The sequence below is a fragment of the Neofelis nebulosa genome, chromosome 4, assembly GCF_028018385.1.
Source record: "Neofelis nebulosa isolate mNeoNeb1 chromosome 4, mNeoNeb1.pri, whole genome shotgun sequence".
NCBI lineage: Eukaryota > Metazoa > Chordata > Mammalia > Carnivora > Felidae > Neofelis > Neofelis nebulosa.
In genome coordinates, this window is record NC_080785.1 from 23,589,304 (window position 1) to 24,078,147 (window position 488,844).

General features: G+C 42.2%; 5 protein-coding genes, 2 long non-coding RNA genes, 1 other non-coding gene and 3 pseudogenes across 25 annotated transcripts; 3 read left to right on the top strand and 8 right to left on the bottom strand.

Moving 5' to 3' along the window:
- Positions 1 to 33,360: 33,360 nt before the first annotated feature.
- Positions 33,361 to 179,537, bottom strand: NRF1 (nuclear respiratory factor 1). 6 transcript variants are annotated; one of them, XM_058724304.1, is made up of 12 exons: positions 179,404 to 179,536; positions 128,768 to 128,999; positions 119,865 to 119,979; positions 117,713 to 117,839; positions 98,504 to 98,644; positions 82,674 to 82,832; positions 81,704 to 81,901; positions 80,995 to 81,096; positions 77,039 to 77,185; positions 74,483 to 74,640; positions 66,331 to 66,455; positions 33,361 to 35,392 (listed from the first exon to the last, which is right to left on the bottom strand). In XM_058724304.1, exons 2-12 carry the CDS (start codon positions 128,988 to 128,990, stop codon positions 35,229 to 35,231), a joined length of 1,659 nt encoding a protein of 552 aa, XP_058580287.1. In that variant the 5' UTR covers positions 128,991 to 128,999; positions 179,404 to 179,536; the 3' UTR covers positions 33,361 to 35,228. The 6 variants fall into 6 exon arrangements, with proteins under 6 accessions (XP_058580287.1, XP_058580286.1, XP_058580291.1 ...); XM_058724303.1 differs by having other exon boundaries at positions 77,027 to 77,185; XM_058724306.1 differs by lacking the exon at positions 33,361 to 35,392 and adding an exon at positions 50,951 to 51,021 and having other exon boundaries at positions 77,027 to 77,185.
- Positions 42,970 to 43,074, bottom strand: LOC131511259 (small nucleolar RNA U13). Its single transcript, XR_009261452.1, has one exon. It is a non-coding gene; the product is annotated as a small nucleolar RNA U13 (small nucleolar RNA).
- Positions 144,395 to 145,599, top strand: LOC131508997 (large ribosomal subunit protein uL30-like; annotated as a pseudogene).
- A 28,403-nt stretch (positions 179,538 to 207,940) lies between the features above and the next one.
- LOC131508527 (uncharacterized) lies at positions 207,941 to 212,925 on the bottom strand. The gene is made up of 4 exons (XM_058723545.1): positions 212,793 to 212,925; positions 209,715 to 210,063; positions 209,468 to 209,554; positions 207,941 to 208,877 (listed from the first exon to the last, which is right to left on the bottom strand). The coding sequence occupies exons 1-4, from the start codon at positions 212,923 to 212,925 to the stop codon at positions 208,673 to 208,675; spliced, it is 774 nt and encodes a 257-aa protein (XP_058579528.1). The 3' UTR covers positions 207,941 to 208,672.
- Positions 212,926 to 223,034: 10,109 nt separating this feature from the next.
- LOC131508383 (ubiquitin-like protein FUBI) lies at positions 223,035 to 223,430 on the top strand (annotated as a pseudogene).
- An 18,518-nt stretch (positions 223,431 to 241,948) lies between these two features.
- SMKR1 (small lysine rich protein 1) lies at positions 241,949 to 250,471 on the bottom strand. Of its 4 annotated transcripts, none has more exons than XM_058724311.1 (2): positions 249,408 to 249,778; positions 241,949 to 242,447 (listed from the first exon to the last, which is right to left on the bottom strand). In XM_058724311.1, the coding sequence occupies exons 1-2, from the start codon at positions 249,442 to 249,444 to the stop codon at positions 242,257 to 242,259; spliced, it is 228 nt and encodes a 75-aa protein (XP_058580294.1). In that variant the 5' UTR covers positions 249,445 to 249,778; the 3' UTR covers positions 241,949 to 242,256. The 4 variants fall into 4 exon arrangements, 3 of the variants coding, with proteins under 3 accessions (XP_058580294.1, XP_058580295.1, XP_058580293.1); XM_058724312.1 differs by having other exon boundaries at positions 241,949 to 242,451; positions 249,408 to 249,771; XR_009260249.1 differs by lacking the exon at positions 249,408 to 249,778 and adding an exon at positions 248,906 to 249,125 and having other exon boundaries at positions 242,337 to 242,451.
- A 7,627-nt stretch (positions 250,472 to 258,098) lies between these two features.
- On the bottom strand, positions 258,099 to 306,789 carry STRIP2 (striatin interacting protein 2). Of its 2 annotated transcripts, XM_058724314.1 has the most exons (21): positions 305,611 to 306,789; positions 299,581 to 299,650; positions 296,517 to 296,591; positions 295,392 to 295,526; positions 293,922 to 294,042; positions 293,087 to 293,155; positions 292,780 to 292,886; positions 291,243 to 291,370; positions 290,131 to 290,334; positions 288,594 to 288,829; positions 288,266 to 288,331; positions 287,500 to 287,563; positions 286,499 to 286,570; positions 283,564 to 283,638; positions 282,773 to 282,870; positions 282,171 to 282,297; positions 279,250 to 279,350; positions 276,216 to 276,282; positions 265,232 to 265,336; positions 263,942 to 264,146; positions 258,099 to 260,526 (listed from the first exon to the last, which is right to left on the bottom strand). In XM_058724314.1, exons 1-21 carry the CDS (start codon positions 305,737 to 305,739, stop codon positions 260,276 to 260,278), a joined length of 2,505 nt encoding a protein of 834 aa, XP_058580297.1. In that variant the 5' UTR covers positions 305,740 to 306,789; the 3' UTR covers positions 258,099 to 260,275. The 2 variants fall into 2 exon arrangements, with proteins under 2 accessions (XP_058580297.1, XP_058580296.1); XM_058724313.1 differs by lacking the exons at positions 288,266 to 288,331; positions 295,392 to 295,526; positions 296,517 to 296,591; positions 299,581 to 299,650; positions 305,611 to 306,789 and having other exon boundaries at positions 293,922 to 294,127.
- A 3,770-nt stretch (positions 306,790 to 310,559) lies between these two features.
- AHCYL2 (adenosylhomocysteinase like 2) lies at positions 310,560 to 481,516 on the bottom strand. 9 transcript variants are annotated; one of them, XM_058724320.1, is made up of 18 exons: positions 367,652 to 367,774; positions 367,304 to 367,385; positions 357,882 to 357,990; positions 349,354 to 349,497; positions 348,588 to 348,688; positions 340,891 to 340,993; positions 339,344 to 339,438; positions 336,190 to 336,296; positions 334,773 to 334,889; positions 331,516 to 331,579; positions 330,942 to 331,030; positions 327,976 to 328,046; positions 324,571 to 324,665; positions 317,666 to 317,764; positions 315,918 to 315,986; positions 315,736 to 315,814; positions 314,086 to 314,206; positions 310,560 to 313,668 (listed from the first exon to the last, which is right to left on the bottom strand). In XM_058724320.1, exons 2-18 carry the CDS (start codon positions 367,358 to 367,360, stop codon positions 313,662 to 313,664), a joined length of 1,527 nt encoding a protein of 508 aa, XP_058580303.1. In that variant the 5' UTR covers positions 367,361 to 367,385; positions 367,652 to 367,774; the 3' UTR covers positions 310,560 to 313,661. The 9 variants fall into 9 exon arrangements, with proteins under 9 accessions (XP_058580303.1, XP_058580301.1, XP_058580299.1 ...); XM_058724318.1 differs by having other exon boundaries at positions 357,882 to 357,993; XM_058724316.1 differs by lacking the exons at positions 367,304 to 367,385; positions 367,652 to 367,774 and adding an exon at positions 481,087 to 481,516 and having other exon boundaries at positions 357,882 to 357,993.
- LOC131509003 (uncharacterized) lies at positions 437,795 to 471,603 on the bottom strand. The gene is made up of 3 exons (XR_009260251.1): positions 470,755 to 471,603; positions 438,390 to 438,537; positions 437,795 to 438,254 (listed from the first exon to the last, which is right to left on the bottom strand). It is a non-coding gene; the product is annotated as an uncharacterized LOC131509003 (long non-coding RNA).
- Positions 453,138 to 469,288, top strand: LOC131509001 (uncharacterized). Its single transcript, XR_009260250.1, has 2 exons — positions 453,138 to 453,284; positions 469,003 to 469,288. It is a non-coding gene; the product is annotated as an uncharacterized LOC131509001 (long non-coding RNA).
- Positions 481,517 to 485,026: 3,510 nt separating the features above from the next.
- Positions 485,027 to 485,520, bottom strand: LOC131508528 (small nuclear ribonucleoprotein F-like; annotated as a pseudogene).
- Positions 485,521 to 488,844: the final 3,324 nt, after the last annotated feature.

Below are 488,844 nucleotides of genomic sequence, written 5' to 3' on the forward strand. Positions count from 1 at the left end.
CAGGCTTCAAATAAACAAGTGCCCAAATGAAATGTGGCTCAGTGGTTTTCAGGAAGCTGGACATTAGTGGAGTAGCATTACCGTCCCCACCATGCCCGCCAAGCGCCCCCCCCCCCCCCTGCCAAGAGAGAGTGGCAGGGAACCATGACACTGATACTCAGGCCTCCTGTGGCCTCAGCCAGCTGAAGTCACAGGCTGCCAAGGGCTGCTGAGTGTGGCCTGAGGCCTGCACTGGCTGAGATGCCTGGGGCTGACCCGTTTGATTTCAAAATGGTTAGCAAGTCTCCTGGGCTTTATACTTTGGAGCAGAGGGATGATCTCTGAGGTTGTGGCTGATGCTGGATTTGGAGATCTCGCTCTAGGGAAGATGACCGACATCTTACCTACCTTCACAGGCGTAGTCCGCCAGAAGGGGCCAAGGCCTGTCTGGAGCTCGGGATCTCAGGCTGCCCGCTGCCCACTGGAGGCCACAGGGCCCATTCAGGGAGGTCAGCACTCACTGTCCTCACATACGATAGAGGGTCAGCAGGACACTCAGACTCTGTTTGAGTCCTGGGTCCACCCCATCCTAGGCCAAATTATTAAAGCTAGTAAGCCTCAGTTTTCTCATCCATAAAGTGGGTATGATAATGATAGTCTCACACAGTTGCGGTGAGGAGTGTAAAACACCCACTCAATAAATGTAGCCTCCTTCCTCCCGAAACCGTGTTCATTCACAAATGCCATTCGTTTCGTTAGCAAACTCTAACAAGTGCCTACTATGTGCCAGAAAGGTACTGTTCACATCAGACCTCTTGGACAGAGGTGAGCGTCTGGGTCCACAGGTGGGAAACACACACAAGGACCCAAGGCATCTTGTGTCTGGATTTTCATGATGAGGACAGAAAATGCAACACACGTGGGCAGAGTCTTCAGCAGGAATATCCTGGTTTTCTAATCTCACGACCGAAGGCACCCTAAAGCAAGGTCTCCAGGGGTCTTCAGGCAAGGTCAAAGCCACCATGTTAAGAAAATAGTTCTTTTTCTTTAAAAAAAATTTTTTTTAATCTTGATTTTTGAGAGAGAGAGAGTTTGAGCAGGGGAGGGGCAGAGAGAGAGAGGGAGACACAGAATCCAAAGCAGGCTCCAGGCTCTGAGCTGTCAGCACAGAGCCCGACGCGGGGCCTGAAACCCGGAACTGTGGGATCATGACCTGAGCCGAAGTCGAACGCTTAACCAACTGAGCCACCCAGGCACCCCCCCCCTTTTTTTTTTAATCTTTATTTATTTTTGAGAGAGAGAGACAGAGTGTGAGCAGGGGAGGAACAGAGAGAGGGAGTCTTTTTCTTTTTTTAATGTTTATTTATTTTTGAGACACAGAGTGCAAGCAGGGAGGGACAGAGAGAGAGGGAGACACAGAATCGGAAGGAGGTTCCAGGCTCTGAGCTGTCAGCGCAGAGCCCAATTCGGGGCTTGAACCCACAGACCATGAGATCATGACCTGAGCCGAAGCCAGTCGCCCAACCGACTGAACCATCCAGGTGCCCCTGAGAAAATAGTTCTTTAAAGGTCGCTGAGGTCAAACTAGCTGGGACTGGCTGAGGCCTAGGGCAGGTGGCCCGGGTCAGCTCCTACTGTGGCCCCCCACAGGATTAAGCAGGACAGAGGGGAATCCTTGGATCTCAACACAAGTGGAGGGCAGATGAGCCTCGGCAGGACATACAGTGAAGCCAGAGAGCCAAGAAAGTCGGTAGGGTTCAAGTCTCGGCTCTGCCACTCATGAACTGTGGGGCTTGAACAAGTCACTCAGTCCCCAGAGCCTCAGTTTCCTCACTAGTGGAGTGGGGTTGTCCTGAGAACCCGGTGAGATGAAGTACGTGAGAACTTTTCGTCAGCTGCGAAGGGGTGTTATCACAGCTAGGAGCGAGCAAGACCAGGTCTGAGCCTTGATCCTGAGCGAACCTGGAAAATGCACACCCCCATCAAGCGTCAGATCTTCCTCCCTACACCACTGAGATCTGAGGGGGAAACGAAAGTGTTCGAGGAAGAACTCTAAACTGTGCTGTCTGTGGGCTTCAGTCAAGGCTGCTTGCTTCCTTGGCCCATCCTTGACCCAGGTGCCCCGGGCAGCCCTTCCTCCCGGCATCTCGCTCCGCCACATTTCCCCATGATGCTCCAGACTCAGGCCCTCCTCCCAGCCCCCCTCAAAACTTACCCATCCAGGGGCGCCTGGCTGGCTCGGTCGGTAGAGCAGGTGACTCTTGATCTCGGGGTTGTGAGTTCGAGCCCCGCGTTAGGCATGGAGCCTACTGAAAACAAAACAAAAAACGCAAAAAACTTACCCAGCCAGCACACAAGCACGTGAAAACAAGATTTAGCCTCGTCAGTCACCAAGAAAATGCCAACTAACCCCACGGGGAGATGTGCAGCATACCCTGTATAGAATGCTAAAATTAAAAAGGCTAAAAAGACGGGCATATCAAGTGTTGGCAGGGACGGGGAGCAACCAGATCTCTCATGTCTCTCATCAGACCAGGGAAATGAAAATCGGTGGTAGCACGTTGAAAGCTTCAAATTCCCCAGGTGGGGAGTATTTATCCCTCAGAAACCAGCCAATGCTACAGGTTCGGGCTTTCTCCCACCCCAGAGAGCTGGCTGTTAAACATTTAACCAGCACAGACTCTGATGGAAATACGTTCACAAAGAGACTTGCACGTGAACGTTCCTAGTAACTTTATCCACGATGGCGGAAAATTGGAAACAGCTCATGTGTCCATCAGCTGGGGGGCAGGGCGGGATGGGTAAACTGTGGTACATCCATACAATGAAACACAAGTCAGCAATAAGGAGTGAGCTAGCCAGACACGCAACTTGGATGAATCTCAAAGACATGGTGCGGAGTGAAAGCAGCCGGGTTCAAAAGGTTACACGCTACATGACTGCATTTATATGAAATTCTAGGGGCGTGGGTGGCTCAGTCAGTTAAGCGTCCTGCTCTTGGTTTCGGCTCAGATCATGACCTCACGATTCGTGAGTTCAAGCCCCTCGTCGGGCTCTGTGCTGATCTTTTCTCTCTCCCTCTCTCTCTCTGCCTCTCTCAGCCCCTCCCCTGCTTGCACTCTCTCTCGCAAAATAAACAAATTAATTAAAAAAAATAAATTCTAGAGAAGGCAAAACTATAGTGATAGAGAGCAGATCAGTGGTTGTCCGGGGCCAGAGGCGAGGTAGAGGGTACGGTGATGGAGAAGGGAGACTGGCCCGGAAGGAGCATGAGGAAAAGGTTAGGGGATGATAGAAATGTTCTATATCCTGATTGTGGTGATGGTCGCATGGGTGTATATGCTTGTCAAAGCCCATCTAATTACAGGCTTAAATTTGATTAATTTTATCAGATGCAAATTATATCTCAACACAACCATCCAAGCAAAACAAAACCAAAAACGCATCCATTCAGCATTGCACTCTCTTCGGTTTTGCTAATACATACGGGATCCTGGTGGACAGGCCCTTTGCACCGCCAAGATCCGGTCTTAGAAAATGCCTCCACCTGATGATTGACTGTAGGATAGACCAATGGGGAAGCGATTTGGAAGCAGGAGCTGCCACCTCAAGTTACACCTCTTCCAAGGAGGTGGGGCTGGCCGGGGTCAGGGTTTCTAGACTGGGCAGAAGCTTCTCTCCCACTCAGGGGCCATCTTTTCCACCTGCCCTCCGCCTGAAGAAGCTGGTGACCTATGGATGCCGATTGACAAAAACTTTGCCTTTTCCCGTGAAGGTGGGCGGAACTGAGGGGTCTGGGGTCACTGAAGCTTAGAGGAAAGAAGATGGGAGGGGGATGAGGGCAGGGAGGGGTCAGGACCATGTCACCATTCACCTGCGTGCTGGGAGGATTAGCACAGGGCAGGTAACAAGCAGCGGTTCTCTGTCGGTTCCAGACGACAGCCTGCGCCGGTAGCAGGAAAGATTTAGGTGGTGCATAATGATGAACTTCCCGAGAGCGCTCGTGAGAAGGTAGACATGTGTGTGCACACCCACGTAGGGGTGTGTGTGTGTGCGTGAGCGTGCGTATGTTGTAAAGTCAGAGCAGGGCAAGAGGGCACTTGGTATGTAGAATTCCTCTCTGGAGCACTTCAGGAATCGGAAAGACAAACACCACTCTGAAATGAGCCTGGTCCCTCTGGGCTGAGGACAGAGGGATGGACTCAGGGCCTTTCTCTAGGTACCTTGGAGGGCAATTAGCTGGCTGGTCCATCAGTAAGACCCCCAAACCAGAAGCTTGCGGAGGCAGATGGGTACTTACTTCCATGGCCCGACCCCCTCCCAGACGGCCCCGTGCACTCTCCTCCCATTAGGGCAGAAGAGAGCATCCATCACCAGCAGGGATGGTGATGTCACAGCTTCAGGCCTCCGAGTGCACAGGAAGACTGTTCCAACCCCTCTGAGGCGCTAAATCATTCATGGGGCAGAGAGCCCGGGTGGCAGGAGATTTACTGCCGAGGAATCACTTTAGGGACTCGTGGAAATCAATTCTTTAACGAGACCCCATCCGCTGGCAAGTGGCCTGAGGCTGAGGCTTGGGCATGTGATGGGGACCCAGTGATGGGGATCCAGTGAAGCGGGACCTGGTGGGGCAGCTTTCCAACTCCAAAACAGAGGATGGGAGGGAGCCCACAACCTGCAGCCAAGGAGAGATCCAAAGTGAAGGCAGATTCCCAGCACCCTGGGAGGGAGGGTTCCCGATAGCCAGCTCTGGCTCACCCACTCCTCCTGTCACTCCTGGGGGTTCCTGTGCCTGTACCCATAGGAGTTCTGCAGGTCAGTAAGAAAATGAGGAATGGTGTTGGGATGTGTTTGCTGAGTCTGTTGGCCCTGCAATCTTGGACCATCCCACCCCATCCAGTCTCTGCCGGAGGGGAAGTTTCAGGCCCAGCATTCACCCTCTTGTTTCAAAGAGAACGTGAACTCCTCAAAGGCCCAGTCTGTGTTATGATCCAGAGAATTCCAGAACTTGGTGATTCAGCTCCTGGGGTACCATGCGCCAGTTTAACCAGCAGGAGCAGGTGACATCAGAAGCATCCTGGGACTTCGGCCACCCCACGCAGCACAAAGCACACAGTGGGAGCCTCAGATCTCAGACAGTGGAGCTCTTCTGGTCCAAGCCCAGCCCAGCTCATCTGCCTCCATTGAAATGGCTACGGCACACTTCCTCCGTGTGTCTTGAACAAGAGAAATGAAGGGATGAAAGAAGAAAGGGAAGGCATTTCCAGACCAGCTTTGGAAAAGCAGACACAGCTCAGGTTTCTTCCTGGTTCTCTCACTCTACAGCTGAGGAAACTGAAATCTAGAGGCGGAACTGATGGTCCAAAGCCCATGTCCCTGAGATGGGACAATGAGGAGATGAAAGGTCCTCAGAAGTCATGCTGAGCAGTCTCTGCCTCCCTGGAGATGGCCTCCGTCATTGCGAAGAGGGGAAAAGTCGAGCAGGCAGCCACAACGGAGAGAAAGGTGCTGGCTGGTTCTGGCCCCCATTCTGCTGCCGAGCTCCTTTGCAAAATGGCTCTCGATGTGCTGCAGGGGGAATCCTGTGGGACCCTGATGGGACTGCACTCTGAACCCTTGCTCATTTATTCACTCAAACATGTATTTGCGGAGCACTTTCTGAGAGTCAGGCATGGGGATACAGCAGTGAACTAGACAGATGTAGCCCTTCCTTTCCTGGAGCTTGCATTTTGTGTTACCAGGATCGCGGTTAAAAGCCCGGGCAGGTGATCCCCCTCCGCCATCCAGGCCATCCCTCTCCAGCTCTCCAGGCTGCTCCCAGCACCCCCAACTCCTTGACAAAGGCCGAAGTCTGCTTCTTCAGAGGGACCTCACCACCTGCAGGGCAGTCCCTCCCTCAGCTGCCACCAGTCTCTGGAGGGGCCGTAGGAGCAGGTTCTTGGTGGAGCTTTGCAAAGAGCAGACCAAATTCACGGTGGGCCCAGTCCTCCCAACCCCCACCCAAACTTCTGGTTTTCCACCTCCCTTTGCGCCTCCACCAGTTCTCTACCCCCCCCCCCCCACCAGCTCCTGACCGGGGGTGGGGGGGGGTGGGGGGGGCGGGCGGTCCGTCAGCTTGTGGCCTGGGATGGAGGGAATCTTTCTTCTGGGCATCCCAGCATTTGCTTCTCACCTACTCCTCAGATTTGACCCTAGAAAATCTCAAGTCCCTGGAGCCCCCTCCCGCCTCTACTAGGCTAGAGGCGATGTTCGCTCAGGGGACTGGGTCAATTCTGAGACCTGGAGCTCCTAAGGGCCCTGCCCCAGGGGGTCCCTCAGCATTTCTTTCTTAATCACCAGTTCCAGTTCTCTCTGGACCCTCCCTACCCAATGGGGTGGAGAAAACTCCGGCTGGGGTCCAGAGAACAGGGCTCGTCCTGGCTCAGGCACGAATTCAGGGCCTAGCTGGGCTTCTGATCTCTCCTGTGAAATAATTAGGGGTTGGATCAGACATCCCCTGGAGCCCTGGGAGCGTCAAAGAGGAAGGGAGGCCAACCAAACATGCCCCAAGGCAGACAAGCAAGAGGAGACACTCGCGAAGACACGGAGACTGAGAGGAACCCGAGGCGAACCCGGGGCCAGCAGGATGCACGACGTCAAGGGGGCGTCAAGGCACCGTGGGGTGCTCACTGGGAGATGCCACCGGCTAGGAGCGAGGGAGAAGGGACACAACGCCCCCGAACAGAACGCATCTTCTGCTCTGCGGCCGCCTGCACGCAGGTAAAAAGACTGTTCTATGCCCATGCGGGAGCTGTGCGTCCTCATTCAACACAGGCTGCCGACTTGGATTTGCGTGGTGACTGCGGGGCTAAAAAGAACCGTCCCCTGGAGAAACGTTTTGCTGTTTCCAAAGTGCTTGCAAAAACATTTCGTTCCTTGATTCCCCAAACAGTCCTCTCTGACTTGGGTAAGCTCCCAATTTTCCAGTGAAGAAATGGAGGTTCGGAAACGTCAGGCAGGTGCCCAACAAATACGTGTTAGGTGATTAAAAATGCAGATTATTCTAATTTGAGACAAATCTTAACTCTCTAAAGCATCCCAAAACAAATAAAAGCGTTTGCCTGGTTGGGGGCTGAATTATTCAGCTAAATTCTGATTTGGACACAGAAAGTGAAAGACCCCTAACCATATCTGGTCACCCACCTCTGGATAATCTGCTGAAGGCTGCCAAACGCCTACCCCACCAACTGCAGGCACAATCTCTCCTTAGAACCTCCCGGCTTGGAGCCCTGGAGCCCTGAAGTCATTCCCAGGCCTTGGGGCTCGGACCAGGGCTCCATGCCCATGGGCGCCAGAAGGTGGGGGCTGCCTTGCTGGGGCCCTAAGTGGGGGTGAGGATAGTACGTTTCTAGCCCTGGAGGGAACCCCGGCTGAGCCCTGGTGGACAGTGCTTCTTTCCGGGGGCCATGGGCCCGTTTCCTGTCCCTGCCCTCCAGAACGAAGTGCGCGGGCGTTCTCCGTTTTCTTCTACGGAGGAAGAAGCGGAGGCTAGACTCAACTCCCACGCGCTGAGCACCCACCAGCCATCCTCTCCGATGACATCTCTGGGGTGGTGCCCAAGTCTCAGCTTTGGCCAGAGCCAAACTCAGCCGGAGTGTCACCTGGTGGGGGGAGGTAGGAGATAGAATGTTGCACAGACGCAGGGGCCACGGAAGCTTGCTTCCCTCCCGGATGGTCTTTGCACGGACCCAAGCCACCAGGAGCCGTGGGCCCTTGGCACCCCCCCCCCCCCAAACCACTGCCTTGCCCTTCACCACAGCACAAGATCTCTGGGTTAGCCTCTGGCTCACCCTCTCTGATTCGACTCCTTCAGGCTTCAGCGTCCGGAATCAGATTTTTTAAAAAAACAATTTATGCAGTTTCTTTTTTTAACTGAAAATTTAACACGCGCATATGGTAAATAAACGCATACACTTCAAACAGTCCAGAAAGACATACAGCAAAGAGAAATTCCCCTGCCCCCCAATTCTCCCACACGGAAGCCACCCCTGTTCGTGTCTTGGGTGGCCGGTGGGAGAAAACCTGACACCTAGATACTGCCCCCCCCCACTTATATTTTTACACAAACAGAAACCCGTGTGTCATTTGTGCTTTTCACCTAAGGGCCAGGACATTTCCCAGGACATATTACGGACCCTATATAATTTCCTCAGTGGTTTTAACAGCCGAGCAGATTCCTATGACAGGATCGCCTTTCATTTGTCTGTGCCTCTGTTTTTCTCGTTCTTTCCCTATCAACGATACCCTGCATTCGCGGCCCCCTGCACCTAAATCTCTGGGTGTCGGGACCCTTTGAAAATGGTACAGAGACAGCGCGCCGCTGAACAAAAACGCACAGACGCACACACGCACTGTTTCTCGAAAGATGGGGGATTCGTTGTTTTTCCGAACACACCTGCAAGGGTCGACCAACGCACATTTAGAGTCTAGAACAAAGGCCCGGGATCTGAGGGCCGGGCCTGGCCCAAGACAGAAAGTACTTCGGCTTCCCCCAGCGGACCGGAGCCCCAAGCACTAGGCGCCGGCGGGGCGTGGGGTGATAGTGGCGACAACTCGAGGGGCAGCACTAAGAATCCTGGATCCGTCCGCAGGGGACCGGCATTGGAAGGCTTCGCGCAGGCGGGCGTACACGGTCCGCGACGGTGATCGTTCGGGTTCCGTAGTTTGTATAGATCTACGGGCCACGAAGTACGTGCGTGCCCACAGGTGCATTTTCTTTATCCTCCTGAGAGGTGGGAGTCATTATACCCATTTTGCAAACGGGGAAACTGAGGCTCTGAGATTCTGAAGTGAATGGCTGGAGATCGCGCAATTGGTTAACTGGAGCGCGGGAGGACCCGAACCTGGGACGCCGTCTCACTAGGGAATGCTCGTTCACGCATACTGTGGACCTAGAGCCCGGGTCAGCGCGGGGTGCGGACCAATCTGAGCGAGGCGGCAGGCAGAACTGCAGCTGCCCGGGAGGGTCTAGGTGCGGGAAGGAGGCTGCATCCCAGACAGCCTGCCCCGCAGAGGGAGAAGGGAGGGGAGACTGAGAGTTGATGAGCTCTTCGCTCAACATCTTCAGCACAACGGGGACCGCCAAGGAGAGGGCGAGGTGAGGGAAGCAGAGTGGGCCAGCGGGCGGGAAAGGACTAAGTTGGCCAGAGACAGGCCAAAACACCAGGAGCAAGAAAGGACTGTGTCCAGGGACGAGGGAGGGGGGCCGTCTTCCAGGCTGGAGTAGCCCGGGTTTAGGGGTCCTTCCTAAGCCTGACCCCGAGCGTCGAGGAACCCAAACCTACGCGTCCTGGGCAGAGTGAGATGTTGGTGGAGAGGCGGAAAAGGTCCTCTCTAGAAGGAGGAGGATGCCGCCGCCGGGCAGACAGGCGTTCGACCTGCTGAGGGAGGGCACAGGGAACGTAGGACAGGGCAGCAAAGTGAGGACCCGAGGTCGTCCGGAGTCACCTCCTCCCCTGCCTGTGCCCCGGGGCCGAAAGGGATACACGGTATCGGGTCCCCGGGGGCCACCCCCTCACCGTCCGGGTCTGGCTCCAGTTACCGGCCTGTCCTGCTCCCTAAAATATGTATGAGGCCCCTGAGGGTGCAGTTTCACGCGCCCTCCCGGAGTGGGGTTGGGGGCCTTGGGGTGCGCGGGGACCCACGGGAGGAGAAAGCAACGTTGGCTCCTGAGGCCGGGGCCGTCTCAGTTTTCAGCAGCGCATTTAAGAAAAGGTGGAAACTGGATCCGTCTCGGCGGCGCCCCCGCCCCGCCAGCCCCGACCGCCGGACCGCGCTGCCGGGTGGCTCGCTTTGCGTTGAGCGGTGTCTGGTTCTCAACAGCAGGTGAATGGGCCCGGGCGGGGCGCGCCGGGCACGGGGGGCGGGGCGCGCGCTATAAAGAGGGCGCGACAGGCCGCGGGGGCCACTCGCAGCCGGCCTTGCCAGCCCTCTGGTTTTGCGGTTCCTGCCACACCGCGCCCCTACCACCCAGCATCCCATGGCTCTCGGGGAGCAGGTAGGGAGCGGCTGGGGGCAGAGCCAGGGAAGTTCAGGACGACCCGGCCAGGCAGGGGAATGCGTGCCGGCCGGGGAGGGGTTAACGTGGAACGACCCCCCCGCCCCTCCTTTGGCCCATTGGGCCCCGCGCTTTGCTCAAGATCTCCCCTGTCCGGGTCCTGGCTCACCACGCCTCATCCCGGGCTATTCTTTAAGAAGGACACCGAAGCCCCGCGACTCGCCCGGGCGGGCTGCCTCGGGTGGGGGGATCTGGCCTCTTCCCCTAGCTGAGACCAGCAGGGTTTGAGCAGGCCCCGCCCAGGAGTCGGACCTATTTAACGGTTTGTATCCGCACCTCAACTCTCGGCCCCTCCCTGCTGGGCAGGGCCTGGGGTAGTGGGGACTACGGACCCTGCCGCCGCGTCACCACTGCCTACTTTCTGCCTTCGCTGGATCCCAGAAGAGCGTGCTAACGGTCTTCAATTTTAATACAAGAGAGTTTTAGATTTGGTGGGGGGCATTGGCTAAGCACTCTCCTTTTTAGGGGCATCTCAGCCGCCAGACCTGCGAGGTTCAAAAGGGAAAATAGGAGCTAAAAGGGAGGAGGACGGATTAACGTTTTATTTTAATCTGGTTTTGAACTGTGGTTGCCGTCTGGGGAGGCCAGGAGGGGCTGGGACTGGGAAGGGCGCCCAAAGCAGAGGGAGAGGGCGGAGGCGCTGGGGTGCTGAGGATGCTGGGGAAGTAGGAAGAGGCCACCTCAACGCTAACAGCCTGGTTGTCTCCTAGCCCCTGCCCCGCCCCTCGGAATGCTCCGAATGGTATCGGAGCAAAGGACCGCAGAGAAGTATCTAATCAGCGTCTGCGCGCCAACCTAGGCCCGCCCCGCCCCCTCCCGGGGGAGCCACTGCAGCAGGAGAGGGGTTGGGGGAAGAAAGGGAGATGGGAACGGGTCTGGGGGCGTCTCCTCTCCCCCTCCCCCTTCCGGGACAGGCAGCCTTTGTTCCCGCGGCGCAGTGGCCAGACACCTGTGAGGCCGCAGAGCTGGGCAAGCGTAGGTGGGTGAGGAGGTAGAGGGGAGCCTCCTCGTCCCCGCTCCAGCCCTGCAGCCCTGGGTCCGGGTGGGCCCGCTGACACAGGTCAGACTTGCGCACCTTTCTGCCGGGGAGACTGCGGAGGTCCGTCCAGTGGCCCCACAGGGCGTCCCAGCTCCAAACGCACTTCCCCTCCCCCAGCACAGGGTCATATTTCCAAGCACGCTACTCTACACACACCTCGGCTAGCTCCGGGCTTAGAGGGCGGCGGGGTAGCAGGGCGTCGGGGCGCACCTTGGCCTGCGGCACCCTAGCCTGAGGGCAGGAGGCAGGGGTAGAAGGCGGGCGGCGAGACCCCTTGGGGCCAGCCCCGGCCGGGTTGGGCAAGCAGGCGGGGCTCCCAGAGTCTCCGCAGTCCCGGTCGGGCGTGCCCTGCGCTGTGCACCAACCCGAGCCACATTCAAGGTGAATCATCCCCGGCCCGCCCCCTGCCCCTCCCAGCCTCAGGGCACCTGAACCAATAGCGCAGCGCGGGGGGCGGGCGGGGCCCAGGGGGCGGTAAACCCTCCCAGAGTCATTATCTCTGCGCTCCCGTCGAGTCCCTACACCTCTGCGCCGGAGCCGGCGGGCCTCTCTCCCGCCGCACAATCCGGGGCGCCCGGCTCACCCTTTCCCTCGGCCTTCGGGGCCCCTGTGTCTCTCCTGCCCGGCCCCGCCTGCCGCGCGGAGGCGGCTCCTCCTCAGGTGGCAGGGCCGGGGCCTCCCCCAGCAGACCTGTCACCCGACACCCAGGAAGCGCGCGGCCCCATCCCGGCTCCTCTTTGTTCCCCCGCCGGACTCCGCGCTCGGGCGCCGCCTCCTCCCGCGTAGCGCTGTGGAGGTTAGGGGCGCCGCCCTCGGCCCGCCTGCGCCCCGGGTTCCGTCCATCTGGCCCGCTCCGAACCAGGGCCCTTTTTATCTTGTTTTTCCCATGTGGACTCCGCACGGAGCTGGAGCTGGGAGGCGGCGGTGCGCCCAGCCCGGAGCCGGCGCAGGTGAGTGTCCGGGGCGGGGCCGGGAAGGGCCAGCGCCCGCGAGGAAGAGAAGGTGGAGGCGGGCGCCCCGGGGCGAGCAGTCCTAGAACCCGGTTTGGGCGGGCGGCCGGCCTTCGGGGATGACGCTGCAGTGCGGCCTCCCTCCTCTCCCGCGCCTTCCGGCAGAGGTGCGCACGCGGTTCCGTGGTCCTGGGTCCCCCGGTGGAGTCGGCCTGTGCGCCCCCCCTCCCCCACACCCCGCTGCGACCCGGGCGCGCGGCGGCCGCGCGGTTTGGGTGCGGATTGTGTTTGGCGAGGTGCGTATCGGTGCTGGCCCAAGCACCTCCCTGGGCAACCGATCAGGGGTCGCGTCGGCGTTTCGCCGCCCTGGTGGGCTCAGGTGGAAACGCAGGGCTGGGAGGCAGGCGCCGATCTGGGCTGGGGGAGAGTTCCTGCTCCCAGAGCTAGTTTCTCCAGCCCCCTCTCCGGGCTTCTCGATGGGTCGTTACCATTTCTGTGGCCCCAGGACGGCCCCGCCCAGTCTCTAGGGGTACGTAGTCTCAGACCTCCAGCTCGCCTCTGCTTCGGGGCCACCCATCCTGGGAGCCTTGGAGCACGCGGCCGAGACACCCAGCCGCCCTGCGCCTATCCCCATATCCTTGTTAGAGCTCTCGAGCACCCGAGGCCCCAGAGCTCTGCCTCGGGGTCGGCAGCTGGACGCCGTGCCGGGTCCCTCACCCGTGCGCGCATCCTGGCAACTGGGCCGTGAGGGCGCCGCCTCGGAGTCAGGGGTCGCCCGGTTCCGCCGAGCCCTCTAAGCTCAGCCATTCGCTGTCCCTTCCCCCAGCCCTGGCATCCCTACCCTGTGTATAGACGTACCCGCTGGGGGCTGGGGGCGCTAATACAGGCTCAGAGCGATTAGGAGCCGGGAGCCGGCGGTGCCCTAATCAACCTCCCCACCCCCATTCGTTAGGTGAGGACGGAGCCTCCCTGCGTTCTGTCGGGGTTTCGTAAAGCTCTAGAGGATTAAAAGCCCGATTTTCCTCCTGGGGGCCAGGTGGCTGATGTCTGTGCTGTGCCCCTGGCCCTCTGGCGGGGTCACTGGGCTCAACCCGGTGTGCACCACCTCCGGCAGTGAGCCCAGCGGGCTCCGAGTCGTCCGGTCTCCGAGCAGAGATTGAGCCTTCCCCGAAATCTGTCCTGATCGTGGACCGAGCGCACCCAAAGGAACGTGGCCCCACATCTCAGCTGAGACAGGCCAGCGCGCCAGGAGGCTGTGGGTTCGGATCCCGGCTTCTGAGCTGCAGCCTAGCTGCCGATTTCTTTACCAATCATGGCTGCCCCTTCGTGTACTTGAGGCCTTGGCCCGCTCCTGGGGGAGTCGGGGAGCCTCTGGAATCGACCTTATGCAAAGGAGAAAGAATGCTGGGGTAACGAATGTGACAATTTCGTTTATTTCTTTACCCCTACTAGTCGGGTTAAACCGGCGCAGTGGCTCCTGGCGTGAGCTCGCACAGCTCCAGCCGCCCGCATTAAAAGTGGGAGCTCTGGCGACCGGGGTTGCAACGAAAGCAGCTTTGGGTCTCTTCCCTGGGCCCTCTGGGGAGACAGAAGGGCACGCACTGGGCCCTGGGCATGTCCGAGGGCCCCAGCCGTGCCCAGCCTCTAGCCTCTTGGGCCTGGGGGCATTCGTTGGAGACCAGAGGGACGAGGCCCCGGGCTGGCGGCGGGTGGTGCCCCTCGGATTCGCGACTCCGGAATCGTTTTGTACACGTCCAGTGCAGAGCTGTAGGGGGTCTTCTGATGGCCCAAGACCCACGATCTTGGAGTAGTCATGGCATTGTGTCCCAGTGACCCTCTCCTCCTGGGAGCTGTTAGAATTTGGAAGGGAGCCTGGGCCCTGCTCTGTACCCTGAGGAGGGAAACCTCTAGAGGAAGCAGGAACCAGGGAGGTGTCGGAAGATGGTCCTAGCTGAGTTCTGGAGGGTGGGGCTGACGGCGAGGTCAGCAGCGACCTTGTAGAGTGTATAGGGTACACACAGTGTGAGACCCTCAAGTATTCTGTGGACGCTTGGGGGGCTTTAATGTCAGCAGCCTTCCCACCTGGCCCACAGGTCAGGTCCCCATGAGGACACAGCAGCTCTGGAGCTCTTTTCTTTGTCAGTATCTCCCCATCTCCCCCTGGCCAGGGTGGGAGCAGGGACCCGCCTGCTGCCAGACCTGTGCCTTTGGATCTCAAGGTCAGGGCTGTGTCACGTTACCCACTTCTCCCCGCCGTGGCGGAGGATGTTGCTCTGAGGAGTCACCTTGAACTACAGGCCTCAGTGTTCCCTTTTGACCCTTCAAATGAGGCTTTTCGCTGCTTATACCCTCCCAGCTCCCCTTGGCCCTCATTTCAGGAGAGCAGGGAGACCGTGCTCCCTTAGGATCCGGGCCTGAGCCTGCCCCAGCGGAGAGCAGAGAGGTACCGCAGGGCTCTAGGGGTTGACCCCGGAGGCTGGGGCGGCGGGTATGGCGCCGCCCCAGCACTGCGGCACTGCCGCATTGGGCTTAGCAGGGGCGAGGCAGGCGCAGGGGAGGAGCCTGGCCCAGCTTTGCCACTCCAACTGGAAGCTGGAGGGGGATTTGGCCTTTAAGCTATTCTCTGCTTACAGAGACCCGAGTCAGCTGCAGAGATGAGGAAAACAGACCGAGTGTCTCCACGGATGCCACAATCTGGAGCCCGCACAACCCCCGAGGCCTGCCACCGCTGTCTTTACCTTTCATTTCCCGTACCAGGGCGAGCGAGCAGGGTCCCTAACTGCTGTCCTCTGCCTGCTCCTGGGTTGCCTGGTGCCAGGCTAGTCTCCCCCAACATCCGCCTCTCCCTGCCCCTCGCTCCCCAGAGAGAGAAAGAAAAAAGAATTTAGGGTTGTTTTAAGTACCCTGGGGTAAGGCTTCTGATGGTCTAGAGTGGTGGCCTCAGGAAAGAGTTCCCAGACCTTCCGCAAAGGTCGGCATCCCCTGCGGCAGAATTGCCAGGGTACCTTTTAAGATGCAGATTTCTGAGTGGCCCACTAATCTGCATTTCAGGGGCCCCTTGGGTGAGTCTGCCGGTTACACCCTGAGCTCTTTTGATAACTACCTCCACGTGACCCACAGTCGGCACCAACGTTCCCACCTGCCTCCCACCCCCTCCCCCAGGGTAGGAGAGATCGTGTCCCTTCTTTTCACTAGCTGAGTGCACCGGACATAGTGGGGGGGAAAAACTGGGGTGGAGTGCCAGGGAGTGACTTTCGAAGACCTCCATCCCAGCGAGCTGGAGACCAGAGGCCAGCAGTAGGCCTGTGCTGAAAAGCAGGGTGAGGAGTCCTGGGGGCCTGGGGGAAGGGGAGCGTTGAGCCGTGATTTGGGCTCCATCACTGGCGTCCCAGGGTCAGAGTGGATGAGGATTTAGTATAGGTGCTCAGAGGAGGCAGCGTGGCTCCTAGCAGCCCTGAGGTCGCTGGGAGAAGCATCACCAAGGGGTTTTGATAGTTTCTGGGCCAGGGGACTCCCTCTCTGGCCCTTCCAGGCTGCTTTGCTAGCCACTCTGCCCCCTGGTCCCTACTTGGGGCTGGAGCAGACTGAGACTGCCACTCTGCAGAGTCCCCAGCCCTCCTGCCTGGACGCCAGCTCCTCTGAGACTGACGCTTTCTCCCCTTCCCTCCTCTCCTTCCCCAGGGCGCCCGGCACCAGAGGCAGGAGCTGCCACGGTGACTTCTCTCGAGGCAGCCACTCTGGCAACCACTGATGCAACCTTCCCGGCCCCTCCCTCGCCTCCCTCACCTCTGCTTTCCTCTGCAGTCCCCTCCGTGCCAGCCAGAAGCTGCTCCCACTGCTGGAGAGCAGCTGTGCCTCCAGCTCCCTCCATGCTGCCCCCTTGGCCAACCGACTTCTGTCCACCTGCCCTCCCGTCCTGGCCACAGGCCGGCGGCAGAGGTGCCCAACCAGGGCAGTTCAGGATCTGGTCTGGTTTAGGATGGGAGTCCCCCCGGGGGGGAGTGGCAGGTTTGGTTTGTCCCCGGGGCTCTTTTTCTGCCACCGCGCGGGCTGGGGGCTGGAGGCTGGTGCAGACCAAGACATCTTGGGACAGGAGGGTTCTGTGCTCAGAGGTCAGGGGAGGCACTTTGGACGTCCCGCTGGCCACTGCCCCCTTGGGAACCTGGTGTGATGGGCAGAGAGGAGGATCTGGCCGGCTGTCTGCTATTCTGAACTGGATTTTCCTCCAGCCCCTACCTGAGCAAGGGTGGGCTGGGTGAGGGTGGAGGGACTGGGTGGGCGTTCAGGTTGAGACAAGGAAACAACCCCGAGGACGCGGACATCTCACCCCACCCTCTCCCAAGCTGTGAGTGTTGAGCCCTCCTCCACTGTCACTGCTTCCTCGGAAGGTCATTTGGGGCTAAGACAAGGCGTGTCAAGCTTGTGAAGGTGTGGGGTGAGGAGGGCTGCTGAGCCGTTGGTGGGAGGCTGGCCCTTCTGCCCAGGGTTGGGGGGGGCGGATCGGGGCGCGGGAGTCTCTCTGCAGGGTCAGCAGGCCGGAGAGCGCGACTCCTGTTCTGTGTATGGCACTGGTAGAATTCACTGTGAACAGTCTCGGTCAGTGAATTACCGAAGGGCCATAAACAGAGCAGAGACAGATCCGCGAGCGTCCCGGGAGCACTCTTCACCCCCTCGGGCCCCGCGGTGGGCCTGGACGTCGGAAACGGGTTGCTTTGGGGGGGGGGGGTGGTAGGTGCAGGGATGCCCCCTTCAGCGTGTCCCCACGGGGCCTGCACCACTTCCAGTCTGCTTGGCCGATTTTGGCACTAGCACATTTTTGCTTGTGTCTCTCCGCTCTGAGCAATCATGTGCAGTGCCAATATGGGAAAAGCGGGACGCCGCAGCCGCGTTCGCCTCCCCTGCGTCTTGTGTCCGGGGCCCCAGCGTCTCGTCGCCACTCCCTGGCCCATCTGGCTCAGCTGCTGCGAGAGCTGCAGCCCGGTGGGCAGCCAGATCGCCTTACACTGCCTCGGGCCACAGCAGAGCTGCAAGCCGGGCAATCCGAGCTGGGCCAGCAGATGGGGCCGCCTGCAGCAGTGGAGGGGGGGCGGTCACCATCTGTAGGGCCAGCCCGGGTGATGCCATGGATCGGGAAGGCCCAGCTCGGCTCCCAGCACACCCTTGGGGTGAGACCCTGGCTGGCAGCACAGGGCCTGGCCTTCTGCCGCAGGAACTGAGGGAGACAGCTCCTGGCAGTGGGGGCGTCCTCGAGGTCAGGCGCGGTGTTTCATGGGGGCCGTTCTCTGGGGACAGAGCCTGCCATGGAGTGGCACTGGGAACAGGGTGCTTGGTGGGCTTGGAGTTGGAATGTGCTGTTCAGGCCCTGCTCCTGGCAGGTTCTGGGGCAGGGGCCAGTGGTCTCCTTCACGTACCACACACCGGCATGTGACCCCCTGGGTCTACGGACTTGGGCTGTGGTCGTGGAACCTGCACGGGCCACATCACGTAATGTCATCTCCTCGGTTCCCCACCACGGCCCTGTGGGGTGTGGACATTTTTCAGTCATCTTCTAGATCTTTCTGAGAGGAACGGCCTGGCTCAAGAGGTCAGTCGATGAGGAGTCGGGCTAGGCCAGTGTTGCTTTTAAGTCACCAACCAGCCACAACTTGTGTGGGGTCAGCTTCATTGGTTTTGTGCTTTGGGCACTCCTGGCCCCCAGTGCTTGGAGGCGTCTCAGCTCTGAACCCACAGGCCTGGGTTCGGATGTTGCAGACAACCTATTGAGGTTGAGGGGCCTGGACACAGCCAGGCTGTCCCGGTGGGTGTGAGGCCCCAATGACCTGCGCGCTCAGCAAGAGGCCAGCCGGCTGGCCTGGGATACTGACCAGCTGGGGGCTGAAGTCATTGGCCCCAGTTCCTGATGGAGCTGTTTCTCCTTAGGGAGTGAGCCTCAGGCCTGGGGTGGGGAGGGAGGGTAATGTGTGGTTGAGACTGTCAGTTGGAGGATGGTGGGATTCAGGGAGCTACCAACCCCTCCTGCCTAGGGCCCTAAGGACGGACTGCCCTGGAGGAAGGAGTCAGGCCATTTCTCTATGTTGGTTCCCTGTGTGTCAAATAGGGAAGAGCTCCCTCATCAGGAGTCCCTCCTGGATGAGGTGACGGTGTCCCTGTGCAGAAGCTGTTTTAAGTGCTGCAGGGAAAGGAGGGATGCTAATTACTTGCTATTTATCCTAAGAAGGAGACTTCAGCCCCTGAAGCTTGGATCTCTCCTCTGATGGCCCATTCTCCCTACAGGGCCTGGCTCATCCGGTCTCTCTGCTCAGGCCCTCTCTCCTCAAGGCTAAAATGGCCGACCTGCCTGACAGCTTCCCTCCAGGGCTCCATGCCACAGATGAGAGGGGCAGAGAAGAAGGGTGTCCATCAGAGTGACCCCTGGGGGTGGGGTGGACACAAAGCCCAGCAAGGGGAGCTGGAAGGCCCCTGGGCATGATAGTTTCTAGAGCATCCCTGGAACTTGGGAAATGTCCGGCCACATTTCTGTACCTTCCTGCCTAGCCCTTCCAGCCTGAGAATCGAGCAGCTGCCCCTCACCCCCTGGGTGGTCTGCAGCTGGGCTCCATTCTTCCTGTGGCTTTGCTTCTGCATCTCAACACCTGCACAGGTGGGTGCCTTTGCTGAGCCCTGAGTCACAGGTGCCAGTCAGGGGGTGTAGAGGAGCCAGTTCTGTCCCTGCGGCCAGCCTCCATGCCTGGCTGTCTCTGGGGCCCAGCTCCAGTGCTCCAGGGGAAAGACCTCAGGCCCTGACTTAGTTTCACCTCGTAATTTAGACGGTCCCAGACCAGGCCCCAGCTCCTGGCCTGGGGGGTGAGTTCGCCCACAATAGCGACTCCGCCAGACTGGGACCCCTGTAGCCAGCTCTCCTCCCCAGGGGCCAATTTCCTGGCAGTTGGGGTGGGACGCCTTCCTTCCCCTCCTCCTACCCCTCCAGCCTTTGTTCCTCACCACCCTGTACCCTGGGCCTGAATCCTCCTTTGTGTCTCTCCGGGGAAATAAGCAGAAGGTTTTACCCACTCAACAGGCAGCTCGGTTATGGAGATGTTTGATCTATCCAATGCCCTGTGCCCCACAGGGATTCCTGTAGTCTGACTGAAGTCCCTCCCGCTGCAGCTGAAAGCATTTTCTTGTCAGAGTGGGAAGCACTTTGCTGATTTTTCGGTGCTTTTCAACAGCAGCCAGTCCAGGGTGTCCAGAGGCCTCCCCCATGCAGGGCCCCTGCTTGTCTCTGGTGCTTGGGGCTTCTGGAGATGGCAGCCCCTGGAGGGACTGTGAAGTGGATTTTCCAGACTCCCCACCCCTCCCCCTCTGCTCCATTTGCTTATTCAATCCCAGCCATTATCCCGGTCCCAGCCTCGGCTCCGCTCCTCGAAATGCGATCCAGCTCCATTGATCGAGGGCGGGGGCCAGCGAAGCCTGGCTGGTGCAGCGAGGAGGCTCCCTCCCCGAGGGGTCCATCCAGCCCAGTGCTCCAGCTACCGCAGGGGGTGGGGACAAGGGACCCGCCCTTCCCAGCTACGCTGCGCCGGCCGGCAGCTGGAGGAGCTTCCTGGCCTCGTCACTGGCCCCCCGGGGAAAACCCTGGGACCAAGAACCCAGTTCCTGCAGGTGTTCCCCAAACAGGCCCGCGCACCCCACAGTCTGTGAACCTTGCCCAGTTCTGTGAACCTTCAGCACCGAGCAGATTTCTCTCCGCGGAAGAGTCTCTCCCCACACGCGTGCCCGCCGGCGCTCCCCAGGGGCTGCAGCTGTCCCCCGCTCTACCCTGCGGGAGCCTGAGGGTGGCCTCGGCCTGCATCTTGGATCTTCTACTCCATCTTCCCAGGGGCCTCTCTCTACCCCAGAAGGAGCAGTGGCCACTCTCTCCTGGCAGCTGCTTTTCCAGCTTGGGCTTCTGGTTTGGAAAGGGGTCCTCTTGTGATTTGGTCTTACTGCCCAGGGGACTTGAGACAAACGGATCCTTCCAAGCCTTAAAGGGCTGGGACTGCTTGCTGGCTGAAGACTTGGGGTGACCTTAGGTGGTTTCAAACACCCCTTAGGAAAGGGCCTCAATGCACCTAGGGAATGTGGGGCACAGAAGTGCGCTCTCCTTGGGGTAAGTTTCCTGAGGCCTGGGGAGGCGGCGCTTTGGGGAATAAGATTGAGGCCAACCCCCCGGGGGTGTAGGCCTGGGCAGGTAGGGCATGAGTGTATATGGTGGGTTTCATGGTCAGGAGGATGCTGCGTGGATGGGATGTTCCACAGGTTTTGGCTTGGCTCATTTCTGCCACTGACTGGCCAAGGTGAGTGATGTCAGTGGGCCCACAGGCTGCTGGGCCTAGAGGAATGGCACTAGCCCAGGGGTCAGCCCACCATCCCCAGGGAAGAGACCACAGCAAGTGGTTTGCCTCTCCGGGGCTTGATACCCAAGAGTATCAGGTACAGAAACCGCCTTCCTCCCTGTGGGGTGGGCCAGGTGGTGAGAATGACTTGGGGGTCGTGTCTCCCTGGATCGAATGAGACAGTGACATGGAGTGCAGTGCTCGGTAGGCAGCAGAGCATTGCCCACTTGAGCTACCTCTCCCCTGGAGTCCTGGCAGAGGACTGTGGAGTGGAGGTGCCCTCTAGGGTTCCCCTGAGAGTGGGTGGGGACAGGCCCGGTCCTGAGCTGGGTCCCAGTAGCTGATAGCTGCTGCCCCTGCGTTCCCTCCCTCCCTGCCTGCACAGTCCCATTGCAGAGGTGCTGCCCCGGGGCAGCTGAGGAGCCAACCGGAAGGACAGAAGGACGTGACCTTGTTCTCTCGCGTCGGTGTGGGGGGGTGCCTCCCTCCACCGTTCTGGACCATGGACCATGCTAACTCTCCCGTCTCTTCTTCAGCATAGGCAGCGGCCTCTGCAGCCTCCTCAGCTCCCTGACCCGCCCGCCCCGCCGGGCCGCTGCCGCAGCTCGCCTCCCACCGTTTTTGGCAATGGTAGAACTCACACTGGTGAGGTAATGGGATCCGGTGGTTCTAGACTTGCCAACTATGGTGCGAGGGCTCAGCGGGCAACTCTGCAGCCAGCCTCCGATGGAGGGACCACGCCGCGCTGGACCTGCTGACCTCCAGGGGAGGAGGGAGGGACTCCGGGCCCCGGATGGGGGGTGCCCCCGGTGCCGGGCAGTGGCAGAGGGCGGGTGCAGCTGGAAGTGACACTCGGTGTTTCCCTGCATCCCCCTGAGGTCACAGGTCTCTGAGTCAGCTGGGAAGCTGTCCTCCGGCCTTTGGGGGTTTTACCAAGAGGGCTTGAGGTCCCGCCCAAAGTGAGGGTGTTGGGGGTGGGAGGAAGGAGGGAACATTTGGGGTTAGGTACCCTCACCCAGCTCTTCCATTCAGGGTGGGCTCTGAGACCTCGAGGGAGGGTCTCCTTCCCTTCCACACATCACTGAGAGCGGGATGAGGGCAGGCCGTCCGTCCTAGGGCATCTATGTCATGTTGTCAAAGCAGTGACAGATGGATGGGACAGAGACCCGGAGGTGTGATCAGGGGTCTGGTTAGGCCATTTCTATATATTCAGGGCTGGCTCCCTGGGGAGTGGGTGACCTGTGGCCTGGACCTCAGTGTCAGGCTGGTGTCTCAGAGCCTGGGGTGCAGCGGGGGCTCCAAGACAGGCCAGAGGGTCAGGGACCCAGCGTGGCTTGGGATGGGCGTGAGTGCGGTGGACAGACCTGGATCCCAGGACTAGGGCCCCATGGGGGGGGGGGGGGGAGGGGGAGGGGAAGAATGCATTCTGACCGGAGGTGAACAGTAGAAATAGAAATGCAAAGGCCTTTTCCCTGTTCCCCAGCCCTGCATTTCCTGGGAGACCCCCAACCCCTGCAAGTCTAGCCTTGTCCCCCTCACTTGCCTTCAGGGAGGAGAGTGGTACCAGCCATGGGCTGGTGGGTGGGCGGGGCCAGGCAGACCTCCCTTGGCTCACTCTGACTCCACAGAGCTGCAATGTTTTTTGGGAAGAGTTGGGCTGAACAAGGAAGATGGGGGTGTGAGGGAGGGGAAGCAGGCTGGTGGGGGTGCATGGCCATCTGAACCCATGGCTCTTGGAAAGAAAGAGACAGGAAGAAACACTGTCCTCTCACAGGCTGCAACTGAGTTTAAAAACCTGATACATTGTGTGCCAGACGTGAGGACGAGAGTTTGTCCTTGTTGCCAAGCATTTATTAAGCACCCAGCATACCAGGCGGTGCATTAGCACTGGGGCTGTGGCCAGAATGGGCAGTGGGAGGAAGGGTGCGAGGGGCACCTGAAAGGCCCCGGATCGGGGTGGGGGGGGGGTTGCTGGAGGAGCGAGACCTGGTACTAGGGGCGGAAGAGGAAGAAAGGAGTCTGAGAAAGTGCAGGTTTTGTATGGGGAAGCAGGCCCAGGGGGCAGTGGGAGCCTTGGAAGGCAGAGGGGGATGTGATCAGGTGAAATGAATGGAGGGATGGAGGCCCGGCGGGGGTGGGGGGGGGTGGGGTGGGCACGGGAAGGCCGGTGTCCACCAGCAGGCAGATCATGGGTAACTAACCGTCTGTGCAATCACAGCGCTCCGTGTGGCTGCTGAATGGTAACAGGTAAGCAACATCATTAGAATAAATTTATAGCCAAAGCCAGCGGAGGTGAGCAGAGCCGGTGGCCAGGGTGGGCCGACGTCCTCCATGACTCTCCTGCCTCGGGCTGGCTACTTTGGGTCTTGGACGTGCAGGCAGGAGTGAGATTATTCCTGGGCCTTCATGCGGAGGGGAATTAAAAGAAGAAATTGGGGGGCTTTGGACAGATTTAGTTGTGGTTAAAGCTACTGATCTTTCAGCACTTGCTGTGTGCAGTATTTTCATGATTTCAATTAATCCTCACAAGTGCGGGCCAGCCAGGGTTAGGACATGAAGCACCTTGACCTTGGTGAGAAGCAGAGAATTTGAGCCCTGGCCATCTGCCTCCATCCAGAGCTGTGAATCGCTGCTCTGAACCAGGGGGCAGGGAGCTGGCTGGGACACTGGCCTCCGTGGGGGTCCTGGTAGCCACCTCAGGGATTCTTGCCCCAGTCTGGGGGGGCCATGGTTGCTGAGGGAGGTGGAGGCAGAACCAGGGCCGGCAGGGAAGGCCCGGACACCACCACTGCTGGCTCCCTGCCGGGCTCCACGTTCTCTCCTGACTGTCCCCTGCACTAATCTGACCGTGACAAACCCTCCCTGCTCCACCACCACCAGGATAAAGCCAAGCCCCTTACCTGGTTTTTGGGACCCTGCCTACTAGGCAGTCTGCCCCCTTCTCACCCCCCCCCCCCCCCCCCGGGCTTCTCATGCTCTGCTAGGAGATTCCATCAATGTCCATGTCTAGCCACCTTCCCTTTGCCTCAGTGCTCAGGGCACAGCCTTCCCTGGGCCCGGCCCTGGCTGTCTCACTTGAAAGCATGTTGGTGGGTCTGTTTCCCCATCAGCTCAAAGCTGTTCGAGGGCCAGGCTCTCTCACTCATAGTTGTGCGCTTGGGACCACATAGTAGGTACCTGGCATGGGACTGGGAGGTCCTGGAATCCTGTAGGGATTGATTTCTGTGATCTTGGACACCTCTACCATTCCTGGTCACCTCCAGAGTCCCAGTTCCCCAGGAATGTAAAAGACCACCCCTCCCGCCCCCCCCCCCCCCCCCCCGCTGTCCCACCCCAAGGTCAAAGGGAGGTGTTGCCCCAGGGTCAGGGCCTGGCAGATGGCTATGGCCTGAGGACTTGAGGTGGCAGGGACCCCACCTCTTTTAGGTCTGGCAGCTTTCTGAGCACAGTGTCCATTGAAACCATGTGTGACCAGCCTTAATGCAGAGAGAAGTCAGGTGCCATGAGTTGACTGATAATCCTGTTGGGTGTTAATGGTGAAGGCCTGGGCTTGCTAGAGGCCCATGGGTTGATGTAGAGCTCAAGCGGGGCAGTGTGGACAGAAGGCAGGTGCAAGCAGTCAGATGGTGCGAGGTGCTGGGCCTGGAATCAGGAATGGCCCCCGGAGCAGCGGGAAGCCTGTGAGCTTTCAAGGCAGCACCTGCACTGAGCCTTAGAGAAGGTCTGGGGAGAGACGCAGGCAGCAGCAGCTCCTGGCGAAGGAACAAGCCAGAGCAGGAGTAGGGGAGATGGAGAAGCCTGGGAACCGCCCCCCAGTCTGTGTTCGGGCTGAAGGATGGCCGTGCCAAGGTAGGATCCTGTTCTCTCTGTGCCCATTTGCTGCCAGGATACAGCATGTGGCTGACACAACCAGGTCTGTACAGAACAGTGGTCTTGATGAGGTTTTGGGGTGATGGTGGTCGGGTTCTTGGGGTCTGGAGCCCATGGCCAAGAAAGAATTTCCGAAGACTTCTTCGGTGCAAAATGGTGATTTTGTTACAGCATGGGACAGGACCTGCGGGCAGGAAGAGCTGCGCTGGGGCTGTGAAGAGTGACTGCTTATATACTTTGGAACTGGGATAGGAATGTTATATACTCTGTATTTGCCTCAAGTACTAGTCAATGGGCTGCAGGTTATAAGGAAATTTAATTTTACCTGCCATTTCCGTCTTGCCTTTCCCTCACATCACTACAGAGGGGTGATGTTGGGGCTCGAGGAAACTGAGTCTACAGGTTACCGGAGATTCGGCTATTGATAAGATTGCCTTTTTCTTGTAATTCACTAAGACATTTGCAAACTGATGGAGGCTCACGTCCAGGATGACTGTGATCTCTATCAGTTAACCATTTGTTTTCTTTCCTTTCCCTTGTTCTTGGGCAGCCAGGAGTGCCTGAGGAATATCACACATACCCCACCTGTGGGGGTGGGGGGGTGCTGGCTCGTGCTTTGCCCTTAGCTTGCCTGATGGTCCCTCATCAGTCTCAGTGGAGTGGAGGGGGGTGAGTTTTGCCCCTCTGGGGAACATCTGGCAATGTCTGGAGACACCTGATTGTCATAACTGGAGGTGAGGGTTGCTACTGGTCTCCAGTAGGTGAGGGTCAGGGATGCTGTTGAAGAGCCTGCAATGCATAGGATGCCACAGAGTAATAGGCTCCAAATATCAATAGAGCAGAGGCCAAGAACACCCAGGGTAGAATAAGTTAGAAGCAAGTTGACATCTCAAGAGGTGAAAATCCTGTGCTTAGGTGAGGAAGAAACCTCAGTTGTACTAGGGTAAGAATGGAGGAGACCGGACTACTGAAATGAAGGCAGAAAGATCTGGTGACTTTGGTTGACCACACATTCACCTGAGATGGCATTGAGGGAGGGACAGCAGCGGGTCACGGGAGGTGAGTAGGCTGTGTCTGTACCTTGGTCAGGGTCTGGTACCCTCCTCAGAGGGTCTGCATCGGCGAGCTGGGACCAGTGACATTTCGGGTACCCACATGCTCTTCTGAGGATTACATAATTGCCTGTGGCTCAGTCAGCTAAGCATCCTGACTTCAGCTTGTCATGATTTTGGGGTTTGTGAGTTCAAGCCCCATGTCAGGCTCTGCTGACAGCTCAGAGCCTGGAACCTGCTTCAGATTCTGTGTTCTTCTCTCTCTCTCTGTCCCTCCCCTGCTCACCTCTGTCTCTTTCCCTCTCAAAAAAAAAAAAAAAAAAATAATAATAATAAAAAAATTAAAAAATAAGAGGTATTTTAAGAGTGCCTGGCTGGCTCAGTTGGAAGAACATACAACTCTTGATCTCGGGGTCGTGTGTTCAAGTCCCATATCGGCTGTAGAGATTACTAGAAAAAAAAAATAAAAAAAAGTTTTAAAATTCAGCTTTTTTGGTTTTCACTGGGAGGATCATTCAGGAAATCTGGTCCACTTTATATTTGGAAACAGCTGACCAATCTCCAGGAAAAATCGGAACTGGAGATTTTGGCTGTGAAAAGGTTTGGGTGGGAAAGTGAAGGCTGTTTTCAATTATTTGGAAGAAAGGGGACCTTCATAATTCTCTGTGACTTATGGCAGTGAGCAGGTTTTACAGAGGGGCAGATTGTCTCCCAGAACTTCCTTACTGGTCCGTCGGGCTGTGACTTAGGATGGGCAAGCTCCCCGTCCCTGGAGATGTTCCAGCAAAGGCGTTGGGGTGCTGGGGTGGGTGGCCGCCTCAGATGGGGGCTGGACCAGATGCTTTGTCGCTGTGTGAGACGTCGCTTTACGCTGAAGCTGCTTCCTTGCCCAAGTGCAGGTGGCTTACGTCTCCCTCAGCTCCTGGGCTGTGACCTAGGCCTTATTCAGCTCACGGGCGCACAGCTTTTGAAATGCACGTAAAGGCTGTTGCGAACAAACTGCAAATTAATTGAAGAACTTTGGATCCATAGGGGATGTGTCTTTTCTCAGCAGATACTGGAAAGCCAAAAACTGTAGTGGCACGGCTGGTGGGCAGTGCGGTTTTGTCGGTGGATCTGTCCCATGCAAGGTTCTCAAGGCTCTGCCATTAAGTGTTGGCTGAAGCCTGACTTGAACCTTTCAGGCCTCCCTGCTGCACTGGTTCCACTGGGGTTTCTCAGGGTGAGATGTCAGGTGGAAGAAGAGGCAGCAGGTCTAGGGGATAGTGATGGAGGCGGCAATGAAGGCTCCCTTTTCCCGGCCATGGCCCTTGCCTAGCCTATCAGCAGATACTTCTGGAGGGTCTCCTGTATGCGTCCTTCACCCCCAGCAGCACTGGAGGTCCCCAGCTTCTGGGAGCCAGTCTTCTGCCTCCTTAGCAATCCTGGGAAGGTGGCATGGGGGCCCGGCACCTTTAGGACCAGGAAAGCAAGGACAACTTCCTGACCCTCCCCTGTTCATGCTCTGTCTCTCTCTGTCTCAAAAATAAATAAATGTTAAAAAAAAAAAAAAAAGAGTTGGACACTCAATGGAACCACTCAAGTGCCCCGAACCCACGTTTCAAGTATCTTCTCTCTTTACAAAGGCAAAGGCATCTTGCCTTGGCGAGTTTGAACACAGTGTGGTTTTATTTTCCACACTCACTACCTTGACCATGTTCTGTTGACTCTCTCTTCTGGTTCCTTAATTACATATTGAGTGAATTCCGTAACTGTATAAACATGATTCATCATTAAATCCAGACTCCCTTGAAGCTTCAGTCTCAGACTCGAGTTCCACTCCACCTTCTTCCAAGCTCCGGGACCCACAGTGTTTGGCAGTATGGTCTGCTTTGTAGTCAGCTACCTACCCTCTGTCCTCTTGCTCCAGATCCTCCAAGATTGGGGAGGTGGGGGTGGATGGTGACGGGCAGGCAGGGAAGATGGAAAGGGAAGGCAGATATCATAATAGCAAAGCACTGTCCTCAAGGCCAATGACCTTAATGCTCCTCCCATTTCCTGCTGGTCTCCAAGGACTGGGAAAGGGCCATTTCAGACGGCTCATTGATTGATAACAGCTCCCCACACTTACCTCTTGCCTACCCTTTCCTTGGATAGTTAATGATCTCTGAATAGACACTTAACTGCCACGTTAGTTTAGATCCTCCCAAAATACCTTCAAAATTGAGGTGTTTTGAAGCAATGCTCAAGGTTTTAAAAGCCTAAGGAACTAATCAAAGCTATCGTTTGGGGTGGAAAAATGTAGCAGATGTTGAATGTAAAATAACTTGCGAGCTCCCTCAAACTTAAAAAAGGATTTAGTGCTTTGTTTCTGTTGAGTAACTGATGATTTGCTCCTTTCTTCTGGTAACAGGACTTCTTTGTCAAGAGCAGAGCTAAAGGGAGACTTCATCAAATCACCAACGTTGGCTCCACCTTGGCAAATGCGTGGCCTCCTTTTATTTGGTCTTGATTTCTCATTCCCATTTCCTCATTTCATCGCATGTATCTTTTATATATAACCTTCAAGTTCTTTTTTGGGGTAAGTGTTAAAAATAACCTTTTGGGGGGTGATGATGAAAGTGTTCTAAAATTAGATTATGTGATGGTCCCAAAACTTTGTAAACACACTAAAGATTGTTGAGCTGCTCAGCGCCCTCCCTCCCCCCGCCCCCTCCAGCCCAGGAAGGCTCCACGCCTAAGGCGGGATTGAACTCAGGACCTTGAGATCAAGACCTGAGCTGAGAGATCAAGAGTCTGATGCCCAACCTTCTGAGCCACCCAGGCACCCCAAGATGCTCATTTTAAAACGGATTACCTGACTGGCATGTAAATCATCTCAATAAAGTTATTTTTAACCACTGTGAGATTATTGGGATGGTGGGATTGTGCAGATGGGGCACAGTTACCCCAGTGACCTCCTAATTTACTGACTCCAGACATTCAAAGACCTAAGAGGGTTCTTTGGTAGAGGCAACGTGAGACAGCAGGGAAGCTATTAGGATCCCAGCTTCATTGTCCCCGGTTGTCACAGGTTGCGTGGAAATTATGGCAATCGACACTAGGTGGACCAGCATTCCACCAGCTTCTCTACCTGTGAAGTAGACCGCCCTCAATCTCACTGGCCATTGCTGATTGGCCCAGAGGCAGACACGTGACCTCAGTTGTCCGTGGTCTCCTGATACCAAGGCTCAGAGTTGGGCCAGGAGTTTGGATGACCTTTGACCTGGAAGACACAGATCCTTGGCTCCATTCGCAGCTCATCTTTACTCTGGCACCTCTGGGTTCTGCTGTTCACACTAGAAAGGTTTTGGTGCCCAGCGGGCGTCAGGCTCTTTCTGGCGTCATCTCATTCAGTCTGGGCAGATGGGCTGGGCCCTTGCCAGAGGTGTTGGGACCAGCGAGCACAGGAGGAAACTGAGGCCAGGACTCACAGCCTGGACCATCTCAGCTCCGTGCAGCTTATCTGTACTCGACTGAACTAATTCACTAGGAGAAGCAAGGGACGTCACCTGGGCCACTGCACCTTGTTAGTGATAGGGTCCCCTGAATTGTTCATTACCCACTGTTCGCACAGATGAGAAGACTGAGGGCTAGGGTAAAGAATCCTATTATGTGATGTCTTTCTTTTCTCTTGTGAATTAAAACCATATTTTTTGCCTCTCCCGCCAAAGTATCCCTTTATGGCTCTTTTCTGCAACAATTTTGGTAAATTCTGGCAAATTTCAGACTCAGATTAATTTATTTGGCTTAAATATTGTTCTCTATGAAAATAGTTCTGGCAAGGGGAATGCGTAGGCATAGATTATTTTCAGGTTTTATTTTTACCTTAAATTTTTTTTTAAGTAATCTCTACGCCTGATGTGGGGCTTGAACTCACAACCCCAAGGTCAAGAGTTGTATGCCGTATTGACTGAGCCAGCCAGGCACCCCTAAATTCTAAGGTTTTAAGAATTTAGATGGCAAGGCCAGGGCAGGAGGAGCTCAGAGTTCAGTGTGGGTAGGATCCCGGCCAAGAGTCCGAAGCCTGGGTGCAATGCTACACTCATGTGGTCCTGAGTCTCTCTATGCCTCTAGGCTTTAATCTTCATAGCCTAAATGAGGGGTGGTGGCTAGTGTCCTTTCCAGCTTTAAAATTCTCTTCCATGCGAGGCCACTGAGGAGCCAAAGACTGTATGGGGCTTCGGCCCAACTGACCACTTCACAATCCAACTACTTTGCCAAGGTTTAGCTTGGCCTCCTTGCTCAGAGCTCCTTGGGTTTTAACATCAACTGATCTCTCTCTAGCGTTTGGGCCCTGGGACGTTTCACGAAGACCATGTAACTTCTCATGCCCAAGAAGGTGTTCGGGCACCAGTGTCTTCACTACCCTTCATCCCTGGCAGGATCTCACAGGGCCAGATTCTTCTTGGGAATAGCGTCAACATTATTTTCACATCAAATTATTTAACAACGTTAACACTGGGTTTTCGCAGAAAGTATTTGTATGTAATGAGAATGTGTGGGAATGGATGTTTTAGGTTCCTTGAATTCTCTGATTAAGGAGCCACTGGAAACTAAGGTCACTTGTCTGATGAGATGTCGAGAGTCTGCTGTGTTCAAGTTCCTGTGTGTGTTCGCCTGTGTGAGTGCACGTGGTGAAAAGGTGCAGGGGCTGGGAGGCCGCTCCTCCAGTGTGACAAGCCCTGGACAGCCACCATGGCACAGTCAGAAAGCAGGGACCTCTGAGGCTGCATGTGGGCTAAGTTTAGGACTCACCTGCAGGTTTCTTTAAAAATGAGAATCCAGATGTGCAGCTGGTTTTCCGACACCTGCCCTCTGAATGGTTGGTACCAAGAGCGGAACTTCCAGAGACAGATTCCGGTTCACTGGTTCTGCAATTACTTTGTGAAGTTGCCATCTCAGTTCCCGCACCTATAAAATGAAATCTCACCTCCGTACAGGGTTGCGGAGAGGATTCGAAGTAAAGGTGGACAGCATTTTGCATAGTGTCCTGCTCAGAGCAGCCTTTTAGTTACTGCTAGTTAGAACACTAGTTTCTTAAAGGGTAGATAAATTCAGAAGAAATCTGAGTTCAGGCCCAATTAATTTAAGTTGTACCAACGATTGTAATTACAAGTGCCTTAGGGGTGCCTGGCTGGCTTAGTTGGTAGAGTGTGCGACTCTTGATCTCATTGTCATGAGTTCAACCCCACATTGGGCGTGGAGCCTACTTTAAAAAAAGATCATACTTTAATTACAAATGCCTTAAATTTGGGACGATAGTTTCTAGCCTTTTCTCCCAAATATTAAATAAGCTACCTTCAACTTAACCTCTGTACCTGCTTGCTCATCTGTAAAGTGGGGATAATAACAGTACTTTGTAAAGATTAAGGTAATCTATAGGTAAATCTCTAAAACAGAACAAGGCACATTGTAAGGGCTGTGCGTTAACTGTTATTATTGCTACCATATAAATACTCTTTAACTGCAGACAAGCCATAGTTCTCCTAAACAAGAGCTAGGAAAGCCTCTGGACAGGGCTGGTGACATGGGCTTGGGACACAGGCTTGTCCTTGCCTCCCAAGATGGCCCTGGGTAAGTCCTGGGTTCTCGGGGGGACCCTGGTTTCCCCCTCTGCAGATGGGTAATTTCCCTGTTCTGTAGAAATACACTCCCAAGACACCAGTAGTTGATAAATATTTGCTAATACCCCAGCAATTTTCAGAAGGGAGAAACTCAAATTCAGAATGAGTTGGGGACTTACTCAGGGGCCCAGCAGCACTGGCAATGGGATAGCAGGTGGGGAGAACCTACTCTGCCTCGCTATTTCAGAGTCTTGTCCTTAAGTCCTACCTGCCCCCCTGTGCTCCCTCCACCATCCCCAGCGGATCTTCTTCAAGAGTTGCCAACCAGGAGCAAACAGCAGAGGCCAGGTGGGAGTGCACTGAGGGGTGTCCTTGACTCTGGCATCTGAGGGTGAGCTGTGCTGAGGCCACAGGCTGGCTTGGGCTGATGACCTGACCCACAGCCCATCGAGGCAGGGATGAGAGAGGAAATGTGGGCTCTCTTTCCAATAATTAAGCTTCAGTTTTGGTGTGGACACCCCAAGGCCGGGTACCATCCAGCCACACCCACATAATGGGGGCATTAGGGAGGAGGGACGGGGACTGGCTGCAGGTAGGGAGGAGGGTGAGTGCAGGAGTAGGCCCTTTTCCACATGCGAAGCAGCTGAAGATGAGCCTGGCTTGGGTCTGAGTGAGGTCCAGGGTGCACTGGCAGCCTGAGCTTAGAGTGAGAGCCCCTTCTCTTCCCTGCCCTTCTGGTTCTCGGCTCACTCATCTGAGTTCAGAAAACTCCAGTGGTCACCAGCATCGCCAGTATCTTCTCAGATGTAGGATGTACAGTCAAGAATTCCTAGCCCAGTCTTAGTTTCTGTGAGCACCGGAGCTTTGCTACCTGGATGATAAGCTACTTTAGGCAGAGGACCCTCAAGGAGGTAAGAAGAGACAAGGGAACTTGTTCTGCTACAACACTCCATCCAGATGCCACCTTATCACCCTGGGCCGCAGCAATCCGTTCATACAAGATGTCTCCTCTCATCTTGTTTCCCATGGGCACCTGCCAAGGCTGTACTCATCTGGCACATGGCAGGGTTTCACCAAGTTAAACAAAACTGACACATGGGCCAGATCTGGTCTACGGGTGTTTGGGTTTTTTTTCCCCCTGCAGAATATGTGAAGGATTTTTGATTTGTTGACATCAGGAGATTCGTACACCAATCTGGATTCCCCATCGTCTCTGGAAAATTATGAAGATGGGGGCCTCTAGGGCCCATATTCCTTCCACTTGGTGGCAATCTCTGGGCACTCAGGAGAGGCTGCTCCCTTTAGACAGATTCTCTCCACTCTGCAGCACCTCCCCTCCCCAGCAGCTCCCACTTCACTTAGCAATTTTACCTACCTGGTCCCTGCAGCCGCCGCTGGTGGTAACTCAGGCAGCAATGAAAGCAAAGGTCTCTATCAGCTCCAAAGACAGTTTTCAACATATGCTTGTGGAAAAGGCAGCACCCGGGTCTTGCCAGGCAAACAGAACGCACTGTGCAGTAAGGCACCTCCAGAGAGATGCCGGCCCCATTAGGAGGTACTCTAGATAACCCGCTGTTCCTGGGTGGTCAATGGCAATGATGTTTGGTCGATTTGGCTGCAGTCAATCCTCTCTGTTCACCCTCTAGTGCAAGCAGCCAACAGTGTGTCATTTGTTCAGGAAGACGGAGAGGTGGCGCTGGTTTTACTGAGCCGCTGTCAGGCATCAAGGAAAACATCTTGTCTTCTCCATTCATCCATTTAAATCATTATCACGAAACTGACCTAAACATCCAGCAACCGGGAAGGGGGTGATGGCAACAGCAAGGAGGGCATCATTCTAGGCTGAGGCACAGAGTGGCCACAAACACAGAGGTTCAAAACCAACGGCCTAAAGCTGGGGCTGTGGGAGGAGGCACGGCTGGAAAGATGGCGGTCGCCACGTGAGCCGTGACAGAACCCAAGGAGCGAGGACCTAAGGAAACAATTAATGGCTTGAGGCCTCTGCTTCAAGAAGGATAATCCACTGCAATACTGAACAACACCCACATGGAGGGAACCCTGATGGACAGGCACCATCACGCATCCTGATTTTTAATGTGGAATGCAATTAACCCTTAAAGGACTCCAGAGTAGAGTTTTCAAACTATCTTTAGGGTTTTTCAAACTAGATCCCAAACCCCCTCCCTGCCCTGCACCCCCAGGACAGCAGTTTATAAAACGAACTCAGTGGAGCTGCTCTGGAGGCGGGCGCCGGCCAGGAGGCCCTGGCCCTGTCCTAGCACTCTCCTTGCAGGCCTCCACAGCGCCACAGAGCACCAGTCAAGGACCACCGAGCTTGAGTTACAAGCACCTTTTACAAAGCAGAACAGGCCACCCCAAAAGAGTTCTAAGAGGCCAAGTGCTCCTATAGAGATGAACATTCCACTTCCTGTTGCCACATTTTAAACTATTTATTGAATGAGGCAGTAATAGACAGAATGGGAAACAACACAGAATCCATGCTCTGCTACTTGGGTTTTGCTTTTCTTCTTCTTGGCAATTTCTCAAACTATTAGGAGGTTATTTCACCACAATGGAACACGGACTTTAAAGCCCCTGAACAGCTTCACAATGACGATAAAAAATAATAATTAAAAAAATAACAGTTGTAGAACTAGGACTGTTTATATGTAAATTTCCCTTCCCTCCCCCTATTACGTACAGAAAAAAACATACAAAGAACATTAGATAATTTTATATAAAACAAGCAAATACAAGAATCTGAAACTTTTCTCAAAGGCTGAGCAAGACGTGAAGAATCTTTTAATGTCGCATTAAAAAAAAACACATTTAAATACACGATCACACATGGGGGGCCCGGGAGGAGGGAGGAAGAGTTGTCCCTGTACTCAAGGAGCAGAGATTTGGCCTGTCGAGAAGTCAGGTGAATTTAGCCACTGGAGACTCAGGGCTTGCAGCTGAGAAATCACAGAATTTAACAGTTACAGAGAACACCCAGACCAGTCGGCACCTGTGAGGAGGAAGCTGTGGGGCCTGACCCACCAGGAGGAGCCTGGGAAAACTGCAGGGTCCCTTCTGAATCAGGGCCTGAGCCGGGGTGCAGGAAACATCCTAGGTCCCTTTCTCTTCTGAGGTCCCGCAGTAGGAAGAGCCAGGTGGCCCTGTCAGTTCCAGTCTCCTCTGTGAAGCTACAGAAACGTACTGGAAGGGAAAAAATTGCTCCCATCGGTGTGCTCTGGTCTTTGAAGATTTTTCTCTCCCTCCTTCCTTTCCCCTTCCAACCCCTCCCCTCCCCCTCCCACTCTCTCCCCTCCAAGCACACACCCATAGGCACGCCGGACGCGCACACGCTCCAAAAAACCCTTAATACTTCTGTTACCTTCAGTTCATATACATGACCAATTCAGGAGACCGACCTTAAAACCAGAGCAATATTTTAATAGTCATGAGATCAAGATGACTTCCTGGGAAGGGGAGGAGATGGGAGGCTGAGGAAAACCCTCTCGTCTCGGCCTGGAGCTTTAAGGACATTCACCTGCCTGTGGCAAGGTCAGCACCTGGGCCAGCCCGAGGAGCATCTCAGCTGCCAGACCACGAGGCCCTTGGACCTTGCAAACACAATTTCTGGACCCCACCCCATTCTGGAACCTCCTTCTTCAGGTGAGTCCAGCAGGGAGAGTTCTGGGTGGCCACTGGGAGGCAGCTTTGGTGAAGGGCATGGTCACCTCCGCCTGAGTTTGTCAGTAGCTCAACGCATGACCCTGGTATGAACAAAAACCGGGTGACTGTGTCTGGCCACGTACCCTACACCCACTAAACTGGGTGAATTATATTTTTCCACAGCTCACCTTGATTTCATATAGATAATTCCATGCGGGTTTCATATATATATATATATATATATATATATATATATATATCTACATACATACATATATATATACTTTATATATATGTAAATGTGTATATCCATATGTACACATATACATATATTCACACTCACACATACACACACATAAGTATACACACATGTTTCTGCAGAAAGAGGTCCTGCCACAATTTGGCTTTTTCGGGACAGTGAAACTGACAACACAGTATCTTATTCCACCAATCCCAGAAAATCAAGAGTGGTGCTTTAAAAAATGCAATTCCAAAACCCACTGCCTTTCTTCCTTTTTAAAAAAAAGGTTAACAAAACTTTTCTTCCAAAGTCGAGAGACTTAATTCCATTTGATTGCACCTCTGCAAACGTGTAAAAAATTTTGAAGTAGACTAGAAAACGACGCCATGGTATGGCCGCATGTCACTGTTCCAGCGTCACCACCTCCACAGCCTGGCCGTCCATGGTAACTGTGCTGTCCGATATCCTGGTGGTCACAGGGGCCATGGCCACCTGCACCGGCCCATTGCCCTGGGCGAGGCTGGTTACCACAGTCTGGTACATGCTCACAGGGATCTGGACCAGTCCTGGGGAGACAAAGGGGAGACTGTTGGTGGGGATCGGGCTCAGCTTCCCAGATGCCAGCTGGACAGGGCAGCCAACCCCAGCCCTTCAGGGCACCGCTGTCCAGCCTCTTGTAGTCGCACACCGACTGCACAGGCATAAATACATCCCTCTTCTTACCCATTTTAATTCTTTAAAATAGACTATCAGGAAAGGGAAGTTTGAAAAAAATTGTGGAAACATGCCCCAGGGCAGGGTCTCCCCAATCTGCCAGGAGATGACCCTGCCTGCCTCCACTGTTCGGAAGCCAGGCCGGTCAGGTGTGAACCCTCCTCCCCAGCCCTTCCCTGCTGACTGCCTCCTTCCTCTAGGAGAGGCTGCCATTAATTTCCTTTGATGTTCTGTTACTGACTTCTTAAATCGTCTGTCTGCCTATGCTCGAGTTTCTCTCAGCTTAAAAATATGTCTCCCTCACGCCTATCCTGTTTTCTGGCCACCGCCCCCTCCCTTCAGTGTTCACTTATTTGAAAAAAAAATGCTTAGGGCATGGTTTTCTTGATTTTAGAGCCACAGACCACTACAATTTTAAAATACAATTTTGGGGCAATTTGAAAAGACCCAACTGTCTCCTAATATCACTATCATTTCACAGTAGAAAGGAAGGTTTAACTACAAAGAAAGGAAGAAGCACGTGATCTCAGAAAACGGCAGTCCTTCATAAGAAAAGTTGATCTTTTTTTTTTTTTAATTTTTTTAATGTTTATTTATTATTGAGAGACAGAAAGACACAGAGTGTGAGCAGGGCAAGGGTAGAGAGAGGAGGAGACACAGAATCTGAAACAGGCTCCAGGCTCTGAGCTGTCAGCACAGAGCCCGATGCAGGGCTCAAACCCATGGACCGCGAGATCATGACCCGAGCCAAAGTCAGACACTTAACCTACTGAGCCACCCAGGTGCCCCGAAAAGTTGATCGTTTTATAGGACATATTTTTTTTAAAAAAAGGATCTCCAGTTAAATGAGGCAGAATTAATGTAGATATCAAGCTCCTCTTCCTCTTAAAATTAAATAATTAAGGGGAGGGGAAAGGACATAAACGAAGGATGTCAACATGTTTCCTGAAGATGAAAAGCACACGTAAAGTGGTTCTGACCTATCAGAGATGCGGAAGCAAGTCCCGTGTTCACGGAGGGCGTGGGACATGTAGCTCTCACTACCGTACCGAGAGACGAGGCTGAAAACGGGAATTGGCTAAAAGTGTGTATTCAACTTGACTGGATCAGTAGCTTCCACCAATTCCAACACCCAGACACCCAGACCTTTGTTGACAGGACATCTGAAGTTCTACCACTGTGTTGAGAAAGGGACCTGGAGAGGCCCGGGAAAAGACCACGGTGCTATCTGGCATGATATCTGTCGGTGGGGCAGTGGGGGGGGAAGACACTGAAAACACTCACCCCCATCCCCGGGCCTATAGACCACCTAGCTCTGCCCTGCTCTCCCCGAGGCGCTAGCTCATCAGGAACAGAGCTGCAGACAACGCCCAATGCTGGGGGCAGAGGAAAACAAAAGCCCCCAAACTCTAGTATCTTCAGAGAGAGAAGAGATTTGTAGCATAAAGATGGGATGCTTTTCTTAAAAAGGTGTATGAAAAAAAATTTAGGATGAAAAATCTAACAGATGAAATACATTCCAAAGAAAGCAGAAGATGAAGAAATCAAGGACATTTTTCACAAAGTAGAAAAGGTTAAAAGATGGGAAGGAGGAGAGAAAAATAGGAGGCCAAAGGAGTCCAACCTCTGATGAAACAGGTGCCAGAGGGTAAAAAAACCAGAAGGTGGGAAATATCAGATACATTGTAAATAAATTTCTAGAACTGAAAACCATGCATTTCAGATAGAAAGGGCCCACGAGATGCCCAGCAGAAAAGATGACAAAAGATCGAGACTCTAAGGAACACCTTTGCAAAATTTCAGAACATGAGGGATAAAGCAAGGACCCTGAAGAATTCCAGAACGGAAAAAAAAGTCCTACACAAGAAGCCAGGGGTCAGAATATTTGGGACTTGTCAAAAGCAAACCTGGAAGCTAGATGAAGCAAACGCCTTCAAGCGTCTGGGAGAAAATGCTTTCCAGGAGAACTGGGTTCCCCGCCCATGAAATGACACCCCTTTCGACAGGGTGTGTGGGCAGGAGAAAGACATCTTCAGACGTGTGGGGGGGTCTGGAAGCTGGTCACCCCTCCATGCTTTCTCGGGAGGCTCTGAAGGAGGTGCTGCACAGCAGTGAGAGAGAAAAACAGAGAATCCACTGCAAAGAGCTCTGGGGAAGGATGAGGGACCCAGGACCAGAGCTGTGCGGCATGCCTAGGAGGACAGACAGGCAGGACTGGCACCACCACATGGGGCCGAGGACTCAGAGGGGTCTTCCAGAAGGGGGTAGAACTGATGATTACTGCCTAAAAATCAGAAGGAATAAAGCAAGTAGTAACCGTAATAATATACTTGTCTTAGCAGTGAACAATTTTGATGTAGTTACGGTAATATAAACATACAAACTGGGTTACCAGGAAATTGCAATCATGTCTCAACTCAAGGACTAATGAGATGACTATTATTTAGAGCAGTAAAGACACCAGAAAGAACATGAAGGGTCGCCTCCAGGGGATAGTCTTTCTTTCTTTCTTTCTTTTTTTTAAGGCCTTTTAGTCCTTTTATTGACATTTAAAACTGTATCACTTTTTTGAAAATAAAAATTTTAAAAAGGGATGTTTTATCAGGATATTTTCTAATGCCAAAAAAAAAAACAAACCCCAAATAAAATGTTATTTTAACAATGTTAAGTTCTGTGTTCTAGAGGAAAATCTTGCCAGTTTAGACATCCGTATTTGATGATACAACATGAAACGGGCTTGATGTTTTGCTTGGTGACAGTCATTTTAGGAAATCTGGGCTCAGGCTGCTGTGCGTTAACAGGAATGGAGTTCACACAGAAGAGGCCAGCCTACCTTGCACTCTAGGCTGAAAGGAGAGCAGGCTGAGGGCCAGGCACTGACCCCAGAATGCTGTGGGGCTCAATTTCCCTCATCTAGACTTCGCATACAGCTCTTAAATGTGTCTAACCAGCCATCTGCAACAATGTGGATGGACCCAGAATGTACTGTGCTAAGAGAAATAAGTCAATCAGGGAAAGACAGATACCGTATGATTTCACCCACATGTGGAATTTAAGAAACACACCAGATGAATAAATGGGAAGAGGGGGGAAAGAGAAGAGGGGTTAACAAACCGCAAGAGACTTTTACTGACAGAGAACAAACTATGGGTTGATGGAGGGAGGTGGGCAGGGGGATGGGCTAGATGGGTGATGATGGGTACTAAGGAGGGCACTTGTGATGGGCACTGGGTGTTACATGTAATGATGAATCACTAAACTCTACTGCTGAAACCAATACTGTCCTGTAGACTAGCTAAATAAACGTTAAAAAAACACAAAAAACTGTCTCTACCCAGTCCTCTTTCAGTTCCCCCTCCCTGCCACCTGAGACAGCTTCCCATCCCACATCAATCCTCTATCTCAAACTCTTCCAACTCCACGTTCAAAAGGTTCCCAAAGCCTATTAAAAAAATGCTCCTGTTGGACATGGCATTCAAGACATCTCATGCTCTGCCCTGGCCTAGCTCTGCGGGCTCACGTTCTCAAACACAGGTACTCCGTGCTCGTACTCTCATCTCCTGACCCAGCGGCACGCTCCCTCCTCTAAGTCTTTGCTCAAGTTGTTCACCACTGGGAACTCCCTCACTCCCCACGCCTTCCCCTTTCAAAACCAGCTCAGTGGTCCCTCCTCTCGGAAGCTGGCCCCATCCCAGCCCCAGTCGATACTTGAGAGTGGCCTCCTCTGGATTCTCAGCAAGCACCAGGACAGTGGTGCGTATTCTGGCGTGGCCCGGTCAGTGCGCGTGGACAGACCTTGCTGTTTGACAGAGGGCTACTTCAAGGCCAGGGTTGGCTCTGGTTCATGTTCTGTTTCCCACAGTGTGAGGTACCAGATGTGCCAGAAGGGCAATAGGCCAAGGGAGTCTATTACTGGCCTCAGCAACGTGCAGCTGGGCCCTCTGCCCTGGCTTCTAGACTCCAGGCCTGGCCTGAGTATGTGTGAAGACCATACGGCCCCTTCCATCGCTCCAGTGTATTCACGATCGTCATCGCCTTCGTCCTCTCTTCTGGTCACAACGGGCAAAACTAATGAAGTGACCCCAAATGCGCACTGGCCAAGCCAGGACACCTGTGTCATCCTGCAAAGAAGCCACATGCTGGCAAACAGCAATTGAAACTAGAAGCAAAGATCAGTCTTATTTCTTTACTCTTGCTTCTGAGCTTGAGTCAGTTCCAAAAGCTGCAAACTTGGGGAACAAGTCGCACACTTTATAAACGCAGGGGTCACTTTGAGCAAGGAGACCTCCTCCCCGCGAACAATCATGCTGGGATCAGAAGGCGGGCGGTGGGGATTTCAAGAATTGTCAGTTAAATCTCTGATTTATGATATGTTTTTGTTTCCTAGGACGTGGATCCATGTCCCCACTGTCGTTAAAAGTTTTAGTATTGTGGGAGATTGGCTCCAGAATAAAATGGAAAAAGGTGCGAACGCAAAAATATGTATTCGCTGCCACTGTTCTAGCTAGAACAATCTTTTGAATGTAAATGGATCTTGTTGCCTTCTTTCACAATTCTTCACTGGCCCAAGGGACATGAGGTCCAAATCTCTTTGCAGGATTTAAACCCTTCACGTCAGCTCCTGTTGTTCCGTTCAGGCCGAGTGACCACGTATCCAGCCCTCCTCTCCCCCGGTACACTCCCATCAGGTGAACCACTTGACTGGGCCTCTACAACCTGCACACAAGCATGCCTTGTGCCTGCAATGATGGCCCTGGACTTGTTCCTTGAATGGGCTCCTATTCTTCCTTCCATGGCAGCCGGTCTCTCCTCCCTGGCCTTAGCCTCTCTCCTGAGGTCCTGAGCACTCTGTACAGGCCTCCGTGGAGGCAGCGCTTGTACTCAGGCACTGTGTGCATGTCTTCAAGAAGACGGTCAACTCTGTAAGGGACTCAGAGTCCTCAGCAATCAGCAGGGCCTCAATGAATGTTTTCTGCACTCACAGAGGAAACTTGCCTTCGAAGCTCGCGCAGGTGTCCCTCCCGGAGAAAGGGTGACTGGAGTGGCCCCGTCTTAGGGTGATTAGGAGGTTTTGGAGCCAGGAGCTCCCAGTCAACAGAACAGTAATGTAAACACGACTGCATTCAGGACTCATCCAAAGAAGGACTCATTTATAAAGATTCCGTCTTCTGTATTTCACCTCACAATCAGGGGAGGAATAAATCTGGCCTCTGCAACTGGGTGATGGAATGCCCCCCTCCACAAGGCTGTCTCGAGAGTGAATGACTGGGAACAGCAGCCACATACCTGAAAAGCTTTACAGAGGGCAGAATTTCATATGCAGGGTCATTCCATAACCCCAAATGCCTCGAAATCCCAATTCCATTATTTTCTACATGCGGTTCCACCTTAAATCAGTGCATTACCGTCCTACTGTGGGGATTTTAGAATTTCAGAATCTCTCTCTCTCACACACACAGCCATTTTGGCATGGGATTAGATTAAACCGTCTCAGCAGCTCTGACCCTTTCTGTCCACGGAAGGGGAAGGGGGAGGGGACTGGCGGCTTGCAGACCAGCATGAGCTAAGTCGGCCTCCTGCCCTTGGAGGAGAGATGATTAAATGCTGAGGCACAGTAATCAGGCTGGGATTGTCCCTGCATCTGCTCAGCCTGGCCCTGATTAGCCCTAATCTAGAAGGTGTATGTTAATCTTAGTTTATATTCTGGGTCATTTCGTTTGATTAAGCAACAGGAAGCCCTTCACATTCTGCTTTCGGAGTTTGAAGTTCTCCGTCTTGTTTGTCTGAGAGACCCTGTACAATCCTAGCAGTAAGCCTCTGGGCATCTGTTTGGCACTTTTCAAAGCCCTCTTACATCCAGTGTGGATCATCTGATCTCTGCTAAGACCCTAGAGATGCGGGCAGGGCAGGTGTGCCTCCCTCTTGCAAGAGGACAGGCAAGTTCCTTTGGCAGAAACACAAACTTATCCTAAGGGCACATACTGAAGATTTAGGGCCCCAGTCTCGAGTACCCCAATATTTCAAAGCCATAAGAAACCTTAGCATTCATGTGGATTAGTAAACCCCTTTCTTTTTCTTTAAACTCAAAAGGAAGCAGATACAAAGTTTATTAAAAAAAAAAAAGAAAGAAAGAAAGAAAGAAAGAAGAGAAAAGGAAACACAGAGCAGAGTGATTTTCTCCCAAGATGACAGAGTTTGGCGAAGCCAGGCGTCCAAGCTGTCGATCTGGGAGTCATTCTGTGGGCTCAGCCACCCTTACCATCGAATAGCAGGCCAGCAGGGCCCAGGGAGCCAGGGGACTTCCCTTTTTGGGCTCACTGCTGCCTCTCCCCTCAGGCTTCCAGGCTAGGTTTACAGAACTGGCCAAACTGGGAAGAGGCCAAAGGGGCCTCAGGAGCCACAGTCCCGGCATAAGGATTTCCTTGTCAAACAGCAATCAGACTAAAATCTCGGGAGGAGCTCTGGCTCCAGGACCACATCTCCCTGCAAAAGACAATGAGACCTAACCCTGCTCACCTCCCTCCTGCCTGGGTGTCCCGTACTTGAGCCCACGTGGTCAGACACACCCCACCCAGTCTTGCCCAACTGCACCCCTCCGGTTGCTTAGGCCAAAACTGCAGCCGCCTTTGACTTCACACACCATCAGCAAATCCTGTCAACTCGCCCTTCAAACGTAAACCCGGAATTCCACCACTTCTCTCTGCTGCCTCCCTGGACAAAGTCCTATCCTCTCTTGCCAGGACGACGTCTTATCTTCCTTCGTCATCGCCCTGCTCCAGCCGTTGTTCCACTGTAGCCAGAGGGACCTGCTAAAACTTTCACATGACACGACGGGTATCAGGACCGGCTCTGAAGGTTCAGATCCCTCGGCGAGGCCGCCTCTGACACAACTCACACACTTCCCACCTGACACCCTTCAAAGTCAGGTGACCTTCTGGGGGGAGGACATGCAGGGAGACTGACCAACAAGGCGGCCATGCTGCCACTCAGAGTGCTCCAAGGAGACCCCCGCACGGGGTCCATTCTTCAAGGGGCTTTCTCCTCTCATCAGGGCCATCATCTCTCAGAAGGTGATCATCTGGCTCTTAAGTTTCCCCTTTTCAGGAGAATCTCTATTTTAACAGACACTTAATTTCGAAAAACAGGTAACACACGGAGGGCATAGTAAAAAAGGTGCAAAAAGGGCACGGGGTTGAAAAGAGTCAATCTCCCTCCCAGAGGTAACTACTTGTGGCCAGTTTCTGGGCTCGTCCGTAGTCTACCCAAGACTGGGAGATGTGTATACGTGTGTCTGGGTATTTTCCCCAATCGAACACTGCATACGTTCATACTCTTCTGCACCTTGCTTTTTTGGAGATCTTTACTTACAACACAAAGAGAACGGCTGCAGAGTATTCCATTTGTATGAAGGTGCTTAATTTTTGTTTCACGTCAGACAGGTAAGCGTGCCGATGTCGCAACAAGGTTTGAGGGAGACACATGTCACACGACAGTGTGAACACCCGATCATCACACTCACGTACTACAAAAGGATCTGGAGGCGCTTGATTTTGATTCGCCAGTGCTCTAATGACGCATGTCTTGGCTTTCCAATCTTTTGCTATTGTGCTTAATGTAGTGCAATTTCTCACATATGCAAGGATAAATATCAAAGACCACGACTGCTTCAGAGGGTATTTATACTTCAAAATTTCATAGGTGCAGGGGCGCACGGGTGGCTCAGGCAGTTAAGCGTCCGACTTCGGCTCAGGTCATGATCTCGCAGCTCCTGAGTTCGGGCCCCGTGTCAAGCTCTGTGCTGGCAGCCCAGAGCCTGGAGCCTGCTTCAGATTCTGTCTCCCTCTCTCTCTGCCCCTTTCCCGCTTGCACTCTGTCTCTCTCTGTCTCTCTCTCTCTCTCTCTCTCTCTCTCTCTCAAATATAAATAAACATTACCAAAAAAAATTTCTTTTAATTTCATAGGTGTAGTAATGGGGGACTCTCAACTGTTCCACTCAGCCCAATTCCTTTCAAGACTCAAAATAATCTACCTCTAGTAGTGGGATTTAAGATTAAGGCATGATGGGTGACAGGGGAATACACTTTTGGACAGACATTTGTCTTTGAGCCTCTCAAATCATATTACATGGGTAGCAGCTAATGCTATCTAGTCATAAGTCTGGTCTGGTCTTGTCATCTATGTGATCATTTGCTCACGTTTAGGGGCTTGGCCCTATTTTCTGCAAAACAAGAGGCCTTGAGGTTTGTAGTGGTCTGTCTCTGATGGGGGAATGAGGGGAGGCTTTGTGGTAGACCATGGGCGCCAACGAGAGTAACTTTAAAGGTTAGGGTCATAGCCTTGCACACTCTGAATTTATCATTCATGAGCTGACCTACTCTATTCCTGACCTCTCCTGAAGTAATGAGTTCCATCACTTACCTACTGTATAATGGAACACACACACATGTGCACGTGTGTATGTGTATGTATGCAATTTATTTACTTAGGGGAATTCATTTACTTTTCTCAACACTAACTCTTTTGGTATTCTGTGATTTGAGGAATACATCTACGTATCACAGCTAAATCTTGAAATATTGTTTGGCAACGGCCATCCCAACTCCCCCCACTCCCCCAAAACATGCATGCACGCGTACGCACGCACAAAGGACTTTGATGGCTGTCTATTATGGGAAAAATAACAGCCAAAGAGCTACTAGTTTGAAGGATTACATCAGCCTTTCCCACAAATTACTCTACATTCTCTCTTCATTACAACCATACCTGTCCCCTTAGTGTACCCTAACCATCACATGTATTTGCTCAGACAGATCCCTCTACCTAGAATGGTCCCCTGCCACTGGTAAGTCCAATTCTTCCACCAATTTCCAAACATTTCATGGAGATACCACAGAGAGAATGGCCCGTCAGGTTCTTTCCTTCCTGTGATTTTATTCCCTCTACCATTTGGCACCGGCTCTGTGCCAACGTGTTTCCAAGTAGTTGTTGTTGTTCTCTGTATAATCTGCTGTCTTTAAAATACTGGGCAGCTTCAACACAGTAGATGCTTACTAATTAAATATGACTCCAGATCTCGTTCCTTGTGATTTTCAGGAACTTGGTTACATTCCTATCAGCCTTGGCCTCCACAGACTGAAGGCCTTGAAGCCTTTCACTCCATTCCCAAGTGCAGCAGGATTTTCACAACAAGACCCTTAAGGCAGCATAGCCAAATGCTGTATCAGTAGTTCCCGTGCATTCTGCGTGAGGGTCAAATAAGCTATTTTATTTCCTTGAAAGGCGTGCCAATCAGAAGGACTACATGTGACTCCTGGGTCTGCCATCGAATGGCTTGTGAACCTTGGTTGCTTCAAACGTAAAATGGCAGTTACTAATCTCACAGGGCTGTCGAGAACTAGATGTGCTGACTTCGGTGAAGTCTGGCACGGTGCCTGGCACATAGTAGGTGTACAATGAATGCCAGCTACTTTTTGACGATGACTTCGAATGAGGGGTCTGATGAAGTCTGGTGGCGTCACAGACGTTAGACTAAAGCTCTCAGCAAACAGAAAGGAAAGCAGAGACAGCACAGATCTCCTTTCGGCAGTGATGTGCTCCTGCCAGGAAGCACATCATTTGCCAAAGGCCTTCAAAGATGTAAAGATTAGAGATAAGAGCCATGAAATCAGGGCAGATGGACTGGCGGGCAGCTTCCCTTCCGAAATGTGGCGTCAGAACTGGCACTGGCGCCGAAATGTGGCGTCAGTCAGAACTGGCACTGGAACGGCACCCTGGCGTCTATGACATGGCTGGCGACTCAGCGCATCAGTGAAGAATAGTCCAGGCTAAACCACTGGTCAATAGCAAGAATGTTAAATACACGGTGAGGGACAGTACGATATGACGTCATCACTCTGATAAATGTGTAAAGCCCTCCACATAATAACAGCATGGGCTCAAGCCTAGCAGAGCACAGGGTCACAGGCCCGGCCCCGGTCACCCGGAACCAGACTGCCCTTCCCCCACCCCGCCCCAGCCCGACAAGATAGAGCAGGACAGACGGCCTGGGGAAGAATGGGCCTTTCATTTGCCCTCACAATCTGGGAAACCTCTGGGAATTGTTGTTTGCTGTAACTGAATCTTTCAGCCCAAAGGCCTTCCAAGTTGGTCATGGAAATATCTTTAGTTGGGAGACAAATATTGATGGTTGTCAGGGAGAAACTGAGAACTAAACAAATAAATTTATCAAACCAACACCTGTGGTGGAAGAGAAAGGATTCTTAAAACCCAAAGGAAAAATTTACAATGTAATGCTTTCTGTAGTTTATGGATGTGAAAGCTAGCTACAGGTACCAGGAAAATGCTGGCTTGAATGGGGATCCAGAAGACTGTGACTGGAAAAGCTAGGAATAGATAAGAAATAAAATCATAAATTATATTACCTAAGTAATACTCTGCAGTTTTTATTTTTTATAATTTTTTTTTTTAATGTTTTTATTTATTTTTGAGACAGAGAGAGACAGAGCATGAGTGGGGAAGGGGCAGAGAGAGAGGGAGACACAGAATCCGAAGCAGGCTCCGGGCTCTGAGCGGTCAGCCCAGAGCCCGACGCGGGGCTCGAACTCACAGACCGCGAGATCGTGACCTGAGCCGAAGTCGGATGCTTAACCGACTGAGCCACCCAGGCGCCCCTCTGCCGTTTTTAAAGAGCCATCGAGGGTTATCTCCAGGTGTCTCTAGGGGTGACAGGCAGGAGGGAAGTCCTTTAAAGTCTTATCTGCAGGCTTGAGAAAGAATTTACACCAGGGACTGAAGTCTAAGACAAGCCACTATTATACAAAGAAAAACAGGCATCGTGTGTACTGGTACAGCGATGGGAGAACGGGAAGGAAAGCAGGGAGAGAAGCTCGTCCAGCAGGCAGGCAGATACAGAAGCTGGGAATGACAAACAAGGACCAGAAAGAAAGAGGACAGTCTCAGGGCAAGAAAAGGAAGGTCATGAAAAGAATGCCAATAGCAAATGAAAAGGAGATCCAGGTAACCTTCCAGACACTGAGACAAGGAGGAAACAGAAAAAGTATTTCTCTCCCAATCATTCTGCTTCTGTTATATTGGCTGCTTCTGGGACATTTAATCTTCCTCTTCCGTGTTTTCTAAGTCCGTGGCTTTTGGGTGCATTTGAGGGATTTATGGATTAAAATATGTATTACACTTGGCGTGCTGAGTATTCTCGTGGAGCCAACAGCAGCCTCGCAGTGCCTTGGGGTAACAGGCACTTCTCGGCATACAAGGTTATCTCCCCTCTTGCTAGACAACGTGAACCCTCTCTTGGAAAAACCACTTTCTGCGATAACCTTCACAGCAGACTCTGTCCTTTGCCTAATTTTTCAGCCCACCGGGAAATTTCTCTTGCCCTCATCCCATAAGCCAAATGTTAAAAATAAATTCATTTTTACTTTGCTAGTGAGAGGTACAATTCTACAACTTCTGTTCGAAACTACTGGTGTCCAGGAATATTCATGAAGTCAGGGTGTTGTGCTTCAGAACCACTGTGGTGTATTATCCTGCAGGCTGAGCCCCCAGTGTGGGCTGAACAAGATGACTTCAAGGCCTGCTGGTCTGACCAACAGGGCTTTAAACTGAAAATGGCAGGAGAGAAAAGTATCCAGCTGAAGTTTGTGGGACACGTATGTGCTTATTAGGAGGACATCTGATCTGACCTTCCAGAGAAGGGAAAGAGATGCTCAGTAATATCCAGAAAAATCACTGGGAAGAAGGAGGACACTCAAGGTCCCCAAAATCTATATATATACCAATGGAAGGGTCTGAGCAATAAAGTGTTGATATATATATATATATATATTTTTTTTTTTTTTAAAGATTTTTAAAGATTTTAGGTAATATCTACACCCACCATGGGGCTCAAACTTACAACCCCGAGATCAAGAGTCAAATGCTCCACTGACTGAGCCAGCCAGGTGCCCCATGGTACCAAGATGATGGAAACCTCAGGGGAAAGTTATCACACGAAGGCTTTGCAACAGTCAGGGGTGGAAATGAATACAAGAGCCAATCAGGAGTTACCTAGAGTTGGGAACGGAGATTTATTTATTTTTCTGTTATTACTTTCAGTGTTTTCATTATGGAGAATTTCAAACCGGTACAAGAGGAGAGAGACTAGCACAAGGAACCCTCCCCCCACCACGTTCCAAATGTGCCCACTATCCAGCCCTCGCCTCTGCTAACTGAACACAGAAAGATTGAGGCAAAAAAGCTTCCAAAGATGTTCTACTATTTTTCAATCCCTCACTAAGCACAACCTGTAGAGTACCATTTAGAAAACAAACACTAGAACATTCTAAGAGCATATAAAGAGGAGAATTAAGTTGGCTTTAGGCAGTAAGACACCTGAAGACAGTACACTGGAAAGAAGAAATAAATAGTTACGGGGTTTGATAGTCAAAGGAAGAAATCTATCTCAATAAACTTCATCTTGTTCAACTATTTATCCTGCCTTTCCTATCTGGACTGTATTTAGCATAATCAGCTTGATGATGGGGACACGTTCTTTATAGAAGAATTCCAGCTTCTGCCAGAAGGCGGAAGGAATGACACTAGAGGAATCCCCAGGTTGCTTTCTCTGCACAAAACTGTCAGCGGCTAAGACCATTTGGTGGCTGGAGAACGGAGCGGTCCGCCATCCGTGCCGGGTGCCGTGCCTCTGGTACCTTACACTGAGGCTGCTGCCGTCTTTGCCCAAACATGAGCCCCCTGCGATGCTCGGTCAGCCTCTGCTTGCGATGGGCGGTGGGCCAGACAGAACTTTTAAAAAGCACTGAGCAAGATGCGCCTCCGGGATGCGGCGGGGAGGAGCGGCCACAGGACACGGTCTCCCCTGTATGCCCCGGTGCCCGGGGTACAAAGCCATCTCTGACAACCTCCCATGGAGGGCTCTACAATTCCTTTGGTAAACATGCCAGCACACGGAGTGCTAACGGTGCGCGTGTTTGTAAAAGCAGATCTTACAGTCGGCTCTTAGTTGAGCCGAAGGGAGGGTCAGCCGTCTCTCCCATAACCTGGAATTTATGATGTGCTTTTCTTGCAGCAGACTTACTTAGACTTACTTTCCTAATTATGTCTTCCTTAAGCTAATATGAAAACTAATTTGTGTTCCTTAAGTACCCAGCAGCTGGGTGGGGGGTGGAGGAGATGGTCCAGGCTTATGCTTGCTTGTTGAGAGAAACTGTCCAAGGATTTAAAATGTGTCACGAGTAATCTGCATGACAGATGATCTGTATGTGGCAACTGAGAGTTGACTATACTTACATTTATAAAACAAACGGGCTACTTCTGTCTCATAGGGCTGCTATGAGGATAAGGAACATTATATTTACATGATTTAAGGTCTCGAGAAAAAGGAGAATATCTAGATTTGAGGTAGTTTTGTTATTTCACATAGGTTTCCTCTCAGGAGTCAAAGCAACCATGCAGGGACTTCTAAGAGGCAGACAAATGAAGGAAGCAAGGTTAAAGACCCTGCTCTTGGTCCCCAGAGTTGCTGAAAACGGGAAGGTGCCACTAGCTCAACGGTCCACCCCAGTGTGTTGTCCACGCTTCACGTTGTAGACAAAATGAACAATTCACATACACACTCTTGGCCCTTGAGCACTCACGTGTGCCCTTGTTAGTCAGAAGCTCTGTTTAATGAGAAAACTCTCCAGGCAAACAGCAGGGCCGTGAAAGGTTTAGGAAGGGGAGACCAGGGAGTGGGTCAGCTGAAAGTGGACCTTCCTAAAATTAAAGTCCTTTCTGATAGGTATAATTCATTACTATTATTTTGGGTGTATGTGAGGGTGGAGAAAGGACGGGAGATTCTTGCAGGAAAACAATTTTTTAAGGTGAAAAGATATAAAGTAACGTGGCTGGAAGGAGCCGTTCCAAAAACATCCAGGCAAATTCTCTTTTCCCCCTCCAAACAAGGCTGACACAGGAAACTCCCAAGGCTTGCTAAAGCAGTCAAGACATTTCAAAAGGTTCAGACTAATCTCTAAAACCACGCTGTCCACCAGAACTCACCGTAGAGATGGCCATGTTCTGTTTGTGCACTGGCCAACACGGTGGCTAGAGAGCATGTGAAACGTAGCTGTAGCACTGAGGAATCCATCTTTACTTCGACTCTAATTAAAGTTTTAATAGCCAGAGTGCAGCTCTAAAACCTTTCCAGAGCTTCCAGTGAGCCAACTCCACGTTATAAACACGCTTCGATCGTACACACACCATAGAACATGATAAGAGTTGCCTTTGTTAAATGGAAACTCAATCTGAAACCGGATGCTCTGCGTTCACCTAAAATGTATTTTCCTGGCATTTCTCTTATTTAGACTGTAGGGTTTTCTCCTTTGCTGCTCTACCCCATCAACTTCTTTTAACACCTCCCACCCCCCAGGGCCCCTAGGTGAGAAACCTTATCAGCATTTGAGAACAATATAATATAGCTCTACGTGACAGTACTACAGGCAGTACGGAAAGCTTGGGCTGGGTAAAATCAGAGTTGCTGGACGCCTCTTTCATGCGCCAATCTGATAGCAGGGTTTTCGTAGTCTCACTCAGAGCACTGTCTCAGTTTCCATATTTAGAGCCCTTCAATGATTTTCAGATCCAATTGCTAGCTTTACAACGGAAAAGATGTGTTTACCAATTTCACTTCGAAAACCCCTTTTTGGCTCTGAAAATCTCTAAATTGGGGCCTTTCTAATAATGAAGATTTGGTGTCATTATAATGTCACAGGCAATTGTGCTGACCGAGCAAAACCAGTATGTCTCCTTGCGAGGCCTTTGCTCTCGGTCTGACCAACAGGAGGAGAAAAGAGGCTTTGTCAGGAGCAGATGTGCAGTGGGAGGCCCCGGGAAAGCAGATCTGCTGAATGGAGCAGGTGCCACTTGGACATTCACTTTACTGACTCCAACCACAACCTCCCCTTCATTTGATATCCTGCTCTTGGCAGGAGGATGGGGAGAGAGCGTCATTCAAAAAGAAGCATGTTTATCCTGTTCAGGTTACGGCTCTGCCAGGCTGCTGCTGCTGCTGGGTTCTGCACATTTGCTCTTTACTAAGCAAATGGTAGAGGTGGGAAGTGAATCCCTGTATTTATACAGGTAACCTGAGAGCCAGAGGGCCCCAAACCATACTGGCTGCGACGTACAAGCTATCAGAGTTAATAACAGTGCGCTGACATTCCTCCAACATCCTAATGGAAGCGTAAGTAAAAAAGGAAAGTCCAACTTAAAGACTTCATTCTATAGGAATTCTTCCTGTCACAATATTCTGGCTCTTGTAAAGTTGTCCAATATGGCTCTGGATTTGGTATGCCAAAAAAAAAAAAAAAAAAAAGATTTCCCTTTACAGAATATTACCTGCAATGACAGGCACCAAGATTCTGCTGGAATCATCTAAGACCAGAATCTGCCTTTCGAATACAAAGACTCAGAAAGATGTGGGGACCTAAAGGGAAGGAGAATGAGATAAGGAAACATGTAACTTGGCCCTCATAACACTGGGGACGGAGAGGTGACTGACTGGTCAAGTCCACCTGCCAGGTGGCAGGCCCCTTTCTGGGAATCTCTGCCCTGAAGCTCTGGTCGGAGTCCTCTGGTCAGAATACCCCGGCTCACCAAGTTCCCCAAGTGGAGAATACCTGACACAGTCAGACTGAGGGACAGACGAAGGTGTGCCAACCCGGTTGGATAATATGTGCTAATTCCCTCTGGGCCTCGAGGGGCCAACTCTGGAGGCATTCAGCTTTTAATATGGAAAGCGACTAAGAGCTACACGGGAAGGACGTGGCTCTGGCTCAGATGAATATTAAGAATAGAGAACAACGAGTAGAGGCGTGTCGTTTCATTGTACGCGCGCTTTCTTTCTGCAGTCTTCAAGTAGCAGAGCCTAGATGAGCAGTTCCTGGTGTAAGAATGATGAATTCCTGAGGCCACCCTAGTTTATAATGGTATAGGGGAGACGGCACATCCCCTCTGGACTTGCGGACTCCGCAAGGAGAAAGATGAATCTAAACACACACTGGCACTTTCACGAGACGGTCCTGCTCCTTCTGAAGGTATCCACAGGTTAGCATTTTTGTAGGGGACAAAGGCACCAAGACCCCTGACAACCAGCCCCTCCAGCTGTGGGGGCTGTTTCTGATGAGAGACAGGAAAGACCTGGTAATTCTGGAGACGTGAACCTCAGTTTTGTTTCCCTAGCACCCCTCAGGGACACAATATGCTTTCATTAGCAACAGGGGCTTTCGAAAGCTGGGATTCTGTGGGAGCACTACCTGCTCCCCCCAAATGGAGGCTCACCGGACCAGACCCTAAGAATGTGTCCTGGAAGAGCTCAGAGTGAATGTTCTCAAGATTAATCTCCTTCCCATTCGGTGTGAGTGCTTAATAATAATAATAATAATAATAATAATAATAATAATAATAAACAGCAGCAGCAATAGTAGCAGTGATAGTAGTTAAGTTATTGCATGCTTACAATGCTTCAGGCACTAAAAAGAGTGGGACTAAATATTCCTGGGTCGTCTGGGTGGCTCAGTAGGTTGAGCCTCCGACTTCAGCTCAGGTCATGATCTCACGGTCCATGAGTTCGAGCCCCGCGTCGGCTCTATGCTGGCAGCTCAGAGCCCGGAGCCTGCTTCGGATTCTGTGTCTCCCTCTCTTTCTGCCCCGCCCTTGCTTGCACTCTGTCTCTTTCTCTCTCTCAAAAATAAACACTAAAAAAAAAAAAAAAATTCTCTGCTGCCCCTAAAATTAGTGTGATTGACATATCCCCCTGGACGGGGAAGCATGGGGAGTCAGAAAACTGGCCATTTCCTTGTGACAGCTAATCTGGAAGGCATTTTGGATTTTAGGAAGTAACTGTGAAGGGAGTCAGGAAGGAGGACAAACTTCAATGCTAGAAAAGGGCTCGGAAGGAACATATCTGGGGCAGAAAACTGTAAACCCCTCTGGGTATTCTAGAAATGAAAGCCCCAGTATACACCTCTACGTTTCTATTTCAGAAGCAGCCATGTTTTCATTGTGAAATCCGTAATTCATCCAATAGTAATGGCTTCTTTCAGCCTTATGACCCACCAGCCTCTGGATATTTGATCCTTTCTGGGGTCACTATAATCATTAGTGCACCTCGCCTCAAGATGCCTGTAGCCAAGAAGAGAAATCTGCCTCTGGAAGGCATCTGGGTGGAAGTGTGTAAGTGGCCCGAGTTGTGCATAAAGAGACTAGGAAGCGGGTCTAGGTGTCTGCACTTCCTCTTGTCTCAGGTTTTCCTGCGAGGCTCTGTCCTTAGAAAAATAGGCCAGTTCTTCTTGCAACCCTCCTGCCCAGCTGTTCACCCGTTGTGGATTACTTCAGTCACATGGTAATGTTTTTTTTTTTTTTTTGGTTTTGTTTTCTTTTTTAAGCAAAGCCATGCTGTCTACGAGCTGAGAAGGTCACTGGGAGGCAGGCTCTGGAAGTACTGGTGCTATCCTTCCCGCGCAGAGGGGCACAGCTTGCCAGAAGGGCAGTCTTTTTGCTAGAGCCTTTAGATCAGCGCCATCCAATACACTTTACTGCAAAGATGGAAATGTTCGGTATCTGTGCAGTTCATTAGAGTAGCTACCACCTACCTGTGGCTATTTAAATTTAAACGTGACTGGGCGCCTGGGTGGTACAATTGGTGGAACATCTGACTCTTGCTTTTGGCTCAGGTCATGATCCCAGGGTCCTGGGATAGAGCCCAGCATCGGGCTCTGTGCTGAGTGTGGAGCCTGCTTGAGATTTTCTCCCTCTTTCCCTCTGCCGCTCTCCCCCACTCACGCTCTCTCTCAACTAAACAAATAAATATTTTTAAAAATGTGAATAAATTAGAGTAAAAAATCCAGTATCTCAGGCCACACATGGCTGTTGAGCACATGCAATGTGGCTAATGTGACCCAATAACTGAATTTTATTTTACTTAAATTAAAAAAAAAAAATTTTTTAATGTTTATTTATTTTTGAGAGAGAGAGAGAGAGAGAGAGAGAGAGAGAGCGTGAGCAGGGGAAGGGCAGAGAGAGAGGGAGACACAGAATCTGAAGCAGGCTCCAGGCTCTGAGCTGTCAGCACAGAGCCCGATGGGGGGCTCGAACTCACAAGCCAGGAGATCATGACCTGAGCCGAAGTCGGTCACTCAAGGCGCCCCTACATCTTGGGTTTTGATGCCATTTATTTTATTTGCCTCTGCTAAAATTTATCATGACACAAACTTAAAAAAAAAAAAGTCAATTTATTTAGAGAGAGAGAGAGAGTGCATGTCCCTGTGCCTGCAAGAGAGCAGGGGAGGGGCAGAGAGAGAGGGAGAGAGAATCCCAAGCAGGCTCCACGCTGTGAGCGCAAAGCCCAACGCAGCGCTCGATCTCATGAACCCTGAGATCATGACCTCAGGGGAGACCAAGAGTCAGATGCTTAACCGACTGAGCCACCCAGACACCCCATGACACTGACTTCTAAAGGGAGTAAAATATACCATACCCACTCCTTAAAACAATCCTGCAAAAGAGTGACCCATACAAAGGAACAGATGAATCAGATGAACAATAAAGACAATGATTTTCACCTGTTTTACATCTCCTTGACTTCTTTGCTTGCGTGGGTTGACAAGAGGGAGTGAAGAGGAAGGAAGGGGACCCACAGTGGCAGTAGAGGGTACTGCAGAGCTGGGTTTGGTTTCCAGTCTCACCGTTTAGTTGCTCAGTGACAGGTAAGGCCCAGCTTTAGCTGCGTCTGCAAAATAGGGCTCAGAAGCTCTGTTCTACCCACCTTCCTGGGGGAAGGTAGAATAATGCAGACGGTGCTTGTTTAGTCACTGGAAAGGGGGTTATGGTGACAGCAACAGTCATAGTAGTAAAAACAGAAAGGAAAGGGGCTCCTGAGTGGTTCAGCGAGTTAAGTGTCCGACTCTTGATTTCGGCTCAGGTCATGATCTCACGATTGGTGACTCTGAGCCTCACATTGGGCTCTGGGCTGACAGAGCAGAGCCTGCTTGGGATTCTCTCTCTCTCTCTCTCTCTCTCTCTCTCTCTCTCTCTGTCTCTCTCTCTCTCTCTCTCTCCCTCTCCCTCTCTCTCTTCCTCTCTCTCTGCCCCTCCCCTGCTTGCTCTCTCAAAATAAATAAAAAACAGAAAAGGAAAGAAAGAATAAAGAAAAGAAAATGATGAAGGGCCTAAACAATGATGGTCAATGCTTATAGTCAAAAGTCAAAAGCAGGGCAAAACTGAAAGTTATTTTCCTGGTATGACATCTACCAACATGTTTTCCAGGATGAAAACTATTCATTTTAAGACAAAAGCTGACTGAAATAGGGAAGCACTGTCTGCAAAGAAAGCATGGTGCCCAGAGGACACTGTGCAGCACCCGCTTCCCAGTCGGCCCAGAGCAAGCGGCTCACGTACTCACTCCTCACCCTGTTCTTTCTGAGCCACGGCTCAGAGCTCTCCTCATCTGACTCAGGCTTGGGAGTGTGCTCTACCTTCCCCTCCATTAAAAAAGACCTATGGTTCTGAAGGGATAGGAGCTGTAGGACAGATGAACTTTCATTTGCTTTTTCTGACGGAATAGGTAACACCTCAGCTTGGTCTGAGATCTTCCCTTCAGGTGTTCCTGTCAGTGGAGAAGAGAGCCATTTACTCCCCAGGAGGGGAGCCCCCAAACCCACAGCTGCTGTAGGCACTGCTCTGGGGCACTTTCAGGAGGGGAGGCTCACAGCTCATATAAAACTGTTTGTTCAGGGGCACCCGGGTGGCTCAGTCGGTTAAGCGTCCGACTCTTGGTTTTAGCTCAGGTCATGATCTCGCGGTATGTGAGGTCGAGCCCCGGATTGGGCTCTGTGCTGACAGCCCAGAGCCTGCTTGGGATTCTCTCTCTCTCCCTCTCTCTCTCTGCCCTTCCCCTGCTCGCACTCACACCTTCTCTCTTTCAAAAAATAAATAAGTAAACTTAAAAAAAAAACAACTTAAAACTATTTGCTCAGGGGCTCCCTGCTTTGAGTCCTGGGGGCGATGAGCTTATCATCTGTGGATTAAAGGTACAAATAATATAGTAGCAAAGAATGCAACAGCTCTTTTCAAAGCTACTATCATGCTTTACAGTGACTGAAAATGTACCTTTACAATAAACTTTATTTCATTTATTACACTAGAATAGCATATCAGCACCTTTTTGGAGGAGCAACATTGACATATTTCCTAAATTAATTTAATACTGATACCCACTGACTCTTCTGGGAACAAGTCCATATACTGATGTGTCCAGATAATGAGCACACAGAAAAAGGGAGAATGAGAGATGTATTTTACAGTTCATCAAGATGAGGACTGGCGTTTTAGCTCTTTTAAAGAAGAGCTGGAACAGAGGGACATGTACTCAGTAAAAATGGGTGACAGTGGTGGTAGAGAATAAGGAAGAAGTGAAAAAAGTCCCCCTTGATGATGGAGATTGAAGTACAATGCAGTCGTGAGATGTGAAGAGAGATTATGCCCTGAGAATGACGAAGGCCACAGCAACTACAGCTGGAAGAGAACGGCAGCCCTGCCTGAGAACAGTGATACAACCAGATCCAGGAGCTGTTCAACAATGTCACCTTCAGTCAAAGTTCCTTCAATTTCCTTTACTCAAGCCTATACAGAAAGAGCTTCTGGTCTCCGATTTCTTTGCAGCGTTTACCTCTGGAACATACAAATTCTTCAACTGCATCAGGTAAGCATTTGGATCTGTCCTAAAGACAGGAGGGCACAAGAATACCCTGTATTCTGAAGTATAACTGAACATATTCTGGGGAACGAAGGGGAGATGAAATGATGTGGACAGCTAGTAAGAGTTTTATGCTCACAGTGTACCTATGTGCCAAGCACTATGCTAAGCACTCTATAGGAATCATTCTGTTTAATGCTCACATCAAGCTCATAAGCATGGAACTGTCATTAGCCTAAGTTTATAGTGAAGGCTTAGGTTAATTTGCTTGCCCAAGATCACAGAGCTTGCTAGTGCAGCTTTTAGAATAAGCTAGGCCTGCAGACTCTCCCATCTCCCTTGCCCCTCTTACTCACAGCACTAGACCAAATATCCACAAAGTTCTATGGCCCCAGCCACCACTTTCTATGACAGAGGCTCTTAATCCTTGGGCGGGGGGCCGAGGAAGGGGGGATTCTCTAATTCATTTGCACATCTGACCAAAGTTATGGGTCCCAGAAAACTACAGAAAACGTGTATAGAGACATGGATGGAACTACAGTGTATTACGCTAAGAGAAATAAGTCAGTCCGAGAAAGACAGATTTCGTATGATTTCACTCATATGTGGAATTTGAGAAATAACAGATGAACGAACATAGGGGAAGGGAAGGAAAAAAATAGGATAAAGACAGAGAGGGAGGCAAACCATAAGAGACTCTTAAATACAGAGGACAAACTGGGCGTTGCTGGAGGGCAGGTGGGTGGGGGGATGGGGTAAATGGGTGATGGGCATTGAGGAGGGCACTTCTTGGGATGAGCACTGGGTGTCATACGTAAGAGATGAATCGCTGGGTGCTACTCCTGAAACCAAGACTGTGCTGTATGTTAACTAACTTGAATTTAAATTAAAAAATAATAAATAAAACATAGATAAAAGAAAAACAAAACTCGTACAGAATTTCTCAGGGTCCAAGACCCCAGGTTGAGGATGCCCTAACGTCCTCATAATGCACATAAGGGTTGGTTTCCACAGAGAATTAAAGCACACACGTTGCCTCCTGCAGATGTAGCCGCACTTACCTCTTTATAATCAATACAGAACACAACTTTGCGGCATCCTGTCTCACTTGGGAGGCCTTGTGGAATAGGAACGTGTGTTCCAATTTCTGATGCAAGGACCCCGCCCAGGAATCCCGCTCTCTCATCTGAACTTCATGTTTCTGTCCTCATATATCTACTCTTCTATCCCTCTTGCTAAAAAGGTCAATTTTTTTAAAAAAAGGTATTCCAATGAGCATAGCGGAGATTAAACGAAACTAGGGAAACACATTTTTACAAGTTTCTAACAGGGTCAAAGAAAAGTAGCAAGGTGGAAAGGTGAAGAAGACATATTCAGTGTGAAGGAGAAGACAGAATTTTGTTTCTAAAGGAATTCAAAAACTGATTTGGCTTGATTTGGCAGCTGATGTGGGTAGTGAAACGTGCACTTGTTTTACAGTGTAGCAAGACTGAGTGGGGCCTTGTAGTTGCAGGACATTTATGTTGATGAGTCTTAAGGGGGATCCCTGGCTGCAGGACTGCTGCCAGGGCCGGGTCAGAACAAAGAGGGACACGGGGCACCGCGAAGAAACGAGAAGGGCTGCTCTTTCTGTAAGTATAATGTTAATGCCTTGTAATCAGCTTTAATTTTGAAACAGACCTAGCCTTCTAGTCCACTTCTCTCCGTTGAGGGCGTGAGGCAAGTAGGCAGCCACAAGTCTCAGCCAGGACAGCACAGGCCACAGTGGATGGTCTCTGGGTGTCGGGCAAGGGAGAAAGATGCATTTTCCAAACTGTCTGGTGGAACCCAATCAAGGGCTGGAGGCAGAGCCAAAGGGAAGGCCCAGTGAGGAGCAGGGGAAGCAAACCGGCCACCAGCTAGCTCAGGGCAGAGATGCACATTCCCCCGAGCACTTTCTACCCCCTTGGTCTCTATCTCCCTAGAGGCAGGTGGGAATGTTGCAAGAGTGCTGGCATAAATCGAATGGCTGCAGGAGGGCTTGGACAGAAGCTTCTAAGGGGTGAGGAAACAACTCTTAAGCTGGGTTTACCTCTTTGGCAACATCATGTGCTTCTCCCGCAAACAATGTCCCCTGGTTCTAAATAGCAACCCCTCCCCCCGCCCCCAACTGAATGAAAATAAGAAAACATGTTCACTAATTGCAAGGTGATCTGCTCACTGGAAGTACTAAAATTTGATAGCTGACCACTGAATGGTTCTATAATTTCTGCAACTGGAGAAACACAGACCTATGGGCTCCCCCCGACTTAGCAAAGTGAGCTCTCACACATGTGGAGGGGAGGACCGCTGGACAGCGGAGCACTTGGCATCAGAAACCACCAGAGCATCCCTATCTCCGGGAACAGGCCGGGGCAGGCGGGCACTGTGGCCAAACCAGACAAAGGCAAGTAGCTTCTACCAGGGATGGGGAGAGAGGCCCGACATTCCCTAAAGTATTTGTTCAACACCGGGAGACAGTCATCACGCTGTATTTGTGGAGTCCAGGCAGAAGCTGGCTCACATCACAGGGAGGCAGCATAACTGAGCGGTGTGGAGACAAGCTGCCTGAATTCAAATTCCACTTCTGCCACTCTCTCTGTGCACGTGGCCAAGTCACTGAAACTTTCTGTGTCTCAGTTTCCCCATATGTTAAATGGGGACAATAGTGTTTACCTCAGAATAGGGTTATTCTGAGTTTTAAGTAAGTTCGTGCATGTGACACACTTAGCAGAAGACTTGCACATAGCAAGCACTTTATAAATGTTTATTAAATAAAGTTAATAAGACAATGGAATTGAGATACAGAATACAAGGTCGATAGTGGGAATGCAGATTCCTAGCTTGGAGTAGTCTGCAAGTGGGGTGTGCCCCACCCTCATCTTAGTACAAAAAATGAAATTGAAGAAGTTGGGGTAAAGGAGAGAAGTTACAATTTCAAAGTGCAAGAACTGAGCCTCTATACAACTCTGCATACACAGAATGGACAGCCACAATTTCTTAATCCAGAAAGACGCACCTGGTTTGGTCTTAAGAAAATAAGCACGACTACAGGGACAGTGTTTCCTGCAGCAACAATTAGTGTCTCATTCAATTCACTGGGGCAGTATTAAGAGCACTTGCTTCCCACTTCTGGTCCATCTCTGTGATAATGAATGCTCCCCACTTCCCCTGCCCTAGGGAAAGATGGGGCAGAAGGAGAGGAGAACACTTAGTTAAATTAAAAGAAAGCTTTAACACTGTATGTTAACTACACTGGAGTTAAAATTGAGCGGGGGGGGGGGGGGGAAGGCTTAATTCTTCTAGATGAATTTTAAAATTACTGTAAAGGTCATTCCCCTCACAAACCTTTTTGGAATTCTGATTGAATTTTTTTCAAATTTGGAGACGGGACTTTCACTGACAGCTAATAATAACAGCACGATAATAAAATACTACAATAGAAAGAACAAAATACATAGATGGATGGAAACAGAAGATTCCCCAATTTAAGAATTCTGCATATGGGGGCGCCTGGGTGGCTCAGTCAGTTAAGCATCCGACTCTTGATTTCAGCTCAGGTCATGATGTCACAGTTCGTGGGATCGAGCCCCATGTTGGGTTCTGCGCTGAGCATGGAGCCTGCTTGGGATTCTCTCTCTCTCTCTCTCTCTCTCTCTCTCTCTCTCTCTCTGTGTCCCTTCCCTGACTTGCTCTCTCAAAATAAATAAATAAACATTAAAAAAAAAGAATTCTGCATATGGATACCAATAGCATTTTTCATAGAACTAGGACAAATAATCCTACAATTTGTATGGAACCACAAAAGACCCCGAATAGCTAAAAAAAATCTTAAAAGAGAAAAACAAAGCTGGAGGTATCATAATTCCAGATTTCAAGTTATACTACAAAGCTATAATAATCAAAATGGTACGGTACTGGCATAAAAATAGACACACAGATCAATGGAATAGGATAGAAAGCCCAGAAACAAACCCACAATTATATGGTCAGTTAATCTTCGACTAAAGAGATAAGAATATAAAGACAGTCTGTTCAACAAATGGTGTTGGGAAAACTGGAGACAGCTACATGCAAAAAAATGAAACTGGACCACTTTCTTTCACCATACACAAAAATAAATTCAAAATGGATTAAACACCTTCCTGTGAGACCTTAACGATAAAAATTATAGAAATAAGGACAGGCAGGAATATCTCTGACATTGGTCGTAGCAGTATTTTTCTTTTTTTTTTAATAAAAAAATTTTTTTATGGCACAAAAACAGATACTCAGATCAATGGAACAGAATAGAGAACCCAGAAATGGACCCGCAAACGTATGGCCAACTAATCTTTGACAAAGCAGGAAAGAATATAGAATGGAATAAAGACAGTCTCTTCAGCAAATGGTGCTGGGAAAACTGGACAGCGACATGCAGAAAAATGAACCTGGGCCACTTTCTTCTACCATACACAAAAATAAACTCAAAATGGATGAAAGACTTAAATGTAAGACAGGAAGCCATCAAAATCCTTGAAGAGAAAGCAGGCAAAAACCTCTTTGACCTTGGCCGCAGCAACTTTTTACTCAACGCGTCTCCGGAGGCAAGGGAAACAAAAGCAAAAATGAACTATTGCATCAAAATAAAAAGCTTCTGAACGGTGAAGGAAACAATCAGCAAAATTAAAAGGCAGCTGACGGTATGGGAGAAGATATTTGCAAATGACATATCAGATAAAGGGTTAGTATCCAAAATCTATAAAGAACTTACCAAACTCAACGCCCCCAAAATAAATAATCCAGTGAAGAAACGGGCAAAAGACATGAATAAAAAAAATTTTTTAATGTTTATTTTAGGAGAGGGACAGAGTGTGAGTAGGAGAGGGACAGAGAGAGGGGAAGACACAGAATCCAAAGCAGGCTCCGGGCTTGAACTGTCAGCATAGAGTCTGACATGGGGCTCAAACCCACAAACTGTGAGGCCATGACCCGAACCAAAGTCAGATGCTCACCCAACTGAGCTGCCCAGGTGCCCCATCTGTAGCGGTATTTTTCTAGGTATGTCTCCTGAGGCAAGGGGAATAAAAGCAAAATAAACTACTGGCACTACATCATAATACAAAGCTTCTGCACAGCAAATGAAACAAAACTAAAAGACAACCTGCTAAACAGGAAGATATAAAAGTATGTAAAATATGCTTAACATCACTCATCATCCGGGAAATGCAAATCAAAACTCTAACGAGATACTACTTCACACCTGTCAGAATGGCTAAAATTAAAAGCGTAAGAAACAATAAGTGTTGACAAGGATGTGGAGAAAAAGGAACCCTCTTGCTGCTGGTGGGAATGCAAACTGGTGCAGCCACTGTGGAAAATAGTACGGAGGTTCCTCAAAAAGTTAAAAATGGAAATACTCTATGATCCAGTAATTGCATTACTGGGTATTTATCCAAAGAATACAAAAGCACTGATTCGAAAGGATATTTGCACCCCCATGTCTGGTTATTATTTATAATAATATATGGAAGCAGCCTAAGTATCCATCAATACATGAATGGATACAGAAGATGTGGTATATACACAACGGAATAATGTTCAGCCATAAAAAAGAATGAAATCTTGGGCCATCTGGGTGGCTCAATCTGTTAAGCGTCCGATTCTTGGTTTGGCTCAGATTGTCATATCACGGTTCAGTTTGTGCGATGGAGCCCCAGGTCAGGCTCTGTGCTGACAGTGCAGAGCTTGCTTGGGATTCTCTCTCTTTCACTGCTCCTCCCCTACTTGTGCGCATGCTCTCTCTCTCTCAAAATAAATAAATAGAACATTAAACAAAGAACGGAATCTTGCCATTTGCAACAACATGGATGGGTCTAGAGAGTGTAATACTAAGTGAAATAAGTCAGAAAGACAAATACCTTATGGTTTCACTTATATGTGGGATTTAATAAACAAAAGAAATAAATAAAGGGGGAATAAAGGAGAGACAAATGAAGAGGCTGCCCCCCCCCCCCGCTTTTTTTTAAAGATTCTCTTAGCTATAGAGAACAAACTGGTGGTTACCAGAGGGGAGGTGGGTCAGAGGATGGGAGAAGCAGGTAAGGGGATTACGAGTACACTTATCGTGATGAGCACTGAGTAATGTACAGAACCGTCGAATCACTCTATTGTCCACCTGAAACTAATATAACACTGTAAACTACACTGGAATTAAAATAAACTAAAAAAACCATTCTGCATGATAAAAATGGCGTTTCAAATCAGTTTAGAAAGGATGGATTTCAACCTTTTATGGAATAAATGGTGCTGGAATAGATTATATAGGGGAAAAAAATCAATTCAGATCCCTACCTAATGCCACATTCAAAATAAATTCCAGATTATTTCACAGTATTTAAAATAAAAAAATGAGACCATAGAAGAACTTCCATATAGATAAATATCTATATCTGATTTGGGGCCTATGCAAATGTAAAGGCAAAAGAGAAATAATTAAGGAAATAAAAATGAAAGTAACAGAAATAAAATAAAAATAAACTGAAAAAAAACCCCACCTATTTGCAACGTATACAATTAAAGGGGTTATACCTTTAATATAGGATACTTTCCCAGCAGCTCTGGTGAGAGTCTTAATGGGACAATAGTTGAAACAGATGATCCCCATTACCTTTATTGATTAACTATGAACTATCTGCTTAGTTCCCCCGCCCCCATCTAGCTTTGAGGAATAGAAGACGGCTGCATGAATATGCAGTAAGATCTCAGACATAACAGCACCTCAGAAGAGGTGCCCAGGTGCCAATATAATTCCTATTTTTAATTATTTTTGCTGAAATAGGAAGGCAGAAAAAAGATGCGGGAGATCTGGTTCCCGGAAGACTGCTATCCATGGGTGGAAGGTCAGGTGAGAGGTGGTTATCACTCAAAGAGCTCCTCAATCCCTGTGTGGGCCTGCCTTTAGAGATTGTACAACCTTTTATATTAAGATGTGGGGGGCTGGGGGAGGGCCAAGGAACCACTGTGAGAAAAAGAAAGGAAAAGAAAAGAGGTAAAGGAAGGCGCTCACGGAGAGGCCTTTTCCAGTCTTAGGCAATTCTATCTGCCCTTCAATGAAAAGAAAGCCGCCCGTGAAAAGCTTTACTTTGAACTAAACCGGGAGATTCCATGAGACCAAAAACCCATTTAGTGCTATAGAAAAAGGAGGAGCACAAAATAAAGTAATACTAGTGCTTGAGTAGTCAGTCCCCTTAGCGTTGGGGCAGGGTAGAGTCCAGAAAAAGGGAGAGGTCTGCAGGGTGCAAGGTCTCTGTCCGATCTGCCTTGGTGACCCAGAGATTAAACTTGTGCCACGCATGCATGGGTTATCTCTAACTCGCACACCACCGTCCTCCAGGGCACTGCTTCATATCCTTGTGCTGCCTGGCCATCTCTCACCAGTTACTGTACCCTATCAAGCTCCACACCCAATGGTTCCCCATCTCAGAAGACACAAAAACTCCTCTGCTTCAGGCACAAACAATACCCAGATTGCTCTTAGAAGAGCTGTCTGCTATGGTTTTATTTAAAACATGCTGTGGAATCTGGGATGTATTTCTTTCTCCCCGGCAGCGGTGTTTCCAAATAGCACACTCTTCTGCTACCATCTGGTTCTTCCTGATAATAAACTTTTCCCGATAATCAACTTGGTCTATCGGCTGACCCCATAAGGTTGCCATCACAGAAGTGACAAACTCTGGCAAGTCAACACGGTCTGAAAGAATAATGAAAAGAGAATCCCTAAAAGACCACCCAGAAACCAAATTGGCTAGTTACATGGGAAAAATTTGGTTCTAGTCCCACAGCAAATCCTGCAGCACTCTGGGTGAAATGTCAGAAGACAGAAGGAGCGTCAGAATTATTTGAATCATATCCAATATTAGAGTCATTTTCTGGATTCCCCAGGAAGAGATGAAATGATCGGCCTTTGCCTAAAATTGCTGGAGTAAGGCGCAACTCAATGGCCTGATTTGACACAGAAAAGCTGTGCCGAGAAAGTGCTAATTCCAACTCTCAAGTCTTAGTTCAGCACATGTCAGTGGTCACAAACTGGGGATGGTATTCTTTGGGAACCACTGGCTTTTAGGACGTAGACCAGAATTTTCTCTTATCGCCAACACACAGCCAAAGACATGAAATCAACACAACGGACTCACACAACCCTAAGGCTACGGAAAAGAGGCAGCTTCTAGGAATCAATACTGGGCGTGGCTCAGCTTTCCCCGCCCCCCCCACACTGCCGAATGGATCTATTTGGCCCGAGACCCACAGGGTCCAAATACTTACATATAAATTCATCTGAAAAGGTGAGGCTGAGAAGGAGCCAGAACGATAAAGCTGTCTGTTCTCCTTGCCCAGACAGGTCAAGACCATTAGAAAGGATAACAGTCTCCTATCAAATGCAGGCAGAGAAGGATCTGTAGTAGTTCCATTGTAAATAACAGCAATTTGCACTTCAGAAGAATGTCACATAGCCAGATGTCCTATCTGTTCAAGGTAAATTAGGACTCAGATGAGGAACAGTGTAAGGTAAGGAAGTAGGGGTAGGACTCTAGCTAAAGAGGGAGGTTTTCCTTACTTCTTCCTGTGGTCCATTTCATCCTGAACATACACGGCTGGAAGATGCCCTTTATCCTGCAGTGTTCTGGCTAAGATCAAGCCTATCCCTGTTAGGGTTAGTTCATGGAAGCCCTAGCCCTACAGAAAAAGCAGACTATAATTGTAGTTTTTTATTTTTTTGTTTGTTTGGTTTTTTTTAGGAAAATGATTCTCAGAAGCCACAGTGGCTCTTTACATTTCTTGTGTTAATTCTTCTTTGGGTGACAGACACAAACACATTCCTCTTCCCACTTCCAAAGGAGGACACAACTTGGGGTCTTTCTTCAAAGACTTTTCCAACTAACTCTATTCACTGATGAGGGACCTATCCTTTAAAAAGTTCCAGGCACTTTTCTTTCAGCTACTAACGTCAGTAAGGAACTTTCTCCCTAAATAAGAGTATGTTATTATTTATCCTCTTTTTAAGACAAAAGAAATCTCCGAAAACCATGAAGTACTTAGTTTGTTCTACTTAACCTAGTAGAGTAGTAGTAGTACCAGCAGTGCATGTATGTATGTATATGCATATGTACATATGTATATATACATACATATATATATATATATATATATATATATATATATACACACACACACATACATATATACACGTTTCATTTTAAAAATTCAATACATAATCAGCCAAATGGGGCTGGTCCTCCATTTTGACCCAGACTTCTGAGGCACTTCCCAGGGCAGCCCAAGTCTTGGTAACTGACTTCTGGAGCCTGCCGAAGTGGATCCAAAGAGCTGGGCTGGAGTTGTAAATTTTGCCACCATATTTCTATGAACTTTATCCCTTTTGTTTATTCAGGAAATCACCAATATCCAGGTCGTCAAAGAGCTGGGAAAGAAGGGAAGGGTGGGCGTGTGTAACTGGCTAAATCCAGAGGTCCTTGGTGAGGACACATTTAACAGGATGCAGACTCAGAGCACCAACCAGAAAAGTGCCCTTGTCACAGCTTGCTGGCTGATCTGTGTGAGACAGTGGTGCCTTTCTCAAGATGGAACGTTCTACCCTACCACAACGCACCCGCCCATGGGAGGATCTCTGCTATAGCAGAGGACATTGATCTACCCCATGGGAGAGTAAAGGACAAAATGTGGCCCGTGGCAAATTTTAAAGTACCTCTTGGTAAGTCCTGTCACAGCGAAACAGTTTTCAAATAAGCATTTCAGTTAGATATGCGTTATCATGGATTTTTTTTTCCCTCAGAAAACCCCAAGTCTCCTCCTAGTGAAAGGAATCAGAGGCTCCTAGAATTTTCCTAGGCATCAATTGCCTGTCAATAAAGAAAAACTCAAATCAAAGCTCAACCTCTTTCTGAAGGGTCTGCTGTCAGTCATGTCATGAAGGTTTAAGTGGAAACGGGGAAGACATTCCATAAAATATTTATGCTCTCTTACCATTAGCATCTTGGACTCCAGTAAGTGCTCCGACAGCTGCTGCGGTTTCCCCAGACAAGACGATCTGTCCCCCTCCTTGCAAGGTAGCCTCGGCCAGTGTGGCGACAGCATGGGCGGCGGCTTCGCTGTGGGCACAGGAACAGGAAAGGGGGACGTGTAAGTTGGATAAAGGTACAGCACTGCAGCAAGACAAACCATCCTTCCGACCCTTCCTTGGATCTCTCTACTGACTCCATGGGTATGAGCCGGTAGAGTCCACTGCTGCTGGGGAGAGCCAGGGGAATTTTTAAATGGTAACAGTAAGTAGCTAGAGAAACCCCAAGTCTTACAGATTTAAAGAGCTAATGTGAGATTTTCTTTAAATCTAGGAAATGGGTGTTTGAGGACAGAAGGCACTCACTGCCAGTGGAAGGTATGATCCACATTGACAGCGCGAAAGCCTTTCTGGTTGGTAATTACAAGGTTTTCTTGTTCTCTTTTCTCTTTATGGTAACACTAGGCAGATTACCTAAAACTGCCCTTTTGGGGACATTCACTTTCGAATGTCCCCTCTCTGTAAAGAGAGCTTTCATACTATTCTTCCTTTCTGATCTTGTCTCCAATAAACTTGCCTGCTGCTCAAAAAAGCCCAAACAGACAAAACAAAAACTACCCTTTTGTAGCCGAGGATGACAGGAGGAGTCAACAACGTGGACTGGCTATTCAATTAATATTAAATAGTAACAATGTGGTTTATATGCGCGACTTCAAGTACAAAGTGATGGCTAACACCCTAACATCCTGCAAAGTCTACGTTTTCTCTTTGCCTCACTGTACATGTGGGCAGTGCTAAATTAAGGCTTGAAATTTTAAATGATCACCATAAGCCCAAACTCCCAGCCTCTAGAAACACAAAGAAACAATAAAATCTCCCTTCCTTGCAAACACTTTGCAGAATAGATAGGTATTAACCATCTGTTTATAGTGAGCACTATTCTGGCAGTTTGTACCCTATTTTCCTTTCTTCTTGTGATATGCTGGTCCCAAATGCACAAACACCCATTTTTATTGATTCTATGATACCACAAACTAAAAATGCACCATTATTTTATGTGCCAGCAAGCAAGGAAAAAAAAAAAAAAAGCCTGACAAATGTAGTAGTGTGGTTTACCATTCAAATTTCAGAGATGTTAAAATGTGAAAGAAGCAGAAATTCAGCACCTCTCCTGGGAAAGTGTCAGCTCCCACTCTGCACAATTCCTGAAGGAGTATCAAACGTGGGCTCAGAGTGGAGGAGGTGGTGTCATTTAGTTTAGCGGGGGGCGGGGGGGGGGGGGGCGGCAAAGGCCTGGATTTGACACCAAATAAGCCAGATGAATAAGCTTTGCTCTGAGTTGCAGACTTTGCCTAACTCTGGCAGGCACACTTCGTGGTCACAAGCTGTAGGCGGGGTTGGGTAAGGGACTGTGGACTGGTTAGGGTAGACATGTCCTGACTATGGGCAAAGCAACATGTACCACACTCACTCATGTGTCACTTTCATTTAAGAAAGCCGGCAGACAAGTAAAGCAACTGACACTATCATTTCCCTGGGGGAATATAAGGATTCTAGGAAGCAGTCAAAGAAACCCAATGGATAGAAAAGTCTCATTAAATAGAATATTCCCACTCTCTTCCTAACTTGACTTAATTTTTATGTCTGTGTTCAAGCTATCTTTTTCTGATAATAAAATACATGCGGAAGGCTTGTAAAAATTTCATTAAGTATAAAAGAAACTTTAAAAATATCACAGACATAAGTTATTTCCTTCTAATCTTAAAAACAGCTTTAAACAGCTAATAATGAGGATTACACTTACTGCTACAGTTTTATAGCCTGCTTTTTTCACCTAACATTGTTTCCCCATGTAAACATTCCGACCTTTATTCAAAATAATAAATAAATTAAAATTGCTGATCCCCCTGCTTTTTTTCCTCGTCATTTATCTGTGGCAACTTTTAATTTCCAGGCTTCCTTTGACTTAGTTCAAGGTTATAGTTATATATTTCAAATTTATTTGCTTCCTTCATAAACATTATATATACTTACAATAGTTGTGAATAATATTTATATTATATATTTATTATATATTTTTATATATTTATGAATAATATAAATATATATATATATTTTTAAGTAATCTCTACACCCACTGTGGGGCTCGAACTCACAACCCCAAGATCAAGAGTCCCATGCTCCCCTGAGTCAGCCAGGCGCTCCCATTCATAAACATTTGGGGACTAACTGAGCCTGAGCAAAAAGCTCACCAGTCATGGAGTGCACGTGCAGTCCATAAAAATTACGATCACCCTCCACTCAGAGGCACACTTCTTGGTGATGTGATGTCCAAAGCCAGTCATTCCATGGTATCTATAACATGAATTTAGAACTAAAGGGGACCTTTGATCTGGAATTCCTACCAAGGCTATTCTTTACACTTTACATGGTAGACTTTAATTTCAAAGTCCTTCAAGAGTTTTTATTAGATATAGTAAAATGAGTGATGATTTAGTGTCTACATCCTTAATCTTTAATATTTTTCTAAGAAACTTATGTCAAATAACACTACCAGCCAAGTTTACAGTACCCAGGTGTCATTGATTAATGACAAAAATATTTCATACTCTGGCCTGAGACTTCCTAGAAAGCTGAAGAGTCTGTTCTTTCCAAAAAGCTGCAGCAGTGTGGTATTTGCAAGAAGGAAGCTGTATATGGAAATACTATCTTTGTTTACACGTTACCTCAGTGACTGTTCATTCCCCAGTTTTTTTTTAATTTTTTTTTTTTTCAACGTTTTTTATTTATTTTTGGGACAGAGAGAGACAGAGCATGAACGGGGGAGGGGCAGAGAGAGAGGGAGACACAGAATCAGAAACAGGCTCCAGGCTCCGAGCCATCAGCCCAGAGCCTGACGCGGGGCTCGAACTCACGGGCCGCGAGATCGTGACCTGGCTGAAGTCGGACGCTTAACCGACTGCGCCACCCAGGCGCCCCTCATTCCCCAGTTTTTATCACAATGTGTATAATTTTATTTCTGTGACCATCAAAGGTGACATCCTGCCAGTCTTGGAACCCCTGGACACGTGTTTTCGGTGTGGAATTTTACAGGCGATGAAGGGAGGGCAGCTACCCTGACGTGGATATGCACCTATACCCAATCACACCTATTTCATCATGCCCAAAGCTCTAAACATTTGAGGTCATTTTTTCTTTTTTTCTTTCTTTTCTTTTTAAAATTTTTTACGTTTATTTTTTGAGAGACACAGAGAGACAGAGCACAAGTTGGGGAGGGGCAGAGAGAGGAGACACAGAATCTAAAGCAGGCTCTGAGCTGTCAGCACAGAGCCTGACGCGGGGCTTGAACTCACAAACCGTAAGATCGTGACCTGAGCCGAAGTCAGATGCTTAACCGACTGAGCCACCCAGGTGCCCCGAGGTCATTTTCTTTAACATCTTTCTAAAATATGTTTGGTAGAAGAAAGGCTGTGAACGAGCACAACCCTAATGCAACCTGGGAGCAGCAGTCCAAGGGGGATGACAGGCCCATAGGCCAGTGAGGTCAGTTATTTCATTGGCTGCCAGAGGCCAGAGGCAAAGCAGCGAGGGAGGGATCTTTTCCATGGGGGCATAAAGACAACTGTGACTCCTGTGGTCAGCAGGCCTTCATTTCCAAATCTACTTTAAAACCGCTGACACGATTGGGGCGCCTGGGTGGCGCAGTCGGTTAAGCGTCCGACTTCAGCCAGGTCACGATCTCGCGGTCCGTGAGTTCGAGCCCCGCGTCAGGCTCTGGGCTGATGGCTCGGAGCCTGGAGCCTGTTTCCGATTCTGTGTCTCCCCCTCTCTCTGCCCCTCCCTCGTTCATGCTCTGTCTCTCTCTGCCCCAAAAATAAATAAAAAACGTTGAAAAAAAATTAAAAAAAAAAAAATAAATAAAACCGCTGACACGAGATTTCATGGAGAGAGGGCAAACTTACTGCTAGAAAAAGATGACTTTTACTTCTAAGATGAAGAGGGATGAAAAGGGCTTTAAGCTACCGCTTCACAAGTTTTTGACAAATATGTCTAATTTTAAGTCAATAGTACTTTCATTTAAAAAAAAACCAGTAAATTTTTCCTCAAAAATATGATTCACTTTTTTTTTTTGAACCCAGTGTCTTCACAGCAAAAGAAAAGCAACTCTAAGTTCCGGAACAAGAGGACTCAATGCGAGCCTTTGCTTTCCCATAGCGCCGAGTCACAGGAGACGGTAAAAATTGTCTTCGTGTCGACAGCACAGCGTCAATTTCTACTAGAGCAAATGTAGACTCAGTCTATAAATACTTATCATGTATCTGTATATGCAAGGGCTGTACTGACTTAAATTTACTTGTTTAAGAGGGAATATAATCCAGGACAGCTTAACCAACACACTGAAACATCAAATTAACCTTTTTATCGCAACAAATCACATGATGATTTCACTTCCTTTCCCCTCTGGTTGTTTGGCTGAATACTTTTTTTTTTTTCCAGCTGTAATGCTCTGCACTTCATTTGTTCATTTTGATTCTCTCCCCATCTCCTTTCTAAAGATGCTGATTTATATGTATTTTGAAAATAATTAAAAAATTAACTAGTTTCCAAATTTTTTAATGACCGTTTCTCCATACCTCTCTGGATTATTTATAATGCCAGGGTGGGCTGTTTGAGCCCGGGGCCCTTGTTCTGACTTGTTACACAAAACTCTTAAACAGCGTGGTCGAAAAACAGGTCTGTCCTGCATCTGTCCTTATCCCCATCTCCCCTCCAACAGGTGAAGGAGCTCCTCTGTCTTCTTATTCCACACCTGCCATGCTGTGCGGCTTCCCTCTCTCCCCTCACTCTGCGCCCACATCTGCCGCTTACGGCGCAGCGGAGGGCAGGTGATCAGTAAAGAACCATGCTTGTTCCAACCGCACCTGAAAGAGGCTAGAAGGAACCAGCGCTAAGAAATCACTTTGTTACCATGGGAACAAAGACTGGATTTCTCAGTGTAGTTCTAAGATAATTTCCAGCAACAAATTCTGTGGTGAGGCTGGGAGTATCATCTCATCCCACAAAGCAGCAAACACCAGGGGTGCGTGTCTTAAGTCCAAACTTCCTGCCACTGGCCAGTGGGTTACCTCTCTTGGAATCAGAAAGCCCCTAGTAGCCTGCTATAGTCTAGTCTTCGTTGCCAGGCTTGGTTTCTTCACCCTCAGCAGAGGCTGCCAAACACCATCCCCCAACACTCACTGGGTTCTGAACTGATTGCAAACAGATTTCAACATCTTTACTCCTCCTACGTGCCACAGTGAACCATGTTCTCCTTCCTTTGGAGTAAACACTATAGCCACCGCAGCTGCATCTGAGTTTGTTAACAAGCCCTCAGGGGAAACCATTACTCTCTTTGCCTTTAGAAATAAGCCCTGCTCCTTACACTAAAGGGAGCCAGAATGGGCCTCATATTTTCCACTATGTGTAGGGTTCCCAGGACACTCACACTTCACTGGAATATCCAAGGTGCTGGCTCAATGAAATTAAGTTTTGCTGGTCTTTAATGGTTAGGCTCCATGCCACAGTAAGGGGTTACCAGGCCAGAGGGAGGTTCCTACCCTGGCCATGGCTTTTTTAGGAAGTTTATTTGTGGTCCTTTCTCAAAGGAGTGGGGTTGGGCCAAAGCGTAAGGGGTCAAATAAGACTTTCAGGTTATTGAAAAGCCACATGGTTCAATGGGCTAAGAAAAAAAGTTTCAATCCCAGGTCACTTAGAGTACCCCTGGGTGAGTGCGTGCGTGCGTGCGTGCGTGTGTGTGTGTGAGCGCGCGCGCTCGTGCACTCCATACCTAATCAACCACCAAGTCTGGCCACACTCCCTTCAAACTCAGTCACTTTACCACCACTCTTACTACTTTAGTTTCCAAGTCTTTAACAAATCACACCTGGTCCGCCTCTTCCTAACTGACCTTCTATTGCTAATCTGTTCTCATTATAAGCGATTCTGAATACACAAAATTGAAAATACAACTTAAATGTTAACCCTCGGGTGCCTGGCTGGCTTAGTTGGTAGAGCATGTGACTCTTGGTCTTTGGGGTTGTGAGTTTGTGCCCCACGTTGGGTGTAGTGATTACTTTAAAATAAAACCTTAAAAAAATGAAAAATACATAACTGTAATTCCTGAAGTGCTAACTAGGGGCTGTGTACTTCGATGAGAGTTTTATTTACATCATCTCCGTGAAACTTTTTAAATTCCGTATGTTGAGAATTAGCCTTATAATGATGAGGAAACCAAGGCCTAGGGATTAAATTTCTCAAGATCAAATGGCTAGTAAGTGGCAGAGCTAGAATTCGAACCTGAATCTATGTGACCTCAGAACCTTCTTCTCAGCCCCCCATACTATACAGCCACACGGAAGTCATTTGCACGTCAGCTTATCGAGGCTTTCTAGTTATTTATCACAACGAATCTAAACTTCGGCTGACTTCTATTTTGGAGGAGGTGATCCCCTTCCTCTGAATTTCTGCAGTGCTCGCGGTGTGTACTACATGATTCAACAGTGCATTAAATTCTGAGGAATAGTGTTCACTAACTGTTTTACTTAAGTCAATTTCCCCAGTGTTAATAACATGACTTCTTTGAGGGCAGGCATGGTATCTTAGAGCGCTGTTTATTTACAACCTTACCTAGCAGAGTGTAGGCATGTCCTAAGAGTTCAGTGACTGTCTGAGACTAACAACAGCTGTGTACATAATGGTGGCAGCAGACCTACTGTATGCCAGGCACTGAGCTACGGATCTCGCACACACTGGCTTTCTCAGTTCTCACAACACCCCTACCCAACAGGGGTAGCTGCTGTTTTTATCCCCATTTTACAGAAGAGGAAAGCCTGGGCACTGAGTTCAAGTAAATTATCCAAGGTCAAACAGCTAAGTGGGTGATGGAGTTGTAGTTTAAACCCAGACTGTCTGGCTTCAAGGCCCACACTCTTAAATATTGGTTAAAATGCCTGGGTCCGCTGGAAAATAAAATTATGTCCGCAATGAAGAAGAAAAAGAATGACGTGGGGATGATCTTTTCTGCCAACAGAACCAACAGAAGGAAACCAAGCAGGGAACAATATAATTTAGTTTTGGAAACCTTCAATCACTGGAGTGTCCCATTCTGCAGCACCCTTCCTAAACATCCCTGAAAAGAAATATTTCAATGATTTTCCCCAGTAAGCCAAAACTGATTTCAGAAAGTCACTGATAAGGGAAACATTTCCGGGAAAGTCAGTAAAATCAGCTCTCAACATGGATTAAATGGATTAATGTCCCTAACAAAAAGTAGTTTCAGGGTGACTGGGTGGCTCAGTCAGTTAAGCATCCGACTTCGGCTCAGGTCCTGATCTCACGGTTCGTGGGTTCGAGCCCTGCGTCGGGCTCTGTGCTGAAAGCTCGGAGCCTGGAGCCTGCTTCGGATTCTGTGTCTCCTTCTCTCTGTCCCTCCCCCTCTCACTGTTTCTGTCTCTCAAAAATAAAGAAGTGTAGGGGCGCCTGGGTGGCTCAGTCGGTTAAGCGTCCAACTTCAGCTCAGGCCATGATCTCGTGGTTCGTGAGTTCGAGCCCCACGTCGGGCTCTGTGCTGACACCTCAGAGCCTGGAGCCTGCGTCTCCCTCTCTCTCTGCCCCTCCCCTTGCACTCTCTCTCTCTCTCAAAAATAAATAAATAAATAAATAGATAAATAAATGTAAAAAAAAAAAAAAAGGTGGTTTCTTTTGTAGAAGTGAAAGAATGACTAAAAGCAATTTGTTTTGTAGGGTAAATAGAAAATCAATCCTGAAGCTTCTTGCTTTATTATATCCTTTGGTCCCATTAAAAACACAAAGTCCTCAAACCTTGCGTTTTTTGGTCTGTTAAAGGGCACAGAATAGGAGAAAGGAAAAGGGATCACGGTCTCTTGACCAGCAGACTCGACGGAGCGCAGGAACGGGCTGGGAAAGGCTGGTTATAAGTCAAATGACGATACTCCGTGGGCTGAGAGGATTAAGCTCCAACTGCCAACTGTGACAAACTGAAGTGCAACATTTCTCTTTACAACCTACAGGCAGGGGCAGATCCACTATCCTCATCTAGTCCCCCACCCCTGCCTCCACCTGTTGAGTGCCATGGTGACTGTAGCTCCCTGTTGCATCTCCTGAGAAGCTGCCACTGCGGCCTCTGCCAGTGACGCCACGGCCTGGGTGGCCTCTGATGCTTGCGTCGTCTGGATGGTCATCTCACCTCCTTGTAACGTGGCCCAATTTTGTTCCACCTGAGGCAGAGAGGACACGACAGTAAAGAATCAAAGTCACAAAAGGCTTATGATACATTGCTATGTGCTCAGCCAAATACAGACACATTTTTAAATTAGCATGACCTACAATGTACAGAACAGGGTTTTTAGTATGCTATCTTTTGTGTATGAAAAGGGGGGTATTAGAATATATATTTGAATTTACTTATATTTGCATAAAGAAATTTTGGAAGGACACAAAAGAAACCATTGAAATTATTTTCCTTGGTGTGTGTGGGGGGAAGGGAGTTGTGGGAATAGGTTGGATAGGAGACAGAAAGCAAGATTTTCCAATGTATACTTTTAAAAATATCTGAGACATATCAATGTATTACCTATTCTCTTGAGTTCTTTTGGATAGATAATATATTGATATGGCTCAGATTGAAAATTGTGACTAAACCAAAAAATTGAAAAATTAGCACTTTTGAATAGACAGTAAATATAATTTTGAAAACATTCAAATGGTACCCAAGGGCATATAATGCCAGTACTCCAGACCTTGAGTACAGAGGTGACTACTGTTCCCTATTTCTTGTGTAGCTTTGCAGGGATAGTCTCTTTATATGCAAGCTTATTTACACACACACACTCACTATTTCCCCCTTTCTACTCCTTCCTAAAAAATATAAATGGCAGCATATTCTTTGTTATCTTTTTGTACCTTGCTGGTTTCGCCAACAACACATCTCTGAAATGATTCTATTTTGGAATGTATAAAACTGCTTCATTCATTCATGATTCATAACAATGGCTGCAAAGCATTGTATTGTAGAGGTACACCATGATTTATTTAACCAGCCATCTTTTAAAGGGCATTTAGGTAGTTTTTAGTCTATCTTTACATACTATGTTGTATATTTGGGGGGAGTCTATTTATAGAATGAATTTTTAGAAGTGGGATTGTATATCAGTTATGCTGTATTTTAATTTTTGATGGAAACTGCCAAATTCAGGAAACAATTTTTTTTTTTTTAATGTAGCAAAAACTGCTTGCCTTTTAGTCGGCGGGGAGGGGGGTAGAATTATGAAGAAACAAAATAAAACAAACAAAAAACTCTGGTGACAGGACAGATTAGATTTCAGGTGTGCAAGATTTAGCACGGGGGTTCTCAGCATCGGCACGATTAACATTTGAAGCCAGACAAGTCTTTGCTGTGGGGGGCTGTCCTGTGCCATGCAGGACGTTTAGCAGCATCCCTGGCTTCTACCTACTACCCTACCAGATGCTAACAGCACCCTCCTCGGTCATGAGAATCCAAAACATCTGCAGATATTATCAAATGTCCTGGGTGTGTGGCGGGGGTGGGGGGTGCCCTAATTGAGAACCACATTTAGAGGTTTCTCAGTCCTAGATACCCGTGTCTAGCTACTTCAGTCGGTTTTGCTCGGTAAGTGTTAGTTGATGAATTATTCCCCCTCAAAAACAAAAAGCGGCAGGGACAGCGTGAAAGCAATTTCTATTCGAAAATATGGAAGGTGGCAAATCAATCAGCTCAGGTACAATGTTTCTATGGACTCGGGTCTCAGGACATTAGCTCTGCTTACTGGAGCTCTTACTGTTCCTGATTCGTACCGCTTGGGCCCGGTGAGCGGAGACCTCGTGCCTCCTGCATGTTTACTGTGTCCCAAGCTTAGGAGAGGTAGAGATTTAAAATGCCTCCTGCTTCGGTTCTATGACCACACTTAGATTGTGATGGTGCTTCTCAGAATGCCTGTCAAAAGCCTCCCAGAAAATGGGACGCTCCTTTGAACTACCCTAGTTTTCGCCCTGAGTTTGTATAGGCAGTGGCTTGTGCCAGCAAAACTTCAGGGCCCGTCACTAAGAGGCAGAAACATCCTACTTCCTTCCCTTAGAGCTGCAAATTTGCCCACTTGGGAACTCACAAAACTCTTGCTTCCCGGGAGTTAGTATCTCTTTGATTTCATTACTCCAGTGAGTGTCAGTGTAAATAATGCCACTTTCAACGGCAAGCTACACCGCGAATCCACAGATGGTCTATGATCGCGCTCAAAACACCAGCCGAAGCCGGCCAGCCCTGTCACCTTTTGCCATTAAACAGTCTTCCTCTTTCCAGATCTGCCCGTCTAGATTTTTGCCCATCCCACTGCAGAGCTTGGCCTAGTGCAGCTCTCCCAAGACTCAGACTCCAATGGTAGCAATTTAATGTATACACATTTAGTTACAACTGTATTTGCAGTAAAAATGGTATTAGAAAGTTGCCATATACAGTATACTTTAAGGAAGTTAAATTATATGGCATGAAAGATTAATGGATGGTGGCAAAGGGTAGAGAGGAAGTAGGAAGAAGAAGCAGACGAAGAGATTTCTATTCAGAATAATGGCAGGTGATAAATAAATCACTTGGGTGTTAACATTTCTTTGGAATTTCCTATTCTTCAGCCTCAGTGCTTTAGTTGTATTTGCTTGAGCTCTTGTTGCTCTCCCTTTCCATCTGTTGGGAGCCACTGTGTGGTTATCTATGCCGGATGTCACCATGTCCCAGAGAAAGGGCCCCAAGCCCTAGGAGGGAAAGATATTCAGAGGATGTACAGTTAGCATCAATGCTTTTCTGAGAGACCCACTCCAACGAGGCCCTCCAAACTGTGGTTACTCTTATCCCTCTAGCTACAGTGAACCCCGAGGCCCTTCCACGCTTTCCCAGTGCAGTGCGCTGCATGCACTCCTTTTGATAGGAACACAACTCCCAGCTTTGCTTCCCGTTCACCCTTCTAGTCTGAACTCAGGTGAGCCCGAAGGAGCCCAGACAACTCCACTCCCCTATGGTCCAAGGCTCAGGACCTCTCCTCTGTGTTCCACAGCACCCCAGGCTTGCTTCTACTAAATTCTTACCTCATTGCCATTGTGCTTTGGTATGTTTTTCTCTACCACCTACCTGTGTGCTCCTGAAGAGCAAGAGCAGCCTTTAATTTCCTGTATCTACAGAATCTATAGTACCTGGCATAGGGCTCAGAAAGTATACTGAATGGCAGGATGGAGAACGTATTCCTTTATTCATGTTTTCCTACTTGTTCTTTAGCCTACCTGGATCTCAGTTAAACTGACATTCGTTAAAAAAACCATCTAAAGTAAATCGTGCTACTGTTATTGTTACGTGTTGATGGTTCAGTTTTAAATTCATGTCTCCGGGGTGTCTGGGTGGCTCAGTCGGTTAATCGTCCGACTCTTGATTTCAGCTCAGGTCATGATCTCATGGTTCGTGAGTTGGAGCCCCACATTGGGACTGTCTGGCATTATTCTCTCTCTCTCATCTCTCTCTGCCCCTACCCCACTTTGCACTCTCTCTCTCAAAATAAATAAACTTCAAAAAAAAACACAACACAACTTTAAAATTCATGTCTCCAATGTCTTTGTACTTTGGTTTCTTCTTCTTCTAACAGAACCACATGTACCATGATAATCGGATACCATTCTATTTCAAAAATTTGACTTTCCTGCCACTTAAATGCAATTAACATCACCACTACCAACTGGTGGTCTTATCACACAACAGAGTAAATTCTCAAACTCATGTGCATTTGCAAATATGCCATCAAAACTGAAATTGTATAAATACTTTGAAATCAACATAGTTTATTTCACAATATTTTGAAATTCTTTCCTTGTTCATTTCTAAATGTCTATGCAACTTGTTCTGTGTCCTTAATTAGTTTAAAGCCGCCTAAGGTGAGAGATTTTTTTGTTTCTTTGAAACTACAGTCAACCCTGGAACAACACAGGTTTGAACTCTCTGGGTCTGCTTATAAGTGGATTTGTTTTTCAATAAACACAGTAGTACAGTACTGTAAGCGTGTTTTCCTTATAATTTTCTTAATAACATTTTCTTTAGCTTGTTTTATTGTAAGAATACAGGATACAACACATGTAACATACAAAACACGTGCTAATTGATTGTTTATGTTATCAGTAAGGCTTCTGCTTGATCGTAGGCTATTAAATTTTGAAGGAGTCTAAGTTGTATGTGAATTTGACTGCACAGGGGGATCAGCGCCCTTATCTCTCATGCTGTTCAAGGGTCAACTGTACTTAGAATTATTGGGTAGTCTGAGCACACAGAGTACTCAAAAAGAGTACTCAAAAAGATTTGGGAGACCATATATTACCACAAGAGACAGGCCCCCAGTGGTCCTTCTAATCAATGTAACTAAAGGTAACTAACTGGATTTCGAAGGCAGTGTGGTCTAATGGTAAGAGCTCCCTCTCACAGGCAAGGTTAGGATAACAAAATGACCTAACAACTTCTAAAAGTGTAGGTATCGTTTATTTTTGTAGAGTACTTTCTATTCTTTGGGAGAAAAGATGCTACATAAAAGGCAGTAGGATGTTTTTACTGAGTCATCTGATGTAATGTTTCATTAACTTGATGTGGTCTTATCTGCCGTTAAGTAGTGAGGTATTTTGAGTAATTTCAGTTCTTACGGCTCACAACTGAGAGGCTAACAACCACGTCAACATCTAGGACAAATGAGAAGCCAAATAAATCACACTATAAAATGGAAAACATTTTGTCACTTTCTGAGATAACCTGTCCTTCTCCTCTTTGTTTTGTTTCATTGGAAGTGTGGGAGGAGTTACTTTTTTTTTTTTTTTAATCTGACTGAATTTGGGTGTGTACCAGCAGGCTATTTCTGTCATCCACCCACTTCTACAACAGATGACTTATAAATAATGTTAGTGTGCTGAAAAAGCCCTAGGTAAGTAACTGAGATTTTTTTTTTTATTCTTCATATTTTTCCGTGAACTTCTGAATGTGTTAATTACCACCATATATGTGAAGTTATTTAGTAAAATGGGCTCCAAAGAATTAGTCCCTAGAGAAGTGTTTAAGAAACACAAAGTCACTTTCTTTAAATAGTATCACGAAACATCCAGTAGGGAGGAGATATGGTTGATAACTTTGAATAAGTCAAAGAGTTAACAAATTCAGTAAATGCACCCACCACTGTCTTTTCTCTCTCTTTCACACGTCAAGGAGAGCCCTCCAGTTTTAGTGTTTGGGGACTGACGAGTTTTTCCCTCAGCTATTCCATACTCTTAACATGATGTTTATATGCTTCTAAAAGTAAATATCCTCTTGACTGTTACCTTTCTATACTGCAAAACCAAACGCTGGCTCCTGCCCCCAAACCTCAGACTCCCTAGCTGGAAACAATCTCTCCTGAAGGCATAGACCACTGTGCAGCATGTCCTACAGCATGGACCATGGTTCATTTCTGCAGACATTTCTCTCCCCCTCCAGACAGGAGCTTCTTGAGGAGCAGGGTTCCTGTGTAAATCAACTCCGCGCATCTAACACATCATTGCGTTATGGCAGGGGCTCACTTCATGCTGGCTGACCGGGTAGCCCGGTTGTTTCTCTTCATCCCCCTAGCCATGAGACTTTTATCAGTTCTCTCCCTTTCCTGAGTTGCACAAGTGAAAATGACTTTGTGGTGTTCTGAGTGGAAATGCGCCATGGTTTTGAAAAAGGGTACCTTTAGCTTTATTTCTAACACTGCTCTTTGACATTTGTTCGCTGTTTTTCCCACTTCACGGGTATACCACCCTGGTACCTTTAGGGGAAAAGCCTGCAGTGCCTTAACGAACCCTTTCCTGACCTTCACTGATGGCTCAGAGCTCAGAGCCTAGACAGCAGTTTCTAAACGTGTTACACAGCTCCGACACTTATTCTGTGACTTTGGGCAAGTCACCTAACCTCTACATGTTTGTTTTCTCATCTATAAAGTGAAGATGATAACAGAACCTATTCTTAATAGAGGGTTGAGTACTTAGTTTATCAAGTGCTCAGTTAAAGGTAGCTACCTTCAGGTTAACATCCCATGGTTACCTTGATTTCGGTAGAGGAGTATTTTCTCATAAGGTCTTTTCAAAGGCATATTTAAAATGTAATAACTGATGACTACTGATTTACAAACATATTTATCCCTTCAAAGAACTCTTTGGTCAGCTCTAGTTTTAACGATCCAATTGTTAAAAAATTAAGCCCAACGATTAAATTCTTTGGGATTCGCAGCATAAAAGTATGACACAGATAATCTCTTTTTGCTATGTGTTATACAAAAATGCTATGTTGCAAACGTAAAGTTGTAAGTTTCTGGCTGTTCTAAATCATAAAGATCTAGGACTTTCAATTATTATAATTCACATACACAGCATGAGATACTCTGCAAAACTGTCATGGTCTGATGTTTCAAAAGGTTTATGCTACAGATGTGTAAGCTGCCTGGTGTCGTTATCTTCTGGACCCTAACTACTCCCTCACCTACACATTTAAGTATTTAAGCAGCTGCAGAACAAATCCTCTTTCTTACCTCTCCATCAGCCACAGCAGAATAATTCACTTGGGCAACAGTGACTGTGGTTGGCAATTCTGAAGCATCAGCCAATGTGGCTACTGTTGCCCCTGTACCAACCTAAAAAATATGGAAAGTGAGACGTGTCAGTGGATGGATTCTTCTACCTTTCCTTTACTCAGAAGTCAAGATTCATTTAATCCACAATTCAGCACAGGTACTGGTTAATATGCTTCGTAATGTGAAATGAGTTTCTAAAGTCGTCTCAGACACTTACAGGAGTTCCAGAATTTTATTTCAACCAAATAAATCAATATTAGAAGCTATCATGTTTCGCCATCGGTGCCCAGTATCAGTCAACCAACTTTCTACTCTTATCCCAATCTGAATTTTTGACATTCCCTGTCTACTAACAAATTGTGTTTTACCTCAGAAGAGGTAATTTAGAAGGAATAGCTCCTAGCCCCTGACAGAATGAAAGCATAAAAAAGATGCCATTTTTATAGTGCTTTGTTCGAGACATGTCCAGAAAAGCTATCTTATAGCTCTGTAGTTAACAAATTGGGAACAATTTAAAATATTTTTTAAAAATAAATTTCAGATAGATCTTGAGGCGCTTTAAAAAGTTACATAAGGGTTTACATGAAGCAAACTTTCTCCAGTCTGAGGTGAGGTGCCCACGGGTCCACCTCAGAAACCACAGTTTCGTAACCATAGTTTTACTCACCTGGATAAGTGAGACAGTGCCGTCAGGGTTACTAAAGGTCTGGACTACGGTCTGTGATGGTACAAGATGGGCTATACTGTGTGTGGTTGTGGCCTGTGTTTGTGTTTGCTGATCTTCAAAAGCATACAAAAGGTCCTCCCGCCCATGCTGTTTATAACAGTTTTTAACTATGGTCCGTAGTGCCTGGGTCCATGAAACCTGTCACCAAAAGACCAGAAAAGCACATTTAAAAAGTCACACAGAATGTTGGTCATTCAGTCCCACTACGGAATAAGCAGCTGCTTATGCAACAAACCAAATCAAACCCATACAGAGTGAGCTCCCTCAGGCCGATTGTGGCACAAAGAAACTCGGCACTAAACGCCACAGATCTCCCACCGGTTTCCTTCCTGAGCAAAGTCCGGTTTAGGTTTTGGGTTTTATACGCCATCCTAACCTGAGGCCAACTCTTAAACTTCTCACAAAAGAAGCTTACTCTTTTGCCAAGAACTTTATGTTAAGATTCCCAATGAACTTCCAAGCTAAGAAACAAATATGCGGAAAAGGCACGGGATGACAATTAGTCGAGGCCACCTTTTTAAAAAGTGTCGTTATCAGCAGCCTCTACCAACTTCACATCTAATTCTATTATTTATATTTTTCAACGGTGGTTCTTGCTAACCAGCAATAAGGACATTTCTAAGTCTTTGAAGTAATTAATGCTTTTTCCTGAAGTTTCTTCCGTTTTTTCCAATCATCTCATAATATAAAAACTGCTCCAAAAGGCAACTAGGCAGAAGGAAGTGTAAATTCAGGGACCCATCCCACGTCCACAGTGATGATGTGATGAATGGGAAAGGCTGCAAATCAGAGAATATCAAACTTCTTTTGGGAGACAGGTTCAACTATCACACACATGTTTTTAGGCTTTTTAGCATAGTTGATTCAGAATGGAAAAACAACAGGCTACTCAGGTCTGAGAAACCCTCACCCTCTGCTTTTGCTCTTCTGTGCGGACGTCGCTCCGGACGTTTGCCCACGGGATATCTTCAGGCCACCAGATGGGCTTGCAGCTTTCTTTGCCCCAGCCTGGTTTTCCCCGACCTGTGGAGTACTTGAGCATCTCTGGAATAAATGCCCGAAGCTGGGCCTAGAAGACAAGAGTGTGGTCATCAGCAGTCATGAAGGACATCTGGGATGTCTTTGTATCTTTCACCAAATTCTAAGATAATAAAACAGAGAGCTTTCCTGGAGGGTCCCAGAGAATTCCAAGATGTGAATGATGAGAACCCATTGTTTTCCACAGGTTACCACAGCTCCATGGGTGACTGAGAATTATACACGTGTGTGTGTGTGTGTGTGTGTGTGTGTGTGTGTGTGTGTGTTGGTAAAGTATACATTAAGCTGTATTTCACAGCCCCTACTTGTCCTTAGAAGATGAATACCTGCCCTCAAGTTTGATTTCTCCCTAAGATACTACTGATGATATTTCCCTCATTTCCCTTCTACAGTTTTCCATGCATTCAAGGTGTCTAACAAAGTCAACATGTTTTCAGTATTGTTCTGGAGTTAGGAACCTGGCAATTAGATAAGGGAAATAAGAGGTGAGGAGCAGGTAGAATCATCATTATTTGTAGGTGATATGACTGTGCGTCTGGAAAACGCCAGAGAATCAAATGAAAAACTACCATAAACAGCAAGAGAATTCAGGAAGCTGGTTGTTTACAAACAGGAAAATAAATAGGCTCTACTTAAAAAGGGAAAATGACCCTAAAGCTTTTCCTGAAAATTTCTAGTATGCTAGGCCAATGTCTGTGAGTCTGACATACAAATAGAGTCAAGCAGGGGCGCCTGGGTGGCGCAGTCGGTTGGGCGTCCGACTTCAGCCAGGTCACGATCTCGCGGTCCGTGGGTTCGAGCCCCGCGTCAGGCTCTGGGCTGATGGCTCCGAGCCTGGAGCCTGTTTCCGATTCTGTGTCTCCCTCTCTCTCTGCCCCTCCCCCGTTCATGCTCTGTCTCTCTCTGTCCCAAAAATAAATAAATGTTGAAAAAAAAAAAAAATTCAAATAGAGTCAAGCATATGTCATCTTAAACACATTATGGACTTCATGCAGATTTATTTTACAAACTGAATCCAGACCAAGCAGGTGTTAAACCAGAGACAACGGCCATTCTTTATCTCCTGGCACAGTAACCATATTGAGTATATGTGGGAGGAGAAGGGGAGCCTACTTTGTGAACATTCTTAATTGTCTACAATGATTTTTGGCAAGAGAAGCAATTAATCAAATTATAACATCCCTCCCCAGACCTACTGCTTTCCTTTTAACCCCTGCAACACTTCAGAGATAAGCAGCATCCTTCAACTAAGGACACACTCACACTGCCTCTATACCTAAAGACCAAAAGGATAAGACAATTTCGGCAATGAGTCAGACCCAAGGACATGGGCTTGCAGGTGTAAAAGAGAGAGAAGGTGGGGGGGGTGGGAAACAGAAATGGAAATACTTAAGTATTAATGAGAGAATGAGTGCAACACCACTTTTATACTGAAGAGCCTATTTAAATATCAGGTGTTCTTATTTGAATAGTATTTTACCAGAAGATGATACCAATTCTTATATAATTATCATATCATATAATAATAGGGAATCATGCTTCCCTAATAAACAGAGCTCTGGTTGACGATATTTACATGGTCAATCCTTGTGCCCAGCCTGCCACTTCACCTCCCCGAGTCCGCCTCTCCCAGACAGTCTCCTGCCTACAGGATATGATATAATACACTCCATATATATTTGGCTCTGCGACATCAAGCAGCAGGCTAATAGAAATGTATCCGTTTGCAAACCCAGGCTATCAGCTGGCTCATGAGGTCATCTCTTCAGTTATTTTAAGAAAGTGCATCTCAAAGTCATTTTTCCCTTTATCTTAGTTTCCTGGGAGTGTGTCTTTTTCTAGCCTCAGACACACAGAGAAGGAAAAGGCTTAATCCTCACACACAATATTTGCGTTTCCTCATATAAAAAAAAGGGCTTTCGTCCGTCTCTTTTCTTCTAATCCCATGAACGAACATTCTCCAAAAGGAGAGTTCTTTATATCTGTACCTAGCAGAGGCTGGAGATAATGAAATAAGAAGGCTAAATACCTTTAAATTAACAAAAGACGACAGTGTTCAGAAAGAACTCGCTGTCAGAGTCTGCTCAAATCCCGCCTGGAACCTCACGCGTTCTCTAATTCTGACTTCCAGCTTCTGACGCCCCACCCATTCGCACCACAGTCTCCCACACTCCCCAGTCCTGGGTCACCCTGGCACATGGCTGTCTTGCATTTTGGCTCTCTCATATCAGGCTTTCCACTGGGTTTCAAGGACTCATAGGTTATGGGAAGTGGGGGCAGAGCACCAGCCTACTCGCTTCAAAGCCTCCTCTGCCCTCTCTCCAACCACCTATCGTCTTGAAGTCTTACTCTTGGCCAGGAGAACCCCACCTTCTTTCCCTAGACAGCCAAGTGCAAAATCTCGGTCAGCTTTACCTCTTTCCTTCAAACCCATCTAGCTACTCCGTGCAGGTTCAGCTCTTTCTTCTTTGAAGTGCCTGGGCTCTCCATCACTTCTTCTCTAGTCCCACCTTTGTCCCCACTTCCCAGCCCAAGGCTAGTGCATCCTTCCAGATGACCTTCTTGTGTAATTCCACATTCTCCCCTCTTCCCATCCCATGTATCCTTAACAGACAGGTTTCCCTAAATGCTGCGCAGCTCCAGTGCTCAAAAACTTTCAAATGGCCTCTCACTACTAGCAACTCAACTGGACTCCTCTGTCCAGCTTTGCCACCTGCCACAGCCTGGCCTCCCACCACACTCAGTTTCCGCTAATTGCCAACAAGCAGCCTTGGTCCTCATTAGGTGAGTCTCTGCACTGTCTTATAAACTGAACTCATTTCTGCTTCTATGCCTTCGGATTTGTTCCCCCCGTGGGAGCACCTTCTCAAGCTCAAGCTTCAAGCCGACACTTGTTCCCTATTGCCCAGCAAATCCCACATTCTTTGTGAAATAGATCTTGACTACTTCTTGAGTCAGTTTGTTCTCAATCACTCAATAAGAACACAAGCTCTAGACTCAGAGAGTTGGCTCGGAACACTAGCTCGCTCTCTGAATCTTAATTCCCTCAACTGCAAAGCAGTAATGATAATGGCAAGCATATAGGGTCAATTCAAAGGATCACATAGTGGGTATATATACATAGCTGCATTGAATGAATAGCAGTTTTACTATTATTACTTCAGTCATCAGCCCTCTTTTTTTTTTTTTAAGTTTATTTATTTAATATGAGAGAGAGATAGAGCCTTGGGAGAGAAAGGATCCCAACAGGCTCACTGTCAGCACAGAGCACGACGTGGGCGTTGAACCCACAGTGAGATCACTACCTGAGCCAAAACCAAGAGTCAGACATCCAACCGACTGAACCACCCAGGCACCCGCCTCTCCAAATTCAATGAAAAAAACCAATGTTCTGAAATGGTTTTCTAATACTAAATACAGTGATGTACGGAAAGATATTTATCCTTAGTTCTTCAAGGTGGGTATGGTGAAAAAATGCAGAAGAGGCAGAAGAATGAGTTTGTAAGTATCTGTGTAAATATGGTTGAAGAGGAGAAATAAAGAATGCTAGAATCAAAAAGCGACCATCTAGACCAATTCCATGCCTTCAGGAAGGGAGTTATTACTCACATGCCCCAATACATAGATAGTGCAGGTGATTTGTTCTGCGGGATCTTCAAGCATTTAAAAATTTTTTTTTCCTTTTTTAATGTTTATTTGTTTTTGAAAGACAGAGCACGAGCCAGGGAGGGCCAGAGAGAGAGGGAGAAACAGAATCTGAAACAGTCTCCAGGCTCTGAGCTGTCAGCACAGAGCCTGACGTGGGGCTCGAACTCACAAACCATGAGATCATGATCTGAGCTGAAGTCAGACGCTTACCTGACAGAGTCACCCAGGCGACCCTGAGCATTTTTTTTAAAGTGTACAAGCAGATTACTAATGGAAATTATTAGAAAATGGGACTCAGTGTAACCATAATTAGAAGAAAGAGAGAACAAGACCTAGGAAGCCTGTCAAAGATGTTCTATGTGTCAGAAACCTGGATAGGAAATGTTTCAAAGCCCTGGGAAGAAGAGAGTAGGAGAAACAAGCAACACGGTGGGGGGGGGGGGTGGGGGGGGTGGGGGAGGGGATGGTTACGCCCACAGGCCAAGACTTCCATTAAAAGTTAAAAAATGGGACCAGAGTGCAGTTTAACTGCTGGTGTACAAATTCTGATTCAGAGGCAGATTTTAGATTTTTATTAATTACCAACTGTATAAATTTGCCCACATATCAAAACAAGAGGTAAAAAGCACTTTGTACAGTAAAAGTTCACTTGTCAAGTCTGTACATTTGGGGGATGAAGACTGTTCTTTGCTTTTAAATGCACAGAAATAATGTGACTTCACTGAAAAAGGCAATTTTCCATCAGACTTTTTTTAAAGTTTATTTATTTATTTTGACAGAGAGAGCACACAAACTTGGGGCAGGGGCAGAGAGGGAGGGGGAGAGAGAGAATGCCTAGAGGGCTCTGCCCTGTCAGCACAGAGCCCAATGCAGGGCTAGAACTCATGAACCATGAGACCATGACTTGCGCTGAAATCAAGAGTCTGACTCCTAACTAAGACACCCAGGCGCCCCCATCAGGCTGTTTTTATAATGTCCCAAATAAACAGTGCTAAGGCTAAAGGGACTATCAATAAGAGAAAATGAACTGTTCAGTACAGAAAGAGTTAAATGATTTCTTTCCAGAATTCAGCACTGTGTTCTCATTACCAGTTGGATTAATTACTGGTCCTGGAGAGTTTTGGAAACCCAAGCTACTCAATGTGCTTGTTAAGGAAGGTTTGTCTTTAATCCCCAGGGGAGACAATCAATAGGCTCAGCAAAGGTAAAGCCTACCCTCCCAGGCTGTCCTTTAATTGGACAAGCTTTCCCAGCCTCCCATTCTGATTCAGGGTTCTAAATGGACTTAAAGTGCCTAGCTTGGTCAGTGAACCCACCCCAAACCAGCAAAGAGTGGAGAGTACCGCTCCTTCCAGGGCACATTCAGCAAAGAAAAAACATACCAAATTCCTGCCAGTGGCAGTCAAAAGTAAAGGTTATGTGGAAACCGCAGAGGGTTTTTAAAAAGATTCTCTAAAATTCTAAAAAGTTTAATCTATCCAAAATGAAATAATAATCCTTACTATGTTAGAAATTTTCCACTTATAAATCTGCCGTCCAGCAACCCATTACCCTTACACATTCCCAAATGCCTGTCTACTCTTTGCTCAGCTTGTACCTGAGTCTAGGATTTTTGAGGCTCCTGGTGTTTACTTTGATTCAGTTACCAAGAAAAGACCTCGCAAATTAAAATGTTTGCCAACTCCCCCTCTACGGAAAAGAGTATACATAATAAATTTCGAGATATGGCTGCTGAAATCCAACCGTGTTGGCAGGTGATGTTTTCTACAGCTTATAAGAAAACAGGGATGTGGCAGAGAAGGAAAACGGGAGAATTTTCAGACTGCGGCTTCATTATTTTAATTTAAAATCATGACCCTCCAGGTTGACAGACTCAATTATATTCAAGTGGATATTTAAAGGGCATTAGAAAGCAAAAGCAAAGATTTTTTTTGCTCACTATCTGGAATTATTTGTACCACTGACCTCTGTTCACAGAGACAGCGGAAGTGGCTTTCCTTGTTAGAAACGCCAGTCCTATATCCCTATTCCCTAGTAGCAGCAGCAGAAACAGTAGCTTCTTTTAATCTCATTTCTCCATAAAACACAGTCCCATAGAAACAGGGGAAGAACAAGTTGGAAGGAAGAAGAAGTTCAGAGAATACAAGTCAATGAAGACACTCATTTCAAGACTCTTCTCTCAGGCCAACCCTTCTGCTCTGTCTCCACATCCCATCAACCTACCAAACTGTCTCCCTCACATTCATCAAAATGTTCTTAAAATTCTACCTTCTCTTTGAAAGAGTCTCAGATTGGTCCGTTTCTGCTACCTCATCCCAGCTGTACTCTTTTGTACAAAAAAACTGAAATAATGGTCCTTTTTTCCATCCACCTTCCCCAATCCAGTCACCTGTCAGAAGCAGAACATCCTTCCTTATAGGCCAATCTATACATTTACATGAATATATGATGGAAGAGCACAGTTTTATGTGATGAAATAAAACACAAACAGTACCATATTGTACATAGTTTATTACAACTCACTTTTCCCCCTCAACATGCTGTCACAGAGATCTTCTCATGGCAGTGCAACTAGAATAATCTCACTTTTAAAAAGTAGTTGCCTAGCGTCCACGATATAGACTTTGCCCTTTTATTTAACCATTCTCCTGCTGATGAACATTTAGGTTATTTACGGGCCTTGTAAAATGTTTCTTTGTGCACATGTGTATTTCTCTAGTAGCAAAGTGAAATTGCTACTTAGATGGTACATGCATTTAACATTTTAATAGACACTGCCAAACTGTCCTCCAAAAAGTTGGCCAATCCCGCTCTCATCAACAGTACACAACAATACCCATTTTTTCACACCATCCTTCACATTTATTACCGAGCTTTCTTATTTTGACTCATCGAATGTGGGGGAAATGGTAATCATTTTAATTTTCATTACTAGTGAGGTTGAGAATCTTTTCATACGTTCACTGATTATCTTTTCTTTTGTGAACTGTTTAGGATGCTTTGCTTATTTTTCAAATCATCTCTTTCTTATTAATCTGAAGGAAATATTAATCTGTTCTGGATATTAATACTTTGCCATATAATTTGCAAATATTTTTCGCTAGTCTAGTTGTATCCTGCATATGGAATTTATATGCCTACTCCCTTTTATTAGTATTCCTAATTATACCACTATTCTTTTACTCTACTCAAAATATGCTATGTTCTACTTAAGAATGCAATCTATCTATAGATATATAGATATATATCTATAGATAGAGATAGATATGTATTTTTTTTGGGGGGGTAATGTTTATTTATCTTTTGGGATAGAGTCAGAGTGAGAACAGGGGAGGAACAGAGAAAGAGGGAGACAGAGAACCTGAAGCAGGCTCCAGGCTGAGCTGTCAGCACAGAGCCCAACACGGGGTTCGAACCCATGAACCACGAGATCATGACCTGAGCCAAAGTCAAACGCTTAACCGACTGAGCTACCCAGGTGCCCCCAAAATTCAATATTTTTGCTACCAATAATTTTGTCATTCTCTTAATTTCATCCTGCCTACCTAACATTTACCAAATGTGTAGTGGCATCGTATACATAAACATTTTTTGATAATTTAGTAGGAAAAGCCTACTCTGCATATAGGTTTTGACATTACAGGAAGGAGAAGCAGTTTGCAAATTATCTACAACAGTGGTTCTCAACGTTGGCTGCACAGTGGAATCGCCTTTAAACACTATATATGCCTGGATCTCACCCCCAAAGATTCTGATTTAATTGGTCTGGAGTATGGCCTAGGTACTAGGATTATAAGTTCTCTGGATGATTCTACTATGTGGTCAAGTTTAAAGACCACTTTACTAAAATAATCCTTTTTGTCAGAAAATATACATAACAAAATTTATCATTTAAATATGTACAATTCAGGGGCATTAAGTACATTCAGAATGCTGTATTATTTGCGGAACTTATTCATCATCCCAAACAGAAACTCTGCATGCATTAAGCACTAACTCCCCAGCCTCTTGATTCTACTTTCTGTCTCTACGAATTTGCCCATTCTAGGTAAGTCATATAAGTGGAATCAACATAGTATTTGTCTTTTGTGTCTGGCTTATTTCACATAGCATAATGTTTCCATTCTTTGGGCAGGAGAGACCAAACCTATGCTTTTTCAAAACAATACTCAAAAAACCTAAACGAATGAATATTTCCTAGGTAAAGCATGTCAAACCCTGTGAATAACTTCTTCCTAATGAAGCAGTCACTAGGCTGAATGTTTCTGAAGGCTTTTCCTGAAAACTGGTGAAGAATTACTATCCCGTTGCATCATCACTCCAAGGGAATATTAAAGCAACACAGACTGCCCCAGTGAGAGTAAGAGGAGGACAGTAAGTTCAAGTGAGGAAAGGGAAGGGACAAGGGAAAAAGCAGTGGGGTTTTTAAAGCGGAATTATTATACAATATTTATGTTAGTTTCAGGTGTACAACATATTGGTTTGACAATTCTATACACTACGCAATGCTCACCAAAATTACTGCAGTCACCATCTGTTACCATATGATGTTACTGCAACATTATTGACTACATTCCCTATGCCATTTCATCTCCATGACTTATTTTATAGTTAGAAGTTTGTACCTCCTGATGCCTTGTAGCTATTTGCCCATCCCCCTACTCACCTCCCCTCTGGCAACCACCAGTTTGTTCTCCGTATTTAAGAGTCTGTTTGTTTTGTTTTTTTAGATTCCGCATATAAGTGAAATCATAGGGTATTTTTCTTTTCTCAGTCTGACTTATTTCACTTAGCGTAATACCCTGTAGGTGCATCCATGTTGTTGCAAAAGGCAAGATCTCATTCTTTATTATGGCTGAGTAATATTCCATTGTACATATACGTCCTCTTCCTTATCCATTCATCTATGGATGGACACTTGGGCTGCTTCTGGCTATTGTAAATAATACTGCAATTAACATAGAGATGCATATATCTCTTTGAATGAATGTTTTTGTTTTCTTTGGGTAAATACCCAGTAGTGGAATTACTGGATCACATGATATTTCTATTTTTAATTTTTTGAGAAACTCCCATTGTTTTCCACACTGGCTGCAATGTACATTTCCACCAATAGTGCACAAGTGTTCTGTTTTCTCCACATTCCCACCAACACTTCTTATTTCTTGTCTTTTTGTTGATACTAGCTAGCCATTCTGAGAGGTATGAGGGGATATCTCATTGTGGTTTTGATTTGCATTTCCCTGATGATGAGTGATGTTGAGCATCTTTTCATGTGTCTGTTGGCCACTTATATGTCTTCTTTGGAAAAATGTCTATTTGGGTCCTGTGACCATTTTTTTTTTTTTAATTGGATTGTTTGAGTTTTTTGGTATTGAGTTGTGTAACTTCATTATGTATTTTAGATATTAACCCCTTAACACACACATCATTTGCAAATATCTTCTCACATTCAATAGGCTGCCTTTTTGTTTTGTTGATGATTTCCTTTGCTGGGCAAAGTACTTTTATTCCGGCATAGACCCAGTAGTTTATTTTTTCTTTGTTTTCCTTGCTTAAAAAGACATATACATAAATATGTTGCTAAGGTGATGTCCAAGAGATTACTGCCTATGTGTTCTTCTAAGAGTTTTCTGGTTTCAGGTCTCCCGTTTAGGTCTTTAATCCATTTTGAGTTTATTTTTGTGTAAGGGTGAAAGAAAGTAGTCCAGTTTCATTCTTTTGCATGTAGCTGTCCCATTTTCCCAGCACCATTTTTCCCATTTTATATTTTCCCCATTTTATATTCTTGCCTCTGTGGTCATAGATTAATTGACCATATAAAGGTGGATTTATCTCTGGGCTCTTTATTCTGTCTATTGATCTATGTACCTATTTTTGTGCCAGTACCATACTATTCTGATTACTACAGCTTTGTAGTATATCTTGAAATCTGGGATTGTGATACCTCTAGCTGTGTTCTTCTTTCTCAAGACTGCTTTGGCGATTTGGGGTCTTTTGTGGTGCTACAGAAATTTTAGGATTATTTGTTCTAATTTTGTGAAAAAAATGCTATTGGAATTTTGATAGGGATTACAGTGAATCTGTAGATTGCTTTGGGCAGTATGGATATTTTAACGTTATTAATTAATTCTTCTAATCCATGAGCATAGACTGTCTTTCCATTTGTTTGTGTCCTCTTCAGTTTCTTTCATCATCAGTGTTTTATACTTTTCAGAGTACACGTCTTTTACCTCCTTGGTTAGGTTTATTCCTAAGTAGTTTATTCTTTTTGGTGCAATTGTAAATGGAACTGTTTTCTTCATTTCTCTTTCTGCTACTTTGTTATTAGTGCACAGAAATGCAATAAATTTCTGTATATTAATTTTGTATCCTGCAACTTTACTGAATTCATCTATCAGTTCTAATAGTTTTTTGGTGGGGTATTTAGGGTTTCTATAGATAGTATCATGGCACCTGCAAATATTAACGGTTTTATACTTCTTCCTTACCAATTTGGATGCCTTTTATTTCTTTCTCTTGTCTGAGTGTTGTGGTTAAGACTTCCAGAGTTATGCTGAATAAAAGCAGCGAGAGTGGACATCCTTGTCTTCTTCCTGATCTTAGAGAAAAAGCGCTCAGTTTTTCCCCACTCAGTATAACGTTAGCTGTGGGTTTTTTATATATGGGCTTTATCATGTTGAGGTATGTTCCCTCTAAAACCACTTTGTTGAGAGTTTTTTATCATGAGTGGATGTTGAATTTTGTCAACTACATTTTCTGCATCTCATGAGATGACCATATGGTTTTTAACCTTTCTCTTGTTAATGTGATGTATCACACTGATTGAATGTCAATATTGAACCACTCTTGCATCCCCAGAATAAATAACATTTGATCATGGGAATGATTTTTTTTTTTTTTTTTTTTTTTTGTATTGTTGAATTCAAATTGCTAATATGTTGTTCAGGACTTTTGCACCTATGTCCATCAGAGCTACTGGCCTGTAGTTTTCTTTTTTGGGGTGTCTTTTTCTGGTTTTGATATCACAGCAACACTGGTCTCATAGAATTAATTTGAAAATTTCACTTCTCTTTTTTTGGAATAGTTTGAGAAGAATAGGTATTAACTCTTAGGTATTAACTCTTCTTTATTTTTTTATTTAAAAAATTTTATTTATTTTGAGAGAGAGACAGAGAGAGAGAGAGAGAGAGAGAGACTGACTAGGACAGGGGCAGAGAGACAGTGAGAGAGAATCCCAAGTGGGCTCTGCACTGTCAGTACAGAGCCCGATGCGGGGCTCAAACTCACGAACCCTGAGATCATGACCTGAGCTGAAGTTGGACGCTTAACTGACTGAGCCATTGAGGCAACCCTCTTCTTTAATTTTTTTTTAAATTTTGTTTTGAATGTTTATTCATTTTTGAGAGACAGAGAGTGACAGACCGTGAGTGGGGGAGGGGCAGAGAGAGAGGAAGACACTGTATCTGAAGCAGGCTCCAGGCTCTGAGGTGTCAGCACAGAGCCCAATGCAGGGATTGAACTCACAAACTGAGATCATGACCTGAGCCAGCCGACGCTTAACCGATAAGCCACCCAGGCGCCCCAAGAAATCCTTTTAAAACAGTAAATGTTCAGTGTAGATGAGCTGAAATACTCAACCTGAGTGATGATTACAATATAGTTTTATATAAAGAGAGACAGAGAAAGCACTGGCAATATGGACTCAACCATTCATTCCATTTCTGTTACTAGCTTGCTTCATAAATTGCTTCCTCTCTTTATGCCTCAATTTTTCAATATATTGTCACCCGTATTGTCCCACTTCATTGCTGAGCCAAATAAAAATTCCAGATTCACTAACTTTCTGTAGGTGAAAAATGGGTGAGAAATGGTATGTTCAGGTTATTCAAAAGTTAATATAGTTTGTATATAGTATTAATAATTGGTAATAATATCTTTGTGTGATGCTTTAGTTTTCAAACTACCTTCCCTATAATATTTTTTCTTCCTCTGACTCCATAAAGTAGGAGGGGATAGATAACTCTCACTTTCCAGATAATCACGGGTAGTATTTTGGTTCTACAGTAAACAGATTTATATCTCTCTAAAGTTTTATACACACACACACACACACACACACACACACACACACAGGCCAAGTTTTGTGTGCATGGTTAAACAAATGAAATTGATTAACTCAATTATACATTCCCTGAAAAAAAAAAAACTAGCCCTTCCCAAAGAAACATAAAATGAAGTGCTAAACAAAGTACTGAATAAAGCACTCAAAGTAGAGTACATAAGAAATGTTATTTTACAAGCAGTTAAGACAACTGGAACCCTCTATCCCACAGCAATAGAGAGCAAGCCAGCATTTTTAGTGTCTAATATTTCATAGGATAATAAACTTCTAGTCTCTTTTGGGAGCTGTTCTTCTTGCATGTAAACACTAAACATCACTACTATAATTTATTCAAGCACACTGTTCCCAGATTTTCCTATTATAAACAATGCCACAAACATACATCTTTGCTCACTGAGAGGGCATGACATACACGTGTTATGTCTTGATATGCACTACCAACCTGCTTTCTGGAAAGATCGTACCACTGCACATTTCTATTGACAGTGTGTTAAAATGCCCATATTCCCATTCCTTTTCCTTTGGAGGTTTGGCTTGAAATAACACCATGCTTTTCTGCCATTAATAGTGAAAAATCTTAGGATCGATTACAAAAATGGTAATTGGCTCACATTAAGAACAAGTATCTGAGAAAAATAATAATAATAAAAAAAAAGGTTCCAAGGAGAAAACCTGGGAACCAAATATTCAGAAATTCCCATTTAATCAGGAGCTGGAGTTTTCATTGCCCTGCTCACTTGTCACCATCTGTTTGTTTTGTTTTGTTATGTATTATTTTTTAGTCATGATCTGTGATGAGAAGAGAAAGAAAGGAATGTAGGATGATAAAGAAAATGCATGCCCCCAACAAAGTACCAGCTTCCCTTGGATCCATCATTACACAAAGCTCTCCTGAGTGTATATTTCACAAAAACAGAAAACAACACAGTTTCAAATGTTTTACCTCCAGCATGAAAATTAAACTGTTCGTTCTGACTTCTGAGGCCATCAGCCAAGTTTTGTAATTATCAGTGATATTACTGTTGATTGATATTAATCATTTAATATAATCAAAACCTCAGATTATTTCAATCTAACACATCAAATGTGACAAAGAAGAAAAAAATGCCCATCACAGGAGAGGACATAGTGCCTCACATACCTAACACAGTATTCTTTTTTTTAAAGTTTATTTATTTTGAGGGAGAGAACACATGCGTGCATGCAAGCGGGGCGGGCAGGGGGCGGGGCAGAGAGAGAAGGAGAGAATCCCAAGCAGGCTCTATGCTGTCAGGGCAGAGCCCGACGTGGGGCTCCATCTTACAAACCATGACACCAGGACCTGGGCCAAAATCAAGATTTGGACGCTTAACACACTGAGATACCCAGGTGCCTCCTGACATAGTATTCTTAAGCAGAAGCTTAGTCAGTTTTACATATACTTTATATCTGAGACACAGAGTAGATTCTTTTCTTTTTAATGTTTATTTATTTATTTTGAGAGAGAGAGCAAGCAGGGGAGGGTCAGAGAGAGGGGAGAGAGAGAAAATCCCCCCAAAGCTCTGCTCTGTCAGCAAAGAGCCTGACACAGGGCTTAATCTCACACTCTGTGAGATCATGGCCTGAGCCATTATCAAGAGTCAGATGCTTAACTGACTGAGCCACCCAGGTGCCCCCAGAGTAGACTCTTTATATCAATCAGGTAAAAAAAATTCACCTTATGTTTTCTTTCATTACTCAGAATGGTCCTAAGGACAAAATAGCAGGTATGAAGTGACAGGAAAAAAGTTTAGATAATGCTTTCCTTTTTGAACCATTATCTAGATAGTCTCCAAACGTCTGCAGAAAGACCTATGAATCCAAAAAGCAAAAGATCACAATTTAGCTTTACAAAATGTTGTACTGCTTTAGACTAAGTTGCAGGTTCAGACTCAGCAAGAAAAAAAGTGCCACCTCCCAAGTAGCAGCATCGATGTCTGCAGCCAGTGAACACCCCGCTCGGAAGACTTGCAGTCCGGGTACCTACCACATGGGATTCGTTTTACTCTGACCCTTAGGTCATTTACTGAACAGATACTATTATTTAGAATTTAGATGTTATCTAGCTGCTGCGAGCTGCAGTGGACAGCAGTAAAGGATAGAAAGTAAATCCCGGCTCTCAAATTCTAGCTGGAAAGACGGACTGCAGACAAATATAAATGCTGACGAATAAGAGAGCTCCAGGGTAATCAGTGTTACAAAGACATAAAATATGGGATGCATTAGGAAGTGACTTGGTAGCAAAGAGAAAGCTCCATTAGATGGCATAATCAAGAAAGGCTTGTTTCAGGAGGTGATGTCTGAGCCAGACTTTGAATAAGGTAAGGTTAAGCAGACAATGATGTGGGAAAACAGTGTTTCAGGCAGAGGAAACAGCAAAAGTGAAAGACTGGCCTGGAGCGTTTGAGAAAAAAAGGCCAGTGTGGCCAGAGCACAGTGACTGAGAGGGAAAATGAAGAATGAAGTTGGAAGAGGCTGGATTCTCAGATTATACAGGGCCTCAGAGGCCACAGCAGAGTCTGAATTTGATTCTAGGAATAGTGGGAAGCCATTAAGGAGCTTAAACAAGAGAGTGATGAGAGCCGATTTAAGTTTTTAAAAAAATCTCTGGTGGCTCTGTGAGGTACAGACGGCAGCCGAGCAGGAACAGCAACCAGGAGAGCGACAGAACTGATGAGCTGAAATAGTCTCCATGGGAGAGATACTCGGTTTGGGTGAGGGTGGTAATAGGAACGAAGAAGAACAGGCAGGTTTAGGGTACATCTCAGAGCTAAACTGACAAGACTTGCTAATGAATCCATGTTGCAAGCGAGGGCAAAGCAGGGAAACGAAGGGTTGCTCCTATGCCAGCACTTGAGCAACCAGACAGATGTTGCTGCTGTTAACTGATGGGGTCGGGGGGTGGCAGTGATAGGGGGAACTGAGGGTTGGGCGATGAAAGGTCCTGTCTGGGGCACACCGGGCACTGGAGATCAAACAGGGGTATAAGCCGGGCTATAAACAGCATACAGAGGAGACATAAAGCCCACAGGACAGAATGAGACCACTTGGAAAGAAACTAAAGATACGGACATGCCAATATCGATCAGGTGAGAACAGGAAGAAGAGTCAGCAGAAGAGCTGAGCGGGAGCACCGTGAGGTAGGAGGGTATTCAGGAGAGTATGGGGTCAGAAACAGAGAACATTTTCGGAAGGAAGGAATAATCAACTGTGTGAAATGTTGCTGGAAGACACTGAATAAGGAAAGAAAACTCACAAGTGGATTTAGCAAGAGAGGAGTATATTAATAAAGAAATACGGTGGGGTAATGTCACAAAAGGGCATTTGATCTTGATCAAGCTATCACTTTCAAAGCTAAGATATTTAAAACAGACCATCTCAGCAAAATTCCTGAAGTATGCTGATTTATCAGGCTAAGTCCATTTTGACTTCCCTTGTCAAAGAAAGAGGAGGGAACAATGACTCAGGAGGGTGTCCTTCTGAGTTTTCCATACTTATTTCCCAGAGAGGGGAGCCTTGGTGACAGCATGGCAGTATTCAGATTTACATGGAAAGAGGAGCAGCTCAGCCCCAAAGAATAACAGTTTGCCTGCTTGATGGTGATTCATCAAAGTCCTAACAGTCACCTGTCCAAACCAACTCCAAGCCAAGTTTCTTTATCTAATCTAGTGGCCCAAGTGAAAGAAAAGAGCTGTCAACCAAGGAGGAGACCACATCCGTGCTCTGTGGGTGGGAGCATTCTTCCAACACTACATTCTCTTCCCCAAGGCTGTCACCGCCTCACTGTCAGACTCCAGCCTGCGTCTCTCTCTGCTGGTGTCACCGAGCACAAAACTGAGAAATGAGATCTGAGGCCCGCCCACACCTGGGCCACTCGCCTTTCTGTCTCCTCCTCACGGCCCGCCCCTTACCTGGGTCATTTTGTCCACAGAGACTGGAATTCCGTCGATGGTGAGAGGGGGCAGCTCCGAGTTAACCTCCTGTGGTGCAGGGGCGTGTTCTGCCAGGGCAGACTCCAGGTCTTCCAGGATCATGCTCTTGTACTTACGCACCTGCAGGGAATTAAGGGCAGAAATAAACAAGATGCCCGACAGCCAGGGAGGGTTGGTGCCAAGCAACCGGAAGGTGGGTAGGGCCGCCCTCCTCAACCACAGCAGAGTCCTAAGCACAAACACTTCTACAACTAGCAGATAAAAATACCCGATGGCCCCGAAGACATCACACCGTACAGAGTTCAGTGAAAAGATGATGAAACTACAGGTAATAACAGCAGAAAGGAGCCAGTGGGAAGTTTTACAGAAACACTGCTTCTCAGTTAAAATCACGTTTTCTCCATCAACACTGGCACCATCACCTGTTGCAGATCTAACAGGAACGGAATTCTTTATTCTGTGTTGCCCAGGCCCTCTGATAAAACCTAGCTGTGGCAGTTCGTCACCAAAATCACTTCCAAGATCAGCAAGGACTTGCATCTCTAAAACTCTAAGCAACCTATCTGAAACTGCTACCTTCCTGCAAGGCCAGACTACCCAACAGGTGATTCAGTGCTTGAGAGGCTGAGCTGAAAGCGTCTGAGATAAAAACAAGAAGCATATACTGTAGTTGTATGTCAAAGGTGCCACTGTCACTATAAGGCTCAGGGCCAAAAGAGAGCCCTGCAGGTCATGCCTTCCTCGTTTCTGGTACTCCCTGGTGACAGAGGTCAACTTCAAATCCACGATGTCTCTGGAGCTCAGACATGTGGGTCTGAACCAGATGTCATTGTTCTGACTCCTTTCCTTCTACTACCAGTGAAAGGTCTCTCCAAAGACAGAGAACTTAACAGCAGCACATTTGTACATACACACATTCTTCCATGATGAGCACAAATAGTAGGCAGACACAGGACCCCACAACCACCAATAACGGGTGCATTCACTTACAAGGACACCGGGCGGGGGGGGATAAGGACACCTTCGTGGATAACACGAAAGCCAGGGAATTTTGGAAATGTGACAAGGTGAGGCAGGAAATTAACTTGTTCTCAGGGCTCACGCCATTATCTTAGGAAATAAGGGAAGAGAAAATGAGGTATCCCAGAAATTAGGATAATGTTTGAGTCCTGGGTTTTCTACTCCAGACTGGACTCTCAATCAGGACAAGTTTCCTTGTAAGTATCTCATTACGAGGGCGAAAAAAAAAGAAAGATTCTCACACTCCACCTCAAGCCTGTGGAAAACTAAAAATCATCGTTGGCTATGAAGTACAACTTTGGCAGTTATAGAACCTTCCAAATAGGTCAACAATGAAGGGGATGACAGAAAAATTGTATAAAGGCATAGAATCGTTATCATCCTAGAGATTCAGTTTTATCCTGGTTTCTAACAAAAAAATAAAGTTTGAAAAATCATTGCCAACACGTATTTATTATAACAAAAGCAGCTGGTGTTGCCATGCCCACTTAAGGATTTGTATGTTCTGCTTTCTAGGTTTCTGTATCTGATGTAGAGCGTTTACACTACCAGCCCACAGAAAAACTCAATCTTATTAGCCTAAGTTCTGGTCTTTGCACTTTAATGTATTAGGTTAAATCATTATATTAGTATGCAGGCCCATAGTAAGGATATATATAAATATATTTATTTATAAAAATAAATTTCACTGTGCTGGAAATACCTGGCATTCAAAGACAGGAAATCATTAGATTATTACTATTACATTATTAGCTAGTTTCAAACAATTTTGGTCATTTTTATGGGTCAGTAAAATTCTAGGAATTTATAACCAGGCATTTTGCTAAACTTATCAGTGCCATATAACTCCTTAAAAATATCTTGAGTATAAAAAAAAAAAAAAAAAAAAATTGTTGGTAGAGCATTCCTCCAAGTAATTTACAACAAAACTTCAGCTGTGACCACAGTATTTTCAAGGTTGCTCAGTAAAGTTTCCCAGAATTATCAAGCTAGTGCTTTAATTCTATCACCTCTGAAATGCATATTTTTTCATATTTAAATGTCCTCTGAAATTGGGATACCTCTTTTTTAAAATTGTTGAGATAGACAGACAGAGTGTGAGCAGGCAAGGGGCAGAAAGGGGGAGACAGAATCCGAAGCAGGCTCTAGGCTCTGAGCTGTCAACACAGAGCCTGACATGGGGCTTGAACCCATGAACCGCGAGATCATGACCTGAGCCCAAGTCGGACGCTTAATCAACTGAGCCGCCCAGGTGTGCCTGAAATTGGGATACATCTTAAAACTGCTGTGGATGAGGCAACCTGGGGCACAGTTGTCACTTCCTGCACATATGAACATGGCTGTTATCCCTGGGAGCAATGCAATCCCTTGCCTTTTCAATCAACAAACCATCGGGCAACATTTGAGAAAGAATGTGAGTCTTGGTTATAGTTGGATAATCTCCCCAGTGATATTTCTGGTAAGATCAAGAAGCCCCAGCATCAAACTTGTTGCAGCTTGGAGACAACAGCAGAGCACTTTCTTTTTCTTCCTTTTTTTTTTTTCAGAGCACTTTCTAAAGACATGCAGCACCACCCATATGCTCTTGATGACACCGAGGACAATATCACATGAAATGTCACAGCCAATGATGTCTTTGAAACAAGAAGTCATTCAGAAGCACTGAGCTGTGAAAGTGAGGACGTTTTAGGAGTATCAATTTATTTCACTTTCATTTTCCTTTTTATGTATTATATAAAAATGCAATGTGATTAAAATCTATGTCTAAATAAGCTTGAAAAAGTTCTTTCAATAAATATAAAATAAAAATTCTAAGTGATAAGCACTGTGCCAGAGTTTGTCAATGTTTTTTCTTTCTTCATGGTAAATAAATAAGGGTGCATCTTATAACTGCTGATGTCACAGATATGATGAAATAGAGGTTTGTTTTTCCAACTTCTATCCTCTATTTCAAAAACCATAGCTTAAGCCTTTATTACTTCATACCAATGTCACTGTCAACTAACTGGTTTTACAAAGTTAAAAACCACTTAAAAACAAAATCAGCTGGTCTGTCTACCAATCTCTCTTCCCCCAATTCATCCTATTGACCAATGACATTTAAAATATCTGAGCCCAGGGTGCCTGGCTGGCTCAGTTAGTAGAGCATGTGACTCTTGATCTCAGGGTTGTGAGTTCAAACTTATGTTGGGTATAGAGATTCCTTTAAAAAAAAAAAAGTATTAAAAAAAAAAATCTCAGCCCCTTTGGGACTATATGAAAATAAGTAAGTTTCTGAAACACTGAATACGATTTACTGATCACTTACCAGGTGCCAAGCACTGCATATATGGTCTCAATTAATCTTCACACAATTCAATAAGGAAAATTCTAGTATACCCATTGTACAGCTAAGAAAAACAAGACTTAATGAACTTAAGTAACTTCCCCAAATCATATAGTTAGTATAACAGTAATATAGGTATAAAACAAACTATTTTTTTTTAATTTTTTTTTTTAACGTTTATTTATTTTTCAGACAGAGAGAGACACAGCATGAACGGGGGAGGGGCAGAGAGAGAGGGAAACACAGAATCGGAAGCAGGCTCCAGGCTCTGAGCCATCAGCCCAGAGCCCGACACGGGGCTCGAACCCGCGGACCGCGAGATCGTGACCTGAGCCGAAGTCGGACGCTTAACCGACTGAGCCACCCAGGCGCCCCCCCAAACTAATTTTTATCTAGCTCCAAAGCCTGTACGCTCAGCCACTTAGCTATCATTTCTTTTTTTCTCAAAACCATCTCTACAGCTCCCCACTTCTCACAGGATGAAGGCCAAACTCTCAGTCCAGCATTTCAACCTTTCTGATCATTCCCTACTTTTCCACTGGGGCCACCAGATAACAGTTGTGCCTGCCCAGTTCTGTAGACTATGGGGACGGCACCCTCTTAGTTGGCCGGTTTCCTCACTAACTTTTGCATCTAGCAAGTTCTTTTCTACCTCTGGGTCTTTAATTCTGCTTCCTATCCAAACATTATCCATCTTTCAAGGCCCAACTCCATTTCCACTTCTTTTAAGAAAAATCCCCAAGTGTTCTACCCATAATTCTCTTACTCCTTTTTAAATTCCTACAAACTCAAATGGTCACTTAGATTGTTATATATACCATATACGACTAGTGTGTGACATCACTGAGCACAGGGACTGGGTCTTTTATTTAACATATATTATGAAACAGCTGACATAATCAGACATGTGCAGAAGATATATTAACAAACATTCTCATAACTGCCAGAGATGGAAAGCGTTTAGGGTGTTTACAAGAGCCATTACAGTTCTGGGCACAGAATGTGCTTGTTGAGGATTTAGGAACTGGCTGCTACAAACATATCAACAGGCCTTTAGTCTGGTTGAAAAAAACAGTCCCCGACAAAATACCATAGTTCTGTATACCTGAAGCTTTTCTGGAGAAAAGACAAGTCTTCAGGAAGGTCCCATGGAAGATTAAAAAAAATTTTTTTTTATCTATGAGCTCCTCTAAAATGAAAAATATATTGCCATCTCAGGTAAACAAAAAGATGCCCCAGTGCAGAGCTGCCCTCAGACCCGTGATCCTGACGCACACCTGGCGTGGAGCCAGGCCAGACTCTGGCCCATGAAGTTATGTTGGCTTCACCCTGTTCTCTCTCCAGCCCCAATGTTAGCCTCTTTCCTCCCCCGCCTCAGTCCAGATTCCTAATTTTCCTCTCGCCCCCGGATCCCTAGTTTTGGACCTTGAAACCTCAAAGGATTTGGATGGAATTCTTATCTCCTCCTACTTTGTACCTAACAGTGTTAGTTATTTGTTAAGTACGTAGATAAATGAAGATTTTTTACTTTACTATTTTTTTTTTTTTACTTTACTATTTTTAAACATTTTAATTCCAGTAAACATATAGCGTTATCCTAGTTTCAGGTGTACAATATAGTGATTCACCAATTCTATACATTACTCAGTGCTCATCATGGTAAGTGTACTCTTAATCCCCTTACCTGCTTCGCCCATCCACTCCACCCCCCCTCTGGTAATCATCCATTTGTTCTCTAAAGTTAAGAGTCTGCTTTTTGGTTTCTCTCTTTTTTTTCTTTGTTCATTTGTTTTGCTTCTTAAATTCCACATATGAGTGAAACTATAAGGTATTTTTACTTTACTATTTTTTAAATATGCTTCCACATTTCCTAACTCAAAGCTATTTTTAAAAACCTATACAAAAAAGTGGATGACTTAGAACAAGAAATCATGACCAACTCCAGGGCTCACCCATCTACTGGGAAAGAAGAATTAAAGACAGAAGAATGATTTCAAAGAAGCTGGTGACAACCCCAGAGCTACCTCTTGCCTCTGTGACTATGACTAATTTCTGTACCTGTGGAACTGGTTAGTCATATCCAGTGTGTCCCCATCTAACTGCTATGGATTATTTTTTTTTAAATTTTTTAAAATGTTTATAATGTTTATTTATTTTTGAAGGAAAGACAGTGTGGGCGGGGGGGTGGGGGTGGGGATGGGCAGAGAGAGAGAGGGAGACACAGAATCTGAAGCAGGCTCCAGGCTCTGAGCTGTCAGCACAGAGCCTGACGCGGGGCTCGAACCCACAAACCATGAGATCATGACCTGAGCCAAAGTCGAATGCTCAACTGACTGAGCCAGCCACCCAGGCACCCCACTGCTATGGATTATTAACTCTGAGAAAAGAGCTACATCTCCAGAGACTCTTGAAGTTCTTCTAAAAACAGATAGAAATTCTCTCTCTGTTCCTCACCAAAATATTTCTAGGCCTATTCCTACTACACCTGTAAAAGTATGGGATATGGCAGTAAGCCAAGAGAATGCCCTCAGGGCACGGCAACTTAAAAAATCTACCATTTGCCAATGCTTCTCATGCCAGCTCTCTCTAAACATATATGGGGGGTGATAATCAACTTTAGTTAATTTCTACTGCTCCCCAGTGAGGTAGGTATTATCTTACACATGAGGACACAGAGCAACATGTAGGAAAAATCCATGTGCGGAACTATACAAAAAAATCAAAGCTTAAAAACAGATTTCACAAATGTGGAGTTATAGTTATATATGCCCACTCTAGCTTAATACCAACCCATTGGCAAAACTGAATGAGCTCGTCTAAATGTTAATAATGCTATGTTTTACTATGGGAGCCACACCTTCACTTAAGAAGGATATCAAAAAGGGTCAAAACACTCAATGGAGCTGCTCTGGAGGTCTTTTAACTTGTTTTTTGTTTTAAAAAGCTGAGGCTTAAGAAGACAAAGGTTTTAAACTGCAGAGAACATTAGATCTGAAAGTCTAGATCCCAAGCGACGTAGAGAAGCCTTGAGCTTCTGGATAAGGAAATCTCGTTCTACATCATAGTCGAAGGCTCTTTCTGAGAGTTTAGCTGGTTTTATTTCACTATCCCACATTACAAGTATAGACATGGCATATGTGACTTCTGAACCCGGCAGCTCCCCCATCCAGCCAGCCATCAAACAAGTATTTATTATTCATCTCCTGTATGTGAGGCACTGTGCTAAGGAAGGGCTGTGGACAAAATGGAAAGCAAAATCAGTCACAGTGTCCCATTATTGTGTATATTCCTGTTTAGTGGAGAGGACAAACAAAAAATAATCACAAAAATAAATGTACAATTACAAGCCAGGACAAGTACTATAAAGAAGGACACAAGCTAACTTCGTAGTTCTTTACTTCCCAAGGTCTCAATTGAGATCCAACAGAGGATTAGAGCCTAGAAACCAAATCTGCATTGCTGAGTGCTGCCGAATGTTTAAGACGCTTTATTTCATGCAACAAATATTACCGAGCAGCTACCCGTGGCAGGGGGAACGTGCGGCACTGGGAGCACAATGGAGAACAAAGTAGATCTAGCCCCTCCTGTCTTGGGGCTCACAATCTAGCTGGGGACAGACAGTGATCAAATAATCACACAAATAAGAGTGCATCTGTAGTAAGTAGGCAGAGGTGCGGTGAGAGCCTTGGCTAGAATGAGGGGCTGTGACTTATGCAGGAGGTGAGAGAAGGCTTCGCAGAAGAAGTGTCGAATGAACTGAATTCTTAAGTGCAAGTCAGAGTTATAAGGTGAGGAAGGAGGTCAGAAAGAGAGCAAATTGGAGTTAAGAGCGTACACAAAAGCTCTGTGGAGGGATGACGCAGTTTGTGCAAAGGAGTGAGCGGACACTCTTGTGGCTGGAGTGGAGAGAAGCTGGGGAGGGGGGGAAGATATGGCTAGAGGTGGAGGAGAGTCACGCAAAGGCCTCCTGCGGAAAGGGAACTGGATGGACACCAGAGTTGGTAGCCAGGCTTGTGGCAATGGAAAGAGAGAAAACTGGGCAAATTTGAGAGCTATTTAGGAAATGGAGAACAAAATAATGGGTATGGGGAAGAGAGGAGAAAGGGAGGTGCCAGAAATGGCTCTATGTTTCTGCCTTGCATAACTGGATGAGGGACAGACAGACACTGAAATAGACATAAGAATTTTTTTTTTGGTGGAGAAGATTTAAGTTTATAGTTTTGCTCAAGTTGAAGTGCTATTAAGATATCTAGGAGGAGATTTTTCTCTTTCCTGTTCTATTTCAGTGACAATCTTTTGGGAAGTATTTTTGATAATGTCTGTTTTCTGTTATTTGTATCTTTAATGTATATAGAAATAACTTTTCTTTCTTTTTTAAAAACTGCATACAAACATATGGGCATATAGATGGAATTTCACTTTTTTTTTTAAAGATTTTTTTTTTTTTTTTAATTTTTAAAAATGTTTTTATTTATTTTTGAGACAAAGAGAGACAGAGCATGAGCAGGGGAAGGGCAGAGACAGAGGGAGACACAGAATCCAAAGCAGGCTCCAGGCTCTGAGCTGTCAGCACAGAGCCTGACGCGGGGCTCGAACTCACAGACCGTGAGATCATGACCTGAGCCAAAGTCGGACGCTTAACCGACTGAGCCACCCAGGCGTCCCTTTAAGATTTTGTTTTTAAGTAATCTCTACATGCAACGTGGGACTTGAACCCACAACCCTGAGATGAAGAGTCACATGCTCTACCTACTGAGCCAGCCAGGTGCCCCCAAAATTGCACTTCTATGTCCTACTATCTTTCACCCCATCACTCACTCACCCTCAAGGTGCCCTGATGGCCTCCCCTCTTGTTTCTGCGGGTGTGACCAAGAAGAGGGAAAGGAGGAGTGACTTCTGCTGTTCATTACCACCACCAGAAAAATGCTCTTTAAACTGTCTCCTTTCCTCCCCAGAAAGAAGCAGGTAGTAGCTACAGTGGGTATTTGCTTTAGAACAACCATCCTGACCTTTCTTTCACAGGACTGTGGAGAACTGAAAGGTAGCTCTGTTCCCTTTTAGAAGAAGAGGCAAGGACTAAGGAAATGAGATTAAATTTGAAACCCCATATTTAATGCCCTAGACAAACCTATGGAAAATGTAATACTCCATCACCTTGAACCCAAATCCCAACAGTGGCTCTATTATACAGAAGTTGGGGAATCTTAGGCAAATCACTTAGCCTCTCTGGTCTAGTATTCTCTTGCAAAATGAAAATAATAATGTCCCTACACCTCCAGGTTATTGCCAGAATTACTGAGACTATGTATACTTCAAAGTTTTTTTAATAGTTTTTATAAAAAATGATACAAATGTTAGTAACTTTACTAACCATATATTTGCTATACTATACAAATGCAGAGGTTCCATAAACATGTATAAAATGCAGATTTAATTTTAAAGTAGGACCAGACTCTTTGTATGGTTCCATAACCTGCTTTGTTCATTTAATACAACATCACCATTTGAAAATGTTAAGAAAAAGATCTATGTCATGATATTTAATGGCAGGAGAGCAGTCCTATCTCTGGATGGGCCATGAATTTAATCCCTTATCTTTAAACATTTAGGTTATTCTCAAATTTTAAAAAAATACTATAAAGAGTACAGTGGCTAATGTACATACATCTTTGCCCACTTAACCAATTATTTCCTTAAGATAAAATTTCAAAAGGAAGCTGGATTAAAAAGTGTACATTTGGGCACTTTTTATACCAGTTGCCAATCTGCCCTGTAGAAAATTACACAGTTTAAACTGTCTGTGGGGTGCCTGGGTGGCTCAGTCGGTTAAGCGTCCAACTTCAGCTCATGTCACGATCTCGCGGTCTGTGAGTTCGAGCCCCGCGTCGGGCTCTGGGCTGACGGCTCAGAGCCTGGAGCCTGCTTCAGATTCTGTGTCTCCCTCTCTCTCTGCCCCTCCCCCGTTCATGCTCTGTCTCTCTCTGTCTCAAAAATAAATAAACGTTAAAAAAAAAAATTAAAAAAAAATAAACTGTCTGAGATACCAACACTGCAAGATGTACATCTTTTTCACATTTGCCATTCCCAAGCCATGTAAAATGGCTTTCTGTTTTAATTCCCATTTCTTTGAAAATTTTGGGTTTGTTAGACATTTGTATTTCCTCCTTCTGTTTATGTTTTTTTTCTCTTTTGTCTTTGGGTGTTTGAAAATAGAATTTTAAATGAAAAATTTAAATATCCAGGAAGATGTAAAGAACAGTAAATAAGTGCTTCTACCCTCACCACCCAGATTCAATAATTGTCAATATTTTGGCATAATTATTTTTATCTTCCATCTGTACATATACATACACATGCAATGTTTCTGGGGCTAACCACTTAAAGTGTATTTTAAACACTTCTAAATACTTTAGCATGCATCCTGGAAATATAAGGGCATTTTCATACGTAACTATAATATAATGATCACATCCTACAGAAATAACAGAATTCCTTGATATCACCTAATAGATAATCCATATTCAAACCTCTTTGGGTCTTTGTCATTCATCTGTTCATATTTTTATTGGCTTTTGAGAGCTCTTTATATATTAAGAATATTAATCATTAGTTCACTACTTACTGTGTGATCTTGAACAAATTACTTAAGCTCTCAATCCTATATATAATAGGATTATTGTGATGATTAAGTAAAAATCATAAAGTACTCAGCAGAAAACAGGCATGTTAAAAATACTCAATAAATTATAATTGCTGTTATTAATTTGAAAACATTTTTTCCAGTTTGTTGTGAGCCATTTAATTTTATTTACAGTGCTTTGCTATACACCCCAATTGTAGGCAAGGAGGTAATATGGGCAGAACGCTGAAAAATATTTACAAAACATTTTAACATCAACTATTAAAGGCCTCGTAAAGTTTCCAATCCCCCCCCCTTTTTTTTTTTAACATTTATTTATTTATTTGAGACAGAGAGAGACAGAGCATGAATGGGGGAGGGTCAGAGAGAGATGGAGACACAGAATCCGAAGCAGGCTCCAGGCTCCGAGCTGTCAGCACAGAGCCCGACGCGGGGCTCGAACTCACGGACCGTGAGATCGTGACCTGAGCCGAAGTTGGACGCTCAACCGACTGAGCTACCCAGGCACCCCTCCAATCCCCTTTAAACAAGCTCTTAAAACAACAATCTTGAATCTGAAATCCATATTCCAAAACTGAACAGTCCTACTGAATTTTAATTTTCCTAGAGTTCTCAGCAGCTTCCAGCTAGAAAAGCAAAAAGGAAGATTAAGGATAGCTTCAGGCAGGACAAAATGCAAATATCAGTTTTAAAATTATTAAATGAGATTATACATACAAAGTGCTTATAACATACCTACAGTATAGTTATACCTACAGTATATATGCCACAGTAAGCACTCAATAAATGTTAGACATTATTATAAAATCTAAATCATGTCCTTAACTTTTATTAACAAGAGATTATGTGTAATACATTGCATACTGATTATGGTAAACAATGGCTCTAATTATTTAATACCACTTTCTATACCAGTGTATAGTAAGATTAAGGAATATCCTGCACCTTGCAAGTCAACAGAGGTCACCCAAAATAATCGGAGCATAGTGTTTCCTTTGAGGGATAGAGTTTAATTACTTTTTCAATTTTGTACATATTTATTGTTCTACTGAGGCTTAGGTATATTTTAGTGATTTTACTTTTTACTAACTTACCCACTTAGTTGAGATTTTTAATTTAGAAGAACAGAATTAATGCACAGAATTTCCTTACAATTTTCAATCTATTCGTATCTGCAGTTAAAACTCCTATCTAATTTCTAAGTCTATATATTTGCTTTCTTCTCCCTTTTCCTCAACTAGCATGCTAGAAATTTTTCTATTTCATTGGATTTTTCATAGTATCATTTCTGGAATGTAACAGTTCTACTTTTTCTGCTCACAGACTCGTTCATTTCTTCCACATGTTTATTCTATTTTTTTCTTAGACTCATGTTAATATTCCCTTTCCAGCTTCTCGAATTCAATAGTTTCTTTTCCATCTTTCTTGCGTATATAAAAAAATTAAGGCAGTGAATATTCCTTTGAGTACCAGTTCGAATCATATTTTTTAAGTTTTGCTTTACATTTTTTAAAGTTTATTTATTTTTGAGAGAGAGACTCCCAAGCAGGCTCCACACTGTTAGCACAGACAACTCGGGGCCCAATTCCACAAAATGTGGGATCATGACCTGAGCTGAAATCAAGAGGTGGACGCTTAACCCAATGAGCCACCCAGGTGCCACACCTCCCTAACCATTTTTTAAAAGTTTAAGAAGTATGCATGTATGTATGTACGAGCATTTTAAAATTTCCATGTAGCTAAAAAATTTTTCCTGTCCATCTTTTGATTTTAAGTTCAAAATTTCCTGTAATTTGGTCAAAAATATGGCCTATATAATTCCACTACTGGGTATTTACCCAAAGAAAATGAAAACACTAATTTGAAAAGATATATGTACCCTATAATGTTTATTGCAGCATTATTTACAATAGCCAAGATACAGAAGCAACCCAAGTGTCCATCCATAGACAGATGGATAAAAAAGAGGTGGTATATTAATGCAATATTTCTCAGCCATAAAAAAAGAATGAAATCTTACCATTTGCAACATGGATGTATGTAAAATGTAAAATGCTAAGTGAAGTAAGTCAGAGAGAAAGACAAATACCGTATGATTTCATTCACATGTGGAATTTAAGAAACAAAACAAACGAAAAAAACCAACAAACAAAAAAACAGACTCTTAAATACAGGGAACGAACTGTTGGCTGCCAGGGGTGAGGGATGAATAAAATAGATAAAAGGTATTCAAGAGTACACTTAGCTTGAGCACTGAGCAATTTACAGAATCACTGAACCACTGAATTGTGTACCCAAAACTAATATAATACTGTATGTTAATTATACTTCAGTTTTAAAAAAAGAGAGATTTGTAGTTCTGGATGAAAAACAAAATTAAAGTAGTTCCTTGAATAAAAAAACATTTGGCTTTTATAGTTTCTGCATTTTGTAATTTATTAAGATTTTTGTTGGGGCCTAATATATGGTCAATTCTTATAATTCATTCATGTTATTTTTCAAATATGGCATATTATATCCTTGTGTAGTAATAATACTAGCATACATGTCTTCTTTTTTTTAATGTTTTTTGAATGTTTATTTATTTTTGAGAGAGAGAAAGAGAGAGAGAGAGAGAGAGAGAGAGAGAGAGAGAGAGCGCGCGCGCGAGCGGGGGAGGGGCAGAGAGCGAGGGAAACACAGAATACAAAGCAGGCTCCAGGCTCTGAGCTGTCAGCACAGAGCCCAACGCGGGGCTCAAACTCACGAGCTGTGAGATCATGACCTGAGCCGAAGCTGGACACTCAACCGACTGAGCCACCCAGGCTCCCCTAGCATACATATCTTCTATATTAACCTTGTTTATTCTTTTATTCAGATTTCTATATTCTTATTTACAGTTTTCTTCCTTAACCTGACCAAGATTATTAAGGCCTCCTTAATCTGACCAAGATTATTAAGGCCTCCTGCCACTGTCATTTTTAAAAATTTTTCTTATATTTGTAATTTTTTGATCTGCACACTTTGCTTTAATGGTAGTTGAGGCATAAAAAGTTCAGTGTAAATTTATACTGTTTATCAATACCAAATTACCTCTGGTTCTCAGTTAATATTGTCTTGAGAATTTGGCTTTGTCTGATATTAATGCTGTAATCCACGATTTATTTTTGTAGGCATTTGTCTGACATGCCTTTGCCTATTATTTTACTTTTAACATTTTTAACAGCTTTATTGAGACTATAATTCATACACCTTACCTGCTAGTTTCGTATGACTGACACAGGTATTGCTAACTTAGTGGCTTAAAACAACAGAAATTCATTTTCTTAGTTTTTCACTGGGCTAAAATCAAGGTTATTGGCAAGCCTGGTCCTTTTGGAGGATCTAGGGGAAGTCCATTTCCTTGTCTTGTCTAGCTGCTCCTAGCCTGTATTCTTTGGCCCCTGACCCCTTCTCTTGCATCCAACCTTTTACTCCTACCAACACATCTTCTATTTCCTTATCAATCTCCCTTTGTCTCCCTCTTATAAAGACAGTGTGGTTAGGCTTAGGGCCTACCTGGATAATCCAGGGCAATCTCCCCCATCTCAAAATTGTTAACCTAATCACATCACAAAGTTCTTTTTGCCACACAAGGTAACACACCAAAGTTCCAGGGATTCAGACCTGGATATCCTTGGGGGTCACTATTCAGCCTATCAGACCATACAATTCACCATTTAAAGTGTACAATTCAACCTTTTTAAGTATATATGTAGGGTTGTGCAAGCATCATCATAATCTAATTTTAGAACACTTTGATTCCCTTTAAAATAAACTCCGTACTCATTGGCTGTCACTTTCCATTCCTCCCTCCCACCTCTCCAACCTGGCAACGACTAATCTACTTTCCGTCTCTACAGATTTGCCTGTTCTGGACACTGCATATACATGGAATCATACAACATGTGGTCTTTTGTGACTGGGCTCTTTAACTTGGTGCAATGTTTTCAAGGTTCATCCATGCTGTAGTTTTTATCAGTATTTCATTCCCTCTTACTGCTGAATAATAGTCCATATATGGATAATAACACATTTTATTTATCCGCTCATTAGCTGATGAACATTTCGGTTGTTCCCACTTTGTGGCTATTATGAATAATGCTGTTAAAAATATCATGTGTAAGTTTTATGTATAAGTCTTGCTGCTATGGACACTGTGTATAAGATTTGTTTTCAGTTCTCTTGGGTAAACCTAGGAGCAGAATTGCCAGGTCATGTGGTAACTCTACTTTTAATATTTTAAGAAACTGCCAAACTGCTTTCTGAAGCATCTGTATCATTTTATGCTCCCAGTAGCAATGTATGGAGGGTTCCAATTTCTGCATATTCTCAACAACACTTACTGGTGTCCATCTTTTTGATTATAATAATCCTGTCTAATTCTGGTTTTGGTTTTCATTTCCCTAATGACTATTCATCATTAGTGCTCATATACTTGCTGGCCACTTCTCTATCTCTATATATATTTGGAGAAATAGGTATTCAGATTTGTTGCCATTCTTAAAAAACTTTTAGTGTAGTTGAAAACAATTTACATGAGTTTCAGCTATTACAACACAGTGACTTGACAACTCTATGCATTATGCTATGCTCGTAAGTGTAGCTATTGTCACCATACAATGCTATTATGATACCACTGAGTATATACCCTATACTGTACCTTTCATCCCCAGGACTTATTCATTCCATAATGGGAAACTTGTACCTCCCGCTCCCCTCTACCCATCTGCCCCCCTTTACCTGCCTGCCCATCCCCACCACTCCCCTCTGGCAATCACCAATTTGTTCTCTATTTATGAGTCTGTTTCTGATTGGTTTGGTTTGTTTTTCAGATTCCACATATAACCGAAATCATATGATACTTGTCTTTCTCTGTCTGACTCATTTCACTTAGCGTAATACCCTCTAGAGTACATATTTGTTGTCACAAATGGCAAGATTTCATTCTTTTTTACGGCTGAGTAATATTCCATTGTAGACATATACTACCTCTTCTTTATCCATTCATCAATGGATGGACACTTAGGTTGCTCCCACATCTTGGCAACTGTAAATGATGCTGCAGTAAACATAGGGGTGCATATATCTTTTTGAATTAGTGTTTTTATGTTCTTCTGTAAATACCCAGTAGTAGAATTACTGGATTGTATGGTATTTCTTTTTCTCTTTTTTTAATTTTATTTATTTTGACAGACAGAGAGAGTGAGAGGTTTGGGGGCAGAGAGAGAGAGATAGAGAGAGAGAAAGAATCCCAGCAGGCTCCATACTGCCGGCACAGAGCCCAATGGTGGGGCTCAAACCCACAAACAGCAAATTCATGGCCTGAGCTGAAACCAAGAGTCCGAAAGTTAACGGAGTGAGCCACCCAGGTGCCCCTGGTTATTTCTTCTCAAAAAAAAAAAAAAAAAAGAAAAAATTTAAGTTTTATTTATTTTTGAGAGACAGAGAGAGAGAGAGAGAGAGAGAGAGAGAGAGAGAGAATAAGTGGGGGACAGGCAGAGAGAGGGAGAGAATCCCAAGCAGGCTCCACACTGCCAGGGCAGAGCTCGAACCCATGAACCACGAGATCATGAACTGAGTCAAAGTTGGACACTCAACTAACTGAGCCACCCAGGTGCCCCTCTAATTTTAATTTTTTAAGAAACCTCCATACTGCTTTCCACAGTGGCTGCACCAAAGTACATTTCTACCAACAGTGCACAAGTGGTGTTTCCTCTACATCCCCACCAACACTTGTTACTTCTTGTTGTTTTGGTACTGGCCATTCTGACAGGTGTGATGTGACATCTCACTACAGTTTTGATTTGCATTTCCCTGATGATGAATGAGGTTGAGCATCTTCTAATGTATCTGTTGGCTACCTGTAGGTATTCTTTGGAAAAATGTCTACTCAGGTCCTCTGCTCCTTTTTTAATTGGATTGTTTGGTTTTTTGGTGTTGAGCTATGTAACTTCTTAATGTATTTTGGATATTAACTCCTTAACAGATATATCATTTACAAGTATCCTCTCACATCGGGGCACCTGGGTGGCTCAGTCAGTTGGACATCTGACTTTGGCTCAGGTCATGATCTTGTCATTTGTGAGTTTGAACCTTGCACTGGGCTCTGTGCTGGCAGCTCAGAGCCTGGAGCCTGCTTAGGATTCTGTGTTTCCCTCTCTCTCTCTGCCCCTCCTCTGCTCATGCTCTGTCTCTCTCTCTCTCAAAAACAAAATAAACGTTTAGAGCAACGTCTTAAAAAAAAACAACAACAAGTATCCTCTCACATTCAGCAGATGGCCTTTTCATTATGTTGATGGCTTCCTTTGTTGTACAAAAAGCTTATTTTGGTGTAGTCCTAATAATTTATTTTTGCTCATTTGCCTTGCCTGAGGAGACACATCCATAAATATCTTGATGAGGCCAACGTACAAGAAATTACTGCCCATGTTTTCTTCTAAGAGTTTTATAGTTTTAGGTCTCACATTAGGTTTTTAATCCATTTTGAGTTTATTTTTGTGAATGATGTAAGAAATGGTCGAGTTTCACTCTTCTGCATGTAGCTGTCTAGTGTTCCCAGCACCATTTTTTGAAGAGACTTTCTTTCCTTCATTGTATATTCTTGCCTCCATGGTCATAGATTAATTGACCATATAACAGTGGATTCATTTCTGGGCTTTCTATTCCATTCCGTTGATCTATGTGTCTATTTTTTGTGCCAGTACCATACTGTTTTGATTATTAAAGCTTTGTAATATATTGTGAAATCTGGGATTGTGATACCTCCAGCTGTGTTCTTCTTTCTCAAGACTGTGTTGGCTACTCGAGGTCTTTTGTGGATCCATACAAATTTCAGGATTATTTGTTCTGCTTCTATGAAAAATGCTATTGGTATTTTGATTGGGATTGCACTGAATCTGTAGATTACTTTGGGTAGTATGCATATTTTAACAATATTAATTCTTCCAATCCATGAGCAAAAAATATCTTTCTTTTTGTTTGTGTTGTCATCAATTTCCTTCATCATTGTTGTATATTTTTCAGAGTACTGGTCTTCCACCTCCTTGGTTAAGTTTATTCCTAAGTATTTTATTCTTTTTAGGTGCAATTGTAAATAGAATTATTTTCTTCATTTCTGTTTCTGCTACTTTGTTATTAGTGTATGAAGTACATCAAATTTGTGTGTATAATTTTATATCCTGCAACAATTCATTTATGCATTCTAACAGATTTTTGGTGGAGTCTATAGGGTATTCTAAATATAGTATAATGTCATCTGCAAATAGTGACAGATTGTTTGCCATTTTAGAATTGGGCTGTCTTTTTATTGTTGAATTCTGAAAGTTCTTTATATATTCTGGATTCAAGTTATTTGTCAGATACATAATTTGCAAATATTTTCTCCCATTCTGTGGATTGTCTTTTCACTTTCTTAATGGTATCATTTACAGCCACTCTGGACATTTGTGGTCAATGTAAGTATGTCACATAAATTAAATACAGTTGGGTTTTGGTTTAGATTATTGTTGTTCCATCTGAAAGAAAATCTTTGTCTTTCTCAAAGGAGTTAATTTATTTATATTTATGATTTATAACAGAATTAATTGATCTCACTTAAATTACTTTGTTCTATATATTGTGTTTTTTTAATTCCTTTTACATGGACTTTTTTTTTTCTCTTTAGTGTTCTGAAGACATATGTTGCTTCCATTTCTACTAGTATTTATTCTTTAGCTTGTATTTATCAAATGGCAGTCAGTGAAAAAATAGCTACTGCTTTTTATCTCAGTCTAGTTTATCATACAATAGTTTGCTTCTGTTTCATAGAGTCTATACCTTTTTGTACTCTATGGAAGACTCCAACAATTTCCCAAAAACTTCTTTTTGATTTTTTTTTTTTAAAGATTTTAAGTAATCTCTACACCCAACATGGGGCTCAACTTACAATCCTGAGGTCAAGAGTCATACACGCTCAACTTACTGAGCCAGCCAGGCACCCCTCTTTTCAGTGAGTAATTTTCAGAGGTATTTTTCTGAGTCTTCTAGAGGAGTCTTTTTCATAGGTCACATTACTATTAGTAGTAGTAAAATTATTTTAAATTTTTAACACCGAAGAAAAGAAGACATGCCCAGATTTCATGTTTGTGAACATCATGACACTAATGAGTGCTTCTCAGGTGCCATTTTGAGGTAGAAGCCTTCCACCATACTCTTCTAAGGAAAGGTCCTAATATGCATCCCATTCTAGGGCCTCAGGAATTTTTGGCAAAACACAAAAATGTTGAAAAGGAACCATGACATTTGTATGTGAAAGAAAAACCAATAAACAAAATTTCACTAATCAGTCATAAATTCCTAAAATATCTATATTTTATATGGGAGAAATCTAACGAATGTCTCTTTAGCTAATAAATGTTATCCTAATAAAAACAAAATATAATTTAAATCTGGACAGACCATTATTCTAAGTTATTTTGGCCAGAGAAAAAGCAGTTCACATAGCATAAGTATGCAAGGGTAAAATACTATCTTTATCAACTTAGCTATGGATAGTTAGGCAATCAAAATATTCAACTCTATTTCTAAACTGAAGCAGAGTGCTAAATCGATTTCTTTGAAGAAATGCAAGAGATTTAAATAGACAACTCAAATACGGACAACCAGTAAAGTGCTTCCTGAGGTTTGTCTCATGAAATTTGTATTGTGGAATTATTTCCCACTTTGTTTCTGACGTAAATCAGTAACTTTCTTACAAAACCTGCATGGGTTTCTTAACAAACATAATACCACTTTCCCCCCTTGCGTCTGATAGATAGCAATGTATCTATCAGATAGGATATCTAATAGGGTAGAATATGTGGTTACAATAAGTAGAAACAGAAATAAAGGCTCCTGGCTGATTCAGCTGGTGGAATATGTGACTCTTAATCTTGAGGTTGTGAGTTCAAGCCCTGTGTTGGGTACAGAGATTACTTTAAAAGAAAAAAATTAAAAAAAAAAAAAAAAAAAAAAGAAAGAAAGAAACAGAAATAATCCTTTTTATTTTGATCTACATAAAGTAGCTTGAAAATGGGTCCCACTCCCACCCCTGGATGAGGGGAGGATAGGAGTAATAGCTATTGTACTAGACAGAGGACCAAAAGAATGAACAACAACCCACAGAAAGCAAAGAGTATCTGAGAACACAGCTGAGTCTTCTTACCACATTCTCCAAAGGTGCTGCACCAAACACTTTAAAGACAGGGTTGGGTTTGGAGGGTGAGATACAGAGGACAATAGCTTGCTGTCCCACTCGAGTTGTATATTCATCCAACGTGGCTCGGAGTTTCCTGAATCAGAGAATGAAAAAAGAATAAAAACAGTTAAAGGAAATTATGGTGACACAGAAACAAAACTTACTTTGACAATGTATTCTGATTAGATACAGGTGTTTTGTTTTGTTTTGTTTTATGTGAAATGTGAAAAGGGGAGCGTGAGGTTGGATAGCTCATTCATTTAAAATATGTGCATACCTCTGTCCTAAAGACCAATGACTAGCCCACTGATATACGGGTTGGCCACAAGTTTGCTTCAGGATACAGACGTGACACAATGTTGAACATGGAGAGTATAATTCTTCCGGAACCACCAAAGGGGTTTTCTCTTACTGCTACTTATAATAATAAAGATTACTGCTGAGAGGTATTCTTGTAGACTTTATCATATCATCTCCACGCTTAATGAAACTCACAAACTGTGAGACGTAAGCCAAAGTCAGTCACTTAACCAACTGAGCCACCCAGGCACCCTGCTCTATTAGTTTTAAGACACTATAATTTCTGTCCTGGATCACTACAATAACCTCCTAATTACTCACCCTGCTTCCTTTCTTATACACCCAAATTCTATTCTCAACATGGCAGCCCAAGGGATCCTTTTAAAATATACATTAGGGGGCGTCTGGGTGACTCAGTTAAGTGTCCTATTCTTGATTTTGGCTCAGGTCATGATCTCGCAGTTTATGAGATCGACCGCCCTGTCAGGCTCTGCGCTGACAGCTCAGAGCCTGTTTGGGATTCTCTCTCTCTTCCTGCACCCCTCTGCCACTCCCCCTCCCCATACTCTCTTTCCCCCTCTCCTTCTGCCCTTCCCCCACTAGCACTCTCTCTCTCTCTCCCTCTCTCTCTCTCTCAAAATAAATAAATATTAAAAAAATATATATATAAATCAGACCATATCACTGCTTTGGTCAAAAGCCTTCACTGACTTCTTGGGGCACCTGGGTGGCTCAGTCAGTTAGGCATCTGACTTGATTTTGCCTCAGGCCACGATCTCAGTTTGTGAGTTCGAGCCCCACACTGGGCTCCGTATTGACAGTATGGAGCTTGCTTAGAATTCTCTCTCTTTCCCTCTTTCTCTGCCTCTCCCCCCACCCCCCAAAATAAAGAAATAAACTTAAAAAAAAAAAAAAGCTTTCATTGACTGCCCATCTTACTCAGAACAAGAGTCAAAGCCCTTATACTGGACCAAAGACCCCATGACATGGCTCTCTACTACTTTTTTTTTTTTTTTTTTTTAAGAGACATAGAGTGAGGGTGAGTGGGGGAGGCAGGGGGAAAGAAAATCTTAAGCAGACTCCAAACCCAGCATGGGAGCCAATACAGAGCTCGATCTCACGACCCAGAGATCATGACCTGAGCTGAAATCCAGAGTCAGACACTCAACCAACTGAGCCACCCAGGTGCCCTCTATCATATATACTACTACTCTGACTCAATCTCCTCTCATTCTCTCCCTGACTGTTCCCCAAACATGACAACCATGTTCCATCCTACTTCAGAAACTTTGTTCTTGCTATTCCCTCTGTCTGAAAAGCTCTTTCCCTAGACATCAACAACGCCCTTGCACTTACTTCAGATCTCTGTTCAAAGTTTGCCTGTCAAAGAAGACTTCCCAGACTATCCCTGTAAAATAAACCACTCTATATCCCCAAGCCCCAACCTTTCTATTTTCCTTACTCCACTTTATTTTTTCCCAAAGTATCTACCTTCATTTGACATTTTTCTCCCCCCCCCAGAATAAGAGCTCTTTAAGGGAATCTGTTGTGTTCACTGTTCTATTCCCAAGGCCTAGAACAATGTCTGGCACAGAGCCGGCATAAAAATTTTCTCTGAATGAACTGAAGTGATATTATACATCTGTTCATCATTTCTAGTTTCATTTATTTAATTCCATAGGAGTACTCTGAAGTCTAACTCTGCCATCAAGGGATCTAACTCGGTATCCTCAATGCACCAAATAACATATGTTCTAACTGTCATCCGCACCATGAAGCGTTTGAGGAACAGCAACGATATGGATAAGGGAGCCCTCACCGAAGCAAACGTGTTTGCTGTCTCTTCCGGATAGATGGATTAGACTCAAACACATGAGGCCGTTTCCGTTTCTTTCCTGTTGCCACAGCAGCAGCAGCAGCCATTCCCACGGGACCTGAAATAACAACGTATGCGCGACATCAGGCAAAGCCTGTGAACTATACAAGACAGAAAACAGAGGTACAGAAAAGGCAGCACTTATCTAATACCTTCTCAATACAGAATGTTCCTGATATGATCAACATACTTCATTATTGTGCAACATGAGTCATATTTTCATTTACCAATAAAACAATGAATCTAAAAAAGTGATGGACTTAAACACCTCCCGACCATGCACTAGCTAAATTTTACATCATGTTTTGGTTGCCAGCATGCCCATACTGTTGAGGCAATATTCTCAGAGGTGCCAGATGAAACTGCAGCATTGAGAGGAAGAGCTTGCCAAAAGAAAACAAAGTCACAGATTTCAAATCTCACTTCCATCCCTGTGCCCCTCTTTCCATTACCCCAAGTTAAAGAAGTCAGAGACAATCATTCATACTTGGATCTCAAACAGTAACAACACCTGTAAGAGGAATATCTGGAAGAAAATTATCTTAATTGGATATTCTTTCCTTACATATCTGAGAAATTGTGCCTAAAATGGAGTTGTTGATCACAAAAAACCTGATGCTGGCAGGAAAGAGATGACAACCATGCCACTCTTAAGGAAAGCATGTTAATAAAAGTTGGTCTGGCTTGCCCTGAGATTAAAATGAAGCATAGGCCCTAAGGAATTTTTGGAGTCTCTGATCCATGGGACCTCAATATATCAAGGACATTCCATTTTTTTTTCTTTTTTTAAGCAGATGATCCACTTTTATCTTTTTTTGTAAACCCTATAAAAAGCTAAAATGAAAATTACATTTACTCACATTTATACTGGCATATGTGTTATATTATGTTCTAAGTGGCTCAATTAAAATAAGCCTCCCTGGGGGTGCCTGGGTGGCTGTTAGTTAAGCATCTGACTTCAGCTCAGGTCATGATCTCACGGTTCATGAGCCTGAGCACTGCGTCAGGCTCTGTGCGACAGCTCAGAGCCTGGAGCCTGCTTCAGATTCTGTGTCTCCCTCTCTCTCTGCCCCTCCCCTCCTCACATTCTGTCTGTCTGTCCTTCTCTCAAAAATAAACATTAAAAAATATTTAAATAAGCCTCCCTGAAAATCTAGACAAATCTCTCTACATGTTATTTAGTAGTATAATCAGTCTGACTTAAATAAATTCCTCTAAAGAGCCCCAGAGCAAGTCAAAAAATAAATTCATCCTTTTTACCTTCTTTTCCAACATAAACAGCTGATAGATGAAAAAATATTACTGATGCATTTATCCAGCATTTTATTTTTTTTAATTGAGATAAGAACACTGAACATGAGACCTACCATATTAACTTTTTAAAAATTTTATCTTCATTTATTCCTTCTCTGATGCTCTTCCTTTTTTTAATTTTATTTTTTTAATCTACCATATTAAAATTTTAAGTGTATAAGATAGGCACTATTTTGTACGCCAGATTTCTAGAATTTATTCATCCTGCATAATTGAAACTTTACACCTGTTGAAGAACAACTCTTCATTTCCACACCCCCGTCCCTGGCAACTACCATTGTACCCGTTCCTGCAAGTTTGACTAATACCTCATATAAGTGAAATCACGCAGGATCTGTTCTTCTGTAACTGGCTTATCTCACTCAGCATAATGCCCTCAAGGTTCACCCATGTTGTTGCCATATGGCAGGATTTCCTTCCTTTTAACGGTTGGATAATATTCCATTCTATACAGGAGCTCCTGGGTGGTTCAGTCGGTTAAGCGTAAGTCTTGATTTTGGCTCAGGTTATGATCTTACAGTTCATGAGACCAAGCCCCCTGTCGGTTGTGCTCTGACAGCACGGAACCTGCTTGGGATATTCTCTCTCTCTCTCCCTCTCCCTTCTTCCCTCCCTCCCTCCCTCCCTCACCTGTTTGCACACACACTCTCTCTTTCAAAATTAAAAAAAATTAAAAAAAAAAAACATTTAAAAAGATATCCCCTTCCAGATATACACATTTTCTTTAGCCATTCATCTATCAGTGAACATCTGAACTGCTTCCACAACTTAGCTATTGTGAATAATGAACATGGGAATGCAAATAACTCTACGAGGTCCTAATTTCAATTCTTCCAAATAGATATCCAGAGGTGGAATTGCTGGATCATAGGATAGTTCTATTTTTAATTTTTTGCAGAAACTTCATACTGTTTTCCACAGAGGCTGTACCATTTTACATTCCCACCAACAGCATACAAGGTTCCAATTTCTCCATATCCTTGCTAATATTTATCTTTTTTTTTTTTTTTTTTTAATGCTTATTTATGACAGCACAAGAGGGAGAGGGGCAGAGAGAGAGAGAGAGAATCTGTGTTGACAGCACAGAGCCCAATGGGGGACTTAATCTCATGAACCATGAGATCATGTCCTGAGCCAAAATCAAGAGTCAAATGCTTAACTGACTGAGCCACCCAGGCCCACCCCCCCACCCCGCCTTTTTTTATAAGAGTCATCCTTACAGGTGTTAGGTAATATCTCATGTGGTTTCAATTTGCATCTCCTTGATGATTAGTAATGTTGAGCATCTTTTCATGGGCCTGTTGACCATTTGTACATCTTCTTTAGAGAGATGTCTATTTCAGTCCTTTGTCCATTTAAAAAAAATTTTTTTTAACGTTTTATTATTGAGAGACAGAGAGACACAGAGCGTGAACAGGGGAGGGGTAGAGAGAGGGGGAGACACAGAATCTGAAGTAGGCTCCAGGCTCAGAGCTGTCAGCCCAGAGCCCAACACGGGGCTCAAACTCACAAACTGTAAGATCATGACCTGAGCTGAAGTTGGTTGTTTAACCAACTGAGCCACCCAGGCACCCCTGTCCATTTTTTAATCAGGTTGTTTGTTTTTATTCTATTGAGTTGTAGGAGTCCAACATTTTATTACTAAAACTTTCAAATACAGAGCAAAGTTGAAAGATTTTTATAGCAAATATTCATATATCTTCCACTTACACTCTACTATTAATATTTTACTATCTGCATCTATCCATCTTTTTTTTTTTTAAGTTTTTTAAAGACTGTTTTATTTTTAAGTAATCTCTACACCCAACATGGGGCTTGAACTCACAAGCCTCCAGATCAAGAGTTGCATGCTGTACTGACTGAGCATGAGACAGCCAGGTGCCCCCATCCATCTCTCTACCCATATCATTTTTTAAATTCTGATGCATGTATGGTTCTCCTAAGTATTCAGTAGGAAAATCATGGGCTAGAGTTCTATATTTGTTTATAATTTTTTCTTTTGAGGTAAAATTTACATATACTGCAATGTAAAAATCTTAAGTGTAACTTCAATCAATTCTGAAAAATGTACACACCTATGATAACTAATCTATCAAGATATATAATACCACTGCTACACAAAATTCGCTTATGTCCCCTCCCAGTCAGTTCCTATCCAATCTCCCAAAAAGTACCTACAATTCTGATTTTTATCATCCTATATTAATTCTGCCTATTCTAGAACTTCAAATAAATAGAAATCATACAGAATATACTTTTTTGTGTAAGGTTTCTTTCACTTAGAATAATGTCTTTGAGGTTCATCCACACTGTTATATGTATTAGTAGTTTGTTCCTTTTTATTGATGAGTAATATTCCATAGTATGAATAAGTCATAGTTAATCCATTACCCTACTGATAGACACCCAGGGAATTTCAAGTTTTAGGCTATTAAGAATAAAGATGCTTAATTAATTTATGAATTCAATACAATTCAAATAAAAGTCCCAGTATGGGTTTTTGTGGAAATTGATAAATTGATCTTAAAATTTAAATGGAAATGCAAAAGGCCAAGAACGGCCAGAATAACTGTGAAGAATTTTAAGAATTTTAAAAGGTGCACTCCTATCAAATATCAGTAGTTACTATAAAGTAGTTACTATAAAGCAATAGTCATTAAGACAGTGTAGAACTGCCTGAAGGCTAGACAAATAAACCAATGCAACTTAATGAAGAGTTCACACACATCTTGTGTCAGAAGACCAAAGTGGGAAAAGGATGAATTATTAAAAATATGGTACTGGGGTGTACCTGCGTGGCTCAGTCGGTTAAGCGTCTGACTTCAGCTCAGGTCATGATCTCGTGGTTCATGGGCTCGAGCCCTGCACCGGGCTCTGTGCTGACAGCTCAGAGCCTGGCACCTGCTGCGGATTCTGTGTCTCCCTCTCTCTGCTCCTCCCCTGCTAACACACTGTCCCTCTCTCAAAAATAAATAAACATTTTAAAAGATTTAAAAAAAAAAAAAAAAAGGGTACTGGGACAGGGGTGCCTGGATGGCTCAGTCAGTTGAATGTCTCTTGATTTTGGCTCAGGTCATGATCTCATGGTTCATGGTTTCAAGCCCTGCATCAGGCTCTGTGCTGACAGTTCTGAGCTTGGATACTGCTTCACATTCTGTGTCTACCCGTCTCTCTGCCCCTCCCCGTCTTGTGTGTGTGCACGTGCGTGCTCTCTCTCACCCCCCTCAAAAATAAATAAACATCAGGAAAAAATTTTTAAAAACCCAACATAGTAAAAATCTTCATAACTTCTACAATACACTGTTGTAGAGCATTTATAAACTCAGGGTTAAGAATTCCTTAAATAAGACTCCAAAAGGATAAGCTGATAAATTTCACAATAATATAAATTAAAACCTTTATGGACAAAAAGAAATAATAAAAACTTAGGGAAAGGAGTGGTCAACAAATCGGGAGAAGATAATAAATGCAATGCATATTATCAAGAGAAGAACAGTATTAAATTTATGTCAATAACTCTTACAAATCAATAAGAAAAAAAAACGATAACCCAAATGGATAAAGGCATAAATAGGAAATGTGCAGAAGAAGAAAAGTGAATAGTCAAAAAAGATCTGAAATGGTGCTCTATCTTGTCTTTCTGCACTGTCTGGAGCCTCTTGCTCAGACACAAGTAAATTCAACCAACAGCGAGATATTTCATATTCGTCCAACTGGCAAAACCAAAAAACGATTGGCAATACCAAATCTGGTATGGATTGGAAGCAAAAGGCACATTGTTTGTGGGAATGTAAGTTCACACAACGATCCGGAAAGACATTTGGAACATTTAGTAAAGTTGAAAACGTGCCCATCTTTGCCCTCTAATTCTCCTCTTGGGTATACCCTTTAGCATTGTTTTCAAACTGCAGGTTTCTGTTCTTTGGTGGTTCATGAGTAATTTCGTTTTGTTTTTTTTTTTGTATTTTGTGTTTTTTTAAATAAAATGGAATGAAGTGAAAGATTCTAGAACATATCAGAGAGCATGTCACTTGCAGAGGGGTGTTACTCCATGAGAAACTTACTCAGTTATATGTGCATTCATTTCTCCTAGATCACAATGTAAAATGTATCACTGTGGGAACTGTCAAGAGTTTGAAAACCAATGCCAAAAGAAACTCTCACAATTTGTACAAGAAAACACAAAATAATTTTCATTTGCAGCTATTGTAATAGCAAAAACTTATACAACCTAAATGCTATAATGATATATGACGTATTTAGATGATGAATGGAATACCAAATAACAGTTAAAATAAAACTGCCACATTATCAATATGAATAAAATCTCAAAAAAAAAACTGAATAAACAATGTTACACAGAGAGAGGATTAGAAATGATATCACTTAGGGGCGCCTGGGTGGCTCAGTCGGTTAAGCGGCCGACTTCAGCTCAGGTCATGATCTCACGGTCCGTGAGTTCGAGCCCCGCGTCGGGCTCTGTGCTGACAGCTCAGAGCCTGGAGCCTGTTTCAGATTCTGTGTCTCCCTCTCTCTCTGCCCCTCCCATGTTCATGCTCTGTCTCTCCCTGTCTCAAAAATAAATAAAACGTTAAAAAAAAAAAAAAATTAAAAAAAAAAAAAGAAATGATATCATTTATATAAAATTTAACACATGTCAAACCAGGTTCAGTATTATTTATTGATACATAGGTGTACAGCAGAAGTATAAAAGAAATGCATGAGAATCAGAAAGATCAAATTTAGAATAGCGGTTACCTCAGTGGAGGGAGAGAAAAGAATAGGATTAGAAAAGCAGCAACCTGCTTCCCTTCCCTCTCTGTTCACCTTACTTCATTATTTCCTCCAGAGTCCTCAGTGCTTTTTATTTTACTTTATTATTTGTACCCTTCTCTCCACCACTGGTCTGTAAGCTACTGTAAGAGCAAGCTCCTGCCTGTCTTGTTTGTAGCAGCTATACATAGTGACAGAGAGTATACAGTAATTCCTCAATAACTGCTGAATGGTTAAATGGTATATCATCTCTACTAGCTAGGCCTCAGTTTCCACATTTGCCACATGAAAGTGTTAGATTAGACTCCTTTCCTAATTTTAACACTATGACAATTCAGCACATACAGTAATGTAGCAAAACTCTGTCTCAAAAGCATCTTCCTTCCTAGGGAAGAAGTTGACCTGGATTCATTATGTTAGGATGCCCTCTTCTGGGAAGTATAAAAATTTCAAAAATATATTTTGCAAACATTTCATGTGTTCTTGCCACTAAGTTTTATTTTAAAGTCACAATTCCAGAAATACACAGTGGATAATAACTGATGGTAATTAGATCGTTTTTCATTACACTTGTCTTCTTCTCTTTAAACATAGCAAATACTAAAAAGATGAAATATGTTGGCTATTCCCGATAATTGATTTACTGTTCAGCTTTCCCTAAATATCTTATAAGATCAATGTTCTTTATACAGTATCAAACCAGGCATGGCTTACATGGAGTCTTCCACATAGTGCTTAACATACAATGTAAATAGCAAAGAGAATGGTACAAAATATAGCCCAGCTTTAAGTCATTTAGTGGCCCAGAACATCTCAAAACCTTAAATTGGATTAAGATAATCCAGGATTTCTAGTGTCCTCAGGCATCTGGCAGAAGCAAAGAAAAATCCTCTCTAGAGGACAATAATATTATTCTAGACCCCAAATTATTTCTAAAAGTAAATTTACAAACACACCATCCGGCATTGATTTAAATATAACCAATACATAAAGAGAAAAACTAATGTAAACAAGAAATAGCACTAACAGCATATAACAGAAAAAGACTCACGGGCACTTCAGAGAGTAGAATTACCAAATATACTATAAAATCATGATGCTTTCACAGAGAATAAAAAAACTTTTTTTTCTACTACAACTAGAAACTATAATAGTACAACTTTGGGGAGAAAAAAACCTACTAGAAATTCTAAAACAAGAAAAAAAACTATATTACTAAAATTAGCTTTCTCAGTGATCTCAGTGGACAGATTTAAAAGCACCTTAGACACAGTTGAAGAGAAAAATTAATAAACTGGAAGAGAGTTTGAAGAAACCCAGTCCAGAGACTGAAGCATAAAGAGACAAAATGATAGTAATACAGAATAGAAGGTGAGAGACATAAAGGACTCGATGAGAAAAACTAACATATTTAATTGGAGTCATAGAAGGAAGAGATGGAATGGAGCAAAGGCAAAACTTGAAGCAAACTCTATAGTGACTAAGATTTTCTGGAACTGATGAAAGACATCAATACACAGATTCAAGATGTTCAAAGAATCCTAAACAATTAAATGAGAAGTCCAGAGCCAGATATAGCACAAAAACTGAACACAGGAAAACCAAAACAAAACAAAACAAAACAAAAGACAGAGAAGATCTTAAGAACAGTTGGAGGTGGGGTCTGTGTGGGAGATAACCTTCAAAGGAGCAGCTGTTAGAATAAAGGAGTTGAATTCCAAAAAGCAAGGATGGAAGCCAGGACAGTGGAAAGAGTTTCTTAAATATGGGGGGGGGGGGGGGGGGGGGGAAAGTACCAACCTAGAATTCTATACCCAGTAAGAACATCCTTCAAGACTGAAGGTTAAATAAGAACATTCTCAGACAAATAAAAACTGAGAGGGGCGCCTGGGTGGCTCAGTTGTTTAGGCATCCGGCTTCGGCTCAGGTCATGATCTCACGGTCCATGAGTTCGAGCCCCATGTCGGGCTCTGTGCTGACAGCTCAGAGCCAGAAGCCTGCTTCAGATTCTGTGTTTCCCTCTCTCTCTGTCCCTCCCCCACTCATAGTCTATCTCTGTCTCTCTCTCAAATAAATAAAACCTTAAAAATTTTTTAAAAACGAACACTAACAATGGATAAAACAAAAAATAATGTCTTGTATGGCTTAAAATATACAAAGAATCAATACACAGAACAATAAGAGCATATAGGTCAGGATCAGGGGAATAAAATCCGAGTGTTCCAAGAAAATTGCATTATCCCTAAGAGGACAAAAGTACCAGTTACAGAAGACTTCGAAATAAGTTAAAGATGTATTATAATTTCTAGGGGCACCACTCATCATAAAAATATGTATAACTTCCAAACTGACAAGAAAAAAAATTAAAAATTTTCCAGTCCCTCCAAAACATGAAGGAAATATAAACAAAGAATAAGTGGGATGAAGAGAAAGCATACAATAAACATGGTAAATTTAAATCGAAATATACCAGTGACTACATTCAATGTAAATGGACTAAGTGCTTTAGTTAAAAAGTCAAAAGATTGCTGGAATGGATGAAAAAACAAAAACAGTCATATCGTTAATAGTATATGATTCTAAAGCTTCAGTGTCAGTATAACACAAGCACAAGTTGTAAATGCAAGGTTTAAAAAAAAAAATCATGAAGGTATGATATGGAGATGTATGTGAGAGTGCCTGCATCCTAGGCCCTTTCAGATATGCACAATACCAGAGGTAAGCGAAAAATAAAGAGCATCTGATCCAAACAACATTACCTGCAGCAGCCAGATGAGCGGTGACCTCATCAGCCGCTGTGGAGTTGAGTATGTCTGAATCATCGTAAGAGGTGTCCTCAGGAGAAGAAGGAGAGTCTTCATCAGCACTCAGCATACTGTGCTCAGTGTAGGTGGCCACATGGACCTGCTGTACTTGTTGGGCAACTGCATGGGCTTCTATGGTAGCCATGTGTTCAGTTTGGGTCACTCCGTGTTCCTCCATGAAGATTTACTGTCAGAAGAAAAGGCAAAGAACAGAATTCAGTGTGTAATATAACACAATGCTTATACTAAGCAATATTTTCCTCAAGAGCAGAGGAAGGCTACAATTTCACTACATACCTCACCACACCAAGTCATAGGAAATGGAAAGCACCATTCAAATATGACCTAAAGAATGGTAGAATGTTTCCCTGATGTAAAACCATTCTGATAGAAATTCACTGTGCTAATTTTATCCCTCAGGTCACAAAACCGTAAGTACTCTTGATATCACATATAATAATAAAAAGATACTTTAAAGAACAATAAAAAGATACTTTAAAGATCTTGATGACTCGCATTTGAAATTGTAGACATAAAAACACTTAGTAAGTGGGGCATGTGGGTGGCTCATTTGGTGAAGCATCCAACTGTTGATTTCAGCTCAGGTCATCATCTCATGGTTTGGTTTGTGGGATCAAGCCCCGTGTCGGGCTTGTGCTGATAACATGGCACCTGCTTGGGATTCTCTCTCCTTCTCTCTCTGCCTCTCCCCCATTTGCGTGTGCGCGCATGCGCACTCTCTCTCGTTCTCTCTCTCAAAATAAACTTAAAAAAAAAACCAGGAAGTAAATGAATACTTAACATTTTCTTTGTATTTCAGACAAATGGAAGTTAAGCTTTATTTTTCCCAAAAATAAATCACTTAAAATGGTCTTTCTGCTTATAAAACTGTGCTTCTTATAAACCTTGATATGATAAAGTAATTTTTTAAGTTTATTTATTTTGAGAGAGAGAGAGAGAGAGAGAGAGAGAGAGAGACAGAGCAGGGGAGGGGCAGAGAGGGAGAGAGAGAGAATCTCAAGCAGGCTCTGCACTATCAGCACAGGGCCTGACATGAAGCTTTATCTCACGAACTGTGAGATCATGACCTGAGCTAAAATCAAGAGTCCAACACTCAACCGACTCAGCCACCCAGGTTCCCCATGATGCAGTAATCTATAAAGTAGTAACATAAAGGTTTGTACTTCTATGGCAATTTTAATCTGTCCCCTCTTCCCCCTCAACTTACAGAAGTGCGTTATCCTTAAAAATTTTTTTGAAGCAAACATACATATGTTCATATACAAAAGTCAATTGCTTTCCTATATACCAATAAACAAATAGAATTTGAATTTAAAACACGTTGCCATTTACATTAGCAGGCGAACAAAAAACCAAAAAAACCAATAAACAAAAACCAGAATACTTAGGTATATATCTAACAAAATATGGGCACAATCTATTTGAGGAAAACTACAAACTCTGATGAAGGAAATCAAAGAAGAACTAAATAATAGAAACAGATTCCATGTTCATGGATAGGAAGATTCAATACTGTCAAGATGTCCTAAATCGACCCATGGATTCAATGCAATCCCAACTGGAATCCCAGCAAGTTATTTTATGAATATCAAAACTGACTCTCAAGTTCATGTGGAAAGGTAAAAGACCCAGAATAGCAAACATGACACTGAAGAAGAACAAAGCTGGAAGACTGATACTACTCTGTTTCAAGACTTATTAAAGCTACAGTAATCAAAGCAATATGGAATTAGTGAAAGAACAAACAAATCAATGGAACAGAATAGAGAGACCAGAAATAGATCCCTATAAATACAGTCAACTGATCTTTGACAAACAAGCAAAGGCAATACAACGGAGCCAAAAGAGTCTCCTCGACAAATGGTGCTAGAACAACTGGGCATCACATGTCAAAAGTGACTCTCCACAGACTTTACACCCGTCCAAAAATTAACTCAAAATGGATCATAGACCTAAATTAACATGGAAGACTATAAGACTCCTAGAAAATAACATAGGAGAGAAGTTAAGTGACCTTTGCTATGGTGATGACTTTTTACAGACAACATCAAATGCTTGATCCATGAAAGAAATAATTGACAAGCTGGACATCATTAAAAATTTCTGCTCTATGAAAAGTACTTTCTATGAAGATAATGAGAACACGAGTCACAGACTAGGAGAATATATCTGTAAAAGTCATTGGATAAAGGACTATTTTCCAAAACATACAAAGAACTCTTAAAACTAAACCATAAGAAAATGAACCACCTGATTAAAAAATGGTGAAAGACCTGAACAGACACCTCACCAAAAAGTTATACAGATGGCAGATTAAGCATGTGAAAAGATGTCCGATCATGTCATTAGGGAATTGTAAATGAAAACAGTGAGATAATAATATACATCTACTGGAATGGCTAAAATCCAAAACACCAATACTACCAAATGCTGGTTAGGATGTGAAGCAACAGCAATTCTTATTTATTAATGGGGGGAATGCAAAATGGTATAGACACTTTGGGAGATCGTTTGGAAGTTTATAACAAAACTAAATATATTCTTAACACACAATCCAGTAATTGTGGTCTTTGGTATTTACCAAAGAAGTTACAAACTTCTGTCCACAAAAAAAAAAAAACCTGTTAAGAGATGTTTACAGCATATTCATAATTGTTATACCTGGGAAGTAACTGAAATATCCTTCAGTAGGTGGATATCCATTCAACAGAATGAATAAATCAACTGTGGAACATCCAGATAATGGAATATTGTTCAGCATTACAAAGACATGAGCTATTAAGCTATGAAAAGACATGGAGGAACCTTAAATGCATAGCTAAGTGAAAGAAGTCAATGTTAAAAGGCTACATATTGTATGACTACAACTATATGAAAGGTCTGGAAAAGGCAAAACTATGGAGACAGTGAAAGAATCGGCAGTGGTTGCCAGGGATGAGGGGGAAGAAAGAATCAAAAGGCGGAGCACAAATTCTGTAGGGTAGTAAAACTACTGCGTATGATACTATAAATGGTAGAAAATGTGTCATTATGCATTTATCAAACCCATAGAACGAAAACACAAACAGTAAGCCATAATGTGAATTATGGGATGATAATGGTGTGGCAGTGTAGGCTGACCTATTAGAACAAGTGCACCACTCTGGTATGGAGGATGTTGGTACTGGGGGAGGCTGTGCCAGGGTGGGGGTGAGGGGGGTACATGGGGAAACTATGCTCTCCCCTCTATGTGTCAATTATACCTCAAGAAAGGTTAAAAAAGAAAAGAAGTTCTGACACATGCTACCACACAGATGAACTTGAAGACACGCTAAGGGAAATAAGCCAGTCCAAAAGGACAAATCCTGTATGATGGATTCCACTTACATGAGGTCTCTGAAGCAGTCAAATTCATAGACAGAGAGCAGAAGGGTGGTTGCAAGCGGTTGAGAGGGGAGGGAAAACAGAGGGACGGCCTCACAGGACAGAGTTTCAGTTTTGCAAGATGAAAAGAGTTCTGGAGGTTACACAGCAATATAAACGTACTTGACACTACTGAACCGTATACTACGAAGTGGTTAAGGTGGTGGGTATATTTTATGTTATGTAGATTTTTCCACAATTAAAAAAAAAAAAATCATCCCTGACATCAGTGTAACTACTGTGTGAAGGATAAATGAATGACATCATAGAGCAGAACAATAAAACTAGCCGTTATTATCTTAAAAAAAAAAAAAACTTTGCATATTGTTTGATTTAAAAAAAAAAAAAAAAGAATACAGGGGCACCTCAGTGGCTCAGTTGGTGAAGTGTCCAACTCTTGGTTTCAGTTCAGGTCATGATCTCATGGTTTGTGGGATCAAGCCCTGCGTCGGGCTCTGCACTGACAGCATGGAACCTGCTTGGGATTCTCTCTCCCCCTCTCTCTGCCCCCCCACCCCGCTCATACTGTCTCTCTCTCAAAATAAAGAAATAAACTTAAAAAAAATATTTAAAAAGAGTACAATACTCTGAAATAAGTCAAAGACAAATGCTATGATTTCACTCATATGTGGAATTTAAGAAACAAAACAAGCGAACAAAGAAAAAAAGAGACAAACCAAGAAACAGACTCTTAACTATAGAGAACAAACAGATGGTTACCAGAAGGCAGGGGGATGGGGGGAATACATGAAGGGAATTAAGAGTCACTGAGTGATGTATGGAATTGTGAAATCACTATATTGTACACCTGAAACTAATATAACACTGCATGTTAACTATACTGGAATTAAAATTTAAAAATAATTTTAATAAAAAAAATTCTTAAAGGTAAAATTTCTCAGTCAAGAGTATATATATTTTAAATTTTGATGCTTACTGACAAGCTGAGTGTTTAATCTCTACTTGTATAACCCACCCAGCCACCCACCCCCAATCTGGAATTCAACCAGCATGCAATAGAATAAATACAGCACTGCATGTCTAGAGTTTACCAGTAAAAAAAAGAAAGGCAGCCAGACAGCTATAACCCTTATGGCTATAAGTAAGAAGAATATACTTATCTATTCAAGTAAAATTCTTCTATCATTTTTATTCTACTCTATTGTAAAACTCTCCTTTTCCTTCTTTGAAGACTTCTGAGATCCTTGGTTTCTCTGAGTGATTGCTTTCTTTCTTTTCCCTAGAGGCCTACCCCTACCCTTACCCCTTCAGAGAGCTTTCTTAAGCCCCATCTTGTTATGTCTTCGTTCTTCAGGTCAACTGGTTCCATGTAGATGATGACCAGATCTTCGCCTTTCAGAGAGGCTCTTGATTTCTGTTTAATATTCTTGTGTTGTGTCCAAAAAAAATTTTTTTTGCTCTAACTTTTTAATACCTTCTGTCACTCTCACACCACTATACATATAACAACTCATCCTTCTAACTCTGATTCCTAACTTTAGGACTATTCAATTATCTCAAGGAGTATTCTCTATTTCAAAATAAAATTCACTTTAATTACAAAATAAAACAACCACATGATGTCTCAAATCTACAAAGGTCAGGAATCACTGATTATCATTTGACACCCCCCCCCCCCCCCCCCGCTTTCCACACGTTCTTTCTGCTTGAGGTCATCTCCCCAGCCCTGTATCTCTGTGTGGCATAATGCTTTCATGATTGTTTCTTCAAATGGAGCTTTGGAAGATACCTGGTAAAATAGCATGTATTTAATAAGAGAAAAAAAAAATTTTTTTTAAAAAGGTAAAATGTTAACATTTGGGAAATGTGGGTAATGAGAGATCTTTATACTATTTTTGCAACTTTTCTAAAAATCTAAAATTATGTTGAAATAATTTTTTTCTTTTCTTCCTCTTCTCCTCCTCCTCCTCCTCCCCCTCCTCCTCCTCCTACTTTTCCTTCTTCTTCTTCTTTTCTTCTTGTTTAAAGAAAGCTATCTAGGGGCGCCTGGGTGGCTCGGTCAGTTAAGCGTCCGACTTCGGCTCAGGTCATGATCTCACGGTCCGTGAGTTCGAGCCCCGCGTCGGGCTCTGTGCTGACAGCTCAGAGCCTGGAGCCTGTTTCGGATTCTGTGTCTCCCTCTGTCTCTGCCCCTCCCCTGTTCATGCTCTGTCTCTCTCTGTCTCAAAAATAAATAAACGTTAAAAAAAAAAAAAATTAAAAAAAAAAAGAAAGCTATCTAGTAAGGTTTCTTCCATATCCTAAGTTTGGTGCATTTCAGAATATTCAAGGGACTATATCCTATCTCCCAGATTTGCACATATCCAAAATGCAATTTGGACACACTATTTAAGTTGCACAATTAAACACAATATACGAGAGGAAAACACCATGAAAATACTGTTTTTCCATCCATTTCACTGTTCTAGAGTGAGAGACAAACTACGTAGGTCATTTTTAAATTCTGGGTTCTTCAAAATTGTTTTTAAATGATTTGGGATTAGATGGCAATCTAACTGCCTTTCAAAGGGATTTGTCCACCATGCACTTGGTGTAATGGATTTCCATTCTTTCCTGCAGAATGCGGTCCGCGGCATAAATCAATACGGCAGTCTGTTTCACAGGCCTGTCACTTGTGCCCAGTGCCTCATCACTTTCCACCTCTCTCCCCATCCCACCCTGCAGCCTCTCTAACCATTTCTTTCAGCACTCTGTAAAAAGCAAAGGCAAAGGTATTTCAGACTTCTCTGAACCAGAGAGGGATACTTGTAAATGATGCTTTCGATGTTTTCATAAAATAACACATAAAATAGGATGTTTAAAGCCAGATATGACTGGCGCGCGCACGCGCGCACACACACACAGACACACACAGACGCACACACACACACACACACACACTGCTGGAGGTCATCATTTCTAGTAAACCATTTTAACTTTCATCCATGCGGAGTCAGATTCTGCAGACAGCAAAACTGATAGGAAATGCTAATAAATGAAAACAGATAGTAAGAATGTTTAAAAACAGCACAGACTATTTATTATCAGATTGTCCAGGACGCTTGGGATAAGTTACTTAACCCGTAAGCCTCAATTTCAACATTTGTTTTTAAGTGAAAAGAAAACGATAGTACCTGTCCTCAAAGCATATGAGGTTAAACGATATCATCCAGATAAAGTGAAAAACACAATGCTCAGGCACATAAATGCTCAATATTAATTATGATGATGACATCAGAATTCCTCATACCCTTTATGGTCATACCCTTCTTGACTCAATACCTGACTAGTCTTGCAAGGACTGGGCCTCAATTTCTTTATCTTTACATGAGACATCCAGCTCTGAGAATATGGTTTTCTTGTGTGCAAGATTTTGAGTCGGGCATCTAAAAAGCCCTTCCTTATTATACTAACTCTGGCAACTGAGATACTGTCCTCCTAGACATAAGGAAACAGTAGAGAACCCACAACTCCAGCCTAATTGTATGAGAGTGCACAAAATGGAGAGCTAGTAGATGAACCTACAGTGACTCCTCCAAACAGATGTGAGAAGCAAGGTGAAAGCAACTTGTCACTCTAGATACCGCATCCAAATGAAGGTACATGTGGGGCCAGTGATGTTCAGCAGATTAGTCAACACTCCACTCAAGAAAGTCATTCCCCAAAACAATAACATTGCATTTAATAAGTTTACTAAAACCTCTTTCTTTCTTAGCTGGATCATCATGGGGTTGGGAAGGAGTGGTCTGGTACAGAGGAGTTCCTGCTCTTGCCATTCTGGGCCAGGAAGGGCGAGACTGAAAGGTAATGAAAAAGGCCCAGAAAAACGGATTTGCCTGTCTCCAAGCACCCTGGTAGTTGAAGTCAGTAACGCCTAGGAAGCTACCAGAATTTGGATGACACGTCCAACAGAGTTCAATTTAATCTAATCCACACACAATGGATAAGATTAAGTGTAGAATATTAAAAAAAATCAAAGTATAAAGAGCAGGCCAGGAAATCCAATCGAGGTATAACTTAATGTAAAGGAAACCGCTCGGCTAATCAATAGCATTATCATATCAAAAGAAAAACTGCCAAGAACTGCCAAAGGGAAAGTCTCAGAGCCAGGCTGCGTCCACAGTCCAAACCAGGCAGAGTAAAACCAAGAGGTTCAACCTATATTCTCGGACATGTCCAGAATCTAAACTCCATAACTAGGATAGAAATTTCGCTCGACAGAAGAGCCTTTCTCAAGAAAGCCTAAAGTTAACAGTAGAATTTGATTCTTGGGGGAATGTAAAGTAATGGATCAAAATCTCAACACAGCAGGAAAAAAAAAAAACTGCACAAGAAAGTCAAGGTGAAAAGAGCAGCACGGGTAAAATGTAGCTTAATTCTGCGTAATAAGTGGAGCTTAAGACAAGAAGAATCCATTTGATCTTCCTAGGAATATTCTCTTTCAAAAAGCCCACTGGTGACACCGGACTTGAAAAAAATATCCTCCCACACCACTGTGCTCTCCAAAGAGGGAGAAAAAATGAAGCCACAGTCATGTAGGCAGTTGATTGTTTTCCATTTTCAGACTCCAACTATAGGTAAAAATGCAGAAAACTAAATATAGTACAAAATAGAATGGAAGGGTTATGAACCATGACCATGTAAAAGCACAGATAAAACTGAGAGAAATGAGGAAGAAGGGGTGGGGGAGTGGAGGAATGGCTAGGAGCACTGACATCCCATCTTCATGCAGTGAGGGAGTCAGGAGATGCTATTAAGAGCTAATGGAAGGGGCACCTCAGTGGCTCAGTTGGACTCTTGATTTCAACTCAGGTCATGATCCCAGGGTCGTGGGATCAAGCCCCCCATCAGGATCTGTGCTGAGTGTGGAGTCTGCTTAAGATTCTCTCTTTCTTTCTTTCCCTCTCTCTCTCTCTCTCGCTCTCTCTCTCTGTGCCTCCCCCCTATTCACACTCTCTATAAAAAAAAAAAAAAAAAAAAGAGGGGCGCCTGGGTGGTTCAGTCGGTTGAGCGTCCGACTTCGGCTCAGGTCATGATCTCACAGTTCGTAGGTTCGAGCCCCGCATCAGGCTCTGTGCTGACTGCTTGCTCAGAGCCTGGAGCCTGCTTCAGATTCTGTCTCTTTCCCTCTCTGTCCCTCCCTCGCTCACGCTTTGTCTCACTCTAGCTCTCAAAAAGAAAATAAATAAATAAAGGTAAAAAAAAAAAGAGCGAAAGGAAGAACTCAGTATGACGATGTAACCAACAAAACTAGAGGGGAGCACAGGGAACACTGAGGTAATCCTTATACAGAAGGAAATCAAAAATGCCCACATCTGATAAACCAAGAAGTGGTACTGACATATTATTTACAGTTACAGAGTGCTTATTGTTTGACAATATCATAAACAAAATTTAACTATTTTATATATTTTATAGAGATATAAAAATGGTCAATCATCTCTGAAAAGTAGGACTTTTCAGGGGGTAGGGAAGAGTGTGGCAAAGGCCATTGATTTTTATTATAAATCCTTCTACTTGATTTTTTATCATGAGTGTATACTTTGGCTTCTACCAAAATAAACTTTTAAAACAAATAACTAGAAGATAGCCTTCCAAACTGAGCCTTTTGAAATTTAAGTGACAGACTATAGCAAATTGTCACTAGAAAAATCAAATTCTTATCTTATGCTAAGAATCAAGAGAACAGCACAGATCAAGTTTAGAAATCATCTTGCCTTGCGTAAGAGTAACTTCTTAATTTGGAGCATCTGAAAGTAACAAAATTTTGTATGACTGCAATCACACAGTATTTTTCATTCTGATATGTTGACAAAATTTGTAGATATTCATTAATATTAACAACAGCCCAAGAATCCAGTTAATAATAGTGCTGTTATATAATATGTGAGAAAAAAAGCTCACTACACGACATCATCATGACTTACGGATGAGTATTCGCAGTATTGTCAAACTAATACTGTAAGCTCATTGAAGGCAGCACTTGGGTCCATCAAGTCTCTATGAATAGCAGCTGTCATCATTTGCTCTTTAATAAATGTTTGGGTATATAATTGGTTGCATATTTTAATTACTAAAGCAAAACCCAGGCATTACGGTTTCTGTAGTTTCCCCATAAGGCTGTGATGGCTATTCATCTCTTGTCTTTCGGTCCCAAGCCCTTCTATTGTGCTGAAGTGCTGTCTACCCAGCTTTGGGCTGGGTCAGCAGCCAACCTTTACCAGACTTGCCTGCCAGTTTCCTGTTAGGTTTTACCAAGGGGAAGCAAAAGTGTGGACTAGGAGGAGGGAGGGAGAGGGGATTTCCTTGTAGTTCTCATTCCTATCCACGTTGTTCCAGCAAAGAGGGCAGCTCCATCTCCCAGCTCCAGCTGCCCCTTCTTCCCTGGTGGGTGAGCACCAGCTGCCTGGCATCCCACTCAGAGATCCGGCTACCAGCTGTGTGGGGGCCCCTCTGAACTCCGAGAGTCTTCTCTTCTGTTCCTCCAGCCCTAGGGGTGGTGGCTGCCAGCCGTAGTTCTTAGTATCTGGATTACCTCGATGTCCACTTTTTGCCCCTTCAGTCTTCCAGCACCTAGGTAGCTAGCCCATTCCCAGAATTAAATGCCCTGAAATACCTCCTATGGTTTACTAGGCCTGGATTGATACAAAGGGAAGAAAATATGTACCCTCATCAGAAATAACTCATAGAGGGGCGCCTGGGTGGCGCAGTCGGTTAAGCGTCCGACTTCAGCCAGGTCACGATCTCGCGGTCCGTGAGTTCGAGCCCCGCGTCAGGCTCTGGGCTGATGGCTCGGAGCCTGGAGCCTGTTTCCGATTCTGTGTCTCCCTCTCTCTCTGCCCCTCCCCCGTTCATGCTCTGTCTCTCTCTGTCCCAAAAATAAATAAAAAATGTTGAAAAAAAAAAATTATAAAAAAAAAAAAGAAATAACTCATAGGGTGCTGGTAAGCAGCAAAACTTTATACTGACTTGTATAAGTCAATACAACAAAATGTATTGATATTTTATATTGTCAATAAAGTAGATTCTAAGGACATTTTCCGGTAAGATTGCCACTAGGGTTTGTTTCCACACATTGATGGAAGGTGAACTCAAATCTTGAGTCTGATGAATCATTAAAACAAGGCTAAGTTAGAGAGTATAATATGAGTCATGAAGAGAGAAATGTAACACTTAGAAGTTAAGAGGGTAACAGACAGAAAGGGAGGTGGGAGATATAAATATAACCCTGTATCTGTTTGAGTGTATCTTACTTACTCTTTTTTTTTTTTTTTTTAATTTTTAATAAGCTCTACACCCAACATGGGGCTTAAACTCAGGACCCCGAGATCAAGAGTTGCATGCTCTACCGTGTGAGCCAGCCGGATGCACCTATAAAAAGTCTAACATTCCAGACACCTCAAAATCAACATCACAGAAATACAATAAGTGTGTTTTTATGGAAATATTAGTGACAAACTATTATTCACAAAAATATTTGTCATATTATTCAATTAACAGACTAGTTTAGGTGTCTGGACCAATCAAAGAAAATGTGGCAGCGATGGCAGTTTTGACCTTCATCTACCACTCTAAGCTCTTGGCAGATGGCACAGATCCTGCACATCTATTGAAAATCAACAGTGGGTACTATCTATAATTTCCAGTGTGGCTTGCAGCAATTTAGAGTTGTTAGTTTTTCTTAGAATAGAACTGAACACAAAGTGTACAAGGGTGTACAAAGTCTCCTCTCCATTCCCCCTCATACCTGCTTAAAGGCTTAACCCCACTTCTATAGCGAGGTGGTTAAGAGTACAGAGTGTCGGGGCGCCTGGGTGGCGCAGTCGGTTACGCGTCCGACTTCAGCCAGGTCACGATCTCGCGGTCCGTGAGTTTGAGCCCCGCGTCAGGCTCTGGGCCGATGGCTCGGAGCCTGGAGCCTGTTTCCGATTCTGTGTCTCCCTCTCTCTCTGCCCCTCCCCTGTTCATGCTCTGTCTCTCTCTGTCCCAAAAATAAATTAAAAATGTTGAAAAAAAAAATTAAAAAAAAAAAAAAAAAAAAAAGAGTACAGAGTGTGAAGCTCAAGTATTATTGGATTCATGTCTTTGCCGTGCCATTCACTAGCACTTTAGACAAGTTCCACTTGACTTCTATGCCTTGGTTTCATCAGCTTTCTCAAATGGGGAGACTAACGGAACCTACTTAATAGAATTACTGAGGACCAAATAAGTTAATAGGTACAAGGGCTTAAAACGGGACATGGTATGTAACAAGTCCTATGTAAGTGTTACCTATTATTATTATCATTATTAATTCCACATAGAAATATAAGCAAAGCATAGAAATGCCAAAAGGAAAGTTACATGATTTATTGTTATATTGGGGGGAAAAAATGCTTATAGATCACAAACCAAAAGGTTTTGGCCAGGGGCACCTGGCTGGCTGTCAGTGGAACATGTGACTCTTGATCTCGGGGATGTGGGTTGGAGTCCCACACTGGGTGTAGAGATTACTTAAAAATAAAATCTTAGGAAAAAAAAAAAGTTTGGGGCTTATAAGGACCTCTACCCAGAAGTAGTTCTTGACATTTTTTGGATTATGAACCCTTCCGAGGATATGTGAAAGCTACAGACGTCCTCCCTATAAAAATGCATATATACACAGAATTTTCCAAAATATTTCAACATTCTTGGACTCAGATCACAGATTATTTCATGATAATGCATTTACACCAAAGCTGAAACACTAGAGGGTGCCACAACCAAAGAAAAATGTAAAGAAAGCACAGAGAATTTCAGATTGCTTAAAATTCTTCAACTGAAACAAACATCCTTCCACAGGAAAGAAGAATGGGGTGAATCTACTTCACCCAATGCTTTAAAATACATGAACTCTTCTACAGGATCTAGATGAGCACCATCCAACAGAAATTTCTGCGACGGAAATGTTCTGAATTTGCACTGTCCAAAACAGAAGCCGCTAACCACGTGTGGCTACTGACCACGTGAAAATGTGACAACGATGACTAAGGCATTAAAATTAAAATTGTATTTAGTTTTAATTGATTTTTAACTTCAAAACCACATGTGGCTGTGGCTACCACACTGAAGAGTGCAGCTCTACATTCTATTTTTAAGTTTTGAAATGACTTGCTTCTAATCACAGGCATTACACAGCATTGTTAAAGAACTTGAAGGGGGCATCCATGAACATCCAGATAGAGGACTCACAAAAAGTCAGAGGACCAAAGGAACACAGCTCTCGGCTGCCTTCACTCCAGATTCTTTCTTTATACTGCAATTTAATCTGCTAAAAATAAAGCTAATGCTGACCCACCTGTCAGAGAACAGTAGTCTATCCACATTGTAAAACATCTCACAGCTCACAACCCTGTGTCAATCACGGTGCCCTGAATGAAAAAGGTACCTAACTGAATGCTGATGACAATGATAAAAAGGATTAGAAAATGCATTTGCAACTATTCGGATGCTTATTAACAGCCACGAATATCAATAAAAAGCAGGTGAGTTTCTGAAGCTATCCCCGGATTAGAAACACGGTGGATAGGGAGTTGAGTATGCCCAGGCATTTGCTAACGGTCAGAAAGCAGCTGGCTCTTTTTTGCAGAAAAATCATTTGTCCACAGCTGCTCCCCAAATCACCAAAAATCAAATTAGCGGTTGTCATGTGAGAGCAAGATCAGAGGCTGCCTCAATTTCCATTAAGGAGAAATAACTTAAATTGCCAGAAGTCCCATCCCTCCATCTCAGACAAGCACAAAGGACACTTTTATTTCAGATCCTGCTTTCTGTGAAATATAGCATTGTTGCCTGGCGGCCTCTGTGCTGGGCCTCAGTCCTGCTGGATCTGCCTTTCCACAGCCGACATTCAGTTAAAGCGGTCTCTTAGAATTCTGGCGGACCGCTCAACGCATCATTTTTCTCTTGAGATAACTACGCTAACGCTGGTCTCTGGAGAAAATCATGAAGGAAGAAAGGTCAGTACTACAGATGGAGGGACCTGCAAGTCAGGCATTCTCTCACTCGTTTTACAAATATTCACTGAACTCTTATCACGTACTCCCAGATTATTTTAGCAACAGCAGTCCGAGGAAAACTATGGCTGGCAGCTCTTAACTTTTTATTTTTAGTTAAAAAAATGTATTGTTCTAGAAGCAACTGTTTGGGCAATTGAGAAACACAGGTGAGAGAAACAAAAAAGAAACAGGAATCACTACAACCTGCTGAGATGGCCCCGTTACCAAGTTACCAATTTGGTCTATGCTTCTAGCATCCCTCTTCCCCCTGCAGCAGCGAAGCTTCTTATACGGTTGCTTTTGTTTTCTTCCTTTTAAAAACAAAAGTGTGGCTACAGTGCATATCCTATTTTACTTAAGATTTTATTTTTAAGTAATCTCTACACTCAACGTGGGGTTTGAACTCACGACCCTGAGATTAAGGGTGGCACACTCCACCGACTGAGCCAGCCAGGCGTCCCAAGTGCACATACCGTTTCATAAATATTTTAAAATTTAATACATAATAAAATTGTTCATGTTATTAACATTTTCAGACCATTTTTTAACGTTTACAGAGCATTCCCCTGTAAAACTGTACACTGGGTATTTTACTAATTCCCTAAAGTCAATGATTTAGGTTGTTTCCAAGTTTTCACTATTATAAACAGCACTGTGATGACAATTCTGATATTCAATAAATATCTGTTCAATAAATAAGTAGACAAGTGATTTGCTGAGCTAAGTCTTTGCATATACCTGATTATGTCCTTAGTTTCTAAAGGACATGAAACTTTGTTTCATCATTATAATTCTGGACTTGCTATCATAGCAGGCATGGAAAGGTGATGCAGTAAAAACAGCAACCGAGACATAAAAGTAAGCGCATACCTGGCAGTGGATGGAGGACAGAATGAAAATACTAACCTTGACAATGAAAAATGGAGGTATGGCTCCCAGAAGGTAGAATATAGGAAGAGGGAAGTAAGTGCAGGGGTACTCACACCATCTTACAAAATGACAAGTTGAGACCATATTGAAAGTTGATGGATCAAAAAATAAAAATTTATCTCTTAAAAGTTTAAAGATAACTAATCAGAGTCTAAAAATAATATAAATATCAACTAACGGGAGATGGAGAGAGAAAGAGGCAGTAAAATTGAGTTAGTTCTTATTTTTCATATCAAAAAATCTACAAGATATTGTCTAAAGTTGATGACTAAGGAACAGAAGTTTATACATATTAATAAGCCTTATGAAAGTGACTCCAGGAGAAGCTATAAATAGAAATAGTGGGGGCACCTGGGTGCCTCAACCGGTTGGGCGTCCCACTTGGGCTCAGGTCATGATCTCATGGTTCATGAGTTCAAGCCCCACATCGGGCTGTCAGTACAGAGCCCACTTCAGATCCTCTGTCCCCTTTTCTCTCTGCCCATCCCTCGCTCGTGCGCTCTCTCAAAAATAAATAAATGTTAAAAAAAATTTTTTTTAAATAGAAATAGTGAAATGTTTTTTTAAATATTTATTTGTGAGAGAGAGAGAGAGAGAGAGAGAGAGAGAGACAGCATGCACGAGTGGGGTAAGGTGGGGGGGGGTGGAAACAGATGATATGAAGTGGGCTCTGTGCTGACAGAAGAGAGCCTGATGCAGGGCTCAAACTCACGAATGGTGACATCATGACCTGAGCTGAAGTCAGTCACTTACCTGACTGAGTCACCCAGGTGCCCCAGTGAAATAGTTTTTAAACATGGTCTTTAGATGGTAACGCTGGGGATGGGAAGAAAAGAGATGAGGCAGGAGACATGTTTTTTTCATCATAAGCTTCTCCCTCCTATTCGATTTTTTAACATCGAGAAGCTTATGATGAAAAAAACATGTCTCCTGCCTCACCTCTTTTCTTCCCATCCAGATGAAGGTTGGTTAAAGAAGCTGTAACTACTGGGGTGCCTGGGTGGCTCAGTTGGCTGAGTGTCCGACTCTGGATTTTGGCTCTGGTCATGATCTAATGGTTTGTGGGTTCAAGCCTCATATCGGGCTCCATGCTGGCAGTGCAGAAGCTGCTTGGGATTTTCTCTCTCCCCCTCTCTCTCTCTCTCTCTGACTCTCCCCCCTTTTTGCCCCCCACAACACGCTCATGCTCTCTCTCTCAAAATAAATAAACTTTAAAAAAATCTGTAGGGTAGCCACAGCTTTGGAAACATGGCAGAGCAAGAGCAAAGAAAAAAGATTCCTTTGGTTCCAGAAAATCTCCTGAAAAAGAGGAAGGTGTATCAGGCCCTTAAAGCCACTCAAGCGAAGCAGGCACTTTTGGACAAGAAGGAGCAGAAGAAAGGAAGAAAGGAAAAGAGGTCAAGTTTAAGCGACTGGAATGGTTCCTACATGATTCCTGGCGGCAGCAACGCGACAGGGTGCACCTCAGACGACTGGAAGTGAAACCTCACGGTTTGGAAGTGCCGGATAAACATTCCTTGGCCTTTGTTGTACGCATCCAAAGGATTAATGGGGTGAGTTCACTGGTGCAGAGGACCATTGCCAAGGCTTCGCCTGAAGAAGATTTTCAGTGGTGTCTTTTTCAGAGTGACCCCCCAGACCATAAAAACGCTGCGTATAGTGGAACCGTATGTGGCCTGGGGATTTCCAAATCTGAAGTCTGTCCGGGAACTCATCTTGAAACGTGGACAAGCCAAGGTCAAGAATAAAACCATCCCTTTGACAGACAACACAGTGATTGAGGAGCACCTGGGGAAGTACGGTGTTATTTGCTTGGAAGACCTCATTCATGAAATTGCCTTTCCGGGGAAGAATTTCCAGGCCATTTGTGACTTCTTACGTCCCTTCCATCTCTCAGTGGCCCGTCATGCTACCAAGAATAGAGTCGGCTTTCTCAAGGAGGTGGGCTTACCAGGCTATCGAGGCGAACGCATCAATCAGCTCATTCGGCAGCTGAATTAAACCCAGAATATCTGAAAGCACAGCACATTGGAGGTGTGTTTTGTCTTTTGGAATTGTTATCAGTATCTTCAAAGAAGATATTTTCTGCTATACCTTCAGAAACTAGAGGGGGGGGAGTCAAGGAAAAGATGATGACGTTCCTGGCAGGCACGTCTCATCACAGCCCAGTTCCAAGAAAAAATTCCAGTGTGTTTTCCACGTTGACTACACTGTCACCCCTTAAGTCAGCAGAGGACTCATGCCATGGAAGAGAGAATCCTGCTACATCACATCTTCCATTCTGGGGTTTGATGTTAGTAAACGAGTATCCAAGCATGAATACAAGACAGCAGTGGACCACGCTCAGGGACATACTTGAACCTGGGGGTTCTTGGGGCTTTGTTTTGGAAGGAATTTAAAATATAGTTACAAAGAAGAGCACAAAAAAAAAAAAATCTGTAACTATTCACTTTGACTCCCATTGACTATATCCTTCGATCCTTTTTATTTTTTTTGAGAGACAGCATGCGAGTGGGAGAGGGGCAGAGAGAAAGGGAGAGAAAGAGAATCTTAAGCAGGCTCCAAGATCAGCCTAGAGCCCAATGCGGGGCTCGATCCCACAACCCTGGAATCACGACCTGAGCCCAAATCAAGAGTCAGACGCTTAACTGACAGCCACCCAGGAACCCTCATATCCCTCTACCTTGATAGCTAGTCACACTCAACTGCCCACAGAGCTTTCCTTTAACCAGAGGCAAACTTAAAAATACTTAAGACCCTGAAGACCATCTAGTCTGATTTTTCTCATTTTACAGATTTAGTTGAGACCCAGAAAAGTTAAATGAATTACTCAAAGTCACATCTCTAGTTGGTGGCAAAACCAAAATTCAAACCCACATCTCTTGCCTTCCAATCAAGTGCTCCTTTCGTTCCATCAGAGACCTACCCTTTGTCCTGGAGTACAATCTATTATTGGCTTGGGCTCCTTAACTGCTAATCCCACACTACTATGTCTATATCTTCAAGCCAAAATGTGGCTTTTACTCAGGGTGCAGTGAATTTGTATCATAATAAATTTGTATTGTAAATATGCATGTTGGGAACACTTGGGTGGCTCAGTCAGTTAAGCATCAGACTTCAGCTCAGGTCATGATCTCTTGGTTCGTGAGTTCAAGCTCCACACCAGGCTCTCTGCTGTCAGCACAGAGCCCCCTTCGGATGCTCTGTCCCCTTTTCTCTGCCCTTCCCCACTCATTCTCTCTCTCTCTTTCTGAAAAATATATACACTTTAAAAAATTACAAATATGCATGCATATACTTTTTCAAAACTGCACCTGCAGTCACCCACTACAATGCCTCCTGATGCCCCCACCAGCCCTGCCTGAAAGGATACAGCTACTTTGAGGACTGGCCCCTAAAGCCAAGAGGCCTGACAGCACGCTTCCCAGCCGCAGGAGTAAATGCATGGTTTCCAAAGCTCCGTCTTTTGAAGCAATGTCTTCTGTGAGCACCAGGGTGGACAACTGATTTCATGTTTTTCTTCACCCAGATTAAATGATTTAGCTAACTATCCACTCTCACTTTTGGCAGATGGAAAGAGAACAAAACTGATTACAAATTTTGAGGAAAATGGAGAATTGTGCACATTATTTTTATGTTTGTGATGATTATGTCATTTTATAAAAATTGTTTTAAAATCAAATTTTAAATGGTACGAAAGTCCCTATTATTTATATAGATTATGGAAACATGGAAATAAAAAACATGTAAAAATGGAGACCAGACCAATCACTGGAAAGCGAGTATATGCACAGCAGTCAAGAGCTAATAACCAAAACGCCAGTATCTACTGTATTTTCCATAAATTGTACACAATTTTCGGATGGTGTATGCATTGTCTTACTAATTTAAAATAAGTAATACTGGATGGTTAAAGAATGGTTTGGGTGAACTGAGGCTAGGAGACAGTCAAGTCAGTCAGGTAAACTAATTCAGTGGTCCGTGAGGAAGCACTCACAGGCACCTGAGCTAAGACAATGGGGAGGCAAAACATGTCTTAACTATTTAGGTGGTGAAAATGGAAAGGACTTAGTCAACAACTGGCTGTGAAGAGTGAGAGCAAAGTAAGTCCAGTGTGATGCCCACATTTCTGGCAGGTTTAGTGAGTGGCTCATTAACCGAGGCAAGGAGAACAGAACTGCAGAGGAAGACAGTTCATGACAATATTCACATGAGCTCTCCGAACAGACACCCACAGCTGGAGCTGTGATGCAGGTCTAAGTTCGGGATTCACCAACAAGGAGATGGCAAAGAAAGCAGACAGCATGAATACAACTGACCAGGAAATGAATGTAATAGTTGTAAATATGTAAAGCTGGACAAAAAAAGAAGCAAGGAAACTTGGGGAATAATCAAAAGGTATATACAGGAGGAAAAAACAGTAACATACAAAGAAGAATGAGAGGGTTAGAAGAAAAAATGAGAATCAGAAGACAGTAGTGTCAGGGTAGCCAAATGAAGGGAGAAGTCAACAATACAGTGAAAGAAGAATTGAGATAACGACTTGCCAAGAGATTCAATACATTTCATTCATTCAACACATACATGATTATTACCTACTATGTTAAGCACTGATGCAGACAGAGGAGACAGCAATGACCAAAACAAATCCCTGCCTTCTTGGATTTTGCATCCTACCAGAGGGAGAGAAACAATCAACAAAAACTATGCACACACACACACACACACACACACACACACACACATATACATAAGTAAGTTAACAACAAAACTATATATATATATATATACACACAACATATATAAATATATATATAACATATAAACAACAATAACTATATGTTTATGCATATATACATAAATAAGTTAGTGTATATAAATTATATATATAATACATATATAACAAAAACTGTATATATACACATACATACGTATACATATACATAAATAAGTTAACCACCGGAGAGATTCGAGAATGTGCTCTATAAATTACTATGTAAGTATTCTTTCTTCATCCTCTTTTCTTTCTTTCCCTAAAAGCTGCCCTAGTGTAAACAGAAAGAAACCAGAACCTGGAGTCAGAAATGCTTGGTTTTGATTTCTAGTCGCATAACCTTGGGGGAAAAAAAATTGTAAAATTTCCACAACCTTCTGTTTTATCATCTGCAAAACTGAAAATGATAATGCCCACCTCATAGGGCAGTAATAGCTAACATTTATTGAGTCCTTATAACTATATGCTGGATGCTTTCCTAAGACTTTTACATATACAATCTCATATAATCCTCAACTCTATGAGGTATTGTTTACTATTATCCTCAATGACGTAAGATAAAATGAGGCACAAGAGGGTCAAGTTAATTGTTCTAGAGCAAACAGGGAGTAGCAGAAACAAAATTTAAATCTGGACAATATGCACACAGCTTTACAGTTTACAAAACGTGCTCACATCTCATTTTGTTTAAGTATTAGAAAAAATGAAATTGCTTTCTGTAGATCCAAAACAGTCAAATCAATTTCATATGGTTCAACCTTAACTATTATGCTATAGACACCTTAAAAATTGAAATATGAATTTTTTTAACTGTAAAGCACTATGGAAGGTATTATTTTAGGCAACAACAAATAGAACCACACTAAGAACTATTAATACAGGGTGCCTGGGTGGCTCAGTCAGTTAAGTGTCTGACTCTTGGTTTCAGCTCAGGTCATGATCTCACAGTTACTGAGTTCGAGCCCTGTGTCGGGCTCTGTACTGACAGTGCAGAGCTTGCTTGGGATTCTCTCTCTCTCTCCCTATCTCTCTCAAAAATAAAGAAATAAACTTTAAAAAAGAAAAAAGAACTATTAATACAACTGTGACACTGAAAGTAGTATGAAAGGGATCAGACTATATATACAGAAATCCACTCAAACTGCACATCAATAATCAAGAGTCAATAAAAAGTCCATTATATATATGTCCATTATAAATAACCCACGTTTCTATTTGCAGTCTTGGTATTTTGAGCATTAATATTCTGAAAGGTATGGAGAGAATCTCAAGCAGACATTATTTTCCCCCATGGCACTGATCACCATCTGATGTAATATTTTCTCAGCCCATTAGAAAGTAAGCTCACGAGGGCAAAGAGTTTTCTGTTTTACTCAGTGCTGTTCAGAAACTATTCAAAGCTCACAGTAATCACTCAAATTCATTTGCTGAAAAACTTGAGAAATTAGAATTTCCTAAATTACTTGGACAAGAATACAGGAAATACATTTTAAGACACAGATAAATAGTACTGAGATTTTGTGATGTAAACAATAACAAATAAAACCATCTTTCCCAATGGCATACGATAGTAAGTAACAGTTTCTACCCTTAAACATTTCAGAAAGTGTCAGACATCCAAATTTTGAATACTACCCATTCAGAAATAAAAATCCCCACATTTACTTTGTGAGTAATCCATCCATTAAAATAAACTGTATCTTGAATTACTTACAAAATTAAATTTAGGATTGCATATAATCAAAGTTACAAACAGTAGTAAGAAGGAAAAAATCATCTTAGAATCCTAGATTAGAAAAGGAAGTTAGAGAAAAGTAAAAAAGCACATATGTTTCAGGACTGAAATAAATGAAATTTAGAAAGTGGTTGAATATAAAATTTAAACGACTTCACTTAAAACTAGGAATAACATTTCCATTTTAGAATTTGTTTAACCTGTCCAAGATATCCCTAAGCTGATGGGAGGAGGGGGAATGCTACCCTAAGTTTCTAAAGGAACACAAGCTCTGTAAATAACACTTACGCTATATTCTCTATTCAAAAAAAAACAAAACAATTTTTTCCATGACTATCAAATGTTGCATCCATTTAGAATAAGTCTTTGAAGAGTTATAGAGCACTGTACGAAGAATAATCATCCTGTAAGAATAACATTTTTTTCACTACATTTCCCAATGTGATCTTTGGTAAAATTCTAAAAAACAGAAGGGGAAAAGGGACCATCAAATGTAATTTACCATATACATTTATGAGCAGCCACTTGGCCTTGGCCACAATAGATATCCTGCAGCTGGCTGTCAAACCACTAAAAGCTGCTTGTCACCCACCTTCCTAATCTCTTAGAACTAAGCTCACTAAGGTCAAAACAAGTCAACTGCCTTTCTCACCAGCAGTAATATACTGGAATAAAAGTGTCAAGTACAATTCTGACTGCCAAGACTTTGTTCTTAGGAACAGACTTGCAACTATTAAAGGCGACATTAAATTAGAGCTATTGTCTAAAAGAAAAGGACTATCTACATCTGTAGCTTAATTGGGATAATATTTCTGAGGTCTTGATCGGTAATCAGACCAGAGGAAAGAGAACCAACTGGGGGAAAAAAAAAAGCAACAAATATCACAACCCCCCAAAAAGAGTGAATAAAGAGTAGACTACTTAAAAAAAATTACTATGCCAGTAGCAATATGTAAGTACAACCAGGGTTATATTTTAGAACTGATTCCATGCGTTATACAACAAGGAATATTCACTCCAACCTAGTATAGGAGGAATACTACTGAAGTATTAATAAAGTGTGAGGCAGACGAATTTGTCCTGACATAGAAAATGTCCACAATATATGTATGAAATTAAAAAAAAAAAATAGATGATAAAAATCCGCTAGAATGAGTGTGGTCTCACTAAAAAAAAAAAAAGTATAGATATGGTTATGAGCAAGCAAATTAATCTAGAAAGATATACTGAAACTATTAAGAATGCTTCTGTGCAGAATGGAATTATGAAGACTATTTCTTTTATATAATTTTTTCCCTTTAAAACAATAAGTATGTAATTACTTTTATAATGGGGGTGGGGGTGGAGATTTCTAGGTCTAGGAAAGAAAAGACAAACACGGTAATAAGTCTCTCTCTCCCCCTTTACCAAAGGAAAAATCTGAGGATGGCCTCCAAGCTCATGAAGTCACAAAGACACAGTCTAGACTGTCAAAGCTGCATGAGGTTCTGTGGGAATTCTTTAAGCAGAATCCTACGTGGAACCTGAAAACATAGGATAACAGTAGAACTTCTCCTATTGAAGGAGCTGGGAAACACAGACAGCTATACACACTCACCCTCCTCATCTCCTGCAAGGCCTTCTGAGGCTCCTTAGGACCCCACAGAGCACAAGTGGAAACTCCCCGATTAATGCAAGTCTTCCATTGTGCAGTTGGGAAATTGACCCCAAGGATTAGTTTCCTGTTAAGGCCTCTGCCTTACAGACTGGCCCCAGGGTCATTTTATCTGCTAGTCATGACAGACATAGTCCCTGAGCCGTTATCTTTTTAAATACATACAGAATAGTTTACAGAAAGTGGAAAAGATAGATCCATTGGCTCCAAAATACCAAAAGAACACCGCAAAATAAAAATTAATGTATAAATGTCCAAAAAGGAAAAAGGAACATAACGGTTCTTGCTATGCAACATGATTCAAGACACAACTTAGTGGCTTTGCAACTGTGTTTTTCTACTGTCTGAGGGTCATGTTTAGCCATACATATCCATCAAAGTAATGGAAGCTGGAATCTGCCACTGAGATAAAGAAGTGGAAACAAGGCAGCAACAGGACAGTTTGAGACTAAAATGTCAGAAAAGGTACGTTGGTCAAGTAGGAAGGTCAAGTAGCAAGTCTAGTGATGCAAGAGATAGTGAAGTCCACCCTTGAAGGGTAAAATAGAATTCCATAGACTCTCAACAGCCTAAAAACAATAAACAAGGGGGTCCTGGGTGGCTCATTTGGTTAAGCGTCCGACTTCGGCTCAGGTCATGATCCCACGGTTGGTGGGTTTGAGCCCCATGTGGGGCACTGTGCTGAGCTCAGAGCCTGGAGCCTGCTTCAGATTCTGTCTCCATCTCTCTGCCTCTCTCCTGCTTGTGCGCTCTCTCTCTCTCTCAAATATAAAATAAAAAACAAAAAAAATAGATACCTTAAAAAGAAATAATAATAAACAAAATCTCACAGGAGGTATTTTAAGAGGGATAAACATACCATTCTGAACTTTGGTCTAAAAAAAATCATTGCAGGAAAACATAGGATGATAAAGACTTGTATCATTATCATACACACAAAAAAGTTCTGGGGTGCTGGGGCACCTGGGTGGTTGTGGTTAAGTGTCCAACTCAATCTTGGCTCAGGCATGATTTCACAGTTTGTGAGATCGAGCCCTGTGTTGGGCTCTGCACAGACAACATGGAGCCTGCTTGGGGCTCTCTCTCTCTCTCTCAAAACAAACAAACAAACAAACAAACTTAAAAAAAGATTCAAGGGTTTGGTTCACACTAAACTTAGTATGGAAATGAACATAGGACAAGTAACACATATAAATGTGGATAATCAAAGGTGGTTTCTGCATCAGCCTGACCACAAGTTAGTTAACATACAGTGTAGTGTTGGTTTCAGGAGTAGAATTTAGTGGTTCATCACTTACATGTAACACCCAGTGTTCATCCCAACAAGTGGGCACTCTACTTTTTAAAGATGTGGAAAAATCCAATATTTTAAGAAACAGTTGAAAAAAAAATAGAGATGTCTAAGTCTAGAGAAGAAAGGGCTTTAGGAAAATGACTTCCCAAATATTAAAGGGCTGCCATAAGGAAGAGGAATTATAAATGGGGTGTATGGCCCCAATAAGAAAAAACAGGCCAGAAGTTAGGGTAGGAAGGGCAGAATTCTGGTTAACAGATCGTTTATCTAACAGGGGTGTGAAGACAGTGAATTGTCAGAAAACAGAAGTTCTCCTGTCACTAGACACCTGCATGCAAAGCACACAAAACCACTTGGGGGCGCTGGAGAAGTGGGCTTGGGCACATCAAACTAGTATGCAGAAACTAAGGGAGCAAAAAACAGATTCTGCACCATGGGGTCCACCGTGGACTATTTCAGGGAGGCTGTCCCAGGCGAAATGGATACATACCCCAAATAAACTGTGATTCAGTCCTTGCTCTTCACTTATTGGGAGAATATAATTTCTTGATCTATAATTCTACTGTATTTGGGGGTGTGTACAAATGTACACACAAACAGAATCATGCACATAGTATAAAATTAGCTCTAACCAAAGGGTTAGTCTTCTCTGAGAACTGTAACAGTAGAAGCTGAAAGACTTTCCTAGAGAAATGTAGGAAAACACCAAAACTCTTCTGCTATCATAGTCTTAAAACATTTTATACAGTTTCCTTAGTAACAAATTGCAAAGGAAAGCAGGTTTTATTAACGCACTGCTTCCTTCATCTTTGAAGATTATGTAAAGTGAAACTGATAACGTAACAACACCTTTACTGAATGCTGTAATCTCAGTCACCCATAATATAGCCAAGAGAGCCTGGGAAAGGATTTTAGTTTTGACTTACTTTGCCTTTTTAATTTGTGTGCTATTCTAACAAGTGTAGCGCTGATTTCCCGGCCTAACACAGAGGTGGTAAAGCAAGGCAAAGAGGGTAAGAGCAAAAAACGAAAAGCAGACAAGAACAAAGTACCACGAGCTGGTGTGATGGAGGGACAGACGGCCCTAGAGACCTCACCTGCTTATAAGGGCATTATCCTATCACAGAACAAGCATTCTTCTACATATCTGAGTAATGTGTTTTTTCACAAAACATGAACAACCTAAAATACATATGGCAGTAACTCTGGAAGACAGTTTGACAGTTTATTACAAAACTAAACATACTCTTACTATGTGATCTAACGATTACACTTGTTGGTATTTAGCTAAATAAGTCGAAATCTTATGTATACGCAAACACTGGCACATTAATGTTTATAGTAGCTTTATTCATAACTGCCAAACCAGGATATCCTTCAATAGGTGAATTAATAAACAAATTGTGGTCCACCCAGAAAATGGGATGTTATTCAGCAGTAAAAAGAAATGAGCTATATCAAGCCATGAAACAACATGGAGGAACCTGAAGGGCACAATGCTAAGTGAAAGAAGCCAATCTGAAAATGCTACATACTGTAATAATTCCAACTATATGACATTCTGTAAAAGGCAAAACTAGGGAAACAGTAAAAAGATTAGGGTTGGGAAAAAGGGAAGGAAGGACCACAGGGGATTTGGGGGCACTGAAACCATTCTGTATGATACCATAATGGATGACACATCATAATACACTTGTCAAACTCTCAGGCTGTACAATGTAGTGAGTCCTAATGTAACCTATGGCCTTTTGTTAATATTGGTTCATCAACGGTAAGAAATTTACCACACTAAAGCAAGATGTTAATAGAAGGATGGGGTGGCGAGGGAGTATACAGGAACTTACTATACCTTCCGCTCCATTTTTCTACTAAAACTGCTCTAAAAAATGAAGTATATTAGTTTTTTAACTATATGTCAAAAATCAATGTTCCCATAAGAAATCAGGGTAAAGGTGGGGGACAGGAACTTTCAGGCACAGCCAGGAGTTCCTCTAATCCTAAATCACCATAGCCTAGAGTTACATATGCTGAATAGTAACATATATGTGATATTTATTTTCATGGTTTATATAGATTTATTCTTAAAATATGGTTTATATGTAAAATGTATACATAGCTTATAGTTTATAATAGTTATACAGTGCTAAATACATTTGAATGTATGGAGTGTATGGTGGTTAAGAAAGACTGAAGAAACCAGGGGGTGGGACAGCTTCATCTCATGAAGAGATGATGTTGCTTGTTACAGCTTTCCCAACACTGCTAATAAAGTTCAACTAAAAAGTGCACAAGAGTTCAAACAGAGGCACTGAGGCCAAAAGAAGTTCCAATACAGTTCAGTAATCAGTGCATTCCACAGTGAAATCGAGTTGCCAAGAAAAGATAAAATTATAAAAAGTACATAGAATTCTGGTTCAAACTGTACAGAAATACACATTGTAGGCGCTTTTTCTTTAAGACTTTTTTTTGGGACACCTGGCTGGCTCAGTCAGTACAGCATGCAACTCTAAATCTTAGGGTGCTGAGTTCAAGTGTTGGGCGTGGAGCCTACCTAAAAAAGGCTTGGTTTTTTTACTTAGTGTTTACTCTTGATGTTGTATGGGTTTAGACAAATGACATATCCATCACTATATGATACAGAGTATTTTCACTACGCTAAAAGTCTTCTGTGTTCTGCCTATTCATTCCCCCTATCTCCACCACTGATCTTTTTCTTTTCTCCATAGTTTTGCCTTTTCTAAAATCTCATATAGTTAGAATCATACAGCATGTAACCTTTCCAGATTGGCTTCTTCCACTTGGTAATATGCATTTAAGGTTCTTCCACGTCTTTTCATGGCTTGATGGTCATTTCTTTTGAGTGCTGAATAATATTCCAATGTATGGATGTACCAGGTATCAATTCTTTCTTTCACAGATCTTGCCTTTGGTGTTGTCCCTAAAAAGTCACCACCATACCCTTGATCATCTAGATTTTCTTTTTTTAATTTTTTAAGATGTTTACTCATTTTTGAGAGAGAGAGAGAGAGAGAGAGAGAGAGAGAGAGAGAGAGAATGAGTGAAAGACGGAGAGACAACGAGGGAGACACAAATCCGAAGCAGGCTCCAGGCTCTGAGCTGTCAGCACAGAACCCCACGTGGGGCTTGAACCCACAAACCGCGAGATCATGACCTGAGCTGAAGGCAGACACTTAACCGACTGACCCACCCAGGCACCCTGATCATCTAGATTTTCTATGTCATCTTCCAGGATTTTTGTAGTTTTATATTTTAAAACATTTAGGACTATGATCCACTTTGAGTTAATTTTAGGGAAGGGTGTAACGTCTGTGTTTAGATTCTTTTTTTTTTTTTTTAGATTCATTTTTTGGCATGTGGATATCCAATTGTTCTAGCACCATTTGTTGAAGAGGTTCTCTTTGCTCCATTGTAATGCCTTTGCTCCTCTGTCAAAGATCAGTTGACTATATATATGGGGAGCTATTTCTGGGCTGTCTATTCTGTTCCCTTGATTTGTCTGTCTATTCCTTCAATACCACACTGCCTTGATTACTATAGCTTTACAGTCAGTCCAGTAGTATCAGTCTTCCAACTTTGTTCTTCTCCTTCAATATTGTGTTACTTTTTTGGGGTCTTTTGCCTCTCCATATAAACTTTAGAATCAGTTTTTCAGTATCCATAAAATAACTTGCTAGGACTTTGACTGGGATTGCACTGAATCTATAGATCAAAAGGCGTTTTTATTAAAGCATGGTGACAGGACCTGTGCGATCAAGTTATGACATCCTGACAATATTGAGTCTTCCTATCCATGAACACGGAATCTATCTCTATTTATTTAGTTCTTCTTTGATTTCTTTCATCAGTTTTACAATTTTCCTCATATAGATTTTGTCCTTATTTTGTTATATGTATAACCAAGTATTTCATCTTTTTCATTTTTTAAAATAAAAAATGATTAAAACCAAAACAGTACTTATGTTTAAAGATAAGCATCACTTATCCAGTAAATTTGTTCAGTATAAAAATCTCTCATGTAAGTTTAAGAATACGTTTAAAGATAAGCATCACTTATCCGGTAAATTTGCTCAGTATAAAAATCTCTCATGTAAGTTTAAAATATGCTCACAGAGACAGAGTGAGCAGGGAGGGGAGGGGCTGCTCCCAGGGGAGGGAAGGAGGGAGGGAGGGAGGGAAGGAGGGAGGGAGGGAAGGAGGGAGGGAGGGAGGGAGGGAGAGAGAGAGAGAGAGAGAGAGAGAGAGAGAGAGAGAGAGAGAGAGAGAATCCCAAGCAGGCTCTGCACTATCAGTGGAGAGCCCGATGTGGGGCTAGAACCCATGAACCGTGAGATCATGACCTGAGCAGAAATGAAGAGTCAGACGCTTAACAACTGAGCCACCCGGGCGCTCCCAGATGTCTTTATACAGTGTTTCTATACTAAAAAATATGCCACAATATTTGGTATAAACAGTAAATTTACCAGGTATATGTCTAATATATAATGCTCATTCATTTTCTATTTCCAACAAAGAAGCAACTAAAATGGAGTTACAGCCTTTATGTGGCTGTTTTGCAATTCTGTGTAATCAATAAAACTGTATTACTTATGTATTAAAAGGTAACACAAAATACATAAACTTAATTAGGAAGGGGGAAAACAAAACAAAACACACCCAAATATTAACTGTGGCATCTCTGGATGGCAGGGCTACAAATATTTTCATTTTTGTACTTTATTTTCAAAATTCTCTATAAAGATCACATATTACTTTCACAACTCCATTAAATCAAATATTTACAGCATGTTAAATGAGCACACTATAACTACATAGATCAATAAAGATTAATTCCTTGTGTAAAATTTGAAAACATATAAACATTATGTCTTTTCCATTGATACAACACATAAAGGTTTTTAAAATGCGGGAGAATGATAAACACCAAATTCAGAATAATGGTCGAAGCTGGGAAGGACGGAGTCTAGGATGAAGGAGTGAGTGTCCAGGAGGCTTCAATAATACCTATGATACTTTATTTCTTAAGCTGGGTAGTAGTACATTGTATTCATTATATTGTTCTATATCCTTCTTTATGCCTGAAGTATTTCAAAATTCTTTTAAAGCAGCAGCTACACAAGTCACCCCAAAGCAGTATTTAACCCCGATCTCTTCAAACTACTTAAATGGAATATGATACTAGAGGATAAAAGAGAGAAATGTATCTTTTATAAGTGAGAACATTCTTGGGCAATTTTAAAGCAGAGGTTCTGAAAGTGGGTTTTCATGTGTATTTGTACAAGCAAATAAAAACTTGAAATCTATATTCCATAAAGTATCTGCAGCAAACATTCTAATCTGTACCTTGCACGTAGCTCAAAATTAAATCTGTCCCATGTAATATATAAATTATTTGGAGTATGGCCTCATTTTACATTTCCACTTGCAACCCCATTTTAAAGCAGACTTCTTCCTTTAGTCGGTTTAAAAACGGTAAACTTTAAAGATGTAAAAATAAGATTAATTTCTGAACTCGTATTTTCCATCTTGGTGGATTTAAAATGGGTTCTTCTTTTTTTTTAATCTTATTAATGTTTAATTTTTGAGAGCGAGCGAGAGAGAGACAGAGCGTTAGCAGGGAAGGGGCAGATAGAGAGGGAGACACAGAATCCGAAGCAGGATCCAGGCTCTGAGCTGTCAGCACAGAGCCCCATGCGGGCCCGAACTCGAGCTGTGAGCTCATGCCCTGAGCCTAAGTCGGCCGCCCAACCGACTGAGCCACTCAGGTGCCCCTAAAATGGATTCTAACCAGGACATGACATCTCCCACAAAAAGCGCCACAGAAGTGGCTCACATAGTAACACAACCCCTGTATTAGCTACATCCTCTCACATTTGTTACATAGCTATGATAATGACAAAAGTTTAGGTAATGGCCTATCCCACCCAAGTTTTTCCTAGTCTCCACTATAATTTGAATCAAGAACTTTCAAGGACAGAAGGTAAATTCACAAGATCTTTAAAGAAACTCCTTAAAGTAAATCCAGTAACTTTTAACGTGAAACCAAAAAGTGTACTAGTATGATTGTTAGAAATGCCTTCGCTTATCTCTTACAATCTCTGCTTGAGATAAAAGTCAAAGGTTTTAAAAAGTAAGGATGGGGGGTGGGTAGGGAAAGACCTGCAAGGTTTAAGAAGAACTAGTACTGTTCTTCCCCATTTCCACCTTCAATGTCACCGCCCATTCCTACAACCTAGCCCTAAACCAAAAATAGACTGTTACAAACAAATCACCAGATAACAAAAGGAGTACTATTTATTTAGCAAACTGAAATTATCAAAGTAGCAAGATGGATTGAGGCTTCCTTCTACACTAAAAGAAAAGGATACATCGTGCTGTTTTTAGAACCCAATTCTCTGCCCCAAACAAAAGGAGAAAACAATAGTCCATAATCACAATAGACTATTCATCAGACAGGCTCCCTTAAAGGGGGAAAAGGACTCAATTAAAACTACCTACCTGGATCTGCAGTTTGTACGAACACAAGACTTTTATTTACTATTCTTCATAAAAAGTGGCTTGTTTTTAACATTCACCTTCTGTAACCGTTTTTGAAAAGATTTTACTAGATCAAGCAGTGACCCATTGAAATTTAAATGACATGTTTGCTTTTCAGATCAAATCCATGGACTTGAGGATCCTTTCTTAGGCCACTACAAATTTAAGGACCCGACCCAAGAACTAGAGGACTCCTTAACAGAAGCCTAACAAGGCTGGAATTGTTGGCTCCGCAGGTACTTGCATGCGTGTATCCGCTCCCTGTGCTTCTCTGAAACCAAGTTAATCCTGATTTTAACATCACCTCACATCTAGTTCTTTATTTCATAATTTGTATTTACGAAATATATTATCATCAATACTTCATTTGACCGTCTTATCCTCAACAACTGTGGAAAAGCTGCTTATTCAAGACTACCTCCATTATTTTACTCACCAAGTTTTGTCCTGTTTAAATGTCATATCACATTCACTAAACAAATATCCTTTAAGCACCTGCTCTGTGTAAAACCCTGGAGCAGAAACTGAAGAAGGACATCTGAATAATTAGTTTAACCCTCAAATAGCTTATAGCAGTAGTTCTCAAAGTGAACCGTGGGACCCTAGGACCCCTGTGACTTTTTCAAGGGATCCAGGAGATCAAAACTATTTGTGTAGTAACTGTGATACTGTGATTTACAAGAAATATATATTTGGTCATCCAAATGGGGGATGACCATTATAGTTAACATACAGTGTTATATTAGTTTCAGGTGTACAATATAGTGATTCAACAATTCTATACTGAGTGCTCATCACAGCATCACAGTAAGTGATCCCTGTCACCTGTTCCATCCGCCACCCCCCCTCTATTAACCATCAGTTTGTTCTCTACAATTAAGAGTCTGTTTCTTGGTTTGTCTCTCTTTTTTTTTTTTCTTTGTTCATTTGTTTTGTTTCTTAAAGTTCACATGAGTGCAATCATTTGGTATTTGTCTTTCTCTGGTTGACTTATTTCACTTAGCATTATATTCTCTAGCTCTCCTCATGTTGTTGCAAATGGTAAGATTTCATTCTCTTTTACGGCTGGATAATATTCCATTGTGTGTATATACCACATCTTCTTTATCCATTTATCTACGGATGGACACTTGGGCTACCTCCATATCTTGGCTATTGCACATAATGCTTCAATAAACATAGGAATGCATGTATTTCTCTGAATTAGTGTTTCTGGGGGGCGCCTGGGTGGCTCAGATGGCTAAACGTGCGACTTTTTTGTTTTAAATTTTTTTTAATGTTTATTTTTGAGAGAGACAGAGACAGAATGTGAGTGGGTTAGGGGCAGAGGGAGAGGGAGACACAGAATCCGAAACAGGCTCCAGGCTCTGAGCTGTCAGCACAGAGCCCGACACGGGGCTGGAACTCCCGGACTGTGAGATCATGACCTGAGCTGAGTCAGATACCCAAGCGACTGAGCCACCCAGGCGCCCCTCTTGTGACTCTTGATTTTGGCTCAGGTCATGATCTCAGTCATGAGATCAAGCCCCAGGTAGGGCAGCGCTGTGCTAAGGGTGGAGTCTGCTTAAGGTTCTCTCCCCTCCTTCTTGTGCCCCTCCCCTAATGCTCTCCCTCAGGGGGAAAAAAAAACCCCAATTTGAATTAATGTGGGTTTTTTAAATGTTTATTTATTTATTTTTGAGAAAGAGAGCGCAAGCAGGGCAGGGACAGAGAGAGGGAGGACACAGAACCTGAAGCAGGCTTCAGGCTCCGAGCTAGCTGGCAGTTCAGAGCCAGACTGAGCCACCCAGGGGCCCCATAAATTAGTGTTTTTGTATTTTGGGGGTAAATGCCCAGTATTGTATTTTGATCTCTGTCCACAGTTCCTGCCTCACAGCTCCTAAAACCCTTATAATTTCTGGTGATAAGGTTGACCAACCAAACTATCTTTCTTTTGTTATGTTATTTAAGGTGACTTTGGGAGTCTACAAAAGGGCAGGGAAGAACTTTTGGCCCCACCCCCACCTCCAGGAAGGGGGAGAGGGGCTGAAGGTTTCATCAGCCAATAGCCAAAGACTCAGTCAATCATGACTACATAACAAAGCCTCCATAAAAACCCAAAGGACTGTGTCCAGAAAGAGTCTAGGTTGGTGAACATACAGAAATGCTGGGAGAGTCACAGGCCTGTAGAGGGCACGGAAATCCCGTGCCCTCTCCGCCCTCTTCCCATCCCTTGCCCGATGTCTCTCTTTACCTGGCTGTTGATTGATTTCCTTTGCTATATCCTTTAATAAACTGGTAAAAATAAATGTTTCCCTCAGTTCTGCGAGCCTCTCTAGCAAATGAGTAAAACCTCGTGGGAATGTCTGATTTACCGCCAGCCAGTTAGAAGTATAGGTACAAAATGGACTTGTGATTAGCATTCTGAGTGGGAGGGAGTCATTGCAACCTCCATCTGCAGCTAGTTGGTCAGAGGCACAGGTAACAGCCGGGGACTTGTGACTGGTGCCTGAAGTAGGGGGCCAGGGGGCAGTCTTACGGGATTGAGCCCTTAACCTGATGCTATCTCTGGGTCAATAGTGTCAGAATTGACTTGAATTCTTGGATACCCTGCTGGTGCCCAGGAATTGCTTGGTTGTATGTATATAGGAAACCACCTCTCCGAGACACACACACACACACACACACACACACACACACACACGCACATTAGAACTGGTCTCAGGGTGCCTGGGTGGTTCAGTCGGTTGAGCAGTTAAGCTTCTGACTTCAGCTCAGGTCATGATCTTGCAGTTTGTGAGTTTGAGCCCACATCGGGCTCTCTGCTGTCAGTGTGGAGCCCACTTCAGATCCTCTGTTACCCCGCCCCCCCTCAAAAATAAATGAAAACACTAAAAAACACACAATTGGTCTCCGAACAATTTAACAGCCAAGACATGTGCCTTTTTCACTGTGCTTATATTTGCACTAACGGTGCAAACGCAACGGTAGGGTAAACCTACTGCCACCTTAGCACCATATATACTGCGTCGTTATGTGCACATAGTAAAACAGTCCATTTTATTGAAGAACGTGTTGATGAAAGAGTAAAAACTATTAATTTTATTAAATCTTCACCCTTGAGTTCTTGTCTCTTGACTCTTCTGTATAACCAAATGGAAAGTATTCATAAAGCAATTCTGTGTTCAGAAGCGTGCTGTTTCAAAAGCAGACGTATCATGCTTTGAGCTGCAAACTCAATTAGCTATTTTTTCCCCCAAAACACCATTTTTATTTCACTTCAAAGAGCTTTACTTTACTTCACTTTACTATACTTCAAAGAGCAGCGAATACACAAACTATACGGTTATTCAGACCTGGAGAAAGGACAAATATTTTTTCAAAAATAACAAGTGAGCCTGTCACTTCAAGGAAAATAACTGACAGTATTTGTTGCCAATGATAAAATTGGGGGATTTCAAATGATAATTAGGATTTTGGAAAACTTGTATCTGCCACGGTGAGCCTGATAGCTTTCTCTTACTTTTAAAAAGCCTTTTTGGATAAGATCCGTGGTAGTGTTAATGAACATGATTTTCGTGTCAATAGTTGGAAGATACGCCTAACTCAGTAAACTGGTATTTTCCAAACTGACCAATGTATGATGTTATAAAATCATGCATGGGTTAAAAGATTCTTTCAAAGTGTATGAGAAGCCAATAGACTGGAGCCAAGCAAAGTACAATTATGGTTTCTGAATCTCCACGGCAACTCACCTTTAAGAAATTAATATGGCTGAGTTTTGGTGTAATATCAAAGAAGAGTATCCACAATCATCCTAAAAGGCTCTTAAAACGCTTTTCCCTTTTCCAACTACATATTTGGTATGAGATGGGATGTTTTCCGTATATTTCGACCAAAGCAACATACTCAGCAGACTGAATGCAAAAACAGATAGAATCCAGCTGTCCTCTGTCAAGCCAAACATTAAAAAGATTTCCACAAACTGTAAAACAATACTCATCATTAAATTTTTGTTTTGGAAAATACAGTTTTTTCTATAACATGTAGTGTGCACCATTATTTTCAAATTAATTAATAAACATTTAAAAATTGCTGTTTAAATTTCTTATACAGTAAATATCAAAAGTTATAACCCACATAAACCTCAGTAATTTTTCAGGATATAAAAAAAAGGGTCCTGAGACCAAAGATTAAGAACCAGTATAATAAGAGAAAAAAATAGAAAACACAAATCATAACCCAAGGTCAAGAGTGTGACCACCGTCACGGACCATCTGTTCTTGGGCATCCCAGCTCTTCCTAACTAGGCCTGTGCTACCTATCAGGCTCATGAAGTAATTTATTTGGCCCTGCTGTCAATATAATCAAAATGAGTAAGTCTTTAAGCAAGCATAAAAAGGGCTTAAGCAATACCAAGATAACATGTTAAACCAATCTGAAGTGATAGTTTTTTCTTTACTAGTTTTCTAAATAAATGGCCCGAATTAAATTGGTTTTATTTCTCTGGTATAAACTTAGCCTATAAAGAGAAGTCTTTCACAAAGGACTATATAATATACAACTCCACTGGAAATGCATCCCACACAATCAAATTAGTAATGGAAAGCCATGGAATTTGGTTCCCTGCCTCTCAACAATAGGGAAAAAAAACCCCTAGAAATCCTACACTGGTGCTGGGGATCAGGACACAAAAGATGTCATTCCAAAAAGGGGGTGGAAGGGAAGCACTTTCTAAAGGACCATATGCACATAAGCAATCATTTGTGTTTTTAAAAAGGGAGATACAAACATACTTTTTGCTTAGCCTACCTTAAAGGATACACAAGAAACTGGCAGTGGTGGTGATTTCTGGAGAGGGAGACTGGAAGAGAAACTCATTTTTTTCCACTGTATTCCTTTTATATTATTTGATCTTTTAGCCATGTGCATATAAAACTTATGCAAAATAAATATTTTTAATTTTTTAATGTTTATTCATTTTTGAGAGAGAGAGAGGAAGGAGAACACAAGTGGGGGAGGGGCAGAAAGAGAGAGGGAGACACAGAATCTGAAGCAAGCTCCAGCTCTGGCTGTCAGCAAAGAGCTTGATGTGGGGCTCAAACCCATGGACCACAAGATCATGACCTGAGCCGAGGTCAGACGCCCCAGGTGCCCCCAAAATAAATATTTTTAGAACATCACTTGTACATCATCCATTCCTCTAGTCTTTTATCTCAAATGCAAATTCCAAACACTACTAGTAGGTATGGAAATCATTAAATGCATATTTATTACATAAGCAGTGGACACACATTTCATATACCTGACAGAAGAATCAAAAGCAGCCTGTCCATCAACCAAGACCTGATTACAGAAGGAGCACCTAACAATGCTATCCACCTGCCCAGCGTTGATATAGTTGCTACTTCAACGGTAACTTTTTTCTTTTTTATATTCACTACAGCATTTGCTTTAAGAAATATTCTCGGAATACCACCAGAGTAGGTAAGTCTAAAGACTCCTTTAAACCACGCAGCAACATAAAATTCAGAATAGAGCTACTACTATGCACTAGGCACCATGACTTGATAACGTAACACTCGTAACACACAACATAACACGTAACAATGTACACCTGGGTCTAAAACCTAACTACACGCTTTGGATTTAATAGTTACACCAATAAAAAAAGATGGAGGTTTTAACCAATTTCCCGGTTCAACAAGCCAATCTTATGATGTGGCTACAATACACATATTCAAATGTGGGCTTATTAATCATAGTGGCTACACAGTGCCCAGAATACAAATACCCACTGTAGTTTGTACCTATCAGGCCAATCTCACAACTCGTGCTGGGTTCTAGGCCACACATAACATCTAGAGACCCTAACAAAGCACAGTAGGGTCAGAATAGTTTGATATGTGGAAGGCAACATTTAATGAGTTAGCTATCATGTGGAAAGTACTTCACATGAATTTTTTTTTAATGTTTATTTTTGAAAGAGTGCAAGTGGGGGAGGGGCAGAGAGAGACAGACAGACAGACAGAATCCGAAGGCTCCAGGCTCTGAGCTGTCAGCACAGAGACTGACACAGGGGCTCAAACTCATGAAACACAAAATCATGACCTGAGCTGAAGTTGGATGTTTAACCAACCATGCTATGCAGGTGCTCCCTTCACATGAATTTTTCTTAAATCTTCACATTACCAATGATACAGGCATTACTAACCCTGTCTTAAGATTACAGAGATTCAGACTCAGAAAGGGCAAGTAACATGCTCAAATTTGCACGCAACTTAGCATTAACAGGATTTAAACCCAGAGCCCCTGTAACAGATTGAATGGTGGCTCCCCAAAAGGTAAGTCCGCATCCTAATTCCTGGAACCTGCGAGTGTTACCTTATTCGGAAAAAAAAAAGGTCTTTCAGATATAACTAAACTAAGCATCTTGAGATGAGGAGATCACCCTGGATTACCCAGGTTGGTCCAAAATCTAATGACAAGTGCCCTTATAGGAGTGAGGCCAACAGAGATTATACAGAGAGTAGCTCACAGAGGCATATAGCCACAAGTCAAGGAAAGCTAGCAGTCACCAAAAGCATGAAGTGGTAAAGAAAAGATTCCTCCCTACAGCCTCCAGAGGGATTGTGGCCCTACAAACACCTGATTCCTGACTTCTGGGCTCCAGAACTATGAGAGAATTTCTGTTATTTTAAGGCACTTACTTTATGGTAATTTGTTATGGTAGCCCTAGGAAACAGCCCCTCAACTCTTTCCAGCATACCCCATTACCTTTCCAAGAAGGCTGAAGGTCCCAGGGACATTTAAACCAAGAGACAATTCAAAAGGGGCACCTGCTCAGTTGGTTAAGCATCTGACTCTTGATTTTGGCTCAGGTCATGATCTCACGGTTTTGTGGGATCCAGCCCCATGGCATCAGGCTCTGCACTGACAGTGCAGAGCCTGCTTGGGATTCTCTCTCCTGCTCTCTCTGCCCTTCCCCCCACTTGCATGTTCTCTCTCTCAAAAATAAACTTTTTTTTTTTTTTTTAAAGGCAACTCAGAGGACTTTATAAAGAAAATATAAAGTATTGATTTGGGAAGTCCTAGAGAACAAAAGGTAGGACCAGCAGGTAAAACTTACAGGGAGAAATTTCAGTTGAAATTAAGTTTTCTAATTTATGTCTTAAAGATTAAAAATTAAACAGCCTTTGTTAAGTAGTAAATTTCCTATCATTGGATGTGTTCAAGGAGAGACTGATGATCATGTAACTTTGGGGAAGGGGGTGGCTTAGATGACTTAGAATCTGGTTCCACCTGGCGTTCCCAGAAATTATAAAGTATTAGATGGCACCACAAAGTGTGGTAATAAGGTAAAATATTAAATGAATTTTGCAATGTTTCCACAATCATTCAAATAAATACTGACTGCTTGTTACATTGTCAGGCACTGTGGTTGATAATGGACACTATGTTTGTATCTATGATCATGAAGCTTTACAAGCCGGTGGGAAAGACAGACATGTATCGAGTAATATACAAACAAATGTAAAATGACATGTATAACACATATGGTAAAGTGCAAAAATGAGGGAGAGCTGAATAAAGTTCCTGAGGAAATTATGCTCGAGGATAGACCTCAAAGTCATAAAATGTATATGATTTTACTAAAAAGAGATGAAAGGGAAAAGCTTTCCAGACAGAAGGAACACCAGCAGAAAAGACCTTATAGTTAGGGGAGCATGACTGATACAAAATGAGTCCAAAAGTTACTAGGTACCACATAAAAGAGCTTTGTCTTCATCCTAAATTCAATGGGGGAAATGACCAGAGCTGTGTATTTAGAAAAGATCGATTCATTCTGGCTGCACTGAGGAGAATGGACTAGGGCTTAGCCAGAGTGGATGCAGGTAGACCAGTTGGAGGTTATTCCAACAGTCCAAGAAAGAAACCATAGCAACTCAGACATAAGTGGTAAAGGTGAAATGAAGAGGGCAAATTGAGTTTAGAGAGTTAAATAAACTTTCTAAAGGATTTGGTGGCACTGAAAGATGAAAGTTTCTAAGAAACCAGATGAAATGGTGGTACCATTCACTGAGGTGAGCCAGAGCTGAACAGGACCAAGTTTGATAAGGGAATTTCATTTTGAGAAGTGCTTCTGAAGCATCCAAGAAATGCCAACTGGACCATTGGATATAGGGTTCTGAAACTTCACTGTAGGCCGAATCTGAGTGTGCATATTTACATGGAACAACTGCACAGACTTTTATCATTAAGGGAAACCAGTTATTGTTACAAAGTAATCAATTCTCTTTAAAAAAATTTTAACATTTATTTATTTTTGAGAGAGAGAGAGAGAGAGAGAGAGAGAGCACGAGCGGGGGGGGGGGGGGGCAGAGAGAGGAGACACAGAATCTGAAGCAGGCTCCAAGGCTCTGAATTGTCAGTACTGAGCCCGACACAGGGCTCGAACCCACAAACTGTGAGATCATGACCCGAGCTGAAGTCAAACACTCAACTGACTGAGCCATCCAGGCACCCCAGTAATCATTATTCTTAAGATAATTTCAAAATCATGCTAACCTAAAAGACAAGAATCACTACTGTACTCAAAGCCCTAAATTACTACTAAACAAAGATTACCTATTTAAAGGGCACTGGATATTTGGATATATACCACTCTCTGGCTACAAAATGGATTTCTTCAGAATAAAGACAATTCATCTTGGTGGACTCTCAACTTAGAATTAGCTACTGTTCTCAAGTATTTTGGACACAAAAACTGAAAACAAGTTTAACAGGCAATAAGTTTGTACGTATTATTCTCAGATTTTCTACCTCTCGCTGTCTGGAAGACATTGATTTAAGCATCTTTTTTTTCAAAAAAAATTTTTTTGATGTTTATTTTTGAGAGAGTGTGAGGAGGGGAGAGGTAGAGCGAGAGGGAGACACAGAATCCCAAGTAGGCTCCAGGCTCTGAGCTGTCAGCACAGAGCCCAACATGGGGCTTGAACCCTCGAACCAGGAGATGATGACCTGAGCCAAAGTCGGACGCTTTAACCAGCTGAGCCACCCACGCGGCCCTGACTTAAGCATCTTAACTGTCAGGTATAGTTTTTCTCCTAAAAAAGATTCTAATCTTCAAAGTAAAAGGGAAGAGAATAAACAAACCAAACTTTTTTCTTCTGACACACACTTCCACAGGCTTTATACTATACTTGCTTGAAAAAGGACTAAATTGCTTTGGACATTAGTTGCCATAACTAAGGAACTATTTACCCTAGGTTTGTTTTCCATTTTGTATAAAATACAAAAAGCAAACCAACTACCAGAGGGATTAAAGACAGACCTAAATGAGAAGGCAGGAAAATTGGGTTATGTTACCAACTGCAAAGAGAATCCACTGTATAAAATCTTTAAGGAAGTTAACTTTGAGAAAAATCAAGTTATTTTACATAAAATTAGTATTATATATACCACGTACTTCACTGAGGGGAAGCACAAATGAGATTACGTAGCATTTTATATTTGTACACATATTTAATTTTATATGTACAAAATCTTTTGAAATCCCCATAATGCTTAAAAACCCAAGTATTAATACTTCTGTATTATACTACTGATGCTACTAATATCTAATTTGTTCTCAATAAGAACAGAAAAACTCAGAAGGTCCCAGGGTAAAATAAAAGAACCAATAATATATTGAGATGAACTTGCTCACTTCAGAAACTACCTTGCAAATAGACATCTTAGCTCAGGAAGTATGAGAGCAGGGTGGAGAAAAAACGAATTATTATGTGAATGAAATTGAGGTTAACCCAGGATTTAGCTTTCATTCTTCACTAAGTAAGCTTTCACAGGCAAGCCCTTTCGCCCTTACTCCAAGTTATCCTTACCTCAGCAAAACCACACAGAGCACGAAACAAACAGCAAGCATTTTCTGAACAAATTTGAATTTGGAGAGAAACTTTTAACTATCTTTAATATTTCATTAAAACAAACGGATTTACAACTGCTGCACTAAGAATATTTCAGGGCAAAGATAAACAGATGAATTAAATATCCTCAGACATTTTTGGTTCAAAACAATATGCAGGGTATAATTCCATTTATCATATACAGTATGTGCATGCACATACATATACCCCTAAAGGAATATCTAAAACTATTATTCATTATCTTTGTATCGTTGTACATTTTTGTAAATTTGTACAAATTTTTGTAAATTTGTATGTATATTTTAAATTTTCTTCTTTTTGCTTTCTTACAATGAACACATATACATACCTTTTTACTTTAAGAAAATACCAGATTTATTAACATGTCATAACACAGACTCAGAATTAATTTTAGAAGGAATTTTTATTCAGAAGAAATTTTAGATATCATTTCTATCCTCTTCATTTTTCAAGTGAGACAACAGGCCCAGTGAGGATAAATAACTTGCCTGCCCAAAATCTGACAGTGAGTCCTTAGGGCCGTAATTATATCATCCACGCTTGTGTGTGTGTGTGTGTCGGGCGGGGGGGGGGGCGAGGTTATAAAAGTTAACGCATTTTCACTAAAGATAGTTTGAAAGTTACAAGAAAAAAGATGAAAATCACCTATATGCTTATAAATCAAAGATAACCATTTAACTTGAAGGGTTTTTTGGGTTGTTTTCTTTGTTAAATTGCTCACTACAAAAATTATTTATTTTCAATATAGAAAAACTTTTAAAATATAGAACCAAAAATTAAGGAAGAAAAGACAAAAATTTTAACATTCCGTTATATAACTGGTGATGTCAGAATCATTACTTTCTTAGACTTAGTACCTGAAGCCAGTTTTGGATCAAAAGACTACTTCTGTGATGGCATTTTTATTTAGCAAGCCTTGGTTGGTTCTTTAATTGGTGGATTATTTTTATGTAGGGGCTAAGAATTTTATTTCATAATTGTTTAATAAAAGACAAAGGACTAGGGCACCTGGTGGCTCAGTCAGTTCAGCGTCTGACTTCGGCTAGGGTCATGATCTCACGGTTCATGAGTTCATGAGTTCGAGTCCCACCTGGGGCTCCCTGCTGTCAGCCTGTCAGCACAAAGCCTACTTCTACTTCGGATCCTCTGTCCCCCTCTTTCTGCCCCTCCCCCGCTTGTGCTCTCTCAAAAGCAAATAAACATTTTAAAAAAGTATGTTTCTAAACAACAACAAAAAAAGACAAAGGACCAAAACGCAGCGAACAAAGGATAAGATAAAATACTCCTTGGGGCGCCTGGGTGGCTCAGTCGGTTGAGCATCCAACTTCAGCTCAGGTCACGATCTCGCCATCCATGAGTTCGAACCCCGCGTCGGGCTCTGGGCTGACGGCTCAGAGCCTGGAGCCTGCTTCCGATTCTGTGTCTCCCTCTCTCTCTCTCTGACCTTTCCCCGCTCATGCTCTGTCTCTCTCTGTCTCAAAATAAATAAATGTTAAAAAAAAAAAATACTCCAATTCTATTTAGGAATCTTATCTGTAGGTTTAGTGACTGTAAAGATAATCCACATACACAAGCTAATTACAAGTTACAAGCACACATTTTCTATGCTTAAGATTACCCAAAATATTTATTCATTGCTTTCTTGCATTTACCAATACTTCTATAGGGTATTCTATAAAAAATTGCTGGCATTGGGTCGCTGGGTGGCTCAGTCAGTTAAGCGTCGCTCTTTGGCTTAGGTCCTGATCTCATGGTTCAGGAGTTCGAGCCCAGCATCTGACTCTCTGCTGTCAGCATGGAGCCTGCCTTAGATCCTCTGTCTCCCTCTCTCTGCCCCTACCCCAGGTGTGTGCACACAACTCTCTCTCTTAAAAATAAACAACTCTTTTAAAATAAATAAACGAGCACTTTAGAAAAACATTGCTGGCATTAATTATAGAAAACACGTGAGTTATGAACAAATATAAAAATAAGCTAATCAAACTAATAAGCTACTGAACTACCATCAACTCAATTTGCAAGACATCAAAAAAAACTATTTCACCTTTACCTTGTCCTTTTAAAATTCCTACCTTCTATACACTTTTTTAAATGTTTTTATTTATATATTTGAGAGACAGAGAGAGAGTGCAAGCAGGGGAGGGGCAGGGAGAGAGGGAGACAGAATCTGAAGCAGGCTCCAGGCTCTGAAATGTAGCACAGTGCCCAACGTCGGGCTCAAATCCACAAGCCCCGAGATCATGGCCTGAGCTGAAATTGGACGCTGAACCAACTGAGCCACCCAGGCGCCCCACCTTCTATATTGTTTATAAAGCACATAAATGTATTAGGACAAGAGCACAGGAACATCATTTATAAATAAATGTGATTCAGAATGTGTGCTCAAAATTTTACTTGTAAGGATGACAATCAAAAGTTGGAGATCACTGGGCCATGTGAGTGGCTGCCAGCTAAGCCTCTGACTCTTGATTTCAATTCAGGTCATGATCTCATGGTTCATGGAATCAAGCCCCAGGTCAGGCTCTGCACTATTAGATGGGATTCTCTCCCCATCTCTCTGCCACTCACTCATGTACACGTGCACATGCACGCACTCTCTCAAAATAAGTAAGTTGGAGATCACCCCGAACCTAGGGCCTAGCTAACAAAACTGTCTCCTAATATCAAAGATCCAAAAATTATAGAGGAAGAAAGTAAAAATGACCAGTTATCTAAAATTTTAGAATGAAATAATTTTGGAATAAATAAGATCTAATATGGAACATTATTAAAAATTTGCCTAAACTTCTGGGGCGCTGGGTGACTCAGTCGGTCAAGCATCCAACTTTGGCTCAGGTCATGATTGGTTTGTGAGATCGAGCCCACATGGGGCTCACTGCTGTCAGTGCAGAATTTGCTTCAGATCCTCTGTCCCCTTTTCTCTGCCCTTCCATAACTGTCATACTTCTGAAAGACCCTATAGGGGTCCAATGGTATTTTCATTTCATGGTCAGAAAAATTAAGCAAGGAGAGAATTTCTTGCCCCAAATGAGTGGACTGAAACATTTGTGCATTTTAGAAAATTTCCAAAGTACAAGCAACTCCCAACTTAAAAAATTTTTAGTGCAATCTATGAACCAGTTAGATTTCTTTCAAAACTTATTTTCTCTTTAGAATAGTAATTTGAGGGGAGCCTGGGTAGCTCAGTCGGTTGAGTGTCTGACTTCAGCTCAGGTCTTGATCTCACAGTTTGTGAGTTCAATGCCTGCATCGGGCTCTGTGCTGACAGCTCAGAGCCTGGAGCCTGCTTTGGATTGTCTCCCTCTCTCTCTGCCCCTCCCCCGCTCACACTCTGTCTCTCAAAAATGAATAAACATTAAAAAAATAAAAATTAAATAAATAAAATAAAAATAAAATAGTAACTTGATCTCTCACAAAGCACATTGTATATAGTGCATGAATAGATAGTCATATACTAGTGTGAATCCTGGAGTATAAAACAACAACAACAACAACAACAAAAAACCCAGAAAACAAAACAAAACCCCAAGGAATCCAGAAGACTTGGCAAGATTCTGAAACTGGTGAAGCTTTGCTTTGACATTCCTCCCACCTTCCTTCTGGTGCTCGTAGTCCCATCTCCTAGAGGTGCCTCAGATCTTCCCAAAGTTCCTCACTTGAGATACTCACTCAAAATTTCTTCCCCTTGGTCTGTCCCAGTCAATCCGGTTAACTGATTTCAGACAACTAACACAATAAATATCTGACTGAATTACCAATACTGAAAAGGCCTTTGACTTTTCTGTGTGTCAAGAATGCTTTGAGAATCTCAGAAAAGTTATGGACCCTCTCCCCAGAAAAATCACACACACATACAAAATTTTTCATACAATTTCAAGAGATCAGGGTTACATGGCCAAAATATATCCATGAGTCCCAGAACTATAAAACCCAGGTTAAAATACCTCTGCACTTCACATGTGAATATTATAAAACCTCAAAACTTTTCAAGAGGAATTTGTATTTTAAGAGACTATAAACTCAAACATACTATACTATACACTCAAATCTATAAACTCCATTATTTTTTTTAATGTTTATTTATGACAGAGACAGAGCATGAGGGGGGGGGAGGGGCAGAGAGAGAGGGAGACACAGAATCCGAAGCAGGCTCCAGGCTCCAAGCAGTCAGTCAGCACAGAGCCCACATGGGGCTCGAACTCACGAACCACGAGATCATGACCGGAGCCAAAGTCGATGCTTAACCAACTGAGCCACCCAGGCACCCCAAATCTATAAACTCTGTTAGAATTTAAGTTCCCTCCCAAAGCTTTTATACTGTAATTCCCGTAAGAGAAGGGGAAGAATAGGACCTATTTCTAAGCATGGGTCATCTATTAAATCGGGTTTTATAAGCCTTACCCCCTGTATTCAATAACGCTCCAGAAATCTATTGTGTTTAAACTATCATGATTCCTGGCAAAACAATACACATGCATACACACACACACACACACACACACACACACACACACACACACCCCTTTTATCTCTGAAAATTCCTTTTATCTCTGAATTGCCAAATCCAGTTTTCACCCTAATGAGCTCTCTGTAGTATTTCAGGTTGCTAAATTCCCCATTAAAATTCCCTTACCCTCTAGACTCAGCTTCTTCCACCCCATACTATTTATCTTACCTCTTTAGCCATTCTTTTTCAACTTCCTTCATAAGCCCCTCTTCTTCCACCTGACCTACAAATGTAGCTGCTTGGCAAGGTCGCCCTTAGTCTTTTCTTCAGTCCTGATTTTATACTCTTTGGCAATTTCTAGATGACATTATGCTAATGAATACAAATCTCATAATTGATCCCCACTTCCCTTTCTGCGCCAGCCCAAATCTGTCAATAGGGACCTATATGACATATCTCGATTCCCACATTGAGAACCATACCCTATTACCTTCTTCCTCAAATTCTGTTATTCCAATACATTCCCTATCTTAATTAAAGGCATCATCATTCATTAACGAACTCTAATCTTTGAACTCCCCCATGCTGTTCCCAATCAGGTCACAACAACCTCATCAGCTTCATTTCCCACTACTCCCTAAGTACAGAAAAGTCTACTGGCTATTTCTCAGACTATCAATGCCCTTCTCCTAGCCTCTTCTCCATCAGGCGAAACAGCGACTCACCTTTCCAAGCCCTACTTAAAGATCTCCTACATGAAGTCTTCCCTAACCTCACTTTCTACTTGCATCACTCACCCTCTCCCTCTATAAATCCCACACCAATTTTTCTTTACTTCTCAACATGCTATATGAATGGATAGTTGAGCCCTTATCTTCCTCCCCTAGTAGAAAAGGCCTGTGGTTTATATGTTACCGTAGCACTTAACACGTGCCTGGAATAAAGTAGGTCTTTAATCAATGTCTGGTGAATGAATGGCAAAACTCCAAAGTGAGGACATAGTTAAGGTTATTTCTCAATGGAGGGTATGCCCCCTTTTGAACATAAAACAATAATTAAGTCCCCTAGTCCCTCACTCCCCATTTCTAGTCTACTGCTTAGTTTTAAGCAAGGTTTCATGGGGACATTTCCTCACTTCCTCTTGTTCTTTGTAGGGTGAGCTGCCAGCCTAACCACATTAGCATTCAGGAGCAGCAACAAAACAGACTCTCCAAGTGCTAAAAAGCAAAGACTTTACAATTACCAATAGTAAAATACAAGCTCCTTTTTAAAAATAGTCTTAACGTTTATGCATACAAATCTCATTCTTCAAGATTCTGAAAAAGGTTTGGCATAGTTTATCCAACAGGCACCATTTAAGAGTTCTTAAGAAAATGTCCACTTGTCCAACTATCTCAACCAAAATTTACACATTTATAACCATAGAAATCAGCATGCATGAATTAACCTAAATAATATGCTTATATACAAAATACACTATAAATAGTAGTCTAAGTCACCAGATGACCCACACATAATTAGCTCTTTTAGCTTCTTTTAAAAATACATGTCCAGGGGCGCCTGGGTGGCGCAGTCGGTTAAGCGTCCGACTTCAGCCAGGTCACGATCTCGCGGTCCGTGAGTTCGAGCCCCGCGTCGGGCTCTGGGCTGATGGCTCGGAGCCTGGAGCCTGTTTCCGATTCTGTGTCTCCCTCCCTCTCTGCCCCTCCCCCGTTCATGCTCTCTCTCTGTCCCAAAAATAAATAAAAAATGTTGAAAAAAAAAAATTAAAAAAAAAAACCAAAACATGTCCAAAATTCCAGTGATCATCCCAATCTATAAGACTAGATTCTTTTATCAGTATCACCCTTTCTCCCTCTTCTCCCCACCAACTTTCACACACACACACACACACACACACACACACACACACACACACCCCTACCTCCCTTAACAGACCTGGTTTCCTCAAGAAATGATCTGATAGCTTAGGAGCAGTTTGATAAGGCAGGCTACATGGTCTGGCATTCTGGAGAAGATTCCATATGATACAATTATCTTCTAAGAGACTGCTGTTGGTGACAGAATACAGATTTGCCTCAAGAGATCACAAATGTGGTAGACCTGCCATAACTGTCCCCTACTTTTTTTGTTTTTTGTCTTTTAAAAATATACTAGAATCTCACTCTCAACTTGTATTTCTGTCTTTTCTTCAGTTCATATAAATGTTCACATTTTAGGCATACAGACCTGGTGAAAAGACAAAAAAAAAAAAAAAAAAAAAAAAGACATGGTGAAATGTGTTTGAAGCTTCAGTAACTAAACTGCACCAGGGTCAAAAACTTATTACCCTAATTCTGAACTGCACTTCAAAAAAAAAAAAAAAAAAAAGTATGCTCCAAAGCATATATAATCCACTTATTTTTCTTGAGCAGTCAAAAATTCTTTTCATTTTCCAAGTTTTGTCCATATTACATCGAAATAACTTCAGACAAAGCATTCTTGTTGCTCCAGGATTAAAACTTTCCAATAGCTCAATGTGGTTGTAATCTTCTGGAAACACCTGAAATTGATTTGTTTCACCTCCTTTTACTCTTTCTCTTCCAGCCTGTTCACCTTAGGAGAATATTGATGGACAAAAGTTCTAACTGAAAAGTCCAGAAAGTGGATAATCTATCCCCTAGCTAATAAGAAAGGAACTATGATACATAATACACAAAAATTGACATGTATCCAGAGCCTCAAAAACAAACAAACAAACAACCCACCCAATGACTGGACTTGGTCTAAATAAGCTTAACAAGTAGGTTTCTTTTTCATTGCTGTTTTACTGAGCATTTATGGAAAACTATATTTGGATAAGCTCAGGCTAGCTTTAACTCTCAAGAAAAACATGAAAAAACGGAGAGAAAAATCTTCTAATTTTTTTTTTTTTTTTTTAGAAAATAAAAGATTGGTATTTATTTTAAGGCTGCTTTTCCAAATACAATAAACACTATATACATACATAGATATACACACACACACACACACACACACACACACACATAATTATATAATTAATGAGCATCACACAGTCACAAACATCTAAATTCAAACATCACATTTCCTGGACTAATTACAACCCAAGAGGGTGCACTCAAATTCTTGAGGTTAGATAGACACTTCTGAGACTCAACAACCAGAGTTCCCACTTTAAACTTCCAGTTTTTCAGTGGCACTGAGTAGATGAACAAGCTCACTGCCACACAAAGCTGGGCTTGCCTAAAGAGGTCTGACAGGAGCTGAACACACGCAATAACTTCCTGTTCTCCAGAGGACTGGAGGGTGTGCTTCTACAGGCTGACAATTCATAGACCTTTCAAAACCCAAAAGTTAATATGTCTTTTCAAATACTTTTGAAAAAAAATTTTAATTCCAAAAATTACTGTTCATCATTATTATTCCCCAGTTATTTACTGAATATCATTATATAAGGAAAGAGGTATAAAAAAGTTAATCCCAGACCCCAAGGAGCCTAAATTTCCCTTAAAACAGTTACCCATTTGTGATTACTTCACATAAAATACTTCTCGAAGACCAACCCAGGGGTCTGGTTGAATTCACAGTACATAGGCAATGCAAATTCAGGTATTTAAATCATAGGGAGTTTGTCTTCAGCTCCCTAACAAAATTAGAGATGGATGTATACTTGCAATTCAATAAAAACAAGAAACCTATAATTTGGGGAATATACAAGAATTGGAAGGGAAACCTGAAATCCTTTCTGTATCTGGACAAGGTCTCTCATTATTTCCTGTTCTTATAGTTACTTCCTAAATCCAGAAGCTAAATTTCCTTAAAACCTGATAAGAAATCTATTTCCATGAAAACGCTTGGCTTAAGATTTTTTTTTTTCCTAAATAAGAAATATGACAGCTACTAAGCAAAAAGTCATTTTTTGTCATATATGTTGCATTGGGCGGGGGAGGGGAAAGGCACATAGGATGAAATCAAAGGATTTCAAACAAGGATGTGCCAAAAAATAATAAGCAGTATTAATCTCATTATATTTTTTGTCTTTGTCATGAACCCAATCAAAAGTCACATCTAACTCCTGTCAGAAAAAAATAAAAAGTCCCTTGACACAAACAATTTTGCACACAATTTAGGACCCAATATACTGCGCTACATGTGATAATTGTATGTTTCCTCTCCTGCTCATAAAACAAGGCAATTACACTCATGCGCAGATAGAACAGTCATATTTTCACTACCTTATGAGAAAACATGTCAAACTAATTTCAAACACAATTCTAGGGATTCGGGATACTACTACTGAATTTTAAAAACAAATCAAACAAAAAATCCCCAGCATCTCCAAGGCCCCTCCTCCCCTCTTTCCTTGAGTGAAAAACAGCCCAATAACTTACTGTTAAAAGCCATAGTAAAAGGATTTTTTTTTTTAAAGGCCTGGACCAAGATGAAATAGGAAAAGGATCACTGTGGGCACAGATGATGCCCTGGGGAAAAAGGTGAGATGCACATACCCATTCTCCTGTGAGCACTGTCCAAGCTGACAGGTTCACTCACACTGCCTTCGCTTTAGAAGTTTCCCGATACATTGTCTCTACACACTTAAGAAAATGTGAATTTTGCTCTGACCACAGAAAGAATTAAGCACAACTGACACCAGCTCTAAAGTAAGGAATTAATATATTCTAATCTAACGCTTAAGAAGGGACGGAGTTCAGGCAACAGCTCCTCCAACTGGCTGGAGCAGATTATCATTTGAAGCCCTAAAAATACTAAGATTTTTAAACAACTCCAAGTTCTGATGGGTACAGTCAGATGCACTATGAAACTTTGGGACCAGCGGCAACGACACAACAGGTGAGAGAGGCGGTGGACATCACTGCACAGTGAGGTGGACAACATGCAGGGGGCAAACCCTTGAGTTCCCCGAAAGGCTGGGGACATGAGATAATACCCATGCACCAGGCCAAGACCCCGTCTTTACAGTGGCAACAGTTCTGTTCCTTCCGAGGGTCGCGCCACTCCCCCTCTCCTCACCCAGGGGACCACCACCCCAGGCACAGGAAGAACCGAGGCCCCTCCGCGGGCAGCATCTCAGCTGGGGAAGAAAACACAATGTCGCTCCTTATTTCTGCGTACAAAAGGACTTTGCGCCCTCCTCCTCCAACTGCCGCCGCTGCTGCCCGGGCCGCCTCCTAACTTGCAAGAAGGTGGGCAACGCGCCATATTCCAGCGTCCCCCGGTCTACCTGGGTAACAAGCCCACGCCACCCCGGCGGGAGGGAAGCTTCGGAAGCCGCCCAAGAGCCAGCCTCCTCTCCCGCAGGAGACAGCAGCTCCCGCGCCCCGGCCCAGCCCGCCGCGCCGCCCGCAGACCAGCCCCGGGAAGGGCCGAGGGGGCGAGCGGGGAGCCGCGGCTCCGGTCCCGCGCAGCCCGCCCACCTCCCGCTCCCGGCGCGCTCTCCCGGGCCTCCCGCTCCCAAGCCCGCGGGAAGGCCGGGCCCGGGCCCCGGGTTCCACGGTGGAGAGGAGGCCGCGGCCCCTAGAGCCTCAGGCGGCGGGGGAGGCCGGAACCCTGGGGCTCTCGGGAGGGCAGCGCCTCCCTCCCGAGCCCGCCAGGACGCCTGGGGCCTAGTGCGGCCTGCGCATCCTCGGGGTGGCGGTTTGACTGGGCCGGGCCGGGGCCCCCCGCCCGAGGCGGGCCGAATCCGGCGGGGGCCCAGGCCCGGAGCCGGGGGCGGCAGGGTGCAGGCTGCGGGGCGGGCCGGCCGGCCGGCGGGCGGGCGGCGTGTTGCGGCTGCGCCGGGGCTGAAATAGCTGGAGATTGCGCGGTAGGGCACTCACCTCAGAGCGGCTGCGCTACCGTGGGCCTGCGCCGTGGAGACTGCGACCGCGCCGGCTCCTCGCAGCCTCCTGCCACCAGCGGCAATGGCGAGCGCTGCCGCCTCTGCCGCCGCCGCCGCCGCCGAGGAGGGGGAGGGGAGGGAGATGAGGCACGCACGCGACGCACGGGCTCGGCTTCCCCGCCCGGCGGCCGCCATGATGGGGAGGTCGGAGCTGCCTCTGCGGGGCTGGCCCGGAGGGGTTCTGAGCTAGGGTCCCTGCCGTTATCTTCGGCCTCCTCGAGTACGCATTTAGCTTCAAAGGATTGGATGGGGCCGGGACCACGGAGGCAACCGGATTAGTGGGACTCTCGGGAGAGTGGCGCAAGCAGCCCAAGATGGTTGCTAATCTGGAAATAGTAACATTTCTCGCCCCCCGGCCCCGAGAATTAGCACCTCCTGAATGAGCCTCGGCAATCGGTAACTAGCTTCCTCTGTTTCCCCAGCCTTGCCAGTCGGATCTACATCCTCTTATGGAATGACCTTTGTTTTCCGATTTCAAACCCTGCCCAAGTATTTAAAAGCAGAAAATTGTGTACAAAGCAATATATTAATTTATCCGCTCATTCACTCGTTTGGCGAACATTTCTAGAGGACCCTTTATGTGCCAGTTTTGCCCTGGGCACACTGGAGATGTAGACGAAGTCCTTGCCCTCAAGGGTTTTGTACGTTGAGTGCAAGCAAGAGGGACCCCCCACCCCAAGCAGGTGAGAAGTAAAGAGGAGTGGGTAGCAGAAAAACAATGTAAGAGACATAGGAGAGGTAGTTTGTGTTCTTGGTTTTTAAAAGTGTGATGAGGAAACTACATGCTTCAGAAGCACTAACAATGATTACTTAAATCCTAGGCCCCAAGTGGTGTCGCCACAATCTTGGCTTGTTAGCCCAGGAACCTGCATTTTTAAAAAACGCTCCTACTCACACGTCCTGATGATTCTCATGGACAGCATAATGTATGAAGCATTGCATTAAGATGCATGGTTAGTTCAGGCTATCTATCATCTCTAATCAAGACACTGCAAAAGACTTCATGATCTCCCTGCCACAGGAATTGCCCTCCCTAATCCATTCTCCACCCTACAGTTTGAATGGTCTTTCAAAAAAGTAAATCATGTCATTTCCCTGCTTAACAGGTTTAATAAGATCCCAGCGCACATAAGTTAAAGCCTAAAATTCTTTGAGCTGGCTTCAGAGCCCTCCATGACCTCACTCTTGCTGCCACCTTTGACCTCATCTGCCACAGACTTCTCCCTCAGACTGCGGCCAAATTGGGAAGCTCTCAAGTCATACAAGGCAGAAAGTTCTCCCGCCTCAGAATTTTTGCAAGGGTTGCTCTCTCTGCACAGAACTTGCTTCTCACTCTTTACTCCTTCTAGTCACCCGCTCAAACTTGAATAATTTCTGCCACTTCTTAAGGTCTCAACATTAATGCCATTTTTTTCTGCAAGAAGCGTTCTCCCGTCCCCGCAGTTGAGTGCTTTGACTCTTCCATCATCATACCCAGAAAATTCTGTGCTCACTTGTGCTTATTGAGCACCCACAATGTGTCAGGCCCTGTTTTTAGTCCTTTACACACATTATCTCCTTTCTCATTTAATTCCCAAGGAGGGTCCACAAGGCAGATATTACTGTTATTATTATCTCATTTTGCAGATAGAGAAACAAGGGCACGTAGAAATTACTTGCCCAAATCCAGACAGTAAGAGGTGGGGCCAGGTCTGAAAGCCATCAGCTTAACCTCAGAGTTATGCTCTTGACCATTACTGGGATTTTCGTGTTGCGGGTTGATACCCACTGATGAAGCACACAATTAACTTAGTGGGTAATGACCAAGATATCATAAAAGAAATAGAAAATATCAGAGAACACCAGACTTAGTAAGGCTCCAGTTTTGTGAAACTTTTATTTCAGATATATAAGTGTATGTACATAGGTGCGTGTATCTGTACTGAATCATGATATAAAACACATTTCGTACTAGGTTACAGCTACAAAAAGTTGGAAAGCACTGCATTACTCTTTCTCCACAGCACTTCTCAGACCATGAATTCTCTATAATCCAGAAGCTGCAGGAAGGCAGGGATTTCATCTTGTTCATGATTATATACCATGCAATGCCCAGCTCATAGTAGACCTTCAGTAAACATATAATAAGAGACCTATATGTCCACCCTCCTCAGAAATGCAAATTATTTTCTTAAGACAAATGAGCCTGTGTACCCCAGTTGCTCTGTCCAAAAGGCTTTTTATTCTGGATAACCAAAGATTCTAGAATCAGTCTTAGGAAAAAAGCAGAAAAATCTACCCTAAGAGATTAAAAGAATGGATTCCAGCGAAGTCACAATGATCAGCTTCAGCACAAGGAAGTCAAAAACTACAGATAGGATAATGTGGGAAGACAATTCTATAAGGTAAGATGTAGGTTGTAGCTGCATTAAGGAAGAGGGGATGACTTGGGGCACCTGGCTGGCTTAGTCAGTAGAGTATTTGCCTCTTGGTCTTGGGGTTGTGATTTTAAGCCCCATATAGAGCTTACTTGAAAGAAAAGAAAAAAGAAAAGAAAGAAAAAAAGAAAAGAAAGGAAGGAAAGAAGAAAGAAAAAGAGAAGGAAGGAAGAGAAAGAAAGAAAAAAAGGAAAGAAGGAAGGAAGGAAGGAAGGAAGGAAGGAAGGAAGGAAGGAAGGAAGGAAGGAAAGAAGGAAGAGGAGCACCTGGGTGGCTCAGTCAGTTGAGCATCCAATCCTTGATTTTGCCTCAGGTCATAATCCCAGCCAGTGTCGTGGGATCAAACTCCACGTTGGGCTCCCATCTGAGCATGGAACCTGCTTAAGATTTTCTTTCCCTCTGCCCTTCCCCCTGCTCATGTGCGCTCTTTCTCTCTCTCTCTCTCTCTCTCTCTCAGATTAAAAATAAAATGAAAGAAGGAAGGAAGGAAGGAAGGCTTAAAATGACTTAACTTTAGGGTCCAGAGCAAGGATAAAAAGAAGCCCAGACCCTTGAGAACTTATAGGGAGTTCCGCAGCCTGGATAATGAAGGAGATTCCTAGGTTGGCTTTGCTTTCAATAAGCTGCTGGTCATTTGACTGACTGATCACCCAGAAAAAATTAGAGTGTGTGCTAAGAACCAAATGAGTGGCCCTACTCGGGTAATCAGAATTGAAGTTATGTGGGGCATTTCACAGAGATATGTACCTTGATTTGGCCTTGAAGGGTGGGCAAGATTCTTATGGGCATAGAGCAGAAAGGTGAAGATACTTTAACCGGGTGGATTGTTGGGGGAGACTGAGCAATCGGCAGCGGTGGGAGTGTGTTTAGTAAGTAAAGCAGCGGGGCAGGTCTCGGAGCAGCCAGCATTCAGGCCTGTGTGAGCTGTTTTGCTCACTAGCGGGACAGACCCTCTACGCAACAATTGACAGGAGCTGATTTGCAGGAGGCTTTTAACTATAGAACAGAGTCTTCTAGTGTCACCTGTGTCCCTTGGGGTGGGGTGGGGTGGGGATGGGGTGATGGCAAGGGAGATAAAGATGAAGGAAAGTGGCTGAAGCAACTGTTTTCACAAGGGACTCTTCAGAACTCAGCGATAAGCTGTGTAGAGTCCCAAGAGGAGCAGCCTCTTCATTTCTACTCTGGAATGTGTGCAGCCCCAGCCCCATGAGGTTTAACGGGAACCTGGAACTATGTGAACGATTCACGGGAATGTTGCCTCTTTGGGACCATCAGGGGCTATCCCAGGCATGGTCTGTATTTCTGGAGGGCGCGGGCCCCAGCAGGCACACTCCCGTGCTTTCAGAAGCCATAGACCTCGACTGGGGAGGCATGTCACATCATGACATGGGTTCTGGAGTCAGATTCCGGGTGCAAAGCCTGGTCATACCACTTTCTACCTGTGAGACTGGCAAATCACTCAACATCTTAAGCCTCTATTTCTCTGCCCAAGACATGGAGGTTATGAGATATTAATAAAGGTACAGAACAGCCCCTGGACTCAGGAAGCACATTGTAAGCGCTGGGTATTATTAGCTCTTCCCAATTACCATTAATCACGTAAACTGCTTTGTACAAAATATGGGTTTTATAGATGGTGGCTGTTGTGATGGTGATGATGATGAATAAATGTTTGTGAGCACGTGTAACTGTCCCTGGGGACTCCCCCTAAAAGCTAGGGAGAGCATTCAAGGGATGCAAAGACAAGGGAATTGCGTATGGGAGTGGTGTGTTACAAGGTTAGAAATGTCAAGGTGAGTTTTTTTATAGCTAAGGGTCACTTGGGGGAGAGCAGATGGAAATGACTGTTTACTATTACTTTACTTAAATTAATATTTCTGTGTTAAGATAACAACTTTAAAATCTATTCTTTTTTAAGCCTTTAAGTTTAATTCACTAATCTCACCTATTTCAAAACCCAGGACATTTTAAGAGTCATTTTCAAAGGGATCTCCTCTCCCTGAATGCAGGGTCTGCTGATGATCCCCTATCATTTGTATTTCCTGCTTCAAACTTTCCCAAGTGTGTCTGTCCTGCATGTGAGACTTTGAACTGTGATTAGGAGCTTGTGTCATATAGACAAAAGTTCAGTAGGTTAAAACCTGGCCTCATTATCTTCCCTCAAAGCTGCTCGTCCTTCTGTGGTCCCTGTCTTAATTAACAGTGTCTTTTGGATAGAACATCTTCAAATCCTTTTTCTATGACTTCTCAGGTCAATTCAACACATATTTATTGGGCACTTCTATATACCAAATGCCATGGTGCTGGGGATACAGTAGGAAACATGGGCTTTGTCCTTCTTGAGAAGAGGCTGGTTAATGCTCCTTCAACTCAGCTAGAATACACTAAACTGCTTTAAACAGCTGCTTTACTCATAACGTTGTTAAATAACTGCTAAACATTTTAAACCACATTTATATATGTAATATATTTACTTTGCCTTTTAAACACTGTATTTAAATGCCTGACCTAACAGACAGAATGTCCTCATATAAATAATAATAACAACAACAGTAACTTCCTTATTGAGCATTCACTAAAAGTTAGGTACTATTCAAGCTCCTCTTTGAACTCATTAATTCCCTCCCAACAGTGTTGTGAAATAGGAGCTATTATTATATTCGTTTTACAGATAAGAAAACTCAAGCACAAGAAGTTTAAGTTACTTGCTCCTAATCAGATATCTAGCAAATAGCTATTAATCTAATAACTTTTTATACATCTAATATATTAAACTTTAAATATAGTAAATGTCAAACTTTTTTTTTTAAGTAGGTTCCATGTCATAAATAAATAAATAAATAAATAAAGTAGGCTCCATGCCCAACGTGGGACTTGAACTCAGGACCCTGAGGTTGAGAGTCACATGTAGCAGCTGAGTCAGCCAGGCCCCCAAACTTTCTCTCTTTTTTTTTTTTTCTCTTCAAACTCTTTTTTTTTTTTAATATTTATTTATTTATTTATTTATTTATTTATTTTGGTTTTATTTACATGCAAGTTAGTTAGCAATAATGCAATAATTGCAAATATATTGCAAATATATTGCAATAGTGCAATAATGATTTCAGGAATAGAATCCAGTGATTCATCCCCTACATATACCACCCAGTGCTCATCCCAGCAAGTGTCTTCCTTAACGCCCATTGCCCATTTAGCCCATCCTTCCTCCCACAACCCCTCCAGCAACCCTCAGTTTGTTCCCTGTATTTAAGAGTCTCTTCTGTTTTGTCCCCCTCCCTATTTTTATATTATTTGTTTCTCTTCCCTTATGTTCATCTGTTTTGTTTCTTAAATTCCACATATGAGTGAAGTCATAAGATATTTGTCTTTCTCTGATTAATTTCGCTTAGCATAATACCCTCTAGTTCCATCCATGTAGTTGCAAGTGGCAAGATTTCATTCTTTTGATTGCCAAGTAACACTCTATTGTATATATATACCACATCTTCTTTATCCATACATCTGTTGATGGACATTTGGGCTCTTTCCATGCTTTGGCTATTGTTGATTGCACTGCTATAAACATGGGGGTGCATGTGCCCCTTTGAAACAGCGCACCTGTATCCTTTGGATAAATACCTAGTGATGCAGTTGCTGGGTCATAGGGTAGTTCTATTTCTAATTTTTTGAGGAACCTCCACCAAACTCTCTTTCAATACTACTTGCAAACTAGTGAAAATCTCTAACACAAGTCTAAAATCAATTACTGAATTATATATTACACATTGGAATCACAAGGCTAATTTATCAGATTCTCTCATATAAAAAATTATCTCCATCTTACAAACATTGAACATACCAAATTACACAAAATATTAGAGTTAATACAAAAATATGAATACTATGGATTTATTTCATCATCTTCATATTTAATTCTGAACCTTCTTAGGATTAAATGTCATTTACCATTCCAAGCAAATTGAGGTTACTGCTTCAAGCCGATTGAACTTGCCCTTGCAGGAGAATGAGCATTCCTGTCTCTGTAGGCTGAGATTGCTTTTGAGCCAAGATGTATCAGAGAGATTCTTCTGCCATCACTGTGAACACACCAAGTCTCTTCAATATAGTCTATGTCAACAGGGTTCTCCTACACCCTACCCTACCCTACAGATTAGATTCCCTATGATGCCTAAGCTAGTTCTTTCAAGACCTATTGATTACGTTATGAGGTTTTTAGGTTAGGTTATTAGGTAGATAAAAATTCTGGTAACCACGAGTTTCCCTCTCTTGATTAGATCCAATTGATCTATTTATTGGGTGATTACATTTGGCATCCTTTTCTTACTCTTGGTCTGCCACAATCCCTAAGGTCATTCTAATGACCAAAAAAAAGTAGGTTGAGCCAGGCTGTAGAAGGTCCTAATGGCCTTCTTAGGATTTGGGTCTTCATTCAGGGCAACAGTGGGTTTTTGACAGTTTTGAGCTACACTTACAAGATCAGAAGAGTGTAGATTCATCAAGAATCCAAATATGAATTGAGCCACTGATCCCTAGAGGGCACTCAAGGCTCCCCACTTCTTCACCCTCTTTAGGGTGGAGTCAGGATGGTGAGCAAGAAATTTCACCCCACCCCAAACTCATACCCACATCCACAGAGGTAGAAAAACTTGCTGAAACTGGAGAATATGGCTTAAGATACATTTTCTAGGGGTAGAGCCTTTAAAAGGTAGGAGGTTCCACACAAGTAGGTATAATCTCCCTTCCATCATCAACACATCCTGCGTGGCAGCAGGGGTGTCCTTGTCCTACTTGGAGGCACCCAAGCCAGCATCCTCTCTTTTCACTTTCTATGAAGTTGCCACGCCCTGGGGCTGCAGCCCCACCTATGACAGCTTGGACAGCCCCAGCCTTTGGGCAAAAAAGCTTCAGATGTGTCTTTCTGTCCAATTTCTCTGGTGAGAGTGGCTTTTTGTGCCACTAGGAAGTAAACTTCTAAGCCTCATGTGTGGGCATTGAGTGGGGGAATAGACAGAGATGATCAGAGTCCAGCCTGAGTTTTCTCATTTCTGCATTGTGGTTTGATGCCAAATACCTGGCTAATCATAAAGTTCTCTTTTGTCATTGTTGTGTCATTGTTCCCTTTCCTTATATTTCCCCCAGGACCTCTTGGGAAGGGGAGATGGCTGGCGAAGACAGGGTTCAGCATTTCTAGATCTCCAACCAGATTATCTCCTCTATACCCTGTTAATAACAGTCCTTGAAAGATATTCTGAACTGCCTAACAGACCAGAATTAGGCTAGAAATGTTTAAATTTTTTTTTTAATGTTTTTTTATTTATTTTTGGGACAGAGAGAGACAGAGCATGAACGGGGGAGGGGCAGAGAGAGAGGGAGACACAGAATCGGAAACAGGCTCCAGGCTCCGAGCCATCGGCCCAGAGACTGACGCGGGGCTCGAACTCACGGACCGCGAGATCGTGACCTGGCTGAAGTCGGATGCTTAACCGACTGCGCCACCCAGGCGCCCCTAGGCTAGAAATGTTTAAAAGAAATGAAAAGAAAAACCAATGGGGGAAATAAAGGAAAATTCGCCACTGCTTGGTAACTAATGAGATACTGAGGAACTAGGAGGGCAAAGGTCAGAGGTAATTCCAAGGTTTTAAGAACCAAGTGATGGAAAGATGGTGGTATCATTGACAGTCATCTAAAGGGACAGCCAATTTAGATGGAAAGAGGATGTGTTTGGTTTCAGACAGATTGAGTGACGGGTAGCAACAGGGAAGCCATATGTTTTGGGAAGATGACTCTGGGCATAGGCAGCAGCGTGGAGTGGAGGTGGGGAAGGCTGAGGAAGAGCAGTCAGGCATAATGCAAACTGGTGGTTCCAGTAGCATAGAAAGGAGGGAAAGATTTGAGAGACATTGGGAAGAAAGCCTGATCAGGGCTTGGAGACTGATTAGATATTGAAGGTAATGGAACAAGTGAGTTATCCAGTAACTCCCTAATACTTACATAATAGCTTTAGACAGTTACTCTTTTTTAGTATCATCCACTCATTTATTTATTCAACAAATACCTTGTAACAGTCACCTTTGGGTGAGATTTCCCACCCAAGAGAGAGATTTCCCTTCTGTGGAAACTTCCCCCATTCACAGAAATGACCCCCAGAAGTCACAACTAGACTTAAAGACCCTCACCCACCATTGCTGAATGACCCAGGCATGCATTGACCCAAGCTATGCCACGTATATTCTCTGTTCTGGCAATTCAGCATGTTTAGCTAAGAGACACAGACAAATCATGCTGGAGTTGACTCACATTAATGGTGCCGTTAGAGAAAAGATTCATGAACACCACTCAGGTCCCCAAGGCTCCAATATCTCTCTAGTATCTTCTGGCCACAAATGATAAGTCTAGAAATAGGTACCTGACTCAAGTTGGGCTGATCAGATCCCTGCCTTGAGATTTCAAAATTGTAATTGAGATTTCTCTCTCCTCTCTCTCTCACCCCCTCCCTCTTCTTCCTTTGCAACTTTTTTAACTTTGGGAGTTGTAAGCAAAGGCCATTGTCCACCAAATGAACTAACTGGGAAGCAGAGACCATCCACCAGTAGTGAGAGAAGCAGACACAAGAGAGGATTTCCTAGGGTCCCCACAGTGCTCTAGCCCCTAGTCCTCTTCCTGATATTCACAGGATCCTGGCCCATGAGTTTCATAAGTTCCTGAATATACTATTAAATTGCCTTTTTTGCTTAAAGGACTTTGAGTAGAGTTTCTGATGGGTAAACACTTCCAACCTAAAGAGTTCTGATGAATGTACATCTGATGTGTATGAGGCTCTGGGCAAGGCATCAGGGATCCACTAGGGATCAGGCTTGGTTCTGTGCTCAAGTTGCTTAGAGTAGGGGGGAGAAGATAAATTCTGTTATCAATAACTACGATACAGGAAGAAGAGAAAATCCATCAAAAATGTACAAAGCAATCTCTTTGGGGACTTAGAGGAGGCCCAGTACTGCTAACCGTAGGGCTAGGCTAGAAAGAGGCAAGCAGGGAGTCACTGACTCTCAGGGTCATGTGAGGGCAGGGTCGGCACTTGCATGACCCTGAGAGTGATTACCGCCTTAAATTTTGCACCTTAGGCACCTTTCTTGGCTCATCACACTCCTGGCCCTGGCTAACAGTGAGTGTCAGAAGGACTTCATAGAAAAGTTAGTACCTGAGCTGAACCTAGGGAAGAAAGGAGTTGGACTTGGGGCAGGGTCATATAACTCAAGGTAAAGTAACATTATAAAAAAATACTCCCGTGAGAACACAAAAGGGTTGCTCTAGAATCCTCAGACTCTCAAGTATGACTTAAGTATACACAGCATGGAGGAGGAGGAGAGAGAAAAAGGAGGGATTCGGCGAGCAATGAGAAAATAGCGAAGACTGTTAAGCTAGGAAATGACATAATGAGAGCCCTACTTAAGAAGATTAATTGAACAGAATAGCATGAACTAAAAAGGAAGGGCTAAGGTCAGGACGAACAGAGGCTATTGTGTTAATCCAGGCAGAAGGGTGAAAGTCTAAACAAATTGGCACTGGGAATGGGGAGACTGTAGGAAAAACAATATACAATTAATATAACTTGGCAATTGATTTGATGCTGGAGACAAGGGAAGAGAGGAATTCGAAACACTGCTAAACTCTATGTGGCTGTAACGAAGGATGAAAAGCATTTGATGATGTCTAAAATACATACATGAAAAATGCAAGCAGAGCTGTGTATATGGTATGCTATTGTATTTTTTTAAACTTTTGCTGGTTTTTTGTTGTTGCTTGAGTATAACTGACATATCATTATATTAGTTTCAGGTATATAACGTAATGATTTGGTATTTGTATACATTATGAAATGGTCACCGCAAGAAGTCTAGTTACCATCTGTTACCATCCAAAAGTTAAAAAAAATTATTTTTCAGGGTGTCTGAGTGGCAGTTAGTTAAGTGTCCAACTCTTGAGTTCGGCTCAGGTCATGATCTTGAAGTCTGTGGGATTGAGCCCCACGTCGGGCTCTGTGCTGACAGCACGGAGCCTGCTTGGGATTCATTCTCTCTCTCTCTCTGTCTCTCTCTCTCTCTCTTTCTCTCTGTCTCTACCCTGCTTTGTCTCTTTCAAAAATAAATAAACAAACATTAAAAAAAAGTTTTTTTCTAGTGATGAGAACTTTTAAGATTTACTTTCTTGGCAACTTTCAAATATGCACTGCAATGTTATTGACTATAGTCACCATGCTGTACATTACATCCCTGTGACTTATTTGTTTTATAACTGGGAGATTGTACCTCTTGACCCCCTTCACCCATTTCACTCACCTCCCGACCCCTTCCCCTCATCATTTGTATTTTGAAAAGGGAAAGAATGTAAGTAAAGATATTTTTTACATATGCAAAATATAGGCATATATCTCTAAAGGAATACACACAAAACTTTGGCATTAGTGGCCTGTTGAGAAGGGAAATGGATGGTTGGGGTTCAGCAGTGGGAGAGTCTTTTCAATGTTCATCAATGAACCTTTTGAATTTTGAACCATTTGGATATATTACTTGGCGAAAACAATCCCTAAAATTGCTGAACAGAAATGCAAGCCCAAAGATAAGGCTGAAGTATGGAACTGGTGACAGCAGCTCCATTAACAAAAATAAAGACAAGAAGAGATGTTCATTGAGAAAAAAATGGTATGTTTCAATTATGACCTACTGAGACCGAGATGCCAGTTGTACAAACATCCAGTTGGAGGCATCCGGCTGGCAGTGGAGGAGGGGAGAACTAACCAACACAGGGTCATGAAAGACCTTTGCCAGAATAGTCACTGGAATGGAGCAAACAGAAACCAGAATTCACGGGGTGGCTGGCTGGTTCAGTCAGTAGAGTATGTGACTCTTGATCTCAGAGTTATAAATTCAAGCCCCGTGTTGGGTGTGAGAGATTATTTAAAAATAAACTCTTAAAAAAGAAAAAGAAAAAAGAAATCAGAATTCAAAGCGTAGCAGACTAAAGGGGAAATGGGAAAGGAGAGGTAACTGGAGTATGCTGTTCCTTTAAGAATGATGGATAAAAAGGAGTATTGGTGAGGTTGGGTTGTGGTAGCTGGAGAGAGCTAAAGTCAAGGTAGAATGAGGGAGAGTTGAACATATTTTTAGGTTTCTGGAAAGGATCCAGCAGAAAAAGGAAGTTTGAAAGTACAGGAAGAGGGAGGAATTGATGGAGCAAGGGCCCTAAGGAGGAGAGAAAGCACAAGTGTGGGATGACGCTGAAGGGAGGTGAGGCACCTCCACATTTAAGAGAAGCCAGAAGGAAAGAAGGAAGGACAGAAGGAAGGACAGGTGAGGATATAGATGTGATGTGAATGTTTGTAAGGGGTTCATGAGTGAGGATTCAAGCTGGTTAGTCCTTGTTTTCTCTGTGAGGCAGGGACTAAGTCATCTCTTGAAAATGGGACCCAACAGTCAATAGTCCAAAGGTGTGGAACAGGCCTTGCTTGGGGAGAAAGCACCACATGAGGGCAGACAAGAGGGCTGACCACTAGTGCTAACAGCCCAACTGAAATGAGGACCCACTCATGTGGTGGCACCGACCAACGTGGTTTACAAAGCACTTCCTGTGACTTTCCATAGCAGCCCATAGACACTCAGGTGGCCAATACATACTTTTGTTTGCTTCTTTGGGGCTTTCTCTTTTCTTGAGAGTCAACTTAGGTTTGTTTGTTTTTAACTGTGGTAAAATACATTATATTGGTTTGGTCAGGCTGCTATGACAAAACACCACTGACTTGGTAGCTAACACAACAGAACTTTATTTTCTCACAATTCTGTAGGTTAGAAGTGTGAGCTCAAGATGTCAGCAGGTTTGGTTTCTTCTGATGTCTCTCCTCCTTGGCTTGCAGAAGGCCACCTTCTTGATGTGTGTTCATATGGTCGTCTCTCTATGCATGCAACTGCCTGTCATATGTCTCTCTATGTGTCCAAATTTTCTCTTCTTATAAAGATACTGGTCATATTGGATGAGGGCCACCCTAACAACCCCATTTAACTTAATTACTTCTTAAAAGGCCTTATGTCCAAATACAGTCACAATTTGAGGTACTGGGAGTTAGGACTTCAACAAATGAATTTTGGGGAGATGGAATTCAACTCATAACATGTATATAATATAAAATTTATTATCTTAACCATTTTTAAATGTAGTTGTTTTGTTTACATATACATTATAGCTCATGAATCTTACTTGCTTTCTATAGTAAGAAGATATCTCAGGGCCAAATAACATCTTTCAGGCTCATTTTTGCTACATAATAACAATCAGCCATTCCTATAAAAATCTCAGGTTCCTATTAGAAAGTATTTAGGGACCACAATCTAGACACTAGGAGTGATCATTGCTACCGGGTTGTCATCTTCAATGGATAATGCTCTGAAATAAGTATTTTTTAAAAGAACAAAAAGGAGGTGGGGGGTACCTGGGTGGCGCCGTCAGTTAAGTATCGGCTTTGATTTAAGCTCAGGTCATGATCTCATGGTTCGTGAGACCAAACCCCACATCAGGCTCTGCCCTGACCACGTGGAGCCTGCTTGGAATCCTCTCTCTCCCTCTCTCTCTATCCCTCCCTCCCTCTCTTCCTCTCTCAAAATAAATAAACCTTAAAAAAAAAAACACACACACACACAAAGAACAAAAAGGGTTTACACTGATACTTCAAATTTAACCTTACAGTTGTTTACTTAACCTTATCAGCTTTGTACTTATATCACTTTTCTCTTCCACTGAAAAAAACTAGTTCCTAACAACAGTAAAACAATTACCTATTTGCTTTACCATAAAAGCAGAAATCCTAGGGAGTTAGGTCCCCAAGAATAACCCTCCATCGACGAATGGGTGGGAACTGGAGGATAACTACCCCAGCTTCCTCATTGCTTCTTTGGTACCACGTGAGGCGTGTTATACACTGTTTCCCAGAGTTCTGCAGTGGGGTCCCGCTTCGATGCCATGTCATTCAGGTAAAAGAGTTTCTTTTTTTTTTTTTTTTTTTTTCCTCACGTAAAAGAGTTTCAAAGTGATACCACCAACATTGCTCTTTATGGTGAGACTACTGAACAAAGGTTAAGATTTCTTTGCAGCTTTATATGTGTTTAAAAAAATATTCCTCCAAGGATGTGTAATCAAAATAGTATGATCTAAAGTGACTTGCAACAATTTTTTGTCTCTCTGTTGTGACACCAACTTGATATACATTTAGGCTCATTTATTCCTGCTGTGCTCAAAACTGGGTACTGGCCACCTGAGAGTCTGTGCATACTGCTGCGGAAAATAATGGGATCTTATTTGGTTTTATTTTTGACTACATAAAACATGTAAATGATTGCAAAGCTGAAAATATAGAACAAAATATATTCAGTCTTATTTTCAGCCTAGTGCCTTTCTCTCATCCTGGCCTGGATAATCATTTTATTAGTTTTTATTTCTCCTTCTGATAGTTCTTCTTGCAAAATAAGCACATATAAACATACACACAAACCTTTGTTTCAATACACATTTACATTTCTTGAACAGAGTGTAACATTTTAGAGTTAATGTTTAAGTAGTATATCATTTTTTATTCTTTTACTTTCAACCTGTCTCTTTATATTTAAAGTGTATTTCTTGTAGACAGCAAATACTTGGACTTTGCTTTTTGGTCCAGTCTGATGGTCTCTGCCTTTTAATTGAGGTATTTACACCATTTCCATTTAATGTAATTACCAATATGGTTGTTTTAAAATTTATCATCTTGTAAACTGTATATTATTTATTCCATCTGTTTCCTGCTCCATTTTGTTGTTTTTGTTGTTTTATTTTAGAGAGAGAGAGAGAGAGTGCAAGCAGGGGAGAGGGGCAGAGGGAGAGCAAGTGAGAGAGAGAGGGGGAGAGAGAGAAAGAGAATCCTAAGCAGGCACCATGCTCAGCCAAGCCTGACTCAATGCTCAATCTCACAATCCTGAGATCATGACCTGAGCTGAAGTCAAGAGTGGGATGCTTAACAAACTGAGCCACCCAGCCATCCCTTTCCTACTCTATTTTTGTATTTGCCCATCTTCTTTTGGATTGAGGATTTATTTTTCTTTTATGAGTCTACTTTAGCTCCACTATGCATTTATTAGTTTGACCTCTTTATTTTTTTAGTGGTTGTTCTAGATTTTACAAATATGCACCTTTAATTTAACACAGTCTACCTTTATTTGATGTTATATCACTTCATGTTTAATATAAGGACTCAACTACAATAAAAACCCATTTCTGGCTGCCTGTCCTTTCTGCTATTTTTGTCATAGGTTTCTCATCTATATATGTTATAAACATCACAGTAAATTATCCTATTTTCTTTAACAATGAACTATATTCATAATGAATTTTAAAATGAGAGGGAAACATATGAAAAGATGCTCAAAATCATTTGTTATTAGGGAAATGCAAATTAAAACAGTAATGAAATACCACTAGATACCTATTAGAATAGCTAAAATCCAAAAAAAAATGAACAATACCAGTTGCTGGTGAAGCTGTGGTAGGAAAACCTAAACTGATTGACAAAGTGCTGGAAGCTAAGTGTGGACAAATTTGGGAGTAAAACTCTAGGGGACCCAGTATTAGGGGACTGCCATATTTTTGTGCATTTTACCTCTGCCAGGTTCCCAAATAAGGAGAGGGGCACCTGGGTGGCTCACTTGATTAAGCATCCGACTTTGGCTCGGGTCATGATCTCACAATTTGTGAGTTCGAGCCCCACATCGGGCTCTGTGCTGATAGCTCAGAACCTGGAGTCTGCTTTGGATTCTGTGTTTCACTCTCTCCCTGCTCCTCACCCACTCATTCTCTCTCTCTCTCTCAAATAAACATTAAAAAAGAGAGAAAGAAAATAAGGAGAAAAATACCCTCATGTTTTTGGAGGGGTTGTTGGGAGGTAGAGTGCCATTTTGAAAAATGCCCAGAATATTCTCTTCTCCTCAAGAAAAATTATTTCACCAGAGCCTAACTGACCCAGGGGAAGGGAAATACCAAACCCTAGCCCCCTTCTAGCCATTCTGTCTCCCCTAAAGGGAGGCTGAAGAGATTGAGTAGCACGTGTAAAGGTCACAGCCCAGGAGTACAGGCTCACTAAAAGACCAAGATGTAGTCATAGGACTTTCTGATGTTCCCCTCCACACAACAGCCCAAGCATCAGAACCAGACCCAGATATGACAGCGATACTAGAATTATCAGACCGGAATTTAAAATAACTATGATTAATCTGCTAAGGACTCTCATGGAAAAAGTAGACAACATGTAAAAACAAGTAGCGTAAGCAGAGAGATGGAAATTCTAAGAAACAATCAAAAAGAAATGCTAGAAATCAAAAACACTGTAACAAAAATGAATGGCTTTGATAGCGTGGTAGATAGTAGACTGGACGCAGCTGTGGAAGGAATCAATGAGCTTGAAGATAAGTCAATAGAAATGTCCAAAACTTAAATGCAAAGAGAAAAGATACTGGGGGGGAAAAAAACCCAGAACAGAATATCCAAGAACTGTTGGGACCATTCCAAAGAGTGTAATGTACACATAGATGAAATACCAGAAGAAGGAAGAGAGAAAGGAAGAAATAGCTGAAGCAACAGTGGCAGAGAAGTCCTCAACATTACTAACAATGTATCCATCTTGGCTCTTTTGGCCCTGTTCCAATTAAGGACAGACCAGAAATCCTAGGGAGTTAGCTCCCCAAGAAAAGCCCTCCATCAGCGAATGGGTGGGAGCTGGAAGATAATTACCCCAACTTCCTCGCTCCTTGGTTGGGACCATGTGAGGCATATTCTACACTGTTTCCCAGAGTTCTCCAGTGGGGTCCAGCCTCCATGCCCACAGTAGGACCCTGCTCTATCATATACCTTCTGTTGCCTTCTTTCCCTTCCCTGTCTCACTTGCCCATTTCCGGCAGGGCTTCTTGGGATCACTTCCCAGATGGAAGGCTTGCACTCAAATCCTTGGCCACAAGATTGCTTTCAGGGGTAGAACCTAGTACATATAGGTATGTTCATTATGATGTATTACTTCCATAATAGAGGAAGACTTGAAAAAAGAATCACCCCATCTATAAAGTGTTTTCAAGCATGAGCCTAAAGACAACATTTTAGCCAGTGTATTATCTAAATAGCCAGTCATTTGATGTATTTGGAGGGCAGGGAACGGAGGAGTTACATGAGGGAGAGTTCTTTAAGTTGGATATTTGATATTATGGTGACCAGGCCGACTGTAATGCAGAAACAGGAAAACTTGTAATCTAGTTGTGGCCCCATTATCCATTGACCATGTGCCATGTTTTTTTGTTTTTTGTGTTTTTATGTGCCATGTTTTTTGGACCTAAAGAACAGAGAAATCAAGAGTATAAACTGCTTTGAGGTCTCTGGAATTCAAGATATATTGTTATGCTATTGTTTGAACAGCTAGGTGAAGTTTACTTTGTATTTTTACTTGACATATATTCACATTGCTAAGTATTTTAAAGATGGCCTTAAATACTGGGTAAATATTAGATTTTAATATATTTTTAAATTATAGAGAAAGTGACTAAAACTCTGAATGGGAAAAAATTATCTCACTAAATTTAAGACCATCTAAATGTTTGTGAAGGAAAATAGAAGAACACGTATTAAAATTATAAACTGATTTGTATTTAAATTGATAAGATAGGCTAGGGGTTTTGTTTCTGTTTTTCAAAATTTTGTTTGTATGATTACATTATTTTCATAACGAATACAATATTTGAGAAGAAAGTTTGCTTCTGCAAACAATACAAGATTTAATTAAAGAAGAGTTACTTTAATATTCATCTGTCTGCTTATTTAATTTGAAATTCCCACAATAGGAACAGAAGACTCAGGAAACACTTTGCAAAATGCTGTCAGCCACTGGGTTATTAAGCAGGATCTCCTCATAGATTTTTTTAAAGTTTATTTAGAGACAGAGAGAGAATGGGCAAGGGGTGGAAGAAGAGGAAGAAAGAATCCCACTGAGTGCAGAGCCCAACACAGGGCTTGAACCCATGAACTGTGAGATCATGACCTAAGTCAAAAACAAGAGTCAGATGCTTAACCAACTGAGCTATCAGGTGTCCCTCCTCATAGATTTTTTTAAATATTTAATTCTCTTGAAGTTTATATATTTAATTTGAGAGAGAGACAGAAACAACATGAGCAGGGGAGGGGCAGAGAAAGAGAGAGAGAGAGAGAGAGAGAGAGAGAGAGAGAGAATCCCAAGCAGGCTCCACACCACCAGCGAGGGGCCTGATGTGGGGCTCAAACCCACAAAACTGTGAGGTCATGACCTGAGCCAAAACTAAGAGTCGTACGCTTAACCGACTGAGCCACCCAGGCGCCCCACATAGATTTTTTTAAAGTATATTTTAATAAACTTTTATTTTATTTTTTAAAATTTTTATTTAGAGAGAGAGAGACAGAGTGCAAGCAGGGGAGGGGCAGAGAGAGAGGGAGACATAGAATCCGAAGCAGGCTCCAGGCTCTGAGCTGTCAGCACAGAGCCCAATGCGGGGCTCAAACTCATGAACCACAAGATCATGACCGGAGATAAAGTTGGATGCTTAACCAACTAAGCCACCCAGGCGCCCCTTAATAAACTTCTAAATGATGTATAATATAAAAGGGCAAAAGCTAGACATGCGGAGGTCAGTGAAATGTCAGTCAACTCACCTGTGTAACAGCCATCCTGTTGGAGAACTAGAACATCCCCAGCACCCCAGAATCCCCCATCGTGCCCCCTCCCAGTCATTACTACTCAGTCATCAGCCTGAGTGGGTGGCAACCATCAGCCTGACTTCTAACATCGTAGATTAGTTGTCTGTGTCTGAAGTTTATGTAAATGGAATTTACAGTATGAGTTCTTTTCTGTCCTGTTTCTTCAGCATATTTTGTGAGATTACCATGTCCTATGTATAAGTGTAGCTCCTTCTCACCGTTTATGACCATGCCACAATTTATTTTTTTTTTAATTTTTTTTTCAACGTTTTTAATTTATTTTTGGGACAGAGAGAGACAGAGCATGAACGGGGGAGGGGCAGAGAGAGAGGGAGACACAGAATCGGAAACAGGCTCCAGGCTCCGAGCCATCAGCCCAGAGCCTGACGCGGGGCTCGAACTCACAGACCGTGAGATCGTGACCTGGCTGAAGTCGGACGCTTAACCGACTGCGCCACCCAGGCGCCCCCACAATTTATTTATTGTACTGTTCTGGGTATTTGAGATGTTTCTGGTTTGGCATTATTATTAATGTTTGTACATTCTTGTGCACGTCTCTGGATGCACATGTACATAGGCAGTTCTATTAAGGAAATACCCAGGAGTGGAAGTTCTGGATCATCGGGTATGTGTTATGTTCAATGTTAGTAAATATTCTCAGTTTTCTAAGAAGGTTATACCAATTTCCACCCCACCAGCAGCGTGTGAAAGTCGTAGTCAATCCACATTCTTTGTCAGTACTTGGTATTTTCTGATTGTTGTCTTTCTGGTGGGTAGGTGTGGTATCTCGTGGTGATTTCAATTTGCATTTCCTTGTTGACAAAAGAGGTTAAGCACCTTCTTCCATCTTACTGACCATTTGTGTGACTTGTGAAATGTCTATTGAAGTGTTTTGCTCAGTCTTCTATTGAGCTGTACCTTTTTCTTATTGATTGGTAGGAGTTGTTTATATAACCTGGATGCGAGTCCTGTGTGGGTTATATATCGCACAAAAACCTTCTCCTACTCTGTGATTATCACTTCACTCTCTTCATGGTGAACTTTCATAAACACAATAAATTTTTTTCTTAATGGTTAGCGCTTTGTGTATCCTGTTTAAGAGATCTTTGCCTACCCTAAGATATTGAAGATAGTTTCCTATATTGTCTTCTTGAAACTGTATTATTTAAATTTTCACATTTAGATCTACTATGTACATGGAATATATGTTTGTATTATGATGTGAAGTAAAGGTCAAGCTGCTTTTTTTTTTTTAACATAAGGATATTCACTGGACTCAGCATCATTTATTGATGACTGTCCTTTCTGCACCATTCTGCTTTGCCAATACATAAAACAAGTGATTGTATATATGTGAGTCCGTTTCTGGATTTGGGCTCTATTCTGTGCCGGTAGACTTCACAGATTTTTTTAACTCATGAAAGACTTTCAGAAGGAGAAAGGAAAAGTTTAGGGGCATTCATTTTAAATGTATATAAATTGTAAAATTTATTACTATCATTTTATTTGTTTTAATTTCAAAGTTATTGGTTTTTCTCTTTAAAAACAAATATTCAAAAGTATCAGCCACTTTTTTTTTTTTTTTTTAGTTATATAGATTATTATAGATAAAGGGATGCTGAGGTCAAATCCAGCAAACTTCAAAATGATTCTTCACGGGGTGCTTTGTGCCAAATGTTTAAGGCACTAAGATTTGCATATAATCTTTTCTTTTCTTTTCTTTTCTTTTCTTTTCTTTTCTTTTCTTTTCTTTTCTTTTCTTTTCCTTTTTGAGAGAGAGCAGGAGCAGGAGCAGGGGAGGGGCGGGGCGGGGCGGGGAGAGAATCCCAAGCAGGGATCCCGCACTGTCAGTGAAAAGCCCTGGGCTGCATCTCACTAACTTCCAAACTGTGAGATCATGACCTGAGCCAAAATCAAGAGTCCGACACTTAACCAGGCACTCCTTGAGTATAATCTTTTAAAATTATTCCAATCAAGGTTAAAAATGTTTTCTTAGAAACGTATTTGTCTAGAAAGCATTTTATATACAAATAATTTTTAGATTCCAATAACAATAGCACACATTTCATAGTTTAAGTGCACTGGGATATGAAATGTGGAATTTAACTTTGGTATCTTTGTAGGGAAGTGTCAGCCGCTTTGTTTTGTTCTGTTTTGTTTGTTTCATACTAGTTTAGGGGTTCCATTTTCACTCTTCAATAGATTTTATGTATTTCTCATATGCTGCTTCACTCATTAATGCATCCAGTTCTGAAGCATTACTGAGTGTTCTCTTGATCAGCCAACCATTTTCATAACAAGATTTGTTGATAAGTCCTGGATTTTCTACAAGAGCTTCATTAATTTCAGTTACTTCTCCTGATAGAGAATAGAATTCACAAGCAGCCTTCACACTTTCCAAGCACCAAACTCATCTTGTTTGGTCAATTGTGTCCGAAGTTCAGGCAGACTGCAGTAAACAACATCTCCCAAAGCTTCCTGTGCAAAATTGCTGATTCCCACTGTTCCTATACCATTTTCTCTTGTCACCCGTTCATGTTTGTGAATTCACACACGCACAGCAGAGTGGAGCCCAGCAGAGCGTCCTAGACGGCCGCCCTGCTCAGCCTCCAGCCTCCACACCGCTTGTAGCGCCATTATTATTATTATTATTATTAATGTTTATTTATTTTTGAGAGAGAAAGTGCAAGGGGGGAGGGTCAGAGAGAGATGGGGACAAAGCATCCAAAACGGGCTCTGTGCTGACAGCAGCAAGCCTGATGCGGGGCTCAAGCTCACAAGCCTCAAGATCATGACCTGAGCCGAAGTCAGAGGCTTAACTGACTGAGCCACCCAGGCGCCCCCAATCTCTTAATTTTAAATGTCTGTTCAAGTTTTTGAGTATATAATACATATTTGTGGCTCAAACATTAAAATGTATATAAAGTTATACAGAGTAAAGTCTCTTTATATTTCTGTTGGCCCATTTAATTTCCATTTACCCTAAGAAGTAACTACTGCTATTAGTTTCTTATTTTTCTTTCAGATATTTTTAACGCATATATAAGTTACCAGGAAAATGTCTTTCTCACTTTTTTTTGCAATGATGGTATGCTCTATACACTCTTCTGCACCTTGCTTTTTTAGACTTAACAACAGATCTTAAATATTTTCCTCTAACAGTGTAAAAGAGAGATTCCCCAATCTTCAATATGGCTTCATAGTGTTTTAGTTTATACATATCAAATAGAATATATATACATATATATTTATGTATATGTATATATATTTATGTATATATTATGTAATATATACATGTATAATATATATAATATATAATATAATAAATATATGTATACATGTATATATATATATTTATACATATGATCATTTAATTGCCCTGGTGAGGGACATTTTGTTTGTTTTTAGTCTTTCGCTATTGTAAATAATATGACAAAAAGAAATCTTGTGTGAATGGTATTTGACCTGTGAGGGACTGTAATTGTGCGATAAATTTCCAGAAGTCAAAGTGTTCAGTCAAAGGGTCTCCTTGACCGACACTGACAAATTCCCTTAGAGGCCGAGGCTGTTCTGGTTTACATCCCCCACCACCAATGGCCGAAAGTGCCTCTTTCTCAAGAACTTTGCTGGCATTATCATAACCTCGTCATTCCCAGACAGGGCACACGGTCTTCCATCCCAGACCGTGCCGATTAATTCAGAGGAGAGATCACAAGCTGGGTCAAAGGAAAGCATCCATGGGCTTTTCGCTCAAGATAGCTGAAAGGAAGTCCTCTTTTCTCCGAGATTGTGAGGTGTAAGAATCAAATAAGCCTGGAGCGGCCTGGGGTAGCCTTCTGTGCCCCCAAGGGTAGGAGCTGCCTGGGAACCAGCCAATCCAGGGAAAAGCGGAGCCAAGAGAGGGAGAGTGATGTGAAGGAGCGCCCGAATCCAGGAGGCTGTGTGTGTCAACAATAACTTCATCAGGGGCGCCTGGGGGGCTCAGTCGGCTAAGGTCCGACTTCAACTCAGGTCATGATCTCACGGTTCATGAGTTCAGCCCCACTTTGGGCTCCTCGCTTACAGTGTGGAGCCTGCTTGGGAGTCTCTCTCTGCCCCTCCCCCACCCACTCCCTCTCTCAAAAGAATAAACAAATAAACTTAAAAAAAAAAAGAATAACTTCATCATTTGTTCCTTCTTTTTCTTTTTCTTGTTCCTCCTCCTCTTTTTTCCTCTTCTTCCACTTATTCTTTTTTTTTTTAACATTCGACAAGATTTAATACCCATTTATGATAAAAACTTAGTATAATAGGATTAGGCATGAACTTCCTCAAACTATTAAAAAAACCTATAGCTAACATAGTATTTTTTTTCAATATATGAAATTTATTGTCAAATTGGTTTCCATATAACACCCAGTGCTCATCCCAAAAGGTGCCCTCCTCAATACCCATCACCCACCCTCCCCTCCCTCCCACCCCCCATCAACCCTCAGTTTGTTCTCAGTTTTTAAGAGTCTCTTATGCTTTGGCTCTCTCCCACTCTAACCTCTTTTTTTTTTTTTTTTTTCCTTCCCCTCTCCCATGGGTTTCTGTTAAGTTTCTCAGGATCCACATAAGAGTGAAAACATACGGTATCTGTCTTTCTCTGTATGGCTTATTTCACTTAGCATCACACTCTCCAGTTCCATCCACGTTGCTACAAAGGGCCATATTTCGTTCTTTCTCATGGCCACATAGTACTCCATTGTGTATATAAACCACAATTTCTTTATCCATTCATCTGTTGATCGACATTTAGGCTCTTTCCATAATTTGGCTATTGTTGAGAGTGCTGCTATAAACCTTGGGGTACAAGTGCCCCTATGCATCAGTACTCCTGTATCCCTTGGGTAAATTCCTAGCAGTGCTATTGCTGGGTCATAAGGTAGGTCTATTTTTAATTTTCTGAGGAACCTCCACACTGTTTTCCAGAGCGGCTGCACCAATTTGCATTCCCACCAACAGTGCAAGAGGGTTCCCCTTTCTCCACATCCTCTCCAGCATCTATAGTCTCCTGATTTGTTCATTTTGGCCACTGACTGGCGTGAGGTGATATCTGAGTGTGGTTTTGATTTGTATTTCCCTGATGAGGAGCGACGTGGAGCATCTTTTCATGTGCCCGTTGGCCACCCGGATGTCTTCTTTAGAGAAGTGTCTATTCATGTTTTCTGCCCATTTCTTCACTGGGTTATTTGTTTTTCGGCTGTGGAGTTTGGTGAGCTCTTTATAGATTTTGGATACTAGCCCTTTGTCCGATATGTCATTCGCAAATATCTTTTCCCATTCTGTTGGTTGCCTTTTAGTTTTGGTTGTTTCCTTTGCTGTGCAGAAGCTTTTTATCTTCATAAGGTCCCAGTAATTCATTTTTGCTTTTAATTCCCTTGCCTTTGGGGATGTGTCGAGTAAGAGATTGCTACCGCTGAGGTCAGAGAGGTCTTTTCCTGCTTTCTCCTCTAGGGGTTTGATGGTTTCCTGTCTCACATTCAGGTCCTTTATCCATTTTGAGTTTATTTTTGTGAATGGTGTGAGAAAGTGGTCTAGTTTCAACCTTCTGCATGTTGTGTCCAGTTCTCCCAGCACCATTTGTTAAAGAGACTGTCTTTCTTCCATTGGATGTTCTTTCCTGCTTTGTCAAAGATGAGTTGGCCATATGTTTGTGGGTCTAGTTCTGGGGTTTCTATTCTATTCCATTGGTCTATGTGTCTGTTTTTGTGCCATTCTTCCACTTATTCTAATTTTAGGTTTTTTTCCTACAACTTGCAGTCTATAGAGACTCAACTAACACAACTCCCCACCTTCAAGTTCTCAAAATAATTTAACATTTTAGTTCACCGAATAAGATGCTCTATGTTTTACCTTCAGCGTCATTCACCTCTCATTCACTTGTGGTTTTCTGTTACATAATTCTCGTTTAATTAACGAGTCATCCAACATTGAACGTCACACCTGCAAGGCCCGCTGTAGGGACTGTGGGAGATACGGTCCCTTTCCTTTAGGTGCTAAAGCCTGGGGGGGAACCCGGCATTCACATTCATCAGGGAAACATGATTGGCACCATGGGGAAGATCACTAAATGCCTAACCTAGCGGACAGGAAGCCAGAGTGGAAAAGCCTCACTCTTCCCTGGGGTAGTTAGGAAAGAACTCATGTAGAAGAGACACGACTTTTGGGTTTTAGGGTTTTATTGTAGTGGATGGTACACTGACATGGTCCCACATTCAGAAGGCACATCATGTAATGTATGCTTGACAGCTTAACAACGCTGAAGTGCCCAGGTCAGTGGCACTGAGTCCATTCACATGTCGTGTTACCGTCACCACCGTCCAGACCCAGAACTCTTTTCATGTCGCGCGACTGAGACCGTCCCCTTTAAACGCGGACTCCTCCTCCCCACTGCCCCCAGGCCCTGGCGAGCACTGTTCCACTTTCTTTTTCTATGAATGTGACTGCCCTAAGTACCTCACGGACGTGGAATCACACAGTATTTGTCCTTTTGTGACTGGCTTCTTTTACTAAGCATAACATCCTTAGGTTCGTCTAAGTTGTAGCATGTGTCAGAACATGTTTTTTAGGCTGCACGATGTTCCATTGTGCGCGTATACCACACCTTGTTTATGTGTTCAGGTTTTTCAGAGTTCTTACTCTCCTGATGTCCCACTCCTTCATGATTTGTGCCCCCAAGCACCTTTCTAGAAGGTCAAGGCCTTACATGACTCTTCTTTATTGGGCAGAAGGACCTACTGGCGTGACTGTCTTTTCCCAGAGACAAGGAGCTGACCTCCAACACCTCCAGAGGCGAGAGGCCTCGTCTCTTAGTTAGCTTGGTTTCTTCAAAGAAACACTTCCTTTCAAAGCCCTTCAGGCTGTCAGTCCTCTCAGCCCAGATGTTGTCTGGGAACTGAGCTCCCAGTGCTGACCCGGAGCCCATTAGCATCCTGCCGAGTGGCTTCTGGCAAAGGCCTCCGAGTGGATTTTCTTCGGAGCCTTGGCAGGGAGCTTCCAGAAGTGCTGCCTGTTTTCACCCTGCCCCACTCATTGGGTGCTGAGGCATGTCGTTCTTCGGGGGGAGAGGGGCCCTCTCAGCTACATCCTTTCAGACGCTTCATCTCTCATTCACCTGGGACCTTTTGTGCCACCTGGGGCCTTTGCTCAGTCTTTCACAGGAAAAGATGGGGGGCCACTCAGTCTCCTTCAGTCTTTTTCCGTTGCTTTTTCACCTTCTTAAAAAAACAAACAGGGGCATCTGGGTGGCTCAGTCAGTTAAGAGTGTGACTTCGGCTGAGGTCATGGTCTCACAGTTTGTGAGCACGAGCCCTGCCTCGGGCTCACTGCTGTCAGACCAGAGCTGGCTTCTGATTCTCTGTCTCTCTCTCTCTCTCTCTCCCCCCCTCCCCACCGGTTCTCTGTCTCTCAAAATAAATAAACTTAGAAAACAGCGCAAAACAATCGTGCTGTCCGAGAACGCCCTTGTTCTTAGGAGATACACTTACGTGGTTCACGTGGCGAGCGCACTGGGACGCCGATGAGCTGCAGGCAAGCCCGTTCCTGGATATTTAGGGGTAAAGGAGTGCAGTGCCTCCATTTTACAAGTGATTCAGAAAAAAATGCGTCTACACAAACAGGCAAAGGAAAGGGGTGACAGGGGCGCCTAAGTGGCTCAGTCACTTAAGCATCTGACTCTTAATTTCAGCTCAGGTCATGATCTGGTGGTTCGTGAGTTGAAGCTCCACACCACTGTCAGCACATGGCCCGCTTGGGATTCTCTTTCTCCCTCTCTGCCCCTCCCTGGCTCTTGCTTAAAAAAAAAAAGGAAAGAAGAAAGAAAGAAAGAAAGAAAGAAAGAAAGAAAGAAAGAAAGAAAAAACAAATAGGGTAAGATGTAAGAATTGGTGATTCTGGTGCCGTGGGTTGAATGTTGTGTCCTCCGAAATTCACGGGTTGAAGCCCTAATCACCAGTGTGATGACAGTTGGAGGCAAGGCCTTTGGCAGGTGATGAGGGCCTCAGAATAACAGTAGGTGGAGCCCTTGTGAATGGGATTAGTGCCTTTAAAAAAGAGACACCAGAGAGCTCTGCCCCCCTCCACCATGTGAGCACACGGAGCGAACACAGTCATCTGTGAATGTGGAAGCGGGCTCTTGCCCGGCACGGAATCTGCTGTCGCCTTGATTTCAGGTTTCCCAGCCTCCAGAACTGGAAGAAATAAATTCCTGCTTTTATAAACCACTCGGTCTACGGTATTCTGTTATGGCAGCCCAGACAGACTAGGACAGAGGGGAATTCTCAACACAGCAGATTATCGGATATGTTTATATGAAAAATCGGATTGAAAGGCTGTTGGAGGGTATGTGCCAGAGAAAACAAAGTAAATGAAAAGCCAAGGTAGATATTAACTTGGGAGGTGGGGTGGGGACGAATTGGACAAACAGTGCAATTAAAGCCCAGTAAATCAATAGGCTCAGCATTCATTCACTGCAGGTGTTTACTGATAACCTTCTACACGCCAGGCATGTTCTTAAGCCCCGGGGGACACAGTGGTTAACAAAGTCCCTTCCGTCAATAAATATATAATCAATATTTACATCAATAAGTATATAATGTAATGTCAAAGGGTGTGTGTGTGTGTGTGTGTGTGCGCGCGCGCGTGGGATAAGTCTGTGAAGAAAAGTACAGCTGGGAAAATGGATGAAGAGGGGGAATGATTTTAGATAGGACAGTCTGGAAAGACTTCCCTAATCAGGTGATATTTGAGCAGATCCATGAAGGAAATAAGGAAGGATTTCAGGCAAACATCAGGGAGGAGAGTGTTCTGACAGCGGGAAGAACAGGTGTAAAGGCCCTGAGGTCACGGTACAGCCTGGCCACATGTTGGGGGAACCAGGGGAGGCCACTGGAGAGGCCCACAGCAGGCGGAAGAGGGAGCCCAGATCTTTAGGGTTTTACAGGACACGGCAAAGACCGGAACGATTCGTAATCGTAAGAAGTACACACTGGATGCTGATCTAACTAAAACCTGTGGTAAGAGGATGGAGGCAAAATGTTAAATCCTCATCTACCGTACCAGAAAGTCAACAGATAACAGGGGTAACAAGAAATCTGAGAATAAGCGTATTATTTGGAAGTGTGGAGATAAATACCAGAAGAAACAGCTAAAAGAGTGGACCATGGTTGCCTCTGGAAAGGAGCCCGGTTGAATGGCAAGAGCGTGGTGACGGAGGCCACTGTTGATTGTTACAAGCATTTTCGTATAATTTTTCAGGCCGTATGCCATATTGCACTGACAGAACCACAAACACAGAACAGGAAACAAAACCCACCAAAAAACCAAGGAGTGGCCTCCCATGTCCTAGTTTCATAGGCAACGGCAGGGATGACCTTCCGTTCTGCTGAAGGTCACCGTGATCGCCCCCCGCCCCCCCCCCACAGTGGCCTGGTTCGGCTGTTTGGAAAGACCCGGGGAAGGCTGCTCCCGCGTCCCCAGGGGGGCCAGCAGGCGTGTGCGGCAGATGTCTCGGGAAGGGCCCTCTGAGCCCTCCCAGCTGCTTGGACTCTTCCTCACGAGACAAGGCTTGTGCACAGAACCACCTCCGCTCAGTGATAAGCAGCAGCCACTGCGGCAGGCTGGGGCCTATGATAAGGGATGGACAAGGTTTGAGCCGAAAACCACACCGAACACGGCATTCTTGCTCTACTCCCCAACGCCGTGGGCCACGTTCAGCGGGAGAAGTTCCGGGAAAGAACCTCCATTCGCTGAGTGTTCGCTGTGCTTTAGTTTACGTGCTGAGGCTGTATATACGTGATTTCATCTAATCCTCACAAACAGCCCTGTGTGTTTAATGCCTCGAAGCCACACATTTAAAAATGGTTAAGATTGTAAATGCTATGTTACGTGTATTCTACCATAATTTTTGTCACTTAAAAAAATTTTTTTTAACGTTTACTTATTTATTTTTGTTTTTTTATTTTATTTTTATTTTTATTTTTATTTTTTTTTAAATTTTTTTTTTCAACATTTTTTATTTATTTTTGGGACAGAGAGAGACAGAGCATGAACGGGGGAGGGGCAGAGAGAGAGGGAGACACAGAATCGGAAACAGGCTCCAGGCTCTGAGCCATCGGCCCAGAGCCTGACGCGGGGCTCGAACTCACGGACCGCGAGATTGTGACCTGGCTGAAGTCGGACGCTTAACCGACTGCGCCACCCAGGCGCCCCTACTTATTTATTTTTGAGAAAGAGAGCAAGCACACAAGTGGAGGAGGGACAGAGAGAGAGAGGGGGAGACACAGAATCTGAAGCAGGTTCCAGGCTCCGAGCTGTCAGCTCAGAAGCCGGCTCTGCACCAACAGCAGTGAGCCCGATGCGGAGCTCGAACCCACGAACTGTGAGATCATAGGCCTGAACCAAAGTCGGATGCTTAACCAACTAAGCCACCCAAGTGCCCCTTTTTAAATTTATTTTTGAGAGCGAGAGAGAGAGAGAGAGAAAGCAAGCAGGGGAGGGGACAGAGAGACAGAGAGAGAGACAGAGAGCGAGAGAGAGGGAGGATCTGAAGCGGGCTTTGTACTGACAGCAGAGAGAGCCCGATGCGATGCGGGGCTTGAACGCACAAACTGTCAGATCATGACCTGAGCGGAAGTCTGACGCTCAACCAACTGAGCCACCCAGGCGCCCTCTACCATAATTTAAAAAGAACAGCAACAACCTTGTGGGGAAGGTATTGTTTTCCAGAAGAAGAAACGGAGGCTCAAGAAATTAAAAAACTTGTCCAGCTAGTAGGTGTGTGAGCCGTGTGCATCGGGCTTTGATGGCTTTCTGCCCTGTCGGGAGGGCTCAGTGATAAGGAAGAGAGTAAATGAAACGGAAAGAATGGGCTCCAGGGGGGAATCGGAGTCTTCCTTTAGGGCCTCACGGCTGTGCCCGCTACCAGCTTGGTGCCCCTCCCTGGCGCAGGGAGCAAACGCGGGAGTGAGGTGCACTGATGAACATTCCCTAGCTCAGCAGCTCCGGGAAAGGGGCTCCTGCCGGCTGCTCGTCCGTCACCCAGGAAGGCCACGTCGGGGACAGGCTGCGTATGTCTGCAGCAGGTGAACACAGAGCTCTGAGACTTCTTAGATACTCCACGGGAGGTTCCTTTCGCTCGATTTCAGGTTCTGAATTAGCTGAATTTTTACATGATGCAAATCTGATTCTTTCCCTGCAGGAGTCGGAGGAAATGACAAGTGCTTGGCAGAGGGCAAAGAGAGCATCAGCATATCGTTAAGACGCGGTTGGGAGAGCAGGGGTGCGGTGGGGCGAGGGGAGGGAGGCTTAAGAGGGCAGGTGAAGGGATGAAGGATAATTACAATAATAACACCATCCAACACTTCTGCAAAGCATGCTGTGCGGCAGGCACTGTTCTAAGCACTTTATGTGTATTCATTCATTTAATTCTCAAAACCGTGCTAGGACCTTAGTATCAGTTATCAGTTAGCTAGAGAGTACACAGTTTATAAAGCACTGAATGATCCTATATGCCAATTTCTACCTAACAAAAGTATTATTTATAATACACAAAACCTAGAAACTACCTAAATGTTCAACAACAGGGAATATTATAGCCATGGGATTTATGGAGACATAAGGCCATCACATTACCTCCCTTAATCTTTACGACAACCCTGTAAGAGAGGTGGGAACCCATTTTACAGGGATGGAGACTGAGGCTCAGAAGCCTAATAACGTTAGATTTGAAAGTCGACTTGAAACCCAGCCCCATCTAACTTTAGGACCCAGGCTCTTACCTACCATGTTATCCCGCCTCGAAGACCGGAAGATAAAAGGTACTGCGCAGAACTGCCATTCAGCAGGACGACAGTCACATAAAACCTGAGGCTGTGGGCAAATGCCAGTCATGACTACAGTATCTGAACCAGGTAAGGGGGTAACTTGAGTGAAATGAGTGAAGTCGTTCTAAGTAAGATCCCCACAGGAAGCCCGGGACAGGGCATCCTTTCCCCCACCTTCACTGGTAACAGCCCCGTTTGGCAGTCACCATGCCCTGTGCCGCTTTGAGCTCCTGGGCCTTTGCGTCCTGGGTTCCAAAGTGAGAGAGGTGGCAGAAAACGGTGCTTTTCTTTCTCGGGTTCCCCTGGGACCTGCTGACCCGCCTGGACGAACCGTCCGCTGAAGCCACCCCTGCTTGGAGCAGAAGAACCCGGCCGGGGTGTCTCTGAGGCCGGCGTTTCCGCCGCGTCCCACGGCCTCCGGGAGCCGGGACTCCACGCACACGGCCTCCTCTGTGCTGCAGACGCCTGTGTCCTTACGTGCACTGTCAAACGTCCAGGGGTCTCCGGCGAACCTCGGCTCCTTCGGCCGCCACGAAGCAGACCACGCCCCCAGAGCTGGTTAGCACTGCTGAGTTTGCAGCCGACCTCAGAGGGGAGGCGAGGAGGCCACACAGTGTCGTCACCTGTCGCAAGTCCTTTGCCCTTTCTCACCGGGGCTGGCTTCCTGCCACCGTTCTGGCTCCTCTCCATGTCTTTCGTGGGTCCCCTTGACCCTCCTCTCCTCACTGGTCTCCTGTCTACAGGAGCCAAGGCCGGAATTCCTTCCTCTGCTTCGTGCACAACAGCTCGCCCTCCCCGCCCCTCCCCTCCCTGCCAGTTCCACTCACAGGTCACACCGACCCCGGAGACTCGCCAAAGGTTTTCTCCTCAAAAGAAACTTCTTCCTTCCTTCCTTCCTTCCTTCCTTCCTTCCTTCCTTCCTTCCTTCCTTCCTTCCTTCCTTCCTCTTTCCTTTCTTCTTTCTTTCCTGCTTTCTTTCTTCCTTTTTTTAATATTCTTATTTATTTACCTGCTTGTTTGTTTGCTTTGAGAGAGAAAGGGCACACATGAGCAGGGCAGGAGCACAGAGAGAGGCAGAGACAATCTTAAGCAAGCTCCACGCTCAGCATGGACCTGGTGGGGCTCGATCCCACAGCAGTGAGATCCTGACCTGAACAAAAATCAAGAGTCGGATGCTTAACCAACTGAGCCACCCAGGCGCCCAACGCCTCCTTTCTTTTTCTTTCTTTCCTTTCTTTCTTTTAAATTTTTTTAAACGTTTATTTATTTATTTATTTATTTATTTTTCAACGTTTTTTATTTATTTTTGGGACAGAGAGAGACAGAGCATGAACGGGGGAGGGGCAGAGAGAGAGGGAGACACAGAATCGGAAACAGGCTCCAGGCTCCGAGCCATCAGCCCAGAGCCTGACGCGGGGCTGAACTCACGGACCGCGAGATCGTGACCTGGCTGAAGTCGGACGCTTAACCGACTGTGCCACCCAGGCGCCCCAACGTTTATTTATTTTTGAGAGAGAGAGAGCATGAGCAGGGCAAGGGCGGAGCGAGACACACACACAGAATCTGAAGCAGGCTATAGGCTCTGAGCCATCAGCACAGAGCCCAAAGCGGGGCTCGAACCCAGAGACCCCAAGATTATAACCTGAGCCGAAGGGGGACACTCAGCTGACTGAGCCACCCAGGAGCCTTCTGACACCTCCTTTCTTAAGAGGAATTCTAGTAACAACTGTTTAGGGGGGAAAAAACATTATTTTAAAAAAACTTCTACATTTCCATTCATCCGAGCTTACCCAGAAAACAGAGGTTTAATGGGACATTCTCTTAGAACGATGCCTGTAAAGAAGGAGGGAAGCAGGACTGAATAGAGGGAGATGTTAAGGTTCCGTGCAGTTGCAATGAGTCTTCACCTAATCCCACGGCAAGTTCTGGAGGTGCAACGGCCCTTGGAGTTACGCCATTGAGGCCAAAGGGGCCAGGCCTCTGTCCTCTGCTTTCCACACACACATTGACCGGTCGTGCACTGTATGGGAGACAGCACAGGCTCAGGACCAGCCGAGACAGGGACAGAGCAGGCCAACGCCCAGCGGCTGAGGGTATGAGTGCCTCCCTCCTCAAGGCGGGACGTGGATGGGGCACCGCAGCAGCCGCTGCAGTAATAATAATTTTATAGAAGGGTGAAACAATCTCAGTGCCTATCTATTGGGGATTTGATAAATAAACAAGGGAACATCTACACCAAAGAATACTATATAGTTGTTAAAACTTATTTGTTGGGGCACCCACATGGCTCAGTTGGTTGAGCGTCTCACTCCGGCTCCCGTCATGATCTTGCAGTTCACGAGATTGGGCCTGCATCGGGCTCTGTGCCGAAAGCTCAGAGCCCGGAGCCTGCTTTGGATTCTGTGTCTCCCTCTCTCTCTGCCCCTCCCCCACTTGCACTCTGTCTCTCTCTCTCAAAAATAAACATTAAGGAAAATTTCTTTAAATAAAAAAAACTTTAGTAACGTAGAGTGATAGGATATATTATTATTATTATTGTTATTATTATTATTATTTGGGGAGAAAGAGTGCGAGGGGGATAGAGGGGCAGAGGGAGAGAGAGAGAGAGAGAGAGAGAGAGAAAATGAATTTTAAGTAGGCTCATGCTCAATGAGGAACGCAATTCAGGGCTTGATCTCACGACCCCGGGATCATGACCGGAGCCGAAATCAAGAGTCTGACACTCAACTGACTGAGCTACCCAGACGCCCGTCAGGATATATTCTTAAGTGAAAAAAGTGAGTTGCAAAACAGTACTATCTCATGACTCCATTTTTATATTTAATAAATAAATAAATAGTCTAAAAGCATCGAGTCCAAACTTTTAATACTGACTACCTCTGGAGAGGTGATTATACAAAAAAAAAATTAATAAACATTACTTTCACTACGATAATCTTGAGAGTAAAACGTTTTAGGAAAAGATTTTCTTTTTAAGTCATCTCCACACCCAACGTGGGGCCTGAACTCACAACCGCGAGACCAAGAGTCCCATGCTCCACCCACTGAGCCAGCCGGGCGCCCCAGGGTGAAACTTTTCTGGAAAAAAAAAAAAAAAAGGCCGGAGCCAGTTGAAACCAGGTAGCTGTCGATGAAACGTCAGTCAAGGCAGTGACTGTTCTTGCCGACCTGAATTCCTCTCCCATCCGTTCTCTGGAAGAAATGGCATTTCTCTCCACTTCCTGCCTTAAATTGTGTGGCAGCCCGTGCAGCTGTTGAGCAGCTGTCGCGTCCCCTTCCCACACCGAGGTGGCTGCGAGCACCTCTGGAGGAGGCTGTTGGCTCCGTGTGGGCGTCGGAGGAACAGGAAGAGCTGGGGTTGCCCAAATTCCACAAAGCCCCAGCAGCACACCCCCGGGCTGCAGCTGTGGCCGGCATCCCTCGCTCAGGGTGGGAATTCTGGGCCGCTCCCTCCTCCCCTGTCCTCCTCCTTACCGTTGTCATCACAGTAACAGTTACCGCTAAGTCAGAGTTTACCCCCGGCCTCGCGACGTACCGGGCGCCTTAGATTCACGATCTCCTTTCCGCCTCCCAACAGTCTTATGCGGTTATATACGATTATCTCGGTTTACAGACAAGAAACTGAAGCCTTTGCCCAACCTGGTGAATATACTAAAGCCCGCTGAACTGTCCACCTTAAATGGGTGGCTTTTATGTCGCCTCAGTAAAACTGGTTTTAAAAAAGAGAAAACTAGGCACCCGGGTGGCTCAGTCGCTCAGTCGGTTAGGCGTCCGACTCTTGGGGTTTTGGCTCAGGTTGTGATCTCGCGGTTGGTTAGTTCGAGCCCCACGCTGGGCTCTGCGCTGACAGTTCGGCACCTGCTTGGGATTCTCTGTCTCCTTCTCGGTCTGCCCCCTCCCTCTTGCTCTCAAAAAAAAAAAAAAAAAATCAACATTAAATAAAAACAATAAAAAAGAGAAAAGTAAAGTCCACGTGGGTTAGATAACTTGCCCAAGAGCACAGAGGCATAAAGTGGCAGGACGTTGTTAGCAAGAAGGAAGCAGGCAACGGATGCCGTGCAGGGTCTCTTACACCAGACCCTCCCGACTGTCTCAGTCCACCAGTATCTCAGTCCGTGGAGGTGACGGGTCGGGAGTGGGCAAGCCATCTGGGCATTCACTTCTAGCTGTGAGCAGCAGCATCTGGGCTCCTCAGAGAGTGGCTCTAACAGGATGGGGTGGGGAGGGGCTGGTATGAGAGAGAGAAAAATGAGTGACATCTGTCACTGGACGCCCCATGCCGCAAATGCTCGAGGTGGAGCAAGGGCCGGAGGAACTCCTGGGTTTCTGTCTAGTGTCCCGGGAGCCCGGCGTTCAGCTAAGGCAGTGGAGAATGGATGGGGGGGGGGGGGGTGCCAGGAGAAGGCGGCCGATGGAGGGGCCGCATCAGGCTGGGTCCCAGCTCACTGTCCTCCCCCGTGCAGGCACCTCCCCACGTGCCCACAAAGTGGTATCCAAGCTAGGGGGCATGGGTGCTGCTCTAACGACACGTGCATGTTCTACTAACGAGACCATCAGCATTCTCTTGAAATAGTTGGTGTGAAAAAGTTTGATGGGTTTGAAATCCTTTGCCTTATCACAAGAAATTTCCATAAGAGCTGTTAAACTCTTTAAAGATAATTTCAACTGCTGCAAAAATTTGAAGGGCGATAAAAACACTTAAAATTTTTTTATCTCCTACTTGGGCAAAATTTCTCATTGGTGGTGATTACCAAGGACTTGAATAGATCATTATCTTAAAATCTCCATTGGCAATTATTTATTGCGAGGCATATAGAAAAGTTTTAAAAGGGGTGCCTGGCTGGCTCAGTCGGTGGAGCATATGACTCTTGATCTCAGAGTTGTGAGTTCTAGCCCCACGCTGGGTATAGATATCACTTAAAAATGCAATAAAATCTGGGGGCGCCTGGGTGGCTCAGGCGGTTAACTGTCCAACTTCAGCTCAGGTCGCGATCTCGCGGTTCATGGGTTTGAGCTCCATGTCGAGCTCTGTGCCGACAGCTCACAGCCTGGAGCCTGCTTCGGATTCTGTTTCCCTCTCTCTCTGCCCCAGCCGCCCCCTGACCTCTCCCTCTCAAATAAACATTTAAAAAAATAATAAAATCTTAAAAAAGAGGTTTAAAAGAATTATGCCTGTGCTATATTTATTACCCTCACTCCAGAGCAGTGCTGTGCAGTCGGGCGGCCACTGGCCACATGTGGCCACCGAGCCCTTGAACTGTGTGGCTGGTCCGAATGCAGGTGTGCTGTATTTCACTTACAAGAGAAAACACACACCAGACTTAGTAAGAAAACAGGAACGTAAAATAGCTCACTATCAATGTAATTATTTCATAAAATATCTCGTTATTTAATTTTTATAATATTGTGAATATATGAAGTTAAATATATTATAAAAATTTTTTTAAGTATGTTCATGGAAACAAGCTCGTTTCTCATTAAAACTTGAAAATATTTTATTTGGAAAATTTTATACAAATTCACTGTTTAACATGTTCTCTAATGACTTTATATTTTACTTTTATACTTCTTTAATATAAAGAAAACATAATTATTTTTTCCATCAAGCCCCACACAGATGTCCCCAAATCCCCTCCAGTTTACTTGAGCGTGCCGTAAATGTTTCCTGTGAGTGCGATGACGTGAAATCGTTTCAAAGAAGGTAGGACTGAGCATCTATATTGTTCAGAAAGATACTTTTGAGTATCTTTAAGGTTTGAGGGGCGCCTGGGTAGCTCAGTTGGTTACGCGTCCAGCTCTTGATTTTGGCTCAGGTCTTGGTTTCACGGTTCGTGAGTCTGAGCCCTGCACGGGGCTCTGTGCTGGCAACGCAGAGCCTGCTTGGGATGCTCTCTCTCTCTCCCTCTCTCTCTGCCCCTCCGTGCTCTCTCTCTCTCTCTCTCAAATAAACAAACTTAAAAAAAAAATTTTTTTTAACGTTTATTTATTTTTGAGACAGAGAGAGAGAGAGCATGAACGGGGGAGGGTCAGAGAGAGAGAGGGAGACACAGAATCGGAAACAGGCTCCAGGCTCTGAGCTGTCAGCACAGAGCCCGACACGGGGCTCGAACCCACGGACCTCGAGATCATGACCTGAGCCGAAGTCGGACGCTTAACCGACCGAGCCCCCCAGGCGCCCCTAAAAAATTAAAAAAAAAAAAAAGTTTGTAAAAGGCATTTTTGTGCATCTCTGCGCGCCAGATGCCGTGCTGGGTTCTGGGGATACACAGCTCCGCACCCTACATATGGTAGGGCGTACAATATATACAGCGACAATCGTGAGGGAAATCTTTGTGGTCCCACTAAGCAAAGAAACACCCGGCAAGGAGCTCCCACAACCTGCTCTGTTGGCTGCAGAATTCATGGACATCTTAGGCCCAGACCAGCCACTGAGCAGTGGGCCCCGAGACCTCAGTCTGAACAGACGGACAAGGGAAGGTGGGGCCCTTTGCATTTTTGAGCTTTACGTTTAAGCAGAGCCCCTAGCAGGGCTCCTTACTGCATGTTTCTGCTCCGTGAGGCTCTCTCTCTGTCCTCCCGTAAACTCCAGAAGCCCTGCCTCAGCTGTGGAGCATCTGTGTTCGGGTTTCTTATAATCCGTATGCCTGAGGCGAGGCATGTCCTGAAGTCAGAGGCCAGGCTACCCTGGTGCTTGTAAACTCGGTTATTTTTTACATGTGTGACTTTGGCAAACCATTTAGCTCTCGTTATGGGCGAGTATAATGCCAAGGCTGACTTTCTGTTTCCAACTTCACCCCACCCCCGGGTGGAATCCTGCATTCTCCATAATCGGCCTCTGCAATGCAGGAAGCCACCCCTGTCCTTCACTTGCATAATTTGAGATGCGAGCATTTTCTCGGCTCTTCCGAAGTGGAGCCCAGGACACTGTCCATCTGGAAAATCACCAGAGAGCACTGAAGGTGACGGATATCAACATTAGATCCAGACTATGGAATCACTTCCTGGAAATGCAAAGAAACAATACGGCATCTGTTCAGATGAATATTACTTTCTCAAATTCTGTATGGCCTTGGGCCTGCTCTGTGATGTAACTTTGTCATAACTTTCTCCATCTTTGCCCCCAAATACCCATGTAATTGTGCCTACAGCAACTGATATACAAATGAAGGTACTGGCGGGGCGCCTGGGTGGCTCAAACGGTTAAGTGTCTGACTCTTGATTTTGGCTCAGGTCATGATCTCACGGTGCGTAGGTTAGAGCTACCTGCTGGGCACGGAGGTTGCTTGGGATTCCGTCTCTCCCTCTCACTCTGCCCCTCCCCTGCTTGCATGCGCACGCACTCTTTCTCAAGAACTTAAAAAAAAAAAACCCAAAAACAAATGAAGGTATTGGCATACACATTTATCATAAAGACTACGTAAATGTATGGATGTAGTGGAATGGGTGTACTTAGCTATAAGAAGTGTTATCCATGTTTAAGAAGGAAGGAATAGACAGGGGAATGGCAAAGTAAATTCTAGCACTTCTATACGTGAACTGTTTGGGCAGCTTTCTTAAAATGCAGCAGTTCCCTGGGCACCAATGCTGTGACATGAAAAAGCTGGTTTGGGGCCATTAGTTAAAAAGCTGTTTTGTATGAGTGTACAAAAAGGTCTGCAAGGATGAAAACTAAACTGTTAAAAGTGGTTTACCTCTGAGGCATGGGGGGGAGGGAGAAAGGAGGAGGGAGGGGAAAGTTTTACCTTTTCCTTGCGATATTTCTGAATTGTTTTAATTCTTTACGGTGAGCGGGTATTACTTCTGTAATTAAAACAACTAATATGGAAAAAATGTTAATGTTTTCAACCAAGTTTTAATGATACGGGAAAATATTGTAACAAGTGAAAAAAATCGGAGCATGAAATTATGTATACGAGTATGATCTCAGCTGCAGAAAAATGCATTTAAACTCTAGAAAGGAAATCTATCAAAATGTTAATAGGGACTGCCTCTGGGTGGCAGGATTATAGGTGGATTTTTTTTTTTCTGCTTTACTTTTCTATACGTTCTAAATGTGCCTTATTATTTTTATAATTAGAAAAAAAATTAAGCAGGTCTGCCAAAGGTGCACGGCGGGTTGTAAAACACGAGCAGCTGCTGCCCATACTGGGTGGCATGGTCCAAGATTCCTGACCACCGAAGGAAAATGTCTTAACTGCCAGGGGACAGATGAGGAGCCAAGATGGGTTTTCTTCATTTTGACTTTCTGATTAAACTGCAGGAGGAAGGGGCACCTGGGTGGCTCAGCAGGTTAAGCATCTGACTCTTGATTTCAGCTCAGGTCATGATCTCGAGGTCCGTGAGTTTGAGCCCTGCATCGGGCTCGGTGTTGACAGTGCAGAGCCTACTTGGGATTCCCTCTCCCCCTCCCTCTCTGCCCCACCCCTGCCTGCATGTGTGCACACACACACACTCACACACTCTCTCTCTTTCTCAGAAATATAAAAGCAAACATTTGAAAAAAAAAAAAAAAAGAAATTGCAAGAGGAAAATGGAGAGGGAAATACCAAAGGAAGGGAGAGTCTCCTGGCAGAGAAGGTGAGACTTCTGAAGGTGAGGGCACTGGGCCCCCCATGGGAAGGTTTCCCAGCCTGAAGGTCAGTGATGGATTTTGCAGGAACTGGGGATCGCTGTGGCTTTATTTAATGGCATGTGCATGCCACAGTGACCGGGCGCAGAAGGTTGCTGTGGCCCAGCAGCACCACAGGGGATGGTTGGGGGGGGGGGGGGTGGGCGGGAAGTGGGCATCACACCGGAAGGACTTGTGTGGTTTCCGGACTGGCTGGGATGCTGCATGACACAGTGCAGAGGTTGGGGTCACAGTGTTGGTGGCTGCAGGGAAAGCAACTGTGTCACTTGACCCATATGACCCACTTCTTGAAGTATCCGAGACTTCCTGGGGTACTTCATGGACCAATCGTAATGGCAAGGTCTAGGACTCTGGAGGACAGTATCTTGAAAGCGTATCTCTTTTAAAAGTAATTCTTTTGGTAGAGAGCTCTTGTCTTTTGTGCCAGTCCCAGGCCGGTCAGTCATCCCTTTCTTGCTCTTCTCTTGCTCTGCCTCTGTGATACAGAAGGGCTGCTTCCTGAAGGCTATGTTTCCACGCCTCCCTTGCCTGCTGAATTCTGGCTCAGTGTGGCCAATGGGAGACACCGTTGAGAGGCTGGAAGACAGGAGGCTGGGAGAAGTTGAAGCATTTCTCCTCCTCCTGCCTCAGGTGACATCTCTGGCAGCAAATGAGCTTCCTCCCTCACGTCAGCTTCCCCCGGGTAATCTTGGGTTCCAGTAACCCCACCTCCTCTCCTTGTCCCCTTGAGGGTCGGGGCAGTCGTGCTTCCTGTTGCTGCTGACCTCCACTTGTTTGGCTTCCCATCTAACTCTTCTATCACATACGCAATCAGTCCCTTGCGTTCAATCCTCTCTACTCAAAGTACTGTAAGTGGTTTCTGTGTTCCTGGCTAAATCCTGAACTGATGCCTTCTTGGTCTAGGGCAGTCCCAGTAAAGAGAACCTCAAGATGGCAATATTGAAGAAGACTTATTCTGTGAGACTGGCTTACCCCCTCCCTTACTATGTCCCCCAGGAGTGCAGGTGCTTCTCAGCTGTTAGCTTGTATGCATATAACCTGGAGGTCTCATTCAAGTGCAGATTTGAATTCAGTAGTTGTGAGGCAGGGCCGGAGAACCTGTATTTCTAACGCGCTCCCACGTGGTGCCAATACTGCGCTGCAGACTTGACTGAGTAGCCAGGCACACGGCGTCTAGAACCGCGTTAAGGAGGGAAACGGCGCCCTGTGATAGCTCCGAGGCACTGGTCCTCCGCAGCACTACCACTAGGGGGCATGACACTTGGTGGAACTCTGTTAGAAGTAATATAATTCCACATTTGAATATACTGTCCCGACATACTCATCGAGTGCGAGGTGGAAGCCAGCTACCTGACAGCAGGTTGACTACATTCATGTAGCTGCAAGCGTCGGACTCCTTTCTTCTGACATCTAGATTTGTTGTGCCTGAGTATTTACTTATTGAAATAAGTTTTATTTTTTCTAAGTTACCTATGTCCCCTTTAGTACCGAGGACATAGTTAGATTTTTACCTCTGAATTTCATTTTCGGGGTAGTCAAAGGGATGTTACAAAATGTTTGGTTTACAAAGAGGCCTTGGGGTGGAAGAAGGTTGTGAGCCACTGGGTTAGAGGGTCTAGAAGAGGGTGGACACCACCCAGAAATCCTGGACCAGAAGCAGAAGTAGGCACTGATAAAAGACTCTGGGTTGTTCCCCTTGCGGTGGGGGGGGGGGGGGGGGGGGGGAGACTGGGGGACCGCGCACACTCTTGATTATACAAGCGGTAGCGTCATCGTGTCGGTGACAGCATTTTCATTTTCAAAGTGTAAGAAGAAGGAGAATTGTCTTTGTTGCTGCCAAGCAGCCGGAGACGTGGGCTGTGGCGGGCATCTGTCATTCCTCTCGGCCGCCCAGCTCCCGGATGGGGGCCATTCCTCGTCGCGTGTGTCCTCAACAGCAGGTAGAGCCTGCCTCCTACGACAGAAGCTAACCGCCCAGACACTCCCTCTGGGGCTCCCCTGCAACTGGATGTGGACTCCTGTCCTAGGCACACAGGCACAGATGCACCTGTCCCGGACTTTGAAGGAAGACACAGTGACTCTTCCCTGAGTCGGGAGGAAAGCCATTACTGGGGAGGTGATATTTAAGCTACGTTTCGAGGGATAAGTAGAATTCCAACAGGTTGGGAGGTTGGAGGAATGAGTAGGATAGGCGGATCAGAGGGTTGGGTGAGTGGGCAGGCATTCCAGCTATGGCAAAGGTGTACGTGTGAAGATATTTCAAAATAGATAAACTAGATAAAATGCCATTAATTTTACTCATGGAGCTTGGCACTGGAAAGAGGTCAGAAGAACGAGGTTCAAATATGGATCCCGCAGGGGTGCCCGGGTGGCTCAGTCGGCGAAGTGTCCAACTTTGGTTCAGATCATGATCTCGTGGTTCCTGAGTTGGAGCCCCAGGTCAAGCCCCGTGTTGGGCTCTGTGCTGTCAGCGTGGAGCCTGCTTGGGATCCTCTCTCTCCCTCTCTCTGTCCTTCCCCCACTCACACTTTCTCTCTTTCAAAATAAATAAATAAACTCAAAAAAAAAAATATATATATATATATGGATCCTGCCTTGTACGACCTTGGGCAAGTCCCCAACCCTCTGGGCTCAGTTCCTTTATCCAGAGAAAAGGTAATACCTACGATTACCACCGATTGCCATTCTCACACAGTTCTTTTTTTTTTTTTTTTTTTTTTAATGTTTTATTTATTTCTGAGACAGAGAGGGACAGAGCATGAACAGGGGAGGGGCAGAGAGAGAGGGAGACACAGAATCCGAAACAGGCTCCAGGCTCTGAGCTGTCAGCACAGAGCCTGATGCGGGGCTTGAACTCACAGACCACGAGATCATGACCCGAGCCGAAGTCGGACGCTCAACCGACTGAGCCACCCAGGCGCCCCTCTCACACAGTTCTTGTGTGAACATGAACATGAATGTAAACTGCTGTAAATGGGAAAGCCTAAACGAAAATTAATAATTATGAATAATGTGTGCATAATGAGAGTACAAGCCCAGGCTAAGAGAGGTTAGAGAAAACTCAAGGCTGAGGAGGAATCTGGGAGAGACCACTCTTCCTGAAGTGTGAGTTGGGTTGGGGATGAACAGACAGCAAGTAGCCAGGAAGCTTTCACACCTGGATAGCTGGCAGGTGTCAGAAGGAGCACAGATACTCAGAAAAGGAAGGACACTTGCTTTTCTCCTCTTCCGGGGGAAGGCTCGTCCCGTGTGTCCCAGAGGTTCTGGTCTGACGTGGCCAACTGCTGTGTGGGCGTTTCCAGTCTTTCCGCCACTCTTGGCTACAAATACCTCGTGTTATTTGCTTTCTCTGGTTGGCCAATGTCTTCGATCACGTTCTGGTTCTTAATTTTCACCCCAGAAAGTAACTCTAATTTCATTTTGGAGGAGCTCTGCCGACTCCCCCGTGTTGTCTCAGGTGGAGAACGTGAGGTATGGGAGTCAACAGCCAGTCAGCCTGGTGCAGGAGGGCACAGAGGCCATTGTGCCCAGAGGCTACTTGTCAGCCCTGTCCCTGTAAACAGCACAGGAGGGCTCCTCAGAGCCCTCAAGGTCAAGCCTCTACCCTCCTACTCAGATAGCACCTTCCTGTTTGCATTCCAAACCATCACTAAATCTTGATAAGGCAGGAGGCCTTTGGGAATTCACAAATTAAGGAGTCAAGGGTGTGATTATTTGGGAGCAACTCCAAAGTCCATGATGTCCAACCCTTTGGAATGGGATCACCACTCACCGTGTAGGGGTGTTGTCAGGGGTTTCCTAGAACGTTCTACAAAGCCCAGCAGGAGGTGAAACTGCACCGTGAGAGCAGATAACCTGCAGCCTGCCGCCCCTTCAGCACAGTGAATGCTGCTTTTAAAACCAGAGATTCCAGAGAGTCTACAAAAGCACCCCCTCTATGACAAGGATCCGTTCCCCACTCTGTAACTCTGCGAGGTCCCTCTCCTTTCCACCCCCGCCCCGTTCCGGTGCCCATCTCTGCAGCACCTCCTCCCGTTTCCTCCTGTCCAGGAGCACAGGCCGCCTCCTCGGATCCCAGAACACACCCCTGGCTGCATCCTGCTCAGACCTCCGGAGGGAGCCCCTCTGCCTGCCTCTCAAGGCCTCACCGCCAGGCCCGTAGCCCTTTTTCCACCCAACGGCCCCCCCCACCGCCCCGCTCCCCCCCGCCGCCCCTCCTCTTCCAGCCAAATTCATCTGTGCCATGACTCCACCATTGAAAAGGCTGAAAAGGTGCCCACGTCAAGTGCTCTGTCCAGTCAGTGTTGCCAGTATCCTGTGCATCATGTCGTCACTCTTACTGACCTTCCAAACTACACCTGGTCAGCTAAGGAAGACAAGGCCAGCAGGCACTGAGACTGAGCTGATGGTTCAGGTGGCATAAATGAAGTGTGCAGGGGGGAGGAGGCGGCAGGACAGGGGCTGCTGCCCCAGTGGCGCTGGGCTGGAAGGCAGGCCCTGACCCCCTAGGGCCTGGAGAGCTAGGGAGAAGCCCTGCCACTTTGAGAACCCAGAGCCTTGGTAGATTCCAGCAGGGGTTGCAGTGAGGGAAATGGAGGAAATGAGGTCAAGGTCCAGTCCTTGATCCCGTCCCGGGCCTGGCCTTGGGCTTTAGGGGAGGGGCGGAAGAGGCAGGAACTGGAGAAGAGGGGCTCTATCCTGGAAGAGGAGGGCAGGGAGAGCGCCAGGTAGGAGGCTAAGCCCAGAAGAGGATGTCTTCTTGCAAATGAACCCAGGATTTTGGTTTTTATCCAGGCCAACAGATCAGACGACTGCCACAGGAAAAATACTTTGTTACTCTCCTTCTTGACTCCATCTGGGTGGAAGCGGCGCTGGTGGTCACGGTTCAGTCACTGACATGCAGCTCTTTGTCCTCACCCCGAAGCTACACGCCCTTGGGTTGACCGGCCACGAGATGGGTGTCCAGATCAAGGCTCACGTGGCCTTGCTGGAGGGTGTCCCTCCAGAAGATCAAGTCGTGCTTCCAGCAGGCATGCTGCTAGAGGATGAGGCTGCCCTAGGTCAGTGTGGAGAGGAGGCTCTGAGCACCCCGGAAGTAGCTGGCCGCATGCGTGCAGGTTCCCTGGAGGCCATGGTTCCCTGGCCCGTGATGGGAAAGAAAGAAGCGGAGCCCCAACGCGGCCGAACAGGGGATAAAGAAGACAGGCCGAGCCAAGCGGCGGATGCAGTAAACCGGCACTTTGTCAGTGTTGTGCCCAACTTTGGCAAGACGGGTCCCAAAGCCAACTCTTAAATCCATCGTAATCCTGCCTTTCCCCTGCAAAGCCGCTTAGTCCAGGAAAACAAAAAACAGAAAACAAGAAACAAAACTCTTGTTGCTCACAGTTCCCAAGAGGAGGGGCACACCGCTGCTCGAGCCTCACTGGGAGCCACCAGCGTCAGGAATGAGGAGACAGCATGGGCCGGAGCCTTTATTGTGGCTTTTGCTGGAAGGATCGGACAAGGCAGGGTGTGTAGGCAAGCAAGGCAGGATGGGCTGGTTGGGGTAATTTCGGGGGGCTCTGGCTCCAGGGGCAGCCCCTAGTTGTCTGCTATCTGGCCCTGGGGCGATTTAGGGTAGGATAGTGTCCTGACTGTAGGAACCTGATAAAAGGAGGCAAATGTGGGGGAGAGGGGCGGATTGGTTGGTTTGCGTATCAAAGGTAGGCTCACAGGCGAGTTGTCTGCTATTTCTAAAAAGTAACCATGGGAGGGGCTGTCCCTCTCCGGGCCTGCAAGGCCCCAGAGATGCCAAAACATCACAAAATACAGAAAATAGAAAGCAGAATGTCAGAATGTGCCAGAGCATCAGTGAGCCTTTGAGATGGTGTATGTAACCTTGCTATGAACCCCACCCAGTGAGCTTGGGCACAAAAGAGCGATGTGAAAGCAGGAGGCTCCCAGGTGCCGGCAACAGCCCCCCTGGATGGTCCGCTGGCGGAATGGACCCTTCCACTCTCACTCACATGGGGTGGACTCAAGCTCTGGCTTTGGAGTCAGATCTAGTTGAGTACCGCCGTGTGACCAGGGGTAAGTTACTTCACCCTTCTGAGCCCAAGAGGATCGCTGGGAGAATTAAAGAAATGTGAGGACAGAAGCTTCTCTACTAGATCAGGCTCCTCGCTCTGAGTTGCACGACTCCTGCCTCAGAGATCTCTCTGTAATTGGCTAAAAAAAAATGCTGATTTCCTGGCTCCGCCCAGACCTTCATGTGAGCAGTGCCTGGGCCACACTCAGTAAATTGAGTAAAGAGAGCAAGACCAAGAGAAGTGGGGGGTGTTGGGGAGACAGTTTAACAGGGAGACACTGGGGCAGTGCTGAATCGCTCCAGGGAGGTGGAAGCCAAGGCCATTAACGCCATTAACGGGGGAAGCTGGCCAGGCTGGGTGGGCTGTCACCACTAGCGGCTGGCAGCAGGCAACCAGGGCCCTGGGACACAAATACCAGCCCCAGAGTGTGAGGAGCTCTTTCTGGTGCCACACCCAGGGCTGGCACCCCTTGGCCGGGTCCGCAGACCTGCTGCAGCCCCGGGACTGGAGTGGGAGGTGTGCAACTTCCCACGACAGCATCTTCAGTCAGCTCTCTGAGGCCCAGATGGAGAAATGAATTCACATCCTCAGAGGAAAGCAGAAGTGTCCTATCCTTTTCAAATTCCTAAGTAGTACCTGTACATTCCAAGCTCTTTGGAACGGACTCTTTGCTTATTTATTTTAAAATGGCGGGGTTTTTTTGTTTTTTTTTTTTTAAAGCAAGTCCATTTTTTCCTGGTCATCTCTGATCTGCAAATTCCGTGAAGGCTAAAAATCAAGAGTGCTTCTCTTGGAACATTCCTCAACCCTGTCCACTCCCAACACCACCACATCTTTGTACGACTTCTGATGGAGCAACGTTTTGCTGAGGTGATTTTTTCTCCCCCCCCCCCCCCCCGAGGTGATTTCACCGAACTCTGCAGGCTACCCCCGGCTATCCCCATCTTCTGGCCGGCGCTGGGGCTGTGAGTCCAGACCTCGGGTTCTAGGGCATCCCTGTTTTCTGAAATGCCTGACTCCTCTTACCCAGGCTTTCTTGAAGCAAGTGAGGTGAAATTAAGCCCTCCCACACTCCTTTCAAAATGTATACTCTAAGTTCCAGTTGTCGTAGTAACATCTTCATGCTGCCCTGCTGCCTCTTCTATATTTTGGTGCTGATGGACCATCAGTTACCATGAGAACGGGAGTGCCTCTGAACAGTGAATCTTGTGGAGCTTAGCTTTGTGTCTTGTGAAAAACAAAGCCCACGTCCACACGGACCGCCTTGACGGAGCCCCGACAGTTTAACCACAGAATGAGACCTGGGGACCACTAAGAGTTTCACTTGGCCTTCTGAATTTTATTTTGAAAAAAAGATGTAGTTTTTGAAAAGATTCAGTTGCTCTCTTGTCATTCTGAAGTGGGTAGATTAGTTTTAAAAGCACATGACTTCCTTCAGACTTGAAGACAGGTCCGTTCACTCCTGCCACGAAGCTGTAATCATTTCCTGAGCCATGCTTCGCTCCACTTCCCCAGCCGGACCCGCTAGTGACGGGGCAATGCCAACTGACCAGGGGTTCCCTGCTGTTTCGGAGCCACGGTCAATGCATTTATTCCCTTTCAAAGCTGAGTGTTTGAAAAATGTAAGCTCTCTGAGTTCAAGGACATAACACATGCTTCTTCAGAACTCTCTGCACAGTCCCTTGTGTTTTGTTTTTAATTCTAATGTTTATTTTTGAGAGAGAGAGACAGAGCACAAGCAGGGGAGGGGCAGAGAGGGGGACACAGAATCGGAAGCAGGCTCCAGGCTCCGAGCTGTCAGCACAGAGCCCGATGCGGGGCTTGAACCCACGAACCGCGAGATGATGACCTGAGCCGAAGTCGGACGCTTAACTGACTGAGCCACCCAGGCGCCCCTGCACAGTCCTTTTTGTTAATTGATTTGACTTTAAGCTTTCCATTCTGATGTACAGAATGAAGTGCTGGCTGAGAATTTAAAATAGTTAATTTCAGAAGATTTGTGTGTGGGAACAAACTTGAAGGCAGGAAGAAACCAGTCCCGCGGTCTGAATAGCAGGCTGCATCAAAAACACATCCCTTAAGGGGTGCCTGGGTGGCGCAGTCGGTTAAGCGTCCGACTTCAGCCAGGTCACGATCTCGCGGTCCGTGAGTTCAAGCCCCGCGTCAGGCTCTGGGCTGATGGCTCGGAGCCTGGAGCCTGTTTCCGATTCTGTGTCTCCCTCTCTCTCTGCCCCTCCCCCGTTCATGCTCTGTCTCTCTCTGTCCCAAAAATAAATAAAAAACGTTGAAAAAAAAATTCAAAAACACATCCCGTAATAAGTCCTATTGCCGTAACTACGTAACGTGTATTGTGTGTTTCCCAGGTTCTGGGCACTGGGCTGAACATGTGACGTGTCGTATCTCATTTCTATCTTCGCAATAGCCTGGGAAGTAAGTTCTGTTTTTAAGCTTTCGTTTTACAAATGAGGAAACTCGACCCAGAGTCACACACCTAACTGCCCGGTGGAGCTGGAATTTGATTACAGACATCTTGCTCCACATCCCATGCACTTGACCTCCAAGCTAAGTAAACCTACAGTTTACGATGACATCCTAAATCCAAGGCCAACTGGATGGGTTTTGAACATCTGTGCAAACGTGAGCAGCAGATGACAGCATGAAGACCGTGCTTTAACTGGTCATTCCCTGAATTCTGCCCTGCATTACTGCTCCACCATGCCTTCTCCAGCAGAAGCAAACCAGGCTCAAGTGCAAGTGTGAGGATCAAATCATTACAGTGGCCCTGCAAGTCAATTCCTGGTCCTCTGGAAAATAATGTGCCCCATTTTTGACCCAGTAATCCCACTCATGGGAATTTACTGCAAGGAAATTATTCAAAACAAAAGGCATTGTTTTGAATTATCTGTATACAAAAAGGCATTCATCCAGCATTATATATAACAGCAAAAAATGGAAGCAATATAAACATTCCACTATGATGGATCTTCAGGTAAATTACAGTACGTCAACTGAATAGAATACCACACAGCTATTAACAGACAGCTATGAAGACGATGAAACTACACATTAAAAAGATTATAATTCTGCAAACATCCAGTTCAACATCTAAAAATTGCCCTTCGCTAAGACTATGACAGTGCTTTAAAAAAAAAGTTTATAAGATGGCCAACAGACACATGAAAAGATGCTCAACATCACTAATCACCGGGGAAATGCAAGTCAAAAATATAATGAGATATCACCTCACACCAGTCAGAATGGCTAAAATAAGAATGACAAGCAAGAACAAGTGTTGGTGACGATGTGGAGAAAAAGGAACCCTCATGCACTGTTGGTGGGAGTGTAAATTGGTACAACCACTGTGGAAAACAGTATGGAAGTTCACCAAAAAATAAAAAATAGAAATCTCATATGATTTGGGGGGGGACCCGGGTGGCTCAGTCAGTTGAGCCTCTGACTATTGATTTCAATTCAGGTCATGATCCCAGAGTCATGGGATTGAGCTCTGCTGAGCATGGATCCTGCTGAAGATCCTCTCTTTCCCTCTGTCCCTCCTTCCCACATTGTGTGCATGCTCTAAAGAAAGAAAGAAAGGAAAGAAAGGAAAGAAAGGAAAGAAAGAAAGAAAGAAAGAAAGAAAGAAAGAAAGAGGAAGAAAGAAAAGAAAAAGAAAGAAATCCTATAAGATCTATAATTTCACTGTGGCTTTTTACCCAAAGAAAATGAAAATACTAATTTGAAAAGATACATGTACCCCTATGTTTACTGCAGCATTATTTACAATAGCCAAAGTATGGAAGCAATCTAGGTGTCAATCAATAGATGAATGGATAAGGAAACACACACACACACACACACACTAGAATATTATACAGGCATAAAAAAGGATGAAATTGTGACATCTGAGACAACATGGATGGACCTAGAAGGTATTATGTTGTTACGTGAAATAAGTCAGATTGAGAAAGACAAATACCATGATTCCACTCATAAGTGGAATAAAAAAAACTAAATGAATAAACAGATGAAAAGCAGAATTGGTCCTATAAATTCAGAGGACAAACTGATGGTTGCTAGATGTAAGGGGTGAGAGGGTTGAGCAAAATGGGTGAAGAGGAAAGGGAGATACAAGCCTCCAGTGATGGAATGAGTAAGTCATGGGGAAAAAAAGGCACAGTACAAGGAATACAGTCAACGGTACTGTAATAGTGATGTAATGAGACAGATGGTAGCTACCCTCGTGGTGAACACAGTATAATGTATAAACCTGTCAAATCAGTAAGTTGTACACCTGAAACTAATGCAGCACTGTGTATCAACTAAGATTTTAAAAAATTATAATATTAAGTAAAAAAAACAAATAAAGTGTATTTGTGTTATTACAAGAGTAAATATATAATGATACATTGACTGCGTTTGCAAAGAACCTGGAAAGACTGGAAAAAATATCCAAAATGAACAAGGGTCAAGTCTGATTCATCTCGATGTTGCCAACACCCAGATAGTGCCTAACACATAGGAGGTATTCAGTCAAGATTTTTGGATAAATTCTAAAATACGAAAAATAAAGTCACCTGGTATATTAGTATGGAAGAATCCAGATTTTTCCTTAATAATTAATTTAATGCTATTATAATAATGTTAATAACAATTTTTTAAAGGTGGGGTCCTAAATGTGTCTTCTGGATCTAGAGGTTGATCAGTGTATTAGTCTGCTTGGGCTGTTGTAACAAAATGAATGGCTTAAACAACAGCAATTTATTTCTCCTCGTTCTGAAGGCTGGGAAGCCCATGGTCAAGGTGCCAGCAAGATAGGTTTCATTCTGAAGCCAAAAGGCTTGGCTTTGTCTCCTTCTTGCCATGTGCTCACGTGAAGTCATCTTTGTGCATGTGCAGGGAGACAATGAGCTCTCTGATATCCCTTCTTATAAGGACACCAATCCCCTCTGACAAGGGCCTTACTTTCATGACCTCATCTAACCTTAATTACCTCCCAAAGGCCCCATCTGCAAATCTCATCACACTGGGAGTTAGGGCTTCAACATATGAATTCAGATGGGGAGGGGGATGACATCAAAATTCTGTCCATAACAAGCAGTTCTTGCCCATAAGCCTCCTGTACGTGATAGCAGTTGAAGACCATTCTGGGCTGGGCTGACCCCAGCAGTGGTGTTGGGGCTGGATAAGGCATTTTGATGTTCCTTGACCACCTTGGAGCCCACAAAGGGATGCGGTCAATATATAGGCTCTAGGAAGACAGTGGGAGACCCCAGTAGTGCCAATGAATGGAGGGATCTGGATAAGGAGCAAAGATCTGGGGCAATGGGTAGGACAGATGGACCTTGGTAAGCTCTGACTGGGCATGGTGTAAGTCAGACTGGTCATGGAGGGAAAGAGCAGTCAATAGGCCGCTTCATTTTGGCCAGAGATTGAAACTAGAAAAGGATTTTAAATTGATCCATCAATCACAGCAAAGCTGGGTAAAGGGATTCTTCATGCCAACACTGCTCCCATAGTAACTCCTTCCTCGTACATCCTGTGCAGCCCTCCTTTCACTGTCTCTCAAGGCTCCTATCCTTGGTAGGTTCTCACAGGGTGACTTCCACAGTGGGGATAGAGCTCAGCAGTCTTATAGAACAGAAGCCCATGGGCTGCACACAGCTGGGGGCAGACTCCCAAAGAAGTCCAGGCTGAAGGACACCTGGAGACAGAGAATGAGCCAAATGGCACTGGGTGATTCAACTCCCATTGCCAATGGGTAGACCCAGATGGGTGGACATTGTTGTTTTATAGCTCTCCCAGTGACCTATCTGTGTAAAATAGGACTACGGTCAGTATGATGGTGACTGGTGCCCCAGAAGCCAGAGTCTGAGGGTCACCCAGTGGCCAGGGGCCTGAAACTGATGAGCCGGCAGGCCTGAGTCTGCCCAGCCTCCAGATTCCTGCATGCTGTCCTTGTGCTGACCCTGCCATGAGCCTGACCTTTCACTCATGGCTTCTCTGTCTCATTTATCATTAAGCATTTTACATCCTCAAACAGGAGAGAAAACACAAGGCTGATATAACTGGGGAAGGCTGTTCACAGAGTAGCAGATCCAAGGTGCAAATTAGGAGGTAGGAAGTGCAGACTCTGAACCAGGGAATGTCAAGCAAGGCCAGGGATGAAGTGTTTTCTGTGGGAAGTAGGTGAAGGCAGGTGGAGGGTCAAGGGATGGGTGGTCCAGTGGGTGGTGGCAAGTGATGTGGTTTGGGGGCCTTGAGTTGAGTTGTGCAGGAGGCCAGAAAGAGCATCCGGGTTTCTCTGAGTCACAGGGAAAAGATGAACAATAAGGCTGCGTGCAGAGGGAGGGAGCCAGGTAAGGGAGGAGCCCTGGGGGGTGGGGATCACATCTGCTTCCCACCCCCCCACCACTGCTCCATTGCAGACAGAAAGTTTCTTGTGGGAAGTCTGTGCTGCATAAGCTGTCCCTTCCTTCCCACTTCTACAGGAGATCTAGAACAAAGAGCCTTGGTTGGGTTTGTGTTTTTTGTTTTTTTTAAACTTAAATTGTAATTAATATACAGTGCAATATTGGTTTCATGAGAATTCAGGGATTCATCACTTACAAACAGTGCTCATCATGACAAGTGTCCTCCCCTTAGTACCCATCACCCATCTAGCCCATCACCCACCCACCTCCCTCTGTCAACCCATGGTTTGTTCTCTATCACCAAGAGTCTCTTGCGGTTTGTTTCCCCCTTCCATATGTTCATCTGTTTTGTTTCTTAAATTCTACATATGAGTAAAATCATTTGGCTTTCTCTGGTTGACTTATTTTGCTTAGCATCATACAGTCTAGCTCCATCCATATCATTGAAAATGGCAAGATTTCATTCTTTTTGATAACTGAGTAATATTCCATTGTGTGTGTATGTTACATATATATGGCCACATCTTCTTTATACATTCATCAGTCAATGGACATCTGGGCTCTCTCTATAGTTTGCCTACTGTTGATAATGCTGCTATAAACATTGGGGTGTATGTACCCTTCAAATCTGTATTTTTGTGTCCTTTGGGTAAATACGCAAGAGCTGGATTGTAGGGTAGTTCTATTTTTAGTTTCTTGAGGAACCTCCATACTGGTCTCCAGAGTGGCTGCACCAGTTTGCATTCCCCCCAACAGTGCAAGAGGGTTCCCCTTTCTCTACATCCTTACCAAGACCTGTTGTTTCTTGTGTTGTTAATTTTAGCCATTCTGACAGGTGTGAGGTGGTATCTCATCATGGTTTTGATTTGTATTTCCCTGATGATGAGCGATGTTGGGCATCTTTTTATATGTCTGTTAGCCATCTGGATGTCTTCTTTGAAAAAGTGTCTATTCATGTCTTCTGCCCATTTCTTAAGTGGGTTGTTTTTTGGGTGTTGAGTTGATAAGTTCTTTACAGATTTTGGATGGTAAACTTTTATCAGATATGTCATTTGCGAATACCTTCTCCCATTCCGTAGTTGCCTTTAGCTTTGATTGTTTCCTTCACTGTGCAGAAGCTTTTTATCTTGATGAAGTCCTAACAGTTCATGTTTGCTTTCGTTTCCTTTGCCTTCGCAGATGTGTCTAGTAAGAAGTTGCTTCAGCCAAGGTCAAAGAGGTTACTGCCTGTGTTCTCCTCTAGGATTTTGATGGTTTCCTGTCTAACATTTAGGTCTTTCATACATTTTGAACTTATTTTTGTGTATGGTGTGAGAAAGCAGTCCAGTTTTCCCAATACCATTTGTCGAAGAGACAAGCTTTTCTCCATTGGATATTCTTTCCTGCTTTGTCAAAGATTAGTTGACTATATAGTTGTGGTATGTTTTCTAATTGTGGTAAAATATATGCAACAAAAAATTTATCACTTTAACCATTTCTAAGTATCCGGTTTAGTGGCATTAGGTGCATTCACAATGTACAACCTTCATCACTGTTCAAGAGAACATTTAAGAGAACTCATATAAGTGAACCATACGGTATTTGTCCTTTTGTATCTGGCTTAGTTCACTTAGTATAAGGTTTTCAGGGTTCATCCATGTCGTAGCATGTACCAGAATTTCCTTCTTTTTTCAGGCTGAATAATATTCCATCGTCTGTATAGACCGCATTTTGTTTATCCATTCACCTGCTGATGGACACCCGGGTTATTTCCACCTTTTGGCTGTTGTGAATAATGCTGCTATGAACATTGGTGTAGAAGTATTTGTTTGGCTCCCTGCTTTCAATTCTTTTGGGCATATACCATTAGTGGGATTGCTGGATCATACGGTAACTCTATGAGGAACTTTCTGAGGAACCACCAAACTATTTTCCACAATGGCCACACCAAGCCTTGAACTATTTAAATGAAGAATGAATCTATTCCACACTTGATCTTAGCCAAAAGGCCGAGAAGCGATAGGAATGAATCTATTCCAAAAGTCTCAGGTCAGTGTGGACCGGAAAGATGGTCTAAGAGTCCAGAGTTCGGGAGGCCAGAGCCTTGCTGGGATGTGAAATATGGATGCCCCATCCTAGCTACAGAAGAAATGACACACTGGAGGCATCCAGAATAGGGTGACCAAGATGAGTTATGTTAAGTAAAAAGTGGTAGAAGGGACTGGAGTGTTCGGCCTGGAGCAGAACAGGTGTCCTCTCCACAAAGAACTGTCTCTAGGAGTGTGTAAGGCTGTCAGGTAGCAGAGCGGATGGACCTTTCTGCAGCCATAGAGGTAGGAGGGGAGAGCCAGGTGAAATCCACCAGGGGACCACCTCTGGCTGAATGCTGCTTCGAGAGCAGCAGTGCCAGCCCCCCAACGCCCCTCTCCCAGGGCAGTGGCAGCAGGCTGTAGTCAGGGTTCCGGTGATGGGTCATTGCTAAGGCTCCATGACTTGGGGAGGCCACTGAAGAAGATAGCACAGAGCAGGAACTCAGGCTTCATGGTATTCTTTCATTGTTGATCTGTCTTGAACAAATGGGAAGGTTGAACTCAGGGGATTTCTTTTTTTTTTCTTTTTTTTTTTTTTTTTTGCAATTGACAAAATCTTAGGTTTTTCTTTTTACATAGGAAATCCGGAAGCAGGCAGTCTCAATACAAATAATGTAATTGCTGGATTATGAGCTTCATTTTGATAAATTTAAACATCGATCAAAATAAAATATTTAAGAACAGTCATCTTATTTGAATAGTCTCTCAAGAAGCTGGAGAAGAAAATGTGATCGGAGATAAGAAGAGTTTTGAAGCTTAAAACTCTGTTTTGCTCAGGTATCCTAACACCTGTGAACCCCTCTATGGGTGGCGCAATAAACAGAACACAAGAGCACAGATGCAGCATCTTGAGGATGCATTCCTTCTTGAATCGGACTCTCTGTACCACTTGTTTCTCAGCCTTAATTATTGTGTTTCCTTTTTGTTTTCTGGGTCTTTTTTATTACAAAGGTAATGCGTGCTTCAGATGGTCATTAGTGCTGCTCAGCAGATATTCCTGGTCCCCCCGGGGGGGCGGGGGGGGGGTGGGGATGGGGGTGGGGGGTGGGGGCATGTGTGGCATCGCATTTCCCCACTCCCTTAAAGTTAGGTGTGGCCATGTGACTTGTTTTGGCCAATAAAATGAGAGAAGTGATCTGTCACTTCCAGGTGGGAACTTTAAGAATCCATGTGCAATTTATACTGCTTTCTTTCCTTCTCTCTGCCTGGCAACCTGCAGTACTCCAAGTGGTGGCTGCTCTGTAAGCCTGGGTCCCTGAGTGAGGATGACCAGGGGCAGGACCCCAGTCCATGCTCAGTGGACATGGATCCCGAAGGAGAAATAAGCCTTTGGGTCAGCGCTCCATGAGCTGAAGCTTTAATAAGAAATAAACCTTTGTTGGGGCACCTGGCTGGCTCAGTTGGAAGAGCCTGTGACTCTTGATCTCAAGGTCATGAGTTTGAGCCCCACATTGGGTGTAAGAGATTACTTAAATAAATAAATAAATAAATAAATAAATAAATAAATAAATCTTTAGGGGTGCCTGGGTGGCTCAGCTCAGGTCATGATCTCACAGTTTGTGAGTTTGAGCCCCACGTCAGGCTGTGCACTGACAGTGCAGAGCCTGCTTGGGATTCTCAATCTTTCTCTCTGTTCCTTCCCATTTGTGGTCTCTCTCTCAAAATAAATAAATAAACTTTAAAAAATTAAAAAAAAAAATAAACCTTTGTTGGGATGCCTGGCTGGCTCAGTCAGAAGAGTGTGTGACTCTTGATCTCAGGGTTGTGAGTTTGAGCCCCATGTTAGGTGTAAGAGATTGCTTAAGTAAATAAATCTTTAAAAAAATTCAAAATGGAAACAAACCTTTGTTGTCTTAAGCCACAGAGATTTTGGGGTTGCTACTATAGCGTAAATAGCTTGTTAGAAAAATCCTTCGACAAATATTTATATGCCAGGGTGCTGGCAATGTGACAGGGCACAAGAAAGTCATCAACAAGGCGACAAACCCTGCTCTCACAGAGCTACATTCCAGCAGGGAAGATAACCATTAAACAATTAGCCACTTAATTGCAAAAGTATGGAAGATACAGAGCACTGGAGAGTGCATACAGCACATGACCTGCTTTGGCCCAGGGTCAGGGAGACTTCTCTTGGAAGATAGGAAGCTGGGGTCTAAAGGATGGCCGGGAGCTAGCCAGGGGACAGGGAGAATAGTGTCCCACACAGGGGAAACAATAGGAGCAAAATCTCTGAGGCAGAAGGGAGCTGGAGTGGCTGGAATGCCGAGAACAGGGCGCAGAAGTGCAGGGAGGCGGGAGGCAGGCAGCACCCTGGCCACCCAGCGCTGGTGGACCTCGGTGGGAAGTTTGGTCTCAGCCCAAGAGCAGTGGGTCCCCATGGGAATATTTGAGGCAGAGGAGTAACATGATCATATCGTATTTTTAGAGGGCAACAGCCAACACGGGATTTGTATGTGGTACAGAACGTCAAGTGAGGAGAAAATCAATCCGGAATTGGCTTTGACCAGCAAGACAAAACATGATGCAGCCCCCAAAGCCACCAGCAGGTGGCTCTGCCTGCACGTCTGCCCAGCCACCAGGAGTACCTGGCCACCAGTGTGACCCAGCTTCAAGCAGGGGCATCTCTGGGCTCTCACAGGAACTCAGGGACACGCGCTGCGTCTTCCTACCACCAGGGGGATATAAGGACGCATGGCTCCAGCCTGCGGGGCAGGGGGCAGACCCGGATTCTGACAGGAGGAGGACTGGGTTTGTGCACCAGCTGAAGCCCCCTTGTTCCTCCCTTCCACTTTCATCCTCATCCCCTATTATACAGAGGAGACTGACACAGGAGAACCCTTCATCCAACAGATCACGGTCCCTGTTCCCATTCTCTCACCCTCCCTGACACCTTTGCAGCATGTAGTCCCACAGACCACCCCCTTTTCTTTCAGGTTTCCTCACCTTTCTCCTCCTCCTTCTCTTCCTCCTCCTCCTCCTCCTCCTCTATCTGTGCCAGTCCCAGTGTGCCTGGGTGGCTCAGTGGGTTGAGTGTCCGAATTTGGCTCCGGTCATAATCTCATAGTTTGTGAGTTCAAGCCACGCATTGGGCTTACTACTGTGAGCGCAGAGCCTGCTTTGATCCTCTGTTCCCTTCTCTCTCTGCCCCTCCCCAGCTTGTTGCTCTCTCTCAAAAATAAATAAAACATTAAAAAAAATGTAATTCTATCTGTGACAGTCTCTCTTCTTCCTTCTGCCTCTATGAAAGGAGACTATCCCCAAGGCTCCTAACTCTGTACTTTCTTATTTCCACAACTGACCAGCCCTTGATTTCAACCATGAGCTTCCACTGGATACATCTAAACCTACACTCCTGGCCAACATTTCTCTTCTGAGCCCTAGTTCCAAATTCCCCAGTGCCTGCAGGACCTCTCCCTGGATTTTCCAAGGCCACCTCATGTCTCCCAGGGAGAAGGTCTGATTCACCAAGCTCATGGCTTACAGGCCGGTGCCCAAACCTGGTGCAATCGCCGAGGGTGAGGAGGGTGGGGGAGTGGAAAGGAGAGAGGTGGGCACAGCCAAGGTGGGGCGGCATGGGGATAACCTGGTGGGCAGGGAGGAGAGAAGCACAAAAGATGGAAAAGCACAGTCAGAGCCAGGAGAGACGGCATCAAAGAAGCCAAGAGAGGGAGTCTCAAGAAGAGGGGAATGGATGCAAGCATGGTGTTGGCTTCAGCAATTACCACATTCTATCCGTTCTAAGACATTTTTTTTTTCATATTTGGGCATAAATGTGTCCAATGTGTCATAAAGCTGATGGTATTTCATTGTTAATTGGTGACGGGCTTCCCCCCTTCCTTAGTGGTACATAAAATGATGGTATGGTTTGCAATCCATGGAATTTGAGCATTGATGGAACAACGGCACTTATCAAGCAATTTTACAGGAGTAATGGAGGCAGAAGTCTCAGTGTAGTAGGTTGAAAAGAGAGGACATCCCAAAAAAACAACTGGGTCTGGACTTTTCAAAAATGTCAACGTCATAAAAGACCAAAAAAAAAAAAAAAAAAAAAAGTGGGGAACTTTTTCAGATTAACAGAGACTACAGAGACACAACAACTACATTACCATGACAGAGATATTGCTGACCAAAAATCCATAAAGAATATTAGTGGGATAGTTAGAAAAAAAATGAATATAGGCTATAAAGGAATGTTGTATTGATGTAAGTTTCTTGACCATGATAATCTCATTGTGGTTATATACTGGAACATCCTTGTCCAAGGAGCTGAAGTACTTAGGAGGAAGAGTAATGATGTATGCAACTTACTTTGAAATGTTTCAGTGGACTTCAAGCTGTATTACAAAGCTGTAATCATCAAGACAGTATGGCTCTGGCACAAAAACAGACACTCAGATCAATGGAACAGAATAGAGAACCCAGAACCCAGAAATGGACCCACAAACGTATGGCCAATTCATCTTTGACAAAGCAGGAAAGAATATCCAATGGAATAAAGATGGTTTTTCAGCAAGTGGTGCTGGGAAAACTGGACAGCGAGAAAAATGAACCTGGACCACTTTCTCACACCATACACAAAAATAAACTCAAAATGGATGAAAGACCTAAACGCAAGACAGGAAGCCATCAAAATCCTGGAGGAGAAAGCAGGCAAAAACCTCTTTGATCTCGGCTGCAGCAACTTCTTACTCAACACGTCTCCGGAGGCAAGGGAAACAAAAGCGAAAATGAACTATTGGGACCTCATCAAAATAAAAAGCTTCTGCACAGCGAAGGAAACAATCAGCAAAACTAAAAGGCAACGGACAGAATGGGAGAAGATATTTGCAAATGACATATCAGATAAAGGATTAGTATCCAAAATCTATAAAGAACTTATCAAACTCAACACCCAAAAAACAAATAATCCAGTGAAGAAATGGGCAAAAGACATGAATAGACACTTCTCCAAAGAAGACATCCGGATGGCCAACCGGCACATGAAAAAATGCTCGACATCACTCATCATCAGGGAAATATAAATCAAAACCACAATAAGATACCACCTCACACCTGTCAGAATGGCTAACATGAACAACTCAGGCAACGACAGATATTGGCGAGGATGCAGAGAAAGAGGATCTCTTTTGCACTGCTGGTGGGAATGCAAACTGGTGCAGCTACTCTAGAAAACACTATGGAGGCTCCTCAAAAAATTAAAAATAGTTCTACCCTACGACCTAGCAATTGCACTACTAGGTATTTATCCAAGGGATACAGGGATGCTGTTTCTTTTTTTTTTTTTTTAATTATTATTTTTTTATTTTTTAATATATGAAATTTACTGTCAAATTGGTTTCCATACAACACCCAGTGCTCATCCCAAAAGGTGCCCTCCTCAATACCCATCACCCACCCTGCCCTCCCTCCCACCCCCCATCAACCCTCAGTTTGTTCTCAGTTTTTTAACAGTCTCTTATGCTTTGGCTCTTTCCCACTCTAACCTCTCTTTTTTTTTTTCCTTCCCCTCCCCCATGGGTTTCTGTTACGTTTCTCAGGATCCACCTAAGAGTGAAACCATATGGTATCTGTCTTTCTCTGTATGGCTTATTTCACTTAGCATCACACTCTCCAGTTCCATCCACGTTGCTACAAAGGGCCAGATTTCATTTTTTCTCATTGCCACGTAGTATTCCATTGTGTATATAAACCACAATTTCTTTATCCATTCATCAGTTGATGGACATTTAGGCTCTTTCCATAATTTGGCTATTGTTGAGAGTGCTGCTATAAACATTGGGGTACAAGTGCCCCTATGCATCAGTACTCCTGTAAGGGATGCTGTTTCAAAGGGGTACATGTACCCCCATGTTTATAGCAGCACTATCAACAATAGCCAAAGTATGGAAAGAGCCCAAATGTCCATCGATGGGTGAATGGATAAAGAAGATGTGGTATATATATAATGGAGTATTACTCGGCAATCACAAAGAATGAAATCTTGCCATTTGCAACTACGTGGATAGAACTGGAGGGTATTACGCTAAGTGAAATTAGTCAGTCAGAGAAAGACAAATATCATATGACTTCATTCATATGGGGACTTTAAGATACAAAACAGATGAACGTAAGGGAAGGGAAACAAAAATAATATAAAAACAGGGAGGGGGACAAAACAGAAGAGACTCTTAAATATGGAGAACAAACAGAGGGTTACTGGAGGGGTTGTGGGAGGGAGGATGGGCTAAATGGGTAAAGGGTCACTAAGGAATCTACTCCTTAAATCATTGCTGCACTACATGCTAACTAACTTGGATGTAAATTTAAAAAAATAAAAAAATAAAAAATAAATAAAATAGAAATGTTTCAGAAAAAAAGTGTGCATATATACATATTTATGTGTATGGAATATACATTTTAACATGTTGCCACATTTGCATAAATACACATATATGCATACATAACACATATACTTGTGTAATATACATATTATAGAGATCCACAAATTAATATTTTGCCCCATTTGCTCACTATGATTATATGTATATAGAAAAAATATACATACATATATGGGTGTTTACATGAATATACATATATTTGTATTATACATGTATATAACATATGCACATTTACATATGGGTACATGTATATACACAGTACGTGTGCATGTGCAAATATGACAAAATGTTAGTTCCTGAATCTCAATGGTTCTCAACTGGGAGCTATTTTGTGTCCCAAAGGATATTTGGTGATGTCTGAGATATTTTTGGTTGCCTCAGTTGAGGGGATGCTACCAGCATCCAGTGGGAGAGGTCAGGAATGAACATCCCACAATGCAGTGGACAGGTTCCCACAGTAACGAGTTATCCAGCCCCAAATGTTAATGGTGCCAAGACTGAGAATCCTGGTCTAGGTAAAGGGTCTGTGTGTTCATTGTACTTTCTTTCAACCTTTCTATAGGCTTGGGATTTTAAAAAATACAAAAATGGTGTTTAAAAAAAAGGTGAGAGGAAGAATGTGTGACAGAAAGGTGAGGAAGAAAAACGCAGAAGCAAATTCTTTCCAGGATCTTGTCTAAGAAGGGATGAATTACAGCCAGAAGGAAAGAAAGCACTCCTGTCAACCACGCTAATACCCACCCCCCATCCCATTAAGAGTCATCTTGGGTGTCCATGTTTAGTAATACCTGACCAATAATACCAGTCCTATCCCTCAGGCACAGCTGGTTGGACCAGTGGGAGGCCCCTGACCCCCCAAACAGCTCATCCACTGGCTGCTACGACAGCGCCTGGTCTACTGTAAGACCAGGTGGGTCCATCAGGGTCTGTCCTGTAAGACATAGAGAATGAAGCACGTAGGAAGCCGACGCTTGAAGGAAGCACAGTAAGAGACCACAAGCTACAACGGGACCCACAGGGGTCCCAACAAGCTGAAGTTGGGGAAAAGCAGAAACCTACAGGAAGCAGAACTCAGGAGGCAGAGATGGGTGGAGCGCAGAGGGAGGACACGGCATCAGCGGCCGGCCTGACCAGGTGGGCACATCATCAAAGGTGAACCAGAGACTAACTGCCCTCCTCGTGATGGAACCTGTGCATCAGCCTCCTTCACTAGGTGTCAACCGTGCCCGAGCCAATCAGATTAGTGCTTCCTCTAGTCCAACGCTTACTAGCCTTTCTGCTCATCATTTATCTCAAAAGAAAGCGTTTCCAATTCCAGATGATCTCCTTAGCCTTTCAATGTCTGCTACCTGGCATGTCTTTGTAGTCCCCTAAATGAGGTCATCTATGCTGGGGACAAGATCAGAAAAAAGCTCTGCAAGTGCCACCTCCCTGGCCTTCCAATAAACATACACTGCTCAGATACGAGCTCCTGAACCAAGCGAGGCAGAGCAGGGCTTTAGACATCCTACCAGCTTAAAGACGCAACTAGCCTTTTAGCACCTGGTTAGGCAGCCTTAACTAGAGCAGTGCTTCTCCAAGGCTGTGGTCCGGCAGCAGCACTACCGGGTGGGAGGGGGGGGAGGTTAGAGGGAATGCAAATTCCCGAACCCACCCTTCCGCGGAGCAAGGCCCAGGGGTCTGGACTCGGACATGTCCTCCAGGTGACCATGATGCACACGCTCAAGTTTGAGAAGGACTGAAACGGGGTTAGTGTGATCACAAACATAAACCACTTGGATCCATCCCAGCAGTGTCTAGGAGAGTGGGAAGGTGTTCCCTTTCCAAAGCCTGTCAACAGAGGACTGAGAGGCACCCCTTCAGGTGAACAGCAGCACCAACCTTCGCCCGAGCAAGCAAGGGCCCCTCTGACAACTAGCCAAGGTCCCACACAGAGTCGGCACATACGGGGCAGCTAGACCAGTGCCATTTCCAATAAACACACCCAACTTGTCTAGTGCAAGGTTTCACGTGATTTGCCTTTTTCTCTGATATTTATGAAATCCTGAGTCCTAGGTTGCAGCCTTCCTTAGCAAACTTTATGAGTCTTTGAGATCCTCACAAGGCAACCTGTGGAACCATTATAAGCAATTCAGATGAACTAGATCATCCCTGGACAGGTGCTGCCTTAGAGGAATCGGCTTCGGGCTCACAGCTGTGACTGGAGACCACAGTGCAGGTGTCAGCGTGGGGGGAAGTGACACGACCTGCCAGGAAGACAGAGCAGAAGCAGGGAAGGAATGCTAAGTGATGTGGGGATGGTGTTTATACTTAAAAATGCCTTTCCTTCCAAGTTGCAGATTTGGGGCTTTGGGGTCTTTTGGACTGAAGAGAAAGAACCGTAGTTTTATCTCTTAAGCGTCTCAGCACAGCCTGGGGAGGTCGTGGAATATCAGCAAAATGCCCATGGCAAGTTTCTAGCACCAATTCCATACTTAGGGTCAGCCAAGTTTAAAAGAAAGCCTGCAGAAAGTGGAAAGAAGATGTAAGTGTGGAGGAAACCCTGGTGAAGAGTCCAGTGAAACAGAAAGAAGGGAGAGATTTGCTCAGTCTCCCCACCCTGGAACACGCTCCTTTGAGTCATTTGTTTACATGTCCTAGCAAAGTCAGAGCAGGGGGGTGACAATCTTAGTCTCCACCGGTGTCCCTGGCTAATTAAAATCAGCCAAGAGTCAGATGGCTGAGAAGAAAATTATGGAAACGAAGTATTTATTATTTTTCCTGAAAAAGATGGGGAAAGAGTGCCCACGAGAGGGATGTTCATAAGCAAATCCTCTGCTTTTTGCCACGCCTTTTCTAAATAACAAACCCTGTTTGGCAAACAAAAACAATTCATGCGAGCCAGAACTGCCTTTTGAGAACAGGTTTAATTCTGACCCAGAATTACAATTTGAAAAATCCTATCAATTCCACCACGCAATTCCTGAGTAGGAACTACTCAGACTTTTTTCCCCCTTAACTTCTTCTGAAAAACCAAATTGGCTTACTGTAGCTGCATTTAGCTGGGAAGTAAAATGCACTTCTTTATCGTTAACTACCATAGAAAAAGCACACTTAGCTTGCGTCTCAAGTTGTCTTCGGTAAAGTCTATTTTGCTTGCAGTAGTTGTATTTTCCCGATTTCTCTTCCCCGAGTTCTGCTCTCTGTGGAACGCCATTAAGTCTTGTTTTTCCCCTTTGACTTGGGAGCACCGGGCCAACGGAAGCCTCGCAGGTGCAGGCAGTCGGCAACGTTGTGGGCGATGTAGTAGAGGTTCAGCATGGCAGCTGGGCTGAGAATGTCCACTTCCGGTTTCTTCTGTTTCTTCCCGCGAGATTTGTCCGGGCCTTTTCCTTGTTTCCCTTTACCTGGCTTTCAAAGACAAGTATATTCACAGGGCGTAAATTAGTTTTTATAACCTTGACATAATTTTCAACATTTCTTATTGAACTGAAAGGGGGGTGGGGAGGACTCATGAAAGGAAAAAACCGTAACAATAATAAAGACTTTTGCTGGGAGTGGGAGAAGTCACATGCAATCGAATTCAACAAGTGAAGCACCCGGATTAAAGAGAGACCCAACCCAATGTAACAAACAGGTGGCCCTTGTCTGCATTGATTTGAACAAATTCTAAAAAGACATTTTTAGGCAATCAGGGAAATTTGGTAATCTCAAGGAATTATTAATTCTGTTAGGTGTGATAATGGCTTCTATTGGGTCATGGAAGAAAATGTTTACACATTTCAGTGATGCACACTAAAATCTGTGGAAATGAAATGAAAGAAGGCCTCAGATGTGCTTTAAAATACTGCAGCTCCGGGGGCGCCCAGGTGGCTCAGTTAGTTAAGCATCCAGTTCTTGGTTTCGGCTCAGGTCATGATCTCATGGTTTCTGGGTTCGAGCCCTGTGTCAGGCTCTGTGCTGACAGTACACAGCCTGCTTGGATTCTGTCTCCCTCTCTCTCTGCCCTTCCCCTGCTTGCTCGCTCTCTCTCTCTCTCTCAAAAATAAATAAACATTAAAAAACAACTTTTTTAAAATAAAAATACTGCAGCTCCCCCTTGCACCCCACCCCACAGAAGGCCAGATGAAGCCAATGTGGCAAAATCCTGACAATTTTTGAGTCCGAGAAATGGATATGTGGGGAATCATTTTACTATTCTATTTTTGTGTATGCATACAATCTTTCGTGATAAAAATGTAATTAAAAGTATTAGCTAATCGGGACGCAAACACACATTTTGCTTGGCATTTCTTATGTTGTAGTCCCCACCTCATTAAGTAGTCGTGAGGGCGGAGACATGAATGTAAGGCGCTTAACGCAGTGTTTGACTTCAAGGAAACAATAAGTGATTGTTTCCATCACTTTATCACCACTAACCCCCTGAGCTGTATTTTGACGGAGAGAGAGATTATTTATGTCTTCAAAATGGAAAAGTGGAGGCTCAACAAGGCCACACTGCAAACCAGTGTCCAGCAGCCCAGCACCTGTGCTCTTGCCATGACTACACTGCCAGGCCGGTGTCTTTTGGGGAGAGGAATGGATCCCATCCTAATCTGGGAATAAACTGTCTGAAGTTTTGCTACAGCCACACAAAGCTGAGTTGACTCCTCATGTCCTATGACCCACCCATACATACAAGAACAGAAGGAAGTGTATTATTTAGAAAGTGACTCTTCTAGGCAAGGGAAGGGAGAGTGTAAGTTATCAAGAACATCCGCAAGGGCTAAATGTTTGTATAAAATAGATGTTATGTTGATAGCATCTCACTCTAAAAATGTCCCAGGCTAAACAAGGAGGAACACAGGCAATGTGTTAAAAAACACTAAAATACATTTTTGTTAAGTGAAATGGAATACACTCCTAGATAGAAAACCCAGGAATAAAGAAGTATCTTGCAAGACAGTGGCCTGACTTTCAGGTGGAAATCCAAATTAAAAAACAACAACAACAACAACAATATGAAAACCCATATGATAACAGTACCTCCTGGTAAAACATCCCCTGGGGGTGTAGGATGCACGTTGCTATAAGCTCCTAAAAATTCTGAGTCTTGGCTTTCTTTATGATTTTACACTTTTTTGCATGTCAACCATACGACTTACCTGGAATAACTGACAAAAAATGTGTTTTAATCTCTAAAGTGGTTTGATGACTAAAACTCGCACAAAGGTTTGATATGTTTATTCAAAGTTCTCATCTCTCTGTAGAAATTGGCTAACTGACTCTAAAATTCATATGGAAACGCAAAGGACTTTGAAAAAACAAAGCTGAAGGACTAATTCTACCTTGTTTCAAGAATTACTATAAAGCTACAGTATCCAGACAGTATGGGATTAGTGTCAAGATAGACACATAGATCAATGGAAAATAAAAAAGAGACCAAAAATAGGTCCACACATATATGAACAACTAGTTTTCAACAAAAGTGCGAAAGCAATTCAATAGGACAAGGACAATTGATGAGAGACAGATGCAGAAAAATGTTCTTTAGCCCAGAAGGCTGACCTATAGCCTGCATAGTTCTGATAAGGATCAAATACACACTGGTTGCTCTATTCTTTTTTTTTTTTTTTTAATGGTTGCTACATTTTTAAAGGGTCTCATGACTGCCTAGGAATCTCACCAAGAGTTAATATCAAGCTGAATAATGCACACAAGAGAAATCTTGCGAAAGTAGTTTTACACGTAGAATTTGAAGAAAACATTTATGACCTAATACTCTCTGCACATACCCTCCCGTTTGAGCACTAAGCATATAACCACCAACTTCATTCAGGAAAAGTGCAGCTCTTCCTGCCTAAGGGTCCTGTCCCATGCTACTTAAATAAACTTACTAAGTTGCACCTAAAATGTCTCAAGAATTCTTTCTTGACCGTTGTGCTCAATGATCCCACAACAATAATTTTTTCAACAAGTGGGGCTGGAACAATGAATATCCATTTGCAAAAAAAAAAAAAAAAAAAAAAAACCTTAATCCAATGTTTTTACCATATACAAAAATTAACTCAAAATGGCTCATACACTTAAAACCAAAAAGCAAAATGTCCTAGAAGAAAATACAGGGGAAAACCTTTACGACCTTTGGTTAGGCAAAAATTTCCTGGATATGACACCAAAGCACGATCCATAGAAGAACAAATTGATAGAGTCACCATCAAAATTAAAAACTTGTGTTCTTCAAAAGATATTAAGAAAATGAAAAGCTAAGCCACAGACTGGGAGAAAATATTTGCAAATCATGTATCTGATCAAGCCCTTACATCCAGAATAAAGGACTTGCGAAACACAGTAAAAAAAAAAACACAAATAAACAGCCCCAAAACATGGCCAACAGATCTGAACAGACACTTCCCCAAAGAAGATATACAAACGGCTGATAAACACACGAAAAGGTACTCAACACTAAGTCACTAGGGAAATGCAATTAACACCCCAATGAGATATCAGTACACGCTCATCCAGCCACGCTCATCCAGCCACGGATGGATGGAATGGATCCAGGCATTCCACTGCGAAGTATTTACCAAAAGAAATCAAAGTGCGTATCCATTCTAAGACTTGTACATGGAATGTACATAGTAACTTTATCTGTGATAGCTAAAAACTGAACACAGCTCAGAAGTCCATTAGTGAGTGAATGGATAAACAAACTGGGTATAACCATACACTGGAATACCACCCAGCAATAAAAAGGATTAACTATAGACGCATGCTACAACATGAGTGAATTTAAAAGGAATTGATTGGCTCAGTCGGTGGAGTGTTTGACTCTTGACCTCAGAGTTGTGGGTTCAAGCCCCACGTTGGGTATAGGTATTACTTAAAAAATAAAATCTTGGTGGGTGCCTGCGTGGCTCAGTTGGTTAAGTGTCCGACCTCAGCTCAAGGTCACGATCTCATGGTTTGTGAGTTCAAGCCCCGCACCAGGCTCTGTGCTGACAGCTCAGAGGCTGGAACCTGCTTTGGATTCTGTGTCTCCCTCTCTCTCTGCCCCTCCCCTGCTCATGCTCTCTCTCTCTCTCAAAAATAAATAAACATGAAAATTTTTTTTTAAAAATTGGGGGCGTCTGGGTGGCTCAATCAGTTGAGCATCCGAGTCTTGATTTTGGCTCAGGTCATAATCTCATGGTCGTGGGATTGAGCCCACCATAGGGCTCTGCACTGTCAGTGCTTGGGATTCTCTCTCTCTCCCTCTCTCTCTGCCCCTCTCTCGCTTTCTCTCTCAAAATAAATAAATAAACTTTTTCTTTTCTTTTTTTTTTTTTTTTAATGAGTAAAGGGCTGATTACAGAGGAGCACAAGGAGACTTTCGGGGGTGATCAACATGCTTGTCATCTTGATTGTGGTGATGGCTCAATGGGAGCAACAGATGCCAAACTGATCAAATTGTCCGTTAAAATATGTGCAATTCACTGTGCATCATTTATACCTTAGTAAATCTGTTAAGAAATTATTGTAAGCGAGTGAAAACTTTCAGTTTCTCAGCTGGTTGGGTTGGCTTAATACAACTCCATGGCCCTTGGTTGTTCCCAGTCGCAGAACACATAACTCGTGACTTGAAACTCTCCAAACTGCTTAACGAAGACCATCTGGCTCCAGCCACACTGGCCCTCCTTCTAGTTCCCTAACCTGCCCCGCTCCTCCCTGATCCCCCTGATCCCGCCCTGTTACTTCTCTTCGTGTGGGGCTCTGCTCAGATATCACCTCTCTAGAAAAACCTCTCAGATACTGTACCTATATTCTATCTATAACTAGGGTGACCATATAATTTCTTGCCCAAACCAAGAAACTTCAACAAACATAAACTGGGACTGTCCAAGGCAAGCAGGGAGGGGATACAGGTGGTTCCCAGCCTCCCCCTCAGCACTGTCACTTTCTAGCTCCCTACCCCAAGCACACTCCACTATGTCATAGGGCTATTTTGTTTATTTATTGTTTGTCTCCTAACCAGAGGTTTGTCTATGAGGTCACCACTTGAATTCCCAGGGCCTAGACCAATGTCTGGGACGAACAGATACTTGCCGAGTGAATAAATTGCAACTCAGATGTAATACAGTCCTAGGATTTAGAAAGCAAACGTAGATAGCTGCTTTTCTGAATTTTAAGAGGGGCTCCTTCGTTCATTCGACAAATATTTAACAAATATCTACTGAACACCAGGACCTGCAGTTCTGGGCTCCTGTCTTCATGAGGCTTACTCTCCAGTGAGGGAGAAATTACAAATACGTTCACTCCCTCTCCCGTGAAGGAGAGGCCAGGTTATCTGGCATTCCGATGACACAGGATGGGCAGGGTGTGACCCAATCTGGGACATGAAGGGTTCCTGAAGAGCCGCCTGTGGGCTGAGGGGCAGGGACTTCCCAAACAGCCTGTGCAAAGACTTTGAGGTTGGAGGGCACATGCCAAACTGAAGGGACCTCACAAAAAAGGTCAGTGTGGCTGGCCTATAAGCAACCATGATGGGGGGCGCCAAGTGAGAGGAATTTAGGCTGGAGAGGTAGGCAGTGTGCAACTCTGGCCTGCAGGCCTTTGAAGCTACAGTGTTTGACCTTTATCTGAGGAGCAATGGAAATCCATTAGCTTAAATGGCTTTATTGAACCGTTTTTGCTTCAGTTCCCTGGGCTCTGAAAGAAAATGACAATACCAACCATGCGAAGTAACCCGGGGGATGACACAGTTTAAATCAAAAGACATCTATTTAGGGGCGCCTGGGTGGCTCAGTCGGTTGAGCGTCCGACTTCGGCTCAGGTCATGATCTCACGGTTTGTGAGTTCGCACCCCGCGTCGGGCTCTGTGCTGGTGGCTCAGAGCCTGGAGCCTGCTTTCTGTGTCTCCCTTTCTCTCTGACACTTTCCCGCTCATGCTTTGTCTCTCTCTGTCTCTCAAAAATAAATAAACATTAAAAAAATTTTTTTTAAAGAAATTAATTTTAAAAAAGACATCTATTTAGTGCTTTTACGTGCAATGAAGTAGAAGGAACACAGATTTACCAAACACCTTTCTATACTACAGTCAAATGGGGGTGAGGACTGAGGCTTTCCAAGGTGAAATAGGTGAAGCTCTGTGAGGCATAGAGGGTCATAGATACTTAGGGGGCAATACGGCAGCAGGAGGGCCCATCTTGGAGAAAAGTAGATCTGTAGCTTGAGATGGGGCAGGAGGCTTCGAAAAGAATGTGGGTCTAGTGTGGAATGTGTTTTTTGTTTTGGTTAAAGCAAAGAATATGGGAAATAGAGCTCAAGAGGTTGAGGCCTTTTTACCCCGAACTCTGAGCAGTACTTAGTTGAGCAGACAGTAGAAATTCCTGAGGACGTAGTGTGGGGGTTACAAGGTCACAGCCATTCTGGGACCATCAACCTGGCATCCAAAAGAGATGGAGAGCCCTGGGACAGAGGTAGTGAACTGCTGCTGGAATCCAGGTAGGTGGTAAGGAGGGCAGGACTTGGCCAGTGGCAGAGAGGGTGGGAAGCAGGTCGAAATGACTGGATGAGGGCTGATGAACGGTAATGTTTAGGAGTTTGAGGCCAGGAGAATGAATATGCCATTGGAAAATGCAGAGAAGGTAGCGGTTAAAAAGGAGCTGGATTTTGAACACAGTTGGGAAATGCTCTCTGGTGGAGAGATCCAGTAGCAAGTGGGAAATAAGGTTTAACATTTCAGAGTGGTTTGGCTTAAGATGGAGCTCTGTGAGCCAACGACTTGGAGGGGAGATAGAAGTTTAAGGATGTTGCAAGCCTTCCCAGGCATAAAATGCAAGCATTTCCTCTGCTAAAGGTTTCCTCCAAAGTCTTTCCTCAAACTAGGGTTGGAAGAGAGACTCACTCCTTAGAGCCGGCAGTCTGGATCGCACCAGGGCTCATTCTCTACTTCTTAATCCGAAGAGAAGAATCCCGCAAGGGACCCCAGAAGGCAGCGGCAGCAGGAGGTAAGGGCATGGGCCAGTCGCTGTTGCCACGTACTGGCACCCTGGGGTTTCACAGCACTGCACCAGCCTCTCTTTATTGCCCACACATATGATTACGAAAGTGGCTCAACAGAACCAAAGAACGAAACCTCACAAAAAGAGGGCTCAGGCTGATTCTGCTTGGCTGTCCCCTGTGACGCGCGCAGACCACCTGGGGAACCCGTCTTTCCCATCATCCTTATACCCCAAGTGTTCAGATCACTAGGTTGGACACCACCCACAACGACAGGAGACGAAGGCGCCAATCTCGTGGCGCGGGTAACAAATCTTGCTAAAGCGTGCCTCGATGAGGCAGAACGGTATTAAACTAATCTGGCGAGAGCCTCGGTATCTCTTATACTTAAATAAGACGTGTATTACCATGGTAATTCCTCAGTTGAGCAGGTGAGTGTGGCATGGGTTCCCAATCCTGAAATAGAGAGCCCGGTTCTCCGCATCACTTGGAGGCGGCACCCCCGCTCCCATCGCTGCCGCACACCGGGCTGTCTCCGCACTCCACAGCGAACCTCCGCGGGTCCGGGGCCTTGCCACGCTTCTCAGGAGCCCCAGACGTTCAGGGGAGCCCAGCGGGGTCAGGGGGCAGCCAGCCACCCAGCTGCCGCCACGCGGAGCCTGGACACCCACCGCACGGAGGCCGCTGACCGCGCGACTCACGGCGAGCACGCCCCGCGGGCTGGGAGCACCGGGCTCACGGGCGCCTGCTGGCCGCGCGCACGAACACCCGGCGCGGCGCGCCGCGTGGGGCGGGGCGCTCAATGTTTACCTGTTGCCAGGACACCGGGGCCTGGCGCCCAGTCTTGGGGCCTCACCCGGCAGTCCTAGCGCGCAGGCGGGAGTGGGCGCCAGCTTTCCGGGGAGCGCGCGGCTGGCTGGGCCACTTCGCCTCGAGCGACGTTGACGACGGCTGCTAGTGCCCGGAAGCCCTGCCTCGCGCTGGGGGGCCTGACCCGGCAGGGCAGGGACGCGGGGCGGGTGTGGTTCTGGCCTTGGGGTGGGCCGATTCTTCTGTTTGAGCTTGGCCTTGGAGAAGTCCTCGAAGAATCCATGACCTGTTTTGGAAAATGAGATAAAGCCTTTGGAGGGTTGAAGTGAGAATAACATGGGGGGAATGTTCAAATAGAGCCTGGTACAGGTTCCAAGAGAGAAGAGGCCTGAAAAAAAAGGTTATTAGGCCCCAAATGGGAGTCAAGAAGGCTACAGTAGGTGCAGTTCCACTGCCAAACTTGTGAGTTCATCCCGATATACGTCTGTGTTCTCCACAGCGAGCAACCTTTCTTAGACTCATTTTTTTGTAAGCTGCAGCAGAAGTGAGAGACACTAATGGAAAAATTGTCATGATTCGGTAGGAAGTATTATCCCCTTCATTCTATCAACCGGGGCGACTTGTTCTCATTGACGTCTGAGCCTAAGTTAATTGTTGCTCCCCACTTCCCCTACTCCTGGTAAGTCTCCCCACTTGCTTCTGACATGTGCGTCATGCTCCTTGCTCATCCAGACCTCAGTCATCTCATGTCTATCTGCCTCTTGCTGCACTCCAAGTGTTGGCAGATTTCAAAGTCCAGTCCTTAGTTCTCTGCTGTTCCTCAGTGTCTCCTCACCTGATGGCTCACCTGATAATGTCAGTGACTACCTGCCTTGGAATGACACAGCCACCGTCTGAAAGAATGGCCTCCATCTGAGCTCCAGTCTTCAGGCCACACTATTCCCTGGATTTAGGGCATCTCTCCCTCTGTCAGCCTCTCCATTTCCATTGTCAGTGGCAACACTACTCTCCCAGTCTCTCGCCCTTTGTCATCACTAACTCCTGTCTCCAGTGAGGAGTCCAAGGCCTCAGCATCCTTTGTAAATTTCTTTTATGGATCCTCCCTTTCACATTTTTATCATTCTAAACTAGACCTTAAAGGACCTTCATCATTTCGTATTGCAAATAATAGCAGTGAAGGAGCACTGATGTCCAGTGCTGAGCACTTTGCACACATTATAGCATCATTACTTCACTACAACTAGTGTGATAGTTTCTGTTATGTTCTCCAGTTTGCATGAAGTCAGAGAGAGTAACTTATCCAAGTTCCCACAAGCAGAGTCAAAGCCACAGGGGCGCCTGGGTGGCGCAGTCGGTTAAGCGTCCGACTTCAGCCAGGTCACGATCTCGCGGTCCGTGAGTTCGAGCCCCGCGTCCGGCTCTGGGCTGATGGCTCGGAGCCTGGAGCCTGTTTCCGATTCTGTGTCTCCCTCTCTCTCTGCCGCTCCCCCGTTCATGCTCTGTCTCTCTCTGTCCCAAAAATAAATAAAAAACGTTGAAAAAAAAAAAAAAAGCCAGCAATGTCCGTCCGTCCAGCTGGTACATTAAACACTAAAATCATTCAGGAGGGCACCCCGGGCTTGAGGCCAAAAGATGTGGGTTCAAAACTTGGCCTCACTACTTATTAGTTCTGCAATTTTGAGCAACTCTCCGAGCTTCACTTTCTTGCTTTGGGTTGCTGTGAAGGCGGTATGATGGAATGAATGTGAAAAAGCTTTGTGAATTCAAAGTATCTCCAGTAAGCCTTGCTCTAAAGGACATAAATTTATTCCCAGGTTAGGGAAAATGGAATGGGGAGAGGCTGGTAAAAAGGTACAAACTTTCAGTTGTAAGATGAATGAGGTCTAGTGTATAATATGGTGACTACAGCCAATAATACTATATTGTATAATTGGAAATTGCTCAGAGTGGAACTTGAGTGTTCTCACACACACAAAAAGCGAGGTGATGAATGTGTTAACTCAGTTGTGGTAACCCTTTCACAATGTGTGTCAAATCATCACGTTGTACACTTTAAATATATTGCAGTTTTGTCAATTATACCCTAATAAAGCTGAAAAATAAAAAAGCATGCCAGTGGACAGGCAGGACATAAAATGAATGGTCTAGTGACAATCAGAACGACTTCAATGGCAGCACCATTTCCCATTGACCAAATGGGTGTTCAGCTTTTGCACCAGAGAAAGGCTTAGCACTGACCTGCAGGGAGGGGAGGAGGGCTGCTGAGGTGTGTGGCTGAAAGACTTTGTTATATAACACAGTGCAGGCTGCTCTTAGAATAAAAAAAGTCATTGACAACATATGCATTTTTCTTAAATACCAGTCCACTTAAGAATCATTTAATGATTAGGACTTAAGATAGATGTGTTTCTTCTGTAAGAACTGAACAAATCTTCCTGTGTAAATTGGAAGATGAGTTAAATTAAGATCACCATTCAAATTCACATTACAATAGCATTACTGAGGTATCTGGCTTGCTCAGGCAGAAGAACACGTGACTCTTGGGGTCGTGAGTTCGAGACCCTTATTGGGTCTAGACATTATTAAAAAAAAAAAAAACTTAAAAGAATAGCACTACCTCATTTTATCTGTTTATGAATATATATCCTTATGTCTTCTTTATAAATAGTAATACAAACTGTGCTGTTCTTTTAAAAAAAAATAACATTACCAGAATTGAAGCATGCATTCTTAGAACACCCAAACTTAGAATATTCTATCATTATCTTTCTTAGAAGTTGCATTTAAAAATTCCCATTTCCTACTTTCTACTCTAGTCCCTCCCTCTCTTCCTCCTTTCTTTTTATCTCATTAAGTTCAACAGTATAGCACTGCATTCACTTCATCCTTTATAGCCATAATATTGAAGAGGAAGTTACAGGAAAAAAAAAAATTCTTTGTAGGTAATTTCCTCTGGTCAGCCGCTAGGGTCCCAGCAGTGAGAACCTTGGGGTACAGTAAAGACCAGCTGGAGCGGATTCAGGAGACAAAATTATCTAGAGCAGGGGTCAGCAAACTCAGTAACTATTTTAGGCTTTACAGGCCTTCTGTCCTCTTTTGCAACTACTCTGCTGATGTAGAATGGAAGCATTTATAGACAACATGTAAACGAATGAGCATGGCTGTATTCCAATAAAACTATTATGGAAACTGAAATTCGAATTTCATAGAATTTTCATGTGTCATAAAATATTTTTCTCCTATGGATTTTTTTTCCCCCAACGATTTAAGAATGTAAAAACCATTCTTAGCTCATGGGCTGAATAAAATCTGTTAGTGGGCCAGATTTGGCCAATGGGCTATAGTTTGCTGATCCCTGATCTAGAGGATTAAAAGGCTATTAATTATTCTTACTGAGGGATTCTTTGATAGGGAGGGGAATGAGGAGCCCGACACGGGGCTCTATCTCACAACCCTGGGATCCTGACCTGAGCCAAAATCAAGACAATCAACTGAGCCACCTAGGCACCCTTAGCAAGCATTATTCTAAGCACTATATGCGCACTGACTTATTTAATCCTTACAATTCTAGAGGATAGGCAGTAGTATTATCCCTATTTTACAGATGGGGAATCTGAGGCAGAGAGAGATGAAATAACTTGTCACTCTTCACTCAGTTACTGGATGCAGAGCCTGTATATAATATCTCACCAAGTCAGGTTCAGCACCCTCAGTCTGAGCCATTATGCCGTATGGCCTTTCTGGGTAAAATATCTCACATCTTACCGTGAAGACATATTTTCACAGGCGTCCACATGGAGGATCTTTGTCCTGCCAACTCCATTAAGCATTTGAACAAAAAGTTACAGAATGTTCAAACTAATGTTTCCTTTTGGAGGCAAGGGGACAGATGGTATTGTCATATTTAGTAAGGAAGTCACTGTCACCAAAGGTGTTTGAGCAGAGATGGGATGACTTTTGTACTCTTGTAGTTCCTCAGAAAGACTTTGGTTATTTCCTGTAAAACATGTACAAGTAAAAATTTTAAATACTTGCTTTTTGAAATTTAAATCTGGCTAATTACTAAAGGAGCAAACAGCCTGAAAACCTCCCCATAGCCCACTCAGGCACAATCTCATTACATTTATAGGATCTGGGAGTCTGAATGGCCAGAGGAACTGCTGGTCAGAAATTATATTTCAAGTTGCTTTGAGCTATTGCTATGAGAACTGAGTAAATTTCCCTTAACCTCATCCCCCCCCACCACACACAAATATGGATGCATGTGTGTGTGCACACACACATACATTTACCCTTTCTTCTTAGCTGAAACATACTTTAAAAAGCAGTGTTAGGGAAGAATGATTTCATTATTAGATATATTGAAGTTACAGTAAGACAATATTCATAGGGAAATATAGGTCTCTGGAATAAATATGAGAGAAGCAAGTACAGAACAGAGTATGTTGTGCTCCCATGATCTAGAGGATTAAAACTGTTGTGGGGAAGAGACGGGTATTATCACGGGACTTTTCTGAAAGGATCAAAAATTGAAAAATAATATACTGATTACTTCTGGGAAATGAGGTAGGGATCTGGGGTGGGATGTTATATTTTTTCATTGTGTACTCTGAAAAATTACTTGACCCTTTTACATGTATCTTCTTAACAAAAACACCAATAAATACCTAAACGTATTCTTCAATTTTACACCTGCTTCCTCATGTCCTATCCTCTACCTAAGCTTGCAACTTTCTATACTTCAATCTTCTTTGACTACATCAATAGCTGTAAGCATTTTTCAAATAAAAATAATTTTCTTCAGGTCTTGCCTTACACCTCTAATAATGATAGAAAAGGAAGAGTAAACTAATCAATTTTGCTGCTACGTGTCTCATGAGTGTTAGTGGGTATAGGAGGTTGAATGGTGGCCTCCCAAAAGATATGTCTGTGTCCTTATCCTTGAAACCTCTGTGAATACTACCTTATAGTAAAAGAGTGAATATTACCTTATATGGCAAAGATGTAATGAAGGATGTTGAGAAAGGAAGCTTATCTTGGATTATCCTGACGGGCCTTAAATTTAGTCAGAGGTATCCTTGGAGGAGAGAGGCAGAGGGACTTTTGAGAAGGAAGAAGCAATGTGACCATGGAGGCAGAAACTGGAGTGACATGCCACAGGCCAGGGAATGCCTGGAGCTGTCAGAGACTAGAAGAGGCAAGGAAACAATAAGAGCCTTTGGAGGGAGGGAGTCCGGCTGACCCCCTGATTTCAGACTTCTGGCACACGGAACTGTCAGAGAATCAATTTCGTGTTTCACGCCCTGGAAACTTGTTACAGCAGCCCTAGGAAACTAACACACGGGAGAAGAAAAGTACAATTAATAGCTAGTGTTAGTTTGGATTCCACAGATGTATTCATGTTTCTTCTGGCTCATGTAATACCATAAGTTGATTGTATTGAGGTAGTTAATTCTGTTGTAGACATTTCAGTTATTACTACTGAAACCATGACGTAGTGAGATTCCTGTTTGTGAAAATATTAAGAGACTAGATAAATGTGAAATGCATAGGGGATACTAATCAAAATTCTTGCATTTGATGGACATTGTCCTAGATGATCTCTGATCCCTTTCAACTTAAGAATACATTTCCAGGGGCGCTTGGGTGGCTCAATCGGTTAAGCATCTGACTTCAGCTCAGGTTATCTCATGGTGCGTGAGTTCGAGTCCTGCAACGGGCTCTGTGCTGACAGTTCAGAGCATGGAACCTGCTTCGAATTCTGTGTTTCCCTCTCTCTCTGCCCCTCCTCTGCTCTCACTGTCTCTATCTCAAAAATAAATAAACATTGAAAAAAAAAAAGAATACATTTCCATAGAAAATTTTCCAAATATTGAGGCTTAACATTTTTTTTTTTTTTAAATTTTTTTTTTCAACGGTTTTTATTTATTTTTGGGACAGAGAGAGACAGAGCATGAACGGGGAAGGGGCAGAGAGAGAGGGAGACACACAGAATTGGAAACAGGCTCCAAGCTCCGAGCCATCAGCCCAGAGCCTGACGCGGGGCTCGAACTCACGGACCGCGAGATCGTGACCTGGCTGAAGTCGGACGCTTAACCGACTGCGCCACCCAGGCGCCCCAAGGCTTAACATTTTAAGGATAACATTAGAATAGTCAAACATTTAGAAAATGCATTCACTTGGAAAAGGTGTCTGGAGATATAAGGTACTCAGGACTTACCTTCTATCAACATTCCACACCAGGACTTCTGAAGGAATACAAGCCTACTGAAAACTCATTAGTTGGAAAAAACAAGTAAAATAAGGTAACTCCTATGTTTTCCCAAAATCACCAGTTAGGACTTCCCCATGCCAACATTTCCAAAAGTATTTGCATACTGCCACCATATAAATAGCTCATCGTTGAGTGGTGAGATTAGGGAGTTAATTTTCTTCACTATTACTATATTCTTTTTTTTTTTTTTTTTTTTTTTTTTTGGTTGACAGAAAATGGGAAAACAAGAGGTCCAAAGGCAGACAAAAAATTTCCTTTATGTACAGATAATAAAATCATGCTGTAGACATTTTTACTCTAAAATGTATTTTTGAGGTCTCTCATGTTAAAAAGCATCATATGAAATATGCATTATAAAATATGTATTAGTATTAAATACATGTAAGAAGAGTAGTAGCTGCTCTAAAACCTACTGGAATTTTCATACAAGTTGTTTATAAATTCTATAATATTTTGCAAAACATTTTTATTACACAAAACATTTTATCATACCATTACAGAAAAGTTTGGCTTGGAATTAAAGGTAGAGCAGATATTAATTGGCCATGCCCAGTGTTTCTGGAACAGTGACAGGACTTTCTTTGCCTCTGCAAATCACCCTAAACACACTTAGCACCTAGCTTCTCAGAGCGCCAAAGTGTTGCAAAATTCATACTTGACCTGGCCTGAATGTTAAGGTGGTTACTTATCTCATCAATAATAGCATTGAGGGGCACCTGGGTGGGCCAGCTGTTAAGCGTTCAACTCTTGGTTCAGCTCAGGTCATGATCTCATGGTTCATGGGTTCAAGCCATGCACTGCGTTCCACACTGACAGTGTAGAGCCAGGCTCTCTCTGCCCCTCCCCGACTTGTGCGCTTGTGCACGCGCTCTCCCTCTCTCAAAATAAATTTTAAAAAATTAATAGGATTGATGAGATCAAGGTCATGAGTCTGACTGTTGTATGAACGTCATTTTTGTTCCAGAACCATAGCTGCATTTTTAGTCTCAGCTAGTTTTATCGTAAATGTGGGTCATCTTAAGGCCTCGAGGAATTTAAACTCACCACAACTACATGTGGGAGAAACAGAAACCATCAAAACACTCATTTAGAGAACTGTCTTTATTTATTTTTTTTTTAATTTTTTTTCAACATTTTTTATTTTATTTTTGGGACAGAGAGAGACAGAGCATGAACGGGGGAGGGGCAGAGAGAGAGGGAGACACAGAATCGGAAACAGGCTCCAAGCCATCAGCCCAGAGCCTGACGCGGGGCTCGAACTCACGGACCGCGAGAACGTGACCTGGCTGAAGTCGGACGCTTAACCGACTGCGCCACCCAGGCGCCCCTAGAGAACTGTCTTTATATAACAAAGATTATTGGTAGGTGGAAGAACGGGGGGGAACTACGGACACAAAACGTTAAGAAAGTCACAACTGAAAATATCAGCATAAAGCACTGAAATGGGTGGTTTCAAATGCTCACTGGAACGCTGTTGAAATTCTCAAGAACCTCTAAGAAAGCCCTACCACCGATCTCAAGAGCCCACTGAGAAGCTGCTGTGACTATCTACCCATATGTCTGGTCGCAACTGCCTTCTTGTAGGTAGAATATACTTCTCTGGCCCAATGTTAGGCTTGTCCATGTGAATTGTTTTTTGCCAGTGGAATGTGAGCAACTTGACTTATGCCACATCCAAGCACAAGCTTTAGGCACCCTCCAGGTCCTTGCATAGTATGGTTTGGTGCTTGCTCCTGCCCTTTAGCATGAGAATAGTACTCCCAGGTAGGAGCTATTCCATGCCAGCTTCCTGCCAGGATGAGAAGAGTCTAGCAGAGCTGCAGCTGATCCCTAGACCCAGGAACAAGAAATAAGGGTCTGTCATAAGTCACTGAGATTTTGCAGTTGTTTGTATTAGTCTACCCCCAAGGAATACTACACAAGATTTTATATGTTCATCCTCTTTATGTATTATTCCTTTCATATATCCATTTAAGGTTCTTTTGTCTTGAAGAATTAAAGACCAATTTTTAACTCCAGTTCAATTTCTTTTTATTAAAGTGCTTTAGTAGATAAACAATGTTAACAACAATTAACACAACTTTACTGAAATACTCACAAATAAAAATCCTCTATAAATCACTCAAATAATGTTCTTCTAAGTAGTAACAGTAATCACCATTAGAGGCTAGTTAATCTGAATTTATTCCTAACCACACACAAGGGTTCTCAGATTAGAAGATTCAAATCAGTTTAACATATGGGGCTGGCTATCAATACCCTGAATGCTATCCCAGCAAGTCAGCGAAAAAAATGTTGTGATTGGAAACTAATCACTTTTCTTGGTGTCTCAGTTTCTCCATCTGCACTGAGAATTAATCTTCCCTTAGAGAAGATTTGTAAAAAAAAGTATGAAATGTTAAAGCTTAGCATACTTATATGCCTCAGAAAGCATTCATGTGCATATTTTTAAAAGGGCAACTTATTTGTTCTTGACACAAATTAAATACTATATGGCTTTAAGAGAAATAGATTGATGACTGCTCTTTCCTTGAAAATTGTCTTTTCAGTTGAACCACACTAAAATAGATTAATAAGGTTCATATATGATATGCTCAGTAAATTATTTTGATTGCAGTAAGGACAGCTGTCCTATTTAGGTAAACTTTACAAATTGTTTTAAGAAGTGTCATCCATTACTTAAACATTCTTCATGACCTTTCCATAAAAACAGAAAGCTGCTACCCTACAGCACAAAGAGGCGAAATCCAAGTTTTGGTTAGAATTCTGGTTTAGTTCCTTTGGATATCATTGGTAACTGTATCATGACTTCCAAATGAGACTGTGGTTGACAGAGTAAATAATCATATTTTTACTAGACCTCCGGTGCAATTTAAGTGGCCTGGTGCTATCATAAAAAAGATTCAGTAGTGTCTGTATCAGTAGGGAGGGCATTTAAAATAAAAAGCGTGAAAATATAGATAACATAACTGTGGGGACAGAAGAGAAATAAAATGATCCTGATTGAATCAGGAGCTTTTCTAAAAACCTTGTTTCTGTTGAGAAGTATGTGATTTTGCTGTAAAAGAAGTTTAAAGAGGTTGGTACATCAACCCCTATATTTTCAAAGAAATGTGCAATACTTTTAGATAGAAACAGTATTGCTAAATCTCCACATGACACTTTGGAACCACTAGCAGTAAAAAGGGAAAAAAATCATTAATCAACATAGGAGATGAAAAATGGTAAGCTGTGATGCTCTTGCTATTCTATTCAATTAAAAAATAAATCGATCACGAGCACAAATGGACATGCCATCTCAATAAATAAAACCTCCTGTAGTTACTTGTCATTTAAAAAGTGAATTGGATGAAAAGGATAATTTTCTACAGTGTACTCCATCATTTGAAGACTGAAGTAGTTTCAGAAAAACATGATACATCCTAAGAGGAGGCCTATTTCATATTGGCTGTGGCAGAGCACTCCATGCACTATACAGGAATACACAAAAAGATAATTTCCAGATTCAGCATAGATCTCTTTGGGAGTAGAGAAAAAACACTTTACACAATATGCCTTACTATAACATGCAGTACTTAGGTAATAGTAAATCATCGTCCTCCACAAAGAAGGTGCAGGTGCTCTAAAATCATCTTTGAGATAATAATTTTAGAAAGAGGTGTCAAAATTTTAAATTTAAAATACAGACTTAATTTCAAAGTTGGTTTTGCCAAACCTCTCATAAGTCCTTGGAATCCAGCGTGAGCAAGAAGGAAATGTTCTCCCTATTTCATGACTTGCACCTCCCATTACCTACGATGAATATCATGAGTCAAATACCATAATAAACTTATTCTCATTCTTGGGGCCAGCAAAGGCTAGGCTGGTTCTAGGCAACACTAAAGCAGGGAGCGGTCCCACAAAAGAGCCTGTCCAGCACTGATCCAGCAGATTTTCAAGGGTACCTGGGCACCCAACTCACCCCAGGGCAGGTTGACCAATTTGTTGTGACTCAGGATCCTACCCTTGCACTATCTCCAGGCCCAAAGCCCCTAGAATGGCCCTGCACTACACTGGATGTCCTTGGGCTAGGCCAGCTCTCCCCTAGACAAACACTCCCAGGGCTGGAAACAAAGGCCAAATGGGCAGGGTAGGCAGAGCACCATTTATTGGAGCCAACCCCCATCTATCATATGCTTTTTAAGAGCTCAGTCAGTGATTCTGGAGCAGCTCCTCCCAACAGATGGGCTGTGAAAACACCTCTCTCTCCAGCCAGAGCTCATATGAATAGTGGAAATCCTCAGGCAGATCCAACCTCTGCCCCAGCACACTCTGCAAGCAGTTATCCACAGGTGAAAATTCGGAGTCCTGGGGTTTGTCATACCGGCGGCTGTTAAAAGCCTCAATGTTGGCCCTCAAAGTGCATTCTTCTGCTTGGAAGTCCCATGGCCTGGCATCGATGTCTGCGTTGGGAAGAGAGGAAGAAAAACATGTATACAACTCAGGACACTGCTTCTCTTATCACAGAGCATGGTCTATGGAATAAGAACAATGAAACTGCTCAGAATTTCCTTTTTAGGGGGGGCAGGCATTATACAAAGTAAGTATATAACATTCTGCCACTTTGGTTTAAAAAATACTCTTGGGGGGGTGCCTGGGTGGTTCAGTCGGTTAAGCATCCAACTTCGGCTCAGGTCATGATCTCACGGTTTGTGGGTTCGAGCCCTGCACTGGCAGCTCAGAGCCTGGAGCCTGGTTGGGATTCTGTGTCTCCCTCTCTCTCTGCTCCTCCTCCACTCATGCTCTGTCTCTTTCTCTCAAAAATAAAATAAACATTAAAAAATTAAAATAAAATAAAATAAAATAAAATAAAAAATACTCTTGTACATGCAGAGACTATCTTTGGAAGGAGAGTCTAGAAACTGGTAACAGTGATTACCACTGTGAAGGAAATAAGGCCCCTGAGAGAGGTGGACTTTTTTTTAACTGTACTTCCTTTTCATTATTTTACTTTCTTATCAGTTATATGTATTATATTTTCCAAAATAGCAATTCAGTTCCTTTTACGGAGCTTTCCTAGGGGGATGAGAGTTTCCCATTTGAACGGAATCACCAGCTCTCAAGGAATGGAAAGAGGCAGGAAAGGGGTACAACAAGGAGAATCAGAATGGACCAATTATTGAAGACTTTACTGATTCCCTGCGACTTCTGCCAGCATATGATAAATGTATGTGCCAGCTTCTGTTAAAATTATGAGGTGAAAGCTTCCATGAAGATAAAAATAGAAAACAGATAATCTGCTATCTCTATTTATCCCACTCAGACACTTATTTCAGGGCTAGAGATACATCTTTTTCAGATCTCTTATGTCCCACATTCAATGGCTTATCTTTTTTCTTTTTTTTAAGATTTTATTTTTTAAGTAATCTCTAAACCCAATGTAGGGCTTGAACTTACACAACCTCAAGATCAAGAGTTGCACACTCTACTGACTGAGCCAGCCAGGCATCCCTTAATGGTTTATCTTTAAAGGAAGTACAGATTGGGTTTGGGCTCATGATGGCAGCAACAACAGACACGTCATTTGCAGGATAAAACATTTTCGTGTTTTAAAAATCTACAAAAATTTAAATAGTTAATTGTGTTTTATGTCTCATAGAAGTTGTATCCTGGCTTGTTATCCACTAATCATATATTTCCCTTAGTTCTCTGGGTTCTTTACTGCAGCATTCTCTAAAATTCAGACAGGTTACAAATCTCAGCAAATATAAGTCATAGTCATCTTACCAAAAACTCTTAAATACAGTTAGACAAATAATGGTCAAATCCCACTACAGCGAATGTCAATAGAATGAAAAAGCTCTCCAAAATAAATTCTTCCAAACTCTAGTCAATCTATCATATCTTGATAGTAAACCAGATGTTATACTGTCTCCTGACATGAGAGAATATGCAGTTCCCAATGTTACCTAGAATATATTATGGCTTAAAAGCTTTAAACTGAATGCATTGAAACTTCAGACCTAGCTTTCAGTTTACAGATGATACCAGAGACAGATAGATAAGGTAAATGATGACACAAAGAAGCAAGAAAAAAATCCAGAAGGTGGATATTCTGCAGGACAACTGGCCTAGTTCTTCAATTAGTCAGCATTATGGGAAAAAAAACCCGAAAACAAAACACGGCTAAATTTAACAAATAAAAAGGTAGAACAACCAGATGGAATTTGTGGCCCTGGGTTGAATTATAACTTGGAAAAAATAACTTTAAATAATATTTTGGGGCAAAGGAAGAATTCTGAAATTGGACTTACTGGATAAAATGAAAATATACTGATATGGAAAGATGTAGATAATGTTAACTGAAAAAAGATGATAAAACAGCATGTATAAATTGCTTTCACTTGAGTAAAATGTGTGTGTGTGTGTGTGTGTGTGTGTGTGTGTGTATGTAAAAAAAAAAAAAAAAAAAGACCTGGAAGAATATCTAATAAGATGTTAACAGTGTCAATCTTTGGGTGGTACAAATAGGGCATAAATATTGTGATATAGTAAAGTTTTCTGGCTTGTACTTTCAAACTGCTTTTTGTTATTTATGTATGTATGTATGTAATTTATTGTCAAATTGGTTTCCATACAACACCCAGTGCTCATCCCAACAGGTGCCCTCAATGCCCATCACCCACTTTCCCCTCTCCCCTACTCCCCATCAACCCTCAGTTTGATCTCAGTATTTAACAGTCTCTTATGTTTTGCCTCCTTCCCTCTCTGTAACTTTTCTAACCCCCTTCCCCTACCCCCTGGTCTTCTGTTGAGTTTCTCAGGATCCACATGAGTGAAAACATATGGTATCTGTCTTTCTCTGCCTGACTTATTTCACTTAGCATCACACTCTCCAGTTCCATCCACGTTGCTACAAATGGCTAGATTTCATTCTTTCTCATTGCCAAGTAGTATTCCATTGTATATATAAACCACATCGTCTTTATCCATTCGTCAGTTGATGGACATTTAGGCTCTTTCCATAATTTGGCTATTGTTGAAAGTACTGCTATAAACATTGGGGTACAAGTGCCCCTATGCATCAGCACTCCTGTACCCCTTGGGCAAATTCCTAGCAGTGCTATTACTGGGTCATAGGGTAGCTTTAATTTTTTGAGGAACCTCCACACTGTTTTCCAGAGCGGCTGCACCAGTTTGCATTCCCACCAACAGTGCAAGAGGGTTCCCATTTCTCCACATCCTCTCCAGCATCTATAGTCTCCTGATTTGTTCATTTAGCCACTCTGACCGGCGTGAGGTGGTATCTCAAGTGTGGTCAAACTGTTTTTTAAAAAAAGTTTATTTATTTAAGTACTCTCTACATCCAACATGGGGCTCACACCTACAACTCTGAAATCAAGAGTTGCATGCTCTCCCGACTAAGCCAGCCAGGTGTCACTCTAACTGCTTTTTAATAATAAAAGGTTATTTTAATTTTAGAAATCTTTTGGAGAAACCTGTCATTTAAAGGAATGTTTTAAAAAGGGGTAATTATCTCTTAATTTACTTGTTTCATAAGATGGAATTTTTTAAAGTAAACTCTACCCCCAACATGGGGCTTGAACTCATAACCCCAAGATCACTAGTTGCATGCTCCACTGACTGACCCAGCCAGACACCCCTATAATATGGATTTTTATAGTTAATATGGGACCAGGGTACATGCTATTTGGGGCAGTACCTTAAAGTTTGTTGTATCAGCCCCTGACTATAATCACATATTTTCTCATCCAAAATATGTAACAATTCATACCAAAAGAGTACAGATACACATTTGTTTAGTTTTGTTTAAACTCTGGGCAACTCCTGGAGGTCAAAAGCTCTAAGAATACTCACCATTCCCATAAGCCCAGTCATCATTCATGCGGTGGCGTACTTTCTGGTAGATGGCTGACATGGTTTTCATGTTGCTTTTTCTCCACTGGCGCCCCAAGTACTTGGTCTGTATTTTTAGCAGCTTCAGAACATAAAGTTGCAGCATGGCCTGTTTGACCTTGAGGGCCCGCTTTAAGATTGGAGCTGATTTGAATACCACCAGCATCTACCAATTTAAAGAAGGGTGGGAGTGAAGAGAGGCAGATAAGGATCTCAAGTTTCTTGGAACTCCAACTCACAGACAATCCTTTTTTTTTAATGTTTATTTTTGGGATGGAGAGAGAGAGACAGAGCATGAGTGGGGAAAGAGCAGAGAGGGAGACACAGAATCTGAAGCAGGCTCCAGGCTCTGAGCTGTCAGCACAGACCTTGATGTAGGACTCAAACCCATGAACTGCGAGATCATGCCCTGAGCCGAAGTCGGACATTTAGCCATCTGAGCCACCCAGGCGCCCCAACTCACAAATTAAGCCAAGCCTGCTGGCCTCAATACTCCAGGGAGCTTTTGGGAATCTATGGTCCAGGTTCTCTTTACATTTAGTCTTTAAGAATATAGAGGAATCACTCCATTTATATGTCACAATTCAAAGTTTCTAATATTCAAAGTACATGATATAAAGAGCAAAATAATTCTGTCAGCCACACGTCCCATTTCCACTGTTACAATTTCTCAAGAATCTTCTGGATACATAATTCTTTGTATACATATATTATTTTTATTAACAAAAACAACAGCTAGCTACATAACCTGTCATATTGTTCCATACCTTGCTTTTTAACAATATATCTTGAAAATTATTACACATCAGTATAGAATTGTCTCGTTCTTTTTTCCTGCCTCATTCTTTTTAATGGTTATATAATATTTTATTGTAAGGATGTACCAACATTATTTAACCAGTTTGGTCCTGTATTAATAAGCTTTAGGTCATTTCCAATCTTTCATAATTCATGCTGCAATGAATAATCTTAAGACTTGAATCATTTGGGATGTGTGATTATAATCCAAATAACAATGCTAACTTTCCAACCAGAGCTGCTCTGGGGGAGGGTCCATATTTAGCTCCTTATAAAGACATAGACTGGTGAATAATTATCTCATATAGAATAAGTGCCCAGAATTAGGAGGTGTTCACCTTATGTGGCATTTAGTGCCTATCTACAGATTTCACAAAGCAGGAAGTCCATAAATATTTACAATTTAAAAAATTCAGTCAGATAGACACCTCCATGATCTGAAGCCCCACTCACCATGGTTCTGGAATGCTTCCATTTGGTCAGTTTATTGAGCAGCCTCAGAAGGTTGATGCAGGAAAAGAGGTTCCTCCAGCAGAACTGGTTGTTGTCTCCAGCTTCCTGTAATAAGGCAGACCCCCCATTATGTCAACACCTACAAGGCTTTCATTCCCACAGAAACCTGGAAGTCACAGTTGGTCAGTTTAGGTGAGGCTTTCCTTATGAAATGCTACCTCCTCATCATTCTGCTCTTCACACACTAAGGCCTCAAAGCATGAAATACCCTTCATCTGAAAACACACGGCTGCCAATCCTGGAAGACTGTACCTAGAGCAAGAATTGGTTAGAAAGAGGATACATGAACATAGGAACTTCACTCAAGCAAGCCTTCTTGTGTAACTTTCTGTTTTAGAATCAGAAAAGAGATGATAGAATTTTACCTCCATATACTTTGCACTTATATAAGCTGTATTTGTAACTGCTAGGACTTATTCTGGTAGATTTCTTTCTCTCTTTCTCTTTTTTTAAGTAGGCTCTCTGCCCAACACGGGGTTAGAACTCATGACGCCAATATCAAGAGTCACATGCTCTATTAACTGAACCAGCCAGGTGCCCCTATTCTGGTAGATTTCAAACTATTTGTGGATGGATCTGATATTCATTATGATTGAATTTCTTTAATCACCCCACCCTCCTTTATCAAACCCCATTGCAGTAAATAGCTTGATTCTCCAGCACGGAAGCAAAAATGGCAGATGGTTAATTCTAACCAGGTGTTTCTCTTAACATGTTTATTGATAGCTTGTGAGCACCCAACCAGAGATAACAGATGGATGTCAGATTAGAAACAGGTATCTACTCACAGAAACATCTTTCAGGGACAAAAATAAGAGTGCTTCTGGATTTGGGGACTGTAAATATACTGGTGTCAGAAGTTATATAAATCAATGAGTATGCATGGTGGCCAAACTAACATCTTGGAAATTATTCATGTCTACGAATTGATAGGAGAAAGTAGGAGTAGGAGATGATGTGTAGAAGTGAGCTGTTGTCTGAAGAATGGAAAATTATCCTCTGCCGCTTTCCCAAATTAATCTGAAGCAAGCAAGACAGGCATACATCCAATGTGGAACAAACCTCCAGGAATTTTGAGAGTATTAGAATCTAATACTAGGTTCTAATAAATAAGACTAAGGGTCAAAAAGCTTCATAGAAACTTTTTAGAAATATTATTTAAAAATAATGTTCTCTTTTCTGTAGTAAATGTTCAATATTGTGTTTCGAACTAGTCCCTGGAGAACCATCTGTTTCCTTCTAAGAGAAACTTCTATGGGAGTTTCCATTCTAGTGCATCAGCTAGTCAGCTTGCCCAAAACAGATAGGTTCTACAGATGTTCCATCTTGTGTGGCTAACAGAGGAATGGACTCTTAAATGTTTATTTATTTATTTTTTTAAAGAACCAAGGGAAACAGAGAACATATGGGAGAGACTAAGTATATCTCCACTGTGAGCTTCCTTTATCTTGATTTCTAATATGCTAGCATAAAAAGCCTTGCATTCCTTAGCACCTCAAAATATAATATGGGGGGTGCTTGACTGGCTCAGTTGGTAGAGCATGTGACTCTTGATCTTGGGGTCTGAGTTCAAGTCGCACATTGGACATAGAGCTCATGTTAAAACAAAATAAAACAAAAGTATGGGAGTAGGGGAGTGGCCTCGTAGAAGCAGCATTGGAATAGACACACTAGGACACCTGGATTATGGCTTTGGCCTTGGCTGTATGACGGTAGATAAATCATTTCCCTGCTTCTTGTAAGAGGCTGAACTAGATCATCTTTAAGATTCTTTCACCTCTGGGGCGCCTGGGGGACTCAGTCGGTTAAGCATCCGACTTCGGCTCAGGTCATGATCACAGAGTTCGTGGTTCAAGCCCCGCATCAGGCTCTGTGCTGACAGCTCAGAGCCTGAAGCCTGCTTCAGATTTTGTGTCTCCCCCTCTCTCTGCCCCTCCCCTGCTCATGCTCTGTCTCTCAAGTAAATAAAAACATTAAAAAAAAAAAAAAAAAAGATTCTTTCACCTCTGATCATTCAATAACCCTGTGATTTACTCTTTCTCCACTTGGCTCAAAAGTGAAGTTTTAAATGAAAGTAAGCTGATCGTGGCTGCCTTTTCCTCAAAGCTCACTCTCAAGAGTCCCAGGAAAGACATCTCAGTTCCCTCCTGAAGATAGTCTCATCTGCCCAGGGCCTTGCTCTTTTCTTTCTGATAATACTTCCCCACTGACTAAAACTAGCCCCACTTCCTGCATCACCAGATGCTGCCTGAAGTGGGCACTGAAAGAACACATGCTAGTCAAAGGCTCTCTCAGGAGCCAAAGCATAAGAGACTGTTAAAAACTGAGAACAAACTGAGGGTTGATGGGGGGTGGGAGGGAGGGCAGGGTGGGGGATGGGTATTGAGGAGGGCACCTTTTGGGATGAGCACTGGGTGTTGTATGGAAACCAATTTGACAGTAAATTTCATATATTAAAAAATAAATTTAAAAAATAAATAAATAAATAAAATTTTATTGGGTAAGTAAAAAAAAAAAAAAGGCTCTCTCAGGACAGCCGCTCCCAGGCTTGGTGTCTGTTTGCAGCAGCAGGCTCTACATGAAGCCCTGCTCAAGCCTTCTGCCTTGTTCCAACCTAACAGGCAATAATTTTCCAGCAGACCTTTAGTTCCATGGGGTGTCTTTTCAGATTTGCCAGACGTGAGGGATTTTTTATTTACTTATGTTCACTCAAGGCAAATCACCTTCTTTCTCTTTTTTGGGGAGGGCAGGACTCAGCATATTGATTAAGATGTATACTTTTGTGGGGAGATATATATTGTGAACAGCAGCACTTGGTCATATTCTCTTGTTTCTGATACTTCACACTATCCAAAGCAAGACCTTAACTCACCTTCTACCAGCGAAAATTAAAAAAGAAAACATTTGCCCATGTTTCGGTAGCATAAGCATATGTTTACAGAAATAATTCCACTTAGAATTGTACCCAAAATAATAAAATGCCTAGGAATAAACCTAACCAAAGAAGTGAAAGACCCGTACTCTGAGAACTATAAAACACTGATGAAAGAAACTAAAGAGGACCAAAGAAATGGAAAGGCATTCCATGCTCATGGATTGAAAAAAAAAAAAGTATTAAAATGGGCATACTACCCAAAGCAATCTACAGATGTAATGCAATCCCCAACCAAATACCAACAGCATTTTTCACAGGACTAGAACAAACAATCCTAAAATTTGTATGGAACCGCAGAAGACCCTGAATAGCAAAGCAATCTTGAAAGAGAAAAAACTGGAGGTATCACAATTCCAGACTTCAAGTTATATTACAAAGTGGTAGTCATCAAAACAGTATGGTACTGGCACAAAAACACACAGATCAATAGAACAGAATAGAAAATCCAGAAATAAATCCACAATTAAATGGTCAATTAATTTTTTTTTTTTGGTCAATTAATTTTTGACAAAGGAGGAAAGAATATACATTGAGAAAAAGTTTCTTCAACAAATGGTGCTGGGAAAACTGGACAGCTACAGGCAAAAAAATAAAACTGGACCACTTTCTTTTACCATACAGAAAAATAGGCTCAAAATGGATAAAAGACCTACATGTGAGACCTGAAACCATAAGAATCCTAGAAAAGAGGACAGGCAGTAATTTCTCTGACATTGGCGGTAGCACTATTTTTCAAGATCTGTCTTCTGAGGCAAGAGCAACAGAAGCAAAAATAAACTAATGGGACTACATTAAAATAAAAAGCTTCTGCACAGCGAAGAAAACAATCAACAAAACTAAAAGGCAACCTATGGAATGGGAGAAGATATTTGCAAATGACGTATCTGATAAAGGGCTAGTACCCCAAATATAAAAAGAACTGATACAACTCAACCCCCAAAAGACAAATAATACAATTAAAAAATGGGCTAAAGACGTGAACAGACATTTCTCCAAAGAAGACATATAGCTGGCAACAGACACATGAAAAGATGCTCAATATCACTTATCATCAGGGAAATGTAAATCAAAACTAAAATGAGAGATCACCTCATACCTGTCAGAATGGCCAAAACAAAAAACATAAGAAACAACAAATGTTGGCAAGGATGTGTAGAAAAAGGAACTCTCTTACATTGTTGGTAAGAATGCAAACTGGTTCCTCAAAAAGTTAGAAACAGAACTACCCTATGATCCAGTAATCATACTATGTGGTATTTACCCCCAAAATACAAAAACACTAATTCAAAGGGATACATGCACCCCTATGTTTACTGAAGCATTACTTACAATAGCCAAGATATAGAAGCAGCACAAGTATCCATCCATAGATAAATGGATAAAGAAGATGGGGTGTATATATATATATACATATATATATGTGTGTGTATATATATAAATATATATATATATATTTATATATATACACACAATGGATTATTTTTCAGCCATAAAAAAGAATGAAATCTTGCCATTTGAAACAACATGGATGGAGTTAGACAGTATAATGCTAAGTGAAATAAATTAGAGAAAGACAAATACCATATGATTTCACTCACAAGTGGAATTTAAGAAACAAAATGAATGAGCAAAGGAAAAAAGAGAAAGACAAACTAAGAGACTCTTAATTATAGAGGACAAACTGAAAGTTACCAGAGGGGAGGTGGTGGGGGAAATGGGTGAAATAGATGATGGAGATTAAGAGTACACTTATCATGATTAACACTGAGTAATGCGTAGAATTACTAAATCACTATATTGTACACCTGAAATTAATGCAATACTGTATATTAATTACATTGGAATTAAAACCAAAAACAACTAAAAATTTTTATTTACATACACCTGAGGTCTAAAAATTCAGTTCAGGGATCACATCCTACCCTTTCATAGCATCTCTAAGGCACTACAAAGATTCTGTTCTCAAGATCCATCTTAGCCCAGCTGACTGAGCCAAGCCAAATAAAAACAGAGGCTTACGCCAGTTATGTGGATAATTAACTCAAAAGACTGCTGAAAGAACAGAGTGTTTCTTCCTTTTGTACTGAGGAAATCAAATTGGTTGGAATCTGAGCACTAAAAGAGACTCAGCTTTTAGACTTGGCTAAGTCTAGTCCAATTCTGTCATCCACAGAAGCAAAACCTGAGGCTCAGGGAAAGGAAGGGCTTGCTTAAGTTCACATAAGTGCCCCAACCAGAGCTTGAACCTCTATCTCCAGTAACTGATTGAATTATAACACTATTTACGGTTCATCTTTATTTACTGTTTTTTATTTACTGTTCATCTTCTGGTTGCCCTTCTGGAATCCTAGACACAGATGATCTCCTGAGAGAAAATTTGATTTGATCCCCTGCTTTCTCAGCTTCTTCAAAACCTAATGGTAAAGAAACTTTCTTAAGTCCTATTATAATCGTTATTTCAAACAAGCCTAATAGTTTCCAGAAACAACAACAACAGCAACAACAACAATAACGACAATAATTAGGTTTCCAGTTGTAAAGGGGAACATCTGACTGAGTTCGGTCAGTCTATGATCAGACTGAACCTTTGAAGTGCTGCTAGGGGCACCTGGCTGGCTCAGTCCAAAGAGCATGCAACTCTTGATCTCAGGGTTGTGAGTTCGAGCCCCATGTTGGGGGTAGAGATTACTTAAATAAATAAATAAATAAATAAATACTTAAAAAAAACAAAAACAAAAACAAAGAAGTACTGCTAAGTGTTAAATCTAATACATCACAAACCTTCTCAGCTTATTAAAGTCCCTAGTGATGATTCTTATTTTCAGATTGATAACCAGCTTTTCAGTGAAAATCAGAGTTTCTAATATTAACTTGGTTGTTATGTAATGACTCCATGGGAGTTTCATAGTCCAGGAAAAGTTTATGTTCACCTAATGGCCCAATCTCTCCCTTTTTACACATGGAACTTCTACAACCTACAACCTACTTGATCAAGGTAATTTAGAGCTGTAGTTCTGTCTGCCTTTTCTATATTACAAACTAGTCTATTTCTGTGCTTTGGGCTTCAGGTGTTCCACACCATGTCAGTCTTGCATTTATTTGAACCTATTTGAAAAAAAAAAAAAAAACATTTGCTAGGTTTTAACATTTAATTATTGTAAATTCACAATAATAACCATTTCTCGGGAAATGATTCTTTTATTCATTCCGTTATTGTGGTTCACACAACTGAAAATGAATTCATATTTCTAGCTTAGAATTTCTTCCCTCCCCCTCCCCCCCAAAAAAGGAATTTCTTTTCCCAATCACTATAGAAGAATTCCCTTATCATATGGATTTCTGACAGTTAAGGCACTGCTGGATTAAGGACCTAGATATCATAAAAGAGAGCTGTAATTCTTAAGTGGTATGAGTAAAAAAAGGAGGAAGGAGAAGAGAAAATGTCAAAATCATTTGGGGAGCTTTAGCAAAACAAACTATTATTTGCACCCTGGAGAGGGATCTGCACATTTGAATTTGAAAACTCATTCCATAGATTCTAATCTCATACCCATAACAGAAATGCTGTTTTAACAAGGAAAATGATAAAATGGTAAAAAAAACCATTTATCCATGGTTCTTCCTCTATCCTCTATATAAATATACCTCATAGAAAATTGGATATTTACCTTATGATGTGTTTGCATTATATCTAGAACAGAGAAACAATAATGCTAAAGGCAATTGTGGTTTTAAATAGTGATGGTCACAAATCATTGGTTAAATAATGTCTGAAATGAATGTTAGTGACCTTAATACTTGAACATGATTATATTCCAATAAGAAAATAAAAACTAAAAACACAACAACAAAAATCTTCTGGGATATCTGAAAATATCTGGATTAGGAAGTTATAAAAACAAAATTTAATAAGGATAGATGAAAGGATCAGGTGCATAAATTTAAGTGATATGAACATAATTTTATAGATCTTTCTGAATGTAAGTCAAACCCAAATTTGAGGAATTTGCAATGAACTACCTTTTAAAAATTAACTTAATAATTTTATTTACATATATCTAAAAGGAAATGCCAAATGTTTCTTTGCAAATGGCTAAGTCACGTAAATTCTGACCCACTATTTTGGCTCTGCCCGGACAATACTTCATCACTCTACCCATTTCCTCATCAGTCAAGGATGCGATTCGGCAAGATATTGAGAAACCTCTAGCTCTGATACTCAGAGATTCCACATATACCACTTTTTCTCATTCCTCCATCCTTAATCTATAGGCCTACCTGAACATCTACATTGTTCAAAATATGCCCTTCTTTGTATGTGATGCTGGTGTTATTAAATCCCTTTCTGTAGAAAAACAACAAGCATTTTGAACTGAGTTGGCTTGGCAGCAGTGACAATGGATTTACACAGAACTTGCCACATTTTTGGGGCCCAAATATCTGTCAAATAGGAGAGGAAAGGAGGAAGGGGTGTAATCTGTATGATTTCTCTTTAGGGCCAACAGACCACAAAGAAAGCTGACCTACAAACTTACCATCGTTTCAACATACTCTAAAGCAGTGATGTTTCTAAACTTTTTATTGCACATATCTCTCAGTAAATAATTTTTGTGTGCAATCCTAAATATACATGTTTACTTATAAGTTAGAAATACATTATTGTAATAACATTATGTATGTTCTAATATATACATAAATATGGAAAGAGATGTTAATACATAAAAGATCAATATATTCCATCCCCCAAAGCATCATCTTGCTCACTCTACTTTTTATTCCACTGCCCCAAATAACCATTCAGATGATGAGTATTCTACAATACTTGCTGAAGCCATATCACTGACTTTTCTAGCAACCTATCTTCCACACAATCATGCATTCATTACCCTTCTATGTTTGGAATTTATTTTTTTCCTACTTTAATGGATTGAATTTGAATATAGACATTTGGAGATCCAAAAATTGTAAGCCTTCCTATACCAGGTACGTAGGGAAACTTCTCAGTACATGGGTAAGGATGTCTTATTGTAGAGCTAAACAGGTTGACAAAATGGGAAGACGTTAGAAAGTGCCTTTAACTTTGACCTTATTTCATGTCCATTTAATGTGCAACTGGAGTTCTAGATGAAGTTGAACTCAGTTCGAATTCAGAGAACTGAGAAAATATGAACCAAGACTACCTCAGCTGAGTAATTCTATTTCTAGGAATCTATCTTAGATAATCAGAGACAAAGTCAAAGATTCATGTGTGAGGATGTTCATTTTGGAGTTACACAGAAAACCCCAACAGTAGTAGAAAACAATCAATTAAGAAAATTAAGAAGAGGAATATTGTGTGTAGCTATTAAAAATTATGTTCTTGGGCGCCTGGGCGGCTCAGCTGGTTGAGTGTCTGACTCTAGGTTTTGGCTCAGTCTCATGGTTTGTGGGTTTGAGCCCTACATCGGGCTCTATGCTTGCAGTGTGGAGTCTGCTTAGGATTCTCTCTCTTTCTCTGCCCCTCCCCAGCTTGCTCTTTCTCTCAAAGTAAAAAAATAAACTTAAAAAAAAATTATGTTCTCAAATATGTTTAAAGTCACATTGTGATTTAAATTTTATCATATAAATTGAAATATAACCCAAAGTCCTTATTCTTTTAAATAATGTGTGTGTATATATATGAATGAATATGTACATATATGGTGATTGCAGCAAAACGTTAACAGTACTTACATGTAGGCAGTGTAATTAAGGTATTTTTGTTTTCTTCCCATTATTTTTCCGTATTTAGCCCATTTTCTACAATGGTATATACTGATTTTATAACCAGGAAAAAAAATTGCAATATTATTTAAAGAAAATCCTACACATTTATAAAAACCCAGTTCATTTTCTGTTTACAATGAATTTATTGCGCCTGGAAAAGAGATAAATCTTACTCATATGAACATTAGTCTTTTCTGAGTACAGAAGCCATCAGTTTAGATAAACAAACCATGATGTTGAGGACCTACGTGGAGTAAACTTGCTAGTTACTTAAGCCCATGATTGGGCTCAGGGGGAGTACTAGTACCATGAATTCAAGGGAGAAAAATCTGTGGTTACCAAATGAAACCACCAGGTGCCACTGTTGCTTCACAGAAAGGAGAGGACTACCCAGCATGAACTGTTTTATTTAGAATAGATACGTGCTTTCACCTGCTCGTGGATAACAATAAAATCTTCTCAGAGGCATGACAATTATTTCAATAATTTTATGCTCATATCCTCAAAGATCCATCAAAAGATATTTGAAGGTAGAATTTCCATCAATTTTCTATATGTGGGATTGAGAAAAAAGAACATATTGCACTAAGAAATAGATTTCAGCCATTAAAAGCTGACTTTATGTTTTGAAATGCCCTACTAACAGTAGCACTTTAATGCTGTATACCACTGTTTTCTGTGGGAAAGTGCTTTCCTCATTCCAACTCTGAATGGTAGGGATGTAAGTCTCCACCCTGGCTCTGCTACTGTCAACTGTAAGCTTTTGGCAGTTAAATTCTCCATCTATAAAACAGTAATATCAAGCTTATACAGTTATTTTAAAGTTTATTTCTTTATTTTGAGAGAGCACGCGGAGTGCACACATGAGCGGAGGAGAGGAAGAGAGAGGAGAGAATCCCAAGCAGGCTCCGCACTGTCAGTGCAGAGCCTGACACAGGGCTTGAACTCACGAACTGTGAGATCATGACCTGAGCTGAAATCAAGAGTCGGATGCTCAACTGACTGAGCCATCTAGGCACCCCTTACAGTATTTTATAGACTGAATAACATCATGTGCATAAACAGGGTTGTTAGACAACTTATTACCTCTCTTTATAGCCATAAGAAGCTCCGAGCTTCCTTGGCTTCTGAGACCACATCTAAGTAAGACAGGAAATCTCTGCCCTGATGCTAAAAAGGGTGCTAGATTTAATATCTTAGGACACGGGTCATTTTCTAATTCAGGATCTGTCATCTATGAGGAGTGGACTATGATAAGTCACTTCATCCACTGGGCCTTCTGGTTTTTCATCTTTGACACAGGGGGTTGGGCTAAATGGCTCTCAGTTCCCCTCCAGTGAAGAATCCTATGGTTCTATAAAACCTGTACCACGAAGGTCTTATTCTATTTGTGTATAATATACTTCTCGGATATACCATGTTTTGCAGGTATTAAAGTTGGGGGACACGTGGGTGCTATCATCCAGTCATTCAGCATTTGAGCTCCTTCCATGTACCATAGTGCTACACTCTGGGGATATAAAAATGAAGATGATGCTCTTCATTCCTTCCTTGAAGGAAACTCTTCCTTCAAGGAGTTTTCAGTTAAATGGAGAAACAAATATAGATAACCAAGTAAATGCAACAGGGTGAGAGTGTGAACTCAGTATATCTTAGGGGGTATATCTACATGGCAGACAACTGATCTTCAATATGCTGTTGATTAATCCATTTCATGAAATTCAAAATAATGCTGAAGAACTTTCTGATTTGCTTAAAGTTGTTTCCAGGATGAAGAAATTTCTGGGTCAATCTTCTGTGGCTATTACCAACTTTTGGCTTAGAGGGACCTAAGCAAGGTACACTTCTACTTTTTACAATCTATATGAAAATGAAAAGTGAATAGCCTGTGACACAGCAGAAAGAAGACAGATCATTGTTTGGAATAGACCAGTAGAGATTGTCCTGTCATTTAGCACAGATGTTCACATTCAATTTCAGCCCCATTATCTTTCTAAATTCCCTCTCCTCCTTAGTGTTTGTCACTGACCCTTTTCTCTTCCCTGCAAATTATGATGCGCAGCTTTTCCCAATTTTGCTCAACTGGGTCAGCAGCTCTAAGCCCCCACTGCCTCTGTGCTCTTGCCAATATGCCTTTATTGATCTGAGACTCTCAAACCAGGGGCATGAGGAGGCTGAAGAAGAAATGGAAGAGTAAATACCAGCCTGGCAATTTCAAAAGCTACCAAATTCCCCTCTGCTTACCAGACTCTCTGTAGTAAGCTCCGGCAAATCCTGGATGGTACAGCAAGGGTAATCCAGGACTGAGATGCTGCAGGACACAGAGAAAGGGACAGGCTTTAGGGAAATAGCGATGGCAAAACATGGCAGTATCTGAAATGGCAGGAGTTATTTCTCTCCAGCAGGCCCCATCTATTTCCCAAAGCGCTTAGTGACCTCAGCTGAAACTGAGGGTTGTGGTGCCAGGAAACTCCAGCTCCAGTCTCCTCTCCTCAGTCATGAGAGGAACAAACAGAGTTCCTTCAGGCTGGCCCCTCATCTGGCAGATGCAAAAGAGACCAGCAAGAGAGCCTGTAAGATAGCCACCTTTCTCCTCCCTTCTTTAAAATGCATGGACAATTGTGTGCATTTGTGTTTTTGCATTTAAGTGTATGCTTGTGTGTATGTGTGAACTGCGTTCCCAGAGATGCTGCCCAACCTTCAAACTTGCTGCCCAATTACTAAGAATCTGTGGATGTGAGGATGAAATGAAGCTCTCTCCTGTGTCCTTTACCAAATGTTTCTGGAAGCCAGAAGCTCTGGGAAATAATCACAGAAGCCACTCCTGAAGGAAGCTTAAGACAGAGGCAGTTTCCTACAGCAGGGCCGATCTAGTAGTTCAAGAATGGCAATGGCATCTGTCCCCGAAACCCACAGTGGGGGACTGCAAGGGAGCTGGAGGCTCTGCAGTGAGCCCAGAGAAGCAGGCATGAGTAGGCAGGGGAAATGAGGCACTGCATGACGACAGAGACAGAATTACTCAAAATTACAGTTCTTGCTTTCCTTTTCTCCTTTCTTTGTTGGTACAATGCAGAATTTAGCTCATCTCTAATGCTTCCTCTGGTTCTGACATTCCGTAAGGTTTATAACCAATCCATCTGAACTAGTGCAGTTGGAAATGGATAAAGGATGTTGTCAAAGCAGGGGCTATAAAGAGGAGTATGGGGTTTCTTGGACCTGACCCTACATTTCAAAAGTCAAAACTCTATCCAAGCAGGGGTGCCTGGGTGGCTCAGTCGGTTAAGTGTCCGACTTCGGCTCAGGTCATGATCTCACGGCTCGTGAGTTCGAGCCCCACGTTGGGCTCTGTGCTGACAGCTTAGAGCCTGGAGCCTCCTTAGGATTCTGTGTCTCCCTCTCTCTCTGCCCCTTTCCTGCTGTGTCTCTTTCTCTCAAAATAAATAGATGTTGAAAAAACAAACAAACAAAAAAAACAAACCAAAACTCTATCCAAACAAAAAGCAACAATTTGTTTACCTAGAAATATTTACCTTTGTCCCAGAAACTCACAACGATAACCTAGGGGAACCAAGATAGAAGAAGAAAGGGCAGTGGAACAACCTCTAACGTTGTTCATCATTTCAATTCACTCTACTGGACTCTCCCAGGGTTGCCAGTTCTGTACTGCTCCATTAGGATAAACTTTCTTGGCTGGCGTTTCCACTTATCTACCCACCTCCCACAGACAAAGCCCCATGGCTATGTAGGTGCTGGCAACCAGGAAATGGGGGTGGGAAATCAAAGATGGATGTGTTGCAGTCTCAGTGAACGGAATTCTAGCCTAAGGGGGCCAAAAATAAAGTTACAAGTTTCTGGAATATCTATCTGGATTGTAAAAGCCATGATAAAACTATGCAATAAGGATGTAGGAGTGCTCCAAGTTTTCAGGGATCATGCAACAGTAAAGCTGACAGGTGATGCAAAAGAGGACCATCTTATCCAAGCCAATCTTAGTAAATGATGTAGGCTGGCACTACCACTCTTCCAATTCCAAATGGAACCCAATAGACACCTATCAGATTGTCTGCCCCTCCCGTCTATGCCCATGGTGCAGGGTAGGTATTTAGCTCCTGCACCCCAGCCATACTTGATTGATCCAAGGATGGATCTCCAACCCCGGAAATGTGGAACAGGACTCTTGTATGTTTCTCTTAATTAATGCTTATATAAAATCTCTATGATATAGTCAGAGGACGTATTATTTTCATCATAAGATGAAAGTACTGTGGCTCAAAAAAAAAAAATGTCCTTACTTAGATTACATAGCTAGCAAATGGCAGGTCTCATGACTCTGGGTTCCATGTGTATGTTTTATTTTAAACTACGTATATAAGTAGGCTGCCTCTCTATGGTGGATTTTCAGGCAGTACTGACAAGACTGGTGAGGCACCATCTCCTGGTGCTCTCCAGTCAACCCAAGTAATCACATCAGCCTTCTTACTTCTACTTTAGGAGCTCTGCCTCTGGTAAAAGCATTTCTGGTAAACTTTAATTAGCATGCTTCCAGCTCTTGTGGAAGTAGCAAACTAAAGAACAAGGATTTACTCTGTAACCCCCAAGTCCCCATTTGGCTGGAGGAGTGGAAAGCAATTTGTATTCATAGCGATTGTGACCAGAAAACAATTTTGTGTTTTGATCCTGCCTCTACTGCTTACTTAAGTGGTCTCACTAGCATGTTAATCTTGAGCAAGTCAATTAAGCTCTCTGAATTTGTTTCCTACTTGTTGAAATGCGAATAAAATTTGTAATATCTCTTAGCGCCGAGGAGATTAAATAAAATACCCTATATTTGTCTTATTACAAACTGATCTAAGTAAGGATCTATTATTTACCTTCAGTTACAAATTCGGTATAAGACTGTAATTTACAGAGAAGCATAATTGATCCAACTTATGATTTATACTAAAATCAGGGCTGGCCAAATAAGAAGTCTGTTTCACAAAAAAGTATCTTCTGGATCCTTCTGCCATAGGGCTAAAATTTCAGTGTTACAGTTTTATTTATTTGAATCATGACATTTTTCAGTTTTCAAAACTGTTAAAATACAGTTTGGCCTCTGTGAAGAGGCCAAACCACACACCCCATCATCAACTTACACTTTAAGGAAATTAAATTTAAGAGTGACAGCTCTAACATTGAAGGGACTAGGGACACAAGGAGAACTGAAAGGCTCAGAGATGTATATTTCTCAATCCATTCCAAAAAAGACCTTTGAAATAAATCTGTCCAGTGTCCATACCTGTTTTTGGCAGTGATGTAGGACAAGATATTTTGATTGAAGAACTTCAGGATCAAAGGAATGCAGTTGGCAAACACCAAATGTTGTGATACATATTCAAACTGAATTAAAAGATCCAAACAGAAAGGTTGCTTATTTGGGGGAGAATAGAAAGTGTGTATGAAAAAGATAGGCAAGGGGCGCCTGGGTGGCGCAGTCGGTTAAGCGTCCGACTTCAGCCAGGTCACGATCTCGCGGTCCGTGAGTTCGAGCCCCGCGTCAGGCTCTGGGCTGATGGCTCGGAGCCTGGAGCCTGTTTCCGATTCTGTGCCTCCCTCTCTCTCTGCCCCTCCCCCGTTCATGCTCTGTCTCTCTCTGTCCAAAAATAAAAAAAAAATTAAAAAAAAAAAATTAAAAAAAAAAAAAAAAAAAAAGATAGGCAAGTACAACTCTAATATCCATTCCTAAGAATATCCAGTGTCCACTTATGTTATCAGCCATCCTGAGAAATGGGAGAAGCATCATCAGCCAGCTCATCCTACATGGAGGACAATCTTCAGTGTGTGTACGTTGTTGCAAGAAGCTGACCAAAAGCACAAAACACAACCAAGCCAGAAAGAAAATCCCACTCCGGGTAAATAGAAGGAATCGCTGTGAAATTTGTTCCTAAGCTCAACAAGAAAGGAAGGCTCCCTGAGGGAGTTGTCTTCCATACCAAACCTCTGGCTCATAGTGTTTCCACAGTGATTGATATAGCAGAAACAGGTGTAGCTTACTCCCAGCAACTGCTGGCATCACTCAGTCGGGATGGATATGGCACACAGTAAGTAACCAAGTGAACCACTGGAATGAGGGCTCCAGCATGAGTCTATGTGGTTCACTGTATTATCCCTGTACTTACAATATCAGTATATTAACGAATGGATCAATAAAAGCCCTGCACTGAGAATAAGTCCAAGATCTCTTTGATGGCTAAGCACCCTAACATAGGGGTTCCATTTTGCTCGCTTGAATTTGGATGGGGTTTGTGTCTGGGAAAACCTAGTGGGCAGTGTCATGGAGTTGCATCACCTAGGTTTTGCCTGTGATACACTGAGGAGCATCAGATACAGTGTGCTCCAGATCCAGAACCCAGACTACTGGGACAGTACAGAAACTGTGTTGAAAAAGCAGAAAATTGTGGTGTTTTAAATCCCTTAGCTTTTCCTGGTCACCAAGAAGTAGCCATGGAAACAAACCAAGCTGCCCTCTGCCCCTGGGCGTGTGGTTAGAGGTGGGGAGTCAGCTTGGGCTGCCCATTTCTTTCTTCTGCTCAAATATTTTCTCCCCGGCAGCTGACCCAGGGTATTTTCCAAAGCTCCAGATGGAGCAGCCAATACATACCCACTATGAAGTTATGGAAAATGTTTTTCAGTTAGAGACGTATCTGTAGACTTGTTGGGATTCACTGACACTGACACACACTGGCAAGGCCCATCAAGCCACCCACCTGTCTGGCTGTTGATCCACATACTGCCCACCAAGAGAAGCAGACAGAAAAACATATCCACAGTTCTCTGTTCTTTCTACTAGGAACACCATCTCCCACCCACCCCTTCTCCTCCCAGCCCTGCTGTTGCTCAGCAAACATTGGCAGAAGAAGTGTGAGCACCCAGGACACCCGTAACACACCCAAAGATGTCTCTGGATGTACTAATGTGGAGAAATACCCTGATTATATAGTCAAACCTCAAGGACACAGAGCCTGCAGGAGCCTCTGTGTACTCCGAGAACCTGCTGTTCTAGCAACAAGCTTGGTTCTGACTTCTTAGGAGGACAATGGAGCAGAGACACTGAGCAGTCATGAGAAGTCTCCCTCTCCTCCCCATGTTCTCATCACAGAGACCATCCATTCTCTACTCCCAGGTTCCCCCATATCTTGGCAAAGCCCACAGTATCAAGTCCAAACTCCTTAGCATGGCAAACAATGCCTTCATGGGGAAAAGGCTTCTTAACCTTTCTTAGGAAAGGTTTCTTAGGAAATCTCGGTTTCTTTATCTATAAAACAGTGATAAAATAAGACCTACCTCATAGGGTTAAGAGAATTAAATGAGAACCCATAGGAACTTAATAGAGTGCCGGGCACATTAGAAGTACTCAATAACCGTGTGCTATCAACTGTGTGATCTGCTCCCTGCCATTGTCTCTAGCTTCATGTATCACCAGCCCTCCCCATCTCCCCCCACCCCAGGCAGAACTCCAGCAACATTTAATCAGTTTCCAAAGGTACTTTGCTCTCACTCTCTCTCCTCTGGACTTTTACAAATAAACATTTCTGCTTGAAAGGCTTCCCATCTTCCTTCCCTGACAACTCCCATATCTTGGCTAACATCTGTTTCTTTAGGACTCAGGTTAGAAGTCACCTCTTCCCCATCTCAGGTTGGATTACCAGCTAATACTTACCTGTATCCTGCACTTACCATTCCATAATTAGCTATTTATATATCCATACCTTGTACAAGACTTCAAAGCCCTTAAGAGCCAAAACTGTGCATTATTCAGAATTCTATCTCAAACGTTAGAAAAGTGCTTCACATATAGAAAGGTATGCTCAACATACTTTTTCCTTTTTTTTTTTTTTTTTTTTTAATGGAATGGTTGAATCCTGTCTTCTACTGCTTCAAAGCTGGCTGGGCACATTCCCAAGAAGCGAAGAATTCTTACCTACAACCCTTGGATAATATTCAAAGGACACAGATGTCTGCACCTCACATCCCACTTCAACCCCCCCCCTGCCCCAGCCCCATGCAAGCCTATGCAACAGGTATAGAGATTCCCTGAGGAAGACATAGAAAAGGCTGGAAGATGTTCAACTGGACTACAAAGGCCCCTGCATCCTCTCTTTGGGAAGCAGGGCCTGAGGGACACCTGAGACCTGTGGAGGAGCACTGCTAGCTGCTCACCTGGTAGATATGGTTCAGTTTGAAGTGTTTGAGGAGTAGCAGGAGCAGAGCAGAGATACTCTTTACGATGATCTCCTTGTGCCTGTTCACATCGATTCCCAACTTCATGCTCTGAAGAACAGTGATGCTATAATGAGGAGAGGAGGAGTCAGTGCAGAGAGTAGCCGTAGAGAGAGGCCTACAAGGACCCAGGTATTTGGGTCAGAGACAACATATACAAGAGAACCAGAACTTGGCAGATCTGAACTTCTATGCTAGGAAACCTCCAGAGCTACCCCTTACCAGCCTGTCTGGAGAAAAGCTCCTCTGCTCTCTTTGTTTTTCTCTTTCCTTTGGCAAGTTCAGCCCTTGACAAAGTTCAGCCCTTGTCTACCCATACACCTGCACAGTCAGTGTCTGGCACTGATGTGGCCCTGCAGACCCTCAATTCTGAGATAAAAAGAACCTAGCAGAGAGCACCAGTGGAAAGTGGTTACTGGTAAGGGAGGGGAGACATCTTTGGAGACAATCCCTACAAGGGTTATCAAGGTGGGGTGGGGGCTAGAGAGACACTGTAGACGAAACAGCTAGCATTCAGCAGCCAACCCAGTTGAAGCACTCACGGCATCTCCTCAGGCAGGACATCAGCCAGGATATTGATAGAGTCTGTCTTAGCCTTGGAGGTGGGGGCTGCGGCCAGTAGAATCTTAAGCAGAGCAATCTAGGAAGTAGAAAATGAGGAGATCCATCTCTGTCCATTCCATTCAACAGACTATTTTTCCATACCTCAACAGCCCTATGAGAAGTAAGGCTTCCTCTATGTCCATTCCTCAATGACCAAATCTTCTCAGCCTCCAGAAGGGCAAACAGGTGCCTAATCCTGAGAGGCCTGCCTATGAGGCTATGGACCCAGAAGGGAGCTTATAGGCTATTCTGCTTCCAGATTGTTCTTTCTAAAGAAGAGGATGGAAGGAAGAGAGTGAGGGGGCAATGTCTAGAAATAAGGTGAGAGGTATAAGCATGATCTCACCTCCTCTATCCCTTTCCTCCCTCTAACCCTGACCATCAACATCCTCACCACTCAGCCTGAGGCTATCCAGGACATGACAGACCATGGCAGACTTCAAAGGGTCGAGGATATTTACTTAGAAGGAGGGCCCCCAATGCATCCTGCATGGATCCCACCTTATTCTCCACTCCTCCCAAAGAAGAACTTGGGAGTAAAGCCAAGTCCTCCTTCCTCTTGGAGAAGCCCTGAGGAAAGCTCAGAATTCTCATGTGTTAGACAATGCCTTGCCTCAGGGTTGAATGCTCAGGAAATAAGCTCAAATGATGGATGGCTCAGCTTGAAATGGCTCTCAACTGTCTGTTCCTTGCAGCAGAGAAGGGCAGCTCAGCCCAGCAATCTCCTTACCATGTACTGGGGGAGGCTGTAGAGCATGCCTTGGTAGAGGATTTCACATGGTGTCTCTGGTACCACCTCTTCCCCCTATGGCAGGAAAACACACAGTTTGCCCAGGCCGTTTTCCAGTGGACCAAAGGCTATGTTTTCTTGGTTGTGAAGGGTGGCATGAAAAGAGCACTGAGCTGGGAGTCAGATCTAGGTTCTTATTCCAGCTGTGTTAATGACTCATTGTATCACTTTGGGTAAGCTACTTTTCCTTTTTGGGTCTTAGTTTCCTCTTCTTTAGGATCACTGGGCTGGTCTGATGTCCTCTGAGCGCTCTTCCGGCCCTGATAATCTGATTCTGGTTTTCCCATTATCTGGAATCAATCCAGAATTCTTCTTTCCACATCACATGTTAGATCAGGAATCAGACCACCTACCTAGGAATTGGCTCAGACCACTGCTTTGCTGGTCACACAGGAACTTAAGTCAGGGTGCATGAATGCCTGGGACACTAGAACAGATACCCCACACAGAAGCACTTCCTATGGTGTCAGTCTGAGGCCATCTAAGAGCTCTAGAATGCTCTTAAGTGAGAGGTAGGTAACTCAGTAGAGAAAGTTGATAAGGGAGTTGGGTAACCCATGGCCCAGAGAGGCGGGAAGGAGTATTAGCAGGGAAGCTTTTGGGTAGAAGCTATTTTCTTTCCTTCTCCAACAGCCCCTACTACATCCCTTCCTCCCTGATGACAAGGCCCTTATGCACAACTCTCTTTATCCTTTGATGACCCTATCTAAGCCTTTTATAAGAGTGGGAGGACAGGGGCCTCCAGTGCTCAAGGGGTTACTCAGGCCATTGTCCTCTTTGGCCAATGCAGTCCTTCCTCTCACAAGGTACCTCTATTCCAGGGCGAGGTTCACTGCCTTGAGGCACCTGAGGCACTGCCTGAGGTCCTCCCTGAGGCGGGGAGGGATAACCTGGCCCTTGCCATCCCGAATAACTCAGCTGCTGCTTAAATGGGCATTCAATAAACTCAGGCAATCCTCTAAGGTTGCCTTCCTGCTCTCCAAAAGATCTATGTCATACCTTCCCTTTTCCCTTGTCCTCAAACCAATCCCCTCACCCCACAACCCCTCAATAGTTGCTAACCTGGCCTCATACTTCATGGAGCAAAACAGAAGCAATCAGACAGGCACCCCTCATCTTCTCAACACCAAATCTACCAGGTTCTCTACCTTCCTTCTCGACATGAAGGATGAACCGCCTCTGCTCTATTAAAGGCCAACCCTCCACTTGTGCTGGGGATCTCTCACCCTTTTGCTCCGTCAAATACATCAGTTCTGCGATCGTCTCCTCTCTGCAAGATCATCTCTTTTAGGACATAAACATACTCTAGAATCTCCTGGCTATAAAACACCTTCCCTTGACCCCACATCCTCCTTCAGCTACCATCCCATTTCTATCCTCTTTATAATAAAACTATGTTGTCTGTGTTGACTGTCTACCTCCTTTCTTTACATTCCTTTTTTAACATACTCCAACCAGGCTACTAGCCCCACCTTTTCACTTGAGGTTGTTCTTAACAAGGTCACCAGTTATCTTCACGGTGTCCTCTCCAATGGGCACCTATAGTCTTATCCATTTATCAGCAGCATTTGACACAGCTGATCACTCCCTTCTAGAAAAAAATTTTCTTAGTTTTTATAGTATCACAATCTCCCACATTCTCTCCCACCTCTTACTGAGTGGGAGTGTTTCTCTTACTGTTCTTTTCTGGCTCCTTTCCTGATTCATCCTACCCTCAACATACTGATGTGCCCAGGGCTTTGTCCTGGGTTCCTTCCTCTATTTCCATTCCCTCCTTGGGTTATCTCAGCCAATTCTATGGTTTTAACACTGTCCAGTAAGTCAACAGCTCCCAAATTTATCTCTCTAAGCCAGTCCTCTCTCTTAGACCTCTAGATTTATACATTCAATTTGCATGACTGCTCATGTGCATGGCTGCCTAATGGATATCTAAAACTGAGTATGACCAAAATAGAACTCTTGATGAAACAGAACTCCCCATGTTGGCAAATGATTCTTATTCTTGATTCCTCCATGCCTTTCTAATCACATCCAACTGACCAGCAAGTTTTGTCAGCTACACCCCCAAAATAAAACCCAAATTTGTTCCACTTTTCCCTATTTCTGTAATTACTACCCCACTCCATATCACCATCATTTCTCACCTTGACTATTTTAAGAGCCCTCTAACTGATCACCCTGCTTCCACTCTTTTCTGGTCAAGTCTATACACAGGAGCCAATTGTTTTGAAAAGATAAATTAGATCATGCCACTCCCCTGCTTAAAATCTCCAAGGGCTTACTTCTGTTCGGTGAAACAACTTCACACTCCCTATCTTTGCTTAGGAGTCCTGTGTAAAGTAGCCCCAGGCCACTCCCTGACTTTGTCACACACAACCTCACCCCTCACCCCTGTGCTCTTGCCACAGACCTTCGTTCGCTACCCCTAATACTCCGAGCTTGCTCTCACTTTGTTAAGGCTGTATCCTCTGCTTAGAATTCTCTTTCCCCTGATGTTCCTATGGCCAACTCCTTCTTGTACCTCACATTTTAGCTTAGCTGTCGCCTTCTCAGAGGTCCACCTATCCTGACTGCCTAATTGAAAGTAGTCTACTGCATGACAGATGCCTCTACCATGTCATCCTATTTAAATTTTCTTCATTATCTTCCTTTCTCTGATAGTCTTCTTGTTTCCTTAATTACTTATTTTCTTTTTTCTCTAACTCGAATGTATCATGAAAGTAGGGACCTAAAACACACACACAAAAAAGTAGGGACCTTGCCTTGCATGGTACACACAGTAAGAGCCCAACAGTATGCACACATGTTCTGTGACAGCACTGCAGACAGATTTCCTCTTGCCCTCCGCCTCCTGTGTAGGACCCCCTTGACTCACCAAAGACATGGGGCACTTCTCCAGGTCCTCCTCATTCTTGATCTGAACATCTGCAATGGAGATGTACTTGTGCTGGGGAAGAAAAGACATCAATTAAGAGGCTGAGGCCACTAAAAAAATAAGATAGATAAATAAATAAATAAATAAACAAACAAAGGGTGGGGGACACCTGGCTGGCTCAGTCTGAACAGCGTGCAACTCTAGATCTTGGGGTTGTTGAGGTGCTGGGTGTAGAGATTACTTAAAAAAAAAGAAGAAAGATACTGAGGGCCTTGATCACATATGTACCAGCCTCTTGCTTAACTTCCTCAATGATAAGGAAATGTCCTGTATATGGGTTGTTACCCCAAATAGGACACGAACTCTTTGGAGGCAGGAGTCTTATTCACCTTTGTACCCTTAATAATTGAGCCAAGTGCTTCATATACAGTGTTTCTGTTTATTCTGTTTCAATATTTGTTGAAGAGCAGCAAATCCCTAAGTATTTACCTTCAACCAAGGGCAAGGGGAAGTAAAGAATACGCCCATGCCCCTGGACCACTGCCTGGTGAGTTTCGCTGCATGTGAGTATATGTGTGTGCATGTGTATGGAGTGATGATGATGGGGCAAGGGAGAATTTAAGGTCTGGGCAAGAGACGACCATTCTTACTCTTTGTGCTCGCATACACTTTGGATGCAGAGCAGACCGCTACTAATCCTGGGCCTTTGGACGTTAGTGGCCCTATAGGGACAAAGAAGTGAGAGGAAAGGAAGCAAGGGGCGGGAGGAGGAAAAAGCCATGAGAGGAAGAAAGGATAACTTTCCCCCTATCTGAATGTAGGAAAATGCTTAAGTAGGGAGAGGCCTAATTTTTTCCTCTTTGGCCAAAATGCCTGCAGGGGAAATATAGAATAATTGGCTCAGAATGTGTCTGGAAGAAGAGCCGATACTCAGGACTCGGGTAATCCAACTTGTTTTGATGGCTTCCTATCCCTGGAGACTGAGAGCCCACTCTGGTCACCTGCTTTAAAGTCTTCACACTCTCATGGATGGGCCTGGGTAATCCAACCAAGGTGTCTGTGTCCCTGTGAAATGAGAGATATACCAGATGATAAGCATCAAAAGTATACAGAACTACTGATATTCCCTAGAGTTACATGGACCATGCCACTTTCAACATGCTGTATTCTGGATCTTTCTCTATAAGCTTCCAGTACCCCCATTATTGCTATAAGACACAAAAAGAACAATGCCACACAGAAGTGCTTGTGAAAATTTGGATTTTTATATAGTTTTTTGGGGATTTACTTTGTCAGGGAGCAGTAGGTTCCCTAAAAGGGAATGTAGCCCAACTACAGTGAAACACTAGTAATAATACTTTCTCAGTTTTATAGGGGCCAGCCAGTGTGAGGAATTCATGAGGGAGGAGAAATGGGGAAAGACTGGGTCTGTTCTGACCATGTTGCTTGTTCAGAGAATTCTGGCCCATTAAAACAGGAAGGTTTCCTAGGGATCATCTAATCCAACACTCTCATGAGGACATTGAAGCCCAAGAGGCAATGACTTGTTAAGTCCTACACCTGGCTAAGAACATAAGAGTTCTTCTAAGAAACTAGAAGGAAAAAAATTCCATGGCACAAGCCCAAAGTAGGCACCAGGAGATGCCCATGACCCAGTAGCTCTAGGTTACACTATGACTACAGGGCAACATCTCTCATTTCAGCCACCCATTCCTCTGGCCCCCTAAAAACCACTCTATAGCCAGTTCTGACCATCTAGTCACTTACTGCCCCAGAGTGAATCCGATGAATTTGTTCCTGCTCATCTCCAAGAAGTGCTCAATGTCCTTCTGTCTGAGAGGACAGTGGAGAGGCAAACCCCAGAAAAGGAAAAAAAAAACAAAAACAAACCTTGAGAGACAGACCCTTTCTGGGCTACTAACCCGTCAATAGGATGACTAGAGCAGTGGGGGAAGATCGCCGCTAACAGAGAACACTTCAAACCTGGGAGTTCTGACTTCTAGCCAGGCTTGAGACTTGAATGCTAGACTACTGCACTCTGGGCCTTCAGTGATTCTAATCCCCAAACTCAGGGTCCTGGAGGTATCAAACCTACCTGACCTTTGGGGCCCAAGGTAGGCCCTTGGGAAAGGCCACCCGCTCAGCAGAAAGGGGTGCCTGTGAAGGTGGAGGTGGCACCAGGGGGTCTTGCTCTAGCAGGTCTAACTCTCCATCTAAGGTTCGTTCTCCATCACCAGCAGACTCCTCTTCCTCCTCTGTGGCTGGTTCCTCAGTCTTAAAGAGATCTCTTTCATTGTAGATGTCCAGGCTATCTTGCTTAGTGAGGAGTTGCTGGGCGGGGGTTGGGAGGATAGAGAGAAGGTATACAGAGACCTCACTCTGAGCATCCTTGTCTGAAGTCACCCTCTACCCACAGGCTGCTAGACTTCAGGATACGTGGAGTAACAACCCAGCTCTTCTGAGAATATCCCCTTCCCTACCTCAACCCTAGTATCCCCACCAGGCCCTATTCCAGGATAAGTACCTCTCAGGCAACCAAGCTGGGGAACAAAGCATAGATAATCCCAAAGTCAGTTACTTAGCTTTCAGAAAGCATGGATGCTTTTTTTCTCCCCCTCCCCCCAGCACTTTCCTTTCTAATTATGCTCTGCTTAGGTGAACATTCAATTAGTTTGCCTTCTGTGAGTATACACCAGCTGGCTGACTGAGGAAGAGGAGGACAGAGGCTTGCTGCTAGGCAGAGGGAAGCAAGTTTGGAATTTTAAATCTTGTTGCAGAAAGAAAAAAAGGTTGGACAGAAATAGGCCAAAAAGTTAACAGTGACTGCCTTTGGTTTGTTAAGCTTGTGGGTGATTTTCTTTTTTCCTCCCTTCTTCACATTTTTATATTTGTTCCAAATTTTGTACAATGAGTAAGCATTACTTTATAAAACAAAAAAAAATAAAGCCTAAAAAAAATCACATTATAGATTATGTCGACTAGACTACTGAACATGATTGTCTGGTCCTGTCACCTATTATTGGTGAGCTCAGGTATTTCAGGGAGGTGAGTTCATGGGTACATGGTCAAGTGTCAGTGCAACTTGTCATTCTGACCTTTCCAGGGATGCAGATTATAGCTAGAACACTAATCAATCACCTCCTAAATGTAAGCGTCTAGTTCCAGGGCCAGACAAGAGCATAGCTGGCTCAGAGTAAACCTTCTTGCTGTCAAGAAAATGATAAAGTGCCTCACCCTGGGCACATGGATTTGCTGGGAGCTCTGTTCAGGTGATCTGGGTCCCTACTCCAGGATTATACCCTAATTGTTGTCCAGAATGCTAGGGAACTCCAGGTACACTAGGTCTAGGCCAATGACTCTGTACCAAGACATGGATCTATGATGCGAGACCATAATGTCACATCATGATAGCCCAGGAACCTGCTGCAGCTGGGAGACAGAGGCTAAAGTACAGACTCCAAGGTTAGTCTCCAAGGTTAGACTCAATGTTAGTTTCAGGTTAGTCACAGGGCCAACCAGAGGCAGGATAAGCTGGGTCATTTACTGCCCATTCCTTCCACATCCAGAGTAGCTCAAAATCTTAATTTCTAGACAACTAGTATCACAGCACCACTGTCTGTTTTAGTTCATACCCTTCGAGAACCACGACGGCCTCGCAGCTTAGAGGGTGGTGGTGCCAGTTGAGACTCCCCCAGGTCGAGGGTATAAGAGGGCGGGGAGGCGGCACGCATGCTCTTCACCACCTGGATGCTATCTTCAGCCAGTGGAGGCAGCCCCAGTTCTGCCCGCTTCTGTGCTTTGAGAACCTGTAGATGCTCAAATCCACCGAGGGTAAACTAAGGTATAAACAGGAAAGGGCCAGAGGAAAGGAACAGAGGGAAGTCAGCAGGAGAAAAGTCAGGGAAGAACCACAATCTCCAGTCCCCTTAGACCCCTTCTGAATTAGGAAGTAATAAAACAGTAAGGGGCAAATGGAGTTACCATCCCCAGTCTTAGGAGCTCAGGGGTCAGGATGAAGCATTATTTATTTACTGACACTGACTCAGGGCTGGAAACATCACCAGAAATTAGGAAAAGGACTCCTAGGGCCTTCCACTGAAAAAAAAGGGGGGGGGGAGGGAGCAGGGAACTATGTTCCCTTTTTTAAAGGAGCACATCCAGATGCTATAAAGTCTCAGAGTCACTCAATTTTTTCTGCAGTCAAAAGGTAGTTCCCCCCTATGGAGCTTGCCCTGGAGGGTATGTTGTTCAACCAGTCCTGTGGAGTGGGTGCCAGAGATGAAGGATCAGATTTAATAATTAGCAACAAAGCTGTACCATACATTTATAAGGACTTCATTTTTTAAAAAACAAATCCTCTGTTTATCTGGATGGAAGGCAGGCACTAAGTCCCGCATTTTATAGCTAGAAAAATAGAGGCACAGACAGTTGCCCAAGGTTCCTCAGTATCAGCAGAGGCTAGATCTCCCAACTCTCAACCAGTGTTCTTTGCATTGAAATGTCAGCTCTATCATGGGAAGGTACAATGACACCCCAATTCATAGAGTGACATCTCCTGTCAGTCCAACAGAAATAGGTAACCTGCTCTGACACAGAGCATCTGATTCCCCTCCATTGGCTAACAGCTGCCTTATTCTGCCTAGCTCCAGCCTCCTGGGATCAGACTAGAAGAAACTGAGGTAGTGGCAGAGGGCACTGCTGGTTTGATGAGATGGGAGTGGGGGCAGGGGAATCAGTCACTCACCATGACTACCTTCCAGAGCAAAAGCAGGACCTTCTTTATGGGGAAGTGGGGAGCCAGGCCGCTGCAGAACTTGGTAACCATGGAGAAAAGCAGAAGGGCAAAAGGCTCCTCATTATGCATGGAGAAGCCTGGGGGAGAGGAGGGAGAAGAGTGAGGAAGTGAGGATGGGGTAGCTGTAACCCTGCTCCTGTGATCCTGAGTCTGGAAGCACAGAGGAAGGCTCTTAGCTCCCCCAAAGAATTCGAGTATTTGCTCCTTAGAAGGAGACTTACAGGGTTCCCAGAGGGAAGGGGCAAGGAGGAAGGCCATGGAGGTAAAATGGCTTAGCTCCCAAGCTTGGGGATAGATACCAAACTAGAAGTAATAGTAATATAAAGATGTTGTTTTCTGGTCAAAGAATTCAATGCGTTTCATGGATCACAACTCACTTTTCCACATCAGTGGAAATATTTATTTTATTTTATTTTATTTTATTTTATTTTATTTTATTTTATTTTATTTATTTATTCTATTCTATTCTATTCTATTCTATTCTATTCTATTCTATTCTATTTTATTTTATTTATTGAGAAAGAGAGCAAGTGACCAGGGGAGGGGCAGAGAGAGAGAGGGAGACAGAGGATTCAAAGCGGGCTCCTTGCTGAGAGTGGAGAGCTCGATATGGGGTTTGAACTCACAAACCATAAGATGATGACCCGAGCTGAAGTCAGATGCTTAACCAACGGAGCCACCCAGGTGTCCTTTAGTGAATATATTTTAAAAATCCTGCAGGCCTTCGTATCTTATCCCTGTCTGATGACATTACCAACTAACATTTTCAAGTTGATTCAACTTATTTTTTCATGTGAGATTGATGATGAAATGTGAGATGGATGGCTATCCCCATTTATAACCAAGGAAACCAAGGCACAGAAATGACACGTAATTGGTCCTAATTCATAGACACAAGGGCAGTCAAGCCAGGTCTTCATGCCTGCCACACAGTATCTCTGCCCTAAAAGAATGGATGCTAGGGACGCCTGGGTGGCTCAGTTGGTTAAGCATCCATCTCTTGATCTCAGTTCAAGTCTTGATCTCAGGGTTGTGAGTTCAAGCTCTGCGTTAGGCTCTGCTCCCTGTGAGGAGCCTACTTTAAAAAAAAAAAGAATAGGAGCAACAAATGGCTCAGTTGGTTAAGTGCCTGACTCTTGGTTTCAGCTCAGATCATGATCTTGGAGTTCATGAGATCAAACCCCACATTGGGCTCTGTGCTAACAGCGTGGATTCTCTCTCCCCCACTCTCTCTGCCCTTCCCCTGTGTGTACTCTCTCTTTCTCTCAAAATAAACATTTTTTAAAAAGTAAGAATAAAACAATGGATGCCAATTCTGAAAAAGGAAGGAAGGAAGAATGGGAGGCAGGGAGGGAGGGAGGGAGGAAGTGAGGAAGGAAGGAAGGCAGGCGGGCTGGCAGGAAGGGGAGCTTTCTGTTTCTACTATGCAGATGCCCCTCCACTACCAGCACCTCATCCCCTTCCTTCCTCAAATGCCACTTCTTACTCAATTCAGTGCGGAAGGTCTCTCGTGCTGTCCTCCACCGGCAGGAGTCTGTCTCTCGCTCCAGGCGGATATTTTCCACCAATAGGTACATGACACTCAGCAGCACCCTGGGGTTATAGAAGGGTTACAAAAGGTTCCCAAAGCAGCTCCTAACCTGTAGTCAGAGACCTCAGGGAGGATTCGTGTGGGAGCTCAACCCAGTGGAATTAGCAACTATTAGTAGTCTGGGTGTATCTGGGGAACTTGGGCAAAGGGTAACCCATTGCTGACCACCCCCTGTTCCAATCCCAGGGCCAGCTCCACTCACCTGAGCTCTGTGCTATCAGCAATGGAGATGGCTGGTTTCCGAAGAGCACTGCTACAGGCCTGGCTGTTGCTGCCGTGGGGAGGAGAGAGAGAAGCGGAACTCAGATATCCTCTTTACATCCTGCGTCCCCACTTATCATATACCCAAACCTGAGTACCTGCTATTCCCTGGCTATGTAGCTAAAAGAAACTGGTCTAAGGTAAATGAGCCCACAGAATTCCTCTGCCACCTCAGTAAATGCTTGCCTGTGGTAAAGATGGGCAAGGGCAAGGTCTGTGACAATCCCTCCTATAATCCACATTGTGCCTAGTACTGTGCTGGATACAAAGTAGATGCTAAGCAACCCTTTAAATTTGCCCTATTTAAACTCCTGGGTGATGGCCTTGAGATAAAATGAGGGATCACTATAGTGGCAGCAGCAACCAAGCCCACCTTTAGAGCTATGACCCACAAGGAAAGAACTGGGCACAGCAACAGAAATTGGTCCTGTTCCTCTTGGGTCATGTTCTCAGGTAAAACAGTCTCCTTCATGGATTCCACTTAGGCTGAGTTGAGAAGGTGTTTAGATACAAAGGGAACCCACCCAGGATAGGGCCCTGAAGCCCATGATTGAAGCTGTAAGTAGGGCAGAAGCTGTTGATGAGCCCAATCTCAGGGAGGAAGACAGCATATCAGAGAGCATGGCTGGAGAGGGGAACTATCAGTAAGCTTTGGACTGAAGTATGAATAGACCCTGCTCCCACAGAGGTCTCCATAGAGAGGGAATCAGCACAGGACATGAGGCACCCTTCAAGGAAGGGGGTTGTCTAGGCCAGCCCTCCCCTAGGCTTCTCACTCGATTTCCATGTGGAGTAGCTCCAGGAAGGCCGAGAAGGTCCCCATCTGATAGAGCAGGAAGCAGTTGTACCTGGACCAGTGTAGCACATCGACCTCTGAATCACATTCCCCAAAAGTGCCTAAAGGACCAGACAGTGCCATGGAATTGTACGTGAGAGTGGTATCCCAGTTCTTTCCACTCTTCCCCATGATCTTAAGACTATCTTTCAACACCTAGCCCGACAATTAGGCTGACAAAGGTAGGGCAAGGCCCTCCAGAACTTCCAGAGCCAGAACCTCCAGAACTTTGAATGAGCCAGTTTCAAAAGAGGAGGAGCAGTCTCCAGAGTCAGGTCCAATGTGCTTATCACTGGTCTGTCTTAAGTTTGAGTTCCCTGAGAAGCAGATCCAGAGAGAACGATTAAAAGGCAAGTAGTTTATTTGGGAGATGATCCTAGTTGAGAAGTGGGGAAATGAGATAGGGAAGAGAAGGCAGCCAAGAGCTGAAACCCAGGTTGGGGGAAGCTCTGGGAAACAGTATCTATTTTACACACCTCAGAATCCTCCCACCCAAGAAGAGTGAGGTAGTTGGGCTATTTACCCACTAACTCCTGTCAGTCAGTGATCAGTGCTACATGAATTCCCTAGCACTTTCTGGTTACCCCATATAGGCTGCAGACAAAGCTTTCAGGTAAAAAGTTGAAGGTACTGGCAGTTGGAAGTTGGCCAGAGCACCAGACCCAAGAGAGATGGTTAGGCACCGCTTTTTTTGCTACAGTCTTCCCTTCACCATTCTCTTCCCTCTCCATTTATTATTTTCTTTTATAGTTTTTAAAGTTCCCAGCTAGTTGGTTCTGCCAACAGTCCTCTTATTATGATCTCAGGGCTTATTTTTACTATTCCAGCTAGGCTATCGCATTTCTCTTTCCAACACCTGGCTAATAGGTCTCTTCTGAGAAGATTTCCTCAGTTAATCCCACCGAGTTCTGATCATCTCCCAATTACCCACTGTATCCACTCCTGCTGCTATGCTGGCTTGAACCTTCTAAATGCAAATAAGAATTAATGCAGAGCGTCCACCATCTGTGACTCTGAGGTACTCCACTGCCTCCCCTCAGTGGAAGCCTGTGCCACAGCTGATGAAAGAAGCCTCCATGCTCGGCTGGTGGTGCAACAACTCTAGCCACACTGATTCACTTGCTAAATCTCCACATGTGATCACAGCCCACATGAAGAAATAAACAACCCTATCAGAAATCTTGGCATGCCCGGTAAGATAAAGGCCAATTCCAAGGGATCCGGAATTGTACCCACCACCATCTCCTTAACCTCCTCATAAGCACCAGATCACTTCTAGCACTTGATAAGATCTGTCTTTGAGAGGCAGGGAACTTGCTTTTTCAGCCTGGCTTGCCTCATCCTAGTCCTGATAACAACATTTCTCTCCCTGGTTTTCAGCCATTTCAAGCTGGCAAAGGTGGTCACTTGCCTTGGGCCAGATAGAGAACAGCCCGGGCCACCTTCAGTCGCCGTTCCCTACTGACCACCTCCAGTCGGTCTAGGAGTCCCATCACATAGGCCTTCTGAGCATCTTCCTCCAATTCCAGCCACTCCTTGCCCTGCACTGGGGACAGAAAACCATACAGATCCAGTGTCAGCTCAGCTTCTGCTTCCCCTTCCTGGAAAGGCTCCTGATAGCATATCCATCTCTGATCCCAGCCCCCAACAAATTCTTCTCTTCAAAAGCTTTCCTTATTTAGCTGAGAAGATTCCACTAAGAGATTGGCAAAGTAAAGGACCCAAAAAGTTCTGGCTGAACCCACTCTGCAGCCTTATCTTCCTTCATATTCCCTCTATTCTCCACACACAGTCTATTCCATCCTATCTCTGCCTTTTCAAGGAATTCTCTCTCTCTCCCTACCTATCCAATTCCTATTCGTCATTACAGGTTCAATACTAAATTACCTCTTTTCCACTAATGCTCCAGCCAGCTCTGTCCCCCAAGAAACTTTTTACTTCTCTTATGATACTTACCATTTTTCCTCTTGGCCTCAGTTTTGTGATGTACACACCTCCACTCTGCCACTGGACTATAATCTCTTTGAAGCTACTGCAAATTCACCTTCACCCCTGCCCCCCGCATCTCCGGCACAAAAAAGTACTCACCACACATCTGTTGAATTGCAAATTGAATTCACTGACCAAGTAAGGAAATGGAGGTCTGAGAGGATTGCAGTGTGGGCACACGAAATATTATTAGATGTTATTAGGAGTGAGGCAGAGTTGGAGGCAGGGGTTGAATGTCAAGGTCAAGGACTACACTAGGCACAGGGTTTTACCAAGTAGCAGGGTACCTGCCCAGTCCCCATCCCTCGGCTCTCTGGGCCCTTTACATCAGTGAAAGGGACCCAGCTCAGCCTTCTCTTGCTTCCATCCATGGCCTCCCCAGTTGAGATATAGGAAACTCTGTGTCCCGTATGAAAGGAGGAATAGAGAAATTATATGGTTATGGAGAGGATGAAGAAGGGTCATACTTTGTTTTGGGCTTTTCTAGATCAGGCTGGGATATCATGGAGGGAAAACCAGGTTTCTATTAATAAGAATCTGGGATCACCTTGAGTCTTGAAATCTTCTTCAAAGCACCTCCTGTTAGTGGTAAATTCCAGGTTTTCAGTGTAGCTATATAATTCTGTGGCAGAAAAGATAGGACAGAGTCACAAACATTCGGCAGACCCTTATAAAAGGGGCCTGAGGTGGAGAGGGTGGCATGAAAGAGCTAAAGCTTCCAACACATTCCTGCGTCCAATTCAATCCAGAGCCAACTTCCTCCCTTTCGGAGCAGTTAAAAATAGCCACTTGTGTCCCTGGGTGATTAAACCATCAAACCTGTCCTCCTCCTGCCAGCTGGCTGCTATAGCAAAGAAGGCAGTCTTCAACACTTGGTGAGGGCCAGGAGGGTTGGAGCAGAGAGGGCTAAATGTCATCACTCCTGCTGCTTAGGGCTGCAGCCCCTTCTGCTTGTCAACCCAGACTGAGACTATCCCGTCTCTAGGGAAGAGAAGGGCAACACAGTGCCTGAAATTTAGAGGCAAGCTCCTTGCGCTATTCAAGGAGCCAGAGCAAAGGCTGGAGAGTATGTGTTAGATGGCCCTTTGGGGTTAAAGCCAGTTCATTCTCTCCCTACTGAGATTCCTCAAAGGGTACAGAAGTTTAGGTTCCTGCCCAAGGTCACGCAGGTAGAGACAGCATCGAACCACTTAGAAGTAGCTACAGTTGCCAAAGGGCTGCTTATGCCCAAGAAAATCTAACTTTATTAACAACAGCCTCTGAATACAAAATGCAGAGAGCTTGAGAAATAAAAATGCCGTCTCCTACACACACACTCCGGGACATTATACCGGTACCTTCATCTTACAGAGGATGAAGAATTGAGGCTGAGAAGTCAACAGGTGACAGAACAGATTTCCTCAAAATTCTGTGGCCTGAGATCCTTGCTGGAAATTTAACTAGGTCACAGATAATTCACAAAGAGAAATTCACGTATGTTCTCGGTCTACTGGTTGAGAAACACCTTATCTGGGAAGCAGGGCTTTTGAGTCCTGAGTTCCAGAATCCTGGACTGATCAGAAGCAAATTCCAGCCCTGACTCTGATATTCTTCAGTGCTCAGTGGGCAGTGGGCATAGATGTTTTTAAAGAGCGCAGCATAAACCCAGTCAGAAAAGGGAGCAAGGCTGTTAGGTACTAAGCTTTTTGTTTATTTTTAAATTTTAGATCGTGAACGTTCATATACAGATATAGAATACATACAAGATACCTTTGTGTCTTCTACCCAGATTAAACAAATGTTTATACCTGTCATATTTGCTTCCGACATCTAAAGCCCCCCTCTCCTCCCATTCTATCTTATTCCCCTCTCTAGAGATAACCATTTTAACGAAATTGGTATGTATGCTTCACATGCCTATTTTTCTACTTTTACTACACACATATATACCTGTAAACAACATGATATGTTCTGTTTTGAAAGTTTTTATCCAAACAGGGTATTATATGTATTATTTTTTTTTAAATCACTATTTAGTATATTTTTCAATAGTTTTTTACATGACAGTATGATGAACACATCTGTTTACTTAACTGACACTGTTCTCAATCAAGTGTGCAACTGGACTTCCCAGAAACATCTTTTAGGTTTGTGTGTTTAAGCTGTTTTCTGGATGCATGTGTAAGTTATTTTGTCACTGTTTCTTTCCCCACTCAACAATGTGCTTTTAATTTATTGATATTGATGGGGCGCCTGGGTGGCTCTGTCGGTTGAGCGTCTGACTTCGGCTCAGGTCATGATCTCACAGCTTGTGAGTTCGAGCCCCACGTTGGGCGCTGTGTTGACAGCTCAGAGCCTGGAGTCTGCTTCAGTATGTGTCTTCTCTCTCTCTGCCCCTCCCTTGCTCATGCTCTGTCTTTCTCTCTCTCAAGGATAAATAAAACATTAAAAATTTATTTAATTTATTGGTATCAAAACATATTGACATAGATCAACTATTTTAACATCTATGCAGCAACCTACTATATTGATATACTACAGTTCATCCATTCCCCTAAGTTGTTTTAAATGTCTTCACAATGGCTACAATAAACATCTTCCTATGTGTTTTCTTGTGCCCAAGTGTTCTTTAAAAGGTACATCTAGAATCACTGGGTCATAAGATGTGTGCATTTTCAACTTTGCTAGATGTGACCAAAGTGCTTTCCAATTTTATGCTCTGCTCTCTCATGCCAGTCAGTGTATACAAGTACTCATTTCTCTGCACCCTCGCCAACTTCAGGCTTTTAAGTTTTGCAATCTGATGAATGTGAAATATCTCATTATTTTAATTTGCTTTTCCTCATTTACTAATGTAGTTGAACATCTTTTCATATATTTATTGACCATATGGTTTTCTATTCTCTGAATTCCTATTCATATTCTTTGACTACTTGTCTTTTCCTCTCTTCCCTCTCGATACACACACATACACATGCATACATATATGAAATATATTTATTTATATATATTATTAGGAATGCTCATCCTTTGTCGGTTATTAAACTCAGCTATTTCTGTCACTCATCACAAAATTTATTCCCCGTGCTTATTCACAAGAACTTCTTTAAAATTGCTTGTCTCTTTTCTCTGAAAAAGCACGTCTCAAAGTGTCACTTCCATGTGACAGAATATTCAATTTTCACACCATCTCCACCCAAAGCTCGTTTATTAATAACTGGTATTAATAGCATGTGTAACGTGGAGGCTCTTAATGTGAGGGGATCACACTTAGCCTAAGCTAAAAATTCAGGCAGACAGAAAGGGAGAGGGTGGCAGAAAGAAGGGGGCACGCATGCAAAGATACGAGAAACAAGAGGAGTGGGGAAAAGACGGAAAGAAAAAGGATTTGAGAGTGCACCAAAAGAGAAAAAAGAAGGGTAAGCAGAAAAAGAGTGATAGAATGAAAGTGGAGAATACTGTAGCCAAAGGAGAAATCACAGGAAGAAATGTAAAAGCGAAGATATTTACTGCTGGAGGTTGGAGACAGACGGGCATGTGGAAAACAGATAAGCTGCCAGGAGAGATCACAGACCCAGGCCCTCTCCTCGTGGCCATCCGTCCCCTCTCCACAGCCCATCTCTACCTCGTACCTGACAACTCTGCTGCGTGCCCATCCGCATCTCCATACTCAAATTCCAGAGTGGGGCAGTCCACAGAGCCCTGTAATGGAGAAGTCTTTGCAGTAACTTGGGAAGAGAGATGAAAAAGGAAATTATACTCTCATTTAATCTTCTTCCTCTCCTGAAGTCCAACATCAGATCAGGGAGGCAGCGAGGAGAGTCCCTTCTGGGCCTCTAATCCAAGAAGTACCCTCCTCCAAGCCAAAATACTAGGCTCAGTGCAGGGCGGGGCTGAAGATTCCTACATAGAATCAGAAACTCTGAGTAAAGGGTTAGGATCGTGAACAGATATGAAAGCTATGAAATCTGTGCCTGTATCTGACCTACATAAACACAGAGCAGAAGAGCATCTAGCTGATCTCTAGAAAAATGAGATGGACAAAAACAAAAGAGGTGAGCTGGATTCTAATTTTAGCCCACTGTCATTAGCCCACTGTATGATTTTGGCAGATCTCGTTCTTTGGATCATAGTTCCTCATTTATAAAAGGAGGTCCCTCAGCTGTATGTTCCACAACTTCAGGATTTTCAAATAAGGTAGTATTTCTACTCCACGTTATATTAAAGCTAGATTTCATATGCTGCTGTACGTATAATGTTATAATCCTATATAAAAAATATTTTAATGTAATCCCATACCCTAACCTCTCTAAGCATTTTGGAGTATTTCCTACCAGTATACATTAATATATATAAGTTAAAATTTTTTGAATCTCAAAAAAAATATCATTTTGAATCTCATCCATCACATATGGCAATCTTAAACAAGTTACTTAATCTCCCTGTGCCTCAGCGTGGTATAAAAAATGTATTTGGTTTTTGCCCTCGGTTCCAGGCACAGAGCTCCTAAATCCTCCTAAAACCTCCTGATAGGAGTGTCTATAATTTAAAAGCCCCTGTCAACAATACTAAGAGTTTATGCGAGTGAGGTGATCGCTGGTGAGCCTTTCAGAGTTTCAAAGGAAGGACTGGCCCCATCTCCAGAGAGGGGAGGAGGCTGAAGATGAAGTTCAACTACCGACCAATGGTTTAATCAACCAACTGAGCCAGCCCCTATGCCAATGGTTTAAACAACCATGCCTAGGTAATGAAACCCCATGTAAAAGCCCTGAAACAATGGGGTTTGGGCACACCAAAGTGCTAGGAGGGTGATACCCAGAGGGCGTGGAAGCTCTGCACCATCCTACCCCCACATCTTGTCTTTGCCTCTCCTCATTCTTGAATTGCATCCTTTATATTAAAATTGTAATCATAAGCAGAGCAGTTTTTTTTTTTGTTTTTTTTTTAATTCTGTGAGTCATTGTTGCAAATTATGGAATCAGGAGATGGCAGCGGGTGGGTTGGGTGGGGGTGGTCATGGAACCTCTGAGTTTGCAGTTGGCCAGGTATAGTGCTTGTAGCCCGGGGGCCCCAGGTGTGGCTGGCATCTGAAGTAGGGACAGTCTTACGGAACCGAGCCTTTAACTTGTGAGGTTTGTGCTAACTACAGATAGTATCAGAACTGAACTGGTGTCAGGGAATTATTGGAAAATGACATGCTCAGTTTTCTCATCTGTAAAATGAGGATAATTCATAGGGTCATTGTAAGCACTAGATGAATTAATAGAGGAAAAAGCACTTAGCACACTACCTAGCACTTGATAGCACTATGTAGGTGGTTATACTACTTAGGATTTTATTTACTGTACTTACAATATTAATATTATATTATCAGGCATTTTTATATTACATATATAAATAATATATAATATATAATAATATAATATTATATTAATATTATATTAAAAGGCATTTTCTCATATTATGACTATCATTTTAAACAGCTAAGTGTACAGCAAAGTGGGCAGATAACTAACCAGTTTACTTAACCAGTTCTCTATTGTTTTGTTTTGTTTTTTAATTTTTTTTTTTAATGTTCATTTATTTTTGAGACAGAGACAGATAGAGCAAGAACAGGGGAGGGTCAGAGAGAGGGAGACACAGAATCTGAAGCAGGCTCCAGGCTCTGAGCTGTTACCACAGAGCCCGACACGGGGCTCGAACTCACAGACCATGAGATCATGACCTGAGCCGAAGTTGGAGGCTCAACCGACTGAGCCACCCAGGCGCCCCAACCAGTTCTCTATTGTTGATCATATAAGTTGTTTTTAATTTTTCTTTACTATAAACATAAAGTTGTAATACACCTATAAATTTTTTCATATTTAGGATCTTTCCTAAGGATAGATTCGTTTTTTGTTTTCCAAAACCACTTTATCAATTTACACTGCCAACAATGCAAATCATGTTTAAATCCATTATTGCAAATATTTCCAAATACTTCTGGGTTACAGAAACCAGTCAGAAAAAAAAAAAAGGTGGAGGGTGGGAATGACATTAGGTAGTTGAGGTTTTATTCTGATTAACAGAGACTTAAAAATCTTTTTAAAATATATATTTCAAAAAAGAACAGTTTAATATCCCAAAATGAGGACACAATTTTAGGATAAAAGAGTTATTAAAAGTAATGCTTTTCGAAGCTTTTTGCTTGTAAATCAAAGAATAAATAAATTTTACATGTTCCAACACACACACAAAACCAGAACAAAAGTTTTAAAAAATAATACCATTACTATGTGATTTAGATTTTATTATTCTATTTCTTTTAAAAAATGTTGGTCTCAACTCACAGTTTGAAAAATACTGTTTTAAATCGCATACATCCTGCGGTGGGGCCCAGGGCCAGCATCCCAATGACAAGATGTTGCATGTCCCCTGCTATGATGTGATAAGAAGGGCAGTCACCACTCTGGTCTTCCACCTGAAAGCCCAAAACCTTGCCTTATGTCAGACAGACTCTGGATGAGGTTCACTGAGAAATTCTCACAGCCCAGAGGAGGTTCAGAAGAACTGCTATGGGTGAGGCGGGGGCTGGCCAGGCCAGACCAGGCCTGAGAAGAACTCCCAAGGAACAGAGCCTTGCATGAGTCAATGGACCAGTGCTGCTTCCATGGTTTGGCTAAGGCACTGTGGAAACCTGAAAGGCTGGCATCAGGGGAAACTGAGCGAGGGGTACAGGAACCCTCTATACCACCTCTGCAACTTTTCTATAAACCTAAAATCCCTCCAAAGTAAAAAGTTTAGTCTCAATAAATACATAAATCACATACATCCTTATTTTATTTATTTATTTAGTAAGCTCTTCACCCAACATGTGGCTTAAACTCATGACTCTGAGATCAAGATTTGCATGTTCTACCAACAGAGCTTGCCAGATGCCCCAAATTGAACACACTCTTTAAATTTATTGCATTGAACTACATTTTATGAAAAACTTACTTCAATGCCCTGAATTTTCCTCCTCTTGCCACAAACCAGTAAAATTTTGTCAAGGAATTTGGGAACCAATTAAACCAGGGAATCTGGCTGAAAGAGGCCTGAGGTGACTCATTTGGTTAAGAGCTTTCTTTTTCTTTTAAATTTTTAAAAATGTTTATTTATTTACTTATTTATTTTGAGAGAGAGCTTGGGCACAGGTGGGGAGGGACAGAGAGAGAGGGAGAGGGGCAGAGAGAGGGACAGAATCCCAAGCAGGCTCCTTTCTGTCAGTGTAGAGGCTGGGCTCAATCTCTCAAACCATGAGATCATGACATGAGTGGATATCAAGAGTCAGACGCTTAACTGACTGAGCCACCCAGGCACCCCAAGAATCTTCTTATTAAGCAAACAATTATTCTCTAGCTTCCTATTTTCGTTGGGATGTTCATACACTAAACCGTTGGGAGAGGGTAGGTCAACCAGTGTCCCCTACAGGCACAGTGATGGATGGGGAGGCTCTCTTGAATTGTGCCAACAGTAATTCTCTTCCAGTAATCCTTTAGAAGCCCAAGGTGGTGGTTGGGGGGGGGGGGGGTGTGCGGATAATCCATCTCCCCCGAGGACTGTCTCTCACAGGAAAGCAAAAGGAGGGAAGGAAGGAAAGGCAGATAGTCATCTGAGTCTGGGAATGTACTGACAGGTAAAAAGCAGCTTTCCTGCTGCAGTGGAAGGTGGAGGAAAGCTAATCTTTCCAGCCAGCCTTTTGGCAGGCAATGAGCCCAGATGGAGAGGATCACTGCAGTTGTCCGTTTCCGTGCATAAAAAGTACAGCTGCAGACAACCAGGAGGTAAAACTGTGGGGCAGGTGGAAAGCTCTGAGTCTCTGGATACTGGACTCAGTGGCAAAAGGAAAGTACTATCAGAGTCCTTTCCCTGATGGGAGACTTGATAGGCAGGGAAAAGCCCTCCTACGTCAGGAGTTTTAATTCTCCCAAAGAACATATCGTTCTGAAACTGATTATTTTATTTACTTGCATATTGTCTCTCTACCCTGGCTAGAATGTTTGCGCCACAGAAAAAGACCTTGTCTTGTTCCCTATTGTATCCCTAGCACCTAAACAGTGCTGAGCATGTAGAAAGGACTCAATAATTTTTGAAACAATGAATGGCCCACCCTCTTCTCCCCCCCCCAAAAAAAAAAAACATTTAAGCGAAAACAATGTCGCCTTGGGGGAAGGAGGTACAGGGTGTTCTAAAAGGCCAGATTCATAGTGAGGCAGGGAGGGAGATGATGTGGACAGAACCCTCATCTAGCCAGACGCAGAGCTGAGAGCTCTGTCTCTGAAAGGGGGTGTGATTTTGGACTAGTCTTTTCATCTCCACTTCTCTCTTTTAAAAAATGGGAGGGATTCCTACTTTTCTGTATCAAAATGAAAAACCTACATGAAATCCCTCTGGAAACTGCGAGGTACTATTCAAATGGTAAACGGACTGGGACAAGAAAGACCTGGCTTCTAGTACCAGGTCTGGCCCTATGAGCTACTCTGTACTGACCAATTACATGGCCTGTGCCTGCACTGAATTAAACATCTGACATCCAATTATCTCATTTGACTTTATCTCAACCTTCTGAGGTAGGTGGCATTAACCTCATTTACAGAAGAAGGAACTGGAGCTCAGAGAGGCTTGGCAATTTGCCAAAAGTCACACAGAGAGTAAGTGATAGGGCTAGGATTCAAAACCTGGTCTAGATGACCCCAAAGCTCGGTGCTCCTGGCCACTATGCCAGATGCAGGATCTTGGGCAAGTGACTTCTGTCTCTTACTTCTGGAAGAGAAAGGGCTAAAGCAGATGATCTCTACAGTCCCTTTCACACCTGACGTTTTGGGGTCTATCCTCCTGATCCCCACTCAGATCCAATTCTACTCTTGGCTAGTTAATGGACACTGGCTGCATGAGGCAGTCGGAGACTAATAATTCACGCCTTTCATCCTCCCAGTTAGGATTCCTTTTCAGAAGACGAGGAGGTAACCCAAACATTCATATTCCTATCTGTGGGTTTGTATCCTGAGCAGTTCCATCCACTCCCTCCGGTACAGCCCCGGCCTGAAGCCTCTCGTTGACCCTTACGGGTAGGGGTCCTGATGTCCGTGGAAGGCACTCCCTAAACAGCCTGCCAACACACGGGGGAAGGGGCCGCGCAGAAGTCACTCGGCACATCTGGATCTGCTCGCTGGCCCAGGGGTGGGAGCTCGGCTGCCCCCCACGCCGGCCCGTCTCCACTGCGGCGGAGCTCTGGCCCCTCACCCCTTCAGGCCAGTCGCTGAACCTCTCCGTTCAGCGGAAAACCTTTAGATTTTCTTCCCGTAAATCTAAAACACGAATCCCCACTTCAAGGGGCTGCAGAGACTAAGTGCGATCAATATTTGAAAAGTATCAGGTATGGTCTTGATCGCGCTACATCTTCGCGTCCCCGGAGGAGAGGCCAGAAGGCTAAGAAGCCCCCGACCAGGAGACAGGCAGAGAGGGGTCAGGGGCTACACAGCCCAGGCTGCGGCAGACCCCGCAGACGCCCGCTCCGAGCGGCGGCCCCGAACGCGCCGGGGGCTCCGGAAGGGCAGGGGGACCGGGCCGAATCACCTCAGCCACGGCTTCCCGCCCGCGGGCGTCTCCCGGCCCCAAGTGAAGCTCTCCGGGCTCCTCACCTCCGACTCCCGCCGCTGGCTTCTGAACGCTTCCCGGCCCTTGGGTGCCGTCTGCTTCCCTTTGCCGCCGCCGTTGCCGTTGCCATTGGTGGACGCGCTTCCGGCCCCGGGCGCCGCGGGGTCCTCCATGCCACCCTACTCCGCGGCTACCTCAGCCCCTCCGCGATCTCTGCCCGGGGCGACCCCGCCGCCGCGCGCTGGGATCCAGGCTCCGCCCTCTCCGCAACTATTGGCTGCGGCCGCGCTCCGCAGCCCCGCCCCGCATCGCGATTGGTTGTTCGGCCGTTCCGAGCGGGACTCGGAGGAGGGGGGGCTCATTTACGGGACGTCCCCCCCTCCTATTTTTTTTAAGTCCTGCCGCGTTGCTGGTAGCTTTAGGCTCGGGGGTAGGCTCTCGGCATTACTTCCCGAATTCTGGGCCTAGAGGTTTGGCGGGTTATCTTTTTGCTTCTCGCTCAGCACTCACCCGCTCCCAAATAGCGACCTTTTCGGGGAGCTCTAGTCTCCGCCTCCTGCTCCACTGCAGTCTCGGTTTCCCCATTACCACAGATGTCCTATCCTAGCTCCCGCATGACGCCCCTAGTCCCGATTCAATCGCAGGGGAGGCATGGCACGGCCGGGTGGTCAGGGACACCGAAGGCAACGAGAGATTCGCCCTCTCAGATTTCTCGAGAACTTATCCCGCCTGGAGTGAGGGCTCGACTGGGAGATGGTGCGTGGAGGGGTGGGATGGGGCATTTTCACTTCAGTGAAATCGCTGGTGCCCTTCAGGGCTGCTTCTGGTCATCTGCCTTTCTCTTGTGAAGTAGGGCACCTTCCTCAAGTGTGAGCTAGGGAGAAACGTTGAATGGAGAGCAAACCCCCGTATGCTCCCTAGCACTTCCCTTCCTTCCTCTAAGATCCCTCCTGAGGGCTTGATACAAAGGAAGCTCTCTGGTCAGCCAATTATCTAAAACGCTGTTGACAGTAAATAGTCCCCAAAAAGCAGCCTGAGGGGAATGGGTGGGATCAAAAGGATGGGATTGAGGGAATTGTTGAACTGCCACTTTGTTCTAGGCCTTGCACTAGAAACTTTCCAGATATCTTATGCTACTTCTCTCTGACAGGTTGTTTCCACTAATCCTGTATTACTGTTGAGAAAACCAGGACTCAGAGATTACTCCTCGCAGTTCCCAAGGTGTTCCATCTTGTCTAAGTGTATTTGCTGTTCTTTCTGGAAAAAACTTTCTGCTCTTCTTCTTGGCTAGCTTCTATTGTCCCATAACGATTCTATCTCATTATTACCTCCTCTTCCAGAAAGCCATCCTTTTGACCGTTCTCAACCCGCTCCGGCTGGGTGGGTGTCATGCCAAGTCTGCTTGGATTCAAAACTCTTCTATTTTATTTCTTCTTAAAATTTTTTTATGTCTTTATTTTATTTTGAGAGAGAGACAGAGTGCGAGTGGGGGGAGGAGCAGAGAGAGAGGGAGACACAGAATCTGAAACAGGCTCCAGGCTCTGAGCTGTCAGCACAGAGCCAGACGGCGGGGCTCGAACTCACAAACTGTGAAGTCATGACCTGAGCCGAAGTCGAATGCTTAGCCAACTGAGCCACCCAGGCGCCCCTCTTATATTTTCTACTATATCCCCAAAGTAAGAGGCTCAAAGGAATGGCTGCTCCCCCTTCCTGTATCTTATGGACAGCTCTGTCCCTTTCTTAACCGTATGTCTCCCTCAGAATTTACTCTGCTAGTCAGTAGATGATGGATGAAGGCAGAGTTGAGAGCGAGAACTCCTTGGAGCTTTCTCAGTTACTTTCTCTCTTGTCCCCAACATCTCCTTACCGTACTCATGTACTGTACTTCCCTTTCCTCTCCCATTCCCACCAACGTGGATAGAAGTTTCTTGAGAGTAGGGCCAAGTTTTGTTCATTTTGTATACCTCATATATGTACGTTTAGCACAAGATTTCTGTAATAGGGACTGAAAAACTTGTGGTGGGGAGCTGTTCCATGCATTGTAGGATGTTTAGCAGAATCCCTGGCCTCTCCATAGTAGATGCCTGTAGTACCCTCCCCCAAGTTGTGACAACCAAAAGTGTCTCCAGATATGGCAAAAATGTTTCCTGAAGGGCAATATCTTCTGCAGTTGAGACCTACTGGCTTAACAGAATTGAAATGACCCGAATTTCCAAGAAAGTTCATGGCTCGAGGCCTCAACTATTTGATTTTGGAATTTTCTTTTTGGGTATAATTTGTTAAACTCTAAAAGAGTCACACTCTGCTTTAAAATTCACGGGGCGCCTGGGTGGCGCAGTCGGTTAAGCGTCCGACTTCAGCCAGGTCACGATCTCGCGGTCCGTGAGTTCGAGCCCCGCGTCAGGCTCTGGGCTGATGGCTCGGAGCCTGGAGCCTGTTTCTGATTCTGTGTCTCCCTCTCTCTCTGCCCCTCCCCCGTTCATGCTCTGTCTCTCTCTGTCCCAAAAATAAATAAAAAATGTTGAAAAAAAAAAAAAAAATTTAAAATTCACAACCCACGCCTAGCTCATCACTGCTGCAGTGTGGTAAAGCCGCCACTGCACAACCCATTAGGGTTTCTTAATAAAAGAATTAATTATTCTATCTTCCTACTCCCAATTCCTGTCCTCCTAAGCAGTCAGAGTTCTAGGATTGATAGGCCCAGAGCTTCATCGTCTCTTTTGTGAGCTTAGTCAATCATCAGGATCCCCAAACAGTCAGTGGTGGCCAGTTTTGAGGCTTTCTTCCTTTTCCAGTGTATACCTTGGGCGAAAGAACAAAGCCTCAAGCTGGCTTCAGTGGGGAGGACTGAGGATACCTCTCAAGTCCTCTCTGGCCTCTATGCAAAGCTAATTGCTAAGCCTAGAGCTCCATCTGGCTTCACTTTCAGAGAAGGGGTTTGAAAAACGGGTGTTATGGAGATTGCAAAGGATCAACACAAGAGACCTCAATCCATTATCTTCTCTACACCCTGTGGAATGGGAGATAGTGAAGATCGGACATCTGTCTGCTCATTATAGTCCCACTTTCAGAACTGGTCATAAGGAAGAAGGTATCTGGAAACAACTCCTGGAAGAAGTTGACAAGAAACCATGGATGAACTGAAAACTTTGAAATTATAGGCCATGGACTTGGTACACACTGAACTTCTTTTAGCTTATTTGTCAGCAAAGATGTGCTAGCCGTCAATACCATTGACCACAGAGGCATCCATACATACACCTGAGGGCTAATCAGTCAGGGGCTGGTCTACAAGTTTTTCTATCTTGCAGAGATGGCTCCCGTGCTGAATTATTTTTAAATCAACACTACCACTTTTCCTTGTCCCCAAACTCAGGCATTTGGGGGCTCCTGGCAGAGGTATAAATAGGTATAATTACAAGGACTGAACATATTCCTTTCCCCATGTAAGCATGGAGGTCAGATACTTGACTAAATAGACAGCACCTGTTATAGAACTTAAAAATAAGATGTAGAGGGGTGCCTGGGTGGCTCAGTCAGCTAAGCATCCGACTTCGGCTCAGGTCACAATCCCATGGTTCGTGGGTTCGAGCCCTGTGTCTGGCTCTGTGCTAACAGCTCAGAGCCTAGAGCCTGCTTTGGATTCTGTGTCCCTCTCTCTCTGGCCCTCCCCCTGCTCACGCTCTGTCTCTCTCTCAAAAATAAACAAACACTTAAAAAAACATAAGGTGCAGAAAGTCTTACAGCATCTAATTTTTTAGGGCATTGGGCAGCCGGAATGATGCGGTAGAAAAAAGACAGAATATCTTCCTCTCCCATCAATGCTGCACATGTAGGTGTAACGAGGCAACAGGGCATTTAGGACCCTTAGACTGAGATAAGAAACTGATGTTTGTGTAGCACGGTGTGTGCCAGATTTTTAAGCAGCATTTTAAAAATTAAATCAGATCTTTAAGTCCTTACCCCAGGAGATAAGCATTACCCATTTCAAAGGCAAGAAAACCAAGGCTCTGAGTCATTATATAATATTGGTCAAATTATACAACTTGTAAATGGAAGAGCTAGTCAAGTGAGCCTGACTTAAGAGGTCCAGTCTCTTTCCACAGGACCACAGGCTAGAGAAATTGCACAGCAGTGCATAGTCAGGGCTTACCCTGTGAGTCTGAAACTAAGACCCAGGCACCCATGCTCCCATCTTTCACAGAAGAGGAGCCAAGCCCTGCTGTAGGGGGGTGAAACCTGCCAGTGGCTCATAGGTTTCATTGCTGGCCCCTGCATTCTCCTTCGCAACTGGAGTGGCACCAGCTTTGAGCCATTACCAACTACCCAAACTGTTTTAGCCCTTAGTTTAGGTGAACACAAGTCAAAGTAGCAGGAGATTCTAAGAGGGAAGAAAACATCTTGCACACAGGAAGAACTAGTTTAATTTGTCAACTAAGAGAGGTGGCTATTAGAAAACTGGCTCAAAAATGGCCACTCTACTGGTAGTTGAGGAAGAAGAGGAAGTTGGATTCGCCCTTTAGTTTCTGATTTAGTCAGGCAAAAGCTGATCTGGAAACAAATCTCTGTCAGAGTAATTTATTTCTTCCCTTTGGTTGGATGTAGTCAAGTTCTGGGTGTCAGGACCCTTTAATCCCAAACCATGGATGCTGGCATCTTGTGTTGTCCAGCTAAGGGCAGAACACAGAGGGCTTGGGGGATCTAGAACCACCCTCTATTTTCTCTATACTTTTCAACTCCCGGGGGTGATGGTTCTGAGAAAGCAGGTTCTTTACACACATAGCAGGGGGTGGGTTGGGGGAAAGATATTAGTGGAATGGCCTACCATGGAATAAGGGACCCAAGGCTAAGGCCATTCAAATATGCTATTGGTAACCACTTCAACTTTTCACATCTTTGCCCTGCAGTAGGCTCTCCAGCCTGTTGCCAAGAAACATCACTCATCTCTTGAATTCCTAGTTCACAGAAGCAAGCAATACTCTCAAGATAAGAATCCATTTTAAGAATATTTTATTTATCTTTTGAGATTACATAGTCATTATTGCTGATCTAATACAATCACTTAGACATAAAGATTTCCAAGATCCTCTCAGAAACGGTGATCCTTAGAGGTTTTATTTCCTTTCAGTAAGATGACAATGAGAACTAGATGATTATATATATAATATATATATATATTATATATATATATATAGTTTAGTTTATTCTCTACATATAATTTGCTGGTGTTGCCTATTTTCTTTCCATAATTTCCTTTATTAAAAAAGCTTAATGCAACAATGCATTTTGATTTCTTTTTTTTTAAAACCATGACAAAGTTAATTTTGAGAAAACCACAGGAGCAGCAATTTCAGATCTGTTCAGAGAAAAGCCAAGCAGCAAAAAAGCTTTGCAGGAGTATGTGGCCATGGGGAGCCGTGCTCATACGGGAGGGTAGGTTGAGGAGGTAGGAGGGCAGACAGAAGGTAGACCAGATACCTTTTTTCTTTTTTTAACGAGGAAAACAAAAAACAAAAAACAAAAACCCTGAATTTCCATTAAGAAGGCAAATGAGACCTTGAAAACTAGCAGAAATTCATTGCAGAAAAAATGCTAAGTATCTCCACCAGCCAGGGCCATATACAAACAGATAATTCGTCTTCTTTCCTATGCTTCCAGATACCTGAATGCATCTAAGGTGAGAGCTTGAGGGAAGAAGACACATTTTGTTCTCTGATTCCAAGGGTAGAGGGAATAATGACCAAATTCCAACACTAAGGTAGAACCCAAATACTCAGGAGGCCTGGGCCTCCTTCTTCTTAATGGTTGATGACATGGGGTCCCTAGAGAGAAAGGAAAGGGGGTCATCTGAAACTCAGAGGCAAATATCTCACCATGGGCAGCAACGCTGGCAATCAAACTTAGAGGCCCAAAGGTGGCTCCTTTTTTATTTGCAATGGGTCTCTTCACTATAACAAGGCAGGGTGTGCTCTGTCAGGATCAGTACCTAAGTAATACTGCTCCCTAGAGAACTCGGCTTTACTGAGAAACAGCAAGTTATGGTTTTTGGCTTATGAACATAACAGGCTAGAGTCCAGATATCTACCTAATGGCATCTGCCCTTGGTAAAAGTTACAAAGACCTGTATCCAATTCACTAATACAAAAGAGATGCAATTAATACAAAACTCAGAACTGGGTAGGCAAAAGGAAGAACTGAGAGGTCTAGTAGAATTTTCAGCATTTACAATCTTCCTCATGAAAGAATATAGCCATATATGTGGCACTTTTCCGGTATGTGCTAAGACATAAAGCCTCTGAGGAACCAGACTCTCTAGGCTGAGACTGCATACTACTTAATGAAGCAAACAGCCATTTATCCAAAGGCCACCTCTCTACCTCCAAAAGGAAGGTCACTTCCAGACTAGCTCTGAAAGTATATATGAACGCCAGGGGAAGTTGAACAAAGTGGAGGTAGGTGAGGAGAATCAGGGTGGGAAGGTTATAGTGATCCTGGGTGGTCTGGTGGTGTTTCCTTGAGTTACCTTGGTCTTAAGACTATGAGGCAGACCAGGGTAGGAAAAAAGAAAGGGGGGGGGGGGGCGGGAAACAAACCAACAAACATGAGAGTGTTAAAGAAAGTTGTCGGGGGGGGGTGGGGAAGGGACTCATTTCATTCAAGATTTCTAGGGCCACTCCAGACTTTAACTCTCAGAACAAGTCTGGTCCCAGTGAAACCCTTAAGATCAACATGTCAGTCTCCAAAAGGTATCCAACTCTTACGTGGGACATAAAATTTCAGGCTGCTTGCATTACTAGTTTTTTGTAATGTTGGAGTTACTCAAGAAACTACCTCTGAATTATAGAGTCTCGAGATGGAAGAGGCAAGAACATAAAAAATATATCCCAGCAGAGAAGAAAAACCACAGACTAAATCGTAGAGACATCAGATCCCAGTTTCATCAATGGCAATGGCCAAAGAAATGAAATGTCTGATGAAGTTGAAACTAGTCAAACTAGCTTTAATCATTTGGACACAGTTTACAGTGTCACCTCTGTATAGCTTACCCAGTTTAGCTGCAGAGCCCTTCCCAGGAGACAAATAAATACATTCTGCTTCTTTAGAGTGACAAGCTGCGGGCGTGAGTGACCTGTCCCACTTCCAGAGCCCTACTCCCCCCAGATCCATTGGAAAGTTCATCTTTCCTTGCTCAGTTTCAAAAGCAGTTTTAGGCAGTAAGAGGAAATTTCAGGAAGCAGAGTTTCTCTCCTTTTCTGAGACAGTGCCAGTCTAGAGGGAACTTCCCGGGAAACTGTCCAGTTAAATGACAAGTAAAACTATGGGCCCCACTGGGGCTAGCCCCCACTTCCTGAGCAGGGGTTAGCTGGGTTAGAAAGATGGCAAGACAAATATCTGACAAACACCAGAGCTGCAGAGGAAATAATGGAGGCACATCCCTCTTGGACCCAGAAAGTGTTAAAATAGACATGACTATTCAAGGAAGAAAGGAGTCCTGGGTAAGGAAGAAGACTCCAAGTCAGCACAGGCATAGCTAAGTTTTTGGTGTAGCTTGCCAAAGCCATAACATATACTCCTTCCTTCCCAGTCATTCTATAAAGAAGGCAGTGATAGTGATGGTCAAGGCTGGGAACTTAGGCCATGTTGACTCGGTAGCTTCCAAAAGGCCTAACCTAGGGAAGGGCCAAAGCTGAGAAAGGCAGCTGCAGGAAATTTATTCTAAAAAACCCAGGGAACAAGGAGTCTGGAATCCCTGGACTAACTCCTGAACCTGGACAAGAGACATATGACCATTGCTGAGGATTCCAAGTCAACGGGGAATGATGCAAAAAATGCACTGGGAAGGATTACCCCATTTCTTTCCTTCCTCAGCCTGTCCCTTGTGGCTCTCACAGCCTTCCGGGCAGTAACCACACTTTGGGCCAAGGCAACAGGCACAGGATTCTAGGTTTTAATAAATAAATAACCTAACATATAGGGTGAGCACGGCGAGCAGCTGATTGGAGAAGCAGCTTGCTGGGTTCTTTCCTGTATAGGAGTGGAGAAAAGACTTGGAGTTCTATTCCTTAAAACTTCTTCTGGCTTGAATTACAGGAACTTAATACCTAGAGGGAGAAAGAAAGATGAGACTATGTTATCAGCTTATGTTATCAGCTTATGAGGATGCTGGGACATGAAGAGCCCACCTAAAGGTACAGCAGGTAGACAGGGACTTTTCTGGAGTGGATGGTGAGGGTAAATACTTGTGGTGCTTTTTCACATCAGTGAAAATGCCCAGTATTTCTCTATAAAGAGGTAAAAATAATCTTAAGATGAAATGGAGAAAGGCAAATTCAGAAAAGGGAACGCTATTTAATGTCTGGAGAAAGCCTCAAAGAGTCCTTTGGGGGTGGTACTGAGGGGGGAGTGGGTTTATTTTTCTGAGTTCATGTAAATGTAGTAAAAGTTGTAAAGACCAATTTCAGTGCAGAAAGCTCTTTACTACCCGGGTTTCCCTGTTTCCTGGGGGGGGCCCAAGGCACCTGTAGTAATTAGGCTTGAAAGGCCCATTCTTGTTGAGTCCCAGATACTTGGCCTGTTCATCTGTCAGCTCTGTCAGGTGGGCATCAAAGGTGGGCAGGTGTAGGCTGGCCACATACTCATCTGGAACAGACCACAGAAGCCCTGGTATAAACATTCATGCCTCTTGTCTGGCTGTGCTCGCCAGGCTAGGCCTTAAAAAGTTGGGAGACACCTTCTAATTCTCGGAGCTGAAAGAAAAATGCTCAACTTTGGCTCACCGGCCCAGAATTCTAAGGAGTGGTTGCTTGAGCTTCAAGCCCAGTGTTTTTCAAAACCGTAACACTTCTTTCTTACCAGCTGTTTCATCCTTGAATCTTTCCTTCTCCCCAGAAAGGTAAGGGAGACATGAAAGAAGCAATAGTTCTTAGGGTCTAAAAGAAAGGATGGGATAGCAAGGGAATAAAAGGTGGGAAACTCCAACTTTAGTTCTGCCTTAGACTCTGTACTTTGGGCGACTCAGAAAAACTAACACCCGAGGAAACTGGAAAGGAATGTCTAAGAATGATACTACACTGTTTGCTTTGCTTTTAGTATCCTTAGTTACGGGCTCTATCTATATTCTATTGCCTGAATACATATTATTCAGAATTTTGTGTCATTTTTCTAACTATTTGTTTGGTCTTCCTAACTTCATTATGTATTCAGCCAAAATATAGACTGTTGTATTTCTTTTTTTTTATTTTTTATTTTTTATTTATTTTTTTTTTTATTTATTTTTGGGACAGAGAGAGACAGAGCATGAACGGGGGAGGGGCAGAGAGAGAAGGAGACACAGAATCGGAAACAGGCTCCAGGCTCTGAGCCATCAGCCCAGAGCCCGACGCGGGGCTCGAACTCACGGACCGCGAGATCGTGACCTGGCTGAAGTCGGACGCTTAACCGACTGCGCCACCCAGGCGCCCCTAGACTGTTGTATTTCTTTTATATCCTTCCAAAGGATATATTAAAGGGAAAATATGTCAACTTCTAACAGTTGCCATGCATCAAGTGCTAAAGCAAAACAAAACCAGAAGCTGATTTATTCCCTGATCTTTGCCTCAGGAGTTTGTAAACACACTGTATCAGTTCAGGTGCTTGAGGCGGGTTCTTTAAATTTTCAAGAGTTTAATGTTTCCCTTATATGAAACACCCACATGACTAGTCTTAACAGGAGCTATTCAGTCTTTCCTTTGGCCCTGACAATGAGGCCAGAGTTAGAAGATGTAGTATGAAAAGTCTTCTCAGTCTGAGGAAAGTCTGGAAGGGGCTATGCAGCAGCCTAGAATTGGAATAAGTCAGATGTCACAAGGTGGAAGATGAGTCCTCTTTCTTAGGGGAAGATTTTTTTCTCCTTTGAGATTCTTGCATATAAGATACTTGAAGAGAAAAAAAATCCTTAAAATTCACAGGTAGGCAAACCAAATCATAGCAAAATGTAATGATAATGTAACCAAATCATAGCAAAATGTAAATCAATCAGTAATGAAACCTAGGAATCCTAGCTCCTACTTTAGAAGGCACAGATATCTTCCCCACCCCCTTTCCATAAGAAATTTAGTGCCCCAAACTTCATTTAGCCTCTCACTCTGAACTACTTGGGAACGGACAGGGATGGAAGAGCGCATGCTTACCCATTTTCTTGGGCAACAGGTAGACATCCTGCTTATAGCGACCCTCAGGAGCATTGTAAAGCTCTATCAAGGCAAGAGCCTAGAAAAGCAGAGAGATGGATGCTGATGTGCGGTATCAAGTGAAACCCTGATGGTCTTGATGACCCGTTCCAGCCCACTGCTTTCCGCTCTGATGGCCCTACCTGAGTAGTGGCGGTGATTGAGAGCACAAATGTAGGCACTGTGGAGCAGCTTAGGTTCAGCAGACGGCCCTGGAGAGAAGGGTTAAGACACAGATGAGTTAGGACAAAGTCTCTAGCCTTTGAGGAGCGAAGGACGCACTCAACTGCAATTTTCCAAATACTTCCAACTAACATGGCTGGACAAAAAGTAGGTGTTCGATAAATAGACATGAATTGGTCGACATTTAAGTGGAATTAAAAACTTCTGGAAAATTTGATGAAGGTAATGGATAAAAGATCTCTGGGATTATGTAAAAAGGAATAGAGATGGTCACGTGATACTGAGGCTTATGCCAAGGAAGGGTATGCTTCTCTTGAATTTCATACTTTCTGCAACAGAATATCCTCCTTCAGAGGCACTGGCATTCTTTTGAAAGACTGTTGTAAGCAAGGATGTAGTCAAGTCCAGGGGCAACCTCTCCAGGTTGTGAGGGGAGGTATCTTTGGACTTAGTAAGCTGTGATGATTTCTGTGCTTCTTCTGCAGTTTGGTTCTCCTGAATGCAAGGGTATTCTTGTATTTCTAGTGGATGATTCAGAGAATACAAGGGCTGGAGGCTACTGGAGATTGCTATCCTTTCCTATTTTGTTTCCTAGGAAGCGTGACCACCTTTTTTTTTTTGCTGAAACATAGTAGCCAAAAACCATGGTGCTTGCTTTTGTCACCAAAATCACTAGATGGGACCTCCCAGGGCAACTAGAAATAAGTCACCAGACAGCTGGCTGATATAAAAGCAATTAATGAATATTTAACAACCTGCTCATCCCTTCCCTGTACAAGCTCCTTTCTCGTGAAGGAGTAATCCGGTCCCTTTACAGATGCCCTAAAGTATGTGAGAAGGTGAGATAAGGTGGAAAAAGGTAAAGAGAACAGTAAGGGTACTCCAGCATAAATTTAAGGGTGCTTTTGTGAAGATAGCATATCTTTTACATCTTCATATTCAGTTTCCTTAATTTTAAAAAAAAGGAAGGAAAACTGACAGAAAATCAAACCTCAAGAAACATATTATTATCATTCTTGTTATTTTGGTATCTTTCTCTGAAGGAGAGAAACTGTCAAGGTAAGAACAGTGGCATCGATATTGCCGTCAGGAATCTAAGACTAGGGAAGAGGAGCTTTCAAGAAAGGCAAAGTAGCCAAACATTGACACGGAAGGTTAAGTGGGATGAAAGTGAAGAGTAAGTCTGAGCCAGAAGAAGTCAGGACAGGGAAATAGTAATCATACGACCAATAGACAGCTGGGTGCCTACTACACATCTGGTTCAACTCAGAGGAATGTCACTCAAAAACATGATCTAAACTCAAAGACTCTCCTAGAGCTTGCCTACAACAGTCTCAGGTACAGTCAGGAATATCTGCTTTGTGCTTACTGATTAAGCCATCCTGCAAATGACATTATCTCTTCGTAGGCATCGCTCAAAGTGGCATTGGCTCTATCTGCTAATTCTTCCACAGTAAGAGTCATTATCTGACTCTACCTGTAGATTGACACAGAGAGACAGGATAATTGCGGAAAAGTAAGGAACCAAAATAGTTTCTTAATTGCTGAATGAAAAGACCTTTCACAGTCAGATGTAAAATCCACTGGTAAAGTAGTTAAGCTTGTGCTCAAAAGGAGCTGGAAATGAGAGAACATGTGGAGGAGGGGACCTGGATATTGCAGTCTTTCCTGTCAGGGGTGAATTTCTCTTACCAGTCTTATGTCTTACCTCTGCCAGCAATACTATCCTCTTGCCATCAGGCCATATTACATGGTCAACTTGGGATCTCACTCGCTCCCAGGTCAGTTCTGGTGTCCGCAGACTCGCCTGGAACACACACAGCAAGTACATCATCGGCCACGACTTGCCCTACTTTATGGAAAGATGTTGAAGGGAGCCATTTCAAATAGCAAGTTGAAATGAGCAACCAACATGCCAGATGGAGAATACCTTTCCCAGGTTGGTTAGGACTGTTCCATTTCAAGGTATTTAATCTTAGGCCCAGCCAGGGAGGGATCACTCAGGATGTCATTCCACAACATATACTGTATGCCCACTCTCTGCTGAGCACAGTAAAAGGTGCTATGGGAAATACAAAAGAAACCAAAGACAAGGTTTCTGCCTTCAAAAAGCTCATACTTTAGGTGGGGACACAAAACGATGCATACGTGAGGAGGAAAAAGCCTCTAAAATTACTTATAAAGCAACATGCAAACAAGTGCAAATTGATACAAAGCAAACTGAATACACAAATGCTGAAGAGAAACAGAAAAAAGGAGGGTCGGAGCTAAGTGAGATTTGTTAGAGAAGGCTGGTTGTCCTAAATATAGCATGCTGGGGCCCGAGGTTCTGCCTTCACATCCTCATATCCCAGGTTCCACCTTCTCGATGATGGTGGTTCACCTTAAAGTTACAGAAGCTTTGTGACCTAAGTGCAAATGTGAGGTAGCCTTTAGAGAAATGCTTAATGGTAGAGTAAAGCTCCCAACAGCTCACCCTCCTTCCATTTCTGTATATTGTGTATTCGGAGAACAAGAGAAGAAATGTTAAGTTTATTAACAGCAGCAATCAAATAAATAACAGTCACAGGGTTTAGACTTAAGACAACAACTTCCTTCTTCCAATAGGCCATTCCTAAAATAGAAAGGGAGTCCATGTTCTAAAACCACCCTTTGGCTCAGCTGGTAAAATTAAGAAGATCTGCCAAACAGTAGTTTTCAGACAAACAGAGAAACACTTCAGTCATACAGTACTCATTTGCTGGGTACATTCTACATTCTAGGCGATGTAGTAAATGACACTATTATAGACAAGACTGTGGGCTCCTCTACTAGATTGTGAGCTATTTATGGACAGGGACTATATCATCTTTTAATTACCAATCTAGTGGAAAAGACAAACATAATTCTGTTTCAGTATATTCAGTACTGTATTAATGATCTAGACCATTTCTTTATTAGGTACATGGGGAACAAAATGTCTTGAAATACCAAGTTTCACAATTTGGTTCAACAGAAAGAGCAATTTGGTAGTAGCTAACAAAATTTTATATGTACCTAATCTCTGACCAATCAGTTTCACCTTTAGGGCTCTATAGAAACACTTGCTCAAGTTCATAAATATAAGTGCCAAGAATGTTCAATCCAGTATTATCTGTATTAGCAAAAAATTTAATTTAACAAAGGAATAGCTAAGTAAATCTGGATAATTTCATACAATGGAATATTATGCAAATATTATATAAAAAAGTAGATCTATATGTGTTAACATGAAAACCACTGATTATTGTTAAGTGACAACACAGAGTTGCAGAACAATATACTATAACCTCAATTTTGTAAATGTTTTACTTCTTAAACATATTTATGTTGCTTGAATTTTTAAAACAAGCAACTATTGGGGCACCTGGGTGGCTCAGTCAGTTAAGTGACTCAAGTCCAACTCTTGATTTTGGCTGAGGTCATGATCTTAGAGGCGTGAGATCAAGCCCTGCATCTGGCTCCATGCTGAGTGTGGAGTCTGCTTAAGATTTTCTGTCTCTGTCTCTGTCTCTCTCTGTCCCTCTCCCCAACTTATGCTCTCGCTCTCTCTCTCTCTCTCCTCTCTAAAATTAAAAAAAAGGAAGTATTACTTTACAGTTAGAATTAATTTTTTTAAATAAATAAACACTGCAAATAGAGTTAAAAAGAATTTAAGCAAACAGACCACTTTGGGAAGTTAAGGATATACAAATTAAATCCATTAGCCTTTAGAAATAACAACATAGAAGGCAAGAGACAAAAGATACTCCTTGGTAACACGGGCATTTTTTTGTTGAGATGTTGGAACTTTAAAGTATTTTAGGTTCTTAGTGTCTCACAGTCATAATTTTCCAGAGGACAAGCAATCTTGGATGGGCAGTAAAGAGGTGACACCATGATAAAAGGAGTCTCCTGTCCTAGGATATGATGGAATCAAGGAAGAGACACTTCTTATGAACATCATAAAATGATCAATGCTTTGTTGAGGCAGTGTGCTGGAGCACTGGAATGGCTATGGTGCAAGAAAAAGACCTGAGGGTCAGTTTAAAACAGGGTTCAAAGAGACACTGAGTTAAATGATCTCTAACACTGCCCGGGCAGCTCCAACAACCTAGTAAGTTTATCTGACAGTGACAGTCCTTGAAAGAAGGATTTCCTATGGCCAGCATAGTTATATACGAATTTCTCTTAAAGGCATCAAATTGTCTTTTCTGTTGATTTACAGTCATTTAGCAACCTACCAGGAAAAAGGTTCCTTACAGAGACTGTTCCCAAACAAGGTGTATATCTCACTGTGAATGACCATGCTTGCACAAACTGGTATTATGTGATTTTGGATAGTACACATCAATTTTTTTTAGGGAAACAACTGTGGTTCTAGTGCTGCAAAAATAGCAAGTCTCAGGTTCTAATTCTTTTGCTGGTGGAAACTTTTAAAGCATGTGTACATAATGGTTTAGCCACTTGAAGTGTGAAGGTTACAGTCATAAAGGCCATCTATGTGATGTATATGGGTAAGCAGATCTGTTTTCAAGAGAAAAGGAAACATATGAAAGAAAGACATGGCCAAAAGGCAGCTAGGAGCGCAATCCAGTCACAGGTTCCCTAAGTTTTCACAGCGTTAATATACAGGGAAAAAAATGCAGTTTTCTAAATGTCCAACTCTTTTGATGAGCTATTCCTTCCAAGAAACACAGCAGTCAACATCTCTAGGTTAGGTAAAACTATAAATTCCTACAAACAAAACAAAACAAAACACTTACATTTTTGATTGCTAAAAATATCTGGGTAAAATTTACCGAATCATTCTCCTTTGCAGTTTCACTGAGATTACTTATAGAGATTCTCCTCTTTTTTCCACTCTCTGCACCCGAGCCATTTAGCAAGTCCCACTGGTCCTATGTTCACAATATATTACCTTCATTGCTTACCCATGTCATCTGAGCTCCCACTTTCTCTCATAGCTGGAACTACTGAAAGAGCCTCTATTGTCCCTACCACTACTCAAGCTCCAGAAGTGTTTTCTTTAAAAATTTTTTTTTTACATTTATTTATTTTTGAGAGACAGAGAGAGACAGAGCGTGGGCAGGGGAGGGGCAGACAGAGAGGGAGACACAGAATCAGAAGCAGGCTCCAGGCTCCGAGCTGTCAGCACAGAGCCCAACGCAGGGCTCGAACCCACGAACTGTGAGATCATGACCTGAGCCGAAGTTGGATGCTTAACCGACTGAGCCATCCAGGCGCCCCAGAAGTGTTTTCTTTATACCACAGAGTATTCTGTTAAGTCACATTTTTTTCAGTTACCTGGTTAAAACTTTCCAATTGGAATGCTTCCACCCCCACCTTTTTTTTAAGTAATCTTTACGTCTAACATGGGGCTTGAACTCACAACCCCAAGATCAAGACTCACACGCTCTACTGACGGAGCCAGCTAGGTGCCGCTGGAATGGCTTCCAATGGCTTCCACTATACCCAGAATAAAATCTGAGGTCTTTATTGTGGCCTACAAAGGCCTACATAACCCACTGCCCTCCTTCAGCTGCCTCTTATTCTCATCCTTTGCCTATCCTGTTCCTGCCATGATGGCCTTTTTCCTGTTCTCCAAACATAAAGCACGTTTCTAACTCAGCATCTTTTTACTCACCATTCTCTCTGAATAGAATGTTCAGATACCTTGTTCCTTCCATTCATTCAGGTTTTTGTTCAAATGTTATCTCCTCAAAGAGACCTTCCTTGATCACCTTAACTAAAATAGCATCCTTAATGGCCTCACTTTGCTGTTTTTCTTCCATATGAGGCACTAACTGACAACACTGTCTATCTGTTGATTGTCTGTATCCCACACTAGAATATAAGTACCACGAGAGCAGGAATATTGTTCACTATTTCTTCAGCCAGTAAATACTCAACGCAGAGAAACTATTCAATTCATATTATTCAATACAAATTAAATTGTGAATGAACATTTTGATTTCGATTAGATGAGTTTGCCATTTCCTTAAATTTCATTTTATATGCCCAGGACACTACCATCAAAGGTTGAGTAATTTAACTTTTCCAAAGTCCTTCTGAGCCTGTCCCTTTCTGGACCATTCAGTTTAGTCATATACCTTCTGCTAAGAAGAGCACAAAGAGAATTGAGGCATGGCCCTTGGCTAGTGTCCGTGCCAGATATTAGAGGCTACCTAGCAATACATACAAAACTAGGTCCAGTATCAACACAGCAGCCAGGGTGAGCCTTTTTTAAAAGTCAGATTATTACAAATCCTATAATGGCACCCTATTTCCCTCAGAATATAATCAGGAGTTCTTACAATGGCCTGTAAGGCTCTGTAAGATCCGGCCCCTTCTTTCTGACCTCATCTACTTTTCCCTGCCCCGTGCTCATTTATCTCAACCACATTGGCCTCATTGTTGATCCTCAAACAGACTAGGCATATTCCTGCCTCAGGGCGTTTGCTCTGGCTGTTCTTAAAATGTTCTTCACCTAAAAGTCCACCTCGCTAATTCCTTCAAGTCTGCTCAAACATCACCTTTTTAATGAGGGTTATACCTTGATCCCACTCTTTAAAATTACAACCTGGCACTCCTGATTCCTCTTACTATACTCCACTTTTTCTTTTTTCCATGTGCTTTTGCCTTCTAACATACTACATGAACTATGTTTATTGTCTTTTTTATCCTTTAAAATGTAATAAGCTCTCTGAGGGCAAGAATCTTTGCCTGTTTTGTTCACTGACTCCAAGCATCTAGAATAGCACCTGGCATATAGCAATCACACAATAAATATTTATGACAGAAGGTAGAGTTTCTTGGCGTTTATCCTGCAAGATTACTTATGCCTGGATTGCCTTTAGAAGAGGGATTACCATCACAATTTGAAGTTAACCTAGAAATCATGAGGAGGTAATACTACATACAATGTACAGGAAAACAAAACAAAATAAAACAAAAACTGGACTAGAATAAAAAAAACCTGAAATTTGGGCTCCAATTTAATTTTTGAATCAATGTATATGACAACAATGGACTTAAGTTCTTAGTTTCCCAAATGAAAATCAGGGATTAGAATAATGCCTTGTGGGATTGTCAAGAGGATGAAATAAGATTAAGTAAAAATGTAAAAATTATATGATTGCATTTGGAATTGTTTTTATCTAAGCACTTGAATGTTTAAGAGAGAAAATTCCTTCCCCCTTCCCTTACTCAGAAGATTTCTTTTTAGAGTTCAGAGCATGACTACTTCCCTTAAGCCTTTTCCCATCTGTGGGCTCTATAAGCAGGTTAATCCAGAAAAGGACAATCATGTGCTAGACAATTTTAGAAATATTAATATCTTTGACTATTCAGTAAAAGGGAGTATGGCATATAAGTGAAACTTAACAAAAGAAAAAAACCCATTCAATATTTAAATTTCAATATTGAAAAAAGAAATGACTCTTTTGGGGCACCTGGGTGGCTCAGTCGGTTAAGCGTCCGACTTCAGCTCAGGTCATAATCTCACGGTTTGTGGGTTTGAGCCCCGCATCAGGCTCCGTACTGACAGCTCAGTGTGTCTTCCCTCTCTCTGCCCCTCTCCTGCTCATGCTCTGTCTCTGTCTCTCAATAATAAATAAACATTAAAAAAAAAAAAAAAAGAAAAGAAGAAATGACTCTTTTTTTTTTAAATTTTTTTTTTCAACGTTTTTTATTTATTTTTGGGACAGAGAGAGACATAGCATGAACGGGGGAGGGGCAGAGAGAGAGGGAGACACAGAATCGGAAACAGGCTCCAGGCTCTGAGCCATCAGCCCAGAGCCTGACGCGGGGCTCGAACTCACAGACCGCGAGATCGTGACCTGGCTGAAGTCGGACGCTTAACCGACTGCGCCACCCAGGCGCCCCAAGAAGAAATGACTCTTTATGAGCAAAATATCATGACGATAAAACAGAGTAATGGAGCCATGCCACTCAGAAACCTTAAGGGCAGAAATAGGCTTCAGTATTTCCAGCTATTTTTAATAACAGAAGAATAGAGCACAAGTTAAAAAGAGAAATCATTTAAAATAGATATTATCCAACAGGCTCTCAATATATCAACTGATCCTTACCTGGCAATGCTGGAGCTCAATCAGAGCAGCCCTCAGGGGAGATGAAAGCATGCTTTGCTTGAGCCATTTACCCAGAGAGAAATACAGTTGTGCCAGAAAAATGCCATAAAAATTTAAAACCAGAGTGAAAGTCACACTGAGAGATACTTTGGTAAGTCTGAAAAGAAATAAATAACACTTCTATTAACTATTACTTGGGCAACTTAGTAGGACCAAGTGTTATGTTGGATTGGATAATTTGAGGGTGAATATAATCAAATTAGAGAACCAAAATGGCTTACAGTGTAAGTAGGTATCAAGCTGGGGTGGAAGAAAATAATCATTTGAAATGATTGAGATGAAGAAGCTTTATAGTATCCACAAGCATAGGTCACAGGGCTAGTAAGTGAACAGACTGTGGACAGCTCTGCCAGGACAGTCATGTTTAGGATGGCTGGTGACTCTTCCCTTTCTTCTTCCTGTTTATGTTTCTTGGGAAGGAGAGGGAAAAAAAAGGCCTCAGTAATGAGTTACTTAATCTTACCACATCAATCTCTGTGTTGGAATGTCCCATGTTACAAACGATGCAGCTATTCTTCATACGGTCCAAGTGCTCTCTGGTTACCACATTCTTGTTACCTTAAAAACAGAAGAGAGATCCACACAAAAAGAAATAAAGTTGGACCCCTACCTCACACCATATGTGAAATTTCACCTGACCAAACACAACAGCTAAAACTATAAAACTCTTAGCAGGGAGCGCCTGGGTGGCTCAGTTGATTAAGCGTCTGACTCTTGATTTCATCTCAGGTCATGATCTCACAGTTTGTGAGACTGAGCCCCACATCAGGCTCTGCACCAATAGCACGGAGCTTGCCTGGGATTCTCTATCTCCCTCCCTGCCCTCCCCCTGCTGATACATGCGCGTGAGCTCTCTCTTCTCTCTCTCAAAATAAATACATAAACATTAAAAAAACTTTAGCAGAACATAAGAATACATCTTTGTGAACTTGGGTTAGGCAATGGTTTTCCTAGCTATAACCCCTAAAGCAGAGGCAACCAAAGAAAAAATAAACTTGTGCTGCAAACAACTCCACCAAGAAAATGAAAAGACAACCCATATATTGGGATATTTATTTACAAATAAATAAATGGAACAAAATATTTACAAATCATATAACTGATAAGAGATTTGTATCCAAAATTTATAAAGAACTCTTACAACTCCTTACTTAAAAGACAACCCAGTTTAAAAATGAGCAAAGGGAGGTGCCTGGGTGGCTCAGTCAGTTAAGCGTCCGACTGCTGATTTCTGCTCAGGTCATGATCTCACAGTGTGTGAGTTCAAGCCCTGCATTGGGCTCTGTGCTGACAGTCTGGAGCTTGCTTGGGATTTCTCTCTCCTCTCTCTGCCCCTCTCTGGCATGCTTTCTCTCTCTCTCAAAAAAAATTAAATAAATAAATTAATAAATAAAATGTAAAAAAATATTTTTAAATGAGCAAAGGACCAGAGTAGACGTTTCTCAAAAGCAGAAGTACAAAAGAAGATGTGTTAATGCATACATGAAAAGATGTTCAACATTGAGGCACCTGGGTGGCTCCGTCGGTTAGGTGTCCAACTTTGGCTCAGATCGTGATTTCACAGTTTGTGAGTTTGAGCCCCACGTTGGGCTCTGTGCTGACAGCTCAGAGCCTGAAGCCTGCTTCTACGTCTCCCTCTCTCTCTGCCCCTCCCTTGCTCATGCTCTGTCTCTCTCTCAAAAATAAATAAAACATAAAAAAAAAAAAAAAAAAAGATGTTCGACATTATTAGTCACTAGGAAAATGCAAGTCAAAACCACAATGAGGGGCTCCTAGCTGGTTCAGTCAGTGGAGCGTGTGACTCTTGATCTTGGGGTTGTGAGTTGGAGCCCCATATTGGGAGTAGAGATTACTTGGAAGTAAAAATCTTTAAAAACCAAAACCACAGCAAAACACCATTTCACACCTACTAGGATAGCTATAATAAAAACAACAGACAATAATAGCATTGGCAAGGATGTTGAGAAATTGTAACCCCCACACATTCTTGCTGGATTGTAAAATGGTGCTGTCTATTTGGAAAAGCTTGCAATTCCTCAAAATATTAAAAGTAGAGTTATCATACGTTCCAGCAATCCCAAGGTATATGTAGGCAGGTATATATATTCACAAGGATGGAAAACATGTTAACAGGAAAACACTATGCACAATGTTCATAATAGCAACATTATTCAAAATAGCTAAAAAGCGAAAACATCCCAAGTGTCCATCAACCAATAAATAAAGTGTGGTATATCCTTAAAATGAAATATAATTCAGCAAGAAAAAGGAAGGAAATATCAACACATATTACCATATGGATGAAACTTTAGAACACTATGCTAAGTGAAAAAAGCCAGTTACAAAAGACCACACACTGTAGGATTCTATGGATATGAAATGTCTAGAATAGCCAAATCTATAGAAACAGGGAAATTAGTGGTTGCTTAGGGCCGGGCAGAGGTAGAGGAAAGAATGAGCACTGACTGCTAATGGTGTGGAGTTTCTTTGTAGGGTGATGAAAAGTTTCTGGAATCAGATATTGTACAATTTCACTAAAAACCACTGAACTGTATACTTTAAAACTGTAAGCTGTATGGTATATGAATTATATCTCAATAAAAAAATTAGATTGTTGTGATGGTTGTATGACCCTGTGAATTTACTAGAGAATACTGAATTATACACTTTAAATGGATGAAATGTATGATATGTGAATCACATCTCAATAAAGCTATTAAAAAAAGACATGAGGGGATTGATATGAAGCAAGAACAGTTTCTTATGGTCCCTCTTCTCTGCCCCCATCTCACCCTGAGGGTACAAATATATTTTCATTCTTAAATATTCTGATTTTCCTCCTCTAAAATATAATTACAAATAAAAACCAATATTCTAGCAGTTTATGGTCCCATGATAAAGAGAAAGTAAGTATCCCAGTCCAAGGAAACTAGCCATTTCTGCATATTCCTCTCTAAAACTCCAATCTACCTCTTTGAGAATTAATACAACTGTCTTTCCTACTTTCTCTAACTGAATTTTGTTTTAGGACTGCTTTAATTATAGGGACTAGAGAGAAATACACATTACTTTTGAAGGTAAAATAAAAAATCAAATGTACAAATTTAAGATCCGGCTGCCCAAATAAAACTTATCTCTAGTCATCTCCTTGGTAGTTGAGGACGGATGGAGATATAGAACAGTTAAAAGGGATGGAGAGAAACCTTCTTCCAGGGATGACCTAGATGACCTATACTTTTGGTCAGAGCTCTAAAGAGGTAGGAAGAATGTGAAAGATTGACTCTACAGATAGACACCTGTATCTGGCTTTTATTTCTTTAATTATTATTTTTTAAATGTTTATTTGTTTATTTTGAGAGAGAGCAAGCGAGCAGGGGAGGTGCAGAGAGAGAGGGAGAGAAAGAATCCCAAGCAGGCTCCTTGCTGTCAGTGCAGAGCCCAACAAGAGGCTCGATCTCACGATGTGAGATCAAGACCTGAGCTGAAATCAAGAGTTGGACACTTAACTGACTGAGCCACCTAGATGCCCCTGTATCTGGCTTTTGTCTTTTTTATTTTTTAATTTTTTAAAAGGTTTTATTTATTTTTGAGAGAGAGAGAGAGACATATTACAAGTGGGGGAGGGGCAGAGAGAGGTAGACACAGAATCGGAAGCAGGCTCCAGGCTCTGAGCTGTCAGCACAGAGCACGACACGGGGCTTGAACTGCAAGATCATGACCTGAGCTGAAGTTGGACACTTAACCCCCTCTCCCTGTATCTGGCTTTTAGAGTTTAGTTTTATTCAGAACAGTTTCCAGTCATTTTTCACCTGTTCCATGAAAGCATTCCCAAATGCCAAAATGTATACTGTGTATGTCAAAATCATACCTGTACAGGTAATAACAATATCCACTTGTCGGATGACCTCGTTTAATTTCACCAGCCGAAATCCATCCATACTGTAAAAATAAAACGTGATCAATTAACCTAAAAATAGCAGTTGGGAAGCCTTTTGCCACAGAACTTCAAAAGCTGTTACTAAGTTCCTTTGGTACCCACACTGTCACTTCTTGATACAGTCAGATTATTCTTAGCAGTGAAAAATTCAAACCATCTCCTTTTTTCATACAGGACAAAATAAAGTTTCCTTTGTATCACTGCAACTTAATTCTTCCTGAAAATAAGGAGCCAGGGGTTACTGTGACTTTCTCCATCTGAATGTCTAGAAAGTACAATTTAGCCGCTGAATCTTTGAAACTACTCTCCCCAAGATCATCAACGATCTCCTGGATGCACACCCCCCACCCCCAAATCTTTAGACTCTTATATTACTTAATTTTCTTTGCTACATTAAACATTATTTACCTATTTTTAAAACTATACTCCTTGGAGTCCATGAAACTGTTCTTTCCTGGTTTTCCTTCTACCTTTCTGAATAGCCCTTTTCAATCTTAATCTTTAAATGTTGATACTCTGTAGAGTTCTGCCCTTGACTCTTTTCTCTATTCTCTCAGTATTTGTCCATACCCTTCCCTTGGCTGCAAATGATTCCTCTTGGTGGCTGATCTGCACAAATATATCTTTAGGTTAGATCTCTCTGAAGCTTCAGAGCCATGGATCAAATGACCTACTAGATAGCTTCTCCTGGATGTCCCATAAGAATCTCAAATTTATTGGGTTTGAAAAAACTCATTATCTTTTCTGTACTCTCAAAGTCTACTGTCTCTTTTTTTATTTTCTATCTTGATCTACAGCATTACTGTTCAGCCAACTGTATGAGCCAAATAAACTAGACTGTCCTAGCCTACTGCTTCTCCTGAATTGTTGTTTTCCCTTAATTCCTTATAATCTCTTGAATTGGTCCCTTCCTCTCCATATATGCTGGTCTTGCTTATGTTCAGGTCTTATTACTTCTCACCTGGATTCCTATAGTAGCTCCTGGCCTGACCTCATCATCTCTAGGTTTATGTCTCATTTATTTTGCAGAGTAATTTTCCTAAATGCAATTTAGATCATGTCACTTCCTTGCTTAAAATACTTCAGTGAGATTGCCTGTTCTCAGGATAACACCTAAAACTTATGCAGATATATGAGTATATTCACATATGATTCCTACCTCAGATATTACCACTTCTGCAATTTCCATCTCTTAAATATGCCCTGTTCTCTCCTTCCTCAGTGACTATGCTCCTTGTGACATGTTCCTTGTGTCTGGAATTTACTTCCAGACTAAGAAATCACTGACTCAACTTTCAAGACTCAGCTCTATTAACATCTCTTTCTACCCTGCCTATTTGTTACTTAGTTAGATATTTCTCTCTTGGCTCCTACAGAAGCACATGCCGTTTACCCCCATCATAGCACTTATTCCATTCACAGTGGTTATTTGCGTGCCTCTAAAAGCAGGGAACTTGCCTCTTTCACATATTCATCTTATTCACCCTAAGCACAGAGCACAGTACCTATTATACAGTAAGTGATCAGTTCATGTCTATAAGATAATTTGAATCAGTGTCTCAATCAATATGAAAACATGTTAATGAACCCTGGCTCAGAGAAGGCCGACAACTCTGTCGGGGAAATTTGTGGTTCATGGCTAGGATGTGTGAGGAGTAGAAAGAGAGGGGAAAATGGGTATAACAAAATCTTTATGTCATGCCTTATTCTATCCTGGGTGCCTTCCTCTGGAGGATTAATGGTAAAGATTGGGTGAGTTATGGAGGCGACAGACAATGGAGCTCTGTAGTAGTTTTCGGGGACAGTAGTATTTTCGTCCTGATGAGGATGGCAAGAGGCCATTTTAACAGTATCTACTATTTAGCAAGCATTTATTATGTGACAGCAGCTCAACACTCTATGGAATTATATATTTATTATATAATGTATAATCATATGTAATAATTATATAATTGTTTTACTGGACTTTCGCAACTCTTTGAGGTAGGTATCATTAGCCACATGTTATGGATGAGACAAGAACAATTTTTTAACCTTAGATTTTGCAATAATTTCAAACTTAAGAATTACAAGAATAGTACAAACTCCTATACTCCCTTCACTCAGAGACAACAGATTTTATTTGGATTTGTCTGATGTTTCCTCCTGATGAGATTCAGGTTATACATTTAGGGGAAGGATATCACAGAAGTGTTCTTTTCAGAACATAGTAAGTGTTCAACTTATTTCTTTTTTGATCATCCTTTTTTTCAAAGGAAGAAGAGCTGGGGTGCCTGTCTGGCTCAGTTGGTGGAGCATGCAACTCTTGCTCTGGGGTCATGAGTTCAAGTCCCATGCTGGGCATAGAGTTTACTTAAAAAAAAAAAAAAAAAAAAAAAAAAAAAGGAGACGGAGGCGCCTGGGTGGCTCAGTAGATTAAGCGTCCAACATCAGCTCAGGTCATGATCTCATGGTTCATGGCTTCAAGTCCCACGTCGGGCTCTGTGCTGACAATCCAGGGCATGGAGCTCAGATTCTGGGTCTCCCTCTCTCTCTGCTCCTCCCCACCATTCTTGTTCTCTCTCTCTCTCAAAAATAAAATAACCATTTTAAAAAAGGGAGAAGAATTATACATGGGTAAAGGAAGGAACTACTTGTTCTCTGGCTCAAGGCATCCCCTTATTATTTCCACAGGAATTCTAAATTTTAGCTTTTCTTATATAGTCTCTGCTGTCTCAGAGCAGAGCTCCTTGATCTTTGAAAGAGAGGAGCTCACATTTAACTGCAGCATCTCTCAGGATCTGGGCCCCTCTAAGATAAAATGTGGCATTAACCAGGCCATTCTTTGGTGACAGTTACAAGACCCCACATTAGATGGTGGCACAGAGAAAAAAGCAAGTTTCCTTTTGCATGCTTACCAGGCTTGAAGAGCACAGATGGGGTCAATCTCAGTTACATACACAATAGAGCCCATGGCTTTTAGAGCAGCACAGCACCCCTTCCCCACCTGAAGAGGGAAGAAAGGACACATAATAAGGAAAGTCAGTGAGAAAACAACATCTTGAAGCTTCTGGTAAACTGTACCTCATTTTCCACCCCCAGAAGGAATTTCACTGAATAGATTCATGTTTGGGGAAAAAATAAGAAAAAACAAACAAATGAATGCAGTTCATAAACAAACTCCTAGCCCCTGTTTAGCACATGCATGTACATAAGAACACCCACACTCACGATTTATAATCAAAACACAAGCTAAGAGAACATCACAAACAGTGCACTGGAATAAATCAGAAAATCAACTTAAGAAAAATGGCAAAAATGCAAAGGGAAAAAGAACGATTGTACTTTGACCAGAGGGCCTCTAAAGTTACATTTTTCCCACCTAGAGTGGTGAGTGAATGGATGTTTCTCACATCCATTAAATGAAAAAGTCTAGTATATTTCACCAAAATAACATTTTATACATCCAATAAGCGAAAGGTTAAGCTTTACCTCTCCATAGCCACAGACAACCACCTGCTTTCCACCAAACATCATGTCTGTTGTCCTTTTAAGTCTGGGGGAAGAAAAACCATTAAATCAGTAGAATCTCTCATTTCTCCTTTGAGATTAGATAGGGTCCCTCTGTTTTCATGTTTGTTTGTTCCATTTTGAAAGAAAGCCTGGTTTCTGTACTATCTAATGATTAAAAAGAAAGGTGGATAAAACAGGTACTCTCTTACTCCATGCTATCTGATCCATCTATATGTGAGGTTGTTTTTTTTTTTTTTAATTTTTTCCTCTTGTTTTGGGAGTGGTGCAGCAAGGAGGAAACTATAGATTACAAAGTAACTTTTAAACAAAAGGTTTACTTATTTATATAATTTATTTATATATATTTATTATACATTTATTATATAATTTTTGGAAATAAAAGATAGAAGAAAATAAAAATAACATTTTTTATTTAGGAGACAAAGTTCTAGCTTAATGGAAACATTGTTCTAGCTTATTGAACGTAAGAGATAATACTGATAAACGAGTGCTACATTTAGTAGTATCAGAATGGCCATGGGGCACCTGGGTGGCTCAGTCAGTTGAGCATCCAGCTCTTGATTTCGGCTCAGGTCAAGATCCCAGGTTGTGAGATTAAGCCCCTCGTCAGGTTCCACATTGAGCATGGAGCCTGCTTCAGATTCTCTCTCTGCCCCTCCCCCGCCCATTCATTTTCTGTCTCTCTCTTTCTCTCTGCCTCTCTCTCTGTCTCTCTCAAAATAAATAAATAAACTTAAAAAAAAAAAAAAAGAATGGCCAATAGGTCCCTCATTAATTCAACACAGAAGGTAATCAGCAACTAGATGGCGAAGAGCTTTGAACACACCAATACCAACTACATGAGAGAGTTTTCTGGGGCTGCTTCTTTCTCAAACATGTTCTACTTCTTTGTCTCTGATTCTCTATGAAGCTAGAATAGTGTCCATATTGGTTTTAGAGCCTCTTGGAAGAACTTGTAGGAGCAGTTTCTGGTTTCTCTTTAGATTCAGCTGGTCTCCTTTCTCTAGGAATCCCTCACTAGGCAGAAGAAAGTTTTCAACTAAAACCAGACTATTCTGAGATAGTTCCTACAAATATTTGTGACTCTTTCTATTCACTTATCTGTTTTCCTTTCCTGTAGACAACAGTCCATAAATGCCCTAAAGGCAGAGTAGGAATTCTGTCTTTTTAATGATTTGACAACTCCACTCCGTAGGAACTAGTACAACTCCACGAGCCACAGTAAAACTCAATAAATATAAAATATTATTCAGCCATAAAGAAGAATGCAATCTTACCATTTTCAACAATACCAATGGAGCTCAAGAGTATAGTGCTACGTGAAATAAGTCAGTCAGGAAAAGACAAATACCATATGATTTCACTTATATGTAGAATTTAAAAAACAAAACAAATGAGCAAAGGAAAAGAGAGAAGCCAAAACCAGACGTTACTTTGTTTTTTTAAAGAAACAGACTCTTAACTATAGAGAAGAAGCTGATCGCTACCAGAGGAGAGGTGGGTGGGAAGATAGGTGAAATAGGTGATGGGGATTAAGGACTGCACTTATTGCTGAATCACTATATTATACACCTGAAACTAATATAACAGTGTATGTTAATATTAGATAGTTAATTAAATTTAAAAAACATCAATTAGGTACAGAGGCAATTCTTGTTTAGTGAAGAGAGTAAGTCTGGCTGGGCTACTACCATAGTCAAAAGTCATGGTTTAGAAGAATGGTCCTGGAATGGCTATCACAGCAAAGAAAACCAACAGATCATATTTATGAGCTTCCTTTGCTTTACTCGCAAGCTTGTCTGCCTCTCTTCCCAAAGGAATATCAGGTGCAAAGCTATTCATACAAGCTATTAACACTTCTACGTAGCCAGAACAAGGGACAGTCTATAAACTGATAGATGGATTGATAATTTACTTAAATGTCCAGTCTATGTGATAATACTATTGACTCTATAGAAGTAATAATTACCAAGAAATTGAATTTGCATTGAATATCCCCCCCACCTCTCCCCAAAAAGATCTGAAAGCAAAAAGCTTCCCCTAAGATCAACTGAATCCTAAAACTTAATGTACAGTGTTCTAGAAAGAAGGGCAAGGGAACTAACATTGAACACCAGGTTCATAGCTTATCTCCTTTAATCCTCATAATAACTCTATGATGTAGATCTTACTGTCACCATTTTACAGATGAGGGACTAGGCACAGAGAGGTTAAATAACTAGTCCAAGACCTAAATGATAGAGCCAATAATCAAACCAAGCCAGTCCTTCTGGTTCTAATGCCGGTGGTGTTGCAAACTGCCTAGGGTCCCGGACTGGTTAGTAATGTGGCCCATAGGGCCTTTCTTAGCTTTTCCATTAACCTAAACATGATGGAAACCATTTGGCTTGGCAATATTCTAAACCAACTTAATAGTTTTACATAGGGAATTACTGAGTCTTCTGAACAAGGATGAAGGCGTATCTGGACACAAGTGTAGAAACAGAAACTAGGTATTGGAAGAACACAGTACAGTATCTGGAATATATCTAAGTAAATTTTGTCAGGTTTGCAGTCCTTATAGATTTGAAAAACTTGAAATGCTTCTGGGATGGACTCTTTGCTCAACACAATTTTTCAGATGGCCAGAGAATTATATGCTAGTTAGGGTTTACATTTTTTTTAAGTTTGTTTATTTTTGAGAGAGAGAAAGACAGACCATGAGCAGGGAAGGGGCAGAGAGAGAGGGAGACACAGAATCCGAAGCAGGCTCCAGGCTCTGAGCTGTCAGCACAGAGCCTCAGGCAGGACTTAACTCACGAGCCACGAGATCATGACCTGAGCTAAAGTCAGACCCTTAACCGCCTCAGCCACCCAGGTGCCCCATGCTAGTTGGAGTTTAAAAACTGGTAATGTGACCTAAAATAGGAACACTAGGAACCTTTTCCCAAATCATCAAAGATATTCAGCTCTTTAGGACTTTAGTTACTGTCTTGCGGGACTGATAGGGTCACAAACTTTGCACCAATAAATAGAGGCCAGTTTGACTTTTTAAGTACAATAGATGTGCTTGTAATGGGGATAGCAATGGTAGATCTGGGTTATAAAATATCAAGTATTAGATGGTGATAGATCCAGAGGTGCTACATGAATCATTTCCAGAAATAACCAAAACCAAAAAACTGAGAACCTCAATTCAACAACTCAAGTTCATTCCAAAGATAATAAAACATTACCCATCTAGAATGGATTCACGGCAACAGTAGAGGTTGTCAAATTTCTGTTTGGTGACAGAGTCATTGACATTCATGGCTGGAACACACAGCTTCCCGGCCTTAGATAGCTGGTACAGCCTGAGGATGAGGGACATCAAGAAGAACAACAAACAGTGAGATAATGCAATCTACTGCCAGTCTCGTAACAAATTACAGAAATATGTTGATTGGGTAGGCATCAGAGCATGAGGCACTAGCTTCATTCCATTAGGTGCACATAGAGAAATAAGACTACCTTTCTAGAGTCTGTACACAGCTTAGAAATAAAGATCTTAGTCACAAGGCATGTGAGGAAAATCTTTGACCCACCTCTAAATTTCAAGTATTAAAATGTAAAATTTTAAATCGCTTATTGGGGCACCTGGGTGGCTCAGTTGATTAAGCATCTGACTCTTGATTTTGGCTCAGGTCATGGCTCAGGTCATGATCTTCCGTTTCGTGAGATGGAGCCCGGCTTTGGGTTCTGCACTGAGCCTGCTTGGGATTCCCTCTCTCTGCCCCTCCCCTGCTCACGCTTGTACGCGTGCTGTCTCTCAAAATAAGGAAATAAACATTAAAAAAATATATTGCTTACTTTTACTTCCCCCTTTAAGTTATATAAAGAGTAACTTTAAGTACTGTTTAATCCCACTACTCTAATGCAACAATTTTAACTTTCAAATAGTCTCAATTTTATCATCTCAATACAAATATCTATAAATATGTATACCTATATATAAGTTTCATTTTAAGTTGTAGCAACTAAAAATTACAAACAGGTGTTTATTCAAAATTCATCCCTTTCTAAGAGCCTGAAGGTCTGGTATGTTAAAAAAGATCACAATATATTGAAGCAGAGACAGTCGCTTAATCAGAATTCACTTCCCTAAAACTTTCATTTCATACTTTCAGTTCTTGTTGAGTGAATAACAGTAAATGGAAACGGTTTCAATGTTACTCAGAAAATTACTGCTCATTTGAGAAACAGAACCCTAAATCCTTGTTCTCTAAGTCAAAATGTAAGCTCTATGAGGACCCAGGTTTTTGTCTATTTTGCCCACTGCTAGATCCCTAGCACAGTTCCTAGGGAAGTTCCTGGCTCGTTGTACAAGTTAAATCAACATCTATGGAAAAAACGAATTCATCTAAAAAGAACAAGCAGTCGTTGCATTACAATGACTAGAAAACATGAGGACCACACTTGTTGCCTTACCTGTCCCCCACTCCCAATTTTAGGTTTGTTATTTGCATTGTTAATTAAAAAAACAAGTGTTCAGACTCAGATCTCATCACCTCATAGCAGGTTCCAATTTTTAACATAATGTACTCTACAGGTGTGTGATTATCAGAGTATATACCTAGGCTGCATAAAACCAGGTATGCCCATGTCAAATCTTACCTGTGGACTCCAGTGACACTCTCCTCCACTATGCCCTTGATTTTTTTGAACATATTAGGATACTTCTTATAAATCCAGTGAGTAAGATCCCCTCCATCATCCAATATCTGCAATAATAAGCATCAACAATATCATTTATTTTGCTGAAGGCTCAGGGTTTCCGGTGTTGCTCTGGGTCTTTCATCCCAATTTCTGCCAATTTACAGATATTTCAAATTTCCCATAGGGTTATGCAAAGTAACTTAAAACCAATATAATGACCAGTCATTACCCTGAAGTAAAAGGCAATGAAGGGTAAAAGGTCACTGTAATTCTCGCAGCCAAATGACCTTCCCACACAATACATCTACTGTATCAAAATACACAGCAACGCAAGGAGGATTTTCTTATGAACTAAGAGCTGAAGTGGTTATCTAGACAACTAGTTCTTTTTTTTTTTTTAATTTTTTTTTTAACGTTTATTTATTTTTGAGACACGGAGAGACAGCATGAACGGGGGAGGGTCAGAGACAGACGGAGACACAGAATCCGAAACAGGCTCCAGGCTCTGAGCTGTCAGCACAGAGCCTGACGCGGGGCTCGAACTCACGGACCGCGAGATCATGACCTGAACCGAAGTCGGATGCTTAACCGACTGAACCACCCAGGTGCCCCAACAACTAGTTCTTAAATGCACTGTAGATATTTAGAAAGCCTGACCTTGATATCGGCATATTTCTACCAGTTACATTCAGGACTTCAATTACAGTCAGTCAAAGCTTAGTTTAAATAAAGCCAGATAATTAGTCTCCCTCCCAGAACAATGGCTTAGAAGACTGTATTCGTTAATCCTTCACTTCTCCCAAAGCATAGGCACTATCCTCCCCAAGATATCAGGCAGCACGGAAGGGTTTTGCCTAGCGAAACCTCACACTCTTTATAAACCAAATTAAAAATAACTTGGGAACTGTGCAGCATGTAGGTGTGCAAGCATGCCTCTGAACAGCTCATCCCCATTTCAGGTTGGGATTAAAGATAAACACAATGCCGTGCCCACTGGAGCTTTAATCGGCAGAGGAAAGTTTTTGAATTATAAATAAGCTAAAGAAAGACCAGCTTAGAACGCTCTTAGGCACTAGGCCGTGGCACTTCATTCAGCCCTTCACCGAGCTGTCAGATAAGGCTTAGCAGGACTTTCCAAATCGTTATCCCTGTGAAGTCCTCACAGAACTGCGTTGCCCCCTACTGGCATGCACCCATTGTGGAGTCTCATCAAATATCAACTCTACCACAAGTGCTCCCAGTGCCACCCTGGACTCCTGGGTACACCAATTCCCCCACCTCATGTCGAGCACCTAAGCTCTTTTTGTGCTTCTAGGCTTGCTCCCCATCTTGTTTCTCTGACTTAACTAAAGTTTGTTTGAGAGCAGGGATCCAAGGCAAGACTCTCATTAGAATACATTCGCTTCATTCTAAAAGTTAATGCTCCATTTTCTCCCAGTAGAAACCCTCAGAACAGGGTTTCAGACCCCTACCCACATAAAAGACCAGAGGCATAAAAGCCTGAGCAACTGGAAACTCTGTGTCTTAAGTCCCCCTATTCTGGTCCACTTTTCTTTTTTTTTTTTTAATTTTTTTTTTTCAACGTTTTTTTATTTATTTTTGGACAGAGAGAGACAGAGCATGAACGGGGGAGGGGCAGAGAGAGAGGGAGACACAGAATCGGAAACAGGCTCCAGGCTCCGAGCCATCCGCCCAGAGCCTGACGCGGGGCTCGAACTCACGGACCGCGAGATCGTGACCTGGCTGAAGTCGGACGCTTAACCGACTGCGCCACCCAGGCGCCCCGTGGTCCACTTTTCTTTTAACAGAGGGATCTAATACAGGCAGGTGGTTGCTATCCCTCAGATTTATTTAATGAAGGCAGCCCCTAATTCTCACCATGGTATTCTATTGCAGAAAATTCTTGCCACCAGAGAATCTTCCTGAGGTTGGAAAGCAAGTAAAAGTACTAGATCTCGATAGGATCCCTAGAGGAATGGGCTCTATTTGCTGGAGTGACAATGGTTTTTATCCTTGCTTAGTTTCTTCATCAGTTTTTCCAGCAGTTTGTCCTGGCCCTATAGTCTGTAAATGCTCTCTGGTTGCAATCCTGTGTCCTCCCTAAATTCTCCACTCTAAAATTAATGCTTTATTCCCCATAGAAACCCTCTGGCGTATCTCCTTTCGGTCTGTCAATCAAACTCCTTCCAGTCCCAGTTAACTCTGTGGGAATGAGCTGACTCATCTCACAGCTGATTCCTCCCTCCCTTTAAGCAGGCTATTAACCCAGCTTCCTCACACCAGCACACGGTGCCATGTAACCTGGATCCAGAATCCAGAAAGAGGATGCTCCTCTCCTTGAGCACCAAGTGAGGCCTGCTCTGCAATTCGCAAGCAATAGTTGGAGTAGAGCATCAAGGCTTCTTTTTCCAGTTGAGTCCCTAATTTCTCCTCTCTTTCATACACAGAAGTGCTTATGAAGTAGGAGTGCCTCGTATTTTGTGCAGCTTTTTGCTTCTCAGTGAAATCTAATGTGCTATAAGCCTTCAAGAACCTGATCTTTTCAAAAATGAAACACAGATAACATGAAGCGAAATAACCCCAAGCTTCTCTTTGCCTAGTCATCTTTCTTCAAGTACAGAATAAAGAGAAGAAATTTGAACTTGGGATCTCTTCAGGTTTACTATAAATTCAGCATGTAACTCTAGAGAAACGCTAAGCACCACAGGAGCTGTGTGTGTGTGTGTGTGTGTGTGTGTGTGTGTGTGTGTGTGTGCACATTTGGATTACTGTTGTTGGACGGGAGGTAAGCAGTAGAAGGGGATGGTAACTCATTAACCTTGCTTTTGAAACAGCCACGTGTGAACCCTGAGCAGTATTTTATTTTAATGTTGCTGATGAATATAAATGCTTCTAAGATCAGCACCAACAATTATAGCACTTTGAGGCTAAGTTCAATATTCTCGGGGTACCCTAAACATAAGCCCACAGTTGTGCTGGAAGCACAGGTACATCAGATAGAAAAGGAAGCATTTTCCTTCCTTCCTGTTGAGACACCCTCTCCCCTGCCAGGGCCCCCTACTCTGTCCCCACCAGATCCCTCAGGAATTGTGCTAGCAGAAATCTAACTCACCATGTTTGGCTGCCAACCCTCCACATTCACACATCTATCAATGCACCACCAAAAGTCATCTTCTGATTCTCCTTTCCAGGCAAAGACAGGAAATCCTGAGAAAGGGGAACAAAGAGAAACTATTAAAGCTTGAAAAAAGGGCTGCGTCTAAATTTTGACAACAAGATGTTGGTTTTCCCCATTTCCAAACTCTCTCATTCTGCTCTACTCCTTGGCTTGACTTTCTTCACTGATTAACATGGTCTTCAGCCCCTTCATCCACTCCTTTGTCTCTGGTGGTCATTTTGCTTTTAATATACAAAAGAGGACAAACAAGAGGGACAAGAGTATGATGGATGCCAAAAATATGACTTAAGGGAAAAAAGAAGAGACAAGAAGTAAGTACTTCTGGATCCAGTCAAACTGGAAGTCTCGCCATTTCCCAACCACACTTCGATCTTTCTTGCATCTAAACTTTAGTCATCCCGTCTTCTTCATCAGGAAAACCCTTACACTCTTCTCCGTCTGTTAAAATGTTGTCATAGCCCAGTTAAGTGTCATGTTTCTAACAAAGCCTGATTAACTCAGCTCCAAGTGATCCCTCATGGAATCTGAACTTTTACAAGCCACTTGCTTGTGCACTGAATGTAGATTTCTGATCTGTTGTGGCATTTACCATATATACCCTTGTATTATCATTACTTGTATATGTGTCTTTTCTTCTCAACCACAATATAAGATTCTTAGGGCAAAGACATAGTCTCATTTGTCCTTATATCTCTTAGAGTAGGTCATTAAGTATTTGTTGAAGAGAAAAAAAAGAATGCTTATGTACAAATCATTGGGCTATATACTTAATATCTCTGCACATTTATATACATATTTTGTACATTAGTAAAAATTGTATAAATGAATGAATATAAATGAAAGAACAAATGAAATACTAAAGTGCTAGCAGGAGAGACATGCATGCATTACAGAGCTCTCCCAGCATTTCTCAAGAGCTCTGAAGCCACAAGCATTTGGTACTCTGATCTGTGCTATGCTGTCACAGAGCGAAGGCAAGAAACTGGCAAAGTCCAAATTTCTCCATTTCTTTCGTCCTTCCTGTGTCAGGAGCCACTGTGATCAAATATTAATCTGCCAGGTCAAGTCCTTTTTACTGCTTCTGAAGCAGAAACACCAAACATTAAATCAGGGCAAACTGCTGAAAAAACCAGCAGGACCACAAAACTATGCCTGAAGCACTTTCTTTTCTAATCCATATTGCTTCAGACAACGAGTAGTGTTCACTAGTGTTCTAATATGAGCAAGTCAAGGCAAAGAATTAACTAATAAGGGAATATTAGACATAAGAAGATATTTGCCAACTGTAAAACAACAGAGTTACCTTCATCATATTTAACAAGAGAAGCCCAGGAGAGCAAACTTATCAAGAATAGGCATCCATTTCCCCCAAGACAGCAACTTTAATGTTTAACTTCCTTAAAGGTTTATATTGAACCCGTGGAACTTTTCAGAGACTTACTTTAGCCAAAGACACAGAATACAAGCAAAACCAATCTTACCACTTTCTGCTAGAGCAGCAGCCACTTCATTGAGAGTGGAATAGATGTTGCAGGCTGCCCATCGGCACTGTGCCCCCAGCGCACCCAGGGTTTCCATAAGCACCTGTATTAAAGAGAAAGCAGGGGATGAGCAAGGCTGGCCAAACTACTGGTCAGGGAAATTAAGTTTATATATCTGACATTGAGAAAATATATCAGGAAGAGCTAAGGCCAGTGATTTTCAAACTGTGCCTTACAGAAATCCTTCCGGGTTTTGAGTGGAGGGCAATGGTTGGGGTAGGCATGGGGGAAGGCTCCAGCTGAGCTCAATGCTCTTCTGCCTATTTAACATATTGGGCCTCCTTGTAAGACTTAATTAAACCAAGGATTTTAGAGCCAAAACATTTTTGAAAAACCACCAATTTTACAGTTCTGCTTCTCCGTAAGGAAGCTGCAAGAAAAGCTCCAATCCTAACAACAGCCAAGTAATCTATAAAACCTTAACTTTTCTTGAGCCCATCAAAGAGCTGAGGTTATAAAGCAACAAAGTGCACTGAACTCCAAAGTGACAAATCCGTTTAAGGAGACAGGGAACACACTGTTTCACCTCTGACAGAGCACGGGAGGAAGATGTGGGTGCCACACAGGAGGAGAAAAAAAAAAAAAAGCTAGAATTCAATGAATAGTAAAGGCTGAGTGTGGGAAAGTATGTCAGTTTGGAATTTCTAATAACCCTAGGCACAAGGAGATTTCACACTCACACACAAGCTCTTTTCCAGGGGCTTCCACCCAGCGCTCACAAGAAAGACTGGGGGGCAAGGACCTGATCAGCTGTGCTCAAAAACAGGCACTTTGCCACGCTCTTCTCTCATAGGAAGCAAAAGTCTTAAGCTAAAGGAAGAGGAGCAGAAATTATGCCTGCAATCAGGGACCAGACAAAGATCCACTGCTTCTGGGGAAGAGTGGAAGCAAAAACTCCCTGCTCCTTGGAGACAAGTAAGCCTTCTTGGGCCCAGGACCTTGCACTGACACAAAGTACAGGCATACCTCAGAGAAACTGCAGGTTCCAGACTACCACAATAAAGTGAATATCACAATAAAGCAAGTCAAATGAATGTTTTGGTTTCCCAGTGCATATAAAAGTTATGTTTACACTATACTGTAACCTACTGAGTGTGCGATAGCACACTGTACATACCTTAATTTAAAAAATACTTTGGGGTGCCTCAGTCATTTGGGTGTCCAACTTCGGCTCAGGTCATGATCTCACAGTTCGTGGGTTCGAGCCCCGCACTGGGCTCTGTGCTGACAGCTCAGAGCCTACAGCCTGCTTCAGATTCTGTCTCCCTCTCTCTCTGCCCCTCCCCAGCTTGCACTCTGTCTCTCTCTGTCTCTCAACAACAAATAAATGTTAAAAAAAAAAAAAGTTTTTTTAATGCCATTTTCTGTGAAGTGCAATAAAACAAGGTATGACTGTTAAAGATCTGCTACTTCTCCAGGAAAGGCAGGAAAATATCTCTTGCACAAGACCTATCACAGACACAAGGTAAAATCTGGCTGCTATGGGAAGAAGAGGCAGGAACAATGAAGAAGCCCCACCTCACAGAGACCTAAGACTGAGGCTGGACCAGGAGATGCGAGAACCCTACCTGCCCTCACCATGAGCCAAGCTCTAGGAAACAAAGAGCAGCAGCCTAGTGCAGCAGGTGGGGCATGTATCTGAAGAGGGAGATGACACCCCCTTTCCCCCACCCCTGTGGCAAGCATGTGTAGAAGCAACTGAAAGCTGAGACTGAAGCCAAAACACTGAGAAGAACCTTCCGTTAACCTCAAATCACAATGTAACAGCTGCCCACTACTGGAGCAATTTGAGGCCTATGGTGCAGGACAATAATTGAAATCCAACCAAGTTCATGACAATAACGGAAACTAACAAATTACCATTCAAGATAAAATTTCAAGACACACTGGCAGGGGTCAATTAAATGGGCATTAAGGAGGGCACTTTTCGGGATGAGCACTGGGTATCATATGTAAGAGATGAATCACTGGGTTCTACTTCTGAAGCCAAGACTACACTGTATGTTAACTGACTTGAAAACAAATTTAAAAAAAAATGTCAAGACACACAAAAAAGTGGAATCCTCCCCATTGTCAAGAAATACAATATTCAAGAGAACAAGCCTCTAAGATGAACTAAATGTTTAAATTAGCTATAATAAATAAAACTTTAAATTAGCTGTAATTAATATGTTTATATTAAGTGGTCTAGTGAAAAGATGGATGACATCCATGAACAGATAGGAAATTTCAGCAGAGAGATGGAAACAATAAAAATATGTCAAATAGAAATGTCAGAAAACATGTTAATAGGTATTAGAGATTACGGATTCTTTCATCAGGCTCATCATCAGACTAGGCATATCTGAGGATAGAATCAGTGAACTTGAAGACAGATCAATAAAAATCACCAAATTGAAATACAGAAAGAAAAAAGAGTAGGGAATAAAAATCAGAGCATCCAAGAACAGAGCATCCAAGATCTATGGGCCATTATCAAATGTCTAACATACATGTAACTGGAATAGTATGAGGAGAAGGAGAGAACAGGGCAAAAGAAATATATGAAGAGTTAGTGGGCAATTATTTTCCAAAATACGAAATGAAAGAAGATCCAGGAAAAATGATATTCCAATGGCAAAAAATACAATAGCATCCAGATCCTTTAAAAGGAACGAGGCCCCTTGGAGAAATGGCTGATTCCGGGGTTAGGGCAGAGAATGTACAAGATGAGCTTAGATAATCTTATACTAGAAGCAAGTAAGTGCTCAAAGAATGAGAAGGATATGTCAAAAGACAAAAAGCCACAGAAGCCAGACTGAAGGGACTCCACCAGGACGTTTGGAACAATTTAAGCATCATAATAAATAGTGATAGTAACGGATCATAATGCATTAAATAAAATAGGAAATAATGATTCATACAAATAAAAATAAGTAAATAAATGAATAAACTGAAAGCCTGATGAAGAATGGGATATCTACATAGTTTCATATTACTACCTCACAAAATACTTTTTAATTACAAAGAGGGAAAAATAACTTTTACAGTGGAAAAGTCTAGCAGACACTACCTCAAGCAAAGGATCAAAATGAACATCATCTTGACAAATGATAAATCAAATCTAAATCAATGTGCCACCTGATAGGATTCAATGAAAAAAATGGAACATCATTTCCTACCATAAATGCATATCCCGAATTTAACAATGAGAAAGTATCAGGAAAACTGGAATTGAGCACAATCTATAGAATAATTCATCCATAATTTTCAAAAGGGTCAAGGTCATGAAAGTCAAAGAAAGACTGATGAACTGTTCCAGACTAAAGGAGACTAAAAGGGGATGACGTTTAACGAGATGTGTAACTAGGGACTGGATCTTTGGGTTATAAAATATAATACTGGGACAACGAGTAAAATTCATACAAGGTCTGAGGATTAGATGGTAATATAAATCAATGTTAATTTCCTAATTTTGAATAGTTGTACTGGTCATATGAGAGAATGTCCTTGTATGTAGAAAATATACATTAAAGTATTTGTGGGTCAAGGAGCATAAGGTTGGCAACTTACTCTCAAATGGCTAAGAAAAAAAGTGACCTGTACTGTACTTACAACTTTATAAATCTGTGTTTATTTCAAATTAAAAACTATTTTTAAAAATTATTTTAAAAATTTATTCTGCCAATTTGATCCTGATTTACTTTTAACTTCAATATATAAGATAGACATAGGATTCTTTTAAAGAAAGTAGTATTCCCCCTACTGCTTTGATTATTAACTATTTTAACAAGAATAAAGCTTTGGTTAAAAAAACTTGTTTTTGGCGCCTGGGTGGCTCAATTGGTTAAGCATCAGACTCTTGGTTTTGGCTCAGATCATGATCTCACGGTTTCTGAGTTTGAGCCCTGCATTAAGCTCTGTGCCAACGGCGTGGAGCTTGCTTGGGAGTCCATCCCCCTCTCTTTCTCCGCCCCTTCCCTGCTTGCTCTCTACGTTTCTCTCTCTCAAAAATAAATAAACTTTGGGGAAAAAAAATCTTTTAAAAAACCTGTTTTAAAATTTCCTGACAGTAGTTAACTCTGAGTACTGGTACTTTTCATGTTGTAAAACTTGTATTTTCTCATATTTCAATGCTAAGTAAAAATTCTAATTATGGTTTAATTAAAAAAAACAAACTTGGGGCGCCTGGGTGGCTCAGTCGGTTAAGCGTCCGACTTTGGCTGAGGTCAAGATCTCACAGTCAGTGAGTTCCAGCCCCGTGTTGGGCTCTGTGCTGACAGCCCAGAGCCTGGAGCCTGCTTTGGATTCTGTGTGTCCCTCTCTCTCCGCTCCTCCCCAACTTGTGCATGTACGTGTGCTCGCTCTCTCTCTCAAAAATAAATGAACATTAAAAAACAATTTTTTAATAAATAAATTAAATTAAAAAAAAAAAATCATGCTGGGTGCCTGGGTGGCTCGGTCTGTTGAGTGTCTGACTTCAGCTCAGGTCATGATCTCACAGTCAAGTTTGAGTTCAAGCCCCATGTGTCTGGCTCTTTGCTGTCAGGGAGCAGCCTGCTTCAGATCCTCTGTCCCCCTCTCTCTCTGCACCTCGCCTGCTTATGCACTCTCTCTCTCTCTCTTTCTCTCTCTCAAAAATAAATAAATATCTAAAAAAAGAATTCTAAGTAAAGAGTGCTAGCTGTTAGGGCTCAAACAGGAGTGAAGGCAGGTAGGAGTGGAAGGAAGACAGAGCTTAGAAGCTGGCTTAACCTGACTTTCAATCATGACTGTTTAGAGAGAGTAGCAAAGGAATCTGGTTATTAGAAGGAACCAGGGAAACATGCCTAAAAAATATAAATAGATCCAAGTCTATTGGAAACATGGATAGGAAACCATTAACTAACTATGATAGTTATTTCTGGAACATGGGATCATAGGAGACTGTCTTTTTACGTTACAGAGTATGGTAATGTTTGAGCATTATAAAATGAACATTAACTCCTTTTGTAATCAGAAAAAGAAAACGGAGATTAAAAACAAAACAAGGTAAAAATTCCTTTGTTATTATTATTTATTTTTATTTTTATTTATTTGTTTTGAGGGAGAGAGTGTGCGAGCAAGGGAGGGGCAGAGAGAGAGGGAGACAGAGAATCCCAAGCAGGCTCCACACTGTCAGTGGAGAGCCCAACTCAGGCTTCGAACTCACAAACATGAGATCATGACCTGAGCCGAAATCAAGAGTCACATGCTTAACTGATGGAGCCACTCAGGCACCCCTGTGTGATTATCTGTTTAAAGGAAAAAGAAAAAAATGCGGGGAGGAAACTGTGAAATAATATTAAAACTGGTAAACTAATTTTGATTACTCCATTCAAGAGAAAGTAGAAGGGAGCCTTGAAAGGTGGTAATGTTTGGTGACCCAGGGGGTAAAAAAGAAACTAGATACAATTTAGCAACATGAGACAGTACAGAAGCACTTACTATTTTAAGCCACCACACTGAAGTCTCATGTCACTGACCAGGGAAGCCCAAAAAAGATTCCAAGAGTGTTTCTGCCTTGATTTATTAGTCTGTAGCTCCAAAAAGAGACAGCTTTTCAATTTGTTATATTAATTTGGGGTAATCAAGGTATTTTTTTCCTTAGAGAACATGTAATATGGAAAAGTCTCACGGTAAAGATCATAACAGTAGCTGCCTGGGTCTTAAGGACTCTCTTCTGTTCTTAATCAGGAATGTGGCCATATAAATAAGTGTTATGCTTCAGGAGACACTCTGTTGAAAGTCAATCTAACCATACAGATGACCTGAGTCTTATAAATCATATAAATGATTTCAGACCATTTCTCAATACACCAATTTCCTGTAGTGTTTTCATTACGGTTGGCAATTCAATCTCTTACGTCTTTGATGATGGCTCTGAGTCAGTGATTCTCAACAGAGGAGCTCTGGAAAACTGCGGGGGCATTTTTGATTGTCACAATAGTCGGGAGGGGAATGCTATTGGCATTGAGTGATCAGGACCAGAGATTCTGACATGTCGAAAGTGCAGGACAGTCTCTTACAACAAAAACCATGCCACATTTAGTGCAGTTTTCAAATGTTCCGATGAAAGTTCACAAGGGTGAGAAACCTATTTATAATGATCTAAGTTTAGAACCTTATTCCACCTTACACATTAACCAAAAATACTCTTGTAGTTTTAATACAAGATGGTAATAGCTTTCCCAGGAATGTAACACTCGTGTAAATTAAGAGCAAACACACACTTGTTATTGTTGCTGTTCAGAGATTTATAAAAAGTTTATAGTTTATTATAATATGGTTCAGCAAATCATACAATTTGGCAATGTCACTCTGATGCCTTAGAATCAGTAACACATTTCTATCTACATTTGTGGCATTCTCATTCCAATAATGCTATGAGGAAGTACAAATATCTGAGTATTCCACTATTCTTGTGCCCAAGCATTTACATACGGAAATACACATTATTTCTTTATAAATTACTTTTCCTCTATTCCTCCTTCATATTTCAGTTAAGATTTTATATTGATTTTTTTAAAATTATATGTACTGAGGTATGTTATGTTTGAATTTCATTTTAAGATAATACAGAGGCATTGCAAAAATATGTTTTGTAAAGAGGGGACACTGAATCTGATAGGGTTAAGAATCACTAGTCTAGGGGCGCCTGGGTGGCGCAGTCGGTTAAGCGTCCGACTTCAGCCAGGTCACGATCTCGCGGTCTGTGAGTTCGAGCCCCGCGTCAGGCTCTGGGCTGATGGCTCGGAGCCTGGAGCCTGTTTCCAATTCTGTGTGTCTCCCTCTCTCTCTGCCCCTTCCCCGTTCATGCTCTGTCTCTCTCTGTCCCAAAAATAAATAAAAACCGTTGAAAAAAAAAAATTTTAATAAAAAAAAAAAAAAAAAGAATCACTAGTCTAAATCAATCATGGTAACCCCAGTCCCCTTGCCAGGACTGGTGGGCCATGGGTATGTGACCCTGTTCTGTTCAATGACACATGACGGAATATCCTGGAAGACTTCTGGGAGAGATTTACTTGCTTTGGGGGGAGAAGAAGAAAGGGTCCTTCCTATTCTTCATGTCAGTCCGTGATGGCTTAAAGAGCTGTAATCAACTTGCTATGAGCCTGAGAATGAAGTAAGCAAGTGAAAAGGGAGCTCCAAGAAAATTACAGATAGATGAAACTGGAGCCTTGAGATCCTAAATTTGAAGTCCACCTTACCTCTGAACTCCTAGCTATGTAATATAGTCAGTTCCTTTAGGTATGAGTCAGGTTGAATCAGGTTCTTTTACTTGCAGCTGAAAGCAATCTAAGAGAGCTGCCTTATGGAAATGACATTGGAAGGTAAGACAAGGGGAAGCAGTGTAGCACAGAGAAAGCATAAACTTGGGAGTCAGATGAATTGAAGTTCAAACCTGGATTCTATGATTTTACTTGCTGTATAACCTCAGACGAATTACTTAAACACCCTGAGCCTTACTTTCCTCGTTTGCAAAGTAGAAACAAGAATACCTGCTTTACATGGCCATTACAAGGATTAATGACTTAATACTTGTTAAGCTCTTAACCTACCGCTTGGCATTTTGCAAGCACTCAATAGCTGGTGGCTATTATTAACTATTATTATGTGGAGAAAGAAAAAGGACTCACAGCAGTCTGAGCAGTGATGTGTGTGCAACCCACAATTTTGGCTCCAGCCAAAGGTTTTTCTCCTTGAGCTCTCTTCCTCAAAGCCATCAGTGCAGGCATTTCTGAAAAGGCACAATACATACACAGCGCTATTAGAGAGGAGGGAATGAGAGAGAAAGAATAAACAGAAGAACTTATTCTCTTAAAGTAAGATTCTTCCCCTGGTCAGGTTGTTAGATTGGGTTCCTTAAGGAATCAAGACATTGAATCTGATTTTTCTTTTATAATAGGCTTTCAGAGGCAAATTCTCCAGAGTTCTGACTCCCCATCTCCCAGTCTTACTCATCCATTCTCTCTGCCTTTTCCTGGTATAGGGGTTCCTTATAGACCTACCAGAGTACACTCCTTCCCCACAGTGTTCCCTAAGTTCAGATTTCTTTTAAGTATTGTTTAAAACCATTCCTTTTTTTTTTTTTTTTTTTTTAAGATTTATTTATTTACTTTGAGAGAGAGGGCAATTGGGGGAGGGTAAGAGAGAGAAAATCCCAAGCAGGCTCTGCACTGTCGGTGCGGAGCCTGACTCGGGGGCTCGAACTCACGAACTGTGAGATCATGACCTGAGTGGAAATCAAGAGTCAGACGCTTAACCAACTAAGCCACCCAGACACCCCTCTTTAAAACCACTCTTAAATTTCACAAGCAACTAGACCCCAGGACATGAAAAGGGATTAACACGGACAAAAAGACACGGGCAGCATGAAAAAGAACAGGTGCTGGCTTTCTTTACCTTGTTCAGCGATTTCAATTTCTCTTCGTCCAAACTCTGCCTGTTTGATGTTCTTGACACAGAAGTCACTGCTTCCCTTAGAGTTCTTTTGCTGCTTGTCCCTGGGAGATGTCTCATCATCAGAGCTATCTGTATATGAAGCCGCTGAAATGACAGATAAAAAGCCCTCAGGGAAACAAATGGCTTCCTCTGAAATTCTACACCGTGGGGTGAACTGAGGCTTCTCTAGTCATCCAGCACCATACAGATGTACACCTAAATGGTAGGCACCTAAATGGCACCATGGAGCTGGGTCCACCACCTCCTATGGAAAGTGCTATCCACAGGTCAGAAAGAGGAAGCTGAGAGAGGTTGTTAAAGACGTTCCCCTTGGATAGCATTAACTACCCAGGGCTAATGATCTTCAGAACATGAGGTCCTTGAATATGCAAAACGAGAGAGGTTACACCATGGTAGCAATAGGTTGAAGTTCTTAATGCAAGATCATGGTCATTAACCTATGGGTTTCTGGGATCCTAGCTGCCCTTTTTGTCTGCTGCTTAGATGCCTGATGTAATTTGTGTTTTAGTACAGTAATTGAACAGATAAGACCTAGAAAACAAGGAACCCATGGGAAAGTAATTAAGAACCACACAAAAAGTGTTTGTCTGACATAACAGAGCTTTCTTTTCAGAACTCGCTCTGATGAGGCTGAACTATGCCTGCAGACCCAATTAGATATTGACAATGAAGTATTCAGTGTGCTCTCCCTTCTTGCTGGCCTCAGTGGATCCCGCAGTAGGCATTTCAGGTTCCCAAAGAAGTGGATAAATCCTCTTTTGGTATACTAAAATGCTCTGATGATTAATCCATTTAGCAGTATACGCTAGAGGGTGGAAAGTCTAAGGCTTTTGATTGTGGCTAACAGGCAGCAGCTGCTGCTACTCACATGTTTAGCTGAGGTCTTTTCAGTTTTTAAACAAATCTGTAGTTGCTAATCATTTGCTAGATGATTTAATTTCATTCCATGACTTAGGTTTAAGTTTCTGAGGATAGTTTCTTCCTAAGTAGCCCTCAAGGTTTCTTGTGGTTGTCGTGGTGGTGTTTGTTTGTTTTAAATGTTTATTTGTTTTTGAGAGAGAGAGAGAGAGAGAGAGAGAGAGAGAGAGAGAGAGAGAGAGAGATGGAGGGGCAGAAAGTGTGGGAGACACAGAATCCGAAGCAGGCTCCAGGCTCTGAGCTGTCAGCACAGAGCTGACACAAAGTATGAGATCATGACCTCAGCCGAAGCCATAGGCTTAACCAACTGAGCCACCCAGATGCCCCTTGTGTTTTTTTGAGGGGGAGGGGAGGTTGGGGGATATAAAGCTCTATCTATAAAGCATTACATATCTCTCAATGGGATAAGAAGTATGTCCATCACTTGTAAGGGGAGAAAGCTGCAAATGCTCAGAGCTCCTAAGGTCTATGGTGCTCTGATGTACTTACATCCAGAGAATTATGGCATTTCTGGGATTTCTTAGCAAAGGATCTATACCTGGGAAGGCTGTAAAAGGCAAGTCTGACCTTGCCCAGCTAATCGGGCATGGCACGACAAGATGTTTGGGCAGCAGGGGCCTGAGTGTCTCTCTTGGAACTGGAAAACTGCCCTAGAGCAAAGTCCTAACACGAGGCAACAAGAATGAACATGGGCGCCAAGGGAGGTGAGGGAATTAGTAAATCCCCAAAGAGACTTTGTTCTTGAAAGGAACTAATCAGTATAAAAAGTCTGTGGTTCTCCCTCCTCGGGTGAGCAAGAGTTCAAAGTACCTTTGGCAACAGAGCCCAGAAACAGCTTCCTGGGCAGTCATCTGTTTCACTAGTCGATACTCCGAAATAGCTTATGTGTTAGAGGCTTAGGGGAGCCGTGCTTCTACCACCTGAGAGAGCAAAGGCAGTGGCCATCCCTAATCTCGATCATAATTTATAGTATAATCACTTTTGAAGAAAGTGTTGACATTCAGAATATCCTGAAATTTCAAATCCTTTGCCAAAGGCATGACGATTTCTATGTTCCTCAATGGCCATTTAAATATAGTGGTTACGTGTTCTGGGGTCAGACAGACTTTGAAGCCTCAGTCTCTGTTTCTGGGTATATAAAATAAAGGCGTCCCAGAACCTGATTAACAGAATTAATAGAATTAGTTAATAGATTAATAGAATTCATTCATGAATCCAATCATGCACACATTCAGTTGTTCATTCAACAAATTTTTATCACATTATCTACTATATCCCAGGCACAGTCTAATTCCTGGGTATATAGAACAAATATGGCTGTCTTCATCTTCATGGAGTTTTCAGTCTAATGGGTGAGTCAGACATGAAATGACTCATTTCAGAATTAATTAGAGTTTTTCTTTTCCTACGGTTGTAATATGTATTATGAAGCAGATTGTAAATTGGAAGACATGACTTGTCAGAGTCAAGTTGTTGAGAAGATTAAATGAGATAATGTAAGTAAAGTGCTAATGCAATGCTTGGTATAAATTAAATACTGAATAAATGATACCCGATATTAGTGTTGGCTTTTGCATATATTTTTAAGTCAATACCAGAAATAACATCTTTAAAGGTTCTTACTCAGCTTCAGGATTTTTAAGTTTTATTTATTCATTTTTGAGAGAGACAGAGAGTGAGCGGGCGAGGGGCAGAGAGAGAGAGAATCCCAAGCAGGCTCTGCACTGTCAGCACAGAGCCCGATGTGGGGCTCAAACTCACAAACCATGAGATCATGACCTGAGCTGAAACCAAGAGTTGGATGCTTAACCGACTAAGCCACCCAGGCGCCCCATCAGCTTCAGGATTTTGAATCGGAAAGGGATGACATACATACAATATTATTTATTGTTCCTTTTTTTTCTACCTCTGTCATCTACTAATCCAACCAAGCAGCAGGTGGCTGGCTGGCAATGATGAAAAAGGTTGAGACAGAGTCCTCACTCTACCCAGAATAGCATTCCTCTCCTTTGCCTCTCTAGATTCTAAGGATGAGTCAGGGTAAAAAACAAAATAAAACAAAACAAACAACAACAAAAATAAGCACCAAAATTTCCCCTTAGGAGAAGCGCTCCAATTTTTGGCTTGAGTTTGCCTTCTATCTCAAGAAGAAATTATTATGCCACCTCCCTATTCTAAAAAAAAAATTCCTCAAATACCGTATTTTATTTTCTTCACAGTAGTCAACTGGTTACAGTTAGCTCAATCAATGTTTTTATTTCAGCCACAATGGATTTGTTTTCAAAGAGTCCTTTATACAGACCTGTTATCAGGTGAGAACCAAAACTATCAGTTGTCTAGATGGTACTAATATGTGAATGCAAAATGGCTGACAGACCCAGATCAAGAGAGTATTACTTCTGCAAACACAGTGGAAAGATTATTCTGAACTAGCATGACATTTGTTTTTTGAATCCATACTTATTTCTGTCACTATATTTAAAGTAGCACAATCACTTTAATATTTGAGACAGTATTAAAGGTTTCTTCCCAGGAAAATTTAGAGAAAGCCAACACACATGTATACACATGCTTGCATAATTTGTAAAGTGTTTGTAATTGTCACACTCTGAAGACCAGAGCTATAATTCAATTAAAAATGAACAACTGATCATCAAGGCAATGATCAACTGAAGCACAGCCTAAGACCTTAGCTCTAGCTTTACCTCTAATTGGTTGTGACCAATTCTCAATTTATCCAACCGTAAAACAGGGAGTATAACAGATGTTCTCTCTCCCATACTCCCTCTTTCCCCTAACTACCACCAGAAAAACCTCATGAATAAATGAGAGTCAAAAAAGGGTTCAATTTCTACATAGAAAAGTTATAATAAAGTATAATATAACTTTACCACAGGGTGTTCTCTTGTTTCATGATAACCCAGAATCAAAACATAACTTGATGAATCACTAATCCATAATCTATCCCATAGAACATGCATACACATATGTTCTATGGCTCAAGCCTGATTAAGCCTTACCTCCTAGCAGCTGTGACATTGTAGGTTATTGCTAGAAGAAGCAGTCAGACTCCCGGATGAATTAGTCCTATTAGACTATTTTAAGTCAGACAATGCCTCTTAGGCCCAATCTATTCATTTGGTAATGGAAATAACAGTAGGGACCTGTGTGTCAATGTGCAGCAGATTTCACTGATGAATAACACTCTAGAAATATGTGAAAAGCTATGTTAGCAACCAAAATACAAACAAATAAACAAAACTTTGTTACTTGGAAAAATCTTAAAATGCTTTATAAGTGTTATAAGAACCAATTATGAACTAAGGGACTTCAGCTTTCCTTTCTTATCTTTAACCAACTAACTCCCTGTAAAGACAGCTTTTTCAGAAATAGATCACTGAGAACGGTTTGATTTTGAAGAAAAGCCTCGTCTATTCATCTGTTTTTATGAGGTTTTGTGCTTAGGGAAAGAGTTTCTAGACGTCTGTTACTTATGAACGCTTTCAGGAAAACGCAGGAATTTCAGGAATTGAAGTAGCCTTTTTCAACCTGGGTTCCACCAGAATTAAGCCCTAATGCATTGAAGCATCCATCAAATATATCAATTTACTTCTATCCATCTAGAAGTGTACTAGTTGTGAACCATCCTTTGATAGCTGAGAAAATAGTCTCTCCAGTCCTCTTCTGTGTTCTGTGATTCTGATGAGGAACCTTGGTTGAGAAAGGCTGGTAGAGGCTTCTAAATGAAAGCATGGCAAAACTTGGCACTAGGATCTTTAAGTAGGGAGAGTAGGCCATAGACTACCCAAGCCTCCAGGTAACTTCAGCAAAACAAGCACTCTGGATAGGAAGGTACATTTTTTCTGAAATGTCATAAGTCTTCTGGCTGTTCACATACAGAGTGTGGGTATATCAGACCCATATGGTATATCAGAGGGTATATGAGGGTATATCAGAGACCTCAACAAGAATATAAAGTATATGTCTGGGGACACCTTTCATCAGTATTTATTTATCAAACACCTCTTAGGTTAAACATTTCTAAATACTAGGAATAGAGCAGTATAAGACAAAAATCTCTACTTTTATGGATCTCATATTCAAGGAAGGAGAGAAAGACAATAATAAATTAGTAAAATACATAATAAATATATCAAATGCTGTGGAGAAAAATTAAGGAAGAAACTTTGATAGGAAATGTTGGGTGGGGTGTTTGTACAATTCTAAGAATAGCCAGAATAGGGCTCAATGAGAATGTGACGTTCAGTTAAGAACTGAAGGAGGTAGGATACCCAGCTAGGATATCTTAGAGCACCCCAGGCAAAGGAAATAGCAAGTGCAAAGAACTTAAAGCAGGGAAGTGCCTGGCATATTTCGAAATAACACAATAGTAGTAAGGAGCCACTAATATGGCTGGGGTGAAATGTATAGCTGGAAGAGGAGGGAGGTTTGGGAATCTAGCGATGTGACTAGAAATGTAATGGGAGGGTAGAGGGCTGTGTAGGCCATTGTAAGATCCTTTAGCCTTTACTCAGAGTGAGACTGGGAAGCCATTGGAGGGTTTAGAGCAGAGAATTGATATGACCTGACTTATTTATTTCCGGAGAATGAATCTGGCTCTAGTGCTGTGAATAAACTATATTCATAAGCGAGGCAAGATCAGAACTCAGGAGCTCAGTTTTCAAGACATGGGAGGCTTGAGATGCCTATAAAACATCAAGTGAAAGGACTGGGCAGGCAGTTGGATACATGGATCTAGCGTATAGGGGAGAGATTTGAAGTGGAGATAAAATCTGAGAATCAAATGTCAATACATAATATTTAAACCTATGAGACTGCATGAGCTCATGTGGGAGAGTATAAACAGAGAAGTGATCCAGAGACTGATCCTTGGGGCTCTCCAATGTTAATTTCTGTAGTCACTTCAATGATAATGTATGCTGAAAATGGTTCCAAGTTTTTATTGACATTCATTTGCATATCATCCTGTATCTGGAAAGCTGTGAGTCAATTTCATTATTCCTGGTTTTCGTTGATAGATTAGGAGCTTTTTCTGTAGCACCTCATATAATTTCTCATTGCCTCTGTTATGAACATCACAAACTACAAGAGTTTTCCAGGATCACACAAACAAATCACATAGGGATCAAAGCCTAGAAAATTGGTCTCTCCTAACTGCCAGTCGAGGACTTGCTAATTGTTCATGTGAAAAAACAAAAACAAAACGAGGTAACCGTGTGTCTGAAACAGCTGTAAAAGAAACAAGCATCATCTTCGGTTTCATTTTTAAAGCACCGAGTTTATGGAAATAACACTTCCTATAGATTGTTTCAGATCATACCTGGAATATTAAAGTCATAGGCATATTTTTAAAAGGATACTTCATCTGGAATATATCCAGATGAGGATAGCCACGACAATGGGATGCCCTGAAAAGGGTGACTTTTATTTCTATGTAAAATCATTAAATTCCAAGGATTATATAAGAGCTTATCAGAGCTAAATGACTAGATAAAGCAAGAATCACCCTATCATCTAAAATGCTCCCAAAGAAGCCAGATGGCCATTTGTCAGGGATACCATCAAGGTAATTCTAGCATCCAGTGGGAAGCTGAATAATTGATCTTAAGTTCTTTTCTTTTCTTTTTTTTTAAATTTTTTAAAATTTTTATTTATTTTTGAGAGAGAGAGAGAGCACTCAAGAGTGGGGGAGGGGTAAGGGGTGAGGGGGACAGAGAATCTGAAGCGGGCTCTGTGCTGACAGCAGAGAGTGCAATACGTAGCTCAAACCCACAAACTGTGAGATCATGACCTGAGCCAAAGGCAGACACTTAACTGACTGAGCCACCCAGGCACCCAATCTTAAATTATTTTATATCACCAGAACATTTTGACTCCATGCTCCTGAATTTAATATCTTTAAATGGATATATAAGGTCGGCTATTTTTGAGTAGTTCAACTTAAAAGTCCAAGTTTTCCAGAGTGACATCAGTCAGTATCACTCTCTAATGAGATATACTAGGCAACTATGTGTTCACTTAGAAACTGAGGAGATCAATCACACTTTCTAGGTAAGTATTTATTTTATAAGTACCCTCCTTACATATAGGGGTTCAGTAGAAAGGCAGGCATTGGTTTTCTCTGCAGGAACACAATTGGAAATGTGGATCTAGTGTATAGGGAGGAGACTGAGCTGGTGTTAAAGTTTAGTACAGTTATTATTTAGTATCCATCTTTAAACAATATGCACAAACTTACAGTCTAAAATTTTAACCACCATTTTATAATTCACATTTCACAATTATTTTGGTTTCCAGAGTTATATTTAAAAACATTTTTTTCGATGTTTTTTAATTTATTTTTGACAGAGAGACAGAGAGTGAACAGGGGAGGGGCAGAGAGAGACGGAAACACAATCTGAAGCAGGCTCCAGGCTCTGAGCTGTCAGCACAGAGCCCGATGTGGAGCTCGAACTCATGAACTGTGAGATCATGACCTGAGCCAAAGTTGGCTGCCCAACCAACTGAGCCACCTAGGCGCCCTGGTTTCCAGAGTTATATTAACTGGTTCATGAATTTTCAACACTGGCTATTTCAGCAGAATAAGATAGGTACACAATTCGGTATCTTTACACAAAAATCCATAGGGATTTACTTCATTCCACTACAGGGGGCAGAAGGGAATAAAAAGAGAAATGTAACAAGTGTAAATAACAATCTACCCAACCTAAAAGTTTCCCAAACAAGCTTTCTTCAACTTTACATAACAAATACTACTTTCCTATTTGTGTGAAGAACAAATAAAATTTCAGGTCATGATGAAAAATTTTTAAAGAATATTACTATTTATAATGTGAAGAGATAACTAGGGCAAACATTCAGCTTCCTACTATATTCCAACAGAAGAGCAAAATAAAATAGCTCCTTATTAGATCAGATACACACTAGGCATTGTTGCACAAATGGCCGATGCCTTCGAGGGGTCCTACGTGGTAATAACTCATCTGGCATTAAATGATATTACAGCTCCACAGCCCGTATATTTGAATTAATGCCACTGCAAAGGAAGGAAGGAGTGACAAGCAATATAATGGCATAGCTTAGAAGAGAAGACAAAGGGCTCACTGGAACTAGGGCTCACTTGAATGTTTTCATTGTTTCTTAGGGCAATTAAGGTTTCCCTCTTAATTTGCAAGTACTGGATGGAGGAATGGGGAACTCCTCTTATTTTCAAAGAACGGAAAAAAACATGTCTTTATACATGCTGTTCAGTGAAGGTCATCAATGAGTTACCTATGCTCACCCTCTGAAGAGATCAGAATTCAGTTTTGTTATTCACCCTCTTCTGCCATTGTTGGAAGAAGAGACCTCCATTAGGCTCCACCCTGAATCCTCAAGAGGAATCCCAAGATTCCATCCAGAACTTTGGTCTAAATTTTGACTGAGAGTCAAAGTGTTTATTCCAAAGCACAGGTTTGGATGGACAGGAGGGCCCATTGATCATACTTAATTAGCCTCCACGGGTGGGTCCATAGCAGCTCAGTACTCACCTGAGCTGTAGCTGTCAGTAGATGACTGAGAAATGGAACGAGACAGAGAGCGACGTCCAATTTTGGTGGGACGTTTGTTGAATTCTTGTTTCTGGTCAGCAAATTGGATCTGCTAAGAAAAAGAACTCTAGTTATATAAAAGAAAACAACCTTCATTTTGAGATAGCAGTTCAAGGCTTGCATTACAGGATCTTACCTTCCCTTGCAGTTGACCTGATTGTACCAACCCATTTTTGGAATGTTAAGATTTTTTGGACTGAATGATTTTTTCATTCTTTACCTACTATGTTTCTATCAAATTTAAATCTTTGATCAACTCTCTGGCCATATACCTTTAAAATAAAATTGTGACCAAAAATAAAAAAAGAGAGAGAGAGAATGGAATGTTCTGGTTAAAATAAATTTTTAGAAAGTTGAGTCATATTCCTTTCTATAGTTTCACTGAAAATTAAAGCTGGAAAGAATCTTTGAGACTATCTATCCTAATATTCATATATCTAGATGAGAAAACTGCAAAGTACAGAAAGGCAAAGTGACTTCAGATTTTAAGAGTCTCAGGAAATGGGATGGTATAATACAAAAAAAAAAAAAAAAAAAAAAGGCTCTCCACTAAGAACTTCTGAAGCTGCATTCAAATCCTGATTATACCAGTCATTAGCTATGTGATGTTGGTCAAGGTGTTTTGTGATACTCATTTTCTCATAAATACAGCAAAGACAAAAGTACTTACCTCACAAGGTTTAGAGAGGGTTAAATGAAACAATGCACATAAGCTGTTAAACACAGCAGTAGATTCAATAAATCCACCCCCTGACTTCTACCTCTGTAGTTCACTGTTCTTATAACTCTTACAGGTAGGCACTCTAGCTTTTTAAAAGCTTTCTAGAAATGTATTAATTAGCTCTTCAATTCTAATAAGTAAAGTAAACATTAATTTATTATTTTTAATGTTTGGTGTCATAGAATACCTACAAGCCACAGGATTGATCATCTATTCATTATAACATAACAGATGTAGAAGACAGGTAGATGACTGGACTGAATGTATATAGACAGCAATACTCTGGAGGTTGCATTTTGGACCAATACTGATGATTTTCTTACAATTTTATCCCTTTCGCCTACTGTTGGAGGTTCCAGCCGACACTTTATAACACTTTACAAATGAAAGTTCATATAGTTTATTCAATAAATAACTTTTCTTCTTTATCCTTAGTTGAATATTTGTATAATTACATGGATTATTCTGGATCCAAGGTGGCATAGAGGCAGGAAGGATCAACAATCTCACAACTACCTTTCATCATAAAAAGATGGTTCCCTGGGGCACCTGGAGAGTCCAACTCTTGGTTTCGGCTCAGTTTATGGTCTCACGGTTTGTGAGTTTGAGCTCCATGTCAGGTCGGTGCTGGCAGTGCGGAGCATGCTTGGGATTTTCTCTGTCTCCCTCTCTCTCTGCGCCTCCCCAGTTCTCTCCCTCTCCCTCAAGATAAATAAATAAACTTAAAAAAAAAAAAAAAAAAAAGATGGTTCCTTGACGGGCAGGACACAGACACAGCATACCAGAATGAAAGCAGTGACTGACAGCTAGTATTTCCTGCAGTTAGAGGCGACTATTGGGTTATCTGAATAGTGAGACAAGGACACTAATGCCAAACTGAATTAGCTTAGCATGCCTATTTTAGGGAAATTCATACCATTTTCATAGCTATACCAACAAATGAAGCTTGTGTTAGTACCTTAGAGTTTGCAAATTGTTTTTAGTAATAGGAAAATTCATTGGATCAGAAGCTCTTTGCAAGGTGAAAAATGGCAAAATTCATCATTTTGCTAAAGTAGCAATTTATCGCAAAAAGATAAAGTGCTCTTTGTATGCACTCCCATGGGATATACGTGAACTTCCCTGTACTCCTCCTAGTCCAGCACTTACCACACTGAATAGAACTATCTATCTGTATCCTGGAGGCTATAGATTTGTAGGCACAAATACCTGACACACGGTAGGTAATCACATGCTAAAACAATGAACCTGAAGTAGCCTATTCTAACTTCACTGTCTGTACTTGGTTGGATATTAAGTAAATGTAAGCCTAAGCCAAATCTAAAGGTAAAAGAATTTTTAGCACAAAAAAAAGCTGGGCAGGGGAAGGTGGGTGAAAAGATGGGGAGGGGGATAGCAGTCAGGCTGAAAACTCTGGCTTTCATTGCACCACCCTTGTTCAAGACTATGGTGTCATTTTTCTTTTTCTTTTCTTTTTTTTTTTTTCTCCCAGAGGCCCATCTAGGAAAAGGAGCAGTAATTGACTTTCCAGAGGCCAGGATGAGTCACTAACTTCAGCAGTGCCTCCTTTTAAGAAAGTAACAGATGAACCCTGTCTCAGATATGTTAACAACCCCCTCCCACCCACACACCACTAGAGGGGGACAGCCACTCTGCTTCTCTAGATTTGTAGGATCACGGGGGGGGGGGGGGGGGTGGGGGGGGGGTGGGGGGTGGGGGGGGGTGGGGGGTGGGGGGTGGGGGTGGGGTGGATGCACACCACGTTACCTCAATAACACTAAACCACGTAGCTATCTGGCTGCTCATCTTCTCAATCCAGTTTCCCTAAGCAGAGCTGTCTTCTCTATAGTCTTCTCCATTTACAGTAATTCTTCCCGCACCAAAGAAGGTCTTTTGGCACCAAAGAAGACTAGGCTATGCTGGCGTTCTCCACTCAGAAAGGGTCCTCAGTCTTGTTTACTCATTAGACACTGACCTCAATTTTAAGACAGAAGAATATTAGAAAGGGACTAACCACTTATACAGAATGAGATGTATTCTTTTCCCAAGAAATATATCTTTTTCTGACAACCAGAACACATGGCTTAAGTAGGTCATCCCCGGTGCCCCATTCTCGATTCTCCGTAAATGCCATTACATTCTTCACTCAACAGTTCACCTTGTGATACAGTAATCTACCCACCCCGGGTAGAGGACTCTGGTACCTTCTGAACCCCTAACTCTTCTACCTTGTCCGAAATCAGAGTCCTTTAAGGTAACCCTCCTTTTCAATTTCAGAGAGAACTGCCTAATTCCAATAAGCAAGGGAGGGAAAGAGTGTTGGGAGAGGAGCAGCTCACCTTATGCCAGAAGCAGGGATGAAAGCAGCAAAGGAAGGAAAAAGCAGCTGGCCTTTTACAATAATGGCTATGGCAGCAGCAAGCCTGCTAAATAGGAGCTTAGCCTCACCTGGGCTTTAATCCCAGAGTTGCCATTGACAATGTATTTCTTCTTGTTGCTCAGCATAGTGACATTACCAGCCCTACTGCCACCTCTCTGGTCCAGGGACCCTTGTGGGTAGGCCTTTAAACTTTCCTCATCAGCAATTCTGTTGGCTCTGGTTCCAACTAGCTTTTTTTTTGGGGGGGGGGGGGTACCCTTCCCTGGAATCCCTGAGGCAGCTCCAACAACCCCTCCAGCAGTAGAGCCCAATTTAATAAGGCATTTCTGTTAGTGGCTCATCAACCATTCCTAATTCTCGGAGCTGTTTTGCTTTTATTTTATTTTTCTCCTAAACACCTAATTACACGGATCCTCTGACCTCTAAACCTTAACAAGTCCCCTGACAAGGCCCAACTTGCATGCGCATAACAATAGCTTATTTATATAACCAGTGCACTTTTTTGCCTACTATAATTAACTTGCTAATTAGGTTCCTTTTTAACCTTACCTCCTCCTTTTCCATGTCAGATGATTTTGGTTAACCTAGTCTCATTAGAAAAAAATTAACCACAGAGCCACTAAAACAATGAGGGAATTTATTAAGAAGGTAAGGGAAGAAATGGGGCCAAATGCTGAGGCAGCCTCTACTCTACACCCGGTATCCTTGGGTTTGTCAGACTGAGGACACTGCTTTCAGCTATGACACCAAGGAAATCAACTTTCTCAGACCGTTGCTTTACTCTTAATTGTGCATCTTTTATACAGGTTTTGACATACGGTTTCTAGTCCCAACTCAAGATTGTTGCTGATTAGGTGGTGCTTTTTTCAGTTTTTCAAAAAACTGTGTGTTTCATGGGAAGTGTGACTACAAAGGAGAATTTCCTATTTCCTCAGAGTTCCCAGAATCACAGTGACCTTGTTACATACCAAATAAAGAGTCAAATGAAAGGGGCAAGAATCACACTATTTATTTGTTGATTTCTGAAAGGGACCCACTAAATAGGAAAGCCACATTCAACTGTATGTTACAGAGACGGGTGGGAATGTGATCTGAATTCTTCCTTAAAAACAGAGACTGCTTGTTGAGCACAAGAAAGAACGTAAAATGGTAGATTCTTTTTTTAGGATAATCTTTATTTTGAGAGAAAAGGTCTCTGGAAGGATGGAATAAAGAGAGAAGGGCATATATTTATTAAGTTCCTACAAAATGTACATAGCCCTGCGTATTTGTTACTTCTATCAAGCAGCATAAGAATCTTACAAAGTCGACATCATTATTCCCATTTGACAAATTAGGGAAGTGCAGCCCTGCGAGAACAAATGATCTGCTGGAGGTCTCACAGCAAGTCAGTGATGGGACTGGAACGGGAGCCTGTGTTTATGACAGAGCCAAAGTTCTTCCTACTACACCACACCTTATGATATTAATCAGAAGATCAAAACTTCCCCTGGTCCTAATCCTAGGTGTACTAGCTCCACCCCATTCCTCTTGATTTATCTTTAAATTTATTTTATTTCAAATGATGCTTTCAATTTACTTTCTTATTAGATTGGGTCTCAGAAATTATATCCCACATGATCTTGGGAGCTCTGATCAAACCACAGTTCTGAGATGGCTGATCATAGCCATTGAATATGAAATCTAACAGCCATTTAATTGACAACTTTGCCCACTGTTACTACCAAAAGTTGAAAGAGAAATTAACTGAACTCAAATATGATGTTCACCATCACCCATGACAATCCCGATCTCTCACTCATAATTTCAGCAGATAAGACAGACTAGTCTTTTTCTGCTTACATGATGAATCCCTAAACTTCTGCTCTCCTAGTACACTCTCAGCTGGTTCTGGATTTTCCTCACTCAGGTGAAAGGGAACTTGTTGGTCCATTGCTTAACTGACTAGACCTGAGCCAGAGGTAGCTGCAGATCTATACTAAATCCAACTAGAAGACATTTTAGGACACTATTACTGACAGGAAAAGCCTTACCACTTAATAAGTTTATCTAACAAAGTAGTTCTCAAACGTTAGGTGCATCACAATTACCCACAGGGCTTATTAAAGGGCACGGCTAAGCCCCATCCCCAGAGTTTCTGATTTAGTAAATCTGGGTGGGGCCAAAGATTCTGCATTTCCAGCAAGTTTCCAGGTGATTTAATGCTGCTGCTCTGGGACTACACTTCAAGAACCATTGCCCTAACACTTTCTCCAAGCATGAATAAAGCAGCCCTAATGTTCTTGACTTTCTCCCAGGCCAACCATTTTATTCTGTGACTAAACCATGGAGGCATATTCATAGGCATAAAAGAAAAGGTTACTTGAAAGGTCACAGAATAGTATGAGGTGATCCTTTCTTTATACCCAACACAGGATATAAAGAGAACTGGGTCTAATTCTGATTTTCACAATTTAAGGCTATTAAGAATAGATGGTTATTAATACATTAGGAAAAATAGGACTCATGGGGAAGACAGAAGATCTATTTACCCTAAAGAGGATCAGGCCAAGGGAAAACAATTCCTTTTCAAACACATAAGGCAGTATTACAAAGGATGATCATCAGTGGTTCTATCTCCATTTCTTACCCTTTCAGCACTTAACACTGGTGGCAATAATCCTCATTTGTAAAATGGGAACAATAATGTCTACTTTGCCTACATCAAATGTGCACTGAGGGAAAAAAAAAAAGTACATAAGAGGGTTTTGGAGACCACATGATGATACATAGGTACAAAATATTAGCATCTCTATTCTTTTAGGTCAAAAGCTCTTCACCTAGAGTCCATGGATGTCTAGACCACCACCCCCAACACACAATGCAAAATTTTGTGTGTGTGTGTGTATTTTCCTAGGGAGAGGGCCATAGTTTTCATCGGTTTCTCAAATGGATCTCTGCCTTTAAGTGTCAATCCTGACCCACAGTTATAGTCAAGCTACCTCTACGAACAGGTGCCTTAGAGGTTTTCGTTCCACTTCCAAGTACACATGGTTCAAGCATTCTTAGACACATCTCTCTCTTCCAAGCCAAATGAGCTGCCTGAACAGATTCTTCACCTATAACAGAGAATATTTCTAGCCCAAAGAAAATCGGGTAACCAGCTGGCTGGATACTCAAGAAAGTCAATCAGATTTCCCATGGAAAAGTACCAAGTACTACAGACAGTTTAGATGGGAGGAGGAAACATTAAAACGTAAAAACTTAACAAAAAGGTTACTGCTGATCTCCATACACATAAAAGGAGGTATTTCACCTACCAGCCGAGACCATAAAGATTTCTCAAGGGAAGTAAAAACATTAACAAGAGTCTTTAAAAGGATACGTTCCCCAACCTTCTAGCAGTAAAATTCCTGAACAAGGCTAAAAAATCTTTCACATGGAAGCAGCTGAGGAGCAAAGGCTCCAGAAGTTTTCCAGGGACTGATACAATGTTAACTTGAAGGTCTACCTCATCAATTATCAAGATGGGGGTTCTTCGAACTTCATCCTGGCTTATTTCCCTGCTGGGAGTCAGAGATGTGAGTACGGTCAGCGGCTGTGGTCTGAGTCCTGTTCTCTGAGGGGTATGCGAGTCCCTTATTGCTGGCGATCATTAATAAAGGAGGACACGTTATGATGCGCCTCCTCTGCTAAATTTTCCTCCTGAAAGAAGGTTTGAGAGCCTTGTAATGTTTCCTTTGGAGTCAAGGACGGTCTCAGTGGAAATTTCACTACATTAATATATAAACTGGAACATGAGTCAGACATTTGGTTAAAGCCTTCTTAAATTGAAACTTGGACCCAACATGGGAGATGGCTCCAGGGTTTGCTCTTGGGGATTAAAAAGCACTCTAATATTTCATAGGCAAGGTCTATAGGCAATATACACTAGAGGATGCTCAGTGGCTCACCTTGCTGGCTAAGTGGCTATCAGTGGCAGCCTAATGAAGTACTACTTCCAGACTAGGTCAGGAATTAATGACTTATGTGGTATCTGAAAGAAAGCCTCAAGAGGTTAATCTTTGGCAAGAAAAAGATAGATGAAAAACTGACAAGCCCCTCCTTACTCTTTCTTGCTGTTGTTAAAACATTTTTGCTGGTCAAAGGTATTTTCCTGGTTTTTGAGAGAGAAGGGCCAAGAAATGAGAAATGCTGTATTGAAAACAAAGCAGAGTTGTGCTTTATTAAAGAATGTCTTCTAAACGTTGGACAGCCCTTAAAGCAATAGTCACTAACTCTTTTAGAACAGTTTTCTTGTGGGGCGCCTGGGTGGCACAGTCGGTTAAGCGTCCGGCTTCAGCCAGGTCACGATCTCGTGGTCCGTGAGTTCGAGCCCCGCGTCAGGCTCTGGGCTGATGGCTCGGAGCCTGGAGCCTGTTTCCGATTCTGTGTCTCCCTCTCTCTCTGCCCCTCCCCCGTTCATGCTTTGTCTCTCTCTGTCCCAAAAATAAATAAAAAACGTTGAAAAAAAAATTTTTTTTTTTTAAAAAATAAAAAAAAAGAACAGTTTTCTTGTTCCCATAAATAAAAAGAGGTAAAGGTTTGGTAGGAGCTCCTTTGGAGAGGATGTACTGAGCAGATAAAAGAGTGAGGACTATTACGAGAATAAGAGTTATACGCTAACCCTCAATATAGTAACTGTAAAACATTTATTGATTCTGAGTTGATGCACTAATGTTTATCAAACTCTTCTGTAATATTCCTTTATAGAAGTACCAAAGTTTAATATCTTAATGTGGCCCTTCCCCAAAGAAAACCAAAATTCTTGCTCCACTTTCTTATTATTGGCAAGTGGCTGGAGATTCAAATACAAACTTAAAATCCAACTAGAATTGTTATGTGAATCCTTTCCATCAATGTTAAAACACTACATTATTTGATGTAAGCCTGTGAATGGGTAGGATTTCTTTCCGTTAAACATTCTAACACTGAGCACAAGGTTCTGAAACAACATTAAGAACAACAACAGCAAGGCGCGCCTGGGTGGCTTAGTCGGTTAAGTGTCCAACTCTTGATTTCAGCTCAGGTTCAATCTCATGGTTCGTGGGATAGAGCCCCGTGTTGGACTCTACACTGACAGTGCTGAGCCTGCTTGATATTCTCTCTCTCCCTCTCTCTCTGCCTCCCACCCTCAAAATAAATAAACTTAAAAACAAAAAAAAACAAACAAAAAAAAGAACCGCAACAGCACTAACCCCAACACAAAAAATAAACAAGAGTTGTGACAATGAGAGTTGAAATGCAGGCTCTCCAGGGCCTTTGTCAGGCTTACTATATACTCAGTCTCATTACTGATGGTTATTTCTTTAAGTCCATAATTCCATAAACACTGAAAAGAACTTAGGGTATGTTATATATATATTCTAACTAGTTTTCCATAGGGAAATTATATAGATAGATAGATGATATAGATATAGATATAGATATAGATATAGATATAGATATAGATATAGATATAGATATAGATATATAGATATAGATACAGATATAGATGTAGATATAAACAAACAGACTGCTGGTACAGACTGTAACAAATCAGGCCGAACCTAGAAGAGACCAGTTAGGAACATTAGGATGGTTGCTGTTTTTAAATCAAAAGTTGAAATTGGACCTAAAATCCTAGGTGTTATGTACTAGTTCTTATCAAAAAATAAGTCCTTATATTTAAATTACAGTAAGATTACCTATCGGGCAAATATGGCATTTTGAAGAACAGTACCAAGAGAGCTATAGTGACTGCCCTTCAGAAATATACATAGAAAGAGTGTTTGGGGAAATGTTTTGACTGGAGGGAAAAAATGGGCAGTTAGGGAAGAAATATCTTACATCTTTTCAGAGACTTGAGAGACCACCATTTCTACAAGTTCTGTTTTTCCCCCCTCACTATTCTTTTTCTCTACCCCCTTGAGAAATAAACTAAGCATTAGCTTGCACACAGAGTGCAAAGCACTCACAGGGCAACACAATCCATGCAGTATACCAGGAGCAGTAGCCCAGCACAGACAACCAGGCAGTAGCTGACTCTGGCCAGGCAGCTCCCAGACCCTTCCCAGTTTCACTTGCAATTAAGAAACAGCGGGGACCCAAGACACAGGAGCTAATCAGAAATTAGAGTAATAATTGCTCTCCCACCCACACATCTTGGTAGGGACTTGTCACAGGTGATCCTCGTCACTGGTCAGAAATGGTTGCCTCATTACCAAGAAACAGAAGGAAAAGCAAAGCGACCAAAGAACTCACCATCCACTCAGGCACGTGAAAAGCTGAGGTGCCCTCATTACCGTCCCACTTCTCCATAGTGCAGGCTTGGGTAATCTATGTCCTGAAGCAAAAGGGAAAGCTGGTTTGGAAATGCCAGGGTTTTTTGAGTGCCCCAAAGCAGAACCAAGCCTAGTGATTCAGAAATTCACAATATCTAGCAGAAGCTGCATCCTCTTTCAAAAGAGGCTTTCTATTCAAATTAAGATCATTAGTCAACTGCCTGACAAGTCCCTTACTGGCCCCCTTCAAACCTTCTGCTTTTGGTTCAAAGTCAGAGCTGATGCAAAATTCTGCACCCAGGCACTGAACTTCCCACAGGACACTCACTGTTTAATGCTACCCAAACACTCAACCCCCGCCTCCCCAGTGGACACTTTCCACGGCAAGAGTCAGGCTTCCTCTCTTTCCCTGTGTGTAAGGCACTTGTTAATTTTCTCCCGCCCCTGAGGACACGTCACTGGAGGTGCTGATACCAAGATCAATAAGGATCGAGGTCAAGAAGGCACTCCCATTTCTCAAGAGTTGCTTGATTTGGATCTGTAAACAGGCGTTTCCTTGAAATCAAGAGTTCCTTATGGCTTTCAAGTTTAAACAGCTATGCAGAACCTCCCCATCTGCTCACACCAGGGGTCTGGCACCAGACTCAGAAATATCTCAAGTTAAATTCTTATTGCAAGGGAGATTTGATTCGGATGGTGCCAGGGAAGATCTCTGACAAAATCAGAAACTAGGATCTCTGAAGAAAGTTCTGGGACCACAACTCCCTCTGCTGGCTCCCTATGCTATGTACATGAAGGTCCAAGGGCCTTCAGCTGCAGAGACAACACAGGCACCAATTGTAAATGAGCTGCTTACCTGAGGCTAGTCAGGAGCTACACGGTGTAGGTTTAGAGGGAGCCAAAGCTTCCAATCAAGACTAGTGCTGCCTCCAAGTTCCTATCTAAAGTGGGTTTTTACTCATCCATCTGGTTTTGGGAAGAGACAGGATGCCACCTTAAGGGACCTCAGAAGCTGCTCCCTCTTTAGGTTCCTCTACCAGCTCCCTCTTCTCTGCATACTTCAGAAGTTTGGAAATAAGACAAAATGAGAATAAAGGTGGCCTAACTTACCTGCTTTGCTCACTCCTAGGGTAGGTTACCCAGTAAGAGTACCAGAGATTTCAGGCACAAAGTAAGCCCAATGAGATATGCCTGCTTTGGTCCCCTTTATGGACCAGGGACTCTTTCAGTGTTAATTCCCATCATCCAGGATAATTTTTCTAGAGCTGATGGTTTTCATATTAAAATTAGTATTACTGGTTCATTGGCCCTTAGGACCTTCACCGGTTAAGAGAATGATCTTTTGGATGTGGAATGGAGAAGACGGTAATGTCTAGGGGAAGAGGTATTGTAAGATGCCAGCGAAGGCAGAACTCACATACTGACCGGGATGTGTACGCTAGAGAGAAAGGCAAGTGAAAAGAGAAGGGGACTGTTGGACCAGGTGAACGCAGAGGTGTCAAAGGATTAGCGATCACAGGGCAGGTAGAGATCAGATGCAACAAGAAGAGAGAACAGCAGCGGGGGAAGTAAAGGAAGCTGTGTAAAGGCCACAGAGGGAATATGGAGTGAAGCAATGAGTGATGCCACGACATAGAAGGTTGATGACATGCAGGAGCGACAGGCCCTCTGAGGTCAGGGTGTTGATTCTGATAAAGCCTTAGTTGTCAGCAACCTCCAGTCATTGTCGTCTGGTCTTCCTTTCAATCCAAACTTTTTAACAGAATGAGAAGTTACATTTGCTGCCTAAATTTCCGAGGGTATCTTTCATCTGTATTTTATTTATTTTTTTATAAATTTTTTTAAGTTTATTAATTTGAGAGAGAGAGAGAGAGAGATATCGAGCAGGGGAGGGGCAGAGAGACAGAGAAGGAAAGAGAGAATCCCAAGCAGGCTCCGCACTGTCAGTGCAGAGCCCAAGGTGGGGCCCAAACCCACAAACCATGAGATCATGACCTGAGCTGAAGTCGAGTCAGACGCGTAACCGATTGAGCCACTCTCATCTGTATTTCAGATGCAACACATCCCAAATCAAAATGATTGCTCCATTGTTCCTCCTCCCCTCAACCCTCCAAACGAGTTTCTTCTCACTTTTCCACCTCTATTACTTCAGTCAACCAAATAGAAACCTCAGTCATCTTTGATTTCTCCCCTTTTCCCTAGTCCCCAGAACAATCCATTGCCAATTCTTCCAAGCCTGTCCATCCCTATCCATTTTCCATCCCTATCCATCTGTCCATCCCTATCCATTTTCACTGCCTCCTAAAAACCCTCTATAAATCCTTTCCAGATGGTCTTCCGCTCCATATCCCTGTACATACGCCATCCCTACAAAAGCTGTGTTGCCCACTGTTTCCTGGATGTGAAGACCAGCACTACGAGTACTGGTTTGGGAATTAAACAGACCTGGTGAGAATACTGACTCTACCCCTTAGTTAGCCTCCCTCTCCCTCTTGTTTCCCAATCTGTATAGCGCAAATAATAATAATACCTCACACCATTGATGCAAGGATTTAAAAAGTGTGCATACGCTAAGTAATTAATAAACAGTAGCTCTTACTTATGTCATTATGATGAGGTCCTTTCCCACCTCATGCCTTTGCTCATGCCATTTTCTCAAATTGAAATGCATTCATTCTGCCTTCACTTCTATCACCCTCATAGGCAAATTCTTCAAGTTCTGCTCAAATGTTAGATCTGCCATGGAATCTAACCTAGAAAAAGCAATCTCCCTTTCCTCTAGTGTTGGGTCACATCACTGGTCACATCACTATTTTCAGCCTTCCTCACATTAAAGTTACTGTGTACGTGTGTTGTCCCTCATTAGAGTCCACGTTTTTCAAGGGCTTAGCCAGCTTCAATTTGCCCACAGTGTCTGGCATACATTAAGGGCTTAAGAAATGGTCAGATTTTATACACTGTATGTATACCTTACAGTACTCTGAGGGTAACCTGCATAATCAATGTGTTCAATATATTTTTAGAATATTACTTTATATTCACAGGGGCTTAGTTATACCACTGCCCACAGCTCTGACTTATTTGTGGTGAGTCCTTAATAGAGTTTTAATCCTTAATTATAATATTATCTCTGTAGGAGTATATAATCCACTTTCCATTGCTTGATCTGCATCAACCATAATCCATTATGATCTGCATCATAATGAAGCTTTTAGGAACAAATCAAGGCCAAAAGAGTAGAGCCCAACACTTAAAATATTTCAGTGATCAGGGGCACCTGGGTGGCTCAGTCGGTTAAGCCCTTGGCTCAGGTCATGATCTCACCGTTTGTGAGTTCGAGCCCCGCGTCAGGCTCTGTGCTGACAACTCAGAGCCTGGAACCTGCTTTGGATTCTGTGTCTCCCTCTCTCTCTCCCTCTCCCCCACTCGTACTGTCTCTCTTTCAAAAATAAACATTAAAAAATAAAACAAAATATTTCAGTGATCAGCAAATTACTAGACTATTGGTGGTCCTGTACATGTTTTCTACATAATCAGTTATTAAGCAAATGGAAGATGACTGCCCTCATGGTAGTGTTAAAACATGGAAGAAAATGTCTTTTAAGGAAGACAGGGGTTGGGGGGCACCTAGGTGGCTTAGTCAGTTGGGTGCCCGACCTCGGCTCAGGTCATGATCTTGCAGTTCGTGGGTTCAAGCTCCACATGGCGCTCTCTGCTGACAGCTAGGAGTCTGGAGCCTGCTTCAGATCCTGTGTCTCCCTCTCTCTCTGCCACTCCCTCACTCACACTCTCTCTCAAAAATAAATAAACATTAAAAAAATTATTTAAAAAAAAGGGTGGGAATAAAAGAATAAGCGCAAGTAAAATATATTGCTTTTGCAGGCTAAACTAAATGTTACTTTAGTTGCAACTTTTTTTTTAAAAGATTTATTTACGTACTCTCTACACCCAACGTGGGGCTCAAACTCACGACTCTGAGATCAAGAATCATGTGTTCCACCAAATGAGCCAGCCAGGAGCCCCAGCTGTGACTTTGTGTTTGTTTGTTTGTTTAGTGTAGGTTTTAACTAAAGTAGACTTCCTTTGTAAATTGTAGCCTTACTACACCTTTCTGCAAGGACTGTGAAACAAAAATAAAACAGTAGCTATTACTACATTTGGGAACTGAAGATCTGTTAACTGAGTAGGACTGTATAAGGCATGAGGTATAGGTGTAAATACTAGTTACAAAGTTGTTTACAATCGAGTTGCATTTTACCATTCTGTGCCTTAAGAGATACACCTATAGCAAGGGCTGGAGTAAGACCACTGCACATGATCATCTATAATAAGCACTCTTAACATTTAGGTGAGAAGTTTACAACTTCAAAAAAAAAAAAAAAAAAAAAAAAAAGTTAGACAAACTACATTTGTGCCTATGGCCTCCAAGCTTTACGAAAATGGACCAGGTGTATGAATAGCTCACAAGAATCTCATCTGCACTCCAGGAACAACTTGAAGTTTATGTGCCAGTTGTGCTCCTGCCAGGGGTGATTTGATAGCAGTACTGTTAATGGAGGTAAAGCCAGACGACTTGCCAGAGTGAGTATATGCCTGGCTACAGAAGGAAAAACAAGTTAATATTTCCAGGGGGTCAAAGTCAAACGGAACCACGCGGTGGTGAAGAAGTAACTACAACAGCAGAACAGTTTTAAACAAGAGGTGATAAACCTGGAACCTAGAAAGTCATAAGGCACGGGGCAAAGAATACAAGAACGTGACCCTGTCCTCTATTCCTGGCTGTGTCTAATAGTTTTATTGTGCGTTGGCAAGTTACCTAAGTACTCTCTTCTTCGGTTTCCTCATTATAAAATGAGGGAGGTGGGTAATAGTAGACTGTGGAAAGTTAGAACTGGTTCCTTCCAGTACTGACATTCAGTATTTCTAAGCTGTCTGTTTCTGAGGCTATAAGAAAAAGCAATAACTATTCCTTAGTCCCCTAAGTTACAGCTTATTGTAGAAGCTAAGATTCTTAACCTCCTGAGTTCAAAGTTCCATCTGGTCAGTCATGAGGCTGGCTGGAATTGCTAGGCCTCAGATCTCCCTTATCCCTTCAGACTTGAAATGCTAATGCTACCACAGCAGATGGAATTGCTAAATCCTCCCCCTACCCACGACCTAAATGGTAGGCACCCTACCTCTCAGTACCTTAAGACTCATATCCCACGGGTATTTTAGACTCCACATGGAGGCATCATCATTACTGGTAAAACTACAGGCTTAGCTCCATCACTTACTATCTGTGTGTGTCTTTACATAAGCAGTATAACTTTTTAAGTCCTTGCTTCCGCATCTGTAAAACAGGATAATAATGCCTTTCCTCACATGAGTGTTATCAAAATTAAGTAATACATAGAAATTCATAAAAAGTGCCAGGAAGCTATTTTGCCCAAAACTAGACATAGCAGAGCGGTACCAGACTGTCTGGTTTAAATCTTGATTCACACTGGGGCGCCTGGGTGGCTCAGTTGGTTAAGCCTCTGACTTCAGCTCACGTCCTGATCTCTCAGTTTGTGAGTTCGAGCCCCGCGTTGGGCTCTGTGCTGACAGCTCAGAGCCTGGAGCCTGCTTCGGATTCTGTGCCTCCCTTTCTCTCTGCCCCTCTCCTGCTCGTGCTCTGTCTCTCTCTCTGTCTCTCAAAAATAAACAAACGTTAAAAAAATGTTAAATCTTGATTCCCATTTACTGTGTAACCTTAAACAAATTACTTATCCTCCCTGTGTCTCAGTTTTCTCATCTGTAAAATGAGGACATTAAAAGTATCTACTTTATGGCACTGCTGAGAGGATCAAATCACACACACACACACACACACACACACACGCACCACTTAGAACAGTGCCTCAAACTTGTCAGTGATATTTCAAATTTACTATTATTACTAATATATATATATCCCCCAATACACCCAAATCCATCTTCTACTATACATGATGAATTCATTCAATCAAACCACAAATATTTACTGGGTGCCTATTATGTGTCAGCCAGCATAAAAAGACAGCCCCTGCTCTCAATGGTGCTGTCAGGAGAGACAAACAGGTAATTAAATAAATAATTACAACAAAAATATGAAAAATGACAAGGTAAGTACAGGGCTACGCAAGTATATGGCAAGGGTGGCAATCATGTATATTGGGAGTGAGAAGTTCCATTTAAGCTGAAAGGTAAAGGATGATTAGGGGGTACCTGGAGTGTATTTGGCAAGAAGGAATATTGAGAAGAGTATTCCAACAGAAAGAAGAAAGTACTCCATAATATCTCTTGCAATCTGCCCTTTCTTCTTCATACCAGCTGTGTAAAGCCTGACCATCATCACATCTATCTAAATCAGTGCTTAATAAACTTGAATATGCCTGGAGATCTTGTTGAAATGCTGACTTAGGTCCCAAGATTGTACTTTTTAAAAAAAATTTTTTAAGTTTATTCATTTTTGAGAGAGAGAGAGAGACAGAGCGTGAGCAGGGGAGAGGCAGACAGAGAGAGGGAGACACAGAATCCAAAGCAAGTTCCAGGCTCTGAGCTATCAGCACAGAGCCCAATGCAGGGCTCGAACTCATGAATCTCAAAATCAGGACCTGAGCCAAAGTTGGATGCTTAACCGAGTGAGCCACCCAGGCGCCCCCCAAGATTGTACTTTTTAAACAGCTCTCCAATGATGCCAGTACTGCTGGGACTACACTTTGACAAGGGCCTAGATAATTCCATCCCGATACAGCCTACCTCAATTTGTTAAATCGACTCATTTATATGTGATTATCAACAGCTCAATCAGGTTAAAATCTGATCACATCACTTATTTGTTCATAATGCCTCAATAGCTCCCCGTCTTTTTTTTTTTTTTTAACGTTTTATTTATTTTTGAGACAGAGAGAGACAGAGCATGAACGAGGGAGGGTCAGAGAGAGGGAGACACAGAATCTGAAACAGGCTCCAGGCTCTGAGCTGTCAGCACAGAGCCCGACGCGGGGCTCGAACTCACGGACAGCGAGATCATGACCTGAGCCGAAGTCGGCCGCCCAACCGACTGAGCCACCCAGGCATCCCTCCCCATTGTCTTTAAAATAAAACCCAAACTCCTTAGCATGACACACAAGACCCTGTACAACAATCTAAACTTGTGCATACCTCCCAAGCCTCAGCTCTCTGAATTCCCCCACATCCCCACTGTGAACACACACACACACACGCACGCACGCACGCACGCACGCACGCACACACACACACACACACACACATCTTTCAAATTTTAGCTTAGCTGTAACTTCTTTCAGTACACATTTCCAGCTCTTGGTCTAGGTTAAGAATCAATTCTGTGAGTTACTGACTAATCCCCCAGACAGACTGATCATTTGTCTATTTCCACATTAGAACTGCAAGCAATCTGAGGGCAGAGACTATGTGTCTTATTCCTGTATTCCAAGTACCCAGCACATAGTAAACAACCAATGAATATGTGCTGAATGAAAAAATGACTTGAAGAATAGCTAGGTCAGAGTAAAGCTCCAACTGAATAAAATACAGGATAAGCACCTGAAAGGTAAAAAGAAAGAAAAGGGGGGCGCCTGGGTGGCGCAGTTGGTTAAGCGTCCGACTTCAGCCAGGTCACGATCTCGCGGTCCGTGAGTTCGAGCCCCGCATCAGGCTCTGGGCTGATGGCTCGGAGCCTGGAGCCTGCTTCCGATTCTGTGTCTCCCTCTCTCCCTGCCCCTCCCCCGTTCATGCTCTGTCTCTCTCTGTCCCAAAAATAAATAAAAAACGTTGAAAAAAAAATTTTTTTAAAAAAAGAAAGAAAAGGGAATCAGGTATGACTAAGAACTGACAAAACTATAAATAGAAATATCACTATAACAAAATTCTGTACCTCCCTGTCACTGACTAATCCAATCACTGCTTCTTAGATAAACAATTAAGCAATACAGAGAGTACAGTACACTAAAGCAGGCACCATGCCACCTTCTCCACTCCCTGTTAAATCCTCTAGATTCTGGGAGTGGAATGTGGAATGTAAATCCTCAATTTCCCTGACACAGCTAATAGAGCTCCAGTCAGGTCGAAGTTCAGTTTGCCGCACAGTTAGCACCTCTAGCTAAAACCGTCCTCAAAGGGAGGTCAAGCTAAAACTTGAACGCAACCAGAATAAAAGTGAGAAGGAATTTATCACGGACTGGAGGGGGATGGGGCACAGGGGGATGGGAAGGGTATAGGGTAAAATACTGAAATATAACGCCATTAAATAAATGTAGAATGCAGACTTCTAACTACATTCTTTTAATTTTTAAATACATTTTTTATGGAAGCATAACTAACCTACAAAAAAATACACAAATCAAAAAGTTACAGTTCGATACAATTTCAAAAGCCAACACACCTATGTAGCCACTACCTAGATAAGAAAATAGAACATTACCAGCACCCAACAGCCTTCCCTCACGTTCCCTCTCAGTCGTTAGCCTCCTCCCTACCCTGATTCCTATCAACACCAATCAGTTTTGCCTATTTTTGTACCTGATACAAAGATCATCAAATATCATCATTTTCTGCTCAAAATGTTTCTAAGAGTTACCCAAGTCAGTCGCATTTAGCAGTAGCTCATTTATTTTTATTACCAGAAAGTATCCCATCACATGAATACCCATAATTTGTTGAATCCATTCTCCTGTTGAAGGTTGTTTTCAGTTTGAGTGCCATAAAAAATGATGTTGCTATGAACATTCTTGCAGATGTTGTAGGGTGCCCATACGAAGATATTTCTGGTTGGGTATTTATCTAGGAGTGTAATCGCTGGGTAAGAGGGTATGCGTATGTTCAGCTAGGTAGATGACATCAAACAAGTTTCCAAAATTTGTTTACTAATTTCCATTCTTACCAGCAGGAGAATAGTGTTCCAGTCGCTTCATACCCTTGCCAGTATTGTTGGTCTTTTTACATTTTAGGCATTCTATGTAAAGGTGGCACACTGTGATTTCAATCTGCATCTCACAGCCACCATTATCATCACCACTGAGCACAGTTTTGTTTTTTTTTTTTTTTTATGGCCTTTACTATGTTGAGGTACAACTCCTCTATGTCCACTTTGTTGAGAGTTTTTATCATGAATGGATGTTGAATTTTGTCACATGCTTTTTCTGCCTCTATTGAGATGATCGTATGATTTTTATCCTTCATTTTGTTAATACGGTGTACTACAGTGACTGAGTCGTGGATGTTGAACCATCCTTACATCTCTACGATACTTCCCACTTGATCATGATGTATGTTGTTAATGTAGTACGGAATTTGATTGGCTAATATTTCGTTGAGGATTTCCGAATCTGTGTTCATTATGAATAGCGGCCTGTAACGTTGTTTTTGTATGTGTGGCAAAATGTGCATAACATTTGTCATTTTACCCTTTTTAAAGTGTACAATTCAATGGCATTAAACACATTCACATTGTTATGCAACCATAGCCACCATTCATCCCCAGAACTTTTTCACTACCCCACACCCATTAAATAATAACTCCCCATTTCCTCCTTCCCCCAGCCCCTAGAAACCACCATTTTCTGTATCTTTGAATTTGATTATCATAGGTGTCTCATATAAGTAGAATCATAGAATTTTTGTCCTTTTGTATACTTCACTTAGTATAATGTTTTTAAGGTCCATCCATATTATAGCATGTGTAAGACTTTCACTCCTTTTTAGGGCCGAATAATAATATTCCATTGTATGTATATGCCACATTTTGTTTATCCATTTCCCATCCATTGATGGGCTTTTGGGTTGTGTCCACATTTTGGCTATTATAAATAGTGCTGCTATGAACACAGGTGTGCAAATACTTGTTCAAACCCCTACTTTCAGTTCTTTGGGGGTATACTGTTGGATCATATTATAATCATTTCTGTTTGGGGCACTTGAGTGGCTCAGTTGGTTAACGCTCTGACTTCAGTTTAGGTCATGATCTTGTGGTTCATGACTTCAAGCTTCACATCAGGCTCTCTGCTGTCAGCATAGAACCTGCTTTGGATCCTCTGTCCCCCTCTCTCTACCCCTTCTCTGCTCTCTCTCTCTCTCTCTCTCTCTCAGAAACAATAAAGAAAAGTGCCTGGGTGACCCAGTCAGTTAAGCATCCAACTCTTGATCTCTTCTCAGGTCACGATCTCACGGTTGTGGGATCAAGCCCTGCGTCAGGCTCTCTGCTGACAGCATGGAGCCTGCTTGGGATTCTCTCTCTCTGTCCCTCTGCCTCTTGCACTACCTCTCTCTCTCTCAAAACAAATGAATAAACATTTAAAAAGTAAGAATAAATAAACATGAAAAATACACGTATATTTATATTTCTGTTTATTATTTTGAGGAACCAAAAACCACACTGCGCTTTCTATACCAGCTGCACCATTTTCCATTCCCATCAGCAAGGCACAGGGTTCGAACTTGGAGAAACTGGAAATTTTGTGTACTGTCAAGCACATTTTTATCTACTTATTGGCCATTTGGATATTTTTTTATGTGGAGTGGCTTTTCAAATCTTTTTTCTGTTTTTCCACTGGGTTGTCAGTCTTTCCCTTGCTGATTTGTATGAGTTATTTATATAGTCTGGTTTTAGGTCTTTTGCAAACATTTCCCACTCTGTGGCTTGCTTTTCCTCTCTTACTGTTGTCTTTTTTTAAACTTTTCATTTTGAAATGATTTTAGACTTAGAACAATCAGCAAGAACAGTACAGAGAATTCCCATATACACTTCGCCCAAGTTCCTCTAACATAACATCTTGTAAAACCAGGGCAATTATAAAAAGTAAGAAATTAACACTGGTATGATACTATTAACTAAACCACAGACTTTATTTGGATTTCACAAGTTCGTCCATGAATGTCCTTTTTCAGTTGCAGGATCCAATCCAGGATCCCACACTGCATTTAGTTGTCATGTTTCCTTAGTCTCTTCCAATCTATGGTAGTTCCTCAGTTATTCCTTGTCTTTCATGACCCTGAAGATGGTACTTGACTGAATCCTGGAATAAAGCTATGCATTGACCAGATTTAAAAACACCATGAAACAAAACCCCTGTATATTATCTTTTCACCTATTTTGATTGCATTTTTTTAGCTCCCCGCTCAGTTTTATTGAGATGTAATTGATATAATATTGTATTATTATAAAGTGTCCAACACAATGATTTGACATATGTATAGGTTACAAAATGACTGTCAGAGTAAGTTTAGTTAACATCTATCACCTCAGGTGGTTACCGATATTTTTTCTTGTAATGTTATCTATTCATCTCTTTTGATTAATTTTTAGTAGAATGGAGATACCAATTTTATACATTAGTAAAGATACTAATGTTAAAGATCAGCTAACTTGATTTCCTTATTTTAGAGATAAAGAAGCAAAGATCTAGAAAAATTACCTACCCAAAGTCTTATTTTACTTGGCAGACAGCCTTCTTGTTTGTGACTTTTAATAGTTTTTCTAGTGCTTCAAATACCTTAACTGTTCAGAGACCATCTCTTCTTAATCAAAATGAACTAAGTATCTCTATTTCCATTAAGAGATCAACAGAGCCTAAACTTTCAGTTACAAATAAACAAGTCACGGGATGAAAAGTACAACATAGGGAATATAGTCAGTAATATTGTAATAACTTTGTATGGTGTCAGATGGTAACTACCACCAACACTTATCTTGGTAAACATTGCATAACGTATAAAATTGTCCAGCCATTATGTTGTACACTTGAACTTAACATTGTATGTCAACTATACTTCAGTTTAAAAAGAAAGAGAGAGGGGTACCTGGGTGTCTCAGTTGGTTAAGCATATGACTTCAGCTCAGGTCATGATCTCATGGTTTGTGAGTTCGAGCCCCACATCGGGCTCTCTGCTGTCAGCGCAGATCCTTCTCGGGATCCTCTGTCTCCCTCTCTCTCTCTGCCCCTCCCCCCACCTCTCAAAAAATAAATAAACATTAAAAAATTTTTTTTTTAAAAAGAGAGAGAGAAATCATCAGAGCCTAACCAGCTCCTGAATTTCTGGTCTGTTTTCTAATTTTTCAGGAACGAGAATGTATTGCTCTTATAAAAAGAGAAAAAGAAAAAGAAAAAAAAATGTATCATAGACAGAACAATGCCTCCCCATTCCCTGCCAAGATGTCCATGTTCTAATTTCCAGAGCCTGTGAATATACAGCAAAGGTAAGGCTGCAGATGGAATTAAGGGTGCTAGTTAGCTGACCTTGAGATGGGGAGATTATCTCAAATAATCCAAGTGGACCCAATATAATCAAAAGATTCCTTACAAGTAGAAGAGGGAGGCAACCAGAGACAGATTTGAAGATGTACACTGCTGGCTGTGAGGATGGGGGAAGGGGCCACAAGCCAAGGAATGCTGGCTGCTTCTAGAAGCTGGAAAAGGTAAGGAGATAGATTCTCCTCTCAAGCCTTCAGAAGGAATACAGCCCTACTGATACCTTCTGAAAAATTATTAAAGTATGATTGGCATACGCTATCAGTTTCAGGTGTATATCATAGTGACTCAATATTTTTATACATTACTAAATGATCCCATAATAAGTCTAGTTACCATCTATCACCATGTGAAGTTATTACAACGTTATTGACTATATTGCCTACATACTATACATTATATCCCCATGACTTACTTATTTTACAACTGTTTATTGTAAGAAGTTTGTACCTCTTAATCTGCTTCCCCTATTTCACCTGCCCAAACCCTTTCCCCTTCTGGTAACCAACAGTTTATTTCCTGTATCTAAGAGTCTGTTTCTGTTTCATTTTGTTTTGTTTGTTTTGTTTTTTAGATTCCACAAATCATATGGTATTTGTCTTACTCTGTCTATTTCACTTAGTATAACACCCTAGTCCATACATTGTGTCACAATGGCAGGATTTCATTCATTTTTATAGCTGAGTAAGATGCCTAACATATCGGTTTTAGTCCACTGAGACCCATTTTGGACTTCTGACCTCTCAAACTGTAAGTTAATACAATGGTATTGTTTAAAGCCATAGAAAATTAAACAAGAAGCCTCTGAGATTTTAAGGAGCAGGGGAGATTAGATGTTTGGTCTTAAATATCTCAATCATTTCCAGATAACTACTCATGCATACTCAGGTTTGGTTGGCAATATTTTCATAAATTTTTAAATTCTGCACTTTACAGTGACAAATATTTTTAAAGTGCTTGGGAATAAGACTGCATTTTTACCAAATTCTTACTTTGTATGATTAGAACACGGTCAATGAGAGTGGTGGGAGATGGAACTGGAAATGTAGTCAGGGACTGATCATGCAGGGTTTGCAGGCCACAGAAAGGTTTTAATTTTATTGTAATAATAATAGGAAGTGGGGTGCCTGGCTGGCTCAGTCAGTGGAGCAATCAGCTCTTGATCTCAGGGCTGTGAGTTTGAGCCCCATGTTGGGTGTAGAGATTGCCTAAAAATAAAATCTTTAAAAATAGGAAGCTGGTAAGGATTTTTGTTCTCAAAAGATCACCATGGCTGCTATAAGGATAAGAAACTGAATAAACATGAGTGGAAAGATTAGTTAGAAGGTCATTAAAATATGGAAATGCAAGCTGGTGCAGCCACTCTGGAAAACAGTATGGAGGTTCCTCAAAAAACTAAAAATAGAACTACCCTATGACCCAGCAATTGCACTACTAGGCATTTATCCACGGGATACAGGTGTGCTGTTTCAAAGGGACACATGCACCCCCATGTTTATAGCAGCACTATCAACAATAGCCAAAGTATGGAAACAGCCCAAACGTCCATCGATGGATGAATGGATAAAGAAAATGTGGTATGTATGTGTATATGTGTGTGTGTGTGTGTGTGTGTGTGCACAATGGAGTGCACACACAATGGAGTATTACTCGGCAATCAAAAAGAATGAAATCTTGCCATTTGCAACTACGTGGATAGAACTGGAGGGTATTATGCTAAGTGAAATGAGTCAGTCAGAGAAAGACAAAAATCATATGACTTCACTCATATGAGGACTTTAAGAGACAAAACAGATGAGCATAAGGGAAGGGAAACAAAAATAATATAAAAACAGGGAGGGGGACAAAACAGAAGAGACTCATAAATATGGAGAACAAACTGAGGGTTACTGGAGGGGTTGTGGGAGGGGGGATGGGCTAAATGGGTAAGGGGCACTAAGGAATCTACTCCTGAAATCATTGTTTCACTATATGCTAACTAATTTGGATGTAAATTTTAAAAAATAAAATAAAAAAAGAAGGTCATTAAAATATATGAGAGATGATGGTGGCTTAGATTAGATGAATGGTAGTGAATGGATCTGAGACATGTTGGTGGTTGATTCAACAGGACTTGAGAACAGACTGAATGTAAAGGATGAGGAAGATATCAAGAATGACCATCAGGTTTCTGGCTCAACCAACTGGTTAAATAGGGATGCTATTGATTAAAGTGGAGAAGAATGAGGGGAAATACTTATGAGAAGAATATCAAGACTTAATCTTGGTCAAGTTAAGTTTGAGATGTCTATGAGACAGACAAGTGGGATTGAAATAGCAATTGAATAGAGTCTGGAGCTCAGAGGAAAGTCTGGGTTGGAAGCATAAAATTGAGAGTTACTGATTTCTTCCATTTCTGTAATTTAAATTCCATGTACACACAAATATATAAAATGATGGGAATGCATAAAATTGCCTAGAGAGGGGGGAAAAGGCAAACAAACAAACAGGAGCCACATCTGAGCCCTGGTCCACCAGGGTAGAATAAGAAAAGCCAGCAGCTGAAATTTGAAAAGCAGTCACTAGAAAAGTAAGAGAAAAATCCAAAGAGAAATGGTGTCACTGAAATTAAGAAAAGGGATTATTTCAAAAAGGAAAGAGTGATCAGCTATTTCAAATACTGCTGGGAACTTTGGTAAGATGACACTGAAAACAGTTTTCAGGATTAGGCAGCCTGGAGGTTTCTGGTGATTTGGGGGAGTGACGGGGGGGGGGGGGGGGGGAGGAGGTGAAAGCAGGATTAGGGAAAATTGAAGAATGACCAGGAAGTTAAGTAGGAGAGGCGGTTTTAAACAGACAAGTATTTTGAAAAACTGAGCTGTGAAACAGAGCAGAGAGATGTGGAAATAACTAAAGGATTATAAGTCAAAGGAAGTGATTGATTTTGTGTGTGTATGAGTGTGTGTTGTGTGTTTGTGTGTGCACGCACATGCCTGTGCGCTTTTGTTTAACAAGATGGTTACTAGAGCTTGAGTGAACTCTGAAAGAAATGATCCAACAGAGGGGGAGGATGAAAATGAGTGTGTGTGTGTGTGTGTGTGTGTGTGTGTGTGTGTTCAGAAGTGTAAAAAAGGAAAGAGAGACAAATAAGGTTGCCAGATAAAATTCAGGATACCAGTTATATTTGAATTTCAAATAAACAATAAATAATTTTTCAACAAAAACGTGTCCTAAGTATTGCACAGCACATGCTTACACTAAAAATTATTTGTTGTTATCAGAATTTAAAATTTAACTGTGTGTTTTGTGTTGTTGTTGTTGTCAAATCTGACAATCTTATGGGTAAATTGAGAAAAAAAAGTCTCTGAGAAGAGAAGAAGACAGAATGGGAGCCAGGGCACAAGTGGAGAAACTGTTCTTAGGATAAGGAATACTTCTTTCTTTGTTACAGAAAGAGGGAATTCACATCTAAGGCCCCTCTAACAATGAATTATGACATAATAACATCAATTAAGGGGGTGGGGGAGAAGAGCTATAGGAGAATTGTGAAGCATTAAGAGATAACTGGTTTATAGTAACTTAAAAATAGACAACTAGTAGCCACAGAAAGTTTCTAAGTAGGGCAGTAATATCTCAGCAGAATCATATGATAAAAATATGCTTAGAGAAGATGCATTCAAGAGAGAATGTGGCTGAAAGAATTGAGGACAACTTTAAGGTCAACCCTGAAGACGGTTAAAGTCTGGATTTCTAGACTACAATTACATGAAAATGAAAGGACAAGTTTAAGAAAGTATATAAAAGAACTAGCTGGATCTAGACAATCTGACACAGAGTTGAAGGGAGGAAAGTTCATATTCTACACACACACACACACACACACACACACACACACACACACAGGCAGTCATTGCCAACACAGCACATGCAAATTCCATACATTCAACAACTTACATCATTACTGCTTTATGTCTGTGAAAATAACCACTATGATTATTTTTCCTACCTGGCACTTTGCTGCCAAAAAGTTCTAATTGCTTTACAAATTATTTTGCCTTTTTACCTTTCCTCATGAAAAGTCAAATAAGGAATATTCTAATGAGTTCCAAAGCAAATCAAACATGACCATGATTAGGAAGCAGATCTTTTTAGATCCAAGGACAGAGTATTATAATATTTAAGAGATTCCTAATAAGAAGCAAAAATTGTCCTAGACTCTTCTGAACATTAAAGAAAACCTATCGGGGTGCCTGGTGGCGCCCGACGTCGGCTCAGGTCATGATCTTGTGGCTCAAGATGGGTTCAAGCCCTCGCATCAGGCCCTGTGCTGACAGCTCAGAGCCTGGAGCCTGCTTCAGATTGTCTCCGTCTCTCTGCCTCTTCCCCACTTGTGCTCTGTCTCTCTTTCTGTCTCAAATATAAATATTAAAAAAAAGAGAGAGAGAGAACCTACTAAGTGGATTGCCTCCCAACCCCACTGCCATCCTCCATATAACAAATAACCCACTTTCTAGCAGCCAATTTTTGAAGTTGTACTGATGAATGAGTTAATGTCTATAAGGTACTTTAAAGTTTGGAGAAAAGAATATATAAAATATAGTAGATTCTCACTATTTGCAGTACTTCTGTTTTATAAAGTCACTGCAAACACTGAGGCAGCCAATGTTGAAGCATTGCTTTTATGGGAAATACAGGATTAGGCTCCTGTGAGCCTATGGTCATGACATTTTCATCAAATGATTAATAGGTAACCCTGTTTTGACTGTGCTTTTGTTTAAAGAAACCTTATAGAGGCACCTGCGTTGCTCAGTCGGTTACGTGTCCTACTTCAGCTCAGGTCATGATCTCACGGTTCATGAGTTCGAGCCCCGTGTTGGGCTCTGTGCTGGTGGTGTGGAACCTGGTTAGAATTCTCTCTCCCTCTCCCTCTCTCTCTCTGCCCTTGCCTCACTTTCTCTCTCTCTCTCTAATAAATAAACTAATTGATTAATAAAAAAAAGAAACCTTATATATTCTTGATTCATTAACACTGAACTCACAGCCAACAGCACTCCAACTCATGATTGCATGAAACTAACGTTGTTAGTTGTTAGATGTGCTTTCTCTACAAAGCACATCACAGCCTTTTTTGTACTTAAGAACACTAGATAGCACTTCACCAGTACATTTGGTGGACATTTTAAGCAGTGAAATTACCAAGAAAGAGCACAAAATTGAAAAACCACAGCACTAAGTAGACCATGAAAAGGACCCTTGGATCTGAGTACGAGAGCTTAAACAAGAAGGCAGGGCACTGCCTTGTGTGACTTCAGCTGGGAACATACATGTCAGGTGACTCAAATTTTTTTCCACTCTACACATGTCCATGAATAACCACTGAAAGGACCAACAGTATTGATTCTGGGGTTACAAATAAATTTTAGCAAGGGGGCAAGTTTGCAAATACAGGATCTGAGAATAATGGGGATCAACTGTGCTGTTGCCTTCACTTGCTCCAAATGATTCCAAGGCAAATTTGCTCTGATTTTACAAGTTATGAGTCGATTCTTGCCTCCAAATGCTTGCCCATAAATACTCATGAGGTCCATAAATCACCTTGATTTTGCTTCTAACTGTAATCCTCTACAAGATAAAGATACTCTAGTCAAAATCTTCTGTCAAATGTGGCAGTGACCGAGAAAGTAGAAGAGAATTCAATCTTCTTAAAGCAATGCGGACCTTGTAGTGTTAATAAGAGCCTATACCTGGTTGCAAGAGAAGGTTTTACACAATGAAGACTCACAAGGGGCCATATTCAGACATACAAGACTCTTGCTACCACACATTTATGCCCATGCCTGGGCTGTTCTGCTGCTAAAAACCACTCAGGCACACAGGTCAATAAAACCTGGTAATTCTGCCATGTCCCACTATTCAGCCCTTTCTTCACATCTCCATACCAGCTGTCAAATGTTCTCTACTCTTCTCAAATGTCCAATTATAACATCTATCCCTCACTCTCGGTACATTATTTATATTCCTGTTTCACAGGGAAAACTAAAACCACTAGATGGGGAAAATTTTTTTCAACTTCTTGACAACCTCACCCACATCTGTCTTTTCTTACCTCCCTCCTGTCTCACTGGAAAAGAATTCTCTCTTCCCATCTGTTATGAACTAAATTGTATCCCCCCAAATTCATATGTTGAAGCCCTAACTCCCACTGTGACTCTATGGAAATAAAGCCTTTAGGGAAGTAATTAAAGTTAAATGAGGTCACTAAAGGTGGAGTGTGAATCTCATGGAATCACTGTCCTTATAAGAAGAGGAAAAGACATCAGAGAGCACTCTCTCTCTGCAGCACACAGAGGAAAGGCAATGTGAGGACACAGGGAGAAGGCAGCTGTCTATAAACCAGAAAGAGAGGCTTTACCACAAACCAACCCTGACAGCCCCTTGATCTGGGATTTGTAGGCCCCAGAACCATGAGAAAATATATTTGTGTCGTGCAAGCCACCGAGTCTGTGGTATTTTGTTGTGGCAACCTGAACAGACTGATCTACCATCTAAATTTAATCTTTCGAACCAGTGCTCTGGTTCAAGTTCTCTCTCACCTCCTCAGGGCCTGTTCTCTATCAATCATCCCCTTTCATTCCTATTTCTTTGATCTTTCACCCTCTATGACTTCTTCTCATCAGCACAAAATATGTTTAGGTTTCTCCTATCCCAAAAAATAAATAAATCATCTCATTTTCTACCTTTCAGCTACTACTCTCTTACTTACCTCCAGAGCCAAACTCCTTGGCTTTCTAAGCTTACCACAGACCCAATTTACTTTCAGTTCACTCCTCAGTGCGCTAAAGTCTGGCTCCTGACAACCCACTAAGACTATTTGTGCTGAGGTCACGATGTCCTTGTTGCTAAATCTAATGGAGATTTCTCGGCTTATTTTACCTCTGGATGCTGTTAATACCTTTTCCTTGAAAGACTCTCTCCCCTTGGCTTTTGTGACATTATACTATTATACCCATCTTTGATCTCCTAGATATCTTCCTTTTCAGTTTCCTCTGTAGCTTTTTTATTCTTTCATGTTGGGCCCCCTAAATGTAGGAGTTCTTGAAGATACTAATCTCTGTTTCCTCTTCATTCAAAACATTCTCTTATCCATAGCCATGGCTTCATTTACAAATAATGTGCAGGCAACTTCCAAAAAATCTAACATCTCTCTGATCTTCAGTTCAAAATGGACAATGACCTACCCGATGGCTTTACTCTATGATGTTCCCATAGGCACAACATATCTACACTTACTCACTGACTTTTCCTAATAAGGGAGATGGACAAAAAATAAGTAAATGACTAGATGAAATAGTTACATTTATGGTAAATACTATCAAGGAAATGACCAAGAGGCTAAAGTATAAAAGGAAGAAACTACCTTTGATAGGATAATCAAGGAAAGTATTTTTGAGATGATAACACTTGAGCTAGCACCAGAAGAATGAGAGAAAGTTTACTATATGAAAGGAAAGAAATAGTAATTGCAAAGACTCCAATGTAAGAAAGACCTTGGCATGTTTAAGGGAATGTAAAGACAATTTGTAGCTCATTACTTCTATTATGCTCCTACTGTCTATCTTCAGTTATACTTGCTATAAATCTTGGTAACTTCATTATCATCCAATAAACTGTTTTTTTTTAAATCCCAAAGATTTCCTTGTGCTTATGTACCAACACAAATAGTAAGAAAATATTACTGACTTATTTCAAAATAATATTCAAAAAACTTTTTTCAACTTTTCTAAATTTGAAAATTTCATTTAAAACCATTACTATTTTATAATTTAATAATACTGTAAAATAAATGAAAATTTATTTATATTTTATATTTAAGGATGAATTGTTTGCTTTCAAAAAGGAAATTAGAAGACTCATATTTTCAACCCATCACCTATACTATACCATCTATAGTATAATATATAGTAATAATGTATCTTATTTTGTCTTATGAAACAGAATTTTTTTTTTACCGTGCCCTCTAGAGGATCTTGAGAAATTTAAACTTTGTAAAAAAACTTTAATTCCAGTATAGTTAACATACAGTATTATGTTAGTTTCAGGTGTACAATATAGTGATTCAACAACTCTACACATTATTCAGTGCTATTCATGGTAAATATACACAACAGAATATTTTTGAAGTATTATGGTGCCAGTTACACCATCATTTTGAAACTAATTATTTATAATTTAAAGAAAAAGGAATTGAATATTTTCAACAGACACAAGATGAATGCTTTAAAATGTTGCACATGAATACTGACCCAATATAAACATGAAATGACCCCCAAACACTACTTAGATGACAGTTATCCTGAGCTTTTCCAGAAAAACCACAGATGAGAAAGTGAACAGAACAGAAAGATAAACCTTTAGGACTAGAGGTAGAGTCTACTTAGGAATTATAAGTGTTGTTGAAATAATTAGTAGACAGTAAAGGGGCCTATTGTTCTAAAAATAGTAAGAATCTCCTTTAATTCCAATTCAGAAAGGTAACTGACAAGAAGAAAAAGAAAAAATTCCTTGTAACCCTTCTGTGTGAATTCCAAACCTACAGAGAAACAAGGCCACTGCAATGTGAAAGCCGAGAGATCCAATGGTTGAGATCTGATTCTGAGATCTTCTACTCTTCTTTTTTTTTTTTTTTTTTTTCCTATACTGTCTAGAAAACAATAGAAGGAATGGACATTCAGAAAAAGATCATCACAGGGCGCCTGGGTGGCTCAGTTGGTTAAGCGTCCGACTTCGGCTCAGGTCATGATCTCACAGTCTGTGGGTTCGAGCCCCGCATCGGGCTCTGTGCTGACAGCTCAGAGCCTGGAGCTGCTTCCGATTCTGTGTCTCCCTCTCTCTCTGCCCCTCCCCTGCTCATGCTCTGTCTCTCTCTGTCGCAAAAATAAATAAAAACATTATAAAAAAATAATTAAAAAAAAAAAGAAAAAGATCATCACTATGGGATCTATGCAAAGTAATCTTGGAAGAAAACTGGCTCTTAATTCTGATAATCAACATTCTATTCAATTCCTTACCTATTTGCTCCACATCTCAATGCAGAATCCAAGGAACTTAGTCTCTTTATAGGATACACTTTGACACACTCCTCCAATGAGGTCTTTCAATTGAAGAAACTGAATCCTACCTCTCTAAGTGCAACAGAGACTCCTTAAAGCAGTCACCAAAATTATCAAGTATGTTCTGATTGTGGGAGATAGCAGAAGAGATGAACTCTCAAACGAAGAGTGATTTGAAAGTCATCATTGTGCCACTACTAAGCACATGGCAAAAAGATAGCATGTCAATTACCAGGTACAACCTAGCTTTGGAAGCACTAGATTCTCTTCAGCAAAAGTTTTCATTGTCAATAATATTAAGAAATCTCTGAATTGACTAGAAATTTACAGATCATCTATTATGGCAACTAACAAATCCCTAGTGCTTACAATGAAGCTTGTTTCAAACTTATTATTTACTGAGAGAGTATAACAAAGAAGTGAACAGCACATAATCCTAAGGTGAATGTCTAGGGATGGTAGTACTGTGTGTATCAAATTAAAATATGAACAGATAAAGAATAATGTCTAGCTAGATTAAAAACAGTTAACCCAAGAGCTCACTCTTGTGGAGAAAGAAAGGAAAAGCAGAAGAGCTAAAGCTGGACACCAATAAATATGGAATCTATGTACAAACGAAATTTAGCAATTACCATTTTAAGGTAACCTGAAGGAAATGACCAAGAACACAAGCAAGATTGTAAGTGGGTGGAGTTGACGTATAAAAAGTGTTACAGTGCAAGGAGGTTACTTTCCAACATCTCAGCTCTTCAAGGCCTTCCCTGATTATCCTATCTGGCCCTGCCCCATCACTCTAAATCATTATCTTATTTTCTTTTCTTCAATTACTTACTACTATCTGAAATTACTTCTTTATTTTCTTTGTTCTCACCTTCTAGAATTTAAGTTTCAAGAAGGCAGGGACCTCATCTGTATTGTTCACCTACCATAATATCTGATACATACAGATACTCAATATATATTTGTTGAAAGTATACAACTGCCATGGAAGGCAGTTGCCATGGAAGGCTTAATAGTTCTGTAGCAAGAGAGATTACAATAACAACCAAAGAGCTGCAGGAACACTGCTCAACGCCTGCAGAATTTGGGAAGACTTCACTGGGAAAGAAGATTTGGGTCTTGAAGAAATAATAAGTTATACCTAATTCCTTAAGTCTCCAAAACTGTCATGGTGCTTGCTTCATATCTATCTCCATGCCTTTAAGAACAACATTAAGAAAAAAAGGACTACATTTATTGAATGCTTTCTATACTCCAAATACTATGTAGTTTTGGCATGTACTAATTCATTTAATCCTTACAATAACTTATGAGGTGGGTACTTTTATTACCACTTGGCAACTGAAAAAACTGAAGTATGAATAGGCTAAATAACTGGCGAGATCACAACTAGTAAGAGGCAGAACAAAGACGTGAATCTAGACACCTTTATACTCTTATCTGAAATGCTTGTATCCTCCCATACTTGTTGAATAAACTCTTACTAACCCTGAACTACCTTGTAGGTCAAGAATCCCATCCCCTATAAAGCCTTTTGAGGCAATACACAAAAGTAAACACAACTGACTACATATAAATGTGGGATAAATGATTCTGAGTAATTGGGTTGTGTAACAGTGTCATAATCAAAAGTACAACTGAATTAAAGTGTGCAGGCTAAAGTCAAACTAGGAGGGAATAATTCTAATTTATGAAAATCAGCCAGTAACAGATAATGATCAATAATGTCCCAGGCAATCTTATTAGCACAGAACTACAACTCTCAGGGTTATATCTACTTTTCTCCCTTACTCATAATATAAAGCAGAGAATAGTTCTTAAGAAGGAAGAGGCTCTACAGAGATGTCATCTCTGTCTCACAGAGCCGTAAGAGCATCTTCATGGCATTTCAGCTTGGGATCAGGCTTGCATGTGTTTTCACACATGTGAACACAAAACCTCCAATTTCACCCCTTGTTTCAGATTTCAGTCTCCACCTAAGGGTTATTCCTAGCATAAGGGATTTTCTTGGTTTATGACAATACTTTTAATTTTTAAAGTCCATACATAGGAAACCTGCATAGAATCATAACATTTTCAGGATGAAGGGTACCTGTGAGTTTATCCAAATCAACCATTTCATTTTATAGCTTAGATAGGGATCCACAGAATTTAAATTACTTACCCAAAACATGACATAATTAGAAAAGAGAGACATAAAAGACAGTTATGAGGAAAAAATACCAGCCATAGCCTCTTCCTAGTTACAAAGAGGAAACTATTTGACAGAGCCTTCTAGTAGAAAGAGACATGAAGTAACAAAATGGCTTAAACCAATGTGTCTTAACTTTTTTGGGCCACGAGACCCTCCTTAAAAAATCGGATGGAGGGGCTCCTGGGCGGCTCAAGTCCAACTTCAGTTCAGGACATGATCTCTCAGTTTGTAAGTTCAAGCCCCACATCGGGCTCTCTGCTATCAGCACAGCCTGCTTTGGATCCTCTGTCCCTTTCTGTCTCTGCCCCTTCCCCTGTTCCCACGCGGTCTCTCTCTCTCTGTCTCTCTGTCTCTCTGTCTCTCTCTCATACAATATGTATGAGATAAATACATATGTATATATATATATGAGATATATACATATGTATATATGTACTTATCTCATACAATATGTATGCAATAAATTACATACATGAATCATTCAATCCTCAGGACAATCTTATAAGATAGGTTTTAAGATCTGGATTGTTCGTTTGTTCTTAACTAGGTAGCAAAGGTTCATGGCACAAAGTCCAAGAGATATAAAGAGAATATTGTGAAAAGGAAGTCTCTCTACCCTTTCCTTCAGCACCTGCTTATCCTTGGGGAAATTCTCTTATTTGGGCATTCTGCCAGAGATATCTTTTGCATAAAAGCATACATGCACGCACGCACATATATGTATGGGGGGTATTCTTTGTTTTTCTATATAAACAACATATTATACATACAGCTCTACACCTTTTCCTTCTCTCAACATTATCTTGAAGATTGTTCCATATCAGTATGTATAGAGCTACCTCATTCTTTTTTAACTTCTGCATTATTCCATTTTATGGATATATCAATATTTATTTAAATCATTCCCCTACCAATGAATATTTAGATTATTCCCTATCTTTTACTATTTGTATATCACCACGATAAGGTTGTACTGATCATTCTTCTATATATGACATTTCAAACATGTGTGAGAACATCTATGGATGTCCAGAAGTGTAAGTTATTATGCTTCTTTGGGGAAAAAAATGACTTTTGTCATATCCACCCCCACATGTGCATACAACAAAAAATGACGTGAGAGTATCCACCAGTGAGAAGCTAACCAATTACTTCACCTTAGTTTAAAATTTTTTTTTATGTTTATTTATTTTTGAGAGAGAGAGAGAACGGAAGGTAGAGAGAGAGGGAGACACAGAATCCGAAACGGGCTCCAGGCTCTGAGCTGTCAGCACAGAGCCCGACGTAGGGCTCGAACTCATGAACCGCGAGATCATGACCTGAGCCGAGGTCAGACGCTTAACCGATTGAGCCACCCAGGCTCCCCATTTCACCTTAGTTTTATAGCCTCTTTTGTGTACATGGTTTTAACGCAATATCCCTTCCCCATCTTTTCAGAAATTGTTTTGGAACAACAGAGGATGGAGGCCCTGGTATTCAAAATAGATTAATGTACAAGGTATACCTTGTTTTACTCTTTGATTTATTGCCCTTGCCACACGTTGCATTTTTTACAGATTGAAGGCTTGTGGCAACCTTGTGGCTGCTTGTGGAACTTTGTGGCAACCAAGTCTATCAGTGTCATTTTCCCAGTAGCATTTGCTCACTTGTGTCTCTGTGTCATTCTGGTAATTCTTGCAATATTTCGAACCTTTTCATTATTATTATATTTGTTAATGGTGATCTGTGATCAGTGATATTTGATGTTATCATTGTAATTGTTTTGGGGTGCCAAGAACTACACCCATATGAGGTGGCGAACTTAATTGATAGATGTATGTGTTCAGACTGTTCCACTGACTGGCTATTCTTCTGTCTCTCTCCCTCTCCTTGGGCTTCCCTATTTCCCGAGACACAACAATATTGAGACTAAGCCAGTGAACAACCCTACAATGGCCTCTAAGTGTTCAAGTGAAAGGAAGAATGGCATGTCTGTCCCTTTAACTCAAAAGTTAGAAGTGATTAAGCTTAGTGAGGAAGGCATGTCCAAAGCTGAGATAGGGGAAAGCTAGTCCTCCTGTGCTGGTCAGCCAACTTGTCACTGCAAAGGAAAAGTTCTTAAAGGAAAGTAGAAGTGTTACCCCAGAGAGCACACAAATGATAAGAAAGCCAAAGAGCCTTATTGTTGATTCGGAGAAAGTGTTAGTGGTCTGGAGAGAATATCAAAGCAGCCACAATATTCCCTTAAGCCAAAACCCAATCCAGAGCAAGGCCCTAACTCTCTTCAATTCTATGAAGGCTGAGAGACTTAAGGAAGCTGCGGACGAAAAGTCTGAAGCTAGCAGAGGTTGGTTCATGAGGTTTAAGGAAAGAAGCTGTCTTGATAACATCCAAGTGCTGACATAGAAGCTACGAGTCATCCAGAAGATCTAGCTAAAATAATTAATGAAGGTGGCTGCACTAAACAGATTTTCAATGTAGACGAAACAAGCTTATATTGGAAAAAGATCCCATTGAGGACTTTCATAGCTAGAGAGAAGTCAATGCCTGGGCTTCAAAGCCTCAAAGGACAGGCTGACTCTCCTGTTAGGGAGGGATGCAGCTGGTGACTTTAAGCCGAAGCCAATGCTTATTTACCATCCTGAAAATCCTTAGGCCTTTAATGATGATACAACATCTACTCTGCCTGAGCTCTATAAATGAAACAAGAAAGCCTGGATGACAGCACATCTGTTTATAACATGGCTTACTGAACATTTTAAACCCACTGCTGAGATCTACCGCTTAGAAAAAAAGATTCATTTGAAAATATTATTGCTCACTGACAATGTATCTGGTCCCCCAAGAGCTCTGAAGGAGATGTACAATACGATTAAAGTTATTCTCATGTCTGGGGCGCCTGGGTGGCTCAGTTGTGTAAGTGTCTGACTTTAGCTCGGGTCATGATCTCACGGTCCGTGATTTTGAGCTCCACGTCAGGCTCAGAGCCTGGAACCTGCTTCAGATTCTGTGTCTCCTTCTCTCTCTGCCTCTCCCCCACTCGTGCTTTGTCTCTCTCTGTGCCAAAAATAAATAAAAACAGGGGCGCCTGGGTGGCTCAGTCGGTTAAGCGGCCGACTTCGGCTCAGGTCACGATCTCATGGTCCGTGGGTTCAAGCCCCGCGTCGGGCTCTGTGCTGACGGCTCAGAGCCTGGAGCCTGTTTCCGATTCTGTGTCTCCCTCTTTCTCTGACCCTCCCCTGTTCATGCTCTCTCTCTCTCTGTCTCAAAAATAAATAAATGTTAAAAAAAAAATTTTTTTTAATAAATAAAAACACTAAAAAAAAAATTTTTGAAGTTATTCTCATGTCTGCTAACACAATGTCCATTCTGCAGCCCATGTATCAAAGGGTAATTTTGACTTTCAATTATTATTACTCAAGAAATACATTTCAGGGGCACCTGGGTGGCTCAGTCGGTTGAGCGTCGGACTTCGGCTCAGGTCATGATCTCGCAGTTTGTGAGTTCGAGTCCCGCATCGGACTCTGTGCTAGCAAACAGCTCAGAGCCTGGAGGCTGCTTCGGATTCTACGTCTCCCTCTCTATCTCTCCCCCTCTTCTGCTCATGCTCTGTGTCTCTCTGTCTCTCAAAACTAAATAAATGTTTAAAAAAAATTTTTTTTTAAGGAAAAGAAATACATATAAGGCTAAAGCTGCCACAGATAGTGATTTCTCTGACGGATCTGGGCAAAGAAAAGTGAAAATCTTCTGGAAAGGATTCACCATTCCAGATGCCGTGAAAAGCATTCAGATTCATGAATGCTTCAGATTCATGAATACCAACATGAACAGGAGTTCGGAAGAAGTTGCTTCCAACCCTCATGAATGACCTTGAGGGGTTCAAGACTTCATCAGAGAAAGCAATTGCAGACGTGGTGGAAACAGCAAGAGAACTAGAAGTGGGGCCTGAAGATGTGACTACATTGCTGCAGTCTCATGATAAAAGTGGTTCCTTGAGATGGAATCTCCTCCTGATGGAGACGCTGTGAAGATTATTGAATTGACAACAAAGGATTTAGCATATTACGGAAGCTTAGTCGATAAAGCAGCCGCAGGGTTTGAAAGGATTGACTCCAATTCTGAAAGAAGTTCTACTGCGGATGCAATGCTATAAAACAGCATCACATGCTAGAGAAATCATTCGTGAAAGGGAGTCAGTCAATGCAGCAACTTCACTCTTGTGTTACTTTAAGAAATTCCCACAGCCACCCCAACCTTCAGCAACTGTCACGCTGTTCAGTCAGCAGCCATTACACTCCCCCGACCCTCAAAAAGATTATGACTTGCTCACAGCTCAGATGATGGTTAGCATTTTTTATTTATTTTTTAATTTTGTAATTTTTTTTTAACGTTTATTTATTTTTGAGGCAGAGAGAGACAGAGCATGAACGGGGGAGGGTCAGGGAGAGGGAGACACAGAATCTGAAACAGGCTCCAGGCTCTGAGCTGTCAGCACAGAGCCCGACGCGGGGCTCGAACTCACGGACCGCGAGATCATGTCCTGAGCCGAAGTCGGCCGCTTAACCGACTGAGCCACCCAGCCGCCCCTGGTTAGCAATTTTTAAAGCAGTAAGTTATTTTAAAATTAAGGTATGTACATTTTTTAGACATAGTGCTATTGGACACTTAATAAACTACAGTGTAGTGTAAGCATAACTTTTACAAGCACCAGGAAACCTAAAAATTCATTTGAATTCATACTGCGGTGGTCTGGAACCAAATCTGCAATATCTCTGAAATACGCCTTTGGTTGGTATCTACTTGAAGAGCTTTCAAGGTATAAAATAAATGGTACGTGGGTGTAAAAGCAAACAAGGTAGGAATACAACTAAAAGGAGATTCAAATATTCTTTAGCTTAGTGAAACAAATTTCTTTTAATTATTGGGTCTGGGTGTTTTCCCTTATCATTTCTCTTCCTGGTAATACAAAAATCCAGACATGCACATTATACATTCATTAGGATATAACTATATTTTTCCAAAGACTGTAATTGTTCACTATTACTATAAAAAAAAACCTTGATGGAGGTGAGGAAGGTGAGGAAGGGAAGCAAAACCTTCCCACTAAGCAGCAGCAAACAACTGAAAATAAAGGCCTATGAATTTTAAGAATATTAACTGAGTGATTGCGAGTTTGGATGAGTAATCCTGAGTTACTTAACCTGCCTCCATGCAGTTTGTTATTACAGCCTTTTTAAAAAAATAGACTTTATTTTTTAGAGCAGTTTTAAATACACAGCAAAATTGAGTAGAGCGTTGTCATATATCCCCTAGCCCAATACACATAGCTTCCGTCACTATGAACATCCTGCAGCAGAATGGTACATTTCTTAAAATGGATGGATCTACATCGACATCGACACGTCATTATCATCCAACATCCCTAGTGTGCATTACGGTTCATTCTTGGCTTTATGTATTCTATGGATTTGACAAATGTAGAACTTAATTACATGTATCCACCACGATTATACTAGCATACAGAGTAGTTTCACTGCCCTAAAAAATCCTCTGTGCTCTGCCTATTCATCTCCTCCACTCCCCCACCCGTGGCAACAACTGATCTTTTTACGGTCTCCATACTTTTGCCTTTTACAGATTGTTATACAGTTGGAACTACACAGTATGTAGCCTTTTCAGATTGGCTCCTTTCACTTCGTAATATGTATTTAAGGTTTTTCCACGTCTTTTCATGGCTTGATAGCTCATTTCTTCTAAATGATGAGTAATATTCCATTGACTAGATATACCATAGTTTATTCGTTCATTTACTGAAGGACCTCTTGGTTGCTTTCAAGTTTTGGCAATTATAGGTAAAGCTACTATAAACATCCATGTGCAGAAGTTTATGCTAACCTTGGTAAATATCAAGCAGTGCAATTGCTATTTGTGTGGAAAAAGTACACCGAGTTTTGTAATAAACTGTGAAACTGTCTTTCAAAATGGCTGTACCATTTTGCATTCCCACCAGCAATAAATGAGAGTTCCCGTTTCTCCACACTGTCACCAGTATTTGGTGTTGTCAGTGTTCCGGATTTTAGCCATTGTAGTAGGCGTGTAGGGGTATCTGGATGTATCAATTTGCATTTCCATGATGACATATAATGTGGGATATCTTGTATATGTTTATTTTCCATTTGCATATCTTCTCTGGTGAGGTGTCTGTTAAGGCCTTTGCCTATTTCTCAATCAAAATTGTTCATTTTATTGTTGAGTCTTAAGAGTTACTTATTTTTTTTTTAATTTTTTTTAACGTTTATTTATTTTTGAGACAGAGACAGAGCATGAACGGGGGAGGGTCAGAGAGAGAGGGAGACACAGAATCTGAAACAGGCTCCAGGCTCTGAGCTGTCAGCACAGAGCCCGACGCGGGGCTCGAACCCACGGACCGCGAGATCATGACCTGAGCCGAAGTCGGACGCTCAACCAACTGAGCCACCCAGGCGCCCCAAGAGTTACTTATTTTTTTAATTTATTTTTAATTTTTTTAATGTTTATTTATTTTTGAGAGAAAGAGACAGAGAGTGAGTGGGTGAGGGGCAGAGAGAGAGGGAAACACAGAACTGGAAGCAGGCTCCAGGCTCTGAGCTGTCAGCACAAAGCCCGACTTGGGCTCGAACTCACAAACCCTGAAATCATGACCCAAGCCTAAGTCGGATGCTTAATCTGACTGAGCCACATGGGCGCCCTAGAGTTCTCTGTTTATTTTGAATAATAGTCCTTTATCAGATATGTCTTTTGCAAGTATTTTCTCCCAGTCTGACTTGTCTTCTCACTCTCTTGATGAACTATTTTTAACAGATGAGAAACTGAGGTTCAGAAATTTACCTGCTCAAGGCATAGTAGGAAGTGGCAAAGCCAGGACTTAAAACCTTACGATTCTGCATTGTATTTACTAGGATTTATTTGGAAAAGAAGACAGAATACTAAAGGGAGAAAACAAAACAAAACACCACCAGCCACCACAACCATTCTGATTCTGAACAAAGGAAACTAAACAGCCTCCCCTTCTCTTATCCCACAAATTCCCTGTGATAATCTCTTACATCACCATGTTTCAATTTTCATTTCTGTGCTGATAACGCCTCTATCTCTATTTATAGCCTACATCCCTCAGATCTGTATATCTAAATGCTATTGGACATCTCCAGTTATACATCCCATGAGTTCCTCAAACACAGCCTTCCAAAACTGAACTCATCATATTACCCTCTAACCTGCTCCTGAATTCTCTCTCTCAACAAATGGGCCTCCATTTCAGAAACCTCAAAGTTACCCCAAGACCACACTTCTTCCTATCCTACCATTTCATTTGCAAAAGTAGCTCCAACTCAAAAAATTCTGTGTTCTCTGTCCATTCAGTGACTGCATCACTTTCTCACAGTTCATCAACCCCTTCCTAATTCCATTTCCCTCTTTTTTTTAGCCTCGATTTCTTGGTCCATCTTGAAAACGACTCCCAAATAATTTCACTCCATCTCTCCCTTCATCACTTTGCCAGGCAAAACCTCAATCCTGATGGCCCCTACCATCTATCTACTCCAGCTAAATTTTGCAAAAGAAAGAACCACATGACCACGCTAACTGGTTTCACTTTATTTTTATTTAATTTTTTTAATGTTTGTTTTTGAGAAAGAGAGACAGAATGTGAGTGGGGGAGGTGCAGAAAGAGAGGGAGACACAGAATCCAAAGCAGACTCCAGGCTCTGAGCTGTCAGCACAGAGCCTGACTCGGGTCTTGAACTCACTAGCTGTGAGATCATGACCTGAGCCAAAGTCAGATGCTTAATCAACTAAGCCACGCAGGTGCCCCATACCTGGTTTCACTTTAAATTCACGTTCCCAAACCTCAGATGAGCATCAATAGTGCCTCAGTCATCTTAAGTTTTAGTGGTAGATATTCCCTCCTCTGTCTCTCCCAGAAGAATTCTTTCACATCTGTGCCCTCAAACTTCTTCTACTGCAACCCCCTCCCCACCCCTTAAGTGATAGCCTGACCTTATAGAGAGAGAGAGAGAGAGAGAGAGAGAGAGAGAGAGAGAGAGAATAAATTTAAGAGAACAGTAAAACATCTGATACAAACTCTCACATTCCAACAACCAGGCCAACTTCATTTGCCCGAGCTTTTCCTTCTTCTGCCTCATCACTAAACTAAGTCTCACCTTGTGCTCTAGAGTCCATTCTTTCTCGTTCTTAAGGACCCGACTCTGCACATGATCTTATCTCTCCAACCCCATCACTCACCATTTACCCTCTTTGTCACAATAGTCCACTAAAAACCAATCTTCTTTTCCAGTTCAGGGTCTTTGCACATGCTGCCTATACCTTTTCTTTTCTTTTCTTTTTCTTTTCTTTCTCTTCCTTCCTTCCTCCCTTTCTCTTTCCTTCCTTCCTTTTTCTTTCTTTCTTTCTTTCTTTCTTTCTTTCTTTCTTTCTTTCTTTCTTTCTCTCTCTCTCTCTCTCTCTCTCTCTCTCTTTCTTTCTTTCTTTCTTTGCAGTTTTTGGTTAATTCAGCTCTTTGTCTATTTCCCTGCATAGTTTACTCCCCACCACTACCACAATGTCCCTCAGCAACCACTGATCTGCCTACCCTGTGTATAAAATTGCCTTTTATAGAATCTCATATAATGGAATCATAAAATATAGTCTTTCATGTCTAGCTTCTTTCACATAGGCATAACATTTTTGAGATTGATCCATATTGTTCCATGTGTAGTTCATTCTTTTTTTTTTTTTTTTAATTTTTTTTTCAACATTTTTAATTTATTTTTGGGACAGAGAGAGACAGAGCATGAACGGGGGAGGGGCAGAGAGAGAGGGAGACACAGAATCGGAAACAGGCTCCAGGCTCCGAGCCATCAGCCCAGAGCCTGACGCGGGGCTCGAACTCACGGACCGCGAGATCGTGACCTGGCTGAAGTCGGACGCTTAACCGACTGCGCCACCCAGGCGCCCCTCATTCTTTTTTTTTTTTATTGCTAAGGAGTATTCCCTTACATGGATGTACCATAATTTATTTACCCATTTCCCTGTTGATGCATACTTGGTGTTTTTCCAGTTTGGGGCCATTATGAGTTAAACTGTCATGAATATCAGTGTATAAGTCTTTGTGTGAACACAGGATTTCATTTTCTTGGGTAAAGACATGGAGTAGAACTGGAACTGCTGGGCCATTTGGTAAATTTATATTAAACTTACAAGAAAGTGGAAAACTGTTACCCATTGGTGATGTATGAGCATTCGAACTGGTCCATATCCACATCAATACACTAGGTATTGTCAGTCTTCCACATTTTAGCCATTCTAGTGGGTGTGCAGTATCTCACTGTGGTTTTAATTTGCAATTCCCTAATGATTCATGATGTTGAGTAATTTATGTGCTTATTAGCATTCATATAGCATCTACTGAGACATGTCTATTCAAATCACTTCTCCATTTTAAAAACAGGATTGTGTACCTTATGGAGTTGTAAGGGTTCTTTATCTATTTTAGGTACCAATCTTTTATCTGATAGATGTACTGTGAATGCTTTTCTCCCATTCTGTGGCTTGCCTTTTTATTTACTTAACTATGTCTTTTGAAAATAAGTTAATTTTGGAAAACTCTATCAAGATTTTTTCTCTTAGGATTTTTGTTTTAAGTACACCAATAAATTTTTGCCTATTCCAACGTCGTGAAGATTTTTCTCCTTTGTTTTCTCCTATTGTCCATGATTCGAGTTAACTGTTATACATGGAATTAGATAAAGGTAAAAGTTTCACTTTCCCCCAAAATAAGTACCTAATTGTTCCAGCACCACTTGTTAATAAAAGAATATCCTTTCCCCACTGAATTACTTTGGCTCCTTTGTCAAAACTCAATTCGTTTTATACGTGTAGGTCTATTTCTGGACTTTCTATTTTGTTCCAGTGACATACATATGCCTACCCTTTTCCTTTTAGGGTATCTTCTATGGAGTGAGCAGAGGGTGATAATTGGGGCCCAAAAAATTTCAAATTTTTTCTTATTTCTCTAAACTCTGTTTCTCCTTTTCCGCTTTAAGCATTTAGCACAAAATAGTCTTCAAAGTCAAAAGTGCTAGCACAAAAGGTACTCTAATTTTCCATATATGCCAACAACAGTGATCTCAAGAGGAAGATTTTACTCATACAACAATGCAGGACAAATAAGAAAAACATGAAAAGTTTTATTTCTAAATTCATAATCAACAGTGCACTAAAAACAAACAATATCCTAGTGCCCTCTAGTGGGGAGAAACTGTAGGGATATGTCAAATGAAACAGATGGGTTAATAAGACACCATTCAGAGGAATACTGAATACCAATAAATGTCTTTAATATTTTCATTTTATCTCCTCACTCTTTATTTAAAAATTTTTTTGAAATATTTATTCGTTTTTTGAAAGGCAGAGAGGGACAGAGCGCGAATGGGGGAGGGGCAGAGAGAGAGGGAGACACAGAAACAGAAGCAGGCTCCAGGTTCTGAGCTATCAGCACAGAGCCCGACGCGGGGCTCGAACTCGAACTCACAGACCGCGAGATCATGACCTGAGCCGAAGTTGGCCACTTAACCGACTGAGCCACCCAGGCGCCCCTCTCCTCACTCTTTAAAACAAAAAAACTTTTTAATAAAAAGGAAAATGTTTTGCTCTTTTGCACTGTTTGGGCCCAAAGCAAATGCAGTGAAATAGAAAATTAGTTGGAAAAACAAAACAGGTTGGGGTGCCTTGGGTGGCTCAGTCGGTTGAGTGCCCGACTTCGGCTCAGGTCATGATCTCACAGCTCATGAGTCTGAGCCCTGCTTAGGTCTCTGTGCTGACAGCTCAGAGCCTGGAGCCTGCTTCAGATTCTGTGTCTCCCTCTCTCTCTGCCCCTCTCCCACTCGCACTTTGTCTCTCTCTCTCTCTCTCTCTCAAAAATAAATAAACATTAAAAAAAAAAAAAAAGAAAAACAAAATAGATGTTTGGAATTCGTATTCCCCTAATATATTTCCCTATTCAAAGGAAATGAGGACCACAGGTCAGAGGAAAAGAGACAGGATTTTACATAATGAACTGAAAAAGGATGTAAATGAAACAGTTTGAACACTGTCAAGATATATATGTTAATATCTATTCTATATAATGCAATACATAACAATGTATAATATTTAGACACACACAACAAATTTTTCTGGAATGGAGCACAAGAGGCTGTCAACAACGATTACCTATGGGGACCAGGGGTGAGAAGGGAGAAAGGGACATTTATACATCTACGTACTTTAAATATCCATAATACGTGCTCTTTTAAAATGTAGGTCGATTCTTTTGAAATAGTGAAATGGAATTTTATATGCTTACACATGAACCCCCAAATAGGTGGCCAGTGAACAGTACTTTGTTCAGAACGGTCTGTTCCAACAGTTGATTATAATTAACTCTTATTATGTCCCACAGGGTATACAGTGACATTAACCTCTAGCATTCTCAAACACTGCACAAGGAGAGAAACAATAAATGAATAGTACTTTTCAAAATCAATTTTGCTCAACAACTTAATCCTTTATATATTTTCATATCCCCACAGAACCTCCAGGATCTGAAGGAGGAAATTCAAAATGCCTGCTCTCTCACAACTCATTCTTCAGTAGGCTCTCATGTTACTGTTATAAAGTCATTTTTCTAAGTGGCATATCATAATTTTCCAGTAAATCTTGAAGAATTTCCTGCCAAGTCTCAAAGTGTTTTGCTAGTTCTACATATACCTCCATCTTTGAAGAATCCCGGCCTCATTTAGCCAATGAGCCTTCTACTTAGAAGAAATTATTCAAATAAAAATTTCTTGGTATATTCATTTACCTTTTCCTTCTTTCTTCCTAGTTTAAAGGAAGAGGTCTCTCTCCTCATCTGTTCTTTCAAACTACCTCCCAGTCTTTATTTTGTATTTTTTAATGTATTAATAAAAAAAAAATTTTCATCTCACTATTGTCGGTCTAGTCATAGGTTCAAAACTTGAGTCATCATTACTCTTCCTCTCCTTCCAAGAATGTCTTTTGTTTCTTCTTGATCTTACCTTTAACACAACAGGGAGAAGTCTTTTGAAAAGACTCCCAGGTTTCCACCACTCTGCTACCTGCTGATAGGGCAAATGACAGTATTACCGAGGACCAGGAAAACCCATCAGGCACTCACTGTACTTCTGCAAGTTCCTCAGTCTATCTGAACTTCTACCTTTCTATACTTGGAGTTAATCCATTCTTCCGAATTTCTGCTGTTATTATTGCCTATACCCCTCAACTGGGGACCTGGCTTGTAGCCCAGGCTCCCTTACGTTGACCTCCTTCTCTTTAAGCACTCGCTTAATCTTCCCAATTGTTGGTAAATTCTCAAGATTGTAGACAGATTTTGTATATCCATTTCCCCTTTCTTATCCAAAATAAAATTTTGTTTGATCATCATGTGCGTCATTCCCACCCTAGAAATTCACAGAATTCTAGAAAAGCACTTGGAGGACAAGTCACCTTTACTGCTATCGACAACTTACTAGTCCTCCATTTCCACCCTCATTCTAACTTGAAGACGTGACTTGTATTTCCAACAGAACAAAGTACTAAATACACCGAACTATCCTCCCACTGCGGACCACTAAATATGTAGTATAAACACTTACTTAAATTTATTACTCAGTTGGCCAAAAGATATGACCTGGCAGGGCCAAAAAAAAAGGAGAGACCCAAATGAAAACTGTCCATCTGAGCCAGTCCCATAATCCTGACCACAAAACTGTGAGCAAAGTAAAATGATTATTTTAAACCTCTCAATTCTGGCAATAATTTGTTATGCAACACTACTAACTGTAATAGTTATTACATAGTTGTGGACAAGCCCTCCACTCTGTACTATTTCAAGTCAATATGAAATCTTAAAGATTCACTTCCTTTTTTTCTTCTTGCCTTAGAATTTCAGATTTTTTTTTTTTTTATTCCAAACCACTCATCTCACAGGTGTAGAAACTTAGGCCCAGATAAGTGAAATCACAGAACAAATCACAGATCAAATTAATAGAAGAAAATAGATGAAAACCTATGTTTCTCCTTTTTTATAGATTTTTCTTCTTCTTTTTTTTAATGTTTATTCATTTGAGAGAGAGAGCACTAGCGTGCAGGGGGAGGGAGGGCCAGAGGATCCCAAGTCAGCTCTGTGCTCGAACTCATGAAAAGTGAAAACCCATGCTTCTTGATTCTCAATGTAGTGCTTTTCTTCCCAAACCAAAACTTCTCTGTATCTTCTCCTTTTTTTTTTTTTAAAGATTTTATTTTTAAGTAATCTCTACATCCAATATGGGGATTAAATTCACAACCCTGAGATCAAGAGTCACGTGCTCTACTGACGGAGCCAACCAGGTGCCCCTTCTCCTTCCTTTCTTCAGTTCCATTCTTCATCCTTGTAGCAGAAGGGCAGCCAAAATAATATAAGTCAATTACCTTTTTATTCCTCCCTTCAAATCGCCCATACTTATTTACAATTTAAGGATTTAAAGAGCATTTCCCAGTCTTGCTCTTCTCTCCACCTGCTGAGCCTCTAGCAATGTAAGGTGCCATCCTCCCAAGGCAGTTGATAAGTGTATATGAATTATCACCAATAGAATGCAAATGTACCATGGTAACAGGGGGACAATGACAGTAGAAGGGCATTATCTGAGTAATAAGACTTACAAAGCTTCCAGCAAGGAAGACAGCAGGAATCTCATCCTTACCTGGAGTAAAAACTGCAATCTTTGATGACTAAAAATGCAACAGAGGTGGAGGTGGGGGGTCAGCTGCAAGTCTAACAACTTCCTAACAAAGGTCTAACTAGTAGTTAAGGGGGCCATTGGTGTATTAGATGGGGTCAGGAAGAAACCAAGACAACAAATAAACCAAAGGGCACCGGGGAAACTAATAAAGATGCTAATAAAGAAAGAAAAAACATGGGGCGCCTGGGTGGCGCAGTCGGTTAAGCGTCCGACTTCAGCCAGGTCACGATCTCGCGGTCCGTGAGTTCGAGCCCCGCGTCGGGCTCTGGGCTGATGGCTCGGAGCCTGGAGCCTGTTTCCGATTCTGTGTCTCCCTCTCTCTCTGCCCCTCCCCCGTTCATGCTCTGTCTCTCTCTGTCCCAAAAATAAATAATAAAAAAAAAAAAAAAAAAAAAAAAAAAAAGAAAGAAAAAACAGAGGGAGGTCGCATGAGGGTAGCAGAACTATGACATTATGCAGTCATCTTCCCGTATCCTAGGTTAGAACTACAGCTGGAGTCATAGTTTTTCATTTATATTCAACTGGTTTCTGTGTATTGACTTTTGTAGCCTGGCCTCAAAGTAAGATTGCTAATAAAAGGTCTTAAAGTTACTAAAATTCCAGTTTAAAACAATTTGAAACCTCTCAAATGTCCATCAACTGGATTTTGATTACATCAACACTGATAACAAATGCTAGAATATTATACATCTGGAAAAAGAGAACGCTTTTTTACATATACAGGAGGTTCATATTATGTGACCTTTTTGTGTAAAAAGGAGGGGAAAAATACATGTATTACTTATATTTGCATAAAGAAACAATAAGAAATGAAGACCAGGCCATGAAAAAAATGTTTTGGGTTATTTATGAGTAAGTTCAATATCAACTTCACTACCCAGTAATAACTTAAGGTTGTTACAATGGTCCTCCCCCTCCCCCTCCTCCTCTTCTTCCTCTTCTTCTTCCTCTTCTTCCTCCTCCCCCTCCTCTTCTTCTTCCTTCTTCTTCTTTTTTTTTTAAGTAGGTTTCATGCCCAGCATGGGGCCCAATACAGGGCTTGAATTCACCACCCTGAGATCAAGACCTGAGCTGAGAGGGGCACCTGGGTGGCTCAGTTGGTTGAGCACCAGACTTTTGATTTTGGTTCAGGTCATGACTCCAGGGTCATAGAATCAAGTCCTGCATGGAGCCCCACATCAGACTCCACATCGGGCATGAAGACTGCTTAGGACTCTCTCCCCCTCTGCTCCTCTCCTCCACGCTCTCTCTCTCTAATTAAAAAATAATATACATAATTGTAAAAAAAAAAAAAAAAAAAGACCTGAGCTGAGATCAAGAGTTGGATGCTTAAATGACTGAGCCATCCGGGCGCCCTACAATGGTACTTGTTATTTAACTTTTGCTCTTTTCTAACTTAAGGATGAACTGGACGATCGGGATGAGAATGTTTAATTTAGCACTGGATGGCACAATAGGGACTGAGCAATGATTATATGATTTTGATTGATTTCCAAAGTCTCCCTCAGATCAGCGGTGACTTTTTCTCCATGTCTGGACTAAGTGAGTAACTGCCACCCTCCCTCTTTCTCTTTCCACAATAACGTATCACCCTGTGCTTACCTCCACTAACCCTTTATCAATATTTACAACTTAAATAAACACCTCACTATCTGATTCCAAGTACTTAACCAGTTTCTGTGCCATGTGTTTTAGGCTTTAGCTGTTATTGTCCTTCCAGTTATTTTTTTTTTCAAGTTTTTACTTAAATTCCAATTCGTTAACATACAGTATAATATCAGTTTCAGATACAGAATTTAGTGATTTATCACTTACATACAACACCCAGTGCTCATCACAAGTGCCCTCCTTAATACCCATCCAATTATAATTCTAAAGGCTTATAAGTTTCTAACCAGCTAGCTATCGTAGTCTTTGCATCATGTTTCAGATGCAGTTAATCAGACACCCTAGAACTACTTTTTTATGCCAATCCCCAAAATGTAATCCTTTACAACCAAAAATCATAAATCCTACACCATACCCCACAAACTTTCATTTTCCTAGGTTTTCCAGTCCTGAAAGACAGTTTACAATCTATTAATTTCACTTGCAAACAAATGGAGAAAAAGTTATTAGTTATATCTCTTAGCTGCTGGGAAAAATGACTAAGAACCAACACAAACAGCTATAGGTAACATACTCTAATCTCATACTTAAAGAGACAGTGAGATTTAAGACCAGGAATGTAAACCCAATACTTAACTCTTCCCTCAATTTCTACCCTTTCTTCTAGTCCTTCCCAATTACATTCGCCACCCCTTCTTTTCCTCTAGGAAAGAGAGACTGCAGGCAGCAGCTGGTTTATTCACAGCTAGCTTTATTTGGTTTACATGGCAACAGAAGGGCACAAAAAGTCAGGTACAAAAGAGAGCTGTTTGTTGATGATTGGTTCAAATTCTTTTCTCCCAGGTAAAAAGGCCCTTAAACTAATAAAAAAGAATTGAGAGAAAGGAGAGGTGAAGGAAAATTTTCTAGTGAAAAGCTAAAAGAGATGGGCCTGGGGAATTGCAAACTGTAAATTTCTACAGTACTGTGCTTCTGGTTTCTGAATTGTGTTACTAGTGGCCATGGCCCCAAACTGAATAATGCTTACAATGTTATTATTTAAAGATCTTTCATCTGTTCAAATCTTTGGCTCTCAGAATAACACTGCTGTTTCAACCTTCCAGTTTTTATAAACTAGTGCCAAGAGGAAATTACAGACATCAAGGGTGGATACACCCAAACTCAGAAACATATCACTTTTCAGTAACCAAAGGAAAGAGGCAATGATTTTTTTTAATCCACCCTACCCTCTATGAAATTAATCTCTTTTTAAAAACTTTAATTATAAAAACCATTCATAGTCACTGTGGAAAACAAAAAAGGAGACAAAAATCAACCATAATCTCAACACTCAACCTATTATCACTGTTGACACTTTAGCATGTGTCCTCCCAGTAAATTTTATATGCAAAAAAGGCAGATCATGTTATAACCTCTTTTTCATATAACATTTTACATGTTTCATGTCCATAAAATCAAAACACTATAATTGAGAGCATGGATTTTGAAGTCAGACAGACATAACTGTGTCCCACCCAGCTCTCCCACTTACTGTTTTGTTATTATTATTTTTTTTTATTTTAGAGAGAGAGCAAGTGGGGGAGAGGGGCAAAGGGAGACAGAGAGACAATCTAAAGCAGACTCTATGTTCAGCACAGAGCCCCACATGGGGCCCAATCTTATGACCCTGGGACGGTGACCAAAGCTGAAATCAAGAGCTGGGCACCTAACTGACAAAGCCACCCAGGTCCACCCTACTGTGTGTTTTAGACAAGTTATTTAACCTCTCTTAATGTCTGAGTTTCCTCATGTATAAAAGGAAAATAGAAAGTGCCTGCCTCACGGGCTTATTCTAAGGATTAAATAATGATGATAGAACAAATCTAGTACTTTGTAAACACTGTACAACATAACATACATTGCATAAATTCTGTACTTCTACAACATTTTATTAAGTGGCTACTATTCCACTGGAAAAAAATGTATCCTAGTTTATTAAAAATCCCCTACTGTCAAAATAAAGTTGCTTCTAAATGTATACTATTATAAATAGCATGCAACAAACACTAAATCTTAAATCTGTACATGTTTGTGATTGTTTTTTTTTTTTTTAATTTATTTTTGAGACAGATAGAGAGCAAGAGCAAGGCAGAGGCAGAGAGAGAGGGAAACACAGAATCTGAAGTGGGCTCCAGGCTCTGAGCTGTCAGCACAGAGCCGTATGTGGGGCTTGAACTCACAAACTATGAGATCATGACCTGAACTGAAGCCGGATGCTTAACCGACGGAGCCACCCAGGTGCCCTGTGATTGTTTTTCTTTAAACAATATTCCTTGAGTAGAATTCTAAGTCAAAAGGAATAACATGATCTCCCTCTATTGCCAAACTGCCCTCCAAACAAGTTATACCAATTTATACTCCTCTCTGCATATATAAATGTTCATTCACACCAAAATTTAAAAATATTTTTAAAATATCATGCATAGCTTTTTACAATCAATGTTTCAAAATTATAAAATATAGGATTCTAATAGAAAATTCCATAATTTTAATACTGTAAGAAGTGAAAATTTCCCTTGCTTCAGGTTTTTCCCTATTTGGAGGTTAATTTTTATGTAGTTAAATGTATCATTCTTAATAATTCTTTTTTTTTTTTTTTTTTTTTTTTTTTTAAGTGAACTGTGTTTTGAGAGACAGAGACAGAGCACAAGCAGAGGAGGGACAGAAAGAGAGGGAGGCATGCAGAGAGAGAATCCCAAGCAGGCTCCATGCACTATCATCGCAGAGCCCCGCACAGGGCTCAAACCCACAAACCACAAGACCATGACCTGGGCTGAAATTGAGAGATGGACACTTAACACTTAACTGAGCCACCCAGGCACCCCTGAATTCTGGGTTTTATCCCATTTTTAGAAAATAATCACTGATGGATTCTTTCAGCACCGTTATAGTCTTATGAACATGGATGTTTTTCACTTCGCTTACGTTTTCTTCAATTTCTTTCAACAAGTCTTCAACACTGTTGGTGGGAATGCAAATTGGTCCAGTTACTATGGAAAACAAGATGGAGGGTCCTCATAAAGTTAAAAATAGGGGGCACCCAAGTGGCTCAGTCAGTGAAGCATCTGACTCTTGATTTCAGCTCAGGTCATGATCTCACGGTGAGTTTGAGCCCCAAGCTGGGCGTTGGGTTCCATGCTGGGTGTGGAGCCTTCTCGGGGCGCCTGGGTGGCGCAGTCGGTTAAGCGTCCGACTTCAGCCAGGTCACGATCTCGCGGTCCGTGAGTTCGAGCCCCGCGTCAGGCTCTGGGCTGATGGCTCGGAGCCTGGAGCCTGTTTCCGATTCTGTGTCTCCCTCTCTCTCTGCCCCTCCCCCGTTCATGCTCTGTCTCTCTCTGTCCCAAAAATAAATAAAAAACGTTGAAAAAAAATATTAAAAAAAAAAAAGATTCTCATTCTCTCTCTCTCTCTCTCTCTCTCTCTCTGTCTCTCTCTTCCCTTCCTCCTTCATTTCCTCCCTCTGCCCCTTCTGCACTCATGAGGAGAGAGAGATCTCTCAAAAATAAAAAAATTAAAAATAAAACTACCATGTGCTTCAGCAATTCCGCTTCTAGGTATATATCCAAAAGGAAATGAAAACAGGATATCAAAGAGACATATGCACTCCCATGTTTACTGCAGCATTATTCACAATATCCAAGATGTAGAAACAACCTCAGTGCCCATCAATGGATGAATGGAAAATGAAGATAATGAAGATATGGTATACACACACACACACACACACACACACACACACACACACAGTGGAACATTATTCAGCCATAAGAAAGAAAAAAATACTGCCATTTACAACAAAATGGATTAACCTTGAGACATTATGCTAAGTGAGATAAGTCAGAGAAAGACAAATGGTGTATGATATCACTTTTATGTGGAATCTAAAAAATGGCAAACTCTTAAAAACAGAATAAATGGTGATTACTAGAGGCTGGAGGTAGGATGGTGAGGGAATATGAGAAAGGTTGTTTAAAGGTACAAGCTTGCGACCAGTAGATAACTAAGACCTGGAGCTCTAATATATAGTACAGTAATTATAGACAACAAGATTGCATCATAAACATCATACTTGCTAGGAGAGTAGATGAATTATTCCCACCACAAAAAAGAAATAATAATGATGTGACAGTATAGAGGTCCTAGCTAAGCTACAATGGCAATACTATAATACGAAAATGTATTTAAATCAACACATTGTACACCTTAAACTTACTAATTGCATACGTCATATATATTTCAATAGAAAACCAAACACATTAAAAAAAAGAAAACCAAACACATATAATAAAGATGTTTATAAAAAAAAGTTTATAGTCTATTTAAATAAACAAATAAAAAGGTGCCATGGAATTATAATATATACAGAAATAATAACACAAAGGATAGGAGAGGAGAAGTAGAAATAAGCTGTTATAAGACTAACATACTATATGTAAAATACCATATGACATGAACACGGTCTCTGATAAATTAAAGGTGTACACTATAAACCCTAAAACAACCCCTAAAAAACTAAGAGTTATAGCTAATAAGCCAATTGGGAGATAAAACTGAATGATTAAAATATACTTAACTCATACATAAGAAACAGGAAACGGGGAACAAAGGACAGATGAGAAAAACAGAAAGCAAACTGCAACATGGTAGACTTACACCTATCCATATAAATAATCACATCAAATGTTGATGGCCTAAACACCCCAATTAAAAGGCAGAGATTGTCAGATTGGATAAAATCAAGACCCACCTATGTGCTGCCTATAAGGAATATGCTTGTATAAACACAAAGATACAAAAGAAAAAGGATGGAAAAAATACACAATGCTATTACTAATCAAAAGAAAGCTGAAATGATTTTCATACACATCCTCAGGTGATTTCAGATCTGATAATGTGATGATAAGACATTCAATATTCATCAGCCTCCATCTTACTTATGATACTTAGTTCATTTCTGAAGATGAAAGGCCTAAGTCATTAAAAATTATATGCCCCATTTAAGAAGGTTTACTCAGGGAAAAATGCTGAACTCATGTCCCCTATGTAAATTATGTCATTTTTTATGACTTACCAAAATTTAAACCTAGTATATAACTAGATGCCTCTTAGCCTCACACCCTAGTAGTGCGTAATTCCTGAAAACAGCAAACCGAAAAATAAAGTCAACCCTGCACAATGCCCCAAACCCCATCCTCAGGCAATTATTCTTGGGGAAAAAAATCCCAGAGTTGTAAATTCCTTTTGTGGGCCTATGTATTTTAACCTACTTTCATTAAATACAGAAACTAGAATACCCCTCCCTCAGTAAATTTAACCAAATGATTGTTTCAAAATACTCTCCATTTTGCTGCTTAAAAAAAAAAAAAGTGTGCTTATTTTTTTAATTAAAATGATTTCTTTAAAAGAAAAGTTGAAATGACTGTATTTATACCAAGTAAAGTACATTTCAGAGCAAAGAATATGACCCGAAATAAAGGGTATCATTTCTTAAATAAAGGTATCAATTCAAGAGGACATAATCCTAAGTGGTTCTGTGTCTGATAACTGAGCTTTAAAATACATGAAACAAACACTGATAGAACAGCCAAGAAAAACAGACAAATCTACAATTCTAGCCAGAGATTTCAAAACCCCTCTTATTAACTGATAGAGCAAACAGAAGATCAGAAAGGATTACAGAAGACTTGAATAACACTATCAACCACCTTCAGCTAACTAATATTTATCAAACACTCAAATCCAACAAAAGCAAAAAATATATTCTTTTCTTTTCTTTTTTTAATGTTTATTTATATTTGAGAGATAGAGCACAGTGAGGGAGGGGCAGAGACAGAGGGAGACACAGAATCCCAAGCAGGCTCCAGGCTCTGAGCTGTCAGCACAGAGCCCCATGTGGGGCTTAAACTCATGGACTGCAACATCATGACCTGAGTCAAAGTCGGACGCTTAACCGACTAAGCCACCCAGGCGCCCCCCAAAATATATTCAAGTGCACACAGAACATTTAACAAGATAAGACATATTCTGGGCTATAAAACAAATCTAAATAAATTTAAAAGAATTCAAGTCCTACAAAGTACATTCTCTGACACAGTGAAATTAAACTAGAAAATATTAACAGAAAGTGTCTGGATAATCCCCCAAACATTTAAAAATTAAATACAACACTTCTAAATAACCCATTAGTAAAAGAAAAAAACAACAAGTCATAACACATTTTAAACAGACTGAAAACACAACATCAAAATTTGTGGGATGCAGGTAAAGCAGCACTTAGAAATGTGGAACATTAAACGCTCTATACCAAACAAAGGTCTCAAGTCAAAAATCTCAGCTTCTTCCTTAAGAAACTAGAAAAAGAAGACCTAGTAAAACCCAAAGTAAACAGAAGAGAGGAATAGTAAAGATCAGACTAGAACTCAATAAAATAGAAACTAGAAAAGTAGTTTCAGTGAAACCAAAAGCTGGTGGTACTTTTGAGAAGATGAATGGAACAGATAATCCTTTAGTCAGACTGATAAGGAATAAAAAACATGGATCCAAATTAACAATAACAGGAATGAGAGAGGTGACATCATTTCAATCCTTCAGATCTTAAAAGGAAAACAAGAAAATATTAACGATTTGTTCTGATAAATTCAACAAATTCCTTGAAAGACACAAAGTTTACTCAAGAAAAAACAAATAAATCTGAATTAGAGAAATTGAATTTGTGGTTAAAAACCTTCCCATGCGAAAGAAACCATGTCCAGATGGCTTATCTGGTAAATTCCACCAAATATTTAAGAAGAAATAATACAAATTCTACACAAACTCTACAAAAACACAGTAAGAGAAGAAAACTACACATAAATATTTCTCACACAGATCCAAAATTTATTAACACAATTTTAGAAATTGATTCCAACAATGAAAAGAGTAATGAATCACAACCAAGTGGGGTTTATCCCATAATGGAAGTTTGGTGTAGCATTTAAAAATCAGTCGATGTAATTTACCATATTAATAAACTGAAAAAAAAAAATCACATTATCATCTCAATGAGTGCACAAAAAGCATTTACATCCAAGTCTTTACATGCACGTATGGCTTTGCTTTTCTTGAGTGGATTTCTAGGAGTGTAATTCTTCCCCATAAAGGATTACCCTTACAGGGAACTTTTGCCTGGGGACTCCACGGGGTCTGCCTGGCTGAGATTTTCTCAATTGTACTATGGTTTGAGACTCTTCCTACCCCATCTTTCCTTCCCTGTCTTCCTTCACAGGTTAACACACCTGCATCACATTCTGAAAGCTCTCCCTGCCTACTCCTGTCTCCTTCCCCTTTATAGTTCACAAGTGCCTTCCCCGCCAATAAAGCACATACTCTAAGCTTGCCTTGACATCTGCCTCTTGGAGGATCCACACTGACATAGGGAGCATAAGATAATTTAGTTAACTGTGGAAAAATTCAGCTACCTGTTTAATTGGGACTTGACTCCACATTTTTCCTACCTAGCAGTATGTTTAAGCTGTCTAATGGAGGACTTCTCTAGACAAGCAGTTGGAAGCCAGGGAGCCAGACATGAGGGAAGAGATACAAATTGTGTTTTATCTCAGTATACTGTGGGCTCTTTTAGCTATTTCACTTGAACACTCAATTACTTTGCCTCAGGAAACAGAGCAGTCTGTAAGTGAATCATGGTATTTTTCCTTGTTCTGTCTTGAACTGAGAGATCTGGCCAACACTGAAGGCAAGAGCACCATTCTCTGGCATTTAAAATGTCCTGAAGGACAAACATGTTATCAAGCCTGTCTTCTTCATCCCTATCGCCAAGGTAAATCTCCACCCAAGGACAGATGCTATGCCATTTTGTGATAGGCAGCATTCATTTAAATAAGATTTCATCTGTATTTTTTTTTTTGAAGTTTACATTTGGCTTACTTTTACTAAAATTCTGTTCCAAAGGGACAGTCTTAAGAAATCTGCCAAATGTTATCATTATTGAAACAAAATGAGAATGTACAAAGCCTATAATGACCAGCGGTTTTAGATCAGAACCTCAAGAATCATGTTGCCTTGCTGCCATGTATCGTGTTCCGTATACTGTGAGTGGCTAATAAATACTAAACCTACATGTTATCATGTTATCTTCCATAATCTGCCTTCTAGGGCAAAAACTCTATTCGTAAGACCAAAAGATTCCTCAGAAATTTTGCAAAGGAGAGCTTCTTAAATCTTATATTTTGTTCTTACAGCTTTCTACTATAAAAGTTCTGAGGGATAAAGGTACATCTTTACCCCAAAACTACCTCAGGACGTTCTTCTTAGAGAGGTATAAATTTGCCTGCCCTTAGTTTCACCTTCTTACACAGTTCCCTAGTCCAGGCTAAATAATTCCTTTCTTGCTCTAAAGTGAACACCCTTCAGATATCTGGGAGTGTCTCTCTCTCCTGGATCTTGTAGTTGCCTCTTATGCTTAAAATCTTTAGCTGATCTTCCTAAATTTATCTATTTATTCTTTTCAGCACTCAGAGCTCACCACCCTCTGTTCCCATCGTGCTGACACTGTGCTAAATGTAATACTCCCGGTGGGCTCTTGCCAACTCCCTATGCCGTGGCACAATTCTTCTTTGTTCACTGCCTAGAATAGCACTGGCTTTCCTTTGACTGCCAGATCATATTTCAAGCCCAAACCAAGTTTTTTATCTGCCATTACTGTCAAGTCTCTCTTGCCCTTGAGTTGCATTTTTCCCCCCGTCAGATCTCTTATATCTCTTCAGCCTCAGAAACAAGAGTAGAATTGTGCCCTAATGCTAATTTCCCAGACAAATGAATATTGTTCATATTTTGGCCCAATATTAATATTAGAAACTGCTTATTGATAACTTCCATAACTAAGTTTTTTTTTTCCCTCTGTTGGATTCCTAAGATCTTTCCTTGTTAAAATTTCACTCAAACCTACATCCTCCTTCTAGTAACTTTTAGTTAAAACAAAATAGGTTGTATACTCTCCATAGTTCCTTTATTTAAGTTTGTTTATTTTGAGAGGGAGAGAGAGAGAAAATAAGCAGGGGAGGGGCAGAGAGGGGGAGGGAGGGAGGGTGGGAGGGTGGGAGAGAGAGACAGAGAGAATATCCCAATCAGGCTTTGCACTGTCAGTGAGGAGCCCAATGGGGGCTCGAGCTCATGAACCATGAGATCATGACCTGAACCAAAATCAAGAGTCAGACGCTTAACCAACCGAGCCACCCAGGCGCCCCTCCACAGCTCCTTTAATTCAATAATCTTTGACTAGCACCTACTATATGAAGGTGTTGTGATAAACATTAATATATTGCTTTTGCCTTCAAGCAGCTCACAGCACCACAATCTTGTTTCAAATTTTTTTTATACATTTTTTTATTTTTGAGAAACAGAGTGAGACAAAGTGTGAGTGGGGGAGGGGCAGAGAGAGACGGAGACACAGAATGGGAAGTAGGTTCCAGGCTCTGAGCAAGCAGTCAGCACAGAGCCTGACGCAGGGCTCGAACCCACAAACTGTGAGATCATGACCTGAGCTGAAGCCGGACGCTCAACCGACTGAGCCACCCAGGCGTCCCAATCTTGTTTCAAAGAAGAAAAAAAAAAGATGTAGATATATTTATAATACAGTGTAATAATGCAACAATGAAAAAAATCATACAACCCACAAAGGTCAGGAAAGGTGATAATTCTAAAAATGCATAAGAATCTATCAGACCCAGAAGGAGGAGGAGGACATTCCAGTCAGAGAGAAATTCCAGAACAAGGGCAAAGAATGTTGAACAGCGTGGAATGCTTGGGAAACGCGTGGCATGATGTTGCTGGAGCATAAAGGGCAGGCAAGGGAGAAATGGCAGGATATGAAAATAGGGAATTAGAAAAGAACCAAAGCACTACACCCTGAAGTACCCTGAATCCTAAGCTAAGGACTTTGGACCCAATCATGAAAGCAATGAGCAACAGCCAAAGAAATATAAAAAAGAAAGATCGGGGGGTGCCTGGGTGGCTCAGCCAGTTAACCATCTGACTTCAGCTCAGGTCATGATCTCACCGTTTCCAAGTTCGAGCCCCATGTCAGGGCTGACATCTTGGAGCCTGGAACCTGTTGTGCTGACATCTTGGAGCCTGGAACCTGTTTTGGATTCTCTCTCTCTCTCTCTCTCTCTCTCTCTCTCTCTCTCTCCCCTTACCACACTTGTGCACATGCACGCACGCACTCTTCTCAAGAATAAACATTTATAACATTTTTAAAAAATAGATACATGACCATTATGTTAGAAAAATCATTCAACATAACTGTAGAAAAGAAAATGGAAGAAGGGGATGGCAGAAGCAAGAAAATCAGTCCAGTGTCAGTTGCAACAGGCTAAGTGAGATGTAAGGGGCCTAAATTTACATCTTAAATTACATTTAAAAACTTTCAGAAGGAAAAAAATCAAGATGGCTATTTTCAGTCTGTCACTTACTAAGCACCTACTATGTGGAAGATATATATTTTGTGCTTTCCATATTGTATCTCATTTAATAGTCACCATAACCCTTTCAGGAAGATATTAGTATCTTTTTTTTTTTAATGTTTTATTTCTTTTTGAGAGAGAGACAGACAGACAGACAGACGACAGAGCGCAGTAGGGGAGGGGCAGAGAGAGAGAGGGAGACACAGAATCTGAAGCAGGCTCCAGGCTTTGAGCTGTCAGCACAGAACCCGATGCAGGGCTCGAACCCATGAACAGCGAGATCGTGACCTGAGCCAAAGTGGGACACTTACCCGACTGAGCCACCCAGGCACCCCTAGATACTAGTATCTTAATGTAACATAATAAGGAACCTGAGGTTCAGAGAAAACAAACAAAGCTCAAAAAGCAAAAAATAAACTACCAAAAAAAGTCAAATTTAGTAAAATGTCTTCAGTACTGTCACAATGGCTTCTAGAACACTACTGCAGAGTATGCTCTTAATTTAGTCACAGGCAGCCTCATTTTCTCTACTTCAAGTCATTTATTCAGCAAATACAAACTAGTACCTAGAATGTGCTAGCACTGTACATAATAACCACAGTCATTATGAGGGGTGTCTGGCTGGTTCTGTCAGAAGAGCAAGCCACTCTTGATCTCAGGGTCATGAGTTCAAACCTCATGTTGGGTATAGAGATTACTAAAAAAACAAATAAATAAACTTAGGGGCATCTGGGTGGCTCAGTTAGTTAGGCGTCCGACTTCGGCTCAGGTTATGATCTCGCTGCTCGTGGGTTTGAGCCCCGCCTCGGGCTCTGTGCTGACAGCTCGGAGTCTGGAGCCTGCTTCAGATTCTGGGTCTCCCCCTCTCTCTGCCCCTCCCATGCCCGTGCTCTGTCTCTCTCTGTCTCTCAATAATGAATAAATGTTTAAAAAATTTTTTTTCTAATTAAAAAAAAAAAACTTAAAAAAAAAAACAATAAACTACAGTTAATGAGTTTACAATCAAATGGAAAAGAGGCACAATATAATCCCACAAATAAAGAATCATAAAAGAAAAAGTACAGGGTATTATGAGACAGTGCAATGAAAGAGCTTAATTTGGGCTTGAGGGCAGTGGATACAATGGAAGGTCTCTTGAGAAACTGGCATTTGAGACTTGAAGGTAGGATGAGTAAGAAGAATGACCTACAGGTAAAGCTGTTCTTATCTACTTCTCTCTGTGCTGTCACGTGGTAGTTACCTCCAGGCATCTCATTGGCTGGAAACTCTCAAAACTAGCTTGTGACTCCCGGGTCTTCAAAGTTCTTAAGCATACATATCTAATCAAATGCTTGACCTGAATTCCTTTTTACCTTCTCCAGTGGCCATACCCTGGTAACCTTGTCAGGACCTATAACTGCTACACTTTTGGAACCTACATTTTAAATATTAGATTGCATCAAATCTAAGATGCCATCAATTGAAAGACTCACCATAACTTCACATACCAATAAGAAAAAGTGTTACCAATTAAACTGACATCTCAACTTCAGAGATGTCAAAATGGAAAAAATACTTCCAACCACTCCTAAAATCAATGAACTATATGGTATCTTAACTCTGATGACAACTGCTAATCTATTTAGCAGTCTCTGGCTGTATTTTTTTCCATTATATTTACCTCATCTTACCTTACATTATCTTTGACTTCAACTATACTTCTGGAAACTTGACCTCTCTATACTCTCCTAATCTGTTAACTCCTGCCTGTTAGTAAAAAAATGAGGTTGGAGTCTAGACACATGAATTTAGAGGGGCAGCAATTCTATAACTTCAAAGCACTCAGTCGCATAGGCAGACAAAGAGAGAAGGCAGACTGACTATAGGAGTAATCTAGGAATTTGGGAACTAGTAGAGGGTAAGAGCCAAGGGGGTTGGAAGTATTTACAGATGATTAACTAAAATGGCCAACTATTATTTTTAAGAAGAGGAGGAATTATTTTTTTAAGTTTATTTATTTATTTTTGAGAGAGAGAGAGAGAGAGAGAGAGAGAGAGAGAACGCGAGCGAGCGCAGGGGAGGGGCAGAGACAGAGAGGGAGACACAGAATCTGAAGCAGGCTCCAGGCTCTGCGCTGAAAGCAGAGAGCCCGACACAGGGCTCGAACCCACAAACTGAGATCATGACCTGAGCTGAAGACAGACGCTTAACTGACTGAGCCACCCAGGTGTCCCAATAATCAACTATTTTTAATGAACAGTATTTGTAACTCAGTGCTTTAAAATTCTTATCTCCCAAAATGTAACAGACTGAGAACCATTACATGACCATAGAACATCGCTGAAACTGTCTAATAATCCACACCAGCCTGCCCACATTGTGCAACCCATATACCACATGCCCCTCATTACAGTAAATTATTCTTTATTATAGTAATGGTTTATCTTTTAGAATAACTCCAATAATCTGAATGATTCTGGTTTTTAAACTCACATAAAGAATCTTCTCCTGCATATGCAATGATGTTAAAACATACTTTAAATCATTTAAATTATCTAAACCGCAGAAATACAACAAAACCAGGTCAGATCCATACGTGTGGATAAAGAGTCGTGTCCTATATAAACAAAGTTGTGTATTTCTATACTATGTGGTTGGTGATAACAGGTCTAACACCCTCCTGACAAGTCATAAGAGCATAAAAGTCCCCCTAAAGATTGGGAAATTCTCTTCTATACTATCACCTTGATGAGATACAAGAACTTACTAGTGGATTTTTAAAAAATGTTTCTGAATATAAAGCATGGGTCAGCAAACTACAGCCCCGTAGACCAAATTTGGCACACTGCCTATTTTTATAGAGCTCACGAACTAAGAATAGTTTCTACATTTTTAAATGGTTAAAAAATTAATAATATATCATGGCACATGGAAATTACATAAAATTCAAATTTCAGTTTCCATAAAGTTTTCTTTCTGGAACAAACAAACAAAACCAAACACTCACTGATTTGTTTATATATTGTCTATGGCTACTTTTTTGCTACAACAGCAGAGCTGAGTAGTTACAACAAGACTGTGTGGCCTGCAAAGCTTTACATACTTACTCTTTGACATTTTACAAAAAAAATTTGCTGACCCTTGACACCCCAAGAGAGTTATTTTATTGTGTAATTCAGTGATGACATTGACAATTATTTCCAAACGGGCAAAGAGCTTGAACCAACAGCAACTTTGAAAACGATGACCTTAGTCAATCAGAATTAACAAAGCTTAAACAGTTTTAACAAGTAAATCAGTCTTAATTACATTGGCAGAATGGCAGATATCAAACACACTGTGGCAAATGTGCCACTTACAAGAGTTCATCTCTAATTTGGTTCTTGTAAGTCTTCAACCCTGCTTCTCTTGAATTATCCCCCAAGGACCTTGCATAAGAACTCTCCAAAATTCGGCAGGAGTTTTAGGAAAAGCTACCTAAAGGTACAGTATTTAGTCATGGCAACCCTACCTAGGTAACCTCCATAGCTGTCATATTTCCATGTTCCAGGAAAACAAAACAAAAGACAAGTGTCTTCATGAAATGCCAAGTGAATTGTGGCCAGTAGGTGGAGACAGTTTCTAGCCAAAACTAGAGGAGCAACATTTGATTGAGTTGCAGTGAAAATTTAAAGTATCTTCAGATCTTTACCTTGAAATGTTTACTTGACTTAGATAGGACAAAGTGATTTTTTCCCCCTAGTTCAGTAGTAAAAACCAGGCTACCTCCTACTTGCTAAATCAGGTTTCACTAAGGGATCAGAAATAGGAACACTCGTTATTGGACATTCCATTTCCTATAGAATATGAACTTACTTTATCGACTAGAGTAAATCAAGGTTTCTCTTCTCTGGCCAATAGAACAGGAATATTTTCTGATCATCTACTCTCAGTGAGGTTAGCATCTTTCTTCTCAAATCAAACCTCAGGCCTTCTTCTCTACTACTCTCCTGCTACTTGATTATATAAATTGGGAATAAGTGACTATTAAGCAGGTAATGGTTTTGATGACAGCTCCAAATCGCCTTATCAAACACTATTTACCTAAACTCACAAAAAAAAGTATCCTTCTCAATGATTTTTTGAAAAAAAGTTTCTTTTATGTACTGCAAAATATAGAAACAGAAGGGCGGTTCTAATTTCTGGGCCACTAGTCCAGAGCTACGAGGCGATTTCTAGCAGTATGCCAGACAAAGAAGGCTATTTCTATTAGGCTTGAGGCAAAGGCATTCTAAGCTTTCTGTCTCAATTCCGACACTTCTGCTACCCAAAGCACGCAGTGCCCAGTATTCACTAGCTTTCCAAAGCTTCCCACAAGACTTTCCCTTTGGGGTTGCTCTGTCCTACATACACTTTTTCAGCATCTCCAATTTCAGTAGCATATACAACTCTGCCCATTTTTTTAAAAATTGTATTTACTTATTTATTTTGAGAGAGAGAGAAGTGACCAAGTCGGGGAGAGGCAGAGAAGGGAGAATCCCAGGCAGGCTCCACACCATCAGCGCAGAGCCCGATTCAGAGCTTGAACTCACAAACCATGAGGTCATGGCCTGAGACGAGATCAAGAGTTAGATGCTTGGGGTGCCCGGGTGGCTCAGTCGGGTAGAGTCTCCGGCCTCAGCTCAGGTTATGATCTAACGGTTCGTGAGTTCGAGCCCCACGTTGGGCTCTGTACTGACAGCTCAGAGCCTGGAGCCTCCTTTGGATTCTTCTCTGACCCTCCCCATCTCGTGTTCTTTCTCTGTCTCTCTCAAAAATAAATAAACATTAAAAAAAAAAAAAAGTTAGATGCTTAACCCACTGCACCACCCAGGTGCCCCCTCTGCCAGGTTTTAAGATGAAACTTACTTTCAAAGTAAAGCATACTAAGTGCAAAGGACTCATAGGCAACCTCTGCCACCATCACTACCCAGAGGATATACTCAGTACAAAGAATTTCTAGTTAGAATAAATGAATAGTGATATCTTCCAGAACCTCCCTCTCTTTGAAGCAGACACCTCTCTATAATCCTTTCCTGTCATGTCCCCAGCTACCTTATAGTCACGCATTGTACAAGGTTACAATACATTTACAGTCTTAACAAATTGGCTACCGACTTCAGCAAGGCTGACATATCTTACAATAAATCTTAGAAAGAAAAACATAAACTAAAGCCTCTAAAACCTTTAACTCACCAGGAAAGAGTAAAGACTAACTTAGCAAATTTAATTTAATATGAAATTACACGTTCATCTTTACAAGGCTATTTTCAGAAACCCTTTTTTTTTTTAATGTTTATTTTTGAGAGAGAGACAGAGTGTGAGTGGGGGAGGAGCAGAGAGAGAGGGAGACACAGAATCTGAAGCAGGCTCCAGGCTCTGAGCTGTCAGCACAGAGCCCAATGCGGGCCTCGAACTCACGAACCGTGAGATCATGACCTGAGCTGGAGTCGGACGCTTACCAACTGAGCCACCCAAGCACCCCAATTCAGAAACACTTTTTAAATTTATTTTTTAAAGTAGGCTCCATACCCAACATGGGGCTCGAACTCATGACCCCAAGATCATGAGTCACATGCTCTACCAACTAACTGAGCCAGCCAGGTGCCCCAGAGATGATTTCTTTTAAGTATTGTTCTAAACCACCTAGTATAGAAGATGCTGAAATTTTTATTTTACCTTTCAGATTGTGTAAAATATAGGTATAAGCACCCTAACCTTTCCATTTGAATAAACCCCAGTCATTTACTCTCTATCAGTTGCACAGATCACCCTAGAAAGCCAAAGTACTTAAATCCAATGAAAGCCAACATGGCACCAAAGATAATTTTATCTTTCTTCCTGAAATGTTTCTGATTTTTTGAGAAAGTACGTACTTGCAAGGAAAGTCTCTGGTTGATGGTACATTAAGAGGTACAATGGTTCTTCACTGGCTCCCTTTTTGCAGCCTCTCCTCTTCCTAATATTTCCTTGATTTTCTACCTTCAACCAGGTATCTGTTTTGAGAAATACTAAATGATTCCCCCAAAGTGAGACTCTTGTAACCACATTTCCAAATCTCCAGTCAGATTCTTTAAGTAACACATACTGGAAGAGGTAAGATTGAGGCAGCACAGCCAAGAAGCTTGCTTAAGGTCTTAAATCAGCTATATATTTATCCAGCATCAATTTAACAATTAAAGGTAACAGTGTGAATGTAGATAGCCTTTTTTAGAAAAACTAACCGATCTACTTTTGTCCTTACTTTGGCCTAATTACTTCAACCAGTGGCTTTAACTCTGCATATATACGTACAAACCCCCAGCAAGGCCTTGTTGGGAGAAAGGAATGAGCAAGATACTCCTAGTTAAAGACAACTTGGGTTCTACCAGGGCATGCAATAACCCTCCAGGGATGCCTATACTTACTGAAACTCATTCCTCTGGCTATTCACTGCCTTCATCTTAAAGACATAATCCGTGTAATTCTATAGTTCTTTTTACTAAACATTCATATATTTACTGTATGCCCATTGCGCTGAGTGTTGTGTTTTCATTTCTCTATATAATGGGAAAAGTCGATGAGGCTGCTTACTAACAAAGATCTGGAGAAATACCAAATAACACGTGGATGAGGACTCAATTCTATACTCCATACAACTGGTCCCCCTACCGCCTCTTTTTCTGTTTCCAGAATCTAAGTTTCTCTTCAAGATGCTATTGAATTGCTGAGAACTATTCCCTGAGCTTAATTAAACTAGTTGTTTTCTGTTCTCAACCAAGGATATAGACTGACTCATACATAACATTTTTAAAGCTGCTGCTCTGCAATGTACATCCCTCATAAAACCTTAATCACAATAAATTTAGTTAAATCCTTTAAAACCGGATTGCTCTAGCTTCACAGAACAAGTCTGGCTGCTCAGCTTCAATTCCCTGGAGAGAAGAGAGAAGCTCTACTCTATTATGAAACCAGCTTGCCTAATCAAATTCCCTTTCAGAGAAAGAGGTCAAGGAGAATAACTGCTGTGCCATTTTTCAATTCTTCCTTCCAAGAAATGACTGACTGACAGATGCTATTTCTTTGAGTTCCAATGGCCAAGATCAACTAATTGTTCCTTAGTTGAAAGAATGATACCAATCGACCAAGCTACAGGACTCTATTAATCATAATATAGAATACTTTACATTTGTCAAGTTTTATGATCACTGAGGCTTTACACACACACACACACACACACACACACACACACACACACATCCGTCTCCCTTTCTCTCTCTCAACACCTCATTGGGAAGGTGGAACAGATACTACCCTTGTTTTACACACAGGGAAACTGCAATAAAGGCAATTTATCACTTGCCCAAGGATACATAATAGGTGGTAGATCTAAAACTGTAATTTATGTTGTTATCTTGGGGCACCTGGTGGCTCAGTTGGTTAAGTCCAACTTTTCTTTTAAAGTTTATTTATTTATTTTGAGAGACGGGGGAGGCAGGGAAGGAGGGAGTGTGGGCAGAGGAGGGGCAAAGACAGAGGAAGAGAGAGAATCAGGGCTTGACCTCATGAACCATGAGATCATGACCTGAGCCGAAATCAAGAGTTGGATACTTAACCCACTGAGCCACCCAGACATCCCTAAGTCCGACTCTTGATCTCAGCTCAGGTCTTGATCTCAGAGACATGAGTTCAAGCCTCACACTGGGCTCTGTACTGCATGAAGCCTACTTTAAAAGAATAAAATAATTTATATTGTTATCGTAACAGTCTTGTGATTTCCTATACATTATATATCTTTATAATCTTCTTAGTATGTCTACTAATCCCATTATCTGCCCCAACTTACTGAAATATTTACTAAGAGAACACAGCATGTATTGACGATACAGTGGTGCAGTAGACACAGATTCACGTGATGTAGTAGAAAGAGATATTTGGAGACTGAGATGGGTTCAAATGACAGTTCTTCTCCTTAAGGCATATGACTTAGGGTAAATTGACAACTAGCCTCAATTTCTTTATCTATAAAATTGGTGTACCATCTACGTCACAGAATTCTAAGAATTAAATGGGTTAACAGGTGTCAAGCACCTGATACATAAAAGATACTCAAATGTTAATTCCTTTCCCTAGAATAGTCCTAAACAGATTGCCAGCCTCTTTGAGAGGGTTTAACTCATCTCATTTCAGCGACTCCTAAAAACTAAGGGATAAGGATTAGGGAAATTGGAGTGTTAACACTTACCTGGCACTTCTCTCAGACATGTGGGATTTTTTTGGCTGTCAGTCTAATGAGCAGATTTTAGAAATGCAGTCAAACCAATTAAGACAAAAATAGAAAACGGCAAATGTGTCTAAATAAATAACATTTATCATGGGCACACGAAGTAATTAATTGTTCTAACAATTAAACATATATTGAAATGCCAGCTAGAATATACCACTCAGTCTCTCAATAAAGAAGAGGTGAAATAATGATGTTACTTTTCCCACAGATAATAATTTATGTTGTTAACAGTCTTGTGATTCCCTACATATTATATATCTTTGTAATGGATAGATCCATACAAAAAGAAATAATATGAACTTTAATCCAAACAATCCTTCTCCACTCTACTACCAAACAAGCCAAATGGGATAAAGCACTTTTCATAACCAACAAATGAATAATAACATGACTATGAAGTTCCTAAAAGTGAATTAACAGTCCCTAAAACAAATTTCTTAGATTAGAACAAATCATATCCGAGTCTTATTCCCAATACCACATATAAATTCACACTGAGCCACCTCCTTCCGGGGATTATACTACATTTCAATAGTTAAGACACAACTGCTATAAATATTTGAATGACTTCAACACGTTAAGCCCTAACCTATAAGAAGTAATTTGTTGTTGCTGTTTTTGTTTTTCTGTTTGAAAAAAGTTTTGTGTGTTAGATTCCCTCAGATAAATTTTATTATGTGGTTATAACCAATTCATGGCTTCTACTAGAATATTTTCAAAGCTATATCCACACAGTGATATTCTTTGAAGGGACACACATACATATTCACCTATAACTTTCGCGTGTTGCAAGAATATTTTTTTACTCCTCAGTCTTGGCAAATCAGCACAATATTACTTATAATAAAGGTAGTATTCTGTTATTTCTTGGTATCCTTTTTTAAAAATCCCTTTTCTTCAACCATTAAAGCTGAGCTTCCCAAAACTAAAGTTTCCAAGATAGGAAAAAATAAGAAAAGAATGCTACTAGATGTTATTGCTATATCGACTTGAAGAAAAGTGGCTAAGCAATATGCTTTAAGAGGAATGTTTCTCAATCTAGAAGCCAAGTTGTAACACTGTGCCCCAAATACACTTATTTCTAAAAATACTTAAGTACCTTTTTATGACGAAATTAAATTAGATGCAAAGTCTTCCCTACTGATGTCACGGTCACTCTCGTATTATATCAGTCTTACTGAGTGGGAGAGAAGGAAGTGACATATAGCAGTCAGCAAGAAATTTTGCACAACCAGTAAACTCTATGATATATGCTACAGCCTCAGCTGTGACAATTACAGGTTATTACAGTGCTTATGAGTTATTTTCTCTTTATCTTGCATAACTTCATGATAATGAAGGAAGCAAGGAGAGAGAAGAAACTAGAACAAGTGCCTCTCTGGGGCTCATGCATGAGAACGGTATGAACATGTTTGTACCGACACAAAGCAAGTCATAATCGCCTAATCACAGGGAAAGTGACGGCAAACAAATTATGTTAATAAGCACTGTTCCTCCTCGAAATGTTTAAGATTTGCAAATTCTGTGAATTCTAATTTTTTCACAGACGATGATAATAACTTATTCTTTAACAGTTCGTACTTACTTGCCTTAATATTACCTATAAAACAGTGACCTAGGGAAAAAAATAGGATTCATTGGATTCATTTCTCCTGGGAATAAAGTTTCAAAAAAAGAAAAAACCGGCTTAGCCATAATTACTCATTGTTATAAAATGGCAGATTTTGTGAGGAATTTTATTACATGACCATAAAATCCTTTTATGAACACCATCCCGTACTGCAAAAGAGTCTGTGGTAAAGTCACTAAAGGCAACTTAACAGCAAAGCCTCTGGAGAAAGAATGCATAATTTGAATCCTGGCTCTAACATTCACTAGTTGTGTGACCTTGGGCAAGTTACTTAATGTCTGTGCCTCAATTACTTCACCTATAAAATGGGGAGGATGATAATAATCCTACCTACTTAATAAGGTTGTGGTGAGAATAAATGATATCTATAACATACTGTGGGTAATTAAAGTTAGTTCTACTTCACTTTCCTATAATTTTGTGGGGGAAGATGTAAGATAAATGGATAAACTCTTGGAGAACATGTTTGTGATGCTGTGAATATTCTTTGCCATTTATACTAAGGGAAAAAAGAATGGGGAAGAGAGAGGATGCTTTTAAATGTTACTTCTAGCAAAAAAAGTAAAAAGAAAGATTCTTATTTATCCCTTGAACAAAAATATAATGAAAAAATTCACTGGAAACAATGGATTAAAAAACTCTAGATCTGCTAACAAATAGCAATTAAATAACATTCACTTTAAGAAAAATTTTTAATGTTTATTTTTTGAGAGAGAAAGCAAGCGAGTGAGTGAGCACGAGTGGGGAAGGAGCAGACAGAGAGGGAGACGCAGAATCTGAAGCAGCCTCCAGGCTCTTAGCTGTCCGCATAGAGCCTAATGTGGGACCCGAACCCACCAACTGTGGGATCGTGACCTGAGCCGAAGTCAGACGCTTAACCAACTGAGCCAGGCAGGAACCCCTAACATTCACTTTTTAAAAACACTTTTACCGAGGGCGCCTGGCTGGCTCAGTCACTTAAGCATCTGACTTGATTTCAGCTCAGGTCACGATCTGGCGGTTTGTGGGTTTGAGCCCCATGTCGGGCTCCACGCTAACAGTGAGGAGCCTGCTTGGGATTCTCTCTCTCTCTGCCCCTCTCCCTCTCACACATGCACACTCTCTCTCTAAATAAATGAATAAACATTAAAAGAAAAAAGAGCTAAAATAAAAATGAAAGTAAAAAACACCTTTTTCTTTCACATTCACCCAAAATATTTTTCATTGTTACATCACCTTTTTTCAGATCAAGCAGGGAAGCCATACTTGGACATCGTTCCTCTGTCATGCCTCTAAAATAAGCTCATTAGGGGCGCCTGGGTGGCTCAGTCGGTTAAGCGTCCGACTTCAGCTCAGGTCACGATCACGCGGTCCGCGAGTTCGAGCCCCGCGTCGGGCTCTGAGCTGACAGCTCAGAGCCTGGAGCTTGCTTCTGATTCTGTGTCTCCCTCTCTCTCTGCCCCTCCCCCATTCATGCTGTGTCTCTCTCTGTCTCAAAAATAAGTAAACGTTAAAAAAAAAAAAAATTAAAAAAAATAAAAATAAAAAATAAAATAAGCTCATTATTTTTAAGTGCTGCTCACAACATTCATTTGTCAAGTATTTATTGAAAGCCATGCACTAGGTATCAGGGACACAAAGATGGCTAAGACATGTCCTCATCTTCAACCTTTGTCTTGTAGAAGAAACAAATATGTAAAATCATTACATTATTCCAGAAGAGGAATAATGTGTAATAATAATGTGTAATAATAACAGCAATGGGTTGAGACATATTAAAAAATATTGTGGATGCCTGGCTGGCTCAGTCATGAATTCGAGCCACAATCATGTGTGGAGTAGTTTACTTAAAGTTAAAAAAAATAATAATTTAAAATCTAGGAGTTCATAATGATACCAAAAACAAAACAAAGCAAAAAAGACCCCAATCAGGCACCATTGGATAATGCTAGTGAACCAAGTCATTATTTTGAAAATTGATATATAAAAGAATCAAGCATTCATCCTGATGTCCTATAAAAACTACAGGGCAATCAAAAGTCTTTCAACATTTTTTATTTATTTTTGGGACAGAGAGAGACAGAGCATGAACGGGGGAGGGGCAGAGAGAGAGGGAGACACAGAATCGGAAACAGGCTCCAGGCTCCGAGCCATCAGCCCAGAGCCCGACGCGGGGCTCGAACTCACGGGCCGCGAGATCGTGACCTGGCTGAAGTCGGACGCTTAACCGACTGCGCCACCCAGGCGCCCCTAACTACAGGGCAATCAAATAGATAAGGGGAAGTTTCTCTTTATAGAAGTATTACATGTCATAAATAAATAATGATAGGTTTGAATCTCATCATTTTGGAGCTCTTAATGATTTAGTAGATCTAAATAAAAATCGTCAATAGCTACTAACATCACAAAAAGAGAGACATTATGCACCCCCTGATGAAAGCACTCACCACTCTGAAGAAGCCTGAGCAAACCTCTAAATCTAAGTACCAATTTACAGGAAATGCAGAGGACAAAGGAACATGTTAAAAGACATCAGAGAGATACAACAGCAAAATTCCGACTCAAGGAAACTTTACATGACAAATCACCCAGTTTCTACAACAAAAAAATTAGAGAAGAAAAAGAGAAAGAGATGGAAGTGTCTGAAGAGACAAATCAACCAACTGCACAGCACAAAATTTATTTGCATCCCAATTTAAACACACTGAAAAATATATATATATGTATGAATGACACAATCAGGGAAATGCAAACCATGGGTTTTTGACGCTATTAAAGAATTACTGTTAAGTTTTTTAGCGTGATAATGGAACTGTGGTTATTCATTTAAAGTGCTTATTTTTTAGAGATATAAACAAGAAAAGAATATAGGTAAAATTATAAAAGTCTAGAAGCTGTATTCAGTAATCCAGGGAAGGAGGTGAAATATTTGGGCACAAATTAACAATTGTTGAAGGTGGGTTCAAGTTTGACATTTTCTATTATAAAAACATTAAAAAGAAACAGTATAGCTCAAAATGATGAGAAAGAGAGACAGTACAGATAAAGCACTCAGCCTGTACATCATAAGTACTAGTTATAATTATTCAAGAGCTTAAGGATTGGATTAGATGACCTCTCAGATATTTTTCAAAACTGAAAGTCTAAAATTCTATGACTAGATTACATATATTTAAAGGTCACTTTTAATCTCTAAAATTCTTTGGTTCTGCCCCAGGGATCTGGCTCAATTTTCTTCTCCCACTGGTTAACAAAAGCCTGCAAAAACACTAAACAACTACTTTTAAAAAGCACATGAACTGGGATTGACTCCCAGTTCAGTGTTTGGAGGTTTCTACTGTAACACCCACTTCAATTCTGGCGTCTGAATGTTATACTGTTTAATTAACTAGGTTAAACATTCAGTACTGATTAAACACGTGGAAAATTTTGCCTTACCCAATGGGGAAAACTCTTGTGTTTCTTTTTCCCCAACACGTAAACAGTTTGAGAACAGTGTTCCAAAAACTCCGGAATGTAATACGGCACTTTCAGGAGGTGCTTGAGATCACAAGTATTTTTGTGATCATACTAAGATGATATTTGTCTTTTTTACTCTCGTTAGCTCCTAAGTGCACAGTGGAGTTTTCCACAGGATACATGATGTGTGGCAATGCACCAGACTGAATGCAAAAGCAGATAAGAAATTCAAGCTGTTTTTAATAAAGCCAGATATGAGAGATTGGCAAAAACACAAAACAATGCCGTTCTTCCCACTCAATGTTCTGTTTTGAAAAATATAGTTATTTTTCATAGAATTATTTCTGTTGACATGTACAGAGCTTATTAAGTTTATGTATTTATTTTTGAAAGAGAAAGAAAGTGGGGGGGGAGGGGCAGAGAGAGAAGGAGAGAGAGAGAGAGAGAGAGAGAGAGAGAGAGAGAATCCCAAGCTGGCTCCACTCTGTCAGCATGAGCCTAATGCAGGACTTGAACCCATAAACCGTGAGATCATGACCTGAGCCAAAGTCAGACACTTAACCGACTGAGCCACCCAGGCGCCCCTAAGCTTATTATTTTCAAATAAAATATTTTATAAATCTCTCACTTTCAAAGAAACAGCAACATATAATGTACTTATTATTGTTATTGAAAATAAATTTCTCAGTTTTAATTCCTAATACAGTAAATATTGATAGCTATAACCCACACACACAAAAACCCTTTGAGATCCTCAAATTGTAAGCATGTTAAAGGAATCCTGAGACTGAAAAGTTTGAGAACTACTGCTTTAGAACACACACAACTCCATCTAATTATGTCTGTCACTACATTACCTCATATTACCACTACATTTTACGTTATGGAGACACAATTCTTTCATTTTCAGACCAACCAAGGGTATCTGCTCTAAAACTAGTCTGATACACCAAAAAATTATTGGGGTAAGGGGGCCTCCTCGTTTAAAGAGAAAGAGTATGACTGCTCACAATTATAAAAAGATATGAAGAATTTTAGTCACATGAATTCTAGAAGGTCAGGGAGAACATTTCTCTTGGCGGGAAGTTGGCACTAAGCCTAAGGACCCAAGTTCTTTTTTGTGTAATAATTTTTCCTTTTCGTTAAGACTTGCCAAGGCTGGACGTTAGGGTCCTCAATTCCAATTCCCTGACACTACGGGAGAAGACTGGCAAAATAAACCTTCCTGGTCAAGGTAGGAAAGCTGGTCATCTCAGAATACACAGAGCTCTACATTTTCTCACCTTATGGATTCTCCATTAGAAATTTCCACACACTGATCTCTGCCTAGTTCCCTAACAAAAACTTAGAAGTTAAAGTCAGTTCAACAAATGTGGGTACTCTTGAAAGACTGACTCAAGGAGGCCACAGATAGGAGAGAAATAAAAGAACATAGTGGATGCTAGCTGTAGATAAATACATACATACGATACATACATCAGGGAGGCTATATACAAAAGTACATCAGGGAGGCCAAAGATGGGAGAGAAAAAGACGACTGTAGCTCTAAATGTAGCAGCTGATGCTAGCTATAAATACATCCTTACAAAAACATACATACAAATGCAAACACCTAGAGTTGACTATCCCATCCTCACGAACTCCTTAGCAGCATTGGACCCTTCTGTATTATGTCGTCTTTTTTTTTTTTAATTCATTTATTTATTTTTGAGAAAGAGAGAGGGCACTAGCAGGGGAGGAGCAGAGACAGAGGGAGAGAGAGAGAATCCCAAGCAGGCTCTGCACTGTCAACACAGAGACCAATGCAGGGATTGAACCCACAAACCATGAGATCATGACCTGAGCTAAAATCAAGAGTCGGACACTCAACCAGCTGAGCCACCCAGGCACCTCTGTATCATGTCTTCTAATCTTTTACACTCCAAGGCATTTGAACTAGATATCACTTTTATAAAAATACTGTAGAAAAAAATCTGGCATTTGTCTACCTTCCTAGAGCTATAAATTGATACAATAAAAACAGCACTATTCCATTTGGTGAAAAATAAAGCTCCAGAAACTAATCATTTGAAAATTTTTTATTTCTTGCTATACTTTCCTGCTTTGAAAAAAAAATTGTCTTAAAAAAATTTCATTCCCACTTCTTTTCAGTTAATCAACAATTACATACTGAACACAGAGAAAAGAGAAAGCAAGAGTGAAAATAACAAGCCAGAATCTTCCAAGAGAATTCCTCATCCTCACCCCCAGAAAGGTGAGAATACATTGCCTCAGGATGGCCCCCAAACAGCTACTCCAAGATTCTTCTGTCTCTCCTATTCCTCACTCTTGTTAGATGACCCTACTTCTCCTCTGAGAAGACTGACAAACTCTCAACTTAACTTCAGAATCACTCTCTATTCAAAATCAAGCCCAACCCCATATCTTCTTTCCTTCATTACTTCCACGAAGCAAAATTCATGTCCTTATCACTTCCCTTAAACTATCCAGCTAGAACACAGTCTTCCTACCTCAGGAAATCTTGGAAATTGATTATTTATAATAAAATAGTATTCAAATTAATTCATTAACTAGAAGACAGTGCTTTCCTTTTCTTTCTTAAAATGACTCCATTGTAGAAGGGTTTAAAGATATTAAAATGATTTTAATATGTGGATCTTCATTTTGTTTTTTAAAGCCTCAGATGTGAAATGTTTCTTTATTCTATTGCTACGAGGGTTCTTCCCTGAGGTCACAGGATCAAATCAGAACAGATTAGTAGACTGGTTTTAAAGTAAAAAATGACCACCTGATGGTATTTGGAAGCTAATATGAAACAAGATAGCGATACTGAGTTCAGGCGTCAGGGCCTGTAGTACAAGAAGTATTGCTCTCTTCATACAATAATAGAACATAATAAATCTCTTTGTTTTAAAGATAATCACTAGGGGCGCCTGGCTGGCTTAGTCGGAAGAGCATGCAACTTTTGATATCTGGGTCATCAGTTTGAGCCCCATGTCAGGTGTAGAGATTACTAAAAAAATAAATAAACTTAAAAAAAAATAAATCTTAAAAAGAGATAATCACTGAATTCTACTGGAATCAAAAGAAACTACCTAAAAAAAATACCTGAAATATAAAATTTTAGTCTCTCAAAACGTTTGAGGAAAAAAAGGTAAAGTTTGACTTAAGTCTGGAAAATACTAATCACTACTTTACCTTTGACAAACATATCTGTTTGGTTTATGTATTTATCACAATACATTTTAACTACATAAAAAGTACAGAAAATAGCAGATTTCCATTTCCAGCCAGTAAGGAATAACAGGTATAATATACACCTACCTGCCTGAATCAAACAAACAAAAACGGACAAAATATATGAAACAATAGTTTTGAAGACACTGCTCAGGCAGTGAATGAAGGGCAGTGATCCATGAGAGACAGTAAACAAGTGAAATGGTTCTATGAATGCCTCGACTTACTACCCTGAGACCATTTTCAGGCGCAGCTCAGGGAGAAAGAACCCAGGTAGAGCCCAGCAGACCACCTTAGTTGAGGAGATAAAGCTGAGAGTTGGGGAGCCCAAGGCAGATACAGTTTGCAGGAAAGAGTGCTAGAGAAGAGAAGGTTGCACAGAGAGCACTCTGGAAATATGTGTTCGGTACCCCTTAAGGATTCAGCAGAGTCCTGACCAGTGAATGCTTGTAAGAAACCATTCAAAGGATTAGAGGGAACACTGTCACACTCAAATAGAACAGGAATAATTCCTATTCCCGAATGGCATTCAGGAATACCAACCAGAATGGAAAAGCCCCCAATTTATGGAGCACTGGGTAGAGTATTCAGAAGGGTCTTGGGAAATAACTACCCTAGAAGGAAAACCGCTCTGGCCCAACCTAACAAATCCTAAATGGGAGACCAGAGAGGGTCAAACTATAATGATAACTTGGCTGTGATAGAGAACAAAGAAAAAGATCCAGTACCCAACAAGGTAAAATTCAATGTTTAGAATCCAAATTTAACAGACATGCAAAGAAACAGGAAAATATGACCCATAAAGGAGAATCAGCTGAAACCAACACAAAACTGACACAAATGTTACAATTAGCAGACATGGGCATTAAAACAGGTATTATATTTGTATTCCATTTTCAAGAAATTAAGTGGAAACATGGGAAATATTAAAAAAAAAGACCTATATTGGGGCACCTGGGTGGCTCAGTCGGTTAAGCGTATGACTTCGGCTCAGGTCATGATCTCACAGTCTGTAGTTCGAGCCCCATATCGGGCTCTGTGCTGACAGGTCGGAACCTGGAGCCTGTTTCCGATTCTGTGTCTCCCTCTCTCTCTGCCCCTCCCCTGCTCATGCTCTGTCTCTCTCTGTCTCAAAAATTAAAAAAAATATATATTAAAAAAAAAAAAAGACCTATATCAAACTTCTAGAGATTAAATGTACACTGTCTTAGATGAAAAATACACTGGATAGGATTAATAGCAACTAGATAAAACCAAATAAGAGATAAGTGAACCGGAAGACACAACAAAACAAACCATCCAAAATGAACCAGAGAAGGGGTGCCTAGGTGGCTCAGTCCATTAAGCATCTGACTCTTGGTTTCAGTTCAGATCACGATCTTACAGTTCATGAGTTTGAGCTCTGCATCAGGCTCCTTGCTGACAGTGCAGAGCCTGCTTGGGATTCTCTCTCTCCTTCTCTCTCTGCCCCTCACTCCCCACTCTCTCTCGCTCTCTTTCAAAATAAATGAATAAAAACTTTAAAAAAAATGAACCACAGAGGAAAAAAGAAGAAGAAAAAAGATCATCAGTGAATTGCGGGAATACTTTAAGCTGCCTAATATATTTGTTACTTCGACTTTCTTAAAGGAGAAGGAACAGAGACAGAAAAATATTTTTAAAAACAAGTGGGAAAATCTTTTTTCCAAATTTGATAAAAAAAAAAAACAACAATAATCCCATAGACTTAAGATGTTCAATGCACCCTCAACAAGAACACAAGAAAAACTACATCAATAATATAATAATCAAATTGTTCAAACCACTGATAAAAAAAAAAAAAAAGCACTGATATTAAAAGCAGCCAGAAAAAAAAGACACATTATGTATAGAGGAACAAAGGTAAGGATGACAGCAGATTTCTCATCAGACAACGTCAACAGTGAAGCAACAGCGTTAAGGGGATGCAAAACAGAAAACTGTCAACCTAGAATTCTATACTCAGGAAAAAATATCTTTCAAAAACAAAGACATTTTCAGGTACGCTGGAGGATTCATTACCAGTAGGCCTGTATGAGAAGGAATGCTGAAATAATCATCCTCTTGAGAAGAATAATACCAGATGAAAAATCTGAATCTGTACAAAAGAATGAAGAACACCAGAAAGAATAACTACGAGTATTTATATAAATTTTTGTCCTTATTATGTAAATCTCTAAGATAGTTTACTGTTGATACAAAAATGGTGTGGGGTTCATAATAACAGGAGAAAATGTATCACAAAAATATCACAAAGTCTGAGGGGAGAGAGAAATATTTCTTCTATGGTCTAAAACTATTGTAAATTTTTTTCAGTCTATTATGAACATTTTATACTACAGGTGTAATGGTATCACATCATTAAAAGGCAAACTATGGGGGCGCCTGGGTGGCTCAGTCGGTTAAGCGTCCGACTTCATTCAGCTCAGGTCACGATCTCACGGTCCGTGAGTTCGAGCCCCGCATCAGGCTCTGGGCTAATGGCTCAGAGCCTGGAGCCTGCTTCCGATTCTGTGTTTCCCTCTCTCTCTGCCCCTCCCCCATTCATGCTCTGTCTCTCTCTGTCTCAAAAACAAATAAACGTTAAAAAAAAAAATTTAAAAATAAAAATAAAAGGCAAACTATGATAAGCTGAAGATGTGTACTACAAATCCTAAAGCAACCACTGAAACAAAACAAACCAACAAAGAAATTAAGAGTGAATGATAAAAAAAATTACACCAAAATAAGACAGACAGAAAAAGAGGAAAAATAAAACTAGAACAGATGGGACAAATAGAAAACAGCAAGACGGTAGATTTAAACCTAACTATATCAATAATCACCTTAAATATAAATGGTCAATTGAAAGAGAGATTATCATTTGCATTAATAAAGCAAAATTCAACTACATGCTGTATAGTCCTGTACACTTACTAGAATGGCTAAAAATAAAGATGGCCCATACCAAACGTTGACAAGGATGTGGAGGAACTCCCATACTTTTGGTGGGAATGTAAAATGGCAAAAACATTTTGGAAAACAATTTGGCAGTTTTTTTAAAGTTAAACATACTTATGTGATCTAAATATTACACTCCTACATGTATGTATGTATGTATATGTATACATATATGTATACATATATGTATATGTATGTATGTATGTATCATTTCAAAAAAATGAAAGCATATGTCTGTCTATAAGTACTTGTACACAAATGTTCATAGCAGCTAAGAGCCCCAAACTGGAAATAACCCAAATGTCTGCCAGCAGGTAAAAAAACAAAGTGTGGTTTAACCATTACAATGTAATACTACTAAGAAGTAAAAGGAATGAACCTTGACCACTCAACAGCATGAATGAATCTCAAAATAATGATGCTAAGTGGAAGAACTGTAACAACCCCCTCCCCAAAAGAGTACACACTACATGATTTATATAAAATTATTTTTTAAATGCCAACTCATCTATTGTAACATAAAGCAGTTAGTAACTGCCTGGGGATAAGGTTAAGTGGGAAGGGGCAGAAGACTTCAGAGGGGATAGATACATTCTTTAACCGTGATGACAGTTTCACAGTTGTGTACCTACGTCAAAACTTTTCAAATTGCATACCTTAAATACATTTTTACTTACTAAATTCAATATATGTAACGATTATAGGTCTATTCAGGTCTTCATTTCTTCTTGAGTTAGTTTTGGTAAGTTAGTTTTATTTCTGATTTGTATTACTATTTCTTCTTTGACCTATGAGTTACTTAGAAGTATGCTTCTAAATTTCCAAATACATAGTTATTTTGATCATCTTTTGGCTTAATTTCGATCTTTGTTAGGATGAATAGTCTGTTTAACTATCCATTCATTGGTTTTGGTGAGACTTGCTTTATGAATTCAGTATTTTTTCAATTTTTTTTAAAACTGCTTAAAAACAAAGTATATTCTCATCTATTATGTGCAGGATTCTGTACAGGCCTATCAAATCAAGCTTGGTGGTCATTTGTTCCAATCTTCTCAAATTTTTTATCTGTTTGACCTCCAAACACCGAGAAAAATACGTTAAAATATTGTTTGTAGATTTTATCAATTTTCCTATAATTGTATATATACTCTTTCCATCTATATTCTATCTATATATTTTGAGGCCATTGTATTGGATGCATACTGATTTGGAACTATTATGGCTTCCTGGCTAATTATTCCTTTTATAATTTTTTTGTGACTTTTAAAATTCTAATAATGATTTTGGCCTTCAAGTTAATTTTGCCTACTGATGCCCTGCTATATCAGCTTTCTTTTAGAATATGTTTTTCCATACTTTACTTTCAATCTGATTCCTTATGTTTTCTTAGGTATGCCTCTTAACAAACTGCATAGAGCTGGATTATTTTATATTCAACCTAAAGACGTTGCAGTCATCTATTACTACATAAAAAACTACCCCAGAGCTTAGTGGTAATCAACAATCATTTTATTATTCTCACGATTCCGTGGGCCACAAAGTCTAACAGGGCACAACAGAGACAGCATGTCTCTGATCCACAATGTCTGGGACCTCAGGTGGGATGACTTGAACAGATGAAGATGGCTAGGATGTCTCAACAGGAGCTATTTGAGACCCCAGTTCTTCTCCAGGTGTTGTTTGCTAGGGCTGGACTGTCCAACATGCTTCCTTCACTCACTCACATGGCTGACAGTTGATGCTATTTGTTGGTAGCTCACTGGGGCTATCAACCAGTGCCTACATGTGTCCTCTCCATCTGGCTTAGGCTTCTTAAAGTATGGCGGCTGGGTTCTGAGAGTGAGTATTCCAAAAGGCATAGGCGGAAACTGCAAAGTTTCTTATAACATAGCCTCAGAAGGCCCAAAAAGTGACATTCAATTGGTCAAGTAAGTCATTAAGGCCAGTCTAGATTCAAAGGGAGAACAATAGACTCCATCTCTGAACGGCAAGGAAGAAACTGACAATGGCCACTGTGAAGAAAAGCTACCACGTTCCACCCTCTGGTCCCAGCAGGTCCCTCCCACATGCAAACACACTCACCCTCTTCTAAGACCTTCAAAAGTCTCATCTCATAATGGCATCAGCTTGATGTCCAGAATCTTGATTATCTAATTCAGGTCCAGGTGTGATTGAGGCTCCTCAGATGCAGTTCCTCAGGTACAGCTACTGGAGTATAGTTCCTCTTGATCTGAATAAAGAAACAAATTATCTGCTCCCACACACCCAACATACAAACGTACAACAGTGAGACTGACTCAGGATAACCACAATTAACACTCTCATTCAAACTATGAGGAAGAAGGGGAAGGAACAAGAAACACATAGCAGTTACTGGTCCATAGCAATTCTGAAAGTTAATCAGACACATGTCACCAGTTCCTTGATAACAGCCCAAACCTACTCCCTGTGAATGATTCTCCAAAACTCTTGGCTCCACCTCTGAGTCATCTTTCCTTTTACGTAAGAGATGGTTAATGTTTGCAATAGAGTAGCCTTCTCAGCCTGCTTCCCGCTTGTAGATGATTAGAAATCCAAAGGTTTATTTTCAGTTTTTACTGTCTCTGTTCCTTAATCCAAGCTGAAGCTGCTTCTATTAGTACTATTTAAAAACCTTGTAGATTTTCTATGACTCTTACGGGAGTTCACTCCAGGAGACAGAGCCACACCAACCTTCTTTCTCGATCTTAAGTTCTGTGTTCTGAGGCTACTGTAAGAAAACATCCTTAAGGTCCTATTATGTAAAAGAGAAGAGTCTAAGAGGTATTCCTTTAAGGTCTTTGGGCATCTTTTTATCTAGCTAAAACATTCTATGAAACACTGACATATCTTTCTGAAGTCTTAACAAAGGAATTTATATTTGAACGCTTGAGATCTTTACTATGAGGCCATGTTTTATTGGCAGCATCTTGAATTTTATTTGTTCTGAAGCCATTTCTTTAAGTCATTGGTCATTTAGAACAACTAGAGATGAGAAAAAAGTTTTATTTTATAACACAATAGATCCTGGGCTAGAAACATTTCCCCCTGCAAGTTCTGATTAAAAACTGAATATAGCTCATTTTTTACCTCATTCATCTCTATACTTAAACCTTATCATAGGCAGTTAGAAGAAACTAGGTAATACTTGCCAACATTCTGCCTAGAAATCTCTTTGGATAAATCCAATTCATTGGATACATTTTCTATCTTCCACATTACCAGATATGACAGTGCTAACAAACCTTGTACCATTTATATAACAAAGGTTCCCTGTTACCCAGCCTCCAATAATACTTTTCTCGCTGTGTTTCAAGCCTTGACTAACAGTCTCCTCAAGGTGCCTGAAGCTTCTACTCACCACCAAGTCCCAGAGCCAATCTAAATTTTAGGTTATAGCTGCACCTCACTTCCAGGTACCAAATTCTGTTTCAATTATCTACTGCTATAAACAAAGTACTCCAAAACTTAACATCATAAAACTACAATCATCTTATGCTCATGACTGTGAGAGTCAAGAATTCAGACAGGGTATAGCAGGGATGGTCTGTGTCTGCTTCGTGACATCTGGGGCTTCACATAGGGTGGCTCTAATGGCTGAAGATGGCTAGACCGGGTCCATATGCCTGGTGCCTGGGTTTTTCTCCATATGGTGTCGGCTAAGACTGGAAGGTCCAAGATGACTTCTTCACTCATTCATATGGCTGGCAGTTGACGCTGGCTGCTGATTGGGAGCTCAGCTGGGCCTCTCCATCTGGCTTGAGCTTTTCACAGCATGGCAGCTGGGTTCCCAAACTGTGTTCCATGGGAGAGCATTCCAAAAAACAATGTTCAAAGAAGCCAGATGGAAGCTGCAAAAACTTCTCATGACCTAGCCTTGGAAGTCCCAAAATGTCACTTCTAGTACCTTCTAGTGGTCAAACAAGTCACTAAAGCCAGCCCAGATTCAAGGTGTGTAGACAAATAAACTCAAACTTTGGGTGGGAGGATAGCATATGTATAAAGGAAATGAACTAACAGCCATCCTGGAAACATGCTACAACAGACAATCTGTCTTTTAAGTGGTAAGTGTAACTCATTCACTTTAATATGATTACTGATGGATTTGAATTTATTTCTGCCATCTTTTACTGTCCTTTCTATTTATCCTTTCTTTTCTATGATATTTATTACATTTTCCTTTCCTGCTCTCTATTATTTTGAGCAAATCATAAATTCAATGAATTATCACAAAGTGAAATAACCATGTAGCTACCACCCAGGTCAAGAAATGCAATGTTACCAGCACCCTAGAAACCTCCCTCGTCCTCCCTCCCAATCACTGTCCCCTCCTTCACTATCACAACTTTTAACACCATATGTTAGGGCTTTTAGCTTTATATAAATTAAACCATATAGTACATATTCTTTTGTGTCTGGCCTTCTTTATTCAGCATTGTCTTTATTCAGCCATGATCTTGTGCATAGCAACAATTTATTCATTTCCATTGCTTTAGAGTATTCCATTGTATGAACATGCCACAATTTATCCATTCTATCATTGATGCTGTTCACTGAGTTTTAAATTTTGATGACTGTATTTTTCACTTATTATTTTTTTTAACGTTTATTTATTTTTGAGAAAGAGAGAGAGTGCGAGCAGGGAGGGGCAGAGAGAGAGGGAGACACAAAATCCAAAGCAGACTCCAGGTTCTGAGATGTAAGCACAGAGCCCACCATGGGGCTCAAACTTACAAACTGCAAGATCATGACTTGATCCAAAGTCAGATGCTTAACCGACTGATCCACCCAGGTGCTTCTTGATGACTGTAGATGACTGTATTTTTTTAAAGTTCTATTAAAAAAAAAATCTTTAGGGGCGCCTGGGTGGCGCAGTCGGTTAAGCGTCCGACTTCAGCCAGGTCACGATCTCGCGGTCTGTGAGTTCGAGCCCCGCGTCAGGCTCTGGGCTGATGGCTCGGAGCCTGGAGCCTGTTTCCGATTCTGTGTCTCCCTCTCTCTCTGCCCCTCCCCCGTTCATGCTCAGTCTCTCTCTGTCCCAAAAATAAAAATAAAAAAAAAAAAAAAAAAAAAAAAAAAAAAAATCTTTAGGGTACTTTTAGCTGTAGGAATCCTGTGTGGCCTATACTGAAGATACTACTATAGAGAAGTTTTGCATTTGCTTCGGCCTGATGCCATGTGACTGTCACTGACTGATTCAGGGCTACCTTTTATGTTAATTTCTCAGCTTTGGGTTGCTGAAACTGCAAAGAGGGACATTCTAAACCAAAATACAGGAGAACAAGCCCATGGCAACCAATTCTCAGAAAAAATTTTTTTACCTAGGACTCATACAGTGTGGACAAACTTCTTGACATCATATTGCTAGACAGATGTTTTTCTAGATCACCATCTTTTCAGTAGTGTGACCTTCTGAGGAATGTAGCTTCATGGAGGGAGACAGGAAAGTCTCCTGTTCCAGTATGGTTGTTGAAACTGAAGCCTCTTAATTATTCAAGGCCATAGTTTTAACTTATATATTTACCACTTTGTTTTTTAATTCCCTCTTCATTATTTCCCCTTGAGGATTTTCCTTTTTTTTTTTTTTTTTAACAAGTTCAATTATGGAATTTAAAATAATGTGCTTGGGTGGCTCAGTCAGTTAAGCGTCCAGCTCTTGATCTCAGCTCAGGCATGATGTTGCAGTTGATGGGATCAAGCCCTGCATAGGGCTCTACGCTGACAGCACGAAGTGTGCTTGGGATTCTCTCTCTTTCCCTCTCTCTCTGCCCCTCGCCCACTTGCATGCACGCTCTCTCTCTCTCAAAATAAATACACTTAAAAGTATAAATAAATAAACAGTGTTTGTTATATTTTATGTGGCATTTGTAGGAATCCCAAGTATACTTTTCACCTTTTGTCAAATGTAAAGTATATGATAGGAAAAACAATCCAAAAAGCCATAGGCAGCAAAACTCAAAAAGAGGGGGGGAAAAAAGGAAGAAAAATGAGGTAAGATCTAAAGGAACTGAGAAATGAAGTATTAAGATAAACCTAACAGTTTCAAGGTGCTTGGCTTGCTCAGTCGGTAGAGCATGTGACTCTTGATCTCAGGGTTGTGAGTCTGAGCCCTATATTGGGTGTAGAGATGACTTCAAAATAAAAAAAAATAACAATAAAATAAAGGTAAAACTAACAGTTTCCTAATGGGTTTCATTTTCTTTTCAGTAAACTTCTGACCTCTCTCCTACAAGGTACTATGTAACTAAATAAATCTGCAGGAATAAAAAACTTTCCAGCAGTAGTGTAAGTATAAACACTATTCAGCTAGAAAGCAAGAAGTTAGGGGAGAAAATGGAAATAAAAAACAGTAAATGAATTTCAGACACGGGAACAGTATCAACAAAGCATACCTTTTAATGTCCATAAAAAAAAAAAAACATGAAATACTACAAATCATTTGGTATATATTATGTACAAAGTATTGTATTAAACGATGGGGCACAAGTATGAAGTAGAATCAAACAAATTTATCAGGCAAGATAGAGCTATAAATACTATAAACTTTCAGGTGACCTTTAAAAATATGAAACACAAAAATAATAAATTTAGGACGGGAAAGACTTTAAAAGTCAAGAGGTCTGTAAGTATTGTTTGATCTCATTTATATGAAATGTCCAGAACAGGCAAATCTACAGAGATAGAAAATGGATTCGCGGTTGCCTGGAGGTGGTGAGGGCAGAGTGGAGTAGGAGGAGGAATAGGGGAGTGATTACTACAGGTTTCTTTTGGGGATGCTGAATATGTTCTAAAATAAGATTAGATTATAGTGATGGTCGCACAACTTTATAAACATAAAAGAAACACTGAATTGTAGGGGTGCATGGGTGGCTCATTCGGTTAAGCATCCAACTTCAGCTCAGGTCATGATCTCACAGTTCGTGAGTTTGAGCCCCGCATCGGGCTCTGTGCTGACAGCTCTGAGCCTGCTTTGGATTCTCTGTCTCCCCATCTCTCTGAGCCCAAACACTGAACTGTATACCTTAAATGAATGAATGCCACAGTATGAAAATATATCTTAATAAAGCTATTTTAAAAAGTCAAGAGATCTATTTATTTTCAAAAGCTAGAACATTCTACCAAAAGAGAAATTCAGCCCACCACACAAGCTTCAAGATCTTTTTTGTTTCAACAAAGGAAAAGATTCAGCTCAGTATTGATGCTGTCTCCAAAAGCATAAACCCTACTAAAGCTCCCTAATGCCTCCCTCAAAGTTACAGCTTTTTAATACTCAAATTTTTCTACTTCCTTATATCACAATACTCTGTCAAACTGATCTTCTTTAGGGCCTACAACAAAAATGAGTTTAGTACATATGATAAAAACAAGATCCTGAAGATCGTACAGGGATTTAAAAATCATCCCATAAATTCTAAAACTCAGACTTAGAAATTACTAGTTTAAATTAGAACCAAGAGTACAATAGTAAACGTAGATCAAAATAGCAAGTCTAAAAAATCTTCAAAAGAAATTATTTCTCACTTTCATCTGTCTCTCTAGATATTTCCCCTCACCATTTTTTTCTTAACACAGATAATTTGACATTTTCAGTGCTTTTACTAGTGTTATAAGAACTACGACATAAACTAGAAGTAGTACTACCATTTATCCAATTATACAAGACTAGAAACTCATCCTCCTCTCTTATCACACAGTGCATCCACCCCAACACACAATTGTCACCAGATTCCATCAATTCTACCCCCATCTTAATATCTCTCTTATTAGATTTCTTCTATTTCCTGTCTTAGGACAGGCCTTTATCTTCTCCTACTTGGATAATTACAACAGCCTGACTGTTTTCTTTGCCTTCTATACTACCCTCACCTCCACCTCATATCCACACTAATCCACACAAATTTCCAAATCTAATAAGGATAATGTAAACTCTATAAACTAGAGAGCACATGCACGCACACACACACACACACACACACACACACACTCACTCTCTCTTTAAATTAAATTGATATTGGGGCGCCTGGGTGGCGCAGTCGGTTAAGCGTCCGACTTCAGCCAGGTCACAATCTCGCGGTCCGTGAGTTCGAGCCCCGCATCAGGCTCTGGGCTGATGGCTCGGAGCCTGGAGCCTGTTTCCGATTCTGTGTCTCCCTCTCTCTCTGCCCCTCCCCCGTTCATGCTCTGTCTCTCTCTGTCCCAAAAATAAAATTAAAAAAAAAAAAAAACGTTGAAAAAAAAATTAAAAAAAAAAAAATTAAATTGATATTTTCTGTTCATGTTATTTTATAACCCTTTTTGTTTTCACTTAAAATATAATGATCACTTCCCTTCTCATTAAGTATGTCTGGGCAACATAATTTCTGATGGCTGTATATTATTACATAATATGGATACATCATATTTTATGTCTTCACAACATAAATAATATTCTCATGTTGTATTAATGAACAAAAAAGTTTCTCTTCAATGTTTTCTCTTGCTTATCTTTCCTTTAAAACCTATTTATATCTAAAATTAAAACTACATTATTTTTGTTAATATAAAATCATCTTTGTTTCATCTTTTATTGTATTTATTACATTCTAATTTGAATAAGTTACTATATGATTTATTACTCAATGCTATTAAAACTTTCTGAGTATATATTCTATTTTATTCAAGCTTTGGATGCCTCCTCCACCACCACTCCTACCTCAGCATCTAGCTCAGTATCATTATTAAATTTGATACTTGATACGAGCAATTTATCCAGATAAGGTTACCCTAATAAAAACATTATGTCCATTATGCTACCTAAACTTCTGTGAGATGACACTATGGTTCAGGGCTCTTCCCAGGTACGATTCTTCAGCATTTCCTTTGATTTTGTGAGTTACTCCTATTATCCTTATAATATCCCCCTTCTCTCACCCTCCCTTTCTTTTTTGCTTAAGTCAACTTGCAACCAAAGAAAACTGAACTGATAAAGGCTGGAACACTTTATAATTGTTCAACAGACATTTGTTGAGCAAAATAGTGAATGAATGTACTGAAAGTCAGTTAAATGTACACTGAGAAGGGAGAAATGGATACAGACAAGCAACAGGAATATATTGAAACAGGAAGATACTGACTACACCTACAGTAAGTCTCTGTACCAAAACAATTATCTTCATTTTAAACAATGTTTCCCTGTTGTCCTCATCCTTATGGTTGTTCTGGCCAAAGGCTCTAAAGTCATCCTTAATTCCTCTCTTTCTTTCAAACACAAGTCGAATTCATTAGCATATCTGGTTTAATCTACTTTCTAAATATACGCAGAATCTAACCCACTCCTCCCATCTTCACTACTATTTTCAGATCCAAACTATCATCACCTCTCATCTGGTCATTGGAGTAACCTCCTAAATGGTCTCCTTACTGACCCCTTTCAGTCTATTCTCAACTTTCCAGCCAGAATGATCTAGTTAAAACTTAGGTCAGATCATGCCAAACTCTGCTTGAAACTTTCTAATGGTTTCCTATCTCATTCAGACCCAAAGCCAAAGCCTAAAATCCTTAATATGACCTATCGAGACCATGTATGATATGTCTCCCTGTTACCAGCTGGCCTCATCTATACAACTCTCTCTTACTCTACTCCAGCTGCACTGGCCTCTTTGCTATTCCTTAAAATCGCTGGTATACCCCCCTTAGAACCTCTGCACTTGCCAAACACTCTGCCAGTACACTATTTCTTCACTCTCTTATAAAAAGCAACTCTGTTAAGGTCATGCCATTCAATTATGTCATTTCCTCCTCTCCTAGCTGTCATCTATTAAATTCATCTCTCAGATTCTAGTCATCCTAAATTCCATCATTAACCTGGGCTTAGCAGATGAAAGGTAGGTGGAAATTGTTGGATGGGGCTTCTGGGAAGGCCTTTTTTTGCCTTTGCCCTTCCTCCTTCTTGATGGTTATAATACAGAAATAATGCCTTGAGCTCCAGAAGTCACCTTGAACCGTGAAAGTACAGAAGCAACATAATGATGAAGCAAAATGACAGAAGTCATTGGGGACAGAGTCCCTAATCTTTGCGGAGTTACCATACTAACCTTGTAATGCTTATCTCTGTATTTCTTTGTAAATACAATACATACATTCTTAGGGTTACAGGTCAGCAGAATTAATAAATCACCCAAATAACTTATTCAGAATGTAATAAATACCATAAATGCTATAAAAGATATGAAACGATGATGATTTTACATGAAGAAAGACAGTGTATTTTATGAGAAAATAAACTCATGTGCATATAAACCATTGTTTTTGGTGGTTACTGCCAAATGCAGCTGAATCTAATTCCAAGTATAGTTTTTCCAGTGCACATTGCACACAGATCTGTTAGAAGGAAGCAGTTAGAAAGTGGATATTGATGGGGCGCCTGGGTGGCTCAAGTCAGTTAAGTGTCTGACTTCCACTCAGGTCATGTTCTTGCAGTTTGTGAGTTCAAGCCCCGCATTGGGCTCTGTACTGACATCTCAGAGCCTGGAGCCTACTTCAGATTCTGTGTCTCCCTCTCTCTCTGCCGCTCTCCCACTCCCACTCTCTCTCTCAAGAAATGAATAAATATTAAAAACAAAAACAAAAACTGGATATTGAGTAGACAACCAGAAGTTCTGCAACATCAGGTGATTTCAACAATGCATGTGGGTGGCCCATGAAGATCTGGCCTTCAAGTTCCTTCAGCTTATCTCTAATGATGTTCTCCTTCATTCTACCTCAGCTAATCACTACCAAAATTACACTCCAGATCTTATCATCACCAGAAATTGTTGCATGTCCAGAAGACCTTATTTGGGTAATTTGCTCTCTGGTCTCTCTTTTTAGCCTTTTTGTTCAATTACTCCTACTACGCTCTCACACTGACTTTAGCTCACTGATCCTTTTCCTTTCAACCTCTTGGCCATTTCCTTTATTCCCATTCCTTCTTTTTTTTTAATTTAAAAAAAAATGTTTATTCATTTTTGAAAGACAGAGATGGAGTGTGAGCAGGGGAGGGGCAGAGAAAGAGAGAGAAACACAGAATCTGAAGCAGGCTCCAGGCTCTGAGCTGTCAGCACAGAGCCCGACACGTGGCTCAAACTCATGAACCGTGAGATCATGACCTGAGCCGAAGTTGGACACTTGACTGGTTGAGCCACCCAGGTGCCCCTATTGCCTTTCCTTCTTATCCATGATTTCTTACCCTTACATCCCAGGAATCACCATTGGAATAACTCTTTACATCCTCTGAGCCCCATAAGAGCATGTCCAGTTTGTCTACTAGCCACTCCTACTTAGATGTTCCACAGATATCTCAAACGCAACATGTTTAAAATTAAGGTAGCTTCTCCCACTACTATTTTACCTCCTATGTTGGTGAATGACACCACCATCCACCCAAATATCCTATCCACCCAAATGCCCTAAATGACCATAACGCTCTTCTCTTTCACTTTTCCCTACAATAACCAGAACCTGGTTCTACCTCTGGGGTGACTCTAAAAATATTCATCTTCAACTTTCCAATCCCACTATTAGGGCCCTAGTTTATACTTCCATATCTGAAACAGATTATTAACCATTCTTTCTGCGTAAGGTACTAACTGTTCTTCCTGCTTCTACTCTCATGCATTCTCCCCATTCTCCATACTGCATCTGAAGTAATCTAAAATACAAGTCAAGTCTGATCATGGCACTCTCCTATTAGTTCACAAATACTTAGAAAACTTTCAGGAACCACAGCAGCCCCAGCAAATGCAGAGACGAAAGCTGTGAGGACATTTTCTAGTCTCCTATTTCTTTGCACACTACTATCATCATTCCCTCAGGTTACTTTAAGTCACTAGGAACATGGCTACCAGCAGCTCCGACTAATCTCAGAAAGTAAAGAAACAGAATTTGATGCATGTAAGTAGATATTATTATTATTCAAAATATTCATTTCCCCTCCCTCCTGGAGGATTAGACGTTCTGCCCAGTTGATGTCAGGTTCCCGCACAGCTGATGTCAGGCTTGGCCATATGACCTGTTGTAGACCAAGAAATATGAGGAAATTACACATCTTACGTCTGAATAGCAGCTTTCAGAGTAATGTCTCATTTCCCTGTATCACAAGGTTAATATCTTAGACAAGAGGTGCATCTCTTGCCTGGGTCCTAGAAATGGGCTGCAAGATAAAAATGCAGCATTAGCAAAAAATAAACCTTTATTATTACAAGCCACTAAAATTGGGGGATTGTTGGTGCGCCTGTGACTCAGTCAGTTAAGCGTCTGACTTTGGCTGAGGTCATGATCTTGTGGTTTGTGGGTTGGAGCCCTGCGTCAGGCTCTGTGCTGACAGCTCAGAGCCTGGAGCCTGCTTGGGATTCTGTGTGTCCCCCTCTCTCTGTCTCTCCCTCATTTGCGCTCTATGTCTCTCAAAAATAAACATTAAAAATTTTTTAATAAATAAATAAAATAAAATTAGGGGATTGTTTGTTGGCACAATATAACCTAGCCTAAACTGACCTATATAGCATAAAAAAGGACTCTGACGACGCTAGTTTTGATCATATCCCTTGCTTAAAACCCTTCAGTGACACCCATGTGCCTACTGATGTCCAAATTCTATCACAGTATACAGGCTCTTTCTGATATGATCCTGCTTGTCTCTCCAGCCTCATTTCCTGGGACTCCCCTTTATATTCCATATTGCAACCATACTATAGGATTATTTTAAGATTTCTCCATCATGTTGGCCCTTACCCTCCATCTACTTATACATGCTGTTCTTCCTTGAAAAAAAAAAAAAAAGTTCTTCCTCCAGTAACATCCCAATCCACCCAAAATGTCCATACTTCCTTCAAGAGTCCACTTAAACTGGGGCACCTGGGTGGCTCAGTCGGTCGAGCATGCGACTCTTGATTTCAGCTCAGGTCATGATCCCAGTGTCATGCATGGTATTAGGCCCTGAGTTGGGCTCCGCACTGGGCATGGAGCCTGCTTAAGATTTTCTCTCTCTCCCTCTCTCCCTCTCTCTCTCTCTCCTTCTCCGCCCCTCTCCTCTGCTCACACTTGAGCTCTCTATCTCTTAAAAAAAAAAAAAAAAGAGTACACTTAAACAGAGCTTCCTCTGTGGAGGTTCATATAAACCTACCACCTTAAACACAACTGATTGCTCCATCACAGGATTTTAAACATCCTCTATTAGCAATTATCTTGCTATTTATATAAATATGTATTTCTTCAACTATATTGTGAATTCCTTAAGAGACAAGACCATGTCTTACTCATCTTTGAGTCCAAGAATCTAATGCAGTACTTGGCACATAACAGAGGATCAATATAAGCTTATACAGTGCTAATATAGAGTCTTTTTTCAGCAAAGTTGGATACAAAAAGATGATACAGACCTTTTAACATACATTATGTTAAAAGATGCTACAGAAAATCAAACCTATTCCACTCTTATTTTGCTTCTATATTTCTTTTTCAAGAATAATCTTCCAGATTGGAAAGAGCAGAACACACATGTTTAAGAGGAAACTGAAGTCTGAGACAGAAGAAAAAATAATAAAAGAGCATCCAGTAACTTTTTAGTACATTCAAATCTCTACAACCAGATAAATTATAGCCTAAAACACTGAGATCTCCATGATAGCTCATGGAAAATAGAAAAGAAGCTAGAAGACTAGAAACAAAATTCTATTTCAATTTCCTCAATTTCAAAGGAAAAAAGAGAGAGACTAAATTCTCAGAACTACAGATGAAGAGTTTACCAAAGAGTCCCAGCAAAATTCTATGCCAGATTTTTGCAGGGTAGGGAAGGGGTATAGAGAGCACCAGAAACCAGAATTGGCTCAATAAGAAAAAAAATCAGGCTGACCTAATTTTATTTTTGGCAAAATTACTAGACTGAAAGATAAGATAAATAATATAGAGTAGGTCAGATACATCTTGTTGAAATCAAGATAAGATCTGTCATGCTAGTCAGGTAATAACCATCCTCACATTGTTAATCACTGGCTTAATATCAATCTGGATGGAAGGCTCTAATGTTAGCAAGGCTCTTTATTTGGCCTTGCTGTGGTAGATGTTTATCAACACGCTGAAGATTTAAGAGGTAGTTGATATATTTTGCTAGTGATACAAAGCTAGGAAGATTAGATAATGCCATGAAAGACACATCAACAAAATAAAAAATATCTGAAGAGATAAAAACAATGGACTGAAAACACAAAACGAAATTTATGAAGGATAAATGTAAATATAGTTATTTAAAAAAAAGTATAATGCTGGTAAGAAATTAATTTTAACATCAGTTGATCATTACTTGAGAATTTAGTTGTGTTAAATAACAAAAATTCAAGATCAATAAAGATCAAATTGGCTTTATTTAACAATTCATGAATTAAGCAGCATCCCATCTAGCAAATAGAAAGAAGCTCCAAAGAGCTACAGAAAAGGAAAGGTTTTCAGAGGCTGAGAAGGAATGGGAAAAGGAAGTCATTAGTGAAAAAATTATTTCTGGCAAGGTCACCTTCCTTTGGAGAAAATCAGGGTCTATGAAGCAGGATAACCCTACTGGTGCTGGCTAGGAAATTCCAGACTGACCAGTTAAGATTACATTCCTAGGGAAGGTCAAAACTGCAATTAAGTTAAATATTAATTAAATCTTGGTTTGGTGAGGTGGGCCTAGTACAAGTGACTCCATTTTGGACCTGTTGTTACTTTTTAACAATTGAGTGTTAAGTTCAAGATGAGCCTTCATTATGAGGTTTCAGCTTAAAAAGCCTACACGAACTTAATTAATAAAATAACAGTACAGTGACCTGTACAAAGAAGAAAACTGCAACAGGTCAAGCAACATCCTAGAATCATGATTCAGTATATGACCTCTTACAGGTGACACTAACCATATATAATAAATCTAGAAAAGGATAACCAGGAAGGTGGTGACAAGGCTGGCAAACTAAATCATATGAAGAATGACCAAGAGAATCAGGAATGATTTCCACAGAGAAGCTCTGATGCAGGAAAAGGAACATTTAGAGTTGTTTCCAAGTATTTGAATGACTATTAAAGGGTAGGAATTATTCTTTTACATATTTTAAACTTATTCTCCATGCACACAGTTTCAAGCTTTTCATATAATAAATGCTCAGATATTTGAACTTCAAGATCAACTAACCTGTTGATGGATGGCTAAGCCAACAAAGACAGTTGTTATAAAAGGGTATCTGAGCTGATCTGAATGACAACTCAACAAAATGGTAAGGTTGGCGGAAGAAGACTTAAAAATCAAAATAACAATATTTTTTTCTTTCTTTAAAAATTTTTTTTAATGTTTATTTATTTTTTAGAGAGAGAGAGAGAAAGACAGTGTGAGCAGGGGAGGAGCAGAGAGAGAGGGAGACACAGAATCCTGAGCAGGCTCCAGGCTTTGAGCTGTCACCACAAAGCCCAACGCAGGGCTCAAACCCACGAACCATGAGATCATGACCTGAGCCGAAGTTGGACACTCCACTGACTGAGCCACCCAGGAGCCCCGAACTAATAATATGTTTTAAAAGCCTTAACTGAAAGAAGCTATGGAGGATATGGGAGACATATTACCCTAAATTTTAGAATTTACCTTACATCAGATGATATCCTTGATCATACCACTAGTTCTATTTTATTCCGTTTGTAAATATTTCCCCATAATGGAAAGAGTCCTTGTTTTCACTCTTTACAAAGTGAAAACCGAGGCTGATGGAAGCTATTTGCTCAGCACCAACAGCATAACAATGGTTAACCTTCAATAAGAAACCCAAGCTTTTCACTCACAAGTTTTGTTAAAACCACTGGACTCATCAGGGAGGCAGTAAACAAGTATAGTACTTAATTTAGCAACTCAACCCCAGTTTGGTCATAATTTTGGTTTCACTTTTGTTACTCCCCTCATCATCCAATCTCTAAATCCACAAAGAGTAAGCCTGCATTAAAACTCCAAACATATAAGAATTTTTTTTCTTTTTTTTTTTTTTTTTTTTTTTTTTTTTTCAACGTTTATTTTATTTTTTTGGGACAGAGAGAGACAGAGCATGAACGGGGGAGGGACAGAGAGAGAGGGAGACACAGAATCGGAAACAGGCTCCAGGCTTCGAGCCATCAGCCCAGAGCCTGACGCGGGGCTCGAACTCACAGACCGCGAGATCGTGACCTGGCTGAAGTCGGACGCCCAACCGACTGCGCCACCCAGGCGCCCCTAAGAATTTTTTTTCTTAAAGCCTAAAGGCTAAAACAAAAAAATTAAGATTTGAAACCGAGGATTTGTCTCTTTTATACTGCTTAAGTTGTAGCCTTGGCATTACCAGTTCTATCATAAGCCAAATCTTGGCCACAGGGTCTGTTAGGTATACACCACACTGTTTCTCCGGAAACTTAAGTGGCTTCCTTTGTGCATCAGAGATTTGGGGCAGAGCTGCTGCAATGTTAGAGGCAGAAGGCAATGAGAAAAAGGCAATGTTAGCAAAGGAAAAAGAGGTCTTCACGTGTATGAAGAGCATCAGCACATCATTTTGAGATTCATTTTGCTTTATATACTTATTAAAACATGGTATTAGCTCCTCAGAAAACTCAAAAAGGCTAGAATGGCACAGAACTTGATCTGACGGTGTCTGAGGAGCAGCTACACCAGGATTTTAAAATAGCAAAATGCTAGTCCGCTCTACTTGAAAAGCTAAAAGGAATGCCCTAACAAGTGCCCACGCTCTCAACTTCCTTCCCAAGAAGGCTCATTTACATTATAATGGTTGCCAAGGTTACTTTAATTCCATCACAGCTCCTTTCTCTAGTTGCTAATCTGGAGCACCGGACTGGGTGGTACACATTAACAACCAAAATCTCAATTAAGGCTAACCCCAAACTCAGGCTACTCAAAAGTTCGTGACCTACAAAAAGAAGAGTAGTTCTAGCAACAAAAATTGCGAAAAGGTAAGGGGTGTTGTTTCTTATATGATATTCTACCCAAGATCTTACTGCTACCTCAGGGAACTCTCTAGGAGTCAGTACTTTTATCTGTCCTAAACAGAGATTCTTAGGAAAAGCAAGATAAATAACATAAGTTTTATATAGGGTAATGGATCAAACTAGTCAGTTCTTTATTCCAAGTATTTTTTCCCTTCCTTTAATTTAAAAAAAAAAAAAAAAGCCATTATCTAAGAGGACACTGAAAAATATCTCATATGACTCATCACTAAGTATCAGTATCATCTTCTAAGAATGACACCATATAGTGCTGGTAATATACGTAGTATCTAAATGAGATATAAACAATGAGGCTAGTATATTCTGTATTTAAGTAACAACCAAACAGAACATATAGTAACAGAAAAAGTGAAGAGGAAATAAAGGCTAAAAAAAGAGGAAGATTTCAGAAACGCGAACCCCAAACATTCACTTTAAGTATAGCTAGATTAACAACAAAAATGTTCCAACGCTAATTTATTATCAGAAAATATTATCCTGGGGACCCTGGGTGGCTCAGTTGGTTAAGCGTCTAACTTTGGCTCTGGTCACGCACGATCTCACAGCTCGAGTTCAAGCCCCACATCAGGCTCTGTGCTGACAGCTCAGAGCCTGTAGCCTACCTCGGATTCTGTGTCTCCCTCTCTCTCTGCCTCTCCCCAGCCTGCACTCTGTCTCTCTCTCTCTCTCTCTCCCTCTCAAAAATAAATAAACATTTAAAAAGAAAAGAAAAGAAAAGAGAAGAAAAAGAAACAGAGAGAGAAAGAGAGAAAGAGAGAAAAAGAAAGAAAGAAAGAAAGAAAGAAAGAAAGAAAGAAAGAAAGAAAGAAAGAAAGAAAGAAAGAAAGAATTATTCCCAAAGGTAATAACAATGGGAGACACAGGGTAGTGGTCTGTAGATATCCTCCTAGTCAACTAGTAGATGCTTCGAACATCACTTCACTAGAGAAATGAAGTTTTACACTTACATATTTTTATTTTATTTATTCTCCTTTATCCCACTCCCATTTAGCCCTCAATTTAGGCAGTCACTGTAATATATTTACGTGTTCACATGTCTTCTTACAAACTATGCAGTGTTTCACTTAATGCATTTTTTAATTTATATAAATGCTATTGTGTTACATATCCCAGTCTGTTTCTTTGTTTTATTCAGCATCATGTTTTTAAAAGACATCACATTGCCTATGCACATGTAGTCCACTGCTTCAAATTGCTAGATAATTCTTAGTGGTAGAAATCTATCCTAATTTACCCATCATTAGGGAAAGAGAAGGACAACAAGTACATTTTCCATAAACATATAACACCATAATGAACAACCAGTTATGTACTGTGTGAGAATTTCTTTCAGATATACACCTAGGGAAAGAGCTTCTGGATCATGGAGTACACATAATGTATAATCTGATTACTTCCTTCCAAAATGGCTAGACCAATCTATGCTTCCACTAACACAGAACTAGCATAACTAGCAGCTACAATGGACCAGGCACTGGACTAGGCACTCTAGATTTTTTTCTCCTATACCACCTCATCCTCCTCAGCTGAGTCTTTGCCCCTTTGCTTTTCAGATCAGTTGTTGCCACATTAGAAATATGAAGGCAAAGGGGCACCTGGGTGGCTCAGCTGGTCGAATGTCTTGACTATTTCAGCTCAGGTTATGATCCCAAGGTTGTAGGGTCAAGCCCCGTTTTGGGCTCTGTGGAGTGTGTTTAAGATTCAGTCTGTGTCTGTCTGTCTGTCTGTCTGTCTGTCTGTCTCTCTCCCCCTCTGCCCCTCTCCCCTGCTCATACTCTCCTCTCTCCCTCTTCTCCCTCTGCCCCTCTCTCATGCTCACACTCTCTAAAAAAAAATAATTAAAAAAAAAAAAAAAAAAAGAAACGTGAAGGCAAGGACTCTCCCTTGGTTTTCCCCCCCATCATCAATCAAGTTCCCTATTCTACTCCAACGCCAGGAGCTGCTAAGGTCTCCACTAACCATGAAGCTTATGAAAAAAAAAATCAAACACCAAGCGCTATTTTTAAGAGGTCTGATTCTTTAAAAGTCATTAATTGAGGTCAGTCTGTTACAGAGAACACTAAGAAATTCCTTTCATATACATTTCAGAGCCATTCCTATTTTTCCTATTTTTCTCCTTTTAGGAGGTCTTGGAGGAATAGCTCCATCTCTTTGGAACCCTTTTCTTCATACATAAAGTAAGAGGAGCTGGATTACAATCAGTGTTTTCAATCTATACTCTGGAACCTGAGGGGTTCCTCTGAGGTGGCTCAAGAAGATCACCTCAAGGGGAGCCTGGGTGGCTCAGTCATTTAAGCCTCCGACTTCGGCTCAGGTCACGATCTCACAGCTTGTCGGTTTGAGCCCCGCATCGGGCTCTGTGCTGACAGCTCAGAGCCTGGAGCCTGCTTGGGATTCTGTGTCTCCCTTGCTCTCTGCCCCTCCCCTGCTCGCACTGTCTCTCTCTCTCAAAAATAAACATTAAAAGAAAAAAAAAAAAAAAAAAGAGGATCATCTCAAGATAAGGGGGGGGGGGGGGTTACCTATGCCTCTTCTATTAGAATAGCACAATAAAAACACCTTTTTAAAGTTTATTTAATTATTTTGAGAGATAGAAAGAACAAGCTGGAGAGGAGCTGAGAGAGAGGGAGAGGATCCGAAGAAGGCTCTGTGCTGAGAGCAGACAGCCTGATGCAAGTCTCGAACTCACAAACTACAAGATCATGACCTGAGCCAAAGACCTGTGATTAACCAACTGAAGCCACCCAAGCACCCCTAAAATGTTTTAAATCTATAAATTTTGTTTTCTACTAAGACTCAGTTCGGAGAATCAGTTCTACTTCAGAAAAAGTTTATTCACACTACTAGTTTAGAGTGTGAACTAGTATAACTTCTATTGCATTTGGCAATATTTATAAAATAAGAAATGTATACCTACCTTTTAAACCAGAAATTTCACTTGTAAGAATTTATTCTACAGATATTCACATACGTATTCAACACATATATACAAAGATATTCATTATGGCACTGTTTCTAAAGGCAAAATATTGAAAACAACTATAAATAGCAAATTGGCTACATAAATTATGGTACATTCATACAATGGAATATAATATAGACTTTAAAAACAACAAAGCAGCTCCAAGGTATATTAAGTGGGAAAAAAGCAAGATACAGAGTGCTGTATGTAGTATACTACCTTTTCTATACTTTTTTAAAATTTTTTTTTTAACGTTTTTTATTTATTTTTGAGACAGAGAGAGACAGAGCATGAACGGCAGAGGGGCAGAGAGAGAGGGAGACACAGAATCGGAAGCAGGCTCCAGGCTCTGAGCCATCAGCCCAGAGCCCGACGCGGGGCTCGAACTCACTGACCGCGAGATCGTGACCTGAGCTGAAGTCGGACGCTTAACCGACTGAGCCACCCAGGCGCCCCAACCTTTTCTATACTTTTAAAGGATATATACAGTTGTACATAGCTTTCATATGACAAGGTGGATGTATCTACATAGGATGGTGTATTAAATTTAGTATTGGCACCGCCTCCTCCTGTAGAATAAACTTCTTTCTAACTGGATCTCACTTTTTTTTTTTTTTTTTTAATGTGTCAACTTCCCTTGAGTTCATCAAGCCAGGTCTAGCAAATAAATTGCCTTATCCTCAAGGACTGTTAGAAAAAATAATATATTCATGTAAATAACAGATGACAGTATCTATGCAGCTCAAAATGTATTACTTTTTACTTACTTTTGAACTGCACTTTTCAACAGATAGCCACTAGCCACTTGTAGCTGATGGATACTTGAAATGTGGCTAGTCCAAAATCAAATGTGCTGCCAAAACATAACATAATAAATTTTGAAGACTACATCTAAAAAAGGGCAAAATATCTCAGTTTTTATATTGATTACATATTGAAATTATAACATTTTGGATTTGTTGGGTTACATACAATATGTTGTTAAAATTAATTTTACTTCTTTTTACTTTTAAAAGTGTGACTACTATGGGGCATGCCTGGCTGGCTCAGTTGGTAGAGCATGTGACTCTAGATCTCAGGGTCATGAGTTTGAGCCCCACATTGGGCATGGAGCCTACTTAAAAATCAATTAACTAACTAATTAAAATGTGACTACTAGAAAATTTAATTCTACACTGTCTGATTAATTCTGAGACCCTGCTCATACTCCACAAAAAACTACTTTAAATTTTCACCATTTTACTCACCTTTTTTAAAAGTTTTTGTGGGTTTTTTAATCTTCTTTTTTTTAATGTTTATTTATTTTTGAAAGAGAGAGAGGCAGAGAGAGAGTGGGAGACAGAAGATCCAAAGTGGGGTCCACACTGACAGCAGAAAGCCCAATGTGGAGCTCGAATTAACGAACTGTGAGATAATGACCTGGCTGAAGTCAGTTAGCTAACTAAGCCACCCAAGTGCCTCTACGATTTTACTCAAACTTCTGAACTCTTTCTCTCTTCCCCTCCTTAGCCTATGACCTAGCTCAGAGAAAACAGAAGAGTAGCTATAACGTTGCCTTCAAATCTCTGTACAAAATTAGATCTTTGAAATAAGGCTCTTAGAGAACATTCTTTTGGCCAGGTTAAATAAAAAGTGACCGAGGACTTAATGAAGATTGATCGTTTTACAGTAGTATGGTACAACAGAGACCAGGATAAGAAAATTAAAACACTTGGGCTCTAGTTTCAACAAAATTGATATTTCTTTGAAAAATATTAGCAATGTACCAATCAAGTACAAAATAATTAAATGTAAAGTATCTGGTTTTTGTTTGTGTGTATGGGGGGGGGGGTAAAGTTTATTTATTTATTTATTTTGAGAGAGAGTGAGAGAGAGAGAGGGAAAGAAAGAAAGAAAGAAAGAAAGAAAGAAAGAAAGAATGAATGAATGAATAGGGAAGGGGCAGAGAGAAAGGGGGGAGAGAGAGAATCCCAAGCAGGCTCTGCACTGTCAGCACAGAGCCCAATACAGGGCTTAATCCCTTGAACTGGAAGATCATGACCTGAGCCGAAATCAAGAGTCAGATGCTTAACCATCAACTGAGCCATCTGGGTGCCCCTAAAGTATCTAGTATTTTTAATCATAGTTTAAGGAAAAAAAAAAAAGTAATAGCATCCCTAAAATTAACATGTTATGTTAAGAAGTCACTTAGTATATTCAAACTCTATTCCAGTACCAAATAAAATGATGGATTTAACTGGATTAAAAAATATAAAGAGCTATACGAAGGTAAAATTATATTATTATAGGATAATATAATAATAATTATATATAATATTAATAATAATAATTATAGGATAATAATGTAATTTACCAACATTTTCTTCTTCCTATTAACGGTGCTTTGTGTCCAAGTATATCTCATTTGACCCCCTACAATCGTTCTAAGAATAGCTACCATTATGACTAGGACCTTCATAATAATTTCCAAAGCTATTTCTTGACTCCCTCCTTCAATTTCCACTGGGACACCAGCTTTATCTGTAAGACACCGTCATTCAGATGTTATACTAACATTTCAAACATAAGGTAAAAAATGAAACTTGACTTCGTATTCTGTAATACTTTTTAACGAAGTGCTCATATTATGATTCAGTCAAATAAGCATTTGTTTGAAGTATTATAGAACAAGAACTCAAGTTCAGTTTTTTACCTTGTGTTTGATTTGACTAAATCATAACACTTTACTAAAAAAGATACAACTATAAGTTAAGTTTGTTTCTTGTTTTTCTAATTCCAACTTTTTACTTGAAAATTCATGAAACATAAAGACCTAAATAAGTATATTTTGAAACACTTGCATTCTAATTTCTACTAAAGAAAATTTCTGTACTATAATCTTATAATTCAGGAAGTATTTATATTTACAGATACAGAGACCAAAATGCTTTCTTGGCAAAATGCAGCATTTGGATTTTGCATTTATAGTCGCCTGCTCTGGAGCTTTGGACAAACACTAAGTAGAGTGCTTAATGACATTTAACAAACATTAATTGAATTTCATTTTATTTGGCCTTTCCATTAGTAAACTATAATTGCTTACCACAGTGCTATTGTAAGAACTAATTCAAATTTATAAGTGCTCTAAAGAGAGTATTCTTTGATACTGCTCTACATCTTGGCAAGGTCCCAACCTTCCTAGGGTGCCCTTCCTTTTTTCCCCAAGATAGGGACAGAGGCTTCAAGAGTCTAACTGTGAACCCCAAAATACTCATTGTCCTCGCTCCCTTTAAGCCAACAGCCCTCTTGCTGAGCATCTCAATCTTTGAGTACAAATACGTATCTACCATGATCTCTGCTACATATTTAAGGAAACAATTCTGGAGGAAAAAAAAAAAGTAAATAAAACTATAAAATCTACAAAGTAGGTTTTCAGCCTAAGGAGTCTTAACTGGTTTAACCTGATGCTCCTGTATAAAACCAGTGTTGCTTTAGAATTGCCAGGTATCATCATGTCAGTGTATACTACCCACTGTTGTTGCTATTGTCTAGCCAGAGAGTCTGAAAACTCTTGGGCTCTTTCCAAAGGCTTAATCACTAGTGTCATCTGACAGAGAATCTAACCAAGAATATTACATACAAGAGCTGAAAATACTTAAGCTTTCATGTGTGTGACTGCATCAGGAGTTACATTCATTCAAGGGACAGAGGTACTTGAGCTGGTAAGGGGAGAGAAGTATGTTACAAATCAATGGTTCACAATGGGGTTCAGCTCTATTATCACAAACATTTATTAAGCACCTATCATGTGCTAGCATTAAATTGTGAAAATCCACCAAAAGCAAGCCAAATACCTAATGAACAAAAAGTGGGTCCACTAACCAACAGAAGAATTTTAAAGACATTACCCTGATGGAAGTGGTAAAAAAAATGAATCAATTTCTGGAATACCCAAAAGGCCCTTCATAAAGACCATAAAACTGATAAATAACTATGATAATTCAAAAGGTAGAAAAGAAGAAGAATCCAGAATTAGCTATGTACATTAATGGGTATACTCAAACTGGAAATAATTACTTTTGGATATCATCATTATCAAGCTATGTGATTTACCATCATTATTGATGAGGTTTAGAACACGCTGACCCAAAATATGGCACCTTGACATAATGAATATTAAGGCCTTGCTAAATTTCCCCAGCTTATTACCCTTAGCTCAGACCCTTTTGTCTTAGAACATTTTGCCACAACTTTCCACTCTTCATCAAAATTAACACAAAAACATTCACGTTTAACCATTTCTTTGGTTTTTCATTTCTTTATGAAGGCTCTCATCTCATGTAAAACTTGTATTAAATAAACAACCCTGTGTACTTTGCTCTTATTAATCTGTCTTTTGTCAGTCCAATTTACAGGGTCCCAGCCAGAAAGCCAAAGAGGATAGTGGAAAAAGGACTTTTTTCTGTTTTAGTTTATTTTAGTTTTAGTGACCGTGAAGGAACAGCTGGGACACCCCACAAGCCCTGTAGACTATAGCTAAAAATACTCCAGCAACTGACAAAGGCCAGCAAAAGGTAAGAATTCTTACCAAAGTCAGTCTCCTGGATTTGGGGGTTTTGTCGGTTCAGGAGAAGATGGTGAACTTCTCCTTGTACCTTCTTTTCCAAATTCAGATTAGCAGGAGAAAAACATTTGTAAGAATTAGCTCTTTGGATTGTAACTGTCATGAATTTGCTTTCGGATACCCATTAGTTAGTTATCCTTAGCCTTCCAGAAAAAGCCATTGTTTTCCTGTATCTTTGTCTTTCGTGTCCTTTGTCATAAGGAGGTTCTTAACAAAAAATGCTTAGGCTATTTTTGGCAGTAACACTGGCTCTTAAAGGGGTCTGCATCTTTTGCATCCTCTTTGCGGATGCCTTTTGCATCCATAGTTAAGCCATAAAAAGGCTTGCTGGTTTGGAGTCACACTGAAATAGGTATACCTTTGAAGATTTGGACTTATATCTACAAGAATTTCTAGGGGCACCTGGCTATCTCAGTTGATAGAGTATGCGACTCTTGATATCAGGGTCATGAGCTAAAGCATGCATGAATGCATGCATGAATGAATACATGAATGAATGAATGAATATATAAAAATATATATATATATAAAATCCTTTAAAGCAGTTCTACTGAAGTTGGCCTAAAGACTAGTAAGTGCTTATATAAATTAAGTATCCCTAAAACTCTCAGAAATATACAGAAATTAATCCAAATGTTCTTTTTAAGTTCACATGATATAGAGTACTCTTTGGTTTAAAAAAAAAAAAAAAAGGCTTGTTTAAAATTTTGGTTCCATATGGGGCAGCTGGGTGGCTCAGTCGGTTAAGTGTTCAGCTCAGGTCATGATCTCGCGGTTCGTGAGTTCAAGCCCCGAGTCGGCCTTTGTGCTGACAGCTCAGAGCCTGAAGCCTGTTTCAGATTCTCTGTCTCCCTTTCTCTCTGTCCCCGCCGCCCCTCACGCGCGCTCTCTCTCTCTCCTTCAAAAATAAATAAACATTAAAAAAAAACCTTTTTAAAATAAATAAATAAATAAAAGTTTGGTTCCATGTTCATGGACTTTAAGTCTCAATAGCACTTAAATGGGAATTCTCCCAAAATGACTTATAGATTTGACATAATCCTTACCAAAATCTTGACAAGCTTATCCTAAAATTTGTATGGAAATTTATTTATTTATTTATTTATTTATTTATTGGGGGGGGGGGGTGCAAGTGAGCAAGGGGCAAAGAGAGAGAGAGAGAATCCCAGGAAGGGCAGAGAGAAAGAGAAAGAGAAAGAGAGAAAGAGAAAGAAAGAGAGAGAAGCAGGGCTCGTGTTTACCCAAAGTGGGGCTTGAGCTCACCCGATGTGGGACTCAAACTCATGAACTGTGAGATCATACCTGAGCTGAAGGCTCAGCCACCCAGGCACCCTGTATGGAAATTTAAAAAGGCCTAAGATAGTCAAAATTATTTTGAAAAAGAATAATAAAATAGGAGCATTTATATTATCCAATTCCAATGCTTACTCTAAAGCTACAATAATCAAGAGAGTATAGTATTGGCATCAAGATAAAGGAGCAGACCACTGGAACACAATACAACATCCAGAAATACACCCACATATCTACAGACAAATGATAGGCAACAATAGTACCAAGCCAATTCAATAGGCAGAGAATAGTCTTTTCAAAAAAACAAAGTGCTAGGACAACCGGATATCTATATAAAGGAAAAAAATATTAGGTCCATATCTTACCCCAGACACAAAAGTCAACCACAATAGATCACAGACCAAATATAAAATCTGAAACTATAAAACTGCTAGAAGAAAACACAGGAGAACATTTTGGTGAATCTGAACTAAAGATTTCTCAGACTTGGGGCACCAGGGCAGCTTAGTTGGTTGAGAAGCCCTGACTCTTGATTTCAGCTCATGATCCCAGGGTCATGGGAGGGAGACCTATGTCAGGCTCTGCATTGAGCATGGAGCCTGTTTAATATTCCTCTCTCTCTCTCTCTCTCTCTCTCTCCCTCCCTCCCTCCCTCCTTCTGTCCCACTCCCCTGTTCATGTTCTCTCTCTAAAATAAAATTAAAAAAAAATAAAATCTTAGACATAACACCAAAAGTACAACCTATTTAAAAAGCAATATATTGGACTTTATCAAAATTAAAACCATTAGCTTTTCAAAATCCATCATTAGGAAAATGAAAAGACACGCTAGGAAAAAATATTTGCAAATCATGTATCTGAAAAAGGGCTTGTATTCGGGCTATGGAAAGAATTCTCACAATTCAGTTAAGAAGAAAACAACCCAATTTAAAGATGGACAAATGACATTTGCAACTACGTGGATGGAACTGGAGGGTATTACGCTAAGTGAAATTAGTCAGAGAAAGACAAAAATCATATGACTTCACTCATATGAGGACTTTAAGAGACAAAACAGATGAACATAAGGGAAGGGAAACAAAAATAATATAAAAACAGGGAGGGGGACAAAACAGAAGAGACTCATAAATGTGGAGAACAAACTGAGGGTTACTGGAGGGGTTATGGGAGGGGGATGGGCTAAACGGGTAAGGGGCACTAAGGAATCTACTCCCGAAATCATTGTTGCACTATATGCTAACCAATTTGGATATAAATTAAAAAAAAAAAAAAAAAAAAGATCAAAAACAAACAAACAACAACAAAAAAAGATGGACAAATGATCTGAACAGACATTTCACCAAAGCAGATATAAAGGGGTACCTAGGTGGCTCAGTCAGTTAAGCATCCAACTCTTGATTTTGGCTCAGGTCATGATCTCATGGTTTGTGAGTTGGAGCCCTGTGGTGGGCTCTGCGTTGATAGTGTGGAACCTGCTAGGGATTCTCTCTGTCTTCCACTCTCTTTGCCCTTCCCCCACTTGTGTTTTCTTTCTCTCTCTCTCTCTCTCTCTCTCCCTCCCTCCCCCCAAAAAAATAAACTTAAAAAAAATTTTAAAAAGAAGAAAATATACAAATTGCTAATAAACACAAGAAAAGATGCTCAACATCACCAGTCATGGAGAAACACAAATACTATATGATATAGTGCTATAATAACATAGCACTACATAACCACTAAAATGGTTACAATAAAAAAAAAACAATACCAAGTGTTACAAGGATGTAGAGAAAATGAAATACTCATAAACTGCTGGTAGCATTGTAATATTGTATGATCACTTTGGAAAAGTTTGCCATTTTCTTAAAGAGTTAAACATAAACTTAACACATGACCCATCGATTTCACTTCTAGATATCTGTCCAAGAGAAACTAACACATCCATCCATACAAAGACTTATCCATGTTCACAGCAGCATTCTTCAAAATAGCCAAAAGCTGAAAATAATCCAGAATCATCCATCAACTAGTAAAGTGATAAATAAAATGTTGTATATCTATACAATGGAATGCCATTTGGCAATAAAAAAGGAAAAAACTATTGATACATGAATAAACTATTCCAAAATTATTACCCTAAGTGAAACAGCCAGACACAAAAGACACATATTGTATGATTCATTTATAGGAAACCTCCAGAAAAGGCAAATACATAAAGAAAGCAAATCAATGACTACCTGGAGAAGTTGGGAGCAGTGATTGACTGCAAATGGGCAAAAGGGACTTCTGGGGGAAACAGAACTATTCCTAAATTGGACCATGGTGTAATTTTAAAACTCTACCCGCTTCATACCCATTAGGATGGCTATTCTAATAAAGAAATAAACAAGTGTTGAGAATGTAGAAAAATTAGAATGCTTGTATGATGCTAGTAAAAATATAAAATGATGAGGGAGCCTGGCTGGCTCAGTCAGAAGAGCATGCAACTCTTGATCTTAGGGTTGTGAGTTCGAGCCCCATGTTGGGTATAGAGATTACTTAATATATAACTGCTCTGGAAAACAGTATGGTAGTTCCTCAAAAAATTAGAAATAGACTTATCATATGATCCAGCAATTTCATTTCTGGGCATATACCCAAAGAATTGAAAGCAGCAACTCAGGGCACCTGGGTGGCTCAGTCGGTTGAGTATCCTACTTCAGCTCAGGTTGGTGAGTTCGAGCCGCGCATCAGGCTCTGTGCTGACAACTCCGAGACTAGAGCGTGTTTCGGATTCTGTGTCTCCCTCTCTATCTGCCCCTTCCCCATACGTGTTCTGTCTCTGTCTCAAAGATGAATAAACATTAAAAAAAATTGGAGAAAAAAAAAAGCAGCAACTCAAACAGGTAGTTGTATACTCGTGTTTATAACAGCATTATGCACAACAGACAAAAGAAGCAACCCAAGTGTTCATCAATGAATGCACGGAAAAACAAAATGTTGTACATACATACATACACTGAAATATTACTCAATTTTAAAAAATAATGAAACTCTGACACATGCTACAACATGCATGGACTTTGAAGATAACAGGCTAAGTGAAATTAGCCAGACACAAAAGGACAAAACTATCCAATTCCACTTGTACAAGGTACCTGGGGTAGTCAAATTCATAGAGACAAAGTAGAATAGTGGTTGCTGGGGGCTGGGGAGATAGGAGAATGAGGAGTTTAATGGGTATGATGAAGTTTCAATTCGGGAAGATTAAAAAAATGCTAGGAATGAGTGGTGGTGATAGTTCTACAGCAATGGGAATATACTTAGTAACTGCTGAACTATATACCTTAAAATGGTAAATTTTATGTTTTATATACAGTAAAACCTCAGACTGCAAGTAACTTATTCTGTGTTATGCAAGATGAGCAAACATTACTAATAAACTTTAACTTGATGAATGAGCGATATCTTGCAATAGAAGCAGTATGTGACACCAAACATCAGATGATCACAACTGAGCCAATGGTTCTTGAAATTAGCTTTGATACACAAGTGCTTTGGATTACAAGCATGTTTCCGGAACGAATTCTGCTCGCAAACCAAGGTTTTACTGTTTATTTTTTACCATAATGGGGGAAAAAAAAAAACTCTACAAATGTATTAACAGCCATTCAATTGTAATTTACAATGGGTAAACTTTATCTTATGTAAATTTTACCTCAATAAAGGTGTTAAAAAGTTTTAAATACATTAGGAGGAACATATCCAAAGAAAGTAAGAGTTATTATAAAGTTCTAGCAATTAAAAAAAAGTGTGATATTGGTAAAGAAATCAACAAAGAGACTAATGGAACATAATACAGAACACAGAAACAGAATGGACACAGAGGATGTGTGACAGTGAAAGTAGCATTTCATATCAGGATAGGGAAAAGTTTCTAAAACAAGAATCAAAAAGGACAAACTACATGGAGGAAAAAAAATGATCGATTTTACATTACATATTTGAACTTAAAATTTTTTTTTCAAAATTAACTTATTTGAGAGAGAGAGAGAGAGAGAGAGAGAGCATGCACACAAGCGGGAGAGGTGCAGAGAAAGAGGGACACAGAGGATCTGAAGTGGCTCTGTGCGGACAGCAGAGAGGCTGACGCAGAGCCCGAACCCACCAACTGCAAGATCATGACCTGAGCCAAAGTCAGATGCTTAACTGACTGATCCACCCAGCACCCCTTAACTTTTTTTATATATGTATTTTTAGGTTTATTTATTTATTTTGAGAAAGAGAAAAACAGAGAGAAAGCACACACAGTAGCAGGAGAATGAGTGGGGTAAGGGGAAAAGAGAGACAGAGACAGAGACAAAGAGAGAATATCCCAAGCAGGCTCCGAGCCCTGTCAGTGCAGAGCCCAATGCAGCGCAGGGCTTGAAACCACAAACTGTGAAATCATGACCTGAACTGAAATCAAGAGTCAGAAGCGTAACTTACTGAGCCACCCAGGAGCCCCTACATATTTTAACTTCTGTATAAAAGTCATACTAAGTAAAAAAGACAAGCCACAGACCTGAGGTTATTTGCAACACAATTATCTGATACAGGATTAGAACAAATATATATAAAGAACTTTTCTAAATCAGTAAGAAAACCAATGAGACCCCAAAAGAAAAATAGGAAAAGAGGGGCACCTGGGTGGCTCAATCGGCTGCATTTCTGAGTCTTGATTTCAGCTCAGGTCATGATCCCAGGGTCTCATGGAGCAGAGCCTATTCAGGATTCTCTATCTCCTTCTCTCTCTGCCTCTCCCCCACTCACGCTCTCTCGCTCTCTCAAAAATAAATAAACATTTTAAAAAAATAAGAAGAAAAATGAGAAAGGATATGTATGAATATAGACATTTCACAAATAAGGAAATCCAAATGGACTACAGACATATTAAAAGATGCTCAGTCCCACTAATATCCAAGGAAATGTTAATTAAATGAGGTATCATTTCACAACTCTACCAGACTGCCACAAGTTTAATATCTGACAATACCACATATTATTAAGGACAGAAAACAAGTATTAATAGAACCACTTTATTTTTTTTTTATTTTTTTTTTTTTGAGAAAAAGAGACAGAGCATGAACAAGGGAGGGGGAAAGAGAGAGGGAGACAACGAATTCAAAGCAGGCTCCAGGCTCTGAGCTGTCAGCACAGAGCCCAATGTGGGGCTTAAACTCATGGATTGCAAGGTCATGACCTAAGCTGAAGTCAGACGCTTAACCACTTAACCGACTGAGCTATCCAGGTGCCCCGATGTTTATTTATTCTTTTTTTTTTTTTTAATTTTTTTTCAACTTTTTAAATTTATTTTTGGGACAGAGAGAGACAGAGCATGAACAGGGAAGGGGCAGAGAGAGAGGGAGACACAGAATCGGAAACAGGCTCCAGGCTCCGAGCCATCAGCCCAGAGCCTGACGCGGGGCTCGAACTCACGGACCGCGAGATCGTGACCTGGCTGAAGTCGGACGCTTAACCGACTGCGCCACCCAGGCGCCCCAATGTTTATTTATTCTTGAGCAAGAGATAGAGCATGAGCGAAGGAGGGGCAGAGAGAGAGGAAGACACAGAATCCAAAGCAGGTTCCAGGCTCTAAGCTGTCAGCACAGAGCCCAATATGGGGCTCAAACCCACAAACGGTGAGATTATGACCTGAGCCCAAGTTGGACGCTTAACCGACTGAGTCATCCAGGCGCCCCCCAAAAAACACTTTAGAAAGCAATTTGGGAGAGTCTGGTAAAGTTGGTATACCTTAGGCAATTCTGCTTATGGGATATATACCCTAGAGAAACTATTATACATGGTAAGAAAACATGATTTAAGGATGTTCACCCCAGTTCAAAAAAAAAAAAAGAGAGAGAGAGAGAAAACATTAATAGGGAATGGGTAAACTGTGATACAGTCACACAATGAAGCACTACATAGGACTCAACTAGAAAATCTACACGTATTGGATTGGTTAAAACTCAAAATAAAGATGAGTGGAAAAAGTAGGTTGCAGAATAGTATCTACTCTATAGTACCACGTTATGTTAAGTTTATAAACACACAAAACAGTGCTATATATTATTGACGTACAATTGATGTTGATAATATACAGCAAAGCTGTTAAAACATGAAGGGTAATAATAAATAGCAAAGTTTAGACAGCATTTACCACTGTGATGGAGGAAGAGAAAAGAAAGGGAATAGAGGAGGAGTACAAAAGGCTCTACGATTTTATCTACAATGTTTTAGGTCTTTAAAAGTATTTACAGAAAATTTTGCAAAATTCTAACATTTGTTAAATTGGGCAGTGTTCAATCTTCTCGGTACTCTTCCATATGCTTGAAAAAAAATTTAACAGGCTTTTGGTCAAATGAAAACATGTACATGTACCAGACAGCAAGAGAAAAATATTTATCTTTTTGGAACCTACATTTGTAAAACTATTCTAGCAATGTCTCTCTGGTGCCTAACTCCCTTATTGTGATAGAAACTTTCAAGTATTTAGGCAGAAACATGCTGTACGTGTCAGAGTCTCCTTTTCCCTAACAAGATTCTTCTCACAGAATGCTGCCCAAGGAACTAAAAAATCTGGCTATGTTGATACCAGTCATCTCTTTTATCAACCAACACAATCAACGTGCCATCCTCTGCCAATATCAGCATAGTTTAAAAATCTTCTAACTTACAACTAAATTATCCCCCTGAGTCATCCTAAGTTTCATCACAGGTCTTATGCAAATCCATACTATGAATAAGACCAAAATTACACCTCTTTCTAGTTTTAACATAATTTTCCCTCTCTGCCCTACATTCTTCAGACCCACACACCCACAGAGGACTCAGTATGAGTCCTCCATGTAGGTGCAGTGTTTCTGGATCTTCCAATCCTGGGCAGATTCACGCATCGAGGAGCGTGTCCGTTAGTACCAAGTGGAACTGAACATGGAATTCTGCTTAACCAGCAACCTAGGATGCAAACTCCTGAGAGATAATAAGAGAATGACTTTTCCATCCAAGCATGATAAGTACATCAAACTGAAAATGATGCCCAGGAACAAGCAGTTCCAGAAACAGGAATTCAAATAAAAATGGCTTTGTAACATTCACGGTTGTGCAGACCCAACGGCAGTCTGTCTGTTTTTTGCTACATTTCTGCCTCAGTTAAAAGTACCTTAAAGAGTATACTTGTCCTTTCTCCTCAAAATATGGAAAAAACTACTCAAGTCTCATGAAAATCTTGAGTTCTTAGCATTACTTGTTGAGTGTCAATGTGCATGTGTGTATCTCTGTTGGGGGGTGGGTCCGGGGTGTACGTGGTTCTGTGAGGGGTATCTCTGTGGGTAACTGTTGGGGACTCCCTATGGAGTCTCTCTGTGGGTGTGGGTATGGGTCTGTGTGTACGAAGGGTCTGGGTAGAGGGGTGTGAGGGGTTCTGTTTCATGTAAGGGATCTCTGGATGTGTTTGTTTTTGTGTATCTGTGCTCATCTGTGTTTCTAGGACTCTGTGTCTATCAAGTATTTTATTACAAGTCTTGTAGCAAGCTTTATTATACATACCTACCCTTCCAAAAAACCGGAAAATGATTTTCCTGCCTCTCTACTCTGAGGTTTCAGAAAAGAAGCATGAAATAAGACCAACTGCTAAGCCAGTATTACACAACAATGAATAAAAAACTAAGGTTCTGGTGGGTACACACTAACACAGAACCAGAGTTGCCTGAGATTGTGTATTCCTCACAAGCTCCCAGGAGATGTCAATGCTTCTGGTCATGGACCAGTTTGAGTAGCAAGGACCTAAAGGATTCCAAACTTAATAAACTGCCTCTAACTACACTTCCTAGGTAGATTTTCCAGAGTATCCTCTGCCGGCATGTATATCACATCAGCGTGAGCATTCTACATCTAAGAAATTACCATTTTGTTTTACATACACGTCTCTTGTGAGCTTGTTTTGAATGAGCCTAAGAAGTGAATGACCTCTAAGTGTACTAAAAATGTGAATTTCAGAACTTGTAAAACTAGAACATGGAAATTTCAAAAAGGTTCTGCTACATTGTGAAACCTGTTGGGTAGGCAACCAATTACTTTTCCCAAGGTGATACACCCCATTTCAATACTGAACTCTTCACACTGCAATGATTCCTGCTTCCAGTATTGCTCATATCACATCAGACTGTATTTATTTATTTTCATATCTAGATTCCCTACCCTCTCCCTGAGAGCAAGAATGATATTTTGCTGATTTAATAGTCCTACCACTTAGCAGTGTTTAGCTCACAGCACATAAAAGGTTTTTTGCACAAAAGTAGTTCACAATACATTAGGGGAGATTATTAGAGAAGTATTCAGAAGTAGTAAAGGTGCTTCCCTGTTTCTATAATATAGTCCAGCAAAGGTCCTAAAAAGGAATTAGCATTAGACCAATCACCTTTTTTCTTCCTTATACAAACAATAGGTATGAATATAATAAAAATTCCTATTCTATTTCTGTCTCCCAAAGCAGAGTCACCCAAGACTAGACTCAGTCAAGCTTTATCCAACAATTTTATTGAAGAAGACACTTTATTTACCTGGTAGGAAGAGAAGTCTGTCTTTAACCTAGAGCAGGTAATGTCTACCTTTGGAAGATAGAAACAAAAAAAATGAAATGTGAATGCACACAATTATGCAATGAGGGCAAAATTTCTTCTTCCTATAATCTCCTTCTCCCTCTTATGTATTCAGTTCCTGGCAATGACTTAAAAAAAATAAGGTGTCATATTGGAAAAGGACCACACATTTTTCCAACTTAGTATAACTGCAGAAGGGGAGTTCCTCTGTAGACCACTGCTGCATAGGATGTGCATCTGAGGTATCATCGAGGCTCCAAATTCTATGAAAACATAAATCTATATCCACTAAACAAGAACAAACATATTATGCTTATAAATATGTAAAATTTGCTACAATAGCAAGTGCTTCTATGAATTACTCATTACAAGCACTTAGTACAAGGATGGCAAATTTTTAGTGCCATTCTTGAGTTAAACAGTCTTCAATCAAAAGTTACTTCTATGTGTCTAGGTAAAAGTAAAGAAATGAGAACAGTGAAGAAGGACAAGTTAAAGAGAAAAACATAGAAAACAAACCCAAAAGAGTAAAATATTAAATTTTATTTGGGACAAATAGATCTATCTTACATCACAAAGTAGTCCCTATCTCGAGGTGCCTGGGTGGCTCAGTTAGTTGAACATCCAACTTCAGCTCAGGTCATGATCTCACAGTTCGTGGGATCAAGCCTCACAGTGGGCTCTGTATTGAAAGTGCAGAGCCTGCTTTGGATTACCTCTCTCTCTCTCTCAAAATAAAAAACAACAACAACAACAACAACAACAACAAAACAACCAAATAATCCCTATCTTACATTACAAACAAAATGAATTCCAGATGGACTGAGGACCAAAATATAATAAACACAGCCATAAAAACAGTTGAAGAGGGGCGCCTGGGTGGCGCAGTCGGTTGGGCGTCCGACTTCAGCCAGGTCACGATCTCGCGGTCCGTGGGTTTGAGCCCCGCGTCAGGCTCTGGGCTGATGGCTCAGAGCCTGGAGCCTGTTTCCGATTCTGTGTCTCCCTCTCTTTCTGCCCCTCCCCTGTTCATGCTCTGTCTCTCTCTGTCCCAAAAATAAATGTTGAAAAAAAAAATTAAAAAAAAAAAAAACAGTTGAAGAAAATATAAAATAATTTGTTTATAAGCCTGGGGTAGAAAATGCCACTCTAAGACACAAAATGTTTAAGCCATACAGTGCCCAATGTGACTATGTAAAACAATGCCCAATGTGACTATGTAAAAACTTTTTTTCTCGAGAGCAAGAGATTGAGCATGCACAAGTGAGTGGGGGTGAGGAGCAGAAGGGCGGAGGGAGAAAGACAGAGAGAGAGAGAGAGAGAGAGAGAGAGAGAGAGAGAGAGAATCTTAAGCAGACTTCAAGCTTAGCATGGAGCCCGACATGGGGCTTGGAGCTCAATCCCACAACCCTGGGATCATGATCTGAGCAGAAATCAAGAGTTGGACTCCCAACCAACTGAGCCACCTAAGTGTTCCTTTCTTTCTTTTAAATTTTAGAAAAACTTCTAAAATCATAAAGTCACAAGTCAATAAGAAATAAAACAGAAAAAAAATACCTGCAACATATACATAATTGATATCCAAAACATAAAGAATTCCTACAAGCCAACATGAAGACGGCAGAGATCTTCCTCTAATTTATTCACTGCTGTATCCCTAGCACTCGGCACATAGTAGTCACTCATAAATACTGTTAAGCAGAAAAAATGCTAATAAAAACAGTAAATGATTTTCCTCATGAAAGATGTAAATCCAGTGGTTGGTACTGATGTGGTGAAAAGGTTATCTTGTTTATAGTTAATTGATGTGTAAAATGGTACTACATTTTTGAAGGCAGCATTAAGTTTAAAATGTAGGGGCACCTGGGTGGCTCAGCTGGTTCAGTGTCTGACTTCGGGTCAGGTCATGATCTCACAGCTCATGAGTTCAAGCCCCGCGTCAGGTTCTGTGCTGACAGCTCAAGGCCTGGAGCCTGCCTCGGATTCTGTGTCCTCCTCTCTCTCTGTCTCTCCTCTGCTTGTGCTCTCTCTCTCTCAAAAATAAATAAACATTAAAAAAAAATTTTGTTAAAATGTAGATGTCTTTCAGGGTGCCCAGGTGGCTCAGTCGGTTAAGTGTTCGACTTTCTGTCAGGTCATGATCTCGCAGTTCACAAGTTCAAGCCCTGCGTCGGGCTCTATGCTGACAGCTCAGAGCCTGGAGCCTGCTTCACATTCTTTGTGCCCCTCTTTCTGCCCCTCCCCTGCTCATGCTCTGCTTCTCTCTCAAAAATAAATTGAAAAAAAAAAAATTTTTTTTTAATTTAAATAAATAAAGAAAGAAATAAAGAAAGAAAGAAATCGTAGATATCTTTCAACATCAGAATTCTACTTTTAGGTATCTACCTTAGAGAAACATTTACACATGCACACACGCAAAAATGCATACAGGTAATTACAACAGCACTGTCTATAAAGAAAAAATATTAAGTTAAATGTGCATCAACAGAAGAATGATTTAATAAAGAACAATGGTATGGACTTTGGAAGTCAATTCAGGGTTAAAAAGACTTGAGATAGATCTGTGTATATTGATATGGAAAGAACTCCAAGTGAAAAAAAAACAACCTGCAAACATATAGTATGCTTTATTTATGTACAAGTTATTATAAAACTACAAATTTCTCTATGCACAACTCTGAATGTAAGGTCAGAAAAAAAAAAGTCAAGAAAGAAATTGATAGCAGGAGTCACTTCTGAGGAGGGCAGTGAGACTTGCTGAGGGCCAAGGAAGGACTTCTGCTTCATTAGACTGAATTATTTTGTAAGAAAATACTTAGGCATTACTTGTGCAATTAAACACAATTTTTTTAAAAGAAAGAAAAAACAATGTAAACATCATTTAACTAACGTAAGAAAACAAGAATATATTTTGGGAATTAGACAGAAAGATAAAAATACCCACTTTGTTCATGTTAGTTTTGAAGTGCAACCGCAAGTAGGCATTTGGACACACACAAAATTGGCATTCAGGAGAGGGATCTTGGCTAAAGAAATAATTTGGGGAGTTGTTGGGATGTAGATGATACTTAAAGGCATAGGAATGATGTGGATGATTTAGGAAGAAAACACAATGGAAAGAACAGAGGGCTCAGGATAAAGGAGAAAGCCAACAAAGGAGACTGAGAAGGAGCACCCAGAGAAGTGAGAGGAAAACAGTAAAGGGCAGTGTTGTGGAAGCCAAGAGAGGAAAGTGTTTGGGGAAGAAGTTTGGGTAAGACCTACCAAGAGGTCTTGATGAGGACTGAAAAATCAGACCACCATGTTTCCCAATCTGATGGATATTAGCAACTTTAGCAAGAAGATCTTATTCTGGTCAGAGCATTAAGGTAGGAGTGGGTTAAAGAGTTTGTGGAAAGAAAAACTGTATATAGTATGTGACGAAAACCCCTTTAAGAAGCTTAGCTGTGAAAGGAAATAGAAAGCATAGAAGCAGAAAGGAGATATGGGGGGTAGAGGACAGGGTTTTCAAAATGGGAGAGATTAGCACAAATTGGAAGACTGTAGGAAAGGCTTTAGTAGAAAGAGAAAATAATCAAAGGAAAAAGTTCTTTAAGAAGACGGGAGAATGTGGTAAGAGCACCTGAAAGAGACAGGTCTCTGGCAGAATGAAGGATGCTTCCTCTATCCAACAGGAGGTAAGGAGAAAAAGATGAGCCCCAATTGCAGGTGGGTTTGTCAATTTGAGAAGTATAAAGATGAAGGCATTTCCTTTGGGGGTGGGGCCTTCTGTTTTTATACTAAAGTATAAGCCATATCACTGATTTAAAAAGAACACATGAAAGACGGGATATAGAGATGGCCTGAAATAGTCATTTGCAGTGAGTAGGAAAGTGAACCTACTACAGAAATGTGTAATATTGTTAGGCAATGCTGATTATGCACACGAGGTTGACAATTATGAATTCACAGTGACATCGATCTGCTTGGTTTTCTGATTTCCTCTAACAACTCTCAGCTCCATGGTTCAGCTCTCAGAGCGGAAAAGCTGCTTTGGGACTACACGGCTAAAAAGAGCACCCCAAATCACACACAGAATGGGCTTGGCAAAGATGTGATGGCTAACGTCAAGCAGGAGATGCTGCAGCTTGAGCTATACCATTACAGTTCTGGATACCAGGTGCCACACGAACAGGGCCCCCATTGTTGCCCCTGTAGCTTGATCTTGCTGCTAGAGGCTGATGCTACATGGGGATTTACTGACAATGGAGGGGGAAGTTGTAGAGGACATGGTGGAGAGATTTGGGGGAACTGGATTAGCTGAGAGGACGAAGAGAGTGGCAGGGAATGAGTATTAGAAAATAATGGGTTCCTGGATGTCAGACAGTGATTGAGGTAAACAGGGATGTGAGGTATGATGGTTTAGGCCTTCTCTCTGAGAACAGATTCTGAGATCCCAAAGGTTGCAGAGTGGTCTTAACAGCAGCAGCAATAACTTACGCAGATTTCACATGGGAGAACAGTCAGAGAAGGAGGGGGCTGGCAGTGTGGCAAAGCCTCCCACTGTTGCTATGGGCATCTCACTAACCCCAAAGGCATCACAGATTGGCAAAGCCTTGAGCAAGTTAATTATTCTCTTTGAGCCTGTATTTTCTCATCTGTAAAATAAAGAGAATAATATTCATCTGATAAAGTTGTGATGAGGATTAAATGAGATGAGATAGCTGCCGGGCAGAGAGTAAAGTATCCAGTAAATGGTAGCCGCAAGTGAAGAGTCATAACTGAAGCCAAGGGAAGAGCTTCTAAAAAAAGGTAGTCAACAGCATCAACTCTGTTAGAGTGATCAAAAGGGTTCACATGGAGCACTGCAGGAGATTAAGTTTATAGGGAAGATGAAGCCAGTTTTAGCCTCAGGTTACTTAACTCTCAATGACAGCTCTGCAGTATTCAGAAAGGCTTTAAGGAAAAGTCTGATTTATACTCAGAGAAACTCAACCAGCTCTAGACCCTCTGTCTCCATCCTTAATATAGGTTCTGAGCCAAAAAAAAAAAAAAACCCAAAAAATCCTGGGCTCCAAACCAATACATTTCTATTGATAGACCCTTAAAGAAAAGGATAGGAAATCACCAGCTATTAACGCCGTCCAAGTGTCCAATGTCCAAGAAGGAAAACGGCTAATTGAACTGTTGCAGAATATAGCTGGAAAAGAGGAGACTGCGGATCATACACATCATGTCTTAAATTATTTAGTTTAATCAAAATAGTTTTAGACTCAGAACCGTTACCAAAAAAAATTTCAATCCACCACTTTCTCCTCAGCTCTGCTCTCTCACTCTCAGGCCATAGGTCGTTCACAGTATAAAAAGCTACTACAAATTCCCGAGAAACCTGATCAAGCTTACTTAACCTCTTAGTGGGTAAATGGAATTTCAGCTCCTCTAATTGTACATACCACCTGAACACAATAGCAGGGTGATGGATCGAGGCAACTGTTAAGACTGTTCTCCCATCCACCTCAGTTGTACATCTCTCAATTTTTTAAACAAAGGTACCATGAGAGAAACTGCATATTCTTTATAAACTCAACTCAACAAAGAGTCTGAATAAAGTTTCCAATAAATCTTTTCTCCCCCCTTTCATTGTGGGGTAGAGAAACATTTTCTGTAATAAAGAAACTCTCTTTTTCATGAACTATATCCATTTCTTCAATTAGCTGGACAAGACATCAAATACACAACTGCTACTTCAGCTCTGAGGAACCTCCCAGATTCCTAATGTTCAGTCTTTCCCAGGAGTAAGGAGAATAGAATTCATAAATCATACTAATATAAAATAAGGGCTGCATTCTCAGAAAACTCATAAGTGTTCAAATAAATATATGGTATATACACCATGAAACAACCTCAGTAAATAAAAAGAAATTGCCTGTTGGTGAAATAACAAAAACATCCACAAAAAAATATACAAATTAACTAAAATTTAAAAGATTCAATCTGATGGGGCGCCTGGGTGGCTCAGGTGGTTAAGTGGCTAACTCTTGGTTTCGGCTCAGGTCATGATCTCGCAGTTTGTGAGTTCGAGTCCCATGTCAGGGTCCGCACTGTCAGTCCTGCTTGGGGTTCTCTCTCTCTCCCTCTCCCTCTCTGCCCCTCCCCTGCTCATGTGCTCTCTAAAACAAAATAAAATAAAATAAAATAAAATAAAATATAAAATAAAATAAAATATTCAATCTGAGCTTTGAACAGAGAAATGAAACTTCAACTGAAAAGCAAGAGTCTGGGCTTTGGCATCAGAGTAGAGTTCTATTAGCTCCATCACATTACTAAATGTGGAACCTTGAGACAAATTCCTTAATCTCTTCAACTCTGTTTCCTCAATAAAACAAGGAGAGCTCATAGGAGGATTAACTAAAACAATGTATGCAAGGCTCTCTGATACAGTACCTGGTACACAGCTGGAATACATAACAGTATGCTTCTCCTTCTAATTTTCAAAACGCCTAATTAGAGACTGATTCACAGAGAAAGTGAGAGTTAAAGAACAGGGAGAAAACTATTAGTGGGACAGAAAGGAAGAGCATAGTCTTCAGGTACTCCAGATTTACTTATAAATTTATTATTATTTTTTTAATGTTTATTTATTTTTGAGACAGAGAGAAACAGAGCATGAACGGGGGAGGGTCAGAGAGAGAGGGAGACAGAATCTGAAGCAGGCTCCAGGCTCTGAGCTGTCAGCACAGAGCCCATGAGGGGCTTGAACTCACACACCATGAGATCATGACCTGAGCCGAGGTCGAGGTCGGACACTTAACCAACTGAGCCACCCAGGCACCCCTAAGCAACAGACTCTTGATTTCAGCTCAGGTCTCGATCCCAGCGATCAAGCCCCATGTTGGGCTCTGCACTGCTTAGGATACTTCTCTCTCTCTCTCCCTCTGCCCCTTTCCCCTGCTTGCACTCACAAGCTCTTTCTCTAAAATAAAGAAAAAAAGAAAAATGATTCTAACATTTCCTGGAATATAAAAGGTCAATTGATGGTAAACCATATTAGGATCATTCTGCCAATTGTTTTAATGAACATTTTGCAAGCCTGTACTTTCCTAACTGGCAAAAAGAGTCATACTGCTCCCACAATACCGTGCCTGCATCCAAAAGGTTCCGTTTTAGTGATCTATAATTAACCAAATCAAGAGCTTAAAGAATTCAGGGCAAGAAAGAACTAACATGGCTCAACTCATTCTCTGCTGACAGCAACAAATCCAGTGCAAAGTGGATACGTTTGCCAAAAAGGAAAAAGAAAAAAAAAAAAAAGACTGCTCGAACATGGTCATTACCAATACTGATGTAAGCACAAACGAGTTACAGTTCTGAGGCTTGCAGCCTTACTGTCAGAAAGTTTTAACTTTCCTGAAATAAACCCTCTCCTGCCTTGTTTCCCCTGCTGTGAGAAATGTGCTATGACATTCTTATTACCCCATTTTCAAGAACACAGGGAAGAAACCCTCTCAACTACTACTACTGCATTCACTTGAAATTTATCTTCCGATTCCACAAATCACCTCTTACAGAGATTTTTGGTTTGTCGGGTTCACCGAATGTGAACTTATGAAGAAAGACGTTAATACAAATATACAATAGCCACAATAACAAGATCTGGTCCCCACAGCACCGCAAGTTACATGATGAAGGTAGGAGTCAAAGATAAGATGTGACTAAGTAATCTGCATACCATATGCTCATTCTTATTAACTACTGCACTTGGGAATTCTGGCTCTTACAAAAAGTTTATTTCCCTCGTGTGGCTGAGCAGAGTAACTGATCAGAGAAAACTGATGACAGATACATGGGAAACCATCAACTAAAATGTGACTTAAGATAAATAAGCTTGTATGTGACAGTTACAAAATAAAAGCTACGGTCACCAATTACATAGCCAAAAGTAGCTATTTCAAGATCTAATACCCCCAATCGCTCCCTACAATAAAAGCAGAAAGGTGTCAAGGTAAGAATGATTAAATAAACAATCTAAGAATCAAGAAAGAGGCAACAAATCAAAATGTCACACTGCAGTCTCTTAACGAGGTGACTTTCAATGTGGGGAAAAACGGGCAGTCTCGTGCACTTAATTTAGCCAATTCAGTATCAAAGAAAGTTGAAAATTCTGTCCCCCAAAAGGAGCTCAGCAGTGCCTTTGGTTGTGTCATACAGCTGTATCCTTGCCCAGAGTTTCATTTGCTCAACTTCCAGCAAAAGTTGTTTTTTGTTTGCAATTAACGTTGTAAGGCAAGCTCAGCCCTGTCTTCCATAGCCTTGAGGCTGCTGAGTAAATCTAGAATCATGGAACCTACATTTTGATGCTAGAAAAAAACAGGAAGAAGGTGGTTCAACAACAAGGAAAATGGTCAAGAAGCACATCTAGATTTAAGAAAAATAGACTGACATGCTGACCTGTGATTTTTTAACTTCTTTATATAAAGTCTATTGAAGTGAGTGTACCTTTCAGACGAGGTCATGGTGGCATGCCCTTAATCCACAGTTGGAGGAGGAATAAAATAAAATCGTCCTTAATAATAATAGCCATCATCTCTTAAGCCCTTGGTACTTGTGCCAAGTTCTATGCTAAAGCCCTTTACAAATATTTCTAATCTTCAATCATATTAGTATTTACATTTTATAACAGAGGAAACTAAGAGATTCGGAAAATTTAGAAATTACCCAAAAGCTAGTTAGTGAGGATACTAGTATTGAAACCCAGGTTTGCCTGTCTGTAAATCCCATGCCCTAAAAGTAATTTGTTAAACAATCTTTACAGTCAAGAGATCTATTCAAATTATTAGAATTCAAGTTACAGAATTTTACACAAAAAGATCCCTAATCACAGGAAAAAAATTTGGCCAAAGTGAGAAAGCAACTCAACCAGTCAGAAATATTTCCGATTTCCAGACTCACGCTAGGTACTACCAGCCCTGGGACCTGTGCTGCCTCCTACAACTCCTCCCAGAGGAGTTTCACACTGCAAATGGCCTGGACACTGTCCTAAAGCATAATTAAACAAATTCCTTCAGTCTTACATCTGACATCATCTATCACCTATATCTAGGGAATTAGAATGAAAGGGTTATCTGCTTCATACCTTAATCATGAGACTATTACAACAAAAGTTAGGCTGGATCCAGGGTTCCAATTCAGCTGAGTTTTACACAGTAATACCAATGCAGACTTCACATCACTTTACGGCTCTTCTTCTGATGAAGCAATTAAATATCATTCACAACAATTTAAAAAAAAAAAAACATAAATCACTGTGTTCATATTATGCCTTGGAAATCAGACCATAAATCTCTTTTTATGTGATCCATATCTCTGTCTTTTCCGACACTCGCCCGTTTTCCTGTGCTGATTTAGCTTTATGAGAGGTGAGGCACACCATGGATAGCCATTGTAAGGGTAATACTGGAATATCACACACCTAAGCTCACTTGGTGTTCTGAGACTACTGGCTCTTCAAAACTATGTCTGAAAGAAGCTGACAGCTGAGACAGCCAGCCTCACCATGATCGCCTTTCCCCAGAGTAGAAGCATCTCTTCCTAACACTTCCAGATCGTAAGGAACCAACAAAACAATCATTCTCTTCGTGCACAGTCTAATAATTCTGGTGGCCAACTACTAAGCAGAGGGGAGGAACCTCTGAAGAGAAAAGAGTGAAGAGACTCTCTCCATTACCCTTCTACATTCAGAGAAGATGCAAGGATACTGCAGTATCTGGAATGAAGGGCACAGCATCAGTACTGCTCTAAAGAAGCGGTTGGCCACAGAAAGGCAGAAAGTCATCATCTGTGCAGAAACCAGACAACTGAGGATTTCAGGGCAGGTTAACTACTACTTACTCGTCCTCCAAACAGAAAAGATGTTTCCACCCTACTGCTGGCTGAACTCTCACAAGCGGTAAGATTTTTCTACACCATCGGGGTCTTTTCCCTGAATAGTCTGGAAAATAACACATGGGAGCACGCTGGGTGCTCAGGCGAAGGATAGTATTAGGTGCCTCTCCTCCCCTGCCTATTCTAAGTAGTAGCGGAGAGCGCTACCTCCATGATATTCATAGCGAAGTACTCCCGTGCCACCTGGAGTCTTCGCTCCCCATAACTGGGGGCAGGTGGGGGCATCTCTCAGCGAGTGGGTTTCAGGGGAAAAGGGCTCTCCGGGCTTGTATGATCGGAAGAGAGGGCGTGGACGGTGGTGCTGCCATGCCGCGACCGTCTGCGGTTCCCCCTCCCTCCCTCTCTCCGCGAGAGGCAGCCCGGCCCCAGTACCTTCTTGACTGTGCGCGGCGCCTCGGTGACGGTGCCGTCGGGGCTGACCAGGGCCTCGCCGCCGTCTCGGTGCCGCTGGTGCTGATGATGAGGGTCGCTCCGCTTCATGGCCGACGCCTGAGGCACTTTCCCGGCGGCTGGGCTGAGAGCGGCGGCGGGCCCCGAGCCCGGGCCAGGGGCCGGGGGCCGCTCCGCGGCGGGGGCTGGAGCCTCGGGGTCCCCGCCGCCTGCCGGGGGGGCCATGGCGCTCACAGCCGACGTGCTCCGTCCCAGTTGCGGCTCCGCCTCGGAGGGGCTCAGGTCTTTCAGCTCCACCTCAGGCACCTTCGCGGTAGCCGCTGCTGACACGACCTGCACCGACATCACCGCCTCCACTGCAACCGCCGGCTCTGACTCCAGCTCCGGCTCCAGCTCGGCCCCGCCTCCCGCCTCCCTTCCCCTTCCCTCCCCCATTCCCCCACTCCTCCCCTCCATCGCCTCCGCTCCCACCCCCTTCCTCCGCCCGCCTGCCCGCCCGCCCGCCGGCCAGCCAGCCCCAGCCTGCCCCGCCCCACCCCGCCCGGCCCCGCCCCGCCCCGGCCTGGCCCTGCACGCCTCGCGCGCGAGGCGCCACGGAACCTGTAGTGCGCTTGCTCCAGGCAGCACGCGGCGAGACGACCGTGGGACCTCAGCCCCCAACCTACACTGCGCGCCCCCAGGGGCGGGGTCCGCAATGCCTCCTGGGAGTCGTGGTTCCCGTCGCCCTGCCTCTGGCTAGTGGGATACTGCGAGAAAGATAGAGCTCTAGCACCGGGGACTAACTGGAAGGAAAGGACTGAGAGTAGGTGTGACACGACTAAGGGGATGGCGAAGAAAGTCTCCTGAGGAGTTGCGGCTTCCGGGAAGGGAAAGCCAAGAACCCTAGGGTTGGGAAGGTGGGGGAGGAATGACTCCCTACCCTGACAGCGTAAATTTCCTCCGTCTGTACACGTCTGCGATCACGTGACCAGGCATTTAAAGGAAAAGCGGCGGCGTCACGTGAAGAGAGCGCTGGCCTCCAGTTTAAAGTAGCTTGGTTTTTATATTTCTGTGAAATCTGGACCCTGAAACCTTTCTGGACTTAAACGGGAATGTTTATAGAAGTAATAAAAATAGGACCTTACCTGATGTGGCAATTTCTGGCACATTTTGAGTTTGGAAGTTTAAAATCAGCCTAAAAAAGTAGTTAGGTATCACTAGGCCGAAATTTAAAAACTAAGAAAAGAAAAAAAAGAAATTTCCAAACTAAGGAAGAACAGGTCGCTTTAAGCGAGGCCAAATCTTCTGACCTATTGATTCTACTAGAGAAATAATATGAAATTCGAATAAGTACATAAGCGGGGAGGAATATTAAATAAATGTGAGCAGTGACTTCCTTAACTGATGGGCTTTGAGATGATTTTTTTTTAACTTTCTTTGTACTTTTACGGGTTTTTTTCCGAGGTTTTAGATTGTTTATTGATGCCAAGGTAAGTTTGCCAGATCAAACTTTTATGTTAAAAGGTGTAACTACAAAGACGTATACTGGTTTCATTTTTAGTGACAAAAAGATACTGAAACTGCTTTAATGTCCAGCGATAGGGGAATGGTTACAGCCTGTAAAATAAAGTATGCGGGGCGCCTGGGTGGCTCAGTTGGTTAGGCAACCTACTTCGGCTCAGGTCATGATCTCACAGTTTGTGGGTTCAAGCCCCACATCGGGCTCTGTGCTGGCAGCTCAGAGCCTGGAGCCTGCTTCGGATTCTGTGTCTCCCCTTCTCTCTACCCCCCCCCCGCTGCTCATGCTCTGTGTCTCTCTGTCTCTCAATAATAAATACACGTTAAAAAATTTAAAAATAAAATAAAATAAAATCAAGTTTGCAGGGTGCCTGGGTGGCTCAGTCGGTTAAGCGTTCTACTTCCGCTCAGGTCATGATCTCACGTTTCATGGATTCCAGCCCCACATTGGGCTCTGTGCTGACAGTTCAGAGCCTGGAGCCTGCTTCCGACTCTGTGTCTTCTTCTCTCTCTCTCTGCCCCTCTCCTGCTTGCACTCTGTCTCTCTACCTCTCTCAAAAATAAATAGTAAACATTAAAGAAATGTTTTAAAATAAATAAATAAAAATAAAATCAAGTTTGCAAAGAACTTTTTTAATGATGAAATGAAATAAATGCTTATGATAAAATAACATGCTAAAGTAATGTGGAGACAGAATTTCACATTCCATAAGATTATGGAATATATAAAATATATATGAAATAAATGCTTATGATAAAATAATATGCTAAAACAATATGCAGGAGACAGAATTCCACATTCCATAAGATTTTACTATGTAAATAATATTAGGAAAAAATACATTCAAATGCAATTGAGTGACAGATTATGGGTTAGGTTGTTTCTTCTCTATTCTCAGAGAAACTGAGGCAAAGGGGATCTTTTAGTTTTATGGTTGTTCAGAGAGCAAGCCATAGCCCTGATAATCCCAGAATACCTCTGGACATCTATAGAGTAACTACATTTTCCCTGGCAAAGAGGTAGAAATCATCAGCCTTGACCCCCTACTTCCCTGTGCTACTGCTCTCTTGGGAAATCTGTTCATTTGTGGAGTTGTTCTACCCCGAGTGGAGTCTTTTGTATCCTGGTCTTCACATTTATGCCTAACACTGTGTGTGGGAAGGCATCTGAGGATTGCTATTTCTACAAAGCCCACAAGTCCACCAGACCCAAGGGCTTCTTAAGGTTTCTCTTCACACTGTGGCTTTCAGAATTTCCTTCCTGTTCTAAAGAACCAGCCTAGAGCTTCATCCTCCAGCTGTCGGAGCAGAGATTAACAGCTCTATAACTGATTTCGTTCTTCCCCCTAATACACAAGGGACCTGTGGCACAGCCACCTGGCATGTGTCGGAGTGCATGGACAGCAGCTGCCTACCTGGACTGCCACTAGAATTGATTACTGAAGGGAGGAATTCATTCTTCAGTGAGATGCGGTTACCAAACTTAAGGAGTCGGAGCACTGGAAAGAAAGTGATATTCGTCCTTTATTTATCCAGGCACCATCCACCTGTTAGAGCCAAACATCAGGGCACATTCCTCAACCGTTCTCAACTCCATCCTCTGCACTGGCTGCTTCTCCCATCTTTGTTACTGAGGGACACCAGGCACCGTAGAAGAGGGAAATGCCATCCTGGAGACAGGATGATTATGCACAAGTTTATGAAATTATCATTTTTTTTTCCAAGTTCAAAAGATACAAGAGTATTTACTGAAAAGAAAGTCATGCTCAGTTCCTCTCTCTGGATGCAACCACTTAAGCTTCATCTGCATCCTTCTGGAAATATTCTATGTATTTATGTATATATTCTCCTTCTTACAGATAGTGGCCATGAGTCTTGCTTCTTTCACTCAGCGATGAAGATAGCAAGCCCAGAGAACTACATAGAATTGGAAGGTTCTTCTAATCCTCACATTGCAAAAAATAATGAGATTAATAGTTGAAGTTAAAATGATTTACTCAGAGGGGCGACTGGGTGGCTCAGTCAATTGAGCATCCAACTTTGGCTCAGGTCACGATCTCCCGGTTCGTGAGTTCAAGCCCTGCGTCCAGCTCTGTGCTGACATTGCGGAGGCTGCTTGGGATTCTCTCTCTCTCTCTCTCTCTCTCTCTCTCTCTCTCTCTCTCTCTCACTACCCCTCCCCTACTCTCTCTCTGTCTCAAAATAAATCAATAAACTTAAAAAAAAAAAAAAAAAAGGATTCACTCAAGAGTCACTTCAGATTTAGCAGCAGATTCAGGACCAGAAGTCAAAGTTCTTTATATTGTGAGATTACCTGTCCAGTAAGAAGTATGGAATTGGGCAGTCACTGAGTACATATAGTCCACGACTTCTTACTGGATATGGGGAGCCTTGTGTTTCTATATACCAATCTCCTTCCTCTGGGTTAGGGTCTTATTAAAACTTCACCCAGGGGCATATGGATGGCTCAGTTGGTTAAACATTTGACTTTTGATTTCGGCTCAGGCCATGATCTCATGGTTCGTGGGATCGAGCCCCACAATGGGCTCTGTGCTAATGGAACAGAGCCTGCTTAGGATTCTCTCTCTTCCTCTCTCTCTCTCTCTGCCCCTCACCTGCTCTCTCTCTCTCTGAATAACTAAATAAACATTAAAAAAAAGCTTCATCTAAATGCTCCATCTATGTATTCTTCCGTTTGCAAGCTGCATGCTATCTACAGATATCAGGTGGCCTTTATACTCCATTCCCCACTTAAGGTTCACCTTTACCGGCTTTCCTATTAATCCATTCAGGAAAGGTTTGTGATTCAGGGGCAAACTCATCCCAACTACAAGCAAGTGCTGCAGGCCCCTCACCGCCAACTGAGCTATTGTCTATCCCTCATGACTGGAGAGGCTACAGCCAGCAGTTTATGAAATATTTAGATTTCAGTTCTTCCCTACTTGGCTCATTCAGCTGCCAGACCTTGGCAAGCAGGAATGTATGTTCCATGGGGGGAAATTGGAAGAACTTCTGAGGTATCTGACAAACCCAAGAGAGAAAACTGGAAGATACTAACATTGAGAATTCTCTGGAGGAAATAGGCCGGCCAGATCCCCCTTGGTGAAGACCATACCCATGTTCACAGAGTTTCTAGAAAAACATTTAGTATCACACTCTTAAGTTTGAGCAGACAGACAGTCATCAGATACATGAAGAAAACCTTTGATGCAAAAGACAGAAACCAACATAAGCAAGGAGAAAAAATAAATAACAAAGAGGAAACAGAAGCAATGCATCAAGGAGAAATCAAGACCAAAAAAAAAAAAATCATTAATATCCTCAGAGACTTCAGATATTGTATTTGTGAAAGAACATGCTATTTTAAGAAGTGAACATTCGGAAAGCAAACATAAGACTTTTAAAATGAAAGCACGTAGCAGAAATTTTTAAAAACTCAGGAAATAAAAAGAGAAAGAAATTAAAAATAGGAAAGATGCATTTTCTCTCTGCTCAGATTGTTGAAGAATGGCGTCTTGTTTTATGGTTTTTAAATTTGTGTCTGTCTAATGCATGTTTTAACATGACAGATGGAATGCATTGTGTAGCTACAGTTTTCTGGAAAAGTTGGTCTTTTAGGAATTGTTTTTCCAATCTTCAATAAGTTTTTTCTTTAAATTAAAAAGAAGAAGGAGGAGGAGGAGGAGGAGGGGAAGAAGGGGCACCTGGCTGGCTCAGTCTGAAAAGCATGTGATTCTTGATCTCCGGGTCATGAATTTGAGTCCCACGAGAGCGCAGAGTTTACTCAAAAACAAACAAACAAACAAAATCATTTCGAGGGCCAGTTGGAGAAGTCCAACATCTGAATAATATGAGCGCCAAAAAGAGGCAACAAAGACAATGGTATGTTTGGGGGTGATGGGTGGGGAATGTGATTCAATGAAATAATTTTTTAAATTTCCCAAAACCAAAACATAAGAATTTCCACAATGAAAGGGGTCATTAGGTACACAGCCCGATAGGTGAAAATAGACTCACGTAAATATACATCATTGTAAAATTTCAAAATTCTGGGGACAAAGAGACAACCCTTCAAATGTCTGGAGTGGGTCGAAGAATAACAATTTTACAAAAGCTCAAGAGTCAGGAAGATACTGAACTTCTTAAAATGAGTGTGAGAAGCTAGAAGACAATTCCATTGAATACCACAGACCCTCTGTTTGCCTTCCCCAGAGAATGAACTGAACAATCAGCCAGTGTTGGAGAAACGTAGTCATCTGACTATTCAGAGTTCGGGAGGGGACCAGGGACCCACCCTCCTGCTTTCATTTCTACTTTCTGAAGTACCTACTTACTGCCTCCAATGCAGAGCCTTCTGGGGGTACTGCAGTAGAAGCTTTCCCTACTGCTGCCTAAGACTTTGTTTTTTCGAATCTGCTAAGTTACCCATCATCCTTTGCTTTCCAGCTTTCAAAACTGTAACTATTACCTCCTCCCTTTCTATTTTTTCCCCCCTGCCTATAGGCAAAGATTGAAAAACAGCTAAATCCTGATCCTCTATGTTGAAAGGTCAAATGGTAACACCTCAAATGAACATTCAAGAGATGGTATTACTGAGGCGCCTGGGTGGCTCAGTGGGTTAAGCGACTGACTTCAGCTCAAGTCATGATCTCACGGTTTGTGAGTTCGAGACCCATATTGGTTCTTTGTTGTCAGCAAGGGGCCCACTTCGCATCCTCTCTCTCCCTCTCTCCGCCCCTCCCCCATGCAGTCTCTCTCTTTCTCTCAAAAATAAACATTAAAAAAAAGAGAGATAGTATTATCATGTTGTTCAGACATATGGAAGTAACATAAGAAGCATCTAAAATAAATTGGTTAAATAAACCACACCTGAGTGGTTCGGTCGGTTAAGTGCCCAACTCTTGATTTCGGCTCAGGTCATGATCTCACAATTTGTGAGATCCAGCCCTGCATGGGGCTCTCTTGTGCTGACAGTGTGGAACCTGCTTGGGATATTCTCTCTCTCTCCTCTCTCCTCTCTCTCTGCCCCTGTGCCCCCATCAAAATGAATAAACATTTTAATAAAATAAAATAAAATAAAATAAAATAAAATAAGATAGGTTGGCTCCCAAGAACAGGAAGTGATGGGGTATCCGGTAGGAGTCAGGTCCCAAGACAGCTGTTTTAATCAACAAGACCTGTAGAACGATTTGACTTTTCCAATTATATCTTCTGAGTAGTGGGAATATGGGTGTTTATTAGGTTGTTCTTTGTGCTTTTCTGTATCTTTTCCATTTTGTAGGTTAAAAAAAAAAACAAAAATGAAATTCCAGCAGGCAGAGGGAAGGGTTGGGTCAGTGGCCAGACTGCTTCAAAGAAGCCGGGACCGAAAGAGGCAGGCCTCCCAACCTAGGAAGATGGACGACTGAGCTGAGATGGTAAGGGACCCAATGGAACCCGTGAGGGAGGAAACTGCTTGCTGCAGCAGCACTGAATGCCTGGAGACTTCTGTTCTCAGGGCAGCAGCCAGATCACAGGGGGTCCCCCAAACCAAGCTCCTTTTGGACCCTGAGGTATTTCTTCCAGGGATGTAGTTCAGGGGGCTTTGGTAGAAAAGCGACCACTATGACTCAGTCATGAGAGCTGGTGCTCCTATAAAAATACTGCAGGATTTCTTGGTTGTGGGAGTGTCCGGGTCCTGGAACTTGGTCTGCCACCCTCGGAAGCATTCACAAAAAGTGAGCTCACAGTGCCCTCTCGTGGTTACAGAGTCTGTCAGCCTCCATGGCCAGGGGTAGAAAGGTAATGTTTCTGAGCTTTTAAAGCCCACAGTCAACTCCCCCTACATCCCATTCCGCATCCTTTTATAAGTATTTTATTATAAGTATTCCCACTAAAGAAAGAAGGAATGGAGGGAACGTCCATGGAGATGAAAAGAAAGCTGTCAACATTTTCCTTTACTTTAGAAAAGATCCTTAGACAACACTGATACATTTTACTCTTTTAAATGCTCTTGTTGATAAAGGTCAAAAAATAGCTCTATCACTGCTGAGGGAAGCAGTAATGGCAAGAGTGAGTGAGGTAAGCAACCACGAAGGGGTACAGAGGGAACACAGCGCAGGAAACCTGGATAGGAGGAAAAATCCAAAGTCAGAACTGAGACTGGAGAGTCTGGACTTGGTAGTCGGGAAGACCTTGGGCCCAGGGCAGGGGTCTGTCGCTTACTACCTAGGAGGTTGTGCGCAAGTCATTTTGCTTTGCTGA

What these genes read in the sequence shown, in the direction of transcription:
- NRF1 (XM_058724303.1), bottom strand. Translation starts at nt 128,990, where the DNA reads ATGGAGGAACACGGAGTGACCCAAACTGAACACATGGCTACCATAGAA. An exon ending in GCACTGTCTCACTTATCCAG is followed by an intron (nt 81,097 to 81,703) that starts GTGAGTAAAACT and finishes CATATTTTTTAG; the next exon opens with GTTGGTACAGGGGCAACAGT. An exon ending in TGGAGTCCAAGATGCTAATG is followed by an intron (nt 35,393 to 66,330) that starts GTAAGAGAGCAT and finishes TTGTCTCCCCAG; the next exon opens with GACTGGTCCAGATCCCTGTG.
- LOC131508527 (XM_058723545.1), bottom strand. Translation starts at nt 212,925, where the DNA reads ATGCCGGCCACAGCTGCAGCCCGGGGGTGTGCTGCTGGGGCTTTGTGG. An exon ending in AGGTGCTCGCAGCCACCTCG is followed by an intron (nt 210,064 to 212,792) that starts GTGTGGGAAGGG and finishes AGTGCTAACCAG; the next exon opens with CTCTGGGGGCGTGGTCTGCT. An exon ending in TCAAAGCGGCACAGGGCATG is followed by an intron (nt 209,555 to 209,714) that starts GTGACTGCCAAA and finishes ATTTGCCCACAG; the next exon opens with CCTCAGGTTTTATGTGACTG.
- SMKR1 (XM_058724310.1), bottom strand. Translation starts at nt 250,148, where the DNA reads ATGTTATTCTCACTTCAACCCTCCAAAGGCTTTATCTCATTTTCCAAA. An exon ending in CCCCGGTGTCCTGGCAACAG is followed by an intron (nt 242,452 to 249,810) that starts GTAAACATTGAG and finishes TGTCTTTGAAAG; the next exon opens with CCAGGTAAAGGGAAACAAGG.
- STRIP2 (XM_058724314.1), bottom strand. Translation starts at nt 305,739, where the DNA reads ATGGAGGACCCCGCGGCGCCCGGGGCCGGAAGCGCGTCCACCAATGGC. An exon ending in CTACTCCACATGGAAATCGA is followed by an intron (nt 293,156 to 293,921) that starts GTGAGAAGCCTA and finishes TCCCCACGGCAG; the next exon opens with CAACAGCCAGGCCTGTAGCA. An exon ending in ATCGGATTCACTCTGGGGCA is followed by an intron (nt 287,564 to 288,265) that starts GTAAGTGACTAG and finishes CTCATTTCACAG; the next exon opens with GGACACAGACACCTTGGTTG.
- AHCYL2 (XM_058724316.1), bottom strand. Translation starts at nt 481,449, where the DNA reads ATGTCGGTGCAGGTCGTGTCAGCAGCGGCTACCGCGAAGGTGCCTGAG. An exon ending in CAATCACCGCCACTACTCAG is followed by an intron (nt 315,815 to 315,917) that starts GTAGGGCCATCA and finishes CTGCTTTTCTAG; the next exon opens with GCTCTTGCCTTGATAGAGCT. An exon ending in CCTGTTGCCCAAGAAAATGG is followed by an intron (nt 314,207 to 315,735) that starts GTAAGCATGCGC and finishes GGTCTGTTCCAG; the next exon opens with ATGAGTATGTGGCCAGCCTA.